The 491,469-nt window shown below is 46.2% G+C and overlaps 7 protein-coding genes across 18 annotated transcripts; 5 read left to right on the top strand and 2 right to left on the bottom strand.

Annotated features, from left to right (window-relative positions):
* The first annotated feature begins 28,196 nt into the window (after positions 1 to 28,196).
* On the top strand, positions 28,197 to 107,612 carry CAPZB (capping actin protein of muscle Z-line subunit beta). 2 transcript variants are annotated; one of them, XM_070759474.1, is made up of 9 exons: positions 28,197 to 28,508; positions 56,670 to 56,759; positions 77,522 to 77,643; positions 81,562 to 81,675; positions 92,453 to 92,594; positions 93,869 to 93,985; positions 100,621 to 100,686; positions 103,226 to 103,302; positions 106,582 to 107,612. In XM_070759474.1, exons 1-9 carry the CDS (start codon positions 28,224 to 28,226, stop codon positions 106,667 to 106,669), a joined length of 1,101 nt encoding a protein of 366 aa, XP_070615575.1. In that variant the 5' UTR covers positions 28,197 to 28,223; the 3' UTR covers positions 106,670 to 107,612. The 2 variants fall into 2 exon arrangements, with proteins under 2 accessions (XP_070615575.1, XP_070615576.1); XM_070759475.1 differs by lacking the exon at positions 106,582 to 107,612 and adding an exon at positions 105,227 to 105,344.
* Positions 107,613 to 109,102: 1,490 nt separating this feature from the next.
* On the bottom strand, positions 109,103 to 123,779 carry SLC66A1 (solute carrier family 66 member 1). Its single transcript, XM_070759476.1, has 8 exons — positions 122,737 to 123,779; positions 120,330 to 120,564; positions 117,484 to 117,613; positions 117,174 to 117,261; positions 113,473 to 113,630; positions 112,829 to 112,921; positions 111,079 to 111,264; positions 109,103 to 109,708 (listed from the first exon to the last, which is right to left on the bottom strand). Exons 2-8 carry the CDS (start codon positions 120,491 to 120,493, stop codon positions 109,607 to 109,609), a joined length of 921 nt encoding a protein of 306 aa, XP_070615577.1. The 5' UTR covers positions 120,494 to 120,564; positions 122,737 to 123,779; the 3' UTR covers positions 109,103 to 109,606.
* AKR7A2 (aldo-keto reductase family 7 member A2) lies at positions 123,258 to 141,105 on the top strand. Of its 3 annotated transcripts, XM_070759471.1 has the most exons (7): positions 123,258 to 123,873; positions 130,717 to 130,904; positions 132,616 to 132,720; positions 132,858 to 132,954; positions 133,178 to 133,280; positions 134,575 to 134,704; positions 140,867 to 141,105. In XM_070759471.1, exons 1-7 carry the CDS (start codon positions 123,411 to 123,413, stop codon positions 141,026 to 141,028), a joined length of 1,248 nt encoding a protein of 415 aa, XP_070615572.1. In that variant the 5' UTR covers positions 123,258 to 123,410; the 3' UTR covers positions 141,029 to 141,105. The 3 variants fall into 3 exon arrangements, with proteins under 3 accessions (XP_070615572.1, XP_070615574.1, XP_070615573.1); XM_070759473.1 differs by lacking the exons at positions 134,575 to 134,704; positions 140,867 to 141,105 and adding an exon at positions 133,953 to 134,064 and having other exon boundaries at positions 123,631 to 123,873; XM_070759472.1 differs by lacking the exon at positions 132,616 to 132,720 and having other exon boundaries at positions 123,633 to 123,873.
* MRTO4 (MRT4 homolog, ribosome maturation factor) lies at positions 141,106 to 152,698 on the bottom strand. The gene is made up of 8 exons (XM_070759477.1): positions 152,595 to 152,698; positions 149,694 to 149,752; positions 149,335 to 149,438; positions 145,930 to 146,011; positions 145,011 to 145,078; positions 142,474 to 142,625; positions 142,295 to 142,371; positions 141,106 to 141,491 (listed from the first exon to the last, which is right to left on the bottom strand). The coding sequence occupies exons 1-8, from the start codon at positions 152,620 to 152,622 to the stop codon at positions 141,321 to 141,323; spliced, it is 741 nt and encodes a 246-aa protein (XP_070615578.1). The 5' UTR covers positions 152,623 to 152,698; the 3' UTR covers positions 141,106 to 141,320.
* A 667-nt stretch (positions 152,699 to 153,365) lies between these two features.
* Positions 153,366 to 185,762, top strand: EMC1 (ER membrane protein complex subunit 1). Of its 2 annotated transcripts, XM_070759403.1 has the most exons (22): positions 153,366 to 153,531; positions 154,814 to 154,938; positions 155,091 to 155,156; positions 157,288 to 157,381; positions 157,499 to 157,627; positions 158,516 to 158,642; positions 164,614 to 164,763; positions 166,219 to 166,386; positions 166,787 to 166,858; positions 168,542 to 168,664; positions 169,478 to 169,574; positions 169,896 to 170,012; positions 171,198 to 171,397; positions 173,756 to 173,905; positions 175,394 to 175,555; positions 175,662 to 175,781; positions 176,659 to 176,796; positions 177,965 to 178,138; positions 179,218 to 179,428; positions 180,616 to 180,700; positions 183,252 to 183,381; positions 184,642 to 185,762. In XM_070759403.1, the coding sequence occupies exons 1-22, from the start codon at positions 153,425 to 153,427 to the stop codon at positions 184,819 to 184,821; spliced, it is 2,925 nt and encodes a 974-aa protein (XP_070615504.1). In that variant the 5' UTR covers positions 153,366 to 153,424; the 3' UTR covers positions 184,822 to 185,762. The 2 variants fall into 2 exon arrangements, with proteins under 2 accessions (XP_070615504.1, XP_070615505.1); XM_070759404.1 differs by lacking the exon at positions 154,814 to 154,938 and having other exon boundaries at positions 153,419 to 153,531.
* Positions 185,763 to 186,524: 762 nt separating this feature from the next.
* On the top strand, positions 186,525 to 397,625 carry UBR4 (ubiquitin protein ligase E3 component n-recognin 4). Of its 7 annotated transcripts, none has more exons than XM_070759469.1 (106): positions 186,525 to 186,733; positions 193,160 to 193,257; positions 194,025 to 194,128; positions 194,410 to 194,539; positions 194,645 to 194,784; positions 196,903 to 197,005; positions 198,536 to 198,677; positions 198,830 to 198,954; positions 199,863 to 199,987; positions 200,171 to 200,230; positions 200,355 to 200,545; positions 201,147 to 201,246; positions 201,362 to 201,499; positions 203,094 to 203,208; positions 210,594 to 210,781; positions 210,900 to 211,059; positions 213,235 to 213,323; positions 218,226 to 218,395; positions 219,413 to 219,695; positions 220,315 to 220,447; positions 221,069 to 221,148; positions 221,826 to 221,954; positions 222,072 to 222,254; positions 226,701 to 226,823; positions 227,690 to 227,919; positions 228,016 to 228,140; positions 230,208 to 230,305; positions 230,624 to 230,781; positions 232,906 to 233,115; positions 233,860 to 233,961; positions 234,297 to 234,397; positions 235,038 to 235,236; positions 235,755 to 235,943; positions 237,332 to 237,395; positions 237,632 to 237,823; positions 245,400 to 245,470; positions 246,163 to 246,310; positions 246,443 to 246,667; positions 246,766 to 246,936; positions 247,899 to 248,081; positions 250,112 to 250,270; positions 251,762 to 251,914; positions 253,332 to 253,559; positions 254,667 to 254,824; positions 256,887 to 257,058; positions 257,698 to 257,899; positions 259,983 to 260,146; positions 260,266 to 260,482; positions 261,043 to 261,259; positions 265,752 to 265,815; positions 285,120 to 285,254; positions 288,213 to 288,387; positions 288,545 to 288,688; positions 289,404 to 289,525; positions 290,196 to 290,307; positions 291,537 to 291,667; positions 293,574 to 293,751; positions 294,995 to 295,099; positions 297,742 to 297,879; positions 298,323 to 298,491; positions 299,528 to 299,624; positions 299,981 to 300,088; positions 302,367 to 302,483; positions 307,923 to 308,132; positions 315,464 to 315,613; positions 316,571 to 316,798; positions 318,071 to 318,149; positions 318,333 to 318,566; positions 318,654 to 318,825; positions 319,774 to 319,918; positions 327,642 to 327,727; positions 328,949 to 329,036; positions 329,126 to 329,319; positions 333,903 to 334,142; positions 334,367 to 334,505; positions 336,553 to 336,678; positions 336,773 to 336,901; positions 339,879 to 340,222; positions 342,752 to 342,842; positions 343,080 to 343,164; positions 343,388 to 343,515; positions 344,598 to 344,727; positions 344,863 to 345,020; positions 345,630 to 345,739; positions 345,841 to 345,982; positions 347,435 to 347,516; positions 347,644 to 347,817; positions 355,630 to 355,751; positions 361,645 to 361,842; positions 361,984 to 362,064; positions 371,910 to 371,997; positions 372,264 to 372,391; positions 373,888 to 373,995; positions 374,787 to 374,906; positions 377,809 to 377,999; positions 382,283 to 382,456; positions 382,974 to 383,073; positions 387,229 to 387,447; positions 388,050 to 388,163; positions 391,083 to 391,225; positions 391,442 to 391,567; positions 392,698 to 392,892; positions 395,480 to 395,704; positions 395,938 to 396,028; positions 396,900 to 397,062; positions 397,175 to 397,625. In XM_070759469.1, the coding sequence occupies exons 1-106, from the start codon at positions 186,585 to 186,587 to the stop codon at positions 397,237 to 397,239; spliced, it is 15,504 nt and encodes a 5,167-aa protein (XP_070615570.1). In that variant the 5' UTR covers positions 186,525 to 186,584; the 3' UTR covers positions 397,240 to 397,625. The 7 variants fall into 7 exon arrangements, with proteins under 7 accessions (XP_070615570.1, XP_070615569.1, XP_070615565.1 ...); XM_070759468.1 differs by having other exon boundaries at positions 347,435 to 347,525; XM_070759464.1 differs by having other exon boundaries at positions 291,537 to 291,748; positions 347,435 to 347,525.
* A 36,434-nt stretch (positions 397,626 to 434,059) lies between these two features.
* Positions 434,060 to 483,433, top strand: IFFO2 (intermediate filament family orphan 2). Of its 2 annotated transcripts, none has more exons than XM_070759461.1 (9): positions 434,060 to 434,782; positions 463,162 to 463,222; positions 469,457 to 469,552; positions 472,448 to 472,588; positions 473,917 to 474,059; positions 476,189 to 476,312; positions 479,552 to 479,644; positions 480,588 to 480,718; positions 481,612 to 483,433. In XM_070759461.1, exons 1-9 carry the CDS (start codon positions 434,220 to 434,222, stop codon positions 481,715 to 481,717), a joined length of 1,458 nt encoding a protein of 485 aa, XP_070615562.1. In that variant the 5' UTR covers positions 434,060 to 434,219; the 3' UTR covers positions 481,718 to 483,433. The 2 variants fall into 2 exon arrangements, with proteins under 2 accessions (XP_070615562.1, XP_070615563.1); XM_070759462.1 differs by having other exon boundaries at positions 434,062 to 434,782; positions 476,192 to 476,312.
* The last annotated feature ends 8,036 nt before the right edge of the window (positions 483,434 to 491,469 follow it).

Genomic DNA, 491,469 nt, shown 5'->3' with positions numbered 1-491,469 from the left:
GGAGATGGCGGGGGGAGCGGGGGGCGGCTAAAGCGGCCCCGGGCACCGTTCCCTGTACGCTTTTCCAGGGGCGCGCAGGGAGCCGCGGCCACCCGCCCGCCTACCGGATTTCCCTCCGCGCGGCTGGGGAGGTGGATTCGCCGCCCCCGCCAGCCCGATCTCCCTCCAGTGGCTGGTGACGTAGTTCTACCGCCCTCGCCAGCCTGATCTCCCTCCGTGGGGGGGTGGGGGGCGACGAACCGACGACCGGGGGCTGTCCGTCCGTGTTGGGTGGTGCAGGGCAGGCACAGGCAGCCCCAGGGGAGAACAAGGGAGGGAGAGAAAGGAAAGAGAGAGTAAGGGAGGGAGAGAAAATTGAATGAAGGAGGGAGAGAAAGAAAGAGTAAGAAGCAGAAAGGATAGAGAAAAAGGAAGAGAAAGGGAGGGGGAGAAAGGAAGAGGCAGGAAGGGGGGGAGAGAAAATTGAATGAAGGAGGGAGAGAAAGAAAGAGTAAGAAGTAGAAAGGATAGAGAAAAAGGAAGAGAAAGGGAGGGAGAGAAAAGGAAAGAGAGAGAAAGGGAGAGAAAGGAAGGGAGAGAAAATTGAATGAAGGAGGGGAGAGAAAGAAAGAGTAAGAAGTAGAAAGGATAGAGAAAAAGGAAGAGAAAGGGAGGGGGAGAAAGGAAAGAGGGAGGAAGGGGGAGAGAAAGAAGATATGAAGGAGGGAGAAAAAGAAAGAGAGATAGGAAGGAAAGAGGGAGAGAAAGGAATGAGAGAGAAAGGGAGGGAGAGAAAGGGAATGAAAGAGGAGAAGGGGTGAGAGATAGAAAGGATAGACAGAAAGGGAGAGAAAGGAAAGAGAGAAAGGGAGGGAGAGGAAGGAAAGAGATGAGAGAGGAAGGAGGAGACAGAGGGGGTGAAAGCGATGTCAGGTGGAGACTCGGCAAAAAACCAAGTTTGCTTAAAAAAAATTCTGGCTCCTAAATTTTTTGGCTGGCTCCTAGATTCTGAACAACTTTAGTCAACCCTGGGCTAAGCCATGGAGAAATATTGGTAACCACAGTTATGCTCATTTTTCCTTGACTCTACCAGGTAGCGTGATGGGGGTTTTTTAATATGATTTTCTCCTGACTTTTAAACATTTTAATACAGTTTGTTTCCCCCCCGATTTATTCTGTTTTTTTCACGAATTCCTTGATAATTCCTTAATATTTCCCGAACCGCCAATTTCCCTGATAATTCCCTGATTTCCCTGTTTTCCAGGTTTGCTGGATACCCTGTATTAGCTATGTCTATATTACATCATCATCATTATTATGTTGTTGTTATTATCATTATCATCATTATTATTCCAACAATACAACACAGTAAATGAGATTTCTATGCTGGATTTCGTATTTCATCACCAGTCGGGCGCTTCCAAGCGAATTATGTGTGCGGATCCCAGTAAAGTGACCTTTTGCAATTGACAGGTTGAGATTTTGTCAATTCCTATGTTGTTGTTGTTCTTCTTCTTCTTCTTCTTGATCCTTGGCCCTGCTTGGTTCAGGCTGAAGTGATTTGGAGCTTCATAATTTCTAGAGAGCTCCAGAATGTGGAGCTTGAACAGATTTTTACATGCAATTAAAGTTATTTCACAAAAAGGGACCATCAAAATAAATGGGTGGGGGAGTTGTTCCCTATTCAACAATTGTGCCTAAAGCAGGCATACTGTGTATTTCAAGAGCGTCTTTTATTAACTACAGAGAGTCCTTTGCTTACCTTTCACTTAGTGACCGTTTAAAGGTGACATGATTGTTTTCCACACATACAACCACTGCAGCATTCCCCCATCTATCACTGATCAAAATTGAGACGCTTGGCCACTGACTCACATTTACGACAGTCGCAGAGTCCCGGAGTGTCACCTTCTTTGCAACCTTCTGATAAGCAAAATCAATGGGGAAGCCTAATTCACCTTAATGACCATGATTTCTTTAATAACGGCAGATACACTTAACAATGCTGGCAAGACAGGTAATAAAATGGACAAAACTCCCAACTGTCTCGCTTAGCGACAGTAATTTGGCGCTCAACTGTGGTCGTAAGTCGCTGACTACCTGTAACTGTTGGAGTAACCAAATTGCAAGCAGAGGAAAATACCAACCCTTTAGCCACTAGGCAGATTTCATGCTTTTTCCATGGCAAGCATACATCGTATGTCAACAAACAACATTAGCATGTAAAATCCCTAAATCATCTAAACATTGGCTTTGGACCTAGCTGTCTGTCTGTCTCTCTAAGCCCAACTCACCCTCATAGGGGTTGTCGTTATGGGAACATAGGAGGAAGGAGTATTAGATATGTTTGTTCCTTAAGTTAGTTATAAAAAGGCATTATACCCCATTTCCCCCAAAATAAGACACCATGTGATAATAAGCCCAATCGGGCATTTGAGTGCATGGCAATAAGACCAAGCACTTTTTTCAAGTTTTCAAAAAATGTATAAGTCTTATATATATATATTGACAAATAAACAATAAAAATATAACTCTTATTTTCGGGGGAAACATAATATCTCTCTCTCCATCCATCCATCCATTCCATCTATCCATCCATCATCTGTCACACATGCATCTAAAGTGATCCCTCGATTTTCGCGATCTCGATCTTCGCGAAACGCTATATCGCGATTTTTCAGAAAATATTAATTAAAAAATACTCCACGGTTTTTTTGCTATTTTTTCCCACCCGATGACGTCACTCTCTTCCTTCCTTTCTCATCTTTCTTTCTCTCTCTCTTTCTCTATCTTGCTTCTTCTTCTCTCACACTCTCTTCCTCCCTCTCTCATCTCTTTCTTTCCTTCTCTCTCTTTCTCTATCTCTCCCCCTCTTGCTCTCGAGCGGCCGGGCGAAGGGCGGGCAAGTGGCGAGCGAGCTGACATTCTTCATCAGCGGGGGCAGAATTGCACAAGCGTTTTGTTGAGGGAAATTGCCTCAGTTTTAAACGTGAGGCTGCAAAAGAGGGAAGCCTCCGGCGCGCCGTTTCCTAAACCGCGCACGCACGGAGGCGCCGGAACACCCGGGTGGCTCCAAAGCCGAGGCGCCCGGGAAGCCTCCATCAACCCAGAGGGCCCAAGAAACCCGGCCCGCTTAGGCCGCTCAGCGGAGAGGCCAGCGCAGCCGAGGCGCTGCGGGGAGCCACCTCCGCTACTACTACTACTCCCGCCGCCGTCCCCTCCCAGCCAGGCAACACGAAGCAGCAATGCGGCTCCCCAGGCTCGGTCCCTCTGGCACTTGCCGGGGGACGCCTGAGGGGGCTCCCTGAGGAAAGCGCGGAGAGAGAGAGACAGAGAGAGAGGCGGGCGCGCTTTCAGCTGCCACCCCCTTAAAATCTCTTCTGCACGGAACGACCCTCCTCTGAGAGGAGGCGCAACTCTTTCCCCTGCCAGCGACACCCCCGTTTCCCCGAGGGCGGGCTCCCCTCTTCTTTCTCCCACCCCCTTCGAGCCGAACGGCCGAGACGCCCCCTTCTTCTAGTTTAAAGAGAAAGCAGAAGACATTATTAAAGCCCAACTTCGGATCAGTTCTTCGCTGCCCCCTTCCCATTCTTCCTTCCCCTGCTCTAGGGAACCGCATGCCCCTCATTCAAGGAGCAGCAGACAACCAGACAGACGCCTGTCTCCCTCCCTTTTCGGGTGCCTGTCTCCCTCCCTTTTCGGGTGCGGAGCCCCCTCAAGTTGCCTCACGGGGAGGCGGCAGGAGAAGGAGAACTCCGGCTAAGCCAGGCTGTCTCTCTCTCTCTCCCCCGTTTCGGTCTTCCCGGCATCAGTGCCTTCGCCTTCCTCCCCCAACAGCGCCGCGCGCAAGCTCGGGTTATCCGACAGCCGGGAGCGTCCCTCTTGCTACCCACCTCTGAAATAAAAGTGAGCGAGCGGCCGGGCGAACGGCGGGGTGCCTACAGGGAACGTGGTGGATCGGGCGGGCGGGCGGTAGCAGCGAGGGCGCCGGAGGCAGCCAAAAATGGTGTTTTTACTTCCGCGCCGCTACATCGCGAAAAATCGATTATCGCGAGGGGTCTTGGAACGTAACCCTCGCGATACTCGAGGGGATCACCTCGAGGGATCACTGATAAATGTAATTATATATCCATTCAACCATCTTCATATCCATCTCCATCGTCAATCATCTACCCTATTTCCTCCCAAATAAGACATCCCCTGATAATGACCAATCCGGCTTTTGAGTGCATGGCAATAAAGTCTAGCACTTATTTCAAGGTTGAAAAAAATATAAGACAGGGGTCTTATTTTCAGGAAACACGGTATAATATCATATCCCAAATTGATTATCTACAATGTCATGATGGAGCAGCCAAAATCATACATTAGAAGCTTTGCCAGAAGTTTGGGTTCAATGTAGCAAAAATTACTGGGAATTACTGACAAAGTTCATGAAATGAATAAGTCTACATCCTGTGAGAGTTTCAAATCCAGACAGACAGACGTCCTTGCACACAACATGCTTGACATCACTATTGTGGAAAAGAAAAAAAAAACTTTGGTTCATTGATATTGCAATACCAGGTGAAATAACTAGAAAAAATATCAAAATATTGAAGTTGAGCACTTGTGGAAGAAAAAAATCAAATGGCTGTGGAATAATAATTGTAGCAATAATCAAAAGGCTACCTAGATACATGAAAATGTTGAATTTATCAGACTTGAATATTCTAATTTTGCAAAAAACCACCTTACTCATCAGAACAGCCTACAATACATTATCTCAACAGCTCTTAGGTCCTTGGTTAGGTTTTTATTAAGTTTTTGTAAATTAACGTTGATTGATTTTTGTTAACTTTTGTAAAAACAATTAAATTTTCACCAATCCCAGACTGTGAATCGAATTGAAGATTAAATTGCTATTATTAATTATTAATCATTATTATTATATTTTGTTTATTAAACATGAAACTTAGTCAACTAAACATTTTAAAAAGTGTCACAAATACCACTGAGTGGTGCTAATGGTTGATACAGAATGCTGCCAGCATTCTAGGAATCAAACAAGTATCTTCTTAAGATGTACGATATTCCGAATAGCATAGTTTTTTGCAGTTCTGCCTGGTGTTATAGCAAGAAGCTGCAATTACTTGATGTGTTTTGGATGATGGATGGATCCAAATTCTTGGATGATGATGATTATTATTATTATCATCATCATCATCACCAGATTATCTTCCGCACCATCTTCTGCCTCATGTACCCCAGTGGCCAGTTAGGTCCCACAGAGTTGGCCTTCTCCAGGTTCCGTTGGCGGGCGGGGCCTAGGGGAAGAGCCTTCTCTGTGGCAGCCCCAGCCCTCTGGAACAAACTCCCTCTGGAGATACATACCGCCCCCTCCCTCCTGGTCTTTCGTAAAGCTTTGAAAATCTACCTCTACTGGCAGGCATGGGCGCTGTGAGTGATGGGACTGTCTCTGGCCAACACTATATATGATTGAATTGGATGAATGTGTATGATTGTATATGGGGTTTAAAAATATTTTTTAGCAAATTTCTATAATCTTTTATAGTTATTTAGATTTCTTACATATTGTTGCATTTAATGTTGAACGCCACCCTGAGTGGCCTCCAGAAGGGCGGCATAGAAATCTAATAAATAAATAAATACATAAATAATCACCACCACCACCCTTCAATCAATACCCAAAGGGTTGCCTAGATACATGGACATTTTGAACTTCTCAGACTTGAATATTCTGACTTTGCAAACCCTTACTCAGAACTGCCTATATACTCAGACATGATCTTAACAGCTTTCAGGTCCTTGGTCAGGACTTATACTGTGAAGTTTTTACCAGTCCCAGACTGTGAATTCAAAATCAAATAAATATTAATGCTAATATTAATGCTAATAATACTAACATCATCTCTTCAGGAGATACATGAATTTGACAGGCAGATTGCTCCTATTTTTTTGTGCTCACGCATTTAAAAAAAAAAATTGCAGCATATCAACCAGTCCATTTTTATCCAAGGGTGAAGGGGTGAGGCTGAAAGGGCTCTTTTGGGAGAGGGTGCCACAAGTGTAGCTCTGTCGTCCAAATGGAAGAAGGGCAGAAAGAAGCTTTGCAAGGGCTCAATCTGGGGATCTCCACACACACACATACCCATAAGGAGATGCTGAGCAGCCCCATTTCCCACGTGGGAAGCCCATCCTGGGCAGCCTCCTGGGGCCAATTGAGGTGCAGCCTTATCCCCCCCCCCCCATTCCAGGGCTTTTGCAGGTTTTTTTAATTTAAACGGGTCGTAAGTCGAGGACTTCACAAAATGCAATGCAAGCCAAGGGGAGGGTGCTTGGCTGGGGCTGCCCCATTGCAAAACCTGGGAGAAAGGGATCAAGCCCGCTGGATCAAGACCAGCCCTTCCCCCCACCCGATGCCCCTTCCTCGCGAAAAGCATCCCCCCACCCCTGCCTACTCACCCAGCTTGACGGCGGAGTCAGCCAGGCAACGGTCCCATTTCCTTCCTAGATCACCCTCCGACGCCATCTTGGCCGCTACCCGCCTCCGCTTGCCAATCAAAGCCTCCTCCCGCCTTCCCCGGGCGGAAATTTTCGCGAGAGCTGCCTCCGCTCCTCCGCAAACTTAGCAGCTCTCGCGAGAGCTTGAAAAAAGGGAGGAGGAGGGATTTTTTTAAAAAAGGGAGCTCTTTTGGTTTTCCTTTTTCCCCGCCTGTTGCCAAGGGCAACCAAGGGTAACCCTGGCAACCTGGTGCCAATTTTGACCTTGGGCAAAGTAGGCCCGAAAGGCCAGCAGGACCGGACTAATACGGGGGTAATCCATTGGCATCCCCTTCTTTGGGGAGCTGCAAGTCATCCTTGAGCTTTTGATTATTTTATTGATTTATGTTATTGTATCCTCTTTCTGTAATCCTCCTTCCCGATTTTAGTGGTGGCATGATGAATGTGTGAAAAATAGGCAGGAATAAATTCTCGCCTTTTGGGTGGGATGTGTGTGTGCTGTTCTTCAATCAGCTGGGTGGACTTCAACTCCCAGAATTCCTCAGCCAGCATTAATTCTGGGAGTTTTAAAATCATGTCTGGGGAATTCTGGGAGTTGAAGTCCACCCAGCTTAATGTGGCTGAGGTTGAGATACACGCTGCTCTGGGTGTTGAACACCCATTTCCCATTTTCAGCTAAATCAATGCTTCTCAATTATTTTCTGTTAACACCCCCCCCCGCCCCCAAAGAACTAAACATTTTGCGTGCCCCCAACTCTCCCATCTGGGCCCAGTGAAATGTTTGTGTTATTATTTTACTTAATATAAGCTGCAAGCAGTGAAGGGCTGCAAAAAAAATTACTACCACACTGTGGGTGTGGCTTATTGTGTGGGTGTGGCTTAGTCATGTGACTGGGTAGGAGTAGCTTGTCGACCAGGTGGGAGTGGCTTGACAATTGTGACTGGGAGTGGCTTATGACCAAGATAATTCTTCAAATAGGTACTTGGACTCTTTTTCAGTTGATGAAGTCACATTATTTGAATAGCCACAAAAAGGACAAGTGACGGACAGCATGATTTGTTGAGGAGCACAGTAACATTTTAAGGTTTTGTCCTGAACCCACCAGCTTCAGTATGATAACAGATTAGGCAAGTAGCTCAATTGTCTTTCATTGCTAGAAAAGTTCAGTTCTAGATAATGATTAAAACGATTAAAGCGTTTATGGGTAAAAACATACTATTTAATTATTTCCTATTTTAAAAGTAATTGAGGCTCATACTAAGGTCTAAGTATGATCTAAGTATTGCCCACAAGATTATATGCTGCAATGTCTTGTCTGTCAATGACTACTTCAGCTTCAACCACAACACACAAGAGCACATAACAGATTCAAGCTCAATATTAATCGCTCCAAACTTGACTTTAAAAACTAGGACTTTAGTAATAGAGTTGTATCATTCCCTAACCCCCAACATTTTACCCTTAGACTGTCCATGGTTGACCTTTCCAGATTCCTAAGAGGTCAGTAAGGGGCGTGCATAAGTGCACTAGTATGCCTTCTGACCCCTATCCTATAGTCTCTCCTGTATCCCACATATCTTCTCTTCTATCCCTATATCTTTATTCTCTCATCGATTTATCCTATATTCTCTCTTCTTTCTCTAATTCTATTTCCTCAAGGGTATCCTCTATTACCTTCATTGTGTATTTATTTATTTATTAGATTTGTATGCCGCCCCTCTCCGCAGACTCGGGGTGGCTAACAGCAGTAAAAAAGACAAATATAACAAATCTAATATAAAAAGTAATTTTAAAAACCCCAATTTAAGAGACCAATCATACAAACAGACATACCATGCATAAATTTTATAAGCCTAGGGGAAAGGGAATATCTCAATTCCCCCATGCCTGATGACAGAGGTGGGTTTTAAGGAGCTTACAAAAGGCAAGGAGGGTGGGGGCAACCCTGATATCCGGGGTGGTTGGTTCCAGAGGGTCGGGGCCACCACAGAGAAGGCTCTTCCCCTGAGTCCCGCCAAACGACATTGTTTAGTCGACGGGACCCAGAGAAGGCCAACTCTGTGGGACCTAATCGGTCATTGGGATTCTTGCGGCAGAAGACGGTCCCGGAGATATCCGATGCCATGAAGGGCTTTATAGGTCATAACCAACACTTTGAATTGTGACCGGAAACCGATCGGCAACCAATGCAGACTGCGGAGTGTTGGTGTGACATGGGCATATTTATGAAAGCCCATGATAGCTCTCGCAGCTGCATTCTGCACGATCTGAAGTTTCCAAACACTCTTCAAAGGTAGCCCCATGTAGAGAGCGTTACAGTAGTCGAGTCTCATGGTGATGAGGGCATGAGTGACTGTGAGCAATGAGTCCCGGTCCAGATAGGGCCGCAACTGGTGCACCAGGCGGATCTGGGCAAACGCCCCCCTCGCCACAGCTGAAAGATGTTATTATATGTTATGTGTTATTGTGTATTGGAATGGTATGGAAGGAGGTTTTAGGGTGCCGTTTGAAGCTTTCGCCTGGCTTCAGTGCATGCTCCTCCTGGTCCAGCAGCATGTTCGCCACGCAATTCATGGCTACTCTGGTGCCCACCGAGAATAACAACCCATGCGCCCGCTCGGCCCTGCCTGCCGCCTTCTCCTCCGGGTTCGTAGCAGCGTGCAACTGGGAAAACACTCCCCATCCGGAGGAATCGATTGAGAGAGACCACACATGTTCCCTGGGGTCACATGCAACTCCCTGGCATTGCTCCATGCCCCTCCCGGGGGGAACACCTGACTAGTATTTGAGAAGCACTGATATAAATGAAACCACGGGGTTTCTGGCAAACCACCATTGGCTGAGTTTGAAAATTGTGATTTTAGGACAAATAAGGATAGCGATGGGGGGGAGCGCACCCCCAAATTTAGGCCTAACTTAATATGATATGAATGAATTCTTTCTCAACAAGAAAAACACTGAAGCATAGTGTGAGGGTGGGAATGAAAGTAACTTGAGTAAGTAAAAAGTGCCCACAGTTGTCCAATAACTCAGAAAAGATGTTTCACCATTCTTAGATCTAATTACTGCCAGCTTTCAGCTTTTAGGACAAAGCATATTTGAAGGTTAATTTAATTTTCTTTTTTTCCAAAAGCACCAATGTGCGTAAGACCACACACGTTTGAGAGCAAGTAATGTTAATAAAACTGTTAACTCCACATACCCCTTTCGTTGTGTATTATCATCGGGCAAATCGGGAAAATTATACTTATAAACAGGAAAAATTCTCCTTACTACAAAAGAGAACACGCCACAGTTTTCAACAGATCAGGTTGCTTGCTGTGGGGGGGAAAAAACCCACCCAAAAACAACCAGCCAGAATTGCAAATTTTTCTTTCTGATTACTTGACAGAACAAGGTGGAAAGCTATCATGTTGGCGTAACTATGAGAAATGGATTATATTTCCCTGAACTTACCTTGACTTTAATAGTGGGGAGAGGTAAATTCTCCAGCGTATCAACTTTTATTTGAGAGAAAAAATTCCCATCAGATGGTTTCCAAGGTCTGGGTTTTCTCTCTCTCCATTTTTTGCTTTCATTAAAAAGTAATTTTTCTCTTTGTCTTTTTCATCCAGGAGTTGGAAGCATTTCCCCATTAAGAACCCTGATTGCATTTCCTACCCCTTGGGATAAAGTTAATGGAGAAAGGAAAGGTCAGAAGGTTTTGGGCCTCCTTGTGTTGATAGGGATATACCAGCAGTCAAAACTCATCCAATGTAATTGTAGATATTATAGGATGCCCTACATTACTCCAGTTTTACAAGCACTTTTCATAATGTGAGCCTGAATTACATAAAAGATTTTTGGCTGGCTTAAATGGACTTAAAGAAGGATGGGAGAAATTCAACAAGGGCTAGGCAGAAAGAGCAAAAGGGAATCTTCATAGATAATAGTCTTGCCTTCCTTCTTTCCTTCCCTGTGAGCCCTAAGTTTATTTATTTTATTTTGTTTATTTGTTTTGTCAAGTACATATTGGAGATATGTAAAGATATAATAATATTCATATACATGGCACTAGTAATAAGAAAAATAATAAGAAGAAACATTAGATATAATAATATTCATATGCATGGTACTAGGAAAAAATAAAAGAAACATTAGGACAGGGGATGGAAGGCACACTGGTGCACTTATGCACACCCATTACTGACCTCTTAGGAATCGGGAGAGGTCAACAGTGGATAGTCTAAGGATAAAGTTTCGGGGGTTAAGAGATGATACTACAGAGTCAGGTAGTGAGTTCAATGCATCAACTACTCAGTTACTAAAATTGTATTTCCTGCAGTCAAAATTGGAGCAGTTTACATTACGTTTGTATCTCTTATTTGCTTGTGTGTTGTTGAAGCTGAAGTAGTTGTTGACAGGAAGCACGTTGTAGGATTTGATTTTATGGGCTATGCTTAGATCGTGTTTAAGGTGACGTAGTTCTAAGCTTTCTAAACCTAGTGTGCGCTGAAATTTTATGAAAAAGTTCACACGAGACGTTTGGACAAAGAGAACAGAAATGTTTATTCTCTCTGGGTATATCAAAAACGGTTTGCAAAGCGGGTACTCTTCCCAAGGGAAGAGACACTTGTACAGAAGCTAAAGAGCAGGTTATATAGGTTTTTACAAATCACAAAGGTACATAGAATTCCTCAACTTATCATAGGGGTACACAGAATTCCTTGCCCAAATATGGTCTACATCCTGCCTCCCTCTCCCGGAGATGAATAGTTTATTGGGTAAACAGCAAACATTTATCTTATTAAACAGCAAACATTTATCTTGTTAAAAATAGATCCCAAAGTGACAGTCACAAGATAAGGAAAAACAGGAAATCCTAATCTTGTTAACTACAGACAGACAGCAAATACTGATATTCTTAAAATAAAACTTAAATTATTTTATACACAATGGATTCTTCCTTCAATTCCTTCATTTCTCTTCTTTGTTTTAATACAAAGCTTTTTAAGATTTTGTTTTATTTCTAACAACTTGCTTTTTTCTTCATTATTCATTTTCTCTTCCTGAATAGTTTGCTGTTCATTCTCCAGTAATTTCAACTCGTCCCCAATCTTTTTCATTACCATTATAGTTTTAATTGATTATTGACCGGATACAATACTTTCAATGGAACTCTGGACAAAACTTCTAATTAAGGAAATAAGACGTGGTAACATCATTAGTCCATAGATTATTCTCAGGCATGGTAATATTCTCAGGCACAGTCTTATTGGTTCGAGCAGTAATATTTAAAACTATCATTATTTCACAAGGGACATATCCAATATTAGGGGCATGGAGATTTATTCTATTTACACACCATCTAATCACAATCGGATTTTGTAGCATCCATTAACTTTCTGCTCATATGCTATGCTTATACAGTATTCCATTCTACTGCTTCTAAGGGCCATTGGTCCCCTACATTTGTTCCCCCACACACATAACAATTGGACACATTTAATGTCTGAGCAATAATTTTGGCAAATGTTAAGAACAAATTTCTGGCTCCCTCTGGTACTTAAAAGGTTTATCAATCTTTTCCCAAAAGTCTGAGAAGAAGGTCTTACTTAATGGGTTTCCTTCTTCTACTAACTTACTAATTTTTAAATAAAATAAACCTCCAGTGTCAATCCCAGATCCATATATTCTTATTCCATGTTGGCTTCCCCATTTACTTATAAACTCTTGTGGATTATTTATGGTAAAATTAACAAAATTACACTTATTGTTCTCACAATTACTTTGCACATTTACTTTGGTAAGGTATCCACTGGCTCCAGGGTTAGTATTCCATGTGGCCCAACCTACACAATTCCAATAAGGACAGTGACTTTGATCATTTAGCTGAATGGTGTAACAACTGGCAACTTCAAATCTCAACCAACAAATGCTCTGTCTTACAGAATCAAAATACTAAATACATACTTGGAAATAATGAACTCATAGCTAACCCTCACCCTGTCAAAGACCTTGGAGTACTCATATCCAATGACCTATCTGCCAGAGCTCACTGTAACAACATTGCTTAAAAAAAAGGCATTAAGAGTTACAAACCTAACTTTACATAGCTTCTTCTCCAGAAACACTGAACTATTAACCAGAGCTTACAAAACATTCATCAGACCAATACACGAATATAGCTCACCTGTATGGAATCCACATTGCATAACTGATATTGACACAATTGAGACAGTCCAGAAATACAGTACTTCACAAGAAGAGTCCTTCACTCCTCCTCTCGAAACAAACTACCTTACTCCTCCAAACTTCAAATACTACGCTTAGACAATCTACAACTACGTCTCCTCCGAACAACTGATTTAACTGTTGTTCATAAGATCATACACCATAACGTCCTTCCTATTAGTGACTTCACCTTCAACAACAACAACAACACAATAATAGATACAAACTAAATGTAAATCGCTCCAAACTTGATTGCAGAAAATATGACTTCAGCAACAGAGTGATCAATGCCTGGAGCTCACTACCTGACTCTGTTGTTTCTTCCCCTAACCCCAAAATCTTCAACCTTAAATTATCTACTGTTGATATCTCCCCTTTTCTAAGAGATCTGTAAGGGGCATGCAAAAGCACACTATTGTGCCTACCATCCCTGTTCTTCTCTCATATTATCCTATTATCCTAATAATGGCATATCCATTGCAACAATGTCCTTCCACTAATCTTGAAGATCCATCTATCACATTCCAAGCATCCTTTCTCCTTGTCCACTTCCAAATCCCCATCTTCTATCTTGGTCCCTGCCTCTGCCTCTGTCCCTGCCTCGGGAAACAAAACCTCTCCTTTCTCTTCCACTAAACTTCAGAATCCTTCTTTACTGTTTAAATCATCCTCTGCCCCGTCTCTTACATTCCAACATCTTTCTAATTGGCTTAAACAAAACCTCTCCTTCTCTTCCTTTTCTCAAGGACACATCCATCAAGTCAGATCTAACTCTGGTCTGTAATTTAATTACTTCATCTCATTAATTTTATTTGCTTCTTCTTCTAAATCTCCTCTTAAAAACTAAGCTGGATTCAAGTTAACATCAGTTGCTAACACTAATCATTTGCTCCATAAGTATTCTCTCATATTTCAAACTCTTTCAATCCATATTTCAAACTCTTTCAATCCCTCTACTGGCTTTTTGGTTCAAGACCAAAAAGAGAGGTGCTAACTACCACAGCTCCTCCAACAATTAATTTTATGCTTTCTTTCAGTAACACTGAAAATATTTAAATCAGTTCTGTAACAATTTCTGAAGGGCAACAACTTGTGCTGTTAACAAAAAAAAAAAGCCCTAAAGTGGAGCACCCTGTCTTCTAATTATTATTATTATTATTATTATTATTATTATTATTATTATTATTAATCAATGTGTCCCACACAGAGACATAAATGCTCTGAAATATATTTGGGGCAAACTTTAGAATCAATGCTTTGCTTTTAGTAAAATGAATCAGATTCAACTTCCATTCAAATGGAAGCAAATTCTCATAGATTAAAACATCAAAATCTTTTCCATATATATATGTGTGTGTGTGTGTGTTTGTTTAATTAAAATTCTTTTAAAAACCTCAAATTATCTTTAAAAAAAAATCAAATCCAAACAGTGAAAGGCTTTATGAATAAGTGCCCATTGACCCCTCCTTTCTCAAGCAAGGAGAAGGGGGAGTGAGGGGGGGGAACTGTTAAAAGCGAGCAGCTACACTGAAAGGGGGGGCTATCCTTTCTCTCTCTTACTCCTTCAAGGCAAAAGAATCCTTGACAAGGAAAATGTTACATATATATATATTTACACAGAAATGTAATACTTTTCTCCACCCATCATTCTCTCAACAATTTTTTTTTCTCCTTCTAGCTTTAGAAAATAACATACTGGTACATTTCGTTACAGCTTACTGTTTTAAAGAATCAAAAATGCATTCACACCAACTTTTTCTTACTGCTTGTATACATCATTTTCATATCAAAATTCCATTTCATAGAAATAAATCTACAATTATTCCAGGGAGCTTTTTCATAAGCTAATGAGTTCCATTCTACACACAAACACACACATCATTCATTTGCCGGCCAGTCAAACATATCACAATCAATCCAATTCTACACATCCTTATTATGTTAAATCCCCTATTAATCACTCAGCCTCTTTTCTTACTTGGAGTAAACTTCATGTTTTGGGGAATTTCCATTCTCCTGAAATCTGCATAGTAGTTGGAGGCTCTAAATCAATTTCCAGGCATTTTCAAAATCTAACTTTCCTCCTTTTGTTACTACACAGCTCTTTAACTCTTTAACTCTGGGCTATCTGCCCCTTTAACTCTTTTACTTCCTTAAATAAAAGTTTTAACAACTCTTTCTCTTCAGGTTCAGAGTCTGAACCAGGCTCTTTTCTTTCTCTCTCTCTCTTTTTCTCTTTATGTCTGCAGACTCTTTATTTCCCATTATTTTCTTTACTTCTTGATCTTGGATTTTTAAGGCAGTTTTCCCACTAGGAGATTGAAGTCTCTTTTAGTCTCCAAGCTACCTAGCTAGCCCGAGGCAGTTTTACCACTAGGAGATTGGAGTACTTTTAGTCTCCAAGCTACCTAGCCCACCTTTCCAAGAATTATCTTGCCCTTAGACGTTAATGGTAGTTTTCCCACTAGGATTTCCCTGTTGGAGTTTTGCACTATTGAGACTTTCAATTCACACTTCACCAACTTTCGTGCCTCCTTTTCTGGCCAATTCCCTCGCGGGAGGATGGAACCGCAAATCAGGAGTCAACTCTCACATCGTCCTGCAGATCCTCTAATAGGACCCCTCAAAAGGACGTCTCACCACACACACTCAATAGTCTTCAAACAACCTAGCCTACCCGCCCAATAACCGTCTGAGTAAGTAGTCCCTTAGTTGTAAAATGCCATAGCAAATTACAGGTACTTACCAGACCTGTGCACAGGGTTGCCCGGTCCTCGAGGGGCCTTCTATTATTTCTCTTTGTCTCTTCCTCTTTCTGTCTCCTTGTCCTAGTGATCTCGTTTAGCCAATTTTACGGGTCTACCAGAGCCAATTGCCTATCCATGGAGGTTCGTCTTCTGTCCAAATGGGACAGGGTGTACCTAAAGACGTTCCTCCCTGGACAGTCAACAGGATGGAATCCCGGACGAGCCCCCAAGTTGTGCGCTGAAATTTTATGAAAAAGTTCACACGAGACGTTTGGACAAAGAGAACAGAAATGTTTATTCTCTCTGGGTATATCAAAAACGGTTTGCAAAGCGGGTACTCTTCCCAAGGGAAGAGACACTTGTACAGAAGCTAAAGAGCAGGTTATATAGGTTTTTACAAATCACAAAGGTACATAGAATTCCTCAACTTATCATAGGGGTACACAGAATTCCTTGCCCAAATATGGTCTACATCCTGCCTCCCTCTCACGGAGATGAATAGTTTATTGGGTAAACAGCAAACATTTATCTTATTAAACAGCAAACATTTATCTTGTTAAAAACAGATCCCAAAGTGACAGTCACAAGATAAGGAAAAACAGGAAATCCTAATCTTGTTAACTACAGACAGACAGCAAACACTGATATTCTTAAAATAAAACTTAAATTATTTTATACACAATGGATTCTTCCTTCACCTAGGATTGTAAGTCTAGTTTCGTAGGGTATTTGCTCGCGAGTGGAGGAATGAAGAGCTGTTTTGGTAAAGTATCTCTGGACATTTTCTAGAGTGTTTATGTCCGAAATGCGGTGTGGGTTCCAGAGTGATGAGCTGTATTCAAGGATTGGTCTGGTGAAAGTTTTGTATGCTCTGGTTAGTAGTGCAAGATTGCTGGAGCAGAAACTATGTAGGATTAAGTTAACAACTCTTGAAGCCTTTTTGGCGATGTTGTTGCAGTGGGATTTGGCACTTAGATCATTTTATACGAGTATTCCAAGGTCTTTTACAGAGTGAGGGTTGTCTGTGAGGTCTTGTTTATTTAGCTTGTATTTGATGTTCTGATTCTTTTTACCAATGTGTAGGACAGAGCATTTGTTGGTTGAGATTTGGAGTTGCCAGATGTTTGACTATTCAGACACCACTAATAACAACCATAAGCAAAAAACCCCAAAACCTTACTTATCTCAATAAGAAAATTACAAAAGCAACTTAGTAAGTTGCTGGAGAGAGCAATATCTGTTGGATTTGCAGCTACATATTAAGCCTTAGACTCTATGCATGGGGCTTTTCTGCATGGGGCTGCATGGGGCTTTTCCAACGGTTGAAATGTACTCTAAGAAATGTACAGTGTTATTCACAGCATTGCAATTTAAACTGACTAAAGTGTAGGAAGTCAGACAGAGCCATAGTAGGAATTGTCCAAAGCACTTTCATTACTCAGCAAGAGTCAACCAAGCCTGGGACTCAAAAGACAATCTACAAGGTTACCCCTGCATAGCTCCATGGGTGTCTGACAACCGATCAGAATCAAGCTCAAAGTCCAAAAGAGCGAATAATTCTATCAATCTCTCACTCGCATGCCTTTTTTGTTTTGCCCAGGACCTCAAAACCATGTGGTCCTGTCCACTATTAAACCATCTTTCTAAGCTTCCATGTTTCCAGGGTCTTTCTTCCCACTTGGAACTGAACCCAGATGGAGGTTTCTTCCAACAAAAGGTAGCTACTTTTCCCAAAACACCAAGTATCTTTTCCGTCACTGCTTTCCCCTCTACTTCCTCCTTTGATTTCATTTATACAAACTTGTACAAAATAACATACTGCTCAAAAAAATAAAGGGAACACTCAAAGAACACATCCTAGATCTGAATGGATGAAATATTCTCATTTAATACTTTATTTATTTATTCATTCGACGTCTTTGCCGCCCAATCCTGAAGGACAAAGTTGAATGTGCTGACAACATGTGAAATTGATTGTCAATCAGTGTTGCTTCCTAAGTAGACAGTTTGATTTCACAGAAGTTTGATTTACTTGGAGTTATATTATGTTGTTTAAGTGTTCCCTTTATTTTTTTTTAACAGTATATAACTCAAATGCCTCCTTGATATGCGATGCACCATATAAAAGTCTCCTGAAATGGCCATGATATCCATGAGAAATGTCCTATAAACTTTGTGCCATTCTATTTTTTTCCCTTTTGTTCGCTTCACTGGTTGAACCATTCATAAGAGTTTTTGGTGGGTAGGGTGGTGGGTAAATCAAGAAAGATGTAATAGGTGCTTGGAACAAACTTCCAGCAGACATGGGTGGTCAATCCACAGTAACTGGATTTAAACATGCCTGGGATAAACATATATCCATCCTAAGATAAAATACAGGAAATAGTATAAGGGCAGACTAGATGGACCATGAAGTCTTTTTCTGCCGTCAATCTTCTATGTTTCTATGATGTGGTGCATACCTGACAAGCTTTGAAAATCCTAAAAAGAACCCAAAACTTTCCTGTTCCTCTGTTAAGTGCTTTTTGCTGTTTTTGAAAGAAAGGAAGCAATCCTTTAGCTAAGCCTTAGCAAAGGGCACACACTCACTGACAATGTCATCCCAAATGCCCTTGATTAAAGACATATTCAGGTGGCTTTATAAATGCGTCCAGCTGTCAAACTAACCTTTTTTGGGTGCTTTGGGACTGTGGCACACAATTGCTCTTTTTCTGTTTATACATACTTCTGGACACGTTCAGTGCACATAATTGAAAGTTTCTTTTAAGCTCTGTTTTATTAAAAAAGTATTTATTTATTTATTTATTTATTTTAAGCTCACCTAGCAGGTAAGATGTTGTGCGATGCTTGAAACAATTCATTGCAAAGCAAGAATGGAACCTAACCTGCCAAAGAGCACAATTTGAACGTGAATTTGGACATCAACACAGCATAAGAGCTCAGTTTAGTCACGGTCAAATGCGATTTTAATTCAGAAACATATGCATGTTTTTTTTAAAGGATAACTCATCCCTTTAGTACTTCTTTCTTAACTCATTATCCCCCACAAATCTGTAGTTCACGGCAAGTTCTGTTACTCATGGAGAGACAAGTAATGGGCGGGTTGATTCACTATATATATATCAAAAGGACCAAACAGCTGCGTTTCAGTTGTGCCTTTTTTCTTCTCCCTTTACCCCAAATATTTGCATTAAGCTCACCGACCAAAAAATGTTTGTACTCTCTGCCTGAGGGAAGGTAGTTTGAAATAAGGACCAGCTGCTTGTCTGTAACTGTTTATAGAAAAGGCTGTGTTTAAAAGGATTACATTTTGCTGGGTTGAGCGGAGGGCGGGCTCAAAGCCTTGCCTAGAGAGGATTCAAAGCATATGCCTGCAAACGCGTTCCGATGGCTTATGTAGGCAGCCTGTGCACATTGCAACAATCCCGTGTTTCCTTTAGCCAAGAATTGCTGGATAAGCATCGTTTGCTTGGATTCACACGACACACTATATAAAGCATCCCTTTGGAGATGAACCCATGAACTTGTTTCTTTCCCTTCTGTTCCGTCCTATTCCTAATTGCCCTACAAGGAAAGGTCCTGGAGATTTGTTGCATTTACTAATACACAGTGTTAATTTTTTTTAATGTTCCCAATGGTTTATTCACTTGAAAGCCACATAATGAAACTTATTTATGCTAAAAAGCAGCACAGTATACCTCTACCTACAAACACCTCTACTTACAAACTTTTCTAGATAAGAACTGGGGGTTCAAGATTTTTTTGCTTCTTCTCAAGAAGCATTTTCCACTTACAAACCTGAGCCTCTGAAACTGTAACCGGAAAAGGCAGGGAGAAGTCTCTGTGGGGCCTCTTTAGGAATCTCCTGGGAGGAAACAGGGCCGAAAAAGGCGGGGAGAAGCTTCCATGGGGCTTCTCTAAGAATCTCCTGGGAGGAAACAGGACCTCCACCCTTCCCGTGGTTTCCCTAATCGCACACATTATTTGTTTTTACATTGATTCCTATGGGAAAAATTGCTTCTTCTTACAAACTTGTCTACTTAATAACTTGGTCACGGAACGAATTAAGTTTGTAAGTAGTGGTACCACTGTATGTAGTTTGAAGAAAATGTACGGTTTAGGAGCACAAACTAGCGTTTGACTCAAAGTAAAACACATTCCATTTAAATATTTTGGCAACTTTTTAATTCAATGCCACTGATCATTCTTTCTGAGATTGTCAGACCTCTGAAGTACATTCTGAACACAGGTCATTGCATTTTTGAGAAGAGGCTTTTACAAGGTGCCCAACCTCCTTATTGCGGTCAGTTAACCCCAAACACCCTGCGTTTTCCTGGTTGGGTATGAATTAATTAATTAATTAATTTATTTATTTATTTTATTTATTCAATTTTTATGCCGCCCTTCTCCTTAAGACTCAGGGCGGGTTACAACATGTTAGCAATAGCACTTTTTAACAGAGCCAGCATATTGCCCCTGTTAAATCACGACTCCAGAGGTTGGTTGAATCAAACAGGCATTTATTGAGTAACCAAGACAGAAACGTTCACCAGCAAAGTATCTCCCAAAATCAGGGCAACGGCTAATCCGTTGCCCTATTTATACTCTCTAAAACGGCGGGCTTTTCCCAACTGACAACTATTTAACTTTCGCGGCTATTTTCCCAATAGCCACGTCTTAACCAATCGGTGAATTTCCTGCAATATTTTAAACAAACACAACACCCCTCCCTTTTTAGCAAAGACTACTGACTACGTATTTATCCACGTGACGTAGTCCTGCAACCGGATTGGTGGCTTCACAGTTCTTTGAGACCTGCGCAGTTCATTTTCTTGGGAGCTGCCTGCCTGGACGGCCGGCGTTGTTACTGCTCCGCTAAGGCTAGTTTCTGACGGGCCTGTCTGCGATGTTGCAATCGGATCTCCGCCGGCCTCCAGGGGCAACAGGTAGCCATCGCTGGAGTCCTGAACTGGTTCGGGTAAGCTTTCTGTTTATTTTTCTACAGTGGGTAAAATGTTTATGTTAGCTTTAATTTGTTTGCGTAGTTGGTCAATATGACGGTGCCAACTACGCACATCTGTTAATAATATTAAATATATTTTTGAACCCATTTTTTCCACTACTATTCCTTCTTTCCATTTGTCATTTGAGTCATAGTCTTTTGCATAAACAAAGTCCCCGTTGATAAATTGTCTTTCAGTTTGTATTTTGATTTATTTTTGTTCATTTTGGTAATTTGGGTGAATACGGTCTAGTTTGGAGCGAATGTTTCTGCCCATTAACAATTCTGCTGGGCTTTTGTGTGTTGAAGCTGATGGTGTTATGTGTTGAACGGTTAGAAATTCATCAATTTGTTGTTGCCAATCTCCTAGTGGTGCCTTGTTCAATGCCTCCTTTGTTGATGTAACCATTCGTTCTGCTTGTCCATTAGCTTGAGGAAAATGAGGGGGGGGGAGCACATGTTTTATGCCTTGGTCTGCAAAAAATAGCTCCATTTGTCGGGCTGTCAATTGAGGCCTGTTATCAGAAACCACAATGTCCGGGATGCCATGTGTGGCAAACATTTTCCTTAAGGCTTTTATGGTTGCACTGGTAGTAGTAGATGCCATCAGTTCAATTTCCAACCATTTAGAATATGCATCTACTACTAGTAGAAAGGATTGGCCCCTGATTGGTCCTGCAAAGTCAATATGTATTCTAGACCAGGGCCCTCTTGGTGTTGGCCACTCTGGTGGTGTGGTCTTTGGTGGATTGGGCCTTGATTTCTGGCAGGGTACACAATCACCCACCCACAACTCTATGTCTTTGTCCAATCCAGGCCACCAGAGATGACTTCTGGCTAGTGTTTTCATTTTAACTATTCCTGGGTGTCCTACATGTAACAGTTGTAGAGCTCGTTTTTGTAATGCCTTCGGAATTACTACTCTGTCCCCCCATAAAATACATTCCTTTAACACACTAAGTTCAAGTTGTCTGTTTTTAAATGGCTGGAATTCCTCTGGTGGTTTTTCATCTGGCCAACCTTTTAATACCCATTGTTTAATGTTTTTTAAAATTGGGTCTACCTGTGTTTGTTCAGCTATGTCTAATGCTGTCAAAAGTGATTGATTGTTTGTTTCGATTAGGAGAATGCTAGAGGCTTGAGCAGGGTCAATGACTAGTTCTTTTTGTGGTCACCTGCTCAGTGCATCGGCGTTTCCTATGTCCTTCCCCCCCCCCTGTGGATTAAAGTATAATTGTAACCGGCTAGGAAAATAGCCCATCTAGTCATGCGAGGGGATAAAAAGGCGGGAGTTTGTTTGTTTCCCGCCAAGATGCCTAGGAGAGGCTTGTGGTCCGTAATTAAGGTAAAGGAACGGGCACAAAGGTAATAATGGAATCTTTTGACGCCAGCCACAGCTGCAAGTGCCTCTTTATCTAATTGGGAATAATTTCTTTCTGCCGAAGAAAGGGTTTTAGAATAGTAGGCAATTGGGGCTTCTGTGCCGTCTGGAAAATTATGGCTAAGAATGGCGCCTATGCCGAACGGCGACACATCGCATGTTAATGTTAAGGGCATGGCGATATTGTATTGAACCAAAACGCTACTGGATGAAAATAATTTTTTTACTGCAGTAAAGGCGGCACGTTCTTTTGGTCCCCACATCCAGGCAGTGTCTTTCTTTAGAAGATTATGGAGCGGCTCTTCCACCGTCGCTTTCTGTTTTAAAAAGACGGAATAGAAGTTAAGAAGTCCAAGGAAAGCCTGCAAGTCTGTTTTGTTAGTGGGGGTTGGGGCGTTCTTAATTGCCTCAACTTTATCTTTGGTGGGGTGAATGCCGAATTTATCTATGTTAAAACCCAAAAATTCAACATTGGGAACCGCCCAGGAACATTTATCTGCCTTTAAATGGAGCCCTGTCTCTTTAAATTTTGTTAAAACAGCCCTGATTCTGTCCCAGAGTTCAGACTTTGATGTGGCCGAAATTAATACGTCGTCGAAATATGGGACGACCCCGGGAATGTTGTTTAAAATGCGTTCCATGAGGCCTTGAAAGATCCCTGGGGCAGTAGAAACTCCAAATTGGAGTCTAGAGCATTTAAAGGCGCCCCTATGAGTGACAATCGTTTGGGCTTCTGCGGTGTTTTGATCGATGGGGAGCTGCTGATAAGCCTGTGCGAGGTCCAATTTCGCAAAGATGGACCCGTTTCCCAAAGTGTGCAGGAGTTGTTGCACGACTGGTATTGGACAAGCATTGTGTTGCAATGCTTTGTTAATGGTGGCCTTGTAGTCCGCGCAAATTCTAATAGAGCCGTCTGGCTTGATGGGGGTAACTATAGGTGTTTCCCATTTGGCATGGTCCATTGGAATCAATATGCCTTGAGCTATCAGCTTATCTAATTGTTCGTCTACTTTTGGCAATAATGGTATGGGAATTCTACGGGGTTTTAAACCGATAGGAGAAATGTTTGGATCTAAATTAAAAGAAATAGGGCTGCCTGTATATTTGCCCAATTCACTAGAAAACACTTCAGGAAATTCCCGCAATAAGTTATTTGGGTCATACATTTCACATACATTATGAACTCCTGAAATCGAGATGCCTAAAGGTTGTAGCCATTTAAGTCCCAATAATGTGTGTCTGGGACCATCTACCACAATAAGAGGTAAAAGACCTAGAAATTCCTTAAATGCAATTGGTACATTTAAACTTTCTAACACAGGAATTTTCCGACCTTGAAAATCACTCAAACCCGCATCCCAAGGTTTTAAATCGGCTTTTGTTACACGGGGCAAATAGAGAATAAGTTTTTGCCAAGGCATTATGGAATGTCTCGAGCCCGTGTCCAACTCCATTTCACAGGGAAGATTGTTTAGGAAAAGAGAAACAATTAATTTGTCCTCCGCGGGGGGAGAATTGAAGTTGACAGGAGAGGGGCAATTACCTCTTTGTTTGAAAGAGCGCGAGTCGTCGACTGGTCGGGAAGCGTTGCGAGAAAATGGAGGTCGTCTATTTCTAGGTGAAGAGAAAGGTCTTGGGTTTTGTGGGTTTGCTGAAACGGGACACACGGCGCGGCAAACCTCTGCGATGTGTCCACGACGCTGGCAACGGCGACAGTAGGCGTCTTTGAAGTGGCATCGGTAGCGTGGATGACTTCCGTTGCATCCGGCACACTTGTCTTGGCGAGGTGGCTCTTTGGTGTCGCGGTCGAATGGTCTGCAGATCTGGAGGCAGGCGTCCTCTGGCATGCTGGATTCCAGATGTTTGTCATCGTTTGGACAGCTGGGCCATTCTGAGTCGTCTGGAATGTGGTGGACGGTAGGCGTTGTGCGCTTGATTTCAGCGACAGAAGTTTCAGATATCTCGGAAGCTTTTGCGGCTTTAAGGATTCTTGAAGGGAAGCTTCTTCGTCCACCAGGTATTTCTTCTGTAGTGTAATGTTGGTTAACCCAAAGATGAGGCGGTCAACCAATTGTTCCTCCGGATCCTTAAATCTGCATTTCAGGAGAACGGCACGGAGGCGGGTGATGAAGTCGTTGGTGGATTCCCCTTCTGATTGCCGCATCTGGGCGAATTGGTGACGGTGTACTCGAACGGGAGTCGTGGGTTGGAAATGTGCTGCGAGCTTGGTTTGTAGAGTTGACCATGCGACGGTTTCCAATGTGTCTGGGTCAACGAGAGCTGAAGCCAAGCTGTAGATAGCTGGTCCACAGTAGCTCAAGAATATGTCTCTTTTCCTTTCGTCCTCTGCATCGTGCAGATTGCTTGCTTGGAGAAAAATTCTGAATTTGGACATATATGAGGTCCAAGATTCTGAGTCAGAATTGAAGAAAGGCGGTGGTGGAGCCATGGCTGAGCTCATGGTTGCATTTGCGGGAGTTCGACCTCGTCACCACTGTTAAATCACGACTCCAGAGGTTGGTTGAATCAAATAGGCATTTATTGAGTAACCAAGACAGAAACGTTCACCAGCAAAGTATCTCCCAAAATCAGGGCAACGGCTAATCCGTTGCCCTATTTATACTCTCTAAAACGGCGGGCTTTTCCCAACTGACAACTATTTAACTTTCGCGGCTATTTTCCCAATAGCCGCATCTTAACCAATCGGTGAATTTCCTGCAATAGCCCCCACAATCCAGGTCCTCATTTTACCCACCTCGAAAGGATGGAAGGCTGAGTCAAACTTGAGCCGGTGATGAGATCTGAACCACTGACCTACAGATCTACAGTCAGCTTCAGTAGCCTGCAGTACAGCACTCTACCTGCTGCACCACCCCTCAATTTATTTAACTTCTATGCCGCCCAATCCCAATGGGACTCAGGTTGGCTTACAACAGTAAATAGTACATACAATAAACAAGTCAAATAATTAGTAATAAGAACAGTAAAACCCATAATAAACCATAATGAAGTATCAATCAAATTAACATATATACAGAACAGTTGCAGTTGAACATGATAAGATGTTACATTCACGGCCCCCAGGCCTCTGGTGTACTTCTAACATGATTGCTGAAATGTAAGGAAAGGAGTATGAAGGAATCCTATTTCTTTCATCATGTCCATTAGCAACTTGCCAAAGAGGTGACTGAGGATAGGAAGGAGGGGAAGGAAACTGGAAGAACTGCAGCAATTCAGAAAATAGGTAGCATTTTTTAGCAAAGGAGATACAGACAGCCTTCAACTTATGATCACAAATGAGCCCAACACTTCTGTTGCTTCCTAACAGACAGGAAGCATCAGGTGAAGCTATGCAAAATCACACCAGATACCTGTACAATTAACACAGCCCCACCCAAGGCTGTGTGCTCTCACCACTTCTTTTCTTTCTCTATACCAATGATTGCATCTCAAGCGATCCATCTGTTAAACTACTGACATTTACAGGCGACAGCAACAGTGATTGGCCTCATTCGAGACAATGATGAAACCGCCTAAAGATGGGAGGTTGAATAACTAGCCTCGTGGTGCGACCGGAACAATCTGGAACTGAACACATTCAAAACTGTAGGAATGGTGGTAGACTTTAGGAGAAACCCTCCCATTCTACAACCTTTTACAATACTACACAACACAGTACCAACAGTAGAGACCTTCAAATTTCTAGGTTTTATCATATCTCCTAAAACATAATCAACTCAGAAAGCTCAAACTGCCCAAGGCGCTGCTGATTTACTTCTACAGAGGAATCATTGAGTCTGTCATCTGCATCTCTATAACTGTCTGGTTCGATTCTGCAACCCAACAGGACTGACACAGACTTCGGAGGATAATCAGAACGGCAGAAAAAACAATTGCTGTCAGCCTGCCTTCCATTGAGGACCTGTATACTGTTAAGTGAAGTATTTGTTCAGTGAATGTCCCATTTTACCATCTTTCTTGCCACCGTTGGTTAAGCAGATCACTGCCGTTGTTAAGTTAGCATCCTGGACGTTAAGTGAATCCGGCCTTCCCACTGACTTGGCTTGTAGTAAATTCATCAAAAGGAATCACATGATCTTGGGACACAGTAGTGGTCATAAATATGGGCCCAGTTGCCAAGCATCGTCCGAATTTTGATCCCGTGTGAATGCTGCGATGGTTGTTTAAAAATGAATAACGGTCATTTGAAGTTGGCTACATGACCTTTTATGTTTTTCCGCCAGAGAGATTTTTTGGGGTTTGTAGTTTTCTTATTGAGATGGGTAGGTTGTTTTTCTTGCTTATGGTAGTTATTAGTGGTATATGTAGTCTGATAATTCTTTTGACTTCAAGCAAGAATATGTTGTAGAGGTCATCGGCAGTTTTACAGTCAGAGAATAGAGTTGGGAGATTGGCATCTATGAGTTCATAGCTGGCTTTTAAAAAAATGTACTTGGATGTTGCATTATTAGGGTGAATCTTGGGAGTGGCATGGGTTGAAGCTGAAGTTAATCATGCTGAGGTCACTGTTGCAAAATGGTTCTTTTATTTGTAGTCCATAAATTGCGCTTTTGCTGTTGCAGAATATGAGGTCTAGGCAGATGTTGAGTCTACTACAGTGGTACCTCTGCTTACAAACTTAATTTGTTCCATGACCAGGTTCTTAAGTAGAAGCGTTTGTAAGAAGAAGCAATTTTTCTCATAGGAATCAATGTAAAAGCAAATAATGTGTACGACTGGGAAAACCACAGGGAGGCTTCTCCCCATCTTTTCCGGCCCTGTTTTCTCCAAGGAGATTCCTAGAGAGGCCCCACAGAGGCTTCTCCCTGCCTTTTCCTGCCCTATTTCCTCCTAGGAGATTCCTAGAGAGGCCCCATGGAGGCTTCTCCCTGCCTTTTCCAGTTACAGTTTTGGAGGCTGGAGTTTGTAAGTGGAAAATGATTCTTGAGAAGAGGCCAAACACCCGGTTTGTATCTAGAAAAGTTCGTAAGTAGAGGCGTTTGTAGGTAGAGGTACCACTGTATTGCTTGTTACTAGTTGGTCGAGTCCCAGATTGGTGACAGTGTTGTATAGAGTAGTATGAATGGGTTCCATAATGCATTTGTTTAGTGTCCAGTTAATACGGGGTAGGTTGAGCTCACCAAAGAAGATAAGGGGCAGGAGAACGGTCAGTAAACGAAGTAAGTTGAGGATCACCTGCAGAAAGAACCTCAGGGAATTCTGACTATTAGGAACATTCAAATATAACAAAACTCAGAAGCTCCAGGAAGGAGTGAAATAGAAGCTGGACAGAAAGTCGAAGATAGGCAACGGGAGAATGGAGCACTATTTTCTGTAGGGTCTCCATAAAGGAGATGGCATTGGACCAGAGTACCTCTGGAACCGCCTGCTACCGCACGAATCCCAGCGACCGATAAGGTCCCACAGAGTTGGCCTTCTCCGAGTCCTGTCGACTAAACAATGTCGTTTGGCGGGCCCCAGGGGAAGAGCCTTCTCTGTGGCAGCCCCGGCCCTCTGGAACCAATTCCCCCCAGATATTAGAACTGCCCCCACCCTCCCTGTCTTTCGTAAATTATTCAAGACTCACTTATACCGCCAGGCATGGGGGAGTTGCGACACCTTTCCCCCAGGCTTTTTTATACTTTGTTTTATGTTTGGTATGAATGTGCTGTTTGGTTTTTTTTAAAATAATGACAGGGTTTTATATCTTTTTTAATATTAGATTTGTTCCACTACTATATTGTTTTTATTACTGTTGTCAGCCACCCTGAGTCTTTGGAGAGGGGTGGCATACAAATCTAAATAATAATAATAATAATAATAATAATAATAATAATAATAATAATAATAATAAAAATAATAATAAAAATAATAATAATAATAAAGCTGGAAAGGGTGAATTTGGGATAGTGGTACCCCAAATTTGGGTTTCTGCAATTAGGCCACTTGAAGGTGGCGTGAACTCCCAGAATTCCCCAGGGAATTCTTGAAGTCGAAGTCTACACCGCCTTCAAGCGGTAGAAACCACTCTACAGTTTCTTGGAAGGGAGAAATCAATTTTCTGAGTTTTTTGGCAGATGAGGCGCCCCAAGAAGCATAGGCTGGCGCATGGGAACTGTAGTCCCGCTTCTGGAAGAGGCGAGAGCGCGGGCGGGTGGTTACGCTTGGAATCCAATTCATCTCTTCTCCTCACACTTTCCCCCACCCCGTCTTCCGTATGTAGATGGTCTCTTCCATCCTCTGACGCGCACACACACAAGCTCCCACCTCAATCCTCCCCCTTCTCCCCGAGCGCGCAGGCGCGGCGTAGCCTCCCGCTCCATACTTGGCGATGCCCGGCGAGCGGCCCTCCGATTGGCTCAAGGTTCGTCTCGGAAAGGTGGAGGGGGAGGAACAATGGGCGGGGCTCCTCCATCTCCATCTCTTACCGCCCGGCTCAGCGCGGGGCGCGCGCGCGCGCTGGCTGACCCGGATGTGCAACTGCTAGGCAACGGCGGAAGTGGCGGAAAAGGGAAAAAAAAAAGGGAAAGGAGAGGAGGAGGCGGAGGAGGGCGGCCCGCGGCCTGGCTCAGAGCTCGGACGGAGGGACCCCCCTCGGGATCGCTGCCGTCGCCGTCAGCGGCCTTTCCGCTTCTGGTGCTGAGGGAGGGCTCGGCCCCCACCGGAGGAGGAGGCATCATGGTGAGGCGGGGGGGAAGCCGAGGCTGTCAGGGCCGCGCGGGCGGGCTGGGGGGACGGTGTGAGGGGAAAAGGCCGCCTCTGCCAGTAGGGGGCGCTTCCCTGCCGCGGGGGCAGCGGAGGCCGTTCGATCCGGGGACTACAAGCCCCATCCTCCCCAGCAGCCAGGTGGGGCGGGGAGTCCCGTTGCACGAGCCCTGCAATCGGGTGTGTGTGTGTTAACGGCTTCTATCCAAGGAATCGGGTGGGGGGAGAGTTCCTGACAGTTTGGGGTTCTTGTGGAGGGACTATAAACTCCATCCTCCAGCAGCCGGGTGGGGCGGGGAGTCCCGCTGCACGAGCCCTGCAATCGGGGAGGGGTGGGTTAACGGCTTCTGTCCAAGCAATGGAGGGGAGTTCCTGATAGTTCGGGGTTCTTGGGGAGGGACTACAAACCCCATCCTCCCCAGCAGCCAGGTGAGTCCCGCTGCACGAGCCCTGCAATCGCGGTGTGTGTGTGTGTTAACGGATTCTATCCAAGGAATGGGGAGGGAGGAGAGTTCCTGACAGTTGGGGGTTCTTGGGGAGGGGAGGAGGGGGCTGTGGGGCAGTCTGTGCCCCCGGGGTCGATGGTGGGGATGGGGAAAGGAATAAAGGGGAAGACTTCGGAGGATGAGGACAACAAGGAAGGGAGCAGCACCTTCTTTGCCATGCGGAAGATTTCAGTCCAAACTCCCGCCTTTCTTTGCTCTTTGACCTCTCTGACTGGGTTGATAGGCCTGGCAGTCCAGGAGAGACTCACTCTCTCTTGCCTTTATGGGGGGAGACTATGAAAATCCCCTCCCTCATATCTCCTTCCTTCCTTCCCTCTCCTTCCTTTCTTCCTTCCTTTTCCTTTCCTTCCTTGCTTCTCTTTCCTTCCTTGCTTCCTCTTTCCTCTTTCTTTTCCTTCCTACCTACCTACCTTCCTTCCACTTCCTTCCTTTTCTTTCCTCCTCTTCTTCTCTTCCTTCTTCCTTCCTTCCCTCTCCTTCACCCCCTCCTTCTTCCTTCCTTTTCTTTCCTTCCTTCCTTCCCTCTCTTTCCTTTCTTCCTCCTCCTCCCTCCTCCTTCTCTCTTTCTTCCCTCTCTTTCCCTCTCCTCCCTCCCTTCCCTCTTCCTTTTCTTTTCTCCCCCCCTTCCCTTCTTTTCTTCCTTTTTTCCTTCCATCCCTTTCTCCTCCCCCTCCCCAGCTACTATATTAAATTGGAGTTGTCTTAAGCAGAGAAGCTGCGCTTGGCAGGAAGTTAAGGTTTATTTCTGACACGCAGTTGAGAAAGACCTGTAATTATAGCCATCTGGCCTGAGAGAATAAGTTTAGGAATTGTGAGGGTGTTGGGACACAGGAGACATTACTGTGATTCTCCCTCCTCCCCACAATACTCACCTCTGGGGCTTCGACATAATCAGCAATTGTGAGGTAATTTCATTTGCAGTTGCTGATAGTGAGATGGGGATGGGAGGAAAGATGTGGGAATCGACTAACGATGAAGGTAGGGGTGCAACAGAGATGGAATTGTGGGCCAAAAAGAAAAAAATGCCTTCATTTCTTTGCTTTAATATGTTTTGAGTGATGGGAAAAAGGAGTTATATCTGGCTGGGTGGAGTGAAGAAAGAATCGAGAGGTGAAAGCAAAGGCCCATCCAGATTCCAAAATAACAATTGCTTATGTTTCTCTGCTGCTCAAAATGTTAAGTCTAGATTGTGAATTTTTTCAGAAGGATAGATAAAATTAGAAAAACACATGGCAGATCTGGAGGAAGTCAAGAGGCTGGGTTTGAGGGATTACCCGTTGTTGGAGCTTTAAGTAATCTTAGAGATGCCGGTGGTGGTGATGGAGGAGGAAGAGGAGAAAGAAGAAGGACGAGGAGGGCTATCAAAAATGTTGGGACAGAGAGGACGTGGTAGTCTTGCTGTGAAGATTATTTCTCTTTGCCCTCTTGTTTCTTTTTTTTTGTCCAGAAGAGAAATGATATCCTATACAGGGAATAAAATCCCCAGTTTCTCAAGGGGGGAAAAGAAGGCTTTGGGGAGACTAAACGGGATGATTATATTCTGCTGTTGAGTCGGCTTCTATGGTACCAGTGGCTGGATTACCGAAGGGGAAGATATATTAGTTTTTGTCTGCTTGAGTTGGGGCATCTGCTATGAAGAACAGCTGATGAGAGGCACCATATCATGAGGATACAATATGCAGTGTGAGAAGATGAGGTCTGGCTATTTCTGGGGTGGGGGGAGTGTCTCTCATCACAGGGGTAATTGTGAAAGGGGTCACTGAGCAGGCTTCTAAGGTAGCTATTTCTCTGGTGGGCAACGGGTTGGATTTGATGCTTTGAGATTCTATTTCGAAGTAAGATTTTGCATCTTAAATGGCTCCCCTATTGGAAGAAAGTATGTTCTTCCATGCTTAACAATTCCAGCAGTTGGAAATTGGTGTGACGAAGGTATTGGCCTGATCAGGAGTTGGGTTTTGTTCAGTGAGAGAGACAGTATCCTTTTGAACCTTGCGGGACACACTACAATGGGTGCTCCTCAGGCACAAGATGAGTCATTGAATCATATAGGTGGGGTTGACATTGTGGCCTGTGTACACCTGATGTCTTTTGGCTGACGACATTATGCAACTTTCAGAGTGGATTTGGGCCTGCCTCTACTGGTAACCCAACGGGTTACCCAAAAGGATAAACCCACCTTGTTGATCAATATGGAATCGTCTCAGCTTGCCACACAACCTTGTGAGTCACAGGCCAGTCCAATGCAGATCTCTCCTGCTTGCATGCCCAGAATGAAATGCTTCTTGCCTGGGGCAGTTCCCTTAATTAACGGCCACCGCAACAGGAAATGCTCCAATTTAAAAACCCGTTTCCACTGAAAGACAAAGCTGAGAGGCCTCCTGCTGAATAGAATTGTTCTTCCAGTTAACTTGATTTCTCTGGGAGTGGTGGTAAGTCACAAATCCTCAGTGTGAGAACATGGCATGCAGGTTCCAGAACCAACCGGAAGTGTTATTTTAATGCTGGTAGAATTTGCAAACCCTTGGGTACCCCTACTGCAACAATGTGCTCCTTTCGTTTCACGGACTTACCCACAAGTTCTCCTTATACTGGCTTGTAGGTCGTGGCTAAGTGTAGCGAGAGCACACAGTTGTGTTAGGATGCTAATCAATTATCGTACGACCCTTTTAAAAGCCACCAGCGAACAAAAGACTTGATAAAAGAATCTGGAAGCATATTAACGAAAAACCACAGAACGTATGTTATGGCAGCCTGAATCGAAACAAAACCTAACTCTGTGTGTGTGTACTGTACTTGTGTATGTGTGTGATACACACATAATAAGGCCATGCATTCTGATGAAGTCAATAGAAATTGACGAAAGCTTAGTAACTTTTTAGTAGTTTCGTTCCTGAGATTGTGATAGCTACTGCCTCTTTATTTATACCTGGAACTTGCAATTTTAGGGCAATTCTCTGCATATATATATATAAGAACATAACTTTGGCTGAATCAGGCCAAAGCCCATCGAGTCCAGCATTCTGTGTGACACAGTGGCCCACCAATTGTCCGTGGGGATCTTGAGTAGAAAGAGAAGGCAAAACCCTCCCTTTCCCTTGACCCCCAACAAATGGTACTCAAGGGAATCCTGCCTGCCTCAGCCAACATAGAGGCGGCACTTGGACATCCATTTCAATTACCACCGATACACTTGACATCCATGAATCTGTCTAATCCTGCCTTGAAGCTATCCAGGCTGACAGCTGTCACGACCTCTTCTGGAAGTTAATTCCATAAACCAAGGACCCTCTGGGTGAAGAAATATTTCCCTTTATTTGTCCTCGCTTTCTTACCTATGAGCTTTAGGGAGAGTGCCCCCTTGTCCTAGCATTGTGTGATAGGGAAAAGAATTTTTATCTATCCACCTTTTCTATCCCATGCATGATTTTATACACTTCAATCAAGTCACCCCTTAAACGCCATCTTTCAAGGCTGAAGAGACCAAGGCATTGCAACCTGGATTCATAAGGGAGGGGCTCCATTTCCTTGATCATACTTGTTGCCCCTTTTTTGCACCTTTTCCAGTTCAATTATATCCTTCTTGAGGTGAGGTGACCAGATATATCTATGTGTATATCTATGTGTAGTCTGTCTGTCTGTCTGTCTGTCTGTCTATCTAGTTTGTTTTTGGACAAAGCATCTGATCCATTTCCCAATTGTTTCTCGAAGTTGTGAGATGACTTTGGGAGCCTAGAAGCGCTGGGCATGCCTTCTGGGCCAAGCTGTTCTTCATTAGAGGCCTTTCCCATCTTCATTTCCCTCCCTTCCGTGCCCTCCAGTCTTCTTGCTTTTGTTTGCTTGTTTGTTCCTTGGGAACTGCGGACTTCAAATGGCCCGTTTAATTTCTGGTTCCGCTTGCGAAGGAGGGAATCCCTTTAACCACCAAGTCAATTAAGCCTGCCTCAAATGGAGTAGGCTTTCTTTCTTTTCAAAGTGGTTATGGTTAACTGGTTAACTGTTTCTGTACGTATGTGGGTTTGTTTGGCTAGTTCATTAGGGTTTTTGAGGGCTTTTACTGTTCTTATTCCTAATTGTTTGACTTTGTTTATTGTATGTACTATTTACTGTTGTAAGCTGCCCTGAGTCCCATTGGGATTGGGTGGCATAGAAGTCAAATTAATTAAATTAAAATATTTTTTTCCCTTCCTGGAGGCTTAATAGAGTGGCAGAGGCTTGGTTTTGTGCAGTTAGGCTCTGCAATGCTAAGGCCCAGGCACAACCAGCTCTGCGGGGTGTGCATTTTTAGTCACCGTAATATAGCTGAGCACAAAACATAACCATAAGGTGTAGAGGGCTGCTCTATTTTTAGGGCACTTGTTGTACTGTACTTGCTCCTTTTGGAAGGGGAGGTGAAGTGCAACAACTTCTCTTCCAACCAGCTGATTTAGCAATTGTGGGGTAGAGCCAGCAGCAGAAGTGGGGCGGGGTTTCCAAGGGACAGGCAGCAAAAAGGGGCGGGTAGATATCTCCCCCCCCCCAACAGCCCTTGCTTAAGCTCTGGTCTCCTTCCCCTTTCCCTTGCCACCAGGGTTTTGCATTTTAAAAGGCCTGTTTTTTCCCTTGCTCAGCCAAGTTTATGTACCAAAAAAGAAAGAGTTTTAATAAATTAAAAAGCCAGACGGAGAAAAATGGTCTTTGCATGCACACTTTGCACCCGAAGAGGCATTGAGAAAGACTTTTATTTAACCAAACCAGAGCTGAAGGGATTGGATACGGATAATTCTCTGCCTTACAAGGCAAAGGTTGCAGGTCCAAGTCCCAGTGGTTATGGCTAGCTGATGAGGCCAAAATAAGGCCGAAATAGATATTGTATATGTCACATGTTTTTTTTTTTTTGCTGAATTTGAAAATTAAGGGAGACTAAGATAGATCTATTTCAGCCTTATTTTGGCCTCATCAGCTAGCCATACCCTCACTGGGACTTGAGAATTAACCTCTAGGCTACAGTATCCAATCCCTTCAGCTCTGCACCAGGGAAGGGTTACATATTTATGTATCACATGTTTTTTGCTGAAATTTTAAAATTAAGGGAGACTAGGATGGCACCATTTTGGCCTACACACACACACACACACACACACACACACACACACACAATGCTCAAAAAAAATAAAGGGAACACTTAAACAACACAATATAACTCCAAGTAAATCAAAGTTCTGTGAAATTAAACTGTCCATTTAGGAAGCAACACTGATGGACAATCAATTTCACATGCTGTTGTGCATATTCAGCTTTGTACAGAACAGATTATTCAATGAGAATACAGTATTTCTTTCATTCTGATCTAGGATATGTTCTTTGAGTGTTCCCTTTATTTTTTTGAGCTGTATATACAAATACACACACACACACACACATGCATATATGCACACATGCATATACACACATGTATATGTGTATCTGCATATATATATATATATATACACACACACACACACACACACACACCGTATTTTTCGCTCTATAAGACGCACCTGCTGATAAGACGCACCCAGATTTTAGAGGAGGAAAATAGAAAAAAAATATTTTGAGCCAAAAAGGGGAGAGGAAGAGAGGAAGGAGTGAAAGAAGGGAGTGAGGGAGGAAAGAAGGGAGGAAGGAAAAGGAAAGCAAGAAATGGAGGGAGGAAAGGAAGGAAGGAAAGAAAGAAAGAAAGAAAGAAAGAAAGGGGGAAGGGACAGGAACAGAGGAAGGAAGCAAGGAAACCTATGAAAGGGGAGAGTAAGAGAGGAAGGACTGAAGGGAGGGAGGGAGGGAAGAAGGTAGGAAGGAGAAAGAAAAGAAGAAATAGAGGAAGGGAAGGTAAAAGAGAGAAAGAAAGAAAGCAAGAAAGAGAAAGAAAGAAAATGAAAGAGAAATAAAAATAGAGAGGGGGAATGAAAGAAATGGAAGGAGGGAAGGAAGGAGAGAAAGAAAGAGAAAGAAAGCAAGAGAGAAAAAAGAATGAAAGAGCAAGAGAGCAAGAGAGAAAAAGAAAGAAAGAGAGAAAGAAAGAAAGAAAGGCAACTTCAAAGAAAGGCTCACTGAGCATCTCTCACTCTCTTTCTATCCCTCTTTCTTTCTCTCCCTTTCTCTCTCCTCTTCCTTTATCTCCTCTCTCCCTCCCTCTCTCTTTCTCTCCCCCCTCTCTCCCCCTTTCCCTCTCTCTTTCTCTCTCTTTCCCTCTCTTGCTATCTCTCCCCCCTCTCCCTCTCTCTTTCTCTTCCCCCTCTCCCCCCTTTCCCTCTCTCTTTCTCTCCCTCTCTTGCTATCTCTCCCCCTCTCTTTCTCCCTCTCTCTCTCTCCCCCTCTCTCTTTCTCTCTCTCTCCCCCTCTTTCTCTCTCTTCTTCTCACTTTCTCTCTCTTGTTTTTTTTCTGTCTCTTTTGCTTTCTCTCTCTCTCACTCTTTCTCTCTTGTTTTCTTTCTCACGCTCTTTCTCTCTCTTGTTCTCTCTCTCTTGCTATCTCTTTCTCTCCCCCCCTTTCTCTCACTCTCTCTTTCTCACTTTCTCTCTATCTTGCTGTCTGTTGCTTTCACTCACTCTCGTTCTCTCTCCGTTCTTCTCAGCGGTGATGCGCGCACGCCCTGCCCGCCTCACCTTTGCCGAGAGCACTTTCGCCCCGGGCTCTCAGCAAGGGGGTTGTAGGAGAGGCGGGGCCGGCGGCAAAGGTGATATTCAATGTCGGGGGTGCACGGGCGGTTGCGCGCGCTCCCTATCTCCCTGCTAGCCCACTCGGAATATTCAAAATAAGAAAAACCTTCGCCGGCAAAGGCTTTTCTTATTTTGAATATTCCGAGTGGGCTAGCAGGGAGATAGGGAGCGTGCGCAACCGCCCGAGCGCCCCCGACATTGAATATCACCTTTGCCGCCGGCCCCGCCTCTCCTACAACCCCCTTGCTGAGAGCCCGGGGCGAAAGTGCTCTCAGCAAAGGTGAGGCGGGCAGGGCGTGCGCGCGTCACCGCTGAGAAGAACGGAGAGAGAACGAGAGTGAGTGAGAGCAACAGACAACGGCTTCCGCTGAGAAAAACCTTTGCCGGCATTTCCTCTCGGCGTCAAGGAGGCGCAGCGGCGGGCGGAGAGAGGGAAGGGGGGGCAGCGGCATCCCTCCTGGCCTTGGCGGGCCGCCCGACCCTCCCCACCTCCTGCAAACGCGGCGGGCGGCGGGGGGAGAGCGAGGAGCCGGTTCCAACATGGGATATACCAAAGTTCACATCCCTTGGGAGGGAAAAGGCTGTGCCACGGTCGACGGAGAGGAACACACCCTCTGTAACACACGTCTCCCAAAGGAAGCTTCAGCCGAAGCAACCGAGTCAAGTTTATAATGACGGATGAAGGTTGTAGGCGAAGCCCAAGTCGCTGCCTTGCAAATGTCTTCAATAGATGCTTGGGTATTCCATGCGGCAGCCGCACTTCTGGTGGAATGCGCAGTGATGCCATTCGGAGGCGATTGAGACCTAGCTTTGTACGCTTCTGCAATACAATCCCTAAGCCAGTGACTAATGGATTTAGATGAAACCCCTAGTCCCATAGACCTTTGAGCAAATGACACAAACATCCTGTCAGTTCTCCTGAACGGATCAGTTCTCCTGATATAAATCTTTAAGGCCCTCCTAACATCTACCTTGTGCCACCTCAATTCCAACGGATGTTGACCATGTGTGCAAAAGTCAGGAAGGACCAATTCCTGTGATCTGTGAAACCCAGAATTGACCTTGGGTATAAAGGCCGGATCCAGCCTCAGTACCACTCTGTCCGAGTGGAACACGCACAAATCCGACCGAGTAGACAGAGCCGACAATTCGGACACTCGGCGCGCTGATGTGATCGCCACAAGAAATGCAGTCGAAGTGGAATAGATCTTAGCGGCTCAAAGGGAGGTGCAGTAAGAGCTTTCAGTACGAGAGCCAAATCCCAGGTCGGGAACCTATGTACCGGAGGTAAATGGGAGTTGACTGCTCCTTTAACAAATTCCCGTATCCAAGGGTGTTGTGCCTGGCAAGGTTCACGTTCCTCTTGAAACATTTCCCACACTCCTCACACGTGAAAGACTTCTCGCTTTCTCCCACGTGGGCCCTCATGTGTAAGAGGTGAGTGGATAATTTATAGGTTTTGTGCCCACACTTGGAGCAGGTGTATTTCCTCTCTCCTTGGTTTTTTTTTAGATTTTTCATGGGTTTCTTCTGCGCCTTGTGCGTTTTCAGGTGTATTTTGAGGAAGGAAGGGTGGACGAAGGTTTTCTCGCAATCCGGGCACTGGTATGGCTTCCTCTTGCCTTGCTTTGCTGAGCGAGATTGCTCCTTTTCAGGCTCCTTGCCGTAGGACAGTAGACGGGATACGTATCTTGCTGGCTCTTAGAAAAGAACTCCCGTTGCCTCCTTGTCACTGGGCAAAATTGATGGGGCCTGAGCATTATTTCTACGGTATTTTACAGTGCGAGGTGTTTTTGGGGCTGCGAGAGGGGGGGCGGGCATTCCCGAAACGGACGGAGAAAGCCCTCTCTCGCAGCGAAAGCGCTCCCAGCCAGGGGGCTGCGAGAGAGGGCTTTCTCCGTCCGTTTCGGGAAAGCCCGCCTCCCCCTCTCGCAGCCCCCTGGCTGGGAGCGCTTTTGTCCCGAGGAGCTGAAGCCGCCGCCGCCGCGAGAGAAGTCACGCCCCAAGGCAGGGGGTGGCGAAGGAGGAGAGGGGGCGGATCGGGCGGGCGGGGGCAGGGCCAAAAGGCCAGGAGCGCGAGGGGGCCGGAGGCACCATGGAGACGCAGGGGCGGCCGCGGCTCCCTTCTACTGCCCGTGCCTCCCCCCACCACGCGGGCTGGCAGGGGGATGGGGAGCGCGCGGCCGAGGAAAAGGCGGCACGCGGGGGTATTTTGGAGTGCGCGCGCGCTCATGCGCGCAGCTTATGGGGAACAGTGCCTAGGACACACCATCTACCAAAAGAAAACCCTAACCCTGCACAGATCACCTCAGTAGCCAAAACTCGCATCACCAGAACCAACCGCCTAGCTGACCATGAGCACTTAAAAACTGAATTGGACAAACTCAAAGATGCATTAATTTCTAATGGATTCGAAAGAAAAACAATTACAAACCTAATCAAAAAAGAGACATCCCCCAAAAATCAAGACCAAGAACAGGATAATGGCACCACCCTCCTCCCTTACATCATAGGTACCACAGACAAAATTAGTAAAATTATTATTATTATTATTATTATTATTATTATTTAGATTTGTATGCCGCCCCTCTCCGCAGACTCTACACAAAATTCTACACAAACATAATATCAAAACTTCACTTGTCACTAACCAAAAAATATCAAACATCCTAAGAAACCCAAAAGATAAAATCCAACTCGAAAACCAAGGAATCTATGAAATCCCTTGCAAAACATGTGCAGCCACATACATTGGACAAACTAATCGAAGAGTAAACGCACGCATTGCAGAACATAAGAATGCAGTCAAAAAAGAAGAAAAAACTTCCTCCCTTGTCCAGCACATTAAAAAAACAGGGCACGAAATTGACTTTGAAAAAACTAAATTACTTTCCAAAACAGAAAATGTATACAAAAGAATTATTATGGAAGCCATAGAGATAGAAAAACACCCCCTCAGCATGAACAAACGAGATGACACGTCCCGCCTACCAGAGATTTGGAAACCAGTCTTAAACAAAAAAACATATCATAATCATCACCATGTCAATCCTTCAACAAAATGTGATTCCACCAACCAATCAAATCATTAAAACATAGCCACCCAATCTATTTGCTACATTCAAACCAAATCTCCACCCCCACTACTATATATAAGGAACAAATGGCAGTTGCAAACAAACTATAATTACAGCAGCATGAAGCTTACAACTTCAGCCTGATGATGGTGAATGTGATTTCACTGAAATGTCGCATAGACACTCAAAATATTACACGGGGCAAAACCCGAACCCAGAACAATCTACATATATACATACATACATACATACATACATACATACATACATACATACATATCACATGCTTTTGCTGAATTTGAGAATTAACCTCTAGGCTACAGTATCCAATCCCTTCAGCTATGTACCAGGGAAGGGTTACATATTTTTGTTTCGAATTACCCTGGTATACACGTATAGGTATGTATATGTACTGTATATATGTATGTGTCACATGTTTTTTTTTTGTGCTGAATTTGAAAATTAAGGGATACTAGGATAGATCTATTTCGGCCTTATTTTGGCCTCATCAGCTAGCCATACCCACTGGGACTTGAACCTGCATATGTGTACATGTGTATATATATAAATTTTCACAGGTATATATATGTAGATTGTTCTGAGTTCGGGTTTTGCTCCGTGTAATATTTTGCATGTCTATGTGACGTTTCGGTGAAATCACATTCGCCATCATCAGGCTGAAGTTGTAAGCTTCGTGCTGCTGTACAACTTACAACTTCAGCCTGATGATGGTGAATGTGATTTCACCGAAACGTCGCATAGACATGCAAAATATTACACGGGGCAAAACCTGAACTCAGAACAATCTACATATATATATAAAAAACACACGCGCGCACACACACACACACACACACACACACACACACATATATATATATATATATATATATATATATAAAGTTGAGGTGCAGATTCTAAAAGGGACACCTCTTGGAAGGCCCAGGAGATTTAAAGAATGAATTTAGTATTTTCAGTATTTACGTGGCTTGACTTTGTACTTTGTACATATAACTCTCCCCCCTCACCCCCCCTCGGAATCCTCTCCTCCATTATCGAAGCTCCCCAAATTTCTGGCTCTACCCATTCAAGTCTACAGAAGGGAAGTCCCCCACTCAGGTGAATTTTACAGGTAGATGGATTCACGTGGATGCAGGCATCCCTTTTTGTCGATTTAGGGGGACCCCTGTCTGAACTGATGGGGAGCGCTTTATGAAGTTGGAGGGCTTGGCTCAGTTATTTTGGCAGGTAATTTTAGTGATACCTGAAGAAGAATGGCAGTAAAATCCTGAGCTCTGGGCTCTGTACCTTTAAAGCAAGGGTTCCCAAACTTGGCAATTTTAAGACTTGTGGACTCCAACTCCCAGAATTATGCTATGCTGGCTGGAAAATTCCGGGAATTGAAGTCCACAAGTATTAAAAGTTGCCAGGTTTGAAGACCTCTGCCTTAAAACATCCACGTGGTTATAAAAACTGGTTTGTCCAGGCCTCCTTGTTTCGGTGTGCAATTACCGTTTGAACTCTGCGGTTGTTTCTTTGTTTGCTAGCGGTTTTAAGCACTTATATATATATTTTAAAAAACAAAACCACCAAGGTTGACCCGAGAACACTCCAAAACCTGACTTGCAGCCCTCCCTCTCCATAACTTACAGGGAGAGGGGGACTAACCCAATATAATTTATTTCCCTGAACTATAAAAAACTATAAATCTCTTGACATGGGAAAAGATTATTAACCCTTAGCCACAAGAACAATGGATAAAAGAGACCCAAGTTCCAATGTTTTTCTCTAGAAACTGAATCCTTGGAGAAATGGGCAGTTGGTCGGTTGGTTCTGAAACCTAAATCCACCTTGCAAAGGCCTGTGTTTATTGCCCCTCTGCGGCCTTTCTACTTGGAGGTGGTCTCTCCAGATTCTTCCTTAAGAGGTGGCGGGGGGGGGGGGGGGCTTTCACAAATATTTTGAGGGTGCTAATTAAGCTAGAGGTTGCAGCCAGTGTAAAGCAGCAGTCTTGTTAGCCTTCCCCTGCTATTTGCCATTACGAGGTTGACACCCTGATAGCCACTTGAAAACGAAGCACTTTGCATTTCAATCCTACTAAAAATAGGCCGGGGAATGGCTTCTCTGTTTTCCTTCTCTGTTTTCTGTGCTTTCCCCGCCCCCTGCCCCCCGCCCCGCTCACACACCTTTCCCCCCTTTGCAAAGGCTCCTCTGCTAAGCTTCCTCTTTTTCTGGTTAGAAGCTGCCACTTCCTTGAGGAATCTATGGTGACTCATCCCCGTGGCTCCCTTAGCACCTCCTTGCCTGTGGTGGGGGAACTCCGGGACCTGGGCTTTATTCTACCTGGGCAGACCAGGGTTTTTCAAAACTTGGGCAATGATTGCTGTTTCCATAAGGAGCAAGTGGGCAGAACCAGGACATGAGATACACAGAAAAGGTGAACAAGAGTTGGAAGGGACCTTGCAGGTCATCTAGTCCCACCCACCCACCCAAGCAGGAGACCTTTTTCCCCTCGGGTGCTGAAAACACGGGGACGCGTGTTATTGTGCATGCGCGAATGCCCACACCCATAATTCAAAGGTTGACTCAGCCTTCCATCCTTCCGAGGTTGGTCAAATGAGGACCCGGATTGTGGGGGCAATAGCCTAGCTCTGTTAAAAAAGTGCTATTGCTAACATGTTGTAAGCCGCCCTGAGTCTAAGGAGAAGGGCGGCATAAAAATCGAATAAATAAATAAATATCTGTGGAGGGCAAAAATGGCCTCCCCCCACATCCCTGAGGCCTTTTGGAGGCCGGAAACAGCGTGTTTCTGAACTTCTGGTGGGCCCCTGTAAGCTGCCTCTCTAAAGCTGAAGAAGCCCTCCCAGAGCCTCCAGGCGAGCTGAAAATCAGCTGGCTGGCGTGCACTTGCGCGCTGGAGCTGAGCTAAGGCAACGGCTTGCATGCTGCGGGCAGAAATTGCTCCAAGTGCCATCTGTGGCATGCGTGCCATAGGTTTGCCATCACTGCGCCACACCATTTTTGACAGACAGCAGTCCAGTTTCTTCTGGAAAGCTGCCAGCTTTTTTCGTGCAGCCTTGGGCTCCAAGACCAAACAGTATGGGCCAGAACAGAGCTGGAGAACGAGATGCCTCCGAGCCTAGCCTGGGGGCCCGGAGACCTGACACAGGATAACCCCTCAGAAGGACCTTGCAGGAGAAGGAGCCGAGGACAGTCCTTTCTGGCTTCCCATCTGCACTTCCTCCTTCCAGCGTAGAAACTGCCCAGGCCAGCAGAAGAGCTGTAAATTTAAACTTCCCTGATAATGTTCCAGAGTATCTGTTGTCCTACCCTCCTGCTTTTCTCCCCCATCCCACTTCTTTTTTGGGACGATGGGGTTATGGAGTTGAAAGCGATCTCTCCTTATCTGCTTTTCCCCCGGTTTATTTTTCGCCCCAGCCAGCACTCTAGCAGAAATAGCCAGCCTTCCTTGGGAGAGACTGTGTGGTTTGGAGTTTTGCTCTAGAGCAAGAATGAAACACAGAGGTCTTCAAACTTGGGCAACTTTTAAGAGTTGGGGGACTTCAACTCCCAGAATTCCTCTGCTGGCTGGGGAATAATTGTGGGAGTTGAACTCTGCAAGACTTAAAATTGCCATGTTTGGGGAACCCTGAATTACTGTAATTTTCGGAGGGTGGAACTGTCAGTGCGTCTTATACACCAAATACAGCAATTTTTGGCCTCTTGAAGCCCCGTCCCCACTCTAATTTTTGCCAAATATGGGCCTGTTTTTCGCAACAATGGGGTGCCTCCCATTATATGCCTCCCCTCTCCGCAGGTGTTATTTTGGAAAAATTGGGGTATTTTTGCCTTCTCCCAGCTCCCAGGAGCATTCTGCAGGCCTAAATGACCTGTTTTTGCAAAAATTAGTGAAAAATAGATCCATTTTTGTGAAAAATGGGGTGCGCAGAGGGTTTGGGAAGCCTGCAGAGTGTTCCTGGGAGCTGGGGAAAGGTCGCTGCTGCAGGTCACTACTACAGGTTCAGTTGAATGGGCTGAATATCACCTCTGCCCTATACTTGCTGGCTATTTCCTACAAGGAAATGTTCCACCTTCTGAGCAAACACCCCATGAACGAGGAAAGAAAAAGCCCGAGCGGCTGCTTTTGCAATAAATATTTTCCTTGCATGTCGTGTTGGTGCCCTCAGAAAGCACGAGGCTTTCGCAACAAGCCCAGTAAAGGCAGATGTGTTTTGACGTGGTTGTTACAGGGAGGAGACTGTCTCCCTGGGCCCTCTGTTTTAAAAGTAGGTTTTTTTTCTGTGGGAAAACTCGCTGGCCTCAGTACCGATGCTTATAAGTTAAAGAAGCAAAATGAACGGCTCAAAGCTCTTGAGATTTGTTCGGCTCATGAACATTCATCATTTTTTTAAAAAATTACTTCTTTTTTTCTTCTTTTTCTTTTTCCCAATGGAGTTCTCTGGGCCAGAGGTGTCAAGCCATGGCAACTTTATGAGGTGTGGACTTTATGAGGTGCGGACTTCGAATCCCAGAATTCCTCAGCTACCATGGCTGGCTAAGGAATTCTGGGAATTGAAGTCCACACCTCATAAAATTACCTAAGGTTGGAGACTTCTGCTCTGGGCAGCCTTTATGGTTACTGCCATATTGACAAGCTTTAGTCTTAGGACTTTCTTTAATGGTCCATCTTCCTGCCCAGCTCCTAGAGCAACCAGCCAAAATATTTCTGAACATAAAGAAGATAGAATAGAGCAGAACAGACCATAGGGAAAGGATAGGGATAGGGTGGGATGGGATGGGATTGGATTGGATTGCATAGAATAGAATTCTTTATTGGCCAAGTGTGATTGCACACAAAAAGAATTTGTCTTTGGTGCATATGCTCTCAGTGAAAAGATCTATTTGTCAAGAATCATGAGGTACAACACTTAATGACTGTCATAGGGTGCAAATAAGCAATCAGGAAACAATTCTAATATAAATCCTAAAGATACAAGCAACAAATTACAGTCATATAGTAATAAATGGGAGGAAATGGGTGATAGGAATGATGAGAAAACTAACAGTAATAGTAAAGCAGCTTTAGTGAATAGTTTGACAGTGTTGAGGGAATTATTTGTTTAGGAGAGTGACGGCGTTCTGGGAAAAAAAATCTGTTTTTGTGTCTAGTTGTCTTGGTGTGCAGTGCTCTGTAGTGGTGTTTTGAGTGTAGGAGTTGAAACAGTTTGTGTCCAGGAGGCGAGGGGTCAGTAAATATTTTCATGGCCCTCTTTTTGACTCGTGCAGTATACAGTTCTCAATGGAAGGCAGGTTGGCAGCCATTGTTTTTCTGCAGTTCTGATTCTCCTCCAAAGTCTGTGTCGGTCTTGTTGGATTGCAGAACCGAACCAGACAGTTATAGAGGTGCAGATGACAGACTCAATGATTCCTCTGTAGAACTTATATCAGCATCTCGTTGGGCAGTTTGAGCTTCCTGAGTTGGCACAGAAAAAACATTCTTTGTTCTTTTTTGATGATGTTGTTGATGTTAGGTGACCATTTTAGGTCTTGAGATCTGACAGAACCTAGAAATTTGAAGGTCTCTACTGTTGATACTGTGTTCTCTAGTATTGTGAGATGTGGTAGGATGGAAAGGTTTTTCCTGAAGTCTACCATTTCTACGGTTTTGAGTGTTTTCAGTTCCAGATTGTTCCGGTCGCACCTCAAGGCTAGTTGTTCAACCTCCCATCTGTATGCAGATTCAATACAAGTTTTGTAGAATTGGCACTTCTCATTTGGAAGTCTTTTTTTAATTTTAATTTTTATTTTTTATGCTCGTCCTATTTCCTTCCTTCCTTCCTTCCTTCCTTCCTTCCTTCCTTCCTTCCTTCCTTCCTTCCTTCCTTCCTTCCTTCCGTCTCAGTATTCAGTCCTTAACATTTTGCAAAAGACAATTCTATTTATTTTGAGCATAGTAGGGGAGCTTTCTGTTTATGTAGCCAAGTCACCCTTCTTACTTGGAGGCAAAGAAAAAAGGAAAAAAAATGACTAAAGGACCATTTTAAAGTTTTTGGAGTTAAGGTGCTTCTTGTTGCCCTTTATCTTGGGAGTTCCTTGGCACTTTCATTACTAGTTTGAAGGAGGTAGCTGCTGAGTCAAAAGGCTGCATTTCGTCCAGACCGTTCTCCTGCGGGGAAGATACCTCTGGCTGAGAAATAAACTGAGCTAAAATGGGAACTTTTTAAGAGGAGAGATGAAGGGAATGTTTCCGCTTAAGCTCATTTATGGCCTCTGGACCGGCCCTGCTTGATACTTCAAGGATGTTTTTTGATCTCAGAGAATTTACTTTTGGCCTGGGGGTCATCCATCTATCTATGTGGTCTTGGCAGCTAGAAGTAGGCCTGTTTGGGGCATGCTCTCAAAATGGCTCGGCTGGAGGCTACTGAAGGGAAAGTGTGGGGTTTTTAATCCCTCTGCATTATCTAGTTCTTTCAGGTGCTGCCTGCCCTTTGGAGGAATAGAATAGAATAGAATAACAGAGTTGGAAGGGACCTTGGAGGTCTTCTAGTCTACTAGACTGCTCAGGCAGAAAACCCTGTACCAGTGATAGCAAACCTTTTTTGGGTTCACATGCCAAAAGGTTGTGTATGCGTGTGCTAGCATGCGCACACGTGCCCACACTTATTCCTTCCCCCCCATGCAGGCGTACTCTCCACATTGTCCCAGCGCATGTGCACAACCCCCCCATCTCCGCCCAAGCACGTAGGCCTCACTGAAGTCTGGGACGGTGAAAAAAATGGCCAAACAAGCAAACCAGAAGTTCAGAAAAACGGACTTCCGGTTTGCTTTTTGTGTGTTTTTTGGCCTCTGGAGGCTTTAAGGAAGCTTCCCGAAGCCCCAGAATGCAAAAAAACAGCACAACGGACAAACCAGAAAAACATTTGATTTGACCATTGCCCCTAGAGGATGAAACAGCCTTCCCCAAGGCCAAAGGTCAACTGACTAGGGTGCGCATGTGTGCTGGAGCTGACATAGGGCAACGTCTCACGTGCCCTCTGATATGGCTCCACGTGCTACCTGTGGCACATGTACCATAAGTTTGCAATCACAGCTCTATACCAGTAATGGTGAACCTTTTCGGCACCGAGTGTCCAAACCGGAATGTGTGTGCATATGCACAACCTGGAGCGCCAGAAACCCAAAGAAGCTATCTGGCACGCACATGCCTGTTTGGGGGCCATTTTGGGAGGCTGTTTTCTGGTACTCTGGTACCCGCTGGGAACAGAAGAGCAGTGGATGATGGTGCACGTGCCCACAGAGAGGACTCTGTGTGCCACAGGGTTCGACATCCCGTCCCTATTCCATTTCAGACCAATGGCTGTCCAGTCTCTTTTTAGAAAAACTCCAGTATTGGAGTGTTTACAACTTCTGTTGGCAAGCTGTTCCACTGATTAGCTGTTCCATTAGGAAATTTCTCTCCTTGATTAGTTTCCATCCATTGCTTCTCGTTCTTTGGACTCCCTCTTGTTTGTGACGGCCCCTGAGATATTGGAAGACTGCTGTCATGTCTCCAATTCCAGCTAACCATCCTTTATATGTCCAATCTCTAACAAACCCAGGGTACAGAAAACCTTTCTGTTTTCTGTCCCCTGCCTGTAGGAGATCCACTCCCTCCAATCATTCCTTTCCCCCATGCATGCGCAGTCTCCACACTGCCCCTGCACATGTGCACAACCCCCGGCCCCATGCACACAGGCCTCACTGAAGCCTGGGACGGTGAAAAAATGGCCAAACTAGCAAACCAGAAGTTCGGAAAAATGGACTTCTTGTTTGCCCATTGTGCTAGTTTTTGTCCTCCAGAGGCTTCAAGGAAGCTTCCTTAATCCACAGAATGCGAAAAACAGCACAATGGACAAACCGGAAGTTTTTCTGAACTTTTCGTTTGAATGTTGGGCAGTTTTTCGCACTCTGGACTTTCGTGGAAGCATGCTCTTCATGGAAATGTGCACACCTTTCTGTTTTCTGTACCCTGCCTGTAGGAGATCCACTCCCCCCCTTTCCTCCTCAGCAGATCCCCCTCACTCTTCGGGATCTGATTTTTCATGTTCATCCTCTTGATCCTTGTTCCAATGTACCGCTTTAAAAAATTCCCCGTGAAGCTAGAAAGTTCAGAGGCTTCCGTGGCAGCTTAATGGGCTCTAACAAGAAATATCTACTTATTGGTTCTTTTGATGGGGTGTTTCCGTTCTCCTGGCGACCTCCCTTTGAAGGAATCCATGGGGCAGATCAGTGTCCGGGGGACGCTTTTCAAAAGAAGTGGATCCCGTCGTGAGAGGGGCTGCAGCCGGCTGTGCTGCTATGCCGAAACAAAGGAGAATGGTGCCGAGGTCTTTCTGAACAGAAAAACAAATAAACCCCAAAACATCTTTGCAGGATGCTTTAATAAATTAAAGATGCTTTATTTTGGCCAACGTTCACAGTTAAAACTCCACACTTCAGATCTTCTCCATCCCTGGGGCGACTGGAATGGCAACAAAAGATTTATGTTGAACTTTGCTTGTGCTCCTGGAGCAAAGATGGATGGGGGGGGGGAGTTTGCCAGACGCAAATCAGTCCCCAAATTAGGATCAGAAGCTCCCACTGCGTGTCGGTCTGCAAAGAGCTGCGGCTCTTGCTATTTTTTGTTCCACAAATGGCCCAGATTTTCCTTCCTCTGCACCATCTTTTAGAACAGAAGGTCTTCAAACTTGGCAATTTGAAAGACTGGCTGGAGAATTCTGGGAGTTAAAGTCCACAAGTTGCCAAGTTTGGAGACCCTTGTTTTATAACAAGGCATCCAGTTAGGTTGGTTTTTGACAGACGAAGCTCCTGACTCAAGAAATACATGGTACACTTAAAAATTCTTTTTTTTTAAAAAAAGCTTATGAGCGGGAAAGATTGTCCAATTTTTAAGAATCTTTTTTTCTTGTCTAACACGACCGCTGTATCTAGTACGATGCGTTGTCTGAATATCTAAGTCATGCATGTTAATCATTTTAACTTGCATTTACAGTTCAAACGTTATCAGAGAGACGTTTATTCCTTTCTTTTTTTTTTCTGTCTTATTTATGGTCCTTCCACCTTTACCTAAACTTTTTGCTTGGAGAAATGCTGGAAGTATCTTTCATTTATTGAATTTATATGCCGCCCTGAGTCTTTGGAGAAGGGCGGCATATAAATCCAATAAATGAAATCTAATAAATGAATTTCGAAAGAAACCATATCTTGAACGTTTCTCGTTTCTTGTCTTTTGCCTCTTGGCAGTCAGTGACTCCCTTGTCTTAATGATTGTCATTTTCCCTACTACAGTGGAACCTCGACATACGAGCAGCTCTACTTACGAGCTACTCGAGATAAGAGCTGGGAGGGGAGCGACATTTTTGTTCGCCTCCCGAGCTCACATTCGGGATACGAGCGCCAAGGAGCTGTCTCCTGAAGCCGAACGCGGAAGTTAGCGTTCGGCTTCAGGAGACAGCTCCTTGGCGCTCGTATCCCGCGTGTTTTAAAAGGTTGCAGCCGGCCTGGGGGGCTCGGGGGGGGGGTGCTGGCAAGCCCCCCAGGCCGGCTGCCACGTTTTAAAACACGCGCGCCGCTTCGCAGCTGTCTCCTGAAGCCGAACGCGGAAGTTAGCGTTCCGGCTTCATGAGACAGCTGCGAAGCGGCGCGCGTGTTTTAAAACGTCACAGCCGGCCTGGGGGGCTCGGGGGGAAGCCCCCGAGCCCCCCAGGCCGGCTGCCACGTTTTAAAACACGCGCGCCGCTTCGCAGCTGTCTCTGAACGCTAACTTCCGCGTTCGGCGGCAGCGGTTTTTTTTGTTGTTGCACGGATTAATTGACTTTACATTGTTTCCTATGGGAAACAATGTTTCGTCATACGAGCGTTCCGACTTACGAGCCTCCTTCCGGAACCAATTAGTCTCGTAAGTCGGGGTTCTACTCTTGGATTTCTGATGTTTCTTTTTTTTAAAAGCATCTTTGGTCTGGGCTTTGCTCTGAGACAGGGAAGAAAGAATATTAGCCAGCCATTTGATGCAAGAACGCTTTCGTACTTTCTTGCCTAGTTTTAAAGATCTATTGACCATGTCGAAATTTCCTTGATTGCTCTTGGAATCCAGCCCAGGGTGGCAGAATGTAAAACTTGGAAAAGAGGGATGATATTTCCAGTTTAAACCCAGTTGTAGCAAAATGCTGAAGGAAACAGTTGGCGAGACTGCCCTTTTCCCTCTTCCAACCCCCCTAAAATAGAAGTCTTCCAACTTGGTAACTTTAAGACCTGTGGATTTCAACTCCCAGAATTCTGCATATAGCATAGCTGGCTGGAGAATTCTGGGAGTTGAAGTCCACAAGTTGCTTAATTTGGGGACCCATGCCCTAAAACATTTGAAGCTGGTCCTGCTGAGGCATCCGTTCCCACAATCCCGATGCCAAACACCTGACGTCATAACTGTAGGTCCAGCATATAGATACCCATGTGGTCACAACAGCCCTCTCTGGGAGGGAGGGAGGGATGGAGGGAGGGAGGGAGGGAGGAAGGAAGGAAGGAAGGAAGGAAGGAAGGAAGGAAGGAAGGAAGGAAGGAAGGAATAGCACATAGACTTATATACCGCTTCACAGCCCTCTAAGCCGTTTACAAAGCCTCTTGCTCTCAACAATCTGGGTCCTCATTTTACCCAGCTTGGAAGGATGGAAGGCTGAGTCCACCTTGAGCCAGTCAGAATCAAACTGCTGGTAGCTGGCAGTCAGCAGAAGTAGTACTTGCACTCTAACCATGGCTCATGTTAACCTAGTTGGGTTCATGAAACGTGGGCAAGAAAACCATCCAGCACCGGACAGGACCCCTCATTTCAACCCTGAGTGACAGATAATATTCTCCTTTATTGGCACTCGCACAGAAAACAGTGATTTACTAGCTCTAGCTTCACTGGTTCGGTCAGGAGGGTGGCATAGCCGCTCCCCTCCCAAATAGGGACCCCTTGACCTGTTCGGACTTGATGGAGGTGGGCCAGCTTTTTTGCTCTGATTTTCCAGTTTCAGGATCGTGGGTAGGTTATTCAAGCATCTAGTGCAGCCTGAGTCTGTTGGGGCTTGAAAAGTACCCTGGGTTCCTGGTTTTGGGGGCTGTGAGGTGTATTGAGACTGGTTTGTTTGTTTGTTTTTTGAATTTATAGGCTGTCCTTCTCCAACAATAAAAACAATTACAAACTTAAAATACCCCAATACGTAGCCGGACTGGAGAACCATCGCTCAACGGCACCAGGCCTGCCGGCATAGGTGTTTTTTCAATGTCTTTTGGAAGGAAAGGAGAGTTGGGGTATTATGAATCTCTGGGGGGAGTTGATTCCAGAAGACTGGGGCCACAACAGAGAAGGCCCTTCTTTGCGGTCCTGGTTGGCTGAGAGGATCCGGAGAAGGCCAACTCTGTGCAATCTTAACGTCGCTGGGACTTGTGAGGCAGAAGGCGGTCCCGTAAATAATCTTGTCCTAAGCCATGTAGGGTTTATTCACCATTGGGTCGTTTTCGCCTTCATCCTTGCCGTTGTAGGAGTTGGGCAACTGGTCGTCATTGGGTCCCCCCCCCCCATTTCAGCTGTGTGGGGAGGAACCTCTGCAGCCTGGAGGGCTTTTGGGAACATGTTGTTGGCATGCTCAGGTTCTCATTCTCATTGTGTACTGGATGGTGGGTCTGACTTTGGTTTTGGGGCTGGGGGTCACACATGCTGATGCCATGTGCTACCCCCCCTCCATCTGTTGCATTGGCACCCCAGATGGGACTCTAACCCACAGTCCCTGGAGTTCAGAGAGTATGGGGCCTGTTTCTTGACATCTATGCCAGCGAGCTCCGATTGGCATTGTTGCCTCGAGCCACGGCTTTGAACTGGATCCGCTTGCATGAATAGGACGCAGGAGGAGAAATGAACGGAAAGGAAAGTAAAAGAAGCAGACATAAAATTACCTCCTCCTCATTGCTCCCCAGGGCCGAAGTGTTCTCTTATGCGCTTCCTGGTTCGGCACCCATGCAAATAAGTCTACCAAAATGCAAACTTTCCATTTCTTGCAGTACATGGTGAACTTTTCACACATTTTTGGATTGCCCGGAGGCTATTCTTAATGGCCCTTAAGCGAAGAGGTGTTGCGGATTATCTGATTCGGGAGCAGCTCCCATCCTGCCCAAATTCAATTCAATTCAATTCAATTTATTAGATTTGTATGCCGCCCCTCTCTGAAGACTCGGGGCGGCTCACAACAACAATAATGGAACAAATCTAATAATAAAATTACATTAAAAACCCCCAACAATTTAAAAACCATACAACACATACATACCAAACATAAAATATAAGAAAGCCTTGGGGAGATGTCTTAATTCCCCCATGCCTAGCGATATAGGTGGGTCTTGAGTAACTTGCGAAAGACAAGGAGGGTGGGGGCCGTTCTAATCTCCGGGGGGAGTTGATTCCAGAGGGCCGGGGCTGCTCCAGAGAAGGCTCTTCCCCTGCGGCCCGCCAAACGACATTGTTTGGTCGACGGGACCCGGAGAAGGCCAACTCTGTGGGACCTTATCAGCCGCTGGGATACATGCGGTAGAAGGCGGTTCCAGAGGTATTCTGGTCCAATGCCATGAAGGGCTTTAAAGGTCATTACCAACACTTTTAATTGTGACCGGAAACCGATCGGCAGCCAGTGCAGGCCAGGGAGTGTTGTAGAAACGTGGGCGAATTTAGGGAGCCCCACGATGGCTCTCGCGGCCGCATTCTGCACGATCTGAAGTTTCCGAACACTTTTCAACGGTAGCCCCATGTAGAGAGCATTGCAGTAGTCGAACCTTGAGGTGATAAGGGCATGAGTGACTGAGCAATGACTCCCTGTCCAAATAGGTCCGTAACTGGTGCGCCAGGCGAACCTGTGCAAACGCCCTCCTCGCCACAGCCGAAATATGATGTTCCAATGTCAGCTGTGGATCGAGGAGGACGCCCAAGTTGCGAACCCTCTCTGAGGGGGTCAATAATCCCCCCCCAGGGTAATGGACAGACAGATGGAATTGTCCTTGGGAGGCAAAACCTACAGCCACTCCGTCTTGTCTGGATTGAGTTTGAGCTTGTTGACACCCATCCAGACCCCAACAGCCTCCAGGCACCGGCACGTCACTTCCACTGCTTCGTTGACTGGACATGGGGTGGAGATGTACAACTGGGTATCATCCGCATATTGATGATACCTCACCCCATGCCCTTGGATGATCTCACCTAGCGGTTTCATGTAGATATTAAATAGCAGGGGGGAGAGGATCGACCCCTGAGGCACCCCACAAGGGAGAAACCTAGAGGTCGATCTCGGACCCCCCCACTAACACCGACTGTGACCGACTGGAGAGGTAGGAGGAGAACCACTGAAGAACAGTGCCTCCCACTCCCAACCCCTCCAGCCGGCGCAGAAGGATACCATGGTCAATGGTATCGAAAGCCTCTGAGAGGTCAAGAAGCACCAGGACAGAGGACATCCATCAACACGACCAAAGCAGTTTCCGTGCTGTAGCCGGGCCTGAAACCAGACTGCTGAGGGCCTAGATAATTGGCTTCTTCCAAGGACCGCTGGAGTTGGAGCGCCACAACCTTCTCAACAACCTTCCCCATAAATGCCAGCTAAAAAAATTGTGAGATCTGTGCCAGGATATCTTGGCCATTTTACCAAAGCTATTTCCCAAAGCACCAGAAGGTGAAATAAAGGACGGTGGATGGAAACTAACCAAAGAGAGTGAAGCAACCTGGAATTAAGGACAAACCTCCTAACAGCCAGGGCAGTGAACCAGTGGAACATCTTGCCTCCAGAGGTTGTGGGCACTCCATCACTGGAGGCTTTTAAGAAGAGACTGGAGAATCATTTGTCTGAAATGAAATAGAGTTTTGAGGGCAATCCTTTGGTGCGCATGCCAGAGGTGGCACTCAGAGCCCTCTCGGTGGGTATGCGTGGTGTCACCAGCGTCCTCTGGAAACCGAAAAACCACATGTTCGTTCCGGGTTGGGCACATGGTGCCGAAAAGGTTTGCCATCATTGATATAGGGCTCCTGCTTGAGCAGTGGGATGGACTAGAAGACCTCCAAGGTCCCTTCTAACTCCTTTATTTTGTTAATAACAGAATATTGGTGTATGTAGTCTAAAAGATTAAGGGTGATACAACAGCAGTGTTGCAGTGTTGCAGGCTCCCCCAAAGAAGAAGGGGTCAAGCTATTCTCCAATGTATCTGAGGTCAAGACAATAAGCAATGGGTGGAAACTAATCAAGAAGAGAAGCAACTTAGAATTATGGAGAAATTTCCTGACAGAACAATTAACCAGTGGAACAACTTGCCTCCAGAAGTTGTAAATGCTCCAACACGGGAAGTTTTAAAGAAGAGACTGAACAGCCCCCTATCTGAAATGGTATAGGGCAGAGGTAGGCAAAGTTGGCTCTTCTAGGACATGTAGACTTCAACTCCCAGAATTGGCTCAGGAATTCTGGGAGCTGAAGTCCACAAGTCATAGAAAAGCCAACTTTGCCTGCCCCTGGTATAGGGCAGTGATGGTGAACCTGTGGCACGCGGAGGACACACGAGGTGTTGCCCTATGTCAGCTCCAGCGTGCATGCGTGCACTGGCCAGCTGATTTTCGGCCTTCTTTTTCAGTCATTTTTGCTCTCCCAAGGCTTCAGGAAAGCCACCTGAACCCTGGTGATGCCAAAAAATGGTCCAACGGCCCAACGGGAAGTTCACTTGTGCGCATCGCCGCCAGCCTGTCAGAGGTCTTCAGGAACCTCTTTGGCTTTGGGCAGTTGCAGCCCGGCCTTGTACAGCTCAGCCCATTCCTTCTGCAGCCAGCAAGGCTTTCCTGAAGGCCTCTGCAGCCAATAACAGAGCCCTGGATCAATCCGGAGGAGATCTGTTATCGGCTACAGAGGACTTCAGGAATTCCTTGCTGGCTGCAGAAGGAATGGGCTGAGCTATACAAGGCCAGGCTGCAATTTTCTGAAGGTAACTATGACAGCTCAAACTTCCTTTTTGTTTCCGAACTTTCAATTGGCTTCCCTGAACCCTGGGGAGAGCGAAGAACAGCCCTACAGGCCTACAGGACATCTGGAGGCTTGTGCACATGTGGGGGGGGGGGGGGGCATTGCAGGAATGAGGAGAATATTGCATTCTGGGTGTGGGCACATGCATTCACCCTTTTGGCACATGAGCAAAAAAAGCTTTGTCATTAATAGTATAGGGTCTTCTGTTGCAAAATCAAAACCAGAAGCACACAGAGATTCATAAACTTCTTTATAAACAGAATAACAGATGAATTTACAATACCATTAGCAACTTCCTCAAGCAGTTTCAGACAGCAGAAAACAGTTACAGTGGTACCTCTACTTATGAACTTAATTCGTTCTGTGACCAGGTTCTTAAGTAGAAAGGTTTGTAAGAAGCAATTTTCCCCATAGGAATCAATGTAAAAGCAAATAATGTGTGCAATTGGGGAAACCACAGGGAGGGTGGAGGCCCTGTTTCCTCCCAGGAGATTCCTAGAGAGGCCCCACGGAGGCTTCTCCACGCCTTTTCTGGCCCTGTTACCTCCCAGGAGATTCCTAGAGAGGCCCCCACAGAGGCTTCTCCCCATCTTTTCCGGCCCTGTTTCCTCCAAGGAGATTCCTAGAGAGGCCCCACAGAGGCTTCTCCCCATCTTTTCTGGCCCTGTTTCCTCCAAGGAGATTCCTAGAGAGGCCCCATGAAGGCTTCTCCCCATCTTTTCTGGCCCTGTTTCCTCCCAGGAGATTCCTAGAGAGGCCCCACAGAGGCTTCTCCCCATCTTTTCTGGCCCTGTTTCCTCCCAGGAGATTCCTAGAGAGGCCCCACAGAGGCTTCTCCCTGCCTTTTCCGGTTACAGTTTCAGAGGCTCGGGTTTGTAAGTGCAAAACGGTTCTCGAGAAGAGGCAAAAAAATCTTGAACACCCGGTTCTTATCTAGAAAAGTTCGTAAGTAGAGGCGTTTGTAGGTAGAGATACCACTGTAGTTTCATTTCAGCAGCGTTAGGAGAGTGCAGAGTGGGATGAGCCATGCCCAGCATTAAGCTTAAATTTCCAGTTTCAATTCTCTGCAATTAGCTCCCATTGGCTGACTTAGTTGCTATGCCTATTCATTTAACCTGGCTCTCCCAGTTCATGAATCTCTTAACATCTTCTGCTTCAACTACAAGACTTCCAGCTCTATTCTGAGTAAGCTACCAACGTTTGAATCAATCAGCGCTGGTTTTGGAGGCTCCAACGGGCTTTGGAGCTGTTGAAACGCAAACCTGTAACCCTCAGGAGACAAACCAGCACTGGTTTGATACCGTCATGGAGGTATCCGGTGGTCTGTTTGAGGAGCTCTAGTGGTGACCTCCGAAGAATGTCTGCCGAAGAGTTGGCTCCAGACGTGGTGGACGGCTGCCATTTCTGGCTTCTGTGAAGCAGGAAAAATGGAAAGCATTTTCTAATGAGGGACAGCGCCTTACAGTAACAGTACTGCAAGGCAGCAGTTTCTTCCTTCTTTTGCATCTTGTCAGTTGAGTGGTTCCGACAGGCTGGGTTTGATTTAAAATTCAGCCGATCTAAATCCGGTCGATTTAAAAATCATGGTTTAAATCAATTCGATTTAAATCGTGATTTTTAAAGAGCAACTGTCGTCTCTGTGCCGCCACGGCTCCTCCTCTGACCTGCCATTGACTTGCTGACAATCCCAATATTGCAGAATATACAGCCTCACGCTGCACAACTAAGCTCCGTTTCATGCTGAATAAACTAAATTATTAATGTATCTTAAATAGAAAACTAGATAGATTTTTTTTAATTCCAAAGCATTTTTGTTAAAATTAATTTGATGGAAAAAATCTGATTTTAAATTTTAAAAAATAAGCAGAATTTTTTTTATTTTTAAAAAAACATTGATTTTTATCCACTATGAGTTCTGGACAGCGGTGGGGCGGGGTGGAAATTCCAACTCTGTGGGAGGAGGAGGGGCGTTGCGAAGTCAAACACAAGTTGTCTTCTTTCTTGATAGGCAACTTGGTCCCGGTGGAAATCTTTTTTTGACGTGTTATTTTTTCTGCATTTTTTGGTTTTGCCTTGGAGTTGGGTGGTGGAAGAAGAATGAAAGTACAGTACAGACACATCCAAAAGCCCACCCCCAAAGCAGTGCCTGCCACTTTCTCGTCCATCTTTGTTGGGGTAATAGGAAGATTTGGTTCCTGGGTGGAGACAGGTGGTGGTGGTAAGACTGATGCTGAATTGCCAGGTTGTTTGTGGGAGGGGGGGGGCTGTCTTGGGTGTAGCTGTCCCCTGATCCATCATGTGCATTGGTTGAATCTCCACTTGGCAGAGAGTTTGACCAATGTTGATTACATCCCAGGACTGATGGACTTTGTCATCCATGTGCCCAAAAGGCACAACATATCGCAAGACTCCTGGCTTTGCAAACTCAAGGCCCCCGTTTCCATCCCAGCATCTGTATGACGTCTAGGGTGGCCTAGAGGTGGAGCTCTTGCCTCACAATCAGGATGCTGTGAGTTCGATAGGTAGAGGCAGATATTTTTCTCTCTGGGCCACAATGAGAATCTATCTGCTGGACAAAACTCTGCATTGGCGATGGGGAAGGACAGTGGGCCAGTAAAACACTCTGTTAGCTCCATTCAGTTGCTCAGATTCCACCGTGCAATGGTTTATGGGGTCGTTAAAAGATGATGATGATGATCTGTCTCATGTTTGATTGTGAGATCAGCTCACCTCACCGGTTGGCCAGTCCTCAAGTTGAATTTATGTTTGCTAAATTTGTTGTACCTCACTTTCTCCTCCCCCCCCCCAATCCCTTCCCAGAGTGAACAACAACTGGACTGTGCTTTGGATTTGATGAGGCGTCTTCCTCCCCAGCAAATAGAGAAAAACCTCAGTGACCTGATCGATTTGGTGAGTAGGCGGGCATCGAGTGCACACATTAGACCCTGCACAAGAGATCCGATAGATCCAAAAGATTCCCTCACCTCTTTAATTATAACATGATTGAATAACATGATTGAAACATTTAAAGGGTTAAATAAAGTTCAGGAGGGAAGTGTTTTTAATAGGAAAGTAAACACAAGAACAAAGGGGCACAATCAGAGGTTAGTTGGGGGAAAGATCAGAAACAACATGAGAAAATATTATTTGACTGAAAGAGTATTAGATGCTTGGAACAAACTTCCAGCAGACGTGGTTAGTAAATCCACAGGAACTGAATTTAATCATGCCTGGAATAAACATAGATCCATGAAATTACAGGAAATAGTATAAGGGCAGACTAGATGGATCATGAGGTCTTTTTCTGCCATCAGTTTTCTATGTTTGGGGGAAAGATCAGAAACAACATGAGAAAATATTATTTGACTGAAAGAGTATTAGATGCTTGGAACAAACTTCCAGCAGACGTGGTTGGTAAATCCACAGTAACTGAATTTAAATATGCCTGGGATAAACATCCATCCATCCTAAGATAAAATACAGGAAATACTATAAGGACAGACTAGATGGACCATGAGGTCTTTTTCTGCCGTCAATTATCTCCTCCTGCTCCTCCTCCTCCTGCTCCTCCTCCTCCTGCTCCTCCTCCTCCTCCTTTCCCGTCTTGTTTGAGAGGGTTGGGGGCATGTCTGAGCTCTGTCGATTTGTTTATATTTCTGTGATGACCTGGAGCATGGGACAAAGGCCACACAGGCAGCTTGGCAGTTCAAACTGCCTCTTTATTGCTCCAAATTTCCCCAAATGCTCCCACATTTCTGGCAAGTCCCAGAGCAAAATGATCACACACACACACAGCCGTCGCTGTCGCCTCTGTAGTCCAACACAATGGCTGCAAAGCAGGAAATCCAGCAGGGCAAGTTGAGGAGTCTAGGAAGCAAAGGAGCAAGGCAAGTAATCCAGAAATCCAGAAAGAATGCAAGGAATCCAGGAAAGTTCAAACATCAACACTCCAGGAATTCAGTCTTTATTCCCACGCACGCTCCTCCCCACAGTGTCTCCTTCAAGTCTCAGTCCCCAGGTGTGCCTTGCGAAGAGAGGCGGGGCAGTCTCTTCCCAAGTAGCTGAGTCAGTCTGCAACTGTTCTCACCTTCTCTCCACTCTCCGTGCTCGAGGATCAGGAGGGCTGGTTCTTGCTTATTGCCTGAGCTCTTTCTCTCATGTTCACTGCTTAGCCTTGCTTGGTCATCCTGTCCCTCCCTGCCTGTGAGCCATCCCAATCCTGAAAGGCTCTGGCCTGGCTGGGCCTGCTCTTCCCCGTTTTCCTCCCAAGCCAATGAAGCCACCTCCTCGATCTCCATGGGCTCCAGTTCTAGCTCGTCTTCCTCTGCAGATTCAAGCACTGACGGGGGCATGACAATTTCATCCTCCCGGGGTCTCTGTGTTCCCTAGGAGAATTCAAAACCCAGTGTTGGATGCCCATTTGAGCAAACCACCTTTGAGGTGGAGCCCCAAAGCTGCACTTGCAAAGGTACTCTCAAAGCCCACCTTTGTTATTGCTTTCTACTTAACAACTGTGTTTACCCCAAAATAAAATCTTATGTCTTATATTGTTTTGACCCCTGAAATAAGTGCTTGGCCTTTTTGCCATGCACTCAAAAACCCGATTGGGCTTATTATCAGGGGAGGTCTTATTTTGGAGGAAACAGGGTAGTGGAGGGAGGGAGGGAGGGAGGGGGGGGTGGACACATAATTATATTTGTGTGTGACAGATGATGGATGGATGCATGGGCAGATAGATACCATGTTTTCCAGAAAATAAGACCCTATCTTATATTTTTCTGAATCCTGAAATAAGTGCTTGGCCTTATTACCATGCACTCAAAAGCCTTATTATTATTGTTGTTATTGTTGTCATAGGATGTCTTATTTTGGGGGAAACAAGGTAGATAGATGGATTGATGGACAGATAATTAGATGCGTGTGTGACAGATGATGGGTGGATAGATAGACGGATGGATGGATAGATAGCACGTTTTCCAGAAAATAAGACCCTGTCTTATATTTTTTGACCCCTGAAATAAGTGCTTGGCCTTATTGCCATGCACCCAAAAGCCCGATTGAGTTTATTATCAGGGGAGGTCTTATTTTGGAGGAAACAGGTTAGATGATGGATGGATGGATGGATGGATGGACAGCTAGATACCATGTTTTCAAGAAAATAAGACCCTGTCTTATGTTGTGGTTAGCTCTGCCCCAGGGAATGTGGAGGTTGATGTGGGGGAGACATCCACATGCCGCAGGCCTGTTTTGCTCCTAGTAGAATCTGCCGACGAAGTCTCCTCTGACCAAGGAAGCGTGAGTGACAGGGAAGAGGGGAGTTTGGCAGACAGCCCAGGAGGAGATCAGTCATCTGTATCATCCCTGGATTCTGAACAAGAATTAATGACACATCCATGCATGCGTAGAGTGATGCAAAGGAGACAACAACTGAAGGATTATTACAAGAGAAAATGAGGCCACCTGTGGTAGGGTGGGGCTGCTGTAATTAGTGCAGCCTGGTGCTTTAGCCTCATGGCAGTTTATCTGATTCATTGTTTCGTCAAGATCGTGGTTTTTGCTGTTCAGGATTGTGTGTGTGGACTCTCTGGACTTTAGCATTGGACTCAATTTCCCAGTTATTGGGTGAGCAATTGGACTGCATTTAACCTGTGCCTTATGTGTACCAGAAAATCCGTTTGACATTTAAAAAGGGAGCTGTTTCTGTTTTTCTGTTTATAAAAACTTTTGGGTTGTCCTTTTATCGTGTTGTGTGTGTCTTCCTGGACTAATTACCCTGTAATTACAGGCGGTTGAGACACGCCAGCCGAACAGTCTTATATTTTTTGGACCCTGAAATAAGCGTTTGGCCTTGGCTGATTGGGCTTATCATCAGAGGAGGTCTTATTTTTTGGGGAAACAGGGTAAGGAAGAAGAACAAGATATGCAAGATTCATTGCTCTGGGTTTTCTGGGTGGGTTTCTCTCCTATTTTTGGAGGGTGGGGGTAATGTCAGTTTTACCTGTCTGAGCGCGGCCACTGTCAGGCCGGCCTTGCATCTCTCCCCCTCTTCCCAATTTTAGGAAGGCCATTGAGGTCGTCTAGCGAAATAAATGCTCCCCATCAATTCCTTCAGCTGGCACCCCAAAGGCCAAGCTTGATGTCTGCCGCTTAGCGCTGTGGTCCGTGGTCCTTGGGGCGGTTGTTGATGGCCTTGCCAGATGCGATTTGTGCTGACCGAGGAGAAGAGCTAACTTGAACATGAGGCAGGCATGGCGGGGTCCTTTCTGGGTCAGCGCCCTTTCTCCTAAACCTCTGGCGGGTGAACCCTCCTCCTCGGCCCATTAGCCCCAGCTGTCTTCCCGTGGCTTTCACGGGCTGCTGAGTTTGTAATTAGAGTTCATTAGTGCTCTTGTCAGTCAAGAGGGTCTCTGGAAGCCCCGGTCCTGAAAATAGGACCGTTGTGCGTGCTGGTCTTCCCAACTTGGAGAGGAACACTTAATGATCACTCAACAGGCAGCTTGGCATCTTGGGGAAGCGGAGGAATTTAGAAAGTGGGCTGTAGGGCCTAGAGAGAGAGAGAGAGAGAGAGAAACGAGAGAGCTCTCCCTGCTAGTGGAAAGTGTCTGAAGCGCCAGGCATGCCTGAAGCAACATTTTGTCCTTGCCGTGCAGATTCATTTCTGTGTGTGTGACTGAGGCACACACATGCAGAATTTATTGTTGTATCTCTCTCTCTCTCTTTCTGTGTGTGTGTTTGTGTGCGTTCAGGATGTCCAGCAAACCTGGAAAACAGGGAAATCGCGGAATTATCAGGGAAATCAGCAGTTAGGGAAATATCAGGGAATTATCAGGGAATTCGTGAAAAAAAAACTGGAATAAATCAGGGGAAAAAGTAAACTGTATTAAAATGTTTATAAGTCAGGGGAAAATCATGTAAAAAACAAAAAACAGATTGCGCTGCCTGGCAGAGTCAAGCCAAAATGAGCATAACTGTGGCAACCACTTACTTTCTCTGCTATTTCTCCATGGCTTAGCCGTTTGGTATGACGTCATCTAACGGCTTCGCCTTAACTAGATCGCAAGTTACAGGGAAATGTCAGGGAAATTCAAAATGCTTTTCCCCTGGACACACTGGTGTGTGTGTGTGTGTGCGTGTGTGTGAGAGAGAGAGAGAGAGAGAGAGAGAGAGAGAGAGAGAGATGGACAGCGTTGTAATCTGGTTGTGTAAATAGGGGAAAAGACAAGAAAGTGAGAACTGGGCATGGAAGCATTCATGGCTTTGGCCTGTTTGCTGGCCACCCATTTTAGCATTAGCATTTAGATTTATATACCACTTCACAGTGCTTTTAACGCCCTCTCTAAGCAGTTTACAGAGTCAGCATGTATTGCCCCCAATGATCTGGGTCCTCATTTTACCGACCTTGGAAGGATGGAAGGCTGAGTCAACCTTGAGCCTACTGAGATTCGATCTGCCAAACTGTTGGCAGCTGGTGATTAGCAGAAGTAGCTTGCAGCACTGCACTCTTATTTTCCTCCTTTGCTGCTCAGGAACCAAAGCAGTTGGCTGTGGATCTTACAAATTTACAGATTAACGTTGGAAGGGGCCTTGTAGGTTAGTTAGTCCAACTCCCCACCCGAGCAGAAGACCCTCCACCATTTCTGACCGATGGCAGTCCAGTCTCTTCTTGAAAGCTTCTAGTGATAAATAATAATAATAATAATAATAATAATAATAATAATTTATTAGATTTGTATGCCGCCCCTCTCCGAAGACTCGGGGAGGCTCACAACAATGATAAAAACAATATTATACTGGCACAAATCTAATATTAAAAAAAACTAAAAACCCTATCATAATTACAAACCAAACAGCACATACATACCAAACATAGAAACATAGAAGTCTGACGGCAGAAAAGGACCTCATGGTCCAGCTAGTCTGCCCTTATACTATTTTCTGTATTTTATCTTAGGATGGATATATGTTTATCCCAGGCATGTTTAAATTCAGTTACTGTGGATTTATCTACCACGTCTGCTGGAAGTTTGTTCCAAGGATCTACTACTCTTTCAGTAAAATAATATTTTCTCATGTTGCTTTTGATCTTTCCCCCAACTAACTTCAGATTGTGTCCCCTTGTTCTTGTGTTCACTTTCCTTTTAAAAACACTTCCCTCCTGGACCTTATTTAACCATTTAATATATTTAAATGTTTCGATCATGTCCCCCCTTTTCCTTCTGTCCTCCAGACTATACAGATTGAGTTCATTAAGTCTTTCCTGATACGTTTTATGCTTAAGACCTTCCACCATTCTTGTAGCCCGTCTTTGGACCTGTTCAATTTTGTCAATATCTTTTTGTAGGTGAGGTCTCCAGAACTGAACACAGTATTCCAAATGTGGTCTCACCAGCATTCTATATAGCGGGATCATAATCTCCCTCTTCCTGCTTGTTATACCTCTAGCTATGCAGCCAAGCACCCTACTTGCTTTCCCTACCGCCTGACTGCACTGTTCACCCATTTTGAGACTTTCAGAAATCACTACCCCTAAATCCTTTTCTTCTGAAGTATTTGCTAACACAGAACTGCCAATACAATACTCAGATTGAGGATTCCTTTTCCCTAAGTGCATTATTTTACATTTGGAAACATTAAACTGCAGTTTCCATTGCTTTGACCATTTATCTAGTAAAGCTAAATCATTTACCATATTACAGACGCCTCCAGGAATATCAACCCTATTGCACACTTTAGAGTCATCGGCAAATAGGCAAACCTTCCCTACCAAACCTTCCCCTATGTCACTCACAAACATATTAAAAAGAATAGGACCCAGAACAGACCCTTGTGGCACACTGCTTGTAACCTGACTCTGCTCAGAATACTCGCCGTTAACAATAACTCTCTGATGTCTACGCTTCAGCCAGCTGCAAATCCATTGTACTATCCAGGGATTAAGTCCAATCTTCACTAATTTATCTATCAGCTCTTTATGTGGAACCGTATCAAAGGCTTTGCTGACGTCCAGGTAGGCAATATCCACGGCACCACCTTCATCCAACACCTTTGTGACATATTCAAAGAAATCAATGAGATTAGTCTGACATGATTTGCCTTCAGTAAAGCCATGCTGATTTGGGTCCAATAAGTTATTGTTTTTTAGGTGCTGATTTATCCTCTTTTTGAGTAGAGTCTCCATCATTTTAACTACAACTGATGTCAAGCTAACTGGCCTGTAGTTACCAGCTTCTTCTCTACTGCCCTTCTTGTGGATAGGCACAACTCTGGACATTCTCCAATCCTCAGGAACTTCTCCTGTTAACAAGGATTGGTTAAACAAACCAGTCAGGGGGGTAGCAATGACAGATCTGAGTTCTTTAAGAACTCTGGGGTGGATGCCATCTGGAGCCATTGCCTTATTTATCTTTAATCGTTCAAGTTCTTCCAAGACATCGGCTTCTAAGATCACTGGAGCTGAATCCGTACAGCTGGAAGCAATGCTATATCCCTCTATAGTATTATTTTGTAAGGTGTCTTTTGAGAAAACTGAACAGAAGTAGCTATTGAAATGGTCAGCAATCTCCTTATTCCCATTAATGCATTTATTATTCCCTGTATCTTCGTGATGCCGCAGTTTTTCTTCTTCTTATCACTAATATATAATAAGCCTGGGGGAAAGGTGTCTCAAATCCCACATGCCTGGCAGTATAGGTGGGTCTTAAGTAGTTTATGGAAGACAACGAGGGTGGGAGCAGTTCTAATCTCCGGGGGGGAGTTGAATCCAGAGGGCCGGGACCGCCACAGAGAAGGCTCTTCCCCTGGGGCCCACCAGACGACATTGTTTAGTCGACGGGACCCGGAGAAGGCCAACTCTGTGGGACCTTATCGGCCGCTGGGATTCGTGCGGTAGCAGGCGGTTCCGGAGGTATTCTGGTCCAATGCCATGTAGGGCTTTAAAGGTCATGACCAACACTTTGAATTGTGACCGGAAACTGATCGGCAGCCAATGCAGGCCACGGAGTGTTGTAGATACGTGGGCGAATCTGGGAAGCCCCATGATGGCTCTCGCGGCTGCGTTCTGCACGATCTGGAGTTTCTGAACACTTTTCAAAGGTAGCCCCATGTAGAGAGCGTTGCAGTAATCGAACCTCGAGGTGATAAGGGCATGAGTGACTGTGAGCAATGACTCCCTGTCCAAATAGGGCTGCAACTGGTGCACCAGGCGAACCTGGGCAAACGCCCTCCTCCCCACAGCCGAATGATGATGTTCCAATGTCAGCTGTGGATCGAGGAGGACGCCCAAGTTGCACACCCTCTCTGAGGGGGTCAATAGTTCCCCCCCCCAGGGTAATGGACGGACAGATGGAATTGTCCTTGGGAGGCAATACCCACAGCCACTCCGTCTTGTCTGGATTGAGTTTGAGTTTGTTGACACCCATCCAGTCCCCAACAGCCTCCAGGCACCGGCACATCACTTCCACTGCTTCGTTGACTGGACAATTTCTGAAGGCAACTTCTGTTCCATGGGTTGTTTGCTCTCAGTGTCAGAAAGTTCCTCCTTATTTCCAGGTTGAATCTCTCCTTATTCGGTTTTCATCCATGATTCCTTGTTTGGTCTTCAAGTGCCTTGGAAAATAGCTTGACCCCCTCTTCTCTGTGGCAGCCCCTCAAATATTGGAAGACTGCTATCCTGTCGCCCCTGGTCCTTCTCTTCCCTAGACTAGACATGCCCACTTCCTGCAACCCTTCATCATATGTTTTAGCCTCTGGTCCCCCTTTGTTGTTCTTTTCTGCACTCTTTCTAGAGTCTCAACCTCTTTTCAAAAATGTGGTGACCAAAAACAGTATTAACAAGGCATTCTAAAGTGGTGTTAGTACCTCCCTTTATCTTGTAGGTTGTCTGAGTCCACCACTTTGTCCCAAAATAACAACCTGGGAGATGCCCCCGGTTACACTCTCTAAAATTTTAAACCCGAACCCTAACCTTGGGTGTTTGTGTTCCAGGTTTTAGCCCCTCAGTGGGAAGAGCTGGCAGATTTTTTTTTTAAAGGCATTGGTGAATCTGGTGTCCTTTTCTGAGTGACCTTCTGAATGAAGCAGTTGCCATGTCTCAAATGCTGGAGCAACCACAGGGTCTCCAAATTTGGGGTCCTCAGCTGAAACGAGGGCTTTGGCCAAAATTAACTTCACCTCCCTCAGCGCAAGCCAGTTTCTGTAAAAGGAAACGTCTCGGATTACCACCAAGCCATTAATCTTAGGTCCTCTTACTACAAATGAATCCAGACAGGCTGAGTTATGCATTGGGACAGAAGCCACCTTAAATAAAATAAGATTAAATAAATAAAATAGAATTGAATAAATAGAATAAAATAAAAGTAAAATATAAAATAAATAAATAATATGATATAATATAATATAAATAAATAAAATTAAAATAAAATTAAATTAAAATATACTGCCTAAAAAATTAAAGGGAACACTCAAATAACACATCCTAGATCTGAATGAATGAAATATTCTCATTGAATATTTCATTTGCACAACTATTCCACTTGCAAAATGGAAGCAAAAAAGGTGCAAAAAAAGGGCAACAAAAATGATCAAGGAAATGGAGCCCCTCCCTTATGAAACCAGGTTGCAACACCTTGGTCTCTTCAGCCTTGAAAGACGATGTTTAAGGGGTGACTTGATCGAAGTGTATAAAATCATGCATGGGATAGAAAAGGTGGATAGAGAAAAATTCTTTTCTCTATCACATAATACTAGGACAAGGGGGCACTCCCTAAAGCTCATAGGTAAGAAAGTGAGGACAAATCAAGGGAAATGTTTTTTCACCCAGAGGGTCTTTGGTTTATGGAATTCACTTCCAGAAGAGGTCGTGACAGCTGTCAGCCCTGATAGCTTCAAAGCAGGATTAGACAGATTCATGGATGCCAAGTGTGTCGGTGGTTATTGAAACGGATGTCCATGTGCCGCCTTTATGTTGCTTGAGGCAGGCAGAGTTCCCTTGGGTCCCATTTGTTGGGGGTCAAGGGAAAGGGAGGGTTTTGCCTTCTCTTTCTACTCAAGATCCCCACAGACAATTGATGGGCCACTGTGTGACACAGAATGCTGGACTCGATGGGCTTTGGCCTGATTCAGCATGGCTCATCTTATGTTCTTATGTTCTTATTTGCACAACAGCATGTGAAATTGACTGTCAATCAGTGTTGCTTCCTGTAAGTGGACAGTTTGATTTCACAGAAGTTTGATTTACTTGAAGTTATCTTTTTTTTTAAAGTGTTCCCTTTATTTTTTGAGCAGTGTATAAAATAAAATATAAAATAAAAATATAAAACATAAAAAATATAGAAATAAAAAAATATAAAAAAATATAAAATATAAACTCTAAAATATAAAATAGAATAGAATAAAGATGGAGCTGGACAGTTCCACCAGATCGATTTGGATCTGCAAAAGATGGATCAGCCTCTACATCTCCCTCTCTCCCAGCTGGCCAAAGTAAGCACATATTTTTACAATCGGTTGCAAGAAGCAGGAAAGAATGCGGGCAGCTCGCCCTTTATACGTTTATGGCAAAAAGGTGAGCTGCGGATTAAACACAGAACTGATGTTGCAGCCTCAGAATAATTCTGTGCCAGAATGGGCTCGAAGAGGTGCCGTTTTCCAGACGACCCTTTCATTTTCCATGACGGTTCTGTTCAGTCTCAGCGAGGGCCGAGCGTTTGGAATGGGCGTCGGGTGGGCGTCCGCAGGCGGGAGGCTGTCATGGAAGATCAAACAGATCTACTCTGCCTCTTAAGTCAACAGAGCATGGAAAATCGTTTTCTGCGGAGCCCATCAGCGTCTGAATTTTTCATCCTATGGCACATAGTTTTACGATTCTCATTTTAGCGGTCTTCCTCCTCCCCCAAGGGAGTCCCTTAGAAAATTTGCCTGTCAGCCTCTTCAAAGCTCTCAAATGCAACAGTTAGCTTATTGTTTATTTATTTATTTAATTACTTGCTTACTTATTTATTTATTGGAAGGGACCTTGCTGATCATCTAGTCCAGGGGTCCCCAAACTTTTTACACAGGGGGCCAGTTCACTGTCCCTCAGACTGTTGGAGGGCCGGACTATAAAAAAAACTATGAACAAATCCCTATGCACACTGCACATACCTTGTTTTAACATTAAAAAACAAAATGGGAATGTACTATTTAGAGGGGGGGAAGAAGTCTGAAATTCATACATGTTTATGTTTTGTTTTTAATTTTGTTTTGTTGATATCAGATTGGCTATAGAAGGTTTTCTTGACTTATGAAAAATGTATAAAGAAAGAAGGAAGCACTTTGGCATAATGATTAATAAGTTGGAAATATAATTGGTGTTGTACTTCTTGAAGGAAAATTAAGGAGGGAATTTAATTAAAAGAAAAGTATGTACCTGGATGACAACATTAGAAAAAAAACTTTTGCAACTTTTTTGATGATTGATATTAGTTACTGACAAAATACCGCATTTTATTCAGGGAAAATTAGATGGTACATTGTATTGGTTGAATGTATGTTGAGAAAAATTTAAAAAAATTTACACCCCCCCCAAAAAAAGTCCTTCCTTCCTCCGCCCCTTCCATTCATTTCATTCTTCCTTCCTTCTTTGTTCCCTCCATTTCTTCTTCCTTCCTTCCTCCTTTCCTTCCTTCCTTTTCCTGCCATTTCTCCTTCTTTCGCTCCCTCCCTCCTTCCCACTTCTCTCTTCCCTCTCCCTTTTTTCCCTTCTTTCTCATTTGTTTTTTTCCCTCTCCCTTGTTCTTTCCCTCCATCATTTTCTCATTTTTCTCTCTCACATTCCCTCCCCCCTCACTTGTTTTCTCTCCTTCTCTCTCTTTCTTTCTTTCTCTCTCTCCTTTTCTTCTCTCTTCCTTCCTCTCTTCTTTCTTTTTCTGCCCTGCAACACGCCACGGGGCAGTCGGCTGCAAGCAGAAACTCCCAAGACGGTGGCACCGACGTCGGGTCGCAGTACATTGCTGGCGCTGGCCCGCTGGCTGGCCCAGGACGGAGGTGCCAGCCCCATGCCCAGCGCAGCGCCAGCAATGTACGGCGTCCTGCAACACATCAAGCCGCCGCCGCCGGTGCCTTGCAGCCAACCGCCCCACCGCCGCCTTACGACTACTGCTGTGCCCTCCCGCTTGACCCACGCTGCGCCACCTTCGTGGCTTGCCCTGCTGCCCCGCGCCCACCAGAGCTCCCGGTGCAGCCGAAGCGCGGGGCGGAGTAGGCGGCGGCGGCGGCTGCTTCAGGCCCGCCCCCGAGCTGAGCTTCCTTCGAGGCAAAACTGCAAAGCTCAGCTGCCGCCTCGAAGGAAGCCGAAGGAAGCTCAACTCAACGAGGACCGGCTGTTGGTCCCTTGAAGCTGCCGCTGCCCACTGCAGAGATCCCTTCGCCCGAACGGAGGCGGCGACGGCGGGCTCAAGGGACCAAGAGCCGGTCTTTCTCGGCGCTGAATTGTTGCAGCCTCTGAGTCCGCCTCCGGGTGAAGGGATCTCCTCGGGGAGAAAGGAAGGAAGCCAAAGGAAGGAAGCCAAAGGAAGCTCAGCTGAAGGAGGGCCGGCCCTTGAAGCTGCCACCGCCACCAACGCCCACTGCGGAGATCCCTTCACCCGAACGTAGGCGGCGGCGGGTTCAAGGGACCAACAGCTGGTCCTCGTTGAGCTGAGCTTCCTTTGGCTTCCTACCTTTCTCCCCGAGGAGATCCCTTCGCCCGGAGGCGGACTCAGAGGCTGCAACAATTCAGTGCCGAGAAAGACCGGCTCTTGGTCCCTTGAGCCCGCCGTCGCCGCCTCCGTTCGGGCGAAGGGATCTCTGCAGTGGGCAGCGGCAGCTTCAAGGGACCAACAGCCGGTCCTCGTTGAGCTGAGCTTCCTTTGGCTTCCTTCGAGGTGGCAGGTGAGCTTTGCAGCTTTGCCTCGAAGGAAGCCAAAGGAAGCTCAGCTCGGGGGTGGGCCTGAAGCAGCCGCCGCCGCCTACTCCGCCCCGCGCTTCGGCCGCGCCGGGGCCAAGTAAGCCGAGGCTAGGCCCGTCGCCCCCGGCTCCAAGCGCGGGGCCTGGGCGGCGGGCAAGCATCGGGAGGGCCTCCCCGTCGCCTGGCCGGGACGGTGTGGCCGTTAACAAGTTAGTGCACGGGGGTCCTGATAAGTTGTTTACTGCCCCCTCCAGACGCTCTTGCAGGGCTTCCAGGCTCCCTGCGGGGCAATGAAGAAGCAAAAAAGCAGCACTCTCCCGCTATCGCTCTCTCTCCCTCTCTTTCTTGCTTTATTTTTCTCTCTCGCTCCCTTTCTATGGCTCCCTCTTTCTCTCTCTCTCTCTCCCTCTCCGCAGCAGACCCCCCCCAACACCAAAAGTGCCCAAACGCGCGCAAACCTCACCGATGCAAAAAAAAAAAAAAAAGCAGGAGAGACCAAGACCGTCTGCAGCTGAGTGTCTGGAGAAGAGGCGGAAAGCCAGGGGGCGGGGAGGAAAGCAATTGGCCAATTTCTTTCTCGCCTTTAGGGAGAGGAACTGTTGCTGCTCTGCCATAGGGTGCTTTCCTCCCCGCCCCCTGGCTTTCCTCTTCCTTGCCGCCGCCAGACGCTCAGCAGCAGAGTGGAGGGGAGATTCGGGAACTTAGTATATTACAGTATATGGTAAAATCTTGCACGCTGCTGCGGGCCGGGTAAATAGCCTCAGCGGGCCGCAGTTTGGGGACCGCTGATCTAGTCCAACCCTGCAATCAAGCATGAGTCTTTACACCATTGATGGTGAACCATTTTTTCCTCCGGTGCCGAAAGAACGTGGGTATGCACTTTCACACATGTGTGAGTGCCCACACTCATAAGTCAATGCCTGGGGAGGGCGAAAACAGCTTCCCCCGTCCCCCTGGAAGCCTTCTGGAGGCTGGAAACAGCCTGTTTCTCAACTTCTTTTGGGCCCAGTAGGCTCATGTTTCGCCCCTCCCCCAGGCTCCAAAGGCTTCCCTGGAGCCAGGGGAGGGTAAAAACGTCCTCCCCCATCCCTCCGGAGGCACTCTGGAAGCCAAAAACGCCCTCCAAAGCCTCTGTACGAGGCAAAATCAGCTGAACAGCACACTCATGCACATTGGAGCTGAGCTAGGGCAGTGGCTCGCGTGCCAGCAGATATGGTTCTGTATGCCACTTGTGGCACCCGTGCCATAGGTTTGCCATCACTGCCCCCCTATACCGTTTTGGACAAATGGCAGTCCAATCTACCTTTGAAAGTCTCAAGTGTTGGCGCTCTCACAACCTCTGCAGGCAACTTCTGTTCCCATAGTTGATCGCTCTCACTGTCAGAAAGTTCCTCCTTATTTCCAGGTTGAATCTCTCTTTGGTCTGCTTCCATCTGTTATTCCTTGACTGGCCTTCAGAAAAACAGCCTCACCCCCACCCTCCTCTGAATGGCAGCCCCTCTAGTATTGGAACAGTGCTATCATGTCACCCCTGGTCCTTCTCTTCGCCAGACTGGCCATGATCAGTTCCTGCAACTGCTTTTCATATGTTTTACTTGGAAACATAGAAAACTGATGGCAGAAAAAGACCTCATGATCCATCTAGTCTGCCCTTATACTATTTCCTGTAATTTTAATTTCATGGATCTATGTTTATTCCAGGCATGATTAAATTCAGTTCCTGTGGATTTACTAACCACGTCTGCTGGAAGTTTGTTCCAAGCATCTACTCCTCTTTCAGTAAAATAATATTTTTTCACGTTGCTCCTGATCTTTCCCCCAACTAACCTCAAATTGTGCCCCCTTGTTCTTCTGTATTTATTTATTTATTTATTCAATTTTTTAATGCCGCCCTTCTCCTTAGACTCAGGGTGGCTTACAACATGTTAGCAATAGCACTTTTTAACACAGCCAGCCTATTGCCCCCACAATCCGGGTCCTCATTTTACCCACCTTGGAAGGATGGAAGTCTGAGTCAACCTTGAGTTGGTGATGAGATTTGAATTGCTGACCTGCAGATCTACAGTCAGCTTCAATGGTCTGCAGTACTGCACTCTACCTGCTGCGCCACCTCGATTCATACTTGTTCTACTTTGAAGGTCTGAAGAGCAACAGAAGGCCACCGAGCTCTGTAGCTCTTCTGCCGTTCTTGTCCACCCAAGTTCCATCCTCTGGCCTTGAGTGTTATGTGGTTTTTCTCTCCGGCATCCAGGCCGAGACGCAGCGGGGACTTCATTGCCCATATTGACCCGAACGAAAATCCAGAAGCACAAATTAAATCTCCTCCCCGGAGTCCGGAAAAACTGACAAGTTCCCACGGCCGGCTATCAGGCCCAAGACCCGGCTTGACACACATCCTGTCTCGATCCCACACAGGTTTCCATGAATATTAACTCATCCGATTGGCCTTTAGAGCAGGAAGCGAAGGCTCGGCCAGCTGCTCAGGAAAAGTGTTGGGTTTCTGACTGTACACAGGTGGCTGCTTGTCTTGGCTGGAAAGATGGCTTGGTTTTTAATTAAAACTCTGTCCAGATACCTGGTTCGTTAACTCTAGCTAGCATAGCCTGATCGGGCGGTTGGGGGACAAAGAAACCCTTGTTAGTCATTGCAATCTCATTTCCCCTCCCCCCCTTTCCTTTTCAATTTGTCTTCCTTTCTGCCTATGCTTGATCTCCCTGCCCCTTCAGGCATAGCCCTTCTTTTGTAAACCCCTGCCAAAATAGTGGTCTCATTCATCCTTAGAAAGCCTGGGGCCTTTACGGGAAGGTGGTCTCAGGTTTTGGGGTGGCGTGAGGCCAAGGTGGGCCTTCCTCAGCTGTAGGGTTCATGAGTTTGATCCATTAGGCAGGACAACCACCATCGGAGGTTTTTGCAGGTCAATTGTTTTCTATTACACTCCCCAAGCAAACTACTGGCTGGGGAAGGCTGCTCTACTTACCTGGGAGTAAGTAACACTGAACTCAGGGGAGCCTGTTTTCGGTTAGGCAGGCATAGGCGACCGTGGTTAGGGCCTCCTTTTGAACATGTGGCCAGGCCAGCTTAATCAAGTCGATGTTTTGGCCCATAAGCGCAGCCTCTGCCGGGCACTCAGGGCAAATGGTGTGGAGGGAGGTTTTACGGTGCCGTTTGAAGCTTTTTCCCAGCTGCAGAAGATGCTCCTCCTTATCCAGCAGCAGGTTTGCCATGCTGTTCATGGCTACCTGGGTGTCTGCTGAGAACAACAAGAAAACACAGCCACCCCACCCCGCCTGGACTCCTTCTCTTCTAGGCTTGGAGCAGCGTGCAACTGGAAAAACACTCCCTGTCCGGGGGAATCAATCAAGAAGGACCACACATGTTCCCTACGGTCACACGCCACCCCCGCCACCCGGCATTGCTCTGTGCCCGCACGGGGAACCTGCCCCTCTATTTGAGAAGCACTGTTATATATGGAGCCATTCTGGCCCTTTTATTACCACTTTAGTAAGAATAATATTAATAGGAATACCTAAAACTAGCAAGCGCTTGTTAAGAATGCAGGCAGTTTGCCCTTTGCATTTTATTCGGTAAACGCCGAACGGATGTTGCAGACTGATGTAGGTGACTGGAGGATAAAACATATGACGAACGCTTGCAGGAACTGGGCATAGCTAGTCTAGGGAAGAGAAGGACCAGGGGAGACATGAGAGCAGTGTTTAGGGGCTGCCACAGACAGGGGGTTGGGGGCAGAGAGACAAGCTATTTTCCAAGGCACTTGAAGGCCAGACAAGGAATAATGGATAGAAACTGACCAAGGAGAGAGTCAATCTAGAAATAGGGAGGAATTTTCTGACAGTGAAAGCAAACAACCAGTGGAACAGAAGTTGTGGGAGCTTCTATCATGGGGAGCTTTCAAGAAGAGACTGGACTGCCACCTGTCAAAAATGGTGTAGGGTCTCCTGCTTGGGCCGGGGGTTGGGCTAGATGACCTTCAAGGTCCCTTCCAGCTCTTGTTAATCCGTCTTAAGATTTATACTCCTTGCAGACTGCTTGTCACTGGCATTTTTTAAATGCACAGTTAAACCTCCAAGTGGCCTCAACGACTCTTTAAAAAAGCGGGATAAGATGGAGGCGCTGTATGAAGCGTTCCTTGTTTTTAGATGATGCTGACATGGCTTCTGACAACACCTCAGATGTTCTCCTTCTTCTCCTCCTTCTCCTTCACATCCTCCTCCTCCTCCACATCCTCCTTCCCCTTCCTCCCCCTCCTCCTCCTTCTAGAAAGGCACAGGTATTGCATTTGTTTTTTTTGTTTTTTTGGAATCCAAAATTAGTCGTCAGAGTTCCAGACAGCATCCAAAATTAAATCAGAGACCAAGGTGTAGCATTCCTCAAAGTTGCAATTTATTAGCAGATCCATGTTGGCACATCTGTGAGAAACCTGAATCTGAAGGCCCGGGGGTTTCTCCACCCAGTTTAAAGTTTATTCCCTTGTTCCCACCACCCAAAATTCATCACATTGACCAGTCTCCTTTTGCCAACGTGTCCGTTACTCCCATCAGCTTCTGGGCAGGTCCTGAAGAAAGGATGACCTTGAGAATCTAGAAGGAATTTTTTATGGCTCCATCTCTACATCCCTCATGCCGCAGCCCCTCCCAAGTTCCCACAGCAATAATAATAATAATAATAATAATAATAATAATAATAATAATAATATATTAGATTTGTATGCCGCTCCTCTCTGAGGGCTCGGAGCGGCTCACAACAGGACAATACACAATATACAAATCCTATAGTTAAAAAACAATTTAAAAGCCCTTATAAAAATAGTCATGCAACTTAAACAAACCATATATTAATTATAATAACTAAGGGATATATTAATTTCCCCATCCCTGGCAACATAAATGAGTTTTCAGAAGTTTACGAAAGGCAAGGAGGGTGGGGCAGTCCTAATCTCCAGGGGGAGCTGGTTCCAGAGGACTGGGGCCACCACAGAGAAGGCTCTTTCCCTGGGCCCTGCCAGACATTGTTTAGTCAATGGGACCCGGAGAAGGCCAACTCTGTGGGACCTAATTGGTCACTGGGATTCGTGCGGCAGAAGGTGGTCCCGGAGGTAATCTGGTCCGATGCCATGTAGGGCTTTATAGATCATAACACTTTGAATTGTGACCGGAAACTGATCGTCAGCCAGTGCAAGCCGCGGAGTGTTGACGAGACATGGGCATATCTGGGAAGGCCCAAGATTGCGCTCACGGCTGCATTCTGCACGATCTGAAGTTTCCGAACACTCTTCAGAGGTAGCCCTATGTAGAGAGCATTGCAGTAGTCGAACCTCGAGGTGATGAGGGCATGAGTGACTGTGACCAAGCCTCCCTACCCAAATAGGGCTGCAACTGGTGCACCAGGAGAACCTGGGCAAACTCCCCCCTCGCCACAGCCGAAAGGTGGTGCTCTAATGTCAGCTGTGGGTCGAGCAGGATGCCCCAGTTGCAGACCCTCTCCGAGGGGGTCAATAACCCCCCCCCCCCAAGGTAATGGATGGACAGATGGAATTGTCCTTGAGGGGCAAAACCCACAGCCACTCCGTCTTGTCAAGGTTGAGTTTGAACCTGTTGACACCCATCCAGACTCAGCCTCAAGGCACCGGCACAATACATTCTAAACCATCAAGTGTGGCAGGCCAAAGTCTCCATCCAAGTCAATGATGGCTTCAGCCTGACACTAGTGTAGATTATTTATTTGATTTATATGCTGCTCTTCTCCGTTTAGTTAACAGAGCTCTTTTACAAGCATGAGAGAGAGGTGAGCTGAATAATAGACTACATTTTAGAGTTAGTAACTCAAGGCTTACCTATAAGTGACTTGCCTTTTGCTCTTTCAGCTGTGCATATGTTATTTCAGCAATGTCACCTCTCTCTCTCTTTTTTAAAGGTACAGGTAATTCCCCCCCCCCTCTTAAACTCCTGATATTTGGCAGGTTGCCCAGAAAGCTCATTAAATTCCACCCTGAGCATGAGCTAGTGGGGGGGGGGAATGAAGCTGCCATTCACGGTCAGCTTATTCTGTTAGTAATTCTTAGATTTCCATTATAAATATTTACCATTTTTAAAAAGGTTCTTACCCCATTCCCCCCTTTACAGCAAGTTTGGCAAGAAGCAGACACTGTGCGACGTGTCCGCAGACATGCCTATGGTTTGAGTTGTGTAAGACCACATGGGTGGACTCCCCCCCTCCCTGCCCTGCCAACAGGACGGAGTGGAGTGTTGCCCCTTGTCTGTGTACATAACCCCTGTGTGTCCCGAAGGTGCTTTTCCAAAAATATGACTCGTCTTTTCTTGGGCCTTTTTTACATTTCGCTTCTCATGCAAGAAGCTTCCCCAGTGGTCCAGAACCAGTTTTCTCCAAAAACCAAGGAAGCCCAGTTGCCACGGGAATCACCGTGACCCAGATGAGTAAGAATCTCCACAGACGCAACTGTGTGTGATTGTGGTTTGTTGGAACTTACATTTTATTCTTCCCTCCAGATGTTTGAAAAGGCCACGGAATGGGGCCACCAGACTGCCCTGGGAAGGCCTTTCTTTGTATTGGTTTCTTCCTGACTTGGCAGAAAATGAGTCTCCGTTTCCTTATTTGGGGACCTTAGTTGCTTGTGGCTTATGCGCTCATGCTGATTGAGGATGCCTGACATTTTTTGGACTAAGTGAGGGATTGTTTTTTTTAAGGTAGCATTTTACACAAGATGACAGACAGAAGGGAAAATGAATCCTGAATGAAGCTCAATTATCAGATATCCCAATGAATAGAATAGGAATAGAATATAGAATGGGAATGGAATATACAATAGAATGGAAAATAGACCACACCAGAATAGAATAGGGTAGGGTAGGGTGGAATAGAATAGAATAGAATAGGAGAATAGAATACAATAGAATAGAAAAGAAAATAGAATGGAATGGAATAGAAAATGAAATAAAAAATGGAATAGAATAGAGAAATAATAAAACTAGATTAGACTAGACTAGAAAATAGAATAGAAAACGGAATAGAAAATAGAATAGAAAATGGAATAAAATAGAAAAATAATAGAATAGAATAGAATAAAGTAGAGTAGAGCTAGAAGGGACCTTGAAGGTCTACTGTAGACCAACCCCCTGCTCAAGCAGGAGACTATCCCATTTCAGACAAATGATTCTCCAGTCTGTTCTTAAAAGCCTCCAGTGACGGAGCCCCTACATCTTCTGGAGGCAAGCTGTTCCACTGGTTAATTGTCCTCACTGTTAGGAAGTTTCTCCTTAATTTCAGGTTGCTTCTGTCTTTGATTAATTTCCATCCATTGTTTCTTGTCCTGCCCTCTGGTGCTTTGGATATTAATTTGATCCCTTTTCTTTGGGGTAGCCCCTCAAATACTGGAAGAGTGTTATCATGTTCCCCCTTTGTCCTTCTTTTCTCTAGACCAGCCAGACCCAAAACCTGCAGCTGTTCTTCATATGTGTTTAATCTCCAGGCCTTTGATCATCTTAGTTGATCATCTTAATTGAATGAAGGGTGAGATCAATGAAAAAGACTGAATAGTCTATTTTCCCCTTGGTGGGAAAGTTTTATGAACATGTGTATGAATTAGGAGTGGGGGAGGGGAATGGCATTGCTCGGCTGTCTTTTATGGAAAAATTGCCATTTGCTAAATCTCTCCTGTACCTCATTGAAAGAAAACACATTTTTATCTGTCTTTTGTCATCCCCTCAAAAGCGGAGATCAAAGCCCAACCTGAAAACCCACTTTAGATAAGAGCAGTCCAGAATAGTAGCCCTAACCACATCAAAAAAGCCAGCCCTGTCTACTGTGAGACGCTCCATTTTTTTAAACCAAACCAGACCATTTTTTCTCCCACAAGTGTTTGGGAGGCTGACACCATAAAGACAAAGCAGCTTGTCTTTCAAACATCACAATAGGAGGGCAGTGGGATCTCTAAGGAAGGCCTGAATGGAGAAAGGAGGAGGGAGGGGATGGCTCTGCAGATCTTCTGCATTGTTTTAGCTCAGGGGTGTCAAACACCTATTTCATTGAGGGATGCATCAGGGTTGTGTTTGACCTCGGGGACGGTTGGGGTGAGGGAGACATGGCCAGCTCAATCTCACTCGTGATGAGTGTGTGTGTGTGTGCCTGTTGTGGTCTGAGAATTCTGCCAGTAAAAATGAGCTCCCTATCTGTTTTCAGCTGCAATGTCTTCCTGCAGCCTTCTGCCAGCAAAAACGGGCTCCCTAGTTCCATTTTCAGCTGCAACGGCCTCCTGCAGCCCTCTGCCAGCAAATGCGAACTCCCTAGTTCCATTTTCAGCTGCAACGGCCTCCTGCAGCCCTCTGCCAGTGAAAATAGGCCCCCAAGCTCCGTTTTCACCTGCAGCGGCCTCCTGCAGCAAGCTGCCAGTGAAAATGGGCTCCTTAGCTCTGTTTTCAGCTGCCAGGGCCTCCTGCAGTCCTCTGCCAGTGAAACAGGCCCCGGGGGAGGGGGGAGCCCACTCATGGCCCTACCGAGCTCCGTTTTCACTGGCAGAGGCACTGTGGGCCAGTCCTTCGCTGTTTCCAAGGCGGTCCAGTTCTAAGCACCCCCCAGGCTGGATCCGGCCCCCAGGGCCTTGAGTTTGACACCCCTGCCTTAGCTGGATGGGGCCGAAGGTGGTGGAGGTGAAACCCAGCTCAAGAGTGATGTCCTGACTGCTTGTTCCTGTCTCCCCTTCCCTCCTCTTCCTCAGGTTCCCAGCCTTTGTGAAGACCTCCTTTCCTCGGTGGACCAGCCTCTGAAGATCGCTCGGGACAAAGTGGTAGGCAAGGACTACCTCCTGTGTGATTATAACCGGGATGGCGATTCCTACAGGTGAGTTTTCTTTCCTCTCCACAGCATCCGACTAACGCCAAGTCAATGAAGAAGCCGGTTTCCGTTTAATAGCAACAACGACAACTTGTGGCTAACTTAACAAATGCAGCGATTTGCATCGTAACAGTGGCGAGAAAAAGGTTGTAAATGCAGGGCAAAACTCACTGAACAAATTGTCTGCCTTCGCAAGGTAGGTTCCAGGCTCAATTGCAACCCGGAGGATGCCAGGTTCAATTGCTGCGAAACCCTGTCGTTAATTGGTGGGTTCGCGGGTGTAGGAGTTTTCCGGAGATGAGACAAGATCCCTGGTGAAAAATCTTCTACTAGTAACACATTTCTGTCACCAAGGGAGACAATTAAGCCAGCTTTCCTCCTCGTTTTACGACCTTCCTTCACCACAGTCATTAAGATGAATCCCTGTCTTTGTTGAAGCTAGTTACACGCTTGTTAAGTCTATCTGGCTTCTCCTGAGATTCCCCAAAAAAGTAGATCCACCACAACCCAGGGGACTTGGCGATCATCATAAGTATGAATCAGTTACTCAGATCATCTGAATTTTGATCAGGTGGCAACGGCTGCAACGGTCGTAACTCTGAAAAACGGTCCCCCCCTTTCCCCAAGTGGAGGTGCGACTTCAAACGTTCAGAAACAAATGCTTGTTAAAATTCAGAAATCCCCTGTGCTGTATTCACTTCACACCAGAGGTCAGCGAGCTCTCATCTAATAAGTTAGTGTAACTCCACCACACCCTGGGCCAGACAGGCCCTGCCCCCCCCCCCCCTCTCGGTGCCTTGTTGGCACACTGGTCAGAGTGCAGTACTGTCAACTCCTGCTGATCACCGGCCACCAGCAGTTTGTCAGATGGACTCTCAGTAGGTTCAAGGTTGACTCAGACTTCCATCCTTCCAAGGTGGGTAAAATGAGGACCCAGATCATTGGGGCCAATAGGCTGACTCTCTGTAAACCGCTTAGAGAGGGCTGTCAAGTGCCCTGAAGTGGTATATAAGTCTAAATGCTATTGCAATTGCATCCCTCTATCACATCTGGGGAAAGTCAAGTAGCTGCAGCCTCCGTAGGACGAAGGCCAGCCTCATTGATATAAAAATCCTCCAAGCGCTCCTACAACCTGCTCGCCTTTAATTCTCCTTTTGCGTGTGTGTGTTTGTTTGTGTGTGTGCATCTTCCAAGAGCCTGTTTGATAAGACTTTACTGCAACAGAAACCAGAGAGCCCAAAGTGGTTGGTGTGTGTGTGTGTGTATGCTCCCATCTGCCTTTCCCCAGAACACCTCCCTGAAATGTGTCTTCAGCACTTGCTTGCTATAAAAACACTTTTGGGAGGTGTGTGTGTGTATGTAGGTAGTGGGTTTCTGGTGGATAAAATTACTGCGTTCTTTTTATGAGGAGTAAGTTTGTGTGCGCGCATGCGTGTGTGTGTGTATTCTGCAGGCCAGAACAACACCCCTCTAGCCGCCCTGAGTCTACGGAGAAGGGTGGCATAGAAATCCAAATAAATAAATAGACAGACAGACAGACACAACCTTTTGCTACCTGCACCTCTCTACCTGATTAAAGGTGATGGGATAGTGCTGAACACAAGCCCCTTATCAGCGCTCCCCTGTGTCCAGTTACAAATGGGCATTCTTAAGCGTCAAAACATTAACTCCCTGCCCCTAACGAATGCTGCAATAAAGAAAAGCAAATTATTTGGCCTCCTAATCCTTTTAAATATAGAAACATTTAAATATGTTCAATGGTTAAATAAGGTTCAGGAGGGGAAGTGTTTTAATAGAAAAGTGAACACAACAACAAGGGGCTCAATCTGAGGTTAGTTGGGGGAAAGATTAGAAGCAATGTGAGAAAATATTTTACTGAAAGAGTAATAGATGCTTGGAACAAACTTCCAGCAGATGTGGTTGGTAAATCTACAGTAACTGGGATAAACATACATCCATCCTAAGATAAAATACAGGAAATAGTATAAGGACAGATTAGATGGACCATGAGGTCTTTTTCTGCCATCAATCTTCTATGTTTCTATGTTTCTTTTAAAAATGTGGATTTTAATGTAGTCTCCGCTGTGAGATCCACCCAAGAACAGCCAAAACCATCAAAAAGCCCAAGCATACACAGCTGATTAAAAAAGCTGGAACATCTATGGAGCTGGAAGCTTGGTTAAAAGCAAAAATAATGTGGTGATTATATCCCGAAGCGAGGAACTACTGGACAAAAATACATAACTGGTTACAAGAAATAACAGAATTAACAATAGAATTTACCCTGGAACTCCTGTTACTTGGAATATTTTTTAATAAAAACAATATAGAAAAGGAAAATAAAACACAAACTTTACAAACAATATGACTAAGATAACACACACAAAACCCCCCCACAAATGCTGTCTATAGTGACAGCTAAACTGTAATCCCTTATTTCTTGGCATATTCGGGTTTCTTCCTGTGTAAGTTTCAAAGATTTCTGGTGATGTTTCGATGAGGTCCCACTCATCATCCTCAGGCTATATAATATATATATAGTTTAATATATAATTGACTATTAGGCAATAAAAATATTTAAATTTCATTATATTCAGCTTCCTACTATTACTAACCATTCGTAAAATATGTTCCAGACCTCGTAGAAGTTCCCTTCATCTTTCTTCTTCCGTTCCAGTGTTACCTTGTCCAGTTCTGTACATTCAAAGATTTTTAAAATTATCATATACAGTACTTAGAATATTTAAAAATCAATACAGTAAAACCATTAAATACCAGACTGGCGTAAGGACAGTGTTGGAAGAACTCAAACCCACCCACTGAAAATTTTTAACAATAAATGAAAATCTATGACTGTGCAAAAATGGATAAATTAACTAATAGAATTAAGAGAACAAAAAGATTCAGACTAATATGAAGTATGGGAAAACTGGTATCAGTGGATTGACGATGGAAAATGAAAAAGTGAAACAAAACAAGAACATAGGATATTGGAAATATTGTATTGCGTTAATATGAAATCAATGTAAATGAGAAGATATGGAACTGCTTAAAGATTTATTGTGATTTTTAAAGTTTGAAAAATCCATAAAGAAATGTGTAAAAACAAAAATAAGAATCCAAGGACAATAGAGCTGCTGAGACCCATCAGGGGCCGTCAACATGAAATGTGGAGGGTGCCCTCAATGCTGACAGATTGTGGGAAAGAGGATTTGTGTGTGTGTGTGTGTAATTTTTTCTGTTTGCCCTTCGTCCCTTCCCTGTCCCATGCTCTGAATTTTAATGGAAGATGCGTCAGAAGAGGGATTGCCTGCAATATTCTGGGGTGGGAGTCCCATTTTCTTTGCTGCAGGCCTCCCTCCTCCTCCTCCCCCATCTGGTCGGGGTGGGTTGCTTTAATGCAGTGGTTCTCAACCTTTCTAATGCCGCGACCCCTTAATACAGGTCCTCTGTTGTGGTGGCCTTCAACCATAAGCCTAGCGCCAATTCTCCCAACAGAGCATGAAGCTGATTAGCAGGAAGGTCAGACGGACACCCCCACTGTCAACGCCTGATTGGTTGGATTGTAAAAATAGGTTCCAAGGTGCCAGAATAGAAGCTTTAGTTCCTAACACCCATAGGAAATTTGTCTGTTCCCCATGCTCATCTTAGGCAACCCCTGTGAAACGGCCATTCAACCCCCAAAGGGGTTCCAACCCCCAGGTTGAGAACCACTGCTCGAATGCTTTTCTTCCCAACCTCTTGCACACGTAGGCTGGACCCTAGACCTCCCTTGCCTGCCAAGTAATCTCCACTGTGTCTGTTCCCCCTACCAGTTCTCCTCACAACTGCGGGGTGGGGTGGGGGGCACAGGACTCTTTTGACTTCGGAGGAAAATCATAGGGATTTTTTTTCCCAACCCCCCTCCCCTTCCTCCTCCCACAGGTCACCCTGGAGCAACAAATATGACCCTCCCTTGGAAGATGGCGCCATGCCTTCCGCTCGCCTGCGGAAGCTCGAGGTGGAGGCCAACAACGCCTTCGACCAGTACAGAGACTTGTATGTTTGACTCCTTCTTTGGTGGTAGTGGGGTGTGGATGGTTAAAAGTGGGGCGGTGGGGGGCAGGGTAGGTACATTCTCTGAAACATTTTAGGGAGCAAGATTTTCCCCGCCCACAAAGAGGCCTCCTTATAAGCCTGCTGATCTTCCTTCCTTCCTTCCTTCCTTCCTTCCTTCCTTCCTTCCTTCCTTCCTTCCTTCCTTCCTTCTTTTTTCTTTCTTAAAGTTTTTTTATTTTTTTCTCCACTCTTGACCTTTTTAAATTTTTTTATTAAGTTATTTATATTTAAAAAAGAAACAATACAAAGAAGAAAGAAAAAAGGAAATGAAAAAAATATCATTTTTTAATTCCCCCACCACCACCATTTCCATCTATACATCCATGGCTATACCATAAGTCATATCAAAACATACATAATTATACACTTCTATCCGATCAGTCATAAATCAATATCCTATTTTTGCACCTATTTATAGTGCTATTTTATCAGTCTGGGTTTTTTCCTCCTTTCTTTGCACTCCCCTCCCTCTCCCTCCCTCTCCTCCTCCCCTTTCTTTCTCCTTCTCTCCTCCCTTTCTTACTTCCTCTCTCTTTCCCTCTTAACCTTTCCCTGAATGAGTCTAATCCTAGTTCAGAATTCCGCAGATCTTTCTGTAGAAGGAACACTCAGCCCTTTCCCCAGGCAGCCATTCCAGTCCTCCCCCACTTAGGGCATTGTAAACCAACCGAGCCAAAACTTAAGCCAGTCTTAAGTTACAGGAAGGAACCTGCTGCCACAGGTTTGGAATGTCTCAAGAGAAATAAACCGCCTTTATCACCAGCTGCGTGCAATGGATGGAAGGCCATTTCCTATTCATCAAGGTTTCAAACCCACCCCCGCCATGGGCAAACCCACGTGCATGCGTTGGGGCCACGGAGATGCGTGCATATCTCCATTTCCGCTACTGGAGCCCCGATCCCATTACTGCCGGTGTCCCTTCTTATACTTTCTATACCACATCTCTATCATCTGTCTGTCTGTCTGTCTGTCTGTCTGTCTGTCTGTCTGTCTCTCTCTACCTACCTACTTATCTACCTAACTAATTTCTCTCTCTCTCATCACAATCTGCTACTGTCGTGTGAAAAATGGTCATAAGCCACTTTTTTTCCTACTGGTGTCACAACTTTGAATGGTCACTGAATGAACTTTTGTGAGTCCAGGAAGTGCCTGTAGTGAATTGAGCTTTTCAATGGGAGACTCTTGTCTAGCTGGTTTGGTGTTCTCCAACACTAGGGCCAAAGAGTTGTATCATGTTCACTTAGTGTCTTTCCTAATCTCTCTCTCTCCCCCTCTCCCTCTTTCTTTCTTTCTTTCTTTCTTTCTTTCTTTCTTTCTCTCTCTCTCTCTTTCTTTCTCTCTCTCTCTGTCTTTCTCCTCCCCTCTCTTTCTTTCTCTCTCTGTGTGTCTCTGTCTCTTTCTCCCTCTCTTTTTTTCTCTCCCTCTTTTTCTTTCTCTCTTACACTGCCTCTCTGCCTCTCCCTCTTTCTTTCTCTCTTTGTCTCTGTGTCTCTGTTTCTCCCTCTTTCTCTCCCTCTCCCTCTCTTTCCCGCTGTCTCTCCCCCTCTTTCTCTCTCTCTGTCTCCCCCTCCCTGTCTCTCTCTTTCTTTCTCCCTCTGTCTGTCTGTCTGTCTCTCTTCCCTTCCCCCCCCCCTCTCTCTCTCTCACACACACACCAGCTGCATGGAACTACAACTCCCAGGAGCCCTTTGCTGTTGTCTTTGGGTTGCTGACTGTAGGCCTTAGTTCTCTTGTTGCTAATCTCCTTACTTTCCTCTCTGTTTGCCCCTTGAGGCGCTCCTGGTATTTTAGAGGATGACCTAATACAGCGTTTCCCAACCGGTGTGCCGCGGCACACTAGTGTGCCGCGAGACACAGCCAGGTGTGCCGCAGAGCTCCTAGGGAAGCTCCAGCTGGGCGGGGCGCTGTGGGTGCCGGGGCGGGCTTTCCCGAAATGGACGGAGAATGCCCTCTCTCGCAGCCCCCTGGCTGGGAGCGCTTTTGCCGCTCCCCTTTTCTCTCAGCCCTCCCTGGCTTCGCTTCTCAGTCCCTCCCTCCTTCCGTCTTTCCTTCCCCTCAGCCGTTCTGTCTGGGGGTCTCCCGCTCTTCCCTTCCCCGCCTCCCAGGCTTTGCCTTCACCACCCCCACTCCCTTTTTGGTTGGCAAGGAGTCCTTTGCCGCATCCTGCAGTTCGCACTCGGCTCGAGGCCGCTTTCCATGGCTGCGCTCTTTCTTTCTCTCTCTCTCTCTCCCGTGAGCCGGGGGAAGGAAAAAACAAACAAACAAAAACTTCTTGCAACGGGCCCATGCGCGCGCTCGTGCCCGCGCTCGTCCCTTCAGCAGCGAGGGAGGGAAGTCAGAGGGCGAGGGAGCGAGCGAGCGCTCTTGTCCTCGGTGCCCTCTGCAGCCTGCCTTCCTTCTTCTTTGCCGCTGCTGAGGGACAGAGAGAAGGATAGAAAGGAAAGAGGGAGGGAGAGATAGAAAGGAAAGAGGGAGGGAGAGATAGAAAGAAAAGAGATAGAAAGGAAAGAGGGAGGGAGGAAAGAGGGAGGGAGAGATAGAAAGGAAAGAGGGAGGGAGGAAAGAGGGAGGGAGAGATACAATGGAAAGAGGGAGGGAGAGATAGAAAGAAAATAGATAGAAAGGAAAGAGGGAGGGAGGAAAGAGGGAGGGAGAGATAGAAAGGAAAGAGATAGAAAGGAAAGAGGGAGGGAGGAAAGAGGGAGGGAGAGATACAATGGAAAGAGGGAGGGAGAGATAGAAAGAAAATAGATAGAAAGGAAAGAGGGAGGGAGGAAAGAGGGAGGGAGAGATAGAAAGGAAAGAGGGAGGGAGAGATACAATGGAAAGAGGGAGGGAGGAAAGAGGGAGGGAGAAATAGAGTGAAATGGAGGAGCCCCCACCCCCCGCCCGAGAGAGAGAGAAAGAGAGACATAGCAAGAGAGAGAAAAAGAAAGAAAGAGATAGCAAGAGAGAGAGAGAGAGAGAGAAAGAGATAGAAAGAGAGAGAGAGAGAAAGAGATAGCAAGAGAGACAGAGAGAGAGAGAAAGATAGAGAGCGAGAAAGAAAGAGAGATAGCAAGAGACACAGAAAGAGAGAGAAAGAGAGAGAGAAAGAGAGACAGAGAGAGAGAGAAAGAAAGAGATAGCAAGAGAGACAGAGAAAGAGAGAGAGAGAGAGATAGCAAGAGAGACAGAGAGAGACAGAGAAAGAGAGAGAGAGAAAGAGATAGAGAGAGAAAGAGACATAGCAAGAGAGACAGAGAAAGAGAGGGAAAGAGAGAGAATGAAAGAGAGATAGCAAGAGAGGCAGAGAGAGAGTAAGGGAGAGAGAAAGACAAAGAGGGAGGGAAGGAGGGAGAGAGAAAGAGAGCAAAAGAGAGGAAGAAAGAAAGAGGGATGGAGAGAGAGAAAGAAGGGAAGGAAGGAAGAGAGAGAAAGAGGGAGGGAGAAATAGAGTGAAATGGAGGAAGAGATATTTTTTTTGTCCAAACTTTTCTTTAGCCCCCCCGTGGCCCCCTCCCCTGTTCAGTGTTCCCCAGGATTTTGAAAATATGAATAATGTCCCGCGGCTCAAAAAAGGTTGGGAAACACTGACCTAATATATATATATATTTAAATTCTCTTTAATGGGAGCCCTATGGAGGATACTTTTCTATTTAAATTCTATTTATAGGGGGTGACATTTCACCCCCTCCCTTTCCCTGAATCTGCAGGAGCCAGCATCGCTGAGAATTTTAATCGTCCTCAGATCTGACCGGGTAAATTGTGAAAACAGATAATTAGTTCATGGCAAAATGCAGTCAATTTTACCTTTAAAAAAAAGAGAAAAAGATTGCATTGTAACAGCGAAGGGATACATGTGAACAGCTCATTTGCACAGTTCTTTGGCACTTGCCCTAGAACATGAGGGTCGGCCGTTGCCAAAAAAGGGGGAATTGGAGCATAAATAAGAACCCAAGTTGCAGCATTGTTGAAACAACAAAGCCATGTTTCTGGAGGCAGTTGCATTAAAATAGGCCCCGTATCCATGTTTTGATCATAGAGACTTTGGAACTTCTTGGTTGTGGTTTATTTGGCTGCCCTGTTTGTGTGGGGCATTAAGTAGATTGTCATTTTTAGGCCGGCCTTTTTTTTTCAAGTTGGCTTCCTCCCCTGAAGATCAGAATCCTGCGTTATTCCCTGTGGCCTTCTTTGGAAGCCTAAGTTGGAGTTTGAAGAACCAGGAGAGGAAGAGAATCAAAGACTTTGGGCATCGAGTTGGAGGAGGCTCCTGAGAAGATCCAATGGATGCTAGAGAACAGAACAAAGCAGCCAGCCAGAATATTTCTAAACATAAAAATGAATGGAATGGATTGGATTGGATTGGATTGGATTGGAATGGAATGGAATAGAATAGAATTCTTTATTGGCCATGTGTTTTGGAAACACAAGGAATTTGTCTTTGGTGCAGATGCTCCCAGTGTACATAAAAGAAAATATACATTTGGCAAGAATCATGAGGTACAACACTTATGATTGTCATGGGGTCAAATAAGCAATTAAGAAACAATATTAATATTAATCGTATGGATACAAACAACGTTACAGTCGTGCAATCATAGGAGGAGAAGGGTGATGGGAATGATGAGAATATAATACAGTGGTACCTCAAGATACGAACCCCTCGTCTTACGAACAACTCGTGATACGAACCCGGGGTTCAGAAAAATTTTGCCTCTTCTTACGAACTTTTTTCGAGTTACGAACCGGCAGCAAGCCCCCCAGGCCGGCTGCGACCTTTTAAAACACCCGCGCCGCTTCGCAGCTGTCTCCTGAAGCCGAACACTAAAGCCGAACTTCCGCGTTCGGCTTCGGGAGACAGCTGCGAAGCGGCGCGGGTGTTTTAAAAGGTCGCAGCCGGCCTGGGGGGCTTGCCAGCACCCCCCCGAACCCGGGTTCGGGGGGGTGCTGGCAAGCCCCCCAGGCCGGCTGCGACCTTTTAAAACAGCCGCGCCGCTTCGCAGCTGTCTCCTGAAGCCGAACGCCAAAGCCGAACTTCCGCGTTCGGCTTCAGGAGACAGCTGGGAAGCGGCGCGGCTGTTTTAAAAGGTCGCAGCCGGCCTCGGGGGCTTGCCAGCACCCCCCCGAACCCCGAACCCGGGTTCGGGGGGGGGTGCTGGGAAGCCCCCCAGGCCGGCTGTCACCTTTTAAAACAGCCGCGCCGCTTCCCAGCAGTCGCCGAAAACCGGTTTTTTGCGGGGTTTTTTTGGTTGCACGGATTAATTGACTTTACATTGTTTCCTATGGGAAACAATGTTTCGTCTTACGAACCTTTCGTCTTACGAACCTCCTTGCACCAATTAAGTTCGTATCATGAGGTATTACTGTATATATAATAGTAATAGTAATGCAGCCTTAGTGAATAGTTTGACAGTGTTGAGGGAATTATTTGTTTAGCAGTGATGGCGTTCAGGGGGAAAGTCTTCTTATGTCTAGTTGTCTTGGTGTGCAGTGCTCTATAGCGTCGTTTTGAGTGTAGGAGTTGAAACCGTTTGTGTCCAGGATGCAAGGGGTCAGTAAAAATTTTCATGCCCTCTTTTTGACTCGTGCAGTCTACAGGTCCTCAATGGAAGGTAGGTTGGCAGCCATTGTTTTTTCTGCAGTTCTGATGATCCTCTGATCCAGTGGAACCTTTTCCCCTACTCCTCCCTTTTGTCAGACCCAAGAACGCCCCGTGTTGTACCCCAGCTCCCCATACAAAACAGCTGAGGGTCTTTCAACCCCTAAGGAAGCTCAGATTAGCTTTTTTCTCCCCACACTCACCCCCCTCCCACTTTCCTTTGGAAGCTTCCGGGTCCTGTTTCCCAAGGCCTCAAACTCTGCAGAGCAGGGGCGTCCAACCTTGGCCACTTTTGAGACCCGTGGACTTCAACTCCCAGAGTTCCTGGTTGGGGAATACTGGGAAATCAAGTCCACAAGTCTTAAGATCCACAAGCTCCCTCCTCCTCCTCCCTTCTCCTCCTCTTCTTTCTCCTCCTTCTCTTCTTCTTCCTCCTCCTCTTTCTCCTTCTTCCTTTTCCTTCTCCTTTTCCTCCTCTTCCTCTTCCTCCTCCTCTTCTTCCTTTTTCTTCTCTTCTTCTCCTTCCTCCGCCTTCTCCTCCTTTTCCTTCTCCTCCTCTTCCTCCTCTTCCTCCTCCTCCTCTTCCTCCCCCTCCCAAATCTCCTAAGGCAGACCAATCCTCTGAAACCACTCTCCCTCCACTCCGGTGTTCTTCTTGTGGACCCAAGCCTTGACCCAACAGGTCTTGGCTGCAACCTCTTGCTCAGTTTCCTGCCTGGCTTGATTGCTGGCCGTCTCAGGAGGTTCCATGAAATTTTTTTGGGGGGGGGGGAAAGAGGAAGGTGGGCAAAAGGAACACACACACACCCGTGGCATCTGAATCCGACCTTTGTTCTCCCGGGGTCGGCCTCGATGTCCCAGCTGCTGGCCAGATGTGCAGTCTGGAAAGCTTTTATACCTGGCACAGAAGGCAGGCCGTGTGTGAGATGTCAGCGGATCGGTATGTTTTGCCTAAGGGCGAGGGGCGACGGGGGCTTTTTGCACCTGTAGTCAGGCTGGGAAAACATTCATGAAGAACCTTGGGCATCATTGGGGGGGGGGTGTTTGGCTTTAAGCCACTGCAGGGAACAAAAAGGGTCTCTCCATTGAAAAATTGGTACAAGTGGACAGAGAATAGAAACAAGGTACTATGATACAGATGTATTAGTGCACACAAAAACAGAATAGAATAGAATTCTCTATTAGCCAAATGTGATTGCAGACACAAGGAATTTGTCTTTGGTGCATATGTTCTCAGTGTGCATAAAAGAAAAAGATACACACAATCATGAGGTGCAACATAATGATGGTCATAGGGGTCAAATAAGCAATGAGGAAATCATCAATATTAATAAAAAATCTTAAGGATATAAGCAACAAGTTACAGTCATACAGTCATAAGTGGGAGGAAATGGATGATAGGGATGATGAGGAAAAACTAGTAGTAATAGTAGTGCAGCCTTAGTGAATAGTTTGACAGAGTTGAGGGAATTATTTGTTTAGCAGAGTGATGGCGTTTTGGAAAAAAAGTTTCTTGTGTCTAGTTGTCTTGGTGTGCAGTGCTCTGTAGTTTTGAAAGTAGAAGTTGAAACAGTTTGTGTCCAGGATGCGAGGGGTCAGTAAATATTATAAGATATAATACATAAATTTGAAGCAAATATATACTGAATAAGGACATACAAAAACGGATGGATAAACAAACCAAGTCACTCGCATACTTATCTCTTTACTTTCCTATCAATAAATACTTTATGTTTACTTATTGATAACTTTTTTATTCGTAGGCTTATATATCTACCCTGCTTAAAAAAGAAAGGGAACACTCAAAGAACACATCCTAGATCTAAATGAATGAAATATTCTCATTGAATACTTTGTTCTATACAAAGTTGAATGTGCTGACAACAAAATGAAATTGATTGTCAATCAGCGTTGCTTGCTAGGTGGACAGTTTGACTTCACAGAAGTTTGATTTACTTGGAGTTATGTTCTGTTGTTTAAGTGTTCCCTTTATTTTTTCCAGCAGTACATATTCATCTATCTACTTCATTCTTTAGGCTAAAAACATATATATTGTATATAGATGTGTTAAAAAGAAATACAGTGTTCCCTCAATTTTCGTGGGTTCGAACTTTGCGAATAGCCTATACCACGGTTTTTCAAAAAATATTAATTAAAAAATACTTCATGGTTTTTTTCCTATACCACGGTTTTTCCCACCCGATGATGTCATATGTCATCACCAAACTAATAATTTTTGCAAATAAATAACAAAAAAAATAATTATTGTTAATAAATAATTATGTTTATAAATATCAGGATCACTAAGTGTCTTATTCAATGGTGAGTACCAGTAATAAGGGTGAGTAAATGGTTGTTAAGGGAATGGGAAATGGTAATTTAGGGGTTTAAAGTGTTAAGGGAAGGCTTGTGAGACTGTTCATAGCCAAAAATGGTGTATTTACTTCCGCATCTCTACTTCGCGGAAATTCAACTTTCGCGGGTGGTCTCGGAACGCATCCCCCGCGGAAATCGAGGGAACACTGTATTATGAAATGGGTAAAGATCTGTGAAAAGACTACTGAGATGTTTTGTTTTAATTTGCAAAATCTAACAAATCTTTTTTTAAAGGTTCGCCAATTATCTTTCTTTCCCTCTTACCCCCCCCCCCCCCACTCTAAAACACAACTTGCACAGCCGAGCAGGTCAGCCTTTGGCGGGAATGAAGAGTGTGTGGGGAAGCCCCATCCCTTACGCTGCATGTGGCTAGGAACCGCGAGACGGCAACTCTGTGTGTGTGTGTGTGTGTGTGTGTGTGCTGTGTTGTGTTTTTCCTGGCCTCCTGCACCCCTCCACACACACACCTCCCTCCAGGGCCGACGTCAGCCGCAAGCCAGTTGGAAACAGCATGTTGGTATTTAAAATAATATTTAATCCTAGATGGGAGTCGTTCAGGGTCCAAAGGCCGCCCGAGCATTTCCATGTGTGCGCTTTGCTTGTTCTGGCACGGGATTTCCTCCCCCCGGGGCCGGCCCTCTGTGGTCTCGCACAAACCTTTTAGCACATCCGTAAAACATACCAACAAAAAAAGCCTTTAGGTAAAATATTCTTTTTTAAAAAAAAGCTCGGGAAGTGTGTAAAAATCAGAATTCCTCCCTACTGCTCATTTCTGGTCATTCGGGGTTAAAAGGTCAGAGATTGGGGGCCATGGTGGGGTGACGGGTGTATATAGAGGTCTCGTAACACTCTCCTGTGTAACAAAGATCCTGTGGCTTAGAGTTGGAGCTCCTGCTTCTCACAATCAAGAGATTCTTGATAGAGGCAGATGTCGGGTCTCCTGCTTGGGCAGGGGGTTGGACTAGATGACCTGCAAGGTCCCTTCCAACTCTGTTCATCTTTTAAAAAGCATTCCCCCCACCCCTTTCCATCTGATCAATGTTTCACATCTCGGCCAGTTGGTTAAATTATTGGAATAGAATAGGAAATAAGAAAAGGAATAGAAGAGAAGAGAACAGAATAGAATAGGAAAAGAACGGAACGGAACAGAACAGAATAGAATAGAATTCTTTCTTGGCCAAGTGTGATTAGACACACAAGGGATTTGTCTTTGGTGCAGATGCTCTCAGTGTACATAAAAGAAAAGATTCATTTGTCAAGAATCATGATTAATGATTGTCATAGGGGTCAAATAAGCAATCAGGAAACTATCAATATTAATATAAATCATAAGGATACAAGCACGAAGTTACAGTCATATCAGTCATAAGTGGGAGGAGATGGGTGATAGGAACAATAAGAAAAAATTAGGAGTAATAGTGGTGTGTAGACTTAGTAAATAGCTTGAGAGTGTTGAGGGAATTATTTGTTTAGCAGAGTGATGGCGTTCAGGGGAAAAATTGTTCTTGTGTCTAGTTGTCTTGTGGGGTGCTGTAGGGTCGTTTTGAGGGTAGGAGTTGAAACAGTTTATGTCCAGGATGCAAGGAGTCAGTAAATATTTTCACAGCCCTCTTTTTGACTCGTGCAGTATCCAGGTCCTCAATGGAAGGCAGGTTGGCAGCAATTGTTTTTTTCTGCAGTTCTGATTCTCCTCTGAAGTCTGTGTCGGACTTGTTGGGTTGCAGCACCAAACCAGAAAGTTCTAGAGGTGCAGATGACAGACTCAATGATTCCTCTGTAGAACTGGGTCAGCAGCTCCTTGGGCAGTTTGAGCTTCGAGTTGGTGCAGAAAGAACATTCTTTGTTGTGCTTTTTTGACGATGTTATTGATGTTAGGTGACTATTTTAGGTCTTAAGATCTGATAGAACCTAGAAATTTGAAGGTCTCTACTATTGTCTAGTATTGGGAGAGGGGGAAGGATGGGGGGGTTCTCTTAAAGTCTACCACCATTTCTATGTTTTTGAGTGTGTTCAGTGTAATTGGAGGGAAGAAGTATTGGCTATCCTCGACAGTTAGTTCAGTTAGTGACGGTTCAAAGTTAGAACATCGCTTGAAGAAGCAACATGGGACTGTTTTTTCCACGTCTAATGACCATTGAAGCCTTGCCAGGGCTGCGCGATTCACATTCAAATGCTCGACAGCTGACTCATATTTACGACGGTGGCTGTGCCTCCCCCCTCCCCGGAATCACATGATTCCCTCTTGCGACCTCCCAGATGGCAGAGTCCATGGGGTGGGGGGGAGAAGCTCAATTCACTTAACGTCCGGGTGACTTAACTTTATGAACTGCAACAATTCGCTTCACTGGTGTGGCAAAGTGTGTGTGCGTGGGTTGTCAAGTGTGGCAAAGCTCATGTAAACAAATGTCTTGCTTTGTGGCGGAAACATTGGGCTCAGTTGTGGTCATTAAAGTCGAGGACTAGCTGTATTAGTGATCAGATATTTGGGTGTGTTTTATTTCCCCCTGCAATGGGAAAGGACAACTCAGTTGCTTTGGAATGCAGAAGGCAACACCCCCCCCCCCTCGTACTCCCTCTCCTCACATGGGGGGCCCCCAGGTCTGATTGGCTGTGTTCAGGTGCAAGCAGTATGGTACTCTGGGCTTCTGCCCGTCTCACCCCACAGGGTTCCGTTCCTGGCTTTCCCACTTTCTGGAATTGCCTCGTCCCCCAGCAGGCGGGAGCGATGGTGTCAATCTCGGCCTTTTGTTTTGACTGCAGGTATTTCGAAGGGGGGGTGTCCTCGGTGTACCTCTGGGATCTGGATCACGGCTTTGCCGGGGTGATTCTCATTAAGAAGGCGGGCGACGGATCCAAGAAGATCAAAGGGTGCTGGGACTCAATCCACGTGGTAGAAGTCCAGGTAGAGCCTGTTCTCTTTCTCCCTCCCTCCTTCTTTCTCCCCCTCCCTCCGTCTCTCTTTCTCTCTCCCTCTCCCCCTCCCTCCCTTCACCCGCCTGTCTCCATGCTTCTCCCCCCTTCCTGCTCTCTCTCCCTTCCTCATTCTCCCTCCCTCTCCCTCCGTCTCTCCCCTCCCCCTCCCTCTTTTTTTCTCTCCCTCGCTTTCTCTCCCTGTCTTTCTCTTCCCCTCCCCCTCTATCCCTCTCCCCTTCTCGCTCGCTCTCCCTCCCTCCCTCTGTCTCTCTCTCTCCCTTTCTCTCCCTCTTTCTCCCCCTCCCCCTCCCTCCCCTTCTCTCCTTCTTTCTCTCTCCCCCTCTCTCCCTCTCCGTTTCCTGATCTCTCTCCCTTCCTGTCCCCTCCACTCTCTCTCGCTCTTCCCCTCCTTCTCTTCATGCTTTTCCCGTCTCCCTCCCCTTCTCTCTTCGTCTCTCTTGTACTCCCTCCCCTCTCTCTCGCTCTTCCCCTCCCTCTCTCCACGTTTCTCCCCTCTTCTCCCTCCAACCCTCTCTCTCTCTCTCTCTCTGGGGTGGGGTGAGGTGGGAAAGACACATGATTCCTGCCTAGAGTAGGAAAAGAGAGGCAAACCTAGTTATATTCCACGCAGATCCACCAGCAACAAGCACTCAGCCAAACCATGGGATATTATAGCAACAGCACGTAGACTTATATACCGCTTCACAGTTACTTTTACAGCCCTCTCTAATAAGCGGTTTACAGAGTCAGCCTATTTCTCCCCCCAACAATCTTGGTCCTCATTTTACCCATCTCGGAAGGATGGGAGGCTGAGTCAACCTTAAACCTGGTGAGATTCAAACTGCCAAATTTGCAGGCAGCTGGCAGGCAGCAGAAGTAGCCTGCAAGTACTGCACTCTAACCACTGCACCTCAGTGGCTCAAGGCGGTTGTGGTTATGGTAGCCTGGTGGACTTAATTCCCTGGTTCCCTCCCCCTGGCCCCCTCCCTTCCTCTCCTTAATAACGGGAAAAGGACCCACACATCAAGTGTCTGTGAAAACCTCCCTTTACGGAAAGCAGAAGTATGAGAGGGATCCCCGTGTCTGTTTGCCCCCCAACAAGAGGGTGCAGGGGGATGCCGCTTGCCGCCTCTCTGCCTTTGGTGGGTCGGGCAGAGAAATCTAGGGCTCCAGAGACCCTCCGAGGGAGGAGCAGGGGTGTGTGTGTGCGCGTGTGTGTGCGTGCACTCATGAGCATTTTTTTCTCTTCTCCCTCCCCTCCAGGAGAAGTCCAGCGGCCGTACTGCCCACTACAAGCTGACTTCTACGGTGATGTTGTGGCTGCAGACGAATAAGACCGGCTCAGGCACGATGAACCTGGGAGGCAGCCTTACCAGACAGGTATGCTGGGTGGCTTCCCCCATAGTTTCTCTCCAGCCTCTGCATGGATCCAGCTTGTTTCCTCTCTCCCCCACCCCTCCCCCACCCCTCAGGTTCCCCACTGGAGCACCTCAAGCAGCCTGTGAAGGTAATCCCACTAAGCAGTGCAGTTTGGCCAGGCTGCCGAGGGGGGGGCTCTCTGTGGCTGCCCCGGCTCTATGGAACCAACTGTGTCCCCCCCTCGATGTCCATACTGCTCCCACTCTATTGGTCTTCCGAAAGGCTGCGAAGAACAGGCTTTGCCGGCAGGCCTGCGGGCCATGAATATTGACATCTGTCACAGCAGAACTGTATTTGAGTGGCATGCATGTGTTGATTGGACTGCTTGCTCTGTGAGTGTTATAATTGGGGTTTTTTAATTGTTTTAATATTAGTATTTGACTTCTTTTATGATTGTAATGTATTTTTAGATTGTTGTAAGCCGCCCTGAGTCCCATTGGGATTGGGTGGCATAGAAGTCGAATGAATGAATGAATGAATGAATGAGTGAGTGAGTGAGTGAGTGAGTGAGTGAGTGAGTGAGTGAATGCAGGAAGGAAGGAAGGAAGGACAGAAACGAAGGAAGGAAGGAAGGAAGAAAGAAAGAAAGAAAGAAAGACTCCCTCCCCAATAGAGGAAACAGCTCAAGGGCGCTGCGGCCAATGCCGTTCATAATTAAGAAAATGTTTGGATTGTGCGGAGATGAAGAGATTGACAATGAAAATTAAAGATAAGGAAGATACAGAATATTTTATAAAGTATGGATGAAATTTTATGATTGGATGGAAAGAGAGAGGAAAAAACATGAGACCCAGATGACAAAACTAGGTTTTGAGGAGGCAGCACTAGAGGAGTAGCATATACCTAAAACAAAGAACTGCATACGTAGAAATGACTAATAATAATAAATTTAGAATTTTGTAGTTGGGGGGGGGGAAGGGTCAGTCTGTTAAATGAGGGGTTAAAACAAGAATCACTCAGGGAAAGATAAAGGAGGAAGTAGAAAGGCAGAAAGAGAAAAGAAGCAGTGGAGGGAAGTAGGAAGGGGAGAAGAGAAGGAAGAATGTAGAGGGAAGAGATGGAGAAAGAGGGAGGGGAGTGTGAAGAAATGAAGAATAACAAACGAACATGAATATAAAATAGTTGTAAAATAGGATATTGATGTAAGAATGATCGATAAAAATGTATAATTGTGTACATTAGTGATATATTCTAAGGTATATCTATTGATATAAACAAAAACTGGAGAAAAAATATTTTTAAAATAAAATAAAATAGAAAGAAAGAGAAAGAAAGAAAGAAAGAAAGAAAGATAAATTGGATGCTTCAAATTCCCGGGATTGGAAGATTAAAGAAAAATAAAATGAAATGAAAACCTCCCTCCTCTCCCCCCCTCCTGCTTTCCACCAAACAGCTGTTGCACTTCTGTAATCTCCCCCTTCTTCCTCCTCCCTTGTCAGCACCTCTCAACAGCATTTTATTTTATTGAAAATATTTTTTTCATTCCCCCCCCCCCCCACCTCAAATATTTACATCACCATACACAAAACATAGCAATATATCTCAGCAAATATTCACTCCTTCGGCTCCAATATGTACTATTACTGTCAGTCTCTTCCAGCCTGAACTTTCATGATCTCTTCACTCATCGCTCCTCACCTCCTCTCCTGTCTACTTTCTTACACTTTCTCTCCCCCTTCCTTCCTTCCTTCCTTCCTTCCTTCCTTCCTTCCTTCCTTCCTTCCTTCCTTCCTTCCTTCCTTCCCTCCCTCCCTCCCTCCCTCCCTCCCTCCCTCCCTCCTTCCTTCCTTCCTTCCTTCCTTCCTTCCCCACCAGAAGTTGGGAAACAGGCCATTTCCTGCTTCCAGAGGGCCTCTAGGGGTGGCAGGGGAAGCTGTTTTCACCCTCCCCAGGCATTGACTTATAGACGTGGGCACTCACGCATGTGTGATAGCGCACACGCACGCTCTTTCGGCACCTAAGGGGAAAAAAGGTCCGCCATCACTGTCTTAGGGACTCTAGGCAAACCTATCAACAGCATTTTGCACTTCTGTCATCAGGCATGGGGGAATTGAGATATTCCTTTCCCCCTAGGCCTATACAATTTATGCCTGGCATGTTTGTGTGTATGTTTGGTTTTTAATAAGGGTTTTTAAATTATTTTAAATATTAGATTTGTCATATGCTGGTTTTTTATTGTTGTTAGCCGCCCAAGTCTACGGAGAGGGGCGGCATACAAATCTAATAAATAAATAAACAAACAAACAAACAAACAAACAAACAAACAAACAAACAAATAAATAAATACATTTTAACCATGCCCTTTCTCTTCCTATCTTTAATCTGCAGTGGGTCTTCTTCACCCTCCCTTCCCAACCCTTTCTGGGAATGAGGGAGGGGAGGAACTGCACACCGCACGCCCTTCCCCTTACGTTTACTTAGGGACCACCTATGCCCCGTTGTAGGGAGGTGACAGGGCGCCCAAACTCTTGCAAAGATCTTGGCCTTGATCTGTTTATTTTAGCAGAAAGAGGCAGAAAAGGCCCAAGGACGGATGAGACAGGAGAAGCACCTGGAGGGCCCCACAACACCATCGCCCCCACCCCAAGCGAAACAAAGGCCTTAATCTCCCTCCCTGTCTCCCCTTTTGTGCATTTCAAAAACCGACAGGGGCAGTTAATTGGAGCTGGCACCCAGCCACCAGCAGGCTATAGCTTGCCCGGAAGGCACGCTGATGAAATTACACGCTCCGTCAGGCCCTCTCCGTGCGACGCGATGCTCTCCCACTGCGCAAAGATGGCAGAGTTTTAAGATCTCACCCACCCCTTCCACAGAACCCCCGTGTCTCAGGAACATTCCTTGTGTGACCTTTGTGGAATGGGGTGAAAGCAGGGTGAGACCTTTGTTGCATCCTGGTCTGTTGTCACCCACTAGCCTCTATGGTAGTGATGGCAGAGCCATATCTGCTGGCACATGAGCCGTTGCCCTAGCTCAGCTCCAACGTGCATGTGTGTACCAGCCAGCTGATTTTTGGCTCACACAGAGGCTCTGGGAGGGCGTTTTTGGCTTCCAGAGAGCCTCCGGGGGATATTTTATCCTCTCCTGGCTCCAGGAATACCTTTGGAGCCTGGAGAGGGCAAGACATGAGCCTACTAGGCCCACCAGAACAGGCTGTTTCTGGCCTCCAGAGGGCCTCCAGGGGGTAGGGGGAAGCTATTTTTGCCCTCTCCAGGCATTGAATCATGGGTGTGGGCATTCGTGCATACCCGATAGCGCATGCCCATGCTCTTTCAGCACCTGAGGAAAAAAAGGTTCACCATCACTGCTCTATGGAATCAAACCACCCCCCAATGTCCATACTGTTCCCACCCTACTGGCCTTCCGTAAGGCCACGAAGACCTGGCTTTGCTGGCAGGCCTGGGGGCCACGAATTAACAACTATCAGGGCCAAATAGTATGAGTGATATGCATGCATGTTGTCGTGATTGGTTAATTATGGGTATTTAATCTGGGTTTTATATACTGCTCAAAAAATAAAGAGAACACTCAAAGGACAGATCCTAGATCTGAATGAATGAAATATTCTTATTGAATGTTCTGTCCAAAGTTGAATGTGCACAACAGCAGGTGAAATTGACTGTCAATCAGTGTTGTTTCCTAAATGGACAGTTTGATTTACTTATATTGTGTTGTTTAAGTGTTCCCTTTAGGGGTTTTTTGAGCAGTGTAGATTTAGATTGTAAATTTGACTCCTTTTTACTGTTTTTGTATTTATGTTGCTGTTGTAAGCCGCCCTGAGTTCTTCGGGATTTGTTGGCATAGAAGGTGAATTAATTAATTAATTAATTAAATAAATAAATAAATAAATAAATAAATTGTGTGTGTGTGTGTGTGTGTGTGTATATTTGTTTTCGTAGATTTTCACGGGTATATGTATGTAGATTGTTCTGAGTTCGGGTTTTGCCCCGTGTAATATTTTGAGTTTTACAGCAACATGAAGCTTAAAACTTCAGCCTGATGATGGTGAATGTGATTTCACCGAAACGTCGCATAGACACTCAAAATATTACACGGTTCAAAACCCGAACTCAGAACAATCTACATACATACATACACACACACACACACACACACACACACACACACACAGAGAGAGAGCTGGAAGGGTTCTGATCTGATAGCTCTAACTGCTAGTTCTCTGCTTTACAAGGCAGAGTTCACCAGATCGATTGGAAATTTCTGGCGACGTTTCGACGAGGTCCCACTCATCATCTTCAGGCTGGTGTTTCTGTCCTTCTTCTAGGGCGAACACTGCGAGACCTGAGCTGCCTTCCTTCTATAAATACTGGTGGCTGGGTGTGGCTTGATGGCTCAGCAATTGCCTGCTGTGTAGAAACTTCCTGGTGAGTCAGTGGGATAATGCCTGGGGTCGTTGATGTAGCTGAGGTATGCTGATTAGTTAATGGTTGTAGATTAGGCGTGATATTCTGAGTAGTTGGAGCTTGCAGGCTACTTGATTGTTTTGCAATGAGTGTTCTGAGTCCGGTTTCTATGGCTGGGATACGTTTCAGGGCTGCTTTCCAGATGTCTGGTAGGTGGGAGGTATCATCCCGCTTGTTCATATTTTGGGGATGTTTTTCTATCTCGATGGCTTCCATGATTATTCTTTTGCTGTAGTGTTCAGTTTTGGAAATTAATTTGGTACTGTCAAAATCAATTTCATGTCCTGTGGTTTTGAAGTGTTGGAAAAGGGAGGAGGTTTTTTCTTTTTTCTTTAATGCGTTCTTATGTTCTGCAACACGTGCATTTACTCTCCTGTTAGTTTGTCCAATATGCCCAGCCAACAGAACACTACAGCAAAAGAATAATCATGGAAGCCATCGAGATAGAAAAACATCCCCAAAATATGAACAAGCGGGATGATACCTCCCGCCTACCAGACATCTGGAAACCAGCCCTGAAACGTATCCCAGCCATAGAAACCAGACTCAGAACACTCATTGCAAAACAATCAAGTAGCCTGCAAGCTCCAACTACTCAGAATATCACACCTAATCTACAACCATTAACTAATCAGCATACCTCAGCTACATCAACGACCCCAGGCATTATCCCACTGACTCACCAGGAAGTTTCTACACAGCAGGCAATTGCTGAGCCATCAAGCCACACCCAGCCACCAGTATTTATAGAAGGAAGGCAGCTCAGGTCTCGCAGTGTTGAAGGACAGAAACACCAGCCTGAAGATGACGAGTGGGACCTCGTCGAAACGTCGCCAGAAATTTCCAAATCCTACATGGGAAGAAACCCGAATATACCAAGACCATCATATATATATGATACATAGCCCCCCCCTCCCCCCGGCTTCTGCTGAGGCTGTGCAGCCGGTTTGTTTGTTTGTTTGTTTGTTCCTTCCTTCCTTCCTTCCTTCCTTCCTTCCTTCCTTCCTTCCTTCCTTCCTTCCTTCCTTCCTTCTTTCTTTTTCTTCTAAAAATATTCAAAACCCTCAATTTCTTTAAACCAGTCGCTCAGATTCACCTAATTATATATATAAATTCACTCATCTGCCGGGGCTACATATTAGACTTAATGGCCCCAAGCCTGTCTGCAGAGTTGCGGAAGATGGGCAGGGTGGGTCGGTACAAATGTATGGAGGGAGCTGGTTCCAAAAGGCCGGGGCCGCCACAGAGAAGGCTTTTCCCCTAGGTCCTGGCAGGCGACATCGTCTAGTTGACGGGACCTGAAGAAGGCCAACTCTGTGGGACCTCACCGGTCACTGGGATTATGCGGCAAGAGGCGGTCCCACAAGTAATCTGTTCCGATGCCGTGTAGGGCTTTATAGGTCATAATCAACACTTTGAATTGTGCCGGGGACCAATCGTCAGCCAATGCAGCTCGCAGAGTGCTGGAGAGACATAGGTGTCCCTTGGAAGGCCCATGACGGCTCACGTGGCTGCATTTTGCACCACCCGAAATCACTGAACGCTCTTCAAAGGTAGCCCCACGTACAGGGCATTGCAGTAGTCGAATCTCCTCCTTCTCCTCCTCTTCCTCCTTTTTTTAAAAAAAATTTTTTTAAATTAATTTTTATAATATAGAACAGTGGTTCTCAACCTTTCTAATGCCGTGACCCCTTAATGACCCCTGTGAAACAGTTATTCAACCCCCCCCAAAGGGGTCCCGACCCCCAGGTTGAGAACCACTGATATAGAACATAGACACACCACACCACATATAACAATGTGCTCAGTGTTTAAGTGCCTGCCACCAGACAACCTTTATACCCCTCCACCAAAATGGAGGTATATTTTGTATATACCATTTTAACTCAAGAGCAGTATATCTATTTACATATTATAATAAAGTGATTCTAATTTATTCTTTATAACTTGGTCTTGAATTCTACTGACCACATGTCCTCTTACCTTGTCCCATTGTCACAACAATTCCCGCAGATTGGTTTCATTAGCCGAATTCATCTTCTTATCCATAATCTCAAACTGAATATGATCCACCATGTACTGATACCCATTTTGTATTGTCCGTTTTGTCACATCCTTCCAGTCTAGGACTATTTCCGCTTGAGCACAAATCTCAGCTTTTTCCTTCCTTCCCAGATGGAGAAAGACGAGACGGTGAGCGATTCCTCTCCACATATAGCCAACATTGGCCGTCTGGTTGAGGTAAGCCTTTCGTGACAGAAGGGGTCCTTTCTAAACCCCACCTTTCCCCCATCCACCCCCACAGTCCGCAGGTTCAGGAAATGGGGCAAAAGCTCCCCTTGACTCCTAATTTTCTACCTTCGGAGAAGATCTGTGGATTAGACCTACAGGGGACTAGGTAGGAGAAAAGCAGCTTTTTCATGCCCTGGGCTTAAAATCCTTCCTTTTATGTACAGTGGTACCTCTACCTGAGAACGCCTCTACTTACCAACTTTTCTAGATAAGAACCGGGTATTCAAGATTTTTTTGCCTCTTCTCAAGAACCATTTTCCACTTACAAACCTGAGCCTCTGAAACTGTAACTGGGAAAGGCAGGGAGAAGCCTCTGTGGGGCCTCTCTAGGAATCTCCTGGGAGGAAACAGGGCCAGAAAAGGCGGGGAGAAGCCTCCGTGGGGCCCCTCTAGGAATCTCCTGGGAGGAAACAGGGCCTCCACCCTCCCTGTGGTTTCCCCAATCACATGCGTTATTTGGTTTTACATTGATTCCTATGGTTAAAATTGCTGCTTCTTACAAACTTTTCTACCTGGTCATGGAACGAATTAAGATCGTAAGTAGAGGTACCACTGTATTTCAAAAGTCTCCTCATCACTTGCCATCTCCTCCTAAAGTGAAATATATGAAAGGGGGGGGGGGGGCTTGAGGGGGTTTACAAGTTCCTAAAACGTGAAGCTTTTGAAACCAACCGAAAAGCCAAACTGGCCATTTTGGCTCTTGCTGGGGGAGGTAGAGAGGCAGCCCACGGTCCATTTCTCTCCCCCCCCCCTCCCAAAGTTGGTGCCTGGATGATAAGAAATTTGGGCAACTGCCCTGGAAAATGGATAGCGGCCAATTGACCTGGGAAGGAAGGAAGGCTTTGGTTTTTGTGGCTGCTTGCTGCCCCCTGGTGGCTCAGATCCTGCCTGTCCGTTAAGATGGAACAGCGGGAATTTCCTATTTTTATTGGCTGTTATTCCATACTGAAAATGCTACTCTTCTGCCAAATGGATTACAAGCAGAGTAGGCTTTCTCGTATAGAATAGTTATGGCTTTAAGTTATAGTTATGGAATGGAATTTAGAATAGAATAAAATAGAATATTGGAATAGAATATTGGAATAGAATAGAAAAGAAAATATGGAATGGAATAGAATGGAATATTGGAATGAAATAGAATAGAATTCTTTATTGGCCAATTGTGATTGGAATTTGTCTCTGGTGCAGATGCTCTCAGTGTAGATAAAAGAAAAGATACATTTGTCAAGAATCATAAGGTACAACATTTAATGATTGTCATAAGGTACAAATAAACAATCAAGAAACAATCAATATTAATATAAATCGTAAGGATACAAGCAACGTTACAGTCATGCAGTCATAAGTGGGAGGAGATAGGTGATAGAACTATCAGAAGACTAAATAGTAATAGTAGTGCAGCCTTAGTAAATAGTTTGACAGTGGAGAGGGAATTATTTGTTTAGCAGAGTGATGGGATTCAGGGAAAACACTGTTCTTGTGTCTAGTCTTCGTGTGCAGTGTTCTGTAGCGTCGTTTTGAGGGTAGGAGTTGGAACAATTTATGTCCAGGATGCGACCCTCTTTTTGACTCGTGCAGTATACAGGTCCTCAGTGGAAGGCAGGTTGGCAATGATTGGGTTTTTTTTGCAGTTCTGATTATCCTCTGGGAAATGCCCAAAGGAACCAGATATATTTTTGTTGGGCATCTTACCATAAAAATATGATTTAAAAGTTTATATATCTGGTATTGCATATATATTAACCACAGCTAGAATTGCATTTGCACTGCAGTGGCAAAATGATGAGATAACCGTCTCTGAGTAGAATGTAATTAAGAAAATATTAGAACGCGTGGGATAAAGAAGAAACTGAATATCTTTTGATATGGGATATATTCTTTCAATGGCTAGACAATAGAAACAGTAGTTAGAAAGGAGGATAGATAAAAAGAGGAAATGTTAATGTCGAGAGTTGTTAAAAATGATGATGGTAAGTATTATTATTATATTAATATTATGGTGACGAATACAACAACAAATATGTGGATTATAATTGTTTAAAAATAGCTACCCAGATGACACATTGTTTGGTGGAAAGTGAATTTTATATAAATAAAACAAATAAAACATGGGTGGGTGGATGGATGGATGGGAGGGAGGGAGGCTATCTGGCTATCTGGAGAATTACAAGCTCAAAGGGAGGATGGAAGAATAGGAATTAGATTACAATTCACATTTAAAAATAGGAAGGATATAAGAATAGGACTCATGGAAGAGCCTTTGGAGTTGATGCTCCAGTTGGGAGTTGTCTTCAAACGGTTAAGAAAATGCTTTCCATGGTCTTCAGAGGAGACCGCAAGGCCAACGGGGTCTCGGGGGTGGGGTGGGGGCGCTAAAGGGCTGCTTCTCTTTCCCTAGGGTCGTGTCATGTTTCTCCCTTCCTCCTGCCTCTCCCTAAAATCTCAGAGCCTTGGGTTGACTGCAAATTCTCTCTCTCTTCCCTTCTAGGACATGGAGAATAAAATCAGAAGTACACTGAATGAGATTTATTTTGGAAAGACAAAGGACATTGTCAATGGGCTGAGGTAACGATGCACGGGCTGCAGTATTGTGGTCGTATTTATAATTATGCATATCAAGAATTGTCTTAAAAATGCGAGTTCCAGACGTATTTATAAATAAAGAGGCAACAGCCATTGCGATCTCCGGAATGTTTAAAATTTATTAAAAATTACTAAAATTAACGAAGCTTTCATTAGTCCTCTTCTAACATTGTCAGAGTGTTAAAATCCCCATGGAAGACAGTTGATTTTATATAACGCTGCTCAATTTGCTCATTGCCCGCAGAGCCAGGAGGGAAGGAAGGGGGTGGGCCTGTGATGCGGGCAATGAGCAAATTAAGCAGCATTATATAAAACCAACTGTCTTCCATGGGGATTTTAACACTCTGACAATGTTAGTAGAGGACTAATGAAAGCTTCGTTAATTTTAGTAGTTTTTAATAAATTTTAAACGTTCTGGAGATCGCAATGGCTGTTGCCTCTTTATTTATAATTTACATATATATTTGTCAGAAATAGTCTAGGGCAGTGATGGTGAACCTTATTTTCCTCATGTGCCGAAAGAGCGTGGGCGAGCGCTATTGTGCATGTGCGAGTGCCCACACCCATAATTCAATGCCTGGGGAGGGCAAAAACAACTCCCCCCCCCCGGAGGCCCTCTGGAGGCCAGAAATGGCCTGTTTCCCAACTTCTGGTGGACCCAGTAGCCTCATGTTTTGCCCTCCAAAGGCTTGCCTGGAGCTGGAGGGAGGGTAAGTATACACTCTCCCATCCCCCTGGAGACTCCCTGAAAGCCAAAAACGCCCTCCCGGAGCCTCTGTGCAAGCCAAAAATAATCTGGCCGGCATACATATGCACATTGGAGCTGAACTAGGGCAACTGCTCGCGTGCCAGCAGATATGGCTCTGCGTGCCACCTGTGGCACCCATGCCATAGCTTCGCCATCACTGGCATTCGGCCTAGGGGTTGGCTATGGCCCATGGGGTACTTAGCTCTCAGCTGTGAAAGCTGAGTGACACACTGACCACACCCTGGCCTTCCAAGGCCAAACACAATCTTGATGCAGCCCTCAATGAAATTTGAGTTTGAAACCCTTGCTCTAGGGGTCTCCTTGCTTGGACAAGGGGGCTGGACTAGAAGACCTCCAGGGTACCTTCCAACACTGCTATTGTGTTCAACATGTCTCCACTGCCCTGGAAGAATATCCCTGGCAGATTAGCTGCCTTGCCTGCCTTCTGTTAAGCCTTTCCACCTTTCTTCAGTCGCTTCTGCCATCGATGGTCCGATTCAGAAGATTGGGATGGACCATCCTATCCGTCAGTAACTCCAGAAGGGGGAATTTCGGAAAGGCTGCCTCAGAGTCCGTGTAAATCCTTCTCCTCTCCTTTTTGCCCCCCTTCCCCAAACTTGATCCCATCGCCCACAGCAGAGGTGCCCGATGGTGCTCCCGCCAGCCTTTGGTTCCCCTCTTTTCCAGTTAAACCCGCTGGAGACAGAGGGATGGGTCGGTTGATGGTTTTATGCAGGAGTAGGCAAAGTTGGCTCTTCTATGACATGCGGACGTCACCAGAATTCCTGAGCTAGCATGATTGGCTCAGGAATTCTGGGAGTTGAAGTCCACAAGTCATAGAAGGGCCAACTTTGCCTACCCATGGTTTGACGGAACCGATATTAGCATTGGAGGAAAAGGTTGCCAGCTTCCATTTCTCTTCCTCTGTCTCTCTCTCTCTTTCTTTCCTCTACGAAATCTGTGGATTTCGGCGCCCGGAAGACTCCCGGTCTGCTCCTTACTGACCCCTTTCCCTCCCCTCTCTGCTATCAACCCCCTTGTGGCCTCCCTCTGCCTCCTTCCTCGTGTTTTCTTCTCTCTCTCTCTGCCAACTTGTCTGAACCCCCTTTTCTTTCCTTCCTCGGCTCCCCTCTTCCGTCTGCGCCCCGCTCGCTCCAGATCAATTGACGCTATTCCCGACAACCAAAAATATAAGCAGTTGCAGCGGGAACTCTCGCAGGTCCTCACCCAGCGGCAGATGTACATTCAGCCAGATAACTAAAGCAGTTCAGGTACACTCCCCCCCGCCCCCCCTCTCCCTCCCTCTCCCTCCCACCCCTTAATGCTGAAATTGGCTTTAGAAGGCACCTTGGCACTAAAACACCACTCACCTCGACCGAGAGCATATCTGCATGAGAGATTTCAGCCTCCTTCCCACCGACTAACTCCTAATTCTTGGCAAGTCCCATTTGCTGTTTTGTGTTTCTTTTTGAGGGTGGAGGAAGGCTCCTGACCACCTTGCGTTTGCTCTCCTTGCCTTGCCGCGTGGAGTTCTTTGCACTTGAGAATGCGACAGGCCTGGTTATCCCTGGTGTGGTTTTGCAAGTGATATCTGTTAGTATGCCACACTGGTCAAACAACCAATGATAGAAATGCTGTATTGTACCAGAGTACGTGAGGCAGTGGTGGTTTGTTCAGATAATAATGCAAGCCAAGATATACAATATCTCCATAATCTTTCACAGTAATTATAATTCAGTCCATCTTCTTCAAATATAGCAGGTACATATAGTATTACGTATATTATCTCCTTCACACACAGCAGATATAATATACCATTTAGTATTAGCACACTGCTTACTCTCTTATTAATACAGCAAATACCTTTACATCTGTATATTCTACATAGTATATTTCACACAGCTCAGATATTAATACTAACCAGCATATATACAGCAACCGTTACAAGATAAGGCAGCAAAACAGACAAAATGCAACAACAGCTCAACACAACAGAATGTAACAATGGAATGTAACAGAGAGCAGCACATCTGTCTCCCTTATATGGCTAAATTGTAGCCTAGCTCGTAATTGCTACCTAGTTCTTAAAGTAATACCACTATTTTCCCCTTACATACAATGCTGGTTTATCTTCATATATTGGAAACCCAACCAATACTGTACGTGGTACTGACAATATTGACCTTGGAATACACACACACACATTCGCACCCTTGACCAGGCTATTGTATACAGATAGTCCTCGTTTTAATGACTCCTCAGAGTTACTACAGACTTTCCACCCTCCACCCTCCCCTTCTAAACACTACTAACGATGCCGGAGAGCAGCGACTTGGGAGGGATCCGGTTACAAATTGCGGCGAAGCGCTACCTGACATGTTGGAGATGCTGTGGTTTTTTTGAGGGGTGTGTGTGTGAAATTCGCCGGAAGCCACTGCTGCCCCTTGCCCACCCTGCAAAACACCCTTTCTCTTCCTTATAACTCCCTGCCTCTTTTCTCTCCCCCCCTCCAGGTCTGTGCAGAAGTTTGCCGACAAATCGAAGCAAGAAGCGCTGAAGAACGACCTGGTCGTGGCGTTGAAGAAAAAACAGCAAAGTTAGAAACCGGCGTCTTCCCCCCCCCCGGAGGATGCTAACAAGACACGCCATGCACTCATTTGCGCCCCCCCATTCCCCAAAATTTCTTAGGAATCTTTGCCCCCCCCCCATACTCTTCACTGTTATTTTCATTTCCCGCGTAAAATATTTCTTCCACTCATAAAACATACAATAAAAGCCTGGGGTTTTTTTTCCACCCTCCCCACCTCCCCAAATAAATTTGTATAAATCATTTTTTTGGCTGGGGAAGACCATGGGGGCTCTTTAGCCGCTTAATTTCCACCGTCTTATTGCCACACCCTTGCAAAACGTTTATTTTTCTGTTGAGAAGCCTCTGAGATTTGTGCCCTTCCTGGCCTTTTTTGACCCTTCCTCACCCCCTTTTCTTGGGCCTTATGTTTATCCGCATATTTCCACCGATCATGTTTTTTTCTTTTGATTCTCGGTGCCTCCCCCCCTTTCCTCCCCGGCTTCTCTGCCGCTCTTTCCATATTTTCTTATATTGGTGTAAAAAATGTACAAGAAACAAAAACATAAAAAAAAAGACCTTTATTAAATAACCATGATTTGTGGAAGGAAGGAAGATAACCACCGTGGGAAATGTGTTTGGTGTATGTTTGGGAGAAAAGTTGAGAAAGGAGGATGGGTGTATGGGACGGGGTGGGGGGCCGTGGGCAGCTGCCCTACTTTCCCCCCTTAAAGAGATCTTCGAAAAGCTAGCAAAGAGTTCAAACCCCACCCACCCCACCCACCACCTGAGTCCTGCTTTCCATCCGAGAGGCTGCGCGGTGTGATGCTTTTGTTCTTGATTTCTTATGGGAATGCGAAAGACTGGTTATTATTATTTTTTAAATATGTAATGCTTCAAATTGGAAATCTACATCTCTTACTTGAGCCTCCATACTTAAAAAAACGGGGGAAAAAATAAAATCTTTAAAAACATAAAGAAGGCTTTGGGGTGCCATGCCTTGTTTCCGATTCCTTCTCTTGGTCCTTTTCCGAACTCTCAAGGGTCCAGCCTTTTGATTGGCAGGGTCCCAATTGGCAGGTCGCAGTCTCGGGTGGGTGGGCTGGACTTTTATAATGTGCAGAAAGGACTGGAACTGGATGGAACCTCTCCAGCCGGAAGCAGTCTACCTTTGAATGTCTCACAAAGCCTCAGACAGACCCGCTGCTCTGCAAACTCTGCGGTTCTGACCCAGCTCCCCAAATGTGAGAAGCCCTCTGAGGTTAACTCAAATATTCCTTTATTAGGAGCGACGGCAACCCCGGCAAAAAGTTTCTCTCACCGCAGGCTAGCAAATCTGACCCGGAAGGAGATGAATAGTTGTCTACCGCACCTATTTATCTCCGCATTCTGCTTTTTATCCCCAGAGCTAGGTGGGACTTCGCTAGCAGTGGTGGCTCTTCAGTCCCAAGAACCGGCCCATAGATTTCCACTGCTCTCCTCTGCCTTCTGGGCATCCATGTGTCAAGCACAGGACCCAGCTGTTCCTCCTCCGCCTCATCAGCCACCTCCAGATCTGGGGGCCGTTGATGCCCCGTCTGAGGGCTGACGGACAGCTCAATTCCCTCTTCCCCCTCATTGCTCTCAGGTTGCCTTGATGCTGGTCCTGACCCCACACCTCCTTCTCCTTTGAGTCAGCTGCTGTAGGCCACAACATCTGCCAAGGCTCCTAGTTATCTGTAGCTACCCTTCCTTTGCCAAAAAAAAAAAGGATGGACGAGCAGGGGAGCTGAAGCCCACCCATCGTTGTTTCAAGGGTGAGATAAGAAAGTATAGAGTAAGTTAGTACTATGTACATAACGGTTGGGTTTGGCAATATATAAACAAGCTAACAATAAATGCCTGTATGTATTGAAGCACTATAGCTTTAAGAGTTAGTGAGAGGGAGCCAGAAATGAGATTCTTTGTTATTTCTGATATTTCTGTGTTTTGGTATTGCTGATGCATTGTGACTGCTGTAGTAAGAACTGTGTTCAATGATCGTTTATGTATTTGTGAGCTGTAAGCTTACACTTAATGTACCTGGTTTTGCATGACTGAACCATTACTCATATTTCCTGACTATCTGCTGGATAGTTACTAGAACTCCACGCTTCCTTTGCCGCATGCGTAGAGCCTCGGTGGTGCAGTGGTTAGAGTGCAGAACTGCAGGCTACTTCTGCTGATCACCTGCTGCCAGCAGTTTGGCAAATCGAATCTCAGTAGGCTCAAGGTTGACTCAGCCTCCCATCCTTCTCAGGTCAGTAAAACGAGGACCCAGATTGTTGGGGCAATAGGCTTACTCTCTGTAAACTACTTAGAGAGGTCTGTAAAGCACTGTGAAGTGGTATATAAGTCTAAATGCTGATGCTATGTGCCTCTTTGGTAACTCAGAGGACACTCTGCACATTCCTTAACAGGGTTAAGCAAAGAACTATAGCCACTCCTGCTGGGGTGGTGGGAATATTTTTATTTCTCCATGTCCTTAAAAAAATAAAAATAAAATCCCCGCCAGAAGGAATGCCCCTTATTTTTTTTAAAAAGGATCCCCCTCATCCCTCCAGCCTCCTTTTACTCTTGAGTCTCAACAAGGTCTAGGCAGCCAGCTGCTCAGCACCCAATTCTTTTTGGGTTGATTTGTTAAAACAATTTCATAAATTAATAGTTCCCCCTGTTTGGCGGTGAAGTCGGGGCGGAATTCCATCGATAAAAGTTCACTGTTGCTGCAGAACGGAGTCTTATCGTCTTCAATGTTCATTTGTCCAGGATTATTATTTTTTCTTCCCTCCTCCCGTCCCAAAGGGATTGAGAAGTAGGAAAGGCATGTCTTTTCCAGAGGTCCCCCCCCCCTAGAATATACAAGCCGGAGCTTTTTATCTAGAGAGAGTTTTCAGGACGAAAATCTAAAAAACCCACAGCTGGAATCCCAAGGCAGCCAAAGATCTTCTCTCCGTTCAGCTTTCGGCGGCGCCCTCTTCTTCGCTGCCCAAAAGAGCATCTCTCTCTTCCAAGACGGGCAGCTTCCTCCGTCGATAGGCCAGGAATTGGCACGAAATCTGAAGGGTGAAATTATTAAGGTTTGCTGCTCCTGGGGACTGGACCCAATACCCATTATTGGCTATGAAAGATGAATATAAGCATAAGATCTTTTTCCCTGGGTTTTCTGCCTTCTTTAAAAGATGGGGCTGAAATATTTCTCCTCCAGACAATGGTTGAACCTGGCAGAATTGGGGCAGCCAAGCTACCGTATTTTTCAGAGTATAAGATGCACTCCCCTCCCCAAATATAGGCTGAAAATTTGGGTGCGTCTTATACTCCGAATGTAGCTTTTTTGAAGCTTTTTTTCCCCAGCCCTAAGGAAATGCTAACAATCTTTGCTGCTTGCTGGCTTGTTTCATTGCTACTCCACCCAAAAAAGGTTTTTTCATCCCTAAGAAGGTGCTAACAAGCTTCCCGACTTGCAGGATTTTTTCATTGCTACTCCAAAGTTTTTTTTCCCAGTCCTAAGTTTTTGCAGGCTTATTTTCATTGCCACACTCTCGGAAAAAGTTTTTTTCAACTCTAATGGGCTGAAAACGATCTTCTCTCCCAAGATGTTTTTTTCTAGCCCTAAATCTTTTCAGGCCTTGTTTCATTGCTACTCCCTCCAAAGATATTTTTCAGCCCTAACCAAGGGATAAAATAATGTGCTGAAGCTGACCAAAGTAAGGACGCTAGCCAGATGAATACCTTTAGATAGATTTTTTTGCTCCAATTTTACTCCTCCAAAATTAAGGTGTGTCTTATACGCCGGAAAATATGGTAATTGCAAGTTACAGCACCATTAACATCCTCAAGAAGGTGGATTCTTGTCATATTGTAAGACGTCTCAAAAGGGTTTAAAGATGAGATAGGGTGCGATGAAATGGCAGATTTAACGGAAGCATCTGGAAGCATAACCTTGCCTATGTGGCCAGCTGGTGAAGCTGAGATGTTATTTTAATTAATGTCCTTGGCTCAGGAGATGGAGCTCTCACCTCACAGTCAAGAGGCTGTGACTTTGATCCTAGGTAGAGCCAGCTATTTCTCTGGGCACAAGGAGAATATATCTTCTGAATAAAACTCTGCATTGGTGACAGGAAGGGCATCCGGCCAGTAAACACTCGGCTCCATTCAATTGGCCAGACGCCACCCCGCAAGGGATTATGGGGTCATTAAAAGATGATCCAGCTTGGCCCAGGATTATTTTTACCTTTCACCACCACTACTCGCCCCCTCAATCCTGACACTACCGTGGACTGCAGTTCAGAAAGTTTCGAAATCAGAAGTTTGTGACGCTCTTATTTTCCTGGCCTGCCTGAGGGATTCTCTTCACACTGGACTTGGCACATTTAAAAGTGGAAGCAAGCGCCCCACCCACCCCGTTCCCATTTCCAGAAAAGGATACCACAATGTCGAGGGACAGAACTCCCAAGCTACCAATCAGCCAGGGCAAATGGTGGATCACGTAATTGGCTTCCGACTGGCCCGGATCTGGGTTTTTCATTAAGACGCTGAGACCGTAGAGCGTATTTCCGAGCATCACCAGAGCGAAGAGAGAGTAAGAGATACCGGTCGTACATTTCCGCTTGAACTTGCGAGAGAGAGAGAGGGATTTTGAAAAACAACGCACAGTATTATTTTAATCATTGCGATTGGATTGTTATCATGTTCACTGGGATCATGGCTAGCTTCAAACAAGCTTACGGCATGGGTAAACATGTCTTAAATCAGTTAATAGAAACATAGAAGATTGACGGCAGAAAAAGGCCTCATGGTCCATCTAGTCTGCCCTTATACTATTTCCTGTATTTTATCTTAGGATGGATATATGTTTATCCTAGGCATGTTTAAATTCAGCTATTGTGGATTTACCAACCACATCTGCTGGAAGTTTGTTCCAAGCATCTATTACTTTTTCAGTAAAATAATATTTTCTCACGTTGCTTCTGACCTTTCCCCCAACTCACCTCAGATTGTGCCCCCTTGTCCATGTGTTCACTTTCCTATTAAAAACACTTATCTCCTGAACCTTATTTAACCCTTTCACATATTTAAATATTTCCATCATGTCCCCTCTTTTCCCTTCTGTCCTCCAGACTATACAGATTGAGTTCATGAAGTCTTTCCTGATAAGTTTTATGCTTAAGACCTTCCACCATTTTTGTAGCCTGTCTTTGGACCCTTTCGATTTTATCTATATCTTTTTGTAGGTGAGGTCTCCAGAGCTGGACACAGTATCCCAAATGTGGTCTCACCAGCGCTTAGAAACTATTTTTTATCCCCAAACATGGGATAAAAAGCAAGCAAGTGTGCTCAAAACCAGCAAACTAATGTGCTGAAGCTGACTAGACTAAAGACTAGCCAGATGAATACCTGACAGGCAGATTATTTATTTCCTATTTTCCCTATTCCCCCCCCCCTATTTTTTCCCTGTTTTCCTCCTTCAAAACTAAGGTGCGTATTATACTCCAATGCGTCTTTTGGAAAACCTTGAAGATCTGGCTCTGCCAGCAAGCCCGGGGCCATTGATCAAGTCATCCACCTTCCAGATCCGGCCAAAAAAAAAAGAAAAAAGATTTGCATGAATTGTTTTAAATTGTTTTTAAACTGTTTCTTTTCAGATATTGTAAGCTGACCATGGTCCTCCGGTGGTTGGGCGGCATATAAATTAAATTAAATTAAATTAAATTAAATAATTAAAATAAAATAAATATTTAAAGTTATTTTAATTAGAATAAATTAAAATAAATAAATTATACTCCGAAAAATACAGTAGGTTTCGCAAACGGTACACTGGAAGTGACAAAGCTGAGCAGTATGGGCTATCGGCTGTTACCCAGGGTTTCAGGCAGTAAATTGTCCCTTAAACGAAGGGCCTCCATCCTCCGTAACTTGTAAGGCTTATGGACTTCAACTCCCAGAATTCTTCAGCCAGCCATGCATGGATGGCTGAGGAATCTTGGGAGTTGAAGTCTGTAAGCCTTAAAGGTTACCGAGGTTGGACAGCCCTGCTGTGAAAACATGTTCTGTTCTGGGAACAGCTGGAAATTGAGTCTGGAGCCTCCCTCTTCGGCTGATCTGCTCCCCAAAAGAGGCCCTCCCTTCCGCAGTGGGCCTTCCCTTTCCTTCCACAGTGGGCCTCAAGCAATGCTTACATTGGTGTAGATCTGAGGGAGCCGAGAAAATAGGTAGAGCACCGACGAAGTGGATCCAATCACAAAGCCAGAGATCTCCTTCTGGGTGAAGGGCTGCAGAGAACACAAGAGGGTTAATGGGTGCTGTGGACAGAATGTTCCAGTGGGCCTCATGGAGTCCAGAAGGAAAGAGGTCAAAGTAATTTAACGGGAAACCTCACCACCAGGTGATTTAGTCCCATGGGTTAGTTTGGATAATCGTCCTTTGTGCCTTCCTTGAATCCACATGCCACCTCAAATTCAAACCCTAATCTTCACCCAAAGGTCACCCAAAACTTCAGAAAGAATTATTAACTTGGGTAGAGAAATTTTCCTCATGAAAAGGAAAAAGTCTCAGCATTTTGGTCCTGACTGCGTGTTTCTGTTGGGCCTTGCAAAGCTCCTTGCCAATTAGGTCTTTGGCAGCGTCTCAAGAGAGATAAAGGTTGGTGCTTATCAGCCTTCTTCCCAAAAACTTCTGTCGGACTAATTAACATTGCTTGGGGACTTACTACAGCTGGGAATGAACAAAATTAAAAGACAAATAGAGTTTTTTGTGGACTGTGTGTTTTATGATTTATCAGGAAGCCTAGGTAAGAACAGTTCCGTCCTAAAGAGGAACCTACCTCCCAACCTGATGGATAATCCACAGAGGATAAAAGTCTCCTGCTTTTGAATATCTTTCCGTCACCCACATGAGAAGAGGCAATTGCCCCCTGCCAGGCGGGCGTCAACGTCGCTCCCAGGACCGTGAATGCAAAGATGGCGTTGATCGAAGCTGAAACTGAGGAGAAGAGAAATATATTTATTTATTCATTCATTTATTAGATTTATATGCCGCCTCTCTCTGAGGACCTGGGCTGGCTTACAACATATGCAGTGGTACCTCTGCCTAAGTACACCTCTACTTATGAACCTTTCTAGACAAGAACCTGATGTTCAATATTTTTTTGCCTCTCCTCAAGAACTATTTTCCACTTACAAACCCGAGCCTCTGAAACTGTAACCGGAAAAGGTGGGGAGAAGCCTCTGTGGGGCCTCTCTAGGAATCTCCTGGGAGGAAACGGCCGGAAAAGGCGGGGAGAAGCCTCTGTGGGGCCTCTCTAGGAATCTCCTGGGAGGAAACGGCTGGAAAAAGCAGGAAGAAGCCTGTGTAGGGCCTCTAGGAATCTCCTGGGAGGAAACAGGGCCGGAAAAAGTGGGGAGAAGCCTCCATGGGGCCTCTCTAGGAATCTCCTGGGAGGAAACGGCCTCCACCCTCCCTGTGGTTTCCCCAATTGCACACATTATTTGCTTTTACATTGATTCTTATGGGAAAAATTGCTTCTTACAAACTTACAAACCTGGTCACGGAATGAATTAAGTTCGTAAGTAGAGGTACCACTATATTGTAATGTTGGATTAGATGTTAAGAGTATGTTTTGCTTTTGTTTTTATTTTTTAAGAATGTCCCATCTTACAAATTTACTAAAAAAGGAGAAACAGGTTTTGGTGACCTCAGCATAATTGTTTCCTGGCAGCTGCCTTGCAAAGCAGAAATATGAGCAAAACCCACAGAACCACTGTCCCTTTGCAGCAGGAACGGCGCTATTGTGCAATCTACCAGATCCAAACCTTTTTAAGAGATCTGAAACCGAAAGAGAGGAGATTGAGGGGAATCCAGCTTTCTGGGGAGAGGACACGGTTTGAAATACCATATTTTTCGGAGTATAAGACGTACCTTTTCCACCCCTGAAAGAGTGTGGAAATGCTGGTGTGTTTTATACACCAAATACGGCCATTTTTCTGTATTCCCCTGTGTCTCGTTTTTGAAAAATGGGCCCTTTTTCGCAAAAACAATATGTGCAGAAGGTTTGGGAGGCCTGCAGACTACTTCTGGGGCATGGAGGAAGGCAAAAAGGTGCCAAAAACAGGCCATTTTTTGCAAGAATTGGGGCATTTTTGCCTTCCCTCAGCTCCCCAGAAGCAATCTGCAGGCCTCCCAAATCTGTGCACCGTTGGTTTTTTTGCAAAAACAGGTAAAAAAATAAGCCAATTGTTGCAAAAACTGGGGTATGTAGGGGGTTTGGGAGGTCTGCTCTTAGGGGCCAGGGAGGACAAAAACTTTTTCTTCTTCTTCAAAATCTTGGTGTGTCTGAAAAATGCGGCAATTCCCTTGAAAGTGTGCACAAAAGCTTTAGCACAAAGAGCACATGCCCTGCACAATTGCAACTTCTGTTCAAAGGACGCAACAATGTGTGTTCTCCCATTGTTTTTTTTTTAAATCTGCACGCCTAGGTATAAAACCACAATTCTGTCAGAGTTTCTGCAGCACATCCAACCAGCACACAATTAAATGAACTTCAGCAGGGTACAATTATATATATACGAAACTTTATATACCATACCCTACAGCTGAAGTCAGCATACAAAATCAGGAACACAGAAGCAATATTCATAGAAGCAAATCATTACAGAGTAGAGAAATACAGAGTGTTATTCAACTGGTTTGGGCGCACCTGTAATAGCAACTTGCAGGTGGGCTCGCCTATCCACCCCCGGTGCTGTGCTATCCTATTTGGACATGTTTCAATCTGAGTGCATACCTGGAAGCCGCATGCACACAAGCAAAGTGCATGCATGGAAGGTCATGCGTATGTGCAAACACGTTTTCGGTGCTGGGTGAACCGGTAGGTAAAGTGTGTGAATCCCACCTCTGGAAACAGAAGCCACATATAGTACAGAGGCTGCAAAGTTATAGAGGCCAAACCAACTCTTATATACAGTTGAGCAAGGCTAAGCCATGCCTAGACTCCAAACTGTCTCTTATGACCGCATACAAATACTGTTTCAGTTTCCAAACAGTCCCCATTGGTTGACCATGTCTGTTACCATGTCTATCCAAACAGTCCCCATTGGCTGACCTTTCATTCCATTCATTCATTCATTCATTCATTCATTCATTCATTCATTCATTCATTCATTGGGTTTATATGCTGCCCCTCTCCGAGGGCTCGGGGTGGCTTGCAACATATAACCATGGTACCAACAGATTGGCCAACCTGTTACCATGTCTATCAAACAGTCCCCATTGGCTGACCTATTGTCATGTCTACCCAAACTATCCCCATTGGCTGACCTTTTACCATGTCTATCCAAACGGTCCCCAATGGCTGGCCTTTTACCAGGTCTACCCAAATGGTCCTCATTGGCTGACCTATTGTCATATCTACCCAAACAGTCCCCATTGGCTGACCTGTTGCTATGTCTACCCAAACGGTCCCCATTGGCTGACCTATTGTTATATCTACCCAAACAGTCCCCACATTGTCTGACCTTTAACCATGTCTATCCAAATGGTCCCCATTGGCTGACCTGTTGCCATGTCTATCCAAACGGTCCCCATTGGCTGGCCTTTTACCAGGTCTACCCAAACGGTCCCCATTGGCTGACCTATTGTCATGTTTACCCAAACAGTCCCCATTGGCTGACCTTTAACCATGTCTATCCAAATGGTCCCCATTGTCTGACCTTTAACCATGTCTACCCAAACAGTCCCTATTGGCCGACCTGTTACCATGTCTACCCAAACGGTTCCCCCGGCTCACCTGTTGCCATGACTATTCCCATCTATGAACATTCATACTCTGACAAATTCCCTCCCCTTCTCCAGAGATGTTATTCATCTGGTTTGGACTAACTGGTAGTGCCAACTATTGGGTAGGCCTGTGCACCTTCCTGGGGGCAATCCCGTCCCATATTGCTATTTTTGATGCTGCATGCCTGCATGGACATCACATGTGTGGATGGCACGTGCAAGTGAATTGCTGTGTTTTGTGACACTGCAAACTCACATTTCCAGTGCTGTGCCAACAGTGTTGCTTGGCACGGCCTAGGGGAAGAGCCTTCTCAGTGGGGGCCCTGGCCCTCTGGAACGCGAGATTTGCACTGCAGTCAAACTCCTTGCCTTCCACAAGAGTCTTAAGACTCATTTATGCCACCATGGGACGATTAGACCTTATCTTCTGGCCAATGAATGATTGTATGGTTGCTGTACGAATGCGTGTGATTGATTTTAATATAACTCGGGATTTTAGATAGTTTATATAATTTTAATTGAATTGGATTTAATTTATTGTAACCTATTGTTTTTATATGTTGTAAGCCGCCCCGAGTCCTCAGAGAGGGAAGGCATAGAAATCCAATTGATCAATCAATAAATCAATCAAACCCTGATTTTGAACTGAAATCTTGGGGGGGGGGTATTCTGTGGTGATGATTTAAGAAACAAACAAAACTTTTATGTCTTGGCGCTTTCCTCTTCTCACATGAGCAGATGTCAACTTACAGGTCCTGTTTTGGTTCTTGACTTTGTAGTAGACGTAGAGAGAGATCATGAGCAAATCGGCCAACACATAGTAAATGGCAGTGTATACCTGGGGAAGAAAGAGGAGGAGGAGGAGGTGAGGGGGAAATCCTAGGATAATTAAGAGAGAAACTTATTTTAACCTCTGGAACTCTTGGCTTGAAGATGGGGCTAAATCATTGGAGAGGAAGGGAATCTCAAGGACCCACAATTGATGCTGGCTTTGAACATCATTTCAGTATCAAATTTTGGGAACATTCCAGTCAAGCACTGCTTTTTAAAAATTCCTTACCTGTAGCGGCAGCTGATCAGCCAAGAAAGACCCAATTAAGTTCAGCGAATCCCCTCCGAGCCATCCCAGCAGGAAGTAAATGGACAGGGCCTGATCCATAATGCCCGTTTTACAGGCAAGATAGAACTGACTGCGTGGAAAAGCGGAGGAAGAAAGAGGAAGAATCAGAGTCTCTCTCTAACACAGCGTTTCCCAACCGGTGTGCTGCGGCACATTAGTGTGCCGCGAGACACGGTCAGGTGTGTCGCGAAGCTCTTAGGGAAGCTCCAGCTGGGCGGGGCGCTGCCGACGGCAGTGCCTCCGACCTGGAGCTCCCACTCGCAGCTGTCCCCCGGCTCCTGCCCGTTGCCGCGGTTTCTGGCGCTCTCCTGCTGGGCCCGAAAGAAGGAAGGCGGGAAAAAGGAGAGCTTCATTCTTCGCGCCTCCTTTTTCCTGCCTTCCTTCTTTGGGGCCCAGCAGGAGAGCGCCAGAAACCGCGGCATCGGGCAGGAGCCGGGGGACAGCTGCGAGTGGGAGCTCGGAGGCACCAGCAGCGCCCTGCCCAGCTGGAGTTCCCTGGCATCGGCGGCAAGTGTCCTTTGGGGCCTGGCGGGAGGGCACTGGCGGTGGGAGTGGGAGGGTGCCGGCTGCAGTGGCCCCAGGCGGTCGCGGGGAGATGGGGGCGGCGAGAGCGAGCTCCAGGGTGGAGGCACCGACGGTGGCGGTTGGACGTGCTGCTGGACGCCGTACATGCTGGCGCTGCGGGGCTGGCATATACGGCGTCCAGCAGCACGTCCAGCTGCCGTCGTCAGGGCTCCCGCTCGCACTCAGCCGAGAGAGAGAGAAAGAGAGACATAGCAAGAGAGGCAGAGAGAGAGAGAGAGAGACATAGCAAGAGAAGCAGAGAAAGAGAGAGAGAAAGAGACATAGCAAGAGAGGCAGAGAGAGAAAGAAAGAGACATAGCAAGAGAGAGAGACAAAGAGAGACATGGCAAGAGGCAGAGAGAGAGAGAGACATAGCAAGAGAGGCAGAGAGAGAGAGTGAGAGAGAGACTTAGCAAGAGAGACACAGAGAGAGACAGAGAAAGAGAGACAGAAAGAGAGAGAAAGACATAGCAAGAGAGGCAGAAAGAGAGAGAAAGAAAGAAAGAAAGAAAGAAAGAGACATAGCAAGAGAGACAGAGAAAGAGAGAAAGAAAGAGACATAGCAAGAGAGGCACAGAGAGAGAGAGACATAGCAAGAGAAGCAGAGAGAGAGAGAAAGAGAGACATAGCGAGAGAGAAAGAGAGACAGAGAAAGAGAGAGAGATAGCAAGAGTGACAGAGAGAGCGAAAGAGACATATAGCAAGAGACAGTGAAAGAGAGAGAGAGCAAGAGAGAAAAAAGCAAGAAAGAGCAAGAGAGACACAGAGAGAGAAAGCAAGGGAGAGAGAAAGACAGAGGAAGGGAAGGAGGGAGAGAGAGATAAAGAGAGCAAAAAAGAGAGGAAGAAAGAAAGAAAGAGGGATGGAGAGAGAGAAAGAAGGGAAGGAATGAAGAGAGAGAAATAGGGAGAAATAGAGCGAAAGGGAGGAAGAGAGAGATTTTTTTGTCTAAACTTTTCTTTAGCCGCCCCCCCCGCCCCGTTCAATGTTCCCCAGGATTTTGAAAATATGAATAATGTGCCGCGGCTCAAAAAAGGTTGGGAAACACTGCTCTAACACACACACACACACACACACACACAACCAGCATATTATACCACTGATTGTGGGCTGGGGCTGATGGGAAAGGAAGTCCAAGGTCCGACGACAAGGGGAGTGCACCCTTTATTGCAGGGGTCCCAAAACTTGGAAACTTTAAGACCTGTGGACTTCAACTCCCAGAATTCTCCAGCCAGTACAGCTGGCTGGAGAATTCTGGGAGTTGAAGTCCACAGGACTTAAAGTTCCCAAGTTTGAAGACCTCTGCTTTATTGTGTCAAGCCTGCAAAGGATGAAGTTTAATCCACCCCAAGGGACTTTTAAGGAGGAATTGTGTTTATTTTTTGCAGCTGCTGATGGTTTCAAGGGGTTGCTAGAGGTGATCTTTCATAAGCCACCCACAGCCAGGCGTGGCAGGATACCGGGCTGTCTCCTTTGTCTGTATCCCAGGAAATGAAATCATCTCTGTTTTGTCATCCCTAATGGGCAGCCACTTATTTGTCAGTCAAACCAGGGAAGGATGGATGGATGGGAGGGAGGGAGGGAGGCAGGGAAAGGAAGGAAGGAAGACAGAAAGAAGGAAAGAAAGACGGAAATTTTAGAGATTAGATAGATAGATAAACTGACAGACAGACAGACAGACAGACGGAATAGGGCGGGAGGGAAGGAGGAAAGAGGAAGGAAGGAAAGAGAAAGAAAAAGAAAAGAAATATTAGATAGACAGACAGAGACACATGGGAATAGGGCGAGAGGGAAGGAGGAAAAGAAGGATTGATGGGATTAGGGCAGAACGGAGGAGGGAAAGAGATCAGAATGGAGGAAGGAAGGGCAAGAAAGGAAAAATGAAAATGGGGACGGAGGGAAGAAAGGAAGGAAAGAGATGGGAATAGGGAGGAAGAGAGGAAGGAAGGAAGAAAGATGAGAATGTGGAGGGAGGGAGTGGGGTGGAAGGAAGGAAAGAGATGGGAATGGGGAGGGATGGAGAAAGAAAGGGGAAGGGAAGAAGGACGGAAGGAAGGGAGAGAGGGAGGAAGGACGGAAAGATGGAAGGAAGGGAGAGAGGAAGGAAGGAAAGAGAAGGAAGAAAGGAGCCAGCCAACCAGCACCCCCAGCACAAAATTCCCAGCTGGCCCCTTCTAACTGGCCCCAGAGGCAGGGTGAAGCCCCCTCCCCTGTTTACTTACGGGAAGGAAGCCCCAGCAAAGCAGGCGATGGAAACCAGGCCCAGCACCACGCTGGCCACGTCCCAGCCATCCTGGGCGCACTCGTGGAAGACGTTCAGGATCCACTCGGAACCGTTGACGCACTCTGAGGCATTCCCGCTGAACTTGTGAGCAACAGCAAACATGGCGGGCCTCAGGCGAAGGAAGGAGGTCCTGGGAGTCACTGGGAGTTCAAAACAGCCCTGCCCATTGCGAACTGGGAACCCAGAAAGGAAGGAGAGGAAAAAACAAAAATAAAAAAAATGAAAATATACAAAAGATAAAAATAGATTTTTTTAAAAAAAGAATTACTGTACACATTTATTCCTTCCATTCTTTTGCCTGGGATAATTTCAGTCGCTCCTGGAATGGCACTTTGCATTAAAAATAAAAATAAAATAATTAAAAAATAACATCGACACCCCTGACGCTGAAGATGTTCCCTAGCCTGGTAACGAGACGTTCGGAAACCAAGGCCACAAATTTCAGAGAACCAACCTTCCCCTCTCTTTATACCCAAACTGTAGATTAAGTTGCAGAGTCCTTGGAGAGGGGCGGCATAAAAGTCCAATCAATCAATCAATCAATCAATTTGCTGCTATTGCGAAATAAATCGTTTTGTCCTTCTGCCGCAAAAAACGAAGGAGGTTTGCAAAACCGGCTGTGGATAAATATTGCGCCTCCGAGATTTCAAAGACCAAGCGACTCATTTACTTCACTAGAACCTCCCTGTTCGGTGGCAGTATATCTGAGGCTAGTCTGAAAGACAAGAACGCTGCTACCTTTCGCCGTGGAGGTAAATCTTTACAGGTGGATGGGGGCAAAGAAAGGGGACCTGGGCTGGGGATAAACACCCCCCCTTGCTGTGACTCATCCAGATGGTCTCACATAACCCCAACAGCAGCTGACCAGCAATCAAACCTTATCAGCATTTTTCCAGGTTCAAACTGCTTGGCCAGCAAGAAGGGGCCTGCCTCCCGCTTCTCTCTATTATCGGAAGACTTTGGCCTGTAGATAATCACCCGCCCAGGACCCCCTCCTCAAAATATGCTGCCAACAAAGAAATCTCTCCCCATCCCACAATTTTCTACAGCTGGTAATGGAAAAAAAAAAAGATGAATAGCAGAAAAACCAAAGCTTCGTTGGTGATTCATCTCTGGGAAGAGTTCAAGGCTGACCAAGAATTCATTTTTGCTTTCGAAATCATACCTGAAAAGACCTCGTTTTGGTTCAGACCCAGAAGGTGAACAAGAAAGACTTTGGGGATGGAGGCTTGTGGATCCCGTGCTCTGTTTTAAGCCCCTGAACTAAGCCACCATTAAGCCAGTTTGCGGGGAAGATTGTGTTGTGTGTTTCCCCCCCCCCCAAATTTTTATTTTTTATCCAACACTCCGTACATAAATCCATATACCTCAAATGCTGTGGTATTACAGTAAAGGCATACGTAGATTTTAATCAATCATTCATATATCCTTTACTGTATATAAAATAATTGATTCCAGGTATATTTTTCTGTCATATTGCTACTTAAATTTTGTCATCTGGGATATTCACCAATTAATTTCAAGAAATCTCCCCAATTAACTGCTAGCTTAATTTACCAAAATAGTTATTCATTCTCTTACCATTTAATAATTATGCCCTATTTGCTTCTTCCCCTTTTTTAATCTAGCATTCATCCCCCCCCTCCTGTTTAATCCTAACCAAATGCCCCATAGGAAACCCTACTCATTTGTATAATTTTTAAAAAATGATACTTCTCCTTCTCCTATAATCTTCCTTATTTTATCCACTTTATTCCAGTCATTTAATTCTTCAAGTCTCAACGTAATACATTTTCCGAATGAACCCAAACCCCATCTCACAAACAACATAGTAAACCATCATAGAAATGTTGTCATTTAATCTATTTCCATTGTGTTGTTCTTAAGGTTGAAAAGCTTTGGATAGGGGGCTTTCTGAGTTTCCCAAGCGGGCCGGGGATTTTGGGGTGGCGTAGTCCCCCCCACAACGAAGGCCTTTTGCTTGGGAGCTGGCCAAACCCTGGAGAGGGTCTTTCATTGCCCCCCCCCCACATTTAAGGGAATTCAAGATGGGGATCCTGGCCAAAAGCAAGGATGCTGGGTTCTCTCCCTCTGCCCCCTCCCCAATTCTCCCCCTTTCTTTGGGGGGGAGGAGAGTCCCCCATCCACCACCCCTTCCCCATTGATCGCCTGGCCCATAAGGCTGGGCTTGGTTCCCGGGGTTCGAGGCCAGGAGCATCCTTCACCTGTCCCAGGTGTGGTCCAAGCCAGGTGTGCTGGCGTTCCTTTCTCGGGGGTGGTGGGGTTATTGGGGGAGGGGGGTAAAATACAAGGGCCTGGGTTCCAAAGCGGCGCCTCCGACTCACCGGCCCTTTTGAGCAGGTGTCCGCCCGGATTCCTCCCTGGCCGGAGGGCGGCGGGCACAATCCGGATCCGCAGCCCCGGCTCGGCCCAAAGGATTTTCTGCGAGCTTTGTTTTTGGGTGGCCGCTTCTGCCCGCGATGACGGAGCCTCGGGAACTGCCGGCTGCCGCTGCTGACTCGCCCGGGAAGCTCAGCTGATCGCCGGCGGCTCCGCCTCGCGGGGCGGACCTGGGCTTGGCTTGGCCGGGCGGGAAGGTGGGGTCTCCTCCCCCGCCCCCCCACGCCCGGATCAGATCCTCTCCCCCCACTTGCAGGCCCCTCCCACTCACCCTTGCAGCGCCGCCTGGTTAAAAAAAGAGGGGGGACCCTCTAGATGCCCTCGGGATGTCTCACAAGGGCCCTGCTTTTCGGCCAGGCCGAGGAGGCTTTAAGGGGGGGGGGGGGCTCTAGGTGCCGTCAGGGTTCATTGCACGGGCCTTGCTGAGTCTCACCCAGGAAGGAGCCGGGGGGGGTTTTCAATGAGAGAGGGGGGCCCACTAGATGCCCTCAGGCCGCCTCGAGAGGGGGGCTTCTTTTCGGCCACGAAGGAGCCTGGATTTAATGAGGGGTGTCTCTCTAGATGCCCTCGGGGTGCCTCACAACGGCTCTGCTTTTCGGCCAGGAAGGAGCAGAGTTCAATGAGAGAGGGCCCCCCCCCTAGATGCCCTCAGGGTGCTTCGAGGGGGCCCTGCTTTTTGGCCAGGAAGGAGCCGGGGTTTAAGGAGAGAGAGGGACCCTCTAGATGCCCTCGGGGTGCCCCGCTTTCCCTCCTTCGAAGGGGAGGCTTTGGGTTCCGGGCTTGGGAGGAGGACGGGGGGGGGGGGCGGGCGAAAGGCTTGGATGGAGCCCGCCTCCTTCCGGGGCCTCGGCCTTTCTTGCAGCGGGCGGCGAGGATGGCGGCGGGCTCGGGGGGAATCCGCTCGGTGCTGGGCACCATGGAGTTCGGGCGCCGGGCCGGGCCGGAGGCGAGCGGGGCCATGCTGCGCGCCTTCCTGGCCCGCGGCCACAGCCACCTGGACACGGCGCACATGTACGCGGGGGGCGAGTCGGAGCGCATCGTGGGCGCCCTCTTGGCCGAGCAGCCCGGCCCGGAGGGGAAAGGTGAGCAAGGGGGGGGGGGGCTTCTTCTGCAACAGTTTAGGGCAGGTCAATGCAACAACGTCCGCAATTGTGTATGTGTGTCTGTGTTTTGGGGGAGCGCTTGAAAACGGGTTTTGGGCTGTAGCTCTTCCCTTGCCTGGACCCAAAAAGGGGTCAAAATTCCCCCCTCCCCTTAAAGTTGGCCCCACCCCACCCCAAATTCTGGTTCTATGCCTTGTCCTCACTTTGGGGAAAGAGGAAATAATAATAATAATAATAATAATAATAATAATAATAATAATAATAATAATAATAATAATAATCTACAATTCTACTATTATTAATAATTATTTGTATTATCTACAATTGTATTATTCTTACAATAACAATAAACTACAATTGTATTAATACTACTACTACTAATAATAATGATAATAATACAATTGTAGATTAATAATTATTAATTATTATTATTATTATTATTAATCTACAATTGTATTATCAGTAGCAGTATTAGCATTTGTATTATACTTCCCTCTCCCCCAAAGTGAGATTATTGTAAATAATAATAAAACAATACAATTGTAGATTATAATAATTAAGCATTATTATCTACAATTCTATTATTAATTATTATTATTATTATTATTATCTACAATTGTATTATTCTAATAATGCAATTGTAGATTATTATTATTATTATTATTATTATTATTATTAATACAGTTGTAATTATTATTATTACCCTGTCCCCCAAAGTGAGGTTGTACATAATAATCATAGTAATAATAATAATAATAAGAGTAATAATAATACAATACAATAATAATCATCTATAATTCTATTTAATTATTATTATCTACAATTGTATAATAATAATGATGATAATGTAGTACAGATATAGATAACAACAACAAGGAGTTGGAAGGAATCTTGGTGGTCTTCTAGTCCGACACCACCATTCCCCCCCCCCCCCCCCCCGACAGATGGTTATCCAGCATCTGCTTAAAAACTTCCAGTGTTGGGGCATTCACAACTTCTGGAGGCAACTTCTGTTCCACTGGTTAATTGTTCTGACTGTCAGGAAATTTCTGCTTAGTTCTAAGTTACTTTGCTCCTTGATCAGTTTCCACCCTTTGCTTCTTGCCCTGCCCTCAGGTGCTTTGGAGAATAGTTCTGGATATTCAGCAACCATCCCAGTTCAATCATTTATTTGTTTAATCTGCAGTTGGAGGAGGCAGGGGGTGGGATCCTGGGAACAGCCAAATACAGTACAAAAAATGGCCGTTTAGGAAACGAAAATCTGCAGCTTTGGTGCTTAAAAAAAAGTTAATTAGACTTTTCCAGTTAAATACAAACTAAACATTTTCCATTGTGAACCTTAGGTTGCTAGTGAAAGCATTTTTTAAAATGCAAAAACTGAATGCGTGCAAGTCGTTTGGGGTGGCGGAGTGGGGATGCCCTCTGTCCATGCCCAGACATCCCCTTGGCATCCAGGGCTTGCTTGAGAATTTTCCTCATGGATTCCACAAATTTCCTCATTGAGAATTTTAACCAGGTTGAGAAACTCCCACTGCTGCTAAGAGAACAACTCTTCATATAGACTACTCTTAAATCTGCAGGTTCCACCAGCCTGCTCAACGAGAAACTAATTTCTGCTTCTCCAGAAACCACCTTTTATTTGAATTCATTCGGGCTCTTTGTACAGTTTGGAAGCTCCTGCCTTCCTGAGTTAGGTTGGTGGAACCTCCAGGCTTAAGAGCAGTGTATCGGAAACATTGTTGCTCTCTCTCTCTCCTGCTTGGAAAGCATTGTCCTTTGTAGGCTATTGTCAATTATTGCAACCATATGGCAAACCTATCTTTTTTTAAAAAAAATATATTTTTTTATTGATTTTTAACAATTTAAAATCACACAACATAAAACAGTGCGTAGTGAATTGTGAGTTGTGCCCACCACCCCGACATACACACATTCCCCACCACCAAATTGGGGGTATTTCTTGTATAATCCACTTAACCCAAGAGCAATATATCTGTTTACATATTATAGAGTGATTCCAGTTTATTTCTTGTAGCTTGGTCTCGGATTCTGCTCGTCATATATCGTCTTACCTTGTCCCACCGTCCCATCAGCTGTCCCAACTCAGTTTCATTATCCAAATTTATCCTTTTTTCCATAATTTCAAATTGAATATGGTCCACCATGTAACTATACCAATTTTGCATTGTCCATTTTGTCGCATCCTTCCAACCCAAAACTATTACTGCCTGAGCGCTTTCTATTGCTGCTTTTTTTATTTCTCTAAATTCTCCCATCGCATTACTTTTTACTAGTACTGCCATTTCCTTAGTGATTGTCCATTGTATATTTAACATTCTATTGATATCCTCTTTCACTTTTTGCCAAAATTCCTGCACTATCGGGCATTCCCAAAACATATGCATAAACACTCCTTTATCTTGACAACCATGCCAACAATTCCCCCTGACATTCTGCTGAAAATGTGCAAATTGAACGGGAGTGAAATACCACTTATGTAATATTTTCCTTCTCATTTCCCTAATTCTTGTATTTTTAATTTTCCTTATATCTTCTACTATATTTTCCATTTCTTGTACCTCTACTAATATCTCATTTTGCCACCATTTAGTCAATCCATCAATCGTATCCCCATCTGACTGCACTAGCAGTTTGTATATATTAGTTGCTTGCGCCTTTATCCCCTCACTTTTTTCTCTTATTATTTTCTCTAACCCTGTCTCCTCCCGCCATAATACTTCTTTATTCTCCCTTTCATTTAGATATTTACATATTGCATTTATTTGTAGCCACCTTCCCTTACCTAACCACCATTCTATACGATTTCTGCCATCCTTCTCGTATAACTGTTCTATCTTAGTTATCCCTCTTCCCTTCAACTCTCCTATAACCCTATTTAAGTTAATTTCGTTTTCTCTATTTATTACATAAAGCGATGACAGTTTAGATTTATATAATCCTATTTTCCCTTGCCATTTTTTCCAAATTTCCATAGTCCCTTTCATTGGGCCTATTAATTTACCTATATCACTCCTATTCCACTTCCTAAAAATTAATTCTCTATTGTTCATCCCGTTTATCTGTTTTTCCAATTTCGCCCATTTATTTTCACTTAATTGCAACTCCATTAACCTTTCCATTTGAAAAGCTTCCCTATACAGCTCCAAACATGGAACTCCCCATCCCCCCTCTTTTTCATTCGCAATTAACCACTTTTTTCTTATTCTAGGTCTCTTATCTTCTTCAATCCAATAATTTAATTTTTTGTCCCACTCTTTAACCTTACATACCGATACCCCCCCCCCCCCCCGACAGCACCTGAAATAGGTACATCATCTTGGGAGCTATCATCATTTTTAAAGCTCTTATTTTAGAGAGTCTCCTTAGCTTTTTATCTTTCCAGTTCCTCATCTGTTTCAACATTTTCCTCCATATTAATCTATAATTAATCTCTTCCATTTTCACTGTGTTTTTCAATAACCAAATTCCCAAATATTTTATTTTTTTAAGTCCTAATTTCAACCCTGATTCTTTCCTAATTTCTATCTGTTCTCTCGGATCTATATTTAAACACATAATCTCTGATTTTTCCATATTAACCGACAGTCCCGATTCCTGCTTAAACTCTTGTAAAATATTTATTATACCTTTAATCATCTCCATCGGGGTCTGGGTCAATATAATTGCATCATCTGCAAATAAATTTATTTTCATTTCTAATTCCCCTATTCTATATCCTGCCCAAGTGTTATCTTGTCTTATCTTATTAGCTAAGATCTCTATTGCTATTACGAATAATTTTGGAGACAAAGGGCATCCCTGCTTGGTGCCGTTTAATATTTTAATACTCTGCGTTCTTTGTCTATTCACTCTTATATATGCTTCATTTCCTTTATAAATCTCTTTTATAGTTTCACAAATTTTTTCCCCCATATTTAATTTGTTACATAATTTATATAAATAACTATGGTTAACTTTATCGAACGCTTTATAAACATCTAATTTCAAAATTCCCAATTTCCTTTTAGTAGCGGTAGCATGGTGCATCACATTCATTACATTTCTAATTGGTTCACTTATTTTCCTTCCCTTCACGAATCCATATTGATCCTCTTCAATTATTTTTGGTAAAATATTTTCTAATCTATTTGCCAGTATTTTCATAAATATTTTATAATCCTGATTTGCCAAACTGATTGGACGGTAAGACCCAGCCTCTCTTAAATCTCGACCCATCTTCGGAATGGTAACAATTTCTGAAAGCTTCCATGTCTGCGGGAACCATATGGCAAACCTATCTTGTCAATAAAGCATCTCATTCTTCTGTCTTATTTAAGTCTAAAAGTTATACTTTCTGTGTATCTAGGGAAAAGAGTAAAATGTGGGTTAACTATCCATGTCTATAAAAATATTTATTTACCGTATTTATTATTTATTAATTGGCATATAGCTGCCCCTCTCCAAGGACTCGGGGCGGCTTACAACATATAAAAGAAAACAATATGGGATGCCCTCTGTGGATATGATAGGATCAAACCTACATGCCTGGATTAGTTTAAGGAAATAATTATCCAATTAAGCTTCCTTTTACCTAAGGTAATTAAAACCCTTCTGTTTGTCTAAGATAAAAACTAATTAGATACTTTTCCGTTTATTTAGTCATTCTGTCTTGACAGGATTTACCTATTAACCATTCACATTGTAACTAGGTTAAGTGAAGAATTAACACAAGAAACTTGTTATAAATAATAAACTGGCAACTTCAGAGGCAGAGCTTCTGAAACACAAAGCAGCTCACTCAGAGAGACTTCCTGGTCCAGACAAGCTTTGTTCAAGAAATCATGTCTTTATGTCTGTGCTTTCTACATTCCCTTCCCAAAATGTCTCCAAAATGACAATGGAAATTAAGGGAATAAATGATGAACAATTTGACGAGACATGGAATAATTGGTACAAATGGATAGAAAATAGAAACAAGGTACAGTACTATGATACAATGTGATAGTGCTCACAAAAGCAGATAAACATATAAGTATGAAATGTACAACGTATAAGGGTCAGTGTTCCCTCTAATTTTTTGGGGGGGTGGGCGGAAAAGTATAGTGTCTGAGCGGCAGTCCCTTCGGGACTAGGCGGCACTCTTTCCCTCTCGGCTTCTGGGCAGGTTTGAAAAACTCTGAGTTGATGATGATTTTTAAGTGAGACATTGCTCACTGCTCAGCTTAGAGGGAACTATGATAAGGGTATATAAAAACAGAAGGAGAAATAATGCAAGTCATTCACATACCTGATTTTCTGCCTACCTGCCATGTTTGTTTATTGATATTTCTACACATTCATATGTTTGTATCTATACTCATCCATCTATCTGTTATACCTATCTTATTCTCTAGAATAAAAACAAATACATTGTATATAGATATACAGTGATCCCTCGATTTTCGCGATCTCGTTCTTCGCGTTCTTCGCGAAACGCTATATCGCGATTTTTCCCACCCGATGACGTCACTCTCTTCCTTCCTTTCTCTCTCTCTTTCTCTATCTTGCTTCTTCCTCTCTCACACTCTCTTCCTCCCTCTCTCATCTCTTTCTTTCCTTCTCTCTCTTTCTCTATCTCTCCCCCTCTTGCTGGCGGGCGGCGGGCGGGCGGGGGCATCAGTGAGGAAGACCCAGGGAAGGTTCCTTCGGCCGCCCAGCAGCTGATCTGCTCGGTAGCGCAGCAGCAGCGAGGAGCCGAATCGGGGTTTCCCCTTTGCGTGGGCGGCGGGGAAACCCCGATCTTCGTCTGCTCGCTGCTGCTGCGCTACCGAGCAGATCAGCTGCTGGGCGGCCGAAGGAACCTTCCCTGGGTCTTCCCCGCCGCCCACGCAAACTCCACCATCTGCGCATGCGCGGCCATGAAAAAAAAGGGTGCGCATGCGCAGATGGTGTTTTTACTTCCGCAACCCTACATCGCGAAAAATCAATTATCGCGAGGGGTCTTGGAACGGAACCCTTGCGATAATCGAGGGATCACTGTATAAATAAGAAACATAATGAAATGGGTTAAGATCTGTAAAAGACTAGTGTGATGTACTGTACATTTATTTTTAATCTGCAAAATTCAATAAATCTTTAAAAAAAACCAATAACAAAACGGGTTATTCTTTGTCAAGTGCACCAATTTTCAGAATCTTCCCCACTCGATCCACCTTCAATTTCAATTAAACTTTGCACATATATTCCTTGTAGTATAAAACTGAGGGGTGCAAAATTTTAGGTCCATATCCTAAAATTTTGCACAGCTCAAGTTTTATACTATAAGGCAGTGATGGCGAACCTATGGCACGGGTGCCATAGATTGCACGCAGAGCCATATCTGCTGGCACACAAGCCGTTGCCTTTGCTCAGCTCCAACGAGCATGTGTGTTCCGGCCAGCTGATTTTTGGCTTGCACAGAGGCTCTGGGAGGACGTTTTTGGCTTCCAGAGAGCCGCGGGGGGGGAAGCTTTTGGCGCCTGGGGAGGGCGAACACGAACCTACTGGGCCCACCACAAGTTGGGAAACAGGTAATTTCCAGCCTCCAGAGGGCCTCCAGGGGGGTGGGGGAAGCTGTTTTTACCCTCCCCAGGTATTGAATTATGGGTGTGAGCACTTGCCCATGCACAATAGTGTGGACACACGCTCTTTCGGCACCCGAGGGAAAAAAGGTTTGCCATCACTGCTATAAGGAATATATGTGCAAAGTTTCGTTGAAATTGAAGGTGGTCAAGTGGGGACAGCTGGTCCACTTGACAAAGAATGACCCAAATGTCTCCTTTTTTTGCCCCCCCCCCCCCCCAGTTAAAATAGCCACGAAGGCCAATCCTTGGGATGGCAAAACCTTGAAGGCCCAGAGCGTCCGCTCGCAACTGGAAGAATCCCTTCAGCGGCTGCGGCTGCCGAGTGTCGATCTTTTCTACCTCCACGCCCCGGATCACGAGACCCCCGTGGAAGAGACGCTGCGGGCCTGCAATGAGCTTCACAAAGAGGTGCAGTAAGGATTGTTTTGTGTGTGTGTGTGTGTGTGAGTGTTGGGAAAACCTTGGGCAGCAGGGCAGCCGGTGGGTTGAGGAGAGGGCGTTCCCCGCCGCCAGGCCTAGATGCCCCTCTCCCCAACGCGCAAGAGCAAGCTGGAGGGACCCTCAGAGACCATCTAGTCCAGTGGTTCTCAACCTTTCTAATGCCTCGACCCCTTAATACAGTTCCTCTGGTTGTGGTGACCCCCAACCATAAGTCTACTGCTAATTCTCCCAAAAGAGCTTGAAGTTGATTGGCAGGAAGGTCAGAGGGTCACACCCATTGTAAACGACTGATTGGTCGGATTGTAAAAATAGGTTAAAAAGCGCCAGAATAGAAACTTTAGTTCCTAATATTATGGGAAATTCGTCTTTTCCCAGGGTCTTAGGCGACCCCTATGAAACGGTCATTTGACCCCCAAAGGGGTCCCGACCCCCAGGTTGAGAACCATTGATCTAGTCCGACCCGGAGTGGCAGCGTTCCTGACAGATGCGGTGCGTGAACTCTTTTTTCTCCACGCGTGTTGGGTTAAAACAGGCCCCCATTCTTCAGCCCAGAGGGCTCGATGGCCTTGATCCCTCCCTGATGGCAATAGAAATAGGAATAAGAATATTGGAATAGGAATATTGGAGTAGGAATATTGGAATAAGAATATTGAATATTGGAATAGAATATTGGAATAAGAATATTGGAGTAAGAATATTGGAATAAGAATATTGAAAAATAGAATATAGAATAGAAAATGTAGAATAGAAAATTTTAAGAGCTGAGATGGTGCAAAATTAACAGCTGGGGTGGCGCAGTGGTTAGAATGCAACACTGCAGGCTACTTCAGCTAACTGCTAGCTGTATTTCAGCAGTTCAAATCTCACCACCGGCTCAAGGTTGACTCAGCCTTCCATTTTTCCGTGGTGGGCAAAATGAGGACTCAGATTGTTGTGGGGCTAGGAACTGATTCTGTAAACCGCTTAGAGCACTGTGAAGGGGTACGTAAGTCTACATGCTATTGCTAAATGCTATAAATATAGACTAGAAAATATACAATATAGAAGATTTAGAATAGAATGAAAAAGTAGGGTAGGGTAGAATATAGGAATATAGAATAGAGTAAAGCAGATTAGAATGAGAAATAAAATTGAGTAGAATAGAAAATAGATTAGAATAGAAAATAGAATAGAACAAAAATATAATATAAAATAGTATAGAATAGAATAAAAAATAGAATAGAAAACAGAATAGAAAAAGACCTTGGAGGTCATCTAGTCCTACCAAGAAGGAAGACCCCACACCATTTTCAGTCCAGTCTCCCCTTGAAAACGTCCAGTGATGAAGCTCCCACAACTTCCAAAGGCAACTTTTGTTCCATGGGTGGATTCTTCTCACTGTCAGAAAATTCCTCCTTATTTCCAGGTTAAATCTCTCCTTCTTTAGTTTCCAGCCGTTATTCAGGTACTTTGGAGAATAGCTTGACCCCCTTCCTCTCTGTGGCAGCCCCTCAAATATTGGAACCCTGCCATCCTGTCTCCCCTGGTCCTTCTCTTCCCTAGACCAGCCATGCCCAGTTCCTGCAACCATTCATCCTCTGTTTTAGCCTCTGGACCCCTCACCCCCTTGTTTGATGGCAAATGAAGAAGATATATGAACAACCTGAAATGACGGGATGATTGATTTATCACTTGACAGGGGAAGTTCAAAGCGCTCGGCTTGTCCAACTACACCTCCTGGGAGGTGGCGGAAATCTGCACCCTTTGCAAAGCCCACCAGTGGCTGATGCCAACCGTGTACCAAGTGAGTGAAGCTGGTCGGTCCTTTTAACGAGAGAGCCGCGTTGGAAAAGCGCAGCGCAATTTCTTTCTTTGTCCTGCTTGGCGGAAGACTTTTGGGGTTCAAGTCTGAAGGGTTTTGTTTGTTTGTTTTGAACCCAGGGCATGTACAATGCGACCACGCGGCAGGTGGAGAAGGAACTGTTCCCTTGCCTCAGGCACTTTGGAATGAGTTTCTACGCTTACAATCCCCTGGCCGGTACGGAGTGGGAAGGGATCGGGTGGTTTTGTCTCTTCTATAATCCTTATGTCTTTTCTGTATATATAACGCTTTACTCTGGGTATATGTTACTCCTATGAGGCTGCCTCTGGAAGGAATTTTTTAAAAAAACCAAAGCTTTTACCTGTGGAATTTCAAGATGGGTGAAGAATGATGGGCATTGAAGCTGCTGATTTCAAGACTTTGATGTCCTTTGAAACAGGAGGGCTCCTGACAGGAAAATACAAGTACGAAGACAAAGACTTAAGTCAACCACCAACCGGCAGGTTTTTTGGGAACGACTGGGCCAAAGTCTACCGGGACCGGTGAGTTTCCATATAGCACAGTGGTTATCAGCTTAAACCTCTGTTGGGAGAATTGGCGTTCGACTTATGGTTGGGGGTCACCACAACATGAGGAACTGTATTAATGGGTCGCGGCATTAGAAAGGTTGAAAACCACTGTAGCGGAAGTGACTCGCACCTTGAACCAGAACAGCAGTAGTTGAGGGGAGATTCGCTGTTCTATTGGAAAGTCTAATACAGATAGTCCTCAGTCTATGCCACAATTGGAGCCCAGAATTTCTCTTGCTGAGCAAGACCGTTGTTAAGTGAATTTGGCCTCATTTTCCAACCTATCTTGCCATGGTCATTAAGTGGACCATTGCAATTGTTAAGCCATGTTGTTAAGCGAATCTGGCTTCTCCATTGATTCTGCTGGTCAGACAGTTACAAAAGGCGATTCATGGGGAGTCAGCGACCGTCATTAATAAGAGCTGGTGGCCAAGCGTCTGAATTTTAATCCCGGAGGATGCTACAGTGGTCGTTAAATGTGAAAAATTGTCATTGGTCACTTTTTTCCAGCGTCCACTGTAATTCTGAATGGTCACTAAATGAATTGTTTTTAATTTGAGGACTGCTTCTATCTGGAATTATTTCATCGCTTGTCTTTCCATTATTTCTCTTAAGTATTGCTTACTTTCTGCTAAATTGTTTTAGAATTAGAATTCTTGATTGGCCAAGTGTGATTGGACACACAAGGAATATGTCTTCGTACAGATGCTCTCAGTGTACGTAAAAGAAAAGATACATTTGTCAAGAATCATGAGATACAACAATGATTATCATAGGGGTCAAATAAGGAATGGGGCAACAATATTAATAAAAATCTTAAGGATACAAGCAACAAGTTACAGTCATAAGTGGGAGGAAATGGGTGATGGGAACGATGAGAAAAACTAGTAGTAATAGTAGTGCAGACTTAGCATATAGTTTGAGAGTGTTGAGGGAATTATTTGTTTAGCAGAGTGATGTTCTTGTGTCTAGTTGTCTTGGTGTGCAGTGCTCTGTAGTGACGTTTTGAGGGTAGGAGTTGAAACAGTTTGTGTACAGGATGCGAGGGGTCAGTAAATATTTTCCCTGCCCTCTTTTTGACTTATGCAGTATACAGGTCGTCAATGGAAGGCAGGTTGGCAGCCATTGTTTTTTCTGCAGTTCTACCTCTACTTCTTTTAGTTCTACTTCTACTTTTTATTTAGACCAGGCCATTGGGTTGTTGTTATTTTTTTAAGTGGTGGGATATTAGCATGTGTGTTGTTGTTTCTTTAAATACCCGCTCCAGGTATTGGAAAAAGCACCATTTTGAAGGAGTGTCCTTGATCCAAAGTGCCCTCCGCGAAGCCTACGGCGCTGATCCTCCCTCTCTGACCTCCGCTGCCCTGCGCTGGGTCTACCATCACTCAGAACTACAGGTAAGGCCCAAATTCCGTAAATAATATTAAGAAATGAGCCTCTGCAGTTGGTCTGTGGCAGCATTGGTGAACTGTTTTCATCTTGCGTGCCAAAAATGGGAGTGCACATACGCACTAGCGTATGTGAGCACACAACCCCCCGTGCACTGCGTATATGCGCATCTCCCCTGAAACCTCCAGTATGCAGAAAACTGTCAAACCAGAAGTCCGTTTCCCTGAACGTCTAGTTTGTCCGTTTTTTGCACTCTGGAGGCTTCCCTGAAGCCTGCGGAGGGAAAAAATGGCCTTCCCCAGGGTCAAAAATCAGCTGGCCCTCACACACATGCACACTGGAGCTGGCATAGGGCAATGTCTCACGGGCCCTCAGATCTCAGATACAGCTTTTCGGTGGGACAAGGAAGCAATGCCTTCTATTTTCACACCAAATCCTTTTCCTTGCATGGCTTCATTCCTGAAGCAGAAATGTTTTCTTTGATCTGGCTTGTTAAGTCTCTGTCTATTGGGTTGGGTTGGTAATATATAAACCAACATTGTGATATGTCTGATTGAGTGTTGTGTTGCAGGCTGTCATAAGAGGGAGCTAGAGATCATACTTGGTTCTCTCTATTATTATCTCTGTTACTGTTGTTCTCTCTCAGTTTGCTCTGCTCTGCATTCTGTGTTGTAGTTATGTGATGTTGCTAAACTGTGTTTAAGCTTGATATCGTTGTTTACTGTTTATGACAAAGACAACTGGAAAGACTTTGTAAATTGATATTCTTTGGATTGTTATTCTGACTATTTCATGTATGACCTGGACTGTTTATTGGACTGTGCTATTTCTCAAAGTAAACTTTAACTTACGTTAGTGTATCTGTGTATGATTGAATAGTTATTCTTGTGTGTGTGATTGCATTTAAAAAAAAAGTTTTTTATTTTTCTCCACCTTCACAAATAGATTCAACAAGTGTATACCTTCCAGTATTGCATACATCATACAAAGTTCATAATTGTACATTTTTGCCCTTTATTCATAGACCCCATTTTTTTTAAAAAAAATGTTAAACTGCAGCCTGCCCCTTTAATTACCTTTTCTTGCATCCCCTTCCTCCTTCCTTCTTTCCTCCTGAACCTCTCTCCCTCCTTTGTCTCCCTCCACCTCACTCCTTCTCTCCCTTCCTTTCTACTTCTTCTCCACCCCTCTAGTACCTTTCCTGGGTGTCTCAATTTGTTACTTATATTAACAGACTGTTGCTGTAAAATCCACTTTAAAGACAGGACCAATCACTAATTTTCTAATTTGTTACTTATAACTCCAAATAAAGCTTTTTGTTTTAGGTATATAACTCCATATTATGAATACAGTGGTACCTCTACCTACAAATGCCTCTACTTAGGAACTTTTCTAGATAAGAACCGGGTGTTCAAAATTTTCTTGCCTCTTCTCAAGAACCATTTTCCACTTACAAATCCGAGCCACCGAAACTGTAACCGAAAAAGGCAGAGAGAAGCCTCCGTGGGCATAATTCCCTCTAAGCTGTGCAGTGAGCTGGGGCGTGGGCAAATTCCAAGGATGGCGCACCCTTTTTCAAGCTAGCGCACAGGAGAGAGGGTTCTGTCCCGCGAGGAGACGCCCACCGAGCTGCAGGTCCCTCCGCCTCTTTTTCCTCATGCAGCCCGAGCCCGCCTTTGCGAGTCCACCCTGGCTCTCGCTTTGCCCCACGATTTCCCCGCAATTTCATCTAGGCTGCCTCTTGCCTCTTGAACTGCGGGGAAATCGTAGGGCGAAGCAAAAGCCAGGGCAGGAGAGAAGCGCGGGGGTGGGGAAGGAGGAGAGCCCCTCAGTGCTTCCCCTCCGCCAAGTTGCCTGCTTGTCCTCGCGCTTTGCTGCTACCTCCTGCCTTTTTCCAGGGACCTTTGGAAGGCGCCCAGGGAGGGGGGGGGATTGGGGGTGGATGCAGCAGCTTCTCCTCCTCCTCATGCGGCCGCTAACGCCTGCCCAGCCCCTCTTGCAGTCCCTTCGCCGAGAGTGCTTTTGTCCCAGGCTGTCAGCGAAAGGGCTACAGGAGAGGCGGGGCAGGCGTTCTTCTCACAGCAGAGGCAGGATTTGGAATGTCGGGCGTGCGTGCGTGCGTGCTCCCCATCCCCCTGCCAGCCTGCCCGGAACATTTAAAATAGCTCCAGGTCAGAGGTACTGGCACCAGCAGCGCCCGCCCAGCTGGAGCTTCCCTGGCGGGGGCGGCGCCAAATATCCTTTGGGGCCCCACGGGAGGGCACCAGCAGCACCTGCACCAGGTAGTGACCTCTAAGGCCAAAAACAACCCCCCATGCACACTTTTCTAGGGCCACGCAAGGAGCCGGGCGTTAGAGTTTGGGGTGGGGAGCAACGAAAGTGTGGAGGCCGGCGCCACGGCCGCCTCCACCCCCCAGTGCCTCCGGCCCCCTTGCGCCCATGTCTTCTCGCCGCTGCTGCCCGTCTCCCCGATGCGCCCCTTTCTCCGGCTCCTCCCGCAGCAATGGCTGCAGTGGTGGCGAGCGCTCGGAAAAAACAAGAGAGAAAGAGTGAAAGAGAGAAAAAGCAAGAGAGAGGGGGGGCGAGAGGGAGAGATAGCAAGAGAGAGAGAACAAGAGAGAGAAAGTGTGAGAGAGAAAGAAAGCAAGGAGAGAAAAAAAAACGAGAGAAAGAGAGAGAGAAAGAAAAGAGAGAAAGAGAACAAGAGAGAGAGAGAAAGACCAACAGACAAAGCAAGATAGAAAGGAGAGAGGGAGAGAGAAAGTGAGAAAAAGAGAGAAAAAGAGAGAGAGAGCAAGAGGGGGAGAGAAGAGAAAAAGAGAGAGAAAGCAAGAGAGAAAGAAAGAGAAGAGAGGAAGGGAAAGTGAGAGAGCAAAAAAGAGAGAGGAGAGTGGAAGGAAGAGAGTGAGAGAGAATAAGACATTTGATTTAAAGCATATGGTTAAAACACTTAAAATAATAACAGAGAGAAACCCCCCCAGCCCTCACCTGTTTTTATTAATAGTTATGTTTTTGTTTTTGCTGGTTGTTTTAGTTTTAATAATACAGTGGTACCTCGGTATTCGACCATAATCCGTTCCAGAAGTGTGGTCGAGAACCGATTTGGTCGAGTACCGAATTAATTTATCCCATAGGAAATAATGGAAATGGGTTTAATTGGTTTCCAGCCCCTATTTCCTTTATTTCCTATGGGATAAAGATCTGAGGAAGGGTGGGGGCAGCTGCAATACCGGCAGTTTCGGGGGCTCCTTCTTCCCTTTAAGCAGCTACACCAACTTTCCCCTTCTCAGCGAGGGCGGCTTTCCTTCAAGCAGCAGCAGCGCCGGGAACGTCAGCAGCTTCCCTTTCTCATGTGACGTTCCCAGCGCTGCTGCTGCTTGAAGGAAAGCCGCCCTCGCTGAGAAGGAGAAAGTTGGTGTAGCTGCTTAAAGGGAAGAAGGAGCCCCCGAAACTGCCTACAGCTTGGAGCGGAAAGGTGTAGGAAGGGTGGGGGCAGCTGCAATACCGGCAGTTTCGGGGGCTCCTTCTTCCCTTTAAGCAGCTACACCAACTTTCCCCTTCTCGGCGAGGGCGGCTTTCCTTCAAGCAGCAGCAGCGCCGGGAACGTCACATTAGAAAGGGAAGCTGCTGACGTTCCCGGCGCTGCTGAGTGCCCTCCACAAAAGGCTGGGAAACACAACTTTTTAGGAGTCGCGCATTCTGGGTCCCCCCACGAGGGAGGGGGGGAGCGAGGGATGGACATTTTGTTTCTCTCTGACTGACCAGCTACAAAGGAAACCATTCTACTCCCTCCCTCCCGAAACCCGCCGGCCCAACTGGGACCAAGTTATCTTGCCAAGCGGGAGGCGAGGGAACCCCGTCGTGTTGGCGATCCTGGAAGTGGACTTGGCGGAGGCTCCCCACGCCGGGGACCGCGGCCCAGAGACGATTGGCGGTGCCCCTCAGCAGGCGGCCGCTCTTGCCCGTGAAGGTGGTGAGGTACTCCATGAGGGGCTCGAGGCACCGTGGCCCGTCCAGACTTAGGAAGCGGGGCGCGCGCCACAGCCTCATGGCGGACTAGAAGCCGAGTTCGGAACAGAAACGGAGAGCAGCGCGGCCGGGGGAAGAGAGCGGAAAAAAAAGTTAGGCAAAAAAGTTGGGTCTGACGCCGCCTCAGGTCCCTTCCTACAGCTTGGAGCGTTTAGACTAGAGACATGGGAGGCTGTTTAGTGGGCGGCCAGGATGGGCGTGTCGGATTCCAACTCCCATTCCGTCTCACCCCGTCCCCACAGATCTTGTAGCATTTCGGATAATAAACAAAATTTTCTGTGGCTGTTCGGTATCCGAATTTTTGTTCTGATACCGAAGCAAATTTTTGCCGAAAATTTTGTTCGGTATCCGAAATGTACGAGAAAGGAAGCGTTCGAGTACCGAGGTACCACTGTAATAGATTTTGGTTTTGTTTTATTATTAATTTTTTTTAATAAAAAAGATGGGATTTTTTTCCTATTTATTTATGTATTCATTCATTCATTCTATGCCGCCCAGTCCCAATGGGACTGCTGCTCAGACACTATACTTTTCCGCCCACACCGAAAAAAAATTAGAGGGAACATTGTCCGTGGGGCCTCTCTAGGAGTCTCATGGGAGGAAAGAGGTTTGGAAAAGGTGGGGAGAAGCCTCCGTGGGGCCTCTCTAGGAATCTCCTGAGAGGAAACAGCTGGAAAAGGCGGGGAGAAGCCTCCATGTGGTCTCCCTAGGAATCTCCTGAAACGGCTGGAAAAGGCAGGGAGAAGCCTCCGTGGGGCCTCTCTAGGAATCTCCTGGGAAGAAACTGGGCCAGAAAAGGTGGGGACAAGCCTCCATGGGGCCTCTCTAGGAATCTAGAGAGGCAGTGGAAGTGATGTGCCGGTACCTGGAGGCTGTTGGGGTCTGGATGGGTGTCAACAGACTGAAACTCAACCCTGATAAGACGGAGTGGTGGTGGGTTTTACCTCCCAAGGACAATTCTATCTGTCCGTCCATCACCCTGGGGTGGGGGGGAAATCATTGACCCCCTCAGAGAGGGTCCGCAACTTGGGCGTCCTCCTCGATCCACAGCTCACATTAGAGCAACATCTTTCAGCTGTGGGGTGTTTGCCCAGGTTCGCCTGGTGCACCAGTTGCGTCCCTATTTGGACCGGGAGTCACTACTCACAGTCACTCATGCCCTCGTCACCTCGAGGCTCGACTACTGTAATTCTACATGGGGCTACCTTTGAAAAGTGTTCGGAAACTTCAGATTGTGCAGAATGCAGCTGCGAGAGCCATCCTGGGCTTTCCCAAATATGCCCATGTTACACCAACACTCCGCAGTCTACATTGGTTGCCGATCAGTTTCCGGTCACAATTCAAAGTGTTGGTTATGACCTATAAAGCCTTTCATGGCACCGGACCAGATTATCTCAGGGACCGCCTTCTGCTGCACCAATCCCAGCGACCAGTTAGGTGCCCCAGAGTGGGCCTTCTCCGGGTCCCGTCAATTAAACAATGTCGTTTGGCGGGACTCAGGGGAAGAGCTTTCTCTGTGGCGACCCCGGCCCTCTGGAACCAACTCCCCCCAGAGATTAGAATTGCCCCCACCGTCCTTGCTTTTCGTAAGCTTCTTAAAACCAACCTCTGCCGCCAGGCATGGGGGAACTGAGATATTCTTTCCCCCTAGGCCTTTACAATTTTATGCATGGTAAGTTTGTTTGTATGTATGTTTGGTTTTATAATAAGGGTTTTTTAGTTGTTTTAGTATTGGATTGTTACATGCTGTTTTTATTATTGTTGTTAGCTGCCCCGAGTCTGCGGAGAGGGGCAGCATACAAATCCAATAAATAAGTAAATCTCCTGGGAGGAAACAGGGCCTTCACCCTCCCTGTGGTTTCCCCAATCGCACACGTTATTTGCTTTTACATTGATTCCTATGGGAAAAATGCTTCTTCTTACAAACTTTTCTACTTAAGAACCTGGTCAAGGAACGAATTAAGTTCGTAAGTAGGGGTACCACTGTACAGCTTTTTGTTTTAGGTATATAACTCCAAATTTTGAATAGTTGACTGATTAGTTATTCAAAACTACTCCAATACGTTTTTGTGTGCCCATCCTTGGTAAACAAGGATTCCTCTGCGCATACATTAACATGGCTCTTCCCTTCCTTTCCGCAGGAGAAATACGGAGACGCTGTGATCATTGGGATGTCCAACATGGACCAGTTGCAGGAAAACCTCCATTCCAGTGAGGAGGGGCCGCTCGCCCCCAGTGTGGTGGAGGCCTTCGAGAAAGCCTGGCACTTTGCGGCCCATGACTGCCCAAACTACTTCCGCTGAAGGCATACCAAGGGGCAGCGGAGCTCTCAATTCTTGGGTAAAAAGTGGAAATAAACAGTGCTTGCTACAGACCCGAATTATTGGTTCCGCAAACTTTAATTGGTTATAAAGACAACGGAATGCGCTGTAGGTTCTTTTATACATTTTATAGACATATATATAAATATATTATATACACAGCCTTTTAAAAAGTCATATTATGACAGTATCCTTAAAGGATGCTTAGTTCAATTCTCCATTAAGAAGAGAGCAGAAGTTATGAAACTCCTAGTCTACTGCTATTTTTTCGGTGCTAGTTTTCTTCATTACTTGCATCTTCCTCCTCCTCCTCTCCTTCTTCCTCCTCCATCTCCCCTGAAGGATCTCCTGTGGGGGTCTCCAGCTGTTCAAATTCTCCCGTCTCAGCATCCCACATGCTCCTGATCGTCACATTAAACTCGGCCATTGCGTATCCAAAGAGTTTCTGAAATTAAAAGCATGGTGTCTCAACCGCAGCACTCAAAACGGAAAAATAAAATTGCGTGGGACAGTCTCTAAAATACAGAAAAAATTGGGAAGGCCTCTGAATTTCAGTAAAAGAGCTTTAAGAGGCTGAAAATTTGAGTGCGTCTTATACTCCAAATGTAGTTTTTTTTGGGGGGGGAGCTTTCCCCCCCAGCCCTAACAAGGTGCTAACAATCCTGGCTTGCAGGATTTTTTTCATTGCTACTCCGAATAAGTTTTTTTTCCCCCAGCCTTAAGTCTTTGCAGGCTTGTTTGCATTGCTACCCCCTCTGAATATTCCCCCCCAGCCCTAACCAGCAGATAAAATAATGTGCTGAAGCTGGCAGACTAAAATGAATATCTGGTAGGTAGTTCCCCCCCCCACACACACATTTTCCTCCCCCAAAACATTTTCCTCCTTACACTCCAAAAAATATGGTGAATCAAAGCTCCAGGATTTAAAGACAAGGGGGTGAAACTTCTGTAACAAGGTGGAAGAAATGTCCAGGCACTGCTTCTTGTAATAAAACCCCCAGAATTTGAAAAAAAAAAAAAAAAGAGGACACACTAGGATATTTAAATAAAGTCTATCTTTCTCCCGTGTTAGTCAGAATTCGCACTCGGAGGGGCATCAGTCTGGGGAAGTATTTTAAAAGTGTCCGTGAAGGAACCAAAGGCATTGGTTTGTGTTTCAATTTCTGAGTTTCTGTTGCAATTCCCAAGTATGGTGCGAAATGGGAAATGCAGCTATGAAAGTAGGATCGTCTATAGCCAGTCACTCACCAAGATGCGAGCTTGTTCTGGGGTCAGGAGGTCCCCCTCTTTGCAAACCTCGTAATCGGAGAGAAGTGTCACCACGCCTAAAGAGAGATGGGGGGGGGGGGAATACAGGAGAAAAATGAAGAGAGGTTCCTGGAGGGTAAAAGAACTTTGCCGATGTTTCTTCTGATTAGGTTCCCAACCTTTTTTCAAGGCTGTGGGCAATCCGAGCTGCCTCAGCTGAGGTTCCATGGAATGGGAAAACTGCTCCAGGGGTCCCATATCCAAATTGACCGTGAAGATAGCCTTGTTTCCAGCCCGGGCAAAATCAGTTTCTCTGAATTGGGAAAACCACCTGCAAACGAGGATAAGAGAAGGGAAGGTGGGGTTGAAATTCATAAGGACTAGGAACTCTGTTCTCGCATCCTCCTGTCGTATTGTTCTATCCCAGACCTACGCAGATTGAAAACCAAGGAGGAATCCACTCGCTGATATTTCAAAGCAATCTTTTTATACAGAAAGTGTCATTTACACAAACCAAAGTCATGCATGTGAATTCATCTTGACAGCTTCTCAGTGAGAGGAGTTAAAAATAACAGTTCAGTGGATAGGCTGCTGCTGAAGATCAAAGCTAATTTGCCCTTTCCTTTAGGAGATAGAGTCTCCAGTTTCACTGACTTATATTTACAGTTCTCTAGACTCCCCGCAAATAGGGCACTTTTACTCTAAGGATTCTAGCAGAGAAATAACAGTTGGCTAGCGTAACATGGATGGAACCCCAAACATCAATGGACTTCATTACAAAACGTTGAAACTCCACCCCGAATTTCCCATTGGCCGCCCTTAAATACTTTTGGGGAGTGGTCAACAATTCCCTAGAGTTAACAAACTACATACTACTTCCTTTTCCCATACAAGTATTCTTGTCTTTTTCTTAATCTTTTCTTTCTTAATCTTCTAAAGCGGGCATCTAACAAAGGCTCAAATGATCTTCCTCCTCCTTCTCTAAGTCAAACCCTACTGTTATTGGCATCTGCCACCTCTGGTGGTCTTTCGGTTTCATCCAGATCTATTTTCCCCTCATTCTCATTATCTGCACAGTTGGCAACACCATTGGCCCAATGTACAAAGATGGGCCTGGCTCAGGGGTAGGCAAAGATGGTTCTTCTATGACATGTGGACTTCAACTTCCAGAATTCCTGAGCCAACCATGCTAGCTCAGGAATTCTGGGAGTTGAAGTCCACATATCATAGAAGAGCCAACTTTTCCTACCCCTGGCCTGGCTCATCCTCCTTAGAATCTATCATTACCAGAGGTGGTCGAGGAGCACTCACAACAAGTATCACCTGGACAGCAAGAGTTGTTCTGACCTAGGCTTCCCTAAAAATGTGAGGCTGACTCCACATCCCCCTTTTTATTTAGTTTACAGAGAATTCCTCTCCAGCAAAGTCTTGGCCAACGTATTTTCCAATTACAGACCTTCATCAGGCTTGCTGGAGAGCTGCCAAGACGATATCTTTTCAGGCTCCACAACTATAACAGACAATACTTGGCAAGAATGCAGGAACGGATCATTGCCCAAATGAACCAATTGTTTCCTGCAAAGTCCCCTCTCCTTTTGCTCCTCTTTTATTCCCTATGGCAGGTAACATTCATTGTCCACCTGTGGCCTTACTCCCAAGTCGACCCTTATTTCTTAGCTGTTCCTTTCGTCTAGCAACATTGGGAACAGGCTCCAGCTGTTCTTCTGCCTCACTGATGTCTGATTCCAAAGGCAGCTGATAACTGTCAGACAGCCCTGGCTCCATCCCTGCCTCTGACGCAGAGCTTTCCCCAGACTCCAGGACTGGCTCATGTTCCTTCCCAACCTTCTCACTGTCCAAATCTGCTGTCAGCTCTGAGGGCCACAAGAGATGAGGAGAGAAAGGTGAAGGGAGAACTATTAATCCCCCCCCCCCAAGAAACGCTATAGGGACGGTGAGTGCAGATTAACTAAAAACAGGATTTATTATTTATCTATTAGATTTCGATGCCGCCCTTCTCAAAGCGACTCAGAGCGGCATTGAAATCTAATAAATAAATGCAACAATATATAAAAGAAATCTAATTTACTTTAAAAGAATGATACAAATTGCTAAAAGATTTAAGAACCCCATATACAGACATAAACATTCATCGAATTCAATCATTCATAATATCGGCTGGAGACAGTCTCATCACTCATGGCCCCCATGCCCGCCGGCAGAGGTGGGTCTTCAGACTTTTACAAAAGATCAGGAGGGAAGGGGCAGTACGTATCTCCGGAGGGAGTTTGTTCTAGTGGTCCGGGGCCGCCACAGAGAAGGCTCTTCCCCTAGGTCCCACCAGATGACATTGGCTGATGGGACCTGGAGAAGGCCGACTGTGGGACCTAACTGGCCACTGGGATACATGAGCATACGGGGCAACTGATTCTACAACTAACCAGCAATACTGCAAAGTGAGAATCTCTCTTCTAGATTGTATTTTGCTTCAGAGAGGCACAGAATTCAAACTGAAATTCTGCAATTTACCCTATTTATCTTGGGGTTTAAAAAAATGTTACGGGGCAGCCCACAGGCTGGTTAGAAGGGCAAAGGATGTCGGGTTAGAGCCCTTCTCAAAAAGCTCCCACTGAAAGCTTCCAAAATTCCCCCCTCCCCCCAAATCCATTTTTTCCCATTGAAATCTTGGGATGTTCTCTTTTTGTGAAAAACTTACTTTATAACTTCATTTTTGGTGCGATTTGTGAAAAGGAGGCCAACTTCTCCTCGCAGATGCTTGCTGACCTAAAAGAAGGAAAGACCAAGTGAGGAAGTGAAAATACATACATACATACATACATACATACGACTTCTATGCCGCCCGATCCTGAAGGACTCAGGGCGGCTACATGGGGCTACCTTCGAAGAGGATTTGGAGATGTGCAAAATGCAGCCGCGCGAGCAGTCATGGGCATGCCAAGATAGGCCCATGTTTCTCAAACATTCCAAGAGCTGCACTGGTTGCTGATTGGTCTCCGAACACAATTCAAAGTGTTGGCTATGACCTATGAAGCCCTTCATGGCATGGGACCAGATTACCTATGGGACTGTCTTCTGCCTCATGTAGCCCAGCGACTGGTTAGATCCCACAGAGTCAGCCTTCTCCAGGTCCTGTCAACCAGTCAATGCTGCCTGGCGGAGCCTAGGGGAAGGGCCTTCTCTGTGATGGCCCTGACTCTCTGGAATCAACTCCCCCCTCAGAGATTCGTATCGCCCCTACCCTCCTCGCTTTCTGTAAGGCATTGAACACACATCTCTGCCGACAGGCTTGGGACCATGAGTGAAGAATGATGGAATGAATGGGAATGATTGTTTTTTAAATATTTAGGGGGGTTAGAGTATAATTTATGTTGAGATTTTAATGTATTTTTAATATTAGATTTCTTTATATTCTGTACTTGCCTTCTGTGAGCTGCCCTGAGTCCCAGGAGAAGGGCAGCATAGAAGTCTGATTAATTAATTAATTAATTAAATAAATAAATAAATTTCTCCAGGGTAGGGGCTTCTGGATTCTGAGACCCCTGGGGGGAAAAGGGCCTGCTTCATACAGTAGCCACAGGCAAGTGAAGCAAAATCTTAACGGTTTTTAAAATTACCTCATGCAAATTATCCTTGTATTCATCCGAACGGCTGTGACCCAGTGCCACAATCATCACTTTGTTTTTCCCAAAAAATATCCTGGAATAAGAAAAAAGAAAAAAAAAAGATCCCAGTGAAATGTCAAAAGCTTTGGTACTCTTTCAAGTGGCTGTGAAAGTTGGAGGCCTTTGGTGCTGGAGAAGACTCCTGCGGGTCCCTGGGACTGCGAGGCGATCCAACTGGTCATCAGTGCCGGAAGAGATCCACCCCGACTGCTCTTTAGAAGGCCAGATCCTGAAGACGAAACTCAAATACTTTGGCCATCCAATGAGAAGGAAAGAGTCACTGGAGAAGAGCCTAACGCTGGGAACGATCGAGGGCAAAAGAAGAAGGGGGCGACAGAGAATGAGGTGGCTGGATGGGGGCACTGAAGCTTAAATGGACTCCAGGATGATAGAGAACCTAAAATCAAAAAACTCTGGATCAAAATACATAAATGGTTAGAAAAAATAACACAACAAAAGATTAATATGAAACCAGAAACCTTTTTACTAGGAATATTTGATGATGTCTTAAGGAAAAAGTATAGTGGAAGTACCTGGAGGCTGTTGGGGTCTGGATGGGTGTCAACAAGATCAAGCTCAACCCGGATAAGACGGAGTGGCTGTGGGTCTTGCCTCCCAAGGACAATTCCATCTGTCCGTCCATTACCCTGGGGGGGGGGAACTATTGACCCCCTCAGAGAGGGTTCGCAACTTGGACGTCCTCCTCGATCCACAGCTAACATTGGAACACCACCTTTCGGTTGTGGCGAGGGGGATGTTTGCCCAGGTTCGCCAGGTGCACCACTTGCGGCCCTATTTGGACAGGGAGTCATTGCTCACAGTCACTCACGCCCTCATCACCTCGAGGTTCGACTACTGCAATGCTCTCTACATGGGGCTACCTTTGAAAAGTGTTCGGAAACTTCAGATCGTGCAGAATGCGGCCGCGAGAACTAACGTGGGGCTTCCCAGATTCACCCACGTTTCTACAACACACTGTGGCCTGCACTGGCTGCCGATCAGTTTCCAGTCACAATTCAAAGTGTTGGTAATGACCTTTAAAGCCCTACATGGCATTGGACCAGAATACCTCTGGAAGCGCCTACTACTGCACGAATCCCAGAGGCCGATAAGGTCCCACAGAGTTGGCCTCCGGGTCCTGCCAACTAAACAATGTCATTTGGCGGGCCCCAGGGGAAGAGCCTTCTCTGTGGCGGCCCCGGCCCTCTGGAGTCAACTCCCCCCAGAGATTAGAACTGCCCCCACCCTCCTTGTCTTTCGCAAGTTACTTAAGACCCACCTATATCGCCAGGCATGGGAGAACTGAGACACCTCCCCCAGGCTTTTACATTTTATGTATGGTATATGTGTGTTGTATGGTTTTTAAATGACTGGGGTTTTTAGCTGTTTTTTAATATTAGATTTGTTTCCATTGTAACATTGTTATTATTATTGTTGTGAACCGCCCCGAGTCTTCGGAGAGGGGCAGCATACAAATCTAACAAATTATTATTATTATTATTATTATTATTATTATTATTATTATTATAAGACACATAATTTTATGAAAGCTGGGATATGTTCTATAGCTGGATAGAGAAAAGAAAGGAAAGTAGGAGAGTAGAGGAAACGAGAAATTTGTAGAGTGTAAAAATATCGATAGAGAATTAGGGAATGGATAATAATAAATTCTTAATGTTTGCATGTTGATTGTATTATATAAAATGTAGATATTGAAATACTGATATTAATAAGGAAATATATTGAAAGTAAAAAACTGTAAAAGAAATAGTTTAACCATATGAAATATGACAACAGTATAGTTTACTGTAAAAAGAGATTTAGAAGTTGATTTTTTCCCCTTTTTCTTTTTCCATTTTTTTTCTCATTCTTTTTTTTGCTTTGTTTGTATGTCTGTTTATATGTATTTATGTCATGTGTGTATAAGTCTAATCAATGTTCTAAATGTATTTTTAATATTTATATCCAATAAAAATTATTTTTTTAAAAAAAGATAGAGAACAGGAAGGCCTGGAAAAGCATTGTCCATGGGGTTGTGATGGGTCAGACACAATTTCACAACTAACATCAGCAACAACCCTTTCAAGGCAGCAAAGTCTTCAGCTTCTGCTTTTCCTATTTGAATAAACGGAAGCTTGTCATGTAAAGATTTGAACGACTTTAAGGAACTCAAAACAGGGTGTCCAGGAGAAAAGCATTTTGAAATTCCCTGACATTTCCCTGTAACTTGCGACCTAGTTAAGGCGCGGTCGTAGATGACATCATACCGAACGGCTAAGCCGTGGAGAAATATCGATAGCTGAGGAAGCAAGTTGCTGCCACAGTTACGCTCATTTTCTGCTTGACTCTGCCAGGCAGCGTGATCCGTTTTTTAAAAAACATGATTTTTCCCTGACTTTTAAACATTTTAATACAGTTTGGTTTTTTTCCTGATTTATTCCATTTTTTCCCCACAAATTCCCTGATATTTCCCAAACTGCCGATTCACCGATATTTCCCTGTTTTCCAAATTTGCTAGACACCCTGTCACAAGTTTCAGAGAATTTAATGGAATATTGTATAGGGAGGGAAGGTGCGATTCAGAGGTGGCGTCCTCTCAGTTCACACCTGTTCTACAGAACCGGGAGCAAACTGCTGGTGACATCACGGAGCCAGTTCTGTTGCTACCAGTCGGTCATCGCCATCTTTAAAACATTTTTTTTCCCTTCTGCGCTTGTGTAGAAGCCAGGTTTTCAGCACTGCACATGTGCTGCCATCTTGTTTTTCGCTTTGTAAATTTTGGCGCGGAAAAATGTGAACCGGCAGCAAGATGAGGTAAAACCTGTTCTGTTCAAGCTACAATTGCTCCACAAACTCTCCTTCAAGGCCTGTATTTTGAAACTAAATAGTCTATTTCTCTGACACGCCAGAAAATCATCAAAATTACAATGTGAAGGCACATTCCGATCTCTCAGGCTGCATCTATAAATCTTCTCTAATGAGCTAAGGCATGATTACTGGGCACCATCTTATCTCTGATTCATGTTAAATCTAATTTGGCACAGTATATCACAAAAACATCAAAGGATTACTTATCGGACACAGTGGCAGACGTCCACCTCTTAATTTGACACTTAACCAAGGACTATCAGCTACTCCCCCATTTTCTGAAGAATTGCTTTCCATGCTAATGTCTGATGGATTTTCTACTACGCTCTCATCTCCTCTGCTCTGCGTCTTCTTCTTCCTCTGAGTCTGACATTTCCAGAGGCTGACAGGGAACACTCACAACAAAACCCACCCCTGGTGTGGTTACCCCGGAAGTTTCTTCATTTTTTAGAAGCAGAAATGTCAAGGCTGTGCGAAAGACACACTCACCTGCTGTGTTTCCAAGCGCTGCGTATATCCTTCAGTTTGTTGTTTCTCATGTTGGCAACAGAGAAAACGAAGAGGCATTTGTAGGTGTCCACGCATTTTCGTAGCTAAGGACAAAAAAGTATTTGGCGGTTTGTTTCGTGCTTGATTTTTCCATACCCAAAATTTTGAGGAAGTCCCACAGGTCCACACCAGTATTTTCCCACAGAAAACCTGGCTTATATTGCTATAGCTAATTGCAAATTCATTAATTGAAATCCTTTCTAATGTTCATGAAATTAACAAAATCCTGCCAAATAACCCCTTTAAAGGAGCATTTAAACTGAACAATTGCTCAACAGCTGGCGTACCACTTTGCTTACCTCTTCTATCAGGTTTTGCTTAGCTTCCAAACCTTTCTTGGTGGTTTTGGTTAAGGAGACTGCAAGGAAGAAAGACACAGGTTCAGTATTCAACAGGGAATGTTTGGGAAATGTGATTGCAGTTTCATTTGGAAATTGTACTAGAGTGCAAGGACAATGGAACAGGAAGGAAGGAAGGAAGGAAGGAAGGAAAAAATAATAATTTATAGAGGAAACAGCTGTAATCTCTGCAAGAAATTCAAATACACGCTCCTTCAGATTTGCCATTCGCTACTTGGTTTTAAATATCTGCATTTCCCACCATGTTGTGAACTAGTGACTTCTATCAGCCCAAGAGTGTTATGGTATTTCTTTTTTTAAAAAAGCTTCCATATAAGATTTAGAGATTCGGGATAAGCTTTAGGAGGCCAACCGATCTCGACTAAGAATACTTTCTGCAATGAAATGAGTTGGGAGTAGGGGAGATTAATCAATTAAACCATCCCCTCCTTGGAGTTTCTCCAGTCCACTTTCAAGGCCATATTGTAAATGGTAGCAAGGAATCCTGCCCTTAAAAACAAAGGAAAACATTAGAGCAGTGATGGCGAACCTATGGCACAGGTGCCACAGGTGGTATGTGGAGCCATATCTGCTGGCACGCGAGCTGTTGCCTTAGCTCAACTCCAACATGCATGTGTGTGACATACACATTGATTTTTGGCTCCATTCAGAGGGTCTGGGAGGGAGTTTTTAGCTTCCAGAGAACCTCTGTGGGGATGGAGGAAGGTGTTTTTACTCTTCCACGGCTCCAGGGAAGCTTTTGGAGCCTGGGGAGGGTGAAACACGAGTCTACTGGGCCCACCAGAAATTGGGAAACAGGCTGTTTCTGGTCTCCACAGGGCATGGGAAGCTGTTTTCGCCCTCCCTGGACATTGAATTATGGGTGTGGGCATTCGTGCATGCACAATAGCACGCACGCATGCTCTTTTGGCACCCGAGGAAAAAAAGGTTTGCCATCACTGCATTAGAGCAAGGGAAAACCGAGTTGAACAGTGGATACTCTGGAGCAGAGGTCTCCAATCCAGGCAACTTTAAGACTTGTGGACTTCCAACTCCCATAATTGAAATTTCCCTAGTTTTAAGAGAATATATAACATGGTCTCTTTTTAAAATCGGCCTAATTCATATAGACATAAAAACACTTCCAACCTATCTGTTTCTCCGTACCGAACCCTGAAGAATTTTTGTATTTTTTACCAACATATATGAAACCTTTAACGCTGCTAAGAACCAAGTGGCCTCTGAAGTATTTGTTTGAATCTCATATACACAAGTGCGTGAAGTGAAATATTAGTTATTATTTATTTATTGTATTTATATGCTGCTCATTACAAAACAGACTCAAAGTGGCTAACAACAGTCATAAGTACAATAGTTTAAATTTTTTTTAAAAAAATATTCATTTGAAGATGTTTAGCAAATCCTTTATGTCTGTTTAAAAGCCTGTATTTCTGAGACCTTTGTTCCGCAGCAAAGCTGGCTGAGAAATTCTGGGAATTGACGTCCACGTATCTTAAAGTGGCCAAGGTTGGAGACCCCGCTGCTCTGGAGTGTACTACAACCCCAAGCATCCTCAACACAACGAAAGAGATGGGAATCATCACTATTTGGGTACCAAAGGGTTTCCCCCCACCCTCCTTGAAGAGGGGGGGGGAATGAATAGGAGACAAAGGCCACCGCTATCAACCATGCCGGATGTTGTCTTTGTGCAGCCTAGTCTACCTGGCAGGGCTGTTGTGCAAAAGCAAAAACGATACCCGGGGGGGATTTATGGGGCGGTAAGAATGGAGGGGAGAGACCCCTGATTCCTGGGAGGGAGGTTCCCTGTCCTCACTAACCCACTTCTTTATTCAGGAAGTTGATTGATTGATTGATTAATTTTACTTCTAAGCCGCCCAACTCCTGTCGGACTCTGGGTGGCTTACAACATGTAATAAATAATGTAACAACAATCTGTTTTGCAGTCTAGCCTACTTGGCAGGGCTGTTGTGCAAACAAATAGGGTTGTGCAAAAGCAAAGGCCATTCCCTAGAGAGGGGGTCTTTATGGGGGGGAGAGAAAGTGCCCAGTTGGGGAAGAGAGGGAGACCCCTGACCTCTTTCTTGATTCAGGGCGTTGTTTTGCAGCCTAGTCTATCTGGCAGGGCTGTTGTACAAACAAATAGGGTTGTGTAAAACCCCTATGGGGGGGGGAGTCATTGAGTTTGTCATACAGACTTTAGAGAGTAACCAGAACTGCAGATAAAACAATGGCTGCCAACCTGCCTTCCATTGAGGACCTGTATACTGCATAAGTCAAAAAGAGGGCAGTGAAAATATTTACTGACCCCTCGCATCCTGGACATAAACTGTTTCAACTCCTACCCTCAAAATGTCGCTACAGAGCACTGCACACCAAGACAATTAGACACAAGAACAGTTGTTTTCACGAACGCCCTCACTCTGCTAAACAAATAATCCCCTCAACAATGTCAAACTATTTACTAAGTCTGCACTACTCTTACTACTAGTTTTTTCTCATCATTCCTATCACCCATTTCTTCCCACTTATGACTGTATGACTGCAACGTGTTGCTTGTATCCTTAAGATTTATATTAATATTGATTGTTTCCTCATTGCTTATTTGACCCCCATAATCATGAAGTGTTGTCCCTCATGATTCTTGACAAATGTATCTTTTTCTTTTATGTACGCTGAGTGCATATGCACCAAAGACAAATTCCTTGTGTGTCCAATCACACGGGCAGTAAAATAATTCTAATTGTAATTTATGGGGAGGAGAAAGAGAAACAGAGCAGGGGGGGGGGGGAGAGAGTGACCCCTGACCCCGGGGGGGGGGGAGATAACTCCACACATACTCACCCCTCTTGTCCCGCTTGGACTTGGGCATCGCGGCCACCCACGTGTAGCTTCCTCCGGCAGCATCGATGGTGGGCGGAGCCTTGGGCGCAGCCTCGTATGCCTACGGCAGAGGTAGGCAAAGTCGGCGCTTCTATGACACGTGGACTTCAACTCCCAGAATTCCTGAGCTAGTACGACAGGCTCAAGGATTCTGGGAGTTGAAGTCCACAAGTCATAGAAGAGCCGACTTTGCCTGGCCTACGGGAAAAAATAAGGTGTCCACAGCAGCGCCTGATTTCCCGAGTGAGGAAAATAAATAAATAAAACGAAATGTAAGCCTCACGGGGGAAACGAATATGCCTTGTTAGCCTCTTTATAAGAGATGTCTCTTCCCCCATTTCGGTCTGTTTTAATTTTATTTTTCGGTTTTATTCCTCCCCATCCCAATCGGGCAATATTCGTGTCTGCCTCTCAACTACCCCCCCACACACACATACTGGTGAGGGCCTTCGCCGCGGGCCTTTCACGCGGTGCCTGATGAGAGGGACCAATGTATATCTATGTATTTCTTTCACAGTTTGATTTTTCCCGTTTGTTTGTTATTCTATATTCGTTTTTATGGTTTGTTTGAAATGATTCCCGTCTTAAATATGATAAAGAAAGCCAGTTGAGGAACTAAACCGAGCAGGATGTGACTCTTTCCTCCCCCACCTTAAGGTCACTCTACAACATTCGTACCTCTATGGACCAAAAACCGGAAGTCTATCTCTTGCCTCTATGGTTGCACAGAGCCTGACGGGATAGCGGAGGCTTCGCCCCCCTCTTCCGGCTCCTGTCTCCTTTTGGCTGTCATGGCGGTCCCCCTCTGTCCGCTGCTTATTTTTTCCCTCCTGCTCCTCTCTTGGCTTCCCCCGCCGACAAGCGCCGTTTATGAGGACCAAGTGGGCAAGTTCGACTGGTGGGTGCCTCACCTCATAAGGGCAACGCCCTCAGGGTTGGCCTGCGGAACTGCCCGCCACTAGAAAGGGAGGCAGGCGCTGCTGCTGCTAGCCTTGGGGGGCGGGGGGAGTGCGAGGAGGAGGGCAAATAGTGGTGTTGATATCCAGACGTGACAAATCGGGCCTTAAATTAGGGGTCTTCTGGCGGTGGAAGGCAGCTGCTTCTCTGAGCTTTATTTGCCCAGACTACTAAAGAGGAGAGTATTTGTAGCTCAGGGTTGACATGAGGGGTCCTGGCCAATAAAGAATTCTATTCAAAGTCAAGAGAGGCAGGGAGACAGAAGAGAAAGAAGGAAGGAAATAAATGAATTGGAAATAAGGAAGGAAGAAAGTTTTGCAGCTAAGGGTTGGCACAAGGGATCTTTGGTGCTCTTTAAGTTTGGCGGTTTTCTTGCAGAGGTTTCATGACCCAACTAGGTAACCTCATTAGTGCTAGTACCAAAGTCAAGGGAGAGAGGGGGACAGGAAGGAATTGGAAAGAAGGAAGGAATATTTACAGTTTGGGGTTGACATGAAGGGTCCTTGGTGTGCTCTTGACCTGGGTGAATTTCTTGCAGAAGTTTCATGACCCAGCTAGGAAACATCATTAATGCTAGTGGTACCAAAGTCAAGAGAAGGAGGAAGGAATAGAAAGCGAAAGAAAGAGGGAGACAGGAAGGAAGGAAATAAATAAATGAATTGGAAATAAGGAGGGATAGATAAAGGAAGGAAAGAAATATTGATCTGAGGGGTTCTTGGTTCTCTTTTGAGCTTCGCTGCTTTTTGCAGGTGTTTTGTAACCCACCTAGGTAACATCTTCAGTGCTAGGAGGGTGGGGTATTTGTAGAGTGGAGGAGGAAGAAGAAGAAGAAGAAGAAGAAGAGGACCGTGGAGTTCTTGGTGCTCTGTTGTTTCCTTGCAAATGTTTCGTGACCTAACTAGGTAGCATCTTCAGTGCACTAAATAAATCACTCAGCTAATAGAATTTACCTGGGGGAGCCTTGTGCTTTGTGGAGTGAAAAGGGTGTGCAATCTTACCTTACAAATATTTCAGATTTTACGCTTGTAAGCCTCTCGTTGTTATGTAGTAAGATGGGCAAGCCAGTACATTTTAGAAGCACCTAAATAGATAGAAGGTGAGGAGGGGGTTGCTGGACTATCACAGCCAGAGACAAGAGTTGCATCTCAGAACCCATATTCCCATCCCCATTATTTCAGTTGATGAAAATGTGATCCCCCCCCCCCCCTTTGCTTGTGTTGCAGGAGGCAGCAGTATGTGGGGAAGCTCAAATTCGCCTTTTTGGAAGCCTCTCCTGCCTCCAAGAAGCTGATTGTGGCTACGGAGGAGAATGTGGTGGCTGCCCTGAACTCCCGCAGCGGTGAAATCTGTGCGTGTCATTTGGGTGCCCGGCTTAAAGCGCTTCCTGGGGAGTGGAAGGGCCTCCCCTGAATGAGAAAGAGCGCTGCCTCTGGCGTTGGTGCAAGGCCTTTTTCAAAGGCTGATTGGGGTTTTTTTCTTTCTCTCTCTTCCCCCCTCTAGTGTGGCGACATGTGGACAAAGGAACTCCTGAAGGGGCCGTGGATGCCATGTTGATCCATGGGCAAGGTGAGGAAGGGGGCGGTACCCTGGGAGCCATTTCTCATTTGCTCCCACTCTTTCTCCACGTGGGCAGGATATGTAGACATACAGTATATGACCACAATTGAGCTAAAGTTTTCTGTTGTGAGACAGAGTTTTGCTCCATTTTGTGCCCTTTTTTGCTTCAGTTGTTGAATGAATCGCTGCAGTTGTTAAGTTAGTAATAAAGTTTTCCCAAAGGTGCCTTTTTTTAAAAGAGGCAACTGGATTTTCTTTGTTTTGCTTTGAAGACTTTCCGCTTCTCATCGGAGAAGCTTCTTCAGCTCTGAGTGGATTAATGGGGAACGGAAGGATTGATACTCCTTGCAGACAGCTCGTCTTTGGCATCCTTTTTGAGGGTCATTGAGGCCACTTGGGAGGTTTATCTGGGTCCTCAGGGTCAACTGAGTGATGCAAATAGGTGTGGAGCCTTCTTGGAATGGCTGAAAAGACTGTGTTGTAGATTGGTGATAGAAGATATCGTATCCCTCCCCCTCTGTTGAAGGGGAGGGGGGCTGTTCATTTTGGACACAGATGGCCTCTTGGACCCCTCTTCTTTCAAAGCAGCCGTCCTCTGTCCAAAAAAGTGGACTTGGCTGTCTTCAAAAGAGCGGCCTATGTCTTTTAAATGAAGAGGGACTGCTGAATCTAGTCCTGATGGGTTCTCCTATGCTGAGCCATGCATTTGTGAAGTGGTTGTTTTGTTTCCCCAACTGACCAGCTCTCTGCAAGGAGCATCAATCCTTCCATTCATCACCACCAATCCAGTCAGAATTGAAGAAGCTTCTTGGATGAGAAACGAAATGTCTTCAAAAGGAAAACCAAGCATCTTTGGGACAACCATGACCTGGATGACTTGAGAATCTCCAGAGACAAATTTAATAACAATGTTGTTAAGTGAATCTGGCTTCCTAGAAACCAGATTCACTTAACAACCTAGTTATTAAATGTCAATGGTTTGCTAAAAGGTGATCACATGACCCTGGGAACACTGCAACCATCAAAAATACGAGCCTCTAAATTTCAGCCATATGACCAAGAGTGAGGAGGCTGCAATGGTCGTTGAGTGGAGAAATGGTGGCAAATCCCTTTTCTCCCTGTGTTGCTGTAACTTTGAACGTTCACTCAGTGAATGATTGTAAGCCGAGGACTATTGGGATGTTGTTTCTTGATTTTTGGTTTTAGCTCACAAGTTGAAAAATGTCTCTCTCTTTTTGTTTTTGGTAAACGTTTTTTAATTCTTTCTCCACAATTTCTTTGCACATTCCTTGAAACAGATCAGTAACATACATAATTATACATTTTTATCCAATCAGTTGTCAAGCTGGTGCAGAGGTTGGTGATAAATTAATGGCTTGCCACATTATCCATAGAAGGCCTGATGTTTGTGGGAACTTGGGAGGGGTGATTTTCATGAGGGGACAGATGCAGCCACAAAGCATTCTTTTGAGTGGTTCAAGGCCATCCTGTGCCCACCCACCTGGGCGGAAGCACAGGAAGGACTTGCCACGCTGGCACAATCTGAATAGGCAACATGACAAGTTTGTGGGTGAGGGACAAGGGATGTGAACTTTCACCTGGGTGGGAAACTCAGCTTCAGGTTTCCTAGTGTAGGTGCCAGGAAGGCTCCATCAATAAATTGGAATTTTGAGGAGCACTTTGACTCGGACTTTGATTTAGTTGGATGCTACCTGGAACCTTGACATCAATCATAACTTCTTATCTTATTCTGGCACCTATTTTATGCTGCTGTTCATCAGTCTGTTTTTCTTCTTTCTTTTTTTTACACTCTCCTCCCTCTATCTCCATCTCCTCCTTCTGCCTTCTTTCTCCTTCTCTCCCTCCTACTTCCCTCCTTTCCTTCTCTTCTTCTCCCTTCCCTTTCTACTTCCTCTTTCTTCCTCTTTATCTTTCCTCGAGTGATTCTAATTCAAATTCTTCTTATATTTAACAGACTAATAATATATTCCTGATGAAAAGTTGAAAAAAAATGCCTCTGAAAGACCCATTCGGCATTTGGAAAATCTGGCAGGGTGTGGGGAGCAGTTTAACTTAGCCATCTCAACAGAGGGCGACGTGTTCGTGAATTTTGTAACTTTCTGCACCTGCTTTTCTGCAGATGCCATCACCGTTTCCAACGGGGGTCGTATCCTGCGCTCTTGGGAAACAAACATTGGTGGCCTGAATTGGGAGGTTTTGATGGACGCTGGCAGGTGAGTCTTTTAAGATTACTTTAAATAAATGAATAAAGCAATCCCTTTTATATAAGTTTAAACAAATGAGTAAAGCAATCCCTTTTTTAAAAAAAAAAATGAATTCTTAAAATTAAGTTTTCAGATGGCTAGTTTGGTGGGAGTCCAAGATGCTGTGAAGTATGCAGCCATTTTGAAGAAAAATTCGCTCCTCCTACATTATCTCTCCAACGGTTACCAAAAATGGATAGAACATTTGCCTGAAAGGTGGGTTGATTTGGTGACTTAAAAAACCTGCAGCCTTTAACCCTGACTGTAACCTTGCTCATGTTCATAAAGCAGAAATATTCTGTTGTGCTAGCACATTTTTTGCACTTTAGGTTTCTCAGCAACAGACCATAGATTACAGATTGTCCTTGTTTAGCAACGGACTCATTTAGCGACCATTCAGATACAATGGTGACTGGAAAAAAAATAACTTTAAACTTTACAACCATAACTTTTGCAGGAAAGAGAAAGCCAAGTTAAGACCCTAAGCCCAGTTACAGCTTCAGTTAGTGACAGCTGAATTGCTAGTACCAACTGTGGTCACTAAACAAGATGGATTGTAAACAAGCAACCTTTTAAGTGTCTTCAGAGCTGTATCTCTCATTTTAGGTATTTTATAACAATCTTTAAGAATGATTTCATTTTGGCCCAGAAATTAGTATCTCTGAGAATGACAGCCAATTGGTTTAAAACAGACAACCCGATGATGCTGGATGTCCAGCAAACCTGGAAAACAGGGAAATCGGAATTATTGGGGAAATCGGCGGTTCAGGAAATATCAGGGAATTCGTGAAAAAAACAATAAATCAGGGGAAAAAGCCAAATTATTAAAATGTTTAAAAGTCAGGGGAAAATCATGTGACAAAAAACAAAAACGGATCGTGCTGCCTGGCAGAATCAAGCAAAAATGAGTATAACTGTGGCAACCACTTGCTTCCTCAGCTACCGATATTTCTCCATGGCTTAGCCGTTTGGTATGATGTTATCTATGACCGCACCTTAACTAGATCGCAAGTTACAGGGAAATGTCGGGGAAGTATCAGGGAATTTCAAAATGTCTTTCCCCCTGGACACCCTGTAAATTCGCACCTGCTTTTCCTTTATCAGCGAGATTATCCAGTATCAGTTGGTCTATTCCCACGGAACGGGCGTGATGTATGTTGTTGGAATTTCCCCGCAAAGCCACCTCAGCATCCTGACTTTCAGCGTCGAGGACGGTGAAATGACGCGACAGGTGAAGCAAAAATTGGGATTCCAAATGGGATTTCTTTTGACAGGTTGGCTGAGGGAAGGGAGGAGAGTAATCTCGCAAAAAGTGTGTTAGCAGTCCACACTGGGCTTATTACCAGTGTTAGAATACCGAACTTGAAAACAGAGTATATGTGGCAGTGGTGGTTGTTCAGCCAATAACACAGACTAATCAGTAGAAGTATAAATATTATTCACAATGTATACAATAGACCAAGCAATATATACAGTCAGCTATATACATATCCAAATTAAGTAATCATATACAGTTCTAAACATATAGCACTAATCATTAATATTACACACAGTTCCATACAATACCATAATGCAATCCATAGACCAATGTGTAGCACACAACAAGTACACAGACCAATATTTAGCACATAGTAATATAGTATATTATTAGCACACAGCGATATCTTAGCACACAGCAGTATTAAGCAAACAGCTACTTATCTATTAGCACACAGAGTATTAAGTACACAGCTGTATCTTAGCAGATACAGATACTTTAACGCATAGCATAACTTAGCACACAGCAATATAGCAAGCATTGTCAATACTAACCACAGTAGCCATCAATGCAATGCAATGCAATGCAATGCAATGCAATGCAATGCAATGCAATGCAATGCAATGCAATACAACCCAATAGAGAGCAGCACATCTGTCTCCCTTTTAAAACATTATTGCAGCCTAGCCTTTAAAGTCACATTATACTATTTCCTCCAAACATACATTGCTGGCTAGTTCATATATTGACAAACCCAACCAGTGCAGTACGTAGTACTGACAAAGTGTTTCTGTTATGTTATGGTGCCGTGGATATTGCCTATCTGGACTTCAGCAAAGCCTTTGATACGGTTCCACATAAAGAGTTGATAGATAAATTAGTGAAGATTGGACTTAATTCCTGGATAGTTCAGTGGATTTCAAGATGGCTGAAGCGTAGACATCAGAGAGTTATAGTTAATGGCGAGTATTCTGAGCAGAGACAGGTTACAAGTGGTGTGCCACAAGGGTCCGTTCTGGGTCCTATTCTTTTTAATATGTTTGAGAGTGACATAGGGGAAGGTTTGGTAGGGAAGGTTTGCCTATTTGCCGATGACTCTAAAGCAGAGGTCCCCAACCGCCGGTCCGCGGACCGGGACCGGGCCGTTGGGGTTTTCCAGCCGGTCCGCGGCGCCGCTGTCCTCCCGGCAGAGGACATTATGCAGGACAGGGTGGGGCGTCGGGCAGGGCGGGGAGAATCAGGAGGCTCCTTTGGCGGCTGGGGGCTGCCTGGCTTTGTGATTTTGGCTGGGGGGGAGTTAGGAAGGTCCTACTTCTCCCCCCCCCAGCCAAAAACTCAAAGCCTATCTGCTGGATACAGGCGATGAACGGGACGAGCGGCGCCAAAGCCAGTGGCTGTGGCAGCTGCTGCAAGAGGCTTCCGCGCCGCTCTGTCCCACTCATCGCCCGTATCCAGCAGATAGGCTTTGAGCTTTTGGCTGGGGGGGGGGGAAGTAGGACCTTCCTAAGTCCCCCCCCAGCCAAAAACTCAAAGCCTATCTGCTGGATACGGGCGATGAGTGGGACAGAGCGGCGCGGAAGCCTCTTGCAGCAGCTGCCACAGCCACCGGCTTCGGCGCCGCTCATCCCGCTCATTCCCCGTGTCTGGCAGAAGCTGCTGCCCGAGTGCTCTTGGCTGGCGGGATTCAAAGTGCTGGGGTGGGGGGTGTCCTGATAGCCCCCCCACCCCAGTGCTTCGCCTCCCGCTGGGACACCCCCCACCCCAGCACTTTGAATCCCGCCGGCCAAGAGCACTCGGGCAGCAGCTTCTGCCAGACACGGACAATTAGCGGGACGAGCGGCGCCGAAGCCGGTGGCTGTGGCAGCTGCTGCAAGAGGCTTCCGCGCCGCTCGTCCCACCCATTGCCCGTATCCAGCAGAAGCTGCTGCCCGAGTGCTCTTGGTCGGTGGGATTCAAAGTGCTGGGGTGGGGGGTGTCCCAGCAGGAGGCAAAGCACTGGGGTGGGGGGGCTGTCGGGACACCCCCCACCCCAGCACTTTGAATCCCGCCGGCCAAGAGCACTCAGGCAGCAGCTTCTGCTGGATACGGGCGATGGGTGGGACGAGCGGCGCGGAAGCCGGTGGCTGTAGCAGCTGCTGCAAGAGGCTTCCGCGCCGCTCTGTCCCACTCATTGCCCGTATCCAGCAGATAGGCTTTGAATTTTTGGCTGGGGGGTGGAGAAGTAGGACCTTCCTAACTCCCCCCCCCAGCCAAAATCACAAAGCCAGGCAGCCCCCAGCCGCCAAAGGAGCCTCCTGACTCCCCCGTCCTGTGGAGAAGTGTGGAGGGCTGCGTCACTAAGCTCCACCCCTCCATAACCCCACCCCCATATGACCAAAGCCCCGCCCCCCGGGCCGTGGAAAATTGGTCTAGCTTAAAGCCGGTCCCTGGTGCAAAAAAGGTTGGGGACCTCTGCTCTAAAGCAGTGTTTCCCAACCTTTTTTGAGCCGCGGCACATTATTCATATTTTCAAAATCCTGGGGAACACTGAACGGGGGTGGGGGGGGGGGTGGCGGCTAAAGAAAAGTTTTGACAAAAAAAAATCTTCCTCCATTTCGCTCTATTTCTCCCTCACTCTTTCTCTCTCTTCCTTCCTTCCCTTCTTTCTCTCTCTCCATCCCTCTTTCTTTCTTCCTCTCTTTTTTGCTCTCTTTCTCTCTCCCTCCTTCCCTCCCTATATGTCTTTCTCTCTCCCTTGCTCTCTGCCTCTCTTGCTATCTCTTTCATTCTCTCTCTTTCTTTCTCTCTCTTTCTCTCTCTCTTGCTATCTCTTTCTCTCTCTCTCTCTGTCTCTCTTTCTCTGTCTCTCTTTCTCTCTCTCTTGCTAGCTCTCTTTCTTTCTTTCTTTCTCTTTCTCTGTCTCTCTCTCTGCCTCTCTTGCTATGTCTCTCTTGCTCTCTCTCTCTTTCTCTCTCTTCCTTTCTTCTCTGTGGAGGCCGGCAAAGGTTTTTCTTATTTTAAATGTTCCGGGTGGCAGGGGCACGCACACACACCCGACATTCCAAATCCTGCCTCAGCTGTGAGAAGAACGCCTGCCCCGCCTGTCCTGCAGCCCTTTCGCTGACAGCCTGGGACAAAAGCGCTCGGTGAAGGGACTGCAAGAGGGACCGGGCGGGCGTTAGCAGCCGGATGAGGAGGACGAGAAGCCACCCCCAATCCCCCCCTTCCCTGGGTGCCTTCCAAAGGCCCCTGGAAAAAGGCAGGAGGTAGCAACGAGGCGCGAGGACAAGCAGGCAGCTTGGCGGAGGGGAAGCGCTGACGGGCTCTCCTCCTTCCCCCCCCCCCGCTTCTCTCCCGCCCTGGCTTTTGCTTCGCCCGCAGATTTCCCCGCAGTTCAAAAGGAGGCAAGAGGTGGCCTGGATGAAATTGCGGGGAAATCATGGGGCGAAGCGAAAGCCAGGGCAGGAGAGAAGCGCGGGGGTGGGGAAGGAGGAGAGCCCCTCAGCGCTTCCCCTCCGCCAAGCTGCCTGCTTGTCCTCGCGCCTCGTTGCTACCTCATGCTGCTCCCACCATGGCTGCGTGCGGTTCTGGTGCCCCTGGCTGAAGGTCGTCCTGTGGCTGGTCTTGGGCTTTACTTCCTGGTTCCCTCTCCTCCCTCCGCCTGTGTCTACCGCCAGCGCCTCATTCCTCGGAGCTGCCGCTTCCTTCCAGGCAGCCCAGCCACGCTGCCGTAGAAAGTGCAGAGGTTATTGCCGCCACCTCTGCCTCCACTCAGGGAGCCACCGTGGTTGAGCTGAGCGAGAGGAAAAGGCGCGGTGACCACGGTGGCTCCCTGAGTGGAGGCAGAAGCGGTGGCAATAACCTCTGTGCTTTCTACGGCAGCGTGGCTGAGCTGGACGGAGGGAAGCGGCAGCTCCCACTCGAGGAACCCACGGCAACGGGAGACGGCTTGGTGGGAGGCGACGGCGGGAGACACAGGCGGTGGGAGGAGAGGGAACCAGGAAGCGACTGTGAAGCCCAAGACCATCCACAGGACGACATTCAGGCAGGGGCGCCAGCAGCGCCCCGCCCAGCTGGAACTTCTCGCGGCACACCTGGCCATGTCTCGCGGCACACCGGTTGGGAAACGCTGCTCTAAAGTGTGCAATAGGGTTGATATTCCTGGAGGGGTCTGTAATATGGTAAATAGCTTTACTAGATAAATGGTCAAAGCAATGGAAACTTCAGTTTAATGTTTCCAAATGTAAAATAATGCACTTGGGGAAAAGGAATCCTCAATCTGAGTATTGTATTGGCAGTTCTGTGTTAGCAAAAACTTCAGAAGAGAAGGATTTAGGGGTAGTGATTTCTGACAGTCTCAAAATGGGTGAGCAGTGTGGTCGGGTAGTAGGAAAAGCAAGTAGGATGCTTGGCTGCATAGCTAGAGGTATAACAAGCAGGAAGAGGGAGATTGTGATCCCCTTATATAGAGCGCTAGTGAGACCACATTTGGAATACTGTGTTCAGTTCTGGAGACCTCACCTACAAAAAGATATTGACAAAATTGAACGGGTCCAAAGACGGGCTACAAGAATGGTGGAAGGTCTTAAGCATAAAACGTATTAGGAAAGACTTAATGAACTCAATCTGTATAGTCTGGAGGACAGAAGGAAAAGGGAGGACATGATCGAAACATTTAAATATGTCAAAGGGTTAAATAAGGTTCAGGAGGAAAGTGTTTTTAATAGGAAAGTGAACACAAGAACAAGGGGACACAATCTGAAGTTAGTTGGGGGAAAGATCAAAAGCAACGTGAGAAAATATTATTTTACTGAAAGAGTAGTAGATGCTTGGAACAAACTTCCAGCAGACGTGGTTGGTAAATCCACAGTAACTGAATTTAAACATGCCTGGGATAAACATATATCCATTGTGAGATAAAATACAGGAAATAGTATAAGGGCAGACTAGATGGACCATGAGGTCTTTTTCTGCCGTCAATCTTCTATTTTTCGATGTTTCTACAATGATGTCAGTCCTCCTCGATCCACAGCTAACATTAGAGCACCATCTTTCGGCTGTGGCGAGGAGGGCGTTTGCCCAGGTTCGCCTGGTGCACCAGTTGCAGCCCTATTTGGACCGGGAGTCACTGCTCACAGTCACTCATGCCCTCATCACCTCGAGGTTCGACTACTGTAACGCTCTCTACATAGGGCTACCTTTGAAGAGTGTTCGGAAACTTCAGATCGTGCAGAATGTGGCTGTGAGAGCAATCATGGGCTTCCCCAGATATGCCCATGTTTCATCAACACTCTGCAGCCTGCATTGATTGCCGATCAGTTTCCGGTCACAATTCAAAGTGTTGGTAATGACCTATAAAGCCCTTCATGGCATCGGACCAGAATACCTCCGGGATCGCCTTCTACCACACGAACCCCAGCGGCCGATAAAGTCCCACAGAGTTGGCCTTCTCCAGGTCAACTAAGCAATATTGTCTGGCGGGACCAAGGGGAAGAGCCTTCTCTGTGGTGGCCCTGGCCCTCTGGAATCAACTCTCCCCGGAGATTAGAACTACCCCCAACCTCCTTGCCTTTCGCCAGCTCCTAAAAACCTACCTATGTCGCCAGGCTTGGGGAAGTTGATATGCCCTTTAGCTAATACGAGTTATGCATGTTTTTGTTTGAGTTGTGTGATGAACCTTTTTATGATAAGGATTTTTATCTGTTTTTAATATTGGATTTGTATATTGTGTATTGTGTTGTAAGCCGCCTTGAGTCTTCGGAGCGGGGCGGCATACAAATCTAATAAATTATTATTATTATTATTATTATTATTATTATTATTATTATTATTATTATTATTTTGGGTGCACCTGTGCCTTTAAGCAGGCTGTTCATTTTCTGCCACATGGATTTCGCCTTTGCTGGCCTGAGATCAATCTCAACTGGGATAAGGTGTGAGTTGCCATCTCTTTTGCTTTTCGTAGATCAGGGTGGCAGCTCCCTGGCTGAGGAATCTAGCTGGCACTTGCAACATCGTAGAAGAAGCCACGTTGGTGTGTGTGAACCCAGCCACCCAGTCCCTTTACACCTTGTCTCTGGAGGCAGAGGAGGAGGTGAAGGAGGTTCCACTGCAGGTGAGAGGGGTCCAGAAACAAGCCTTGCCGGCATAGTTCCCTCTAAGCTGAGCAGTGAGCAATCGCTCACTTAAAAATCATCATCAACTCAGAGTTTTCCAAACCTGCCCAGAAGCCGAGAGGGAAAGAGTGAGAGGGAAGGAGAGAGAGAGGAAGAGAGGAAGAGAGAGAAACAGATAGAAAAAAGAGAGGAAGGAAAAGAGAAAGAAAAAGAATGGGAGTAAGGAAGAGAGAAAGAAAATCAAAATCTAGTTTGAAACTAGCTCAACTATTTAAGTGGCATTTTGATATTGATAGAGTTGCCCTATTATGAGCTCACTGTTATAGACACACAGTACAGTATTTTATTCTGAAATTCTCTGAGGCAAAACAGGGTGGGTTTTTTATTTGTTTGTTTGTTTGTTTGTTTATTTGTTTATTTATTTATTATTTCTGTGCCGCCCGGTCCAGAAAGGACTGCCGCTCAGACACTATACTTTTCCGCCCACCCCCCAAAAAAATTAGAGGGAACACTGCTTGCCGGTCCAGAAACAAGCCTGGCTGGTCCATTTTGGTAAAGCTGAGAGATTCTTCTGAAGAATCCCTTGTGGGGTGGAGTCTGAGTGGAGCAGAGTGATTATTGACGGGATGCCCTTTGTGTTGCTAGTGCAAAGTTTTTGCAGGAAATTTTTGTCAGGATTTAAACCTGACAACTTAAATTTAATCTGACAGCAATTTAAATCTGAGGTAAATATTGCAAGTACAGTGGAAATGCTGTAATTACTGTAAAATAGAAGGAATGCTGAGTCATGGTGCATTGGCAGAACAATGCAATCTGTTCTAAGACCTGATTGGTCAATACTTGTATATATTGTAATGCACCTTTGTATGGTGTAGTCCAGGGGTAGGCAAAGTTGGCTCTTCTATGACTTATGGACTTCAACTCCCAGAATTCCTGAACCAATCATGCTAATTCAAGAATTCTGGGAGTTGAAGTCCGCATGTCATAGAGCCTGCCCATGGTGTAGTCTGTTTTGTGGTTGGTTTAGTATGGTTAATTGTGGTCTGGTCTGGTGTAGTTTAGCTTGCTTGAGTTTGTTCTGTAATATAGTATAGAGGTAATAGTTTTTGATACTACAGTACTGGCAAGTAAAGAAATCTTCTGAAGAAAGACATCCTGCTGTAGTTAGTGTATAGTGACTGGTATCCTCCACGTTTCCAATGTCAATTTAAAATAACTCTGACAATACATTCCCATTGTGCCCAGAGAGAGAAATATCAGCCTCTACCACATCACTCTCCTTGGATTTTCTCTGCCATAGAGCAACAAGCTGGAACTCGATCCTGGAACAGGGAAGTCTCCGTTCCTTTCAACTATGGCCAATGCAGTTATAATGCACAAAATTTTCCAGGTGTTTCGTCGCTCCCCCTTGCTTGACTGAATTGCATGGTCTGTTTTTTCCCACCTTCCTGCAGTCTCTTGGCCTGGAATTTGCAGACATTTCCAAGGCCCGTATCCTGTCTACGCAGCCAAACCCAGCCAGAGCTCCCCGGCCTCAGTTCTTCCTGCGTCTGTCGCCAACCCACTTCGCTCTCTTGCAATATCGGCATGGCATTTTGAGCCTCCTTCGGAATTTCCCCCAGGTGAGTGTTCTATCCCGGGCCTACCCAGATTGAAAACAAAGGAGGAATCCACACGCTGATTTTTCAAATCAATCTTTTTACCGAGAAAGCATCATTTATACAAGCCAAATTCACGCATGTGAGTTCATCTTGGCAGCTTCTGAGTGAGAGGAGTTAAAAGATAACAGTCCCATGGCTAGGCTGCTATGCAATCCTCGTTAATGCATGCAATATTAAATACATGCTTTGTTTATCATTTTTCCCCCTGATATTATATCTAATTTTTTAAAAAGTTGAGGTTTAAGATTACGTTTTCTCCTGATGTCTTTTCTAACCACTTGTGTAATTTTTGCCCCAAATTTCTTTTTGTGATCCATGCACTATTGATCTCTCACCGTCTTTCTCTGCATTACATGTCCAGGCCAGCCTTGTGACTTTTGCAACTACCGGTGAGAAGACGGTGACGGCTGTCCTTGCCTGCAAGGGCGAAAGGGTAAATATATACAACGATGCATGAAATGAGTATGACTAGGGGTTTTTTTTTACAACAATTCTGTAATGGAGGCATCTATCATCCCTATGTTGCAGCTGGAATGTTAAGAATTGAGGCACACGGTGAATTTGGGAAGCAAATATGTATTTTTCGGAGTATAAAACGTACCTTTCACCCCCTAAAAGAGGGTGGAAGTATCGGTGCATCTTATATACTGAATACAGCCATTTTTGGCCTCCCAAAGCCCCATTTGTGTGAACAATTGGGGCGTTTTTGCCTTTCCCCAGCCCCCAGGAGCACTCTGCAGAATTCCCAGACCCTCGGCATACCCCATTTTTTGCAAAAATGGGTGAAAAATGGGTCAGTTTGTTCGAAAAACAGGGCGAGACAGGGTTTTGGAAGCTTGCAGAGTTTGTCTGGGGAGGACAAAAACTTTTTTCTTTACTTACCTCTTTGAAATCTTGGTGTGTCTTATACAACCGGTGTGTTTTATAGTCCAAAAATATGGTAATAATCTAATAATCTTCCTAATAATTGGCGCCCCCTCCAACTTTTTAATGAAGCCCCTATTTAGATAAACAAATCATGTCTCTTCACAGTTGTTGGCTGTGCTGGAAGATTCTGTTAAAAGACCCAAAACAAGGGTCTCAAAGCAGCGATTTGGAAAGAACATGCTAGATAAGTGACAGTCTGTTGCCTCTGATTGTTTTAATGGTTCTGGATCCCAGTTGGTCTGGATAATAAAGGAAGCCTGAAGCTTTTTAAAACTTTGTTATAAGAGAATAACAGAATTGGAAGGGACCTGGGAGGTGGTCTAGTCCAACCTGCTTCTCAAACAGGAAATCCTTTACAATTTCAGACACATTTTTGTCCCATCCTCTTCTTAAAGGAGAGTTTATGAGGCTGCTTGAAATGGCAAGTGCTTGTTTGAATCCAAAGCGTCTTGTTAAATCTTTCACTTCCCTGCACTTGCCTGTATTTTTCAGAGTATAAAACACTCCAGATTATAAAACCACACCTACTTTTTTGGGGGAGGAAAACAAGAAAAAAAATTGCCTCTGCCTACCAGCATCCATCGGTATTCATCTGACTAGCATCCTTGCAGCAAGCAGCCTGATCAGCTTCAGCACGTTATTGCAGGCTGATTTAGCATGGACAGCTGATTGGCAGTTGGATTGGTCTCCTGGAATACCACCAATCAGCTGCTCCATGCTGCGGGGATCGACAGAAGCAATCGCCACCTCGGCGTGTTGCGTTTTCAGCCTCCACACGCTCCATTTTAGACCCGTTCCAGGCTGTGGGGATTTTCACAGCACATCGCTGCCCATCACTGCCTCCGCGCATTGCGTTTTTGGCCTCCCCGCAGTGTGTTCTTGGCCTCAGCACGCCCCATTTTGTGTGTTGCATTTTCAGCAAGCTCCAACTGCCACTGCCTGGAACTGGCCGAAAATGTGGTGCACTGAGGCAGAAAACGCGACATGGGCCTAATTGTGGAGGCCAGTGGGTGGGCGGGGTTTTTGGCAACATTTTGTGTATAAGACGCACCGCATTTTTCACCCACTTTTAAGGGGTGAAAGTGCGTCTTATACTCCAAAAAGTACGGTAAATTCCATTCTTGCAAGAATTGGAAGGCCCTTTTGCTCTGTTTACTCTCTCTCTCTCTCTCTCTCTCTCTCTCTCTAGGAAGCCCCTTCTTGCCCTGCCCAGTCCTACACCATCAACTTGTACCTCGCTGAAACCGGGCAGCGACTTTTGGATACCCTCATCACCTTCACTCTGGAGAAAAGCAGCATCCGGCCTGAGCAGGTAACGGTTCTTCAGATGTGGGGTTTGTTCTCAGCCTGCATCCGTCACTTGTCACATGCTTTCGATCCCAAGGCCCCTGCTGCATTATTTTAAAATCAAACATCCCTTGCCAAGGATTGTGATTTGAGAATGCCTGTCATGTCCTGTCATTCTGATTCTGAGACGCAAGACAAACAGCTGACAGCGGGAGAGTGGCTCCATTGTCTATGGAGGAAACAGGGGAAGGGCAAAGTCAGGCTGGGCAAAGTGGGGGAGAGGTAGAACAAGGGAGAGGGAGTTTTCAGATGAAGACCAAGGCCCACCCCCTCCTCATCCTAGGTGTGCAGGGAAGAATTTAGGAGAGAGCAACATGACTTATGAGGAAGGAAAGGGCCCAGATTCCCTTCACAAGGCACACCTGGGGATGGAGTTTAAAGGAGAGGCAGTTGGGAGAGGCGTTGTCAGAAACAAATGCTGAATTCATATAGTGTTGAGAGTTGTGATCTGCATCTCTGGCATTCCTTGGGACTGTTTGAATTATTACCGTGCTACTGTGTATTTGTTTTGTTGGAATTCTTCTTCTGGTTTGGGATTCATTATCTTGCCCTGCTGGAGTGATTGATTGCAGTCATTCTGTTTACAGCATTTAGACTGGAGTATCTGCAGGTTTGTGAAAAAGGTTTTCTCCAGGCCGTGGAGTAAAAGGGATGTTGGGGGCAAAGTTGGTGCCAATAAAGGGACTCATACCATTCTCTGACTGTGTTGCCTTTGTGCCATGCACCAGGTCATCACAATGCCCTTTTTCTGTCGTTCATCCATTTCTACCTTTTGCAGCTCTTCATTCAGGTCTTTTTAAAGAAGGACGACTCTGTCGGGTATCGCGCCTTGGTGCAAACAGAAGATCACCTCCTCCTCTTCCTGCAACAACCAGGTACCCTGCTGAGAGCAGATTGGGTGCTCCTCCCTCCGTGGTTCCCTCCGCTTGGGCCATACCTGGGCCAAAGCTTCATTAGTCCTTCCTCCTCCTCCTCCTCCTCCTCCTCTTCCCCTCCTCCTCCTCCCCTTCCTCTCCCCTCCTTCACCTCTTCCCTCCTCCTCCTCCCTCTCCTGTTCCTCCTCCTGTCCCTCCTCTTCCTCCTTCTCCTCTTCCTCCCCCTCCCCCTCCTCCTCTTCTGCTGCTCTGCCCTCTGAAAGATTCCATCAACAGCTAAAGAAAAGAAAACTTTTGCTCACTTAATCTCACTCTTTGCAGGAAAAATTTGGTGGAGCCGTGAAGAGTCTCTGGCCGAGGTAGTTAGCCTGGAGATGGTAGACCTGCCCTTGACAGGGGCCCAGGCAGAACTGGAGGGCGAATTTGGGAAGAAAGCCGGTAAGGATGGATTGGGGCGGGGTGGGGGTGGGGGGAAGAGAATTATTTTGTGCCAAGATGGATGAGGATAAACACTGTCAAAATAAGCCTAGAGTTTATTGCTGGGTGGAGCCTTTTACCAAAGGAGCTCAAAAGGTCTGAAATTGAACTTGGATTGTGCCCCTGTTTGATCAGGAGACACAAGGGCATCCCGGAAGACAAAAGAAAATCCACAAATACGTTTTGGCCTTGTGTGTGACTTGTGCTGCTTACGTTCAGGGATTTTCTTGTTCGTTTTGTTAGCTTGTTTTTTTCCACTCCTCCAATGACTTAACATGTTGAATTGTTTCCTGGTTTGCGTTTCCTTTTTTTTTGCGGCCTGGAAATCAGCCATTCAAGGTAACCTGGAATGTCCAGTCTCCTGTTTTGCTTGAGCATGTTCTGTGTGCACGAGAGAGGGAGGCACATGTCTAGGAAACGATGCTCCATGTGGTGGGGCCTGATATCTGTGCACAGAAGCCTGGAAATAAACCTTCCAGCTTATTATTAGAAATTATTATTATTGTTGTTGATGTTCTTATTGTTGCTGTTTTATTATTTCTTTCCTTTCTTCCTTCTACTTATATTATTATTATTATTATTATTATTAGTAGTAGTAGTAGTAGTAGTAGTAGTATTTCCTTCTTTCTCTCCCTCCTCCTCCACTTCTTTTCCTTCTCATCCTCCTCCTCCTCCTCTTCATATTCTTCTTCCTATTATTATTATTATTATTATTATTATTATTATTATTATTATTATTTTTTTTTTTTTTCCTTCCTCCCTCCCTCCTTTCCTTCTTATTATTACTATTCCTAAAACTATTATTCCTCTGCCCATTATTATTATTACTATTATTACTATTATTACTATTATTACTATTATTATTATTATTATTATTATTATCCTCCCCTCCCTCCCTCCCTCCTCTTCCCCTTCTCCTCCTTCTTACCCCCCCCTCCTCCCCAGTTTTCTCCCCTCCTCCTTCATCCCTTCCTTCCTTCCCCTTTTAAATAAAAATGAGTACAAAACACCTTTCAAGGATGAGCTTAAAATTTCATGGGAAAGCTTTATTTCCCCTCCTCTGGGGAGCATCAGGAAAGAAGAATTTTGCTTGGGAGCCTTTCCTTAATCGTGGTTCTCAGTGGCTGCTGCCTCTTGTTTTCCCAGATGGCCTCCTGGGCATGTTCTTCAAACGCCTGTCCTCTCAGCTCATCCTGCTCCAGGCCTGGACCGCTCATCTCTGGAAGATGTTCTACGACGCCAGGAAACCCCGGAGCCAGACGAAGAACGAGTTCAATGTTGATAACTTAGCCCGGGATGAGTTCAACCTGCAGAAGATGATTGTGATCGCCACAGCCTCCGGAAAGGTGACGGGGGGTGGGGGTGGGGTTGCTCACTGCGCCAGAACAGTTAGAGGTCGTGGAAGAACCGCACCAGCAGGGTGGCAACTTTCCACTCCTCTTCTGAACCTGCTAGACTGCTCATGCAGATGGAGATGCTGTTGTTAGCATTCCACATTGGTCTGACAGCCAGTGATAGAAATATTGTATTTGAAACAGAGTATATGTGGCAGTGGTGGTTGTTCAGACAATAACCCAGACCACTGCAGTGGTACCTCTACCTAAGAACGCCTCTACCTACAAACTTTTCTAGATAAGAACCAGTGTTCAAGATTTTTTTGCCTCGTCTCAAGAACCATTTCCCACTTACAAACCTGATCCTCCGAAACTGTAACTGGAAAAGGCGGGGAGAAGCCTCCATGGGGCCTCTCTAGGAATCTCCTGGGAGGAAACAGGGCCTCCACCCTCCCTGTGGTTTCCTCAATTGCATGCATTATTTGCTTTTACATTGATTCCTATGGGAGAAATTGCTTCTTCTTACAAACTTTTCTACTTAAGAACCTGGTCACAGAACGAATTAGGTTCGTAAGTAGAGGTACCACTGTATTTTAAAGATATAAATATTATGTACAAGGTACCAACTCCCCCCGGAGATTAGAACTGCCCCTACTCTTCCTGCCTTCCGTAAACTTCTTAAAACCCACCTTTGCCGTCAGGCATGGGGGAATTGAAACATCTCCCCCTGGGCACGTTTAATTTATATATGGTATGCTTGTGTGTGTGTCTGTTAGTATATGGGGTTTTTTAAATCTTTAAAATTTTAAATTGTTTGATTACTTATGATTTGTTTCTACATGTTGTGAGCCGCCCCGAGTCTTCGGAGAGGGGCGGCATACAAATCCAAGTAATAAATAAAAATAAATAAATAAATAAATAAAATATCATTAATATTCTACACTAACCATAATACAATCCATGATAAACACAGTTGCATATCATTTTAGCACATAGCAATATTAGCACACAGCAATATAATCTCTTATTCGCACACAGCAGGTACATATACTGTTTCGCACATAGCAATATAGTGTATTCTCTTATTAGCACACAGCAAATTTAAAACACAGCAATATAGTATATTATCTTATTAGCACACAGCAAAGAGCATCAATACTAACCAGCATATATACACCAACAACCACCAATACAATGTAATGTAATGAAAGGCAACAGTACAGACGTAATACAACAAAGGTAACGTAACTGGTATTTTAGATTAAATTAATTAATTGAGATTAATTGGATTGGGACATTGTATTGCATTGTTTTATTTTTATATGCAGTAAGGCGCCCCAAGTCCTTGGAGAGGGGTGACATATAAATCCAATTAATAATAAATAAATAAATTCATTCATGAATAAAGTTTTGAAACAAAGTTTTGAAACAGACTGGAGCCTGGGTGTGTTTTAGCCCTGCAGCTCTGAATGGTGTGCTGGTAATTGTTGTGAGTGTTCCCTTTCAACCTTTGGCAATGTCAGATTCAGAAGATGATGACGATGTAGAAGCTGTTAATTACCCTGATTTAAGAGAGGTGGAGGAGGCTAGTGATGATGAAAATGAAATAGAAGAGCCATCCAACGAAAGTATGCATAGTAATTCAGATAATGGGGGTGTAGAAGTGAGTCCTTGGTTAAGTGCAAAATTCAGAAGGACAGAGAAAAGGAAAGAAGAACTTGGGGGGGGGGGAGAAGTTATTCAGAGTGTGTAAATTAATTAATTACATCACATCCGGGATTGACCGGAAAAGATGAATTGCTTTTCTGCAAAGTGCTATAAACAAGATGAATGCGTTTTGCCATTTCTCCAGAGAAGTGAGTCTGTTTATTGCCTGATAAAACTATTTTTAAGTAGTGTGAACCTGACCTAGAGATAAGAAGATGTTTTAAGTAGCAGCCTGTTCTTTTAGAAAAAAATATAACTTTGTAATTTCTGTCTGTGAGATTGGAATGCATTTTGTATGCCGGAGCCATATATGATGAATTCCAGTGTGGAAGAAAAATAAATAAAGAAGTGTTGTTTTGAAAATTACAAGCCTGTAAAGCCCGTAGACTTGGAGCAGCCAGCCAGATCCCAGTCCAGGTCCAGAACAGTAATTGAAACTGAAACTAGTCTGGTGTACTCTGCTGGTGTTTTGCTTGTAACTGCTACCAAGTTGGAAAAAACCTACTCTTGGTATTGTACATGTATTGCATCTGTTATTATGTATATAAAGAAGTTAATGAATCCTTCTGAATCAGTTTACCTGTAGTGTGCTTTCTGGATTTATTTTTGCAACACACTCTGATAAATTTGGAGGGTTTTTTTCTTCTTTTTCCTCCTTTCCAGCTTTTTGGAATCGAGAGCAGCTCGGGGACGATCCTATGGAAACAGTTTCTCCAGGATGTGCGTCCTGGCTCCTCCTTTAAGCTGATGGTCCAGAGGACGACGGCACATTTCCCCCACCCCCCACAATGTACCCTGTTGGTCAAGGACAAGGTAGGTCCCTCCCCTCCCGTCTTCTCTCCTGAGTGGAAGAGGAAATGAACGCCGGTGGCGCAAGTGGCTAAAGTGCAGTACTGCAGGCTAATTCTGCTGACTGCCAACAGTTCAGCAGTTTGATTCTCACCAGCTCAAGGTTGACTCAACCTTCCATCCTTCCGAGGTCAGCAAAATGAGGGACTCAGATCGTTGGGGTCCATAGGCTAACTGCTAACTGTAAAGCGTTGTATAAGTGCTATTGCTATTAAGAATCATGTTGTCAAGCCGGTGCAAAAGTTGGTGATAAATTAATGGCTTGCCACACTATTTTAAAGGCCTGATGTTGATGGGAACTTGGGAGGGGCGATTTTCATGAGGGGAGAGATGCAGCCACAAAGCATTCTTTTGAGTGGTTCAAGGTCATCCTGTGCCCACCCTCCTGGGCAGAAGCAGAGGAAGGACTTGCCATACTGGCACAATCTGAGCAGAAAACATGACAAGTTTGTGGGTGGGGAGGACGAGGGATGTGAACTTCCAACTGGGTGGGAAACTCAGCTTCAGGTTTCCCAGTGTAGGTGCTGGGATGGCTCCAGCAATAAATTGGAACTTTGAGAAGCACTTTGACTTGGACTCGGATTTAGTTCTGATCTTACCTGGAACCTTGACACGTGGGGGCAAAGTGGTTAGACTGCAGTGAAGGGCTACCAAAATTTTTACTACCACACTGTGGGCATGGCTAATGCATTTTCTTTCAACATCTTTCAGTGCAAATTGGGTCTCTGGGGTGGAGCTCCATTTTCGCTACCCCACTGTGCCCCCCCCCCCCCCAATCCGGGCAGTAGCCAACCCCTGTTAGAATGTAACATGGCAGGTTAATTCTGCCCTCTGCCAGCAGTCTCAAGGTTGACTCAGCCTTCTGAGGTGGGTAAAATGAGGACCCAGATTGTTGGAGGCAATAGGCTGACTCTGTAATCCGCTTAGAGAGGGCTGAAAAAGCACTGTGAAGCAGTATATAAGTGCTATTACTAAGTGCTAAAGAAACCAGAAGAAAGAGAAAGGTTGACAGTCATTGGGTGGGGAAGAACGCTGGGGGAGTAGCCTTCTTTGATCTAAGGCAGTGGTTCTCAACCTGCAGTCCTGGTGCTTGTGTGTGTGTGTGTGTGTGTGTATAAAAGCTTGAAAAAAAAGCCATGATTTAAATCTCGATAAAACACATCCCCCCCCCCCCAAAAGAGGCTGAAAATTTGGCTGTGGGTCATACACCAAATGTAGCTTTTTTGAAGCTTTCGTCAGTCCCCCCCAGTCCTAACGAGGTGCTAACGTTCTTCCCAGGTCTTCTTGGCTGGCAGGCTTGTTTTCAATGCTACTCCCTCTGAAAAACGTTTCTTCTGTGCCTTAAGAGCGCACGCTCACGCTCTTTTGGCACCTAAGAAAAAAAGGTTTGCCATCACTAGCCCTAGGGTGTTTCAGCCCCCACTCAACCCCCACTTTCTGCCCCCCCCCTAGGAGTCGGGCCTCAGCAAACTCTACGTCTTCAACCCCATCTTTGGCAAGTGGAGCCAGGTGACCCCGCCAGACCTGAGCCGCCCCATCCTCCAGTCCATCCTGCTGCCCATCATGGACCAGGATTACGCCAAAGTGCTGCTTCTGATTGACGACGAATACAAGGTGCCCTGCCCACTTCCTGCCTCCTTGAGATGGGGAGGGGAGGATTCTTCTGGAGAGGAGAATTCCTATTTGCTCCCCCCTCCCCCGACTTAACTCTTTCCGGCAGGTGACTGTCTTCCCGTCCACCAAGAATGTCTTGCGGCAGCTGGAAGAAATGGCTCCCTCCATCACTTTCTACCTGGCTGATGACAAGCGGGGGAAGCTGATGGGACGGAGGCTGAGAAGGGTAGGGCTCCAGGATATTCCCAAAGGGGGTTATGGGGTGGGGTGGGGGCCTTGTCAGTGAATTGGAGCGGGAGGCAGGAAGAGTTCTTTGTTTTAGATGAAGGGAGATTTTCTTTGACATCTTGTTGCTTTGTTCTGACTGGACTCTCAAGCAGGGCTAGCCCTATGTGTCCGTCTGACTATCATCTCTCACACATTTAATTTGTCTGTCTATATCATCTGTCTCATACACTCATCTAATTGTCTGTCTATCTATCTATGTATCCATCTATTAACTGCCCGTCCATCCATCCGTCTATATCCCTTCATTCATCTATCTATCATGCATGCATGCATCCATCATCTATCTGTCCATCCATCCATATCCATCCCCTCATCCATTCAATCTATCCTATCCATTTATCTATCTATCCATTCATTCATCCATCGATATCCATCTATCCAATCCTATCCATTCCTCTGTCCATCCATCTGTCTATATATCCATCCATCCTATATATCCATCCATCCATCCATCCATCCATCCATCCATCCATCCATCCATCCATCCATCCATCCATCCATCTGTCTACCATCTATTTATATCTATCCATCCATTCATCCAAGTTAGCAAGCATCGGGCTAGCCTTTATTTATTTTAGCTCCTTAGTTAGCATATGGCAAAGAATACATGATAGTAAAGATGGAGCACATAACACTATGGTACAATGCATAATGGAAAGATGTAGTCGATTTTGTAAGGTGTGAGGAATTCAAGACATCAACCTTATAGTTTACATTTACATAGAACACCTTGGTTGATGAGAATGGGGGGGGGGGGGGGAAGCTGCAAATCGTGAACCAGCCTTTGACCCCCTGGCTATCCCCCCACCCTCCAGGACCTGGCCACTGAAGAGACCTGGGACGTCACCATCCCTCCTGATCTGCAGCGCATCGTGACGGTGAAAGGGAAGCGGGCCAACGAACATGTCCACTCCCAAGGCCGAGTGATGGGTGACCGCAGTGTCCTGTACAAGGTGAGGGGGAGAAAGCAGGATCCTTTCTTCTCCTTCCCCTTCTCTTCTTCTCTCCTTCTTCTGCCCTTTCTCTTTCTCTTTTTCTCCTGCTCCTTTTTCCTCCCCTTTTCTCCTTCCTCTTCTCCTATCTAATTCTCTTCTCCTTCTCTTCTTCTTTCCCTTTTCCTCACCTTCTTTTCTCATTATTCTATTTCCTTTTCTACTCATTCTCCTCCTCCTCCTCTTCTCCTGCCTTTTCTCCTCCTTTTTTCACCTTCCTCTCCTCATCTCCTCTTCTATCTCCTCTACTTCTTCTTTTCTTCTCCTGCTCCGTTTTCCCTTCTCCTCCTATCTCTTCCCACTCTCCTCTCCTCCTCTTCTTTTTTCCTTCCTCTTCACCTCTATCTCCTCTCCTCCTCCTCTTCTTCTGCCCCTTCTTCTTTTCCTTTCTCCTTCCTCTCCTCCTTCTCTTCTCCTGCCCCTTCTCCTCCCCTTTTCTCCTCCTCCTATCTTCTTCTCATTCTCCTCTCCCCTGCTTCTTTTCCCTTTCTCCTTCTCTTCTTCTGCAAGTCCTTCTCCTCCCCTTCTTTTCTCCTTCCTCTTCTCCTTTCCTATCTCCCCCTCTCCCCCTCTTCTCCTTTTTCTTCTTCTCCTTCCCTTTTTCTTCCTCTCCTCCTCCTCTTCTCTTTTCCTTCTACTGCCCTCCATCTTCCTCCCTTCCCCACTGCAATGACTTCTTAGTCTTCTTCCTAAGGAAGCCTGTTGGGTGTCAAGCCAAGCCAGTGCAGATGTTGGTAATAAATCTGCGGCTTGCCACACTATCTGTAGAAGACCTGATGTTTATGGGAACTTGGGAGTGTTGATTTTCATGAGGGAACAGATGCAGCCACAAAACATTCTTTCGAGTGGTTCAAGGCCATCGTATGTCCACCACCTGGGCGGAAGTGGAAGGAGGAGTTGCCACGCTGGCACAACCTAAATGGGCAATGTGACAAATTGTGGGTGGGGGAACAAGGGACGTGAACTTTCAACTAAGTGGAAGCTCAGATTCAGGTTCCCGGGTGGAAATGCCAGGATGGCTCCGGAAATAAATTGGAGCTTTGAGGAATGCCTTGACTTGGACTCTGATTTAAATTTGGATGTTACCTGGAATTTTGTCAATGGGCTTTGCATTCCCCCCTCCCCACAGTCACTAAACCCCAACCTGCTGGCTGTAGTGACCGAGAGCACGGACACCCACCCGGAGCGTTCCTTCATTGGAATCTACTTGATTGATGGCGTCACCGGCCGGATCATCCACTCTTCGGTGCAGAAGAAGGCCGAGGGGCCGGTGCATATTGTCCATTCAGAGAACTGGGTGGTGGTAAGAGTTTTTGTCCTTCCCAAAGCTTCAGGGCCCAAGTCACGAAGGAGAGACCCCTGTGTTCTGTGTATAGGCCCTGGAGCAAACCCCACTCAGAAATCACTTTTATGATAATATCCACTCCTTATTTGAACACCAGCATATATACTGCTCAAAAAAAAATAAAAGGAACACTCAAAGAACACATCCTAGATCTGAATGAATGAAATATTCTCATTGAATACTTTGTTCTGTACAAAGTTGAATGTTTACAACAGCATGTGAGATTGACTGTCAATCATTGTTGCTTCCTTCCTAAGTGGACAGTTTGATTTCATAGAAGTTTGATTTACTTTGAGCTATATTGTGATGTTTAAGTGTTCCCTTTATTTTTTTGAGCAGTGTATAATGAAACACATGGTTTTTAAACAGCACAGAAGAAGATACTTTTCTCTTTAGAGCTAGCTGTAATCTATGTCCGGGAAGAGTGCCAGAAACTCAGTCTTATCTGCATTCCTTAGATAAAGTCCATTCATTACTTAAACATATGCTTTTCCTTACTGAAAGCTGCCCAGCACAGCATCCAACAAAGAAGGTCCCTTATTGAAGCAGAAATCATGATTTTTAAGCCTTGTTTCAATCACACCTCCCAGCCCCACGTCTCTTCCATTGAACGTTGATTCTCCATGCCCCCTTTCCCACAATACTTTTCCTTTATACTGGCTGGAATGACATCACACCTCCAAGAGGCTAAGGCTGTAAGCTAATATCTTTTACTCTGTAACTCCTTTCGCCTTGGGAGCAATCTTCTATAGTGAGGGTTAATTCACTTACTTTCCACTCTAATGTCTTCCTCACTCTCTGACTGGGACCACTCTCCCATTGTCACATTGGCCCCCTCTGGTGGTCCCTCAGGTTCACTCAAGTCACTTTCTGTCTCAGTCTTGCTCTCTGCTTCCTCTGGCCCAGGGCATCCAGGGGGGCCTGGCTCATCCTCCTCAGAATCTGACATGACCTGAGGGAGACAAGGAGCACTCACAACACATGGGGACTTTGAGGAACGTGTCTTTATCGTTGAGAGACCCTCCTTCTCTCCGCAGTACCTGTATTGGAACGCTAAGGCCCGCCGGAACGAGTTCACAGTGCTGGAACTGTACGAGGGCACCACGCAATACAACGCCACGGCCTTCAGCTCCCTGGACCGGCCCTACTGGCCTCAAGTGCTGCAGCAGTCCTACATCTTCCCTTCCGCCATCAGCGCCATGGAAGCCACCATTACCGAGCGTGGCGTCACGAGTCGCCATCTGCTGAGTTAAGGAAGGGGGCCAGGAGAGGGAGGCCGGGTGGTCTGCCTTTCACTCACTCACTCACACACACAGAGGAAATCTGGCCAAGGAGCAACAGCGATGGGCTGCTGCTCCCACCGGGGGGGGGGGGGGGCAGAGTGGGTAGTAAGTTTATGCACTATTTATTGATATTTATTGAATACTTTAATAGTTTTTTTATTATCCTTCCTTCTCTAGTGCCTTAGTATGATCCTTAATTACTTTTAAAATAGGAAATAATTAAATAGTATGTTTTTACCCAGAATTGCTTTAAATCATCTTAATCATTATCTAGAATTGAACTTTTATAGCAGTGAAAGAAAACTGAGCTACTTGACTAATCTGTTATCATACTGAACCTTCTGGTACAAAACCTTCAAATGTTACTGTGCTCCTCATCAAATGATGCTGTCTATCATTTGTCCTTTTTGTGGCTATTCAAATAATGTGACTGAAAAAGAGTCCAAGCACCTATTTGAAAACTTACCTTGGTCAGTAAGCCACTCCCACCCAGTCACATGACCTTTAAGCCACCACTATTCCCCAATCACATAATTGTCAAGCCACACCCAGCTGGTCATATGGCCAGTAAGCCACTCCTACCCAGTCATATGACCAAGCCACACCCACAAAATAAGCCACGCCCATGACTGAAGAGCAGGGATGGGATTGTACGAGTTTGGGAGAGCCAGATACTAATTTTACCTCTGATTTGCCAAATCGGTAGTTGCAAGGATTAGCTCACCCCTCCCCTCCCAGGAATCTCCATGTGGCCTATTTTAGATGCGAGGGAAATGCATGTGGGGAAGCAAAAATACTTTTGCTACCTGCACAGGTTCGGGGAGCATAATTGCCCTTGATTCTGCACTCATGTTCCAGAGCTGGAGAGCTGCACGCAATTAGCCATTCCAGCAGCAGCCCACCTCTGCTGCAAACATGAAAACGTAACAAACTTAACAAATCACAGTACCTTAACAGACCAAATAACATCTTCTTATAAATATTCATTTTGCAGTGAAACAAGACAGGAACATTTTTTTTAAAATTGCAAATTAAAAGAAAAGACAAAAACCTATATTATTATCCTTCCTGACAAATCTTACTATATTTTAACAATAGCTCCCTCCCCACGCCCCCAATTTCAAAGCATCTCCATTTTTCTCTTGGGCGCAGTTGGTCTTCCTTCGGGAGCCATTTTGTCCCTTCCAAAGGCTTTGCTGGATCCACGGAGGCCGGAAGTCCCTACAGAGCAAACAAGGTGAGGAATTTGGACTGGGGTGAGATGGGGAGTGTTTTAAAGAATGTGCAGAGTGATCTCTGAGTTGTCAAAGATGCACATGCATATAGAGGAAATGTGGAGTCTAGGGCAGTGTTTCCCAACCTTTTTTGAGCCGCGGCACATTATTCATGTTTTCAAAATTCTGGGGAACACTGAAGGGGGGGGGGGGGGGGCGGGGGGCTAAAGAAAAGTTTGGACAAAAAAAAAATCTCTTCCTCCATTTCACTCTATTTCTCCCTCCCTCTTTCTCTCCCTTCCTTCCCTTCTTTCTCTCCATCCCTCTTTCTTTCTTTCTTCCTCTCTTTTTTGCTCTCTTTCTCTCTCCCTCCTTCCCTCTCTCTATGTCTTTCCCTCTCCCTCCTTCCCCCCTTTCTTTCTCTCTCTCTTGCTTTCTTTCCCTCTCTTTCTCTTGCTTTCTTTCTCTCATTCTCTCTCTCCCCTCCTTTTTCTCTCTCTCTCTTTCTCTCTCGTTCACCACGCCAGCAACAGAGAGAAAAAGAAAGAGCGAGAGAGAGCCGGAGAGAGAGTGGAGTGCGCAGCAGCCATCAGCCTCCTCGCCCTCCCAGACGTCCCCAGCGCCCGGCCTCACGCCGCCTCCCGTTAGCCCGGCCGAAAGCCACACAGTCCCGGACTCCCGGATCGCTTGCTTCTCCGGCCAGCGCGGCGCTTTCCTGGGCAGATGGTTTTGCTGACCGGAGAAGCGAGCGATCCGGGAGTCCGGGACTGTGTGGCTTTGCGCCATGAAGAGAAAATGGCCGACTTTTCCCTGCTGCCGTTTTCTCTTCATGGCGCAAAGCCACACAGTCCCGGACTCCCGGATTGCTCGCCCCAAGGCAGGAGGCGGCGGCGGAGGAGAGTGGGCGGATCGGGTGGGAAATGGGGCAGGGCGGAGAAGCCAGGGGCGCAGTTGGCCGGAGGCACCGTGGGGAGGCAGGGGCAGGGAGGTGCGGCAGTAGGTGCCTCCGGCCAAACGCGCCCCTGGCTTCTCCGCCCTGCCCCATTGCCCGCCCGATCCGCCCACTCTCCTCCGCCGCCTCTCGCCACGGCACACCTGACGATGTCTCGCGGCACACTAGTGTGCCGCGGCACACCGGTTGGGAAACGCTGGTCTAGGGGATATCCAGCAGATAGCCCAGAGATATGAGTAATGGTTCAGTCATACAAGCCAGATACATTAAAGTATATAAGATATTATTTATTTTGGCAAATATCTTAGTCAAGTTGAACAGTTCCAGTCATACACAGTTAAATCAGTCAACAACTCTTCATACATGTACAGTACAATACTATAAGCCTTACTTGTTCAGCTTGCAAATACATAAACCAGCATTTAACACACAGTTCTTACTACAGCATTCACAGAGTAAATAACAGCAAAGAAAGTCAGAGAGAAAGAATCACACTTCTGGCTCCCTCTAATCTTCAGAGAGGGATGGGAGAGGGAGTCTTCGGAGAGGGCCGGCATACAAATCTAATTTTTTATTATTAATATTATTATTATTATTATTATTATTATTATTATTATTATTATTATTATTAATGGCAATCAGTAACACTAACTCTCAAGGCTATAGTGTTTCAATACATTTAAGCATATATTGTTAGTTTGTTTATAAGAGGGTCGACCAGAAAAAATACACATTTTTTTCTTTAACAATTATTTATTGAACACAATGAAACTTAGATACAAGAAAGAATGATGTTTCTTCTACACTCCCTATTTTTCCACATAATCTCCGTCCCTTTCTATGGCCTTCCTCCAGCGAGAGACAAGGGCCTGTATGCCCTGTCGGTACCACTCTTGTTCTGGTCACGAAGCCATTTCTGCCCTGTGTGAATCATCTCTTCGTCATCCTCAAAATGTCTTCCACGAATGGCATCGTTTAATGGCCCAAACAAGTGGAAGTTTGAGGGAGCTAGGTCAGGGCTGTAGGCTGCTTGAAACGTACATCACTTACAGACTCCATTTTGAAACACTGCTGCAGCTATGCTCTCTCTCTGAAGAAACGCAAAATCTACACACCCACTCCTGACAATTCAAATAATGTATATCTAAAGTTTCACATTCGTACCATTACTGTAGGCTGAGAAAAAAAATGTGGTGCATTGCTTTCTGGACAACCCTCGTATATTGCTAAACCCAACTAGTTATGTACATATTACTAACAGGGAGATCCATGCACTGCCTAGCCCAGGGGGAATTAGGACTTTGCAGCTATGGGAAAGCTGATGTCAGGGGTTTTGGGGTTTCTCAAATTTCAGCCATATTTCTTCCAAGCGGTCTTTAAAATGTCACTTGTCCTCATAATGCTGCTAATAGTTGGAGTGGCTTGGATCCAGCTGAACCCCGTGGGGGAGAGGGGTTATGTCTGACCTGGATTGATTTTCCTAGTCAGAGCCCCCCTGGCCAGGATTTTGTAAGGTTGCACAAGAAGAATTACCAATTGCAATGAACAGAGGCATAATAAAAAAGCGGAGAGAATATGTTAGGACTGAGGTGGGACCGAGATGTTTTTGTGCTCATTTTCAGGGAAGAAAACCTGATCCCTTATTCCCCGGATGTGCAAATCCACGCTGAGAGGTTCATCAACTACAATCAAACCATCTCTCGAATGAGGGGCATTTACACAGCCCCATCGGGCCTGGAGTCCACTTGTTTGGTGAGCCTTTCCTAGACCCAAGGTTCCTTCAGCTTCAAAGAGGGGTGGACTTCAACTCCCAGAATTCTCCCCACTAGAAGCCCACTCTTAAAATTCCTAAGGGGTCTCCAACCATGGCAACTTTAAACCTGGAAGACTTCAATTCCCATAATTCCCCCGGCCAGCTTTGCCAGTAAAATTCAGCTTTGCTGGGCCAAGGTTGGAGAATCCTGCTTTAGATCATTGTCCTGGCCTAGGGAATTCTGGAAGCCAAAGTCCGCTCCTCTTAGAGATCCCAAGGTTGAGAAACACTTTAGACCAGTGATGGTGAACTTTTTTTGCTTGGGTGAAAAAGGGTGCGCGCACGCACAATAGCATTCATGCTTGTGCCCACACCCACATTGCAATGCCTTCCCCCATGCAGGTGCACAACTCACCAAATTGCAAAATCTTGCAAGGGGATGCACGCAAGTGCAAGATTTGGGCATTTTGTTTGCTTCTGCACATGCCAAAGTCTCCCTCGCTTACGTGTCCCCTCACAAAATGTTGATTCCTGCTAAATCTTGCTGGGACGTGGGTGCCCGCAGAAGCAAACTACACATGCAGCACTCCGGTAACGGCAGAATCATGGGCTAGGGGGTCATGTGATCCCCTTTTGCAACCAGATGAATAAGGTCAATTGGGGAAGCCAGGTTCACTCAATAACCACCTGACTAGCTGAACGGCAGTGGCGATTCACATTATTATTATTATTTATTAGATTTGTATGCCGCCCTTTTCCGAAGACTCGGGGCATCTCACAAGACACAATATAAACAACGCAACAACAAATCTAATTAATTAAAAAATTACAAACTAAAATTCCAATATATTAAAATCAGTCAGCCAATTCATTCACAACCACTCATCAGATTTAGTAATGGGGGAGGCTTGATCTAATTGCCACATGCCTGGTGACATAAATGAGTCTTAAGACTCTTGCGAAAGATGAGGAGGGTGGGGGCAGTACGAATCTCAGGAGGGAGCTGATTCCAGAGGGCTGGGGCCGCCACAGAGAAGGCTCTTCCCCTGGGGCCCCGCCAGACGACATTGTCTTAACAACTGCGGTCAAGAAAGGTCGCAAAAGCAGAGCCAAATTTACTTCACCAATGTCTTGCTTAGCAACTTCTCAAAATTTGGGGCAGAATTGCGGTTTTAAGTCAAGCGTTATCCGTAATATTTGCATATGACTATCTCCAGTTTGCAACCCACCCTTCATTTCTTCCTCTTCTTCTCCTTCAGGTGGTGGCTTATGGGTTAGACATCTACCAGACCCGAGTCTACCCTTCCAAGCAGTTTGACGTTCTCAAAGACGATTACGATTATGTCTTGATCAGTAGCGTGCTCTTTGGGCTGGTCTTCGCCACCATGATCACCAAGAGGCTGGCTCAGATGAAGCTGCTGAACCGTGCCTGGCGGTAACGGGAGATTTCATACGGGTCTACCTTTGAGGCTGGACGGCCGAGCCCTCGCGAGGGGAACCTGGTGGTTTGCAGCCTCATTTGAAAGGGGAGAGAGTGTAATGCTCCTTTCTCCCCCTCCCCCCTTTGAGGAGAAAACTGTACTGCCTATTGCCCAAACCCATTCCAGAAAACGCGGAAGGTTCTGTGAAATGAAGCCATTTTGAAAACGTTTTGTACCCCTCGTCCTTCGCTGCGAAACTGCTTTGCTGTTGGAACTTTATACAACGACCACTTCAACTCCTGAGGCCACGATAAAACATTGTGGTCCTGTTTCTTCCACTCGGATTTTAGCCGATTCAAAGAATCAGCCGGATTTCTTTTAATATATAGCGTCTTTCTGTCCTCTTTCCCCATCTCAGATTTTCAATGGAAGAAAATAGTTGGTGGGAACCAGTCGTTGGAGAGGATGTGTGCAACATCTTGGAAAATGCAGATGAATTTGGAAAAAATGGAGATAAACCAGGCAAAAGTGTGCCTGTTCAATCCATAGTGTTCCCAGCGAGAAATTCAACGAGAGATAATTCTGTCTTAAATTTTAAAAAACTTCTTTCTTAATTGGGTTTTTTTCTTTTGTCTTATAGTTCTGTAATTTATATTGATTTTTTTTGGTCAGTCCAGATTTGGTTAATGGGAGTACTTGAAGCTCATTGAAAAAAGTGAGGTTTTGAATGTTTTTTTTTCTTTTTGCTTTAGGACAAGCGAGTGGCTTGCTAACAGTCCTTGGTGGGTTTATTTATATTTATTCTGAGGAGGGGTTTTGGGTTGCGGTGGGCAGAGTCTAAAATCTGGAGTTTGCAGGGTAGAAAATTGCATTTTCTGTGGGAAAAAAATGTGAAGTAAGATCTATTTCCCCCTGTATCCAGATCAGGCACAGCAGAAATAAAAATAAATAACAATGAATTTGCTTCTTTGGCTTCCTGGAAGTGTGTTTAACTGACAGGTCTCCCTGGAAATTCAGGCTTGAAACCACTTGCCTATCATTATTTTCATCAACTTTATTAAATTTAAAAATTATAAAAATAACAAGAGATTTTCAGATTGCAAGCTCTTTGAGCTAGAGATTTAATTGAATTTTAAGCCATTAATGTGTTAATTGCTAACTAAAAATATTAATAAACTCCTATTTTGGATGATTTTAAAATGTACATCCAAGGAGGTCACGGTTTTTTTTAAAATCCACTTTTGAAATCCGCCTTTGCCCATAGAAATCCTAGAGAGCGAGGGCGCATGCGCAGACGCGCACTCAAGAGAAAGTCGCTGAGTCACCTTTCTGCGCAGGCGCCTTCTGTGCCTCGCCGGGAAAGGAAACTGATACTGCTCCTCCAGCGTTCCTTTGGCTTCCTCTCCATGCGGGGGCGGGAGAACGGTCGGAAGTAGCTAAGAGCCGTTCTAGGCGTCCGTTCCGGAAGTATCTGCCGCGCTTCTTTGAGGCGAACTTGAGGTCCTCTTTGAAGTCTCGGAAGGCCGGCAATTTTTCCTTTGGACGTTGAGAGCCTTGACAATAACGACAAAAGCGTCCAATTTATTTTTAGGGCAGGTTTCCCCCCCCCCTCAGGGAAGAGACCGGTGTCGTTTAGGCGGCGGAGTGTCAACTGGAAAAAGCGACCGTGACGTCATTTCCCCGCGACCCGGAAGCTCTTCCCCCCTCCCCCGGCCTCTGGTGTCTTCGCCTCAGCAACTCTAACGCTACTGGAAGCTGAACTGAGGAGAGGCGGCGGCAAGATGGCGGCGTCGGGGGGCGGCGGCGGCGGGCCCGGGTCTTCGGAGCGGGACCCCGGCTGGGAGGTGGCGGTGCGGCCGCTGCTATCGGCCTCCTACTCGGCCTTCGAGATGCGGGAGTTGCCGCAGCTGCTGGCTTCCGTCATTGAAAGGTAGGAGGGAGGAGGAGGGGGGGCGGGGCCAAAACCTCCCCCCCCGCACTCCGGTTTGGAAGTGGAGGGCGCGGTGGGGGGGGAAGGGCGTCCTCAAGACTATTTGTCTATTTCCTCTATTTTGCTCTCCCGCTCAGCTTGACTGTTCCTAGTGGGCGGAGCGAAATGAGGCCACCTCCTCCCCTCACAAAACTTCCCTTTGCTGGGTGATGGGAGTTATAGTCCTCATATAGCTGGGAGCTGCCTGGCTGAAGGGGGGGGGAGAGCCTGCCCTCTGGGGATGATGGTGGTTGGTCCCACCTGGGAGAGGAAGGCTCTTGGGGAAAGCCCCCAAACGATGTGGGTGATGAGAGTTGTAGTTCTCACCCAGGTGGGAGCAGCCAGGCTGAGGGGGATTGAAGGAGCGAACCCCGCTTTGGAGAAAATGGGGGGGGGGGTAGTTGACCTACCTGGGGGAGGGAAGCCTCTTTGGGAAAGTGCCCAAAGGATGTGGGTGATGGGAGTTATAGTCCGTACTCAGCTGGGAGCAGCCTGGTCGAATAGGAGAGCCTGCCCACTGGGGATGGTGGGAGGGGTGGTTGGTCCACCGGGGGGAGAGAAGCCTCTTGGGGAAAGCGCCGAAAGGATGTGGGTGATGGGAGTTATAGTCCGTACTCAGCTGGGAACAGCCTGGCGCAATGGGTGCGCCTTCCCTCTGGCGATGGTGGGAGGGGTGGTTGGTCCACCTGGGAGAGGGAAGCCTCTTGGGGAAAGTGCCCAAAGGATGTGGGTGATGGGAGTTATAGTCCGTACTCAGCTTGGAGCAGCCATGCTGAGGGAGATTGAAGGAGTGAACCTGCCCTTTGGAGAAAATGGAAGGTGCAGTTGGTCCACCTGAGGGGGGAAGCTTCCTGGAGAATGTGCCCAAAGGATATAGGTGATGGGAGTTGTAGTCCTTACTCAGCTGAGAGCAGCCAGGCTGAGCAAAATTAAAGGAGTGAACCCGCCCTTTGGAGATAATGGGAGGTGTAGTTGGACCACCTAAGGGGAGGAAGCCTCTTTGGGAAAGTGCCCAAGGATGTGGGCGATGGGAGTTGTAGCAGTTACGTGGCGGTTGAAAGGACCCTGCTGCCCTGGAGTTAGCGGGAACGTTTTAAACAGTGGTATTAGGGGAATTAGGAGCACAAAAGTTTCAGGTTGTGAATATCTGTGATGGGTTGGCTCTTCCTATTGCCATGTATTGGTGGTCATTTCTCCGGGTGGGCTTAAAATAGCCATGCTGGTCTTTCATGATCTCTTTGCTATAAAGGCATTTGGCCTTCCAGACACATCCAGAAGGGGAAAAAGAAATGTGTTTTCAAGTGTTTGAAAAGTTGGTTCAGAGTTAGATCAGTTGGAGGCCTGGACCTGCAGGATCCTTTCTTATCCTGTCCCAGTTTAGAAAAGGCTTAGATAAAGGGTTGTTGTTTCTTCTCACTGATGAAATTGCTTCCACGTTGGCTCAGTTCATTGGGGAATTGGTTGTTTTATTTTATTTATTTATTTGTTCAATTTTTTATGCCGCCCTTCTCCTTAGACTCCGGGAGGCTTACAACATGTTAGCAATAGCACTTTTTAACAGAGCCAGCATATTGCCCCCATCCTCATTTTACCCACCTCGGAAGGATGGGTCAACCTTGAGCCGGTGATGAGATTTGAACCGCTGACCTGCAGATCTAGCAGTAGGCTTTAGTGGCCTGCAGTACTTGCACTCTACCACTGCGCCACCTCGGCTCGCAATGGGTAGAGTGCTGCAGCTCCCTCTTTTTCTTTTATGGTCTAGGTATGCATCGTTTGAACCTAACACATTCCTAATTTCAGTAGTACAGTGTTCCCTCGATTTTCGCGGGGGATGCGTTCCGAGACCGCCTGCGAAAGTTGAATTTCCACGTAGAGATGCGGAAGTAAATACACTATTTTTGGCTATGAACAGTATCACAAGCCTTCCCTTAACACTTTAAACCCCTAAATTGCAATTTCCCATCCCCTTAGCAACCATTTAGATTATTACTCACCATGTTTATTTATTAAAGTTTATTAAAAAAAATATTTATTAAAGGCAGATGAAAGTTTGTTGATTACATATGACGTCATCAGGCGGGAAAAACCATGGTATAGGGAAAAAAACCGTGAAGTATTTTTTAATTAATATTTTTGAAAAACTGGTATAGACTTTTTGCGAAGTTCGAACCCGCGAAAATCGAGGGAACACTGTACTCCATATCCCATCTTGATGTCCTTTGGGTAGCTGAGATTATAGTAGCGTTTGGATATAGAAGCTTTCATATATGGAGCCTTGTATTCTAGAGGTGGGCTGGAGTACCTATAGAATAGAATAGAATTCTTTATTGGCCAAGTATGATTGGACACACAAGGAATTTGTCTTTGATGCAGATGCTCTCAGTGTACATAAAAGAAAATATACATTTGTCAGGAATCATGAGGCACAACCCTTAATGATTGCCATAGGGGTTAAATAAGCAGTTAGGAAACAATATTAATAAAAATCTTAAGGATACAAGCAACAAGTTACAGTCATAAGTGGGAGGAAATGGGATGCGAAAAAACTAGTAGTAATAGTAGTGCAGACCTAGGAAATAGTTTGACAGTGTTGGGGGAATTATTTATTTAGCAGAGTGATGGTGTTTGGGAAAAACTGTTCTTGTGACTAGTTGTCTTGTTATGTAGTGCTCTGTAGCAACTTTTGAGGGTAGGAATTGAAACAGTTTATGTCCATAACATACATTTTGCACACTTTCTGTTTTGGCTAGCAGCTGCTTGCCTTCTTTGAAGCATAGAAACATAGAAGACTGAAGGCAGAAAAAGACCTCATGGTCCATCTGCCCTTATACTATTTCCTGTGTTTTATCTTAGGATGGATATGTGTTTATCCCAGGCATGTTTAAATTCAGTTACTGTGGATTTACCAACCACGTCTGCTGGAAGTTTGTTCCAAGGATCTACTACTCTTTCAGTGAAATAATATTTCCTCACGTTGCTTTTGATCTTTCCCCCAACTAACTTCACTTTCCTATTAAAAACACTTCCCTCCTGAACCTTATTTAACCCTTTAACATATTTAAATGTTTCGATCATGTCCCCCCTTTTCCTTCTGTCCTCCAGACTATACAGATTGAGTTCATTAAGTCTTTCCTGATACGTTTTATGCTTAAGACTTTCCACCATTCTTGTAGCCCGTCTTTGGAGCCGTAGATATTTGTCAATATCTTTTTGTAGGTGAGGTCTCCAGAACTGCACACAGTATTCCAAATGTGGTCTTACCAGCGCTCTATATAAGGGGATCACCATCTCCCTCTTCCTGCTTGTTATACCTCTAGCTATGCAGCCAAGCATCCTACTTGCTTTTCCTACTGCCCGACTACACTGCTCACCCATTTTGAGACTGTCAGAAATCACTACCCCTAAATCCTTCTCTTCTGAAGTTTTTGCTAACACAGAAACGCCAATGCAATACTCAGATTGAGGATTCCTTTTCCCCAAGTGCATTATTTTACATTTGGAAACATTAAACTGAAGTTTCCATTGCTTTGACCATTTATCTAGTAAAGCTAAATCATTTACCATATTACAAACCCCTCCAGGAATATCAACCCTATTGCACACTTTAGAGTCATCGGCAAATAGGCAAACCTTCCCCTATGTCACTCACAAACATATTAAAAAGAATAGGACCCAGAACAGACCCTTGTGGCACACCGCTTGTAACCTGTCTCTGCTCAGAATACTCGCCATTAACAATAACTCTCTGATGTCTATGCTTCAGCCAGCTTGAAATCCACTGAACTATCCAGGGATTAAGTCCAATCTTCACTAATTTATCTATCAGCTCTTTATGTGGAACCGTATCAAAGGCTTTGCTGAAGTCCAGGTAGGCAATATCCACGGCACCACCTTGATCCAACACCTTTGTGACATAGTCAAAGAAATCAATGAGATTAGCCTGACATGATTTGCCTTCAGTAAAGCCATGCTGATTTGGGTCCAATAAGTTATTGTTTTTTAGGTGCTGATTTATCCTGTTTTTGAGTAGAGTCTCCATCATTTTAACTATAACTGATGTCAAGCTAACTGGCCTGTAGTTACCAGCTTCTTCTCTACTGCCCTTCTTGTGGATAGGCACAACACTGGCCATTCTCCAATCCTCAGGAACATCTCCTGTTAACAGGGATTGGTTAAATAAATCAGTCAGGGGGATAGCAATGACAGAGCAACATACCACTAGCTGGTTTTGGACTGTACGTTGCTTTTATTGGTGGTATTTATTTATTTATTCAATTTTTATGCCGCCTTTCTCCTTAGACTCCAGGCGGCTTACAACATGTTAGCAATAGCACTTTTTAAACAGAACCAGTGTATTGCCCCCACAATCTGGGTCCTCATTTTACCCACCTCGGAAGGATGGAAGGCTGAGTCAACCTTGAGCCGGTGATGAGATTTCAACCTCTGACCTTCAGATCTACATATATTTTAAGCTAGATGTTTGTGCTGCTGGGGTCAAGAATTTCCTAGAGCAACTGACTGTTGTTCAGAATTGGAGCTGTTTAAAAACGAGATAATCCCCCAAAGCAATATTTTTAAAGTGCTACCTGGATCCACGCTGTTGGCAATCCAAATGTAAATTTTTCACCACGTGTTCTCTTCATCCCTTGTCACATTAGGGTGTGAGCTTCTCTTATGCAACAGTCTGCTTTGAAAAGCCTCCCCTCTGCAAAGTTGCACAACTCCGCCTTTCTGGGTGGGATTGTGAGGTTTGTTTTTCAGTGCATGCAGAATAAATCACATGAGTCTGATAGTCAAGGTTTGGTAAAGGGGGGAGTAAATAGGATGCAACTGCAAGTATTGAAGGCTCTGTGCTCCTAATTGCTCTTCCTTCCTGGGATACAATTCTTCACGATTTATTTGCAAAATCCTCTCAGGTACTTTGTGATCGTTGTCTTAAGTTGCGTGGAATCATTTCAGGGATTCAAAATAGTTCAAGCCAATTGATGCTCGCCGCAGTCCCTTCACCATTTTCCGTAGAATCTGCGGGGATGACTTTAACTCGGATTTCAAAAGTTGTATTGGTTGCTTTCGTTGGCTTGCCTTTGAGTTCATATTCTGTCACGGTGCAGTTCCCTCCTAAAATTATAAATGCTGAATCAAAGTTTAGCCCTGAATCCAGTGCTTTGTTCTCCAGTGTGGTGAGTGGTCCTCGTCTACCTCTGGTAATGATAGAATCTGTGGAGGATGAGCTGGGCCCATCTTGGTACCCTGGGCCAGTGGTGTTGTCAGCTGATGCAGAGAGTGAGAGTAAGGGAGAAATAGACCTCCAGAGGTACAGATATGCCAATGACAGTAGGGTCTGACTTAAAGGAGGAGGAGGAAGATCAAGAGCCTTTGCCAGATGCCCGCTTTAGAAGATAAGAAAAAGACAAGAATACTTGTATGGGAAAAGGAAGTAGTCTGTAGTTTGTAACTCCCAGTCTTCAGAGAGGGGCGGCATACAAATCTAATAAATAAATAAATAAAACTCCAGTTTTATGTAGGGAATTATTGATCACTTCCTTTAGGTATTTAAGGGTGGTGTGTGGATAATTTGGGATGGAGTTTCAATATTTTGCAATGGAGTGGGATGATGTTTAAGATTTCAGCCAGGTTGCCCAAGCCAACTGTTATTTTCATGCTAAACTCCTTGGAGTAAAAGTGCCCTGTCTGCTGATATGCTGGGAAGCTGTAACAGTAAGTCTGTAAAACTGGAGACTCCTTATCTCATGAAGGAATTCACAATTAGCTTTGATCTTTGGCAGCAGCCTAGCCACAAGACTGTTACCTTTTAGTTATTCTCACTAAGCTGCCAAAATGAATTCATAGGCATGAATTTGGCTTGTATAATGAGACGTTATATATAGGAAGAATGTTTTGAACTATCAGCAAGTGGATTCCTCATTTATTCTCTAGCTAAGTAGGTCTGGGATAGAACATCAGGTAGCTGGTCAGATAAACAGAGGGGAGGCCACTGGAATTCCTCAGCAGCTGATACTGACAGATCTCTCTCTCTCTTTGCTTACCATCTGCTTCTTGGTGGAACAAGAAATGTACACGATGGGCCAGTGGTCTGACAGCCCATGGCAGCTTCCTCATATAAAACACATGGTTTCTTATAGCAAAATGTCCAATTCAGAAAATGACACCAGCTTAAAAGTTTCAGAACTAGGATAAGCTTTTAAGTAGTCTCAAAGATTCCTTGCTGGCTGTTGAAAAACCTGTGGTTTTAAGCGCCAGTATAAGGAAACTTCTTAAGTTGCTGGGACCAAAATTCCACCTTCCTTCTACTTTTGATGCATAGACATTCACAACTTTTACAGTTTCTCAGTCTTGTGTCTCTCGTGCTTCTTTCCTTCACTGCAGTGAGTCGGAAATCCTGCACCATGACAAGCAATACGAGCCTTTCTACTCCTCTTTTGTTGCGCTTGCAACGCACTACATCACCACCGTGTGTGGAGTGGGTGAGTGAGCACTGGGACATTCTGCATTGGCTGTTGTCATTTGCCTACATTTTAATGATGATCTCCCCCCCCCCTCCACGGAATTCTGTGAGGCTTAGGAGGCGGTTAGCAGAAGGGTTAGAAGGGACATGGCAGGAGGAAGGGGCATTTATGAACACCCAGAAAAGAGGCAGCAGAAAATGGTTTTTCAGATAACAATAACACTTAGACCAGTAGTCCTCAAATTTGGCAACTTTAACACTTGTGGGCTTCAATTCCCAGAATTCTCCAGCCAGCATAGAATTCTGGGAGTTGACGTCCACAAGTCTTAAAGTTGGCAAGTTTGAAGACCTCAGAGTTAGTCTTATATACCTTAACCTTGGTGCTTTTACAGCCTTCTCTAAGCGGTTTACAGAGTCAGCATCTTGCCCTCCCCCCCAAACAATTTTGGTCCTTATATTACCCACCTGGGATGAATGGAAGGCTGAACCAGTCTTGAACCCGGTGAGATTCGAACTGCCAAATTGCGGTCAGGAGAAGTAGTCTGCAGTACTGCACTCTAACCAATGTGCCACCATGGCTCATATATCTGTAAGTTGGGTCCTTTTAAAGTGTCTGAATTGGCCACAGAGTCTCCCACCATAAATTAAAGGAGGGGCAGGCTACATTTCAAGGGAGTGGGATTCCTAGATCAGCTAACACAGTAAGGCAAAGACGTGACATTGTTCAAAAGCTCCTTCCCCCACCCCCACCTTGGTTGGACTGATGTAACCACCTTGCCTTTACAGTACCTCGGAACCAGCTGCAGTCTGTAGCAGCTGCCTGCAAAGTACTGATCGAATTCTCCCTGTTGCGACTTGAAAACCCAGACGAGGCCTGTGCTGTCTCCCAGGTGAGGGAGAGGGAGGGAGAGAGAGAGATCTCCCCTTTTCCCCCATTGGGGAGTTTCCGCATCGTTTGCATGGGAGGCTCTAGGTTGGAGCTGGCCTGGGGCCTTGCTTGCAAGACATGAGGATCTCAGGAAACGTGAGGAAATCTGGGGGAAAAATCTCCCCCAGATTTCACAGCAGAGGCCATGCCAGTTGGGGGCACTCTGGGAATTGGACTTTGCTCAGGTTTAGAAAAGGTGCCCTGGAACTTGCGCCACTCACCTTTTCTGAATTGCTGCCCTAGAAACACCTGATTCTGCTGATCAAGGGACTGTGTACCGGCTGCAGCCGCCTGGACCGGACGGAGATCATCACTTTCACGGCGATGATGAAGTCAGCCAAGCTGCCCCAGACAGTGAAGACCCTCTCGGACGGTAAAGGCTCCCTCCCTTCCCAGGCAGCTTCTGCCCCGGGGGACGCCAGCGTGGACCTGCTCTCCCCAGTCTGACTCTCTTCTCCCGCTCCTCTTTTTTTTCCAGTGGAGGATCAAAAAGAGCTGTCTTCTCCCATCAGGCCCGAACTGCGCCAGAAGGAGGTTCAGATGAACTTCCTCAATCAGCTGACCTCTGTCTTCAATCCCAAAATGGCCCTGTCGCCAATGACAACGCTGCAGGCTCAGGTGGGTTGTGGAAGGAAGAAGGTTGCCCGAGGAGGCTCGGACTCCCTTGTGGAAAATGGCTACCCATCCTCCTTAGCAAGGGGTGACCGGAGGGCCCCAAGGCTCCCTCTGGAGTTTTTGGGGAGCCTGTGAACTTCTGATGGCAGGAGATCATAACTGTTCTGACCCAGCTCCCCAGACAAGAAAAACTTACTGAAGTTTAAATCAATTATTATTTTATTAGGAATGCCAGCAGGCCCGGCAAAAGGTTGTTAGGCTCTTGACACAGGTTAACAAGTCCATCTGCAGAGGAGATGAATACTTGTCTCCCACATGTATTCATCTCTGGCCCCTGCCTTTTCTCCCCAGAGCTAGGGTGGGGCTGTCCCAAGAACCAGCCCATAGATTTCCATTGCTCTCCTCTGCCATCTGTGAATCAGGCACAGGATCCAGCTGCAGTGTTCCCTCTAAGGCGCACAGCGCACTATAGCACACTGTTTTTTAACACTCAGCGCAGGAATTTTAAATTCCCGCACAGAGGACCTTTGACCGAGGCTGCCCCGGCTCCGATACCCACCCGCGCGGCGTCAGTGGAAGTGTTGGCCTCCTCCCCTGCTGCTGCGCTGGGAGCTGCCCCCTGGAGCTGGGGGCAATGGGCCCGGGCTCTGCCTACTTGGCCCTTAACCCCGCCTCTTTCCCCACCGCCATGCTGACCAGCAAAGCCCTGCTTGCCCGGCTTGGATGAGGTGGCTTCGCTCCGAGTGCTTCAGCCGGGTAGAGGCTGCACCTGACCGGCACCTCCCACAGACGAGCCGGGCGAGCGTTCTTATCTGCACGGCCCAAGCTCTGGGGGGGAGGATCTTGGAGGGCCTGCTGCAGCAGAGGAGAACGGCCTCTTGGGCTGTTCTGCCAGCGCCACCTCATCCTGCCCACCCCTCCCCGCCCTTGCCTTAGAGTTACGGCAGCGTGGTCTTCAGAGCGCCCCTGCCACCAGCCGTGAAGTCTGCCTCAAATAAGTCTGCCTGGTTAGTTCCGTGTTCCTCCCGCTGCTCACCTGTCGCCCAGGCCCCGCCGCCAGCTCACCACGTTCCTCCCTCTGCTCGCCCGCCACGTTCCTTCTGCTGCTCGCCCGCCGCCCAGGTCCCGCTGCCAGCTTGCCGCATTCCTCCTGTTGCTCGCCTGTCACCCAGCCCCTTGCTGCCTCTCCCCCTGCCTCCGCCTCTGCCATAGGGAGAGAGGGGGAGGGAAAGAAAGAGGGAGAGAGACAGAAAGAGGGAGAGAAAAAGAGGGGGTGAGGTACAAAAGAAAGAGAAAGAAGGAGGGAGAGAAAGAGGAGAGAGAGGGGGAGAGATAGAAAGAGAAAGGGAGGGAGAGAAAGAGAAGAAGGGGGAGAGATAGAAAAGAAAGAAAGAGGGAGGGAGAGAAAGAAAGAGGGAGAGAGAGAAATAAAGAGGGAGAGAGAGAAAGAGAAAGAGGGAGAGAGAAAAGATAGGGGGAGAGATAGAAAGGGAAGAGAGAAAGAGAGCGGGACCTAGAGAAAGAGGGAAAAAGAGGGAGGGATAGAAAGGAAAGAGAAAGGGAGGGAGAGAAAGAAGAGAGAGAAAGAGAGGGACCTGGAGAAACAGGGAGAGATAGGAAAGAGAGATGGAGAGAGAGAGAAAAAGAGGGAGAGAGAAGAGAAAGAGAAAAGAAAGAAAGAGAGGGGGATGGAGAAAGAGGGAAAAATAGAAAGAGGGAGGGAGAGAGAGAAAGAGAGGGACAGAAAGAAAGAGGGAGAGACAGAGAGGGACAGAGAGAAAGATTGATTGATTGATTGATTGATTGATTGATTGATTGAGACTGCCGCTCAGACACTATTCTGCCCACACCGAAAAAATTAGAGGGAACATTGCCCAGCTGTTCCTCATCTTCCTCATCAGCCACCTACAGACCTGGGGGCTGTTGACTCTCCATCTGAGAGCTGACTGATGGCCCAGGCTCCGTCTTCTCTCTCTGACAGCTCCATTTCCTCTTCCCCCTCGAAGCTCTCAGGTTGCCCTGATGCTGACTTTGATTCCCACACTGCCTCCTCTGTTTCGGCTGCTAGAGGGGCTAGCAGCCAAGAGGCTACAATGAAATAATGCTTGGCTCTGCTTTTAGGGGGAAGGCGAAGGTGAAGAGCAGGCCGCCACGGACCATTCCTCCACAGCCAAAACCAAGAGCATATTTGTTGCCCAGAACGTGGCCAGCTTGCAGGAACTCGGTAAGGAAAGGCGTGGGGCATTTTGTCTTTTGTCTAACAGAGCTTCCCCCTTTCCAAAGGCGTCATTTGGAAAAAGAGGTTGGGTGTGTTGGGGCTGCTTCCTTGCCATGACCATCTTCTCAGGCACAGCCATCCACAACGCGGGTTAGAAGGACAATTCCTCTGAGGTGGCAGAAGTGCAGGCAGTGTCAACTTAACAATGGTTCATTTAGTGACCGTTCAAAGTTAACAGCACTGGGGAGAAAGCAACTCAAGACCATTTCTCACGTGTTGCGGCATCCCCTGTGGTCACGTGATCGACATTCAGTTGCTTAGCAACTGACTCACATTTATGATGGTTGTGGATTATGTGATTCTCCCTTCAGACAAGCAAATAGAATCCTACATCCAGTTTTGGTCACCACGCTATAAAAAAAGATGTGGAGACTCTGGAAAAGAGTGCTGAGAAGATCAACCAGGATGATTAGGGGACTGGAGGCTAAATCATACAATATAAGTTGCAGGAACTGGGCCTGGCATGATAGCAGGATTTCAATATTTGAATGGCTGCCACAGAGAGGAAGGGGTCAAGCTATTTTCCAAAGCACTAGAAGGCAGACAAGGAATAATGAATGTAAACTGAACAAGGAGCAATTCAATCTGGAAATAAGGAGAAATTTTCTGACAGTGAGAGCAATGGAACAGAAGTTGCCTTCAGAAGTTGTGTGAACTTCATCCCTGGAGGCTTTCAAGAAGAGACCGGATTGTCATCTGCCATCTGTCAGGAATGGTGTAAGATGACCTGCTTGAGTTGGGGTTGGACTAGATGACCTACAAGATCCCTTCCATCTCTGTTAATCCGAATCCATCTAAAATAATCAAAGGCCTGGAGGCTAAAACATATGAAGAACAGCTGCAGGAACCGGGCCTGGCTAGTCTAATGAAGAGAAGGACCAGGGGAGACAGGATAGGAGTCTTCCAATATTTGAGGGGCTGCCACAAAGAGGATGGGGGATCAAGCTATTTTCCAAAGCACCTGAAGGCCAGACAAGGAACAATGGATGGAAATTGACCAAAGAGAGATTGCATTCAGAAGTCGTGGGAGCTTCATCACTGGAGACTTTCAAGGGGAGACTGGATTGCCATCTGTCAGGAATGGTGTAGGGTCTTCTGCTGGGACAGGGGGTTAGACTATATGACCTACAAGGTCCCTTCCAACTCTATTAATTTGTATTAATATGTATTAAATTCTATGGGGAAGCCAGATTTGCTTAACCACCGGGTTACTAATTTAACGACTGCAGCCATTTGCTTAACAAGCATGGCGAGAAAAGTAATGAAATGGGGTGAAACTCGCTTGACAAGCGTCTCACTTTTGTATCATAAACATTGGGTTCAGTTGTGGCATTGAGTCGAGGGCTACCTGTAATTTCTTGTCTCTCAGCTTCCCTGGGGCCATTTGGCAGGCTCGTGCCGGCAACAAGACTCTTGAAAGAGGCTAGTCCTTATCATATTGTTCCCTTCTTCCCTCTCCTTCCCTTTCCAATGCAGGCGGTTCTGAAAAGCTGCTACGCGTCTGCTTGAACCTCCCATACTTCCTGCGCTACATTAACCGCTTTCAGGATGCCGTGTCGGCCAATTCCTTCTTCATCATGCCGGCTACTGTTGCTGACGCCACAGCAGTCCGCAATGGGTAAGTGCCCATTCTCTTCCCCCCCCTCCCCCATGACTTCTTATATCCTGTTCTCAACCCCCACACCCTGTACGTTCTGGTCAGAACTCGATCTCTTGATTCCCTTTCTTGTCCACTTTTACACAACTTTCCATTTCTCTCCGCCTGGACAGGTTCCACTCCCTGGTGATTGACGTTACCATGGCCCTGGACACGCTCTCCCTCCCTGTCCTGGAACCTCTGACCCCTGCTCGCCTGCAGGACGTGACCGTTTTGGCCCTCAGCTGCCTCTACGCAGGTGAATCAGCGCGAACGCGGGAGCCAAGCCGAAATCCCTGTGGGAGGCTGTGTTTGTTGTGGGTTCCTACACTTGAAAGAAGAGAAGGGGGCAGGCAGGAAGAGAAGGAGCTTTCTTGCTTGGTGCAAAGCTTACTGAGCCTTGGTGGCCCAGTGGTTAGTGTGAAATACTGCAAGCTGCTTCTGCTGATTGCTGGCTGTAGTTCAGCAGTTCAAATCTCACCAGGCTCAAGTTTGACTCAGCCTTCCATCCTTCCAAGGTAGGTAAAATGAGGATTGTTGGGGGCAATAGGGTTGACTCTATCAACCGCTTAGAGAGGGCAGTGAAGCACTGTGAAGCAGTATATAAGTCCTATTGTTTCTCTTCTCTCTCTGTTTCTTGTCTGCTGAGTTTTCTCCAATGTGACATCTTTGGGAAATAGATTTTAATCTCCGCGAAGTGCCACCTGGGTTTATAGTAAAGACAAGTTGCTTTTAATAGCGATAGCAGTTATATACCGCTTCCTAGTGATTCGCAGCCTTCTCCAAGAGGTTTACAGATTCATCATATCGCCCCCAAACAATCTGGGTCCATGTTTTAGTGACGTCGGAAGGATGGAAGGCTGAGTCAACCTTGAACCGGTCAGGATTGAACTGCTGGCAATTGGCAGAGTTAGGTTGCAATACTGCATTCTATCAGGGGGGAGGGAAGGAAAGGAAGGAAGGAAGGACTGAGACATACCGCTTCACAGTTGCTTTTGCAGCCCTCTCTAAGCAGTCAGCATATATTGTCCCCAACAATATGGGTCGACCTCGGTAGGATGAAAGATTGGAATGAGGGTGGGGGGCTCTTGCTCATCGTCCCCCATCACAGAATGAGACTCAAAGCCTTGATTTGGCTGACCTCCCAGGACCCTTCCTCTCCCCCAGGGGTCAGCGTGGCCACCTGCATGGCCATCCTCCACGTGGGCACCACCCAGCAAGTCCGCACGGGCTCCACGAGCTCTAAAGAAGAGGACTATGAAAACGATGCCGCCATCATTGTACAGAAATGTGTGAGTTGGCCCACACACAGGATGGGTCGTGGGGCGGGGGGGAAGGGATGGCCTGCAAGTAAAGTGCCAACTTTCAGCTGCAGCTGCAAAATTCTTGAGGGCGTTGGGGTGGCATTGGCTGGGCTTTTTGGTTGTCTTTGCGGGACCCTTTTTAAAAAAAAAATTAAATCCATCTCTCCACAGTTGGAAATCTACGACATGATCGGCCAAGCCATCAGCACTTCCCGCCGTGCAGGTGGGGAGGTAAGAGCGAAAAAGGAGCCCAACAAAATTCCTCCCCAACAACACAATTCTCCTGTATCGCTCTCCGGAGCAGCAATCACAATGTGATATGTGTGTGCTTTTTTTCCTTTTTCCGGGACTCCAGCACTACCAAAACTTCCAGCTGCTTGGGGCCTGGGGCCTGCTGAACAGCTTATTCCTCATCTTGAACCTCAGCCCGACCACCCTGGCTGACAAGGGGAAAGAGAAAGACCCCTTGGCGGCCCTTCGCGTCCGAGATATCATTGTACGGTCCAAAGAGGGCATCGGGTCTCCCAAACTTGGACCTGGCAAAGGGTAGGTCTGGCCCAGGAGGGGGTTCCTCTTACTGCTGATACCGGTGCGATGCAGTGATGATCGGTGGGTGCACGCACACATCTGCTGCACATATCCAAGCGAGATTTGGCTTCTGTGCATTTGTAGGAAGCAAAATCTCATGACAGGATGAATGGCGGCATGAAATTTTAGCAAATTTTTTTGCTTTTGTGCATGTGCAGAAGCAAAAAATTGTCGAAATCTCTTGCGCGCATGTGTCCTGTAAAACTTCACTTCCTGCACATGCGCAGAAGCCAAATCTCACTCGGACACGCCTGCCTACAGTCATCTGAAGCTGCGTGCGCAGTTCCATTTTTGCTATGGGTATACAGTGGCGTGTATGGGCTAGCAACCCATTACTGGCCTGGCCCTGAACAGGGCAAGTCCTCGTGGGGTGGCGAGAGGGGGGATTTTTTTCCTTGCTCTTTCTTCTGTCTTTGGCACTAGGGTGGGAGGGGATTAAAGCCTGGCTAGAGAGTGCCATTTCCTTCCATGTCTTGCCCTCGGATCGGGGGTCCTTCCTGAGGCGATGCCCACTCACCTTTCCTCACCTGGGTCTTCTACCCCCTCCCCCCTTTTGCAGGCACCAGGGCTTTGGCATCCTCTCCGTCGTCCTGGCCAATCACGCCATTAAGCTCTTGACTTTGCTCTTTCAAGACCTCCACGTGGAGGCCCTTCACAAGGTGAGCGCTCAGAATCCTCAGAATTGCCACCAAGGAGGGTGTGTGTGTGTGTGTCCAGGTGTGTTTTGATGTCTTTTACTCTCCCTGGTGGGGGGGGCACCTCTTCATCCTTCAGGGCTGGGACACAGATGGTCCTCCAGCCGCCCTGAATATCATGGCCCAGAGTACATCTATCCAGAGGATTCAGCGCTTGATCGAGTCGGTGCCACTCGCTAACCTACTGCTGACTTTGCTCTCCACGGCATATCGGAAGGTGAGTGAGTGGGCCCTTCCAAGAAACAGTAAAAGAAAATATGATAGCGTGGGTGACTAATTTTGGCTATGTCATCCAGAAGATTGGGAAAGGCTATGGAAAATTAATTACAAAATGACACTATCAAGAAAATTTGTATAAGATGTTCTGGTGGCATTATGCCCTGGCAAGATTGGCTAAAATATGTCCCAATACAAACAACAAATGTTGGAAATGTAAATTAGCATATGGCACATATTATATTTGGTGGATATGTCCAGAAACAAAAACAAAAAAAGGTCTATGATTAAAAACTGGCTAAAAGAAATCTTAAATTATGAAATAGAATTGAAACCAGAAATGTACCTTTTAGGAATTAGAGGGCAACATAAAAAGGTAGATTATTATTTAATAGCACATATATTAACAGAGTGGGCCCTTCCAGATATCTCATTAGGTGGGTGGGAAAACGACCCCCTCCCCTACTTCGGTATTCTCCCACTGAGAGAAAAGAGAAGGACTGCACTGGGGCTTGAAGGGGGATTTGTTGAGTGGGTTTCTTAAAAAAATTTTTTTAAAAGTTTTTTATTTATAATGCAGCTAAAAACAAGCAAACAGAAAAAACAAAAAGACATGATATTCCAGTTTGCACATTTTAATTATTTCACTTCCTAACTATAACATATAAATGTAAACTTTTCTCTCTATATCTATGCTTGACGTAGAGTACTAGTTCCGCTGTCCTTTAATAATACGAAAATCTATACATCTCCAACTTGTCGCTAAGTTAAAACCCCAACATTCGTGTTAAATTCAGGTGGGTTTTCTGTCTTGTTCTCGATGGCATGGATCTGCCCTGTGTAGGAAGGAGTGGGCCTTATTATTAACAGAAGGGACCTTGCAGGTCATCTAGTCCAACCCCTTGCTAAAAAAGGAGACCCTGTTTGTTTGTTTGTTTGTTTGTTTGTTTGTTTGTTTGTTTGTAAGTACTTATATGCTGCTCAACTCCCAGAGAACTCTGGGCGGCTCACAGCCAAATACACAAAATACAATTCAGTATCGGAACAAAGCAATTATCCATCTTTGGGCCTTTTGGTATAAATGAGCATAGTTTTTTCTTTGTATTTATACAGTGTAATTTAATAGTTTCTCTTATCTTTTTAAACCAGCATGGATTTATAATAAATCTTATGGCACTATTTGGGGTAGCTCCTTTTCACTGCAAAAGTTCTAAGAAATAGTTTCCACTGTCTTATTACATAGTTAATAAATCTAGGAAATGGCAAACACGCACTGTTAAAAATATACAGATTACTCACTGTACCCTACATCTGTCTCTACCTAGGATAAAACTCACAACCTCCTGATTGTGAGCTCCACCTCTTGGCCACAACAGCTGGCCTTATCATTCGGGCAGGACATGAACCCCACCCAGGGAAGAAGCAGAGTGACTGCCCTAGCTTAGCAACGAAGGGGGTTGAGTTTTAGGCTCTGCTTTCCAAGGGGGGTGGGCAAAATCAAGCCTTGTTCACTCTCAACGCCTGAGATTTGCTCCAGGGTGAGGTGGTAAGATACTCACTAGCTGGGCATTTGTGACCCCTGCCCCCTCTTTCAGGCTTGTGTCCTGCAGAGACAACGCAAAGGCTCCATGAGCAGCAACGTCAGTGCCTCTACAGACTCTAATACCTACTATGAAGATGACTTCAGCAGCACGGAAGACAGTAGCCAAGGTAAGTGGGGAGGGCAGAGGAAGCTTCAGTGGGGAAGTGATGGGGGATCTGCACTGGAGAGGCAGGTGGGCCAAGAGTAAAGGCCCTGAGCCTCGTTCCTGGTCCTTCAACCATTCAACCGGGAGGGGCGGGGTCAATGGCCACGGCGCCACGGGGCTCCCTCGCTTCCATGAGGGTAGCCTTGAATCCCCACCGTTCGGGGGTCTCGATTCTGCTGAACCGGACCTGATCCTTCCTGCAGGGGAGGTGTGACATAGGGGATGCTGTCAGAGGCCTGGTTGGGGGCTGGCAAATCCCTGCCAGGCAAACTGACTTGGTCTCGCACCAGCGGTGGTGCGAAGACGGCCAGGCTGCAATGCCTGTGTCGACATTAGCCGTGGACGACATCGCAACGCAGGAGATTGAAGAAGAACGGTAACATCTGGGAAGAGATTAAATATAAAGCATTGCCTACATGAAGAAATTTTAAGCGGAGTGCTGGTGAGTCGGGAGTGGTAAAACAACTTAAAAACAAATGTTGGAGAATTTGTTGTGATCGGAATCGGAAAAGCCAGAAATGGGTCACAGCGGCTGCTTGAGAAGGAAGGCATACAGCGACAGCGTTAACACAGCGTAATGCCTTATATTTTCTCTTCTTCTCCTTGAAGAGTTTTTAATGGCTAAAAAAAAAATAGGAATTTGGATTTGGGACGATCTGGTTGATATTTGGCTGAGCATTTTTGTTTTGCGTCGAAATGATTTCCCTGGATATTTAAGGAGGAAATGACGTGTTAGCTTTGATTCGAGGAGCTACCGTATAGAAGAAAGTATGGTGCTAATATTATAACATCGTTATGTCACAGAGGAGTCCAGCAGAGATACAAAAACCATCCAGCAAAATAAGGCATCAAATTTAGGATCTTTTCTGGTTACGTTATGTTCTGTCTGGGTCACTCCGGAAGCCAAGACCAACCCAAAAAGAGAAGCCAGACACACCAGTAAAAGGCAAAGGCAGTTTATATAATTCAAGGAAAACACAGGTAACAGAAAATGTCCTTACAAACAGGAAAAACGCTGGAACTTCAAATATATACACGAAGGTAATAGTCCATGAAGCAATACCAGATTCTTGCTGCCAAGACGAAGCTGTAGATAGCAAACATACGCCTCCCACGAGTCTTCCAGACTGCTAGGCCACAAGCCAAGATCAGAGACGCCGAGAATCAAAACAGGTCACCGCAACTCCAACTGATAACACTCCACATGGCTTCAAGGGCTTGCCTGCCTTTTAAACCCTGCTGAGGAGGACCACACCCCAGCCCAGCTGTTTCTCATTCAATGTTGATAATATTTCTTTAACTGCTGCTTTCTTTGCTCTGACCGTCTCTGTCGCATGTCGGTGACAGCTTGTGCATCATCACCTAATGATTCCAAGCTACTGGCTGGGGAGATCCCCCCCCCCCCGGGGCTCTCATGCTGTTCTTCCTCGTCCCATTCCTGACTGTCCTCTCCCCCGTCCGACTGCTCAGCCCCCTCCTCTTCGCTGTCATCCTCCTCCGGGCATGGAGCCAGCAGAGACACAGCCGGTCCTTGAGCAGCCTCAGGCTGAACCACAACACGTTATTTTCTCTTGGAGATGCAATTGGAGATGTTCTACGGAGGGCAAGGGAGTACACGGTGTAATACGGTATACTACAGAGTGTTACGGAGTGCTGCGGAGCATCATGGAGTGGAACTTCAAAGTTAAAAAAAAAGAGGACAGTATGATTTGAAGTATTATTTGAAGGGGAATTGCAGAAATATGGATATACTTTGTGCCAAGAGATCTTACTTTTTATAAAAATTTGGTTTCAATTAATTCTAGATTGGACTGGATAGGATTTATAATATGGATTTATTTTCGAAGTATTACTGATATAAAATTGTCTGGTATTACTAATACTACTAAGGGAAGGTGCTCTTTGAAAAGATAAAATATTATTACCAACTTATAATTATATTGATCATAATAAGATGGGGATTATGTAAATTAGGTACAGTTTTAAACTATAAGAAAAATGTAATGTTGGGGGGGAATGCATTTCAGTTTGGGGGTTGCATGGTTCGAGGAAAGGGAGTCGGCCTTCTCCGGGTCCCGTCAACTAAACAATGTCGTCTGGTGGGACCTAGGGGAAGAGCCTTCTCTGTGGTGGCCCCGACCCTCTGGAACCAGTTCCCACCGGAGATTGGGATTGCTCCCACCCTCCCTGCCTTTCGTAAACTCCTTAAAACCTACCTCTGCCGTCAGGCATGGGGGAATTGAGATTTCTCCCCCTGGCCTTTATATTTTATGTATGGTATGTTTGTGTGTATGTCTTGTTTTTAAATAAGGGGTGTTAGATATCTGTAAATATTACATTTTTTATTAGATTTGTTATTGTACATTGTTTTTATTATTGCTGTGAGCCTCCCCGAGTCTACAGAGCGGGGCGAGATACAAATATAATTAATAATAATAATAATAATAATAATAATAATAATAATAATAATAATAATGAGCTAATTGACTCCCCGAGTCTACGGAGCAGGGCGAGATACAAATCTAAATAATAATAATAATAATAATAATAATAATAATAATAATAGGGAGCTAATTGACTTGAAAAATGCTGTGTAATTAAGAAGTTTATTAGATTTAAAAAAGTATTACTTGGGCAATTTCAAATTTAAAGTATAAACTTTGATATATTGAAATATTAGAAATATGGAAATATGGAAAAATTCAGATGATGAATATAAAGATGGGTTATGTTTTTCATTTCTATGTATGTATTTTTTTTGTTTAAGAAGATTGATATTAACGATTATTATAAATATATTGATTTATAAGGAGGAGAGAAGTGGAGTAAGGTCAGAGTTGAGTCCGGGTGAAGAGTAAGAATATAAGAACATAAGAAAATAATATTAAGGAACTTAGGGTATAGTTAATAGGTTTCTTATTAGACATAATCAGCATGGAATAAGCATAGAAATGGAATTAGAAATGCAATGAATTTTGAAGGATAATTTATGAATTGTTATTTGATGCAAAGCATTTTGAAATAGAATTAAGATATCCAAACTATTGTCTTAAAAAATATAAAATTTACTGATTTTAAAAGAAAACAAATTGATAATTTAGAAGACATGGAAGAGTATGTTTGAAACACTTATACAGTCATACCTCGTCTTACGAACCTAATTGGTTCCCGGGGGAGGTTCGTAAGATGAAAGGTTCGTAAGACGAAACATTGTTTCCCATAGGAAACAATGTAAAGTCAATTAATTCGTGCAGCCAAAAAAAAAAAAGCCGCAAAAAAACGCTGCCGCCCGGCTGTCACCTTTTAAAACAGCCTGGGGGCTTCTCAGCGACCTCCCGAAGGCCGAACGCCAAACCCGAACTTCCGGGTTCGACGTTCGGGAGGCCGCCGAGAAGCCCCCAGGCTGTTTTAAAAGGTGACAGCCGGGCGGCGGGGCTTCCCAGCAGCCTCCGAACGCCGAACACGGAAGTTCGGGTTTGGCGTTCGGCTTCGGGAGACAGCTGGGAAGCCGCCCGGCTGTTTTAAAAGGTCACAGCTAGGTTAGGTTAGGTTAGGTTTATTGGATTTATATGCCGCCCCTCTCCGCAAACTCGGGGCGGCTCACAACAATAATAAAAAAAAAAAAAAAAAAAAAAAAAAAAAAAAACAGTACAGTACACAATACCAAATCCAATGCCCACCCATCCAGATTCCAATTGAAATTAATAATCTCATAAAAAAACAGTATATATAAAAAACAGGCACACAGTCAGTCAATCAACAAAACAACATGGGCAAGGGGGAGGTGTTTTAGTTCCCCCATGCTTGACGGCAAAGGTGGGTCTTAAGGAGTTTACGAAAGGCAGGGAGGGTGGGGGCAATCCTAATCTCAGGGGGGAGCTGGTTCCAGAGGGTCGGGGCCCCCACAGAGAAGGCTCTTCCCCTGGGTCCCGCCAGACGACATTGTTTAGTCGACGGGACCCGGAGAAGGCCAACTCTGTGGGACCTAACCGGTCGCTGGGATTCGTGCGGCAGGAGGCGGTCCCGAAGATATTCTGGTCCGGTGCCATGAAGGGCTTTATAGGTCATAACCAACACTTTGAATTGTGACCGGAAACTGATCGGCAGCCAATGCAGACTGCGGAGTGTTGGAGTGATATGGGCATACTTGGAGAAGCCCATAATTGCTCTCGCAGCTGCATTCTGCACGATCTGAAGTTTCCGAACACTTTTCAAAGGTAGCCCCATGTAGAGAGCGTTACAGTAGTCGAGCCTCGAGGTGATGAGAGCATGAGTGACTGTGAGCAATGACTCCCGGTCCAAATAGGGCCGCAACTGGCGCACCAGGCGAACCTGGGCAAACGCCCCCCTCGCCACAGCTGAAAGGTGTTTTTCTAATGTGAGCTGTGGATCGAGGAGGACGCCCAAGTTGCGGACCCTCTCTGAGGGGGTCAATAATTCCCCCCCCAGGGTAATGGACGGACAGATAGAATTGTCCTTGGGAGGCAAGACCCACAGCCACTCCGTCTTGTCTGGGTTGAGTTTGAGTTTGTTGACACCCATCCAGGCCCCAACAGCCTCCAGGCACCGGCACATCACTTCCACTGCTTCGTTGACTGGACATGGGGTGGAGATGTACAACTGGGTATCATCGGCATATTGATGATACCTCACCCCATGCCCTTGGATGGGCTGGGGGGGCTCCCCAGCAACCTCCCGAACCCCGAACTTTTGCCGAAAATCCGGGTTCGGGGTTCGGGAGGTTGCTGGGAAGCCTCCCAGCCCGGCTGTCACCTTTTAAAACAGCCGGGCGGCTTCCCAGCAGCTTCCCGAAGCCGAATGCCAAACCCGAACTTCTGCGTTCGGTGTTTGGAGGCTGCTGGAAAGCCGCGCGGCTGTTTTAAAAGGTGACAGCCAGGCTGGGAGGCTTCCCAGCAACCTCCCGAACCCGGAAGTTCGGCAAAAGTTCGGGGTTCGGGAGCTTGCTGGGAAGCCCCCCAGCCCGGCTGTGACCTTTTAAAACAGCCGCGCGGCTTCCCAACAGCTTCCCAAAGCCGAACGCCAAACCCGAACTTCCGCGTTTGGCGTTCGGAGGCTGCTGGGAAGCCCCGCCGCCCGGCTGTCACCTTTTAAAACAGCCGGGGGCTTCCCAGCAGCCTCCCGAACGCCGAACCTGGAAGTTCGGGTTTGGCGTTCGTAACACGAAAAAAGTTCGTAAGAAGAGGCAAATTTTTTCTGAACCCCGGGTTCGTATCTCGAGTTGTTCATAAGACGAGGGGTTCGTATCTTGAGGTACCACTGTATAATATATTGTACTGATTACTGATAATATATAGATTACAGTCTATTCATAACAGATTTTAGAGATCACTAGAATATTCAGATTATAACTTTTGAAAAGACTAATAATTTATAAAAAGGTATGAGTTAATTTGGATCTGAGAGAAGGAGATTGGGGCCAATTGGGACCATTATTATTAGAATAGGGCACGAGAATCCCGCTGGTCTAGCAGCGCTAATATTAGAGTAGGGCACAAAGATATATAATTTGATTCCAGTGGGGTTTTAGGGAAGTTAACTTTTTTCAGATTAAGTTAATTTTTCCTTTTTTTAATGTGTAAGATAAGATAAAGTATTATAAATATAATATCAGATATAACCTGTATGGAATAAGTTCAGAAATGGAATTAGAAATGCAATGAATTTTGATAGATAGCTAATGAATGGATGTTTGATGAAAAGTATTTAGTAATAGAATCAAGATATTCAAATTAATGATTTAAAAATATAAAATTTCCTGATTCAAAAAGATAAAAATGATTAAGTCAAAAGATATGGAAGAGTATGTTTGAAACATTTTTTAAAGATGGAACTTATATTGCACTGACTACTGATAATATATAGACTATAGATTATTGATAACAGATTTTAGGGATTCTCAGAATAATTAGATTATAATTTTTGAAAAGTGTACTAATTTATAAAAAGGTATAAATTGATTTGGATTTGAGAGGGGGAAACTCTTCTTCAGCTATTGGGATCATTATTATTAGAAATAGGGCATGAGAATCCCGCTGCCTACACAGTGCTAATAGTAGGGCACAAAGATGCATAACTTGATTCCAGTGGGTTTTTGGAGAAGTTCCCCCCCCCTTTTTTTTATTAAATTAGTTTTTCTCTTAATGTACAAGGCAAGAGAAATTATTATAAAAATAACAATTGATTATAGACATTATTAAATTATATAAAATATAGATTACAGTTTTTAAAAAAAGGTGTACTAAGGGTTGAAAGGTTAGTAGTTAAATTAGGATCTAAGAAATGGAATTTCTTCTGTTTGGCTACCGGGATCAACAAATCTAGGTTAGGGCATGATGATTCCGCTGGGCATGCAGCGACAAATTTAGATTAGGGCATGAAGATTAAGCTGAGTTTACAGCATTTTATTCTGAAGTTGATTCTAGTGGGTTAATAGGGGAATTTTCTTTTCTTGATTAGTACTTCATTTTACATTATTTTTCATTTTTTGCTTTTATTTTACTTATTGATACATGATTTAAAGAGGCTTGGAGGCAAATAAGGGCTTATGGTTGAATGTTAAGGTTCCACAAAATTCATTGGTTTTATATAAAGATAGGAGGTGAAGTGCAAAAAGAAGAGGAAGTTACTTGTTTATTTCTTCCTCTTTTTTTGTTCCTTTTACCCTTTTTGGATTGTACCCTTCCTTTTCTTCTTTCTTCTCCTTTTCTTTCTTCCCCATTCTGTATTTTCTTCTTTTTATAAACCTTTTCTTTTTACTACTTTACTCTTTTATAGTTTCCTTTTTGGTTAGTTATTTTTATTCGTTTATAATTTTTTTAGGGAGGAATTATTAAATTTGGCTAATTGGGCGTTATTATGAGATGTTATTCGTTTGTTTCTTTTGGTTCTTCCCCCTTGAGTCTGTTACTGGAAGTTTCCTGGTGTTTATTTTAGAGGTTTCTTATTAATGGGCGATTATCATTTAAAAGGGTTTTTAAATACTGTATACATGAAAATTGACATAGAAGAGATATGGAGAAATTTAAATTTTTACAGCCTAATCATCTTCTGTTATTGAAAATGTAGAACAGCCTAAAGGAGGTTTTAGCTAATAGCATTTTTGTATTATGTAATAAACTGAGCAGCTATTTTTTATCCAGATGTCAAAAGTTAAGGAGGTAGCATTGGTTTTTGTATACCATAAGTTGTAAAATTTGACCTATTGTAAAGCAACTTGATGTTATTGGTATTTCTTTGATTGTATTGTGAATGGAGAGAAAAATAAAAAAAATTCTTTCAGAAAAAAAACCCAACCATTCAAACTGCCTCTTTTCACCCCCTTCCCAGACGATGACAGCGAGCCCATCCTTGGCCAGTGGTTCGAAGAGACCATCTCCCCCAGCAAGGAGAAGGTGGCCCCACCCCCCCCACCCCCTCCACCCCCCCTGGAGAGCTCCCCCCGGGTGAAGAGCCCCAACAAGCAATCCGCAGGAGAAAATGGGAACATCCTGGCCAGTCGCAAAGACCCGGAACTGGTGAGCTACCCAACAAATACCCTGCTTCAAAAAGTTCCGGCTGCTTTCTGCTTCTTTTCCTTTTTTTCCCCATTTCTTTCAACTGATGCCCTTTTGGCTTTTTCTTTTTCCTTTTCAGTTTTTAAACCTGGCTTCTAACATCCTCAACTTCTTCACTTCCTCCATGCTGGACTCGAAGAACAATTTCATCCGCAACTACCTGAGCGTCTCTCTGACGGAGCAGCACATGGCCACCTTGGCCAGCATCATCAAAGAAGTGGACAAGGATGGGCTCAAAGGTCAGGAAGGGGAGGGGGTCTCCCTTGCCTCCCCCCCCAACCTGCAGATTGAGCCTGGGAGGTGGGGGCTGAGTAATTCTGCAAGGGTGTGGGGGGGAACCTCTTGGGGGCAGTCAAGCTCTTCCAGCAAGCCCTGCTATGTGGCTTCCCATTCTAGTTCTTCAGCCTAGATGAGTGATGGCGAACCTTTTTTGATTCGCGTGTCAAAAGGGGTGTGGTGTGGTATGCTAGCATGTGTGTGCGTGCCCGCACCCCTTCCCTCCCCCCCCCACTGCTCCCCATGCATGTGCCTTTCTGAAGACTGGTAGGTGAAAAAAATGCCCAAATTGGCAAACCAGAGGTTTGGGAAAACACACTTCCAGTTTGCCCATTGTGCTGTTTTTTGCACTCCAGGGCTTCAGGAAGCTTCCCTGAACCCTCCGGAGCACAAAAACCAACACAACAGCAAACTGGAAGTGCATTTTTTCAACTGTCCAGTTTGTCGGTTGGGGGATTTTTTGGTCTCCGAGGCTTCAGAGAAGCTTCCCTGAAGCGTCTGGAGGACGAAAGGGCCTTTCCCAAGGCCGAAAATCAGCTGGCCAGTGCAAACATGTGCGCTGGAGCTAAAACAAGACTAAGTGTCACATGCCCTCTGATATGGCTCTGCATGGCACATGTGGCATGCGTGCCATAGGTTAGCCATCACGGGCCTAGACAATCGATTCTTATCACTGGAAGGCAAAATCCTAGAGGTCATCTAGTCCACCCTGCCTACCGGCCACAATGTCCACCACTCTGTTAAATGGCTACTTCATTTTGTTTCAAAGGCTTGGCTTCAGATCCTTGGAAGTTAGGCTGTTCTACCCTAGTTATGGACCACAGAAAACGTAGCACACACTCAGTTTGTTCAAACCTTTATTTAATTGGATAACCATTACTAATGAAACTGGCTTAGTAGAGTTCATTCACAAATAAATCTTAAATGTTTTTTCTTGAAAAAAAAATACACAGTATTAACAGCTGGCATAAGTTTACAAAGTCAGAAAGCAAAGGTAAATAATTAGTCCCAGATATGGCCGGAAGCTTAAGTAGGTTGGCAAGATGCCTGGAATCAGTCCACAAAGTGGAAGCCAAAGCAGATAAGGCGAGCAGAGGTTTTCCAAACAAGAGGCACACAAAACGAACAAATTTATCAAACGAGTTGTTTCCATCTCAATCAATCTTTAAGTAGGCTAAGGGAGTGGCCAATTAGCCCCAAGCCTACTCCCGAGGAAACCTCCTCTTGAGTAGCCATTCCTGCCTTTTGGCAGCTCTGTGTGCTTGTGCATTAAGAAGAGGCCCCTCCTCTTCCTCATCACTGCTGTGTGGTGTTGGGGGTCCCAAAGGCCCTGGTTGAATTTCTGCCTCCGGCACTGAATCCTTGCCATCCTCCTCACTATTCGACTCAGGTGCCAGCTGCACAGACCGCTCGCACATCACCTCCTTGGCCTCATCTCGGATGGGATCTGTTACTGCAGTGGTTCTCAACCTGGGGATCGGGACCCCTTTGGGGGTTGAATGACCATTTCACAGGGGTCACTGAAGACAAATTTCCCATGGTGTTTGGAAATAAAGCTTCTATTCTGGCGTCTTGGAACGTATTTTTACAATTCGACCATTTAGGTGTTTACAGTGGGGGTGTCCCTCTGACCTTCTTGCCAATCAGCTTCAAGCTCTGTTGGGAGAATTGGCGTTAGACAATTGTGGGATCACCACAAAATGAGGAACTGTATTAAGGAGTAGCAGCATTGAGAACCACTGCACTCCCGGCTGCATGGGCTGCGGGTGGGTCACAACATAAGCTTAGAGCAGAGGAGAAACAAGCCTATTTTACAGCCAGTGTAAATCTGGTAATATCTGTCAGGATTTTGTCAGATATCTGCTAAATGGCTGGAGAGCCTTGGGCAGTTTCTGCCTCTGAGTTTGGCACTTAGGAGCACTTAGGATGGAAACCTAAATTCATGGAGGTTGCAGTGAATGCCAAGGGCCTGGGGTGGGGAGGGGAGAGGTAGCCTCCCCAAGGAGGAAGAAATGGGCTGCTGGGCTTTCTTCTCACCCAAGAAGGGACATGTGGAAAGATTCTGCCCTGCCCTGGAGTTCTTGGGATGGGGCATTGGGAAAGCCTGGCCTCACCTGGTCACTCTTGTGCTCCTGCAGGGACCTCTGAAGAGGAAGAGTTTGCAGCTGCGCTGTACCATTTCAACCACTCTTTGGTGACCTCTGACCTTCAGTCTCCGACCTTGCAGGTGAGATTGGCCCTCTGGGAGGAGCTGCTGGCTAAGGTGCAAAGGATCAGAGATATGAATGGGGAAACCTATCGCAGGGATGGCGAGCCTTTTTTTGGTTTGCATGCCAAAAGGTATGTGTGTGTGCTAGCATGCATGCACATGCCCACACCCCTTCCTTCCCCCACCCACACATGTGCACCCCACACAATGTCCCCCATACATGTGCCTTTCTGAAACCTAGTAGGTGAAAATAATGCCCAAATGGGCAAATCAGAAGTTTTGGAAAGCGCACAACCAACACCCCTTCCTTCTCTCACACACATGCGCCCCTGCGCTGTCCCCCCTTCCCCCCATGCATATGCACAAGCCTTACTGAAACCTGGTACCTGAAAAAAAATGCCCAAACGGACAAACCGGAAGTTTGGAAAACACATTTACAGTTTGGCCATTGTGCTGTTTTTTGCCGGGAGTGCGTTTTTCCAAACTTCCGGTTTGTCCATTGGGTGATTATTATTATTTTTTTGCCTCCAGCTTCCCTGAAGCATCTGGAGGCTGAAACAGCTTTTCCCAAGGCTGAAAATCAGCTTGCCAGCACATACATGCCCGCTAGAGCTGACACAGGGCAAAGTCTTTTTTTTAAAAAATAAAATTTATTTATTTTTAATAATAACAGATACATACTACATAAAAGACTCACTGTTCACTGTACACAGGGGAAAGTCTCGCATTCCCTCCGATATGGCTCCGCGTGCTACTTGTGGCCCGCGTGCCATAGGTTTGCCATCCCGGTGACCTATCGCATTTCATCATTTCGAGGACAAGCGTCTCTGTTGCTGTGTTCAAAAGCAGATGGGTTGGGACATTTCCCTTTATTTTAAACTGCCAACGATCCAGTGATAGGTCTTTGTAGTTAAACAAGGAGCCCCTATTCTTCTCTGAACTTGGTAGTTCTATGGCAGACATTTCATGACCCAAACTGGGTAACCTCATCAGTTGCTAGAAGGAAGTGGGATTTTCAGGGAGGAGGAAGTCACTCATGCCCTCATCACCTCGAGGTTCGACTACTGTAATGCTCTCTACATGGGGCTACCTTTTTTCAATTTGGCCGGGCCCCTGACGCCAGTACCAGTAGTACCGGCCTATCGGCGGCCCTGCCCACAGAGTTGGCCTTCTCCGGGTCCCGTCGACTAAACAATGTCATTTGGCGGGACCAAGAAGAGCCTTCTCTGTGGCGGCCCCGACCCTCTGGAACCAGCTCCCCCCGGAGATCAGAACTGCCCCCACCCTCCTTGCCTTTCGTAAAGTTCTTAAGACCCATCTCTGCCGTCAGGCATGGGGGAACTGAGACATCTCCCCCGGGCCTATACAGTTTATACATGGTATGCTTGTGTGTATGCTTGCTTTTAATAATGGGGTTCTTAGTGTTTTTTAAATTATTAGATTTGTTCTTACATTGTCTTTATTATTGTTGTTAGCCGCCCCGAGTCTACGGAGAGGGGCGGCATACAAATCTAACAAATAATAATAATAATAATAATAATAATAATAATAATAATAATAATAATAATAATATAAAGTACTGGCTTAGTACAAGAAAGATCGAGGAAGCTCTGGAAATTGTAAAGCAGCAGATAACAGCGACAGCCAGGAAAATTGAGCGATATGAAGCTAGGATTACCCAGTACAGGCAGAATCAAACATTTCAATCCAACCAGAGGCAGTTCTACCAGAACCTGCACCAGGAAACAGATAAGAAAACTGAAAAGCCAGAGGTGAAAATAACAACAAAGTTCTGGAAAGATCTCTGGGAGTTCGAAAAGGACTATAACAGGAGTGCTGGGTGGATAAAGGAGTTTGAAATGATTGCAGAAAGAGGGAAGAGGGTAAAGAACTGGACATCCCCTGGCACTGATCAGCTTCATGGTTTTTGGCTGAAATACCTGACCAGCCTGCATACAAAAATGGCTGAATTGTTTAACAAAATGCTGCAGACAGGAAATATCAGTGAATGGCTTATAACTGGCAGAACATATTTAATACAGAAAGATGCCGCGAAAGGAGCCATACCAGGAAACTACAGGCCAATAACATGTTTGCCGACCATGCTCAAACTGCTGACAGGTATCATAGCTGACAGAATTCAGGACTACCTAGAAGAAAGTGACATCATGCCAGTGGAACAAAAGGGCAATAAAAGACGAAGCAGAGGTACGAAAGACCAGCTCCTAATTGATAAAATGATTTCGGAGAACTGTAAGAACAGGAAAACAAACCTATACATGACCTGGAATGATTACAAGAAAGCCTTTGACTCATTGCCACACAGCTGGATCATAAAATGCCTGGAAGTCATTGGAGTCAATGAAAACATCAGGAAATTCATAGAAAAGATGATGAAATATTGGAAGACTGAGCTTTTTGTTGGGAATGAAAGCAATGGGCTGGTCAACATCACAAGGGGCATCTTCCAGGGGGATTCTTTGTCCCCATTGCTATTCATCATCGCTATAATCCCGCTGTCACTCATCCTACAGAAAACAAACCTAGGCTACCAAACTGCTAGGAATTCACCAAAAATTTCACACCTGCTGTATATGGATGACCTGAAGTTGTACGGAAAATCAGAAACTGAGATACAGCCACTAACCAACACTGTGCGAATCTTCAGCAATGACATCAGCAAGGAGTTTGGCCTGGATAAATGCCACAGTGGCACTGAAAAAGGGGAAAATCACTGAAAGTGAGGGCATTGAAATGCCAAATGGTCAAACCATCAAGTGCCACCAGCTAGAAGCCTACAGATACTTGGGCATCTTGCAACTGGATAATATCAAGCATGGCCATCTGAAAACTGTGATCAGCAAAGAGTACATCCAGAGGACCAGAAAAATTTTGATGAGCAAACTGAATGGTGGCAACACTATCAAGGCTATAAATACTTGGGCCATACCTCTCATTAGATACACAGCTGGCATAGTGAACTGGACTCAAGCAGAGCTGGACAACCTGGACATAAAAACCAGAAAATTAATGACGATCCATCATGTACTACACCCCCGCAGTGACGTTGACAGGCTGTATTTACCAAGGAAAATAGGCGGCAGAGGACTTTTGCAAGTGAAGCAGACAGTGGAAGAAGAGAAGTATGCACTAGCTGACTATGTGAAGGGGAGCAAAGAGTCAGCATTGATGGAGGTCAACAATAGGAAGCTTCTCAAGGTGAAGCAAACTAAGGACCAGTACAGAAAAACTGTAACTCAATGCCATATGGACAGTTGGTGGAACAAAGCATTGCATGGGCAGTTCTTGGAGAAGATTGAAGGCAAAGTGGATAAGGAAAAGACCTGGTCATGGCTTACAAGTGGAACACTCAAAAAGGATACAGAAGGACTAATACTGGCGGCACAAGAACAGGCCATTAGAACAAATGCTGTCAAAGCCAGAATTGAAAAATCAACAGACGATCCAAAGTGCAGACTCTGTAAAGAAACAGATGAAACAATCAATCACATGCTCAGCTGCTGCAAAAAGATCGCACAGATTGACTACAAGCATAGACATGATGCTGCGGCACAGATGATCCACTGGAACTTGTGCCGGAACTACCATTTACCAGTGGCAAAGAACTTGTGGGATCATAAGCCCGAAAAAGTGGTTGAAAATGAGCAAGCAAAACTACTGTGGGACTTCCGACTTCAGACTGACCGAATTCTGAAGCATAACACACCAGACATTGTGATCGTGGAGAAAAAGAAAGTATGGATCATCGACATCGCAATCCCAGGATACAGCAGAATTGAGGAGAAGCAGCTAGAGAAATTAGTGAAATACGAAGATCTAAAAATCGAGCTGCAACGACTCTGGCATAAGCCTGTGAAAGTGGTTCCAGTGGTACTTGGCACGCTGGGCGCAGTACCAAAGGATCTCAGCGGACATTTGAAAACCATTGGAATTGACAAAATCTCCATCTGTCAATTGCAAAAGGCCGCTTTACTGGGATCGGCAAACATAATTCACCGCTACATCACGCAGTCCTAGGTGCTTGGGAAGCGCCCGACTGGTGATGAAATACGAAATCCAGCATAGTGATCTCGTTTGCTGTGTTGTACTGATAATAATAATAATAATAATAATAATAATAATAATAATAATAATAATAATAATAAAATAATAATGTTGAGGAGGAGGACTATGGGGTTCTTGGTGCTTTCTGAGTTTGCTGCTTTTCTGGTGGACATTTCATTGCCCAAACTAGGTAACATTATCAGTGCTAGAAGGGAGGAGGGTTGCAGAGAGGAAAAGGAGTTTGCAGTCCTTGGTGCTCTCTGAGCTTGATGCTTTTCTGGCAGATGTTTCATTGCCCAAACTAGTCAGTGCTAGAAAGAACAATATATCGATAGCAAACCCCACTCTTTATTTTGAACACTGATGGTGTTACCTAGTGGAGTCATGAAACGTCTGCAAGGGAGCAGCCAAGCTCAGAGGGCACCAGGGACCCCTCGCCTCAATCCATTTCAATATTCTCCTTCATTGCAGTTAAAGAAGGGAGTGGGTGCGTTGGCCTAGAGGTGGAGTTCTTGTCTCACAATCAGGAGGCTGTGAGTTCAATCCTATGTAGAGGCAGATATTTCTCTCTCTGGGCACAGGGAGAATATATCTGCTGAACAAAACTCCGCATTGGCGACAGGAAACACATCCGGCCAGTAAAACCTGTTGCTAGCTCCATTCAGTTGCCCAGACTCCACCCCACTTGGGATTATTAAAAGAAGATGTGATGATGATGGTGATGATGATCGTAGTTAAACAAGGTTCAAATAGTTATTGGAGGTTGTGCTTTTTTTAAAAAAGTATATGACCTGTGATTGACAGGTCAACTCCCCCTCCCGTCTTTCAACACCTGTGATGACTCTCTTTTGCCAGAACATTCTTCTGCAGCAGCTGGGGGTGTCTCCTTTCTCCGAAGGGCCGTGGCCTCTCTACATCCACCCCCAGAGCTTGTCTGTGCTCTCCCGTTTTCTCCTCATCTGGCAGCATAAAGCCAGCACCCAGACGGACCCGGATGTTCCAGAGTGTCTGAATGTGTGGGAGAGGTAGGAGAAAGTCTGAGGATGCGCTGGCATTCACAACTTTGGCCAGTCGTGTCAAATTCAGCTTGTTTTCAGTCCAGTTGGGATGGATAATTGTTGCACAGTTGCCGTATTTTTCGGACTATATGGCGCACTTCCCCACCTCCCACCAAAATAGGCGGAAATGCCTGTGCATCTTACAGAGCGAATGTTGCTGAAGTCCCTCCCATACATCAGCCCCCACCCTTCGGCCTCTGTCTCCCAGCAATTTGCCTCCTTGCAGCAAACAGCAAACAACCTGGTCAGTTTCAGCACAGCCTGATTTAGCATGAGCAGCTGATTGGCGATTTGATCAGCCTCCCAGAACATTGCTGATCAGCTGTTCCAGGTTGCAGGGATCGCCGCTGCCCATTGCCTCCGCCGCCACCTTCGTGCACCCCATTTTTGATCTCTGCACATCCTGTATCCTGGGAGGCCAATCCAAACGCCAATCAGCTGCTCATGCTAAATCAGGCTGTGCTGAAGCTGTTTGCTGCAAGGAAGCAAATTGCTTGGAGGCAGAGGCAGATTTCTTTTTCTTGTTTTCCTCCCCAAAAGCTAGGTGCATCTAACAGTCCAGAGCAAAAAACACGGTATATCTAAAATGTAATCCTGATTGCAAAGATAACACTAAGGTGTAAGGGTTGCCTTTTACAGATTTTTCCTCCCTCCCTCCCTCCCTCCCTCCCTCCCATCCGTTTCTTTTCCTTTCCTTCTTCCTTCTTGAATGTCTGTTTCCTCCCTTCCTTCCTCTTTCCCGCGCTCCCTCCCTTCCACCTTCCTTCACATTCCTCTCTCCCTTCCTTCTCATTCTTCCTCTCTTCCCCTTCCTTCCTTCTTTCCCTCCCTTCCTTTTTCTTCCTCCCCTCTCCCTTCTTCCCGTTCCTCCCACCCTCTTCCCATTCCTTACTCCCTCCCTCTCTCCCCTTCCTTCCTTCCCTCCCTCCCTCCCTTCTTCCCCTTCCTCCCTCTCTTCTTGAATCTTTCTGTCCTCCCTCTCAGGTTTTTAGGCACTTTGAAGCAAAACGCCCTGCAGGGAGTTCTTCCCGGCGACGCAGAGGACCTCAACGTGGAGCACCTCCAGCTCCTGCTGCTCATCTTCCACAGCTTCTCTGAAAAAGGCCGGCGGTCCATCCTGACCCTCTGCGTCCAGACCATCCTGGACGTTACAGCCAACCTGGACTCTCAGCTCCAATGCGTCCCTCTCCTGCTGGCCCGCCTTCTCTTGATCTTCGACTACCTGCTTCACCAATACTCAAAGGCCCCTGTGTATTTATTTGAGCAGGTATGTCACAAATCCACGGGGACAGGAGAGGAGGGGAGAATGCCCAACAGATACAATGGTTTGTTAGTCAAGGTTATTTTTGGGAGCCAGTCCATCCTTTAAGTGCTCTCTTAGGTACCTAGACTTGAGCAATGAAATAATCACCACAGGCACTGAACTTCAAACTGAAAAATTGGATTATTGGCTTGTCCCTGCTTTGTTTTTGTGGTCGGCTGGGCCTCCCTTGTTTTATTAGAATAGAGTAGAATAGAATAGAATTCTTTATTGGCCAAGTTTGATTGGTCACACAAGGAATTTGTCTTGGTGCATATGCTCTCAGTGTACATAAAAGAAAATACAGATTTGTCAAGGATCATGTGGTACATCACTTAATGATTGTCATGGGGTCAAATAAGCTATAAAGAAACAATATTAATAAAAATCTTAGGATACAAGCAACAAGTTACAACAGTCCCAAAATGAATCAACAAGTTACAACTTCCTTGCTTTCCTCTCTCCTTTCTTTTGTTTTTTTTTAACAAGGAGCTGTTCACATAAATCACAGACAGTCAGTATAGAAAAACAAGTTTTATACAGATGCCCCGTATTTATATTTCTGTCGCCTCTTTGTGTTCTCTAGGTCCAGTACAACCTCTTAACTCCTCCCATCGTTTGGGCCGGCGTGAGCCCTGAAGGCAACCGACCGTCCTGTTCCCCACTTTATCATGGTTTCAAGGAAGTGGAAGAAAACTGGGCCAAGCACTGTTCCTCTGGTACGGAAGGGCGCCCGAGGAAGAACTGCAGAATTAGGCCCCCGAAACCTCTTAGAGGTCTCTCTCTCCAGAGGCAGGGCCTAGAGCAGTGATGGTGAACCTTTTTTTCTTGGGTGCCGAAAGAGTGTGCATGCATGCTATCACACAGCTTCCCCTGCCTCCCCTGGAGGCCCTCTGGAGGCTGGAAACAGCCTGTTTCCCAGCTCCTGGTGGGCCCAGTAGGCTCGTGTTTTACCCGCCCCAGGTTCCAAAGGCTTTCCTGGAGCCAGGGGAGGGTTAAAAATGCCCTCCCGCATCCCCCAGGAGGCTCTCTGGCAGCCAAAAATGTCTGCCTAGAACCTCCGTGCGAGCCATAGGTTTGCCATAACTGGCTTAGAGGACAGACAGACAGACTGACCAACCACTGGCCCCCTGAGAATCTTTTCCCTTCCTGGAGTCCCCTGCAGAACCCCGGGGTAGAATTTAGCGCCCACCTAGACTTTTGGAGAGAGGGAAATTCCTAGCCCAAGGTATCCGGGAAGGAGCAGGCTGGGTATGTGATTAGTAGGCCCAGGGTGGCGGGGGCATGTGCATTTCTTTCGGAAATTTAAAACCTCATATGCGGCTTCCTCTTTCTCCCAGACGCTGCTCCTCAGCCACGCTTCTACTGCATTCTGTCCCCTGAAGCATCTGAAGATGACTTGAACCGCCTCGATAGCACGGTAATGGGACTCTTTCTTTAAAACTCTCACTTTCCTCCCTTCTGATCTCTGTCTCTCTCACACACACTAATCCACCCACCCACAAACACACACACACACACAGAGCCCTCCTGCATTCTCTGGGAAAGGTTTGAGGTAGGATTAGTGCCTACGTATATACTTTTATATCCTGTCTGTTTTCCTTCTGTATTTCGTGTTACTTCCCTCCCTCTATCTCCCTCTCTTCCCTCTTCCCTCTACCTATTCTCCAAAGCACCTGAGGGTAGAACAAGAAGCAACAGGTGGAAACTAAACAAAGAGAGAAGTAACTTAGAACTAAGGAGAAATTTCCTGACAGTCAGAAGGGTTGATCAGTGGAACAGCTTGCTTCCAGAAGTTGTGAATGCCCCAACACTGGAAGTTTTTAAGCAGAAGTTGGACAACCATCTGTCTGAAGTAGTGCAGGGTTTCCTGCCTAAGCAGAGGGTTGGACTAGAAGACCTCCAAGGTCCCTTCCAACTCTGTTGTTGTTGTTGTTACCTTCTTTCTCCCTCTCTCCCTCTTACCTACTTCTCTCCTACTTTTCTCTCCTTCCTTCCTTCCTACTTCCTCTTCCTTATCCTTCCCTAAGTCTTAACCTGTTATGTGATTGACAGAACAATTCCTGAGCAATTTCAGAGGTGTCACTTCTCTTTCAGGTGTGCGAAGTCTTGTTCTCCAAGGCCATGAAATATGATGAGCTCTACTCCGCCCTGGCCTTGCTGCTGGCTGCCGGCTCCCAGTTCGACACTCTCCGGCGGAAGGAGAACAAAAACGTCACTGCCTTGGTGAGGAGAAACCCATGGGGGATGGCCTTGTCGGGCAGCGGAATGCCTCTGGCCTCGGGTCGCCAGTGTCGGAAGGACCGGATGACCGGGCGTCTTGGCTCTGTCTCTCTCGAACAGGAGGCCTGCGCACTTCAGTACTACTTCCTGATTCTCTGGCGGGTCTTGGGCCTCCTTCCCCCATCCAAGAGCTACATGAATCAGCTGGCCATGAACAGCCCGGAGATGCGGGAATGTGACATCCTCCACACACTGCGCTGGTCTTCCCGCCTGCACATCTCCTCCTACGTCAACTGGATCAAAGTAAGCGTCTCTCTGAGCTGAGCGAAGGGGTGGGGGCTCAAAAATTGCAGGTGGTTTTTGGGTTACAACAGTTCGTTTTAGTGATGACAGCCCTGAAAAAAGGGAGCTGAGCATTATTTTTCACCTTTATCTCCATGCTCACCTGATTTATGTTTGGATGTGCTTGTCCGCTATCACATTTATCACTGTCACAGTGTCATATGGTGAATGGCGTGATCCACTTAGCAACCATGTTGCTAATTTAGCAACCGCAGCGATTCTGGAACAAATGCAGTGAGCGAAGCCGTTAAAAAGTGGACAGGGCTCACTTAACAAATGTCTCACTTGGCAACATTGTCAACAAACATTGTCAGGGCTGTGAGTAAAGGTAATAAAGTTGATGTGGTGGTGCATCTTGGCACAAACGATTTGTCCCAGAGAAATATTAATGTAGTAAAAAGAGATTTTCAAAGTCTAAGTGTGGAGCTGGGTAAAATAACCAATTCAGTGACTTTCTCAGAGGTGTTACCGGTTTGTGGCCAGGAGGGTAAAACAAGTTGTATCAGAGAGTTTAATGTGTGGTTAAGGCAGTGGTGTAAAGCTGAAGGTTTTGGTTATGTAAGTCATGATGTCAGTAGGTGGTCTAATAGGGAGTTGTTTAAGAGGGATGGTTTGCATCCATCATACAGAGGAACCCAGGTGCTCGGTGAGGAATTCAGAACTTTTTTGGACAGGCATTTAAACTAGGTAAAGGGGACAGAGATGTACCAGATGTGGAGGATTTCTGTCCCCGACCAATGAGGATACATCAGTTTCTGGAAGCTTATGAAAAGGGAGCTGTAAATAAAATAGATGTAGTTGTTGATGATAAGGGGCAAACTAATAATGAAAATAATGTTCTTCGGGTAATGTACACGAATGCTCGAAGCTTGAGCAACAAGCTCTGTGAGTTAATGGCCATAATATCTAGAGATAATTTGGATCTGGTTGCCATAACTGAGACATGGTTTAAGGATTCTAATGAATGGGAAATATCCATACCAGGATATACACTGTATAGGAAGGATAGAATAGAGAGAAGGGGAGGTGGAGTAGCCATTTATGTTAAAGAAAGTCTAAAAACAATACTAATTCAAAATACATGTAAAGATCTGGAGACCCTCTGGATTTGCATGCAAAATAAAGATGGTTCTGTCATTAGAATTGGGGTGATCTATAGGCCTCCAGGGCAATCTGAGGAACATGACAACAAGATGGTGGATGAGATTACCCTAATGGCAGTAAAGGGAGATATTGTGGTTATGGGTGATTTCAACATGTCTGATGTTGACTGGAATATCCCCAGTGCCCTTACATGCAAAAGTAAGAATATAGTAGAGGCCTTTACAGGAGCAGCTATGGCACAGCTAGTTAAGACACCAACTAGAGGGGAGAATATTCTAGATTTAGTTTTTACAAATGGGAATCGGGTTTCAGAGGTCAAGGTGGGAGAAAATTTAGGTTGCAGTGACCATCTATGTTTGTGGTTTGATGTAAAAACTGATTGTGAGCAATCCTATACTGCAACCAAAGTATTGGATTTTAGAAAAACAAATTTTAATGCAATGGGGGAATATTTAAATAATGAATTAAAGGGGAGGGATAAAATGGCAGGAGCGAGCACCCAGTGGACTGTATTAAAAAAGGCCATCTTAAAAGCCACAAGACTTTATGTAAAGCAAGTAACTAAAGGTAAAAGGAAGAAGAAACCGCTATGGTTTAGCAATGATGTAAGGGCTATAGTCAATGAAAAAAAGGCTGCCTATAGGAGGTATAAAGAGTCTGGAAGTATAGCTGATAGAGAGGTGTATAAAATGAGACAGAAGGAGGCAAAACAGATAATATATGCTGCTAAAGCCTCAAAAGAGGAAGAAATAGCAAAATCTGTAAAGAAGGGGGATAAAACCTTCTTCAGATATATTAGTGATAGGAAGAAGAAAAACTGCAGCATCACAAAGCTTAGTACCGGGAATAATACATGCATTGATGGGAATAAGGAGATCGCTGACCATTTCAATAGCTACTTCTGTTCAGTTTTCTCAAAAGACACCTTACAAAATAATACTATAGAGGGATATAGCATTGCTTCCAGCTGTACGGATTCAGCTCCAGTGATCTTAGAAGCCGATGTCTTAGAAGAACTTGAAAGATTAAAGATAAATAAGGCAATGGGTCCAGATGGCATCCACCCCAGAGTTCTTAAAGAACTCAGATCTGTCATTGCTACCCCCCGACTGATTTGTTTAACCAATCCCTGTTAACAGGAGATGTTCCTGAGGATTGGAGAATGGCCAGTGTTGTGCCTATCCACAAGAAGGGCAGTAGAGAAGAAGCTGGTAACTACAGGCCAGTTAGCTTGACATCAGTTGTAGTTAAAATGATGGAGACGCTACTCAAAAAGAGGATAAATCAGCATCTAAAAAACAATAACTTATTGGACCCAAATCAGCATGGCTTTACTGAAGGCAAATCGTGTCAGACTAATCTCATTGAGTTCTTTGACTATGTCACAAAGGTGTCGGATCAAGGTGGTGCCGTGGATATTGCCTATCTGGACTTCAGCAAAGCCTTTGATACGGTTCCACATAAAGAGCTGATAGATAAATTAGTGAAGATTGGAATTAATCCCTGGATAGTTCAGTGGATTTCAAGCTGGCTGAAGCATAGACATCAGAGAGTTATTGTTAATGGCGAGTATTCTGAGCAGAGACAGGTTACAAGCGGTGTGCCACAAGGGTCTGTTCTGGGTCCTATTCTTTTTAATATGTTTGTGAGTGACATAGGAGAAGGTTTGGTAGGGAAGGTTTGCCTATTTGCCGATGACTCTAAAGTGTGCAATAGGGTTGATATTCCTGGAGGGGTCTGTAATATGGTAAATGATTTAGCGTTACTAGATAAATGGTCAAAGCAATGGAAACTGCAGTTTAATGTTTCCAAATGTAAAATAATGCACTTGGGGAAAAGGAATCCTAAATCTGAGTGTTGCATTGGCAGTTCTGTGATAGCAAAAACTTCAGAAGAGAAGGATTTAGGGGTAGTGATTTCTGACAGTCTCAAAATGGGTGAGCAGTGTGGTCGGGCGGTAGGAAAGGCAAGCAGGATGCTTGGCTGCATAGCTAGAGGTATAACAAGCAGGAAGAGGGAGATTGTGATCCCCTTATATAGAGCGCTGGTGAGACCACATTTGGAGTACTGTGTTCAGTTCTGGAGACCTCACCTACAAAAAGATATTGACAACATTGAACGGGTCCAAAGACGGGCTACAAGAATGGTGGAAGGTCTTAAGTATAAAACGTATCAGGAAAGACTTAATGTACTCAATCTGTATAGTCTGGAAGACAGAAGGAAAAGGGGGGACATGATCGAAACATTTAAATATGTTAAAGGGTTAAATAGGGTTCAGGAGGGAAGTGTTTTTAACAGGAAAGTGAACACAAGAACAAGGGGACACAATCTGAAGTTAGTTGGGGGAAAGATCAAAGGCAACCTGAGAAAATATTATTTTACTGAAAGAGTAGTAGATCCTTGGAACAAACTTCCAGCAGACGTGGTTGGTAAATCCACAGTAACCGAATTTAAACATGCCTGGGATAAACATATATCCATTGTAAGATAAAATACAGGAAATAGTAAAAGGGCAGACTAGATGGACCATGGGGTCTTTTTCTGCCGTCAGTCTTCTATGTTTCTATGTTTCTGACATACAAATTCTGGGCTCAATTGTGGTCGTAAATCAGAGGACTACCTGTTGGTTTGCTTGTTTTTTGTTTGGTTTGATTTGATTTGATTTATATGCTGCCCCTCTCCGAAGATTCAGGGCTGCTTACAACATATAAAAACATCAGAATACAGTAGCTAAATCCAATTGATTAAAAACTAAACAAACAATCTAAAATCCCCAGTTATACTAAAAATCAGTCATACCCATTCAAACAACAACCATGCAAAAATTTGTCGGCCAGGGGGCTGAGATCTAATCGCCCCAAGCCTGGCAGCGTACATGAGTCTTAAGACTCTCACGGAAGGCGAGGAGGGTGGGGGCGGTGCAAATCTCTGGATGGAGCTGATTCCAGAGGATTGGGCCCCCCACAGAGAAGGCTCTGCCAAGCGACATTGTCTAGTTGATGGGACCTGGAGAAGGCTGACTGTGGGACCTAACCAGTCACTAGGATTCGTACGGCAGAAGGCGGTCCCGCAAGTAATTTGGCCCGATGCCATGTAGGTTGCAGACGTATGAAGAGGTTGTAAAAGACTGTTGGTAAATCAAGAGACAGGCTGAGATTATTTTTCTCCAGGTGGGACTCCGTGGTGAGTTTTACCAAAACGTTGGTTCATCACATCCCACCATTCTTTTCCCTATGGCCCATTTCTTTTCATTTATTAATTTTTTACAAAAAGTCTTCTTTTTCTCGGATTTTTCCTCCTTAGGACCACCTCATCAAACAAGGGATGAAAACTGAGCATGCGTCCTCCCTGGTCGAGCTGACTTCAGCCAAATGCAGCTCTGTCAAGTATGACGTGGAGATTGCGGAGGAGTATTTCGCCAGGCAGGTGTGTTCCAGGCTCTGGGAGTTGTCGAATAAAAGATACCGTTTCTGCCTTCTTATTTCTTTATTTATCGCATGGCCTCTGGAGATTGTGCAGTCACTGATGTATAACATTCTGCCTTCTGATCTGGGTAGAAAAAGCAGGATTTCATCCCAATAAAGCTGTAGTCGCGTAGTGGTTAGAATGCGGTATTGCAGGCAAACTCTGTCAGCAGTTCGATTCTGACTGGCAAAGCTTGACTCAGCCTTTTGTCCTTCAGAGGTTGATAAAACGAGGACCCAGATTGTTGGGGGCCAGAGGCTGATTCTGTAAAAAGCTTAGAGTAGGCTGTAAAAGCAATTGCAAAGCGGTATATAAGGCTAAGTGCTATTGCTTCATTCCTTCCTTCCTTCTTTCCTTCCTTCCTTTGATTAGAATGCGGTATTGCAGGCAAATTCTGCCCGCTGCCAACAGTTCAATTTTGACCAGCTCAAGCTTGACCTAATCTTTTGTCCTTCCAAGGTTGGTAAAATGAGGACCCAGATTGTTGGGAGAAGAGCTGCCTGTGTAAACTGCTTAAAGAGAGCTACAAAAGCAACTCTTAAGTACTATTGCCATTGCTAAAGTCACAAGAATAGCTGATGGAATGGTTATTCCCAGAAGTTTACTTCCAACCATGGCAACTTGAAGAGGGGTGAACTTCAACTCCCAGAATTCCATAGCCAGCACAGCCATAGCCAATCCTGGGAGTCGAACTCCATCCCTCTTCAAGTTGCCAAGGCTGGGAAGCACTGCTCCGAGAAATGAATTGCAGCAGAGTGAGGGATCAAGTCCCATCTTAGCCGCAAAGGGGAACAATCCGGCCAGCGACCCTCTTCTTCCCTTCCCAGATCTCCTCTTTCTGCGGGGTCGACTGCACCACCATCCTTCAGCTGCACGAGATCCCCAGCTTGCAGTCCATCTACACCCTGGACGCGGCCATTTCCAAAGTCCAGGTCTCCCTGGACGAGCACTTCTCCAAGCTGGCTGCCGAAACCGACCCCCACAAATCCTCGGAGATCACCAAGAACCTGCTGCCAGCCGCCCTGCAGCTGATCGATACCTACGCCACCTTCACCAGGTAGCTGGCATTCTCCGAGGTCGGCCTCCTTTCGCCCTGGTGATTTTCTGCCTGACAGGGTGTTGGAGTCTTAACGGTGTCTCTCTCTTGCCACAGATCCTACCTGCTGCAGAGCCTTTCTGAGGACAGCTCGGCTGAAAACAAGCCCACCGAAGAGAAGCAGCAAGGATACGCTGCTGTGCTGGCCATTGGCTCCAGTCGCTGTAAATCCAACACTCTGGGTAGGTCACTTTGTGGAGCATAAAACTTAAGCATAAAACCTATCAGGAAAGACTTAATGAACTCAATCTGTATCGTCTGGAGGACAGAAGGGAAAGGGGGGACATGATCGAAATATTTAAATATGTTAAAAAGTTAAATAAGGTTCAGGAGGAAAGTGTTTTTAATAGGAAGGTGAACACAAGGACAAGGAGACACAAACTGAGGTTAGTTGAGGGAAAGATTAGAAGCAATGTGAGATAATATTTTACTGAAAGTAGTAGATGCTTGGAACAAGCTTCCAGCAGACGTCATTAGTAATGGTGTAGATTTTAACATGCTGAATTTAAATATGCCTGCAATAAACATAGATCCATCCTAAGATAAAATGCAGGAAATACTATAAGGGCAGTCTAGATGGACCATGAGGTCTTTTTATTTATTTATTTATTTATTAGATTTGTATGCTGCCCCTCTCCAATAGACTCGGGGTGGCTCACAACAACAATAAAACAATTCAAGACAAATCTAATAATTTAAAAACATTTTTAAAAACCCGTTATTAAAGCAGACATACACACAAACATACCATACATGAATTGTATAGGCCTGGGGGAGATGTCTCAATTCCCCCATGCCTGACGGCAGAGGTGGATTTTAAGGAATTTACGAAAGGCAAGGAGGGTGGAGGCAGTTCTAATCTCAGGGGGGAGCTGGTTCCAGAGGGTCAGGGCCGCCACAGAGAAGGCTCTTCCATTGTTTAGTCGACGGGACCCGGAGAAGGCCAACTCTGTGGGACCTAATCGGTCGTTGGGATTCGTGTGGCAGAAGGCGGTCCCGGAGATATTCTGGTCCGATGCCATGAAGGGCTTTATAGGTCATAACCAACACTTTGAATTGTGACCAGAAACTGATCGGCAACCAATGCAGACTGCGGAGTGTTGGTGTAATATGAGCATACCTTGGGAAGCCCATGATCGCAGCTGCATTCTTTACGATTTGAAGTTTCTGAACACTTTTCAAAGGTAGCCCCATGTAGAGAGCATTACAGTAGTCGAATCTCGAGGTGATGAGGGCATGAGTGACTGTGAGCAGTGAGTCCCGGTCCAGATAGGGCCGCAATTGGTGCACCAGGGAACCTGGGCAAACGTCCCCCTCGCCACAGCTGAAAGATGGTTCTCTAATGTGAGCTGTGGATCGAGGAGAACGCCCAAGTTGTGGACCCTCTCTGAGGGGGTCAATAATTCCCCCCCCCCCTGGGTTATTGATGGACAGATGGGAATTGTCCTTGGGAGGCAGAACCCACAGCCACTCCGTCTTATCCAGGTTGAGTTTGAGTCTGTTGACACCCATCCAGAGCCCAACAGCCTCCAGGCACCGGCACATCACTTCCACTGCTTTTTCTGTCATCAATCTTCTATGCTTCTATGTTTCTAAGTTGTTCAGTTTTTAATAGTAATAATTTTGGCTACGAGTGGCAGCACAAGAAGTCAGGTCGTGGTTAAAGTGAGTAAGACATCCACCACCACCCTGAAATAAGAACTGGTACTTATTTTGGGGCCCAAACAAAAATAAGACCAGGTCTCATTTTCGGGCGAACACGGGATAACTTAATCAACTGCAGTGATTGCAAGGTCATAAAAAAGGGGACCAAGGTCACCAAACAATCGCCTTGCTTAGCAGCAGAAATTTTATGGGGATCTCAGTTGCTGTCGTAAGTTGAGGGCTACCTGCAACTGAAGGTGGCAGCATATCCAAGCTTTAATAGGCCAGGAGGAACCTTTCACCTGAGCGGGTCTAAATTAGAAAGCCTGCTGGTTTGTAGATAAGATTTGGTTCTGGGAAGATGGCTTCGGGCCCAGCTTTTGGGGGAAAGGAAACTAGATCCTTTGGAAGGTCTGAGGATCGATAATCCCGACCATATGCAATGGCGCTGAACATCTTTGGGTCCTGTAGGATTTGAGTGAGCTATCCCAAACCCCTCTGTCTTCTAGTTCCTGGTGGCCCTTTTCATCCCTGGGGGTCCGTTGGGGCTCCGCTGTTCTTCCAGCTTTCCTGACTGACAGGTGTTTTGTTTTCTCCCTGGGCAGGACCGGTTCTGATCCAGAATTTGCCGTCAGCTGTCCAGTCGCTGTGCGAATCCTGGAACAACATTCATACTAACGAGTTCCCCAACATTGGGTCTTGGGTGAGTGCCTTTCGAAAAGCCCTCCTTCATTGATGGATGTGGGAAGAAGTCATATAAGGTGGATCTAGTCTCTTTCTTCTCCCTTCTCTTCCTGGACTGGTCTTTCCCATCCACGGACCGTCCATCCGTCCACTCCTCTTCTGCCGTGCTGTCCTTCGGCAGCTCAGACATATTTCTCTGTGGGCCAACCATCCTCCCTGCTTGCTGGGAGTTCCAGGTCTCCCAATTAAGCCATCTCCAAGCGTCTTTTCAGCTGGAAAGACTTGAAAAGCCTTTAACTGGAACATGACCCTTCCCATGTGTTTGTGGCTTTTGCAGCGCAACGCCTTTGCCAACGACACCATTCCAGCCGAGAGCTACATCAGCGCCGTTCAGGCTGCCCACCTGGGCACTTTATGCAGTCAGAGCCTTCCCTTGACGGCCTCCTTGAAGCACACCCTCCTCTCCTTGGTCAGGCTCACCGGAGACCTTGTGGTGTAAGTCCTGTCCAGCCTTTTCATCATTCCAAGACACTCTTGACACTTGGTTTAGGTTCAAGGGATCCTTTGTGTCGGGTTTCCAAGTGATGAAACCCATCCCAAAAAAAGAGAGAGAAGACAGCAGAGTCCATCTTCTAAATCAGGGGTCTCCAACCTTGGCAATTTTTAAGACTTGTGGACTTTTAACTCCCATAATTCCTCAGAGTTGAAGGTCCACAGGTCTTAAAGTTGCCAAGGTTGGAGAGCCCTGTTCTAAACAAGCCCTTTTATTTAGGTAGGTGTCAAATTGGCAAGGTCTGGTGTAATTCCAGATCTGATCCGAATCGGAATGACACCACATAATGTTGTAAGTTAGAAACAAAGTCACCTTCTCCAATAGATTAGATTAGAATAAGAGTTCTTTATTGGCCAAGTGTGATTGGACACACAAGGAATTTGTCTTTGATGCGGATGCTCCCAGTGTACATAAAAGAAAATATACATTTGTCAAGAATCATGAGGCACAACACTTAATGATTGTCATAGGGTACAAATAAGCAATTGGGAAACAATCAATATTAATAAAAATATTAAGGATACAAGCCCACAAGTAACAGTCGGACAGTCATAAGTGGGAGGAGATGGGTGATAGGAACAATGAGAAGATTTAATATTAATCGTAGCGCAGACTTAGTAAATAGTTTGACAGTGTTGATGGAATTATTATTAGCAGAATGATGGCGTTTGGAAAAAAAATGTTCAATGGCACTCAATCCCACATTAAACCAGCCTCTTCAAACTCCACATTCTGGTCTCAGCTAGGAGAAGCTTCTGTTTCCATGGGAAAGGAGGTCAACCTATCCAAAACAATCCTCCCTATTCGTTCCTTCTCTCTCCCACCTTAAGAATTTGTCGTGCTCTAAACACCTCCCCCCCCCCCTTACATAAGAAAGAGAAAGTAAAGGAAATAAATGAATATATTGGAGAGCTAAATAAAGGTGTTGCACCTATGCCGATTCCGGGCTCAACACTTTATTGTAGGGGTGTCCCAACTCAATTTCATTGTGGGCAGCATCAGGGTTGTGTTTGACCTCGGGGGGGGGGGGGCAGGGTGGTAGTGGTCAAGGTGGGTATGGCTAGTTCAACATCATTGACCTCGGGGGACCAGGATGGGTGTGGTTAGAGTGGGCGTGGCTAGCTCAACATCGATCTCGGGAGAGCGGGGGCATGGTCAGAATGGGTGTGACTAGTTCAACGTCGACTTCAGGGGGCATGGTCAGAGTGGGTGTGGCTAGTTCGGTATCAACCTTGGGGAGGCAGGGTGGGGTGGTCAGAATGGGCGGGGCTAGTTCAACATCCACCTTGGGCCAGGGTAGACGTGTTCAGAGTGGGTGTGGCTAGTTCAGTATCAACCTTGGGGAGGCAGAGTAGGCGTGGTCAGAGTGGGCGGGGCTAGTTCAACATCCACCTCGGGCCAGGGTGGACGTGGTCAGAATGGGTGTGGCTAGTTCAACATCATGTTGGTTCCTGTCATGGCCAGAGTGCTCTGCCAACCAAAACAGAGTGCTCCCCCGCCCCGGGCTCCATTTTTGCTGGCAGAGGCACCTTGGGCCAGTCCTTTACTGTTTCCAGTGTGGCCCCGTGGAACAGATCCAGCCCCCGGGGCCTTGAGTTTGATACCCCTGCTTTATTGAGTATATCATACTGGCACATACAAAGGTGAGCCGAGGTTTAAATTATTCCCCTTGCCTAGGGATAGTTAATGAGACCTTCCCACCCGCTTTGTCTCTCAGGTTACATGGGGCAATCAGTCCAGGTATAGCTTCCTGTTCAATTTCAACAGGTGTCTGTTGACGTGATCTTGGTTCCCATGCTGGCTGGTAGATGTTACAGGTAGCCGGCTGAGGCATCACATTCCTGAGTTGCCTCCTCCATTGCTCTCCTCCTTGAATGGCAACCAAGAGTCCATTTGCAATTGGGCGGCACATAAATGCTACTAATAAATAAATAAATAAATGAAGCAGATGTCAGCCTGGCTTCAGCCGAAGTCGTTTTACAGGGTGGAAGGTGATGTTGCCAAGACTGTCCCCCACCCCACCCCAGGAATTTATTTATTTTTTTGCCTCTCCTCTCTGGCTCCAGCTGGTCCGATGACCTGAATCCGCCCCAGGTGATCCGCACACTGCTGCCTCTCCTGCTGGAGACCAGCACAGAGAGCGTGGCTGAGATGAGCAGCAATTCGCTGGAGAGGATCCTGGGCCCGGCAGAGTCGGACGAGTTTCTCTCACGGGTCTACGAGAAGCTGATCATGGGCTGCTACAACATCCTGGCCAACCACTCTGACCCGAACAGGTGAGCTACCTTGGCTTTTGTTCCACCTGAAATGGCTTCAGGTCAAAAGGTTTTGCCAGTCCTAGGTGCCAGGGTTCCAAATAGCATCCAAAATTAAATCAGAGTCTAAGGCACAGCATTCCTCAAAGTTCCAATTAATTAGCTGAGCCATTTTGGCACATCTGTGAGGAACCCGAATCTAAAGCCAGGAGGGTTTCTCCACCCAATTGAAAGTTCATTCCCTTGCTCCCACACCCACAGGTTCACCACATTGACCAATCTCCTGCCAATGTATCTGTAACTCCCATCAGCTTCCGGGCAAGCGTTGAACAAAGGATGACCTTGAGAATCTATAAAGAATTTGTTATGGTTACATCTCTACACCCCTCATGCAGCAGCCCCTCCCAAATTCCCACAGCACGAATACATTCTACACTGCTCAAAAAAAAATAAAGGAAACAAACAACAGAATATAACTCCAAGTAAATGAAACTTCTGTGAAATCAAACTGTCCAGGAAGCAACACTGATTGACAGTCAATCTCACATGCTGTTGTGCACATTCAACTTTGTACAGAACAAAGTATCCAATGAGAATATTTCATTCATTCAGATCTAGGAGATGTTCTTTGAGTGATCCCTTTATTTTTTTGAGCAGTATATTTGGCAAGTCAAAGTCTCCAAATCAAATGATGGTTTGGTCTGGCTTTATGTCCCCATCTTGGGAGAAACATTTCCCAAGAATGACTCATTCCTTGTCCCTTAGCGGCCTTGACGAAGCCATCTTGGAGGAATGTCTACAACATCTGGAGAAACAGCTGGAGAGCACCCAGGCCCGGAAAGCCATGGAGGATTTTTTTGGAGAGAGGTGAGTTTGCAGGCAGTCCTCGGCTTATGACCACAGTTTGAGCCCCAAATGTCTTGTTGATTGATAAGTTGACACAGGGTGACGCCTTGAGTGCCCTCAGACATAGCTCCACGTGCCATCTATCGCATGCATGCCGTACCTTCGCCATCACTGGCATAGTGTATCTTTTTAAAAGATTTACCCCGCTTTGGGGGCAGTTTAGATAGCTCGGGATGGACACCCCAGGAGTGGGGGAGGAAGCCCCACCTTCATGAGTGACATGGGAGGTAGCTATTGCAAGCCCAGGACCCCTTCCCTCATGTTTTCTTTGCTTCCGGGTGTTTCTTCCCATCTAGTGGAGAGCTGGTGCAAATCATGATGGCAACGGCCAACGAGAATCTCTCGGCCAAGTTCTGCAACCGGGTCCTGAAATTCTTCACCAAGCTCTTCCAGCTAAGTGAGTGCTTGCTACCCATTAAGGCAGGGGGGGGGGTGTCAAACTCCATTTCATTTGACCTGGGGGAGGGGCGTGGTCGACATGGTGGGTGTGTCCAGCCTGATGCCACGCCTCAAACTGAAATGGTTCCTCTTCGCACTGGGTAGACCGGGCGGACGGCACGCTGAACTGATGTTTCCTTTTCTCATTGGGTAGACTGGGCCAAAGCCACACGGGCCGGCCCCTTACATTTTCCAGGACAACTCCGCAGGCTGGATCTGGCCACATCGCGGACTAGATCCAGCCAGCGGGCCTTGTGTTTGACATCCCTGCCATAAGAGGTTCCGCCTGGCAGAGGAACAAGGTGGCAGTGCCTAAAGGGCAGTGGCAGATTTTCACTACCCTTTGTGTGGCAAAGCTTTGGGCCCACGTAGGAAATGATCTTCTCCCTCTAAAAATACAGGGGGGAGGGTTGTTTTTTGTTTTCAAATTTGGTCTTTCCTGAACCTTGGCCTTCAGGAGTCATACAGGATTGGGCGGTTTAATTTAATTTATTGATCAAATAAATTAAATTAAATTAATTAAATTCGGGACCCTGGGCCTTGCCAGCCTCAGAAGCCCCAGTCACGGCCGACTCTCCTCCTCTCTCTGCCCCGTTTAGCTGAGAAGAGCCCAAACCCCAGCCTTCTGCGCTTGTGTGGTTCCTTGGCCCAGCTGGCGTGTGTGGAGCCCGCGCGCCTCCAGGCCTGGTTGACCCGCATGACCACCTCTCCCCCCAAGGAGTCTGACCAGCTGGAGATGGTGCAGGAGAACCGGCAGTTGCTTCAACTCCTGACCACTTACATCGTGCGGGAGAACAGGTACGAATGGGCCCAGGCTCCCCCACATCCCCAGAGCTCCAAGGGGGCTGGGACTGCAGAGCCCACTCTGGCTGAGTTGGGGTGCCACCAGTGAAGGGCTGCCTGTCGCTGATGCTACCAGTGCACCCCCGGAAGCCGGCACACATGTGGACGGTACACATGTGGTCAGCACACATGGGCACTTCGGCGTGAGATTCAGTTTCTGCGCATGCACCAGAAGTGAAATCTTGTGTGAGGATGGGCACGTGCACCAGATTTAAGCATGTACAGAAGCAAAAAATCGGCAAAAATCTCCAAAATCTCACTCGCATGAGCGTTCTCACGCAAGATTTCACTTCCGGTGCATGCGCAGAAGCCGAATCTTGCACAGAGGGCGGGTATGTGCATCGGGAACACGAAGCTGCATGCCCATCCCAATTTTTCCAACCGGGACTGTGCACCATGGAGCAGCCCACTACTGGATGCCACCATTAAAACCTGCCCCTTGGGGTGTCTGACCTCCTTTCTTCCCACTCCAGCCAAGTCGGCGAGGGAGCCTGCACCGTTCTGTTGAGTACCCTGATCCCCATGGCTACTGAGATGCTGGCAAACGGAGATGGGACCGGCTTTCCGGAGCTTATGGTAGTCATGGCAACCCTGGCTGGAGCCGGACAAGGAGCCGGTCACCTCCAGCTGCATAGTGCAGCGTTGGACTGGCTGGGAAGATGGTAAGGGGTGCTAGCTGACCGGAGGGTGGCTGAACTGCTGATATTGCTTGAGTGAGTGGAGGCAGCTGGGCCGAGAAGGGCTTTGTTCTGCCCCAATTAGAAGCGTAACAAGCACACAGTTTGGGTGAACTTGAATTAATCAATAAACCACTACTAATAACTTGTTTAGTAGTAGACACACACACACACACACAAATCTAAAGGCAATCTTTTCTTGCAAGAACTCAGCTGCTAATTAATCTTTATTAGCAACTGGCATAAGTTCAGCAAAGTCTTAAATCAGAGCAATGCAGTTATTTCTTGTTATCTCCCAAAGTTTCTTTTTTTTCCTTATTAGAAAATTGTATTTATACACATATATACAAAAGAGAAAAGACATTTAAAAGCATTGGACGTTTGTGAAGCAAAGCTGTTTTCCATTTCTTATTGTGCTCACAACCTGTTACATAGCTATTTTTAACGTATTGTTATTAACAGTTCTTATACATCGATCTTACTTCCATATCTATTTTTCCTTAACCCTTTATCACCAAGAAATACAGTGGTACCCCTACCTAAGAACTTAATTTGTTCCATGACCAGATTCTTAAGTAGAAGAGTTTGTAAGTAGAAGCAATTTTTCCCATCGGAATCAATGTAAAAGCAAATAATGCGTGCAAACCCATTAGGAAAGAAATAAAAGCTTGGAATTTGGGTGGGAGGAGGAAGAGGAGGAGGAGGACAGTCGCTGCCCCGAGTGAAGGGAGTGTTTCTTTTCTCTGGGCGCTGGCAGAGGTTTATTCCCTCTCCAAGTGCCCAGAGAAAGGAAAATGCTTTGTTCGCTCAGAACTGCCAAAGCCTCCTTAAGTGCCACCGAAAGGCTCCTCTGGCATCCCAGAAAAGCCCGAGATGGCCAAGATTAAAGGGGGAATGGCAGGAAACTGGCTGGGCCTTCGTGCCGCTCTCAAATTTCCTGGGAAATTTTTCTGGGCTTGGGTTCTTAAGTAGAAAATGGTTCTTAAGAAGAAGCAAAAAAGTCTTGACCGCCCAGTTCTTATTTAGAAAAGTTCTTAAGTAGAGGTACCACTGTATCTTTTATTTTTCTCTATTTTAATATATGTATATATAGATATATATTTTCTATTGCTAACTATACCTTTGTATGTTTTCTTTTTTTCCAGCCAACAATAGAACTTGCCCCAACAGTCATAATATTCCAAATCTTTCTTATTTTTTAATTCCAATGTTAGTTTATCCATTTCCGCGCACTCTATTGTAATAGAGAAAATAATAATGTGCATGTAAATGGATAAACTAACACTGGAATTAAAAAATAAGGAAGATTCACAAAGTTTCAAGAAATAGAGCCTCGTTTCCCCTTCAAGACTCTCTTTTTTTCCTTTTCTCAGCAAGAAATATTTGTCTCAGAAGAATGTGATTGAGAAAATGAACGCCAGCGTCATGCACGGAAAGGTAAGGTCCCTGTGCACAGGACTCATCCCCTTCACAACTAATCTTTGTGTTAATGTATGAGCAGAGTAATCCTTGTTCACCAAGGTTGTGCACACACAGAAATGTTTAGATTGAGATTAGTTGTGAATAATGTCTCAGTCACACACAGATATACTAACTTGAATTAAAGTTTGCTTTGAGAAATGGCATGTTCAGATAAACAGTCTAAAGTCATACACATAATAAATATATTGCAGCATGTGACCATCCTGGAATGCACCTGCCACATTGTCTCCTACCTGGCCGACGTCACCAACGCCCTGAGCCAGAGCAACAGCCAGGGCACCAACCACCTCTCAGTCGATGGAGAAGAGCGGGCCATCGAAGTGGATTCCGACTGGGTGGAGGAGCTGGCCGTGGAGGAGGAGGACTCGCAGGCTGAAGACTCGGTAAGCGGGCCAGAAAAACCCAGTGACGTTGAATGCAGAAAAACCCAGTGAATGCACCATTAAATATCTTTTATTATCTCTCTATATAAATGTGGAGAATGTTGGAGTAAACATTTTGCAGAAGCTAGCCCACCCAGATAGCCACAGCAGCTAACCAACTTGCTTCAGACCAGGATATCAGGAACCTTTATCTTGAAGATAATTGAAGACGTGTACTGCAGAGTTTCTTAGGAAAATATTTACTTCTTTTGTAGCAAACCTACACTATCTATTTACACTGTAGCTCTCTAGTAGTTAATATACAAAGTACTCACAATTCTCTACCTACTATTCTCAGTTACAATATTTAGCTACAATTCTTCAGCCACCACAAGCCGCACCAATTCACAAGTCACTCTAAACTATACTAAGCCACAATACCGCCAAGTCAAGCCACACCTATGCAAAGGTGCATTATGTACTTTTGTCAGCCAATCAAGTTACATTACAATTTGCATATTCACCATGACTAGGCAGTTTTACATTGTTAAAGTTATACAATTCTTCTCTCTGCAATTTGGAATATTTTCTTAGGTAGGCCTGATCCTGACGGGAATCCAGTGCATGATACCATGATCTTTCGAGACTGTAGGATGCCAATGCCATATAAAAGTGAAAACCATTCATACTGTAATCACAAAATCTCCAGAACCGTAAAGCCTACAAACTTGAAATTTGCCACATATGTTCCTCTTGGCTTCTAGGTGGCTTCTAGGTGCTCACTAGGAAAGGATTTTTCGAAATGACTATCAGAGGGGGAGTCATGTGCACATGCACGGGAAGCGGGTGTGTGTGTTTAGGATGAAAAAAGTACTCGGGCAGCACCGAGGTCATCAACTAGTTAATGCTATAAAATTCAGAAATGCAAAAGAAAACAGTAGGGAGGACAAAGGGAGGACAAAGGGTAGAATAAAGGGCAAAAAGAAAGAGAAGGTGTTAAACCTCAACTTTTTACTTTTACATATTGTGTTTCGGCCATTTGGCAACTGGTTCATAGTTATGATGGTTGCTGCATCCCCAAGGTCACGTGATTCCCCCTTTCTCCAATGCACTTGCAAGGAGAGTCCAAGATGGGTTATTCTTCAGTCTGATTGCTAGGGACTGAGTTTTAATTTAAATATTAATTACTAAGCAGGCACCGCCTCCCCCTTAGCCCCCCAGTCTAAAAAACTCAGTCGCAGTAAAGGGACTCCTGAGTTACTTCTCTTATGTATAATTATTATTATTAGATCGTTTATACTTGTATTATACTAATTTTTTCTCTCTTTTTCCTTTTTTCCCTTAGGTGCAGCTGGGGGAATAATACCTCGGGCGGGCCTGGGTTCAAAACCTCCAGTGGGTTTAACCCAGTTGCCTGCAGCTCCTCCCGGCTTAAGACCCTCACAGACAGAGGAAACTCTGCAGGAATGCCAACCTGGGTCTGGGAGTGAGCGCCCGGGTAGCCTACCTCCGCGGTGGCACCCGGAGGACGAGGAGGTGGTTGCCGCCTCCGGGGGTCCGTCCCTCCCAGGGCGAACATACCACGGGCCTGGAGGAACGCTTCGCTCAGAGCGGCCCGCAGGGGAGGCTGGCGCCCCCGGCCCCCCCCCCCAACGAAGGCAGGCGAGAGCGGATCCGCGCCCTCAGTCACCGGCTCGCAACGGCGGATCGGCTCTTCAGGGAAATTAGAAGCATCGCAGGGCGATTGCAGAGGGCGGGAATCGGCAGTTTCCCGCCCGCCTCCAAGAGTAAGCATCCGGTTACCTAGGAAACCGGCGGGCGGCCATCTTGGTGGGGTCAGGCGGCCATCTTGAGATGGTCCGTAAGCGCCCGGCAGCGGCTTCTCTCGCGCCCAATCAAGCCCGGTTGCCATGGGAACCGGCCGGCGGCCATGTTTGTGAGGTCGCCGGCTCGACACTGGGCACGCAGGCGCAGAAGGGGTTTTCATTCCCCCAATTTCATTTTTGTTTCTCCTGGAGGCTGCTGCGGCAATAAGCAGCTCGGTGAAGAAACGCACGAGCATTACAAACAGCAATAGGTGATCGTGAGTTAACAATCCGGGCATGGCAGACCAGGCGCCACCTGCTGGGGAAGAGGCTTCTGTTAGCAAGCCCAGTACCCCCAAAGAAAAAGCCTCTAAGGCGAAGTCAGCCCAGGGGTCTTCCTTGAGGGATGCTCGAAAAGCAACTAGAGGCCTCGCAAAGAGCATCAGGGCCGGCTTTGCCCCCTAGCCAGCAATTGCCTACCAATCCCTCTATATCTCCCCCTATGTTCTACCAGGGGATGGGGACCTCAACATCAGAGAGGGATTGGTCCCCAGAAAGAGGAGCCCAGACATGGCCATCATCCAGGGCGGACCCTTATAGCCTGGGGAGACAACCGACAGGCTGGCCTCCTAATTATCCTTCCTCTCAACACGCGCAGGCAGCCACTTTCACCCCTACGGCTGCAGGCCTTCGCGATTCTTAGGATACCTGGCAGAGCATGCCCCAGGCCCTCCAAGACCTGATCACTAATACGTATAACCAAGGCCTAGCTACGGGGGCACAACAGCATCAGCAGGCTCCAGTGGGACCCCCTCAGATGAGGTCCAGAGACCCCTGGAGGGACCCTGCTACGCGGTCCTGGATGGAATCAGTTGAGGAGGAGGATTCCTATAGAGATGACTTCAGCGCCGCTGAGGATGACCTGTCTGGAGATGACCAGCCACCTGAGCAACCCAGTTTCACGGGCTTGTTTAAATCCTCCCTCTTCAAGGTGCTCCTGAATAAGGCTACGCTAACCATCGATCAGGCAGGAGAGAACAGTCAGGCGGTACCCTCTGATGAAACACAACCCGCGGGAGGTCTGTTCGTCTTCCCCAAACAGGAGATGGTGAACATCCCATCTTCCCACCTGTTTCTAGAGACCATCCAACGCCCATGGGAGAACCCGGCGGCGGCCCAGGGACCCTCCAATCTTGACCGCAAGTTCTATACTTTCGACCAGCAGATGGAGGAGCTGCTAGAGTTTCCAGCCGTGGACAAGCCTGTCACGAGCCTGGTGTCCAATGCCCTCGTACCGTCTGAGTCACAGGAAGGTCTGAAGGCCGAGGACAAGAGGGCGGAAAACGTGGTTCGCAGGACCCACCAGATGGCGGCCTGGGGCGTGCGAGCCGCTTCGGCGGCCTCATTCTTCAACAGGGCCATGATCCTCTGGATTAAAGAAATCCAGGCCAGAGCTGACCCAGAGGATGGCAGACTTCGTCAGGACCTCAACAAATTGTTGGCGGCCACGGAGTTTTCGGCGGATGCCACAGTCAATGCTGCGAAGTTTGCATCACGAGCAATGGCTTCTTCTGTGGCTTCGCGCAGACTCATTTGGCTCCGCAACTGGCAGGCGGATGTCAAGTCCAAATGGAGTCTAGCCTCTTCCTCGTTCAAGTGGAAAAAGTTATTTGGAGAGGTCCTCGATGATGTCCTAATCGAGGACAAGGACAAGAAGAAGGTGATGCCCAGGGCTAGCAGACGACAAGATAGGTGCTTCACCCCCTATCAGCGAAGACAACCCTTTCGGATGGAGCCCTCCTCGAGCAACTCCCAGACGCCGAGGCCATACTTCCAGGGCTCCTTCAACCAGGGCTCCTTCAGGTCAGACAGGACATCCCAGACGGATCGAAATAGGTCCTACCAGGGACGCCGTCCCTTCAGAGGAGCCAACAGAGGCTTCAGAAAAAACAAATGACTCACTGGGCACTGCACCCCTAGGCGGCAGGCTGCTGCATTTCCCAGGCATCTGGGAAACCACGTCCTCAGACGCATGGGCGACATCCACGGTTTCCCGGGGCCTGAGGATCGAGTTTCTTCGACCTCCCCCTCAATGTTTCCTGCCCTGTCGCATCCCGTCAGACCCACAAAAAAGAAAGCTCCTATACCGAGAGGTATCTCACCTTCTAGAGATAGGGGCTATAGAGGAGGTACCCCTAGCTCATCAAGGCAGGGGTTTTTACTCGGCAATTTTCCTCGTACCAAAATCCTCAGGAGGAGTCCGAATGATCCTCAACCTTCGGCAGTTGAATCTCTACGTAAAATACAGAAGATTCAAAATGCACTCACTGAAGTCCATCCTGGCCTCCATAAGGCAGAACGACTTTATGACATCTATAGACTTGAAGGAGGCCTACCTCCACGTACCCATATTCCCGAACCACAGACAGTTCCTGAGATTCTGTTTAAACGACGCACATTTCCAGTACAAGGCAATGCCCTTTGGACTTTCCTCCGCCCCCAGGACGTTCACAAAACTACTGGACGTCCTCACGGCCAGTCTCAGACGCCAGTCGGTACGCGTGATGGCGTACCTCGACGATATCGTCATTTTGTCAAGAACCAGAGAACAGGCACACAGAGACTCACAGCTGACGATCCAGACACTACAGGACCATGGCTTTACAGTCAACTGGACAAAAAGTCACCTAATACCTACAATTCGTCTTGCCCACCTGGGCACCACTATAGACTCCAACCTGGGTATGGTTTTTCTGTCCCAGGAGAGACAAAGGACAATCAGGAACTTGATAAGGGAACTGGAACATCAACGATATCCCAGTCTTGCCCTACTGTCAAAGATCTTAGGAACTCTAGTCTCGTGTATCGATATAGTGCCATGGGCGAGACACCATCTACGACCACTCCAATGGTTTTTGCTACCATATCAAAGACAAAAGACAAGCCACTCCCACAAGAGAGTCTCCCTCAGTGCCAGAGTACGCAACTCCTCACAATGGTGGAGTTCCCCCTCACTGACCAGGGGCTCCATATTCCTGGATATGGACCCTATTACAATAACAACGGACGCCAGCTTGATAGGGTGGGGAGCTCACCTTTCCTCACACATGGTTCAGGGCCCCTGGGATCCTCAGGACCTGCAAGAGGTCAATATAAATTTCCTAGAACTGAAGGCTGTTTCTTTGGCCCTCCACAGCCTTGCTCATCTGGTACGGGGTCGACATGTACGTATCCTGACCGACAACGTCTCCACACGTTCCCACATCAACAGACAGGGGTGAACACAGTCAAAGAGACTGATGAAGGAATCAACATCACTTCTCAGATGGGCAGAGGCAAACCTGGCCTCACTGTCAGCGGAACACATCTCGGGAGTGGAGAATGTGTGGGCGGACTGGCTCAGCCGTCAGACACTCGATCCGGGCGAATGGCGGTTGGATCCCAAGATCTTCCAGGAAGTGGTGAGGAGATTTGGGGATCCGGTGATGGACCTGTTTGCAACCAACCTCAACACCCAGCTTCCTCGCTTCTTCGCTCGATACCCATCCCCGGGTGCAGAGGGAGTGGACGCCCTAACTCTTCGATGGACTCGGGGCCTTCTATATGCATTCCCGCCTCTATCAATTCTCCCCAGGGTGATACGGAAGATCCTGGAGGAGAGAGCAGAGGTGCTGCTGATAGCCCCGTATTGGCCTCGCCGCATCTGGTTCGCGGACCTGGTGCAACTTTCGACGTCGCCCAGCTGGAGAATCCCGGACCGACAGATCTCCCTGACCCAGGGGTCCTTGTCTCATTCGGAGCCACATTGGTGGCAACTGACCGTGTGGCACTTGAGCAGGAACATCTAAAACGCCAAGCCTTGCCAGACACGGTCATTGCCACTATTCAAGCAGCCCGCAGACCTTCTACCAGGCGAATTTATCAGACCACTTGGGCTGCTTTCTACAATTTTTGTGAACAGCGGGGGATAGATCCTCAGACGGCGTCACCGCTTGTTGTTCTAACCTTTCTGCAGGCAGGCCTAGAGAAGGGCCTTGCCCCAAATACATTACGCCGTCATGTCGCCGCTCTGGCCACCATTATCTCGACAGATAGTTACCGCTCCCTTACCAGACATCCCTGGATCAGGGACTTCTTGAAAGGAGCGGCCAATCTTAAGCCACCAACGGTTCATCGTTTTCCTTCCTGGGACCTACCCTTGGTGTTACATGCACTGACAGGTCCTCCGTTTGAACCCATACGCCAGATTTCGTTAAGGCTGCTGACCCTTAAAACCGCCTTCTTGGTTGCTATCACTTCAGCCAGAAGGGTCTCTGAGATAGCTGCTTTGTCCACAAGACCAGACCTTTGTCGTTTTGACCCAAACAGAGTAGTCCTTAGACTGGATCCGGCATTTATCCCAAAGGTAAACACATCCTTTCATAGGACTCAAGATATAGTACTCCCTGACTTCTGTTCTCATGGGACTCACCCCTCTGAATTGAGGTGGCATAAACTGGACGTGAGGCGAGTCCTAAAGATTTATGTTAGGAGGACTCAGCCTATTAGGCGGTCAGAAGGCCTGTTTGTGTCCTTTTCCACTAGAACCATGGGTACCAAGGTGTCCTCTCAGACTATCAGCCGCTGGTTAAGGGAATGTATTTCAGAGGCGTATAGGACTAAAGGTTCCCCAGTTCCACCGGGGATAACTGGACATTCAACTCGAAGTGCGGCTACTTCATCGGCCTGGAGAACCCAAGCTTCCTTGGAGGACATATGTAGGGCGGCCACATGGGCAGCTCCGTCCACCTTCATCAAACACTATCGGATTGACTCGTTTGCTTCGGCGGAAGCAGCATTTGGGAGGAGGGTACTACAAGGGGTCTGTTCCTATTCGGAACCCCTGGTCCAGTCCTGTCCCTCCCTGTGATTATAACTTGGGCATATCCCATCTTGGACTCTCCTTGCAAGTGCATTGGAGAAAGACCGTTGAACTTACCTGAACGGTCTTCTTGATGCACTGCAAGGAGAGTCCAAACCCTCCCGACTCTGGGACCAGGGTTACCGTGGGGGTGTGTTTTCTGGTTACGGTTAAAGGTTGCAGTTTGATATTGTTTAATAAATGGTTTTTGCTTTACTGCTCCTTCGCTTTATTTTAGACTGGAGGGCTAAGGGGGAGGCGGTGCCTGCCTAGTAATTAATATTTAAATTAAAACTCAGTCCCTACCAATCAGACTGAAGAATAACCCATCTTGGACTCTCCTTGCAGTGCATCGAGAAGACCGTTCAGGTAAGTTCAACGGTCTTTTGGGGCTTTTTGTATTAGGGGGAAGCCAGATTCACTTAACAACTGGGAAGCAAAATCTTGTGAGAAGATGTACACGGGGGATTTTGGCAATATTTTTTAGCATGCACAGAAGCAAAATCTCATTGGGACGCACATGCCAGAGACCCAAAGCTGTGCGCACAGCTCCAGTTTTACTACCGGTGTAGCAGCCTCATCCGTACTGGTAGGAAATTACTACTGGTTAACCATAGAGGCATTTTTTTAAAGGAAGTGTATTGTAACCACACACACACCCCTCTCTTCTAACTGTACCAGTTGTGAGTAGGTGTTGAAGGAAGCCATCCTGGGGTTTTAGATTGATTTTTAAGCTCAGATTTCTTATATATTGTATTACTGTATTTATTTTTGTTGTGAGCCGCCCTGAGTCTGTGGAGAAGGGCAGCATAGAAGTCTAATTAATAATTAATAATAAATAAATCCTGGGCAACTGTTACAAAAGCTGTTCACTTCTGTGCACAAATAACAGGACGAAGACTCCCTCTGCAACAAACTTTGTACCTTTACCATCACACAGAAGGAATTCATGAACCAGCACTGGTGAGCTTCCCCTGCTGCCTAATTCAGGGTCCCCCACCTCCACCCCCAGGTGGTCCATGGCATGCCAGAAACCGGCCTGCACAAACAAGCAAGACCCCCTTCCATGAGATGCAGGCTGCAATCACGCTCCCTCCATGGGAGACCTGGTCTCTGGTGCAGGGGTGGGTTCTAACTTACCGTGCAGCCGGGTTCACTTCCTCTCGTGCTGCGTGGCTGCGCGCACATACGCAGTGCCGAAAAACAAGCCGAAAAAAAAGATGGTGGTGCATGCACAGTGCCGAAAACTCAGTTTCTGCACGTGTGTAGAAGCAAAAACCAGCAAAAAAATTTCAAAACATGCAGCACTGACAAAACCAGCTCTGTAACATCGCCACCTGTTTTTTTTTTTAAAATAATCTCTATGAAATATTTACATACGAAGACAAACAAGCACATTACAAAACATATACACATAAAAGGTTCAATATATACAAATCAGTATCAGAACTTGAGGATGTCACCACCAATTTATTGCCGGTTCTATAGAACTGGTGCAAACCCACCGCTGCCCTGATGCCCCAAAAATGATGTGGGGCCTCTGGTCTAAGCAACCCGGGTGTGTCTTTTTGTCTGCTTTATGGCAAAGTGCTCATCTCTCATTTCCCTCCCCTTTCCCCCCCATCTGTCCTGTTTTTCTGTTCCTACCTTGACAGGTATCACTGCCACACCTGTAAGATGGTGGACGGTGTTGGTGTGTGCACTGTCTGTGCCAAGGTTTGCCACAAGGACCACGAGATTTCGTATGCAAAATACGGGTCATTCTTTTGCGACTGCGGAGCCAAAGAGGATGGGAGCTGCCTGGTAGGTTCTAGGGCTGAAATCTCATGGTCGGATGGGGGGGAATGGACAGGCGTGCTGGACAAGGTCAGCTGGGGGTTATCCCTCTTCCTGCCAGATGGCTAAGGTCTCCGCGTGGTGATTCTCCTCCTCCAGGCCCTGGTGAAGAGGACCCCCAGCAGCGGCATGAGCTCCACCCTGAAGGAGTCAGCCTTCCAAAGCGAGCCTCGCGTCTCAGAGAGCGTCCGCCATTCCAGCACCTCGCCAACTGACAAGTCCAAGTCCTTGGCCAGTGACGGCCGAGGGGGCGATGAAGACAAGCCCAAGAAGAGCAGCCTCTGCAGGAACGTGGAAGGTTGTCGGGAGCAGCTGCAGGCCCAGGTTTGGCGTCATGTGCTCACGGGAGGTGAATCGGGGCTCCCTCTCCCTAGGTGGGGGAAAGCCTTCTCAGTCCCTCCATGTTCTTGCCTCTCCCCAAGGCCAACTTCTCCTTTGCCTCTTTGGTCCTCGACCTGCTCAACTTCCTGATGGAGGCCATCCAGATCAACTTCCAGCAAGCCTCGGCGATGGGCAGCAGCAGCCGCGCCCAGCAGGCCCTGAACCAGCTGCACACCTTGGACAAGACGGTGGAAATGACTGACCAGTTGATGGTGAGATGGGCAGAAGCTCACCAGCACAGGTTGGGAGAGTGGGGTCTAGTTCAAGGGGGCAGATTAAGGAAAAGCCCCTGTCATTCCATCCTTCAGAGCCAGGTCTGTCGTCTGGAATGCTCCTTGTCTATCTCAACTCATGTCAGATTCTGAGGAGGATGAGCCAGGCCCCTCTGGATACTCTGGGCCTGGGGTTTGCCATCTGATGCAGAGTGAGAGTTAGGGGGAAAGTGACTTGAAGGGACCTGAGGGACCACCAGAGAAGGCTGATATACTAATGGAGGAGTGGTGCCAGTCAGAGGTTGAGGATGACATTAGATGGATTGTCAGTGGATAGGTCAGTGGATAGACCCTCGCTATAGGAGATTGCTGAGAAGGCAAGAGGAGTTGCACAGTAAAAGGTATTAGCTTACAGCCTGAGCCTCTTTGGGGTGTGATGTCACTTCCAGGCAGTATAAAGGCAAAGGATTTGGGGTAATTGGGTGTGGGGTTTTCAGTGGAAGTGTGTGCTTGAAAAAGGCTTCAAAACCATGATTTCTGCCTCAATAAATCCTCTGCTGGAGGATTTTTGCTCAGGATTTCAGTGAACTGATTCATATGCTTGAATGAAAAATGGACTTGTTCTCTAAGGAATGTCAATTAGGCCAGGTTTGGTGCCTTTTCTAGACTTTGTTGATGCTTAGCTCCGGAGAGAGAAATAACTCCCTTTTCTTTGCGGCCAAATCTGATTTTCACTGTGTGTGTGTTTTTATCAATAAAGAGTTTGATTTTATCATGAAATAAGGGACTTTTGAGTCAGTGGGTTCGCTCCAAGGGCCATGTGCAGAACAAACTCAGATCCAGCAGTGGCATCTTTCAGAAGTCAATATTCCAGGCTAACTTGTCACATAAGATTCTTCCAGGTTAATATTCCAAGCTCCGTAATGGCAGCTTCCTTTCCTGCTTGTGCCCTGCCCCTCCAGGTGCCAACTCTGGGCTCTCAGGAAGGTGCCTTTGAGAACGTCCGGATGAACTACAGCGGGGACCAAGGCCAGACCATCCGGCAGCTGATCAGTGCCCACGTCCTGCGGCGGGTGGCCATGTGTGTGCTTTCCTCGCCTCACGGACGGCGTCAACACCTGGCAGTCAGCCACGAGAAGGGCAAGGTGAGAGTTGGCGGAGGGTCTGCCCCAGAAGCAGGCAGACAACTTCTGCAGAACCTAAAACTTCTGATTGTCTCCAGCGTCGAAGGTCAAACAGGTTTCTGATCCAGCAGTTTAACCCAGAGAGGCTATTAACTAGCACCATGTCTATAATAGTAATAGCACTTAGACTTATATACCGCTTCACATTGCTTTACAGCCCTTCTAAGCAGCTTACAGCCCCTCTAAGAGTCAACCTCTTGCCCCCAGCAATCTAGGTCCTCATTTTACTGACCTCAGAAGAATAGATGTCAGCCTTAAGCCAGTCTGGATCGAACTCCTGACTGGGCAGAGTTAGCCTGCAATTCTGCATTCTAACCACTGGGAGGGAAGGAAGGAAGGAGATAGCGGGAAGGAAGGAAAGGGATGTGAGGGAAGGAAGGAAGCTCTCTTTACAGCCCTCTAAGTGGTTGACAGAATCAGCATATTGCCCCCAACAATCTGGTCCTCATTTTACTGATTTCGGAGGGATGGAAGGCTAAGTCACCCCTGAGCCCCATCAGATCAAACTGCTGGATGTGGGCAGAGTTAGCCTGCAACCATAGAGAGGGGGGGAAGGAAGGAAGGAATGCTACTTAGACATACAGTGGAACCCCGACATAAGAGCTGCTCTACTTAAGAGCAACTCGAGATAAGAGCTGGGAGGGGAGAGATATTTTTGTTCTACTTACAAGCCCAAATTCGAGATACAAGCGCCAAGGAGCTGTCTCCTGAAGCCAAACGCTAACTTCCGCGTTCGGCTTCAGGAGACAGCTGCGAAGCGGCGCGCGTGTTTTAAAAGGTTGCAGCCGGCCTGGGGGGCTCGGGGGGGTGCTTGCAGCTTTCTTTCTTGCTCTTTTTCTTTCTCTCTTTTACCTTCCTTTCCTCTATTTCTTCTTTTCTTTCTCCTTCCCACCTTCTTCCCTCCCTCCCTCCCTTCACTCATTCCTCTCTTACTCTCCCCTTTCATAAGTTTCCTTGCTTCCTTCCTCTGTTCCTGTCCCTTCCCCCTTTCTTTCTTTCTTTCTTTCTTTCTTGCTCTTTTTCTTTCTCTCTTTTACCTTCCCTTCCTCTATTTCTTCTTTTCTTTCTCCTTCCCACCTTCTTCCCTCCCTCCCTCCCTTCACTCATTCCTCTCTTACTCTCCCCTTTCATAAGTTTCCTTGCTTCCTTCCTCTGTTCCTGTCCCTTCCCTCTTTCCTTCCTTCCTTCCCACCCTCCGTCCATTCATTCACCCATTCCTCTCTTGATCGCTTAAAGCCGGTCCCTGGTGCAAAAAGGGTTGGGGACCTCTGTCCTACAGGATTGGGTGGCAGAGAAGTTGAACATATGTAAATTTAAAAGTTTAAGAAAGTTTACAAGTTAAGTGAAAGAAACTTCATTATTCATTTATATGTACATGTACATTTCTTCATTAAAAACATGTCTTTCTGCATAATTTAGACTAACTTTGTGAGTTTTTTGAGGGCTGGAACCAATTAAAATTATTTACATTAATTCCTATGGGGAAAAGTCGTTCGAGATAAGAGCTGCTCGACTTAAGAGCCCAGGTCCGGAACGAATTAAACTCGTATCTCGAGGTACCACTGTATACCTCTTCACAGTGCTTTACAACCCTCTCTAAGCGGTTTACAGGGAGTAAGCATATTGCCCCCAATTATCTGGGTCCTCATTTTACCCACCTTGGAAGGATGGGAGGCCAAGACAATCTTGAGCCTGATGTGATTTGATCTGCCAAATTGCAGGTTGCTGAACAGGCAGCAGAAATACTGCCCTCTGACCACTTGCACCACCGAGGCTCATAAAATACAGAACGGCAGTGAACTTTTTTCAAAGTGAGCCAAGCACCATTTGGACAACTCTTCTGCTCTTTGCCACTGAGAGGCAGAGACTTCTGCAAGGCTTCTTGGGTGGAAACCAGGATTCGGGGGGAGCTTCAAAATTAATTTTCCTCCATCTTTCTTGGGTTGTAGTCAGTCTCTACCATCATGCCCGTGTTCTTGTTGCCTTCGCAGATCACTGTGCTGCAGCTCTCTGCACTGCTGAAGCAAGCTGATTCCAGCAAGAGGAAGTTGACGCTGACCCGCCTGGCCTCCGCGCCCGTCCCCTTCACGGTCCTGAGCCTGACGGGGAACGCCTGCAAGGAGGACTATCTGGCTGTTTGTGGGCTGAAGGTAGAGAGAGAGACAGAGATAGACACAGGCACAGAGACAGAGAGGCAAAGGAACAGACTGACAGAGAGAGAGAAAGAGAGACAGACAGACACACAGAGACAGATAGAGACAGACGAGAGAATAGAGAGAGACAGAGAGACAGAGACAGAAAGACAGACAATAGCGACAAACACAGATAGAGACAGACAGGTACATACACAGAGAAAGAAAGACAGAGATAGACAGACACAGAGAAAGACAGACAGGCACAAAGAGAGAGAGAGACACACACACAGAGAGACAGAGAGAGAGACATACAGAGAGACAGAGACAGAGATAGCGAAAGAGAGACAGAGACAGTCAGAAAGAAAGACACACAGAGAGAGACACACACAGAGACAGAAACAGACAGAGAAAGAGACACACACAGAGACAGACAGAGAAAGACATAGACATAGACATAGATGAGGGAGACAGACACAGAGGGACGGACAGAGAGATAAGAGATAAATAAATAGATAGAGACACAGAGAAACCAACAGAGAGAGAGAGACACACACACACACACACACAGATAGAGACAGACAGACAGAGATAGCAGGTGGACTCTCCTTCTCTGCAAAAAGGGTGATTGACTGACTGTGGAAGAGAGATCGCCTCCCTTTATACAGCTAATCCTTGACTTACAATAGTTCATTTAGTGTCCATTCGCAATGACAGCAGCCCGGAAAAAAGTGACATGACCACGTTTCACACATAGACTGTTGCAGCATCCCTGTGGTCACATGATCACAAATTTGGAAGCTTGGCAACTGGTTCAGATCTACAACTGGTCGCAGTGTCTTGGGGTCATGTAATTCCCCTTTTGCGACTTTCCAACAAGCAAAGTCAATGGGGAAGCCAGAAAAAAACCAGCCCCAATCCGATCCTTTAGGAAAGAAAAACCCTCGACTCCTATTTGGTTAAAGCAAATTTTCTTTTACTAAGGATGCTGGTTGCAGTAAAGTCAAGCCAGCTCTGAAATCTCCCATGCTAAAAATAAGGTGTAGCTTTGCCTCCAAGCCCATCCTCTCCCCCCCCCCCCCGGTGACCAGTCTTTTTTCAGCCAACCAGAGCTCGCCAAGATGTTTTTGAGAACTATGAAGTGTTGGGAGGGAAATCTGCATATTTCTCAGGGTGCCCAGCTGTGGAATACTGGTACAAACAGGATCCGGTTGCTCTGGTTTTTCTCACCTGTCATTCTCCCCTCCCATTTTTCGTGTGTATTATGTACACCCAAAGCTTTGTTGCCCTTTCATCCTTCTCCCTTTCGTCCTCACCCCTCCGCTGCCCATCCTTTGCAGGATGCCTGTGAGTCCTCCAAGCCGAACCAGGCAGACCTGACACTATGGTTCATGAGCATGATGGTGTCCTCAACAAAATATAGAAAACCATCAGTCTCTTTCTCTGACACACACGTGTGCTTGCCAGTATGTGTTTCTCTGTTAAGTCCCTTTTCTTGCCCCTTTCCAGGACTGCCACGTCCTCACGTTCAGCAGTTCAGGCTCCGTCTCGGATCACTTGGTGCTTCACCCTCAGCTTGCCACGGGCAACTTCATCATTAAGGCAGTCTGGCTTCCGGGATCCCAGACAGAACTGGCCATCGTCACTGCCGACTTTGTCAAGGTAGGGTTGAGTGGAGGCCGACAAGACTCTTCCTGTCCCTCTCCCTCTGCTCTGATCTCTGTCAGACCTGCCTCAGTCCGATCCCTGAAGAAAGAAAGACCCTCGATGAAGTGATAAGGTTTTTTTACTAAAAGACGCTGGTGGCAGTAAAATCAAGCTAGAACTAAATCTTCCACGTGAAAACATACAGGCTTATCCTGTCAATCTGTCGCTCTTGTCAGAGTTATTTTTGAACTTGCTTTGGAAATGTGGAGGATACCACCAGGTACTAGACACTTTCCTTAATAAAGATACCACAGCAGGAGTTCTTTCTTTAGAAGGCTTTTACTTCTTAGTATCAAAACTATTTATACTATATCACAGAACACCTAACCAAACTATTACACTAGGCAACTCTATCACAGACCAACCAACCATTACTAACCAAAACAAAACAAACCACTAACCACTACCAGACCACACCACAATGAGAATGTATTGTCAGAGTTATTTTAAATTTTCAATGGAAATGTGGAGGATACCAGTCACTAGGCAGTTTTCTTAATAAAGACCATACAGCAGGATTTCTTTCTTCAGAAGATTTATTTACTTGTCAGTAGTATCAAAAACTATTAACTGTATACAATATTACAAAACAAACTCAACCACACTAAACTACACCAGACCAGACCACAAACCACAACTGACCATACTAAACCAACAGTGATGGGCTACCAAAATTTTTACTACCACATTGTGGGCGTGGCTTATGCATTTTGTTTCAACATCTTTCAGTGCAAATTGGGTGGTCTGGGATGGAGCTCCAAATTTTGCTACCGGAACTGCGTTTCTGACCGTTCCCGTAGGAGCCCATCACTGTAAACCAACCACAAAACAGACCACGCCCTTATAAAGGTGTTTTACAGTATATACAAGTGTTGACCAATCAGGTTGTAGAGCAGATTGCATCAGCCTGATGATGCACCATGACTCAGCATTCCTTCTACTTTACAGTAATTACAGCATTTCTACTCTACTCTGACTTTTACCTCAGGTTTTAAATCCTGACAGCTACCCACTTGACCAGTCCAACGCCATCCAATGGGCAGAGGTCTAAATCTTTTTGGAAACACTTGATGTTTGAAGCAATCGTCATTCCATTCCCAGCTTCTCCGGCTTCTCAGTGCCCTTGAAGACTGGCCCTAGCTGGTTCAAAGCATCCCTGGTCTTCCTCAAGTGACCTTCCTCTTCCAGCACTATCTTAGCACATGTTTATTGTCCATTTGTCCCATTGCTCCCCCCTGCCCCCATTCTCTCCTCGCTATTAATGGCAGGATGCCAATGAGGGCTGAAGATGCCAGAACCCTCTTTGGTGGCCAGGTAGGAGGGCGCTTCTCTGGTCCCCCCCACCTCAAAGTCTTCCCTTCTGTTTGCACAGATCTATGACCTTTCGGTGGATGCCTTAAGTCCCACCTTCTACTTCCTGCTGCCCAGCTCCAAAATCCGAGACATCACCTTCCTATTCAACGAAGAGAGCAAGAACATTGTGGTCATCATGTCCTCGGCGGGCTACATCTACTTGCAGCTCATGGAGGAGGCCAGCAGTGCCCAGCATGGCCCTTTCTATGTCACCAACGTCCTCGAAGTCAGCCACGAGGACCTGAAGGTATCCTGCCCTGCATTCAGCCTCCTGCCTCAACATGGCCACCGGCGCTATCCGGAAACTCTCCCTCTTTATTTAAAAATGGGGCTTCACTTGATTCGCAGAGGCCCACTTTGTGTCAAAAGTAGTTTATATTTTGAAAAGGTAACTGGATGGATTTTGCAGGGTGTCCCGCAAACCTGGAAATCAAGGAATTATTAGGGAAATCGGCGGTTTGGGAAATATCAGGGAATTTGTGAAAAAAATGGAATAAATCAGGGGGGAAAAACAAACTATTAAAATGTTTAAAAGTCAAGGAAAAATCATGTAAAAAAAATGAATCGCACTGCCTGGCAGAGTCAAGCAAAAATCGTTTGCCATCACTGGCCTATAGGCTAATCAGTTGTAATGACCCAGGGCACAGCAGACAGATAACACAGATGTTGCGGCTCACCAGCGGCCAGTAGTCAAATCAAGTTTATTTCTTATTTATTTATTCATTTATTGGATTTCTATGCCGCCCCTCTCCAAAGACTCGGGCCAGCTTACAACACATAAAAAATAGTACATTACAATAGCATTAAATTCAATTAAATTAAAATTAAATGGCTATCTAAAATCCCAAATATTAAAATCAGTCGCACCCATTCATACAACAATTATACAAACATTTGTTGGCCAGGAGGCCAAGAGCTAATCGGCCCAAGCCTGACGACATAAATGAGTCTTAAGACTCTTAAGGAAGGCGAGGAGAGAGGGGGCAGTACGAATCTCCGAGGGGAGATGATTCCAGAGGGCCGGCCGCCCCCCCACAGAGAAGGCTCTTCCCCAGGACCTGCCAAGCGACATTGTCTAGTTGAAGGCCGACTCTGTGGGACCTGACCGGTCACTGGGATTCATGCAGCAGAAGGCGGTCCCGTAAGTTATCTGGTCTGATGCCATGTAGGGCTTTATAGGTCATAACCAACACTTTGAATTGAGTCTGGAAACCAATCAACAGCCAATGCAATCTGTGGAGTATAAATATATATGTATACCAGAATAACGGAGAATCTTTACGGACACTTTAGACTCAGATACGGTTTGGGGGGGGAGCCCACCTGTGACCTCTGCCTTTTGTGTCCCTGGCAGGATAGCAATGGCCAGGTGGCTGGGGGCGGAGTGTCTGTCTACTACTCCCACGTCCTGCAGATGCTTTTCTTCAGCTACTGCCAAGGGAAGTCCTTTGCGGCTACCATCAGCCGAGCTACCTTGGAGGTGTTGCACCTCTTTCCCATCAACATCAAGAGGTGAGGACTTCTCTCTCTTCCTTCTTTCTTTCTTTCTTTGGGGGTTGTTATTTTTTTTTCCTCCACAGTTTCCATATATACATATGGAATATATAAAGCACAAAGTCCAGCTCAGGTTTGAATGCCTATCTTATCTCCTGCTCATTTCCCTTCACTGTTAGTTGGCCAGATTCTTTTTTTTATATATAAAAAGGTTTTTTAGATTTTTTCCTACATCAGTTTCCATATATACATCAATGGATGTACCTTAAAACGTATCAAAAACATACATAATTATACATTTTTATCCAATCTAACATGAATATCCTACTTTTGCACCTATTTTATGCTGTTATTTATCAGTCTGTTTTTCCTCCTTTCTTTGCACTCCCCTCCCTCTGTTTCCCTCTACCTTCTTACACCTTCTCTTCTCCCTCCCCTTTCTACTTCTTCTTTCTCCCTCTTGAATTTTCCCTGAGTGATTCCAATCATAATTCATCTTTCATTCTCAGCCCCAAATTTCTGTCTTTAAGAGAGACCTTTGTTAATCCCATTTTCCACAATTTTTCTTGCCTCGATGGTAGTAACTTAGTAACTTGGTCATTAAGTGGATCTGGCTTTCCCGTTGCCTTTGCTGGTCAGAAGCTGGGAAATTACATGATTCTAGGCAGCGTTCCTTGTAAGCTGCGCCTGTGCGCACGTGCGTGCCCCAAAATACCCCCCCGGGCACCCTTTTCCACGGGCGCGCGCTCCCCATCCCCCTGCCAGCCCATGGGTGTGTGTGTGCGGGGGGGGGGAGGCGCCGGCAGCCCCTGCCTCCCCACGGTGCTTTCGGCCCCCTCGCGCCCCTGGCCTCTCGTCCCTGCCCCCCGCCCACCCGATCCGCCCCCTCTCCTCCACCACTGTCTCCTGCCTTGGGGCGCGACTTCTCCCACAGCGGTGGCTGCAGCTTCTCCTCCTCCTCATCCGCGCTCCCAGTCAGGGGGCTGCGAGAGAGGGTTTTCTCCGCGCGCCTCGGGAATACCCGCCCCTCTCGCAGCCCCTTCGCTGGGAGCGCTTTCGTCCTGGACTTTCAGCAAGGGGGCTGCAGTAGAGGCAGGGCAGGCATTCCCGAAGCGCTTGGAGAAAGTGCTCTCGCAGCCCCCTCGCTGACAGAGAGAGAGAGAATGAGGGAGAGAGAAAGTAAGTGAGAGAGAGAGAGAGAAAGGGGGGGAGAGAGATAGCAAGAGAGAGAAGAGAAGAGAAAGAAAGCAAGAGAGATAGAAAGAGTGAGAGAAAGAAAGCAATAGAGAGATAAAGAAAACGAGAGAAAGAGAGAGAGAGCAAGAGGGGGAGAGAGATAGAAAGAGAGGGAGAGAGAAAGTGAGAAAAAGAGAGAGAGAGAGCAAGAGGGGGAGAGAGAAAGAGAAAAAGAGAGAAATGACTTGATTTAAAGCATATGGTAAAAAGCACCCAAATAACAACAGAGAAAAAAAAACCAGCCGTATGTGTGTGTGTGTGTGTGTGTGAACTCTTGAACCATTTCCAATAGCTCACCTGTAATTGGAAATTGTTCAAGAGTTCACACACACACACACACACACACACACAAGGGGGAGGAGACAGGGATGGAAAAAGAGGAAAAGATAGTAATAATAGTAATAGATTTTGGTTTTGTTTTATTATTAATTTCTTTTAATTAAAAATAAGGGATTTTTTTCTTGTTTATTTGTTTGTTTATTAATTAATTAATTCATTCATTCATTCATTCTTCTATGCCACCCAGTCCCAAAGGGACTGCCGCTCAGACACTATACTTTTCCGCCCACACAGAAAAAAAATTAGAGGGAACATTGATTCTAGGTCGTTGCCGCCATCAAAGATATGAACTGGCTGCCAAGTGTCTGCATTTTGATTATGCAAAGGCCGTAAATGTGAAAAACGGCCCTGAGTCAGGTTTTTTCCCCCCCAGCACCATTGTAACTTGGAATGGTCACTAAACGAACCGCGGTAATTCGAGGACTCACTGTATTCTTTTTCAGGCCTTCCCTGTTTCCGCAAAAGTGGCTTATTGCTCTCACTTAATTCCCTCCTTTCTTAGCAGCTCCAACGGGGGAAGCAAGACCTCCCCGGCCCTCTGCCAATGGTCAGAAGTGATGAACCATCCAGGCCTCTTGTGCTGCGTGCAACAGACCACCGGCATCCCTCTCGTCATGATGGTGAAGCCTGACACTTTCCTGATCCAAGAGATCAAGACCTTACCGGCTAAAGCTAAGGTGGGTTCGGCAGGCTGGCCTTTCAGAGGTTGGGACTTCAACCAGGATGGTGAGCGAATGAAGGAGGGGCTCTCAAACAGTTTGAAGACAAGTCACCGATGGTGGAGCACCGAAATCGGCTTCTGAGTCAGAACGGGCAAAGAAACGGCCTGCTACGTGTACACGAAGGCGGTGGGGTGGGAGGGGGGTGGATTGATTGATTCGGGATCCAAAGTTCCGGTTCACCCTGGGTGGCCAGAATTTCTGCTGAGCCTCCTTTGCTTGCCAGCCTTCTTCCCTCCCCACATCTCTCTCTGTCTCTCTCTTTCTCTCTCTGTGTCTTTCTTTCTCTCTCTTTTTTTGTCTCTGTGTGTCTCTCTCTGTGTCTTTCCGTCTCTTTCTGTCTTTGTCTGTCTCTGTCTTGTCTCTCTCTCACTCTGTCTCTCTCTGTGTGCGTGTCTTTGTCTCTCTGTCTTTCTGTTTCTGTCTCTCTCTGTGTCTCTGTTTTTGTCTCTCTGTGTGTGTCTGTCTCTCTTTCTGTCTGTCTTTTTCTGTCTCTCCCTTTCTTTCTTTCTTTCTTTCTTTCTTTCTTTCTCTCTTTCTCTCTCTCTGTCTCTCACACACACATGGCATCAACCCTGGTACCCTCCCTGTGCTTAGATCCAAGACATGGTGGCCATCCGGCACACGGCCTGCAATGAGCAGCAGCGGACAACCATGATCCTCCTCTGCGAGGACGGCAGCCTGCGGATCTACATGGCCAACGTGGAAAACACCTCCCACTGGCTCCAGCCTGCCCTGCAGCCCAGCAGCGTGGTCAGCATCATGAAGCCCATCCGCAAACGCAAAGCAGCAGCAATCCGTAAGTCGCGGACAAGGGCAAGTTTGGCTTTAGCGAGAAGGTGGTTTCTCCTCCTCTCTGCTTCCTCCTTCCCTCTCTCCCTCCCTTTTTCTCCCTCCTTCCTCTCTCCCTCCCTCCCTTCTGTTCCTCTTCCTCTCCCCTTCTTCCTTTCTTCCCTCCCACCCTCTCTATCCCTCCCTTTTCTTCTTCTTTCTCCCTCTCTCCTTCCCTTATCTTTCTTCCTCCTGCTTTCTCCATTTCTCCTTCGCTGTCTCTCCTTTGTCCTTCTCCTTTTCCTCGTCCATATCATCCTTCCTCCTCCTCTTCCTTCTCTTCTCTTCTCCCTCCTCTTCCCCTTCCTCCTGTCTCCTTCCTTTCTTTTTCCTCCTTCCCTTCTTTTTCTTCTATATTTCTCTCTTCTTTCTCCCTCCTTCCTTTTTCCTTCTCTTCCTCTTCTTTCCTCCCTCCGTCAATCCCTTTTCTTCCTCTTCCTTCTCCTCTCTTTCCTCCCTTCCTCAACCCTTCCTCAATAGGGAAAAGAATCTGCTTACCAGATATTCATCTGGCTAGCGTACTTAGTCCGGTCAACTTCAGCACATTATTTTATCCCCTGGTTAGGGCTTTAATAAAACCTTATTTGGAGAGAGTAACAATGAAAGAGCTTGCAAGCCACTAAAACCTGGGAAAATCATTAGCACCTGGTTAGGGCTGGAAAGAAACATTCGGAGCAAGTAGAGCAATGAAAAAACCCTGCAAAGACTTAGGGCTTGAAAAACATTCTTCGCAAAGAATAACAGTGAAAGAGCTTGTAAGAGCTGGGCATTTCGTTAGCACCTGGTTAGGGCTGGAAAGAAACATTTCGAGCAAGTAGAGCAATTTTAATTGCAAACCTACAAGGACAGGATTTGGAAAACATTCTCCAAAGAGAGTAACAATGGAAGAGCTTGCAAGCAGGTAAGAGCTGGGAACATCATTAGCACCTGGTTAGGGCTGGAAAGAAACTTATTCGGAGCAAGTTAGAGCAGTGAAAAAAACCCTGCAAAAACTTAGGGCTTGGAAAACATTCTTTGCAAAGAGTAACAATGAAAGAACCGGCAAAGTAAGAGCTGAGAAGATTGTTAGCAACTAGTTAGGGCTGTGGGAAGAGGGAAGCTACATTCAGAATATAAGACACACCTGAATTTTCAGCCTCTTTTAGGGAGGAAAAAGGTGCATCTTATACTCCGAAAAGTATGGTAGGTTTGCTATCAGACAGCACTTTTGTTCTCAAAGACCTGATAGTCCAAAATTAAAGCTAGGAAAGGCAGTGAGAGAGTAATGAGGAAAGAAGGACCTGGAGAAAGACAGGGCTCTCATTATGCTATAAACCAGGATTGTTGCCTGGCAGAGATTTGACCTGAGAAAGAGGGGAAGTTTTGAATTTCAGGAAAGGCTTCCTGGAGCAACCACAGCTGCTCCCCCAGTTTCACCCTCTGCCTGACGTCCCTTTTTTTTCTTTTTTTAATAACTTTTATTGAATATTTACATTAAAAAGGAAAAAAAATATAGCAGTAATATAAATTATGCAGAAAAAAAAAGAAAAAAGAAGGATTAGAGATAGAGTAAATAAAGTAAGAAAATTAAAGAAAGAAGGGATTTAAAAAGAAAGAGAGAGAAAATATGTCAGCTATGTAGCTGACATTTCCCTCAAATACAACCTCTAGTTTTAGTTGTGCGTTAGGTGTAAGTTTCGCCTATGACAGTGATGGCGAACCTAGCTCAGCACCAACCTACATGTGTGTGCCAGTCAGCTAATTTTTGGCTCGCACAGAGGAGGGCATTTTTACCCTTCCCCAGTTCTAGGGAAGCCTTTGGAGCCTGGGGATGGTGAAACATGAGCCTACTGGGCGCCGCAGAAATTGGGAAATAGGCCATTTCTGGCCTCCAGAGGGCCTCCGGGGAGGTGGAATAAGCTGTTTTTGCCCTCCCCAGGCACTGAATTATGAGTCTGGGCACTCGGGCAGGCATGATAGTGCGTGCACACACTCTTTCGGCACTCGAGGAAAAAATGGTTCACCATCACTGCCCAGTGACGTCCCTTTCTGTCACTGCCCTTTCCCTCCAGCCACACGCAGCTCCACCCAGGTGAACTTTCCCATTGACTTCTTTGAACACAACCAGCAGCTGACGGATGTGGAGTTTGGGGGCAACGATCTCCTGCAGGTCTACAATGCCCAGCAGATCAAGCACCGTCTCAACTCCACCGGCATGTATGTGGCCAACACCAAGGTAGGACCTGGCGGCAGGGGTCAGCGATGGCAAGGAAGCTCCTTAGCTGCGGTCAGGAGAAGAGGTCGAGCCCCTGCGTCTTTCCTGCCTCTTGAGCCGCGCCTGTCCTTTCTCGCTAGCCTGGGGGCTTCACCCTCGAAGTGACAAACAACAACAGCACCATGGTTATGACCGGCATGAGGGTCCAGATCGGGACCCAAGCCATCGAGAGAGCTCCTTCCTACCTGGAAGTCTTCGGACGCACCTTGCAGCTCAACCTCAGCCGCCCCCGCTGGTTCGATTTCCCCTTCACTCGCGAGGAAGCCCTGCAAGCCGACAAGAAGCTGACCATTTTCAGTAAGAGCCCTGGTTTTTATTGTCTTTGCAGGTACCGGGATCCAACCTGCCCCAATCAGGTCCCTTAGGAAAGAAAGACTCGCCTCCATTTGGCTGAATTGATAGGTGTTAAGATTAGCAATACTGGGTAATATTTCATTGTATTACCATATAAGGCAAAATGTAGAATGTAAGCATGCTAGTGCTGAGTCATGGGGTTTGAACTGCAACCTGATTGGGCCAGAGCATTATAAGGTGCAAATCAATTTCACCATGATTGTTCCTTCTTTCTGTCTGTTGTTGTTGGTGGTGGTTGTTAGTTGGCTGGCTGGAGCAGTTTGAGCGTGAGTTAAATATTGAGTAGAGTAGTAATAGTCATATGAAGAATCTTTTTGCCTGTTCCAAGTTTTGTAGTATTCTGAATCGTCTTTATCCATAACTGGTTTCTTGCTTCCCTGATCTTCATCAAGCTATCGTTGCCCTCTCCCTATTTCTCACTAGATTTTCATTGCCATTTGCTACGGGCTGAGGGGGTGTTCTCAGTGGCCAATTGACCCCCACCCTTCTTTTCCCAACTGCAGTCGGGGCTTCTGTGGACCCCGCCGGTGTCACCATGCTGGACGCAGTCAAGATCTACGGCAAGACCAAGGAGCAGTTCGGCTGGCCGGATGAACCCCCGGAAGACTTCCCGTCTGCATCCGTGAGCAGCGTCTGCCCCCCGAACTTGAATCAGGGAAACGGGGCCGGAGACACAGAGGCTGCAGCCCCTGTGGCCGTGGGCGGCACCGTCTTGGAGAGGTAAATAATGGGCTGACGGTTGGTTTTTAAATTCTGCTTCTCTCTGTGAAGCCCCCTTCCATGGCCCATATTGGAGATCAATTCCTAGCATACGCACCGTGCAGGGTATTCTTTACCAAAGGAATGTCCAACATGGCAACTTTAAGGCTTATAGACTTCCACTCCCAAAATTCTGGGAGTTGAAATACACCAGTCTTAAAAATTGCCCTAGTTGGGGACTCCTGCTTTATGAACGTCCAAATCCTGCAACCTCTTTTCTCATCTTGTCTTTTGCCCATGTGTTTTGGAGATGTGGGGGCCAGGCAGTTTATGTTTGGCCTGCTCTCCGTTGAGGATACACTGTCCACCTGCAGGTTGTAGCTCCTCTGAACCCCCCCTTCCCTCCCTTTTAAGTTTGCTCTTTGCTTGTTAAACCTCCCCTGTTCGTTTCCTCCTCCTCTTCTCCAGGGCCATTTTGAGACAAAGAAATTTTGAGTCAGGAAAAGGTGGGCTCCCAATGCGGGAGGAGTTTTGCTGGCTTGGGTTTTGCTCTTGCGCTTAATGAGAAGGGCAGAAGAAGAGAAGGAAAGGAAGGGAGTGAGAAGAAAAAGGCTGAGCTGAAGGCCCCCTTTAGCTTCAGTGGGTTTCTTTTCAAAGCAGAATATCTCTGTCTCGCATGTGCAATTTTTCCATCTTTGCAAGTGCAAAAATCATCATCCCTGGGGTCTTGGAAAATTTATATTCAACGTGCAGGAGATGCATCTTTTGATGAAATCTCACTCATTGAGAAGGATCATGAGGCCCAATTTTCCTCCCAAGAAATTGTTGACTGATTAGAATTCAGCTGGCTGAACCCCGTAACGTTCAGCGGGTTGACTTAAAATCCATACAGTCCCCGAATCCTTAGAGGCTGGAGAAAGAGGTCAAATTGTCAGGAAGCAGATGTCAGACTTCTGTATGGTCCATGCAGCCTTCTGGGGGCTACCAGTAAGCAGTTTGTCCATTGAGCAAGATTTGTTAGGATTGGCGGGATCTTCCCGCCATCCTGCACAGCTTCTCCCTAGGCTAGTGATGGCAAACCTTTTTTTCCTTGGATGCCAAAAGAACGTGCACGTGTGTTATGCATGCGCGAGTGCCCACACCCATAAGTCAGTGCCCGGGGAGGGTGAAAACAGTTTCCCCCACCCACCCCCCGGAGGCCCTCTGGAGGCTGGAAACTGCCTGCTTTCCAACTTCTGGTGGGGCCAGTAGGCTTCTGTTTCACTCTCCCCAGGCTCCAAAGGCTTCCCTGGAGCCGGGGGAGGGTAACAATGCCCTCTCCCATCCCCCGGAGGCTCCCTGGAAGCCAAAAGCACCCTGCCAGAGCCTCTGTGTGAACCAAAAATCAGCTGGCTGTCACACACATGCACATTGGAGCTGAGCTTGGCCAACGTATCATGTGCCAGCAAATATGGCTCTGTGTGACACCTGTGGCAGAGCAGGGGGGGGTCAAACTCGATTTCATTGAGGGATGCATCAGGGTTGTGTTTGACGTTGGTGGGGCCAGATGTGTGTCCAGCGCAACATCACTCATCGAAGCTCTGTTTTCAGCTGCGATGGCTTTCAGCCCTCTGCCAACGAAAGCGGAGCTCGGGAAGGCCACGTGCAGCCCACTTGGGCTCTGTTTTCAGCCATGACGGCTTGCTTCAGCATTCTGCCAGCAAAAATTGAGCTTGGGCAGGCCGTGCGCAACCTCCCCGGTTCCATTTTTGCCGGCAGATGGCTGCAGGAGGCTGTCACAGGCCAAAATGGACCCTGGGAGGGCTGTGCGCAGCCTTCCGAATTTCTGTTTTAACTGGCAGAGTCTTTGCAGGCCGGTCCTACACTGCTTCCAGAGCAGCTCTATGGGCCTGATCTAAGCACCATGTGGGCTGGTTTTGACCCACCGGTCTTGAGTTTGACACCTCTAGCCTAGAGGCTTGTCTTTGTTGCTTTTGTAAATGAAGGAATAGGAGCCATTCTCCAAGGAATCCCTTCAATTTGGGTCCGGCTTTGCCCACACGCCTCCCTTCCCTCTGTTCCCCCTCAATTCCCAGCTCCATTTAGTTTGCTGTCTCCCACCCCCACCCCCTTCGTTGAGTTGCTCTTAGGATGTGTTTTTTCTCAATTCTGGTTCTGTGAGCTTCATATCTTTTCATTTATATCTGCCTCTATTATTTTTTTCCTCCTTTTTCCTTTCATTTCCCCCAAGTCCTGATACTGAATCCTTAACCACCCTGGACCGGTTAGTATCCTGCCTCTCTCTGTACGAATGGTTTTTGTGTGACAGAGATGGCTACCCATGGCTTCCATCCTCTTGGCTGTTTCTTTTGCCCCCCACCCCACCCTCTCTTTCTCTGAGTGTTCCTACATCCATCCAGTCAGCCGATCAAGGATTTTTTTATATGATTAATCTCCACTGTGCTGCTTAATAACAGGGTCCCTTGCATGGCAGATTAAGTCAGCTCAAAAAATAGAAATAGAAAAAAAAACTTTAGCCATTCATTTTTATTTATTTATTTGCTTGGCTTTCCCTCTGGTTCTCACGACTCCTGGCTAACTATTGCCTGCAGTCTAGGCTTAAAAAAAAATGAAGGGTAGAGCTTAACCAGCTTTTGAGAAGGGTGAGGTGGAATGAACCTGCAGCTTTCCTGCACGTTGTGTAAAGGGACATGCTAGCTCTGTTTCACTGGCTCACATCCTTCCTGGCTTTTCTAACTTTAGCAGGAGATTCCCTTTTTATAAGTTGTTTTTCAGACACCTGCTAGATGATGGAAGGTTTGAGCATCTTAAACGGGGGATTCACTGAACTGCTTCTTAGGTCCCTTCCTTCCTTCCTTCCTTCCTTCCTTCCTTCCTTCCTTCCTTCCTTCCTTCCTTCCTTCCTTCCTTCCTTCCTTCCTTCCGGAACTAAAGCTTCTATTCTGGCGCCTAGGAACATATTTTTACAATCCTACCAATCAGGCGTTTACAGTGGGGTTGTCCTTCTGACCTTCCTGCCAATCAGTTTAAAGCTCTGTTGGGATAATTGGGGCTAGACTTATAGTTGGAGGTCACCACAACACGAGGAACTGTATTAAGGGGTCGCGGTATTAGAAAGGTTGAGAACCACTGTTGTAGATAAAAGACACAATTGTTCCAAGGGAAAAGAAATCATTCCAAAGAAGGAGACTCAGCTGTTGTATTCTTTAAAACAGCAACAACAACCCCATTCCTCTCAGTGGCCTAAATGAACGGTGATGTGGCAGAGAAGAGAGATCTGCATTAAAAAAGCGGATTATCTGCAGAGATTCTCCACCATCCGGGTTGTGGTTTTTCCCCAAAGGTGCTTTTTCAAAAGGCAGATGGACTTCCTTGGTTTTTATCCTTGAAAAAGTCTTGCTTCTCATCCGAGTTAAACTACCTTAGTCAACTCAGAACTGAAGAAGCTCCCTGGATGCAAAAGATTTTCAAGGGGGAAAACAACCCCAAGAAAGTCCAGCTGCCTTCTGAATAAGAACCTTTGGGCCAATAAGAGGAAGGGCAAACGAGACCCAGATTGTTGTGGGTACCTTTACCCCTCCTCGCAAAAATGGAATCCAGACTTACCGGGCTGAACCTTTGGAAGACTTTGGAGTAGCTCATCCAGAATCATTGCATTAACTCTCTTGCCTTTATCATTCATAATTACCGTATTTTTCAAATTATAAGATGCTCTGGACCATAAGACACATCTAGTTTTGGGGGAAGAAAACAAGTAAAAAAAAAATCTGCCTTTGCTTCCCAGCAATTTGCCTCCTTGCAGCAAACAGCCTGGTCAACTTCAGCACAGCCTGATTTAGCACAAGCAGCTGATTAGCAGCTGGATCGGCTTCCTGGAAAACCGACGATCAGCTGTTCAAGGCTGCAGGGATCACAACCACTTCTGGGGGCCCCATTTTTGCCCTCCGCCTTTTCAGCCCGTTCCAGGCAGCAGGGATCGCCGCACCTATCACTGCTACCTGGAACAGACTGAAATTTCCCACCCACTTTTGTGGGGGATAAAAGTGCATTTTATAGACCGAAAGATGCGGTAAGCCAACCTGGATTTATTCAGAACAAGAAACAAGGCCCATTAATAGATAGTGGGGACACTGTTGATGTAATACATCCACAGGTATACAGGCTTTTGTGTTTTTCATGAAAAAAACAAGCTTCCTGAAAGAAATCATCTTTACCGCTAGCACCCTATCAGGAAGTAGAGGGGTGTGATCCAGTCGGAGATGCACCCTAAAACAGCCCTAAGTTTTTCCGAACATGAGCCACATTGCCCTAGACTTGCATGATGCCTGTTGCAGCTCTTTCTTTTGCTTTGATTCTTTTCTCTGCACTTGGGGGGGGGGGGGGGGGAGAGCAAAGATTTTGGCATCTCCAACTTGCTCCCCACCTTCTTCTAAGCCATCAGGGGGTGGGGTGGAGGGTCTCTCGTGTCGAGCATTTTCTGACCACACTTTCCTCCTTTTCTTTCCTCCCGCAGGCTAGTAGTGAGTTCTTTAGAAGCCCTGGAAAGTTGGTTTGCCGTCGGGCCAGTCAATGAGAAGGTAAGTCCCTTTGTGGTGGGGGTGGGGTTTTGCGGGGAGGTTAGAGAAGAGAACAGTTGTTAATGTATGCGCAAAGTAATCCTTGTTTAACAAGGATACGCAGACAGAAATGTTTATGAGATTAGTTGTGTATTAGTTTATTGGAATGTGCTATTTTTTAAAGTAAACTTTAACTCACGTTAGTGTATCTGTGTTTCACTAACACAGATACACTAACGTGAGTTAAAGTTTACTTTAAGAAATAGCACAGTCCGATAAACAGACCAGTTCATACACGTAATAATCAAAACAGTCCAAAGAATATCCAGTTATAAAGTCTTCTTACCAGTTGTCTGTGTCATGAACAGTAAACAAAGATATCAAGCTTAAACACAGTTTATCTACAATAAAGAGAATGCATTTCTTTATTGTTTTCAAAAATATTTCTCACATGTTTTGTTTAAGTTTTACAGATCTTATTCCATCTCTATTACTTTTTGTATATATCTTCAATTTCTCTATATCACTTATTTAATAGTGTACATTCAATTATATATATAATTGGTATAATACATATTTAATCAATTATATATATAATTGGTATAATACATATTTAATCAATTATATATATAATTGGTATAATACATACTTAAAATAACAGGAAAGAGGGAAAATATTTATTCTTCATTTCTATTGACATTCATAAGGCATTTACTACTTTTTCTATATACAGTGATCTCTCGATTATCGCGAGGGTTACGTTCCAAGACCTCGCAATAATCGATTTTTCGCGATATAGTGGAAACACCATCTGCGTATGCGCGCCCTTTTTTCCCCATGGCCGCGCATGCGCAGATGGTGGAGCCGGTGGCTGGGGAGGTGGATTCGCCGCCCCCACCAGCCCTTCCTGCTCTGAGTCAGAGCCGCGGAAACCTTCGGCTCGCCGAGGCTGCGTCTGACCCCCTTGAAGCAAGGCTCCAAGCTCACCTGCCGCCGCCGCCGCTACGCCTCCGCCGCCTCAGCCACCCCCTCTGCTCTGCAGGGACCTCGCATGCCTCGCATTCTCCTTGGCGGCGGCCAAGCGGCAGGTTTACAGTAATGGGAGACCAAAGGCGAAAAAAGAAAAGAAAAAAAAATCCCCAAAAGAGAGGGACAAGAGGCAGGCACAAAGCGAGGGCACAAGGGGAGCTGCCCGGCAGAGGTTGCTTTTTTTCTTCTCGTGGGCAAGTGGAGAAGGAAAGAGAGAGAGAGAAGAGTGGAAGGAAGAGAGAAAACCACGGACGTATTTTTAATTTATTATTTTTTGAAAAATCGCGGTACAGTGGTACCTCGAGATACGAGTTTAATTCGTTCCGGACCTGGGCTCTTAAGTCGAGCAGCTCTTATCTCGAACGACTTTTCCCCATAGGAATTAATGTAAATAATTTTAATTGGTTCCAGCCCTCAAAAAACTCACAAAGTTAGTCTAAATTATGCAGAAAGACATGTTTTTAATGAAGAAATGTACATGTACGTATAAATGAATAATGAATGGGTGAATGAATGGATGGAGGGTGGGAAGGAAGGAAGGAAAGAGGGAAGGGACAGGAACAGAGGAAGGTAGCAAGGAAACTTATGAAAGGGGAGAGTAAGAGAGGAATGAGTGAAGGGAGGGAGGGAGGGAAGAAGGTGGAAGGAGAAAGAAAAGAAGAAATAGAGGAAGGGAAGGTAAAAGAGAGAAAGAAAAAGAGCAAGAAAGAAAGAAAGAAAGGGGGAAGGGACAGGAACAGAGGAAGGAAGCAAGGAAACTTATGAAAGGGGAGAGTAAGAGAGGAATGAGTGAAGGGAGGGAGGGAGGGAAGAAGGTGGGAAGGAGAAAGAAAAGAAATAGAGGAAGGGAAGGTAAAAGAGAGAAAGAAAAAGAGAAAGAAAGAAAGAAAGAAAGGGGGAAGGGACAGGAACAGAGGAAGGAAGCAAGGAAACTTATGAAAGGGGAGAGTAAGAGAGGAATGAGTGAAGGGAGGGAGGGAGGGAAGAAGGTGGGAAGGAGAAAGAAAAGAAGAAATAGAGGAAGGGAAGGTAAAAGAGAGAAAGAAAGAAAGAAAGAAAGGGGGAAGGGACAGGAACAGAGGAAGGAAGCAAGGAAACTTATGAAAGGGGAGAGTAAGAGAGGAATGAGTGAAGGGAGGGAGGGAGGGAAGAAGGTGGGAAGGAGAAAGAAAAGAAGAAATAGAGGAAGGGAAGGTAAAAGAGAAAAAGAAAAAGAGCAAGAAAGAAAGAAAGGGGGAAGGGACAGGAACAGAGGAAGGAAGCAAGGAAACTTATGAAAGGGGAGAGTAAGAGAGGAATGAGTGGAGGGAGGGAGGGAAGAAGGTGGGAAGGAGAAAGAAAAGAAGAAATAGAGGAAGGGAAGGTAAAAGAGAGAAAGAAAAAGAGAAAGAAAGAAAGGGGGAAGGGACAGGAACAGAGGAAGGAAGCAAGGAAACTTATGAAAGGGGAGAGTAAGAGAGGAATGAGTGAAGGGAGGGAGGGAGGGAAGAAGGTGGGAAGGAGAAAGAAAAGAAGAAATAGAGGAAGGGAAGGTAAAAGAGAGAAAGAAAAAGAGAAAGAAAGAAAGAAAGAAAGGGGGAAGCGACAGGAACAGAGGAAGGAAGCAAAGAAACTTATGAAAGGGGAGAGTAAGAGAGGAATGAGTGAAGGGAGGGAGGGAAGAAGGTGGGAAGGAGAAAGAAAAGAAGAAATAGAGGAAGGGAAGGTAAAAGAGAGAAAGAAAAAGAGCAAGAAAGAAAGAAAGGGGGAAGGGACAGGAACAGAGGAAGGAAGCAAGGAAACTTATGAAAGGGGAGAGTAAGAGAGGAATGAGTGAAGGGAGGGAGGGAGGGAAGAAGGTGGGAAGGAGAAAGAAAAGAAGAAATAGAGGAAGGGAAGGTAAAAGAGAGAAAGAAAAAGAGAAAGAAAGAAAGAAAGAAAGGGGAAAGGGACAGGAACAGAGGAAGGAAGCAAGGAAACCTATGAAAGGGGAGAGTAAGAGAGGAATGAGTGAAGGGAGGGAGGGAGGGAAGAAGGTGGGATGGAGAAAAGAAGAAATAGAGGAAGGGAAGGTAAAAGAGAGAAAGAAAAAGAGCAAGAAAGAAAGCAAGAAAGAAAGGCAACTTCAAAGAAAGGCTCACTGAGCATCTCTCACTCTCTCTCTCTTTCTAGCCCTCTCTTTCTCTCTCTCCCCCCTCTCTCTTTCTCTGAGGGGCGCGTCAGCGGCTTCCGAAGCACAGGGAAGGACTTAAGCCGCCCCCTTTTCCCTTCCCCGTGGGAGCAAACATGCTTTGCACCTTCCTAACTCCCTCCCCCCCAGCCAAACTCCCAAAGCATGTTTGCTGCCACACGATTTAGCCAGGACAGGAGCGAAGTAACGTGGTGGGGGCTTGCCAGCACCCACGAAACCGCTGCTTATGCCGGGCGGCTCGCCTGGAACGCCTGCAAAGCGGTGCGCATGTTTTAAAACGTGGCAGCCGGCCTGGGGGGCTCGGGGGCTTCCCCCCGAGCCCCCCGGGCCGGCTCTGACGTTTTAAAACACGCGCGCCGCTTTGCAGCTGTCTTCTGAAGCCGAACGCGGAAGTTAGCGTTCCGGCTTCAGGAGACAGCTGCGAAGCGGCGCGCGTGTTTTAAAAGGTTGCAGCCGGCCTGGGGGGCTTGCCAGCCCCCCCCCAGCCCCCCAGGCCAGCTGCAACCTTTTAAAACACGCGGGATACGAGCGCCAAGGAGCTGTCTCCTGAAGCCGAGACAGCTCCTTGGCGCTCGTATCCCGAATGTGAGCTCGGGAGGCGAACAAAAATGTCGCTCCCCTCCCAGCTCTTATCTCGAGTAGCTCGTAAGTAGAGCTGCTCGTATGTCGAGGTTCCACTGTATAGCGTTTCGCGAAGATTGAGATCGCGAAAATCGAGGGACCACTGTATACTGTTACTTTGTATTATAATATTTTAATTTTTTCTTTTGAATCCATTCATGCCATTTGTAGCATGATCGTTTTGATTCTTTGATCTTAGTTCCCTTAATTGAATTTGTGATTTCATCCATCTCTACACATTTGTATATTTTGTCTATAATTAGGCTTTCTAAATGGGATCTTTTCATTTTTCCACATTTGCGCTAGCGATATTCTAGCTGCGGTATTTATATGAGTCACAAGGAAGAGAGTTTGCTTAGAATTTTTTTTTTTCCAAATTCCTAGGAGCATACCTTCTGGAGTATATTCTATTTTCTCTTTGGTGATTTCTATGAGCCATCTATGAATTATTTTCCATATTTTTTTGATTTTGGGGAAGACCACCACATGTGAAAAAAGGAACCTTTTTGTTTTTTTACATTTCCAGCAGGTGTCTTGTAGTTTTGGGTAAATCTTTGCTAATCTCAAAGGGGGCATGTACCATCTGTAAAAGAGTTTATAAAAATTTTCTTTGTATGCTGCTGATAGTGTAATTTTTGATATTGTGTTCCATGTTCTTTCCCAATCCGCTAAGTGTATTTCTCGTTGGATGTTTTTGGCCCAGGCTGTCATAGGATTTTTGATTGTGTCTTTTATTTTTTCTTGTTCGAGGAGCAGTTGGTAAATTTTGGTGATCTGTCTGTTCTCATGTCCTATCAAAATTTTATCTAGACATTTAGTGGAAATTTCAATGCCAGGCGCTTTGTCTTTATTATATCTGGATTTTATTTGTGTATAATTCCACCAATCTATCTTGTAATTTTGTGATTCCAGTTCCTGTCTAGTTTTTAAATCTCTGTTTGGGTGTAAGATGTCTATATATTTTAAAGTCTTGGTTGGATCTATCAGGTTTGGATAGATAATGGCTTCCATGGTTGATGACCATCTAGGAATTTTAGTATAATATTTCTTTTTGATTTCGTACCATGTCTTTAACAGGGATTTTCTGATCAAGTGTTTATTAAAGATAGTTTGTGTTTTTCTTTCATCTTTCCAAAGATCGGCATGCCAGCCTATTTGTAGGTCGTGTCCTTCCAGTACCAATATTCTTTTGTTAGAAAGGTTGATCCATTCTTTTATCCATACTAAACTAGCGGCATTGTAATATAATTTTAAGTCTGGAAGCCCAAGGCCTCCTCTACTTTTACTGTCCTGGAGATATGTGAATTTGATTCTGGGTTTTTTGTTTTGCCAAATGAATCTTGAAAAAAAAAAATATTTCTCTAAAAAAAAATTGTTCTATGTTAATGGGGGCAGTTTGGAAAAGATAGAGGAATTTTGAGAGAATATTCATTTTTATTACTGCTATTCTACCTAGCATTGATAGTTTTAAATCTTTCCACTTTTCCAAGGTTTTTTTTGTTTCTTGTACTAGTTTATCATAATTGTCTTTCTTGAGAGATATAGTTTTGTTAGATATTGTTAGTCCTAAATATTTGGTCTTTTTTGTGGTTTGGAGATTTGTAGCTTCTTCCAGTTTCTTAATTTGCCCTAGGGTCATAGTTTTTGTCATGAGCATTGTCTTTTGCTTATTAATTTTTAGTCCTGAAAATTCACCGAATCCTTCTATTTCTTTGATTAACTCGTGGCCTGAATTTATAGGGTCTTCCAGGAAAAAGACTATGTCGTCTGCATATGCTTGCAGCTTATATTCTTCATCTTTAATTTTAATTCCTTTTATTTCTTTATTGTTTCGTATTTTGTTTAGTAGTAATTCTTGTGTTAATATAAATAGAAGAGGTGACATTGGGCAACCCTGACGTACCCCTTTTTCTATGGGTATTGGTTTTGTCATATCGCTATTTATTATTGCTCTAGCTGATTGGAGAGTATATATATTTCTAATAATATTTTCAAATTTATTGCCTAATTTTAGTTCTTTAATTAATTCTAATAAGTATTGCCAATTGACATTATCAAATACTTTCTGCGCATCCAGGAAGGCAAGAGCTACCTGTTCTCCACTGCATCTGGAAGGAGAGTCCAACATGGGTATTTCACCAATCCTATTGGTAGAGACTGAGTTACATTTACATATTAATTGAGCACCGCCCCCTCTGTTCTCCCCATGAGCCAGTTTTAAAAACTCAGTCCCAGAGTAGAGACACACTGAGTTTGAGCTTAAAAATAAAATGTATTGTTTACCTGTTTAATCTCCTTTTTTTCCTTATGTCTTTCAGATGGAGCAGAAGGAAGAGGAAACAGAAGACATGGGGTCTCTGCCCTCCGCGGGCACCACCCCCAACCATTCTCCTTAGGGGTTTTGTATTCCCTCCGAGGGAACACCCCATAGAGAAGCACCCAGCCCGGGGTCCCTGGCCTCCGAGGCCATACTAGGGCTGCGAGCTGACGGTGAGGGGGCCCACCCCCACCCCCACCGGGAGGCTCGAAGGCGTCTCTGGCAAGCCGAAGCGGAGCGCCTTACAGCTGATCGGGGATCAGCGCTACTGCCGCGGCTGATACTATTGCAGCCGCCGCGACCGCCGCCGGAATCGCCGCGGCGGCCACGACCGCTGGCGCTTGGAGGGCAAGGCGATCGGGGCGAGGAGGAACGGGCAGCAATCGCCCGGTGCTGGCGGGACACGGGCGAAAGTCCCGGGAACGGCGAGAGCAGACGTCACCATGTTTGTGGGCGTGGCGATCCCTCCTGTTTGGGCGCGAAGAGCGACCCTTTGAGGAGAATGGGCGCGAAGGGACCAGATGGCCCTAGTGCGTAGGCGCAGAACACCGGGAGGACAGCGGCGCCATTTTGAAGGTACTGACGAGGCAGTTGGAGGCTCAATACTCACCGGGGTCATCAAGAGCAATAAAAAATCCATCCTTGAGTGCCCGTGAGTAGAATGGAGGCAACACAGGGAGACAAGCCTGCATCCCCTGCGCCACCCAAAGATAAGTCTAAAGGGAAGGACAAGGAAAAAGCCAAGGCCTCCCACTCTTCTGCCTCCTCCTCCTCTTCCATGAAGGAAGCTGAAAAGCACATTAAAGCGCTTGAGAGGAAGCTGGAAGCAGCTCTGCAGGCCTCCCCAGCGGGGTTGCCTATGACCCAGAGACTGCCTTCAGACCCCACGACACCCCCAGCCACTTTTGGGTTCAGTGGGGTCGCTGCTGAAGGGGACTGGTCACCGGACAGGCAATTCCTGCCCCCCCCCTCAAGTCATGCCCTCGCCCAGCACATCTTGGGCTAGACCAGGGTCGGGATACTCAGGAAGAGAGACCCAGGGGCCATCAGCCACGTTTACTCCCACGGCGGCTGGCCTAAGATCGCAGCCCGGGGCATGGCAAAACTTGCCCCCAGACCTGCAAGACATGATAGCCAATGCGTACTCACAGGGCATTGCAACAGGGGCACAGCAACATGGCAGACAACACCAAATTAGGGGCTCATGGTCGGCACCGCCCCCCCTCGGGTTTGGGGTCCTTGACAGAGGAACCGGCTCAGTTCGAAGACAGTGACCGGGAATACGACCTTTCAGAGGATGAGAGGGCGCAAGAACAGACTCCTACTGTTGGCCTGTTTCAACCGGCACTCTTTAGAACCTTATTGTACAAGGCCAAGCAGTTGATGAATCCGCCAGGTTCATCAAAGGCTACAGAGACTACAGAGACGGGCAGGACCTCTGACACACTGCTCAAGGAACCTCAGCCCGAGTCCGACCATTTTCCTGCCTCATCAATCTTTGTTGAAGAGGTCAAGAGACTCTGGCTATACCCAGCGGCAGCACAGGGCTCCTCTAACCTGGAGAGAAAGTTTTATACATTTGATGAGGAGGTGGAGAAGCTTCTCGAATTCCCTCCCATCGATCAGCCAGTCGTAACGCTGGTTTCCAGCGCATTGGTGCCTTCGGAGACAGGTGACAGCCTGAAACCTGAAGATAGGAAGGCGGAGATCTTACTGCGCAAAACGCACCAGATGTCTGGCTGGGGGTTCAGGGCGACTGCTGCGGCATCATTCCTGAACAGAGCATCAATGTTGTGGATTCAAGAAATGCATGTTTTTTTCTTTGACTTATTTTATGTTTCTTATATAACTATGATTTGTAATATGAGAAATAATGTCTGCAAAGTTTCCTAATATTTCAGTTTGTATAACTTTGAAAAAACTAATAAAACTTATATAAACAAAGAAATGCAATCCCGCCTGGGACCCGAGGACGGCCGTTTTCGCCAGGACCTGAGTAAGTTATTGGCAGCGGCAGAATTCTCCGCAGACGCCACACTAACCACAGCTAAGTTTTCCGCCAGAAGCATGGCAACCACGCTGTCCTCTCGCTGCCTCTTGTGGTTAAGGAACTGGCAGGCGGACCTCAAATCTAAGTGGCGACTGGCCTCCGGCCCCTTCCAGGGCTCATCTCTTTTCGGGGACTTGTTGGAGAAAGTCCTCGTGGAGGACAAAGATAAGAGGAAGGTGCTCGTCAGGTCCAACAGACGACAGGACCGCAGGTCCAATCCGTACTCGAGGCGCCAGTCCTTTCGTTGGGACTCATCCTCCGGATCCACCCAGACTCAGCAGCCTTTTTCCCAGGGCCAGTACAATCAACAGCCCTATAGGAGCGATCGCAGCTCCTTTCAGGACAGACCCAGGGGCTACCAACAGTCCAGAAGGCCTTTTCGTGGTGGCAACCAGAGGGGTTTCAAACGTACGAAATGACTCGACGGCACCACAGCCCTTGGGAGGGAAGCTGCAGGGCTTCCACAGCGCCTGGCGTACCACCTCCGCCGACAAATGGGCTCTGGCCACTGTGGCTCAAGGACTCAAGCTGGAGTTCATCCAGCCTCCTCCCAACCGGGTTCTACACTGCCCTATTATAAGGGATTCTCAAAAGAAATCACAGTTACGCAAGGAAATCACGCACCTATTAGACATCCAAGCCATAGAGCGAGTCCCCCAACAGGAGGAAGGAAAAGGGTTCTATTCAACGATTTTCATAGTTCCCAAGGCCTCCTGGGGATGCAGGTTGATCCTCAACCTGAAGCAACTGAACCTTTTCATCAAATACCGAAGGTTCAGGATGCATTCCCTGCAGACTATTTTGGCTTCCATCCGGGCTCAGGACTATTTAACCTCCATAGACCTGAAAGAAGCATACTTGCATGTTCCCATTCATCCGGCACACTGCAGGTTTCTCCGCTTTTGTACAGAGGGGAGACATTACCAGTACAAGGCCATGCCATTCGGTCTTTCGTCAGCCCCATGGATGTTTACAAAACTCCTGGATGTGCTTACCGCCAGCATAAGGGCTCGTTCCATCAGACTGATGGCTTACCTGGACGACATAGTCATACTGTCCAGGTCCCCGGCGAAAGCCAGAAAGGACTTACACATGACCATTCGCACGCTAGAGGAGCACGGCTTCACCATCAATGTGGAGAAGAGCCAACTCTCCCCCACCACCAGACTCCTACACCTAGGAGCCATTATATACACTCAAGCGGGCTCAGTGTCCCTTTCCACGGAACGACAGGACAACATACGCCGGCTGGTAGCCAGCATACATCGCAGCAGGCCATTACCATTGTCACTGTTATCAAAGACACTGGGAACCCTAGTGTCGACCATTGGAATCGTGCCCTGGGCCAGACACCACATCAGGACACTGCAGTGGTTCTTGCTTCCGGCTCAGAGAACCAAGATAAGCCATTCCCACAAGCAGGTGCACTTACCTCACGAGGTCAGAGAGTCACTGAAGTGGTGGGCATCTCCGGCACTACACAAAGGCTCCTCCTTTCGAGCACAGGAGCAGATCATTCTGACCACCGACGCCAGCCTTACTGGATGGGGTGCCCACATTGGGACCCATATGGCTCAAGGTCTCTGGACAACGACAGACCTAGCGGAGGTCAACATAAATTTCCTAGAGCTAAGAGCGGTGTTCCTGGCCTTACAGACATTTGCACCCCTAGTTCAGGGAAAGCACGTGTTGGTGCTAATGGACAATGTCACGACCAGAGCTCACTTGAACCATCAAGGGGGTACGAGGTCGCACCGTCTCATGGTGGAGACGGACAACCTTTTCCATTGGGCCGAACGGCATCTGAAATCCTTGTCAGCGGAACACATTGCAGGGGTCATCAATACACAGGCGGACTGGTTGAGCCGGTCCACCCTGGACCCGTCAGAATGGAGATTGGATCCAGCCTTATTCCAGCAGATGGTAACCAGATTTGGGTCCCCGTTAGTGGATCTTTTTGCAAGTTCCCAGAACGCCCAGCTCCCGAGGTTTTACACAAGGTTTCCAGAGCCGGGAGCGGAGCAGGTCAACGCCCTCCTAGCTTCCTGGCCCCCGGGACTACTCTATGCGTTCCCACCAACGAGTCTCATACCAAGGGTGGTGGAAAAAATCCTGAAGGAGAGAGCGGAGGTGTTGATGGTGGCTCCACATTGGCCACGCCGCCCGTGGTTCTCCAACCTGGTGGGACTATCGGTGTCGCCACCATGGAGGATCCCAGACCAGATAGTGTCACTCACCCAGGGGAGCTTACGACATCCAGATCCCCAGTGGTTTCAACTGACCGTCTGGCACTTGAGCGGCACAGACTACGACACCTGAAACTGCCAGAAACGGTCATCGACACCCTGCAGGCGGCAAGGCATCCATCGACATCTTGGATCTACCAGACAACGTGGGCAGCCTTTTGCAGTTTCTGCGATAAACAACATATAAACCCTAGAGTGGCGTCAGTAATTACCGTCTTGGAATTCCTGCAGGCAGGACTGGAGCGGGGATTGGCGCCTAACACTTTAAAGAGGCATGTGGCAGCTCTTTCAACCATGATACAAGTGGCCGAGGTGCATTCCTTGGCCTATCACCCTTGGATAAAGGATTTTATTAAGGGAGCATCGAATAAGCATTCGCCACCAGTTCGGAGGTTTCCGTCATGGGACCTCGCGCTGGTCCTCAGAGCATTAACAAAACCACCGTTTGAACCATTGAGGTCCATACCATTGAGACTACTTTCCATCAAGACAGCCTTCCTAGTGGCTATTACGTCGGCTAGGAGAGTGTCGGAGTTGTCTGCTTTGTCGGTGAGACCTGACCTTTGCATCTTCTATCCCGACAGAGTAGTGCTGAGACTAGACCCTTCCTTCATACCGAAGGTGAATACGGACTTTCACAGACGACAGGAATTGATTCTTCCTGATTTTTGCACACAGGGCAATCATCCGTCGGAGTTGCGCTGGCACAAGATTGATGTGGTCCATGCGGTTAAGATATACATCAGACGGACAGAGAGCTTCAGGAAAACGGAACGACTGTTTATTTCCTTTGCAAAGGATAGAAAGGAACTTGGCATATCGTCTACCTCTATTAGTCGTTGGATCAGAGACTGTATTGCGGAAGCGTACAAGGCACGTAACCAAGCTGTGTCAGCTGGATTGACGGCTCACTTGACTAGGAGCGCGGCCACATCAGCGGCCTGGACTACGCAGGCGTCAATAGAGGACATTTGCAGGGATGCAACGTGGTCGACGCCTTCGACCTTCATACGGCATTACAAGTTGGACTCCTTTGCTTCCGCCAATGCTGCCTTTGGGAGATGTGTTTTACAACGAGTTTGCTCTCCCCCAACGTCCCTGACAAGTTCCTTTCCCTCCCATGGGCCTTGAATCTTTGGTATATCCCATGTTGGACTCTCCTTCCAGATGCAGTGGAGAAGAACCGTTGTACCTACCTGAACGGTCTTCTCAGTGCACTGGAAGGAGAGTCCAAACCCGCCCAGCATTGTTATAAGTCAGGGACGCCGGGGTGGGAAGTTATGTTCATTATTACCTGTTGTTAAATAAAACTTGGTTATCCTCTTACTATGGTTTTTCGTTTTTAAAACTGGCTCATGGGGAGAGCAGAGGGGGGCGGTGCTCAATTAATATGTAAATTTAACTCAGTCTCTACCAATAGGATTGGTGAAATACCCATGTTGGACTCTCCTTCCAGTGCACTGAGAAGACCGTTCAGGTAGGTACAACGGTTCCTCTCCTGGATGCGCTTCACAATACTCCAAAATGACCAATACCGTCCTTGTACAGTTTGAGATTTGTCTAAGTGGTAAGAAGCCACTTTGATCCGTATTGATAATTTTATTTTATTTTTTAAATGTTCTTTCTACTAGAATCAACATAAAGATCTTGTAATCTGCGTTCAGGAGTGATATTGGTTTATAGTTCTGTATTTTTTTGTTTATCTAGACCTTCTTTCAATATCACTGTTATATATGACTTTCTCCATGAGTCTGATTTTTGCCTGTTCTAGTATTTAGTCATATATTTCTAATAAGATAGGTTCAAATGTTTCCTTATTCCCTTTATAAAATTCTCCTGGAAGGCCATCTGGACCTGGAGATTTATTATTTTTTTGTTTTTTTAAGGCTAGTTGAATTTCCTGTATAGTTATTTTCTCATTTAACATTTGTTTATCAGGGTCATCTATTTGTAATGTATTGTTTTCTAGTATATATCTTGTAATTTTTGGAATTTCTATTAATTCTTCCTTATATAAATTTTTGTAGTAATCCTGTATTATTTCTTTTTTCTGTTGTTCTGTATGCTGGGTTATTCCATTTTTATCTTCTAGTTGATATATCAGTTTTATCACTTTTTGATTTTTTGGGAAAGCCATCTGCCTGGTTTATTGGCTGTTTCGAAATAATTTTGTTTTGTTTGTTTTATGTTTCTGATTAATTCTTGTTGATCGATAGAGTTTATTTTGTGTTTAGCATCCCTCAAAAGTTTTAGAGTCTGATTGTTTGTTGGATCTTGTTGGAGGTTCTTTTCTAAGCTACTGATTTTATTTGTATAGTGGTTGTATTCCTCCTTCTCTTCCTTTTGTTTTTTGGCTGTGTATGCTATTGTTTAATCCTCTGGTATATGCTTTTAGAGTATCCCAGTGTATTTGTATTGAGGTGGGTTGTTTTTTGTTTTCCACCAGGAATAATTTTAATTCTTTATTGATCATCTCTATATAATTTTCGTCTCAGAGTAGGTTTGTGTTTAGCGACCATCTCCTGTATTCTTTTTTTTCTCCTTGCCAAATAATCTTTATCGGGTTGTGGTCAGCCCACGTATTTGGTTCTATCTCAATCGATTTTATTTTTTTATACATTCCTTTGTTTAACCATGCCATATCTATTCTAGAAAAGGAGTTCTGTGGTGTTGAATGAAAAATGAATTGTTTTTCTTTTGGGTGTGTTAGTCTCCAGATATCTGTGAGATCCCGTTCTTCTGTCATTTTGTTAAATGTGATGGGTAGGGTGGACCTTTTTATTTTACTTTTATTTCCTGTCTTGTAATCTATATTTGGGTCCACGATCCCATTATAGTCTCCTATTATACAGATGTTTCCGGAGTTAATTTGAAATAGGATTTCGTGTATTTTTTTTGTAAAATGGTTTCAATTTTTGGTTTGGGGCATATATATTAACTATTAATATTTTCTCACCTTTCATTTCTATTTCGGTTATGACATATCTTCCTTTTGAGTCTGTTTTTATTTCTTTCGGTTTTAGTTCTTTTTTCACATAGGTGGCCACCCCTCTTTTTTTTTTTTTTCATCTAATGATGTATACAGTTCTCCCAGTTTGGGGTATTCTAGATATTTTTTATGTGCTGATTTGATGTGCACTTCTTGCAGACAAATTATTTGTGCTTTTTGGCTCAGAAGTTTGGAAAAGACCTTTCTTCTTTTGTAGTTGTTGTTAAGACCATTGATATTTATTGAGATTAATTTAATTTCTGATAGCATTTAACTAAACAAAAGAAAAGAAAGGTGGTTTTTTTCCCTTTTAGTTCTGTTTCGTTCGCTTGTTTATTTGGTTTTGTTTTGTTGCTATTTTTTTAGTTATTTATTCGCCGCCGCTGCTGTTTGTGATCTAGTCTTGGTTCCTTCTTCTTTTCCTTTTTCACCTTCTCTCTCTTCTAGTGTTATTTCTTCCTGTCTTCTTTCTGTTTGCCTGTCTGTTTCTATTTCGTCTTCTTTACTGGATTCTAGTCTTTCCCCACTTTCTGATTCTAAATCTAGACTGCAGATTAGAGAGAGAGTTTATTTATTTAGTTAGTTAGTTAGTTAATTTCTATTTTTTAAAATATTTTTAAAATATTTATTAAAATATTTTTATTGATTTTTTACAATATAAACACACACACAACATAAAACAAGTGTTTTGTGAATTGTGCCCACCACCAGACAAACATTCATATCCCACCACCAAATCAGGGATGTTTCTTGTATAAACCATTTTAATCCAAGAGCAAAGTATCTAGTTACATATAAAGTGATTCCAATTTGTTTCTTGTAGCTTGGTCTCAGATTCTACTCGCCATATATCGTCTTACCTTGTCCCATCGTCCCATCAGTTGTCGCAAGTCAGTTTCATTAACCAAATTCATTCTTTTATCCATAATCTCAAATTTAATGTGGTCCACCATGTACTGGAATTTTGCATTGTCCATTTTGTCGCATCCTTCCAACCCAAGACTATTACCGCCTGAGCGTTTTCTATCGCTGCTTATTTTATTTCTCTAAATTCTCCCATCGCATTACTTTTGACTAATATTGCCATTTCCTTAGTAATTATCCATCGTATATTTAACATCCTATTAATATCCTCTTGCACTTTTTGCCAAAAATTCTGCACTACCGGGCATTCCCAAAACATATGCATAAACACTCCTTTATCTTGGCACCGATGCCAACAGATACAGTCATACCTCGTCTTACGAACCTAATTGGTTCCCAGGGGAGGTTCGTAAGACGAAAGGTTCGTAAGACAAAACATTGTTTCCCATAGGAAACAATGTAAAGTCAATTAATCCGTGCAACAACAACAAAAAACCCTGCAAAAAAAACGCTGCCGCCCGGCTGTCACCTTTTAAAACAGCCCGGGGGCTTCTCAGCGGCTTCCCGAACGCCAAACCCAAACTTCCGGGTTCGGCATTCGGGAGGCCGCCGAGAAACCCCCCGGCTGTTTTAAGAGGTGACAGCCGGGCTGCGGGGCTTCTCAGCAGCCTCCCGAAACCCGAACCCAGAAGTTCGGCAAAAGTTCGGGGTTCGGGAGGCTGCTGGGAAGCCCCGCAGCCCGGCTGTCACCTTTTAAAACAGCCGGGGGACTTCCCAGCAGCCTCCTGAAGCCGATCACCAAACCCGAACTTCCGCGTTCGGCTTCGGGAGGCTGCTGGGAACCCTCCTGGCTGTTTTAAAAGGTGACAGCCGGGCTGCGGGGCTTCCCAGCAGCCCCCCGAACCCAGAAGTTCGGCAAAAGTTCGGGGTTCGGGAGGCTGCTGGGAAGCCGCGCAGCCCGGCTGCCACCTTTTAAAACAGCTGGGGGACTTCCCAGCAGCCTCCCGAAGCCGAACGCCAAACCCAAACTTCCGCGTTCGGCTTCGGGAGGCTGCTGGGAAGCCCCCCGGCTGTTTTAAAAGGTGGCAGCCGGGCGGCGCAGCTTCCCAGCAGCCTCCCGAACCCGAACTTTTGCCGAACTTCGGGGTTTGGGGTTCGGGAGGCCGCTGGGAAGCCCCGCTGCCTGGCTGTCAACTTTTAAAACAGCCGGGGGGCTTCCCAGCAGCCTCCCGATCGCCGAACCCGGAAGTTCGGGTTTGGCGTTCGTAAGACGAAAAAAGTTCGCAAGAAGAGGCAAAATTTTTCTGAACCCCGGGTTCATATCTCGGGTTGTTCATAAGACGAGGGGTTCGTATCTTGAGGTACCACTGTACCTGTAACATTCTGCTGAAAGTATTCAAGTAAAACAGGTGTGTAATACCACTTATGTAATATTTTCCTTCTCATTTCCCTAACTCTTGTATTCTTAGTTTTCCTTATATTCTCCACTATATTTTTCATCTCTTGCACCTCTACTTGTATCTCACTTTGCCACCATTTAGTCCTTGGATCACATCCCCATCTGGCTGCCCTAACATCTTATATATATTACTTGCTTGCGCCTTGGTACCCTCACTTTTTTCTCTTATTATTTTCTCTAACTCTATCTCCTCCCTAAATAGTGCTTCTTTATTCTCCCTTTCCTTCAGATATTTACATATTGCATTTATTTGTAGCCATCTTCCCTTACCCAACCACCATTCTATATGATTTCTTCTTGGCCTCCCATCCTTCTCATATAACTGTTCTATCTTAATTATCCCTCTTCCCTTCAACTCTCCTATAACCCTATTTAGATTTGTTTCATTAACTCTATTTATTACATAAACGAGGACAGTTTTGATTTATATAATCCTATTTTCCCTGCCATTTTTTCCAAATTTCCATAGTCCCTTTCATGGGACCTATTAATTTATCTATGTCACTCCTATTCCACCTTATAAAAATTAATTCTCTATTCTTCATCCCATTTATCTCTTTTTCCAATTTCACCCATTTATTTTTGAATAATTGCAGCTCCATTAATCTTTCAATTTGAAATTCTTCTCTATACAACTCCAAACAAGGAATTCCCCATCTGCCCTCTTTTTCATTCGCTATTAACCACTTTTTCCTTATTCTCAGTCTCTTATCTTCTTCAACCCAATAATTAAGTTTTTTATCCCACTCCCTAAACTTGGATGCTAATAAAGCCCCTGGCAAGACCTGAGACAGGTACATCATTTTGGGAACTCATCATTTCTAATGCTCTTATTTTAGCCATTCTCCTTAGCCTTTTCTCTTTCCAGCTCCTCATCTGTTTCAACATTTTCCTCCATATTTGTCTATAATTCACCACCTCGATTTTCGCTGGGTTTCTCAATAACCAAATTCCAAAATATTTAATTTTCTTTAATCCTAACTTCAACCCTGATTCTTTCCTAATTTCTATCTGCTCTCCCAGACCTGTATTTAAACACATAATCTCTGATTTTTCCATATTGACCGACAATCCTGATTCCTGTTTAAACTCTTGCAAAATATTTCTTATGCCTTTAATCATCTCCATCGGGGTCTGGGTCAGTATAATTGCATCATCTGCAAATAGGTTTAGTTTCATTTCTAATTCCCCTATTTTATATCCTACCCAAGTATTATCTTGTCTTATCTTATTAGTTAATGTCTCTTGCTATTACAAATAACATTGGAGATAAAGGGCATCCCTGCTTGGTGCCATTTTGCATTTTAATTCTCTGTGTTCTTTGTCCATTCAACCTTATATACGCTTCATTCTCTTTATAAATCTCTTCTATAATTCCACAAAATTTGTCCCCCATATTTAATTCCTTACATAGTTTGTATAAATAGGAATGGTTAACTTTATCAAAAGCTTTATAAACGTCTAATTTCAAAATTCCCAATTTCCTTTTAGTAACGGTAGCATAGTGCATCACATTTATTACATTTCTAATTGGTTCACTTATCTTCCTACCCTTCACAAACCCATATTAATCCTCTTTGGTATTAATACCGAATTAATATTAATTAATTATTAATATTAATACCTCAAAGGTATTCTACCTTTGGTAGAATATTTTTGAGTCTATTTGCCAATATCTTCATAAATATTTTATAATCTTGATTTGCCAAACTAATAGGACGGTAGGACCCAGGCTCTCTTAAATCTTGATCAATCTTTGGGGTGGTAACAATCTCTGAAGTCTTCCATGTCTGCGGGATATCATAAGTTAACAATATATTATTAAACAGTTTCCCCAAATGTGACAACAGTTCATTCATATAAGTTTTATAAAATTCTCCTGTAAACCCATCCAGGCCCTGTTCTTTGGCTTGTTTTAACCCTTTAATTACTCTAGCAATTTAATCTTGTGTAATTTCTGCATTCAATATTTGTTTATCTTCTTCACTTACTATTTTCCCAATGTTAAGGACTCCTATATTTACCTGCTCCTCTTTATACAAATCCTCATAATATTTTCTCATTATCTTCTCTAGCTGCTCTTTACCATATCTAATCTCTCCACTAGGGTCTCTCAGTGCTAATATGCATGATTTTTCTTTCCTCTTCTTGAAATATCTTGCCATTTGTTTTATTGATTTTCCCCCCAGCTCAATATTTTTTGTTGCATCGTCATTCTCATCTTATTCCATTGGATCTCATCATACACCTTCAATTGTTTCCTTTTCAATTTCAATAGACTATTCCAATCCCTACTCTTAGTTAATCTCATATGGTCTTGTATCAAATCTATTTCCCTTATCTTCCTCTCCCTTTCTCTGCCCCACCTCTTTCTGATATCTACTTCCATACATATACATTGTCCCCTCATATAAGCCTTACATGCACCCAAACAATTGATTGCTGAATATCGCCCACATCATTAATTCTAAAATATTCACATAACTCTGTCTGCAATTTATCTTTATCTTTTTCACTAGAAGTTACAACTGCATTATATCTCCAAATTCTTTGATTACATTCCTGACCTATTTCCCATTCTGCTAGTAGTGGGGCATGGTCTGACAACCAAATACTTTTTATATCTACTTTTTTAACTTGTATATTCCTCACCCAATTCATTAATATATAGTCAATGCAACTAAATATATATCTTGCCCTGCCAAATGAATGAATGCACGATGTTTGAATCTGTTTGTTTAACTTTGAACTATGCAGATTTTTAGATTGTAATTTTACTTAGATTTCTAACATGTTATATTACCTTTGTTGTAAGCCACCCTGAGTTTCAGGAGAAGAGCGGCATAAAAACTAACTAACTTACTAGTCTTTAAAACTTTACGGAAGGCAGGGAGAGTAGGGGCGATATGGATCTCCGGGGAGAACTCGTTCCATAGGGCCAGGGCCACCACAGAGAAAACACTTCCCCTAGGCCCCACCAGGTGACATTTTCTGGCCGACAGGATCTGGAGAAGGCCGACTCTGTGGGCCTGACTGATCACTGGGATATGTGAGGCAGAAGGTGATCTTGTAAGCAATTTGGTCCAATGCCCTGTAGGGCTTTATAGATCATAACCAACATAACCAATATCAAAGAGAGAGAATTTCAGAGAGAGAGAGAGTATGTCAAAGAGAACAAACTGTGATCTCTAGCTCCCTCTAATGGCAATCTACAACACAATCAAACAATCAGAAATAGCATGCAGTTAAAGCTATATACATTAACACAGTTAAACCTCCATACATACATTGTTGGTTTATATATTGCCAACCCAACTGTGTGAACAGAATCCTAACAAAGGTGACGCCTCGAAGCTCTGATCAGAGGAGCTTTACGGATCCTAACTTCTTGGACTGCTATGCTGAAGCAGAGATTTATCTGGAAATGAACTTCCCTGTCCTCCATCTGAATTAAGATTCAGAAACGCAGCCCCCTGTGTCTGAGCAGGCTGTGGCATTCTTCTTTCTCATGGGTGGGTGAGTGGGTGCCTTCCCAATTCCCAGAGCGATCAGCATCTGACTTGAGATCGTCTGCCCTCAGGAGAAGACCAAAGCTGCCACTCAAGAGTTGGCCACCATGCTGCTCTCCACGCCAGCCCCTTCCAGCGTCCAGCAGCAGACGAAGAGCCTCCTGGCCAGCCTACACGCCAGCCGCTCTGCTTACCACAACCACAAGGTAAGCGAGCCAATTTCCTTTCCGACACAGCTTCTGGAGGATTCCCTCCGTTGGCCCCAGAGGAATTCAGAACACTTGCAGCATGGTCTTGCCTCAGTTTCAATAGAATCAATAGAATTCTTCATCGGCCAAGTGTGATTGGACACACAAGGAATTTGTCTTTGGTACAGATGCTCTCAGTGTACATAAAAGAAAAGATACATTTGTCAAGAATCATGAGTTTCCATGTGCAACTGGACTCTCCAGATTTTCTCTGGAGACATTTCACTTCTCATCCGAGATGCTTCTTCAGCTCTGAAGTTGCCTCTTGAAAAAGCAGCCCTGACCTGGATAAATGAGAATGTCCATAAACATTTGATTGATTGATTGATTGATTGATTGATTGATTGATTGATTGATTGGATTTCTAGGCCACCCTTCTCCTGTGGACTCAGGGCAGCTTACCTAGCAAAATCAATATGGTACACATCAGAGAAACCCAATATGAACCTATAAACAGTATAAAATCAAGTCTAACTCCCTCCCCCCATACTACGGAGGTTGCCCAGAACGTAATGCACCACATTTTTTTTTCAACGATTTTTTATTGAACACAATGAGACACACAAGAAAGATGATGTTTCTTCTATACTCCCTTGTTTTCCACGTAATCTCTGTCCCGTTCTATGGCCTTCCTCCAGCGAGACACAAAGATATGTAAACCCTGTTGGTACCACTCCTTGTTCTGGTCACGAAGCCTTGGAGCTCTGCCGAACCGTGTTCTAATGGCCTCACCCTCTGTGCCCAGCGACTAACTGTTCTTCTGTCAACTGCAGATTCTCCATAAACTGTACACAAACGTTTGTGAATGTTCCCAACAGTTTCTTTCTCTGCAATGAGAACATGCTGCTTGTAACGTACATCACTTACAGGCGCCATTTCAAAACACTGCTGCAGCAACGCTATCTGTCTCAAGAAACACAAAATGTACACACACACTCCTGACAATTCAAATAATGTATATCTAAAGTTTTGCATTCGTACCATTACTGTAGGCTGAGAAAAAAAATGTGGTGCATTACTTTCTGGGTGACCCTCGTAAAAACATTAAGCTAACATTTGTTCACAATAAGGCATTCATAGCATCGACCAGAGAACGGGGCAATGCTCAATGGCCCCAAGCATGCTGGTAGAGGTGTATTTTTAAGGCCATACGAAAGGCCAGGAGGTGGGGGCAGCACAAATCTCTGGGGTGAGCTGATTCCAAAGAGTCGGAGCTGCCACAGAGAAGGCTCATCCCCTGGGTCCCTCCAGGTGGCATTGCTCAGCTGATGGGACCCGGAGAAGGCCAACTCTGAGCTCTAAAAGGTTGCTGGGATACATGAGGCAGTATGCGATCCCATAAGTAATTTACTGATAGATCCATACAGGCACAGAAGAAGCAAGACCAGTTCTGAGGTTTTAGCATGAAAAACAGCACAGTTAATTTGTCAAGAATTAGCTCAATCCTAGCTGATATTCCATTATGTTGCCATATTAAACAGTAATGAATGCTGAGTCATGGGGAGTAAACTACAACCTGATTGGGCCAGAGCAATATAAAATGCAAAGCACTTTTACAGTGTGTGTGGTGGTGTTTTAGATGGTTGTTAGTTGGCGGGCTGAATCAGTTTGAGTGTGAGTTAAGTATTATTATTTTTTTTTGTAAATATTTTTATTGATTTTTTAACAATTTTTATATCACACAACATAAAACAGTGCATAGTGAATTGTGCCCACCACCCCGATACACACACATTCCCCACCACCAAATTGGGGGTGTTTCTTGTATAGTCCACTTAACCCAAGAGCAATATATCTATTTACATATTATAGAGTGATTCCAATTTAATCCTTGTAGCTTGGTCTCGGATTCTGCTCGTCATATATCGTGAGTTAAGTATTGAGTTAGAGCTGTGGTGTTGATACTGGCAGAGAAACCTGGATTCGTTTAGTATCTATGTGTAAGTAAGCATTACTTACATAGCTAAAGTAAAGTTTTTTCCTTTAAATAGAAGACTAAGAAGATATTTTTGCTTGCGCGGAAGACTAAAACTGTTCACTAATGTTTTTCTACAAAAGTGTCTTCGTTATTTATCTGAACTGGATACTGAATTGCTACACTATAAATTCTGCCATCTAGATACATCCAGCTGCTGCCTATCTCAATATATCTGGACATAATTCCCCCTATTCCCCATGTGGGCCACCCATTATCCAATCGCGTGGCCTTGAAGTGTAAGGATTTTCTCAGGCTGCCAACAGCTCCCATATACAGTGGTACTTCTACCTACAAACGTCTCTACTTACAAACGTTTCTAGATAAGAACCGAGTGTACCAAGATTTTTTGGCCTCTTCTCAAGAACCATTTTCCACTTACAAACCCGAGCCTCTGAAACTGTAACCGGAAAAGGCAGGGAGAAGCCTCTGTGGGGCCTCTCTAGGAATATCCTGGGAGGAAACAGGGCTGGAAAAGGTGGGGAGGAGCCTCCGTGGGGTCTCTCTAGGAATCTCCTGGGAGGAAACAGGGCCAGAAAAGGCGGGGAGAAGCTTCCGTGGGGCCTCTCTAGGAATCTCCTGGGAGGAAACAGGGCTGGAAAAGGCAGGGAGAAGCCTCTGTGAAGCATCTCTAGGAGTCTCCTGGGAGGAAACAGGGCCGGAAAAGGCAGGGAGAAGCCTCCGTGAGGCCTCTCTAGGAATCTCCTGGGAGGAAACAGGGCCGGAAAAGGTGGGGAGAAGCCTCTGTGAAGCCTCTCTAGGAATCTCCTGGGAGGAAACATTCCCCTCGTCCTGCTTTCGTTTTTGTTGTCAAGTTGAGAGTAGAGGTGCATTGCGAGTCAGCCTTGACAGCACCCCTGCTGGTGCTGGTGTCGTCTTGTGGCATCGGGTAATTGTGAGGGAGGGGACTCTGATCCAGCCCCTTTCCTTCGGCACCGCAGGACCAGGCCCTGTTGAGCAAAGCCATCCAGTACCTCACCACCTCGAACAAAGAAGGGAAGGACCTGGAACCAGAGGTCTTTCAAAGACTGGTCATCACGGCCCGCTCCATCGCCATCATGCGGCCGAATAACCTGGTCCATTTCACGGAATCAAAGTTCCCATCTCTGGAATCAGGTAGGGCAAAAAAATCCTTCCTTTCCTTGCACACACATCCCCACAAGCCCAGCTTTCTCGCCACCCTCCTTTCTTTTGAGAACAGGGTTTGGAGGCTTGGGATGGGGTAGGCTTCTATCCGTTCAGCAAAAAAAGTGCCTTCCCTTAAACTTTTCAGAAAGCATCGAAGAAGGGCAGGAGGCCGTGAAGGGCCCCGAAGGAGGGGAAGGCTGCAGTTTTATTATCCAGCTGGTCAACCATTTCTGGAAACTTCACGCCTCAAAACCCAAGAACGCCTTCCTGGCACCTGCTTGCTTGCCAGGTGGGTACCGTCTTTCTTGAGCAGGGATCAGACATGGCTGCCGGGGTGGCAGCAGCCGTACAGAGTGTTCCATGCCGCCCACATGGCCTCTTGCCAGGCTTCGCGCCCAAAATATTTGGCCAGCTGAACTGTTCATGCTGCTTTTTATCTCTGGACCCTGTAATAGACTCTCTCCTCCAAGCTCCTCTTAACAGCCCCCTCCTTCCCTTCCTCCCTCTCTTTCCTTCCTTCCTCCTGCCCTCTCTTTCCTTCCTTCCTTCCTTCCTTCTCCCTTCTTTCTTTCTTTCTTTTTCTCCTTTTTTCTGTCTCTTTCTCCCACTCTCTTTCTGTCCTTTCTTTTTCTCCTTTCTTCTCTTTTTCTCTCTCCCACCCTCTTTTTTCTTTTTGTCCTTCTCTCTCTTTCTCTCTCTCCCACTCTCTTTCTCTCTCCTACCCTCTTTCTTTCTTTCTTTCTTTCTTTCTTTCCCTCTTTTTCTCTCCCACCCTCTTTCTTTTTCTCCTTTCTTCGCTCTCTCTCTCTCTCCCTCTCTTTCTCTCTCTCTTCCACCCCTTCTTCCTTCCTTCCTTCCTTTCTTTCTCTCTCTTTCTCTCTCTCCCTCTTTTTCTCCCTCCTTCCTTCCTTCCTCTCTCCCTGGAGCAGAAAGGGCACCTAGCCACCACATACAGGATTCCTACTTTCCCTGAGCTCTCCTCCCCCTTCATCTCTGTGCCGCAGGGCTGACCCACGTCGAGGCCACTGTCAACGCCCTCATAGACATCCTTCACGGATATTGTATCTGCGAGCTGGATTGCATCAATGTCGCCTCCAAAATCTACATGCAGATGTTGCTGTGCCCGGTACGTTGTTTCAGGGCTGGGCTGGGCTTCGTTCCCAAGCGACCAGGCCATGTGCCACGTGGTCTTTGTAGAAGGGCAGGGCGCACCCCCACACACACTCTCCACTCAGCAGGAGCAGACCCCAGAGGGAGGCCTGGCTTGTCTCTTGCACCCTCGGCTGTTGGTTGGCTGTGGCAGGGTGCATCTAAACCTGGTGGGAGTTGGCAGCCTGGTAAGGTGGAGAGGGTAGAAAGGGCTGTCTGCTCTTCCTCCACCTGGAGCAGCCAAAAGAGGGGAGACAAAAGAAAAACAACGACCTCAGCTAGCCAGACACTCCTGTGGCTGCATGGCCTGGATTCCTGCTGGGTCTCAGCTCCCATAATCCCCAACCGGAAAGCACCAGACTAAGCTGTACAGAACCACAGCTTCCCGTTTGCCCTCTTGTTGCCCAGGCAATAAAGAGAGCTAGTCTGCATCCGTGAACAAACCAAGTTCGGCTAGGTCTAAACGACATGTGAATGTGGCTAGAAGGTTTCTCTGGAGGGCTGCATACTCTGAGCTTTTCGGGCAGGAGGATCTGAAGCTTGAGTCCCTTAAGAGTTCATTCCTGCCCCTCCCTCCCCCAGGCCATTGCCCCCCACACACCACTTCTCCCCCAAACACATTTTTGATTTGCCCCTTTGCCTTCCAGGATCCGGCTGTGAGCTTCTCTTGCAAGCAAGCGCTGATCCGGGTGCTGAGGCCCAGGAACAAGAGGAGACATGTGACCTTGCCTTCTTCCCCTCGAAGCAACACCCCTATGGGTAAGGGGCAGCACTAGTTTGGAGCCTGGGAAACCTCACTGGAAACCCCACTAGGGAGGGTATCTCAGGTTTCCCTTGGAGGAGACCCCAGAAGCATCTCAGGAGGGCCTTATCCTCCTTGCTGGGACTGGAGAAGTTGTCTTGCCCCATCCACGTTCCTTCTCTTTTTCCTTCCTAATGATTAAGCTTTACTAGATAAGTGGTCAAAGCAATGGAAACTGCAGTTTAATGTTTTCAAATGTAAAACAATGCTCTTGGGGAAAAGGAATCCTCAATCTAAGTATTGCATTGGCAGTTCTGTGTTAGCAAAAACTTCAGAAGAGAAGGATTTAGGGGTAGTGATTTCTGACAGTCTCAAAATGGGTGAACAGTGCAGTCAGGCGGTAGGGAAAGCGAGTGGAATGCTTGGCTGCATAGCTAGAGGTATAACAAGCAGGACGAGGGAGATTGTGATCCCATTGTATAGAGCACTGGTGAGGTCCCATTTGGAACTGTGTTCAGTTCTAGAGACCTCACCTCCAAAAAAATATTGATAAAATTGAATAGGTCCAAAGACGTTTTACAAAAATGGTGGGAGGTCTTAAGCATAAAACTTATCAGGAAAGACTTCATGAGCTCAATCTGTATAGTCTGGAGCAGTGTTTCCCAACCTTGGCAACTTGAAGATATTTGGACTTCAACTCCCAGAATTCCCCAGCCAGCAAAGGCTGGCTGGGGAATTCTGGGAGTTGAAGTCCAGGTATCTTCAAGTTGCCAAGGTTGGGAAACACTGGTCTGGAGGAGAGAAGGGAAAGGGGGGACATGATCAAAACATTTAAATACATTCAACGGTTAAATAAGGTTCCGGAGGGAAGTGTTTTTAATAGGAAAGTGAACAAAAGAACAAGGGGGCATAATCTGAGGTTAGTTGGGGGAAAGATCAGAAGCAACGTGAGAAAATATTCTTTGACTGAAAGTAGTTGATGCTTAGAACAAACTTCCAGCAGATGTGGTTGGTAAATCCATAGTAACTGAATTTAAACATGCCTGGGATAAACATATATCCATCCTAAGATAAAACACAGGAAATAGTATAAGGGCAGACTAGATGGACCACGAGGTCTTTTTCTGCCGTCAGTCTTCTATGTTTCCCTCTCTCTCCCCCCCTCTCATTCTCTCTCTCTCCCTCCCTCTCATCTCTCTGGCTGAGCTACGCAGGACTTTTCTCTCTCTCTCTTTTTAACATCCAGGAGACAAAGATGATTATGACGATGACGATGCTGATGACAAGATGCAGACACCTGGCCTGCCCAGTGGGGAGGACATTCGGCAGGAGAGCCAGGAGCCAAACGAGGTGGACCACGGAGACTTTGAGATGGTGGTGAGTCCCCCAGCTGACGAGGGAATCTGGGCCTGCCGCTCAGCCTGGAGAAGAACTGGGGCATCGGGATGCTTCGTAGGGGTGTGTGTGTGTCTTAAATTTAATGATCACTTAGAGGGGGTCATAGTGTATATAGCTATTATCAGAATTTGTTGCAAAAATCAAGTCCAGAAAACATACATAGGTAACTAATTCATGAGAATTCATTAACTTCTCTTTATATACGTAATAGCACATGAGACACACACACACACATATATATACAATACTTACAGTAGATTCTTCCAAAATGGTAGTAGTTACAGGCAAAACACAACAGAGATGAATTTCAGTTTTAATTCAGCAGACAGACTATTTTGCAGCTTTTGCACAGAGTTAGAGCTGAGCCATGGCCAGCCTCCAAACTGTTTCAGTTTCCAATCAGTCCCCATTGGCTGACCTGTTACCATGTCTCTCCAAACAGTCCCCATTGGCTGCTCTAGTTGCCATGCCCATTCATTGGCTGATCTATTCCAATCTACGAATATTCATACTCTGACACGCTCCCCCCACCCCCGAGGTATAATGTGGGATGTGTCTAATGAAACTGCCTCCAATCTTTTGGACCCGGGGACTGGTTCCGTGGAGAGATGTTTTACCCCAGACTGCAAAAGGTGTGGTTTTGCATGCTGCCTGCATCCTGCAGGTGGGGGCTTGTCAAGAAGTGCGCAGAATGACCCTTGAGTTATCAAAGACATGCACATAGGAATGTGGAATTCCAGCAGATATCCAGGAGATATGAGTAATTATTCAGTCGTACAAAACAGATATGCTAATATGTTCAATTAGTGTTTACTTTAAAAATAGCACAGTCAAGTTAAACAGTTTGATCATGAACATTCAAATCAGTCAATATCTCTTAATACAATAATATTATTATAAGCCTGTCTTTTTCTTACATATCAGACATACATTACAGCTTACAAATACAGTGGTACCTCATCTTACGAACGCCTCTTCTAACGAACTTTTCAAGATACGAACCCGGTGTTTAAGATTTTTTTGCCTCTTCTTCCGAACTATTTTCACCTTAGGAACCCAAGCAGCTGCTGCTGGGATGAAGGGGTTTCTTTCCCCCCCCTTTTTTGAAGAAAGAAAACGGAGGGGCTGCTTGGAGTAGGAAAGATTTTGCAGAGAATAACGTGCTTGCAAAGGCACTGAAAAGGTGTCTTAAGAAAAGGGAGGAGCAGCTTAGGGGAGGAAAGATTTTGCAGAGAACAATGTGCTTGCAAAGGCACTGAAACGGTGTCTTTTGAAGAAAGAAATGGGAGGGGCGCCCCCCTTGCCTTTCTTCCTTCCCACTCACCCTTTAGCCTAACCTTGCTTCTTCCACCTGCCCCCTTTAGCTGTTCCTCCCTGCCCTCTGTTCGCCTCCCTTCTAAAGTTTGGGATTTTCCTGAAGGATTTGCACGCATTATTTGCTTTTACATTGATTCCTATGGGAAACATTGTTTCATCTTACAAACTTTTCACCTTACGAACCTCTTCCTGGAACCAATTAAGTTCGTATGATGAGGTACCACTGTACATCAAACTATCATCAAATAACACAGAGTTTACTATGTCAGTCAAAGTGAATCAGCAGAAAGAACAGAGAGAGAATCATGCTTTCTGGCTCCCTCCTATGGCAATTTGCAGCACTATTTCTTAAAGCTATAGTACTTCAATACATACAGACATTCATTGTTAGCTTGTTTATATATTGCAAACCCAACTGTATTGTACATAGTACTAACAGGGCTTCGCTTGTTTGGGCAGCCCAATTTCTGGCATGCCACAGACTGGTGCTGGCCCACAGACTGGGAGGTTGGGGACTTTTGGCCTTATGCAGTTGGCTACAATGTTTCGGCATCTCTCATACTCCTAGTCTGAATCGATGGTCCTGGAAACCGCCGACAATGTGAACAATGGGAACCCGTCTCCCTTGGAGGCTCTCTTGGCTGGGGCCGAAGGCTTCCCCCCCATGCTGGACATCCCCCCTGATGCTGACGACGAAACCATGGTTGAGCTCGCCATTGCTTTGAGCCTGCAACAGGACCAGCAGGGTGAGAGAGGCAGGCGGATCCTTCCTCACTATAGTGTGTGTGTGTGTGTGTGTGTGTGTGTGTGTGTGTGTTTGTGCGTGTGTGACGGGGCGCCTTAATAAACTTGGGCAAAGGCAAGGCCGCCTGTACTGTCCAGAAAGGAACATGGAGGGAGCCCCAGTGAACTGCGGTGGTGCAGGTGGTTAGAGTGCAGTCCTGCAGGCTACTTCTGCTGACCTCCAAACTGCCTTCAATTTGGCAGTTCAAATCACACCAGACTCAAGGTTAACTCAGCCTTCCATCCTTCCGAGGTTGGTAAAATGAGGACCCAGATTGTTGGGGGCAAGAGGCTGACTTTGTAAACTGCTTAGAGAGTTTTGTGAGCGCTCCTTGTCCACCTGAGGTCATGTCAGATTCCGAGGAGGATGAGCCAGGCCCCTCTGGGAACCCTGGGCCAGGGGTGTTGCCAGAGGAAGCAGAGAGTGAGAGTGAGACAGGAAGTGACTTGAGTGAGCCCAAAGAACTACTAGAGGGGGGTGATGTGACATTGGGGGAGTGGCCCCAGTCAGACAGTGAGGAAGACATGAGAGAGGAAAGCAGTTGGATGGATCCTTGCTATAGAAAATTGATTCGAAGGTGAGAGGAGTTACAGAGTAAAAAGGTATTAGCTTACAGCCTTAGCCTCTTGTGTAATGTCACTTCCAGGCAGCATAAAGGAATAGGATTGTGGGAAATGGGGCGTGGAGACTCAATGCAGTTCAATGGAAGAGACGTGAAACTGGGGGTGTGCTTGAACGAAGTTTTAAAACCATGATTTCTGCTTCAAAAAGACAATCTTTGTTGGGTGCTGTGCTAAGGAAAGTTTTCTGTGAGCTTGCGCATATGCTTTGAGTAAATGAATGGGCTTTTTCTCAGTAATGCAGATAAGACTGAGTTTCTGGCGCTTTTCCTGGACATAGATTACAGCTAGCTCTAAAGAGAGAAATAACTGTTTCTGTGCTGTTTTAAAATCTGTGTTTCCTTATGTATGCCTGATTTCTAATAAAGAGTGGGATTTTATCATAAAATAAGTGATTTCTGAGTTGGGGTTCAGTCCAGAGGCCCGTGCCTAGAACAGAGAGGGCTCTAAAAGCACCGTGAAGCGATATATAAGTGCTATTGCTATCCCAGATTCAGAGGAGAAAAGACGAACTTGTATGTGGATTCCTCCTATACCCCTGGCATTGATTTCTCCCACCTTTCCTTCTCCACCTCTCTCATGTAGGCAGCAGCAGCAGCGCTCTCGGCCTGCAGAGCCTGGGGCTGTCTGGGCAGGCCCCCAGCTCTTCCTCCCTGGATGCCGGGACTCTGTCAGACACCACTGCATCAGGTAATGAGCACGGGGTAACCCCCGGTCTTTGGGGCCAGGTGAGGCGTGTCTGGATTGGATGCCTCTCGCGAGACAGTCCTCCTCTGGGCAGATTTGATTCTGGAAGAGCTTAAAAAACATCTATGCTGGCAGGCGTGGGGCTGTTGAACTTGGTTGCCTTGTGCCAGCCCCTATTATTTATTTATTTATTTATTTATTTATTTATTTATTCATTTGTCCAATACAAAAATACACACAAGGAAGAAAATAGACATGAAGTAATATATATAAGAATAAAAGTGAAAATAGAGGAGAAGATATATGAAAGGAAGAAAATATATATGATATATGAGATAAAGGAAAGACAATTGGACAGGGGACGAAAGGCACACTAGTGCACTTATGTACACCCCTTACTGGCCTCTTAGGAACCTGGAGAGGTCAATCGTGGATAGTCTAAGGGAGAAATGTTGCGGGTTGGGGTTGACACTATTGAGTCCGGTAATGAGTTCCACGCTTCGACAACTCGATTGTTAAAGTCATATTTTTTACAGTCAAGTTTGAAGCGGTTCGTATTAAGTTTGAATCTGTTGCTTGCTCTTGTGTTGTTGCGGTTGAAGCTGAAGTAGTCATTGACCGGTAGGACGTTGCAGCATATGATCTTGTGGGCAATAGTTAAATATTATTGTATGACTGCGCTAGTTTCCAAGCCTCCTGTGTGACTGATTCTCTGTCTGGGAGCCCCATCTCCCCCCCCCCCGCCCACACCCCGCCGCCTCTTTTGCCTGGCTGAAGATTGCCGGAAGAGCCTGTGGCTGCCTTGCACAGATCTTGAAGGCAGCACTTGGAGCTCCGTTCTCCCCACCCCGAGAGAAGAGTGCTGGTCCTAAACGGAGTGAAAAGTGCTTTTGGAGTGTAGGATGAAATGGGGGGTGCGCGGGGTGGGGGGGGAGAGACGGGGCTCCCAGACAGAGAATCAGTCACGCAGGAGGCTTGGAAACTAGCGCAGAAGCCGCATGTGTCCAGGTGGTTCCTCCCCTCCGGCGCTCTCTCTCTCTCGCATACACACGCACACGCAGACGAGAGAGCGGAAGGGAAAGGCAGGCCAAGCCGGGTTGGGAAAGGTAAGCCCGGCAGCCTTAGGAGAGTTGGCATATACAGGGACATACATTTCTACGTTTTGCCCACTTCTGCCAAAAAGTGGATAGGCTTTTCTAGGGGTGGTTTTTCCCATGGCCCCCAATTGTTGCAGTGGACTGGGGATATGGGAGAATTGCAGTGGGTTTCAGCTAGTTCAAATTCGGTCAAAGAAAACACGTGAAAGGGAATGACTCGTGCCTGGGAATGCCTGTGGTTAAAAGCAGACAAGGCTTCAAAATGGGGCACCGCTTCTAGGAAGGATCACATTGATGGGTTTAGATTATTTTCTTGGAAACAATAGAGAAATTGGGGGGGGGGGGGGTTCATTATCTTCTTCTGGCCTATGTATTATTTCCAGGTGTGGGGGGGGTGTCTATATTTAGAGTTTCCCCGTAGTCTCCCATCCAAGTAAGCAGCAGAATCCCATCTAACCCTGTTTAGCTTTTTCAAGATCATCTAAGGCTTTACACAAAGTTTCAGAATATAGTAGAGTGTAGAGTAGAATAGAAGTCTTTATCGGCCAAGTGTGATTGGACACACAAGGAATTTGTAACTAGAGCCTATGCTCTCAGTGTACATAAAAGAAAAGATACTCTTGGTCAAGAATCATGAGGTACAACGCTTAATGATTGTCATAGGGATCAAATAAGTTGGGTTTGGGTGAAACTTGACTTTGGTCTTCAAACCTGGCAAGTTTAAGGCTTGTGGACTTCAACTCCCATTATTAAGGTAACATGACTAGTGGATGAATTCTGAGAGTTGAAGTCCACTAGTCTTAAAGCTGACAAGTTTGAAGACCCCTGGGTTAGGGGTAGGCATGCAAGGGTCTTCAAACCTGGTAAGTTTAAGGTTTGTGGACTTCAATTCCCATTCCTAAGGTAGCATGACTGGTGAAGAAATTCTGCGAGCTGAAGTCCACAAGTCTTGAAGCTGTCAAGTTTGAAGTTTGTAATAAGTAGACATGGTTATAAAAAGTATTCTGCTACACTGATATTTTATTAAACAATATAATACTACACCATTTGGTGCAGAATACTTTTTTCCTTGTTTTCCTCCTCTAAAATCTGGGTGTGTCTTATACACCGAAAAATACGGTAGATTCATTGAATGAGTTGTAAATTTTGCAGAATATATACAGCCTCATGCGATGTAGCTAACAGCTCCATTTCATGCTGAGTAAACAACATTGATGTATCTGAAATAGAAAATTATCTTTGGATATATTTATATTTTTTACCCGCAATAGCATTTTATTAAAATAAATTCGATGAAAAATTTTAAAAATCCGATTTAAATTTTAAAAAAATCAATTTAAAAATTATAGATTTTTATCCACCCTGGTTGCCTCCAATTTGAACAGATACCCCCGTTTGTTTTGAAGGGGGTCTCAAAAGGGATCGAGCTGTGAAGCCCCCAGCTCTCATTTCTTCAGCCTGCCCAAAGAAGCCTAGGCTCTCCCAAGGCCCGTTCGAGCAGCACAGAGGCCGGGTTTTTACTTGTAACAGCTCTCCTTACTCTCCTAGCTCCAGCCTCCGATGACGAAGGCAGCACAGCCGCGACCGACGGCTCCACGCTTCGCACCTCCCCAGCCGACCACGGGGGCAGCGTGGGCTCCGAGAGCGGGGGCAGCGCCGTGGACTCCGTGGCAGGCGAGCACAGTGGTAATCGCCCCTCTTCAGTTTCCCCTTCCCTTTGGCGTTGGGGGGGGGGATTTCCCTTCAGTCCAGCTAAAGTCTCTCTTTCCCCCCCCAGATCAGGAGTGTCAGTCAAAATCAATTTCATTGAGGGCTGCATCAGTTTTGTTTGACTTCAGGGGGGCAGGGTGGGCGTGGTCAGATCAATGTCACTCATGTTGGAGGCGCTTATGGTGACCTAAGTGCTGTGCCAGAGAAAATGGGCTCCCCAGCTCCGTTTACAACTTTGATGGCCTCCTGCAACCCTCTGCCAGCCAAAACAGAGCTCCATTTTTCCCGGCAGTGGCCCTAGGGGCCCGATTTAAGCCCTCCATGGGCCAGATCCAGCCCCTGGGTCTTGAATTTGATACCCCTTGGCCAAGTACCTTCAGGGACCACTTTTGCTCACTTTCTGGGCTCTTCCCTTGCAGTATCCGGCCGAAGCAGCGCCTATGGAGACACAACGGCCGAAGGCCATCCGGCAGGGCCTGGGAGCATCAGCTCCAGCACGGGAGCCATCAGCACCGCCACGGGGCAGCCAGAGGGCGAAGGCTCGGAAGGCGAGGGCGAAGGGGAAGGGGACGTCCATGCCAGCAATAGGCAAGAGAAGCTCTTCTCCCTGCTTGGGGACGGGGCAGAGGCTAGGAAGCCCTCCAAGGACGCAGGGCCCTCTTCGCACATCCCCCCAACCTGGGGAAACGGGAATGGTCATGAGACAAACTGCAGCAGGGGGAGGGGAGGAGGAGGAGGGGTAAAGCTGGAGAAGGACCCGGATCCCGTGGCTTCAGACTGTTCTGTCGGAAGCCATCAAGGTGGGCACTGGGGGGGGGGGGCAGTTGGAGACAGTTAACTGTTGGGGTGGTTAGGCCCTCATCTTTCCTCATTTTCAGTGCTTATTCATCCCAGGTTCTGCCAATCAAGTAGCCCTTCCTGTGGCTCTCGTGACTAAAATGAGAATACAATTCATGCTGCTCAGTTGCCAGTGGTTTTACAGCCATCCCTTACATGCCTTCCTCCTCCTCTTGCTACCTCTCTCACTCTCTGCCTGTCTCTTCTTTTCTCTCTCTCCCTCCCTTTCTCCCTTCCTCTCTTTCCCTTTCCCCCCTCTCTTTTTCTGCCACTCTTTTTCTCTGTCCCCTCTCTTTTTCTCTCTTCTTTCTTTGTCCTTCCCTCCCTCCTTCTTTCTTTCTTTCTTTCTTTCTTTCACTCCCTCTTTCTACCCCCCCACTCTTTCTCCCTCTGTCTGTCTCTCCCTCCCTCTCTCTTTCTCCCTCCCTCTTTCTCCCTCCCTCTCTCTTTCTCACTCTGTCTTCCCTCTTTCTCTCTCCCCCTCTCTGTCTCCCTCTCTCTCCCACTCCCTCCCTCTCTCTTTCTCTGTCCCCCTTCTCTTTCTCTGTCCCTTCCTCTTTCTTTCTTTCTTTCTTTCTTTCTTTCTCTTCCTCTCTCTCTCCCTCCCTCTCTTTCTTCCCCCTCTCGCCCCCCTTTCTTCCCTCCCTCTTTCTCTTCCTTTCTCTGCCCCTCTTTCTTTCTCTCTCTCTCTCCCTCTCTCCTCCCACTCTTTCTCTCTCCCCCTCTTTCTCTCCCCTCTCTCTTTCTCTCCCTCCTTCCCTCTCCCTCTCTCTCTCCCTCCCACCAGGTTGCACATGGTCAGGCTGATGCTCCTGGAACGACTGCTGCAGACACTCCCCCAGCTGAGGAACGTCGGTGGGGTCCGGGCCATCCCCTACATGCAGGTGAGTCTGAGTGACTCTCCCTCCCTTGGAATCTTCGTGAGGTGGGTTTGCCAGGTCTTCTTTTCCCGACCTCTTTTCCTTGGACTGGGACTCAAAGACCAGGTTTAGCTTCTTTCCTGACGCTGCCCGTATCCTAAACACAGCCTGGGAATGTAGAAGGTCCCTAAGTGCAGCGCCTCTCGCTGACCCTGCTTTTGCAGCTGAACACCAGAGTGTATTATTTGAATGCTTTTTAGGGTTGTTTGGTGGGCCAGTGGTGGGTGGATGGGAGAGACTTCCGTCCACCAAGCCTGAGGGACTCTACACCTCCCCGGCTATTGTCTCTGACTTTGTCTCTCAATGTGCCTTGTCCCCAGGTCATCCTGATGCTGACGACAGACCTGGATGGCGATGAAGAAAAAGACAAAGGGGCATTGGATAACCTTCTCGCCCAGTTGATTGCTGAACTCTGCATGGAGAAGAAGGTAGAATACAATAGAATAGAATTCTTTATTGGCCAAGTGTGATTGGATACACAAGGAATGTGTCTTTGGTGCAGATGCTCTCAGTGTACATAAAAGAAAAGATACATTTGTCAAGGATCATAATGTACAACATAATGATGGTCATAGGATGCAAATAAGCAATCAGGAAACAATCAATATTAATATAAATCATAAGGATACAAGCAACAAATTACAGTCATACAATCAAAAGTGGGAGGAGATGGGTACTAGAAGCTGCCCAGAGTCCTTGCGGAGTTGGGCAGCATATAACTCAAATTAATAAATAAAATAAATAAAGCAATGACAAGACTAATAGTAATAGTAATGCGATAAGAAGACTAATAGTAATAACAATGCAGCCTTAGTGGATAGTTTGACAGTGTTTTTTATTATTGTTATTTGTTTAGCGGAGTGATGGCGTTTGGGAAAAAACTGTTCTTGTGTCTAGTTCTCTTGATGTGCAGTGCTCTGTAGCATTGTTTTGAGGGTAGGAGTTGAAACAGTTTATGTTCAGGATGTCTCTCTCACACACACTTTTTCTGCATGACCCCCCCCCCCCTGGGATGAGACATGAACGTAGTTGGGAAATGCTAAGAGGCAGCGGCTCCTACCTGAGACTCTAAGCTCTCAGTCAGAATAGAACTGGAAGGGTCGTTGGAGGTCTTCTGGTCCACCCCCTGCTCCAGTAGGAGACCCTATGCCATTTCAGATAAATGACTGTCTGGATTCTTCTATAAAACCTCCTGTGATGAAGCACCTACAACTTCTGGTGGCAAGCTTTTCCACTGGTTAACTGTTCTCCCTGTTAGGAGGCTTCTCCTTAATTCAGGGTTGCTTCTCTCTCCTTGGTTACTTTCCACCCTAAGTCAAACCTGTGACTCAGGATGGGAACCAATCAAAGAGAGAATCAGCATCCATAATCATCCTAAATCAGACCTGTGGGGAAAATGCCAATTTGCGGGTGAGGCTGGGAAGCCCTTTGACCTGCTGGCCAGTAGAGGGCAGCAGTAGCTCAAGGAAAAGCCAGGCAGCCAGCAGGGCGGCTGTTGAGCTTCACCTGGCCACTGGTCAGGTTCATTGCCTTTGGCTGCTGGATGAGTTGGCTAGTTATTCATCTAACAGTATATATTTAATTTGTTTACTGCTCGCCTTGTCCCAAAATGGATCTGTAGGCCGTAATGCCAACTTTTGAAAAAAGAACACAAAATATTTGCAATTGAGGGGTATCCGAGATAGGTCTGCGCATGGGCACCCATCACAATTCAAGAAGGGATCAGGAGCATGAAAGTGCTTTTTCCTTCTCCATTTTGTGTTTGGCAAGGTTCAGAGCACGGGTAGTCCTCAAGTTACAATCACAAGATAACCCAACGTATCTGTTGCTACGTGAAGCGAATATTTATTTGTTTGTTTGTTTGTTTATTGATTGATTGATTGATTGATTGATTTATGTGATTTATGAGCCACCCAACTCCTTCCAAGGGTGTTCAGCAAACCTGGAAAACAGGGAAATCAGCGGTTCGGGAAGTATTGGAATTATCAGAGAATTCGTGAAAAAAAACAATAAATCAGGGTAAAAGAAAAAAGTGTATTGAAATATTTAAAAGTCAGGGGAAAACTATGTAAAAAAAACCGGATTGTGATGCCTGGCAGAGTCAAGTAAAAATGAGCAACAACTTGCTTCCTCAGCTACCAATATGTCTCTACGGCTTAGCCGTTTGGTATGACGTTATCTATGACCGTGCATTAGCTAGATCACAAGTTACAGGGAAATGTCAGGGAAATATCAGGGAATTTCAAAATGCTTTTCCCCCGGACACCCTGCTTTCCGCACTGTTAAGTGAGTTTGCTCCTGTTTTACGACTTTTCCTGCCCCAGTTGTTAAGTGAATCATTGCATTTATTACATTAGAAGAGCAGGGTTTGTTAAGCGAATCTGTCCCCGTCCCCCCAATCGACTTTGCTTGTCAGGAGCCGGGCAGTAAGGGGTTGTACTAGATGATTTACATGGTCCCTTCCAACTCTGAGGGGACAAAAGATGACAACGGGACCCTCAAGTACTGCAGCCATCATAAACGTGAAGCAGTCACCAAGCATCTGAATTTTTATCACAGCAGGGGGATGGTGGTGGATGCTGCTGCAGTTGGTGTGAAAAATGGTCACAACTCAATTTTAAAGTCGAGGACTGCTGGTCGCTGGGGAACCACAGATCTCTTCCTTTAGCCCTTTCCTCATTCTTTCTTTCCTCTCTTCCCTCGCAGGACGTGTCCAAGAAAAATGAACGGTCTCCCCTCAATGAAGTCCACCTGGTAATCATGAGGCTCTTGAGTGTCTTCATGTCCAGGACCAAATCTGGTTCAAAATCTTCCATTTGTGAGGTACGTGAGGAGGGTGGCCTGGTTGGGGTGAGGGTACATGCCCCACATGCGTTTCTGTGCAGAGTCCGTTTCTTCCCCCTTCCCAGTTTGCTGCCCTTGCCATCTGTTTTGACCCAGCTCCCCAAACACGAGAAACCCTCTGAAGTCAAATCAATGATTCCTTTATAAAGAGTGCCGGCAGCCCTGGCAAAAAGTTCCTCTTTCACTGCAGACTAACAAATCTGTCCAGCAGGGAGATTAATAGTTGCTTGCCACAGCTACCGTATTTTTTGGAGTATAAGACACACCTTAGTTTTTGGGGAGGAAAATAGGGAAAAGAATCTGCTTACCAGATATTCATCCAGCTAGCGTCCTTAGCCAGCACATTATTTTATCCCCTGGTTAGGGCTCTAAAAAAACTTTATTTGGAGGCAGTAACAATAAAAGAGTTTGCAAGTCAGTAACAGCTGGGAACATCATTAGCACCTGGAAAGATACATTCGGAGCAACTTAGAGCAATGAAAAAATCCCTGCAAAGACTTAGGGCTTGGAAAACATTCTTAGCAGAGAGTAACAATGAAAGAGCTTGCAAGCTGGTAAGAGATGGGAAGATCGTTTGCAGCTAGTTAGGTTGTGGGGGTGGGGAGAGAAAAAAAGCTACATTCAAAGTATAAGACGCACCCAAATTATCAGCCTCTTTTAGGAAGGGAAAAAGGTACGTCTTATACTCCGCAAAATAGGATATTTATCTACGCCCCCTGCCTTTTCTCCCCAGAGCTAGGGTGGGGCTTCGCTAGCAGCGGTGGCTCTTTCGTCCCAAGGACCAGCCCATAGATTTCCACTGCTCTCCTCTCCTCTGCTGTCTGTGCATCAGGCACAGGACCCAGCTGTTCCTTCACTTCATCATCAGCCACCTCCAGACCTGGGGGCTGTTGACACTCCATCTGAGGGCTGACAGATGGCCCAGGCTCTGCCTCTTTTTCTCTCTCTCTCTGATAGCTCCATTCCCTCTCCCTCCTCAGATCTCTCAGGTTGCCTCCCACACTTCCTCCTCCTCTGATTCGGCTGTTGGAGGGGCTGACTGGCCACAACACCACCTTTTCCTGATTTCAAACCCTTTGGGTTCCGGGTTTTGGATCCAGGCAACCGGGGAGCTTTGCCCACCAAACCTTCCGTGGTTAAAAGGAAGGGGGAAAAAAGAAACGGTGGGTGGGTGGAGAGGGAGGGAAGGAGGATTTGCAAAGGGGATTGTCGGGAGGTCGCGATGCCCGCGCTATCTGCCATGTTTCGGAAACCGCTAAGAGGATTCCGTTGCTAAATGGTGCCGCGCTAAGGCGGCGTTTCGGAGCGGAAGCTGGCAAAGGCGCATGTTGCGGAAAGCATATTAATAACAAAAGCGCAGAGGTTAAAAATGGAACTGGGGAGACATTGAATTTTAATGAGCTTATGGGCTGTGGGCTTTGTTTGGATTTAGAAGGGCTTTCTCTAATGGTTTTATTTACACTTGGGGCTCACCAGCCTCTCTCCCCCAACACGCACACACACACCCTTTCAGTGCAGAAGGGGAGGGGGGCGCTTTTCAAAACCTGTCACAAAGTGCAGATGACCAGTGGGGGCGAGAGAGCCCGGGTGGCTCCTGGCGGCTCTTCAAAAGCGCCGCTGCCTCCCCTTCCCTTGCGCAACTGGCCAAATTCCAGAGGAGCGGTCCTCCTCTCCCCGTTTGAAGGGGAGGCAAATGAAAGGGGTTGGAGCCCCTCTTCTCCTCTTAATCCTCTGCTGAGTGCCCACCGGCATGTGTGTCGAGGGGAGATTAGACTCCAGAGCTGATTGCCGTTTTGCCTCTCTCTCTCATTCTCTCCCTCCCTCCCTCCTCTTGCCTTTTAAACTAAGCCTCCTTCCAAAGTCGCTGCTCTTTTAAAAAAGGATATCAAAGGCTAGGAAGAGTCCAGACCCTGCAGAAGTGGGGGGGGGGACATTCCCTTGTTCCCCCCCCCACTTCTCTTGGGGGCCATCTGGAGTCCGCAAAGTCCCCCTTCTCCAATCCTTGGGACTCCTATTTATTCTCCCTCCTGCTGGCTTGGACTCAGGGGATGCAGTTCATGGAGACCCTAAGGTGGTCCCTTGGATGAGTGTTCTTGCATTGCCATCATTGCCCTTCCTCTGCAGAAGGTCCTGTGTTCAAGGTTACCTACAGCATTAGCGTAGCAATAGCACTTAGACTTTACAGTGCTTTTACAGCCCTCTCTTAGCGGTTTACAGAGTCAGCCTATTTTTCACCCATCGATCTGGATTCCTCGTTTTTATCGACCTCAGAAGGATGGAAGGCCGAGTCAACCTTGAGCCTGAGAGGATCAAACTGCTGGCGGTTGGCAGAATTAATTTGCAATGCTGCGTTCTAACTGCTGGAACCCTGTGGCTCTTAATAACAATGGCACTTTGACTGATATACTGCTTCACAGGGCTTTCTACAGCCCTTACTAAGCAATTTACAGCCCCCAACAATTTGGTCCTAATTTTACTGATTTCGGAAGGAAGGAAGGCTGAGTCACCCCTGAGCGACCGGTCAGAGCCCACAGAGTTGGTCTTCTCCAGGTCCTGCAAGCCAAGGAGTGCTGGCTGGCGGGCCTTAGGAGGAGGGCCTTCTCTGTGGCGGCTCCAACCCTCTGGAACTAACTCCCCCTGGAGATTCGCACTGCCCCCACTCTCCTGGCCTTCCAAAAGCCCTTAAAAACTTACTTGTGCCTGGGGCCGTTGAGTTTAACATTTTGCTCCGGCCGTTAATTTGAAGTTGATTGGGGTAGGAATGAGTGTGAATGTGAGTGTATGGTCTTTAAATGGGTTTTTAGATGACTAACTGGGTTTTTTAATTATTTAATATTGGACTTTGAATTTGAATTGTTCTGTATTTTTATATGCTGTAAGCCACCCCAGTCCTTGGAGAGGGGCGGCATATAAGTACAATCAAATAAAATACACTGCTCAAAAAAATAAAAGGAACACTTAAATAACATAATAATTATTAATAATAATAATTTATTAGATTTGTATGCCATCCCTCTCCGAAGACTCGGGGCTGTTCACAACATAATATAACTCCAAATAAATCAAACTTCTGTGAAATCTAACTGTCCACTTGGGAAACAACACTGATTTACAATCAATTTCCCGCGCTGTTGTGCACATTCAACTTTGTACACAACGAAGTATTCAATGAGAATTTTTAATTCATTCAGATCTAGGATGTGTTCTTTGAGTGTTCCCTTGATTTTTTTGAGCAGTGTATATTATATATATATAAGGTTTGAGCAGGTCACCCTTGAGCCCCATCAGGATCAAACTTGTGGCTGTGGGTAGAGTTAGCCTGCAATACTGCATTCTAATTATTGGGAGGGAGGGAGGGGAGGGAGGGAGGAAGAAATAACCGTTAGACTTATATACCATTTCACAATGCTCTTACAATCCTCTCTAAGCAGTTTACGGAGTCAGCCCTATTTCCCCCAAACAATCTGGACCCTCATTTTACCAATTTTGGAAGGATGGAAACCTTAAAAACCTCCAGTGTTTATAAACATGCATGTGTATACTTACATTGATAGAGAGACAGACAGACACACATAACACACACACATCCCAGGGGCAGGTTCCTCTTGTTTTTTGCTACCGATACACATTGCAATGTTTTGTGTGCGCACGCAACACTTGTGCCCATGGGCACACCCCTTGCACAATTTCATTTCTGTGCATGCTCAGAAGGATAATTACTACTTCCGGGAATGTTCAGATAGCTGAAAAATCACAAAAAATTACACCCCTCTCCCTCACCAAAAAAAGATGGCGGTGGGCACGGACTGGCAAAGACAGCGCCGGAGCCATCGTGCCAAAATTGCATCATTGTTAGGCTACTACTGGACCCATCCCTGACACATACATACATAAATGCATATACATACATACATACATACATACATACATACATACATACTAATAATCCATTTAGAATGGAGCGAAAAGAATAGCAATAGCATTTAGACTTATATACTGCTTCACAGTGCTTTCACAGCCCTCTCTAAGTGGTTTGCAGAGTCAGCCTCTTGCCCCCAACAATTTGGGTTCTTATTTGACCCACCTCGGAAGGATGGACGGCTGAGTCAACCCTGAGCCTGGTGGGATTCGAGCTGCTGAACTGTCAGCAGAAGTAGCCTGTAGGACTGCGCCACCGAGGCTCGATCCTTGGGAAACGCTGGGCCTCTGTTGCTATTCTTACACATGATGATCTGCTTCCCACCCGCCCCCACTCCCCAGTCCCCTTCTGCCTGAGGGAGAAGTTGGCATTGCTGCCAGTGAGGATGCCCCGCTGGCCTCCTTGGCTCTGGGTCAGACTTCCACTGACGTGGCAGAGGCTCCGGCAGAGAAGGGTCTTTTCCCTGCCTGGCTGTCAGAAGCCCTTGAGAGGGAAGGAGATGGGGACCACCACCACCCACCCACCCCCGAAGCTGGATCCTGGTTGCCTTGTCTTTAGACTTTAGTGAATGAAATCGGGAATTCTTTTTTTAATACATATTTTTTTAAAATCTTTTTTTGGGGGGGGGGGGTAGGTCTAGAAAAAAAATCTGGAAAGAATGGGAGAAATTTTTTTTCTTTTTTTCCCCACCCAGGCTATCCCATCTCTCTGTGTGTATTTTATCTGTATTTCATAGCATTGAGTTTTTTGGTTTAAAAAAAAACAGCATAAAATGATAACTAAGTAAGCAGGCGAGAAAGAGATGCTGGCAATTGAATTAATCGCCCTCTTTGGCTGAGGTCAGGAGCCCAGAGGGCTCAGCCATCATCCCTCTCCTATTACCAGCATCTCACTTCCCCCAACCCCAGAAGCTTGGAACTTTTGAATTGTCTTGAGCTCCTGGGTGTTGAGCCACTGATCTGAGTTTCCTACAGCTGGGCTGTTTGGTCCGCCGGAGGAAGACTGCCGGCACTTAGAATTACAGTATATACCGTTTCACAGTGCTTTACAGCCCTGTCTAAGGCGGTTTACAGTGTCAACCTCTTGCCCCCAACAATCTGGGTCTTCATTTTACCCACTTTGGAAGGATGGAAGGCTGAATCAACATTGACTCTGTGAGGATCGAACTGCTGACGGTTGGCAGAATTAACCTGCAACATTGCATTCTAACTCCTGGGACCCTGTGGCTCTTAATAGCATTAGCATTTAGACTTATGTACCACTTCATAGTGCTTTTACAGCCCTCTCTAAGCAGTTTACAGAATCAGCCTATTGCCCCAAACAATCTGGGTCCTCATCCATCTCAGCAAGAGGGAAGGCTGAGTCAATTTCGAGCCGGTGGTGAGATTTGAACTGGTGAACTACAGCCAGCAGTCAACAGAAGCAGATTGCAGTACTGCACTCTAACCACTGCGCCACCAAGCCTCCTACCCCTCCATGTTTTCTTGTATCTCCCACAGTCGTCCTCCCTGATTTCAAGCGCCACTGCGGCTGCTTTGCTGAGCTCTGGAGCAGTGGACTATTGCCTTCATGTCCTGAAGTCCCTGCTGGATTACTGGAAGAACCAGCAGAACGACGAGGAGCCCGTGCCCGCCAGCCAGCTCCTGAAGCCCCACACCACCGCCTCTCCACCCGACATGAGTCCTTTCTTTCTGCGACAGTATGTCAAGGTGAGATTGCAAGAGCCAAATGCTTCCAGTTATCTACCTACATACCTATCCACCTATCTACCCACCTGCCTATCTATCTATCTATCTATCTATCTATCTATCTATCTATCTATCTATCTATCTATCTATCTATCTGTTCTGTCTGGGTGCCCCCAGACTTCAACACCAACAGGAAAAAGCAGCCAGACACGCTGGTAAAAGCAAAGGCACTTTATAGTTTGAAAAATAAACACAGAGAAAAACCTGTTCTTCCCAACAGGCAGGCTATGAGGCTTCACAGCAAAGTCCTGACGGCCAGACAATACAGCAGACTTCTTGCTGGCACACACACCACTGTAGAGAATAAGCCCCCACGCCTTTTTCCCCAAGGTTTCAGCCTTCAAGGCCACAAATCAGAATCAAAGACGCCAAAGATCACAGCCAGGTCCCAGGACTCCCAAAGATACTACTCCACAAGACAGGAAGGGTGGGTCTGCCTTTTCAGCCTTTCTGGGGAGAACCACACCCAAACCCAGCTGTTACCTATTTAGGACTGGAAGTACCTGGCTAATTGTCCCCTTCGTTGTTCTGCTCTTCTCTGCCTGTGATCGATGATGGCTTGAGCATTTTCATCTAAGGACTCCAGGCTGCTTGCTGGGGAGAGCTCCACCCCGGGGGACTCTGGCTGTTCTCCCTCTCCCTCGGCCTGATATTCCTCCTCCCCTTCTGCCTGGGCCTCCTCCTCCTCCTCCTGTTCCTCATCCTCCCCCTCTGAGCAGGGAGCCGGCAGAGGTTCAGCCGTTCCCTGAGGAGCCTCAGACGGAATCACAACACTATCTATCTATCTATCTATCTATCTATCTATCTATCTATCTATCTATCTATCTACCTACCTACCTACCTACCTACCTACCTACCTACCTACCTATCTTTCTGTCTGTCTGTCTACCTATTTACCTACATACATACCTACCTATCTCTACCCCACCTACATCTATCTATCTATCTATCTATCTATCTATCTATCTATCTATCTATCTATCTATCTATCTATCTATCTATCTATCTATGCCTCCATGCCGCTTCTTTGGTTTTTTAAGAAGTGTAGACTACAACTCCCAGAATCCCCCAACCAGTATTCAACACCAAGCTAATTCATTCATTGGTGGCAGATCTTTCTCTTAGAGAAGTGACCAATAACTTCAGATTTTGAAGGATTAGGAACACAGTAGCAATAGCCCTTAGATTTATATACTGTGTCAGCGTTCCAAATAGCATCTGAGAAATAAACCAAGTCCCAGTCCAATTCTCTCAATCAGAGCTTGTTTTATTAACAGAACCATGTTAGCTACGCCATCGTCATTCCGATTCTGAATCCTTCCAAGAATCCCACCTAGGTTAAGGTTCATCTTACATCCCCCACACCCACAAGTTCATCACGAGAGCCAGTCTATGTGCAGGGGCTTATCAATTTCCTCTTTTCTTCAGTTGAGGCAGAACAAACGGTGCCCTTGGCTTGGAGAAAGGAATCTTAAGTTGTGTCTAGTAACTTTCCCCTCTGACTATTCACTACCCCTCCAATTCCCCCTTGTGTTGTGTCAGGCTGAACTCTCTAACTCCACATGAAGACTTCGGCCTGACATACTGCTTCACAGTGCTTCACAGTTGTCTCTAAGCAGTTGACTCATGTCCCCCAAACAATTTGGGTCCTCATTTTACCGACCTCGGAAGGACGGCTGAATCAAGATTGAGTCAGTCAGGATCGAATTGCGGGCTGTGAGCAGAGTTAGCCTGCAATATATTCTAACAAGAGGGAGGGAGGGAGGGAGGGAGGGAGGAAACAATAGCATGGAGATGTATATGCTGTTTCAAAGTGCTTTGTAGTCCTCATTTTACTGACCTTGGAAGGATGGAAAGCTGAGTCAAGCTTGAGCCAATCATAATCAAACTGCTGGCAATTGGCAAAATTTATCTGCATTCTTACCACGGGGAGGGAGGGAGGGAGGGAGGGAAGGAAGGAAGGAATGCCAAGTTAGCCTGCAATCCCGCTGTCAGGCCAAAGCCATCATGTGGAGTTAGAGATTTCGGCCTTCTACCTGCATTGTATCCTGTACAGTGGTACCTCTACCTAAGAACGCCTCTACTTAAGAACTTTTCTAGATAAGAATCGAGTGTTCAAGACTTTTTTGCCTCTTCTTAAGATCCATTTTCTACTTAAGAACCCAAGCCCAGAAAAATTTCCCAGCCAGTTTCCTGCCATTCCCCCTGGGTTTCTCTCTCTGGCGCAGTGTATGGGAGGTGCATGCTCCTCCTCACCACCTCAGAGTCCCTCTTTTTTTTTTTTTTTTTAGCCTTAATGTTTTGGATTTTTTTGATTCCCCTCACCTCACCTTCTTCCTTCGGCAGAGACTGTCCTCCTCTTCTTTCTCCTCCTCCGCCCATGCAAATTCCGAGCTTGTGTTTCTTTCCTAATGGGTTTGCATGCATTATTTGCTTTTACATTGATTCCTATGGGAAAAATGGCTTTTACTTACAAACTTTTCTGCTTAAGAACCTGGTCATGGAACGAATTAAGTTCTTAAGAAGAGGTACCACTATGCTTTGTTTAATTATTCGATCTTGGATTCGATTTTTGGGTTCTGCTTTTTAAAGAGCAAAAAAGCTTGCTGAGTGCCGATGATGGAGGTTTAAAGAAGGCAGGTGGTTTAAATAGTGTCATTTTTAGAAGAGTATCTCCCAGGATGAATCTTAAAATTTTACATTTTTTAAAATTTTAATTCACAAACTGGATTTTTAATAATTCAATTTGTGGAAGCTGAATTAAGGATGGAGAGTCTTCAAAAGGTGGCTGTATTGTCATAGCTGTGGAAGTTAAGATTAAGATCACCTTTATTGTCTTCTTTTTTTTTACTGTAAGCGCACTGGCCCACATTAAAAATGCATTTTTTTGCCTGCTTTCAAAACACAGTTAGGCCTCAACATACGATCCTTCACTTAGTGACCGTTTGAAGTTAACAACAGCACTGGAAAAAAGATCTTTGGACTGTTTCTAGCCCTTGCGACCTTTTCAGCATCCTCATGATCAAAATTCACGACAAACTGGTTCATATTTATCACGTCAGCAATGTCCCGGGGTTATGTGATTCCCATTTGACCTCCTTCTGATAATCGAAGTCAGTGGAGAAGCCAGCTTTGTTTAACAACCAGGTTACTAACTTACCAATTGCAGTGATTCAGTTAGCAACTGAAGCAATAAATGTCGTAGAATGGGGCAAAACTCACTTAACAAATGTCTCACTTAACAGCAGAAATTGTTACAACTCAATTGTCGTAAGTCGAGGACTACCTGTATACCCATACTAGAAGAGAATAGAAGAGGAGAGGAGAAGAAAAAGAGAGAAGAAAAGAAATAAGAATTAGGAATGGCATCGTATAGCATAAGGAGAGGAGAAAAGAGAGGGGAGAGGAGAGGAGAAGGATAAAAAAAAATTAGGAATAGAATAGAGGACAGGACAGTTGGAAGGGACCTTGCAGGTCTTCTAGTCCAACCCCCTGCTTAGACAGGAAACCCTATACCTTGTCAGACAAATGGTTATCCAATCTCTTCTTTAAAACATCCAGTCTTTATATACATACATGTGTATACCTACACTGATAGACACACAGACACACATCCCGGGGCAGGTTCCTCTTACCTTTTGCTACTGATACACATTGCGACATTTTGTGCGTGCACGCAACACTTGTGCCCATGGGCACATCCCCTTGCACAATTTCATTTCTGCACATGCTCAGAGGGAATTATTACTTCCGGGAATGTTCAGATAGCTGAAAAATTGCAAAAAATCACACACCCTCCCCCGCCAAAAAAAATGGCGGTGGGCACAGACCGGCAAAAACAGCACCAGTGCCATCGTGCCAAAATTGCATCATTGTTAGGCTACTACTGGACCCACCCCTGAAACATACATACATACATACATACATACATACATACATACATACATACATACATACATACATATATACATACTTACTCATAGTCCATTTAGAATGGAGCGAAAAGAATAGCAACAGCATTTAGACTTATATGCTGCTTCACAGTGCTTTACAGTCCTTTCTAAGCGTTTTTACAGAGAGTCAGCCTATTGCCCCCAATAATTTGGGTCCTCATTTGACCCACCTCGGTAGGATGGAAGGCTCAGTCAAACTTGAGCCGATGGTGAGATTTGAACTGCTGAATTACAGCTAGCAGTCAGATGAAGTAGCCTGCAGAGTGCTGCACTCTAAACACTGTGCCACCGTGGCTCAAGAAGAAACTTGAGAACGATGCTATATGGAACAAAACTGGCCGAATCTGGATGTTTTGCTTTGGGTACTCTGAAGCCCCTCCTCTTCCCCCTCCCACACGCACATATTCCAGAAGCCAACAAGGAAAACAAGGTGCGGAGAGGATGGTGCAGTGTCCCAGGCAATACCGTGGGACCCTTCCTTGCAGCACCCTTTCCCCTTGCTGTGGGGTAGGGCCTACTTTGCACGAATGGAGCCTTTGCAGGCCGGGGGGGAGGGGGGGGGCTCGCAAGCAAACCTGCTTGCAATTTTGGCCACCACCACCCCACCCCCCCTGCCAAAAAAGCTGATCTTGTCCTACTTTAACCACCAAGGAGCCTATCTTTATTCCTGGCAACTGGCAGGGCAGTTTCCGTGTGTGTTTTTTTAAAACTCCCTGCACTCACGGTTCACAATGGAATAAGCCGAATTAAATGTTCGGGTGCTGTTTTCTGGAAGAATAGAGCCTGTTCAAATTCTTATGGCCTGCAGTGACGGGTTGCAATTTTTAATCCCTTTTATTCCTTTCTTTGAAAGGGGCTTGCTGCGTTCACATTTCTCCTGGTGTTTTTTTCCCTCTCTCTCTCCCCCTCCCTTCCCAGCTGTAGGAAGAGAGCGGTATTAAGGATTGGTGAGGATGTGGTGTCGCTTATGTTCCTCTTTTTACATTTTTTTTTTTAACCAGGGACAACATCCCAGCTTGTTACTCCGTTTTATTAATTTATTTATTGGGTTTCCTGTCATTTTAACATTCATCTCCACAACAGAAAGTAAAAAGAGCAAAATCTCAGCTGAAGCGTTGCGAAGGAAGAAGGCAGGACTACTTCAAAAGTCTCTCCTTGAGTGCTTTTGTCTTTCCTGGGGGTTGCTGAGAGTTCATAGCAATGTAAAGCTATGGTTATATGTCCTCACGGATATGTTTTTAAAAGCTTCTTTTTTAAAAGGAAAAAGAAATATAGAAAAATGTCCTAATCAAGATGATTCTACCCTCCATTCTCTTAAGTCAGGTCTAACCTCAGTGACTTTAAGATGAGTGGATTTCAAACTCCCAGAATTCCCCAGCCAGCTCAGGGAATTAAGTCCATAAGACTTAAAGCTGGCTGGTGAATTCTGAGAATTGAAATCCAAAGCTAGCTGGAGAATTCTGGGAGTTGATGTCCATCAGTTGTAAAGCTGGCTGGGGAATTCTGGGAGTTGAAGTCCATCAGTCATAAAGCTGGCTGGGGAATTCTGGGAGCTGAAGTCCATCGGTCTTAAAGTCACCAAAGTTGGACACAACTGTTCTGATTTTTAGCTCACTTCTGTGGTGTAGTTTGGATCTAGTGCCAAGTTGTCATTCTTCAGTAGCAATCAACAGGATTTGTAGCTGGCATAGTCCAAAACCACATTTAAATCTAGGTTTATATGCATCAAGCATCACATTTAAATCTAAGTTTATAAACACCTGAGAATTCTTTATTGGCCAAGTGTGATTGGACACACAGTTTGCCTTCAATGCATAAGCTCTTGGCGTATATAAAAAAAAACATTCATCAAGAATCATAAGATGCAATACTTAGTGATAGTCATTGCATATGAAATAAGCAATCAAAATCATACTTGGAAACTAAATAAAACAATATATATATATATATTAATATATTTTATTGGTTTTTTTTAAATTTTACAACAATTTGCCTAAATAAAACAATATAAATCATAAGATACAACCAACAGGGTTATAGTCATAAGTGGGAGGAGAGAGGTAATAGGAAAGATGAGAAGAAGAATAGTAATACAGTGATCCCCCAATCATTGCGAGGGTTCCGTTCCAGGACCCCCGCAACGAGCGGGTTTTCGCAAAGTAGCGCTGCGGAAGTGTTTTTACTTCCCAGCAGCGAGGAGCCGAAGATTGGGGTTTCCCTGCCGCCCACGCAAACTCCTCGCTGCTGCCGCGCCCGCTGCTCGCCCGCCCTGAAAGGGAAAGCCCCCCCAGGCCGGCTCCGATCCCCCAGGCCGGCTCCGATCGTTTTAAAACAGGCGCGCCGCTTCTCCGCTGACTCCTGGCGAACTTCCCCGCTTTAGGAGTCAGCGGAGAAGCGGCGCGCCTGTTTTAAAAGATCGGAGCCGGCCTGGGGGGGCTTTCCAGCAACCCCCGAGCCCGGGTTGGGGGCTCGGGGGTTGCTGGAAAGCCCCCCCAGGCCGGCTCCGATCGTTTTAAAACAGGCGCGCCGCTTCTCCGCTGACTCCTGGCGAACTTCCCCGCTTTAGGAGTCAGCGGAGAAGCGGCGCGCCTGTTTTAAAACGATCAGAGCCGGCCTGGGGGGGCTTTCCAGCAACCCCCGAGCCCGGGTTGGGGGCTCGGGGGTTGCTGGAAAGCCCCCCCAGGCCGGCTCCGATCTTTTAAAACAGGCGCGCGGCTTCTCCGCTGACTCCTGGCGAACTTCCCGGGCGAAGGGCGGGCGAACGGCGGGTGGCCGGGCGAAGGGCGGGCGAACGGCGGGTGGCCGGGCGGGCGAGCGGGTGCTGGGGGGGGCTTCGCCCTCCCGCCAGCAAGAGGGGGAAGACCCAGGGAAGCCGCCCAGCAGCTGATCTACCCGGTGCCATCTACGCATGCGTGCCCATAGAAAAAAGGGCACGCATGCGCAGATGGTGTTTTGACTTCCGGGTTGAAAAATCGCAAATTAGCCTGTTCGCAATGGTCGGGAACGCAATAACCGGGGGATCACTGTACAGTAAATAATTTGACAGTGTTGAGCCGCTCCAAGTCTTCGGAGAGGGGCAGCATACAAATCTAATAAATAATAATAATTAGTTATTTAGCAGAGTGATTGCATGTTGGGGTAAAACTGTCCTTGTGTCTAATTCTGGTATGCAATTTAAGTTTATAAGCATCTATCCTGCTGCTGCTCTTCTGGTTTTGAGCTCTTTCTAGCGCAGGGAATTGTAGCTTTGAAGGACAACTTCTCCAAAGAATCTGGAAGAACCTGAGGGGAATTTGCAGGGATGGTTAAGCTCCCTCTTCTTGTTGCCCCCCTCCCCAGGGTCACGCAGCTGACGTCTTTGAGGCCTACACTCAGCTTCTGACGGAGATGGTCCTGCGGTTGCCCTATCAGATCAAGAAGATCGCCGATACCAATTCCCGCCTCCCTCCCCCTGTCTTCGATCATTCGTGGTTCTACTTCTTGTCTGAGGTTTGTCTTCTAGGTTGACCTATTCATAGGTGGGGCTCCAGAAGCTGTTAAATGCAGGTTTGTGCAGATTTGATGTTCAGGCTCTCCTGCCCGAAAGCCACTTTACTCTGCTCTGTGGGGTGAGGAGGTCCAAGGCTTAAGATGGGGTGTACGACCTGGGTGGCTGGCAGATGAGGAAGTCATTAACCTAAGGTCTAGGAAAGAAAAATACCTACCTCTTTCTCTCACATCTCCATAAATGCAAGTCTACAACAACTCGGCACAGCCAACACGCCATGGGACACTAAGAAAAGATGCCAAAGGAGGGACAAAATGAAATGTGAATGATAAAAATGAAAATCCCTTTGAAATTATTTTAAATAATTAAATTGAATTGTCCCGAGGTGAGCTGGCCCATGGCAAGTTGGCCGCAGTGAGTTGGTTATAGTACAGTTGACCATGGTGAGTTGGCCATGATAGAATTTGCCGGGGTAGAGTTGAACATAAGAATATAAGAAGAGCCATGCTGAATCAGGCCAAAGTCCATCGAGTCCAGCATTCTCTGAGCTGTCCACCAAAACCCCAAGATCCCTGTCTTGGGTTGTCTTGGAAAGTTTTGTCCCCATCAGTTAGTAGGTATAATTGGGTTTCTTTGCCCCGATGTGCATAACTTTGCACTTGTTTAGGTTAAAAGTTGGCCAAGGCATGTTGGCTGTGGTAGACCTGGCCATGGTAGAGTTAGCCATGGTGAGTTGGCCATGGCAAGTTGTTCATGGTGAGCTGGCCGTGGTAGAGTTGGCAGTGGTAAGTTGGCCATTGTAGAGTTGGCCCCAGTGAGTTGGCTGTGGTAGAGTTGGCCGTGGTAGAGTTGGCCATGGTGAGTAGGCGGCAACAAGTGGTCTCATTCTGCCATAAAGGCACCTTTTCCCAGAAAGCTTTCTTTTGGAAAGCTCTCACGCCATCCCTCCTTCCTTCCAGTACCTGATGATCCAGCAGACCCCCTATGTGCGGCGCCAGGTACGCAAACTGCTCCTCTTCATCTGCGGCTCCAAGGAGAAGTACCGCCAGTTGCGGGACCTGCACACCCTCGATTCCCACGTCCGGGGAATCAAGAAGCTGCTGGAGGAGCAAGGCATTTTCCTGAGGGCCAGCGTGGTCACCGCCAGCTCCGGCTCCGCTTTGCAGTACGACACCCTCATCAGTTTGGTAAGTGGGGAAACTGTGTGTGTGTGTGTGTGTGCGCGCACGCCTTCAGAGTTTGCCCGAAGCACCTTGAGGAGGAATTCTGCAATCTTTGGCCCATCCACTCCAGTGTGAATAAAACCCTGGGTTTGTTATAGGCCTGTGATGGTGAACCTGTGGTACCCGGAGCCATATCAGAAAGCATGTGAGATGTTGGCCTATGTCAAGTCCAGGGTGCATGCACAGACTGGCCAGCTGATTTTTGGCCTTGGGGAGGCCGTTTCACCCTCCAGCAGCTTCAGGAGGCTTCAGGGAAGCCTCTGGAGGCAAAAAAATGGCCCAATGGGCCATTTGGAAGTTCGGAGAAATGGACATGGTTGGGCCATTTTTTGTACTCTGGGGGCTTAAGGGAAACCTCCAGAGTATAAAAATGGTCTAATGGGCCGACCGGAAGTCCATTTTTCCAAACTTCCTGTTGGCTGTTTTTTGCCGTCCCCACACTTCAGTGGGGCCTGGGTGCATGCCCAGGGGCAGCCTGGGGGAGGAGGGGAGTTGTGCATGCACAGGAGACAGTGTGAGGGTGGTGCTCATATGTGGAGGATGGGCGTGAGTGTGGGATAGTGCGTGCGCAAACACCCTTTTGGCACACGAACCAAAAACAGGTTTGCCATCATTATGATAGGCCTTTGGACCTCTCCCCAATAATCTCCTTGCTTGGAGATTCCCTCCTGCTCCAGGGGATATTTAAGACAGGGCCCAGCCTTCCCCAGGACAGTCCAGTTCTTGAGTTTGATGTGAAGAAATTTGTAACTTTTCCAGAGGAGCTTGGGGGTTTTCTGGGCTGAGGAGAAGCTCGAGCTTCCATAAAGGTGAAACCATCATCTCAAACCTCAAGACGGAGAAAACCATCGCTCCCCAGGATTCTGAACTTGTGTATGGCAGGTGTTGTAAATCAGCAACATTTGGACTTGGCATAAAATTACATTGTGAAGCTCAGTTGTCATATCAGTTTTAAAGTTTCCTGGGTGCCATTTGTTGAAAGAAACATCTGGCTTTTGTAGATTTCCCCAAAAAAACTTTTTTCCTCCATTCCACCCTTCTCCTCCATCACTTCTCCTCCTTCTTCCCTCCTCTTCCTCCTTCTCCTCCTCCATTCATCCATCTCCTCCTCCATCCCTCCTGTTTCTCCTCCTACTCCTTTCCTCCTCCTCCATCCTCCATCCTCCTCGTCCATCCTTCCTGTTTCTCCTCCTCATCCATCCATCCATCTCCCCTCCTCCCTTGTGGTCCTTCCAGATGGAACACCTGAAGGCCTGCGCCGAAATTGCCACACAGCGCACAGTCAACTGGCAAAAATTCTGCATCAAAGACGATTGTAAGTCCTTGAAAAGAACGGTGGCCCCGCTCCAGAGGGTCCAACAAGAGCTACTGTTCTACTTTTGGCTCTTGGGTTGGGGGGGGGGTGATGCCTGCCTCTGCTTGCAGAAATCAAATTTAAGGGGTGCTTGTTCATGAAAGTGGAAGAAAAACCAACCTCCTCCTCCTCCTCTTCTTCCAGCTGTCCTCTATTTCCTGCTTCAAGTCAGCTTCCTGGTCGACGAGGGTGTCTCGCCCGTCCTCCTGCAGCTGCTCTCCTGTGCCCTCTGTGGCAGCAAGGTCCTCTCCGGGTCGGCTTCGGCCGGGTCTTCAAGCACTTCAGTCCCCGGAGGGTCCAGCTCAGGCCAGCCGTCCGGCCAGAGCAAATCCTCCACCAAGAAGAGCAAGAAGGAAGACAAGGAGAAAGAGCGAGAGGGTGAGGCTGGGAGGCCTTTAGGCTGCAGTTGCCGGGTAACCTGCCTGTGGTCGTCATCATTTGAGCCCTCTTTCGATTCTCTCCCAGGAGACGGCTCTTCGGGCAGCCAGGAAGACCAACTGTGCACCGCTCTGGTAAACCAGCTGAACAAATTTGCTGACAAGGAGACGCTGATTCAGTTCCTGCGCTGCTTCTTGCTGGAGTCCAACTCCTCGTCCGTGCGTTGGCAGGCCCACTGTTTGACTCTGCACATCTACCGGTGAGTAGCTCGGCCCTGGCCCAGCTGAGCGCCACCATCCGGGTCCCAGGAGCGTTCTTCATCCCCTCTCCTGGGCTGAGGAGAGAGGAAAGTATCCAGAGTAGAAGAGCCAGAGTGACGCAGTGGTTAGAGTGCAGCACTGCGGGCTACTTCAGCTGACTGCTAGCTGCAGTTCAGCAGTTCAAATCTTACCACCAGTTCAAGGTTGACTCAGCCTTCCGAACTTCTGAGGTGGGTAAACAGGGTGTCTGGAAAACAGGGAATTATCACGGAATGTGTGAAAAAACCGGAATAAATCAGGAAAAAAGCAAACTATTAAAATGTTTAAAAGTCAGGGAAAAATCATGTTTAAAAAAACGGACCGTGCTGCCTGGCACAGTCAAGCAAAAATGAGCATAACTGTGGCAATCACTTGCTTCCTCCGCTACCAATATTTCTCCACGGCTTAGCCGTGCCTTAACTAGATTGCATATTACAGGGAAATGTCAGGGAAATATCAGGGAATTTCAAAATGCTTTCCCCCTGGACACTGTATGCACAGCAAGCAAAATTTTCTGTGAGGACACTTGCGCAAGCGAGATTTCAGCTATTTTTGCTTCTCTGCATGTGCGGAAGCAAAAATATTGGCCGAAATCTTGCTCATGCATAAATCCTCATGCAAGATTTCACTTGCTGCACATGCACAGAAGTCAAATCTTGTGCCGACAGGCGGGTATGTGTCCGTGATGGCCTCGTAGGCGCAGTGGTAGCGCCGAAGACAAGCAGCCCTTCACTGGCCAGTTGAGGGAGGCCTGCCACTGATGGGACAGGGAGCCACAGCAGGGGGCCCAAAGGGTCGCATGCGGCTCCGGAGCTGTGTGTTGCCGACCCTTAGTCTAGTCTTATAAATAAAAGTCAAGTCGTGATGGCTTTAAAGAGCAGCCGCTGAGTCTGGACCTTCCCCTTCAGGAACTCCAACAAGTCCCAGCAAGAGCTGCTGCTAGACCTGATGTGGTCCATCTGGCCAGAGCTGCCGGCCTATGGGCGGAAGGCAGCCCAGTTTGTGGACCTCCTGGGCTACTTTTCTCTGAAAACCCAGCAGACGGAGAAAAAGGTAAGACTTAATTTAATTTAATTTATTAAATTTATAGGCAGCCCAACTCCTTGCGGACTCTGGATGGCCTACAACAAATAAAAACAATGTAAAAAGAATTAAAACCCCAACACTAAAAACATTCCTGGAGCTTGGAATGGTGTCTCTCTCCCCACCGCATCCCTTCTTTCCTCCCAGTGCCTTGGGCTGTTTCTGCTGGAGGGGCCCATTTAAAACAACTAGGGACATTTGCTCCACGAGCTATCCTAAGAGGAGCGGGGGGACATTTTCGTGCATTTCACCTCCACCCTTGTGAGGTAGGCTAGGTCAAAAGAGCAAAGAGTCAGCTGGTGAAGTCAGAGTTCAGGTGTCCATCTCACCTGCCGTTTGCTCCCACTCTACTGGCCTTTCAAAAAGCTGCTAAGACCTGGCTTTGCCGACAGGCCTGGGGGCCGTAAATCTTAACATCTGACACGCCCAAATTATGTTTGACTGGTATGTATGTTAGATTGGATTCAGGGTTTTTTATACGGGTTATTTTAGCTGGGATTATAATTGGGGTTTTATAATTATTGTTATACAGTGGTACCTCAAGATACGAACCCCTCGTCTTACGAACAACTCGTGATACGAACCCGGGGTTCAGAAAAAATTTGCCTCTTCTTACGAACTTTGTTTGAGTTACGAACGCCAAACCCGAACTTCCGGGTTCGGCGTTTGGAGGCTCCTGGGAAGCCGCGCGGCTGTTTTAAAAGGTGACAGCCGGGATGGGGGGCTTCCTAGCAACCTCCCAAACCCCGAACTTTTGCCGAACTTCCGGGTTCGGGGTTCGGGGGGTTGCTGGGAAGCCCCCCAGTCCGGCTGTCACCTTTTAAAACAGCCGCGCGGCTTCCCAGCAGCCTCCGAACGCGGGGCGAGGGGCAAAACTCTGTGTCTCCAGCAGCCAGGGAAGCCGAGCCGGGCATGGCGGTGATGGCGGCGGTGCTGCTGCTCTGGTCGCCCGATCGTCTCCTGCCTCCCGCGCCCTTCGCTTTGGAAATGGACCCCGTCGGGACTCGGGAGGAAAAGTGGGAAGGGGCGTCAGGGAGGAGACCCTTCTCCGTGGGGATGCTGGTCCAGTCACCCGCCCGCCCACGAGAAGCGGGTTGCGGTTTTCCCCGCACACCGATGAAGGTTGGGGAGAGCGGGAACCCCGGATCCGCCCCCTCCCCAAGCCCAGTGGGCAAGGAGCGAGGGGGCTGCGAAGGGGCGCGCGCGGCAGAGCTCCGGCGGAGGAGCCGCGCACAAAGGCCGAGGCGAGGCTGAGCAGGAGGAGAAGCCAACCAGCGAGGCGGTGGGCTGGGAGCCGCAGGCGAAAGGAGCTCGGGCATCGGAGCGTGGCGCCAGGCATTGTTCTCCGGACCCCGCCCGCTCAGCCCCGCGGTGGCCCTTTCCCTCTCCAGGCTGCGGGCGAAGAAGAAGGGGACGTCCCTTCCCTGGCATTGTTTAAAAAGTGAAATGGGTTGGGGAGGGGAAGAGAAAGCCTCGTGCCGGTAAGTGGAAAATGAAGGGGGAGGTTCGCGGGAAAACCGCCGGCGGGAGCCTCAGTTTCCCGAAGAGAGCGGGAGAGGAGGAGCGAGGAGTGGGAAGGGTCGCGGGAAGTCTGGAAGCGCAAAGCAGCTTCGCTCCGGGCGGGGAGCGCCGCCTTCTTTCTCTTTTTCCTGCCCCTCCCAGCCCAGCCCCCCGGGCGGGGGGGGGGGGAGATCCGAACAATTCTGGGCAGCCGCCGACCGTGCGGAGCGATCTGCCGGTGAAGGGCAGGGAAGCCAGCGGCTGTAGCAGCTGGTGCAAGAGGCTTCCCCGCCCTTCACCCATGGCCAGCAGAAGATCGCTCCGCTCGGTCGGCGGCTCCGGAGAGGCAGGAACCGGGCACTAGCCTGCCTTTTGTCCCCCCCCCCCGCCGCCCCCGCCGCCTGCTTCTCTCTCTCTCCTTCCCCGCGCCGCTGCTCCACTTGGTCGGCGGCTCCGGAGAGGCATGAGCCGGGCGCTGGCCTGCCTTTTGTCCCCCGCCGCCAACGCTGCCGCCCGCTGACTGCGAGCGCTCTGCCAGGCGGCCAGGAGGCATTCAGGTCGAAATGCATGGAGGAATGGGAAGCTGAAGCCACCGGCGTTTGAGCTTCTCATTCCTCCACGCCCTGAATGCCTCCTGGCTCAGGCGGGCGGCAGCAGACCGCCTTTGGGTTTTCGGCTCAGGGAGGAGGGAGTTAGGAAGGTCCTCCTGCTCCCCCCCCCCAGCCGAAAACCCAAAGGTGGGCTTGAGCCAAGAGGCATTCAGGGCGAAGTGCGTGGAGGGTTTGGCGTTGGGGTTCAGGAGGCTGCTGGGAAGCCTCCCGGCTGTTTTAAAAGGTGACAGCCGGGCTGCGGGGCTTCCCAGCAGCCTCCCGAACCCCAAAATTTTGCCAAACTTCCAGGTTTGGGAGGCTGCTGGGAAGCGCCCCCCCCCCCCCCCCCCCCGGCTGTTTTAAAAGGTGACATCCGGGCGGCAGCGGTTTTTTTTTTGTTGTTGCACGGATTAATTGACTTTATATTGTTTCCTATGGGAAACAATGTTTCGTCTTACGAACCTTTCGTCTTACGAACCTCCTCCTTGTACCAATTAAGTTCGTATCATGAGGTATTACTGTATTCGACTTTTTGTTATGGTATTGTTTTTATTGTTTTAAAGGCCCTGAGTCCTACGGGATTGGGCAGCATAGAAGTCGCATAAATTAAATTAAATTAATTGTAGGGGAGGGTGAGTCACCTGCCCGGGTGCTAAAACCTGAGAAGAAAATGCTTTCCCCTCACACACACACCTTCTTACTGGAACCCAACTTCTCCAAAGGATGTTGTGAGCCGCCCCGAGTCTTCGGAGAGGGGCGGCATACAAATCCAAATAATAAATAAAATAATAATAAAAGGATGCTGGAAGCCACCTCAAGCCACTCAGGGGCCATTTTCTGTAGGTCATCTGTTTGCTTTATTATAATTTCTTTTATTTTTTCTCCACAGTTTTGATAGATAGATAGATAGATAGATAGATAGATAGATAGATAGATAGATAGATAGATAGATAGATAGATAGATAGATAGATAGATTAGATTAGATTAGATTAGATTAGATTAGATTAGATTAGATTAGATTAATTTTAATGTTTGGATTTCTTATATGTTTTAATCTGTATCCTTCTTTGTAAGCCGCCCCGAGCAGAGAAGGGCGGCCTTAAAGCCCAAATAATAAATAAATAATATATATATCAATGCATATACAGTGGTACCTCGAGATACGAGTTTAATTCGTTCCGGACCTGGGCTCTTAAGTCGAGCAGCTCTTATCTCGAACAACTTTTCCCCATAGGAATTAATGTAAATAATTTTAATTGGTTCCAGCCCTCAAAAAACTCACAAAGTTAGTCTAAATTATGCAGAAAGACATGTTTTTAATGAAGAAATGTACATGTACATATAAATGAATAATTAAGTTTCTTTCACTTAACTTGTAAACTTTCTTAAACTTTTAAATTTACATATGTTCAACTTCTCTGCCACCCAATCCTGTAGGACAGAGGTCCCCAACCCTTTTTGCACCAGGGACCGGCTTTAAGCGATCAAGAGAGGAATGGGTGAATGAATGGACGGAGGGTGGGAAGGAAGGAAGGAAAGAGGGAAGGGACAGGAACAGAGGAAGGAAGCAAGGAAACTTATGAAAGGGGAGAGTAAGAGAGGAATGAGTGAAGGGAGGGAGGGAGGGAAGAAGGGAAGGAGAAAGAAAAGAAGAAATAGAGGAAGGGAAGGTAAAAGAGAGAAAGAAAAAGAGCAAGAAAGAAAGCAAGAAAGAAAGAAAGAAAGAAAGGGGGAAGGGACAGGAACAGAGGAAGGAAGCAAGGAAACTTATGAAAGGGGAGAGTAAGAGAGGAATGAGTGAAGGGAGGGAGGGAGGGAAGAAGGTGGGAAGGAGAAAGAAAAGAAGAAATAGAGGAAGGGAAGGTAAAAGAGAGAAAGAAAAAGAGCAAGAAAGAAAGCTGCAAGCACCCCCCCGAGCCCCCCAGGCCGGCTGCAACCTTTTAAAACACGCGCGCCGCTTCGCAGCTGTCTCCTGAAGCCGAACGCGGAAGTTAGCGTTTGGCTTCAGGAGACAGCTCCTTGGCGCTTGTATCTCGAATTTGGGCTTGTAAGTAGAACAAAAATATCTCTCCCCTCCCAGCTCTTATCTCGAGTTGCTCTTAAGTAGAGCAGCTCTTATGTCGGGGTTCCACTGTACATTAAAATATGTCCGCAATATAAACAATTATACGTTTTTATCCAATCTCTCATAAATCTGTATCCTGTTTTGCACCTATTTTATACTACTATTCATCAGTCTAGTTTTTCTTCACTTCTTTACATTCTACTGTCTCCATCCCTTCCCTCTACTTGCTTACTCCTTGTCTCTCACCTTCCTACTTTCCTCCACTCCTCCTCCTCTCCTTTCTACTTCCTCTTTCTCCCTCCTCACCTTTTCCTGAGTGATTCTTATCCTAGTTCATCTCATACTGATAACATATTCCCATACATTTTTAAACTATCAGTGTCTCTTTTAACTACATTATTTGTATATGACTTCTAGACATAGAAACATAGAAGACTGATGGCAGAAAAAGACCTCATGATCCATCTAGTCTGCCCTTATACTATTTTCTGTATTTTATCATAGGATGGATATATGTTTATCTCAGGCATGTTTAAATTCAGTTACTGTGGATTGACCAACCACGTCTGCTGGAAATTTGTTCCAAGGATCTACTACTCTTTCAGTAAAATAATATTTTCTCAGGTTGCTTTTGATCTTTCCCCCAACTAACTTCAGATTGTGTCCCCTTGTTCTTGTGTTCACTTTCCTATTAAAAACACTTCCCTCCTGAACCTTATTTAACCCTTTAACATATTTAAATGTTTCGATCATGTCCCCCCTTTTCCTTCTGTCCTCCAGACTATACAGATTGAGTTCATTAAGTCTTTCCTGATACGTTTTATGCTTAAGACCTTCCACCATTCTTGTAGCCCATCTTTGGACCCGTTCAATTTTGTCAATATCTTTTTGTAGGTGAGGTCTCCAGAACTGAACACAGTATTCCAAATGTGGTCTCACCAGCACTCTATATAGCGGGATCATAATCTCCCTCTTCCTGCTTGTTATACCTCTAGCTATGCAGCCAAGCATCCTACTTGCTTTCCCTACCGCCTGACTCCACTGTTCACCCATTTTGAGACTGTGAGAAATCACTACCCCTAAATCCTTTTCTTCTGAAGTTTTTGCCAACACAGAACTGCCAATACAATACTCAGATTGAGGATTCCTTTTCCCCAAGTACATTATTTTACATTTGGAAACATTAAACTGCAGTTTCCATTGCTTTGACCATTTATCTAGTAAAGCTAAATCATTTACCATATTACAGACGCCTCCAGGAATATCAACCCTATTGCACACTTTAGAGTCATCGGCAAATAGGCAAACCTTCCCTACCAAACCTTCCCCTATGTCACTCACAAACATATTAAAAAGAATAGGACCCAGAACAGACCCTTGTGGCACACCGCTTGTAACCTGTCTCTGCTCAGAATACTCGCCATTAACAACTCTCTGATGTCTACGCTTCAGCCAGCTGCAAATCCATTGAACTCTCCAGGGATTAAGTCCAATCTTCACTAATTTATCTATCAGCTCTTTATGTGGAACCGTATCAAAGGCTTTGCTGAAGTCCAGATAGACAATATCCACGGCACCACCTTGATCCAACACCTTTGTGACATAGTCAAAGAAATCAATGAGATTAGTCTGACATGATTTGCCTTCAGTAAAGCCATGCTGATTTGGGTCCAATAAGTTATTGTTTTTTAGGTGCTGATTTATCCTCTTTTTGAGTAGAGTCTCCATCATTTTAACTATAACTGATGTCAAGCTAACTGGCCTGTAGTTACCAGCTTCTTCTCTACTGCCCTTCTTGTGGATAGGCACAACACTGGCCATTCTCCAATCCTCAGGAACATCTCCTGTTAACAGGGATTGTTTAAACAAATCAGTCAGGGGGGTAACAATGACAGATCTGAGTTCTTTAAGAACTCTGGGGTGGATGCCATCTGGACCCATTGCTTTATTTATCTTTAATTGTTCATGTTCTTCTAAGACATCGGCTTCTAAGATCACTGGAGATGAATCCATACAGCTGGAAGCAATGCTATATCCCTCTATAGTATTATTTTGTAAGGTATCTTTTGAGAAAACGTAACAGAAGTAGCTATTGAAATGGTCAGCGATCTCCTTATTTCCATTAATGCATGTATTATTCCCAGTAATAAGCTTCATGATGCTGCAGTGTTTCTTCTTCCTATCACTAATGTATCTGAAGAAGGTTTTATCCCCCTTCTTTACAGTTTTGGCAATTTATTCCTCTTTTGAGGCTTTAGCAGCATATATTATCTGTTTTGCCTCCTGTCTCACTTTATACACCTCTCTATCAGCTATATTTCCAGACTCTTTATACCTCCTTTACCTTTATGCCTTTTTTTCAATGACTATAACCCTTACATCATTGCAAAACCATAGCGGTTTCTTCTTCCTTTTACCTTTAGTTATTTGTCTTACATATAGTCCAGTGACTTTTAAGATGGCTTTTTTTAATACAGTCCACTTGGTGCTCGCTCCTGCCATTTTATCCCTCCCCTTTAATTCATTATTTAAATATTCCCCCATTGCATTAAAATTTGTTTTTCTGAAATCCAATACTTTGGTTGCTCACAATCAGTTTTTACATCAAACCACAAACCTAGATGGTCACTGCAACCTAAATTTTCTCCCACCTTGACCTCTGAAACCCAATTCCCATTCGTAAAAACTAAATCTAGAATATTCTCCCCTCTAGTTGGTGTCTTAACCAGCTGTGCCAGAGCTTTTGCATGTAAGGGCACTGGGGATATTCCAGTCAACATCAGGCATGTTGAAATCACCCATAACCACAATATCTCCCTTTACTGCCATTTGGGTAATTTTATCCACCATCTTGTTGTCATATTCCTCAGTTTGCCCTGGAAGCCTATAGATCACCCCAATTCTAATGACAGAACCTTCTTTATTTTGCATGCAAATCCAGAGAGTCTCCAGATCTTTACATGTATTTTGAATTAGTGTTGTTTTTAGACTTTCTTTAACATAAATGGCTATTCGCCTCCCCTTCTCTCTATTCTATCCTTCCTATACAGTGTATATCCTGGTATGGATATTTCCCATTCATTAGAATCCTTAAACCATGTCTCAGTTATGGCAACCAGATCCAAATTATCTCTAGATACTATGGCCATTGACTCACAGAGCTTGTTGCTCAAGCTTCGAACATTCGTGCACATTACTCAAAGAACATTATTTTCATTATTAGTTTGCCCCTTATCATCAACAACTACATCTATTTTATTTGCAGCTCCCTTTTCATAAGCTTCCAGAAACTGATTTATCCTCATTGGTCGGGGTCAGAAATCCACATCAGTTACACCTCTGTCCCCTTTACCTAGTTTAAATGCCTGTCCAATGTAATTCTTTATTCTAGAAATATGCTATTAATCTAATGCTGCCTCCTCAAAATCTAATGTTGTCACCTGGGTCTACCAGGCAGACCTGAGTTTGCTTTATGGGACCTCCTGGTTTCACAGCCTGGGTTCCTCTGATTTTTGTGTTGGGCTCTGTTTGTTTCAGTTCAAGGAATACTCCCAGAAGGCGGTGGAGATCCTCAGGATGCAGAACCACATCCTCACCAATCACCCCAACTCCAACATCTACAAGTGAGGGTTGCTTGCCGCATTCAGAATGGAGGGGAGCTGGAAGGGACAGGAGGGGAGGGGGGATGCTTCTTGCCTGGGTGCTGTTCTGGTTTCTGGTATAAATTTAGCAATTACAAATAACTCTTATTAAATGCATTATATCATGAATAAAGAAACTCCATTTATTTCTCTGCTCTTCTGGAATTCAAACACATTTCATACACGCACTTATCTGTTGGTCCGTTATCTCCCTTGACCGCATTTCTCACATTCCTTCTCCTTCTCCACTTAACAAGATTTATTTTCCCAAATGCATGATCTCTAAAAACAGCAGCCCTGACTGTTAATCACACAGAATACTTTTGCTTACTTGAGAGCGGCAAGAAAAACATCCATTTTTCTCATCGGCAACGTTGAAACTCCACCCTTCGTCCCCACTGACCCCCTGACGTGTCAAATACATCACTACAGTATTTAACCCATTCCTCTCCTTAATGTCTTCTTCCAGACCTCTGTTCTCTACATTTTTGGGCCCTTCTGAATTTAGGGTTAACCCAGCGAGCGTCTGATTCTCCCTCGCTAGATCCTGAACTCATAGCCCCATCCTGTGGCTGGCCTCCCACCTGTTCTACTACCTGTGGCTGGCCCCCCACTAATTTATAAACACTATCTGAATCAGAGTCCTCAATATCTTCATCATCCTCCAACTGACCAGGAGTATGTACAACAGGTGCTAGAAGAGGCTCTTGCCTGGCTGCCCAGATTAACTTTGCAGCGTCAGAAAATGGATCATCATCTTCTTTTAAAGACCCCCATAATCCCTCGCGGGGTGGAGTCTTGGGCAGCTGAATGGAGCTAGCAGTGTTTACTGGCCAAATGCCCATCCTGTTGTCTGTGTGGAGTTTTTGTTCAGCAGATATATTCTCAGTGTGCCAAGAGAGAGAACTATCTACCTCGACCTCGGATCGAACTCACAGCCTCCTAGGCTTGCACACAACTCGGAAATCGTTCCAAATTCATTGCAAGTGCCCTTTTTTTAAAAGTGTGTGACCGAAAGGAGACATCGTGGGGTGCCTTACTTAACTATATTTTGTGCATTTAAATGGCAAGGAAATGAAATTCAGTTTTTTTGCTGGTCCTGCTTGAGAATTAGGCCTGTCCCATAGAAAGTAAAAGCTGCATACAACTGGGATTTTGTTCCTGAGCAGAATAAATCAACTGCTTTCCTCTTCCTCATTCCAGCACCCTCTCCGGCCTGGTGGAATTTGATGGCTACTATTTAGAGAGCGACCCCTGTCTTGTTTGCAACAACCCCGAAGTGCCTTTCTGCGTAAGTGGTCCCTCCCCATCCCCCCCATGCCGTCAAACCCAGCAGGTGTCGGCCTTTTTCAGCCCATCTCTCTCTCTCTTTTCTCCCAGTACATCAAGCTGTCCTCCATCAAGGTGGACACCCGCTACACCACCACCCAGCAAGTGGTCAAGCTCATCGGCAGCCACACCATCAGCAAAGTAACGGTCAAGATCGGAGACCTGAAGCGCACCAAGATGGTCCGGACCATCAACCTCTACTACAACAACCGGACTGTGCAGGCCATCGTAGAGCTGAAGAACAAGTAAGCATAAAGAAAATCACAAGAAGTGACTCAGAATCTATGACTGGAGTGCAGTTTTAACTGTCCTTGACTCTTAACTTTAAAAGTTTACATTCAATTTTAACATTTTGTCTGTAAACCACCATAAGGGAAATGTGGGCAGGAGTGTTTTTAATGGATGGATAGATGGATGCATGGATGGACGGACGGACGGACGGACAGACAGATAGATAGAAATAGAGATAAATAAACATAACTAGAAATATAAATAGATAATAGATGATGGATAGTTATAGATAGATGATGAGATAGAAAGGTAGGTAGGTAGGTAGATAGATAGATAATTAAGATAGATGATAGAGAAGTGGGTGGGTGGAGAGAGATAGCGAGAAAGAGATGATGAGAGATAGAGAGATATTAGAATGGATGGATGGATAGATAAGATAGATGATAGAGAAGTGGGTGGGTGGAAAGAGAGAGAAAGAAAGAAAGAGATGATGAAAGATAGATAGATAGATAGATAGATAAGATAATAGAAGTAGAAATAAACATAACAGATAGAAATATAGATAGATAGTAATGATAGTTAGAAATAGAAATAGATGTTAAGATATAGATGATGGATGGAGAGAGAGAGATACAGACAGATATGAGTGATAGATATAGATGATAGACACAGACAGACATGCTCCTCAGCTACAAGCTGCAGGGTTTCTCCTGGACGTTTTTCTTCTGGTTTTGGCAAAGCTCCTTTGTCCATTAGAAAAACTCGGCTTCTTTTTCAGTCTCTTCCCAATGGAGCCTGGATGGTTTAGGAGATCTATCAAACATGAAAATTACAAAAAAAGTGAAATATTTAGGGATATGGATGACTTCCAAAGCTGTAACTTTAAAAAATGATAATTATCTAAAATTATTAAGTCAGGTTAAAAAAGATTTAGAAATATGGAGTAATTTACAACTATCATTTGTAGGAGGAATCTCTACAATTAAAATGAATATCCTTCCAAAAATTTTGTTCCTTTTCAAGTAATTCCAATAAAAACGAAATTCTTTGCCGAATTGAATAAGACAATAAGAAAATTTATCGAGCAAGGTAAAAAATCAAGAATAAAACAAAACTCATTAGAAGATCGTAAGGAAAGAGGAGGCCTCGGTCTCCCAAATTGGAAATTATACTATCATGCCACGGCCTTGACATGGATAAAAGAATGGCTGACTTTAGAAAACCAAAGGCTGCTCAATCTAGAAGGCCACAATCTGATGGTCGGTTGGCATGCATTTGTATGGTATGATAAATTAAAAACACACTCATATTTTAAAAATAATGTTTTTAGAAAAGCATTGATAGAAGTATGGAATGAAATAAAGAAAAATCACTTCTTAGTAATGCCAGAATGGTTTTAACCCATTGAAGCTATTGTACACCCGAATCTTAAAGAAAAAGGTAAGATTTGGAAATATAGAGACTTGTTAGACAATCAATTAAAATTAAGAAAAAACAAGAGTTACAGGAGTTAGGTATTGATTTAGATTGGTGGCATTATATGCAGATTAGTTCTAGATATCAAATAGACGTAAAGACTTATATTTTTAAAAAAGAAAATAATGTATTAAGTAAATTATTATTTCAAAATCAAAGAAAGACAATTGGAAATGTCTATAAATATTTATTAAATTATAGAACGATAGGTTGGATATTGAAAGATAATATGATCAGTTGGTGTAAAAATTTTGGCAAAGAGATTACCATAGATACTCGAGTATAAGCCGAGTTTTTCAGCCCCAAAAATAGGCTGAAAAACCTAACCTCGGCTTATACTCGAGTCACCACAAGAGGGCGCCGAATCACCACAAGAGGGCGCCCCGCCAGCAAGCTAAACGGGGAGGACGGGGACGGCATGAACTCTCTCCAGGCTTTAGAAGCCTCCAGCCGGAGAGAGAAGCAGATGTGTTACAGAGATCCACTTGGTACAGCAGCAGGGGAAGGAGGAGAAGGAGGAGGAGGGCAGCTCTTTCCTTTCCTCCTCCTCCCCTGCGGCTGTGGGCTATTCTGGCTCTCCTCCGCCTCATTTCCCTGTTGCCCTCCCAAGTGGATCTCTTTTGCAAATCTGCTTCCCTGCACAACACATAGGGCAATAAAGGGAGATGGAGGAGAGAGCCAGCAAGCTAAAGGGGGGGAGGGACCCGGACGGCATGAACTCTCTCCAGGCTTTAGAAGCCTCCAGCCGGAGAGAGAAGCAGATTTGTTACAGAGATCCACTTGGTACGGCAGCAGGGGGAGGAGGAGGAGGGCAGCTCTTTCCTTTCCTCCTCCTCCCCCGCGGCTGTGGGCTATTCTGGCTCTCCTCCGCCTCATTTCCCTGTTGCCGTCCCAAGTGGATCTCTTTAGCAAATCTGCTTCCCTGCACAATAAATGGGGCAATAAAGGGAGACGAGGAGGAGGGAGGATCAGGGGTGGGAGATCAAGCCAACGAGCCAGCCAGCCAGCTAAAGGGGGGGGGGGCAGCATTGAACTCTCTCCAGGCTTCTAAAAACTCAAGTTTAAAGAGCCCTGGGTTAGGGTTAGAAATGCAAGAGTCTTCAAACCTGGAAAGATTAAGGCTTGTGGACTTCAACTCCTACTCCTGAAGTAGCATGGCTGGTGCAGCAATTCTGGGAGTTGAAGTCCACTAGTCTTAAAACTGTCAAGTTTAAAGACCCCTGGGTTAGGTTTAGAAATAGGTTTTAGCTTGGTTGCTGATTGAGCTACTTTTTTTACTTTTTAATTTATTGTTATTACCAGATTGCTTTCTTTTACCCTCTTTTAAATTTACAGAGCTAATTTTGGTGTTCTTTAAAATAAATATTCTAAAACATTTAATCTACTGATGTCTCAATTAATGTAATTTTATTGGTTTCCATTTTTATAAGTTACCAGTAGCCACTGCATTTTCTAACCTCGGCTTATACTCGGGTCAATAAGTTTTCCCAGGTTTTTGTGGCAAAAACTGGTGCCTCGGCTTATACTCGGGTCGGCTTATACTCGAGTATATACGGTAATTTAGATACTTGGGAAAAGATCTGGATGTATAATTGGAAAATAACAAAATCAATTTCCTTTAAAGAAAACCAAATTAAGATGTTTTATAGATGGCACCTTCCACCATACAGAATTTCTAAAATGTTTCCATCTGTATCGCCTATCTGTTGGAAATGTAAAAAAGAAGTCGGTACATATTATCATACATGGTGGACTTGTTCTGAGACCAAAATATTTTGGAACAAAGTAGAGAATTGGATAAATGAAATAACAAAGGAGAGGATTAAAAAATCTCCTGAATTTTTCTTACTGGGTATTTCAAATATAAAGTATAAAAAAGAAATGTATTATTTAATAATACATATATTGGTTGCGGCACAAATAGTATTCGCACAGAAATGGAAAGAAAAGACGATACCAAAAGATATTGAGGTATTTAAAAAAATTATAGGATGTGCAGAATTAGACATGAATAATCAAACTGAAACAGAATTTTATAAAATATGGGATAAAGTATATGATTGGTGGAATTTTAAAAATAGAATTAAAATCTAAATATATAAGAATAAATGATTATTTGAAGAATTATAAGATAGAATGAAATAGTTTATATCATAACTAACTTAGAAGTGTTTACTTTTTCTTTTTTCTGTATTACTAATATTTTGTTTATTTCTTTTATATATATATATACATATATAAGTATATAACATTTTAAAATATAAAGAAATTCAATTAACAAGTTTAATATTAAAAATATAGAATTAAATTCAATAAGAATGTAATTTACAAGTGTGGTATTTCTGCATAGATCTGGTAACAGTTAGGGTTTTTTATATTCTGTACTAGTTAGACTTCTACGACAAGCGGAGCAATGGCAGCTCCTTAAATGTTTAATGTTGTATGTCTTTGTCCTTTTTTGAAAATAATAAAAATATAAAAAAAGAAAAAAAAGAATGGATGGATGGATGGATAGATAAGATAGATGATAGAGAAGTGAGTGGGTGGAGAGATAGAGAGGAAAAAAGAGATGATGAAAGATAGATAGATAGATAGATAGATAGATAAGATAGATAAGATAATAGAAGTAGAAATAAACATAATAGATAGAAATATAGATAGATAGTAATGATAGTTAGAAATAGAAATAGATGTTAAGATATAGATGATGGATGGAGAGAGAGAGATACAGACAGATATGAGTGTTAGATATAGATGATAGACACAGACAGACGTGCTCCTCAGCTACAAGCTGCAGGGTTTCTCCTGGACGTTTTTCTTCTGGTTTTGGCAAAGCTCCTTTGTCCATTAGAAGAACTCGGCTTCTTTTTCAGTCTCTTCCCAATGGAGCCCTAATGGCTCTAGTCCTTCACCACTGCTGGGGTGGGGGATGGGAGAGGGTGCCTTAATTCTTTATCTCTCTTGGCTCACCTCATTTTCAGGGGTTATTTTCAGTGTGAGGGCTAACAGGAATGCTTAGCTTTCCCAGGAGTGGAGCAGAACAACAGAACTGGACTTCTGTGCCCGGTTTGCATTGTTGGTCTCTCTCCTCCCCCGCATCCTCCCCTTTTGCCATCTTTAGGCCAGCCCGCTGGCACAAAGCCAAGAAAGTGCAGCTGACCCCCGGCCAGACGGAGGTGAAGATTGATCTTCCACTGCCCATCGTGGCCTCCAACCTGATGATCGAGTTTGCTGACTTCTACGAGAACTACCAAGCCTCCACAGAAACCTTGCAGTGCCCCCGATGCAGCGCTTCAGTCCCCGCCAACCCCGGAGTCTGCGGAAACTGTGGGGAGAATGTCTACCAATGCCACAAGTGCCGGTGGGTGAGCTTAGCCCCCCCACCCCAAGGAGCTCCAAAATGGAGGAAGGGGCCACCTCGGGTGATACCCAACCCCTGCCCCCACAGCTGTAGAAATCTTGGGGTTCTCCTAACTCTTTAGCTGGGACCCACACTCAGTCCTAGAAGGAGATTTGGGTTCGGAGGAATCTCTTTGGGGAGGGGAGCAACTACGATGAGATTTAACCCTCAGTGTTGACTCCCAGGTCGATCAATTACGATGAGAAGGATCCCTTCCTTTGCAATGCCTGTGGCTTCTGCAAATATGCCCGCTTTGATTTCATGCTGTTCGCCAAACCATGCTGTGCTGTGGACCCCATTGAGAACGAAGAGGACCGAAAGAAGGTCAGGAGGAGGAGAAGGAGGCCTGCCTTTTGGAGGGAGTGGGGAGGAGGGAGATTTTGCTGCCTTCCTTTCCCCACGAAACTATTTGTCCTCCTTTGGAGGGTAGAACATCCTTGACTTTACAATAACCTGTTTAGTAACCATTCAAAGTTACAACGGCACTAGAAAAAAACAAGTGGCTTAGGACCGCTTTTCGCGTATGACCTTTGCCGCATTCCCAGGATCACGGTATCCAAATTCAGACACTTGGCAACTGGTTATGACAGTTGCCATATCCCTGGGGCAGGTGTGAAATGCACCAGGTTCTGACAGGTTCTGGAGAACCAGTAGTGAACATTTTGAGTAGTTCGGAGAAATGGTAGTGGAAATTTTGAGTAGTTCAGGGAACCGGGAGCAAAACGTTTGAGTAGTTTGGAGAACCAGTAGTGGAAATTTTGAGTAGTTTGGAGAACTGGTAGTAGAAATTTTGAGCAGTTTGGAGAACCAGTAGTGGAAATTTTGAGTAGTTTGGAGAACTGGTAGTAGAAATTTTGAGCAGTTTGGAGAACCAGTAGTGGAAATGTTGAGTAGTTTGGAGAACCAGTAGTGGAAATGTTGAGTAGTTTGGAGAACCAGTAGTGAAAATGCTGAGTAGTTCGGAAAACCAGTAGCAGAAAGAGTGAGGTAGGAATGGAGATTTTGCAGTATCTTTCCCCTGTCATGCCCACCAAGCCACGCCACACCCACCAAGCTATGCCCACAGAACCAGTAGTTAAAAAACAAAAGATTTCCCCATTGCCCTGGGGTCACGTGATCCCCCTTGGTGACCTCCCGATGAGCAAAGTCAATGGGGACTTCACAACCAGTTTACTAATTTACTGTGCAGTGATTCACTTAACGATGGCAAGAAAAGTCAAACAATGGGGCAAAACTCACTGAAAAAACATTCTCACTTAACAACAGAAAGTTTGGGCTCTATTGGGGTCGTAAGTTGAGGATTACCCGTGTTTTAGAAAGAATAGAGTTTCACACACCACCTTGGCCCTTGGGTGGTTTTTCCCTGTTATCTGAAACTTACCTGGAGTGACCCACTGCCTAGTTTGGGTTGGAAAAAGAGCTTGGACATTGTGCCGGACATTGGAGTGAATCAGAGAGCCTCCATTCACTGCCTGGGAGTTGATCATTGCTCGATCCCCAACCTTATTACCTAGACCTAGAGAACTGCTTCGTATTGAAGTGGGGATTAATTTTGCTGTCCCCAAACCTCGGGAGCCCAGTGTTGCTTAATTAAGCCAACGCATAACTGTTGTGAGTGCTCCTTGTCCACCTCAGGTCATGTCAGATTCTGAGGAGGATGAGCTAGGCCCCTCTGGATACCTTGGGCCAGGGGGGTTGCCAGCTGATGCAGAGAGTGAGAGTGAGGGGGAAAGTGACCTGAGTGAGCCTGAGGGACCACCAGAAGGGGCTGATATAACAATGGAGGAATGTTCCCAGTCGGAGGATGAGGAAGACATTAGAGTGGATAGTCCATGGATAGATCCTCGCTATAGGAGATTGCTGTGACGGTGAGAGGAATTGCATAGTAAAAGGTATTAGCTTACAGCTTTAGCCTCTTTGGGGTGTGATGTCACTTCCAGGCAGTACAAAAGCAAAGGATTTGGGGTAATTGGGTGTAGGGTTTCAACGTGTTCATGGAAGAGATTGTAGACTGGGGGTGTGCTTGAACAAACCATGATTTCTGCCTCAATAAAAGACATTCTCTCCTGGATAATTTTGCCCACTTTGGTGAGCTGATTCATATGCTTAAATGATAAATGGACTTGTTATCTAAGGAATGCTGATTAGGCCGAGTTTGGTGCCTTTCCCAGACATTGTTGATACTTAGCTTCAGAGAGAAATAACTCCTTTTTCCTTGCCATTCAAAATCTGCTTTTTGTTATGTGTGCTTTTATCAATAAAGAGTTTGATTTTATCATAAAATAAGGGACTTTTGGGTCAGTGGGTTCGCTCCGAGGACCCTGCACAGAACAATAACTAAATGGAGTGCTGTGGCATTTTCACCTGCCAGGCCGTGACCAACATCAACACCCTCCTGGACAAGGCTGACCGGGTCTACCACCAGCTGATGGGCCACCGACCCCAGTTGGAGAACCTGCTCTGCAAGGTCAACGAGGCTGCGCCCGAAAAGCCACAGGTAGCAAGAGGCAAAGAGGCCACTCTTGGGTGGACTTCGGGCGAGGCAAAGCCACCACCCTGACATGACTTCTTCCCCCCCCTTTCTGTGCCAGGATGACTCCGGGGGCAGCGGGGGGCTCAGCTCTACCTCAGCCAGTGTGAACAGGTATATCTTGCAGCTGGCGCAAGAGTACTGTGGCGACTGCAAGAACTCCTTTGACGAGCTCTCCAAGATCATCCAGGTAATCCCTTCTGTAGTCTGCCCTGCCCCAAGCAGACTGGGACGGTGGCTGCCAGAATTCCCCTTGAACTGGCCTTGCCCACCCCAGGCCACCCCTTTCAATAGGTTGGCTGTTGAGGTCAGAAACAGCTAGTGGATTCAGGCCAGGCTTCCTCAGGGCTGAATATGTCTGTTAATCCAGAGTTCCCCAATCTTTCTGGCTTTGCAGACGGATTTTGGGGGGGGGGGGGGGGGGGCATTCCACATGATTGGTGGGCAACTATATGTGCATGTGCAGCTTGTTAGTATTCTACACTGGCCTTACAGCCAATGTTAGGTTTATTGGATTTATATGCCGCCCCTCTCCGCAAACTCGGGGCGGCTAAGATGTTAGCATCTAAAACTTAGAAACAGAGTATATGTGGCAGTGGTGGTTGTTCAGCCAATAAGACAGACCAATATAGAAGATTATAAATATTATTTACAATTTGTATCAATGTTCCCTCTAATTTTTTTTCGGTGTGGGCGGAAAAGTATAGTGTCTGTGGCAGTCCCTTTGGGACTGGGCGGCATAGAAATATAAATTAATTAATTAATTTAATTAATTAATTAATTAATTAATTAAAAAATAAATTAAAAAATCCCTTCTTTTTTATTAAAAGAAATTAATAATAAAACAAAACCAAAATCTATTACTATTAAAACTAAAACAACCAGCAAAACCAAAAACACAACTATTAATAAATCCATGCTTTAAAATCTTCATTTCTTAAATATTTATCATAGTATTATAGTAATCTAGTAATCTAGTAATACTATGAAAATCTATCTGAACACCAACGCATCAATTAATATATTTCCATAAATTATACTTTTCTAAAATTTCATTCAACATTTCCAAGCTCAATTAATTTTCAGGCACTTAGCATTTACTATTATTAACTTTCATCAATCTTCTACATTTCCAAGTATATTTTAAATTCATAATGCAAACTCATAAAACCACACAGTACATATCATAAACCCCTTATTTATCATATGTATCTTCCATTAATTGTACCTATGTAATTCTATATACTGTAGTTCTAAAATTCTAATACAATTTTTTAAATTAATACATCCTAATATTAAACACCTAAATATATCTTTTACCAATATTCCATAGTCAATCCATATTTAATAATCAATCATCCCTCCTCAAATTTCTACCACTGTTCTCATTTCTGGGTCTCTCTCCTGTCTCTCCCCCTTTTCTGTCTCATTTGCTTCTCATTTCTCCCTCCCCTTTTCTCTCATCCCGTCCCCCTCTCACTTCTCCTCTTTTTCCATCCCTGTCTCCTCCCCCCTTGTGTGTGTGTGTGTGTGTGTGTGTGAACTCTTGAACCATTTCCAATAACAGGTGAGGGCTGGGTTTTTTTTCTCTGTTATTATTTGGGTACTTTTTACCATATGCTTTAAATCAAGAGTTATTTCTCTCTCTTTCTCTCTCTCTCTCTCTCCCCCTTTTGCTCTCTCTCTCTCTACCTCTCTTATTATCTCGCTCTGTTGCTCTCTCTCTCTCTCTCTTCTGTCTCTCGCTTTCTTTCTGTCTCACTCTCTCATTTTTTCTCTCTCTCTATTGCATTCTTTCTCTCTCACTCTTTCTATCTCCTGCTATCTTTCTCTCTCTCCCTTTTTCTCATTTAGTTTCTCTCTCCCTCTCTCTTTCTTTCTATCTCGCTCTGTCTGTTGCTCTCTCTCTCTGTCAGTGAGGGGACTGCGAAAGCGCTTTCTCTGAGCGCTTTGGGAACGCCTGCCCTGCCTCTACTACAGCCCCCTTGCTGAAAGACTGGGATGAACGTGCTCCCAGTGAAGGGGCTGCGAGAGGGGCGGGGCGGGCATTCCTGAAGTGCGTGGAGAAAACCCTCTCAACCCCCCTGGCTGGGAGCGCGGATGATGAGGAGCAGCCGCAGCCGCTACCGCCGCTGCAGCCACCGCTGTGGGAGAAGTCGCGCCCCATGGCGGGAGGCGGAGGAAGAGAAAGCCGGCGAGGGGGCAGGGGCGCGAGGGGGCCAGAGGCACCGTGGGGAGGTGGGGATGGCCGCGGCTCCCTTTCCTTCCACCCATGTCTACTGCCGGTGCCTCCCCGCTGGCAGGGGGATGGGGAGCGCATGGGGCGCCTCCGCACTTTCGTTGCTCCCCGCCCCCAACTCCAATGCCCAGCTCCTTGCGCGACCTTGGAAAAGGGTGCACGAGGGGTTATTTTGGGGCGCACAGGCGCGCAGCTTAGAGTGAACAGTGATTTGTATTTTATTTCCATGTATCTGTTTAGTTTGTATTTATGTGTTTGTTTACATTACATGTTTTAATTATAAATAACTAATAAAGATTATATTTTTAAAACAATATTTTTTACAATGTATACAATAGATTAACCAGCATATACAGTCAGGTATATATATATACATATCCAAGTCAAGCAATTATATACAGTTCTACATAATACGATAAATATAATACATAGACCAATATTAATCACACAACAAGTACATAGACCAATACTTAGCATACAGCAATATATTAGAAAACAGCGGTATTAAGCACACAGCAATAGCAAGCATTAGCAAGACTAACCGCAATAGCCACCAGCAACCAACAATTCAATACAATACGACAAAGTGCAACACATCTTTCTCCCTTTTCTGTTTCCTCCAAACATACATTACTGGTTAGTTCATATATTGACAACCCAACCGTTGCAGTACAGAGTATTGACCCAGCTCCATTTGTGGAAGCTTGGCCTCTGCTCGTGCAAATGGAGTTTATATGTTCACACTCCTGCTGCTTTGGGTGGCTTGGTTCTGACCAGCTCATGACCTAGTAACCTAGGTTTGGGGTCCTATATGCTGGTCAGTCTTAGGCTGTTCTGATGGAAGTTCAGCTCCTTGGTCACCTGAGGCCCTACTTAGGTTATGCCTCCATCATGGCTCATCCCCCTCTCTTCTCTATCCTCTCCCCAGAAAGTGTTTGCCTCCCGGAAGGAGCTCCTGGAGTACGACCTCCAGCAGAGAGAGGCTGCCAGCAAGTCCTCCCGCTCAGCTGTCCAGCCCACCTTCACTGCCAGCCAGTACCGCGCCCTCTCGGTCTTGGGTTGTGGCCACACCTCCTCCACCAAATGCTACGGCTGCGCCTCGGCCGTCACCGAGCACTGCATCACGCTGCTCCGTGCCTTGGCCACCAACGCGTCCATCCGCCACATCCTGGTCTCCCAGGGTCTCATCCGTGAGCTCTTCGACTACAACCTGCGCCGGGGGGCTGCCAGCATGAGAGAGGATGTCCGACAGCTCATGTGCCTCCTCACCAGGTGGGCCTCGGCTAGCTGCCTCCCCTCCCCTTCTTCCTTTTTGCCCTTTTCCAAGGATGGCCAGCAGTGGAACCCAGACAGCCTCTTGCATCGAATTTTTGCCAATGGAGAACCTTGGGCCTATGGAGAACCCGCCCAGTACTGAATATCGGTGTCAGACCTGCCCCAGTCCAATCCGTTAGGAAAGAAAGATCATCCATTTAGTTGAAGTGATGGGTTCTTTTACTTAAAAGACCAGGCTGCCATAAAGTCAGACTAGAATTGAATTTCCCGCACAAAAAAGCTAGAAGGTTTTCGCTTTATCCCAGTCCTCCCCTCAGGACCAGCCAGTGATGAACTGCATAGCTGTTTTGAGAAATGCTGGGATGTCCTCATTCCAGTCTCAGGGTGCGTGGCCTTCAGCACTGGGACAAACTGGTTCCATCTTTGCCTGGTCTTCATCAAGCTGTCATCCTCCCTCCCTATTTCCCATTACCTCCACCTACATCTTTATTGCCCATTCGTTCTGCCCATGGCCCTTTGTCTCAGAGCCTTTGATGGCAGGACGCCAGTGAGGCACCAAGCTGAAGTTGGCAGACCTGACAATGAGTTAAAGCTGTCTCTCAGAGGAACATACTTACAATGCAGAACATTAGGGTTGGAAAGGGATCTTCTAGTCCAGTGATGGCGAATCTATGGCATGGGTGCCATAGGTTGCACGCAGAACCATATCTGCTGGCATGTGAGCCGTTGCCCTAGCTCAGCTCCAACGTACATGTGTGTGCTGGCCGGCTGATTTTTGGCTCGCACAGAAGCTCTGGGAGGGAGTTTTTGGCTTCCAGAGAGGCTCTGGGGGGAGGTTGTTTTTACTCACCCTCTGCTCTAGCGAATCTTTGGAGCCTAGGGAGGGCAAAACACGAGCCTACTGAGCCCATGAAAAGTTGGGAAACAGGCCATTTCCTCCGGAGGGTGAGGGAAGGTGTTTTTGCCTTCCCCTGGCATTGAATTATGGATGTCGGTACTCGTGCATGCGCAATAGTGTGCAAGCATGCTCTTTTGGTACCCGAGGAAAAATAGGTTTGCCATCACTGTTCTAGTCTGTTTGAGGCTTCCAGACAAATGTCTGTCCAATCTTTTTTTTTGAGAACCACCATTGATGGTGCATCCACAACTTCTGAAGGCAAGCCATACCACTGATTAATTGTTCTGTCAGGAAACGTCTCCCTTTTTCTAGGGAGATCTTTCAGAGAGTTGCCCTCTCTTTAATAAGTTTCCATCTATCTTCTTTCTCCATTTCTCCATCCATCCACCTGTACTTCTTGCTGCCTGTCAAGTACTGGGGTGGGGTGGGGTGTCAGGAGATTCAGGCAGTTCAAGTGAATATATGGATTTATTGCAAGCTTAAACTCTCTATAAAAATCTGGCCAACTAAACAAAGAGTTATATGTATAAATATGATGCAAAGAACAACAAATTTAGATTGGACGCCAATAATTTAAAGATGTATGGGAATAGGTTATCAGTCTGTGAAATATAAGATGAATTAGGATTAGAATCACTCTGGGAAAAATTAAGAGGGGAAAAAATTGGAAGCAGAATGGAAAGGGAGAAGAGAAGGAGTGGAGAGAAGTAGGAAGTGGGAGAGAAGGAGAAAGAAGGTAGAAGGAGAAGAGGGAGATGGAAGGGAGTGTAAAGAAAATAGCTGTCAAAATAGGATATTGATTCATGATTGACTGGATAAAAAAATATAATTATGTATGTTATTAATACATCTTAAGGTATATGCACTGATGTATGTATAGTAACTGTAGAAAAATAGGAGGGGGGGCTTTTTATTTAAAAAAAGAAGAATGTGGCCAACTAACACTAAAGGGAAATGAGCGGGAGATAAGATAGGCATTCAAGCCCAGGCTGGACCTGGGGGCCATCCACCTATTTTTTGCAGCTAACTCAATGACTAGGCAGCTTTCAAGTCATGTTCTGTCAGGAAGGACGTCCTGGGTGTTGGGATTATTCCCAGTGACCTATCAGGTCCCACAGAGTTTGTCCTCTCCGGGTCCCGTCAGACGAAACAATATCGTCTGGCGGGACCCAGGGGAAGAGCCTTCTCTGTGGCGGCCCCGACCCTCTGAAATCAACTCTCCCCGGAGATTAGGATTGCCCCCACCCTCCTTGCCTTTCGCAAACTCCTCAAAACCCACCTCTGCCGTCAGGCATGGGGAAATTGATTCCCCTGAGCCATTTCTGTTTTATGCAAGGTTTGTCTGAGATGTATGATTGTTTTTATACTAAGGGTTTTAAATTGTTTTTTATTGTTGGATTTGTACTGTGTTTTGTGTTGTGAGCCACTCTTTGTCTCCGGAGAGGGGCAGTATGCAAGTCTAATAAATAATAATAATAATAATAATAATTATTATTATTATTATTATTATTATTATTATTATTATTATTACTACTATTAAATGAGCTGTGTGTGTGTATATGTTGACGCACCCTATGACATTTTAATGATGCTTTTTTTTTTTTGTTTTATCCTCCGTCTCCAACCAGAGACAATCCAGAAGCCACTCAGCAGATGAACGACCTCATCATCAGCAAAGTGTCCGCGGCGTTGAAGGGCCACTGGGCCAATCCTGATCTGGTGAGCAGCACTGGATCACCTCTTCTTCTCCCTTCCTCCATGATGGCCCCTTGGGCGGGGGCCCCCTCTGTAAAAACAAGGTGTCAGCCTCGGCACCCCAAGACGGCCATTTCCCCTTTCCTGCCGAAGGGACGAACCAACCTCGAGGTCTTCTCGGCTCCATCAACAATCTGGAAAACCTAGATGAAACACCTCTTAGTCTATCCTTCTCTCCCCCTGCCCCAACCCCCCTTGTAGGCCAGCAGCCTTCAGTACGAGATGCTGCTGCTGACGGATTCCATCTCCAAGGAGGACAGTTGCTGGGAATTGCGCCTGCGTTGCGGTGAGCACCTCTCCCCCCCCCCCCCCCAACGGCTTGGCAGGCCAGTTATGGCGGAGAGGAGGGTGGAGGAGAAAGGAGAGGATAAAGGGCCAGAGGATCTGCTCTCCCCACCTCCAGGGCGGGTGAGAGGGGCCATCCCCACTGGGACAGAAGCCAGCGGTGGGGGGATGTTATTTCTTGGGTGTCTGGCCCGGTTCTGACCCCCTTGTTTGCTTTGTCCCAGCCCTCAGCCTCTTCCTCATGGCCGTGAACATCAAGACACCAGTGGTGGTGGAAAACATCACCCTGATGTGCCTGAGGATCCTTCAGAAACTGATCAAGCCCCCTGCGCCCACCAGCAAGAAGAACAAGGTACAACAAATTTAATTAGGGAGGTCTTAGAGTGCGCCAAAATGGATAAAGGAAATACAAGGAAAAGAGGAAACAGAATGCTACAAAGTATGGGAAAAGTGGTATGAGTGATTAGAGAAGAGAGATAAAGGATAAGAGAATGACGTCAGAAAGACGACAAAGTGAGCCGAGGTGGTGCAGTGGGTAGAGTGCAGTACTGCAGGCCACTAAAGCTGACTGCTAGATCTGCAGGTCAGCTGTTCAAATTTCATCACCAGCTCAAGATTGACTCAGCCTTCCATCCTTCCGAGGTGGGTAAAATGAGGACCCGGATTGTGGGGACAATAGGCTGGCTAACATGTTGTAAGCCACCCTGAGTCGAAGGAGAAGGGTGGCATTAAAAAATTGTATGAATGAATGAATGAATGAGTTACTAAATGGTATCAAACATAATGCAAATCATACAAATCTAATAATAATAGTAGTAATAATAATAATAATAATAATAATAATAATAATAATAATAATAAACAATCATAAGGGAAATGGAAAGACTAGAAATGGTAGAAATGGAGTACACTATTATGTGGTGCATATAAACAACTATAAAAATATATGTATGTAATAGAAATGAATAGAAATTGAAGAGGGTAAAACTAACACACAAAATGTTTTAGCAACGCAAAATTGTTGTAAAAAAGGAAATTGTATAAATGTTTGTTTTTAACTTTAAAATGTTCAATAAATATGTATGTATGTGTAACATATTTTTGCTGATAATGAAAAAGAGGGGAGACTAGTATAGATCTATTTCGAGCTTATGATGCTCTCATCAGCTAGCCATACCCTTACTGGGATTTGAACCTGCAGAGTCTGCCTGGTAAGGCAGTTGCTTTAACCTCTAGACCACAGGCTCTCCTCCTCTCAGTTTGCACCAGGGAAGAGTTTTATATATATATAAATAAAAAGAAGTACAAGCTACCTGCCCGGCTTGCTTCCCTTTCCCCCCACTGCCATCCCAGGCTCAGATGTGTGTGGCCGCTTGGTTGTAGCAGCAATTACTCGAGGCCCTTCTAGAAACTTCTCTTTTGTGGGCTCTTCAGGACACACCGGTGGACTCTCTGACCACAGTCAAACCCTACAGCAATGAGATCCACGCCCAGGCCCAGCTGTGGCTCAAGAGGGATCCCAAGGCCTCCTACGAGGTGTGGAAGAAGTGCCTCCCTGCCAGAGGTAGGGTTCTCCCCCTCCCTTCCTGGCTTCTTCCCCCGGTCGGGAAAGGGAAGGCCCAGAATGCTCAGCCTTGAGAAGGGGCGTTGCACCCCACACTGCAGCTCACTCCCATTGCTGCTTGGCCGTCTTCCCCAGGCCTCGAAGCCAACGGGAAGTCTCCTGGCCGAGCAGAGCTCCGCCAACTCTACCTGATGGAGAAGTACGCCTGGAAGTGGAAGCAGTTCATGAGCAAGCGGGGGAAGAGGACATGCCCCCTGGACCTGAAGCTGGGACACAACAATTGGCTGCGGCAGGTGAGACACATGGATGCATGCCTGGGGGGGGGGGGGTAGGGGCGGAAGAGGAGAGGAAGGGGAAGAAGAGGGAGGAGGAGTGAAAGAAGAGAAGTGGAAGGAAGGAAGAGGAGAAGAGGAAAGAGATGAAGAAAAAGAAGAAGAGAGAAGGAAAGGGAGAAACAAGGGGAAGGAAAAGGAGGAGAAAAAGAAGGAGGAGGGGGAGGAGAAGAGGAAGAAGGGGGAGGAGTGGAAGAAGAGGAGAAGAGGAAAAGTGGAATGAAGGAAAAGGAGAAAAAGAAGCAAAGAGGAAGAAGGTGGAGGAGGGAGGAAGAGAAGAGGAAGGAAAGGGAGAAGAGAAAGGTGAGGAAGAAGGTGGAAGAGTGGAAGAGGAAGAGAAGAAAAGGAAAGGGGGAAGGAAAAGGAGGAGAAAAAGAAGGAGAAGGAAAGGAAAAGGAGGAAGGGAACTGGAAGGAGGAGGAAGAAAGGCCAAACTCTTGGAGAAGGCAATGCCAAGAAGCAGAGCCATCCTGAGGGCTGGGGCAGAAAATTCTCCAAGGAATGGGATGGGATCCTTGCCATGTGAGTGCCCAAGTGGCATCTCCTACCTTCTCCTCCCTCCGTTTCCAGGTCTTGTTCACCCCAGCAACCCAAGCAGCCCGGCAGGCAGCTTGCACTATTGTGGAAGCCCTGGCCACCATCCCCAGCCGCAAGCAGCAAGTCCTTGACCTGCTGACCAGGTAAGGCCTGGGGCAGGTGAGGGAGGGGAGCCCCCCGCTGCTCCCTTTTGGCTTTTGACTTCTTGGACAGCCACCTCCTCATCCTCCCTTCTTTCTGCCAGCTACTTGGATGAGCTGAGTGTGGCGGGCGAGTGCGCAGCGGAGTACCTGGCCTTGTACCAGAAGCTCATCAAGCCGGCCCGCTGGAAGGTCTACCTGGCAGCCAGGGGGGTCTTACCTTATGTCGGCAACCTGATCACCAAGGTAAGAAACAACCCCCCCCCCCCGGACTGGGAGGGGAGAGGGCTTCATTTTAAGCCATAAAAAACCCCCTCGCTGCTTTGGAACCACGTTGACCCTCCAGGGGGTTTGCTGAGCACTTCATTGACCCGTCCCAACAAAGACAAGGGCTAGAGAGGATGGGTACTGGAGTCTGTTAAGTTATGTGCAAAGTATCCCTTGAATATCAAGGATATGCAAATGGAAACATTTATAAGAGTAGTTACGAATAATTATTCAACCACACACAGATACACTAGTTTGAGTTACAGTTTACTTTAAGAAATAGCATAATCCAATAAACAGTCCACGTCATAAACATAATAGTCAGAATAAGAGTCCAAAAATATCAAATTACAAAGTCTTCTTACCAATTGCCTTTGTCATTCCAAGTAAACAAAGATCAAGATATAAACACAGGTTAGATACAACAGAACATAATGTCAAAGAAAGTATGTCAGAGAGAGAGAGAGAGAGAACTATGATGTCTTAGCTCCCTCTTATATCAACCTGCAACACAACCAATCAGAAATAGTGTACAGTTAAAGCTACGTACATCAACACAGTTAAACCTACAGACATATGTTGTTGGTTTATATATTGCCAGCCCAAATGATTGGACAGAGTCTTAACAGAATCTGACAAGATCTGGAAAAGCTATAGCTTTCTCCTGAGAGAAAGCCTTTTTTGTTTTTGTTTTAAATATTTTTTATTGGGTAATTTTAAAACCTATGTAACTCTACCTACAAACGCCTCTACTTATGAACTTTTCTAGATAAGAACCTGGTGTTCAAGATTTTTTGCCTCTTATCAAGAACCATTTTCCACTTATAAACCGGAGCCTCCGAAACTGTAACCGGAAAAGGCAGGGAGAAGCCTCCATGGGGCCTCTGTAGAAATCTCCTGGGAGGAAACAGCCGGAAAAGGCAGAGAGAAGCCTCCATGGGGCCTCTCTAGGAATCTTCTGGGAGGAAACAGGGCCTCCACCCTCCCTGTGGTTTTCTCCAATCACACGCACTATTTGCTTTTACATTGATTCCTATGGGGAAAAATGCTTCTTCTTACAAACTTTTCTACTTAAGAAGCTGGTCACAGAACGAATTAAGTTCTTAAGTAGAGGTACCACTGTGTGTGTGTGTGTGTGTGTGTTTATACACACACACACACACAAAATATACATATATACAAGTCAAATATATATTAAACTCCACATTATAATGACAAACAAAACTTAACAAATAACATGTATCACTAATATTAATATCTTTTTACAGCGTTTACATATTGCTATGTCTTCTATATTGCTATATCATTATGCCATTAACTTTTTTGATGCTCAGGTCCCCCGTTCCCGGGCGGGGGACAGTCTTCTTGTTCCTCCCTCCCTCAGCTGTTCGGGACCTCTTTCCTTCAGAGCTGAACCTCTCTCCTTTTCAGGAAATTGCCCGTCTCTTGGCCCAGGAGGAAGCCACCCTCAGCACTGACCTGCAGCAGGGCTACGCTCTTAAGAGCATCACCGGTAGGAAAGGTGTTTCTCTCCCTCCCCTTCCCGCCCATCCCCTTTGGTTTCCTTGGGCTCTGGGGAGCCGCAGGCCTCTGGCTGGCCCCTGTTGGTCAGTGGCCCTGCCTGTCCCCTCTCCTGCCAGGCCTCCTGTCCTCCTTCGTGGAAGTCGAGTCCATCAAGCGCCACTTCAAGAGCCGGCTGGTGGGGACGGTGCTAAACGGCTACCTCTGCTTACGGAAACTGGTAGTGCAGCGCACCAAGCTGATCGACGAGACCCAGGACATGTTGTTAGAGATGCTGGAAGACATGACCACAGGTAACAGCGTGGTAGTCATGTCTTGCTGGCGCCGGCCTTGCTGGCTCGGTCCAGGAAGACCAAGGAGGGAAGGAAGGAAGGAAGGAAGGAAGGAAGGAAGGAAGGAAGGAAGGAAGGAAGAGGCCTAATTAGCCTTATAAATGATGCACAGTGCTTTACAGCCCTCTCTAAACCTTTTACAGAGTCAGCCACTTGCTCCCAACAATTTGGGTCCTCATTTTATCCACCTCGGAATGATGGAAGGCTGAGTCAACCTTGAACTGGTCATAATCGAACTGCTGGCAGTTGGCAGAATTAACCTGCAATCCTGCATTCTAACCACTGGGAAGGAAGGGAGGGCTCTTAGACTTATATACTGCTTTATAATGCTTTACAGCCTTCTCTAAGCAGTTGATAGTCGGCCTCTTGCCTATTGTTTGAGTGCTGAGATTGCAACTGCCAAATTGCAGTCAGTCAGCAGAAATAACCTGCAGTACCACACTCTAAGCCAGTGATGGCGAACCTATGACACGCGTGTCAGCACTGACACGCGTAGCCATTTTCGGTGACACGCGGCCGCCGGGGCGAGAACACCGCCTGCCAGCTGGGCGCGCCTGCACAGAGCGCAGGCTCGCCCACACACTGCCTTTGGCAGCACAAGCATGCCTGTCCGGCCGGGGGAAGAATCGCCCCAGCCGGACGTCAGTTTCAGCTGGGGGGGGCGGGGCGCCGCCTCCCAGCTGATTGGCGCGGCGCCAAGCATCGGAGCCCACCACGAACGGTGGTTGGCTCACAGGGGCCGCTGGGAGCGAGGGGAGGGGTTGCAGGCCTATTTCAGGGTCTGCACCCCTCGCCCCTCTGCTCCCTGCTCGCCTTCCAGAACGGCGTTATAAAGGAAGAGAGGGAGGGGAAGGAAGGAAAAGAGAGAGAGAAAGAGAAAAAAGTGGAAGGAAGAGAGAAGGAAATAAAGGAAGGGAGAGAGAGAGAAAGAGTGAGAGAGAGAAGATAGGAAGAGAGAGAGAGAGAAATGATAGAATAAATGGGAGAAAAAAAGAGAAATGAGAAAATGATTGAGGCAGAGAATGAAGTGGAGTGTTTGGCATAAGAACTTTACAATCCTAAAAACTCATTATTGCCTTTAGTTACAGTACTTAGCATTTTCTTTGGAAATTGGGCAGCATATCAATATAATACATTACTATTTTTCCCAATTAGTTTGTGCTTCTTTATCAAAGTGGGGTCAAACATTTATTTATATGCAACAAGTTATAATGTCACTAAATCAGTGATGGCGAACCTGTGGCAGTCCAGCTGGACTGCCACAGGTTCACCATCACTGGAAGAATTCCCCCTCCCCCTCACTTATCTTAGTTCATGGCACCCCACACAAGTTAAATAACAGCAAAACCAACAAAAGAAACCAACTGACAGATTAACAAAGAAGTCACTAAGTAGGTAAGTTAAATAATTATGCATATTTGTTATTTAAACTATAAATATCACAAAATTATGTTTTTTTCTCAAGGTGACACACCACCCGAGTTATGCTCAGTTTTTTGGCGAATTTTGACACACCAAGCTCAAAAGGTTGCCCATCACTGCTCTAAGCACTTGCGCCACCACAGCTCATGTTCTTCAAAAGAAGAGGGAACCCATCAGCTTAGTTGCTTAGTTTTGGGAAAGAATGCACGTGGGGATTCTTTGTTCCTTTGGTTGGGTTGTAAACCCTATCGTCCAATCCCAAAGAAGGAGCCATTCTCCAATGCACTTGCAAGGAGAGTCCAAGATGGGTAATTCTACACTCTGATTGGTAGGGACTGAGTTTAATTTAAATATTAGGCCGGCACCACTCCCTTAGCCCTCCAGTCTAAAAAACTCAGTTGCAGTAAAGGGACTTTGAGTTTATTCTCTATCTTTAAACTTTGTTTATTGTATTATTATTATTATTATTTTTGTATTATTATATTAACCTTTTTCTTCTCTTTCTCTTATAGGTGCAGCTGGGGGATTCCTCGTGCAGCCAGGGTTCAAGACTTCCAGTGAGCTTAACCCTGTGGACTGCAGCTCAACTTGGCCTCTTCCCACAAGTGAGGGAGTCCGTGTGGGTGCCAGTTTGAGCCCCTGGGTTGTCTGCCTCCGCGGTAGCACCCGGTGAACGAGGAGGTGCCTGACGTCTTGGGGGGGTCCGCCCCCCCCCCCCGTGGTGGATACGGCACAGGGCCGATTTGAGAGGTTCAAATAGGGCCTGAAGAAGGGGAGGTTCGCAACCTCCCCCCCCAACAATCACGCCGATCGAGGGCGCCAAAAAACGAATTCCTGGATTGCCTCAGAGTCAAGGGAGACCGAGGCGGAGAGGCTAGCCGACATCAGTTGCTGCCCTAAAAGAGGCTTGGAACACCGGCCCGGCGCACGGGAAAGAGTCCCGCCGGGTGTCATGGATATGGGCGGCGGCCATTTTGGAGGCGCGAAATCGGCCGAGGAGGCCGATTCCCGCCCAAAGTTTGCAGGGTTGCCATGGCAACCTCCCGGCGGCCATTTTTAAGAGGTCTCCTCCCCCACAAAGGTGGGGGTTAGACTCCTTAGCAGCAAGATTACGCTGCCGGAGTTCTTTCTGCCTGGTGACACGCAGGCGCTGTGGAGACCTGTCTACCGAGCAGATCTGCATTCTTGTAATGGTCGTGTTGGAGCGAGAAGCAGATCGTTTTTCTAGAAGCATTTACTGTGAATCTAAGGCTTAGGAATGGCAGAGCAATCATCCCAGGCCGGGGAGGAGGCCAGCATTAACAGGCCCAGTACTCCCAAGGAGAGGACCCAGAAGGCGAAGTCCTCTCAAGGGGCTTCGCTCAGGGAGGCGGAGAAGCGCATAAAAGCACTTGAAAAGCAGCTGGAGGCCTCTCATAAAGTCACAGGGCCTGTTCCTTTATCAACTCAGCCTCTCAGTGCCTTCCCTCCGCCAGCCTCCCCCATGTTCACACCAGGGGTTGTAGGCTTGGCCTCAGAGAGGGATTGGTCTCCGGAGAGGGTCATCCAATCTACTACCTCAACCAGGCCGGAGGCTTTTGGCCTGGGGAGGCAACCAGCGTGGCCTAGCACCTTCACAGCCTCTCAAGCTGCTATTCCTCCACAATTTGGGCAGACCCATTCAGCTACTTTCACCCCAACGGCTGCGGGTTTGCGTAATGCGCAGGACACTTGGCAGAGCATGCCCCAGGCCCTACAGGACCTCATTGCCAGTGCATACACCCAAGGGTTGGCTAATGGGGCACAACAACAGCAGCTGCCAGTAGGTCCTGCTCCACCCAGGTTTAGAGACCCCTGGATGGCTCCAGCCACTCAGTCCCTGCTGGGGTCTAGGGATGAAGATGCCTATTCCAGAGATGATTTCAGCGAGGCAGAGGATGAGTTGTCCGGTGATGAACAACCACCAGAACAACCCACGTTTACTGGTCTGTTTAAGTCCTCTCTCTTCAAGGTCTTGCTGAACAAGGCGAAATTGACCATTGACCTGGCTGGAGAGGGAGGACAGGGTGTGCCATCGGCGTCCGGTCAACCTACGGGAGGCTTGTTTGTATTTCCCAAACAAGAGACGGTGAACGTGCCTTTATCACATTTGTTTCTGGAAACAATCCAACGCCCGTGGGAGAACCCAGCAACAGCCCAGGGTCCATCTAACCTGGACCGTAGGTTTTATACCTTTGACCAATCAATGGAGGATCTCCTAGAACTACCAACGGTAGACAAGCCGGTGACCAGCTTGGTCTCGAATGCCCTTGTCCCTTCAGAGTCTCAGGAGTGATTGAGAGCTGAAGACAAAAGGGCAGACAACGTCGTGCGCAGGACCCATCAGATGGCGGCTTGGGCTCTGAGAGCTGCTTCGGCGGCTTCATTTTTTAACAGAGCCACGATTCTCTGGATCCAGGAAATCCAATCCAGAGTCGATCCAGAGGATGGGAGGCTTCGCCAGGACCTCAATAAACTGTTGGTGGCCACTGAATTTTCAGCAGATGCCACTGTTAACGCGGCTAAGTTTGCGTCAAGAGCGATGGCGTCTTCAGTAGCTTCCCGCAGACTCATTTGGTTACGAAATTGGCAGGCCGATGTAAAATCCAAATGGGCCCTTGCCTCTGCCCCTTTCAAGGGCAAAAAGCTCTTCGGGGAGGTCCTTGACTATGTATTAGTGGAAGACAAGGACAAGAAAAAAGTCATGCCTAGATCGAATAAAAAGCAGGACAGGCGCTTTAATCCATATCAAAGAAGACAGCCCTTTCGGGCGGAGTCTTCCTCAACCAATGCTCAGATGTCGAGGCCGTTCTTTCAGGGGTCCTTTGGCCAGGGGTCCTTTAGATCAGACAGGTCCTCACAGTCTGATCGTAACAAGTCCTTTCAAGGCCGCCGCCCCTTCCGAGGTTCCAATAGGGGCTTCAGGAAGACCAAATGACTTTCTGGACGAGATTCCGTTGGGTGGCAAACTGATGTATTTTCCGGACATCTGGAAAGCCACATCTTCGGACTCTTGGGCGGTCGCTACGGTATCGCAAGGCCTGAGGATCGAGTTCATTCACCCTCCACCTCGCCGTTTTATCCCTTGTCACATTCCATTGGATGTCCAAAAGAAAAGGCTTCTGTACCAAGAGGTGTCACACCTATTGGAGATAGGGGCCATCGAGGAGGTCCCTCTGCAACAACAAGGTACGGGGTTCTACTTGGCAGTCTTCCTTGTCCCGAAGTCATCCGGAGGGGCCCGCCTCATACTGAACCTTCGCCATTTGAACCTCTATGTCAAGTACAGGAGGTTCAAAATGCATTCTCTCAAATCTATACTGGCAGCTATCAGACAGGGGGACTATATGACCTCCATAGACCTGAGGGAGGCTTACCTCCATGTCTCCATTTTTCCACCACACAGACAGTTTCTACGCTTCAGTCTGGATGGGGCCCATTTCCAGTACAGAGCCATGCCATTCGGGCTCTCATCAGCCCCAAGGGCTTTCACGAAGCTTCTGGATGTCCTCACGGCCAGTCTCAGGCATCAATCGGTGCGCTTGATGGCCTACCTAGACAACATCGTGATTCTGTCCAGGACAAGAGACCTTGCAAATCAGGACTTACATCTAACAATCCAGACGCTTCAAGATCATGGCTTTTCAGTCAATTTGGACAAGAGCCACTTGACACCCACGACACGCCTTGCTCACCTGGGAACAATAATAGATTCCAGAAGGGGCATGGTCTTCCTGTCACAGGAGAGACAGTCCATGATCAGGGAGCTTGTTCGGGAATTGGGGTCTCAACACTGCCCCAGACTCTCCTTCCTGTCCAAACTGCTCGGTACTCTGGTCTCATGCATCGATATCATTCCATGGCCCAGGTATCACTTACGTCTTCTTCAGTGGTTCCTCTTGCCCTTTCAGAGGAGGAAGTCCAGCCACTCTCACCAACGAGTTCCTCTCAACGCGAAGGTACGAAGGTCTTTAGAGTGGTGGGTGTCCCCAGCACTGAGAAAGGGCTCCCTATTTTTGGAAAGGAACCTTCTTACAGTGACAACAGATGCCAGCTTGACAGGGTGGGGAGCCCATCTTTCCTCACAGATGGCCCAGGGCCTGTGGGAGCCGTCGGACTTGCGGGATGTCAATATCAATTTCCTGGAGTTGAAGGCGGTTTCCTTGGCCCTCCACAGTTTCACAAACTTAGTGAGGGGTCATCACATTCTCATTCGGACCGACAATGTCTCCACCCGTTCCCATATCAACAGGCAGGGGGGAACATGGTCTTAGAGACTGATGAGGGAGTCGGAATCCCTGCTCCGGTGGGCGGAGGCCAATCTGGCTTCCCTTTCAGCAGAACACATCTCGGGAGTGGAGAACGTGTGCGCAGACTGGCTGAGCAGGGAGACCTTAGATCCTGGGGAAGGGCAACTGGATCCCGAGGTTTTCAAGGACATTGTTCAGAGGTTTGGGAAACCAGTCCTGGATCTGTTCGCGACTCGCCGCAACACTCAGCTCCCACGCTTCTTCTCCCGCTTCCCGGCTCAAGGAGCGGAGGGAGTAGACGCGCTAAGGCTTCAGTGGCCACAGGGTCTTCTGTACGCGTTCCCACCTGTCTCCATCATTCCCAAGGTGATGCGGAAGATCCTGGAGCAGAGAGCAGAGGTGCTGTTATTGGCCCCATACTGGCCTCGCCGCATCTGGTTTGCAGATCTGATGCAGCTGTCTGTGTCGCCTCACTGGAGAATCCCGGACCACCGGATTGCCCTCTCCCAGGGCTCGGTATCACATCCAGAACCTCAGTGGTGGCAATTGACCGTGTGGCGATTGAGCGGGAACATCTAAAATGCCAAAGTCTACCAGACAAGGTCATTGACACCATTCAAGCTGCTCGCAGACCTTCAACCAGGAGGATTTATCAGGCGACTTGGGCTGCCTTCTGCAGATTCTGTGAGGAAAGGGAGGTGGATTCTTTGATGGCCTCTCCTCTCATCGTCTTAAGCTTTCTGCAGGCAGGCTTGGAAAAAGGACTGGCACCAAATACGTTGCGTCACCATGTGGCTGCTTTATTATCCACAATAATAACAAGGAACTGTTACCGCCCCCTCACCAGACATCCTTGGATCAGGGACTTCCTAAAAGGGGCTGCCAACATCAGGCCACCGGCAATACATAGGTTCCCGTCCTGGGATTTGTCTTTGGTGCTACATGCTTTGACAGGTCCTCCATTCGAACCGTTTCGACAGGTACCGCTACGAATATTGACTCTCAAGACTGTTTTCTTAGTGGCTATTACATCCGCTAGGAGAGTTTCTGAGATTTCAGCCTTATCCACAAGGCAGGACCTGTGCAGATTTCATCCAGACAGAGTAGTCCTGAGACTTGATCCAGCATTTATTCCAAAAATCAACTCCACCTTTCATAGGGCACAGGAAATAGTACTTCCGGATTTCTGTGTTCACGGGACTCACCCGTCTGAGCTGAGGTGGCATAAACTTGACGTGAGACGAGCCCTGAAAATCTATATTCGCAGGACTCAGGCATTCAGAGCATCAGAGGCCTTGTTTGTGTCCTTTGCTTCTAGGACCATGGGCACTAGAGTCTCCTCTCAGACTATTAGCCGCTGGTTGCGTGAATGCATTGCGGAGGCTTACAAGACTAAGGGATCCCCTGTGCCGCAGGGGATAACCGGACACTCTACACGCAGTGCGGCCACATCAACGGCCTGGAGGACTCAGGCATCGCTGGAGGACATTTGCAGGGTGGCCACCTGGGCGGCTCCATCCACATTTATTAGACATTACTGGATTGACTCCTTTGCTTCCGCGGAAGCAGCCTTTGGAAGGAGGGTGTTGCAAGGGGTGTGTTACTTTTCAGAGCCCCTGGTCCAGCCTTCTCCCTCCCTATGATTATATCTTGGGTATATCCCATCTTGGACTCTCCTTGCAAGTGCATTGGAGAAGGACCGTTGAACTTACCTGAACGGTCTTCTCGATGCACTGCAAGGAGAGTCCAACCCTGCCCGAATCTGGGACCGGGGCTACTGTTGGAAGGTTGTGTGTGGTTTCTATTAACTTGACTTGTTGCCTTGAATAGTTCAATAAATTGTGTTAGCTTTACTGCTCCTTCGTTTCATTTAGACTGGAGGGCTAAGGGGGCGGTGCCGGCCTAATATTTAAATTAAACTCAGTCCCTACCAATCAGACTGTAGAATTACCCATCTTGGACTCTCCTTGCAGTGCATCGAGAAGACCGTTCAGGTAAGTTCAACGGTCCCTTTGAGGGATGTACCCCAGTGAACTCCACTCTCCCTCCTTCCTCTCTCCCTTCCAATCAAACTCGCCTGCAGGCACGGAGTCTGAGACCAAGGCTTTCATGGCCGTCTGCATCGAAACCGCCAAGCGCTACAGCCTGGACGACTACCGTACGCCTGTCTTCATCTTCGAGAGACTCTGTAGCATCATCTATCCGGTAAGGGGGGGTTGGGTGCAACCTGGTCCTGATCCTGACCTGCCAAGGGTTCTTAACTCACCCCTAAAGACTTTGGGAAACCACTGCTTTGACTCTTCACTCTTTTCTTTTTAAGTTTTTTATTTATAAAACAAATTTAAAAGTAGACAAAGCATACATACAGTATAACATAGAAACAAGTACATGATGGACCTTCTGGTGGTGTACACATTACAATTCCCTTAGTTCTTCTATGTTCATCTTAAAATATAAAGAACAAAAATTATTCATGTGTATGTATGTATGTATGTATGTATGTATGTATGTATATTTTATTTTTTTTATTTATTTTGTCCAATACACAATAATACACAATGAATGTTATAGAGGATATAGTAGAGAAGAAATACGAGATATAGGAGAGACTATAGGACAGGGGACGGAAGGCACTCTAGTGCGCTTATGTATGCCCCTTACTTACCTCTTAGGAATCTGGAGAGGTCAGCTGTGGATAGTCTAAGGGGAAAATGTTGGGGGTTAGGGGATGATACTACGGAGTCTGGTAATGAATTCCATGCTTCAACAACTTGATTACTAAAGTCATATTTTTTACAGTCAAGTTTGAAGCAGTTAATATTAAGCTTGAATCTGTTGTGTGCTCTTGTGTTGTTGTGGTTGAAGCTGAAGTAGTCTTCGATAGGTAGGACATTGCAGCATATGATCTTGTGGGCAATACTTAGATCATGTTTAAGGCGTCGTAGTTCTAAACTTTCAAGACCCAGGATTGTAAGTCTAGTTTCGTGGGGAATTCTGTTTCGGGTAGAGGAGTGAAGGGCTCTTCTAGTGAAGTATCTTTGGACATTTTCAAGGGTGTTAATGTCAGAAATGTGATATGGGTTCCAAACAGATGAGCTGTATTCTAGGATGGGTCTGGCGAAAGTTTTGTAAGTTCTGGTAAGTAGTGTGAGATTTCCAGAGCAGAAGCTACGTAGGATTAGATTAACAACTCTTGAGGCCTTCTTGGCGATGTTGTTGCAGTGGGTTTTGGCACTTAGATCTTTAGTTATTAGTATTCCAAGGTCCTTGACCGAGTGGGGATTATCTGTGATAATTTGTTTATTCAGTTTGTATTTGAAGTTCTGATTTGAAGTTCTGAGCATTTGCTGGTTGAGATTTGGAGTTGCCATGTATTGGACCAGTCAGAAACTGAGTCTAGGTCTTTTTGTACAGTAGTTGTGTTTTCAGTGGTGTTGAAGAGTTTTACATCTTCTGCAAGAACACAGTTGCTTGTGATGAGATCGCAAAGGTCATTGATGTAGAGAATGAAGAGCGTAGGTCCCAGTACGCTACCTTGGGGGACACTGCTTTTAACAGGGAGAGGTGTGGATATGGAGCTTCCTATTTTGACCACTTGTTGCCTGTTTGATAGGAATGATCCAGCTGTGGAGGGATCCTGAGATGCCATAGGATTTGAGTTTTAGAAGTAGTTTGTTGTGGACCATTGAATCAAAAGCTTTGCAGAAGTCAATATAAATTGCATCTATAGTTTTTCCTTGGTCAGGATCAGTTGCCCATATGTTTTTGCAGTGGAGGAGCTGTAGGTTGCAGGATAGTTTTTTTCTGAATCCAAATTGTTTGTTAGAGAGCAGATTATTAGTTTCTAGGTAGAGAGTAATTGATTGGTTTATAATTGATTCCATAACTTTACATGGGACGCAGCATAGTGATATTGGTCTGTAGTTGTCGACAAGAGAAGGGTCTCATTTTTTGAAGATGGGGATGATCATAGCTTTTGACCATAGTTTAGGAAGTGTGCTGGTTCTGAAGGATTTTTCGAAGATTATGCTCAGTGGTTCTGCTATAGCAGAAGAGAGATTTCTTAGGAAATATGCACATAGACCATCTGGTTCGACTGATAGGGAAGGTTTAAGGTCACGTAATGCTTTTTCAACTCGGTCTTCAGTGAAGTCTATTTGGGTTAGGTCATTAAGAGAGTTTGAGGTGCGAGTGATGAATTTGGGGGATGAGCCATTGCTGTTGACAAAGACAGAGCGAAAGAATGAATTGAGAAGGTTAGCTTTGGATGAATCATTGTGATATTCTTTGTTGTTGGGTCCTTTGAGAGGTGGGATAGGTCTAGAGTCCTTGAGTTTGTTATTGACAAAGTTGTAAAAAGCTCGATTGGATTTGGTGCATAGGAGGTTTTCTTCTTGTATGCTGTGGAAGTTGATACATTTTGCTTTTATTTGTTTGCATATGCTTTTATAACGGCTTTTGAAGTTTACTACTTGTCCTTTTTTGTTTTTACGCCAGAGATGTTTTTTTTATTGTAATTTTCTTATTGAGATGGGGAGGTTATTTTTCTTGGTTGAGGCAGATGCAAATGGTACGTAAAGTCTGATGATTATTTTCATCTTGAGCAAGAATGTGTTGTAGAGGTCATCCGTAGAGTTGCAGTTAGAGAATAAGGTTTGCTAGTTTAATGTTGAAAGATGGGCATCAATGAGTTCGTAGTTCGCTTTTTTGAAGTTGAATTTTGGAGTCGCGTTATTTGGGTGGATCTTAATGTGGCTTAGGTTGAGACTGAAGTTTATCATGCTGTGGTCACTGTTGGAAAAAGGTTCTTTTATTTCTAAGCCATATATTGTACTTTTGCTGTTGCAGAAGATGCGATACAGACCTAATCTAGTATTATGAGATCTAATCTAGTATTGTTAGTTACTAGTTGGTCAAGTCCCAGACTGGTGACTGTGTTATATATAGTAGAGTGGATATGTTCCGTGCTACATTCATTTGATGTCCAGTTAATATGTGGTAGGTTGAGGTCATCAAGGAAGATGATGGGGTGTGGGCAGTGGGTAGCCCATGTTAGTAGAGCTGATAATTTGTTTGCATGTGCGATGTCATAGTCAGGAGCTCTGTAGCAGAGTAAGAAGCGAATTGTGGTATTTAGGGATAGATCACAGGCAATAGTTTCAGGAAGTAGTAGATCCTGCGCAACTTTGATGTTTTTTAGATTTAGAGATTTTTTGTAAAATACAGCTACCCCACCTCCTCTGCAGGGTTCGCGGTCATAATGAGAGACAAGATAGTTCCTTGTTGTAATAATGGAGTCTGGATAGGATGCATTAAGCCATGTTTCACAGACAAAGATAATATCAAAGTCTGACGAGTCAAGGAGGAGGAGGAATTCTGACATCTTATTGATTATACTTCTAGCACTTAATAATTTGCATTTGAGATTGGTTTTGTGTTGGGAGTAAGTTTTGGGTTGGTTAGAGGTAGTAAGGGGCACACTTTCCTAGTCTTTGTTTGTGGTGTTAGGGATGACATTTTATTTTTGTTGTGGTTCTGGTTGGTAGGTGTCGATTTGTTGTTGTGAGCTGGTCGGTTGGAAGAAGTAGTGTGGTTGGTGAGAGATGTTAGGCTGGAAGATGTAGGGAGGATTGTGGGTCTTGGGTTTGATGCATTCTGTGCAAAAGTCGATGTATAAGTTAGTTTCACCCAGGTCAAGGCGTCTCTTTAGTTCTGCCCTTAGTTCACCAGAGTGGATGCGTTGAAGTAGCGAAAGGTCTGGATTTGAGTTTGTTGAAACTGGTGTTGTTTCTGGATATGTGGTTACTGGTCTTGATAAAAAGCTGTTTTGTAGGTTCATTTTTGTAGGCAACTTTGCAGAATCTTGGTGCCACTGTGCCATCACTGAACTTGTGCTCTGGTCCATTTCTGGAAACTACTAATATATCTTCTGGGGTGAATGACTGAGAGAGTGATTTTTGTTGACGGATAATGTTCTGTATTTTTGTTATATCAGGTTCATCACTTTCTTCAAGGCCAAAGAGGATGGCATTTCGGCGTTTTTGTTGTCTCTCCATTGCATCTTTGACAAGAGTAGAGATGTGTGGAGAAGAATTGGTCTGTCTTTGTGTTATGGGTGGCAATTGAGGTAGACTTGTTGAGGTGTAGACAGGTGGAGCTGAAGTGGTAGAGGAGATTGGGTTTGGAGGTTTAGTGATTAATAGTGCCTGGATATTTTTTTCAATGGATAGTAGGCGTGGTTCTATGTTTTCCATGGATATTAGGCGTGGTTCAATGTTTTCAATGAATGTTTGATGGATTTTGGAGGTTGCTTTCAATGTATTGATATCTTCAGAAAGGCTATTGAATATCTCTAATTTAGGGGTACAGATAGAACAGAGGTAGAAGAATGAAGAGTTTCCATGGAGAAAGGTGGCAAAATGATCAGTTATTTTCAGGCAAGAGTGGTGTGTAGAATTCTTGCAAGCTTGACATTTGATGTATTTTATCAAAATCATTTATATTGTCTTTGCATATAAAGCAGGGAATTTTGCTTGTATCTTGTAAGTGAAGATTTTGAGGTTGTTGTTTCTTGGGTTCCCTTAATTTATTCCAGATTTTGCAGTATTCAGTTTCATTTTTTTCAATTCTAATGTCAGCCTATCCATCTCTGCACTTGATAATATTTTATATATCCTCTGGGGGTGCATTTTTTCCTTCTATTTTTGAGCAAAAGCTAGCCTTGCAGCGATCAAGATATGTAGCATTAAGTATGTTGTGTTTTTGTCATATTTGTCATAGTAAAAAGAGCTCTGGTTTTAATTCTGTGTTTATTTTAAATAACTCTTCTAGCCATTTCTTTGTTGTTGCCCAAAATTCCTTTGTCTTTTGGTATTCCCGCCCCATATGATAGGTATAAGTTGGGTAGCAACTTATACTTCCAACCAATTGGCGATAAATGTGTGCCCATTTTGGCTAACCTGGCTGGTGGGAAGCGCCACCTATAAAATATTTTCTAAAGGTTTTCTTTCTATGAAATAGCTAAGGTCAGTTTCTGATTTCTATGCCATAGATTAGTGATGGCAAACTTGTTTTTCCTCAGGTGCCAAAACAGAGTGTGCGCACACATGCGCGAATACCCACACCCACAATTCAATGCCTGGGGAGGGTGAAAATATTATGGCCTGCTTCTCAACTTATGGTGGGCCCAGTAGGCTTGTGTTTTCCCCTCCCCAGGCTCCAAAGGCTACCCTGGAGCCCAGGGAAGGTAAAAACGCCCTCCCCCCTCCCCCGAGGCTCTCTGGAAGCCAAAAACACATTTCCAGAACCTCTATCTGAGCTAAAAATCAGCTGCCCGGCACAAACATGCATGTTGGAGTTGAGCAAGGGCTTGCCTGCCAGCAGATATGGCTCTGCATCCCACCTGGGGCACCCGTGCCATAGGTTCGCCATCAATGCCATAGATCTTCCCATTTGTTTAAATCAATATTATATCCAAAATCCTTACACCATGCCATCATAGTTTCTTTAACCCGCTCTTCATATAAAGCTGGTTCCTGCAAATATTGGTAGATTTTTTAAAAATTGTCTTGTCCTAAAAGTAGTTTGTCTAATTCGGTTGGCTCAATTTTGATCCCTGGGTCTTTTTTATCTGTTCTATACTTTGACTGCAATTGTAAATACACCCACCATTCTAGGTCTGTGCCCTCTTGTTTTAATTCTATCTTCGATTTTATGTCTCCTTTCTCATATATTATCTGTTTGTAAGCTGTTGCTTTTCCTAGATGCATAAAATTTGGATAGATGAACATCTTGAAAGTAGAAATCCAAATAAGGATCTGTCTGTAGTTTTGCCATTTAATTTTGAGCCCGGTGTCAATCAGGGCATGTCTAATGTAATGTTTCAGGAAGTTCTGATGGTTTTTATATTTTTCCTCCCATAAAATGGCATGCCAGCCGTCATGTCCTTCCAATTTTAGTAGTCTTTCATTTATCCCTTGTATCCAATATTTTATCCATAATAATTTGGTGTCCTGATTTTATTTTCCCCAACCTTCACTCTTCCCCCCCCCCCAAACTTTGCCCGCTTTCTCACTCCTGTGCTTCCCACCTCCCTCAGGAGGAGAACGAAGTGACAGAGTTCTTTGTCACACTGGAGAAGGACCCTCAGCAAGAGGATTTCCTGCAGGGCCGGATGCCTGGGAACCCCTACAGCAGCAACGAGCCGGGCATCGGGCCGCTGATGAGGGACATCAAGAATAAGATCTGCCAGGACTGTGACTTGGTGGCTCTGCTGGAAGATGATAGCGGAATGGAGGTGTGGCCGTGCTTTGACCCTCGTGGCTTCCTGTGCTTTGGGTGGAGGGCTCTGCTTTCCAAAAATCGACCATTTTTAAATTGATGTCCTCCTTCACTTCTCTGCTGTGTTTATTATTTTTCCTCCTCCTGTTTCTTCTAGCTTCTGGTGAACAACAAGATCATCAGCTTAGATCTCCCAGTGGCCGAAGTCTACAAGAAAGTCTGGTGCCCGACAAATGAGGTGAGGGATCCTTTTCTCTTGGAATGAAAACATTCTGGGCCTTGCCCAAGGCACCATCTTCTTTCCCCCTTTCTTCCCCAAGATTTCCCCCCCTTTCTCCTCCACCTTTGCTCACTGGGCATCCCAGAGCACATTGTGTTCTGGGAGGGGGGAGTAGGTGGCATGCTCCAGATTACTTGTTCACGAGCGCATGTCTTCATCTGCACCACACCTGAACTTTACAATCCAGCTGTTTTCCCTGCGATCTGAGGACTGGATCCTTAGTGGTGGAAAAAAGCAGTCAGTGTCATGGTTCCAAGTCAGTTGAGGGTTCCTACCTTTCGCTGCTACCAGAACAGTACTGGAGACCGGCGTGCGCACGCATCTGCCATATAGATCTTCCCATTTATTTAGATGTAAATATGAGTGTGCGCGCATATATGCAACCTTCTGCGCATTCTCTTTGCTTACTTGCACAGCTTGCATGCATTCGTGTGGCTGCAAAATGAGCTTAAATAGTACAGCATAGCACCAGGGGTCGCCACTACCAGTTCGCCCAAACCAGTATGGACCAGTTCAATACCATCTCTCCAGGTGAGGGTTGCACTTACCGGCCGCTACCGGTACGCTCTCTGGGATCATCGCAAGTGCGCCCGGCAGCACGACGTTTGGTTTCTGCACATGCGCAGCAAGCAAAATCTCACGCAAGGACATTCTTATGCACGAGATTTCGCCTATTTTCGGGAATTTCTTTGTTTCTGCGTATCTCCATTTCCACTACCAGAGCTCTGACCCCATCCGTACCAGCTGCAACCCATTACTGCACCTCTCCAACCCCCACTCTCCTTCCCCAAATAACTGTGGCAAGCAAGAAACAAAGAACGAAACGGCTTCAGCTAGAATAGAATTTTGAGAGTTGGCAGCCAGCCTCGGTGTGGAAAAAAGCAGCCTAGGCTTTACTACAGGTCGGAGTTAGCCCCAAAGAGTCGTGCTGCTCCCTTCATATTGACTGCTTTGGGGAAGGTGGGTGGTAGTCCGGCACAGAGTTTCCCAGCCTTTTTCAGCTTTGCGGATTGGTGGGGAGAAAGAAGGGGATGATCCTCATTTACCTGCTCTCACCTGCCACTTCCATGGCCCAGTTCTAAACGGCTTAAGGCTCAGAGGTGAGTCGCAACTGCTATGTCAGGGACCCCTGGCCTCGCAAACCTATTGACGAATTCCCACCTTCCTTTATTTAAAAAAAAAATCATTTTAGGGAAGCTTTGGCTCACTAAAACCCCTACTGAGCGGAGCAGCCTTGAAACCTCTCAGATGGATTCCCTTTTTCCCTCTTTTAATGCCTGTATTTTTATTTTATTTTATTTTATTTTGTTTCCTGCAATCCGCCTAATGCCGCTTAGTCTGAGCATCTGTCGCGTGATGGAGCCCATCTAGGTATGTCAGGAGAGAGTTACGGGCCCAAATTAGGAAGCCGATAAGTCGGCCTTTCCTGGCAATAAAACGGCATCCGTTTTTTTTATAGAGCAGAGACGATTTTTTTTATCCCTGGGAAAAAAAAGGAGAAAAGGCCCCGTGCCTTGTGTGCTATCAAAAATTCAAAATACCTTTGTAGCCGAGCGTTTTCAGGAGGGGATTAAGGATATCTTTGCTTTAACTCTCGGTGCCAAACTTTGGGTATTATCCCCCAGAAAGCCTCTAGGAATGAATATGTTAAAATAACCCTGCCTTGTCAACGGAGTTCAAAAGAATGTCATGCTTGTCGGGAAAGAAGCAGGGAGATTAATTCATTCAGACGCGTGTCTCCAAATGGCCCCGGCTTCGAATGCGGTGACAGTTTTTTGAACAAAAGCCTGCATTTTCATCACCGCGGAGCCCCGTTAAACGGACAGGAAGGAGAAGGGATTCTAGTCCCCTTTTGATTCTTCCTCTCCCTCCTGAGGCTGGATAGGTAGCCGAGAGAGAACACAGGCACTCCTTAACTCACAACAGTTCATTTACCGACCGCTCGAAGTTTTCAATTTTGATGCTGCAGCATTATCGCAGGATCAAAATTTGATTGGCTTGGCAGCTGACTCATATTTATGACTGTTGCTTTCTCCCAGGGTCACACGATCCCCTTTTGGCAACCCTCCATTAAGCGAAGATTCACTTTTAACAGCCAAGTTGCTATCTTAACAACAACTTTTAACAACTGTAGCAAGAAAATGGGGCCAAATTCACTTAACCAATGTCCCCCTCAGCAACGGAAGTTTTGGGCACCACTGCAGTCGTCAATGAGGACTAGCTGCATGTCACAGGCTCCTTTGCCACTTAGCCAAGGCCGTCGGCAGTTTCCCTTGATGGATGCTGCCTGTCAGGATTTAAGAAAAGTAAACTTTTGAACTTCAAAAGTCAACTTTACTAAATCAGAAGTGAATGCATTAAAAGCAAAGCACAGTCTGAGGAAAAAGGTGCAACATAGAAACATAGAAACATAGAAGTCTGACGGCAGAAAAAGACCTCATGGTCCATCTAGTCTGCCCTTATACTATTTTCTGTATTTTATCTTAGGATGAATATATGTTTATCCCAGGCATGTTTAAATTCAGTTACTGTGGATTTATGTACCACGTCTGCTGGAAGTTTGTTCCAAGGATCTACTACTCTTTCAGTAAAATAATATTTTCTCATGTTGCTTTTGATCTTTCCCCCAACTAACTTCAGATTCTGTCCCCTTGTTCTTGTGTTCACTTTCCTATTAAAAACACTTCCCTCCTGGACCTTATTTAACCCTTTAATATATTTAAATGTTTCGATCATGTCCCCCCTTTTCCTTCTGTTCTCCAGACTATACAGATTGAGTTCATTAAGTCTTTCCTGATACGTTTTATGCTTAAGACCTTCCACCATTCTTGTAGCCCGTCTTTGGACCCATTCATTTTTGTCAATATATTTTTGTAGGTGAGGTCTCCAGAACTGAACACAGTGTTCCAAATGTGGTCTCACCAGCATTCTATGTAGCAGGATCATAATCTCCCTCTTCCTGCTTGTTATACCTCTAGCTATGCAGCCAAGCATCATACTTGCTTTCCCTACCGCCTGACTGCACTGTTCACCCATTTTGAGACTGTCAGAAATCACTACCCCTAAATCCTTTCCTTTGCCAAAGGGGCCAAAGGATTGCCCCCTTTGGCAAGGCAACCAATCCCCATTCTCCATCTTCGTCAGGTGGACGCATCTTCACCATTGCGTCACACTTTTGGAATGCACGCGACTAATGTACCCCCTTATCTCCTCTCAGGAGAATCGAAACTCCCCTGATCTTCATCAGAGGAAACAAAACTTAGTTGGGCCTCTCCAGCAAACTTCCTCCCTCCCAAATTCCAACACCTACCCCACCCCCACCCGTTTCTTATGAGAGCTGAAGCGCAGTTGAAGGATGAAACACAGTGAGGCTGACACCGCCCTTAAATTTCGTTTGCAGGTGGTCCTCAGCTTACAACCCCGATTTCTAGGTAGTTGTTAAGTGAGCCACACCTGATTTTAACCACCCATTTTCTCCACACACCTCTATCCCGTGGCTGTTAAGGAGATCACTGCGGAGGTTAAAAGAGTAATGGTCATTAAGCGAATCAGGCTTATTCCTAATTTATTATTCCTCTCTACAGTACTTTGGTACGACCACACGTGGAATACTGTATTCAGTTCTGGGGGCCCAATTTAAAAAGGAGATTGATAAACTAGAGTAAGTTCAAAGGACAGTTTTAAGGATGGTGAGTGGTCTGGAAACCATGTCCTTTGAGGAACAGTTAAAGGATCTAGGGATGTTTAGTCTGCAAAGGAGAAGACTGAGAGGAGACTTGATAGCTGTCTACAAATATCTGAAGGGCTGTCACAGAGCAGAGGGATCAGCATTGTTCTCACTAGCAAATAGAAGGACTACAAACAATGGAATGAAACTGAAAGGGAGTAGATTTAGATTAGATGTCAGAAAAAAACTTTCTAACAGTAAGGGTGATAAACCGGTGAAACAGTTTGCCACATGAGGTGGTGGGCTCGCCTTCACTGGAGGTCTTCAAACAGAGACTGGACAGTCATCTTTCTGGATGGTTTAATGTATCCTGCATTGAGCAGGGGGTTGGACCCGATGATCTTGGAGGTCCTTTCCAACTCTATGATTATATTGACACTGCTTGTCTGAAACTGGCTGACAAAGTCTCCGACGGTGATCACAGGAAGGTGCAACCATCACAATTACATTGTTCATGTTGACTGTGGTGTTGCTGGGATTGTTTGTGAGTCACCACCTTCGGTGCCATTGTTAACTTTGAAGCGCTTGAAAGAAAATATTCCTGCATCCGTGGACTTTCACAGGGTGGCAATAGAGAGCTGGGCAGAGCGGATGGGAATTACTGTGGCTGGATAACCCTTAGAAGAGCTTCTTCTTATCCCAGAGGCTGTGATATTATTTGGTTGTTGGCACAAAGCAAAATAACAACAACAACAACATTTGGAGCATAATACACCAGATATCACAGTTGTCAAAGGTCCGAAGAGTACAGTTTATTGATATCGCTGTACCAGGAGATACCAGAGTTGAAGAAGAAGAATTGGAAAAAATTACAAAGTATTATGACTTGGCCATCGAAACTACACGGCTATGGATAAAACATGTAACAGTGATACATTGTCATCGGGGCACTTGGTACCATGTCCAAGAATTTCACTAAACACATCAAGAAATTGAAGCTTCCTGCAATAACACCAGCGGAACTGCAAAAAACTGCACTACTTGGAGCATCATACATCTTATGAAGATACTTGGTTGATACCTAGGATGTTGGCAGCAACCCATATCAACCATTAGCACCAGTGAGAGATATTTGTGGCACTTTTAAAAATGTTCAGCTTACTGAGTTTCATGTTTAATGAATGAAAGATAATAATGATGATGATGATGATGATGATGATGATGATGATGATGATGATGATGGAGTGCATGGCAATAAGGCCAAGCACTTATTTCAGAGTTCAAAAAGGGTCAGAGAGGGTCTTATTTTTGGGGAAACATGGTAATAATAATAATACATCGTATTTTTGAATGACTGAGTTTCATGTTTAATGAATGAAGTAGTAGTAGTAGTAATAGTACATCAAGAAATTGCAGCTTCCTGCAATAACATCAGCAGAACTACAAAAAACTGCACTACTCGGAACATCATATATTTTAAGATATAACTGGCTGGCTGAACATCATCTCTTGCTTGCTGTTGGTTTTAAAAGCTGGCCTTAACAGTAGGTTAAAGAGTTTGGAGACAAGAGAACAAATCCAGAAGCCTCTTCCCTACCTGTTCTCCAAAGCATCTGAAGGCAGAGCAAGAAGCATTGGATGGAGAGTACCGTTTTGTAAAGCCTTAATAAGGCCACAACAAGAGTCCTGGATACTCTTTTGCTTCATCGCATTACAAAAAAGGATGTTGAGACTTTGGAAAACAACTAAGATGATTTAAAGGTTTGGAGATGAAGAACGGTTTCGCTCATCTAGAGAAAAGAAGGACCAGGAGGGACATGAGAGCAGCCTTCCGGCATTTTGAGGGGCTGCCACAAGGAAGAGGGGGAGAAATTATTTTTCAAAGCACCAGAGGGCAAGACATGAAACAATGGACGGAAAGTTATTGAGGAGAGAAGCAACGTGGAATTGAGAAGAAACTTCCTTAACAGCGAGGACAATTAACCGATGAAACCGCTTGCCTCCAGAAGTTGTAGGTGCTCCATCATTGTGTGCTTTTAAGAAGAGATGGGACAGCCACTTGTCTGAAATGGTGTAGGATTGGGATGGCGAACCTGTGGCACAGGTGGCACACGGAGCCATGTTGGAGGGCACGCCAGGTTTCAGCTCCAGATTTTTGGCCTTGGGAAAGGCCGTTTTGTCCTCTGAACACTTCAGGGAGGCAAAAAAAAAAAATCTTCCAATGGACAAACCAGACGTTTGTGAAAACACACTTCCGTTTTACCCATTGTGCTGTTTTTTGCACTCCGGAGCTTCAGGAAGCTTCCCTGAACCCCCACAGAGTGTAAAAAACAGCACAACGGCAAAGTGTGTTTTCACAGTCTTCCAGTTTTCTGTTGGGGGATTTATTTATTTATTTTGCCTCCAGGACTTCAGAAAAGCCTGTACGCATGCGCAGGGGGCAATGAAAGGGGTGCGTATGCGTAGGGGTAAGGAAAGGGGTGTGGGCACGGACACGCATGCTACCACACACACAAGCACACACCTTTTGGCATACAAACCAAAAAAGATTCACCATCCCTGGTATAGGATCTCCTGCTTGAGCAGGGGGGCTGGACTAGAACACCTTCAAGGTCCCTTCTACCTCCTGGGAAGAACGGCACGGCACCCTGCAAACCCCAGATGCTTTTTTCCTCCCATCAGATCTCTCCTCCTTAACTTCCTGGAAAGGAACAAGTGACTCCCCCAAATGTCTCCCTCCAGGACCCTGTGTAGTTGTTGTTTGTCTCCTTTGGGATACAGCCTTTGACCAGCTCTCCTCACGGGGCCTCCTGCTTCTGCTGCTACTGCTGTGAAGCCCCAGCCTTCGATCCCCACCATTTCCCCTTGGGGCTTCCCCAGCCACACTCAGAATCTCCTCTGACATTAAGCGCCAGGCTTATTCGGCGCCGGGCTTAGCGGCCGTCTTCTTGACAGGTCCTCTTTCGCTCTTCCGGCTTTGCCTCTTTCTCTTGCCTACCCCCAATAAAGTCTCCTCCTCCTCCTCCCAACCAGGAGTTTGACACCCCTTTCCTCTCCCTCCCTCCCCCAGTTCTTTTCCCCTTCCCCATTTCAGACTTCAAGGATCTTCAAAAGGGAAAAAGTCGCCATCTGGGGCCTCGGACTTGAAAGAGGCGCGCGCTTGTCTCCGTGGGGAAAGTTGTAAACGAGGAGGCCTTTCCTGGGCTTTGCCACTTTTTCTAATACCCAGTTGGGCTTAAAAGCTTATTAAATTGTCACTTTTCTTTTTCCCAGCCACCTACACACATACACACCTCTCTCTCACACACAACTCATTCCCCATTCCTGTTTTCCTCTCATTTGTAGGAAATGTCTCTCCCCCCCCCCCCGCCCTTCCTTTGAAAGTACCAATCTTTTTTTAAAAAATAAGAATTTTTTATTTTTTCCACCATAGAATCAAGCAATACATAAACACTAAAACAACGCTTATAATCAAACATATATAAAAACTTTTGTTTTCCACATTAAACCTTCAATGGAGGCACTTATCTTGCATCTAGACAAAAAATAAATCCATAAGATTCATACAACATTATCAATTATTAAACCTCAAAATAAAAAAAAATCTTGTTCTCCACCTTGCTGTGAAAACTTGCATTATATCCGTTTGAACATTAGCAAAATCTCTTTTATCTAAATCTTAATAAAATATCATAACATATACAGTGATCCCTCGATTAGCGCGGGGGTTACGTTCCAAGACCTCCTGCGCTAATTGATTTCCGCGTTATAGTGGTGCGGAAGTAAAAAACACCATCTGCGCATGTGTGCCATTTTTTTCATGGCCGCACATGCGCAGATGGTGGAGTTTGCGTGTGGGCGGCGGGGAAGACCAAGGGAAGGTTCCTTCGGCCGCCCAACAGCTGATCTGCTCCGCAGCGCGGAAGCAGCGAGGAGCCGAAGATGGGGTTTCCCCGTTGCCCAGGCAAAGGGGAAACCCCATCTTCGGCTCCTCGCTGCTGCTGCGCTGCGGAGCGGATCAGGTGTTGGGCGGCTGAAGGAACCTTCCCTTGGTCTTCCCGCCGCCCAGGCAAAGGGGAAACCCCAAGATTGCTTGCCGCTTGCCGCTTGCCGTATTGCAGCTTGGAGCCTTGCTTCGTCTCCTTCGCTGCAATACGGCAAGCGGCAAGCGATCTTGGGGTTTCCCCTTTGCCTGGGCGGCGCTGGGGCCATGCGGAGCCGCTCATCTAGGGGGGCGTGGACCGGCAAGGTGCCCTCCGCTCTCTCTCTTTCTCTCCCTGTTACCGGTGTGGTATAAGAGAGAGAAAGAGAGAGAAAGGAGGGCGACTTGCCAGTCCACGCCCCCCTGGATGAGCGGCCCCGCATGGCCCCAGCGCCGGACTCCGCCGTTGCCTCCGCCCTTGTTCGGCTCTGCAGCTGAGAGGCCAGGTCCACCCCCTCCTCGGTGTCCCCAGCACCCAGCGTCCCCACGCCGCCTCCACCTCCCGGTAATGCGCCCGACCTCTGCCTCTCTCTTTCTCTCTCATATACCACGCCGGCAACAGGGAGAGAAAGAGAGAGAGAAATGATAGAAAAAAGTGGAGAAAAAAAGAGAAATAAGAAAATGATTGAAGCAGAGAATGACAGGAAAGAAAGAGAAAGAGACAGAGAAGTGACTCTTGGTGATGACGTATGACGTCATCGGGTGGGAAATACCGTGGTATAGCAAAAAAACCGTGGAGTATTTTTTAATTAATATTTTTTGAAAAACCGTGTTGTAGCATTTCGCACTAATCGAGACCGTGCTAATCGAGGGATCACTGTAGTGCCAATCTACTTAACCTGTCACACAACAATTCTGCTGTGTTTCCTTTCGTTGCTGAGGGTAAAAATTGCCTCAGCAAATAGGGAAGCCTCTGTTGGCTTCCATTGGATTAAACAAGAGATCCAGATTTAATTCCCAGCCAAGGTGAGATCTGGGTCTTCCAGGGACACACAAGCGGTTCTAATTTGGGCGATTAGACTGCCTTTTTCCTACGAACTTCACCAAGGGTTTTAGTATTCCCTCCCCCAAGTTGCCTCCCACGTCATTTTCTTGGGCTAGACCAGGGAGTCAAACTTAAGGCCTGCGGGCTGGATCCAACCTGCAGGGCTGTCCTGGAAATGATCAGCCTAGGGTATCTCCACCAGCCAAAACAGAGCTCAGGAGGGCCACGCCTGGCCCTATGGAGATCTGTTTGCGGTTGCAACAGCTTCCCGTAATCTTCTGCCAGCAAAAATGAAGCTTGGGAGGGGTGTTTTCAATGGCAGAATATTCGGGCCCCTACAGGTGTCTCAGACACGAGAGACATCAAGCTGGCCACTGCTCCCTCCCCCACATCCCGAGGTCAAACAGAACCCTAATGCAGACCTCAGGGAAATTGAGTATGACATCCCTGGACTAGACGAAGTTCCCTCAGTTGGGAGTCCATTCCCTGTTCTTCTACAGCAAGGAGCCAGTTCCCCATACAGGACATTTATTCATTCATCCATCCATCCATCCCTCCATCCCTCCTAAGTGAGGGGAATCTATCTATCTATCTATCTATCTATCTATCTATCTATCTATCTATCTATCTATCTATCTATCTATCTATCTATCTATCAACCAACCAACCAACCAACCAACCAACCAACCAACCAAGCTGCTGAAGTTGTGTCTGCCTGTGCTCTTTTAATGGAAAGAAGGAGGACAGGGTTAAGTTTCGGAAGTCATCAACATGATGGGAAGAATCCCATTAAGTGCATGGGTCCTCAACGCCCAGCCCACGGCCCACTTCTGGGCCTTGAGCCTTTTTGGAACTGGGTCACGAAAGTGGCAGGCAGAGCTCGCTCGCACGTGCACACCTCCACTTGTGCAAACCAGTGTGCTCCATTGGAGCAAAGGGCTGGCCTGTGTATCTGCCGCTTGCACGAATGGAATTGAATGTGTGCACGCCATTAACGTGGAACTATCTTGTCTCCCTCCCCACTTTCCTGTCAGTCCACAAAGCCAAAAACTTTGGGGAACTCTGCATTAGTGGAGCATTACTAGCCTAGAGGATGGGTCAAACCGTTGGAAATGTCTCTGCCTCTTCTGTGCTTGTCTGAGCAAAATCTTCCCTTTTCTTCTGGACAGGGCGAGCCCATGAGGATCATTTATCGCATGCGGGGCCTGCTGGGGGATGCCACAGAAGAATTCATAGAATCGCTGGATTCCACTACAGGTACCACCCTTCCATCCTGCCCCCAGGGTGTGGGGGTGGCACGGGATGCTTTTTCCTGAGTCCAACATCCAATGAGAGCCAGCTTAAGAACCGTGTTCCTCCACTTCTGCAATGTTTAAGACCTATGGACTTCAAATCCCAGAATTAGGCAAAATACCTAATAAAAATATTTCCGGTTTTAACTCAATATTCTTTTCTCCGGGCCTTGTTGATGTTGTTGTTCTTCTCCTGGAAAGCCTCCTTTTCTTTCTTTTTTTCCCCCCCAGATGAAGAGGAGGATGAGGAAGAGGTGTACAAGATGGCAGGAGTCATGGCACAGTGTGGCGGCCTGGGCTGCATGCTGAACCGCTTGACTGGGATCAAAGACTTCAAACAAGGCCGGCATCTGCTGACGGTCAGCCGCGTTTCCCCCCTCCCCTTTTCCAGTTGGAAGTCCTTTGCTAGCGGATGGTTGTGTGAAAAAGGCCATATAGGTTTTCCTCCAAAGGTTGATGGATGACGGGCACGGGGGGGGCAGTTATACCTCCAAGCAAAGGGAGGAGTTTTGTTGGCCATCATGCTACCCTCCTCGTTCCTCTTTGGTTTTGGTCAACACCGGGTCAAGCAATGACTCCAGTATCAAAAGAGTGAATCCAGCCAAGATGCACTGAGACAAGCAGCCAATAGCAGCATCTGGTCATGGCTACAGGAATTCTTGCCTGATGCCTCTACCAACCCCAGAGAGTTAAATGGACCAAGGAGGTCCTCGTTGATGACATCTAAAAGAGAGGTGTCGAACTCAATTTTATTGAGGGCCACATCAGGGTTGTGTTTAACCTTGGAGGCCCTGGTCGATGGAGAGTGGGATGTGGCCATGGTGGGCATGTCATGGGACTCATATTGGGGGCATCTGTGGAGGGCAAGTGGTAAGGCAGGATTTCCCAGAGACTCTCATACTCACTATAATCTCCTTCCTTCCTTCCTTTCTCTTCTTTTTCCTTTCCTCTTCATTCCCCATTCCTCCTTCCCCTCTTTTTCTTCTCTTGTTCTCTTCCCATCTTCTCTTCTTTTTTCTTTGTCTTTCCTCTTTCCCTTTCTCCTTTCCTGTCCTTTCTTGAATGCTCAAATGCAAAAGGGGAAGAAACATTTCTCCTTGTGTTTTGTTCTTAGTTTGTTTTGATAGCACTCTGCCAGCAAAAACGGTGCTGGGGTGGGGGACTCCCCAGCTCAGTTTTCGCTACCAGAGGCACCACGGGATGATCCTTTGCTGTTTTCAGGACCAGATCTAAGCACCCTGCTGGCCGGATTTGGCCCACAGGCCTTGAGTTTGATAACCCTGGTTCATTCATTCATTCGTTCATTCCGGGGTGCGTAAAAGTCCTGGCTGGCTGGCTGGCTGGCTGGCTGGCTGGCTGGCTGGCTGGCTGGCTGGCTGGCTGGCTGGCTGGCTGGCTGGCTGGCTGGCTGGCTGGCTGGCTGGCTGGCTGGCTGGCTGGCTGGCTGGCTGGCTATCTATCTATCTATCTATCTATCTATCTATCTATCTATCTATCTATCTATCTATCTATCTATCTATCTATCTATCTATCTATCTATCTGATTTCTACTCCGCCCTGTTCCTCAGACTCAGGGCGGCTCACTACAGAAAAAAATACAAAATATATGGAAATCTAAGTCTAAAAACATTCTAAAACCCCAATTTCTAAAATCAGTCGCTCACACTCACTCAATCACACAAACATATAGCCGGGGCCAGATGTTACACTTAAGGACCTCAAACCTGTAGGCAGAGATGGGTCTTGCTTCTCTTTCCTTTGAGAGGCTCCTGGTGTGTGGGGGCTTTCAACATGGTTCAACATTGCTCAGGTGGAAGCTGTCCCTGATACCTTTGACCGCTTCTTCCTCCTGCAGGTCCTGCTGAAGCTCTTCAGCTACTGCGTCAAAGTGAAGATCAACCGCCAGCAGCTGGTGAAGATGGAGATGAACACGCTCAACGTCATGCTGGGGACTCTGAACTTGGTAAGTGGCCACGCCCCACTGCCTGGCAGGTTCTCTCTGTCTCTCTCTCTCTCTCTTTCTCCTTCCGTGCTTGGAGGCAATACTACTAGCACTAGCCCTTAGACCAGTGATGGCTAACCTGTGGCACAAATGCCATATGCGGCGTACGGAGCCATATCTGCTGGCACATGAACCATTGCCCTAGCTCAATTCCAACGTACATGTGTATGCCAGCCAGCTGATTTTTGGCTCACACAGAGGCTCTGGGAGGGCGTTTTTATCCTGCCCTGGCTCCAGGGAAGCCTTTGGAGCCTGGGGAGGGCAAAACACGAGCCTACTGGGCCCACTAGAAGTTGGGAAACAGGCCATTTCCAGCCACCAGAGGGGGGGGGAGCTGTTTTTGCCCTCCCCAGACATTGAGTGTGGGCACTCGCACATGCATGATAGCGTGCGCGCATGCTCTTTCAGCTCCCAAGGAAAAAAAGTTCGCCATCACTGCCTTAGACTTATATACTGCTTCACAGTGCTTTACAGCCCTGCCTAAGTGGTCAGCCTCTTGCCCCCAACAATCTGGGTCCTCATTTTACCGACCTTGGAAGGATGGAAGGCTGAGTCAATCTTGAGCCTTGTGATATTCAAACTGCCAAACAGCTGGCAGCCGGTGATCAACAGAAGTAGCCTGCAATGCTGTGCAATAACCATTTGCGCCACCACAGCAAGGAAGCGGTGATGCCCTGGGCTAGCGGAAGAGGAAGCCAGGCTGGTGGCCAAGCTCTCCATCTCCAACGCTCTCGTTTTCATCCTCTTTGTAGGCTTTGGTTGCTGAGCAGGAAAGCAAGGACAGCGGGGGAGCGGCGGTGGCAGAACAGGTCCTCAGCATCATGGAGATTATCCTGGACGAGTCCAACGCAGAGCCACTGAGTGAGGACAAGGTTGGTGCATGGGGGTAAACTTGTGGGTGGCCTTCAGATGCAGAGCGTCAGATCTGCCACCACTTAAACCTCCTATGTAAAAACAATCCTTGGCTCCGTCAGTTGAGAAGAAATAATAATAATAATTATTATTATTATCATCATCATCATCATCATCATCATTATTATTATTATTATTAATTAGATTTGTATGCCGCCCCTCTCCGGAGACTCGGGGCGGCTCACAACAATGGAAAAAAAATATTATGGCGGAACAAATCTAATATTAAAAAGAAGCATATAAAAACCCTATCATATTTTTAAAAAACCAAACAACACATACATACCAAACATAAATATAAAAAACCTGGGGAAGTTGTCTCAACTCCCCCATGCCTGGCGGTAAAGGTGGGTCTTGAGTAATTTACGAAAGACGAGGGTGGGGGCAGTTCTAATCTCCAGGGGGAGTTGATTCCAGATGGATGGGGCAGCCACAGAGAAGGCTCTTCCCCTGGGGCCCGCTAAACGACATTGTTTAATCGATGGGACTCGGAGAAGGCCAACTCTGTGGGACCTTATCAGCCGCTGGGATTTGTGCGGGAGCAGGCGGTTCCGGAGGTACTCTGGTCCAATGCCATGAAGGGCTTTAAAGGTCATAACCAACACTTTGAATTGTGACCGGAAACTGATCGGCAGTCAATGCAGGCCGCAGAGTGTTGTAGAAACGTGGACGAAGCTAGGAAGCCCCACAATAGCTCTTGCGGCCGCGTTCTGCACGATCTGGAGTTTCCGAACACTTTTCAGAGGCAGACCCATGTAGAGAGCGTTGCAGTAATCGAACCTCAAGGCGATAAGGGCATGAGCGACTGTGAGCAATGACTCCCTGTCCAAATAGGGCCGCAACTGGTGCACCAGGGGAACCTGGGCAAACGCCCTCCTCGCCGCAGCCAAAAGATGATGTTCCAATGTCAGCTGTGGATCGAGGAGGATGCCCAAGTTTTGAACCCTGTCTGAGGGGGTCAGTAGTTCCCCCCCCCCAAGGTGATGGATGGACAGATGGAATTGTCCTTGGGAGGCAAGACCCACAGCCACTCCGTCTTGTCTGGGTTGAGTTTGAGCTTTTTGACACCCATCCAGGCCCCAAAAGGCACCAGCACATCACTTCCACTGCTTCGTTGACTGGGCATGGGGTGGAGATGTATAACTGGGTATCATCAGCATACTGATGATACCTCACCCCATGCCCTTGGATGATCTCACCCAGCGGTTTCATGTAGATATTGAATAGCAGGGGGGAGAGGACCAACCCCTGAGGCACCCCACAAGGGAGAGACCTAGAGGTCGACGTCTGACCCCCCACTAACACCGACTGCGACCGACCGGAGAGGTAGGAGGAGAACCACTGGAGAACAGTGCCTCCCACTCCCAACCCCTCCAGTCGGCACAGAAGGATACCATGGTCGATGGTATCGAACGCCGCTGAGAGGTCAAGAAGCACCAGGACAGAGGACAAGCCCCTATCCCGGGCCCGCCAGAGATCATCCATCAACGCGACCAAAGTAGTTTCCGTGCTGTAGCCGGGCCTGAATCCAGACTGCTGAGGACCTAGATAATCGGCTTCTTCCAAGGGCCGATGGAGTTGGAGCGCCACCACCTTCTCAACAACCGTCCCCATAAAGGGAAGGTTGGAGGGAGACTGGACGGTAGTTATTGAGCACGGCTGGGTCCAGGGAAGGCTTCTTGAGGAGGGGGCGCACAAGTGCCTCCTTATAAGGAGCCAGGAAGGACCCCCTCCCCTCTCCGAAACCAACCAAGAGGGACACGGATCCAGCAAACAGGTGGCGGAACTCACAGCTCCAATGGCCTTGTCCACTTCATCAGGTGTCACCAAGTCAAACTCCTCCCAGACAGATGGACAAAGACGTTTAGCCCCAGTCACCTCGACTGACTCGTTGTCAGCCAATACTGCTGTGCAATTGGAGTCGAGGTCCGCCCGGATCCAAGCGACTTTATCAGCGAAAAATGAGTTAAATTCCTCGGCAGTACCCTGCAAGGGCTCCCCAACTCCCCCCTGATTTAGAAGGGAGCGGGTCACCCTAAACAGGGCGGCCGGGCGGGATTCTGCTGATGCAATCAAGGCGGCATGGTACGCACACCTTGCCGCCTTGAGTGCCACTTTGTAAGTCTTAATAAAAGCTCTTACAAGTGTTCGATCGGATTTGGACTTACTCTTCCTCCATCGGTGGAGGAAGGTGCACAGTTGATTAGAGGTCAAGGGTATCGCAACATTGCATAGCCAGAATTGATCATCACACACCAAAATAGCACTTAGCAATAGCGCTTAGACTTATAGACCCCTCCACAGTGCTTTTACAGCCCTCTCTCAGTGGTTTACAGAGTCAGCCTCTTGGCCCCAACAATATGGGTCCTTGTTTTACCCACCTCGGAAGGATGGAAGGCTGAGTCAACCCTCAGCCTGTCAGGATCAAACTGCTGGCAGAGTTAACTGTACTGTACTGTATTCTAACCATTGGGAGGTAGGGAGGGAGGGAGGGAGGGAGGAAGGAAGGAAGGAAGGAAGGAAGGAAGGAAGGAAGGAGAGGGGCGGCATACAAATCTAAGTAATAAATAAATAAATAAGGCTTATATACCATTTCAAAGTGCTTCTACAGCCCTCTCTTAAGTGGTTTACAGAGTCAGCTTCTTGCCCTCAACAATCTGGATCCTCATTTTACCCACCTCGGAAAGATGGAATGCTGAGTCAACCTGCCGATACCTCAGCTCCAGTGTGGCAACACTGAAGCCTCCAAAATGAGCTCAGCTTCTAGGCTGACACAGTCCTCAGATGAAGGAAGGAAGCTGGGCTGGTGTCCCCAGGGGCCTCTGCTCGCCTCTCAAGAGGGGTGGGCGATTCTCTCCGCAGGGCAACCTGATCCTGACGGGCGACAAGGACCAGCTGGTGATGCTACTGGATCAGATCAACAGCACCTTTGTCCGCTCCAACCCCAGTGTGCTCCAGGGCCTCCTGCGCATCATCCCTTACCTGTCCTTCGGGGAGACGGAGAAGATGGAGATCCTGGTGGACCGATTCAAGCCCTACTGCAGCTTTGACAAGTACGGACAAGGATGGCGCCTGGGGCCATTCTCCCTCTTCTTCTAAAACACGCTTGGTTTTGGGTGGGCGGGTGGGTGCACCGGGCCTTCCCACGTTGCATTAAACAGAGCCGGGCATGAGGATTTTGCCCCCTTTTCTCTACTGCGCAAGGAGGCAAGGAACGAAAACAGCTTCTCCTTTTGAGTTTTCGGCCTCTCTTAATTTGCCTTTTTAATTTTTTATTATATCAAATACAGTGGTACCTTTACTTACGAACTTAATTTGTTCCGTTACCAGGTTCCTAAGTAGAAAGGTTTGTAAGAAGAAGCAATTTTCCCATAGGAATCAATGTAAAAGCAAATAATGCATGCGACTGGGGGAACCACAGGGAGGGTGGAGGCCCTGTTTCCTCCCAGGAGATTCTTAGAGAGTCCCCACAGAGGCTTATCCCCGCCTTTTCTGGCCCTGTTTCCTCCCAAGAAATTCCTAGAGACACCCCACGGAGGCTTCTCCCTGCCTTTTCTGGCCCTGTTTCCGGCCCTGTTTCCTCCCAGGAGATTCCTAGAGAGGCCCCACGGAGGCTTCTCCCTGCCTTTTCTGGCCCTGTTTCCGGCCCTGTTTCCTCCCAGGAGATTCCTAGAGAGGCCCCACGGAGGCTTCTCCCTGCCTTTTCTGGCCCTGTTTCCGGCCCTGTTTCCTCCCAGGAGATTCCTAGAGAGGCCCCACGGAGGCTTCTCCCTGCCTTTTCCGGTTACAGTTTTGGAGGCTCGGGTTTGTAAGTGGAAAATGTTTCTTGAGAAGAGGGAAAAAAATCTCGAACACTCGGTTCTTATCTAGAAAAATTTGTAAGTAGAGGCGTTCTTAGGTACAAAGAAGAGAAGAGAGAAAAAATAAGAGGAAGGGAAGGGAGCAAGGGGAAAAGAGGAGCATAAGATACAAGGGAGAAAGAGAAAAAAGGAAGAAAAGGCGGGGGCATTGACTCCCAACTCTTCTTAGCGCAATACAAGATGAACACACTCCAACCTCGACTTTTTGCTTTGACACAGGAATATGTAACTAGCCATTCCTATTAACACCAATGTTCCAGGCAACAGGTGAAACTCGAAAAATTAGAATATTGTCCAAATGTTCATTTATTTCAGTAATGTAACTTAAAAGATGAAACTTAATATATGAAAGATATTCATAACATGCAAGGCAGGATAGTATATGCATGCTTATACTTTTCAGAAGTCCGATATGGTTCCATGCACAATCCTTTTATTTATTGATCACATGTAATGTTCTAATTTTATGAGAGGGGCGATTTGGGGTTTTCATGAGCTGTACCCCATAATCATCACAATTATGACAAATCTTAGAAGCCGATGTCTTAGAAGAACTTGAACAATTAAAGATAAATAAGGCAATGGGTCCAAATGGCATCCACCCCAGAGTTCTTAAAGAACTCAGATCTGTCATTGCTACCCCCCTGACTGATTTGTTTAACCAATCCCTGTTAACAGGAGATGTTCCTGAGGATTGGAGAATGGCCAGTGTTGCGCCTATCCACAAGAAGGGCAGTAGAGAAGAAGCTGGTAACTACAGGCCAGTTAGCTTGACATCAGTTATAGTTAAAATGATGGAGACTCTACTCAAAAACAGGATAAATCAGCACCTAAAAAACAATAACTTATTGGACCCAAATCAGCATGGCTTTACTGAAGGCAAATCATGTCAGACTAATCTCATTGATTTCTTTGACTATGTCACAAAGGTGTTGGATGAAGATGGTGCCGTGGATATTGCCTATCTGGACTTCAGCAAAGCCTTTGATACGGTTCCACATAAAGAGCTGATAGATAAATTAGTGAAGATTGGACTTAATCCCTGGATAGTTCAGTGGATTTCAAGCTGGCTGAAGCATAGACATCAGAGAGTTATTGTTAATGGCGAGTATTCTGAGCAGAGACAGGATACAAGCGGTGTGCCACAAGGGTCTGTTCTGGGTCCTAATCTTTTTAATATGTTTGTGAGTGACATAGGGGAAGGTTTGGTAGGGAAGGTTTGCCTATTTGCCGATGACTCTAAAGTGTGCAATAGGGTTGATATTCCTGGAAGGGTCTGTAATATGGTAAATGATTTAGCTTTACTAGATAAATGGTCAAAGCAATGGAAACTGCAGTTTAATGTTTCCAAATGTAAAATAATGCACTTAGGGAAAAGGAATCCTCAATCTGAGTATTGCATTGGCAGTACTGTGTTAGCAAAAACTTCAGAAGAGAAGGATTAAGGGGTAGTGATTTCTGACAGTCTCAAAATGGGTGAGCAGTGTGGTCGGGCAGTAGGAAAAGCAAGTAGGATGCTTGGCTGCATAGCTAGAGGTATAACAAGCAGGAAGAGGCAGATTGTGATCCCCTTATATAGAGTGCTGGTGAGACCACATTTGGAATACTGTGTTCGGTTCTGGAGACCTCACCTACAAAAAGATATTGACAAAATTGAACGGGTCCAAAGACGGGCTACAAGAATGGTGGAAGGTCTTAAGCATAAAACGTATCAGGAAAGACTTAATGAACTCAATCTGCATAGTCTGGAGGACAGAAGGAAAAGGGGGTACGTGATTGAAACATTTAAATATGTTAAAGGGTTAAATAAGGTTCAGGAGGGAAGTGTTTTTAATAGGAAAGTGAACACAAGAACAAGGGGACACAATCTGAAGTTAGTTGGGGGAAAGATCAAAAGCAACATGAGAAAATATTATTTTACTGAAAGAGTAGTAGATCCTTGGAACAAACGTGGTTGGTAAATCCACAGTAACTGAATTTAAACATGCCTGGGATAAACATATATCCATTGTAAGATAAAATACAGGAAATAGTATAAGGGCAGACTAGATGGACCATGAGGTCTTTTTCTGCCGTCAGTCTTCTATGTTTCTGTGTTTCTATCACAGCTTGAACTATCTTGCCTTGCATCTAATAAGTCTCATATCGTTTCACCTTTTAAGTTGCATTACTGAAATAAATGAAGGTTTGCCCAATATTCTAATTTTTCGAGTTTCACCTGTAAATCAGAGTCCAAGTCCAAGTGCTCCTCAAAAGTCCCAATTTATTGCTGCATCCTGACACCTACACTGGGAAACCTGAATCTAAGTTTCCCACCCAGTTGAAAGTTCCCCACCCACAAACTTGTCATGTTGCCCACTCCGATTATGCCAGCGTGGCAAGTCTTTCCTCCACTTCTGCCCAGGTGGGTGGACATAGGATGACCTCGAATCATTCAAAAGAATACTTTGTGGCTGCATCTGACCCCTTGTGAAAATCACCAAGATCCCATAAACTTCAGGCCTTCTATAGATAGTCCGGCAAGCTGTTAATTTATCATCAACTTCTGCGCCAGCTTGACAACCAAATCTTTCTAATCCACAAAACTGAGGTCATAAGTTTCATTTTTTTTTCTTCGCAACCCGAAGCCATATCCAAAGGAGAACCTATTTTCCTCTTTGAACGAAACAATCCATTTAACCCAGAGGTCTTCAAACTTGGCAACTTTAAGACTTTGTAGACTTCAAATTCCTAGAATTCTCCAGCCAGCATAGCATAACTGGAGAATTCTGGTAATTGAAGTCCGCAAGTCTTAAAAGTTGCCAAGTTTGAAGACCTGGGTTAAATGATGCTCGTGGGTGGGGGTACAGGTGCAGAAGGACCAAGGTCAAGTAAGAGAGTTGGACTTCAGCTCCCAGAATCCCCCAGAAGGATTGGGGGGTGTGGACAATCAGAGGATTTGTAGTCCTCTTCATGGGGCTGAACTACAACTCCCAGCAGGCTTGTTGGCTGGAATGGCTAGAGGTTCTTGGGATGCCCCTTGGAGCTGGCTGGAGAATTCTGGGCGTTGAAGCCCACAAGTCTTAACGTTGCCAAGTTTGAATATTTGAATATCCAATTTAACCATTCCTGCTTTGAGTTTTATTCTCATTTCAAACTGGCTAGTGGCTTTTCCTGCCCCTGAAAAAGCAGAATACAACTCAGGTGGTCTTTGCGTGTCCTCCCTTATGCATCCTTTCTTTCTTTCTTTCTCTCTCTTTCTCTCTGTCAATCTCTTCTCTTTCTCTATTTCTGTCTCCCTGTCTGTCTGTATGTGTGTGTGTGTGTGTCTGTCTCTCTGTCTGTCTCTCTGTATGTGTGTCTCTTTGTTTGTGTGTCTCTTTGTTTGTTTGTTTGTTTCTTTCTTTCTCTCTCTCTCTCCTTTCTCTTTCTTTTTTTCTCCATCTCTTTGTGTGTGTCTCTTTCTCTCATTCTTTCTTTCTTGTTTTCTCTCTCAGGTATGACGAGGAACACAGTGGAGATGATAAGGTCTTCCTGGACTGTTTCTGCAAAATTGCAGCTGGCATCAAGAACAACAGCAATGGGCACCTGCTGAAGGACCTCATCCTGCAAAGAGGGATCACCCAGTGCGCTTTGGACTACATGAAGAAGCATATCCCCAGCGCCAAGAAGTGAGAGACCCATTCGGGGGGGGGGGTGTCCTGGGGGGGGGCAGGGGAGGAAACAGGGCCCAGCCTGGTGGTGGTTCCAAGGTCCAGGTATGGCTCCCCTCCCCAAGGAACCGCTAGGTGGAGAGAGGTTGGAGAGAGCGCAAGGTAGAACCTTTAGCTAGACTCATTGCATGCTACATACTGACACACACACACATACACACAAGGACAGGACCGGTTCCTAATGGAGCAGCACAGCCGCCCCCTTTTCCATGCTGGGAGGGGAGCTCTTTCCAGCCAGTGGGTGTTGGAAGTTGCAGTCAGGCAGTCACTTGAAGCCTGGATTTTAAAGGCCAGCCCTTCAGTATATCCAAGGGAATCTTTTTTTGGAGGGGGGTGGGTGGGTTGGGGGAGGCTTTCCTTGGTCCCAGGGAGAGACATGGCTGAGTGATACTCCATGGATGCTTCTGTACTGATGGTGGTCAACCAGTTGCTCTCCTTTCCCTCTTTCACCCTCTCCCCCCCACCTCTCCGACAGTTTGGATGCCGATGTGTGGAAGAAGTTTCTGTCTCGCCCGGCCCTCCCGTTTATCCTGCGACTGCTTCGAGGACTCGCCACCCAGCATCCGGCCACCCAGGTGAGGTGCCCTCCCTCCCTCCTTCCAATTCTCCTCTCCTCCTTCTCTTCCTCCTCTGGCTGATTCTCTCATTCTTGTCTTTCTCCCTCAATCTCTCTTCCTTCTCCTCCCCTTTCTTCTTCCTCTTCCTCCTCCTCCTTCCAGTTCTCCTCTCCTCTTTCTCTTCCTTCTCCTTCCAATTCTCACCCTCCCTCAACCTCTTCTCTTCCTTCTGTTCCTTCTCCTTCCAATTCTTCTCTCTTCCTCCCTCCACCTCTTCTCTTCCTTCTGTTCCTTCTCCTTCCAATTCTCCTCTCATCCTCCCTCAACCTCTTCTCCTCCTTCTCCTCCCCTCTCATTCTCTTTCTTCTCCTCCTCCTTCCAATTCTCCTCTCCTCCTTCTCTTCCTCCTCCTTCCAATTCTCTCATTATTGTCCTCCTCCCTCAATCTCTTCTCCTTCTCTTCCTTCTCCTTCCAATTCTCCTCTCATCCTCCCTCAACCTCTTCTCTTCCTTCTCAACCCATCTCATTCTCTTCCTCCTCCCAACTCTCCTTCTCCCCTCTGTTTCTCGGTGGGAAGCAGGAAGTACAGTGATCCCCCGTTTATTGCGTCCCCAACCATTGCGAACAGGGTACTTCGCTATTTTTCAACCCGGAAGTCAAAAATACCATCTACGCATGCGTGCCGGGCACGCATGCGTAGATGGCAGCGGCTTCCCTGGGTCTTCCCCCTCTTGCTGGCGTCAGCGAGGAGTTTCCCCACCACCCACGCAAACTCCTCGCTGCCGCTCGCCCGCCCTTCGCCTGCCCACGCCGTTCGCTCCCCCCTCTTGCTGTCGGGAGGGCGAGAAGCCCTCCCCAGCACCCGCTCGCCCGCCCTTCGCCCTGGCGGAGAAATTCCAGCCCCCACCTGGTCCCGCCCGCGGCTCGGCTTCCCTGGCTGCTGCTCCGGTCGCCCATCGTCTCCTGCCTCCCGTGCCGATGTTCCCTGCCAAGCCTGGCTCGGATTCCCTGGCTGCTTGGCCGGGGGGGGGGGGGGGGGGGGGCTCGGCCGAAAGGAGCTGGAGACGCAGAGCTGAACACACCCCTTCATCCCCAAAGGCCGGCCTTTTTGTCTGGGAGGGAAGATGACGTGCCGGTGGCACAGGGGCGAGGGGCGGGAGGCAAATCGCTGCGTCTCCAGCCCCTTTTGGCCGAGCCCCCCCCCCCCCTCCGGCCAAGCAGCCAGGGAAGCCGAACTGGGCTTGGCGGGGAACATCGGCACGGGAGGCAGCTTCTGCCGGACATGGGCAATGGGCGGGACAGAGAAGCGGGGAGAATCAGGAGGCTCCTTTGGCAGCTGGGGGCTGCCTGGCTTTGTTGTTTTGGCTGCAGCGGGTGCCAGGCAGCCTCCAGCCGCCAAAGGAACCTCCTGATTCTTCCCGCTTCTCTGTCCCGCCCATTGCCCGTGTCCGGCAGAAGCTGCTGCCTTATTGCTGTTTGCCGGCGGGATGCAAAGTGCTGGGGTGGGAGGGTGTCCTGACAGCCCCCCCCCACCCATATGCTTCGCCTCCCGCCGGGCAAGAGCGCTCGGGTGGCAACTTCTTCTAGATACGGGCGATGTCCACGCTCTCTCTCGGCGCTTTCGAGCCGAGTCCGTGAGCGAGTTCGCTCCCGGACTCGGCTCGAAGGCGGCGAGAGACAGCGCCAAGGAACGGGCCTGTCCACGCTCTCTCTCGGCGCTTTCCAGCTGAGTCGGGGAGCGAGTTCGCTCCCGGACTCAGCACGAAAGCCCCGAGAGACAGCGCCAAGGAACGGGCCTTTTCCACGCTGTCTCTCGGCGCTTTCCAGCTGAGTCGGGGAGCGAGTTCGCTCCCGGACTCAGCACGAAAGCCCCGAGAGACAGCGCCAAGGAACGGGCCTGTCCACGCTGTCTCTCGGCGCTTTCCAGCTGAGTCGGGGAGCGAGTTCGCTCCCGGACTCAGCACGAAAGCCCCGAGAGACAGCGCCAAGGAACGGGCCTGTCCACGCTGTCTCTCGGCGCTTTCCAGCTGAGTCGGGGAGCGAGTTCGCTCCCGGACTCAGCACGAAAGCCCCGAGAGACAGCGCCAAGGAACGGGCCTGTCCACGCTGTCTCTCGGCGCTTTCCAGCTGAGTCGGGGAGCGAGTTCGCTCCCGGACTCAGCACGAAAGCCCCGAGAGACAGCGCCAAGGAACGGGCCTGTCCACGCTGTCTCTCGGCGCTTTCCAGCTGAGTCGGGGAGCGAGTTCGCTCTCGGACTCAGCACGAAAGCCCCGAGAGACAGCGCCAAGGAACGGGCCTGTCCACGCTGTCTCTCGGCGCTTTCCAGCTGAGTCGGGGAGCGAGTTCGCTCCCGGACTCAGCACGAAAGCGCCGAGAGACAGCGCCCCCCGGACCCCCAACCCGGGTTTGGGGGGCTGCTAGGAAGCCCCCCATGCCGGCGGCAAACAGCCGCGCCGCCCCCAATCTTCGGCTCCTCGCTAGCGCTGTGGGAGTAAAAACACCGTCTGCACATGCGCAGACGGTGTTTTTACTTCCGCATCGCTACTTCGCGAAAACCCGCTCGTTGCGGGGGCTCCTGGAACGGAACCCTCGCAACGAGCGGGGGATCACTGTATTGCAGAGAAGCGGCCCATCAACCTTTTGGCTACTTGGGATCAGTTCCACGGAGAAAGTTTTTTCTGTGGACCGGAGGGCATATGGTTTTGCGTGCTTCCCTGGATAAGGCTTTGCTTATTTGCACAGCTCAGTTGCTGGCATGTTGCGAGCCAGGGACAGTTCACAGACCGGAGGGTTTGTGTGTGTGTGTGTGTGTGTGTGTTGTAGATCCTGCCTTTGGCAGGGATGTTGCCTGAGCACCTGATGTTCCCCTGGCTTGTGCTCTACCCTCACAAGTTCAATGCTGGGCTCCGACATTTATCCTCCCAGCTGTGCCTGGGGAGGGCAAAGGGCCTTCCCTCCCCCAGAAGCCTTTGCCAGTTATTTTATTTATTATTAAATTTATATGCCGTCCCTCTCAGAAGACTCGGGGTGGCTAAAGGAAGTTAAGGGAGGATGGGCATTGTAGTCCTGTGACTGTGCTGCAGTGAAAGGTTTAAAGCGGTGATGGCGAACCTACGGCGCACATGCCACAGGTGGCACGCGGAACCATATCTGAGGGCACGCAAGGTGTTGCCCTATGTCAACTCCAGTGCACATGTGTGCCCTGGACAGCTGATTTTTGAGCTTATTTTCAGATGTTTTTGCTCTCCCAACGACGAAAATGAGGTCAATGGGCCAACTGGAAAATCACTTCTGTGCTCACCCTCAGTTTCCTTTTTGCTGTCAGAGGTCTTCAGGAACTTCTTCGGCTTTGGGCAGTTGCAGCCAGAGCTGGTCACACCTCGTCCCATTTCTTGTGCAGCCAGCAAGGCTTTTCTGAAGGCCTCTGCAGCCAATAACCGAGCTCCGGATCAAACCAAAGCTCTGTTATCTGTTATCCTTCAGGAAAGCTTTGCTGATTGCAGAAAGAATGGCACTGGTTGCAACTATCTGAAGGTAAGTAATAGGGCAGCTCCACTTCCGTGTCGTTTCTGAACTTCCAATTGGCCTGTTGGGCCATTTTTCACCGTCCCCAGACTTCAGGAGGCTTTCCTTAAGAGCCTCGGTGGCACAGTGGTTAGAGTGCAGTATAGCAAGCTGCCTCTGCTGATCACCGGCTGCGAGCAGTTGGCAAATTGAATCTCAGTGGGCTCAAGGTTGACTCAGCCTTCCAAGGTGGGTAAAATGAGGACCCAGATTGTTGGTGGCAATATGCTAGCTCTCTGTAAACTGCTTAGAGAGGGCTGGAAAGTGGTATAAAAGTCTAAAGTCTATAATGCTATTTCCTGAACTCTAGGGAGAGCAAAAAACAGTCCAATGGGCCTACCGGACGTCCGGAGGCTCCAGTGAGGCCTTGGGGGGGGGCATGTAGGGTTGCATGCTTGCACATGGTATTGCATTATGGGTATAGGCATATGTGTGTGCACCCTATTGCACATGTGTGCACCCTTTTGGCCCCAAAGCCTGGTTTAAAGGAAAACAACGGGACGAATCATCCCTTCATCCTACATCTGACATCGGTCGGGTCTGCTGGCCCTTGAGCTGAAAGCCTTTCCCTCCACACACAAACGCTCCTTCCCTCCCTGCCCCACAGGCCCTGATTGGGACTGATTCGATCTCCAACTTGCACAAGCTGGAGCAGGTCTCCAGCGACGAAGGCATCGGGACCCTGGCTGAGAACTTGCTGGAAGCCCTGCGGGAGCACCCAGACGTCAACAAGAAGATTGATGCGGCCCGCCGGGAGACACGGGCGGAGAAGAAGCGGATGGCCATGGCCATGCGGCAGAAGGCCCTGGGCACACTCGGCATGACGGTAATGGGCTCCCCCCCGCTCAGGGTGGTGGGAGGCGAGGAGGCCTTTGCGGGCCCTGTAACCCTTCCTCCTCCTCCTCTTCAGTCCCTCCTCCGCTCTGTTGGGAGAGTTTTTACACATGCGGAAAGTAACCCACCAAGTAGCCACAGTACACAACTATACCTAATTGAAGTCTTCAGCAAAAAACACTGCACCAGGATTTCTTGTAAAATATATATTTTACTTCTTATCAAACTGCTTCTCTAAATAAACTATCTTAAATTTAACCACTATAATAAACTATCCACAATACTATCATATCACCTTTATTACATCCACCACTGCAATCACTAAGCACTAACCACGAACTACAAACCACCCAGCAACAAACCACTCTGTGACCAATCACACTTACAAACCACAACAAACCACACCCATGCAAGTATCTTACTCCTATTATATAGATTACAGCCAATCAGGTTGCAGCACATTTAGCAAACCCATGATTACATGCTGATTATGGCTTACATCAGCCTTTCCTATGGTTACAAACCATATACTTGCATTGTAATATTACGTCCAGAAATACACTTATTTCTGACATGCTTTGATTGGCTTGCCAGACGAACGAAAAGGGTCAAGTGGTGACGAAGACGGCGCTCCTGAAGCAGATGGAAGAGCTGATCGAAGAGCCTGGCTTGACATGCTGCATCTGCCGGGAAGGTTACAAGTTCCAGGTGAGCCCGGAGCCGTACCTTCCTCACAGTCCCCTAGGGAGGGGAGGGGGAATGACCACTACTAGTGGGCTGCTGCATAAACAGTCCAGCACTGTTACCTCTGCGCAGCCATCAGGACACCCCACGCACTAACTCGTTGACGGCGTGCAAAGCCACGCCGTCCTGGATCGCGGGGAGGGGAGCTCTTCCCCGGCCAGGCAACGGCAAGGCCCTTTCGATGCTTGCTTGCCGCCCAGGCCCCGCCCTGAGCCGCGCTGGGGCTGCCCCTTGGAGCCGGGGGCAACGGGCCTAGCCTCGGCTTACTTGGCCCAGGTGCGGCCGAAGCGCGGGGCGGAGTAGGCGGCGGCTGCTGCTGTTCCTCCGGGCCCACCCCCGAGCTGAGCTTACTTCGGCTTTCTTGGAGGCAAAGCTGCCTTCGGCCCCCTCGCGCCCCTGGCCTCTCGCCACTGCCCCCGCCTGCCTGATCCGCCCCTCTCTCCGGTTTTCTCCTCTTCCGCCTGCCATCTGTGGCGGCGGCGGCTACAGCTTTTCATCACCATCATCATCCGTGTGCCCAGCGAGGGGGCTGCAAGAGCGCTTTCTCGGAGCGCTTCGGGAACTCGCCTCCCCCCCCCCCCCCCCGCAGCCCCTTTGCTGGGAGCACTTTCGTCCCGGGCCGTCACCGAAGAGGCTGCAGGAGAGGCTGGGCAGGCATTCCTGAAGCGCTCCGAGAAAGTGCTCTCACAGCCGCTTCGCTGACAGACAGAGAAAGAGAGAGAGCAACAGACAGAGCGAGATAGAAAGGAAGAGAGAGGGAGAGAGAAAGTGAGAAAGAGGAGGAGAGAGAAAGAGAGAGAACAAGAGAGGGAAAGAAAGCAAGAGAGAAAGAAAACAAGAGAGAGAAAGAGAGAAAGAAAGAGTGAGAGAGAGAAAGAGAGAGAGAAGAGAGGAAGGGAGAGAGAGAGAGAAAGCAAGAGGGAGAGACAGAAGAGAGAAAGAGAGGAAGAAAGCAAGAGAGAGAGAGAAGAGAGGAAATGATAGAAAAAAGGGGAGAAAAAAGAGAAATGTTTAGTTTTAATAGTAATAATTTTGGTTTTGTTTTATTATTCTTTTAATAAAAAGGGTTTTTTCCTCCTATTTATTTATTTATTTATTTATTTATACTTCTATGCCGCCCAGTAAGCACTAACCATCAAACCCCTAACTACAAAACCACTGCAAACCATTAACTACAAACCACTAAGCACAAACCACACCCATTCAAGGGTGCTGTTTCCTTTATATAGGTTCCAGCCAATCAGGTTGCAGCACAGTTAGTAAACCCATGATTTCATACTGATTATGGCTTACATCAACCTTTCCTATGGTTACAAACCATTTTCTTGCATTGTAATATTACTTCAAGAAATAAACCTATTTCTGACATTGACAAGATGCCAGAATCTATGTTATGGCAATTTAGGAACCGGTGCAGAGAAATAACGAATACACTTTGTAGAAAACAATAGTAAATGTTCTGTCTTGCACAGCAGCCGGCTGGTAACTAGCCCCAAATTAAAACTCAAAAACAAAGTTTTCAAAAGGAAGAGTCTATTTACGAGATGCTTGATGAATTACACAAACGCAAACTAAAACAATGTCTTTTCCCCTTCCAAAATCCAGGCGTGAGGCCAAGTTGATAAGATAAAGTCCCACACAGTTGCTTCTCAGCCAAAAGTCTACTCAGGATATTATTAACCCTATTAATGTCCAGAACCGTGTCCAGGTTTGTCAGGCAAAAACACTCTTCACAGGCTCTTCTCCTCCGGAGGCACGAATGTCGGCTTCTTGCAAAGAGCACTTTCCAACTCCTCCCCCTTATAGTCTTTGGAGTCTTCGGAGAGGGGCGGCATACAAATCTAATAATAATAATAATAATAATAATAATAATAATAATAATAATAATAATAATATACTCTCTGGGAGTGTAGATTATGCACAGCTGTGCTCACTTCCTCTTTCTGATCTTTCTTAACTGCTCCTGCCACCCCTGTATTCTTCTCACTCAAACATTCAGGATTGGATCCCTTATCTCCTCTACCTCCTCCTCAGACCCTGGCAAATCCCCAGTTGGGGTCTGCAAATCCCCAGCTGCGGGTTCTATAGACTCTGTAGGCTCCTCACACCCAGACACTTCCTCTTCCTCCTGCTCGCTGTCTGACTTCGTTGCCAACCACAACAGTAAATAGTTTTACCCTTCAGTGCAATCAGAATATCTTCTGTCTTAGTCTTCTATTTACAGGGCCACACATTGCTTTAACAATATGCAGTAAAGCTTACTTACATGTAGATACTAAACCAATCCAGGTTTCTCCGTATCCACACTACAGCTCTAACTCAATTAACTCACGCTCAGACTGCTTCAGCCGACTAACAACATTACCAACACCAACAGCCCAACATTAACAGCCAACAATCATTGTAAAGTTGCTTTGCGTTTTATAATGCTCTGGCCTAATTACACCCTATGACTCAGCACTGTTTAACTTGCTTACATCCTTCTTTTACCTTATATGGTAACGTAACAGAATATCACCTAGGATTGAGCTAATCCTTGACAATGCACACACATGCGCCCCCATGAGATTTGGCTTCTGCTCATGCGCAGGAAGTGAAAACTCGCACGAGGATGCTCATGCGCGTGAGATTTTGCTGGGTTTGGGCGTTCTTTTAGAAATCACTGAAAATCGGTAAAATTTCACTCATGCAAGCATCCTCACGTGAGATTTTGCTTCCTGCACATGCACAGAAGCCAAATCTCGTACCGGTGTGCATGCCGAGTGCGTACACGGACACCCCCTTCACCAGGAGTACAGGCAATGGGGAGCCCTTCACTGAACAACCTCAGCCATTTTTTGATTTTGGAGGCAGCTCACCCTCTCTGCCCTTTTCCTGCCGCAGCCCACCAAGGTCCTTGGCATTTACACCTTCACCAAGAGGGTGGCACTGGAGGAGTTTGAGAACAAGCCTCGCAAGCAACAGGGCTACAGCACCGTCTCCCACTTCAACATCGTCCACTACGACTGCCACCTGGCAGCGGTCAGGTAAGGAAGCAGCCTTGGCATTCAGACAGGGCCTGGATCGGTCGGAGGAAGCCCACATAAGTCGGAGGAAGCTGGTCATCTAATTGGGGGGGGCGGAGGAGTCATCCGTGAAGACCCATGGGAGCAGGTCTCTGGCGTAAGGGCCCCGTGGGAAGGGGGGCGTGGGCTGGGAGAGTTTGATGCCCCTGATGGACGTGAGTTTCCTTCCCCCGGCAGGTTGGCGCGGGGCCGCGAGGAGTGGGAGAGTGCCGCCCTGCAGAACGCCAACACCAAATGCAACGGCCTCCTGCCAGTCTGGGGGCCGCACGTCCCGGAATCTGCCTTTGCCACCTGCTTGGCAAGGTGAGTTGAAAGGACGCCCTTTCCTGGAACACCTGCAGGGTGTCTAGTAAAGGGGCATCCTCTTCTCACCTGGGAGGAGCGGGAGGAGGAGAGCCCTGGTGTGTCCCATTGCCAAAAAACAGCCGTGCACACATGCTCATGTTTTCTTGGCTTATCCCTCCTTAACCTTGTCTTCAACTAACTTTGGCTTCTGGGTCCAAAAATAATCACAGTTTTTGTCTATTACGTGAACTTTTTAAGCTACAGAATACCCTCAAAAGTCATACAAATTGTGCATATAAAGGAAAGGAAAGTAAAAACTTACCAAATATACTGTTTATAAAGAATAATTTTATTCATACAAATGCTATAATAGTTACTGCATGTTAAATTGTGTTCATACAAATAGTTGCGTTTTTTATCAAACGATAAATATGTATAATTACATATTAAGGTAAAACATTTAGCTTATAGCTTTTTCTGGAGTGTTTAATCTGTGGACATTCTCGCTTGATGCTCCAATAATAGTCAGCCATCATATGTACATCCCATCTACCTTGATAACGTTCCTCCATGACCTTCAAATCTTCTCACCCTGCTCATCACTAACTGCACGAAGATTTTGCAGGAAGTCAGAAGATGGCTATGTAAAAAATGCAATTTGATGCTCATGTTGCCTAATTAACCATACTGCTGAAAAAAATAAAGGGAACACTTAAACAACACAATATAACTCCAAATTAATCAAACTTCTGTGAAATCAAACTGTCCCCCTAGGAAGCAACACTGATTGACAATCAATTTCACTTGCTGTTGTGCACATTCAACTTTGTATAGAATGAAGTATTCAGTGAGGATATTTCATTTATTCAGATATAGGATATGTTCTTTGAGTGTTCCCTTTATTTTTTTGAGCAGTGTATATTATATATGTATACGATGTAGAGAAAAAAATGTGACGTGGTAGAAGAAAACTAACTACAGTTTTGAAACCAGATTGCCTAATTGACTATAACAAAAGCTCAAAAATCAAATTCAACAGGAATTGTGTTACAAATTGTTCCCCAGTGTAATTGTTCCTGAGTGGCAGCCCTTGCGGCTCGGGGAGCCCCGGGGAGGCCCTTAACTCCTCCGTGGTTCTACCTCGGCAGGCACAACACTTACCTCCAGGAGTGTACGGGGCAGCGGGAGCCCACCTACCAGCTCAATGTGCACGACACCAAGCTGCTCTTCCTCCGGTTTGCCACGGAGCAGTCGTTCAGCGTGGACACGGGCGGCGGCGGGCGAGAGAGCAACATTCACCTGATCCCCTACATCATTCACACAGTGCTTTACGTCCTCAACACGTCAGTATCCCCCCGGACCCTTCATTGTGTTTTTAGCCTAGGTTGGAAGGATCGGACCAGAGGAGGAGGAGGTGGACAGCGGTTAACGGCTGAGCACGTTGGCTGTAGACAGCTTCTGTGCTCCTTGGTGGGCAGCAGGACAGGCCCTGGTTCCTTACTCTGGAAGCCTCCCCTTGCCCAAATCATTTAATGTTTCCAAATGTAAAATAATGCACTTGGGGAAAAGGAATCCTCAATCTGAGTATTGTATTGGCAGTTCTGTGCTAGCAAAAACTTCAGAAGAGAAGGATTTAGGGGTAGTGATTTCTGACAGTCTTAAAATGGGTGAACAGTGAGGTTAGGCAGTAGGGAAAGCAAGTAGAATGCTTGCCTGCATAGCTAGAGATATAACAAGCAGGAAGAGGGAGACGGTGATCCCGCTGTATAGAGCGCTGGTGAGACCCCATTTGGAATCCTGTGTTCAGTTCTGGAGACCTCACCTACAAAAAGATATTGATCAAATTGAACGGGTCCAAAGAGGGACTACAAAATGGTGGAAGGTCTGAAGCATAAAACTTATCAGGAAAGACTTAATGTACTCAATCTGTATAGTCTGGAGGACAGAAGGGAAAGGGGGGACATGATCAAAACATTTAAATATGTTAAAGATTTAAATAAAGTTCAGGAGGGGTGTTTTTGCTAGGAAAGTGAACACAAGAACAAGGAGGCACAAAATTTGAGGTTAGTTGCGGGGAAGATCAGAAGCAACGTGAGAAAATATTATTTTACTGAAAGAGATAGGAGATGTTTGGAACAAACTTCCAGCAGACGTAGCTGGTAAATCCACAGGAACTGAATTTAAACATGCCTGGGATCAACATATATGCATCCTGAGATAAAATACAGGAAATAGTATAAGGGCAGACTAGATGGACCAAGAGGTCTTTTTCTGCCATCAATCTTCTAGGTTTCTAATTTAATTTCCTTTTCAATCACTCCAGCTAGCCCTTGACTTACAAAAGTTAGTGAATTGCTTGAAGTTAGAATGGCGCTGGAAAGAAGGACTTAACGGCTGTTTTTCCACAATCAATGGCCATTACAGTGTCCCCATAGTTACAGAGATCAAAGTTTGGGTGCTTGGCAACTGATGTTTATGGATGTAGTGGTGTCCCGAGCCCACACAACACCCTTTTTACGACCTGAGCGGCAAAGTCAATGGGGAATCCAGATTCATTTTGCTGCCATGTTGCTAACTTAACAGCGGCAGTGATTCTCTTAACAATCGTGGCAAGAAAGGTTGTAAAAAGGAGGCTGAAATCACTTTAAACAGCCATCTTGGAAATGTTGGGTTCAACTCGAGGACTACCTGTACAGGGAAAGGATAGTCCCGTGTAGGAGAAAGTGCATTGCCATCAAAGGCCATTTTCCTTGCTTATTGTCCCTCGGCACCACTGTTTTGCTTATCAACTGGAATTTGGGGCTCAATTGTAGTTCTAGGTTGAGGACTCCCAGACCGTTGGAGGACGAAGGGGCTTGGGATATCTGTGGAGATCCCCAGTCATGCAGGTCACGGTTGTCCCAAAGGTGCTTTTTTCAAGAGGCAACTGGACTCCCTTGTTTTTTCTTTGAAGATCTTTCGCTTCTCATCTTCTTCAGTTCTGACTGGAGGATGGTGAGGAAGGGAAGGGTTGATATTCCTTGCAGATAGCTGGTCGTTTGCATCCTTTTTAGAGAGTTGTTGAGGCCACTGAGAGGTTGATCTGTGTACTCAGGGTCTCCTGAGTGGTGCAAATGAATGTGGAGCCTTCTTGGAATTGCTGAAACGATTGTGTTGTAGATTGGAGATAGGTGTCAAGCCGGGGCAGAAGTTAGTGATAAATCAACAACTTGTCACACTATCTGTAGAAGGCCTGATGTTTATGGGAACTTGGGAGGGATGATTTTCATGAGGGAACAGATGCAGCCAAAGGAGTATTCTTTTGAGTGGTTCAAGGCCATTCTGTGCGCACCCACCTGGGTGCAAGCGGATGGAGAAGTTGCCACGCTGGCACAACCTGAGTGGGCAACGTGATAGGTTTGTTGGTGGGGAGGCCAGGCATATGAACTTTCAACTGGGTGGAAAGCTCAGATTCAGGTTCCCCAGTGTAGGAGCCAGGATGGCTGCAGAAATAAATTGGAACTTGGAGGAATGCCTTGACTTGGACTCTATAGGTGGTGTTGTATCCATCCCCCTCTTTTGAGAGAGGCTGTTCAATTTGGACATAGATGGCCTATCTCCAGGTGGCCTCAACGAATCTCTAAAAGGATGCAAACAACCAGCTCTCTGCAAGGAATATAAACCCTTCTCACATCCAGTCAGATCTGAAGAGGTTTCTTGGAGGACAAGTAAAAAAGAAAAACCAGAAAGTCCAGTTGCCTTTTGGAAATAAAGCACTTTTGGGACAAGGGACTTCCGTGACCCCCAATCAATGGAAGAAGAGCGAGACTCCTCTGCTGGGCTTCTCTCCTGCTTTGCCCTTAATCTAAAACAGGCCCTCTGCCTCCTGTCCCTGGGTAGGGAAGGGTTTTCTCTAGTCACCAAGTCCCTCCCGCTTTCCTTCCTCTGCAGGACGCGGGCGACCTCTCGAGAGGAGAAGAACCTGCAAAGTTTCCTGGAACAGCCGAAGGAGAAGTGGGTGGAGGGGGCCTTTGAGGTGGATGGCCCCCACTACTACACAATCTTGGCACTTCACATCCTGCCCCCCGAGCGGTGGAAGGCGATGCGCATCGACATCCTGAAGCGTCTGCTGGTCATCTCCCACGCCCGGACTGTGTCCCCGACGGGAGCCAGCAAGTGAGTCCCATGGCCCGCCAGTGGTAGCAGATTCGGACAGTGAGGAGGTTGGGGAGGAACATGGGCCAGTCCTGGAGTCTGGGGAAGGCTCGGACAAGTGCTCTGCATCCAAGGCAGAGACGGGGCCAGGGCTGTCTGACAATTATCAGCTGCCTTTGGAGTCAGATATCAGTGAGGCAGACGAACAGCTGCCTCACTGATCGTTCCACTCTCTCTCTCTCCCTTCCTAACAGGCTAGCGGACAAAGCCGTGAAGGACTATGCAGCCTATCGCTCCAGCCTTCTCTTCTGGGCTCTGGTTGATCTTGTTTACAACATGTTGAGAGTAAGTGTTTCTCTCCCATCCGGGTGGCTGTGTGGGAAGTGCATGAGTTGCCCATAATCAGGGCGCAGGGCACCACACCTATGATGGGCATTGCCGTGAATGGTCTTCCCTTTACGGCCTCTTTGGTAACGGGCTTTAAAGTTTCCAGGCAGAGATCCAACTGTCTGCCAAGCTGAAAAGGGGAGCCCAGGAAAGCCCCGAGAGACCCCCTCCATTCATCCCAAGAAGGATTGGTTAGACTATGGCAGGGGTAGGCAAAGTTGGTTCTTCTATGACTTGTGGACTTCAACCCCCAGAATTCCTGAGCCAATCATATTAGCTCAGGAATTCTGGGAGTTGAAGTCCACATGTCATAGAAGAGCCAACTTTGCGTACCCCTGGCTAGGGGGTCTATCCTAGTCCCCCACTCCAGGAGACAGTTTGACAGATTCCCTATTTCCAAGCTAGGCTTCAGTCTTAGCCTCCCTCCCTCCCTCCCTCTTTTCCCTCATATCATTTTTCTCTCTCTCTCTCTTTCTTTTTTCCTTCTTTCTTCCTCCCTCTCTTCCTTTTTTCTTTCATTCTCTTCCTTCCCTATTTCCCTTCTCTTTCTTTTTCTTTTCTTTACCCCTTTTCCTGCCTACCTTCTTCCTTCCTTCTTCTTTTCCCTCGTGTTTTCCTTCCCCTCTTTTATTTCCCTACCTCCCTTCTTTTCCTTCATATCATCTTTCTTTCTTTTTCCTCTTTCTTCCCTCCCTTCCTTCCTTTTTCTTTCATTCTCTCCGCTTCCCATTTCCCTTTTTCTTTCCTTTCTTTCCCTCTTTTCCTTCCTCCCTTCCTCCCCACCACCATCAAGTGCCAGCATTTTTACTGCTTCCTCTCCCCCCTTCAGAAGGTGCCTACGAGCAACACCGAGGGGGGCTGGTCCTACTCCCTAGCCGAGTACATCCGCCAGAACGACATGCCCATCTACGAGGCGGCCGACAGAGCCCTCAAGTCCTTCCAGGAGGAGTTCATGCCTGCGGAGACCTTCTCAGAATTCCTGGACGTGGCTGGTGAGTGCTTGCCGTCATTCTGCTCGCCATCTGCCCTTTTCCGGAAACGAGCGCTGGGGGCGTGTTGGCGTGCATGCACAGGCGGTTCTGACTTCCTCCTGCTTTATTTCAGGATTGTTATCCGAAATCTGTGACCCTGACGGCTTCCTGAAAGATCTCTTCAACTCTCTTCCCTGAACGGCCCCCCGAAGAGAGACTGTGGGACTCCCATTCCCCCCCACACACACATTTTTTGCCTCCCCACACCCCCCAACTTCTCAAGGAACATTGCCGTCACTTTTTCCTCACCCGCCTGTTCCTGGGCCCACGCTCCTCCTTCCTTCTCCTCCTCTTCCTCCAACCCCATTCCTGAGTGATGGATTTGGGCTGATTTTCTTCCAGCCCCCCCCTCCCCCGTGGTCTTTGCTTCTCGGCGGCCTTCCTTCCACCTCGCCTTTTCCAAGCAACGAATGTGCGACGGACTCACGGAACCCAAGCCTGGTCAAATGTTTTTTTTTTCTGCTTCTATGTGTGTGAGATCATTTTATCGGTCAATAAATAAGTTAAATACAGTCGGAAGGAAAGAGACGCCTGGGCCAGTGTGTATCTGCATCCAGGCCTGGGACCGTCCCTTTTGCTTTGCTCCCAGGGCTTCCGTGGGGAATTTAGCACTTACAGGACTCTCTGAATCTTCCCTTCTTCTGGATCCTGCCTCCTTGCAGGAACTTGTCCCCAGACAACGCTGGTTTTTGTGTTGCCTCTTCTCTCCACTTACTGGAAGTGTTAAATCTTTCGATGGGGGCATGGCCTTTATTTATTCATTCATTCATTCAACTTCTATGCCGCCCAATCACAAAGGACTCGGGTATAAAAGGCTTTTTTTTTTCATGGCACCGCAGTGAAATTTCCCTTGTGTCACCCTGTCTTCGCCTCACCCACTGAGAAGGGGTGGGGGCACCTTGATTTCTTTCTTTTTAAAATATTTTTATTGAATAATTTTAAAAACAAATATACACAAAATTTATACGTCAAACATGCACATAACATTGACATACAAAACAGTACTGGCGTTCCGGTAGCAAAAATGGAGTTGTGCACGCAGCTCCAGGTGACTGGTGGGCGGGCGCACATGTTGGAGTGAGATTTGGCTTTTGCACATGCGCAGGAAGTAAAAGCTTGCAAGAGGACGCGCAGACGCATGAGAATTTGGCAGGTTTTTTGCTTCTGCGCATGTGCAGAAGTAAAAAAAATTGCTGAAATCTCATGCACCAGCACATCTCACAAGATTTATTTATTATTTTTTGGATTTATATGCTGCCCCTCTCCGAAGACTCGGGGCGACTCCTGCGCATACATCCTGCACATATGCAGAAGCACACATTCCCCTCACATAATTTTGCTTCCGCTCATGTGCAGAGAGACCATTTTCCTTCTGTGTGTGTTCAGCGGGAAAAAAGTTCAACAAAAATTAGGAAAAAAAGATGGCACCACACACGGACTGGCAAAAATGGCGCTGGAGCCATTGCACACATATTGCACAATCAGTGGGCCAATACAGGAATAGCGCACCAGGGCACACCATAGGTTTTTTGCTGATTGTCGACTTATTTTTACATTCCAACCATTTACATCAGTTTTCCCAAATCTTATAGAATTCTGTTTCCTCTTTGTCTTGTAATTCCATAGTCACACGCTTGGATTGGGCCGTTTTTCCTATTTATCGTCCTCCCCTTAAAAAAAAGGTGGGGGGCACATCTTGTCCAGCTTGGAGCTGTTTCACACCCAAACGAGGGCAGCATAAATAGGGGTGCAGCCACACCAGATTAGTAATCCTGCATCTTGGCATCTTTAGTGATCTCTTCTAAAAATGCATTTTGATTTTATTCCAATATTGTTTTGCAAAACATTTTCAAGGGGGGGGGGGGACAATTTAAGGACGTTTGGGAGAACTATGACCTGGATGATTTGAGAATCTCCACAAAAATGTTAGCAAACCTATTGCCTTTTTGGAAAGGTACACCTTGGCATCCTGGCCCTGGCATTACAATTTTGGCAGGGAGCAGCTCCCTGCAGCCTGATCGGCATTTGCTGGCCCAGCAAACAGACGAGCCGAGGCAGCGCTGCCTTTCGATATCGTTCTGCCTCCTTGGAAAGCTTCTGGAGACGCTATTCTGGATTTCTCACCGTCCGCCTAAACTTAAGCATCATGACGAAAGGGATTAATTCTGATGAGAAAGCCAGGGAGAAATAGGAAGGAGGAGCCCAAGGCCTGACACGAAGGTGTACCTTTCCAAAAAGGCAATAGGTTTGCTAACATTTTCTGTGGAGATTCTCAAATCATCCAGGTCATAGTTCTCCCTAACGTCCTTAAATTGTTCCCCCCCCCCTTGAAAATGTTTTGCAAAACAATATTGGAATAAAATCAAAATGCATTTTTAGAAGAGATCGCTAAAGAAAAACAGAGATGAGTCCGGAAATATTTTTATTAGAAATATTACCTGAAACCTATTTTTAAAAATACAATATTTAGGAATGGAATGGAATAGAATAGAAAATATGGAATAGAATAGAATATTGGAATAGAATTAGAAATAGAATAGAATGTCAAGAATCATGAGAAACAGCACTTAATGATTGTCATTGGGTACAAATAAGTAACCAGGAAAAAATATTAATATAAATCATAAGGATACAAGCAACAAGTTACCGGTCATTACAGTCATAAGTGGGAAGAAATGGGTGATAGCAACGATGAGAAAAAACTAGTAGTAATAGTAGTGCAGACTTCGTAAATAGTTTGACAGCGTTGAGGGAATTATTTGTTTAGCAGAGTGATGGCGTTTGGGATAAAACTATTCTTGTGTCTAGAATTTGTCAAGAATCATGAGGTACAACCGGTGAAGGGCTACCAAAGTTTTTACTACCACACTGGGCGTGGCTTATGCATTTTCTTTCAACATCTTGCAGTGCAAATTCACTATCCCACTGCGTCCCCCGTCCGGGCAGTAGCCCACCCCTGGGTACAACACTTAATGATTGTCATGGGGTTCAAATAAGCAATCAGGAGATAATATTAATATAAATCCTAAGGACACAAGCAACAAATTAGTCATAAGTGGGAGGAGATGAGTGATAGGAATGATGAGAAGATTAATAGTAATAGTAATGCAGACTTAGTGAATAGTTTGACAGTGGTGAGGGAATTATGCGAGGGGTCAGTAAATATTTTCATGGCCCTCTTTTTGTATAAAGGTTCTCAATGGGAGGCAGGTTGGCAGTAATTGTTTTTTCTGCAGTTCTGACTATCCTCTGAAGTCTGTGTTTTGTGTTGGATTTTCCCACTTTTCAAGGCAAAGGAAGAGAAATCCAAGGCCGGGCTAACCTGGGAAGGGCACGGGCGAACTGCGTTATGCCTCCTGGAGCTTTGCACACAACCTCCCCACTTCCTTTTGGTAAACAGGGAAAAATTAATCCATCTCCGGGCAGGGTCTTTCGTTAAAAACACCAGCTCTGGTACCCAAATGGTGTGCAAATCAGGAGAGCTGAGGAAGGATTTGAACTGCGGGGAAGTCTCAGGAGGCAAGCGGGTGATGACGAGACCTGTCATGGAAAGTCAGTGGCAGGGGATTATGGGATGGAGAGGTATAAAGACATCCTCCCCTCCCCTTGAGAATTGAGGGTCTAGAGCGGTGATTGCAAACCTATGGCATGCGTGCCAGAGGTGGCACATGGAGCCATATTGGAGGGCACGCGAGACTTTGCCATGTTTCAGCTCCAGCGCACACGCGCACACTGGCCAGCTAATTTTTGGGCTTGGCAAAGGCTATTTCATCATCCTGACGTTTCAGGAAAGCTTCCCTGAAATCCCGGATGGACAATCTGGAAGTTTGGAAAAACGCACTTCAGGAAACCAGAGGTTTAGACAATGCACTTCCGGTTTGCCCAGACTGCAAAAAACAGCACAACAGCAAACCAGAAATGTTTTTTCCCAAACTTCTGGTTTGCCCGTTTGGGCATTTTTTTTTCACCTACCAGGCGTCAGGAAGGCCTATGTGCATGCATGGAGGGCAATATGGGGGGGTGCACAAGCGTGGGGAGAAGGAAGAAGGGTGGGCATATGCACGCATACTAGCACACACACCCACACACCCCTTTTGGCAGGCGAAGCAAAAAAGGTTCGCCATCACGGGTCTAGAGGAAAAAGTGGAGTTAAGGCAGCTTAGCACACCTGTGTTTCAAGACAGGAGGAAAAACCAGGAGCTCAAATGTCCTTTCCCCAGGAATTCAGGCATCAGGTTCTTTCATGGACTCCCACAGCCAAACCCCGCTGGGAAAGTTTTGTCCTAAATACCATAGTGTCTCTCACAGGATAGGACGGGGCCACTCCTTCAGCAGACGAGACGCCGCAGTTTCTTGATCAGACATGTCCCGAAAGGCATTTTTTACAGGCTTTCTGTTTTTTTATAGTCCCCTAAAAATGTATTTGTGTGTGTTGTGTTGTGTGTGGGGTGAAGGTTCTTTTCCTCCTCTCCTTACCCCCCCCCCTTTTTCCCCCTTTCCAAATTGCAAGGAGATTTGCTGGGGGCTCAGCGAAATAAAAGCCTTTTCACCAAGGTTGCGTTTTGCAATCCTGGCATAGAGCCTGCCCTAAACTTTGTAGCTACGGCAATTGTTTTCCCCAAGATAAATCACTCCAGAAGTCGGGTTCCCCATTTTTCAAAGGCCTGGCAAACAAACAAATCATGTTTTTATTATTTTGAAACCTTGGCAGCACGCAGAGAGAGCTGCCACCCGACCGGGATTAGCCTCCAAAGAAGATGCAGTTAACTGAAACAAATTTCTGGTTGTGGCAAAATCAGCCACAAATTTATTTTTTTAAATTTTCGCAGAATAATTTTTAAGTTGGTTTGCTCGAAGGATGCAGCGTAATTGCTCTCAGCCCGCTTGCCCTCAAAGTCATGGACTACATCTCCCAGAATTCCCCATCTCTGAGAATTCTGGGAGTTGAAATCCACAGCTCTGCAGGACATCCAATTCTGAGAAGGCAGGGTGAGCTGGGCCAGGAAAGGCTTTTAAAACATATATACTGCTCAAAAAAATAAAGGGAATACTCAAAGAACACATCTTAGATCTGAATGAATGAAATATTCTCATTGAATCCTTTGTTCTGTACAAAATTGAATGTGCACAACAGCAGGTGAAATGGATGGTCAATCAGTGCTGCTTCCTAAATGGACAGTTTGATTTCACAGAAGTTTGTTGATTGATTGATTGATTGATTGAGTTGAAAGGGACCATGACGACCATCGAGTTCAACCCCCTGCTCAAGCAGGAACCCTATAGTACACCAGTCAAGTGGCAGTTCAATCTTTTCTTTAAAATGTCCAGAGTGCTGGAGTTCACAACGTCCGCTGGTAGGTTGTTCCATTGGTTGATTGCTCTGACTGTCAGGAAGTTCCTCCTTATCTCCATGTTGAATCTCTCCTTGGTCAGCTTCCAGCCGTTGTTCCTCATCCGGCCCTCTGGTGCCCTGAAGAATAAAGTGATCCCCTCCTCTCTGTGACATCCCCTCATATACTTGTAGATTGCTATCATGTCCGCTCTGGCCCTCCTTTTCTCTAGGCTATCCATGTCCAGTTCCCTCAGTCTCTCTTCGTAAGTCTTGGTTTCCAATCCCTTAATCATCTTGGTTGCTCTTTTTTGCACCTTCTCCAGAGTTTCAATGTCTCTTTTGAAGTGTGACCAGAACTGAATACAGTACTCCAGGTGTGGTCGGACCAGGGCGTAGTAGAGTGGTATTAAGACTTCCCTGGTCTTGGAGTGTATTCCCCTGTTGATGCAGCTTAGGATTGTGTTGGCTTTTTTAGCTGCTGCAGCACATTGTTGCCTTGTGTTTAGTTGATTGTCCACCAAGACTCTGAGGTCTCTTTTGCAGTCGCTACTGCTAAGAGGGGTTTCTCCCAGGTTGTATGTGTGTCCAGGGTTTTTTCTGCCTAGGTGAAGGACTTTGCTCTTGTTGATGTTAAACATCATTTTGTTGGTGTGGGCCCACTGTGTTAGTCTTTCTGTAATTTGAGCCTGTCTTCTAGGGCAGTGTTTCCCAACCTTTTTTGAGCCGCGGCACATTATTCATATTTTCAAAATCCTGGGGAACACTGAATGGGGGGACGGGGGGCGCGCGGGGGGGCTAAAGAAAAGTTTGGACAAAAAAAATATATCTTCCTCCATTTCACTCTATTTCTCCCTCCCTCTTTCTCTCCCTTCCTTCCCTTCTTTCTCTCTCTCCATCCCTCTTTCTTTCTTCCTCTCTTGTTTGCTCTCTTTCTTTCTCTCTCCCTCCTTCCCTCCCTCTATGTCTTTCTCTCTCCCTTGCTCTCTCTCTGCCTCTCTTGCTATCTCTCTTTCATTCTCTCTCTTTCTCTTTCTCTGTCTCTCTTGCTATGTCTCTTTCTTTCTCTCTCTCTCTCTTTCTATCTATCTCTTTCTCTCTCTTGCTATCTCTTTCTTTCTTTTTCTCTCCCTCTCTTGCTATGTCTCTCTTTCTCTCTCTCTCGGGCGGGGGGGTGGGGGCTAAAGAAAAGTTTGGACAAAAAAAACATCTCTTCCTCCATTTCACTCTATTTCTCCCTCCCTCTTTCCTCCCTCCCTCTTTCCATTGTATCTCTCCCTCCCTCTTTCCTTTCTATCTCTCCCTCCCTCTTTCCTCCCTCCCTCTTTCCTTTCTAGCTCTCCCTCCCTCTTTCCTTTCTATCTCTCCCTCCCTCTTTCCTCCCTCCCTCTTTCCTTTCTATTTTCTTTCTATTTCTCCCTCCCTCTTTCCATTGTATCTCTACCTCCCTCTTTCCTCCCTCCCTCTTTCCTTTCTATCTCTCCCTCCCTCTTTCCTTTCTATCTATTTTCTTTCTATCTCTCCCTCCCTCTTTCCTCCCTCCCTCTTTCCTTTCTATCCTTCTCTCCGTCCCTCAGCGGCGGCAAAGAAGAAGGAAGGCAGGCTGCAGAGGGCACCAAGGACAAGAGCGCTCGCTCGCTCCCTCGCCCTCTGACTTCCCTCCCCCGCTGCTGAAGGGACGAGCGCGGGCACGAGCACGCGCGCGGGCCCGTTGCAAGAAGTTTTTGTTTGTTTGTTTTTTCCTTCCCCCAGCTCATGGGAGAGAGAGAGAGAGAAAGAAAGAGCGCAGCCAGGGAAAGCGGCCTCGAGCCATGTGCGAACTGCAGGATGCGGCAAAGGACTCCTTGCCAACCAAAAAGGGGGTGGGGGTGGTGAAGGCAAAGCCTGGGAGGCGGGGAAGGGAAGAGCGGGAGACCCCCAGACAGAACGGCTGAGGGGAAGGAAAGACGGAAGGAGGGAGGGATTGAGAAGCGAAGCCAGGGAGGGCTGAGAGAAAAGGGGAGCGGCGCGAGAGAGAGAGGGGGGGCGGGCATTCCCGAAACGGACGGAGAAAGCCCTCTCTCGCAGCGAACGCGCTCCCAGCCAGGGGGCTGCGAGAGAGGGCATTCTCCGTCCGTTTCGGGAAAGCCCGCCCCCGGCACCCGCAGCACCCCGCCCAGCTGGAGCTTCCCTAGGAGCTCCGCGGCACACCTGGCTGTGTCTCGCGGCACACTAGTGTGCCGCGGCACACTGGTTGGGAAACGCTGTTCTAGGGTATTGGCTACCCCCGCCAGTTTGGTGTCGTCTGCGAATTTGATCAGTTGCTCTTCTATTCCCTCGTCCTAGTCGTTGATGAAAATGTTGAAGAGCACAGGGCCCAGGACTGAACCCTGTGGTACCCAACTGCCTACATTCTTCCATGTGGATTTGGAACCGCTGAGGACAACTCGTTGAGTGCGGTTGGTCAGCCAGCTATTGATCCATCTGCATGTGTTGTAGTCTACTCCGCTTTTTTCTAATTTGTTGATTAGGAGATAGTGGTTGACTTTGTCGAAAGCTTTGCTGAAGTCTAAGTATATGAGGTCCACCGTGTTGCGCTGGTCTACTGATTTGGTTATGGTGTTGAAAAAGGATATGAGATTGGTTTGACATTGTTTCTGACAAACCCGTGTTGGCTGTTGGATATCACCTTGTTTGTTTCCAGGTAGTGGCAAAGCTGTTTTTTAATTATTTTCTCCAGTATTTTTCCAGGTATTGAAGTCAGGCTAATAGGTCTGTAGTCGCTTGGATCCGTCTTTTTTCCTTTTTTGTGGATGGGAACTACGTCCGCTCATTTCCAGTCTTCTGGTAGGTCTCCAGTGGCCCAAGATTTTTGGTAGATGAGGAGAAGAGGTTCCGCTATGGTGTCTGCCAGTTCTTTTAGGACTCTAGGGTGGAGTCTGTCAGGTCCCGGTGATTTGTACTCGTTAAGCTCCCTCAAGTAGTCCCTAATGGTAGCTTTGTCTGTGTTGAGTTCGGTTCTGGGGCTGTTATTTGCAGTTAGGTTGTAGGTTGGTTGGTTGGTTGGTGGTTCCTTTAGGTGTGAAGACTGATGTAAAGTAGTAGGTATTGAGCAGCTGTGCTTTGTCTTTGTTGTCGGTGATTTTGTTACCATCTTTGTTTTTTAGTATGGTGACTGTTTCCTTGATTTTTTTCTTGTTGTTTACGTGGTGGAAGAAGCTTTTTTTGTTGTTGTTAATTTTCGTTGCGAGGTGCTGTTCGTGTTGAGCTTTTGCTGTTCTTATGTTTTGCTTGCAGGTTCTGGCTGTTTGCCGATATTCCATCTTGGTTATGAGTCCTTCTTTCCATTTGTTGTATTTGGGTTTTTTTTCTTTTACGTTGTCTGCGAGGTCCTTGTTTAGGTATGCTGGTTTCATTTTAGTTTTTCTGCTTTTCTTTTTCGTGGGGATTGAATTGTTTTGGGCCTCAATGATAGTGTTTTTAGGGCTTCCCAGGAATCCTGTGTGGATTTACTCTTTAGAAGTTCCTTCCAGGGTTTATTCTTCAGGTTCGCTCTGAGCTTGTTAAAGTCCGCTTTTCTAAAGTCTGGGACTGTAGTTGAGTTGGGTGTTGTAGTTAGTGATTGCGCAATGTTGAATTTTAGGATGGTATGGTCACTCTCACCTAGCGTCCCTTCTCCTTCTATTCCCTCAATCATTTCTTCCCTGTTTGTTAAAATTAGGTCTAGTATTGCAGTCCCTCTGGTTGCTGTTTCCACTTTTTGAGTTAGAAAGTTATCGGCAAGGCTGGTGAGAAACCTGTCAGACTTTCCACTTGGTGCTGAGTTTGTTTTCCAGTTAATGTCGGGGTAGTTAAAGTCTCCAATTATTATTGTGCTGTGCTTGTTGCATATTACTGATAGTTGGGTTGTAAAGAGGTTGTCCATTGTATCTGTTTGGTTTGGGGGCCTGTAGTAAACTCCAATTGTAATGTTGTCCTTTTTTTCTTTTATGTTAACCCATATGGTTTCAAGGGGGTTATCTTCTTTGGATTGATATAGCTCAGTGGCGGTGTAGTGGTCTTTTATGTATAATGCAACTCCACCTCCTTTCTTGTTTGACCTGCTTTTCTTGAAGAGATTGTAGCCCTTTATCTGTGTGTTCCAGTCATGTGATTTATCCCACCATGTTTCTGTAATACCAATTAGATCGTATTGGCCCTTGTGCATTAGTACTTCTAGCTTGTCTTATTTGTTCCCCAGGCTTTGTGCATTAGTGTACAGGCATTTTAGGTGCTTGTGTCTGATTATGGGTGGGCATTTTTTATCCTCTGAAATGTTAGTGGGCTTAATTTGCACCCCTTTCTTATTTGGTTCATTGTTCAGTCTCTTACTTTGGTCACCCACCCCTCTCAGATCTAGTTTAAAGCCCTCCTGATAAGTTGCGCTAGTTGGTTTCCAAGGAGGTTCTTTCCAGCTCTGGTAAGGTGTAGTCCGTCTGTTGCTAGGAGCCCTTCTTGAAGGTATTGTAGACCGTGGTCGAGGAACCCAAAGTTGTTTTGGCGACACCATCTCTTTAGCCAGTGGTTTATTTGTGGGATTTTGCGTTCTCTGTCAGGATGTTGTCCTCTTGTGGGTAGAATAGAGGAGAAGACGACCTGTGCCCCTATCTTTTTGACTATATTGCCCAAGTGGTCGTAGTCTTTCGTGATTTGATTCATGTCTTTCCTTGTGTCATTTGTTCCTGCATGGATCACTAGTAGGGGGTAGTAGTCAGTGGGTTTTAGGATTTTAGTGAGGTTTAGTGCTATGTCCGAGATTCTGGCTTTAGGGAGGCAGCTCACCTCTCTGGATTGATTGTCCGGTCTGCAGATGGCAGGTTCAGTTCCCCTGAGAATTGAGTCACCGATTACCACCACTCTCCTTTTCTTTTTGGTTGGGTTGGGGGGAGGGGGGCTAGCCTTCGTGATGACTGTGTTTGATGGTGTTGTATTGTTGTGCTTGGTTCTTGGTGGCTCCTTGTCAGGTGTTTATTGATCTTCTTGTGCCAGGAGTACTGCATATTTGTTACTTGTAGGCACTGCAGTTGGAGAGAGGTGGGTTGGAGTTGGTGGGAGTTTGGGATTGGTTTGTTTTTTTCTTCTTTGGGTGATGTGTGTCCAGTCATTTTCAACCTCGGGGGGGTTGGTTCTGATGTGCTCTTCTGTGGTGTTGGATGTGTTGGGAGTATATTGGTCTTTCTTGTTTTGATGTTGGTGCTGCAGGGTTTCGAGGTTTCTCTGTAGGTTTTCTATTTTTCTTCAAGTAATTGGATTACTTTACATTTATTGCAAGTGAAGTTTTGGAAGTTTGAGGGTAGGAGTGTATGTATGGAGCACAGTGTGCAACTCACTAGGAAGTCAGCTTTTTCATCTTCTTTGTGTATGGTGGGTTTGTCTTCCATGTGGGTAGTAGGAGTGTTTTCTCTCTGAGTGCGTGATTTGTTCTTCATGGTAGGAGGCTGGTAGTGGAGTAGTTGATGAGTGCTGCTGATGAATGCTGTTTTTGTATTTAATTGTGTTTTGATTGGTCTTGTTTTTGCTGATTTATTAGTTGATTATGCTTTAATTAAGTGTAAGGCTCTGGGGAAGCTCCTGTGTCAGCTGGGTGCCAGGTGTGATGCCGGGGGCTTGAGGAGGGCTTCGGGCTGAGTTAGAGTCCTCCGCTGTCGTCGGGGGCTCTGGGAGGCTCCTGCGTTGGTAGAGTGCCGGGTGTGATGCCGGAGGCTCAAGGAGGGCTCCACAAATCTTACGCCAAATCTCTCCAAAAATCACTCCCCCCAAAGCTTCCTATCTAGCCCCAAATCTCTCCAAAAATCGCTCCCCCCAAAGCTTCCTATCTAGCCCCAAATCTCTCCAAAAATCGCTCCCCTCAAAGCTTCGTATCTAGCCCCAAATCTCTCCAAAAGTCGCTGCCCGAAAAGCTTCCTATCTAGCCCCAAATCTCTCCAAAAATTGCTCCCCCAAAAGCTTCCTATCTAGCCCCAAATCTCTCCAAAAATCGCTGCCCCAAAAGCTTCCTATCTAGCCCCAAATCTCTCCAAAAATCACTCCCCCAAAAGCTTCCTATCTAGCCCCAAATCTCTCCAAAAATCACTCCCCCAAAAGCTTCCTATCTAGCCCCAAATCTCTCCAAAAATCACTCCCCCAAAAGCTTCCTATCTAGCCCCAAATCTCTCCAAAAGTCGCTGCCCGAAAAGCTTCCTATCTAGCCCCAAATCTCTCCAAAAATCGCTCCCCCCAAAGCTTTGTATCTAGCCCCAAATCTCTCCAAAAATCGCTGCCCCAAAAGCTTCCTATCTAGCCCCAAATCTCTCCAAAAATCACTCCCCCAAAAGCTTCCTATCTAGCCCCAAATCTCTCCAAAAATCACTCCCCCAAAAGCTTCCTATCTAGCCCCAAATCTCTCCAAAAATCACTCCCCCAAAAGCTTCCTATCTAGCCCCAAATCTCTCCAAAAGTCGCTGCCCGAAAAGCTTCCTATCTAGCCCCAAATCTCTCCAAAAATCGCTCCCCCCAAAGCTTTGTATCTAGCCCCAAATCTCTCCAAAAATCGCTGCCCCAAAAGCTTCCTATCTAGCCCCAAATCTCTCCAAAAATCGCTCCCCCCAAAAGCTTCCTATCTAGCCCCAAATCTCTCCAAAAATCGCTCCCCCCAAAGCTTTGTATCTAGCCCCAAATCTCTCCAAAAATCGATTTACTTGGAGTTATAGTGTGTTGTTTAAGTGTTCCCTTTATTGTTGGTGCAAATTTGGAAAAGCATGGAAGTCTCTTTGCAGAATGAATTCTATACGAACTGCCAAAAGTTTCGAGTCCTTAGTGGTTCAAAAGTTTTTTGATGCCTATACCTTATAGGCAAGCCTCAACCTACAGGAGTTCATTTTGTGACCACTCAAAGTTACCACAGCACTGAAAAAAAGTGATTTATGACAGTTTTTCCACACGTCCATTACAGCATCCCCCCTGGTCATGGGATCAAAATGTGGGTGCTTGGCAACTGACTTGTTTTTATGATGGTGACAAGCAATCCGTTTCTTGCGACCTTCTGGTGAACAAAGTCAATGAGGGAAGACAGGTTCACTTAATCGCCATGTTACTATTGTAGGAAATTAGCACCCACTCACCCCTCATCTAGAAAAATGAAGTATCCTAGGAAATATTAAAAAGCTGCAACACCAGCTTTTAAAGCAGTAGTGGGCTAATTTCTTTAACCATACATTGCTGGCTTAAGTTATTTATTGGAAAACCCAACTAGTTTATACACACAGTACTAACAACCATCAAGGGCCATTTTTCTTGCTTTTTGAGGCCTTGTGTCATTCTTCTCCACACCTTCCTCCCCTGGTGTGAAAAGGCCCTGTAATATTACCAAATCATCCTTCCAGCCGTGCGTGCCGGTAGCTCCTTTGAAAAAAGCCAAATTAAAAATCTGAAATCAACAGGTGTCCTGCTAGAGGAGGTAGAAGATGGCTGATTAAAGACGAGAAGCGCCCAGAATTGGCAACGGGGCAGGACAAGTTTGGCTCAGGGATTTGCCGTTGCCACCCTCTGCCAAGATCTTCCTCTTGTTTTTTTGAAAGCAGTTTCCTTTCAGCCTTTCATTTTGCCGCCGCCTCCTTCTCCTCCTCCTCCTCGAAGGGGAAGCCAAGCAGCTGAAAAGATGGCTTGGAAATCCCAGTTTTGGAAGGGGTTTTTTTACTGCTAGGGGAATGAATAGCAAAGTGGGAGGGAGAGGGTGAAATCCAAAGAAGGAGCCAGAGTTAGCAGAAATCCAAAAATGAAGCTCGGAGACGCAGTTCTTTGGCAGCCATTGGTCGTTTGCAGCAAAATGTGCTGGGGTTTCTTTGAAATGCAGGCCACGGAGGGGTCTTCTGGCTTTTGGAGCATGACACATGAAGACAGGACCTTGTCTTGTTTGGTCACATGAACTTCAAGCTCCGTCTGTTCTCTAAGAGAATGTCTGTCCATCGGTGCATAGTGGCAAACAAGCCAATCTGAAGCCAAAATAAGTTCGTGCCAGTTATTTATTAATTTATTTATTTTGTTTTGTCAAGTACGTGTTGGTGGTATACAAAGATATAACAATATTTATATACATGATACGTAAGAGAGAAACATTAGGACAGGGGACGGAAGACACGCTGGTGCACTTATGCACGTCCCTTACTGACCTCTTAGGAATCGGGTGAGGTCAACAGTGGATAGTCTAAGGGTAAAGTTTTTGGGGTTAGGTGATTATACCACAGAGTCTGGTAGTGAGTTCGATGTATCAACTACTCGGTTACGCAAGTTGTACTTCCTGCAGTCGAGTTTAGAGCGGTTTACTTTAAGTTTGTATCTGTTGTGTGCCCGTGTGTTGTTGTGGTTGAAGCTGAAGTAGTCATTGACAGGGAGGACGTTGTAGCAGGTGATTTTATGGGCTATGCTTAGGTCGTGTTTAAGGCCACATAGTTCAAAGCTTTATGCCTCAACCGACATTGGCATATCCTGATTTCTTTGTTGAGCAAAGAATGAAGGAAACCCATTCGGAGGGCTGCTTCTTCTGTTTTGAAACAAAAATCCCTTGTGGATCACATCTTTGTAGAGATTCTCAGTCATCCAGGTCTCAGTTGTCCCCAAGCTGTTTTTTTCAAGAGGCAACTGGACTTCCTTTTTTTTTTTTAAGACATTTCACTTCTCACCCAGGAAGCTTCTTCAGTTCCAGCTGGATGGTGGGGAATGAAAGGATGGATTGCAGACAGCTGGTCTTTTGCATCCTTTTTGAGAGTCGTTGAAGCACTTGAAGGTTTTCCTGGATCTTTAGGGTCATCTGAGGGGTGCAAATGGTTCCTGTAGTCTGCATTTTTTCTCTTTGGAAATCCATTCCACATCATTCCAAGGATGTTCATCCCAAGCTGTATAGCTACAAGTCTGTAGAGATTCTCAATCATCCATGTTGTCCAAAAGTGCTTTCTTTTCAACAACAACAACAACAACAGAATTGGAAGAGACCCTGGAGGTCTTCTAGTCTAACCCTCTGCTTAGGCAGGAAACCCTACACTACTTCAGACAAATGGTTATCCAACATCTTCTTAAAATCTTCCAGTATTGGAGCATTCACAACTTCTGGAGGCAAACTGTTCCACTGATTAATTGTTCTAACTGTCAGTTAATTTCTCCTTAATTCTTCTCTCCTTGTTTAGTTTCCACCCATTGCTTCTTGTTTTATCCTCAGGTGCTTTGCAGAATAGGTTGACTCCCTCTTCTTTGTGGCAGCCCCTGAGATATTAGAAGACTGCTATCATGTCTCCCCTGGTTCTTTTCATTAAACTAGCCATGCCCAGTTCTTGCAACCGTTCTTCATATGTTTTAGCTTCTAATCCCCTAATCATCTTTGTCGCTCTTCTCTGCACTCTTTCTAGAGTCTCAACATCCTTTTTTCATCATGGTGACCAAAACCAAATGTAGTATTCCAAGGGTGGCCTTATCAAGGCATTATATAGTGGTATTAACACTTCACGTGATATTGATTCTATCCCTCTGTTAATGCAGCCTAGAACTGTGTTGGATTTTTTGGCAGCTGCTGCACATGGCTGGCAGCTTTTTTGACAGCGGCTGGCTAAATCCTCTCACATCCTCTCATGAGATTTTGCTTGCTGACCATGCGCAGAAGCAAAGCCTCACACATGCATGCACATGCATGCATCGGGGCACAGAGATGCGTGCGCATCTCAATTTCCGCCACCAAAACCTCGATCCCAGCCGTACTGGCTGCAACCCACTACTGATCAAGGCAATGTTTTGGGGTTGCCGGCCTGGCCCATAAGCATGGCCTCTGCCATGCGCTCACAGCATATGGCGTGGAAGGAGGCTTTAGGGGTGCCATTCGAAGCTTTTGCCCAGCTGCAGAAGAGGCTCCTCCTTATCCAGCAGCAGGTTCACCACAGCATTCATGGCTACCATAGTCGCCCCATCTGGCTGACTTCTCTTCTGGGCTTGGAGCAGCATGCAACTGGGAAAATTGCCATGGATATTGCCTATCTGGACTCCAGCAAAGCCTTTGATACAGTTCCACATAAAGAACTGATAGATAAGTTAGTGAAGATTGGACTTAATCCCTGGATAGTTCAGTGGATTTGCAGCTGGCTGAAGCGTAGACATCAGAGGGTTGTTGTTAATGGTGAGTATTCTGAGCAGAGCCTGGTTACAAGCAGTGTGCCACAAGGGCCTGTTCTGGGTCCCATTCTTTTTAATATCTTTGTGAGTGACATAGAGGAAGGTTTGATAGGGAAGGTTTGCTTATTTGCTCTAAAGGGTGCAATAGGGTTGATATTCCTGGAGGTGTCTGTAATATGACAAATGATTTAACTTTACTAGATAAGTGGTCAAAGCAATGGAAACTGCGGTTTAATATTTCCAAATGTAAAATAATGCACTTGGGCAAAAGGAATCCTCAATCTGAGTATTGTATTGGCAGTTCTGTGCTAGCAAAAACTTCAGAAGAGAAGGATTTAGGGGTAGTGATTTCTGACAGTCTCAAAATGGGTGAACAGTGCAGTCAGGCGGTAGGGAAAGCGACTAGAATATTATTTTACTGACAGAGTAGTAGATGCTTGGAACAAACTTTCAGTAGACGTGGTTGGTAAATCCACTGTAAAATCCGCCCCAAGAAAGACAGTAGGCCTGGTACTCGTTAACAGTCTTTATTTGCAGAACTCAACAGCAACTTCATTAACTAACTAACAACAATAATAACCCAATGGCCATGCCTGGCAGTATTTATACCTTCTGCTGCCAGACTGGTCCAGCCAATCGAGGCTCTGTATTTTCCCGCCTAAGGATAAGATTACATTTCTCAACTGTCCTCTGGACACAACATCCACAGTAACTGAATTTAAACATGCCTGGGATAAACATATATCCATCCTAAGATAAAATACAGGAAATATTATAAAGGCAGACTAGATGGACCAGGAGGTCTTATTCTGCCATCAGTCTTCTATGTTTCTATGCTTCTAAAACACTCCCCATCCGGGGGAATCAATCAAGTGGGGCCACGCATGTTCCCTGGGGTCACCCGCACCCCTCCTAGTATCGCTCCACCCACCTGGGGGCGCGCCCCACTCTTTGAGAAACACTGCCCCAGTGCGCAAACCTCTTTGTTGTGCTGGGATGCAAGGGGAGAAGTAGAAATGCCAGTGCAGCAGATTTAATCTCAGAATGGCAAAGCCGGCCCTGCCTTCTTAATTCTCCGCTCCCTCCTTGGAGCCTGGGAGCACATCGCCCTGAGCTCAAGGAGGCTGCGCCGGCAACCACAAACACAACCTATGCTCTGCGCCTTGGCTGTTCTCCTGCCCATTTCTTGCATCTAATGGTTTCATTTCACCCCCTCTGTTTACCTGTTGGCATTCCATGCCTGTGGGTTCTGTAGTTCTGTACGTAAGATCAGATCAGTAATGGGTGGTTGCAGGGCCGCCATCAGGAATTTTATTTATTTATTTATTTTATTTATTCAATTTTTATGCCGCCCTTCTCCTTAGACTCAGGGCGGCTTACAACATGTTAGCAATAGCACTTTTTAACAGAGCTAGGCTATTGCCCCCACAATCCGGGTCATTTTACCCACCTCGGAAGGATGGAAGACTGAGTCAACCTTGAGCCAGTGATGAGATTTGAACTGCTGACCTTAAGATCTACAGTCAGCTTCAGTGGCCTGCAGTACAGCACTCTACCTGCTGCGCCACCCTGGCTCCTTTTTGGGGCCCCATACAGCCTAAGTGTCTGCCCCCCCACCATTTTAAAACTACTGCCCCCCCAAATCCCGTGCCATGCCCACCATGGCCACACACCCAAGGCAAGCTCTCCCCCGGCCCTCTGAGGTCAAACACAGCCCTAATGTGGCCCTCAATGAAATTGAGTTTGACACCCCTAGCCTAGAGGCTAAATCCTATGAACAAGGGCTAATGGAACGAGTATGTTTAGCTCAACAAATAGAAAACTGAGGGGGAATATAATAGTAGTTTCCCAATTTTTAAAGGGCTGCCACAGAGCAGATGGCATTTATTTATTCTCCATGCCACCTGAAGGTAGTACAGGAAGCAATGGGCGGAACCTCACCAAGAGGAAATGCAATCTGGAAATAAGGAAAAACTTGGGACTGGGCGGCATAGAATTAATTAATTAATTAATTAATTAATTAATCCCTTCTTTTTTATTAAAAGAAATTAATAATTAAAAAAACCCAAAATCCATTACTATTAAAATTAAAACAACCAGCAAAACTATTAATAAAAACAGTTGAGGGCTGGGGGGGGGTTTCTGTTTTTATTTAAATGCTTTTACCATATGCTTTAAATCAAGAGTCACTTCTCTCTCTGTTTCTCTCTCTTTCCTGTCATTCTCTGCCTCAATCATTTTCTCATTTCTCTTTTTTTCTCCCCTTTGTTCTATCATTTCTCTCTCTCTTCCTTCCACTCTTCTCTCTCTCTCTTCCTTCCTCTCTCATCTCTCTTTCTTTCTTTCTCTTTCTCTCTCTTGCTTTCTTCCTCTCTCTCACTCTCTTCCTTCCTCTCTCATCTCTTTCTTTCATTCTTTCTTTCTCTCTCTCTCTTTATCTTGCTTTCTTCCTCTCTCTCACTCTCTTCCTTCCTCTTTCATCTCTTTCTTTCTTCCTCTTTCTCTATCTTGCTTTCTTCCTCTCTCTCACTCTCTTCCTTCCTCTCTCATCTCTCTCTCTCTCTTTCTTTCTTTCTCTTTCTCTATCTCTCCCCCTCTTGCTCTCTCTCTCTTTTTCTCACTTTCCCTCTCATTTTCTTTCTCTCTCTTGCTTTCTCTCACTCTCTCACTCTTTCTCTCTTGCTATCTCTTTCTCTCCCCCCTCTTTCTCTCTCTCTCTCTCTTTCTCCCTTTCTGCTCTGTCGCTTTCACTCTCTCTAGTTCTCCGGAGGCTGGCAAAAGTGATTTTCAATGTCGGGTGCGCGGGCTGGCGCGCGCTCTCCCCATCCCCCTGCCAGCCCGCCCGGAACATTCAAAGTAATGTTTGGCGAAGGTTTTTCTTACTTTGAATGTTCCGGGCGGGCTGGCAGGGGGATGGGGAGAGCGCATGCCAGCCCGCGTGCCCGGCATTGAAAATCACCTTCACTGGCCCCCGCTGTGAGAATGCCTGGCCCGCCTCTCCTGCAGCCCCCTCGCTGAGAGCCCGGGACAAAAGCGCTCTCGGCGAAGGTGGGAAGCGGAGGAGAAAGAGAGGCGGAGCAGGCGGGTGGGTGGGCAGCGGCGAGTAGCCAGGGGTGCGAGGGGGGTAGAGGCGCGGGGAGCGGGGGCGGCCACGGCTCCATGCGCGCCCTTGGAAAAGGGTGCTCGGGGGGGGCGTTTTGGGGTGCGCTGGTGCAGACGTGCACAGCCTACAGCACTGAACGGTGCTGGGCACAATGACTGCTGCGGGCGCCAGGGGGCCGGCATACGGTTGTGGGCCAAAACCGCCCCCCCCCCATTTTTCAATTTGGCCGGGCCCCTGACGCCAGTACCAGTAATACTGGCCTATCAGCGGCCCTGGGTGGTTGGTTGATTGATTGATTGACTGATTATTATTTCTTTATTTCTTTGTTTCTTTGTTTGATTTTTAATGCCGCCCTTCTCCTTAGACTCAGGGCGGCTTGCAACATGTTAGCAATAGCACTTTTTAACAGAGCCGGCATATTGCCCCCACAATCCGCGTCCTCATTTTACCCACCTCGGAAGGATGGAAGGCTGAGTCAACCTTGAGCCGGTTATGAGATTTGAACCGCTGACCTGCAGATCTACAGTCAGTTTCAGTGGCCTGCAGTACTGCACTCTACCTGCTGCGCCACCCTGGCTACCACGGGTTGCAGCCGCTACGGCTGGGATCAGGATTCCAGTAGCGGAAATTGAGATGTGCATGCATCTCTGCACCCTCAATGTGTGCATGCGCACACCCGCATAAGATTTGGCTTCTCCGCATGTGCAGCAAGAGAAATCTCGTGGGAGGACGCTCTTGTGAGTGAGATTTTGTGGCGACTTCTTTGCTTCCATTCATGTGCAGAAGCAAAAACCCACCAAAAATCAACAAAACCTCACATGCAACAGCATCCTCGCTTGAGATTTCTCTTGCTGCGCATGCGAAGGAGCCAAATCTTGTGCGGGCATGTGCATGCACACATCGGGGGTTCAGAGATGCATGTGCATCTCAATTTCCGCTACCGGGATCCCGATCCCAGCTGTAGCGGCTGCAACCTATTACTGATCCGGTATGCTACCAGTACGCTCTCTGGGATCTTTGCAGGTGCGTGTGCTCCGATGTGTGCCTGTGTGCACCTGTGCTGGATTTGGCTTCTGCACATGCACAACAAACAAAGCGAGGGCGCTCGTGCGTGAGGTTTTGTGGCAATTTCTTTGCTTCCACGCATGTGCAGAAGCAAAAACCCACCAAAAATCGGTGAAATCTTACATGTAACAGCATCCTCGTGTGAGATTTCTCTTTCTGCGCATGTGGAGGAGCCAAATCTTGTGCAGCCATGTGCATGCACACATCAGGGACACAGATGCATGCACATCTCAATTTCTGCTACCGGGATCCCGATCACAGCCGATTACAACCCATTACTGTACCAGTATGCTCTCCAGGATCTTCGCAGGCACGTGCACTCCGATGCCTGCCTGCGCATGCCCGCCCTGGATTTGGCTTCTGCACATGGGCAGCAAGCAAAGCAAGGACGTTCTAGTGCGTGAGATTTTGTGGTGATTTTTTTGCTTCCACACATGTGCAGAAGCAAAAAACCACAGAAAATCAGCAAAATCTTACACGCAACAGCATCCTCACACGAGATTTTGCTTGCTCCGCATGTGCAGAAGCCAAATCCGGCATGGGCGCAGACAGGCATGCTTTGGGGCGCATGAACCTGCGTCGATCCCGGAGAGCATACCAGACTCCCGCCTGCATGGGAGATAGGATAGGAGGGACAAGTCGCCACTACTGGTTCGCCCGAACTGGTCCAAATCGGCTGAATACCACATCTGCTGTGTCTTCTTGCAAGCATCTCTGCCTGGACCTTTGCAAGTATTTAAACCTCTCGGGTAAAATGATTTCTGGTAAAAATGCTAACTTTTGGCGTTTGAAGGCCATCACTCTGCATGGAGAGGTCCCACTCACTCAGTGCCAGGAACTGCCATCTCCATGTTTCCTTATCGTTTGCTCTTCCTGACAGCAATCCTTGGCTGGAAAAAAAAGTGTGTGAATCTGCTTGCTGGGTCTTGTCTCCCAAGGGAGCCCTAGGGGGCCAGGTGTGGAGTGACAGACATGATGGATCAAGGAAAAGTCCTCAGGTGCTCTAAGCAACTTCCTCAGAGGCACGGAGGGAGAATAATGATGTAAGAATTATTCTCCCCTCCAGCAGGAATTGAGGATCCTTTTTTCCCCTTCTTGGAAGGGTAGATATTCCCCCAGGCTGACATTCTGATCTTTGTTAGGAAACAAAGCTTGGAATCAACATCTCTCTTTCTCTGAAAGGAAACAAGTGGGAAAGCCGAGATCCTTTAGGCAAAACTCTGATTGAAAATAATAGAATTCTTTATTGGCCAAGTGTGATTGGCCATACAAGGAATTTGTCTTTGGTGCATATGCACTCAGCGTACATAAAAGAAAAAGATACATTTGTCAAGAATCATGAGGTACAACATTTAATTATTATAGGAGTCAAATAAGCAGTGAGGAAAAATCAATGTTAATAAAAATCTTAAGGGTACAAGCAAAACGATGCAGTCATACAGTCTTAAGTGGGAGAAAATGTGTGATAGGAATGATGAGAAAAACTAGTAGTAATAGTAGTGCAGACTTAGTAAATATACTGCTCAAAAAAAAAAATAAAGGGAACATTCAAATAACACAACCTAGTTCTGAATGAATGAAATATTCTCATTGAATACTTTGTTCCGTACAAAGTTGAATGTGCACAACAGCATGTGAAATTTAATGTCAATTAGTGTTGCTTCCTAAGTGGACAGTTTGATTTCATAGAAGTTTGATTCACTTGGAGCTATATTGTATTGGTTAAGTGTTCCCTTTATTTTTTTGAGCAGTGTAGTTTGACAATGTTGAGGAAATTATTTGTTTAGCAGAGTGATGGCGTTCGGGGAAAAACTGTTCTTGTGTCTAGTTGTCTTGATGTGCAGTGCTCTGTAGTGACGTTTTGAGGGTAGGAGTTAAAACAGTTTATGTCCAGGATGCGAGGGGTCAGTAAATATTTTCACCGCCCTCTTTTTGAACTGTGCCGTATACAGATCCTTAATGGAAGCTATTGAACGGCCCACAAGAAGAACAATATGGCAGCCAAGGTCCGATCACCATTTCAAATCCCCATGCCAGATCATGTTTATATTTGCATCAGATGAGGAAACTGCTAAATGACAATCCTTACAGTGTTTTCACACATCTCACACATAGAGACCTTCCAATTTCTAGGTTCTATAATATCTCAAGGCCCCAAATGGTCACCTAACATCAAAAATGTCATCAAAAAATGTTCTTTCTGTGCCAACTCAAGAAGCTCAAACTGCCCAAGCAGCTGCTGATCCAGTTCTAAGGATGAATCTGTCATCTGCACCTCTAGAATTGCCTTGTTTGGTTCTGCAACCCAACAAGACCGACACAAACTTCAGAAGATAATTAGAACTGCAGAAAAAACAATTGTTGCCAACCTGCCTTCCATTTAGGACCTGTATTTATTTATTTGTTTGTTTTGTCAAGTATATATTAGTGGTATACAAAGATATAACAATATTTATATACAGGATACTAGTAAAAGAAAAACATTAGTAGTAAAAGAGAAACATTAGGACAGGGGACAGAAGGCACGCCAGTGAACTTATGCACATGTCTTACTGACCTCTTAGAAATCGGGAAAGGTCAACTGGATAATCTAAGGGTAAAATTTTGAGGGTTAGGTGATGAGGGTAAAGTTTTGAGGGTTAGGTGATGAGTCAGGTAAGTGAGTTCCATGCATCAACTAGGTTACTAAAGTCGTATTTCCTGCAGTTGAGTTTTGAGCGGTTTACTTTAAGTTTGTTTCTGCTGTGTGCCCGTGTGTTGTTATGGTTGAAGCTGAAGTAGTCGTTGACAGGAAGGACGTTGTAGCAGATGATTTTATGGGCTACGCTTAGGTTGGGTTTAAGGTGACGTAGTTCTAAGCTTTCTAAACCTAGGAGTGTAAGTCTAGTTGCGTAGGGTATTCTGTTGCGATTGGAGAAGTGGAGGGCTCTTCTAGTGAACTTCTAGTAAACTTGGTTCTTCATAACCCCAGAGAACTGGTGTTATTTAATCTGTCTCGTGCTCACAGGTTTGTCAATGTTTGTTTCTCTGAACGATTACGGTTACGGCAATATCTCTTAACTTTACGTAAGTCTGTTTTCTTTCCTAAACAATTTTTCTTCCTTCCTCATTTGCATCTCGCATATCAAAGACTCTGGGTGGTTTCCAGAGGCATCTTTTGATCCCAGCAAGAGTAATTAAGACCTCGGCTTTTTTTTCTCTTCAAATCGGTGAGGCAAGGTCGTGACACGCCCTGTGCTGTGGTTGGAGTGAGGCTTACGAGAAGATCCTGCTATTGAACAGGAGAGATTACAGAGACTTGTTTCCACGCATGGAGGAGTTTGCGTTGGGGAAACCAGACGGCAGGAAGGTTGCGTTGCCAACGCTTGCCTGACATAACCGCAAACACCAAAGGGCCGTGTTGCAAATGTTTGCAAAACCGTGAGAATTGTTGCCAAGGGAGGCCATCCAGGTTGTCTTTGCGGGGTCGAGGAGACAGGTGAAATAGATCTATGCTAGTCTCCCTTTATTTTTTTGTCGGTAAACATAAATTTAACACCTGTTCAATACTTCACGGCGTGTTCAGGTTCTTTCCCAATTCTTTTTGTGGCAAAGATTTGTTTTATTTTTTCACTCCAAACATGTGCAAATTTACATACCATCAATCCTAAATTACATTACACTAATTCATCTTTTTAAATTCAGTATTCATAATCCATCAGGTGCTGCCTCTTTTACATTTGACATCTGGACAAAAAATAATTACTCAAATTTCTTATATGCATTTAAAAAACTATTACCTAATACACTTTTTTGGCTGCTTCTCTAATCAGATTTAGGCCAGTGATGGCAAACCTATGGCACGGGTGCCACTGGTGGCACGTGGAGCCATATCTGCTGGCACGTGAGCCATTGCCCTAGCTCATCTCCAACGTGCATGTGTGTGCGAGCCAGCTGATTTTTGGCTTCCAGAGAGCCTCCTGGTAGATGCGGGAGGGTGCTTTTACCTTCTCCTGGTTCCAGGGAAGCCTTTGGAGCCTGGGGAGGGTAAAACACGAGCCTAATGGGCCCATCAGGAGTTGGGAAGCAGGCCGTTTCCAGCCTCCAGAGGGCCTCCGGGGGGGCAGGGAGAGCTGTTGTCACCTCCCCAGGCATTAAATTATAGATGTGGGCAGTCACGCATGCGTGATAGCATGCACGCACACTCTTTCAGCAAGAAAAAAAGTTGCGACATCCCTGATTTAGGCCACAGTGCTTCAGTCTTCTCCATTTATCCTTAATAGCCTTTTCATGTATATTTCTTAATCCCACTTTTATAATACTTGCCCTTTACCAAAAAAAATAAACCAAAAAACCATAACTAAATCCTACATTTTATCTGTTACTGAGAACAAGTTTATATCAATTTGAGGGGGAAAGTCTGAATAATTTATCATATATGTCCCAATAACCCCAATTAATGAAAGTTCCTTTTGGTAGGTAAGCTAAAAAAGAAAAGAAAAAAGGGAGACCCAATTCTTTTTGAACCACTGGACAACATCGGTGGTCTTGCAAAGAAACAAATCAGGCCGGTGCCTTATCAGGATGTGTCAAAATGTCAGAGCGACTTCAGCTGGCAGACGGGACTCTGTCGAGAGCCAAGGAGTAGCACAACAAAGGATCCGAGTTCCACGCTGCAGTGGTGATTAATACTTGATTCCATTGAGGGCCGCATCAGGGTTGTGTTTGACCTCGGGGATCCAGGGTGGGCGTGGTCATCATGATGTCACTCATGTTGGGGGGGGCACCTGTGGTGGCTTGAGCACACTGCCAGTGAAAATGGATTCCCAAGCTCCATCTTCAACTGTGACGACCTCCTGCAACCCTCTGCCGGCGAAAGTGGAATTCAGGAGCCACAACATGCAGCCCTTGCGAGCTCTGTTTTCAGCTGTGTCGGCCTCCTGCAACCCCCTGCCAGTGAAAACAGAGCTTGGCAGGGGTGAACGTGTAGCCCTTGCGAGCTCCGTTTTCGGCTGGGACACCTGTTTTTTTGCTGGCAGAAGCACCACAGGCCGATCCTTCGTTTCTTCCAGGGCGGCCCCGTAGGCCAGATCAAAACCTCCCGCAGGCCTTGAGCTTGACACCCCTGCTCTGCTCTGCTGCCTTTGCAGAAGTGAGGGAGTAGCTCCGCGGACGGCTGTCCTTGCCCCACCCAGATACTCCCCAAGGGAGCCACACCAAGGTGGCGTTGACTCATCCGGCTGATGGTCTCCAAAGAGGATTTACGCAGCATTGCTTTGCAACCCATGGTTACATCCATCCTAGTTGGTCAAATATGCTCACCTGTCTAATTGTCTCTCCCTGTCCTGCTCAGTTTCTTTTTCTGAGGGGGTTTCGCAGGTCAGGAGCTTCAAAAGGGTCCCTCATCACAGGAAAGGTAGTTGGAGATATCGCCAAAAGCTGCAAACCTGGTTCTGCTCAGGCAGGAAATCCTTTTCCTAGAAAGAGTTTAGCTCTTTAGTTTAGGCCCATTTGGCCTGTTTTTCACCCTCCACAGGCTCCGGAGGCTTTCCCGAAGCCAGCAATATGCAAAAAATGGCCTACTGGAAATCCAGAGGCTTCAGTGAGTCCTATGTGCATGCGTGGGAGAGCAGCATGGGAGGAGATAATTGCATTATGGGTGTGGGCATGTGTGCATGTACTGTTGTGAGCACACCTTTTTGGCACCCAAGCAAAAAAAGGTTCACCATCACTGCCTTATACCATTTCAGACAAAAGCCTGTCCAATTGTTTTTTTAAAACCTGCAGTGATGAAGCACCCACAACTTCTGTAGGCAACTTCTGTTCCACTGGTTAATCGTCCTCATAATCAAATCATCTTGGTTGCTCTTCTCTGCACTTTTCCTAGAGTTTCAACATCTGTTTTTATAGCGTGGTGACCAAAACTGGATGCAGTATTTTAGGTGTAGTCTTACTAAGGCTTTATAGAATGGTATTAGTACCTCTCTTGATCTAGTTTGTATCCCTCTGTTGATGCAGCCTAGAACTGTGTTGGCTTTTTTGGCTGCTGCTGCACACTGCTGGCTCCTATTTAACTGGTTGTCCACTAAGTCTCCAAGATCCCTCTCACAGTTAACTGCTATTAAGCCTGGTTTCACCCAGTTGGCAATGTGTACTTTTGGCTTTTCTTGCCTAAGGGGTTATTTCCTAAGGGGCTATTACTTTTCTCTACGTTGAATTCCATTTTGTTACATAGGGCCCAAGTTTTGTGTCTGTTGAGATCCATCATCCAACATGTTGGCTATTCCTGCCAGCTTCGTATCGTTACACAAATTTGCTAATTCTATTTATTTATTTTATTATTATTTATATTTATTCTATTATTATTATTATTATTATTATTATTATTATTATTATTATTTCTATTAATAATTTGCTTCTATTCCCTCATCTAAGTTGTTGTAAATCTCCATCGATTGAGATTTTCAGAAATGTTATTAGGCGCCGTGTAGTAGTTTCTGACCAGATTTCCACCTAGGTAAATGTCGATTTTGGTAGCTAGAATGATTGTAAGTCAAGCTGAGGATGGTACGACGTGTCTTCAATTGCCTCCTTGGTGGATTTGAGCAATTTTCTTCCACCTGAATTGTGGGCGACGCATTTCACATTGCTGGTCCTGTACCTTAATACAGGAAAGCCAAGCTGACTTGCCCTTGTTGCTCATCCGACTTTCCTCCTCCACACCAAAATTTTACAAGTTTTTAGGGTATGAAGTCACTCTTTGGAGGGGGGAGAAGCCGGTCTGTGAATCACTTTAAATGTGAAGCCACTTGTGGATCTCTCCTGTAACGTGCGACAACTTGTCTCCTGCCGTCAGGGATGCCACATCCCGTTCTGCACATAGCGTGTCCTTCTCGGTAGGAAGAAATGTGCAAATGTGCACAAAGAGACTCCACCCAAAATATTTTGGGCCCGCCTATAAAATGGCCTCTTGCAAGGACACTTCCTTTTTAGCTTGAGTTTGGTCAAGGCGCAGTGGATCTCTGCTGGGAGGTAACATCAAACAGGTAAAGTAACAGGTAGTTCTTGACTTGTAACCAGTATTGGGTTGCTCCTGGTGCAGTTGATGCCATCGCACCGGTAGTGAAAATGGAGCGGTGTGTGCAGCTCCGATTGATTGGCGGGTGGGCAGGCACCTCCGAGCGAGATTTGGCCTCTGACCATGTGCAGGAAGTCAAATCTTGTGAGAGAACACACACGTGTGAGATATTTTGGCAATTTTTAGCAATTTTTTGCTTCTGTGCATGCATGGAGTAAAGAAAATTGCCGAAAATTGCTGAATCTCATGACCGCATGCATTCTCTCACAAGATTTTGCTTCCTACACATGAGCAGAAGCCAAATCTCACTCAGGAGTGCGCGCCCACCTGCCGGTCACCTGGAGCTGCGTGCATAACTGCACCAGTAGCGCCAATTAGCAGGAAACCCTGCCATCCTTGTAACCATTCATTTAGTGACTGATCCAAGTTACAACATGTGATTAAAAATATTTTCTTCCCTCAGTTTTTCTTCCCCCACAAACAGCTCTGGAAAAAACTCTGACAGGATCGGGGGGGGGGTTTCACACTTTAACAACTGTTGCAGCATTCTCCATGGTCACATGATCAAATTTAAGGTACTTGCCAACCGGTTCATATTTATGACAGGTTCCCATGTCCCAAGTTGATCTGGTGATCTGCTTTTGTGACCATCTGGTGAGCTAACTCCACGCGGAAGCCAGATTTGCTTAAAACTGAGGTAAAAAAAAAATGGGCGAAACTCATTTAATGACCGTCTTACTTAGCCACAGAAATGTTAGGCTCCACAGCGGTTGTAATTCGAGGACTACCTCCATTGGCTTTAGATGATGAAACCAACGTGAACCGAGGCATATTTTTCTCAAGCGGGCCGGGATGCAAGGGTTGTTCACTCAGACAGTTTTCAAACTCAGTCTCTTCCCAGACCATCTCTTTGGTGCTGTTTAAAAAATTTTCAATAGGAAAATTGAATCCGACTTAAAAATATGGACGCCACAGCAAACAACAATAACAACAACAACCAACCCAACATTTTTTTTTTCTATCTATCTGGGTCTGAAATGGCTGAGTTGAGATGAATTCTGAGGCATTCTTGGGAGAAGGTCTTTTGGGGTGATCATGGCTTGGCCACAAATTATTGCCGAATGATGGGCACCTCAGCATAAACTGACCCTCAGTATGGCTAATCTGGGCAGTGAATAGAACGGCAATGGAATGGAACGGAACAGAACAGAATGATGATGTTTGTCTATCGTGCTCGAAGAGGACCTTGATATCTAACGGGTTGTGGGCTGTGCACGATGTGTCCACAGGTGGCTGGTAAGGCCACGTATTGGGCAGACATGTGTTGGCACCATTGTTGCAGCATTTACAGTTCTGCTCGTTTCTCTTCTGCTGTGAATGCTCTTCTGGCCTTGGATGTCTGGCAACCTTGGTGGATCTTGGATCCACCAAGAGAAGAGAAGAGAAGAGAAGAGAAGAATTAGAATTAGAATAGAATTAGATTTTTTAATTGGTCAAGTGTAATTGGACACACAAGGAATATGCATAAGTTCGCCAAGAATCATAAGATAGAACATTTAATGCTTGTCATAGGGTACAACTAAGCTATCAAACCATACTGTTGTTATGAACCAGTCAATATAAATTGTAAGGATACAAGCAACTAGGTTAGAGTCATACAGTCACTAGTGGGAGGAGATGGGTGATAGGAACAATGAGAAGATTAATAGTAGTGCAGCCTTAGTGAATAGTTTGTCAGTGTTGAGGGACAGTGTTCAAGGTTGACTCAGCCTGCCATCCTTCCGTGGTGGGTCAAATGAAGACCCAGATTGTTCGGGGCAATAGGCTGATTCTGTAAACCGCTTAGAGGGGGCTGTAAAAGCACTATGAAGTGGTATATAAGTCTAAGAGTTATTGGTGTTCCTATTTGTTTAGAAGACTGATGGCATTTGGTAAAAACCTGTTCTTGTGTCTATTTGTCTTCGTGAGAATTTTATGCAAAACTATATGAAAAAGAACATGTTATGTTACAAGAAATAGAGGTTAAAGAAAGGCTGAATGAGGAAGAAAGACAAATGTTAAATGCAAATATAACAAGGGATGAAATAATTAAAGTGGTAAAAGGGTTAAAACCCAGTAAAGCACCAGGCCCCGATGGATTTACAGGTGAATATTATAAAATGTATATAGAAATTCTATTACCGCATTTGGAGAAACTGTATAACAATATCCTCATAACATTAGATGTTCCACAAACATGGAAGGTGTCTGAAATTGTAACAATTCCTAAACCAGGTTGAGACTTAAAAGAACCAGGTTCCTACCGCCCAATTAGTCTGCTAAATCAAGATTATAAAATTTTTATGAAAATTTTAGCAAATAGGTTGGAAAATATATTGCCAAGGATAATTGGGAAAGACCAGTATGGTTTTATAAAAGGGAGAAGAATATATGAGCCAATTAGAAATATAGTGAATGTGCTGCACCATGCTACCAAAACTAAAAGGAAAATGGGATTACTAAAGTTAGACGTTTACAAAGCTTTTGACAAAATAAATCATGAGTATTTGTTCCAATTATGCAATAGTTTGAATATGGAGAAAGGGTTTTGTCAAATAATAAAAGAAATATATAAGGACAATATAGCCTACGTCAGAGTGAACGGAAATAGAACGGAGAAGATAGGAATAAATAATGGGACTAAGCAGGGATGTCCCCTATCCCCGATGCTTTTTGCAATGGCAATTGAAACATTGGCAAATAAAATTAGAAAAGATATACAATGGAAGGGATATCAACTAGGAAGTATGGAATTAAAATTAAATTTATTTGCAGACGATGCTATAATAATTACAGAAACACCAATAGATATGATTAAAAGAATGATCATAATACTTCAGAAGTTTAAAAACCAATCAGGGTTAAGAGTGAATATGGAAAAATCAGAAATCATTTGTTTAAATACAGGGCCTAAAGAGCAAATTGAAATACGGAAGGTATCGGGTTTAAAACTGGGTAGCAAGAAAATGAAATATTTAGGAGTATGGTTATCAAAGAATCTGGAAAAAATGGTGGAATTTAATTATAATTTAATATGGAAAAAAATTCAGAAACAAATTAAGAACTGGAAAAATAAAAATTTGAGATGATTGGCTAAAGTAAGAGCTTTAAAGATGATGATTATCCCCAAAATGCTATATATTTTACAGATAATGCATGGAACCTTCCCAATAAGAAAGATAAGAGAATGGGACACCAAATTGAATGTGTGGATAGAAGGTAATAAAAGACCAAGGATTTAAAAAAAATGGCTGATAGTAACGGAGGACGAGGGAGGCTGGGGAAATCCAAGCTTGGAGTATTATAGGGACGCATATCATATTGATAGGCTAATGGAATTACAATTATTAGAGAAAAAACCATGCGTAAAATTAGAGAAAGAAATTAATGATATTAAGGATCAGGAATTATTATTTAGGAAATGGAATAAGGTAGAAATAAATAGACTATTAGACCCTACTAAAGCGATAATATAGAGTTGGATGAAATGGCAAGATAAATGGAAAATGACAAACTCTAAATTAGCAACGCTACATGTGATAAATACAAAGAAAGAAAGTAACCTCACAAAGATAATATGGGAACTAAGGAGGAAAGGTATACAGAGAATAGAACAGTTATATGAAAGGGACGGAAGAATTAATAGAAATGAAATAGAGAGGTGCCTGGGACAACAAAACTGGTTACAAATCAATGCGATAAACACATATTTAAGTAAAAGGGAAAATAAAGAAATACTTATGAGACAAGAAATAAATTTAGAAAAGATACTAAGGGATAAGTGTAAGAATATAAAAGCACAAACAGGTAACATATATAGAGAATTATTACAAGCGGAAGAACAAGTAGTAAAAGGACTGACGAGATATTGGCAGGACGAATTAGAAATTGATGAATGGGATAGGGAAGGTATAATTGAAAATATTAAAAAAATTAAAAACACAAGAATAAGAGAGATGAGAAGAAAAATACTACATAAATGGTATTATACACCACTACAATTAGCAGGTTTTCAAACAACGAAGAAAGGAAATTGTTGGCATGGGTGCAAGGAAAAAGGAGTATTTATGCATATGTTTTGGGAATGTAATAAAGTTCAAAAATTCTGGAAACAAATACAAATGGAAGTGAATAAAATTACGAATGGTAATTGGAAAATAACTAAGGAAGCAGCATTATTGATAAAAAACAGTGAGGTAAAAGAATACGAAGAAATCAAAATTGCAGCGATAGAAAGTGCCCAGGCAACTATAGTGCTTGGGTGGAAAGATGACAATAAATGGACGATAAAAAATTGGTGCAAATACATGGCGGATCACATTCACTATGAAATTATGGAAATTAGACTACATAATTATAATGAAGGAAAATTAGCAGCAACAATGAGGCGGTGGGAGAAGGTTAAAAATTATATATTAACAACATCAGTAAGCGATGCAAATGTAAGAAATAAAATTCAATCACTCTATAAAGAATGAACAATGTAACCCAGAGACAAAGCAAATGAAGGATACAAAATGGATTCTTCCCTGGTGAAGGGATTTTTTTTTCTGTATGGTGATGGTACACTTTATGCTTTCTGTTTTGTTTTTTTGTAAATTTTTTAAAAAATCAATAAAAATATATTTAAAAAAAATATTTGTCTTGGTGAGCAGTGCTATATAGCATCGTTTTGAGGGTAGGAGTTGAAACAGTTTATGTCCAGAATGTGAGGGGTCAGTAGCTATTTTCGCGACCCTCTTTTTGATTCATGCAGTGAACAAGTCCTCAATAGAAGACAGGTTGGCAGTAATTGAGTCGTTTCGAGAAGGTGCGGCATAGAAATCTAATAAATAAATAATAAAAGAAATAAATTGTTTTGTCTGCAGTTCTGATTATCCTCTGAAGTCTGTTTCTCTAATTGCTTCGTTGCAGAACCAAACCAGACAGTTATAGAGGTGCAGATGACAGACTCATTTATTCCTCGATAGAATTCAATTACTGTAGGAAAAGGCCCAAGTCCCCTTCTTCCATGGGATCCCGTCAATGGGGGGGGTCTTTTTCTGGGCCTCCCAGGCCTTCCCCAGCCATCTAGCCTGTGCCGCAAAGTACTGCATGGGAAGAAAGACTTCGCCAAAAGCCCTGAGCCGGGCGCACCTTTGGCAGGAACAAACAATTAAGCATAATTGCTCCATGAGGCCTCACGCCTGTTTAGATAACACCTGTCATTGTGCCAGGTGGACACGCCCTTCCTGGTTAATTATTTCAGCAGACGGGGACCAGCCCAGGTGTCTTCGAGGTATGTGGGCCTGGATGACGCTGGGAATATGCACAGGGCAGGTACTGCCTGCGCCAAGCCCAGGCGGTACCTGTCTTTGGGAACCGGGGTGAACCCAGACTCCCACCTGGGGTGAACAGGAGAGGCGTCTTTTGGTGAGGTTCCTCCCACTACCCGGTCGCGCCACCCCACAGAGCCGCTGGGTGGTTTGCGATTTGCGGGAATCCAAACTCGGTTTATTCTGCAAGTTATGAGCTGGTGTGGAAGGTGAGGTGATCCTGTCGCTCTGTCTACCGGGCCCAGAAACCAGGGTTTGAATAGGGGACCGTTTCCCTAAGATCAAGAATTGGGTACACCAATTGTCCAAACACGGAAAAGACCAGAGGGAGGTGCATGATTGACACCGGGGGGGGGGGGTCATTTCTACTCCTGTCAGATACTGTCTATATCCAGTGAAGGGCTACCAAAAATGTTACTACCACACTGTGGGCGTGGCTTATGCAGGATGCCCTGCATTTTCTTTCAACATCTTTTAGTACAAATTGGGTGCTTTGGGGTGGAGCTCCATTTTTGTTACCCCACTGTGTTCCTCCCCATCCGGGCAGTAGCCCACCCCTGTCTATATCAGGGGTCTCTAACCTTGCCAACTTTAACCCTGGCTTTAATGGCAGGCCAGGGGGCCGTGAATACTACCATCTTTCACAGCCAAATTGTATCGATTGGATAGATATGTGTGTTAGGTTGATTGGATTGAGTTGTAAGTTTGTATAATTTATTTATTAATTGGACTTTTACGCTGCCCATCTCTGAGGACTCGGGGCAGGATTATAATGGGATTTGATTGTTTATAATTTTAGTGTTTCGAATTTCAATATTGACTTCTTTCTATTATTATTATTGTTGTTGTTGTTAATTAATTAATTAATTAATTGGATTTCTATTCCCCCCCCCCCCGAGGACTCTGGGCAGCTTACAACATATAGTAGGTTACAATAAATTAAATCCAATTAAATTAAAAATTACATAAACTGTCTAAAATCCCTAGTTATATTAAAATCAATCACACCCATTCGTACAGCAACCCTACAATCATTCATTGGCCAGGGGCTAAGGTCTAATCAGCCCAAGCCTGGCAGCGTAAATGAGTTTTAAGCCTCTTGCAGAAGGAAGAAGGGTGGGGGCAGTGCAAATCTGTAGGGGGAGCTGATTCCAGAAGGGCTCTTCCCATGGACTCCACCAAGCAATATTGTCTAGTTGACGGGACCTGGAGAAGGCTTACTCTGTGGGACCTAACCGGTCGCTGGGACTTATGCAGCAGAAGGCGGTCCCACAGGCAATCTGGCCCGATGCCATGTAGGGCTTTATAGCTCATTACCAATACTGTACTTTGAATTGTGTCCAGAAACCAATCGGCAACCAATGCAGTCCGTGCAGTATTGTATTGTTGTAAGCTGCCCTGAGTCCTAAGGGATTGGGCAGCATAGAAGTCAAATAAATAAATAAGCCCTCTCGGACTTCAACTCCCACAATTTTCCAGCCTGGCGGGGGAATTCTGGAAGTTGAAGTCTTCCAGGCTTAAAGTTGGCAAGGTTGGAGATCCGCCTGGTCTATATAAAACGAAGCAGCATGAACCGCTGTACCAAGACAAGCAGACTTTCGATCAATGGCACAACCGGTGTTTTCTTCAGGCCCTGCACAAAGACACACCCCCCATTGTGTAGGCTTCGTACCAAAGAGGCAGCGCCTCTCTTCCTCACAAGGATGCCTCTGTACAATGGGGAGAGAGGGCACAAACAAGATAAGGGACTGGCAGGACGGGTAGTGCTCCCTTAGCAAAGGCACCAAGGGGAAGATGATGGGACGGGCAGGCGGAAATTGACAAAAGACGCCCAGGGCTCAGGTGGAGATGCCTTCGCACAGGGCCAGGCCTGCCAGAAGAAGCCGCAGGGATCAAGAGAATCTTTGTTTTGAAGGGAAAACACACTATTAGCATTTTCCAATGCAAGTGTTTAAAAAAATTAAAGATTTTAAAAAAAGAAGACAAAGAGAGATGGGTGGGAAAATGGATCCACAAATTAATTGTCCTCTTAGTCCTTCCCATCCCTGTTTAATGTTTTTCTCCCCAAATGCATAAATCATTTTTTTTTGGCAGAAAAAACAATTGCTACCAACCTACCTTTCATTGAGGACCTGTATACTGCACGAGTCAAAAACAGGGCGGTGAAAATATTGACTAACCCCTATTGATATAAATTGACATAAACTGTTTCAACTCCTACCCTGAAAATGACACTTTAGGGCACTGTACACCAAGACAACTAGACACAAGAACAGCCCCCCCCCCCCGAACACCATCACTCTGCTAAACAAATAATTCCCTCACCACTATTAAACCATTCACTAAGACTGCATTACTACTACTATTAGTCTTCTCATGTTCCTATCACCCATCTCCTCCCACTTGTCACTGTATGACTGTAACTTGTTGCTTCTATCCTTGCAATTTATAATGACTGGTTCCTAATATGTTCTGATTGCTTATTTGTAGCCAGACTATCATTAAGTGTTGTAATTTATGATTCTTGACAAACTTATTTTTTCTTTTATATACACTGAGAGCATCTGCACCAAAGACAAATACCTTGTGTGTCCAATCACACGGCCAATAAAAATTCTATTCCATTCCATTCTATTTTTCCCCTATATGCAAAAAGTCAATACTATATATGCCTTTTTAAAAAATGATCCTATAATTCCCCCCCCCCCCGGCCAACAGCGGAGGATAGCACTGCTTTCTTTTTCCCAATATTGATACTGTTCTGCCAGCGTGTGCCACACACCCTTAATTACAGGTTAATTAATCCAAGCAGACACACACACAGAATATAATGGAAATAAATGTTCTTTATCAACAGAAGAGAAGAAAAAACTCACTTTTAAACTTCAAAGGGATTTCTTGTACAAACAAGGCACACTTGGAATACAATCCAAGAACGATGTCCCATAATAAATCCAATTACTAACCCAGTAACTGGAATTGGCTCACAGCTACTGTTGTCCAAACGCTGATAAACACACTACAATGATTTTTAGTCCATAGTCCGGAAATCCTAACAAAGTCTTGAATACAGCAAGGCATGGTCTTGACAAACTACGATCAGATACTCTTCCACAACAGCTAAGCCAGCACGCTGCTATTTTATCAGCAGCTCTAATTACTGGAGCCCCACCCAACCACAGGTGGCCGCTCTTATCTCCTGTAATATGTCTTAAGTTGTTCTCTCCTATGCATAGCTGTACGCATGCGTGGGTCTGTCATATGTTCCTCATCTGAATCCAAAGAAGGAAGATCGATCTCCTCCTGGGTTGTCAGCCAAGCCCCCCACTTCCATCCCACCCACAATTCCTTCGTCATCGGATAATTCAGTAGCTGACTCTGTCGGGAGCAAAACAGGCCTGTGAAATGTGGATGTTTCCCCCACATCCACCTCCACATTCCTTGGGGCAGGAGCTGGGCCAGAGCTAACCACAACAGATACCTGCCAATGTTGCGATAGGAACAGGGTTTAAAAATATGCACGTTGCAGATTCTGAGGCCCTTGCACACATAGCAACCCATGCCACGTTCATTTACATCGGTGTTTCTCAACCACTGCATCTTTAAGATGGGTGGACTTCAACTCCCAGAATGCCTCAGCCAGCAAAGATTTCTGGGAGTTGAAGTTCCTCTTAAGGCTACAGAGATAGGAAAGAGTGGGGGGAGGGGAAACAATGGACCCGATTGGTTCTTTCTGGCTCAGCTTCTGGCAAGCCAACCTGATCCATCCTCAAAGCCTGGCATCAGGTGGACAAATTACCCCTTCCTTCCCCTTCTATCGCTGGGCTCCTTTTTCCAAGGAGCATCCCAAGCACCCCTTGACATTCCAACCAACAAGCCTGCTGGGAAATGTAGTTTAGTCCCATGTAGAGGACTACAAATTCTCTGATTACCAAACACTCACCACCACCCACGCTGGGGGATTCTGGGGGCTGAAGTCTCTTACTTGGCATCTGTCCTTCTCCCCCCCCCCCCCCGAGGCATAATTTAATCTAGAGGTCTTCAAACCTGACTGCTTTAAGACTTGTGGACTTGAACTCTCAGAATTATCTAGTCAGCATAGCATAGCATTGTATTCAGGGGTAGGCAAAGTAGGCTCTTCTATGACCTGTAGACTTCAATTCCCAGAATTTTTCAGCCATCATAGCACAGCATGGCATAATCAAAGGTAGGCAAAGTTGGCTCTTCTATGATTTTGGACTTCTCTTTATTCCCCAGGGCACCAGAGGGCCGGACGAGGAACAATGGTTGGAAGCTGACCAAGGAGAGATTCAACCTGGAAATAAGGAAGAACTTCCTGACGGTCAGAGCGATCAACCAATGGAACTGCCTGCCAGGGGAGGTGGTGAACTCCCCAACTCTGGACACCTTCAAGAGGAGATTGGACTTCTATTTGGCTCGGGTGCTGTAGGGTTTCCTGCTCAGGCAGGGGGTTGGACTCGATGACCTAACGGTCCTTTTCAACTCTATTAATAAATAAATAAATAAATTTCCGAGGCAATCATGCTAGCTCAGGAATTCTGGGAGTTGAAGTCCACAAGTCTTAAAAGTGGCCAAGTTTGAAGATCTCTGGCGTTAAATGGATTGTTTCATTCAAAGAGGAAAAAATGGGTTATATTCTTTTTTGGATATCGCTTCTGGATAAATTCCGGGAGTTGGAAGCCCATCCGTCAGAAAAATTGTCAAGTTTTAGGATTTATAATGGAAAATCAAAAATTTAAAACAATTAAAAAGCGACCTCCTTTTATTTCTCCTCTCCCACTTCTCCCCCCCCCTGCGTCCAGACAGAGATAGACCGGCCCTAACCGTCCCGAGCCTGCGCACTGCCCCTCGGCGCACGTGCAGGGGCGTGGCCCTCGGGGGAAGGGCGTGTCCTCAAACCCCGCCCCCCACCCCGCAAGCTGCGTCTTCGGCGGTCCGAGCGCGGGCGCGCCTCATTCGCCGGTGGGCGCGCGAGCTGTGCGCAGAGTTGCGCGCGGCAAGCCGGTGGTGCGGCGGCGGCGGCTTTCGGGAAAAGCCGCGATGATGCTGGGCGACCCCCACCCGGCCTTGGAGGAGCCTCCGCCGGCGGCGGCCTCGTCGGCCCTGCGGAGCGAGCTGGGCTCGCACCTTCACCTGCTGAAGGGCCTGAACGTGCGCTTCCGCTGCTTCCTGGCTAAGGTGCACGAGCTGGAACGCCGCAACCGCCTGCTGGAGAAGCAGCTGCAGGCCGCCCAGCTGGGCGAGCGGGAGCACCGGCTCCGCTACCGCCGCTTCCCCCGCCACCAGGCCGTGCAGACCGACCCGGAGCCGCCCGGAGCCCCTGCCTCGGCGGCGGCGGCTGCTGCCTCTGCTTCTCCTGCTGCTTCATCCTCATCTTCCTCCTCCTCGGCTTCTTCCTACGGCCGCCTGCCCGGCACCATCTGGAGCTACACGCAGGTGCGCCGGACGGGCGGAGGCGGCCTGGAGACCTTGCAAGGGCCCGGCGTCTCGTGGGTCCACCCGGACGGCGTGGGCGTCCAGATCGACACCATCACGCCCGAGATCCGCGCCCTCTACAACGTCTTGGCCAAAGTCAAGCGCGAGAGGGACGACTACAAGGGCAGGTGAGTGAGGGGGGGGGCGGTGCGCCGCGTGGCCTTTCCCTCAAAGGTGGGGGTGGGGTGGGGGGGTGGAAGGAAGCCTTACGTCGATGGAACCGGGATGATGGATCGCTGCGTGGCCTCCTTTCCCTCGAGGGGTGGGTGGAAGGAAGCCTTATATCGATGGAAGGGGAGTAGGTGGATCAATGCGTGGCCTCCTTTCCCTTGAAGGGGTGGGTAGAAGGAAGTCTTACATGGATGGAATTGGGGTGGTGGATTGCTGCGTGGCCTCCTTTCCCTTAAGGGGGGGATGGAAGGAAGCTTTACATCGGGTGGTGGATCGCTGCTAGGACTCCTTTTCCTGCACTGGCGGATGGGGGGGGAGGGGGAAGGAAGGGAGCCTCCTCCCCCCCCTTCCTCCCTCCTTCCCACCAGCCTGAGATGGTGATGGGGTCCCCTGTTGGGCTCCCAATAGGTTGGAGATCGCTGCTGGTTGGCCTCCTTTCCTTCCTCTGAATTGAAGTGGGTGCGTAGGCAAGCCAAATAGCCTCCTTGCCTTTCCTGCCTGGCAAAAAATTTGGAGATGTGTTAGGTAGCAAGTCCTTGGGGTCGAGGATCCCTGGTTGGTCGCCTTTCCAGCTCTGGATTGGAGGGGGGATTTGGAGGGGCACTAGGGATGAAGTCCTTGGAATAAAGGATCACTGGTGGGTCTCTTTTCTGCTTGTGAGGGAGAAGGGAGAGAGCCCCTCTTTTCATCCTGGGTTGGTGGCGATTCCCAATTGGGGATCTATAAAAGTCAGAAATCGCTGCTTGGCCTCCTTTCCTGCCTTAGATTGAGGGGTTTGATTAATTTTAGGGTTAGAGCCTCTGCCTGGCAAGAGATGTGCCCCCAATGAGGCATCCTGGGATCAAGGATTGCTGCTTGGCCTCCTTTCCAGGGTGGGAAGGGGAAAGGACAGGGAGCCCCACCTTCCTTTCCTGGGTGGCAAGTGAAGATGGTGTGTGCCTGTGATCATTAAATCAGGCATCCCTGCCTGTAGTAGAGAGATAGTCCCCTGAATCCGGGACCGCCGCTTGGCCACTTTTCCCCATGGCAGGAGGCTAGTAGGGAAAAGGAGGCCAGGAAAGCAGGTGAAAGTTGGGGAGGCGGTCCCTGTAAGCCCTGTTAGAAGCGCGCACAAGAGAGATCCTTCCTGCAAGGCCCAGGCTACGGGATGGGTTATTTTGGGGGCTGGGTAGATAGGGGATGAGATGGCAGGACTGGGGGGGGGGGAGCATTGCAGTTACTGGGCAAGTGACAGAGACAGGCCTGGTCCCCCCACCTCACCCCACAGAAAAATCGCAGTCCCTGTGGGGCTTAAGGCTGGATAAGATAATGGGGAGTGGAATAAGATAGTGGGGAGTGGGCGAGGCCTGGCAGGAATATCTGGCTGCCTTTTCCCAGGCCCAGAAAGGGGGGGGGAGTATGTAGGGGGGAGGAAAGGAGCTGAAGGGAGGGGGAAGGCTGGGGGGAGGAGGCTGAGGATCATTTGGCTAGCCAGAATAAGAGCAGGGGGGCGCTGAGCAGGATGGAGAGGGGCTTCTAGGCCCGGTAAAAGGCCCCTGCAGTGGCCCCTCCCTGCAGCACCAGGCCCCAAAGGGACTTAGTTGTGTGTGGGGGAGAACGACGCTGAACAGCTAGGGAGGAGGAAGCGTGTCCTTTTCCAGTTCAAGACCCCTTGCAGCCCCCCCAAAAGAGGGGCTGGCAAGAGAGAAGGAAGGAAAATAGAGCTGAAAAGCGGGGGGGGGGGATGGGTGGAAATCACCCCCTTTCTCCATTAGCCACTGCGGTGTGAATTGGCGGAGAGAGAGAGAGAGGAATTAATAGGGAGTTTGCCCCCACCCCTACTAACGGGGCCTGGAGTGAGTGAGGGGAGAAGAAATTCCTTCCCCCCAAAACCTGTCCCTGCTGAGTTTGCAGCTGCAAAGGGACCGTATCATAAATCCAGATTAAAAACCAAGGCGCGACGGAGACATCTGCTTTTCCGCTTGGGCCGTTGAAGCTGCCTTTAAAGCCGCTTCTCTCCGTTTTTCTCTTGGTCAGTCCCACTTTTTTGGGCCGCGCAGTTCAGTGGTGCAGTATTTGGATGGGCGGCACTGCAGGGGGAAAAGGTGGCATGTGATGCCAGGTCAGGCCTCTCTCCTCCCCCCCCCCCCCCCCAGTATGTGTGTGTGTGGACTACGGCTGCACCCATTTTTTCCCCTCTCCGACACACGCGTGTACGATTGTAGGAAAGACCCCCACCACCCGCCTTTCCCTGCTGGCGTTCTCACTCACTGGCCTTTGTTGAAAGTAAGGCTTCCGCCCGCCGTCTAAGAAGGAGGGGAATTTCCTAACACAGGCACACACATATACATACCCCTCACCCCAGCCTTCGAAATCTGGCCCTGTTTCCTCTCCTGCTTTGTGTCAAGCGGGAATGTGTAATTCTCCTCTTAAAACAAGCGGAAAGGAGATTCTATAAATATAATGTCTGGCGTGGGAGGCCTGTGCGATTTCTCGGCGGCTCTTTCTCACACATCCCGAGAATCGGCTTGTTTGTCCTCTTACTCACTCGCATTCCTTCGCTTTTTCTTATTCATGTTGTCATTGTGTGGGTCAAAATCCAGGGCCTGGGCTTGCATCAAACATGGCAGGGTGTGTGTGTGTGTTTAGGGGGTGGGGTGGGGGCTTGATATGTATCTTGGGGGCTGTGGGAACTGACATCTTTCATTCTGGCCTAGACATGATTAGATTGGGATGTTTGATGGTATGACTGTAGAGCAGTGTTTCCCAACCTTGGCAAGTTGAAGATATTTGGATTTCAACTCTCAGAATTCTGGGAGTTGAAGTCCAAATATCTTCAACTTGCCAAGGTTGGGAAACACTACTGTAGAGATAATGTTTAAAGGGTTTTTATATTATTATTAATTAAGACAACTAGACACAAAAACAGTCCCCCCCCAGAATGCCATCACTCTGCTAAACAAATAATTCCCTCAATACTGTCAAACTATTTACTAAGCCTGCACTACTATTACTACTAGTTTTCTTTTTAAAAAAAAAATTATTTTCAACCCGTATCCATACAAATGACAATTTATATACCTGACATACGGTACATATTGCAAATAGTACATTAGCCCATATTTTCCATTTCTATATCCTTATTTTCTTACTACTAGTTTTTTTCCTTATCGTTCCTATCACCCATCTACTCCCACTTATGACTGCATGACTGTAACTTGTGGCTTGTATCCTTAAGATTTTTATTTCATATTGATGGTTTCCTCATTGCTTATTTGACCCCATGACAATCATTGTGTTTTACCTCATGATTCTTGACAAATGTATATTTTCTTTTATGTACACTGAGAGCATCTGCACCAAAGATAAATTCCTTGTGTGTCCAATCACACTTGGCCAATAAAGAATTCTATTCTATTCTATTCTAGCCCAGTCCAATCCATTCCATTCTAGTCTATTCTAGTCTAAAATTGTTGTATTTGAATCATTTTATATTGTTTTTATTTGTGTTGTAAGCCGCCCTGGGTCCTTCGGGCGGCATACAAAATCTAATTAAGTAAATAGTAAATAAATATCCATAGCCAAAGATGAGGTGGCTCTTCTCATTCAGGTAAAGCAAAACTTCGACTTTCGCGAACAGCTTCTACGATTCCTTCAATGGTATCCTGGGACCTCCCCCCCCCCCAGGGGCTGCCGGCTCTTCCACCCTCTGAAGGGTCTCCCCCCACCCCCTTTCTTCAGACTCGCGCTCTCTCTCGGTCTGGACCCCCCTCCCTCTGGATTTCGGTCCCGCCGTAACCCCACAGCGATACGGTCGATCTTTTCCCGGCCTAATTTTTTTAAATCTGGAGTGCTTGTTGAGACTCCGTATGTGTGCTGGGTGAACCCACTCCCCTCGTCTCTGTAGGCATCTCCGGTGCAGCCCTGCAGGGTCCTGAACCCACTCCTCATTTTATTGCCTCTGTGCCCAAGGAAGGAGGGGTTCGCCAGACAAAAGGCCTCCTCCCTCCCGCCATCTGTTACTGGTTGTGTAAGGTCACTGCCCCAGTGGCAACTCTTAGCCTCTTCCTTTGAGAGCGGGTCAGCAGCAAGGACTGGCTTAAGGTCAGGGGGCTAATGTGATGGCGACCCTGAGCCTTTGACCTCGAGACCTCTTCCTTCTCCTTCCCCTTTCTTCTCCCCCCCTCCTCCTCCCCTCTTCCTCCCCCTCCTCCCCCTCTCCTCTTCCTCCTCCTTCTTCTCTTCCTCCTCCCCCTATCTTCCTCCTTCTTTTCCTCCTTCTCTTCCTCTCCTCCTCCTCTTCCTCTCCTCCTCCTCTCCTCCTCCCCCTCTCCTCTTCCTCCTCCTTCTTCTCTTCCTCCTCCCCTCTCTTCCTCCTCCTTCTTTTCCTCCTCCTCTTCCTCTCCTCCTCCTCCTCTTCCTCTCCTCCTCCTCCTCTTCCTCTCCTTCTCCTCCTCCTCTTCCTCTCCTCCTCCTCCTTCTTCTCTTCCTCCTCCCCCTCTCTTCCTCCTCCTTCTTTTCCTCCTCCTCTTCCTCTCCTCCTCCTCCTCTTCCTCTCCTCCTCCTCTCCTCCTCCTCCTCCTCCTTCTCTTCCTCTCCTCCTCCTCCTCCTCTCCTCCTTTCTGGAGGTTTGCACTTATTGAAACCCACAACTCTTGAGTGCAGGTCTCTGGTCAAGAATCTCATTCAACCACCTGTTCTGTTTTTCCCCCCCTCCACCTTTGCTTCATAGAAATTAGCTCTTGGATCAGATTTCTCTTGTCTGTGACCACTTTTGGTCCGAAGGATGCACACAAGGACAATTGACTTGTGGTGGTGGGTGTTTGGCTCTTCCAATCTTGGGGTGCTGGATAAATCTTATCATAAGTGCTCAGGGTGCCATTTGGTTTAGATACTGTGTGTTTCGGAGAATAAGATGCACCCTTTTTTTGGGGGGGGGGGTATCTACGTTTTGTAATGTACATTTTGTAATGTTTGATACTGTATTATTATGTAATGTGTTTATTTTAAACTATTGTGAGTCGCCCTGAGTCCGCAAGGAAAAAGACTGCTTATAAATTGAAATGAAATAAAATAAACAAATAAATGAGGCTGAAAATTTTGCAGCCCAGGTTTGAATTCCAGAAGGGTATGCTATCTGATGAGTATGAAACACCCCCTCCCCCCAAAGAGGCTGAAAATTTGGATGCGTCTTATACTCCAAATGTAACTTTTTCAAAGCTTTATAATCCCAAGCGTGTGATATTCTGAAATATATGGTAGCTCTACTCTCTTGTTAGTTTCAACCTTCTATAAGGCTTCCAGTTTCCCATTGCTGTGGAAGTTTATTCTTTTTAAAAGTTCTTTCTAAAAGCCAGTGGCGCTGTCCTCCAGGAACTTTTATCCTGGGAGTGAATTAAATGTGTTGTGATTCCCAAATTCTTTTAATTGGTTGAGTTTATCAAGCAGCCATACCCAGTACCTTGACATGGTGTTGAAGAAACTAACTTGTTAATAATCACTGAGCTGGAAATAATTGCTTTTCCCCAGGTTGTGCTTTGATTTTGGCAGATTAATAAAGTCCAGTTGAAGCCGGGCCTCTCCCAAATTTGGTGCAGCTGGAAAAGAGAAGGGAAGGCTATTGCTCCTTGAAGGGAAAGCGTGACAAAACTTAACAAGCCCTTGTTTTGCCCCATAAGGATCTTAATAAGAATGTCCTAATCCACTTTTAAGCTAAAATATCAATGTAACGAGATTCAAATGTTACACCAGCAGAGACCAATAAAAATAAATCATTTTTGATACGGGAAGAAATTTCAGCAAAGTTTGAATTTCCTGACCTGTATCCGGAGGAGTTACTAACTGGGTTTTTTTTTCCTTTGGGGTGTCTGCATTGCATTTGTAATGCAATCTGGCGCGTATTAGGCAGTATGTATATTTAAGAATTAAATACTGGTTGTAACACACACCCCTCTCCCAGATTTGACTTACTTTGCCTTGTAAAATTGAAAGCAGTATGAAAAACGTTTTCAAAATGTTTGATTTTATTATTATTGTTGTTGTTGTTGTTGTTATTATTATTATTATTATTATTATTATTTGGATTTGTATCCCACCCCTTTCCGGCGGCTTACAGCATATAAAAAATACAATTCTGTAATCCAATAATAACTAAAAACAAACACTAAGACCCCAGTTTAATTTAAAAAACAGTCAATACATTCCATTTAACATACATTCATTCATAGGCAGGGGCTGATGACCAATGTCCCCAGGCCTGTCGGCACCAGGGCGTCTTCAATCTCTTACGGAATGCGAGGAGGGTGGGGGCAGTGCAAATTGCTGGGGGGAGCTGGTTCTAGAAGGCTGGGGCCTCCCACAGAGAAGGCTCTTCCCCTAGGCCCTGCCAAGCGACATTGTCTAGTCAACGGGACCTGGAGAAGGCCAACTCTGTGGGACCTAACCAGTCGTTGGGATTCATGTAGCAGAATTATACTGAATTACGGTAAACTGAATCAGCTCTTCATCCATGATTGAAAATACGGAAGCCCATTTAGGACCAGTATTGTTAAAAGACGACAAATGATTTGTTCTGAACTCAACTGGTAGATTTTTCCAAAATAAACTGAAAAGGGCAAGTTCTAGAAATCCGCCTGGCGGTTTTTCTTGCCTTTTTCTCATTCTGCATATTTTTCGGAGTATAGGACGCACCCTTTTCCTCCCTAAAAGAGGTTGATAATTTAGGTGTGTCTTATAATCTGTAGCTTTTCCCCACCAGCCCTAACTAGCAGCTAACGATCTCACCTTGCAAGCTCTTTCATTGTTACTCTCCGCAAAGACTATTTTCCAAGCCCTAAGTCTTTGCAGGTGTTTTTTCATTGCTCTAACTTGCTCCAAATAAGTTTCTTTCCAGCCCTAATCAGGTGCTAACAATATTCCCAGCTCTTACCGGCTTGCAAGCTCTTTCATTGTTACTCTCTCCGAATAAGGTTTTTTAAAAAGCCCTAACCAGGGGATAATAATAACTAAGGACACTAGCCAGATGAATATCTGGTAAGCAGATTATTTTCCCTATTTTCCTCCCCCAAAATTATGGTGCATCTTATACTCCCAAAAATACGGTACTTGTTTTCATCACAAAAAAAAAAGCCCTTTATAAAGCCCTTCATGGCACCGGGCCAGGTTATCTCCGGGACTGCCTTCTGCCGCATGAATCACAGCGACCAATTAGGTCTCACAGAGTGGGCCTTCTCCAGGTCCCGTCAACTAAACAATGTCGTTTGGCGGGACCCAGGGGAAGAGCCTTCTCTGTGGCGGCCCCAGCTCTCTGGAACCAACTCCCCCCAGAGATTAGAATAGCCCCCACCCTTCTTGCCTTTCGTAAGCTTCTTAAAACCCACCTCTGTCGTCAGGCATGGGGGAACTGAGATATTCTTTCCCCTAGGCTTCTACAATTTATGTATGGTATGTTTGTATGTATGATTGGTTTTAAAATAAGGGTTTTTAGCTGTTTTAGTATTGGATTGTTATATGTTGTTTTTACCACTGTTGTTAGCCGCCCCGAGTCTAAGGAGAGGGGCGGCATACAAATCTAATAAAACTAAACTAAACTAACACAAGCCTTATCAAAGCCACAAAAAGTGACTTGCCCCAATAGACTGGAGCATAAGTCACCCAAAAAACACTTCCGGTGTTGAATCACTTCCCGATTCTATGCCTTGACTCAGCTCCAGGGGTGTTCTGATCTTTTTGAGAAGAATAAAAGGCTTTGATTTGATTGAATGAGTGGATGAAGGCTCCAGGGATCGTCCTCGACTTAATTCCTACTTTAAAAAAAACTTCTGTGCACTTCTTAATTTTTCCTGCTAAGGCTAATCCTGCAGTTTTGCACGAGGGAGCAGATTTCTCTCCCGCACGGCCTTCAATATCGGGAGCTGATCCGTTTAAAGAATGAAAGCTTAGGAGTTTCCTTTCCCCTTGATGAAGGGAGCTACTGCTCGGCTGCGTATTGTTTTTTCTTTCTTTCATAAAAAACCGTGTTGAGTCAGAATAAGCTGCTCCCGGCCTCCTCCCATAAGATGCCAACTTCTTTTGGGACTTATCTCTGTTGGGACTTATCTCTATTGCTAAGAAGCGGAAAGGTGACGGTGAGATAAGCTCAAGAGGTGTTTGCCAAGCTTCTGCGAATGGATGTGGGAAAGAATTGCTTGGGTTAGCCCAGAGCACCCAGGTAGATAAGACCGAAGCCCTGCCATAAAAGTTCGCAAAAGCAGCACGCCAAAAGATGTTGGTTTGGCAGGGCAGGCTGAGTTCTGGTCCTTCGACCTACCCATTGGGTTGCTGGCTTCCCAGAATGGCCAGGTGCCCACGGGAGGAAGTTTGGGAGCAGAGAAAAGGTGTAGAAGAAGAGGAGGAAGGAGACAGGAGGAGAGGGAAGGAGAGAGGGAAGTGGATGGGAAGAGAGTGGAAGGAGAGGGAAATGGAGAAGGGAGAGGAAGAAAGGGAAGGAGAGAGGGGATGGGAGGAGGGGTAGGAGAAAAGGAAGGAGAGGGAAGAAGGGAAGGGAGGGAAGGAGAAGGACTGTCATCATAAAACTGGGCGAAATGTGTACAGTATATGAGAAAGAAAAACAGGTAATTTTTTTCTTTGGCGGCTATGTAATCAATACCATAATGAGAGATAATATACATTGCTCAAAAAAATAAAGGGAACACTTAAACAACAAAATATAACTCCAAGTAAATCAAACTTCTGTGAAATCAAACTGTCCACTTAGGAAGCAGCACTGATTCACAACCAATTTCACCTGTTGTTGTGCACATTCAACTTTGTAGGGAACAAAGCGTTCAATGAGAATATTTCATTCATTCTGATCTAGACTGTGTTATTTGAGTGTTCCCTTTATTTTTTTGAGCAGTATACTGTATATTATAATAAGATGGAGGTTATCACATATTTGTTTATATGTTACTGCATATTTGTTTATAGAGGCAGTGGCCATCACGATCTTCGGAACGTTTAAAATTGATTTAAAAGTAATTAAAAAATACTAAGCTTTCGTCAGTCCTCTACTGACTTCATCAGAGTGTAAAATCCCCATTGAAGATGGGGATCCCCATTTATGTAATGAGATTGTGATGGCTACGGCCTCTTCATTTATAACTATTCCTGGAACTCGCAGTTTTAGGACCATTCTTACATATATATCCTCATCATTGTTATACAAAACTCCTTGTGTGTCCAATCACACTTGGCCAATAAAAAATTATATATAACGATGATGACGATCTTTGTACTTTCATATGTTAACACCTGGGAGACCTAGAGAGCACACTGCCCAACATAGAGGGGGGGGGATCTATGATATAAAACAATAAAAAAGCATTTCAGGGAAAGAAAACAAAAGTTGTAATTCCCAGCTAACGTGGCTCTGGGCTGTGTCACTTGAAAATTTGGGGAGATGGTTAGGCTGGGGAATTCCCAGCCTAAGTTATTCCTGGCTTCCTCGCCCAAAGGGGTTCATTGGATGAAGGAAGGAAGCAGAGTCCTTGACTTACAACTGCAATTTTACATTGTTCAGTGAGTTTCCCTCCCATTTGACAACTTGACAGGAGCCTCAGTGGCGCAGTGGTTAGAGTGCAGTACTGCAAGCTGCTTCTGCTGGTTTATTTATTATTTATTTATTATTTAGATTTGTATGCCGCCCCTCTCCGCGCACCTTCTACCAACAGTTTGTCAGGTCGAATCTCAGTAGGCTCATGGTTGACTCAGCCTTCCGTCCTTCCAAGGTCGGTAAAATAAGGACCCAGATTGTTGGGGGCGAGATGCTGACTCTCTGTAAACCGCTTAGAGAGGGCTGTAAAAGCACCGTGAAGCGGTCTATAAATCTAAATGCTAATCCTAACTTTCCTTGCCAGATTTGTTAGTTAGGTGAATCACTGTAGATGTTAAATTAGTAACAAAGCTGTTCAGCAAATCTGGCTTTCCTATCTAATAACTTTGCTCATTGGAAGGTCACAACATGAGATCACATGGCGCCCCTGCAACAGTCATAAATGTGAGTCGGTTGTCAAACATGGGTCGGTCGTAAGTATCAAAAACGATCCCAGGTTGCTTTTCCCATCGTGCCCTTGTGACATCAGATGGTCACTAAGTAAACTTTTGTAAGTCCAGGACTACCTGTAATAAAATAAGAGGTGGAAAGGACCCTGGGAGGTCTTCTAGTCCAACCTGCTGCTCAGGGAGGAGATGCTAGATCAGTGGTTCTCAACCTGGGGGTCGGGACCATGAGAAAAGACAAATTTCCCATGGTGTTAGAAACTTTAGCGTCTATTCTGGTGCTTTGGAACATATTTTTACAATCCATCCAATCAGGCGTTTACAGTGGGGGTGTCCCTCTGAATTTCCTGCCAATCAGCTTCAAGCTCTGTAAGGAGAATTGGGCTAGACTTATGGTTGGGGGCCACCACAACATGAGGAACTGCATTAAGTGGTCACAACATTAGAAAGGTTGAGAACCATTGTGTTAGATCATTTCATAACGAACGAATAGCCACAGCTTCCAGAGGGAAGCTGTCGTTCCATTGACTTGGAAGAGAATTGACGGATCAAATAATTGATGGCCCGGTTCCCCTAGAGCAGGGGTAGGCAATATTGGCTCTTCTATGACATGTGGACTTCAACTCCCAGAATACCTGAGCTAGCATTGTCTCAGGAATTCTGGGAGTTGAAGTCCACAAATCATAGAAGAGCCAACTTTGCCTATCCCTTCTCTAGAGGAATGCACGGAGTCCATACATGCATGTGACATGTATGTTTGTGAGCACGATCAACCAACAGAACAGAAGTTGCCTTTGGAGGTTGCGAGAGCTCCCAACATTTGAGACTTTCAAGAGGAAATTGGACTGAATTGGTTGGAAATGGTGAAGGGCACTGAGGGTGAACTTATTTTACCTCAGGTGCGTGTGCACTATTGCACATGCGCAAGTGCCCACATCCATAATTCAATGCCTGGGGAGGGTAAAAATGGCCACCCCCACCCTCCCGGAGGCCCTCTGGTGGCCAGAAATGGGCCATTAACAACTTCTGGTGGGCCCGGTAGGCCCATTTTTCACCGTCCCCACACTCCTGAGACTTCCCTGGAGCCTGGGGAGGGCAAAAACGCCCTCCCCCATCCCCCCCAGAGGCCTTCCGGAAGCCGAAAAAGCCCTCCCAGAGCCTCTGTGAGCCAAAAATATGCGCTGGAGCTGAACACTGGCATAATCTTGCTCGTGTGTCAGCAGATATGGCTCCGCGTGCCATAGGTTCGCCATCACTGGTGTGGCGAATCCTGCTTGGATTTGGGGGGGGGGGGTTGGACTAGATGACCTACAAGGACCCTTCTGACTGTTGGTTTCGCGTGATCCTTGAAGGGAGCTTTTGTTTTGTTCTGTTCTGTTTTGATTTTTGAAGGGATAGCCAGCCAGCCATCGCTCAGGTTATGTCAGTAAATTACAGGGGCAATAATAGCTGGAGAGGGAAGATATTTCTGGCTCTTGACGGTGCGTTAATCATAGGCTGAGGCGGTCGCAGACTGTGGTCCAAGCGCTGGGATGTCTGTGGCTCAAGGAAGCAGGAGCTGATGCAGCACTGGGCTGCTGCCCTTCCTTGGGGGTTTCACGGGGACCTGCCAGCATTCCTGTGTCGGGTTTTTTAAATACTTCCAAGCAGCTGATTTAGTCCTAAGGCATTTGGGAGCTTCAATGTGCCTCTTGAAACATTTACTTGAGATTTGAGAATGATTTGATTTTACTCAAGATTTGAGCAATGCCATCGGGATTCGACCAGGAAAGACATATAGTAGTACCTCTACCTAGGAACACCTCTACTTAAGAACTTTTCTAGATAAGAACCAGGTGTTCAAGATTTTCTAGCCTCTTCTTAAGAACCATTTTTTACTTAAGAACCCGAGTCCAGAAAAAATTCCCAGGAAATTTGAGAGCGGCACGAAGGCCCGGCCAGTTTCCTGGGTTTCTCTCTCTGGCGCAGTGAATGGGAGGCAGCCTCGCGCCGGGTGTATGGGAGGCGTGTGCTCCTCCTCGCTGTCTCAGAGTCCCTCTTTTTTTTTTAAGCCTTAAAGTTTTGGATTTTTTGATTTCCCTCCTCTCACCTTTTTCCTTCTGCAGTGACTGTCCTCCTCCTCTTCTTCCTCCTCCTCTCACCCAAATTCCGAGCTTTTATTTCTTTCCTAATGGGTTTTCACGCATTATTTAATAATAATAATAATAATAATAATAATAATAATAATAATAATAATTTATTAGACTTGTATGCCACCCCTCTCCGATTCCTATGGGGAAAATTGCTTCCACTTACAAACTTTTGTACTTAAGAATCTGGTCGCAGAACGAATTAAGTTCTTAAGTAGAGGTACCACTGTATATGTTTTTTAAAAACATGTTTTAGTTGTTAATTGTCAGCTTTAAATTGATTTGAACTGTTTTTAAGGGGGTTTATATTATATTTTATGTGTATTTGGTTGTAAGCCACCCAGAATCCTTTGAGAATGGGATGGCTTATTTATTTGTTTGTTTGTTTGTTTGTTTGTTTGTTTGTTTGTTTGTTCGTTCATTCATTCATTCATTCATTCGACTTCTATGCCACCCAATCCTGAAAGACTCAGGGCAGTTTACAATAATAATATAAATACAAATAAATACAGAAACAATAAAAAGAATTCAAATATAATATCTAAAACTATAAAACCCACAATGAAAAGAATCCATTAATTAAAACAGTCATGATTACATGCATACATAGAATTCATACTGGCCATGTCAGTTGTTAGTTCAAGGCCCCACAGGCCTGCCGACAAAGCCAGGTCTTGGTTGGCCTTAGGGAAGGCCAGTAGGGTGGGAGCAGTACGGACATCGGGGGTAGTTGGTCCCATACGTTCAAATAAATAAAATAACACAGTTCTGTGTTACCAAAAACTCAAGAAGAGAAGGATTTAGGGGTAGTGATTTCTGACAGTCTAAAAATGAACAGTGCGGTCAGGCGGTAGGGAAAGCGAGTAGAATGCTTGGCTGCATAGCTAGAGGTATAACAAGCAGGAAGAGGGAGATGGTGATCCCGCTGCATAGAGCACTGCTGAGACCACATTTGGAATACTGTGTTCAGTTCTGGAGACCTCACCTACAAAAAGATATTGACAAAGTTGAACGGGTCCAAAGACGGGCAACAAAAATGGTGGAAGGTCTTAAGCATAAAACAGGAAAGACTTAATGAACTCAGTCTGTATAATCTGGAGGAGAGAAGGAAAAGGAGGGACATGATCGAAACATTTAAATATGTTCGAAACATTTACATATGTGAAAGGGTTAAATAAGGTTCAGGAGAGAGGTGTTTTTAATAGGAAAGTGAACACAAGAACAAGGGGGCACAATCTGAAGTTAGTTGGGGGAAAGATCAGAAGCAATGTGAGAAAATATTATTTTACTGAAAGAGTAGTAGATGCTGCCCAACACAGGTGGCCAGTGGAAAACTTCTCGGCTGGGTTGATTTCTTAGAAAAATTTGAGTCCCTGCCAATTGAGTGCCTGACATTCAGATCCTCTTTACAGATTAACAAAGTTGGAAGGGACCTTGGAGGTCATCTAGTCCAACCCCCTGGCCAAGCAGAAGAGCCTACACCAGTGATGGTGAACTTTTTTTCCATCTGGTGCCGAAAGTGTGTGTGCACACACTATCGCACCTGCACGAGTGCCCACACCCATAATGCCCGGAGAGGGTGAAAATTGCCTTCCAGAGGCCAGAAACTGCCTGCTTCCCAACTTCTGGTGGGCCCAGTAGGCCCGTTTTTCACCCTCCCCAGGCTCCAGAGGCTTCCCTGGAGCCTCCGTGTGAGCCGAAAATTATCTGGCCGGTGCACATATGTGTGCTGGAACTGGTGTAGGGCAACAGCTCACGTGCCAGCAGATATGGCTCTGTGCCACCTGTGGAACCCATGCCATAGGTTTGCCATCACTGCCCTATATCGTTTCTGACCGACGGCAGTCCAGTCTCTTCTTGAAAGCGTCCAGGGATGAAACTGCCACAACTTCCGAAGGCAACTTTTGTTCCATGGGTGGATTGCTCTCACTGTCAGAAAGTTCCTCCTCATTCCCTGGTTGAATCTCTCCTTGGTCAGTTTCCATCCATTATTATTCCTTGTTTGGCCTTCTGGCAGGGTGACCGGCTTCCTCCTGTTCTCTGGCCCTTTGGGGAGGCCAAGCACGTACACCCACACTCTGCCCAGGATCGCTTTAGCATTCTCTGCTTTCCCTTAAAGCCCGAAACCAGGTTGGGCTTCAGGAGCCTGACTTATTAGACCAGCAAAACTGGTTCGGGCGTGATGCTCAGCCAGCCAGCCAGCCTTTAGCCATCTTTCTCCTGAGTTAGCAAGATACAATTTCACTTGGCAGGTGGCTTTGGGAGGCTGGAGGATATCTCTCTCTCTCTCTCTCTCTCTCTCTCTCTCTATCTATCTATCTATCTATCTATCTTTCTCATTATCTCTCTCTCTCTTTCTCTCTCTCTGTCTCTCTGTGTCTTTTTCTCTGTGTCTTTTTCTCTTTCTTTCTCTGTCTCTTTATCTCTCTCTCTCTGTATGTCTCTCTCTCTGTCTTTCTTTATCTCTCTCCGTGTCTCTCTGTCTCTCTCTCTGTGCCTCTCTCTCTTTCTCTCTTTCTTTGTCTCTCTCTGTGTGTGTGTGTGTCTCTCTCTTTCTTTATCTCTCTCTCTCTGTGTCTCTGTGTCTTTCTCTCTGTCTCTCTCTTTATCTCGAAATGTGTGTGTGTGTGTCTTTTTCTTTATCTCTCTCTGTCTCTCTTTCTGTCTCCATGTGTGTGTGTGTCTTTCTTTCTCTCCCTCTCTTTCTCTCTGTCTCTGTCTCTCTCTTTCCCTCTCCTCTCTCTCTCTGTCTATCTCTTTCTCTCCCTCTCTCTGTCTCTCTCTTTCTGTTTGTCTGTCTGTCTCTCTCTCTCTCTCCACTTAGAAGAGGATTTAGATTAGATTATTATTAGAGTTGGGAGAGACCTTGTAGGCCATCTAGTCCAACCCCACTCAAGCAGGAGTCTCTACACCACTTCGAACAAATGGCCGTCCAATCTTCCTTTGAAAGTCTCAAGTGTTGGAGCTCTCACAACCTCCGCAGGCAACTTCGGTTCCAATGGTTGATTGCTCTCACTGTCAGAAAGTTCTTCCTTATTTCCAGGTTGAATCTCTCCTTGGTCAGCTTCCATCCGTTATTCCTAGTCTGGCCTTCGGGTGCTTTGGAAAACAGCTTAACCCCCTTGCTCTCTGTGGTAGCCCCTCAAGTATTGGAAGACTGCTATCCTGTCTCCCCTGGTCCTTCTCTTCACTAGACTAGCCATGCCCAGTTCCTGCAGCCGCTTTTTATATGTTATAGTCTCCAGTCCCCTAATCATCCTGCTTGCTCTTCTCTACAATTTCTCCAGAGTTTCAATGTCTTTTTTATAGTGTGTTGACCAAAACTGTATGCAGTACTCTAGGTCTGGTCCAACTAGGGCTTTATAGAGCGGTATTAGTACCTCCCTAGTCCTAAATTTTATCCCTCTCTTAATGCAAGTTAGGATTGCATTGGCTTTTCTGGCTGCCACTGCACACAGCTGGCTCATATTTAGTTGGTTGTCCACCAAGACTCCGAGATCCCTTTTGCAAGGATATCAATATATAACAATACTGATTGTTTCTTCATTGCTTATTTGATCCCTACGACAATCATTAAGTGTTGTACCACAAGATTCTTGACAAATGTATTTTTCTTTTATGTACACTGAGAGCATATGCACCAATGACAAATTCCTGGTGTGTCCAATCACACTTGGCCAATAAAATTCTATTCTATTCTATTCTATAGCTCACCCTGGCAGCTTGTGGGCGAATGACACCCCAAAGTCAGCCTGGTTTCCAGCCGTTGGAAACTTTGCATGTGGAGCATCCCACCTCCAGGTGTTTTTCAGCCTTGGGTTTTGGCAAAAGCGACTAAACAGCCCCATGCTTGCTTGGCAGATGAAACGCCTGCCACACGGTGAAGGGCTGCTTGTCTTTGGTACTACCGGTCCGACCTCTGAAGCTATTGTGGGTGTGCATGTGTCTGGCAGGTGCGCACGTGCCCATTGGTGCAACATTCAGTTTCTGCGCATGAACAACAAGCACAATCTCATGTAAAGACGTGTGCACGGGCAGGATTTCAGCGATTTTCGCCAATATGTTTTGCTTCCGCACACACACAGAAGCAAAAAAATCAGCGAAAATAGCTGAAATCTCTCATGCACGAGCGTCCTCACATGCGCAAGCGCAGAAGCCAAATCTCGCGTGGGGTGTGCGGGTGTGCATCAGGGACACAGCTGCGTGCACAGCTCCTACTTTTCCAAATGAAGCTGTGCGCCGTCCGTATCACCAGCAGCCCATCGCTGCACCCACGCAAGTCTTGGGCTTCTTGCGAGCAGTTCTCGTGTTTGCAATTTTATGCCAGGCGTCTGGCCTGGCGTTCATTGTGTGTGAGAAAGAGGACTGGTGCTGGAGGCAGCCTGGGGTAGGACCAATAGGGGAGGAGGGAGACTCTCTTAATTTCCAAGGCATGGAAACTGGCTCACTTGCTCTCTGTGGGCAAAAGGCGAAGTGCCCCACGGACTTTTCCACCCCAAAATTGTGGCTGTTAGTTTGGCTCCGTTCTGAACGCCCATTCAGGGTGTCCAGCAAACCTGGAAAACAAGGAAATCGGGATTATCAGGGAAATTGGCAGTTCGGAAATTATCAGGGAATTTGTGAAAAAAACAGAATAAATCAGGGAGAAAAAACCAAACTGTATTAAAAATGTTTAAAAGTCAGGGAAAAATCATGTAAAAACAACAACAACATTGGATCGCACTGCCTGGCAGAGTCAAGCAAAAGTGAACATAACTGTGGCGACAACTTGCTTCCTCAGCTTCCGATATATCTCCATGGCTTAGCCGTTTGGTGTGACATCATCTAAAACCGCGCCTTAACTAGATCACAAGTTACAGGGAAATGTTAGGGGAAATATCAAGGAATTTCAAAATGCCTTTCCCCCGGGACACCCATTCAGCGATGCCCATTCCACTTAGGGTTACGCATAAAGTTGACGCTAAACCAGCATTGGCGCTTAGATTGTCATGAACTCTTGATCTTGGCTTACCCCGACCGGATGCCCGCATGGCATCGCCGAATCCTGCCCTTTGCCTCTTCTTTTCCTTCGCTCCTTAATATCGCCAGCCTGCTTTTTTTTTTCTTTTGGTGCGCCAAAATCTTGCTTAAAATGCAGCCGAGCATTAATGTAATGCAGCTAGTCTGACAGGTAGCTTACAATGTGGCGGAGATAGATATTGCTTAGGCAAGAAGGAAAAGGAGAAGGAGAAGAAAAAAAAATTATCCGAAACATGAGTTCTGTATTTAATTATCTTGCACCCTGGAGCTCTTTTCAGCAAGCTTAATCCTCCGCTCTTCGAGATTGCCAGAATAATTACCGCTTTCAAAAGGAAGCCCGAAACCCCCCCCCCACCGTTTTTTTACCTCCAGATATAATAACGACAGCGCTAGAGAAAGCAGAGAATGGCTTCTTTCCTTTTTTTTTTGCCACAGATGTTTCATAAGCTTTGCTTGCTAATTGTTTTTCCAGGAGGACTCGGATCATACAAAAGCGGTTAACATTCCCTTCGCTGGGGGATATTTGGGGAGGTGGGGTTTTCTTATTTTTTATTTTTTTAAACTGACAACAAGGGCTGCGCAATTAGGCTGCGAAAGGGGGAGAGCGCATCGCAAAGACTGAGACTGGTTCTGGGACCGAGCGCTCCGGATCGGAGTTTGCCAAAGGGACAACTGAGGAAATCTGCTGTGAGAACGTGGAGGCCTTTCCGACCACTCTCAATCCCTTCCCCTTAGAAATAGGTCTAAGAGGGTTGCGGTTAGTAGGGAAAGCTGGGTTGTGGGGTGTTTCTTGTGGGTCATTAAGCTTTAGGGTCTCCCATTCCATTCCAAAGAAGGACCAGGGGAGACATGAGAGCAGTGTTCCAACCTCTCAGGGGTTGCCACAAAGAAGAAGGAGTCAAGCTACTGTCCAAAGCACCTGAGGGCAGGACAAGAAGTAACGGGTGGAAACTAAACAAGGAGAAGAGCAACTTAGAACTAAGGAGAAATTTCCTGACAGTTAGAACAATTGACCAGTGGAACAGCTTGCCTCCAGAAGTTGTGAATGCTCCAATACTGGAAGTTTTTAAGAAGATCTGTCTGAAGTTGTGTAGGGTTTACTGCCTAAGCAGGGGGTTGGACTAGAAGACCTCCAAGGACCTAACTCTGTTGTTGTTGTTGTTACAAGCTTGTCAACTTGAAAGTTCCTTCCAACTCTGTTGCTGTTATTGTTATAGTTGTTATCATCATCATCATCATCATAATATTGAACAGGTCCAATCTCAGCCAGGGGTCCTTCAGGTCCCGTCAACTGATGGGATGCAAAATCTTATTATTCCCTGCAAATATACTACTCATTTTTTTCGTTCGTATTTTAGCCCCTGGTTGGGTTTGCACATCCAAGCACCAGGCAGTTTTGCAAACTGCTTTGGGAAGAGCATAACAAAGGAATGCACTTTTTTTAAAAGAAAAGAAGGACTAAAGAAATAAAAAAAGCCCATCTAGTAATTGGCACTTTAAAACCGCTCAACGGGCGTTGGGCTGGCCGCTGGAAGACTTTCTCCATGTACAATTTAAGAAAGTAAACAGGGAGCTCCCCCAGCGAAGGAGACCTAATTGAAATTGGATGTAATGAATCTTCCAATGCTTTGCTCCACACACACACACACACACACACACACACACACACACTCCTTTCTTGGGGGAATCCATCTGGAGCTGATTTATGCTTGCTAGCTCTCTGTGGCATTTAATGCCAGGAGCAACTCCGTGCGGCCGGATGTGGCTTTGAATCCTTCCATGAGGCAGGCATTGCTTTGGAGAGCAGGGGGTGGCTTCTTTCACCCGAGGACCACGCGCCTTCATGATGCTCAGCCACTTCTCTGGCCTCTTGGCCAAGCTTAGATCCCGCCGTCATCTCGTGCTTCTCTTTAGATGAGCCTGGTGCTGGGCCATTCGCCATGGGCTCCTGGGGGATGCGGATTCCAAGCAGAATCTGCCTCAGTTAGACCGTTGGCACTGCGTCCAGGACATACCAGGCGATCCAAAACCCATTTGCAACCCTTTGCATTTTATTTTGAGGCGGCTTCTTCACTTTGAAGGAGGAAATCTTTGCCACAGATGTGGGAGCGAAGGGTGCCAGCATCTTTCTCCGCTGTCAGCGAAAACACTCTCTCTCTCTCTCTCTCTCTCTCTCTCTCTCTCTCTCCCCCTCCCTCCCTCCCTTCCTCCCTCCTTCTCTCTCCAGTCCTGTCCCAGTGCTCAAATTAAAGGCCGTCTGTCCGGTGGGGCAGACAGCCAAAGCTGCCACAGCCCGCGCATTCCTCTTGGATTGCTTTGAGCTAAGCGCGGAGGTGTGAGTTGCCATTAAGTCTGGGGCCCGAGACACAGCCCACTTCGCCTGCCAAGCTCAATGCTCTCGGCCCCCCAGGAGCTGCATTTCACAGCCCTCAGTTTTCCCCCTGGTAAATTCTACCTTTCCCCTTTGGGCCAGGATAGATCAGCGACTCACCAAACAGAATGGAAGGCACACACACACTCACAGACACATGCACACACACACACAGGGGTGGGCAGCACGCAGGAGGGGGTGGAACACAGTTCCACCAGCGGAAATTTATTTATTTATTTATTGGATTTGTATGCTGCCCCTCTCCGAGGACTTGGGGCGGCTCACAACATAAATGAAGCTGTGTGCCCAGCTCCAGCTGACCCTCCCACCCTCCTCCTCCTCGGAAAGCGGCAGGGAGACCAGCACCGGCAAGAGTTGCAGGGGGCCCATTTCCTCCCCCCTCTTTCCTCAACAGCTGATTGGCACCCATTCGCCTAGCTACCCAGCCTGAGGCAGGGGGCGACCCAGGAAGGAGAGCGCAGGAAACGTGAAACAAATTGTCACCCCAGAGAGCGACATTGGTGAAGTTGTAAGTTGAGGACTTAACAGTTCACTTGAACGATGATGAAGCCACTCCCACCTGGTCACATGGCCGGCAAGCCACTCCTACCCAGTCACATGACCATCAAGCCACACCCACAAAATAAGCCACACCAACAGTGTGGCAGTAAAAATTTTGGCTGCCCATTACTGCACACACACCCCAACCTGACAGTGCCACGGCACCAGTAGTGGGTTCCTGCCGGTATGGCTAATTGTGCTCAGCTCTGCGGCTCTGGCGCGTGAGCACAGGTTTTAGAGCAATTTTGCTTCCTGCATCTGTGCAGGTAGCAAAATCTCACAGGTGCGCGTGTGTTTTGGCGAGGACTTTTCTTCGGAAGCATCCGCAGAAGCAATAAACCTTGCCGAAACACGCATGCACGTGAGTCCCCCCTGGGCGAGATTTTGGAGAGTGTCAGCAAATAAATTCTGTAAATAAATAAAATTGCGCTCCAACCCGCGCTCATACACCAGAGCTGCGTATCTATGTGCAATTAGCCGTACCGGCAGGAACCCACTACTGCACAGCACCGGCAGACTAAAAACATGGCTGTCTGGAGGGCTTAGACTGGTTTCGCTGACCTGAAGAAGCCGTGACTTTTCTCCGCAAGACGGACTGCCAAGATGTAAGGAGTGGACCACCTTCCGGAAATTGAAGAATCGGCCTCAAGCTGGAATCGAGCCCCCCCCACAGCCCCCCACCCGGGGAGGATTGGGAAAGACGCCATCCAGAAGCCCCGTTTGGGCAAAAGTGGGGCGCATGGACGGTTTCCCCTCAGCCAAGTTCCGGACTGCTACACCACGTGAGGCGTTGGCGCGGCATCAGCCAGGATTTAATAGATTGGCTTTTCCCATTAAGATTAAAGCATTTTGCACGGAGGCTCTTCAGGAGCCATTTAATTTTCTCTTTTAATCAGAGCCCTGAGCTCAGGCTGGGCGGCGGGTGGGGGGAACTGAAGCGCCTGGTCGGTAAGCTCAGCTGGAAGAAGAGGCAGGTGGAACAGCGGCAGAGCTGTGGGGAAAACGGGTGGCTCTTCGTCTGGCTAGCAACACAAGAGACTGACGCGTGGGGACGTGAAAGGGCACGGACACAGCCCGCAGTGCCACAGTTTCCCCAGGGACTACATGAAGGTGCGGCGTGGTGGGTTTTCTCAAGACGCAGCATTTTGGCAAGCCTGTTCTTCATCCAGCCAGCCATATTCCCCTCAGCGGAGCATTCTGCCCACGGGCCTTGTGTTATTTGAAGGAGGAGGGCCCTGTTACTGTGGGAACATGGATATTGGGCTGCGGTGTGGTTATTTGTTTATGTTTCTCCTCTCCTCCTCTTCAACCTCAGAGGTGGATTGCGAGACTTTATCAGCCTTGCACCCGTTTGATTGGCACAGATGTGGTAAAACAACATGTTTTTGCCTCTTCAAGAAGTTAGAGTCTGTCCCCAAAGAAGAGGAAGTTATCACAAAAATATTAGATTGTGCGGAGATGGATATGATGACAAGACGCTTAAATGATCAAGAAGAAACAAAATTTTATGAAACATGGAACAATGTTTATGTATGGATAGATAAGAAAAAAAACAACAACAGAAGATTAATAATAAGTATAGATGTTTTGGTTTAAATCTTTCTTTTTCTTTTATTAAGAATAATATTAGAATTAGTTTATATACATAGAATTGATAAGATTGTTTGGTTTTATATTAGTTATAACTATCTTTCTTTTTTATAATATCACTTTTTCCTTATTAGATATTTTGTATGAGTAGTATTGAACTATGCATTTAACTATGTATTCCTTTTTCTGTATCTGCATTTATACTTTTGAGAGAAGCGGGGAAGATACATCCCCACATTTTATGTTGAATGTTTGTAAGTCTGTGTGTTATTTTAAGAAAATTAATTAAAAAATATTGAAAAAAAGAGAGAAGAAGTTAGAGTCTGTGCCTCTCTCTCTCCCTCTCTTTCTTTATCCCTCTTTTGTTCTCTCTATCATTCTCCCTTTCTCTCTTTCCCTCTCTCTTCCCTTTCTCTCTCCCTTTCTCTTTCTCTCATGTTTTGAAGATTTTTCAGGTGGCCCCCATCGATTTGTGGAAAAAACATGTCACCTTGGGGGTCCCTTCTCTTCCTGCCATCCTTAATAGGCTTAAAAACAAAAGTTCTCCAACTGTCCCAGCTTTGTGGACCTGGCATGGGAGGAAATAGAGCAGGGATGGTTCCACGCGAGAGGCAGGCAAGCACGCATGCAGCTCCATTGGCACGAGTGGCAGCCAGTGGCGGCATACACACACATGCTCGCTCGCACTTTGGGCCCGGGATGCATGGGAACCCCTGATCTAAAGCCATGGGATTTGTGGGGGTGGGGGTGGAAAAACATGGGACATTTCATTTAAATTCTTGTCATCCTCTGCAGCACTCTGGTGGCACTCAGGATCCAGCTGTTATTCTATCCCAGTTATTTCCTGAAGCTCTTGGCCGGCACTCACCTGCTTGTGTGGTGGGTTTGCCCCATTCAGTATTGTTTTCCTGGCTGCGGAAAAGGGGTCTCTCTCTCTCTCCCTCCAAGTTTTATTTTTGTTTTTAAAGCCATTTCTGTACTTTGCCACTGAATAACAACCACTTGGCTCATTGATCAGTGTGCTATTCTGAACACTGTTTTGATTTTGCAATAATGAATGGTAGTTATTTTAGGTATCAAAAGCAGATCTATTTTATTTTTTACAGACGTGACATGCTGTTTTTCAAAAAGGTGGCATTCCCAAGGTGGGGTTCAACGGACTATAATCCCCCTTTCCCCGTACTCTGAGTGTTCCCCTAAACTCCAGGCGTGCCAGAAAAAGGAATGGCTGTGGCGTGGCCCCACACACCTCTGGAGAGTGAACAACTGATGGGATGGAGCTGCTATGAAGAATTGGGAGGAAGCTGATGCCGTATTCGAGCATGTGGGGTGGGCTGCGGTTGCAAAACTCCTGGGCTGCTTAGGTGACAGGCAGGTCTTGGGCAAGCAAAGAAACGGAGGCCCATTGCCGCGTAGGCAGACAAGCAGTGGCAGCCCCCATGTGTCTCTGGTCTGTGACTTGACGAGCGGGTGCCACCGCCCTGTTGCACCCCGGGCTTCCAGGTATCCTCTCCTGCCATCTCAATTGATGGAGCTAGTGACAGAAGAGGGCTGGGACCTTCCTTCATAAAGCGATGAGCAAACCTGGGTGTGACTGGTTGCCGCGTAGGCCCTCCTGACAACAGCTTCCTCTTTCCCCAGTTCTCACCCTCCGGCGTTTGAACCCGCTAGCCTCCACACCCACCCTGACAGAGAGGCTCCTGTTGCGAGAGGCTGTCGGGAATAGGCAGGAATAGGCTGAAGCAAATAGTGTGCCTTCTTTGGCAGGGAGGTGTCTGGGGAATCTGGATCCAGGAAGGAGAGCTTGCCAAGGGAGAGGGGGTGCCCAGCCACCTTGGTGGCCTGATGCTTTGGCCAACTAGCCCCTCCCTCCTCGATGTGCTCTCCCCTCCCCTAGTTCACCAAAGTAGCGTTCTCCAGTCCCATCTGGCATTTCTCTGGGAAGAACCTCTTGCCGGAATGAGGGGTCTCTTCCCTGTTTTAGAAGACGATCGAGCGGTTGGCACCCAGGTGGCTTCTGGGGATTCACAAATCCTGTTGCCACCTTGTGGGGAGGGGGGGAGAAGGAAGGAACCCCCTTCCCCATCACCCCAGTTGAGATGGCCTAATTGGGGGGGGTGGGGGTGGCTCTCTTTGAAAAGTCCTTTTGCGGCATGCAAGGCTTGAGGTGGTTTCTTGAGGGAGCCTTTTCTGGCAAATTCTTCTCCTGTCTCATTCGTGAAATATTTCGTTCAGTCGTGGTTGTTGAATGAATGTTTTTTTATACTATTGGGGTTTGAATTATTAGTTTTAGTGTTAGATTGGATTTCGCTCGTCATATTGTATTGTATTTTATTCCTGTGTTGTAAGCCCTCCCCGAGTCTGCGGAGAAAGGCGGCATAGAAATCCAATCAAATAAATAAAATAAAATAAATATGTTTTGGCTCGGTTTGGATTCTCTTCACCCGAGCCATATGGAGGCAGCTTCTAGGCGCTGGAAGGAGCCTGAGGAGGAAGAGGCCCCGCTGATGGGATCTCTCTGGCCCAGCCCAGTGATTCCCAGGAACTTGGAAAGGCGGCATGGGAACCAGCCGGGCTCTTATTCCACAGCTGCCTGGGGTGGGGTGGGGCAGAGAAGGAGGGTGTGGGTCACGCTGGGGGTTCAAACGTTTTCATACAAGAGAGAATCCCGGTAGCCTGTGACTCAGGCCTTTAATGGCTTCCTCGCAGACTGTTTACTCTTCTGGGATGGCTTTGGCTCTGGCCTTGCACACCCACTTGGCTGCTGCTGGGCTGGGGAGTGTGTGTGTGTGTGTGTGTGTGTAGTTGAGGTAGAGTTATTTCTGAGCCAAGACTAGCTGTAACCGTCATCTGCCCTGTGAGGGAATGAACTGAAGGAACGAACTGAGGGAACGGACTGAGGGAATGGACTGAGGGAATTAACTGAATGAACTGAAGGAACGAACTGAGGGAACTTGCTCAGCCTGGACTGAATGGGGAGGAATTTTTTTTTTCTTTTTAAATGCAACGGATTCTGTGAGCCCGGCCCCAAGGAGAAGCTAATGGATCTGCGGGCGGTGGTTTTCTTGGCTTGGGCAGAAGGAGATGTCTGGGAGGAGGGAGGCGGCCGCCGCTGCTGCTGCTGTGTCAGCATCTCTTGGGCATCTTGAGAGCTGCGCCGGGCGGGATTGCCGCCAAGTTCATCCAGCATCCCTTACGGGCTGCTGGAATGTGCTGCGGTCAAGGGGGCCTTTGAGAGAAATGTGGGGAGCTGGGAGCCCCAGCGTTCCTGTTCTCCCCCCCCCTCCTTGATATCAGATCCCAAGGCTTTGAGATGGTGTGGAAGGAGAGGCTGAGGAAGGGCTACCTTGGTGAAAGCGCATTGAGGAAAATTCACCGCCCATTAGGGATTCATAGCCAAGGGAGAAGCAGTCAAACTTAAGAGATACATTTCCTTTTCCTTTTTTCCCTTTTCTTTTCCTTTTTAATAAACTGATTTCCCATTAGCAAAATGCAGCGTTTGGCTCTTGTTCAAAGCCAGCTGGGTTCTGTTGGAGAGCTATAAATAAGACGGCATTGATCACCTGTGTGCGTGTGTGGAGGGGGGGGGGAAGAGAGGAGGAGAGAGGGACTGGGAGGATCGTGGCCAGTGAGTTAATTCTGGCTGGACCCAGTATGGCTAAACCTTGTCAAAAGAGAAGAGATGAGAATAATTTAATTTGATTTATTTGATTTATAAGATACTATTTAGAATACAATAGGAATAAGAATAGGATGAGATGGAATAGGAATAGGAATAAGGATGGAATGGGATGGAATAAGATTAGGATTAGAAATAGAATAGGAATAAGGATGGGATGGGATGGGATGGCAATAGGAAATGGAATTTGTCTTGGTGCAGAAGCTCTCAGTGTAAATAGAAGAAAAAATAAGTTTGTCAAGAATCATAGGCTTCAACACTTAATGATCGTCCGGGTACAAATAAGCAATAATAGGAACCAGTCAATATAAATCGTAAGGATACAAGCAACAAGTTACAGCCATACAGTCATAAGTGGGAGGAGATGGGTGATGGGAACAATGAGAAGCTTAATAGTAATGCAGACTTAGTGAATAGTTTGACAGTGTTGAGGGAATTATTTGTTTAGCAGAGTGATGGTGTTTGGGGAAAAACTGTTCTTGTGTCTTGCTGTGCAATGTTCTATAGCGACTTTTTGAGGATAGGAGTTGAAACAATTTGTGTCCAGGATGCGAGGGGTCAGTAAATATTTTCACAGCCCTCTATTTGACTCGTGCAGTATACAGGGGTCCTCAATGGAAGGCAGGTTGGCAGCAATTGTTTTTTTTCTGCAGTTTACCAAGCATCCTTGCCAGGTAGCTTCTTCTTGAGATGCAGTTCGAAGAGCTGACAGTTGAGGATGCTGGACTTGGGCAGTGGCTGGGTCTATTCCGCCCCTGAGCCGCTTCATCCCGATCGAAGGGCAGGAGGAGACTAGAAAAAGCACCATGGCTGAGCGTCTGGCCACATGTGCGCCGAGTCACTAGACTTGGAAGTCTCAAATCGCTTGGGCTAAAAAGAAATTGCAAGGCCAGTAGTTTTAGTCGGCCTATAAACAGCCGGCGGTGAAGAGCAAAGCTAGAAATACTTTTTTTCCTAGACCACATTCTGCTCAAGTGAGCAGATGCTTATTAAGGATATAAGAGAAAAGGTAAAAATGGAGTTGGCTGGCTTGCTTCGCAAAAATGGCAAGCGGGGGAAGTCAGGGTGAGTGCCACTAGCACATTCGGAGGCACCTGGGGAGGGTGTGTGTGTGTGTTGGTGTGTGTGAGTGTGTGCGCGCAAGACAACACAGCCGCCACCGTCGTCCTTCCTTTCTCCTTGGCTGGATTCCAAATGCAGCTAAAACCTGTCGAGGCTTCGAGACAACCCCTGAGCAAAGACATGGCCGAGGAAATGACAGCAGCAGGCAGCTTCCTCTAGGCCCGGGATGGCATGTAGAGCCATATCAGAGGACATATGAGGCGTTGTCCTATGTCAGCTCCATCGCACATGCACACTCACTAGCCATTTGGCCATTTTGCCCTCAGGAGGCTTCAAGGAAGCTTCCAGAAGGCTCGGAGTGCGAAAAACTGCCTAACGGGCAAACCAGAAGTTCAGAAAATGGACTTCTGGTTTGCTGTTTTTTGCACTCTGGAGACTTCAGGAAGCTTTCCTGAAGGCTCAGGAGGGCAAAAAACAGTACAATGGGCAAACTGGAAGTCTGTTTTCTGTACTTCCAGTTTGGCTGTTTTTTCACCATCCCAGGCTTCCGTGCATATGCGCGGAGGTGGGGGGGGGGGGAGAGGAAGAAGGATACCAAATCAGAAAAAAACTAATAATAGTTGATGCATTTGGAAACAGGGAAATGTAATATTAACAAAAACAGGAAAGCATAATAATAAAAAAGCTTTTAGACTCTGCAGAATTGGACAAGATCACAATGGAGTTAAATGAGAAAGAAGATTTGGAATATTATGAAATTTGGAATTTTGGTTTACAATTGGCTGGAAAGAAATAAAAGAGACTGACTAGTCTCTAACTGAATAACCTATATGTATATAATATCTTAATAACTTTAATCATTATGTATATTAAGCAATGGATTATAGCAATGGAAATAAAGTTACATAAAATATATTTACAAAAGAATATTTATTAGGAAAGATAATTAAATTAAATTTAATTTGATTCAATTTAATTTAATTAGTTTATATGCCATCCACTCCCTGAGGATTAATAACTATTTAATGATCTTAGATTATATACTCAAGCATATTTAAATATTACTAGTGATGAAATATTACGTATAGTAAACCATATGTTTGAAAAAAATGATTGTCAAGAATTTACTGTAAGATATCCCAGAGGTATATGTGTATAAATGTAAATGGTTTGCTTTGTTTAATGTTTGTCTTTTTTTTAAATGTATGAGGGTCGCCCAGAAAGTAATGCACCACATTTTCCCCCAACAATTATTTATTTGATACAATGAAATTTACACACAAGAAACAATGATGTTTCTTCTACACTCCTTATTTTTCCACATAATCTCCATCCCATTCTATGGCCTTCCATAGAAGGGCATGTATGCTATGTCAGTACCACTCCTTGTTCTGGTCATGAAGCCATTTCTGCCCTGTGCACTGTCTTCTACTGGCCTCACCCTCTGTGCCCAGCGACTAACTGTACTTCTGTCAACTGCAGATTCTCCATAAAATGTACACAAATGTTTGTGAACGTTCCCAACAGTTTCTTTCTCTGCAGTGAGAAATTCAACGACGACACGCTGCTTGTAACGTACATCACTTACAGACGCCATTTTGAAACACTGCTGCAGCTACACTGTCTGAAGAAACACAAAATTTACACACACACTCCTGACAATTCAAATAATGTAGATCTAAAATTTCGCATTTGTGTCATTACTGTAGGTTAAGAAAAAAAATGTGGTGCATTACTTTCTGGGCGACCCTTGTATATAATTCAATAAATCTTTTTTAAAAAAACCAATTGATGCATTTGGGCATTTGTAGGCGCCAGAAACCCACCCACCCACCCCCGGTTTGGGCCCCGTTGAAGGAAGTGTGGAAAGGCCTCGTCTCCTCATTTTGCTCATTGCTTCTCTTTCAGATGGGAAGAGGAAGTGACCAACAGGATGCGGCTGCAGTCGATGGTGGACACGCTGCAAGAGGTACAGCTTTGCCCCCGTCAAGGCATTTTGATGGGTAACACGTTGGTTTACCTCGGTGATGGTGAACCTATGGCACACATGTTCGGAAACTTCAGATCGTGCAGAATGCAGCTGCAAGAGCAATCATGGGCTTTCCCAAATATGCCCATGTTACACCAACACTCCGCAGTCTGCATTGGTTGCCGATCAGTTTCCGGTCACAATTCAAAGTGTTGGTTATGACCTATAAAGCCCTTCATGGCACCGGACCAGATTACTTCAGGGACCGCCTTCTGCTGCATGAATCCCAGCGACCAGTTAGGTCCCACAGAGTGGATCTTCTCCGGGTCCCGTCAACTAAGCAATGTCGCCTGGCGGGACCCAGGGGAAGAGCCTTCTCTGTGGCGGCCCCAGCCCTCTGGAACCAACTCCCCCCAGAGATTAGAACTGCCCCCACCCTCCTTGCCTTTCGTAAACAACTTAAAACCCACCTCTGCCGCCAGGCATGGGGGAATTGAGATCCTCTTTCCCCCTAGGCCTTTACAATTCTATGCATGGTATGTATGTATGTATGTATGTATGTTTGGTTTTTATATTAATTGATTTTTAATCATCAATACCAAATTACTATTGTACACTGTTTTATTGTCACTGTTAGCCGCCCCGAGTCTCTGGAGAGGGACGGCATACAAATCCAATAAATAAATAAATAAATAAATATTGGAGGGCATGCAAGACGTTGCTTTATGTCAGATCCAGTGCGCATGTGCACATTGGCTGGCTGATTTTCCGCCTTGCGGAAGGCCGTTTCGTACTCCGGACGCTTCAGGGAAGCTTCCCTGCAGCCCTGGAGTGCAAAAAACCCACCCAATAGACAAACCAGAAGTTCAGAAAACGGACTTCCTGTTAGCCCGTTGTGCTGTTCTTTGCATTCCACCAGGTTCAAGGAAGCTTCCTTGAAGCCTCGGAGTGCAAAAAACAGCACAATGGGCAAACAGGAAGTGTATTTTCTGAACTTCCGGTTTGGGCATTTTTTCACCATCCCAGGTTTCAGTGAGGCCTGTGTGCATGCGTGGGGATGATGGGGATTGTGTGCATGCACAGGGGCGGGGGGGGGGAAGAGGGAAGAGGATGTGGGCATGGGCATGCATGCTAGCACACTCACACATACCTTTTTGGCACGCAAACCAGAAAAGGTTTGCGTGCCATCATTGGTTTAGCTGATCGTTAGGAGCGGTACCCCCTGCGCCAATCTCTGGAGCCGAAGCCCCTTCAACTCTGTGAATAAGAAAATCAACAGAGCCCCCCTGTGGGGGTGTTAGGCCCTCAGTTGGGGCATTGGGGGCAAATCGGCTGCAGCCATTTGTGAGGACCCTCCCTCCCTCTGACCAGGACCTGTCGGCCATTCCTCTTCTTCTGGGGTCTCCAAACATGGCAACTTTTAAAGGCTTTTGTAGACTTCAACTCCCAGAATTCCTGAGCCAGCCATGCTGAGAGGAGTTGAACTCTGCAAGTCTTAAAGTTGCCAAATTAGGAGACACCCTTGCACTTCTGGATGGCTCTTTTTGGGTCATTGAAAGGAGAACAGCCCCAGGATTATTATTATCATTTATTATTATTTATTAGATTTGTATGCCGCCCCTCTCCGTAGACTCGGGGCGGCTCACAGCAATAGTAAAAAAACAAACAATATACAATAGCAAATCTAATAATTAAAATATCTAAAAAGCCCCTTATTTAAAAGCAAGACATACACACAAACATACCATGCATAAACTATATAGGCCAGGGGAGATGTCTCAATCCCCCCATGCCTGACGGCAGAGGTGGGTTTTAAGGAGTTTACGAAAGGCAAGGAGGGTGGGGGCAATCCTAATCTCCGGGGAGAGCTGGTTCCAGAGGGTCAGGGCCGCCACAGAGAAGGCTCTTCCCCTGGGTCTTGCCAGACGACATTGTTTAGTCGACGGGACCCGGAGAAGGCCAGCTCCGTGGGGCCTAACTGGTCGCTGGAATTCGTGCGGCAGAAGACAGTCCCGGAGATATGTCCAGGATGCTGACAAGAGTGTTGGGTTGAAAAACGGTGTGTGTGTGTGGGAGCATTGCTGCCCTAGTCTTGTCCTTGTCCTGCAGTAAGGAATTCCAGACGGAGTAGGGAAAACAGTGGCTGACCCATTGCAGATTGAATAATAGCATTTAGACTTATATACCGCTTCACAGTGTTTTTACAGCCCTCTCTAAGCGGTTTACAGAATCAGCATAGTTTCCCCAACAATCTGGGTCCTCATTTGACCCACCTCAGAAGGATGGAAGGCTGAGTCAACCTTGAGCCGGTGGTGAGATTTGAACTGCTGAACTACAGCTTGCAGTTAGTTGAAGTAACCTGCAGTGCTGCACTCTAACCACTGCACCACCCTGGCTCTGAAAGCAGGTCTGTTGTTGTTGTTGTTGTTATTATTATTATTATTATTATTATTATTATTATTATTATTATTTATTGGATTTGTATGCCGCCCCTCTCCACAGACTCAGGGCGGCTAACAACAATGATAAAAAACAGCATGTAACAATCCAATTAATAAAACAACTAAAACCCTTATAGTAAAACCAAACATACACACAAACATACCATGCATAACTTGTAATGGCCTAGGGGGAAAGAATATCTTAACTCCCCCATGCTTGGCGATAAAGGTGGGTCTTGAGTAATTTGCGAAAGACAAGGAGGGTGGGGGCCGTTCTAATCTCTGGGGGGAGTTGATTCCAGAGGGCCAGGGCCGCCACAGAGAAGGCTCTTCCCCTAGGGCCCGCCAAACGACATTGTTTGGTCGATGGGACCTGGAAAAGGCCAACTCTGTTGGACCTTATCGGCCACTGGGATTCGTATGGCAGAAGGCGGTTCCGGATGTATTCTGGGCCAATGCCATGTAGGGCTTTAAAGGTCATTACCAACACTTTGAACTGTGACCGGAAACCGATCGGCAGCCAGTGCAGGCCACGGAGTGTTGCAGAAACGTGGGCGAATCTAGGGAGCCCCACGATGGCTCTTGCGGCCACATTTGGCACAATCTGAAGTTTCCGAACACTTTTCAAAGGTAGCCCCATGTAGAGAGCGTTGCAGTAATCGAACCTCGAGGTGATGAGGGCATGAGCGGCTGTGAGCAATGACTCCCTGTCCAAATAGGGCCGCAACTGGTGCACCAGGCAAACCTGGGCAAGCGCCCTCCTCGCCACAGCCGAAAGATGATGTTCCAATGTCAGCTGTGGATCGAGGAGGATGCCCAAGTTGCGAACCCTATCTGAGGTAGTCAATAGTCCCCCCCCCCCCCAGGGTAATGGATGGACAGATGGAATTGTCCTTGGGAGGCAAGACCCACAGCCACTCTGTCTTATCTGGGTTGAGTTTGAGTTTGTTGACACCCATCCAGGCCCCAACAGCCTCCAGGCACCAGCAGATCACTTCCACTGCTTCATTGACTGGACATGGGGTGGAGATGTATAACTGGGTGCCTCCTTATAAAGGGCCGGAAAGGACCCCCTTCCCAAGGAGGCATTGACAATCTCCTGGGCCCAGCTCCGTGTCACCTCTCGGCTGACCGAAACCAACCAAGAGGGACACGGATCCAGTAGACAGGTGGCGGAACTCACAGCTCCAATGGCCTTGTCCACTTCATCAGGTGTCACCAAGTCAAACTCCTCCCAGACTGATGGACAAAGACGTTTAGCCCCAGTCACCCCGACTGACTCATTGTCAGCCGATACTGCTATGCAATTGGAGTCGAGATCAGTCCGGATCTGAGCGACTTTATCAGCAAAAAACGAGTTAAATTCCTCGGCACTACCTTGTAAGGGCTCCCCAACTCCCCCCTGATTTAGAAGGGAGCGGGTCACCCTAAACAGAGCGGCCGGGCGGGATTCCGCTGATGCAATCAAGGCGGCATGGTATGCGCATCTTGCCGCCTTGAGCGCCACTTTGTAGGTCTTAATAAAAGCTCTTACAAGTGTTCGGTCCGATTCAGACTTACTCTTCCTCCATTGCTTCTCTAGACGTCTCTTCTGGCGTTTCAACTCCCGGAGCTCCTTGTTGAACCATGGAGCTCTACGGGGTCTAGTGCCACAGAGAGGTTGCAAAGGCACAATTCGGTCGAGAGCCTCCGCTGCAGCCTTGTTCCAGGCCTCAGCAAGAGACTCTGCCGAATTGTGGACGAGTGAATCTGGTAAAACCCCAAGAGCCCTCTCAAAGCCCTCAGGGTCCATCAGATGTCTGGGGCGGAACCTCCTAATCGGTTCCGCCTCCCTGTGGGGGAGGATTGGAGCCAGGAAATCAAGCCGCGGTAGAAATGGTCTGACCATGACAAAGGCAATGCTTCTAAGCCCCTTAGTCTCAGACCATTATTCAATTGCTCCGAGAGGAATATCATATCGGATGTGTGTCCACCCTCGTGAGTCGGACCCTGAACTACTTGAGTCAGGTCCATGGCTGTCATGGTGGCCATCAACTCCTGTGCCAATCCAGAGGAACCGCCGAGTGATGGCAGATTGAAGTCCACCAGGACAATAAGCCCGGGGAACTCCACCGCCACCCCGGCCACCTCCTCGAGCAGCACAGGGAGGGCTGTTGACACGCAGCTGGGAGGCAGGTACGTGAGTAACAAGCCCACCTGAACCCCTGAATCCAACTTCACAAGGAGTGACTCACAACCCGCAATCTCAGGGGCAACGAGTCTATGCAGGCGAAGGTTCTCCCTGGCTAAAATAGCCACTCCTCCCCCCCCCCTTTCCCTGGGGTCGAGGCTGATGCCATATCTGAAACCCGGCTGGGCATAATTCTGAGAGAGGAACTCCTCCCTCGGGGCCCAGCCAGGTTTCAGTCACACATGCCAGATCGGCCTCCTCATCCAGGATTAAATCCCGGATGAGGAGAGCTTTGTTTACTACCGATATGGCATTGAGCAGCAGCAGCTTGAGCCAAGGGCCTGGATTACACTCGTCACCAGTACCCCGGGATGAGCTCACGGGACCGGAACAGGGGATCGCTTTTAAGCAGCGATCCCTTCTTCCTCCAGGACGGCTAGCCCCGTGACTCCCGCCATATCTACCTCTCCCCAGCAAGACCAGAATGTTCTGGCCCTCCGCCACCCCAGAGATAGGTGCCCCTCTCCCTCCTGTCTTTCCATCGCTACGTAGGCTAAGTTCAACATTCACACTATTCTCATTATTCATATACATATCATCCCATCCACCCCACTCATTAATTTCATACAAATCAGTCCTCCCACCCCAATCTTCCAACCTTGACCCTCCCCCCTCATTCAATTCATATATATCATTCCCACCATTCCACCCTTGCCATTCATCCATCCTTAATAATCCCCACAGTAATTTAATTTAAAAAATTAATTAATATAAAACTAAACTTTATATTAATTATTAAAAATGCATCCATTCAATTTGGGTCAGCCCAGTAGCAATATCCATAAGAACAAATGGATCGCCAGTTCACATGCAAGGGGATAATAGATTCTTCTGGGGGTGTAAGGAAGAGAGAGTCCACCCTTATAGGAGTCCATAGAGGGGGGGGGGGGTCATAGATGATATGAATAAGTTCTAATGAGAAATAGGTAAGGCTCTCTATCCCAGATCTTCTTGTGATAGAGTCTATGGAAACTTCTAGAAATCTTCCCTCACCAGTTAAAGTGCTGGTTGCAATAAATGTAAACAACATCATCCAGACAAGGTAGTCCACATAGAAAGGTCTCTGCAGTAATCGGGGTTCCGCGGACAAAAGGAGAGCAATAGTTAGAGAATAGTGGAAGGGCTCACTCACTTGGTCTCTCTCCTTGGTATGATCTTGCCAGAAATGACAAGCTGGCTTTAAGTTCAAGGAGCCAAGGTGCAGACAGATCTGCTTCTTGGTGTTATAGCGGTCCCAACAAGATCTCCAACCATTCTGGCTGCTTCTCTGATGAGAGTTATGCTGTTCCCGACGCCCAGAAAAATTCCACAGCATCCACAGCGTGTTCAACATCTCCAGGCTCCTAGAATAATTTCTGCCAGTTGCTGGCAACGATAGGCAGGAAGGTGGGCTTGGCCCCCCTGAATGTAACGGAGAAATCCATGGGGGCCTGACACACCCCAAAATTGGGACCAAGCCTTGGGGGTTCAGTGGGCCCACGATTAGTCTTCAGTGTAACCGTGTGGGTCTCATTCCTGCGTTTGCATCTTCCACGGGGGGTCATCTCTCTTTCCCCCCTTTAGGAGGCGCAGGAAGCCGAAGCTCTCCAGGAGGAGCTCAACGAGAAAATCGAGAGGCTCAAAGCCGAATTGGTGGTCTTCAAGGGTCTGATGAGCGATGTAAGTATCCCCGGACGGCCGTGTCGGTCAAAGCCGAGCAGTCATTCTTGTGGCACCCTTGCCGCCACTCAAGGAAGAGAAAGGGACAACCTTGGCTGAGGGACGCTGGTAGTTAGATCGCCCGCCTGGTATGACCCAATGCATCACACCGGCCCGCTCGCCCTCCTCGTCCTGCTTTCCCTCCGATCGATGTCGATGCATTAACTTGCTGCTCCCCCATCCCTCCCGCAGCACCCCGATGTCTCAACCCCGCCTCCAGCGGCTGGCCAGGCAGTGCTGGGCCCACTTGTTGGCCTCACAAAGAGCCCCTCTCCCACCGCATGGCACTCCGAGTGCCCCCTCACAAGGCTGATGTGCTCCCCTCCCCTGCACTCAGGTGACCGCCTGCTTCTCATGCCCACCCTGTAGGGACGAATCGTGTGCGTGGGGGAGGCCAGGTTACAGATACGACGTTCCCTTTTCTCGCATGTTCCAAGGGGTCCAAGCGTGTTGGGAGTTTCTTTTAGGTGTGTTGTGTATATTTTCTCTTCACTTTAGGAGGAGCCATGTTTTTGAGGACTGGGAAACTCTTCTCATTTTTAGCTCGGTGTGCTAAAAAGAAGAGAAAGAGAGAATGCAGGATTAGAAAACCACCTTGGATGCTTTTGTTGTGGCCTGCCAGTTGAGCTGGTAGCAGATTCAGACAGTGAGGAGGTTGGGGAGGAACATGGGCCAGTCCTGGAGTCTGGGTAAAGCTCTGCATCCGAGGCAGAGACGGGGCCAGAGCCGTCTGACAGTTATCAGCTGCCTTTGAAGTCAGACATCAGTGAGACTGAAGAACAGATGGAGCCTGTTCCCAGAGTTGCCAGATGAAGGGAACAGCTGAGGAACAAGGGTCCACTTGGGAGAAAGGCCACAGGCGGACGATTAGTGACCCCTCCTAGAGAGAATAAAAGAGGAGCGAAAGGGGAGGGGAGTTTGCAGGAGACAATTAGTTCACTTAATTGGTTCATGACTCTCAGAGACCTGTTGCCAAACTTTGAAAATATCAACCTGGCAGCTTTCCAAGCCAGATAAGGAATGTGACTAAAATCTTCCTTGAAAGACTTTGCTGGATGTGAATGAGAAGAATTCACAGTAACGTAATAAAAAAGGGTTTTTTTTGTTTTTTGTTTTGGGAATGCTTAGATCAGAACAGGTTTCAAGCGTTGAGTTTCCATTTTTGAAAGACCCTATTGGTTGCTTAGTCTGTTTTTAGGAAACCAGATACACAACGGGACAGATATCAAAGGAGTGACCCTTACTTATCTGAAGTAGCACGTCAGGATTTCCTTCTTTGTGTGCTGCACACAGATTTGGGTATCTTGCTGAAATGGATTCCCCTCTCCACAGAGGGTGGGCTGCTAGCCGGACGCCTAATTGGGCTCACCTCTGCGGCTCTGGAGATGCCGTGAGTTTGAGTGGAATTATGCTTCTGAGCCCATGCAGGTAGCCAAATCGCGCACTGAGACGCAGGGCGTCTGCGTTCCGGTGAGGTTCCGCATGCGCGGAAGCAAAAAACCTTGCCAAAACATGGACACACCTGCATCTCCGTGTGTGATTTTGCTACCTGCGTGGGCACAGAAGCATAATTCCGCTCGAACTCATGGTACCTCCAGAGCCGCGGAGGTGAGCCCTTTTAGGCATTCCGACTAGCAGCCCATCCCTGCCTCCCCCTTTCCTTCATTGGCTTTGGTCTCAGCGAAGGAGACGAGCCACATTGGGGGACAGGTTGCTAACATTTGTCTAGGGCAGGGCTAGGCAAAGTTGGCTCTTCTATGACATGTGGACTTCAACTCCCAGAATTCCTGAGCTAGCATGATTGGCTTGGGAATTCTGGGAGTTGAAGTCCACATGTCATAGAAGAGCCAACTTTGCCTAGCCCTGGTCTAGGGAGAAAACTGAAATCCATCCAGGTCATGGTTGTCCCAAACTTTTATTGGTTTGTTGTTTTCTTCTGTCCTTGAAAACATTTCTCGCCCAAGAAAAACCCTTCCTCGGTTTTGACTGAACTGAGAAAACTGAAGTCAGAACTGAAGAAGCTTCTTGGGTTGAAAGTGAAATGTTTTTGAGGACATATAGGTTTTTTTTGTTGCCTTTTTGGAAAAAAACACCTTTTTGGATTGAGATTGGTAGGTAACGGGGGGAGCTCTCCTCCTTTCCCAGCAGATTGGTGAGCTTCCTGGGTGAATTTTGTATATCAGTATAGGGTTGCTACCAGTATGGATGAGAATGGCGCACTGGTAGCGAAAATTGCACAGTTTCGCTTCTCCTCTGTGTGCGCGTACGTTTCCCAGCGTGCGCAGGAAGCAAACTCTCAAGAGGGGGTGTGCCCATGCATGAGATTTCAGCAATTTTTGTTTGCTTCCGCACATGCGCAGGATCAAAAAATTACTGTCATCTCTCGCCTGCAGGTCCCCTTGCGAGATTTTGCTTCCTGTGCATGCGCATAAGCAAAAGCACACTGGTACATGTGTGTGCGTACAGGAGAAGCAAAGCTGCCGGTGCAGCGCACGAGTAGCGGCGGGAATGGGAACCTGCCCCTGGGGAAACAAGAGGTCTCCTCCTTTCCCCGCAGATTGGTGAACTTCCTGGGTAAACTTTGGGTATCAGATAGTCCCTGTATCCCATGGAGAGGCCTCCCCACTCACCCCCCCTGTGCACCCCCCAGGAAAGAGAGCTCCCTTCAAGGGGGAACGTTTGGTCCGCATCCGTGATGCGCCTTCCCTGCGGTGCTTGGGAAAAAGAGAGGCTGCCTTTGCCTGAAGGCCGGCCTGATTTGCGGAGGGCGAGCCTTCCGAGTGACTTTTAAAACTCTTCTGAGGCTTGTAATCCCACCCACCCACCCACCACCCCATTCTGCTGTCCTTCCTGCAGCCCATGACTGACCTGGACTCAAAGATCCAAGAGAAAGCCATGAAAGTGGACATGGACATCTGCCGGCGCATTGATATCACAGCCAAGCTGTGCGATGTAGCACAGCAGCGCAACTCGGAAGACGTTTCCAAGATATTCCAGGTGATGCGGCTGTGCGTGTTGTTAGGGAAGAGGAGGAGGATGAGGAAGATGAGGAGAAGGAGGAGTGGAGCCAGGGAGGCAACCCAATGACCCTCCACCCTGGACCCACTCTCCCTTCCTGAGGGTTCAGAAAACCCTCCCAGGGCCCAAGGTGGAATCATGTCAGGGGTGGGATCCTCCCGGTTTGGACCAGATTGCCTGAACCGCTACCGACCTGCTGATGACATGAAAATGGCGGCACCGATCCGGTTCTGGCGGTGCTGGGTCTGTGGGCTCTGCCATCTTTTTTGAGGGGAAATTTAACATCTTTGGATGGCTTCCCTTCTGTCTCTGCTTCAAAAAGAGCCCTTCTTCTCAACCCCTGCCTTTATTTCTTAACCCGAAGCACAGCTGATCAACTCCTTACCTGTGTTTTGGGCTGAATCCCACTACGGAGCATGCGCGGAAATGAAGTTTCATGTGCGGGCGGACTGCACGCCTGCGCGCGAAGTATCATGATGCGCACTGGCAGCGAACGTTAAATGGAACCCACCCCTGAGTCATGTAGTAGTCAGGAGATCCCATTTGGAGGGACCCACCCATTTTTCTCAGACTCTGGCTGGCGGACGTGGGATTAAGGCAGCCAAGCACTTGGCTGCCTTCCGGGAAAGCCTGCAAGCCAGGAGTGGCTGCCCCAAGCCACTTGTTGGCTCCAAGGCTGAGTGCCACCAGTAGCAGCCCTGGTGGCCTCTGACTTCCAGGCGGGGCATCCTGAGGCCCAAAATGGCACTTGGGGGCCTCTCGCTTGTTCTTTGGTTCGCAGTCTCCTTTCCATTCTCTGGTGTGTGCCACTAACCACTGGTGTGTGTGTGTTTCCAGTTTCTTTCCTCTGACTTCTGTTCCGTGTACCCCCTTTCCCTGGCCCGATTTTGCGCTGCCGGTTGATGGGACATGACCGCTGTAGGGTGGGCTTCTCCCCGAGGCCGAGAAGACCCTTCCTTCCAGATCCTCTTGCTCTGTAGCTTCCTGCCCTGAGCACTTCCTGCTGCTTCAGCATCCGTCTGTCCCCCTCCCTTTGGCCCCGCGCATGGCCAGCCGAGTTGCTGAGGCTGACCACGGCTTGCTTCCGCTGCGCGCCTCCTCTTCCTTACCCCCCCTGCCAATTTCCTTGCGGCCTGCGACTTTAATAACACCTCTTGTGCGGCTTGCGTGCGCCAGCCCCAGGGGGAGCCAGAGAGTCTTGTTCCCTTGCAGACCACTTGTCTTGTGTCCTCCGTGCTCTTCTCACCGCTGCGGCAACGTAGCAGCCCAGCTTGGCCTGGTAGTGATGGCCCTTTTCTCTGATAAAGGTGGCCTCCAAGAAGAAGGAGCGCCGGCTCACATCCGAAGACGACGTGGCTGAGCCGGATACGGACAACGCCCGTTTTGTGGAGGAGGACGTCAGCTGTTCTCTGAACATCACCGACGAAATGAAGAGGATGTTCAACCACCTGTGAGTCCCTGAGCCCACCTTGAGCAGGTGGGCTGTGCCTAGGCTCTTCCGCTTTGCTTTCAAGGGCGGGGCCTCCAGAAACAAAGGGTCTCCAGCCCGATAAACGTGAGACTGTGCATTTTTCTTTAAAAAAATTTTTTTCCTCCACCGTATTCATGCATGTATCAATGCATATACCTTAAAATATACACTGCTCAAAAAAATAAAGGGAACACTTAAACAACACAATATAACTCCAACTAAACCAAACTTCTGTCAAGTCACACTGTCCACTTAGGAAGCAACACTGATGGACAATCAATTTTACATGCTGTTGTACACATTCAACTTTGTACAGGACAAAGTATTGAATGAGAATATTTCCTTCATTCAGATCTAGGATGTGTTATTTGAGTGTTCCCCCTTTTTTTTTGAGCAGTATATATCAATGACATACGGAATTATATATTTTTTCTCCATCATTCTAGATTCAGCATCCTATTATGTACTTATTATTTCTAACCAGCAGTCTATTATTCTTCATTTCTTCAAATTCCTCTCCCTCTTACTCCATCTCTCCCCTATACTTTCTGTTTTGTCTGGACGGGTCAACAATCAGAATAAAAAGCCACACACACTCCAAAAGATTATTAATGTATTTTTTGGAGTATTGGACGCACCTTAGTTTTTGGGGAGGAAAATAGGGAAAAGAATCTGCATCCGTCTCCTGGTCCTCTAAATCCGTGACCAGCTGAGCTGGACATGAACCAGCCACAATACCTTCTTCCTCCTTCTTTCCCTCTTCCTGCTCCCCTCCTTCTCCTCCTTCTATCTTTCTACTTCTTCTTCCTCCTTCTTTATCCGTCCCTGACTGACTCTTGTTTCAATTCCTCTCTTATTTAACAGACGGACACCTTACCTCCCTGCATTACCAATATCTCTTCTAAAGTTGTTATTATTAACTTCTGTGTATGCAGTTCTTTGTTTTAGGTATATGCTGCTACTCTAGTGCTGTCTCCTCAAAATCTAATTTTTTGTCATTCTGGGTCTCCCATAATTCATTCCCTATTTTTCCTTTCTTTTGTAATTTTTCTAGTTCAACTTTTATGTGTATTCACTGTGTATCCAATCATCAAATTTCATCCATGCTTTATAGTGTTCTGTTTCTTCCTTATTCAGAGTGCTGAATTTTCAAGTCCAGCTTGGCTTGCAAGGGGGATGATGGTGGGGGCTTTGGCTTTTCTGTAAGGGGGCGGAGCTTGAAAAGCTTTGAGCATGCGCGCGCGCGCGCACACACACACACACACACGGACACAGGCCCAGTTGGGAGAACTCTCCCAGGCATGACCTGACATTCTGGGTCCTAAGGTTAGAGCTGACCTCAACTTCCGGCCTTCTGTCTGGGCTGCTGGGAAGACAGTGAGCTCAGAAGACAGGCATCCTTCCAAGAGACAGTGGGGAAGGGGCAGCTCAGCCCTCTGTCTCAGGAAGGCTTCGGGGAAGGGAGGGAGGACGGAAGGAAGGAAGGAGAGGGGACGGAATGAGAGAAAGGGGAGGAGGGAGGGGGAAAAAGGAGATATGGGATGGATTGAGAGGAAGGAAGGAAGGAAGGAAGGAGAGATGGAATGGATGGGGGATGGAGGAAGGAAGGAAGGAAAAGAGGATGGAAGGAGAGATGGGATGGATGGAGAGGGAGGAAGGAAGGAAGGAGAGATGGGATGGTTAGAGAGAAAGGGAGGAAGTAAGGAGAGATGGGATGGTTAGAGAGGGAGGGAGGGAGGAAGGAGAGATGGGATAGATGGAGAGGGAGGAAGGAAGGAAGGAAGAAGGAAGGAGAAAAAAAAGGACTAAAGTAGCAAATCCAGACATAGCACTAATTCCTTTGGGCTGTCGGTGAGGGACAGGCAGGATGCCCTTTGAATCGGACCCTGCAGCTGGAGCTGAGAAGGCAGGACTGTTGGTTAGCCCAGAGCGCCCCCTAGAGGGCTACAACCTTGAAGCAGAGCCAGCCTGTTGAGCGACTGAAGAAAAGACAGGCAGGCAGGAGGGAGGCAGGCCGGAAAGTGCTTGGACCAAGAAGCCCCCATGTCTGCTAGTGCTTGCAAGCCCAAGTAAACCGTGTTGTAACTTAAGGGATGCCTCTCTCCAAGTAGGCGGGAGACCTTTGATTTCGATGACGACTGTGACAGCTTGGCTTGGGAGGAGAACGAAGACACTTTGCTGCTGTGGGAAGACTTTACCAACTGCAACCCCACTCTGGAGCTCCAAGGAGAGGTGAGGGGTGCCCCAGCTCACATCCCACGTCCCCCAACCCCAATATCTGCCATCCAAGCACTGGACTCAAGTGAACTCAGGGTCAGTAAGGGACGTGCATAAATGCACCAGCGTGCCTATTGTCCCTGTCCTTATATCATGTATTAGGTTCCAATATCATGTATACTGCTCAAAAAAATACAGAGAGCACTCAAAGAACACAGCCTGGATCTGAATGAATGAAATATTCTCATTGAATACTTTGTTCTGTACAAAGTTGAATGTGCTGGCAACATGTGAAATTGATTGTCAAACAGTGTTGCTTCCCAAGTGGACAGTTTGATTATAGAGAAGTTTGATTTACTTGGAATTATATTGTGTTGTTTAAATCAGTGTTTCCCAACCTTTTTTGAACCGTGGCACATTATTCATATTTTCAAAATTCTGGGGAACAATGAACAGGGGGGTGGGGGGGCTAAAGAAAAGTTTGGACAAAAAAAATATCTCTTCCTCCATTTCACTCTATTTCTCCCTCCCTCTTTCTTTCTTTCTCTCTCTTCCTTCCCTTCTTTCCCTCTCTCCATCCCTCTTTCTTTCCTTCTTCCTCTCTTTTTTGATCTCTTTCTATCTCCCTCCTTCCCTCCCTCTATGTCTTTCTCTCTCCCTTGCTCTCTCTTTCATTCTCTCTCTTTCTTTCTCTCTCTCTCTTGCTATCTTTCTCTCTCTCTCTGTCTCTCTCTTGCTATCTCTCTTTCTCTCTCTTTCTCTGTCTCTCTTTCTCTGTCTCTCTCTCTCTGCCTCTTGCTATGTCTTCTTGCTATGTCTCTTTCTCTCTCTTTCTCTCTCTCTCTCTCTCTTTCTCTGTCTCTCTTGCTATGTCTCTTTCTCTCTCTCTCTCTGCCTCTCTTGCTATGTCTCTCTCTCTGCCTCTTGCTATGTCTCTCTTTCTCTCTCTTTCTCTCTCTTGCTATCTCTCTTTCTCTCTCTCTCTCTGTCTCTCTTGCTATCTCTTTCTTTCTCTCTCTCTTGCTATTTCTCTTTCTTTCTCTCTCTTTCTCTCTTGCTATTTCTTTCTTTCTCTCTCTCTTTTGCTATGTCTCTCTTTCTTTCTCTCTCTGTCTCTCTCTTTCTACCACGCCGACAACAGCGGCATCAGGCAGTAGCCAAGGGTGGCGGCAGAGTGACTGACTGCGAGCGGGAGCCCTGATGGTGGCAGCTGGACGTGCTGCTGGACGCCGTACATGCTGGCGCTGCGCTGGGCATAGGCGTGGGGCTGGCACTTCCGGCCCAGCCAGCGAGCCAGTGCCAGCCCCGCAGCGCCAGCATGTACGTCTCCAGCAGCACGTCCAACCGCCACCGTCGGTGCCTCCACCCTGGAGCTCCCTCTTGCCGCCGCCATCTCCCTGCGACTGCCTGGGGCCGCTGCAGCCGGCACCCTCCCACTGTCACCGCCAGTGCCCTCCCGCCGGGCCCCAAAGGACACTTGCTGCCGACGCCAGGGAAGCTCCAGCTGGGCGGGGTGCTGCCAGTGCCGGTGCCTCCGACCTGGAGCTCCCACTCGCAGCTGTCCCCCGGCTACTGTCCGATGCCGCTGTTTTCAGCGCTCTCCTGCTGGACCCCAAAGAAGGAAGGTGGGAAAAAGGAGGCGTGAGGAATGAAGCTCTCCTTTTTCCCGCCTTCCTTCTTTGGGGCCCAGCAGGAGAGCGCCGGAAACAGCGGCATCGGGCAGTAGCCGGGGGACAGCTGCGAGTGGGAGCTCCAGGTCGGAGGCACCGGCGGTCCGGCACTGGCAGCGCCCCGCCCAGCTGGAGCGTCCCTAGGAGCTTCGTGGCACACCTGACCGTGTCTCGCGGCACACCGGTTGGGAAACGCTGGTTTAAATGTTCCCTTTATTTTTTTGAGCAGTGTTATTTCTTTGTATGCTGCGTATATGTACTTAACAAAATAAATGTATACAATTAGAAGAACTGTGGTTTAATCAGGTCACAAAACGGAAGCAGTATATGCCCCGTCCTGTAATTGGGCAGACCAGGTTGCTCTGATTTCAAAACAAAACTAAACCAAACCAAACCACTTAATCTTTCCCCTCGTATAAACTACAAAGGCAGGAGACCCTTTGGCTTAGAGGTTAATACATCTACCTAATACACAGGTAGCCCTGGTTTGAATCCCAGAAAGGGTATGGCTAGCCAATGAGAGCTAAATAGCTTGAAATAATAATAATAATAGCTGCCCCAAGTCCTCGCAGAGGGGCGGCATAAAAGTTTAATTAATTGATTGATTGATTAATTATTATTAATAATAATAATTTTATCAAGCATATCAATCATTTGTGTCTTACTGCTTTTGTGAATATAATAACAACAACAACAATAATAATTACAGAGGGGAGGCATATAAATCCAATAAGTAAATAAAGCAATAAATAAATAAATCATCATCACCACCACCACAATAGTACACCAGACCTTATGATCGTGGAAAAGAAAAAAAAGTGTGGATCATTGATGTCGTCATACCAGGTGACAGTCGAATTGATGAGAAACGACAAGAAAAACTTAGCCGATACCAGGACCTTAAAATCAAACTACAACAACTCTGGCATAAACCAGTACAGGTGGTCCCAGTAGTAATCGGCACACTCTTTTAATTTGAGTTATGCTCCAATAAAAGAGTCTGGTGGCACAATGGTTAGAGTGCAGCATTGCAGGCTACTTCAGCTAACTGCTATCTGTAGTTCAGCAGTTCAAATCTCACCCCTGGCTCAAGGTTGACTCAGCCTTCCATCCTTCCGAGGTGGGTCAAATGAGGACCCCGATTGTTAGAGGCAAGGGGCTGATTCTGTAAACTGATTAGAGAGGGCTGTAAAAGCACTATGAAGTGGTATGTAAGTCTAAATACTATTGCTATTGCTTCCCTTCCCTAACTGTTGAGTCCTAAGTCAGATCCAAGCCAAACTCACGTGGCTCGGCAAACTTTTCAGATGGCCTTAATTGTGTATTTTGAGAGGCCAGTTAAGAAAGGATCCCATTGGATGGACTTGGAAGGCCATGATGTTGAGAGAGGTAGGGGAGCTTGGAGAAAGACCAGCACCTCCCTTCCAAAAGGGTTTCGTGCAGGCTCAGAGCCCAAGAAAGCAGCAGAGGGGAGTGGATGGGGGAAGCCTGCCCAAAATCGCCCTTGGAGACCTGGGCTGCCCCTGTAGAGCCCCCTGCCTACCTGCCCTCTCGCTTAAGGCTGCCCCCTGGTGTGTCTTTCAGCCGGAGGAGAACCTGGGAAACCTGATCCATGAGACAGAATCCTTCTTCAAGACCCGAGACAAAGAATACCAAGAAACGATAGGACAGATCGAGGTAAAGGTTAAAGTGATGGAACTGGCCCAGCCCTGGGTGGTGGGGGGCAGCAGGGAAGGAAGGCAGCAGCTCTCCACTCACTCACCCATCCAGGCCTTCTCTGCTGCAGGGTGGGAAGGAAACTAAGGGGTGTCCTCAAAATGGAATGGGGTGTCACACACTCCTTAGAGCAGGGGGGCTGCAACCCCAGCGACTTTAAGATTTGTGATCTTCAAACTCCCAGATGGAGAGATGAGAGGGATGGAGAGGGGGGGAGGGAGGAAAGGAAGGAAGGAAGGAGAAATGGGAGGGATGGATTAGGAGGAAGGAAAGAAGGAAGGAAGGAGAGATGGGAGGGAGGGAGGGAAGGAAGGAGAGGTGGGATGGATGGAGAGGGAGGAAAGAAGGAGAGGTGGGATGGATGGAGAAGGAAGGAAGGAGAAATGGGATGGATGGAGAGGGAGGGAAGGAAAGAAGGCAGGAAGGAAGGAGAGGTGGGATGGATGGAGAGGAAGGAAGGAATGGGATGGATGGATAGTGGAAAGAAGGAAGGAGAGATGGGATGTATAGAGAGGAAAGAAAGGAAAGAGAGATGGATGGAGAGGGGGAAAGGAAGGAGAGATGGGATGGATGGAGAGGAAGGAGAGAAGGAAGGAAGGAGAGGTTGGATGGTTAGAGAGGGAGAAAGGAAAGAAGGAAAGAGAGATGGGATGGATGGAGACTGCGAGTTGAAGACCACAGGTCTTAAAGGTTGCCAAGGTTGTAGACCCCTGCCTTAGAGATACACAAACAGGCGAAAGAGACAGAGCTAGCGAAGTGCCTTCCGAAAGGACTGCTCCGTGTCCAGAGGCCAAGCCCACTAGGGTTACTGGAGGGGCCCAATTGACTTGTCAGCAAAGGCCCTGACAGAAGGGCAGAAGATCGTCCCAGTTTTAACCCCTTTTCCTTCTTCCCCTCCCCGCAGCTTGAACTGGCCACCGCCAAAAGTGACATGAACCGCCATCTTCACGAGTACATGGAGATGTGCAGCATGAAGCGGGGCCTGGATGTCCAGATGGAGACTTGCCGGAGGCTGATCAAAGGCTCCGCGGAAAGGTAGGTGGGGCAGGAGGAGGGAGGGCACTGCCCCACTTTCACCAAGAAGCCCCTCTCCTCCCCGTGGGGATTGGAGGCAGCAGGAAGAGGCCGGCCTCAAGGTTTTTTGGGGGTGATGGGTGTTGTGAGTGTTCCTTGTCCATCTCAGGTTATGTCAGATTCTGAGGAGGATGAGCCAGGCCCCTCTGGGTACCCTGGGCCAGGGTGGTTGCCAGCTGATGCAGAGAGTGAGAGTGAGGCAGAAAGTGACTTGAGTTAACCTAAGGAACCACTAGAGGGGACTGATGTGACAATGGGTGAGTGGTCCCAGTCAGAGAGTGAGGAAGACATGAGAGTGGAAAGTCATTGGATCGACCCTCACTATAGAAGATTGCTTCGAAGGCGAGAGGAGTTACAGAGTAAAAGGTACTTGCTTACAGCCTTAGCCTCTTTGAGGTGTGATGTCATTTCCAGGCAGCATAAAGGAAAAGGATTGTGGGAAATGGGGCGTGGAGACTCAACACCCTGAAATTGGGGCTGTGCTTGAATGAAGCTTTAAAACCATGATTCCTGCTTCAAAAAGACAATCTTTGTTAGATACTAGTGCTTGGTGAGCAGACACATATGTTTTGAGTAAATGAATGGGCTTTATCTCAGGAATGCAGATAAGACTGAGTTTCTGGCACTCTTCCCATAGATTACAGCTAGCTCTAAAGAGAGAAATAACTGCTTCTGTGCTGTTTTAACCCTGCGTTTTCATTCATGTATACTTGATTTTGAATAAAGAGTGGGATTTTATCATGAAATAAGTGATTTCTGAGTTGGGGTTCACTCCTGGGGCCCTTGCCCAGAACAGTGGGGGAGCGAATCGAGGTCCCGATCCGATCCGGCTTCTCTGTCTTTCCTCCCTCCAGAAATTCCCCATCGCCCAGCTCGCTCGCCAGCAGCGACTCGGGAAACACGGACGAGATCCCGGATGACTTCGACCGAGAACCCGACGTGGAGCCCATGGTCAGCTGATGAACGCACCCACCCCGGAGCGTGGGGAGGCCGCAGGGATTTTGGCCGGATGGGGAGAATGAAAAAAACCAACAACAACAACAACAACAACAAACGCTTTTGGAGGGGGGTTAAAATAAACTGAACAGAAGTCGAAACCTTTGCAGCATGGGGGGCGATCACAGGACTTTGGCGGCATCCTTGGCCGGCTGTTTGTGGTGACCCGCCTCCCAGTCATCTCAGGATTGGTGCTGTCAAAAAAAAACTTTCCGTACTTTTCTGTCGACAACAAATGTGACAAAAACAAACTGCAGTTCTACCTGTGCCTTCGCCCCGAGGCTTTGGGCCCGACCGAGGCTCGTCCTACGTCTGCCGGCTTTGGATGGGAAGGCAAGCTCGGGCAGCGTGCGGGTGGAGGGAAATTCAGAGGGGGTCCCCCCCAGGCCTGACATCCTTCTTTTGCCGCCCTGGGGTGGCCAACCCAGAGAGCCGGGGTAAGGTCAGGCCGGAAGGGGCAAAGTCAGGAGGACCACAGGGTGAGAAGGTCGTAGGTTTTTTAAACTTACTATGCAAAAAAACGAAACAAAAAAAAAAAGCAAATTGCTTTTGCTTGCCTTATTGCCGTGGCACGTTTCCGTGGCCTCTGTGGTACTCGGGTTCATGTTCCTGAGCGCTCGGCAGTTTGCCCTCCCCCCAGCTCCCCTTTGACCCGCTCTGAGAGCTTGTTTGGTTCTTGCCTTGTGAAGGCCCCTCGGCCACCTCGCCATGGCTGGAGGGCTGTGTCTTTGGGGTTTTTTCTGCTGCTTACCCCAGTGCCGGGGGAGGGGGCTGCATTCCTGGTTCTCGGGGGCTCCAAGAGATGAGGAGGGAAGCCACGGGTGGGTGCATGCAGGTTGGGGAGCCCCCCTAAATCAGGGGTCTGGCAGCCGCTTGGCACCCGAGATGCCCTTGTGTGTTTCCATTCCATTGACGCTAAGTATTCTCTGGGGAAGGAAGGGGGTGCGTACATGTGCCGTTTGGGAGAGGTTGCCTGCAACCAGAAAGGGAAGTAACATGCCCCCCACTTCCCCCTCCTTTATTTTCCCTGCCCTTTGCTGATGTTTGGGGGTGGCACTGGGTGGTATTGGACCGGCTGGCCAATTCATTGTTTGGCTTCTGGGGGTGGCTGGTTTTGGGTGTGAATGGTGGCGGGTGGGGCAAAGGTCAGCTCGGGAGACTCCCCGCATCCATACCCAAAGCCGGCTGGCAGCCATCCTCCAGCTGAGCCCACTCCTCTTGTTCTGTCCTGAGACCCCCTCCAAGATTTCTCTCCTGTGGAAATGGCTGCTTGTGGGAGAGGGAAAGAGAGACAGAAAAAGAGAGGAAGGAAGAAAGAGAGAGAGAGAGAAGAGATATAGGAGAGAACGAGAGAGAGAGAAAGAAAGAGGAAGGAAGAAAGAGGGAGAGATAGAAGAGAGAGGGAGACAGAAAGGGAGGGAGAAAGTGGGAGAGAGAATGAGAGAAAGAGGGAGAGAGAAAGAAAGGGTGAAAGAGGGAGAGAGAGAGGGATAGAAGAGAAAGAGAGAGAGAGAAAGAAAGAGAGACAGAATGGGGGAGAGAAAGAAAGAGAAAAAGAAAAAGGGAGAAAGAAAGAGGGAGAGAAAGAAGAGAGAGGGAGACAGAAAGGGAGGGAGAAAGTGGGAGAGAGAAAGAAAGAGAAAAAAAGAAATAAAGAGAGGGAGAGAGAAAGAGAAAAAAGAGAGAGAGAAAGAGAGACCCATTCGGTGATGGGCTGCTTAAGGGCACTTCCAGGGCACTCTAGTGAGTTTCTGAAATGTTTTTGGGGGGAGAGAGGGAGGGAGGCATTGATTTATTCTTTCAGTGCTTTTTAAACCCTTTGGTATTTTCTTTCTCCCCTAGCCCAGAGTAGCATCCTTTTCTTTCCTTAAGAGCCATTGTTCCTATTTTTAATTTTATTTCATTTTTCAAGGGTCGGTAACCATCCTTGGTCACTTTCGTTACACGAAGCCTGCTCCGAAGTTGCTTTAGCAGAGCAGCATCTTTTGGGCTGCTTTATAATTGGCGGCTTCTTTGCGAGAGAAAGACCCCCCAAATTGCCTCTCTCCCAGCCAGACGCCTCCTGGGCTTTTGCCCTAGAACATCGGTCGGATTTCACAGTTGTTTAACTAGACAATTTTGCTCTGCGGTCGCGGCAAGAAAAAAAATCTGACCGTTTGCGAATCCCCTATTTCCTTTTGCTGCTCCATTGTGCCTCTGTTATTGTTTTACTTCTGAACGCACAAGCCTGGTTTGATGTGTAAGCTTTTAACGGATTAATAATAAAGGGGTCAGCGGAGGTGGGCACGGACCTCTCTGGCCAGGTGGGAGGGCTACCTAGGAAGGGACGTCGCTGTCCCTTGGCGTTGGGCAGGGATAGCCAAAGTGGGCTCTTCTATGACTATGCAGACTTCAACTCCCAGAATTCCTGAGCTAGCATGATTGTCTCAGGGATTCTGGGAGTTGAAGTCCACATGTCACAGAAGAGCCAACTTTGCTTACCCCTGAGCTAGGTGAAACAAGGTGGACCCTGCATCCACTATCCGCAGTCGAGGGTGTTAAGTTAAGACTGACGGCTGCACAATCCAATCACCACCTCCATCTTTTACACGCATGGAGTCCAGCCTCCATCTTTTTGGAACTCCTGGGCACCCATCACAGAGAAATAAATTGGGGTTCTTTCTTGTTTATAGATGTCAAAGAAAAATAGGGGGGGGGGGCAAATTGCCTAAGAATAAAGTTTAGGACGATACGGGATGCTAATGGTAAAAGGCAGCGATCACCAATATTGTATGCAAAGCGTAATTAATGGGGTTTTTTATTGTTTATTTTTGTTCTCACTGCTTGGAAACTGAGGAGGATGCCTCCCCCCACATCAAGTGATAAGACGTAATCGTGGTCAGTTTTAATGGTAGTCCATCGTGGCTTCCCCCTCGGGGGGCGTTAGCATTGACGGTGCTGACTCAGTGGGGCAGGCAGGAGGAAAAGTCAGAAATAATATTGGTGGGGGGCAGCAAAGCGTGCTTTCAATCCCTTCCTTCCTCCTCTCCCCTTTTTCGTAAAGCTGTAAATACTTCCTTTCTGCATTCATAAGGCCGTGTCCAAGGAACACTTTTTAAAAAGACTTTAGCCAACCTCCATGGGTTTTTAAAAGGCAGGTAGGGAGAAGGGGAGGGTGTGGGGGGGAGAGAGGGTGGAAGCTAACAATTTTCCTTAGCTTTTTAGCAGGGGTGGGTGGGTGCTGGCGGTCCGTCCTGATTCCTAAGCAAACTGGGTTTGTACAAAAATTTGGGTGAGAAGCCTTTTTTGCCTGCTTCGTCGAATGCATGTTGTTTAAAAAGGAAGGGGGGGGGGATAATAAGAATAAAATGTCCAAAGAAACCATATCAGGTTCCGAAGGATTGTATAATTTTTTCAAGCCATGATCGGGACGCAGGTCTTGTTTTTTCTGAAATTTTTTAAGCCTCCCGAATCCTCCCTGTGGACATTTCAACTGAGCTCAGACCACCTTTTCCCGTAAAAATCAGTATCACGTACACACCTTTGTCATTGCACAGCGCACGCAAGGGAAATGATTTGGGAAGCAGAGACTCCGTCCTTCCCTCCTGGATCCAGGACGTCCCAAAAGGTCCAGTGGTCCAGGGGGGAAATTAACTCAAAAAGCCAATTTAGCCATTGTTACCCCTTAGAAAAGTTGTGTAAGTGGAAGGCCAGAATAAGTCAAAGTTTTTGCAGAGCTGCTTAAGACCAAAAAACCTCCGGTGTTCATCTTTTTTTTAAAAAAAACCCCAGGTGGTCAGGATTTTCTTCTGACTGACACGTCCTCGCGCAAAGTGCCGTGTAGCGGTCCACGTTTTTTTGGGTGCGTGTGAAGGGATGAAGGGGAGGGGTTGGTATGGGGGGGAAGAAGGACGATTCAAAAGAGCAATAGTTTTTGCCACCCCAAACCTTATTTCACTTTTCTCGAGGTTGCCCAAATCTTTGATATTATTAAAAAAAAGTCAACTGTTAATGGAAAAATGTGTTGTACATATTGTGCTTTCTATTCTGTATATCGGACTGTTTTCAAAGGGGGCTTTCGGGGAGGGGGTAGCCAGAGGTCATGTATTTGTGCACTTGCCCAGGAGAACCATTTGCTAAGCTTTGCTCCAAAAGTGGGGTGTGGGTGGGTGTTATTTCCCCTTTGTTCCATTCCCACCTTAAAATTTGAGAAATTCTTCTAGGTTAGGGGGTCTCCAACCTTGGCGACTTGTGGACTTCAACTCCCAGAATTCCTCAGCCCTGGGGAATTCTGGGAATTGAAGTTCACAAGTGTTTAAAGTGGACAAGGTTGGAGACCTCTGCGTTAGAAGGTGGTTTCCACGGGCCCACCCACCCATCCGTGCCAAACCATCCTTATACATTGAGCCAACCTGTCCTCTTTTGCTCCCCAACAATGTGTGTGACACCCTCACTCCCTGTTCCACATTGGGGGGGGCTCCTGTGGTTGGATCCTTCGTTAACTTTCCCCCCAATTCTCCGTTAAGAAGGGTGGTGGGTTTCTCTCCAGTCCCTCCCCCCCACCCGGGGTTCTCCTCCGTTTCATATGGACAATGTCACCAAACGGGTTTCTATGTGAATCAGGGATGTTGTCAGAAGCTTCTCGGTGGGGTTGGGAAAACGGGCTACGATTCTTGTTGGGTTTTTGTTTTTTTTTCAGTTTCAGAGGAAGAAACCCCTGACAATAAATGCCAAAATTTCTGGTTACTAAAGTTTCGTGTGGGTCTTTTTTTCTTTCACTCACACCCTCCTGGTGATCAGATCTCTATTCCTGAGGTCCAGTCAGTGCCACTGGCCAGATGTGCCGGACTCGCCCATTGACCCAACCCCTGCCCCTTTGTCCCCATGGCCTCCCAAGAGCCAAAGGCTCATCAGCTGCTTCAGCTGAGTGCTAGCTGTAGTTCAGCAGTTCAAATCTCGCCACCGGCTCAAGGTCGACTCAGCCTTCCATCCTTCCGAGGTGGGTCAATGAAGACCCATATTGTTGGAGGCAATATATGCTGATTCTGTAAACTGTTTAGAGAGGGGCTGTAAAAGCACTGTGAAGCAGTATGTAATGATATATACTGCTCAAAAAAATAAAGGGAACACTTAAACAACACAATATAATTCCAAGTAAATCAAATATCTGTGAACTCAAACTGTCCACTTAAGAAGCAACACTGATTGACAATACATTTCACATGTCAGCACATTCAACCTTGTACAGAACAAAGTATTCAATGAGAATATTCATTCAATGAGAATATTCATTCAGGGACTTCCGGGTGGAGCCCGATCGCGCCGGAGGAGCGGAGGCTGAGCTCCGGCACCGCTGTCCTCCTTTCCAGCTTGTAGGATGCGGTTTCGCGAGGTGCCGACCCCGGAGGGATCGGCACAGGACAGGGGGTCTCCCGCACACCCTGGGACGGATCGCCATGGTCCCGGGGGCTAGGGACAGCCCCGCAGCTGCAAGCATGGAGAGCTGTGCCCAGGCGGCTGCCTGGACACAGCCGTAGCGGTCGCCGAAAGCGGAAGGTCAAAAAAAATAGAAGAAGTCTACAAAAAATTGATCAGCAGAAAGAGGAGACTCACAGCACCACACGGAATTCCTTTGGTATCTCCACAAGTTTGGGAAAAAGAAGATATTTAACTCTAAGGCGAATATAACAAAAGAAGAAAACTGTAAGTGATATCCATCCGCAGAGGAGAAGATCAGCCGGAACTACTTGCCTTTGTTACAATTGAGTACAGTATAACTTTCACTTTTTTTGCTCTTTTTTACTACTTTAAGATTACAGTGTGGTGTGTCTACTTTCCCTTTTCTTCATATATTTTTTCTTGTTGCAATTTTGATATATAAATTTTTCTCTTTTAAAACTAAAGTTTGATTTGGAAATTATGGAGTAAATGAAGCAAAATATATTAATTAATTGAGCACTGTAGAACCAATGAACTGAACTAATCCAATTTACGTTTTTTTCAATGGAATTTTACTGAAGTTATAAATATTTGAAATGAATTTTGGACTATTCATCTTATTTCTCCATTTTTAAAATTTTTGATATTATTTTTATACCATTATTAATCCCTTTCTTGGACTTGCTGGGACTATTTTTTGTGTGATTTTAGAGGCGTAAGGATATTTTTTGTGTTTTTACTCTTTTACTCCTCCTTGTTCTTTCTTTTTTTAAAAATATACAATATAGAAATCTGGACTATTTTATTAGTATTTGAATTCAGGAATTACTTTGGACATTGATTTTGGACCTATCTTTCTTTTTTCCCCCTTCTTTTTTAGATAATTTTATTAGAGCATAAGTTAGGCCCACTGTTTTTGGACTCAGTAGAAATTTCTGGACCCCTTTTTCTTTAAGAGCTTTTGATATATCTTTCTTTTTTTAACAAAAAGTTTGTTCATTTCAATTACTTTTGGATTAATTTTAATTTTTTCATCTTATTTTATTTTTCCATTCCTACACATACAAGTATATTTTTTGAATATTAGAAATAATTTCAAATATATTTTTTTGTAATTTTTTAATATATAAAAGATTCTTTTCTCTGCTCTCTTTTCTGTCCTCTTAAAAGAAATTTTCTTTAGTTATTGTTTTTTCTTTACATTTGCCCTTCTTTGAAGAAACCTCTCTGTATCTTTCTTTCTTTTTACTTTTCTTCCTTTTTCTTTCCCTCTTCCCTTATTACTAAATAGTTATGTGCTAGAATATTGGTTTCTTCCTTTCCCCTACCTGATCCCCATTTAAGGAACTTAGGAGCTCACCAAAATACTTTTTCTTTCTCTACTTTTACCCCATTACTCTCTTTCCTTTCTACTTTCCTTTTAATTAAACTCAACAATTAATCACAGTATTAATTGAATTAAATCAATATATCCAATCTCTTTCTTCACCTTTTGCTGCCCCATTTTTATATAAAGTTACATAAGATCCTGATTAAAATATTTTTCTTTTTTAACATTAAATAAATAATAGTAAATTTTGGATTATGAAAGGTTCCCACAGGGCACAGAGTGTGACTTCAGTGACTACAATAACAACGCGAAAACAACCAACTATTCCTGCCCCAACCTCTATACCCAGGACCTCCCCAACTTCATCACCGCTACAACAAAGGACTATACCCACAATGCTAGCTAAAGAGAAAGAAAAAGACAAGCCTACGATGGACCCTGGTTTTCAGGCTATTCAAGAAGCATTAGCAGACATCAAGGCATCACAAACCCAGGCAAAAACCCAAAGTAACACAGACAAAGAAGAAATGAAAACCTACTTACAAGAACTGAGGCAAGAGATGAAGGAGATGAAAGATGAAATTAAAAAAGAAATTGCAGAACTTCGAACTGAATTAACTGAAGTAAAAGGGAATGTTGCGGAAATGGACGGAAATATAAAAGTTATTCAACAAAAATTACAAGACAGCGAAAACAGAATACAAGTGACAGAAGGGAAAATCCAAGATGTGGGACAGAGAGTAGAAGAATACGAAGATCGTAACTACGCCGCCCGCAGAGACTTTGACATAGCAATAACCAATTTAGAACTTCACTCTGCACAACATGGCCTGAGGTTTCAAAATATCAAAGAAGAAAAAGACGAAGATCTTCCCGCAAAAATGGCAGAAGTTATGGGAGCTATTTTGCAGTTAGACCCAACAGACCTGGTAAAAGAGATCGACAAAGTCTACCGAGTTCAGACTGGATACGTTAGGCGCCACAATTTACCTAGAGAAGTCCACATCAAGTTCACAAGAAGAATTGTCAAAGATACGATACTGAGATACACAAAAAACGAGTCTTTCCAACGTAATGGAAAAGAAATTGCGATTCTGAAACAAGTTCCGAGGAGAGTCCGAGAGGCTAGAAGACAATATTATTTTCTTACAAGTATTTTAATCAGAAAGAGCATCCCTTTCAGATGGCTGATACCAGAAGGTTTGACCCTAACATGGCAATCAACGAGAGTGAAAATAGAAAGTGTAGAACAAGCACGATCTTTCCTTGCACGCAGTGGACTGGACAGTACCGCGCAAATTCAGATTCAACCAAAGCCTGGCGACGAAGTGATGGGGGCCACAGGTGGTGGAGGGGAAGAAGCGCTGGTGGTAAGGCAGAAACAACTACAGATCTCACAAGATCTAATTTTAGATACCCGACTTCGAGAACCAAAAGAACCCAAAAGGTACTATAAATAAAGATGATACATGATCTGAAAATATTTTCAGTTAATGTAAATGGATTAAATAATCCAAGGAAGAGAAACCAAGTATTAACTAAACTTATGAAGCAAAAAGCCCAGATAAACATCCTACAAGAAGTTCATATTAAAAAATCAAAAAGAAGTCTCCTTAAGAACTCAAAATTGGGAAAATTATACACAAGTTTGGCAAATCAAAAGAAAAGAGGTGTAGCAATGTATATTGATGATTTAATTGAATCTAAAGAAATATATAATGATGGTGATGGAAGGATCTTGATAGTACAATTAGATTTAGAAATAAAACCCTTAACAATTGTCTCAATTTATGCACCAAATGATAATCAAAAACAATTCTATAAAGACCTACATGAAAAAATCAATGAGTTATCAATTGAAAATATGATAATAATAGGAGACTTTAATGCAATATCAGATGACCAAATGGATTATAATGGGAAAAGAAAAGAAAAGAAAAGAAAAAAAAAGGTAATATTACCGGCATCATTTTGGAAAATGAGAACAGAATTGGCATTAAAAGACGTATGGCAAGAACAGCATTTAAAAGATAAACAGTATACTTTTTATTCCAATCCACATAAGACTTGGTCTAGAATTGATATGGCATGGGCTCCTACTCACATAATGGAACAAATAAGTGAAATAGAAATAGAAACAAATACTTGGGCTGATCATAACCCTCTATCCATATATTGGAAAGGTAAAAGGATAATAAAGAATTGGTCAATGAATAGAACTATAATAAAAGATCCTGAATATAAGAAATGGATAGAGAAGGAGTTAAAGATTTTCTTAAAAATAAATAAAAATGCAGATACTACCCCTCAAAACTTATGGGATACAACCAAAGCATATATACGCGGATTAACAATAGCATTCATAGCAAAGAAGAATAAAGAAAAGAAAGAACACCAAGAAACATTAGTAGAAGAATTAAGAAAATTAGAAATTTTAATGCAAAAAGAGGATAAGGACGACAAATTAAAAAATCAGAGAGAATTAATAAGACATAAATTGAGATTAATAGAACAAGAATCAATTGCAGAAAAGATAAAAAGGGCAAAACAAGATTATTTTGAATATGCAAATAAACCTGGAAGATGGCTGGCATACAAACTTAGAAAAGAGAGAGAAAATAAAATTATAAAAAATTTGATGGATTCAAAAGGTACTATAAAACATAGAATAGAAGACAAAAAGGAAATAGCTTCGGAATTCTATAAACAATTATATAAGAAAGAAGAGATAAGCGAGGATTTAATTTTTAAATATTTGAAACAAATAAAACTTCCAGTTTTAACGGAAGCCCAACAGCAAAGATTAAATAGACCCGTTACAGATATAGAATTAAAACAATCTATAAAGAATCAAAAGAATAATAAAGCGACCGGTCCAGACGCAATACCAGCTGAATTTTACAAACTAGACTTAGAAATATTCTTTTCCAACATGCTTGAGATATATAATCAAATATTGACAACAGGG

The sequence above is a fragment of the Erythrolamprus reginae genome, chromosome 8 (assembly GCF_031021105.1).
Source record: "Erythrolamprus reginae isolate rEryReg1 chromosome 8, rEryReg1.hap1, whole genome shotgun sequence".
NCBI classification, from domain to species: Eukaryota; Metazoa; Chordata; class Lepidosauria; order Squamata; family Dipsadidae; genus Erythrolamprus; species Erythrolamprus reginae.
This window is presented reverse-complemented; position numbering and strand designations above follow the sequence as displayed.

Coding starts and splice junctions, on each gene's coding strand:
- CAPZB (XM_070759475.1), top strand. CDS start 28,224: ATGGGCGGGGCTCCTCCATCTCCATCTCTTACCGCCCGGCTCAGCGCG. Junction 77,644..81,561: donor CGGGATGGCGATTCCTACAG/GTGAGTTTTCTT, acceptor CTCCTCCCACAG/GTCACCCTGGAGCAACAAAT. Junction 93,986..100,620: donor GAGGCAGCCTTACCAGACAG/GTATGCTGGGTG, acceptor CTTCCTTCCCAG/ATGGAGAAAGACGAGACGGT.
- SLC66A1 (XM_070759476.1), bottom strand. CDS start 120,493: ATGTTTGCTGTTGCTCACAAGTTCAGCGGGAATGCCTCAGAGTGCGTC. Junction 117,614..120,329: donor TTTGCTGGGGCTTCCTTCCC/GTAAGTAAACAG, acceptor TTTTCCACGCAG/TCAGTTCTATCTTGCCTGTA. Junction 117,262..117,483: donor CTGATCAGCTGCCGCTACAG/GTAAGGAATTTT, acceptor TTTCTTCCCCAG/GTATACACTGCCATTTACTA.
- AKR7A2 (XM_070759471.1), top strand. CDS start 123,411: ATGAGAGAGGGCCCCCCCCCTAGATGCCCTCAGGGTGCTTCGAGGGGG. Junction 132,721..132,857: donor TGATGCCAACCGTGTACCAA/GTGAGTGAAGCT, acceptor TTTTGAACCCAG/GGCATGTACAATGCGACCAC. Junction 132,955..133,177: donor CGCTTACAATCCCCTGGCCG/GTACGGAGTGGG, acceptor CCTTTGAAACAG/GAGGGCTCCTGACAGGAAAA.
- MRTO4 (XM_070759477.1), bottom strand. CDS start 152,622: ATGCCCAAGTCCAAGCGGGACAAGAGGG. Junction 145,079..145,929: donor ACAAGGATAATTTGCATGAG/GTAATTTTAAAA, acceptor TCCTTCTTTTAG/GTCAGCAAGCATCTGCGAGG. Junction 141,492..142,294: donor CAGAACAAGCTCGCATCTTG/GTGAGTGACTGG, acceptor TTTTAATTTCAG/AAACTCTTTGGATACGCAAT.
- EMC1 (XM_070759403.1), top strand. CDS start 153,425: ATGGCGGTCCCCCTCTGTCCGCTGCTTATTTTTTCCCTCCTGCTCCTC. Junction 157,382..157,498: donor GTTTTGATGGACGCTGGCAG/GTGAGTCTTTTA, acceptor CTTAAAATTAAG/TTTTCAGATGGCTAGTTTGG. Junction 164,764..166,218: donor TGAAGGAGGTTCCACTGCAG/GTGAGAGGGGTC, acceptor ACCTTCCTGCAG/TCTCTTGGCCTGGAATTTGC.
- UBR4 (XM_070759463.1), top strand. CDS start 186,585: ATGGCGGCGTCGGGGGGCGGCGGCGGCGGGCCCGGGTCTTCGGAGCGG. Junction 197,006..198,535: donor GGCCAGCTTGCAGGAACTCG/GTAAGGAAAGGC, acceptor TTTCCAATGCAG/GCGGTTCTGAAAAGCTGCTA. Junction 340,223..342,751: donor CTCATGTGCCTCCTCACCAG/GTGGGCCTCGGC, acceptor GTCTCCAACCAG/AGACAATCCAGAAGCCACTC.
- IFFO2 (XM_070759461.1), top strand. CDS start 434,220: ATGATGCTGGGCGACCCCCACCCGGCCTTGGAGGAGCCTCCGCCGGCG. Junction 469,553..472,447: donor TCAAGGGTCTGATGAGCGAT/GTAAGTATCCCC, acceptor TCCTTCCTGCAG/CCCATGACTGACCTGGACTC. Junction 479,645..480,587: donor AAACGATAGGACAGATCGAG/GTAAAGGTTAAA, acceptor CCCTCCCCGCAG/CTTGAACTGGCCACCGCCAA.